Source organism: Bombus huntii, chromosome 9, assembly GCF_024542735.1.
Source record: "Bombus huntii isolate Logan2020A chromosome 9, iyBomHunt1.1, whole genome shotgun sequence".
Lineage (NCBI taxonomy): Eukaryota > Metazoa > Arthropoda > Insecta > Hymenoptera > Apidae > Bombus > Bombus huntii.
This window is the reverse complement of record NC_066246.1, coordinates 12,246,187-12,822,902: the sequence shown is the minus strand read 5'-3', so window position 1 is coordinate 12,822,902 and position 576,716 is coordinate 12,246,187. Positions and strand designations below refer to the sequence as shown.

The 576,716-nt window shown below is 35.5% G+C and overlaps 14 protein-coding genes, 7 long non-coding RNA genes and 1 other non-coding gene across 51 annotated transcripts; 11 read left to right on the top strand and 11 right to left on the bottom strand.

Annotated features, from left to right (window-relative positions):
* Positions 1–47,402: 47,402 nt before the first annotated feature.
* On the top strand, positions 47,403–60,543 carry LOC126869324 (poly(A) polymerase type 3). Of its 2 annotated transcripts, none has more exons than XR_007690892.1 (12): positions 47,403–47,886; positions 48,657–48,892; positions 48,978–49,221; positions 49,457–49,561; positions 49,647–49,797; positions 49,882–50,093; positions 50,226–50,523; positions 52,643–52,819; positions 52,899–53,020; positions 53,100–53,274; positions 53,771–53,869; positions 54,140–60,543. XR_007690892.1 is itself a non-coding variant. In XM_050625709.1 (12 exons), the coding sequence occupies exons 2-12, from the start codon at positions 48,672–48,674 to the stop codon at positions 54,191–54,193; spliced, it is 1,854 nt and encodes a 617-aa protein (XP_050481666.1). In that variant the 5' UTR covers positions 47,404–47,886; positions 48,657–48,671; the 3' UTR covers positions 54,194–60,543. The 2 variants fall into 2 exon arrangements, 1 of the variants encoding a protein (XP_050481666.1); XM_050625709.1 differs by having other exon boundaries at positions 47,404–47,886; positions 53,100–53,270.
* Positions 59,044–64,936, bottom strand: LOC126869331 (odorant receptor 2a-like). Its single transcript, XM_050625730.1, has 5 exons — positions 63,513–64,936; positions 62,045–62,330; positions 61,862–61,961; positions 61,585–61,695; positions 59,044–61,394 (listed from the first exon to the last, which is right to left on the bottom strand). The coding sequence occupies exons 1-5, from the start codon at positions 64,078–64,080 to the stop codon at positions 61,185–61,187; spliced, it is 1,275 nt and encodes a 424-aa protein (XP_050481687.1). The 5' UTR covers positions 64,081–64,936; the 3' UTR covers positions 59,044–61,184.
* Positions 64,937–65,479: 543 nt separating this feature from the next.
* LOC126869321 (relaxin receptor 1) lies at positions 65,480–78,212 on the top strand. The gene is made up of 21 exons (XM_050625703.1): positions 65,480–65,680; positions 66,368–66,481; positions 66,749–66,820; positions 66,956–67,058; positions 67,166–67,237; positions 67,328–67,399; positions 67,498–67,641; positions 67,723–67,791; positions 67,861–67,932; positions 68,284–68,355; positions 68,467–68,538; positions 68,853–68,924; positions 69,049–69,120; positions 69,270–69,340; positions 69,786–69,947; positions 70,307–70,452; positions 70,810–70,960; positions 71,697–71,826; positions 71,947–72,137; positions 72,595–72,750; positions 72,930–78,212. Exons 1-21 carry the CDS (start codon positions 65,593–65,595, stop codon positions 73,049–73,051), a joined length of 2,223 nt encoding a protein of 740 aa, XP_050481660.1. The 5' UTR covers positions 65,480–65,592; the 3' UTR covers positions 73,052–78,212.
* Positions 78,213–163,464: 85,252 nt separating this feature from the next.
* On the bottom strand, positions 163,465–163,536 carry Trnam-cau (transfer RNA methionine (anticodon CAU)). Its single transcript has one exon. It is a non-coding gene; the product is annotated as a tRNA-Met (tRNA).
* A 2,330-nt stretch (positions 163,537–165,866) lies between these two features.
* On the bottom strand, positions 165,867–167,101 carry LOC126869120 (uncharacterized). The gene is made up of 3 exons (XR_007690827.1): positions 166,481–167,101; positions 166,309–166,370; positions 165,867–166,171 (listed from the first exon to the last, which is right to left on the bottom strand). It is a non-coding gene; the product is annotated as an uncharacterized LOC126869120 (long non-coding RNA).
* Positions 167,102–175,056: 7,955 nt separating this feature from the next.
* LOC126869706 (LIM domain only protein 7) lies at positions 175,057–331,503 on the top strand. 6 transcript variants are annotated; one of them, XM_050626581.1, is made up of 18 exons: positions 175,057–175,462; positions 301,219–301,324; positions 310,445–310,591; positions 312,183–312,371; positions 312,489–312,776; positions 313,050–314,453; positions 315,064–316,077; positions 321,857–322,180; positions 322,916–323,143; positions 324,328–324,689; positions 325,858–326,233; positions 326,910–326,966; positions 327,203–327,525; positions 328,227–328,467; positions 329,302–329,504; positions 329,589–329,761; positions 329,948–330,112; positions 330,439–331,503. In XM_050626581.1, the coding sequence occupies exons 3-18, from the start codon at positions 310,544–310,546 to the stop codon at positions 330,459–330,461; spliced, it is 5,418 nt and encodes a 1,805-aa protein (XP_050482538.1). In that variant the 5' UTR covers positions 175,057–175,462; positions 301,219–301,324; positions 310,445–310,543; the 3' UTR covers positions 330,462–331,503. The 6 variants fall into 6 exon arrangements, with proteins under 6 accessions (XP_050482538.1, XP_050482536.1, XP_050482535.1 ...); XM_050626579.1 differs by lacking the exon at positions 301,219–301,324 and adding an exon at positions 258,223–258,327; XM_050626580.1 differs by lacking the exons at positions 175,057–175,462; positions 301,219–301,324 and adding exons at positions 258,001–258,102; positions 258,223–258,327.
* Positions 331,504–336,242: 4,739 nt separating this feature from the next.
* LOC126869781 (fibroblast growth factor 1-like) lies at positions 336,243–343,162 on the top strand. Its single transcript, XM_050626728.1, has 5 exons — positions 336,243–336,562; positions 338,567–338,815; positions 342,065–342,249; positions 342,390–342,493; positions 342,730–343,162. The coding sequence occupies exons 2-5, from the start codon at positions 338,598–338,600 to the stop codon at positions 342,916–342,918; spliced, it is 696 nt and encodes a 231-aa protein (XP_050482685.1). The 5' UTR covers positions 336,243–336,562; positions 338,567–338,597; the 3' UTR covers positions 342,919–343,162.
* Positions 343,147–345,786, bottom strand: LOC126869782 (short coiled-coil protein B). 2 transcript variants are annotated; one of them, XM_050626730.1, is made up of 4 exons: positions 345,434–345,773; positions 344,858–344,977; positions 344,699–344,785; positions 343,147–344,609 (listed from the first exon to the last, which is right to left on the bottom strand). In XM_050626730.1, exons 1-4 carry the CDS (start codon positions 345,504–345,506, stop codon positions 344,467–344,469), a joined length of 423 nt encoding a protein of 140 aa, XP_050482687.1. In that variant the 5' UTR covers positions 345,507–345,773; the 3' UTR covers positions 343,147–344,466. The 2 variants fall into 2 exon arrangements, with proteins under 2 accessions (XP_050482687.1, XP_050482686.1); XM_050626729.1 differs by having other exon boundaries at positions 344,699–344,977; positions 345,434–345,786.
* A 7,964-nt stretch (positions 345,787–353,750) lies between these two features.
* LOC126869845 (photoreceptor-specific nuclear receptor-like) lies at positions 353,751–382,869 on the bottom strand. 3 transcript variants are annotated; one of them, XM_050626907.1, is made up of 10 exons: positions 382,653–382,869; positions 382,059–382,221; positions 374,430–374,856; positions 369,797–369,900; positions 369,294–369,326; positions 362,976–363,090; positions 356,528–356,643; positions 356,172–356,383; positions 355,519–355,807; positions 353,751–355,294 (listed from the first exon to the last, which is right to left on the bottom strand). In XM_050626907.1, exons 2-10 carry the CDS (start codon positions 382,177–382,179, stop codon positions 355,056–355,058), a joined length of 1,656 nt encoding a protein of 551 aa, XP_050482864.1. In that variant the 5' UTR covers positions 382,180–382,221; positions 382,653–382,869; the 3' UTR covers positions 353,751–355,055. The 3 variants fall into 3 exon arrangements, with proteins under 3 accessions (XP_050482864.1, XP_050482863.1, XP_050482865.1); XM_050626906.1 differs by having other exon boundaries at positions 382,469–382,865; XM_050626908.1 differs by lacking the exon at positions 369,294–369,326 and having other exon boundaries at positions 382,469–382,859.
* LOC126869844 (centrosomal protein of 78 kDa-like) lies at positions 356,652–362,424 on the top strand. The gene has a single exon (XM_050626905.1). It carries the CDS (start codon positions 357,849–357,851, stop codon positions 359,934–359,936), a length of 2,088 nt encoding a protein of 695 aa, XP_050482862.1. The 5' UTR covers positions 356,652–357,848; the 3' UTR covers positions 359,937–362,424.
* Positions 382,870–383,138: 269 nt separating the features above from the next.
* On the bottom strand, positions 383,139–387,557 carry LOC126869538 (adenylate kinase isoenzyme 1-like). The gene is given in 3 exon segments (XM_050626189.1): positions 383,139–386,704; positions 387,225–387,450; positions 387,537–387,557. Coding segments are annotated over 3 exon segments (837 nt in total). The 3' UTR covers positions 383,139–386,114.
* A 1,579-nt stretch (positions 387,558–389,136) lies between these two features.
* On the top strand, positions 389,137–395,545 carry LOC126869847 (uncharacterized). The gene is made up of 2 exons (XR_007691030.1): positions 389,137–392,912; positions 393,391–395,545. It is a non-coding gene; the product is annotated as an uncharacterized LOC126869847 (long non-coding RNA).
* A 9,408-nt stretch (positions 395,546–404,953) lies between these two features.
* Positions 404,954–434,902, top strand: LOC126869634 (thrombospondin type-1 domain-containing protein 4-like). Of its 4 annotated transcripts, none has more exons than XM_050626457.1 (14): positions 404,954–405,302; positions 412,727–413,079; positions 427,811–427,958; positions 430,908–431,074; positions 431,186–431,279; positions 431,372–431,420; positions 431,501–431,619; positions 431,819–431,948; positions 432,030–432,273; positions 432,438–432,638; positions 433,030–433,191; positions 433,417–433,593; positions 433,822–434,038; positions 434,137–434,902. In XM_050626457.1, the coding sequence occupies exons 2-14, from the start codon at positions 413,038–413,040 to the stop codon at positions 434,268–434,270; spliced, it is 1,884 nt and encodes a 627-aa protein (XP_050482414.1). In that variant the 5' UTR covers positions 404,954–405,302; positions 412,727–413,037; the 3' UTR covers positions 434,271–434,902. The 4 variants fall into 4 exon arrangements, with proteins under 4 accessions (XP_050482414.1, XP_050482415.1, XP_050482417.1 ...); XM_050626458.1 differs by having other exon boundaries at positions 412,664–413,079; XM_050626459.1 differs by lacking the exon at positions 404,954–405,302 and adding an exon at positions 405,342–405,624.
* LOC126869635 (transcription factor SPT20 homolog) lies at positions 434,501–450,742 on the bottom strand. The gene is made up of 8 exons (XM_050626461.1): positions 448,466–450,742; positions 441,087–441,221; positions 438,831–438,943; positions 437,119–437,562; positions 436,712–436,957; positions 436,211–436,518; positions 435,856–436,036; positions 434,501–435,772 (listed from the first exon to the last, which is right to left on the bottom strand). The coding sequence occupies exons 1-8, from the start codon at positions 448,503–448,505 to the stop codon at positions 435,509–435,511; spliced, it is 1,731 nt and encodes a 576-aa protein (XP_050482418.1). The 5' UTR covers positions 448,506–450,742; the 3' UTR covers positions 434,501–435,508.
* Positions 450,743–450,950: 208 nt separating this feature from the next.
* Positions 450,951–452,424, bottom strand: LOC126869639 (uncharacterized). 3 transcript variants are annotated; one of them, XR_007690960.1, is made up of 4 exons: positions 452,028–452,424; positions 451,807–451,960; positions 451,438–451,615; positions 450,951–451,317 (listed from the first exon to the last, which is right to left on the bottom strand). It is a non-coding gene; the product is annotated as an uncharacterized LOC126869639 (long non-coding RNA). The 3 variants fall into 3 exon arrangements; XR_007690958.1 differs by lacking the exon at positions 452,028–452,424 and having other exon boundaries at positions 451,807–452,021; XR_007690959.1 differs by lacking the exon at positions 452,028–452,424 and having other exon boundaries at positions 451,816–452,021.
* A 30-nt stretch (positions 452,425–452,454) lies between these two features.
* LOC126869643 (uncharacterized) lies at positions 452,455–461,690 on the bottom strand. The gene is made up of 3 exons (XR_007690965.1): positions 461,457–461,690; positions 454,071–454,827; positions 452,455–453,929 (listed from the first exon to the last, which is right to left on the bottom strand). It is a non-coding gene; the product is annotated as an uncharacterized LOC126869643 (long non-coding RNA).
* LOC126869636 (prostaglandin E2 receptor EP3 subtype) lies at positions 455,469–482,855 on the top strand. 6 transcript variants are annotated; one of them, XR_007690957.1, is made up of 7 exons: positions 455,472–457,477; positions 458,552–458,791; positions 468,058–468,235; positions 468,778–469,016; positions 471,413–471,641; positions 482,352–482,486; positions 482,720–482,855. XR_007690957.1 is itself a non-coding variant. In XM_050626462.1 (6 exons), the coding sequence occupies exons 1-6, from the start codon at positions 457,214–457,216 to the stop codon at positions 473,930–473,932; spliced, it is 1,278 nt and encodes a 425-aa protein (XP_050482419.1). In that variant the 5' UTR covers positions 455,469–457,213; the 3' UTR covers positions 473,933–478,220. The 6 variants fall into 6 exon arrangements, 4 of the variants coding, with proteins under 4 accessions (XP_050482419.1, XP_050482421.1, XP_050482422.1 ...); XR_007690956.1 differs by having other exon boundaries at positions 455,473–457,477; positions 482,632–482,855; XM_050626462.1 differs by lacking the exons at positions 482,352–482,486; positions 482,720–482,855 and adding an exon at positions 473,805–478,220 and having other exon boundaries at positions 455,469–457,477.
* LOC126869633 (rho guanine nucleotide exchange factor 17) lies at positions 476,041–545,393 on the bottom strand. 9 transcript variants are annotated; one of them, XM_050626448.1, is made up of 25 exons: positions 545,247–545,393; positions 532,430–532,610; positions 527,636–528,283; positions 526,136–526,372; positions 524,937–525,435; positions 516,237–516,653; positions 513,852–514,155; positions 512,642–512,942; positions 498,622–498,699; positions 492,504–492,581; positions 491,418–491,522; positions 490,949–491,065; positions 490,027–490,313; positions 488,740–488,877; positions 488,178–488,272; positions 487,851–488,073; positions 486,772–486,863; positions 485,747–486,014; positions 484,728–484,835; positions 483,690–483,929; positions 483,426–483,493; positions 482,862–483,188; positions 481,587–481,757; positions 480,395–480,678; positions 476,041–479,935 (listed from the first exon to the last, which is right to left on the bottom strand). In XM_050626448.1, the coding sequence occupies exons 2-24, from the start codon at positions 532,589–532,591 to the stop codon at positions 480,416–480,418; spliced, it is 5,226 nt and encodes a 1,741-aa protein (XP_050482405.1). In that variant the 5' UTR covers positions 532,592–532,610; positions 545,247–545,393; the 3' UTR covers positions 476,041–479,935; positions 480,395–480,415. The 9 variants fall into 9 exon arrangements, 8 of the variants coding, with proteins under 8 accessions (XP_050482405.1, XP_050482407.1, XP_050482408.1 ...); XM_050626450.1 differs by having other exon boundaries at positions 483,690–483,926; XM_050626451.1 differs by having other exon boundaries at positions 484,728–484,793.
* LOC126869642 (uncharacterized) lies at positions 528,282–534,389 on the top strand. The gene is made up of 3 exons (XR_007690964.1): positions 528,282–530,505; positions 530,875–531,589; positions 533,848–534,389. It is a non-coding gene; the product is annotated as an uncharacterized LOC126869642 (long non-coding RNA).
* Positions 545,394–551,884: 6,491 nt separating the features above from the next.
* Positions 551,885–553,963, top strand: LOC126869638 (uncharacterized). 2 transcript variants are annotated; one of them, XM_050626467.1, is made up of 6 exons: positions 551,885–552,049; positions 552,596–552,686; positions 552,766–552,865; positions 552,949–553,136; positions 553,209–553,259; positions 553,357–553,963. In XM_050626467.1, the coding sequence occupies exons 2-6, from the start codon at positions 552,600–552,602 to the stop codon at positions 553,438–553,440; spliced, it is 510 nt and encodes a 169-aa protein (XP_050482424.1). In that variant the 5' UTR covers positions 551,885–552,049; positions 552,596–552,599; the 3' UTR covers positions 553,441–553,963. The 2 variants fall into 2 exon arrangements, with proteins under 2 accessions (XP_050482424.1, XP_050482423.1); XM_050626466.1 differs by lacking the exon at positions 551,885–552,049 and adding an exon at positions 552,076–552,507.
* A 1,550-nt stretch (positions 553,964–555,513) lies between these two features.
* On the top strand, positions 555,514–558,296 carry LOC126869640 (uncharacterized). Its single transcript, XR_007690961.1, has 3 exons — positions 555,514–555,699; positions 555,823–556,947; positions 557,105–558,296. It is a non-coding gene; the product is annotated as an uncharacterized LOC126869640 (long non-coding RNA).
* LOC126869641 (uncharacterized) lies at positions 556,108–558,892 on the bottom strand. Of its 2 annotated transcripts, none has more exons than XR_007690963.1 (2): positions 558,317–558,892; positions 556,108–557,969 (listed from the first exon to the last, which is right to left on the bottom strand). It is a non-coding gene; the product is annotated as an uncharacterized LOC126869641 (long non-coding RNA). The 2 variants fall into 2 exon arrangements; XR_007690962.1 differs by having other exon boundaries at positions 556,108–556,896.
* Between the last annotated feature and the right edge of the window lie 17,824 nt (positions 558,893–576,716).

Here is a 576,716-nt window from a genome sequence, read left to right as displayed (position 1 = left end):
TCCACTTGGAAAATGTATTATCTCCTTAATTTCATTAAAAGAAGTTTCAAAGACCATAATATTATTTATATATAATCAAACAGATGATGTAGGCTAAAATAAACCTTCACGGATGTTTGGAATGCATAATAAAAAAAATTATCGTATAAGTATCGTAAGAGTACAATATTTCTTAATTAGTATTTAACGTTTAATGGTCTTCAAAAAGATGAAAAAGTTTATCGAAATTGACAAAGTGGAAGTAACTAGGCGAAAAAATAGCAGCCATGGTTCTGAAATCTATTCTATAATTTTCAAATTCAATAAATTTTATAAACAACAAATGGAACAACAGTAGCAACTGAGAATTAACTAAATTCGATTTGTCCATAACTTGTAAATGTAAAAACATCAAAAATAGCTATCAGAATCCGAGAAAGGTAGATTTTATTAAAAAATCTTGAGCACAAAGTTTTCGTCAAATTTTAAATCACATAAATTTTAAGATCTAATAAAGTAAAAATTCCATAGTAACGAATTTCCTCTCGATAGGTATCGATCGAGTGGGAAAAATCGAACGTTGAATATAGATGAAATAAAGTGACATGTTGGAAATTCAATTCACGGAGAAGTTGGCGCGAGTTTTAATAATTCCGCCGGCGAACTCGCTGATTTATCGGCGAAATTCGCGGATTTTTTATTTAAGCACGCTGAAGTTTCCTATCGAGATACATACTCATGAACAATTTATGTAGCCGGAATTCGGTAAAGTTTCCAGGTGAGAGTCCTGCTCGAGGAAGACCGCATGCTATTCGCGAGAACGGAACTACCAAACCGATACATACATATGTATATCGATGATTTACGAGATCGTGTCAACATGAATATCGATTCTCTATCGCAATACCGAAAGAAACGGCTGAAATTAATCTAATAAACAATTTCGTCCGAAGTATGCTACGAGAAATTAATATCGCTTCGTACAAGCAGATTTCCTCGAGAGAATTATTTAATTGATGTCACGAATTATATTTAATCTTATAAAAATCTTGCATAACCTACGATGATTAATACATAGCATTACTATTAAATATTCTTAATTAAAACAATTATAAAAGTCTACGTTCGTTCGTTTAAAATTACAGCAATTCTATTCATTTATTTAATTTTCTTGTTCTCTCGTTACGTGTATTTTCTCATTAATCTAATTTTCTCTTAATCTTAATCTTAATTAAGATTAATATTCTTATTTTCATTAAGAATTTCATTTTCATCGTATTTATTGATAGATATTCAGATAGATTTAAGGATAAAGATGAATTTATTAATTTAAAAGTATGAAAAAGTAACAATTTTCCAACTTTCTGAGAAAGTTAATTTACATATATTTATGTTACTATCCGTGAAAAATTTTACATTTATGTCATATCTTTTACAATCACCTTGAATTAAAAGGAAACTACGCGCATGTACGTGCTATTATTTCTCGATAGATTAAAAAGGAAGAAGGAAGTATCCCACATTGTTTCTTCGATATGCTTTCACGAAACTTTCTAAAAAAGAAAGACTACGACAATTACGTCAATAACAAAATTATTGAAATCGGTGACAGACATGTTTCCACCCGTAGAAAAGACTTCCGACAGGAATGCAAGGGTAACACTAGTTTTCAATTTGCTGCAGTGAATCGCTTTGAAGCCAGCGTTGGCAACGTGTGAACATCCTGGGGGATGTGTGGTCCACCAGAATCCTCGGCCTCGTGCGACGTGAAAGGACCTGTCAACCGCATACCGGCAGTCTCCAAGGCAAATAGATTATACACATTGCAACCCTGTGTACTTTTCGGTTTCCCCTGGCTGTGTATCGTTGTTCCACCCGTCGAAAGTTACAATCGAGTTAATCCCGCACCAGTTGAGTGGGAAATTCCGTAATAGTTCACCATAGATGAACAAGTCTCCTGGCGTTTTTGAAGATAATAAACTACCAATTGCAGTCTACACGCAGTACGAATTTTAAATGTGACGAAGACACGAGAAGGTCTTACATTGTGAGATAAAACAGCGTATGCTAGTATCTACCATAACACTATAAACAGTATGCATAGATCATAGTATAAAATTGTTGATTTTCAAAGAGACTAATATTATAAAACATCGCAAAGAATTTTTCACTTTGTATAATTTTTTTTCTTTCATAAAAATTTTATATACGTGAATACACAAAGAAATACGATTTCTGTAGAAAATTCGAAAATCGGGATAGAATTGTTTCAAAAAATTCATAACAGGAATAGAATTTCTTTGAAAATTTAAAAAATAGAGATGGAATTCACTCGAAAAATTTGGAAAATCTGTAAAACCCGCTTAAAATTACGAACAAAGTGTGAGACATGTCAAGAAAGGCGTGAAGAGTTTATCGAACAGTATTCAATTTTATTCTAATGGTCTATTACTCTAAAGTTGTTGCGCATGTTCATCAATCGTTGGCAAGCAAAGCTGTGCTATGGAACGGAAAGAGTAACAACATGAAAACAATTATCTATGCACTTAAAGAAAACCATTTATCACATGGGCACTTCGTAGACCCTCGTCTACGATAATCAATCAATATTCCATTTAATAGAAAATTTCGATGCTTGACACACAAACTTCCCCTACCGATATTGAAACGCCGAAGAATTTAAAACAATCGATGAGTTGCTTAGAAAATAGATTGATTAACAACAAATCCGTCTTTTAACAAGAACTCGAAAATTATTGAAGTATCGGTCAAGTATTCTATCATGCTTAATTTAATAATTTAGCCACGAGAATAAATTAGTATTTCATCAAATTTACTTAAAATCACTTACATTACGCAGTCCTTGGAAATTGTCAATTAAAAATTATTGAGTGAAAGTTGCAAACTTCTTCAAAGTTGATAAAAATAGCTACCTAGAATTTCAAGCAACGTATAAAAATACGTATTATTTCGTTTCAGTTTTGTGCCAACTTTTACAACTTTTCGCCTGCTTCCCTCAAACCTTTCTCCATCCTCTTTACGTGTTCCTTTTTCAAATACGGTCGCGTTTTGGTTTCGCGGTATTTTCGAGGTTTACGAGCTTCTGCAGCGTGCTGATCGGTGCCAGCGACCTTTTAACTAGCGAAGCTGCAGATGTTTGTCGTGTTTGTAATCGTAAGAATCTGGTACCATATTTTATGTGAATTCCTTTTTCTTCTTATATTTATCTACTTTTATCGTTAGATCAAACTTATCTTAAACCGTGTTATTTAAGATCGTTCGGGAAATTTGTCATATTTCTGGCAATCAAGACTTTTGTCTTGAATATTAGTTGGGACATTCAATCTAATTCAATACCACTCACTAAATTTAACTAGAAAAGGAATTAGTGGAAAAGCTTGCTTGCCGAGTCAACGAAAATAATGGTAGGAAATTGAGTAGATGATAAGAACTAATCAAGAGTGACCATTGTTTCAATATCGGAGTTTCGTTTCGGTCGGTAGGGCGTGCACTTTGTCGAATCGAAAAAAATGTCCAAAGCGATCAAAGCGGATGCGTTGTTTGGCCTGGCAAAAATGTTTGTGAGGATGTTTCCCTCATGCTCGGGCCGAAACGATATCGATTGCCGTGCGATTTTACAGAACGAACATTTATGTTATTCGGTCGAAACCGAGAGGCGAGTGTTCCATGCCGCTTGCAAATACCATTGCGCCATTATGCAGAAATCCAGTGGAATCCCGTGTCGTTTCGTTTTATCCGTGACACGCTACGGACATCGTTACGTTCGATTTGCTTGCTCAAGTATGGCAGATACCCTCCATGGGAAAGTGGAATGTGTGTCAGCATGTCCTTGATTTCTCAGGTAATGATACCCACAACGAACGTTTCCGGTACCATCAACATTCTGACCGAATTCTCTCTCTGAGCACTGGACTATCTGGCTTTGGATCTGTGATAATCCGACTAGCTTTGACGCGTCCATTTCAGAAACTTTCAGAATTTTTTATGACAGAACTTGGGGCTAAAATATATTACAAGCTCTTAAGTAATTCCGGATGGTATTGTTACTTTGGAGAAACCATCAGTTTATTAAAATACTTATATGACTCGTTGAACATGTTAGGGCTATTGGCACATTGTTGTATTTATCGTACATAATTGATTATTAAGTTGAATAATTACATGGATACGTTTATATACGTAAACTCATCATCTTCATGAGAACTAATCAAAAATTCATGTTAATTTCAAAATTAAACGACTTATTCGTGTATCTTGGTATTGAAATTAAACAATTTTAAGGAAACTATCTAAGTATAATATTAATACTACGCGCATAGTAGATACATTCTCCCTTGCAGGTAATAATTGGTGTTTTATAAACTGCGATAGAATTAAGAAAGATGTTCCAATGAAATAAATGATAATCAAAAAATGTTTCAATGGAATTCACATTTTATTACCTACTCGATTCCCATGAAATACGACGCAACGAAAGCCACGTTCGAGGGAAAGAAAAAGAGTGGGTGAAAGAAGAGAAAAAAGTAACTACGGGGATGAGGATTTTCATAAGAAGAACGAAACGCATATTCGAGAGCAATAATGTCCCGTTTTTATGAAATTCGGTGATCTCTCGGTTGTGAGCGCACTCTGTGCCGTACACATCTGAAGAATTCATCTCGGTGATATATTGCAGACCACCGACTGATTATCAAGCAGATCGCGACATCAAAGAGCGGCCTGATAAAACTGGATTTAATCTCTGATCTCTCTCCGCGATGGCTTCTTTTGCCGGTTTTCCTTTACGTCTATTTTCCATGTCAAAGAATCGACTGGCGATCATCGAGACAGTATTAAGCGGAGATGACGGTCACCTACGTAATCACTATCGGAGATCAATGAAAATTTCCTTTCACGTTGCTATTCTTGGGCCATGGGATTAATCATGGATAGTAGCTACTTTGGTCGCTCGGGATTTTGACGAAGACGATGCATAATATGTTCTTTATTATTACTTATTTGTGAATAATTCGAATAATATAAGAAGATTTGAGGTCTACTTTAAAATATCAAATGGTAAAAAGATTTTCCGATATAATATTTTATATTAATACATATCTAAATTGAGAGAAAGAGAGAATAGAGAATTAAGAATTAAGAATTTACCTGATAGATATTTCAGTATCACAAGGAAATTATATTAATCATAACTGCATTTAACCATCATGAAACCAAAGAGTATGCTTATACTTTAATTGAATCTTTACTCTCTTTTCTATTAGATTTGTATTCAAATTATTTAATTCAATTAGAATTAACTTACATTAGTAGTAGATTAAGTAAGTAAGCCACCCATTTGGTTCCTGATAGAGACAGAACTGAAGTATAAGAGGAAAGAGAATGAATAACCGCATGTAATTAAGCGTTGCGCAATTAAACTTAGACATTCTTAAGAATTTATAATATTATTCTCGTTTTAAAAATTAATTCAAATGCCCAAAAATGTACTATTTTCAAGGTATAAAAATTCTATGAAAAATTACTCTGGTAGTGTTATTACTGTTGAAGACACGCATCATTAAGAACCACTCTAAAACAAACAAAGGGCTATCAATCTTCGAAATTAAAACTTGTTGGAGCTCAAGGAAACTATTATAAGCCACTGTGTGTCGTCTCTATTTAATTCGAGATCGTCTCGTCCAGTTAATTTCACGAAGACGTTCTCAGCTATCCGACTAGATATATCCTCTAAATATTTATGAAAGTCCCGTAACAATTTTTAATCCACTTGGCCGACGGTAGCATCGTTCCACCGGAAAACTTCTCCCACCGGACAGGAAACGGAAAGCGAAGGAGAAACGCGGAGGAAATGCGGAGCCGAAGGAAGACGGAGAAAGAGCGGCTAGGCTGATGCATAATTTATTACGGCCGGAACACGAAGAAGGTGTTTCGCAGCTCGGACTGGCCGGCCCGGAGATGGAAATCGCAAGGCGGAATTTCATTCGTCGCCTACATTTTCACGCACGAATAGAAACTTGCGTTGTCATTTCGTGTTCCACGCAACGTTCGTTACGAAATAACTCTACGATTCTTTTTGCATTTTTCTGTAAATTCGATATTTCCATCTTTGACGGTGAATGAGTTTAGAAGTTAGTTTCAAGGTTTGTTCTTGGATATGCGTGAAATATGAACTACACAGAAAACGAAGCAATCAAATCTTTGACATCTGAAAAATCAAACTAAAATCAATTCTGGAATCTGTTGTACGATATATTGCTAGCTAATAATGCTAATAGTAGTGAATTAATAAGAGGGTTTATATGTTCTACAGTTCCGTCTTACAGTATTATATCCTTATGAGAAATAGAATAATTAAATGACTTGTAATTTGCAAAAATTAATGTAATTTATGAGAAAACATTGGAGAATTGAAAATTTATGAAGATTGTAAATTACATTATTTTTCTCCTTTTAGTTAAATTCTTGCAAGGTAAAAATATAGTGTCTGAAATGTGAATTCACAAATTTGAAGATTAGTTGAAAGAAGATTCGTTTCTGAATTTATGTGAACCATGAAAATTAATTTGGGAGTTTCCGTTGCGAAGAACTGCTAGCATATTTAGCGAAACTAATTATAATTTAAAACATCGTGGAGCTGAAAATTCCTCAAGATTGTGAATCTGATCTATTTTCTTCTTTCAACCAAGATTTTCTACAATAAAAATGAGATGTACGTTTTTTTAGAATATACGAAGTGCGAGCTCCCGAAACTTCTACAGAGTTACGAAACTTTTTAGTTGTTCGGAAGTTTATTGCTTCTGAAGTAGTGGGATGCTCTAAAAGGGATCAAAAATACTGTCAGTAAAGACCATGTCTGTCGTTCTAGATTTACGATACATCACAGATACTAAAATTTGGACGCTTCAACAATGTTTGGACTTGTGTGTCATGAAAACTTTTGGCAGAATTCGCGACTTGCGCTATAAATCTGGTCGCTTCCTTGTTGTCTTCATGACTTGATGCCACAAACCCTTACTCGAATGATTACCAAACTTCCAATTGAATCTCAATAATGTTACCCAATAAAATGATTGAAATTTTGTATTATTAAAAAATTCTAGAATTACCAAAATTACCAAATACAGAGAACCTTAACAATTGGCTGCTTTACTTAAAATATAAAAATATACATTTATAATTGTATAATTATCTAATTGAAAAATCAGTTAATTCGACATAGAGAGTGCGACATGATTGTGATGTGGAGGGATGAGTAATTTTAGAGAATTTTGTAAACCAAGTCCATTCTATGCTCTCTTGAGGACTGGGATTATAATAAATGCTATTATTACTATTATTAATTAAAAAATCATATCACTTTTATATTTTATTCAAACTAGTATTTCTTCAAACATCTCAAAATTCCCCCAAATGGTTTTGAAACTTCGTTTCTAACGTTCAACGCCTGCTCAGCGATAAAAGCTTATTGTTGCAAGATTTAATTAAAGTAAAAGCATTTCACAAAGCGTGTGCGAAAGATCGCTTTCATTGTATTTTACCAACAGCAGTTGCCATTGAGCAGCTGTGTTTCAAAACTGCTTGTTCGATTAAGAATATGCGATGTATTTGGAAAGCAATGGATGAAAGTGGGGAAATCACTAATTTTAATCAGCTTCAACGTGCACTTAGTATTCGTCATCGCGTTCGTGAACCACCCATGTGCGAAACTTTCAGCATAAATGTTGCAGGGCTTTTCGTGATCGCCATTCGCAAAGGGTAACTACGAAGGGCACGTCGCATTGCATTTTCCCGCGTGCAACGAAGTTTCCAAGCAAAAACAACGCTCCGGCCAAAAGCTGGCGTTTGCATTCGAGCGCGTAAAGAACAAATGAAAAAGCACTGGAGATACTCTGTTAAAAGTCGCGAGATAAAAGTTCCTTAATTGAATTCTTTAATCGCTGTCCAACTTCAGCCATCTGAACAACTTCATCCGAATGTCGTTATGATAAAACTTCGGGAAAATCTTATACGTCATTCCCCTTTTTTAATAAATTGCGTTTAATTGGCGGAAATTTTAGAGTTTGTCTTCCAATGAATATTAGAATTTTTACTTTTTGTCTGAGGATCTTCTAATTACTTAAATGAAATAATATATTTATTTTATTTCATTTAGTATAGTATTATTTGTAGTAATAATGCCCATGAAATACATAACTCTAGTTCTTAATTTTTACTAACAAATCCACTTATAATTGTCGTCGAGTTAATTTAAGAGTTGGATCCCTGTAATTCATATTTTACTTCTGTTTCATTTCTGAATCAATCTTAACAACCATAAATCAAAATCTATGTATATGTATTGTATCATCATCTTGTGAAACGTTCTTTCCATCTTAAATTTTATATTTCCATTTATAAATTTCAAATTTCATTTGAAATTCCAAATTTTAATTTTCAATTTCCTAACCTTAAACTCATGCTTAAATTATTAAATAATGCAATCAGAATACAAAGAATTTTTCTACAAAACACATACAATGTATCCCAACAAATCAGTCAATCTAAGAAGCTAACGAAAAAGCGTCCAATCCTTGCACAACATCAATATGCATAAACCTTTCGCGCATCATCAGATAAAGTTTTGAATCTGTAAAATGGTTTTAGCGACGTCGTTTCTCATCGGAAATAGCACGTTCATCGGTGTGATTTATATTTATTAATGTAAGTCTGGTTACCGATGCGTCTCGTTAATCTGCAATTCGAGAGCTAGCGTGATGTTCAATACAAAAGCCGGAGTAAACGCACCGTTTATGCGTCACTCCAGTTAGAGTTATTGGCTGAATAATGCATATTAACCGATTCGCCAACGAGCGAGACCCGATTTCCCTTGGGAACAGAGCTGCATCGTGGATGCTTCTTTTCCGTTGAATCGACGACGATTTTCCGGCAACGGACGCAGGATTTCCGCGAAAGCGATTGAACGGAAGCTCGACCGAGACAATGCAGCCAGCTATTTTTGGGGTCCTGTGCAAACGCGATCGTTAAATTGCTTCTTGGATCCGTCGACATAGAATCGATTCGAAATGCTGCAGCCATTTTCCCGTATCTTTCTGAAACGATGCGCACAGTGCGAAAAACGATGAATTTTATCGCGATGCAAGAGCCAATCTCGATTATTAACGGCCCTCGTCTTTCCAATAAATGATTGACGAGGTATCTAAGGTGTTTGAAAAAGTGCAATGAGTTCTTGTGGTATGGTGAAATTATTTTATATCGATGTTTAACATGACAAAATGAAAATTATGGTCAAATATGATATTTTAATTCAAGAGTAGAAAGGAAATATTTGAAGACGTTTTGATGCGACAAGAGTCGTTGCAAGTTACATGCTTCTTTTCCTGTATACAAAATTTTAACAATTGGTAATGATGAACGAGTAATGAATGAATTGTATCTGTTTACAATTTACTTTATATTATCTATAAGTATACGTATTATGTGTAGTAATACGTAAGTATTATGTGTAGGAAAGGATTCTGTACTTTTAGTTTTGTATATTTGATTCCCTGTCTTTATATTCAGGTAGTTCCTGAGATAATTTATTTCAAATTCGGCAATATTGTTATATATGTATATCATATGTGAAATCATCATAAATGTAAAAAGTAACGCACATTTTTCAAAGAGATTTCGAATCTTTGAAAAAGGAAATTTTTGTTAAATTAAACCAGCTGAAGAGGATGTCAATGACACTAGCACAGTATGATATTATTAGTTGCATCGTCAGAATCTTTTAATAAAGAAGTAACGTAAGCGAATAATGAAATTCTCTTTCCGACTCGGAAACGAAGGTTTCGCAAGCGAAGGTTTCGCATGCGAAGGTTTCCCTCTCCTCAAATGTTTCTCGAAATTCACTTTACCCATCGTAACATGACAAGGAAGACGAAACCGTGTCATAGGAAGCTTTATACAGGGAAGACTAGAATCTCTTCGCTGGAACTCGAGGAAACATCGTTCCTTTTTGGAGGAAACCTTTTAATTCCGAAACTTTCACGAAGTTCGTTTAATCCCCCGAATATCCTTTCTCACAATCGCAAACTTTCGAAACATGCCGTGACTTTTGACGTTGCGTTGTTTCGACGATCAACGCGGTTACTCGAAGCTGTTTCTTGAACTCCGATAATAAGATAAGCATCTCGTAGTTTGGCATGGTTTCCCTTCTAATGGAGCCGAGCTTCAGCGACCGTTCGAAAGTTCATACAGAATTGAGTTCGCGTACCTCGCGACCAGAAATGTAATTTGTGCGGGATACGTCATCAGAATAATAATCAACGACGCGGATTTTGCTAATTCTATGATCTTTTATATCTGTATGCGAAGAAAACTGTCGTCTAAGTTTCTTAGTTCCAATCGAAAACGATATAAAAAAGCTGTTTTATATAAAAGTTATAATAATTGGTAGTAAATAAATGGATTGCTTTTAGTATGCAAAATGTTGTGTAGTTCTTATTATAGATCTTAAATTTCATCTGGTCCTATTTTCTTTTTAATTTATTTAATTTAATTTTTTAATTTATTTTAATTTAATAATTTTTTATTTTTTTTTTATGATTCAAAAATCATCCTCGACTTAAATATTCAAGACCAATAGTACGTTGTACGCTAATATTTGCACCAGCAAAATGTGACATGAAATCTATTTGGAAAATAATGTAATACAAGAATAACATAATAAAAAAAGAAACTTATGAAAGCTAAAATGAAACACCAACAGCCCGCAACAAAATCATCGATATTAAAAAATTGACAATATCATTTCTAATTAAATAAAAATATTATCTATAGAAATTGTATTATCTAAAAAATTATCTTGTAGTTTCTAATACTCAATATACAATATACACTCACAATAAAATACGTAATCTATAGCAAGCAAGGGTAAAATTACGGATGTACATACTCGCATTTTGTTTCTGAAATTACCAATTAGGCGCTAGAATATTATCTAACTAGCGCATACGATTTCTCTAAAGTACCCTCGGCGAAAATTTAATAGGCGCGAAGGGAGGGAAGAAAACGCAAATGACGACCAGTGTCCCGGTTAAGGCAAACTAAACATTAGACGAGCTTTTCATACGGAAAATAATAACTGGACTAGAAAATGGGCGGAGGTTTGGGAGTGCAGACGGAGAATAAAAGATACATGAATTTCTTGGTGCGCTGCACGAAGCCGGCAACGAAAAGCCAGATGAGTATAGAACGCAGCTTAAAAGTCCTAGATAAAGAAGGGACCTGCATAATGGATCCTCTGAACAAAGAGCAACGGATGAAGACCTCTGTGAACGTTTATGAGTCCGCGGCCATACCGAGCTCCCTTGGCTGAAACGCGTTGCTTACCAATTCGAATAGAAACAGTTTTTTAATTAACAGACTAAGCTCTTTTAAAGTTCGCGCCGGAACAGCGTCGCTTAGCGAAAGGATTTTCCTTCCTCCTTCGCATTAGGCACGCCTCGACGAACGAATGTTACTGCTGATTAGATGCAGTTACAGCTAATTGCTTGTTCTTCTTTCTTCCAATTTTCAGGAACTTTATGTATGGAGCGAGTAATGCTGAAATGTCGTGAATTAAAGGGAATATACGAATTACTAGGATGACCTCCCAGAACAAATTTCAAATTATGAGAATGTATGTTTATTATCTTCGTGTTAAAGTAACTATGATCGTAAAAGCGTAGGTAGTTTCCTTTTAAGAATTTATTTTCTTAGATTGTTTCGATCTTTTACTTTTGGGTGATAAGATATTTCGAGTCATGTTTGAACGTACGTTTATTACCTTCGTGTTGATGCAGTTATGATTATGATTATAAAAGAATAGTTATATCATTCGTCTTTCATTTTTAGATGACGAAAAATTTTAAGTTATATTTAAAAGTACGTTTATTATTTTGTGCGAAATAATTGATAACCCCTCCAAAATAAGATTAATGACTAACAAAATATTTTGAAAGATTGCCCAAGAAATAACTTCCATTGCCATGAAAACTTCTTGCTACTTTCTCGTATTCAATAAACTTTTATCAAACAAATTTAACTCAATTTTCGCAAAAATATTTAGATGAGAAGATTTCGCTGATTTATCAGGTCAAGTTAGTCTCCAGAGAAATGTTCGTCGTGCAAAGTTTTCCCAAAATGCAGAGATCTTGTAGCTCGTTGTTGTTAATTTGTAAAAGGAGACCAAAAGGGCCGGTTGAACTCAGCGAATCAACGGGGGAGTCTTTTGAACCAAAGCTTTTGAACAAAAGTTGCAACTTTTTTGATATAGGAAACTTTTTGAAAGGGATCTTATTTGCTCCGTGGCACCTCTGGTTCACGTCAAAATTCGCCAAATTTCCGGCGACCGCGATTTTCATCGCGCAAACTTCTTGCGATCTTCGCGAATATCTGTGTTCTTCGATCGACAGCCAAGGTCTTTAACTTCGGAGCTCGATTTTTACGAAATTTTTTGCAACTTTCCAGATTTCCCCGACAACGTTTCTTTCCGTGGATAATGTAGGTTGATGACGTGTAGAGAATTTAGGAAGAAGGTTGCAAGAAAGAAAAGTTGAGAAGGAAAGTTTGATAAAATTACCGAGAAAATATTAGTCTTACGTGGTTTATCTCGGTTGAGAGATGAACGGAAAAACGGTTTGATTAACGACAATGGCGAGATATTTGCAGTTTTATGATAGTGATCGAGCATTTGAAATTTTCAAACATTGGAGATGAAGTAATTATGGAGAATATACGGAAAAAAGTTTGGTATCTTCAGGATATAAACTTCAATTGAATTTTTGTATCGTAATTAGTATATACTATATATAGAGTATACATTAATATTATATATAATATATATATATATATATATATATATATATATATATATATATATATATATATATATAGAGAGAGAGAGAGAGAGAGAGAGAGAGAGAGTATACATTATACAGCATCATACTTTTTCCAACAAGTAATAAATTACTAGATCTTATGAAAATTAATACGAAATACTATAGATCAATTAATATCACGAAGAACTTATTTACCAAATTTTATAAACACACAATTTTTATTATCCAAGGATTTCAAACATACATAAGTTATATCTACAAGGAACTACACATGAGTTTCTCAGAAATCAAATTGATTAATTTCAATTCAATTGATCAATTCTACGTTATGACATTCAATATTAACTTTGTCAATTGTATTTTTAAAGAACGGAATATAAAGGATTTCTCCCTTTTCTTTTGCTTCAAAATTTCTGTAACAGTAAGACAAGAGGAAAACGAAAAAGCTATCTTATTCTGTAGAAATAACGTGAACACGTTATCGTGTTTCAAAAATTCCGTGAAAAAGAAAGCTAAGAATTGAAGGGCCTCGTTACTTTGTTTACAGAACGATGAAAGTCGCGATTCACAGTACAAACGAACTGGACAAATCTCGTTACAGTTGCCAGGTTAGAGCGAGACCGTGAATTCCTCGAAAGTATGTTTTACTCGTTAAGATTTCCCGTCTCTTTGGAAAACCTCCTCTTTTCTATCCGCAATCTTGTGTCTCAGAAAACAATACGATACAACAAGCAAAGGATTACGCTTGAAACCACGAAAGGAGAAAAAAAGAAAAGAAAAGAAACATTTCGAAACAACGAGCAAGATCTGGTTTGCCAGAACCTATAAAAAGATTCGAACATCGAACAAGAAAAATTTCATTGGTCAAGGACTAGGATGGTCTCGTTTGCAACGCCCCAGAAACTTTAATCTACAAATAGAGAAGCAAACATGATAGGGAAATGTATAGTAATTTGCGAAAGAACAACTTCGAATGGCAACTTTCGGAATATGGAACGAGTACTTTTCCTATTTGAACATTACAAGTGAAAAATGTGATACGTTTCTTTTTTTTTACAGAAAAGCAGTTTTAAAATTCACCAATTTATTAAAGTTATATTTCCTTTTGATTTTAGGAATAATTTTCGGCTGGGATTAAATTATTAAGTGTAAATTGTATATATATATATATATATATATATATATATATATATATATATATATATATATATTAATTATTAATATATAATAATTTATAGTAATATATAATGTAATATATAATATATATATATATATATATATATATATTAATTATTAATATATAATAATTTAATATATATATATACATAGAATAATAATATAAATAATAATAAGAACACTAATTTAATAATAAACTAAATATATAGAAAAACATTATAGAACCATAGAATATATATGTATAGATATGTTTCAAATGCTACCAATGAAATTTTGAAATGTCTTATAAAACATATACTGTATATGCATAAAAGCTTTTTATGGTATAATATTTTCGTGAATTACAGTATGTGTTTTTGTCATTTTCTTGAATACGCAAAAAATATTAATGACGTTAGTTATGCAGACAAATAGTAGTGACATAAGCCAGAAAATTAACAAAAATGAATTGATCATATTTTTCTCCTGTGAATTTTATAAATGAATGCAAATAAATACTTGAACAATAAACCAATTAAATTGGTTGCAATAGCAGACAGTCGATGAAACATTACGGTTTCCTAGTCAAATTTTGCCAGTTCTGTTCGAACATATGGAAATGATATGAAAAGACGACGAAAAAATTGAACGAACACCTGGGGATATCGACGTCCTCGCCCTGAGGAGACTGTCGATAAACAAATTTGTTTCGCTTATAGGAGTTTAAAAATGATAATGGTACGCCAAACGAACTATTATATTCGCCGGCAAATGAATACGAATGCGTGCACCTCATTATTATTCTATCAATTGTAGCCATCATGTTTGACCGAAACAACGACTGTAATGCGAATTCTTTCACAACCGAGGTCTCTCTTTCTATTTTCACTTTTATTTCGCTTCTTCGATCGTTCGAAGCCATTGTTTCATGATCGTGGACAAGTGCGTGAATTTCAGTATCGAAACAAACAACAAGCTCAATTGAGGATATATTATTTAATATTTACTTTTCGTTACGCTATTGCCGTTTCATTGTACATTAACGATAATGCTCAGTGATATTTCGGCTAGTTTATTTATACATGCGCGTTATAAGAGAACACCAACACTGGATTTAGCTTTAAACGATAGTGGTAATTTTTAATTCTGTTTAATTTATTTATTTATTTTCTCTTTCGGCTGGTGATTGCATGTACACGGAATATTTTTAATATATTTTACGTTTTATCATGGCAAGCTACGCGGAAATGATCTGCGCGTATTCATGAATTTAAATTGCGATACAGATTGAATACAGCCGTTGTAACTTAATAATGTAACAATCGCCAGTGTATCGGTAATGCTCGTGCTTGTTTAAAGTTTAATGAAAAATGGGGAATAGGACGCTGTAAATATAATGGAGTTTCTGACTTACAATTGTGCTATTTTACATTTATAATAGTTGTATATTGTATACCTGTCATACCTTATGATGAAAAGTGAATATTTATCGGAAAACTGTTAGTCGGTTTATCAACAGATCCTACAAAATGTTAAATTAGTATTTTATATTATTCCACGAATATAGTCACAATGTTTGCTTCAAAATAAATAATAAATGCGATAGTTGTGCTTCTTTCCTATGTTAGATTTTTTTAGAGCATTCTTCTAATCCTTTTCTTTTCAGATTTAAAATAAATGTTAATAATAACATTACGCCACGTTAATAATAACGCTAATAAAAACGGAAGACAATAACATTTGAAGAATTGAAATATTTCCGAAACCCATCTGTTAAACAGAAAGTCCACTTTTCCAATGACAATCTGTAATCTCTAGCTATGTAATGTTGGAAGATTGTGAATAATAGGCTCGCAATTTTTTAACACATCTGGTGCATAGCCTGTTCGCTTCATCAATACCATAGCTTTATATCGTAGATTTTTCTTTCGGAATGAACTCTCCATTACTACATTGCCATATTATAGACATTTTGAAACAAGAGGCTAGAACAATTTTGGAAGAACAGAATCATTCCGACAGTCTAAGAGAAGTTTTCAAATAACTGAAAATATTCAGTAGAGCGTTACTTGGGTGTATTGCGTGTGCACTGCGTGCAGTACGTAGTATTGTGCGCGTAGTGATTGTTGTATGCAGTGTAGCAGTATTTATATTGTACATTTTTATATTTATATTACATATTTATTACAATATATATATATATATATATATATATATATATATATATATATATATATATATATATATATATTTGGAGAAATTTCGGATATGCACTTTTGCTACGGTGTGGCGGACGGCAATAGCATAAAAGAGCGAAGTTTGTACGCCGAAAAATTCCAATAGGACTATACCCAGCGCAAAAATATTTTGCAAAATAGACCAATGATAGCGGAATGTCGCTACGTTAAACCCTGCGAAACGTATTTAAGAAAATTCAAGAGGTAAAACTCTTTGCAAATGAATGAGTCGGAAAATCCAATGCAATTCCAATTTCCTCGTGAGGTTATTATTTACCGATGAGACAATATTTAATAAATGTGGAATAACAAATATACGTAACGAAAATTTCTCAGCACGTGAAAATCTATACGCATTAAAGGATTGTTCATGCAGGAAGGTGCAATACCACATTCTATTGTACCAACACGTACACACATTCTACCAAGTGCAAAAGCTGTTGATCAACTGTTTTGGAAACAGGTGGATCGGTCGAAGAGGACCTGCGCTTCGGTTTGCTAGGTCCCCAGATTTAAATCCTCTCGACTTTCACTACTGGGGACACATGAAGACACAATACGGCAAAATTTTAAGAGGAAAGTCAGACTCTGTTTACAAGAAAATGGAGAACATATCAAACATCTATTGTAATTTGTTGTATTTTTTGTGGACACTCGCGGCTGGGAAAATCGCGGTGCGTGTGTGATTTTACTGTAGACATTCGCGGAGACAAAGGATTAGAGGAAACATTAATCCTCTCTACTCGGAAATTTCATTTTTCGATATGCTGTTATGGATTTCCATGAGTTCAATCTACCATTTACTTTTGCAAAACGTCGCTCGTGATTGTTTACGTCTCTGAATACCATGGTCTTCTTTTGTATGACTTGTACGAGGTAAACTACCGCTCATGTATCGTTCGGATTGAGGATCACTGTGCGCCCCGCTGCTTAGGCTAACCTTCCTTTCGTTCGTGCAAGGAAGTTTGCTCGCGTGCAAGGATATTTTGGCCGATTTTATCAATAACTAAAAAACAAAGCTGAAAACGCAATTCTTTTAATCTTGATTTTTGTCTTATTTCGGCGTCAAAAATCACCCCTTAAATTATGTTGAAGCAGTAGCCGAACAGCCTTATAATTTAAGGAATCTTTCTACCTGATCGTAAGCAAACTTTGTTGAGAAATCAAAATCAATCAAACATCTTGCATTACGTACTAATCTTACTAAAAGAATTAGAAAATGAAAATTTGGAGAGATTTGAATTCATTGATCGAAAATTATAATAGTTTACCATACAAATTAGTAATTATTTAAAGTAATTGTAATTTTATATCGAATTTTTTGAAAAAATTATGTCTCCTAAAATAGGATCTACTTTCCTTTATACTGTATGTAATATTATAATATGTTCGCTTTTTCTTTTTTGGGTTCCCCAATTTGTCTCACGACACTAACGATAAATCAGAGTATCGAGCAGCCACGAAAATAGTTTTACCCACCAAAATTCAGTACTGTATCGCAAAGGAAATCAAGGGGCGTTCGATCGTTCCCTCATCGCGCTATCAGGCTGACCATTTTGCAAGAAACGACTGAAAAGATTGGACGAATCGTCGATACAGAAGCGGGACCCTTATCTCCATTCTTCGCGTGATTTATCAGCGAAAGATGGCTCCTTTCTCTGAGTTCTTGCCGTTTAAAGGGCCGGTGCTGTAATGAGGGAACCCGACAAAGAGTCAGTCGATCGTAAACTTTGAAGACCGCGTATCGACTGCGAAAACGAGGCGACGAAATACCCTGACACAAGTACTTACTTTAGACTGGTAATCCTGGTCAATGGGGTGGTTCCACCGGGAGCAAAAAAGAAAACAGGTCTGACAGAGGTGAATGGATCGAACGATGCTTTCGTGGTCGAGAACGAGAGAGGGAATGAGCAAGATACCGAGAGAATTACGGCTTGACGACTCTAACAATGAAACTACGAATCGGTAGTGATCTCCGGCTACGAATACATACTACAGATGTGTAAATAATCGTGGAAAGTCAAAGTTGTTTCTTAGAACAAGGATATTCTCGTGATTAAAAAATAGTTACGTTTCCCGTATCTGAATACTTGATTTTTTGATATGTAAGAAATGATTAAAACAATAGGGTGTATATATAAATAAAAAAAGTATGTTGTTAAACGTGTTAAAAGTGTTTTCCTTTTGTAGTGACGTTCCTTATACCTACGCAGTGCATTTTCTATTCAGTTGGAAATAATTAAATATCAGAGATTAGGGAAATAGAAGTCTATTAGAATTTGAAGTAAAGAAATCTACTTATGAACTCTAATTAATGATATTGTCTGACACTTGCTAGCTGAATCCTGAGTGAAACTCATAGGTAATGGGAAGAATCAGTGAACTTCTCTCGTATACGATGTCAAGTTACATGTCCTATTCATTTTCTGATGGATTCAGATAAATGGAGTTCAGTGTTCTAGTGAATTTCTACTTTATTCTACTGAACAGCAAAACTCCATTTATCTGAATGTATCAGAAAACAAATAAAACTTGTACAATGATGAAACAAATGTATTATTGCATGTCGTTTTTAAATTTTATATTATTTTCTTTGCCAGATATAGTGATTTTTAAGATATAGTACATTTTCAAGAAAAATACATAATTGATTGGATATTAAAAATTCTAGAATTTAGCGATCGTGACAAGAAATATTATACATACATGAAAAATGTTCATTTCATATTATTAGAGAGAAATGTAAAACCCCAAAGAATAAGCCACAAGGCAATTCAATTCTTTTATTCATCATGCAGTCCGCGTACTAGCGTTCAGATTAACAGTTCTATGGAGGCGAAGGAGCTTTTCTTTAGAACTGATAAAGAAATCGACGGCTCTCAGCAAGTGCTGATCGGATTTTCTTTCATCCCAGAAACTCATGATTTATTTATTCGTTTTCTAGGAAGTTCGTGAACTATTTCTGTATTATCGATCATCGTAGCACTTAAGGAAAAATTCGTATTCCTACGATAAACTCAAATCCACACCTTTCACGACCCGTTTAGATGAAAGTATCATGAATATAATATAAATATGATAAATGTTTTACTTTCATCGATTTTTCTTCTGATTTATTACAGGCCAATTAAATTCCTGTTTAATGCGAAAAGAACAATTTCTATCAAATTACTGGCACTGAAATGAAATATCGCATAATTTTTAAATCGAATGAAAAAATTTTTAAAGTCAATTTACACTCACAACTTTACATTACTTCTCTTCAAAAGTAATCCAGAATAATCATTCGAATTATTATCCTCCATGGTGCATCATAATACTTATGATATAACTGATAACGGACGAATTGCGCTTTGTAGATTCACGTTAAAAGTGAGTCGCCTCACTTTCATGCCTGCTGGGCGTTCATAAAATGCCAATTATATTCCTTGGCGCCATTATACGTAGCATCGCTAAAGAAATGCATAATATTTCTTTCTGTTCTTAGCAATTAGCTATAATTGTAAAGTAACAGCCAGAATTGGAACACTGACCCAACTCTTTCGCGGAGGAATATTTTTAAAGTTAATTAACGAAACAACGATTTTGCGTATTCCATTCCAAATTTCCAATACGGAAATTGCATATTCGTAAATTTCTAGTACAAACTATGCTCTACTGTAGTATCGGAAGCTGTCGATAAAATATTTCAGTTTGCTCTGAAATTCGAAATTTAAGAAAATATACGAAAGAATGTTACACATGAAAAAATTCTAATATTTATGGAATATTTATAAAAAGTTAAAAATATATCGCCGATATGTATTATCTTTCTTACAAATTATTTTTTGTACTTTTCTAAATCTTCGAAGCTGTATCGAAATTAATTTTGCTTTTAAACTCATCTACGAGAACGGGTTGAAAGAGTTTCCGATTTCGAAACTATCGAACAACCATGGATGATATCCTGCAAAAACTCTCTTACTTCAGTGACATTTTCCCTATAAAACTACCGACTAATTACATAGTCATTAAAAGCTAACTGCTCGTTATACGAACAGCGATAAGTGATTACGCGTTAAAGACAATTCGAAGTAATTAAATAGGATCCGCTGATCTCCGCTGAAAATAAATTCATTAGGGGACTGGTTACGATGACGGGCAATTACGTGGATGTAGGGAAACAAATTTTGAACCACTCCTCTGGGTAAATCATACATAATATGTAGAACAAGGTCATAGTCCTTAATTTCATTTTATAATTTAGACAAGAATAGCTACATTAAACTTATGAATTATATTGAACTACGTACTTCGATTATTTTGCTAAATCACATTTAAGAAAGTATACGGTCAAGGAGGAGATTAGCAGATGCGTAAGAAGGTACAGAAAAAGAATAGCAACGCACCCGAACCAGCTGGCAGCGGAAACGATCAACACATCAAGCATAGAAAGAAGACTAAAAAGGAAACATCCAGCAGATCTCATAAAGGATATAACCTAACAAACACGAAGATGGTACCCCACTGGGGGTAGCCACCCACATGATAATCTAACAGCTAAAAAATTCTACCAAATGTCCAAATTGGACAAATCGTGAATGTGAAATATTAAATAAAAAAAAAAAAGAAAGTATAACAGATTCCGACGATAATAACTTTGACAGCAAAAAATATTTAATCATTTATCGATCTCTTATCATTTATTTTATCTTTACTCTTATTGTACAATAAGAAAATTTTTCATAAAAATGTTCTAATAGCGATAGTAATGGTTAAGATCATTAACTGCTTCTCTTCAATTCCCTCTTTAAATTCAATTGTTTATCACTTATCTTACCTTTGTCCTCGTTAAATAATTATAAATGTAATGATTATGTAAATAATTAAATAGCTTAAAAACTGTAAAATCATTTATTTTAAATTTAATAATCACTTTACATACGTTGTCGATATATTTTGTGAAATACTATGTACTGTGAATCATTACTTTTTAAAAATACGATGTCATATTGAATATATATACAAATATACTTTACAAAATGGAATTATACTTTATTACACAGTATTATATGAATATATAATGAATATATATTTTACTCATATGGCTATTATATATATATGTCGGAGAAGAGTCAGGAACAGGGTTGTGGGCGTTTGATAGACCTCCCTTGGAGTTGGCCATCGTTGTGTAATAACGAAGACGCGGCCTGATGCTACGAGTAGGGACACTACTGATTCGACAATCAACAGCGGTGATTGGGCACTTGCGATGTTAGCGACGTTGGTCTTAGGTCCGGTAACGAATCCGCGGTCAACGGGAGGGGAGATAGACTGACACTGACTCGAACGTGTACTACTCGCGAATCAAGCGGTGTTGGTCCCTTCGTCGATGAGATCTCCCGAAGGAATGAATGTTCGTCCCGACGTCACCACCGAGACAACCTCTGGTAGTGTGTCTAGGTACGCCAACTCCTCCGATCGGCGTCGCTGTCGATTGGTCGATTTGGGACAAAAGCTGCCTGTCCGTTTGCAAAAATCTTAATTACCGAAAAAACCCAGGTTTTATAGCGGGTCTCCGGGCTGGCTGGGCTTGTGCTGTGTACGTGCCTCCACATCTGGTATTCATTGTCCGAAGGGACCGTTGGAATGTTTTACTGTCAAGTACCTCTATGGGTGTTTCTTTTAATGAGGGTCATACTGTAACTCCGCGCCTTTGTTGGACGAAACGCCCGTCCCGTTGACCGCGGCTACGTTCGGCGACTGGTGGTCGCCTTAATCCCAAGTTTATTATCACAAATCGGAAACAAGTACAATTGGGCAGGATGACGGCAAATTGTTTAATTACGACTGTAAACTTTAATTGCAATTTTACGGATTTTCCCGAAATTCCAGAGGGACGGCTCCGGCGTCCTTTCGTCTCCGACATATACATAATTAAATATATACATAATTGTGCCAATTAAAAGAAAAATCGGTTTCATACTCAAAGATTTTAAAAAAATCTGGTGGAAATAAAATGGACTGGGAAGAAAACAGTTCTGTTCGTTTTTGCATGAAAACAAGGAGAGCTGAGAAGAGAAAGGGTGTATCTCTTTTTACTCTGTCGTAGTCCTCGTTGAAAGGAGCTGAGGCGAGTGAAAAAACGACAGAAATAGAACTAAGTGTTTCCATTAACCAGACTCCTTGTCCTCCTCTTTTTTGCTATTTTCAGCCTTTTAAAAAAATGAAACAGCACGTGTTTTTCCATATAGCTGCATACTCGGAATCGACTCGTCTTAAGAGGGTTAGTAAAGCGGAAAGTGGAACGACAAGTCGCAGATTTTCATTCAAATGTTTGGCTACTTTTCACACACACAACTATTATCAGTCACTCTCACGACTACACTTTTGTCAATAATACAAATACTTGTGAATATTTTAATAACTTAAAATATTATAATTTTGGTCCAAAAGATAGTCGAATTCTTAAGCTGTCATGCAATTCCACATTTAATATTCGAAAGTTAATATACAAAGACCAAATATGTCCTATTGCTTGTCTTCCTCCCTAATTATAATATTACACGATGATTTTTAAAAATAAAATTTTGCGGAATTAAAAAGAAATTTTTATCGACTATCAAGACTGTTCAATTCAAATTAAAGATAAACAAACTTTATATCGTTGTACAAAATGTAATTTCTTAATTATTTTGATGCTTCTTACGTAAAAAGAAACAGCTAATTGCGGTGCTTCTTTCTTATCACGTATCAGATGTAATTTATGTCAATACAATAGCAATTTGGAAACATTGATTCCCCTAAAAAGTATATGATAAATGATTCAGAAAGTCTCGCAAGTAATAAACCGATTCGGTTTCAGTCGGACTGGTTTTTTATTCGTGGGTCATCACTTTGCAATTATCGTGACGTCGAGAGTAAATGTCGTACACGGTAAGCGTTAATTTATCAAGAGAGAGAAGCGTGGTCGTGCGTTTTAAACAACATTGGTAACAATTGTTTCACCGCAGGGACCTGTTACATGCGCGATTAAATCGTAAAAATTGAATACACTCTGTAATATAACGTTTATCAATGGCACACGCATCGGAACTGAACATGCTGTATCGGTATCAATAATTAACAAAAAATTGCTTTTTATCGACTTTGCTTTTTATATTTTATGAATAAAAAGTTTTTAATTTAAAGAATGATATTTCTTATTAAATTAAATATGTAGAAACTTGTATCCCTCCTTACTGACAAGGAAATTTTTTTGTGACGATAGGAAATGTACGCGCGTATTCTTTCTGATTGAAATGATGTTGAACAATTTTTAAACTTGGGAATATTGTTACGCTATAATAGCGAAGACGTTTTATCTTCTACCTTAATATCAGACACAAAACTAAAATCGAAGAAAATTGTGCCTTTCGCCTAAATTGAAAAGCACTTAACGCACATACGACGCCAGCTTGCTGCTGTCACGTGAAATTTCGAGAAAGCTTTAACTTGAAAGCTTTCGTCCTGGAGCATGCAACAAGTATGCAATCCCACTCAAAATACAGTAAGTCCGTGCAACTATACGGAGACAAATTGAATCATGTTGCACGAGAAGACTTTTTCAAAAATGATGAAACAGAGAATGCTGCGTTGTAATAAAATTCTGTTAATCGTAATAAATTTCCCTATAAATTTTCATCAATCCATCGAAGTATCGTACAAATATAATTTTTAATTTCGATTTTTCCTTACAATTATTCGAAGTCACTTCGTTTTTTTTACATTAAGATATTTTACAATAAAATTCAGTTGCCTTTATTTTGTGACTGTCATGATTATTGTGCAATCGCTTATTTACAGTATGTATAGAAAAATATCTGACGATATCTTTAGCTCGATTAGAAATATTGAGATAAGGACAACTTCTAAAAAACCAACTTTTGATAATCGAGCTATTTGCAGAATGCGAGTCCCGATCGATTATATTATCAGTATCCATACAGAACATAGACCTAATTGAGATAGGGAACCTCACTCATTTTTCTCAATAAGATGTTTGAAATATTTTAAAAGAAAATTTTCGTAGAATCCATTTCTATATATTCTATATTAGGATATTCGGCTACTGTTCCAACATAATTTAAGGGATGATTCTTGACGCCGAAATAAGACGAAAATGAAGAATAAAAAAGTTGCGTTTTTGGCTTTGTTTTTTAGTTATTGATAAAATCGGCCAAAATATCCCTGCACGCGAGCAAACCTCCTTGCACGAACGAAAGGGAGGTTAGCCTAAGCAGCGGGGCGCATAGTGATCCTCAATCCGAACGATACATGAGCGGTAGTTTACCTCGTACAAGTCATAGAAAAGAAGACCATGGTATTCAGAGACGTAAACAAGCCCGTGCGACTTTTCGCAAAAGAAATGGTAGATTGAACATTAAACCTGCTTACTCGTGAAAATCCATAAGAGCATATCGAAAACCTTATGAAATTTCCGAGTAAAGAGGATTAATGTTTCCTCTAATCCTTTGCCTCCGCAAGTTTCTGTAACAAAATTACACGTGTATGTATATATACGCTACACCGAACGAACAATAAAGAAAGTTTAAAGATTTTTAAATTTAACATCTGAATATTTGAAAATGTGAAACTTTGAAACTTTAGCATCTGAAGGAAAATCTACACGACTGAAAATTTGGCATCAGTACAAATGAATTATAGGGGAACATAAATAAGTTTCCTAATTGTTTTTGCAAAATAAATTTCAAGTAAAAAAAGAAGTAACGAAGAAAATATCAAACAAGTTCCTAAAATTCATTTTTCATAACCATAACATTACAAAATAAAATTCAATAATGTAAATTACCTAAAAAATAATTGAGAATATTTTAATTAATACAAAGTCTACTCACTAATAGTTTAATATGTAGTATAATGAATTGTAACAAACATAAGGTAATATAACTAACATAATGAATTAATTACAGTTTGATTAAAGTGCACTATGATAAAATAAATGAAGCGTAAATATATATAATAACATACACATGCATATAATTGACAAGAGAGCTATAATATCAAATACTGTAATCATGAAACATTTATACTAATAGGTAATTGACGTTCTAATAGATATCAATTAACACGTTTCTCTATCATTACGTCCTATTTCTACTAAATCAAAAAAATTTTTAGAGACGTTGTTTTACCAACTCGTTTTTGAATATCAAACAACAAAAATCAATGTTTCTGACAGATGACGATATATGGCGCCCATTCTAATAAAGGATAAAAGATAAAAAAGACGGAATTCTACAGGGTTCCTATTCTTCTTTGACGATGTAAAGCGAGAGTGATTGAAGTTAACGAACATCGACGCACACGTGTATTTACCAGTTTGGAAACTAAAACAATGACCACCGTAGGATAATGGATTTCACATTCAAATTTTTCACGTGCCAGTTTTTAATCAGTCACTGCTAGACCATGTGCAGCAATATCACTGGGAAAAAGAGGCAAGTACTGCTTTTACAGGAAACGACGATGTATTTTACAAATGGGTAGTTGTAGAATGTTTTTCAAAAAGCGTTAATATACATCACTGAATCCAATGCAAATTGTACCAGCACATGTTCGTGCAGAAATTTTTATTTGTACGTGCTATAAAATTCATAGCCTGCAAATTCATCAGAGTGAATGTTTTTATTCCTAAAAATGTGCAAACCTTTTAAAACGACGTAACGCAATGTACCACAACAAGGAATCGATAGCTATTACATATGATTACATTAACTCACATTCGTGGAATCTGATTCAAATAATATATTTTATACGCAAATTAATCAGATACATGTATGTACAATGTATACATTTTATACATGTAGAATTCTGAATTTAAAGACTTTAGATAATATATAAGATTTATCTTCAACACGAAACATCGATAATTAATCCAACTTGATCAATTGGCTCGAGAGTCAGATTGATCAATTCTACATTCAAAGGCATTCCTAATTTTATCATAGCGTAGCACCATAATGTAGGGTTAGTGCTGGGATGTTCAGAAACCAAATAATTACGCCTGATAAAGTCGATCAATTTGACTTCCGTGTAGTTAAATTCACCGTAACTATCCAATGCATTTATTACCAAACACCCATACATACTATCCTCCACCTAATCAACCAATTCCTAACAACGTACACAACCGCTCGTCAAAGCAAAACGACAAACATAAGCACACAGACATGTTCAGCCACGCGAAGCAGTCTATCCTGTGAAACCGCCCCGTCAATCAGGTAACCAGGCTCGTTTTACCCCGCGGAACGAGGGTTAAAACTCCGCCCATCCTGGTTCCGGAGCAGAAATTCATCCGGTCAAATGATTTTACGCGCGTGCACATCGATCAGCCTCGGCGAGAGAGTCTCTCGTGTGCCTTCTCTTAACAGAAACGAAACGAGCGTGGCCAAAGTTAACGAGCATCGACGGTGCCGCGTATTTATCAGCTGGAAGGTACGAAACGACGGCTGACCGTCGGCGAAATGATGGATTTCCTAAATAGAGGAAGCCCGAAGCGTGGCCCTTTCACGTTCTGGCCACTCGCCAGAAACCACTCGCTGCCTGACATTTATGCGTTATTAATGCATCGGAAACATTTCGCCCCGATTGCCGTGACAATGGATTTAATCGTATACCGACGAATTAACCTGCAGACGACGCGATTCTAGCTGGCTAGCAGCACGCCATCGAACCACTCTGTTGCCTCTTTCACTCGATGCAACGATGGGACCGGAGTCTGCCTGGTTGTGTCAGCAACTTTTTCATGCACTTTCAACCCCGACCGAGTCTTTCCCTCTTCCGACCGTTTTCCTCCACGTAATCGTCGTTCTCTGTCTTCTCTGAAACTGGGACTGGCCGTCAGCCAGAATGTTTTTATTAACTGTTCTGTATAATTAGAGCGGAGCGGATATTTCGTCGGGTCGACGAGCAACGATGGAATAGCTGTCGCGGATGCGCCCGTTGGATCGTTCTGCAATTTATTATAATTGGAGAAGTTTCATAGCCGATCCCTTTGAGCAATTCGTTTGATCCTTCCGGGTTTTTGTTTCGGTAGGACCGAGGGATGAGGTCAGCTTGACAGAGTATCGATGGAGATTGGATATGAGTTCAATTCGCTAAACCCGTTTAATAATATGTTTACGCAGTGACAAGGATTAGTAGGAACTGGCTAGATTTCAGTTGTATTTCAGTTCAATGCAATTTATCTGATAAAATTGTTCTTAAGGATATGTTAAGAAATGATGTCTGTAATTTCGATGTATCGCTAAAAAATTGATAATGGTTGTAATTTAATGAAAGTAGAAGTTAAACTTGTTTGAATATTGGAAAGATGTCTACAAACGAACGATTTTAACGACGTAAATTTCTCTTGAAACCAGTTTTGGGTAGTTAAGTAATTAAAATTACGAGACAAGAAGATAATATGAATAACCGCGAATTCCAAGATACATTAAAAAAAAAATGTATTATATCGTCATTTTCCTTTTCATTTCAATTTATGGAGTTGATCAGCATAGCTTCTGAATTATTTAATTAAAAACAGATACCCATTCTTATAATATAATTTTCTATGAGAATCACTTCATCGTCGTGTAAAGTATCGGCATTGTATTCAGCGTTACCGCACTCTTATCTCCGCCGTAATTTGCCACGTCACAAGGCCCGCGAAATCCCGTTCGTCTGTCAGAGCCCATTTAAATAAGCCCTGATAAATCGGTTTCGCGTCTAATTAAGGGCAGTCGCGCGATGCATTTCATATCGAATTTCTCCCGTGGCTCTCTCTTCGGATATTACAATGAAATCTTTGAGAAAAGAGTATCTTCGTTCAAAGGATATTATCGTGAGGAGAGCTGCTCGCGACCGGTTTAAGAGGTGAAAAGAGCATAGAAGTGGATAGAAGCCAGAAAACGGGCTTCCATCCGCAAAAATTGAATATCGTTCACCGCCATAACTTACGAAATGACAAGTAAGAAGAGATCTCTCCAGGGGGAGGGAGCGAGAGATAGGAAAGGTAGCGAAGCCTAGTTGCAGGGGAAGGATTTAAAAGTAAAATGCAATCTCAGTTATGCAAATGCCGCATAAAGAATATGTAGGTAACGGTGACCAATTGTGTGCGTTGAATCGAGGGCGTTCGCCATTCGCCACATGCCTTCCAATCACCGATTACCGCCTGTTAAAGCACATCTTTTTCTCTTTTCAATTCCTCTTGTATCTGATAACATAGATCTTGTATGAACATGTGCTTGTCTCTCTAAGGTCGTAGTTTCGTTGCTCTTTCACTATCGATTATTAGTGAGATATCGTCCCCTACCAGTCAGAAACACACTGTCGTCTGTAAATTTTAAGAAGATTGAAAATGATTGAAGCATGGTATTTGAAAAAGTTTACTGAAGAACATTATGAATTTTGTAAAGGTAAAGAAGAGTTTGGTTTATCCTTCCTGAAAGGACATTCAAAAGAAAATAACAGTAACACATAAAACTCTATTATAGAGAAGTGTTCACTACCTCTTTTGCTTTAAAACAGACGCAAAAAATCACATGTATATTTAACAATCAAGATTAAACGTTTAACAAAAAACAAAAGCTAACAAGTCTGGAAGTCTACATAGAGATTTTAGCGGTTAGACATTGTCAGTATATTCTACAGGTCTAAATAAGTAAAAAATGTTGTATAAACATAAGCGATTTATAGCTTTATTAAAGAATTAATGCAAAAATATGAAATACAAAGAGAATAATAGCAGACTCACGATTACTATGATGCGATGGAGGAATACATCAGCAATATTTAGGTCCATTTTGTTGATACAAAGGTAATTAATAATCCATCTCAAAATGTCTACCATTCTGAGAATACAAGATTACAAGATTAACTTATTACCCAGTGAATTTCATTCCTATTTTTTTTTTTTTTTTTTTTTATTTCATTGAGATGAAGAATAAGTTACCTTTGTATAAACAAAGTGAACGTCAATATTGCTGATCTTTTCTTTCATTATATCGCAGTAACCGTGAGTTTGCTATTATTCCCTTTGTATTTCACATTTTTCTCATAACTTTCTAATAAAGATTTAAACGACGTACATCTATATAACATCCTTTTTTTTTATTTAGACCCATAGAATATATTGACAACGTTTGGCCGTTAAAACTTGGACAGCCTGTATATTACCAAATTATTACTAGCGAAATAATAACTTAAATGAACCCTATTTTTACATAACAATTGCAACTTCAACATACGTGCTTCGGTTTAACAACGTTCTAAGGAAAGAATTTTCATAATAATAGTAACTGACTTGATTGCTAATATGATCGACAATCACCTTCTTTGAAATGCATTTTTCAAGGAGCCGCAATTTGGAAAACGGTCGATGATAAGAAACGTCTCAACGTTACTCTTCGTTCCCTTTCGTCTCACTAGATATCGAAAGAATCCTTTTGCGATCGACGAGAAGACAGGATTTTGTGCGGATTGAAAGGTACGGGCAGAAGGGATGAACATTCTTCCGGAAGAATCTTGCGTTACTTTGAGAAATTCGATGGTTTGCTCGACATCAAAGAGCCGAAAGATTAATAGTTTGGCACAGTCGTTCTCAAATGCCATTCTCAGTATTCCGATTCTGGTTTTATACAGACAACAAATAGGGAGAGAAGGATCTTCGATACAATCTATGTATATTACGATGATATTCTAAACTGAGTCTAACGAAGAGAATCACAAATTCGATTGAAATTTCCTAATCTACTGGTGATCTACTAATCATGTATAAGATCTAGCACGTTAAAAAGTATATGACTATAAATAACTATTTGTGAAAAATAAATATAGATTTCAAAACAACATACAATTGTGGTATTTTACATTTATAAAAATTATTATACATATTATTGGTATATTTGTATCTTTTTTATTGAATTCCAACGCGTGTGATTTGGGTGTGTGGTGCGTGTAGTGCGTACAGTGCATGTTGTATGTTTCGTACTCGTACGCATTAAACATTTACTATAATATAAAACGATTGTCATTGTCGTCACAATCTTTCTATGGACAGTCTGGACACTCCTGATACGTGTGTAAACTTTATTTAAACATTGTGTATATGTGTTTTTATTTATTAATTATTTATGGAGGCAAAGAATTTTTATAGAGGAAACATTAATCCTCTCTACTCAAAAATTTCATAAAGCTGCTTTTGATATGTTGCTATGGAATGCAAGTTTAATTTTTATGTTCTACAAGTTTCCTGACAAAACATGCAAGGTGGTTTATATCTCCGAATCTTCTTCTCTACGACTTGTACAGGGTTACCAACGTAACTCAAAAGCCAGACAAGCTTGGAAAATGGCAACCTGATCAAATGTACGCTTACTACTACATTCAAAATGTTACATCCGCCATCTATGAGTTGCCGCTAGAACTAGAGAGTTGTAGGTGAGAACACTGAGAGGGAGTTAGGTGCTTTTAAGACGCGTGGCGTTTACAAACTTGAAAACTAATCATGTATATACATTGTCATTATTCGCATTTTTATAAGCATCATGACCCTTCTTCTATTTCATTCAATATCTTTTATCCTTAACGACTTGAACAGTTTCTTCTATCCTGTAATTTAAGATTTGTTAACGATCACTTTCTGCAAATTGATCGCTACTACATATGTTACGCACAGATATCCTTCGCATTTCTTTATATGCAAAGCTTCATATATCAAATCAGAATTTCTTCTTACGCTTATCTTATATTCTGAATTTGTATTTTTATATCTTTATACATTTATACTTTTAAATTCATATTTTTGTCTTTATACGTTTATGTTTGTCAATTCAAGAAATTCTGAGTTTCCTAGTAACACTAATAACCTTATGAAGACAATGAACGTTTATTCTGTTGTTATTTGCTGGCAGTTACTTGTGACGGTCAGGGGCACTGACTGAATTCCTATTGGTCTCTGCGTAAGAGCGGTTGAAGCACCGTACCCTCGTTATGGTACATAACGTGATTCATTTCCAGAGAAAATATTATAAATTATGCTAAATCGAACACGACCCTTGCAAAGTCGAAAATGCGTACACAACCAAATCCATGTGCAATGAATGTGCAAAGTCATTTACAATTCAGATATTTCATATTATAACCCACGATATGGCTTGGGCCTTCGTACTTTGATCAGAGACGAGGTTGTGCCAAAGCACGGTCAGAAATATGTTCGATCGCGACGTATCAGTTAAATAAGCAAAAAGAACAATAACACGTTTCTTTTCACGGTACCTATCGTTACTTGATCAGAACTATTTTCCGAAAACACTATAAAGGAACCTCAGAATTGTACTATCAATCCATTAACCTAATTCTGTCCAATTTATCTAAAACTACTCACAAAGTTAATTATCCAACATACCGCCAACCGCTTGTTCAATGACAAACAGATCACGGTACGCAACAAACTTAGAAAATGAAAATTAATTTAATTATAGTGATGATCAGTATCATTTCGTTTGTAAGAATTTCAACAATCCAATTGGAACTATTTTATAACTATGAAATAAAAGATATCAAATAAAGTAAAAAGAAAAAAAAATAAAAACTATGTTTTTCTGGTTTCGGCAATTTATTAATAATTGTGCCACCGTCGGTATGAAGCATTATATTGAAGTATAATATATATGTCGGAGATGCAAGGACATCGGGGCCTCCCTTTTGGAATGTTGGGGAAAACCCCAATACTCTAATTCAGACTTTTACTATAGCTACACTTAAGTAATAAAACTAAGAAATAGTTGCAATGCTCTAATCCGATTAGGGGTGCTCAAGGTTTGGGTAGAAATGGCATAACAGGGCACTGAACGTAGCCACGGTCACGGGAAGGACGTGTATCTAACAGAGGTGTGGAATAATTATATAGCTCTCCTTAAAAGCAAAGATTGACCCGAGGGGTACAGAGAGGAATGTATAAGGGCAATCGACGAACATACATGAAATCGGTGCAAAATTATTAGTTAAAAAAAATAGGTTATGATGATCACGATGAAAAATTTGTTAACGGAATCAACCGCAGATCATATCGTACAACGTTACATATATGAATATTGCAATATGCAGTGATTAGTAATTTGTGTGGAAAATGTGGGTGATTCATGCAAGACAGCATTCGATCACATTTAGTAGCAGACGGGCATGAGTAGGCAGGTATAATTTTTAATCTACGGTGTTTCTTACAAAGTATCAGGCAGGCCATTTTTTAAGTAATGCAATTTCTCTGACAGCTGCGGTTAAAACAAAGAAGCACATCATGATGAATCTTTTGTAAAGAAAAAGAATAGGGAACTTAATATAAAATTCAGAAAGGGAAAAGATTATGCGGGAAAAACTGCATTTTACTTGTAAGATGACCTAGTAATTAAGTTTATTTGAAAATTCTTATCCCGTTGACCGCGGATTCGTTATTGAACCTAGGATCATTGTCATTAGCTTCCCGAGTATTTAAGTACCGCGGTTACTTGTCAAGTTCCACTTAGATACACGAGTCACATGGAAACAGCATATTAAAGCAATAATAGACAAAATACAGATGGCAACGAGACAAATGTACTGGCTAACAAGTCGAAAATCCAAACTAAGCATAGAAAACAGACTAAAAATATATAAAATGGTCATAAAACCAATTTGGACATACGGAATAGCACTATGGGGAACAGCAGCAATGAGCCATATAACCAAAATAGAGGCAATGCAATCTAAAATACTCAGAACAATAGCAAACGCGCCATGGCACGTTAGAAACGAGGACATTCGGAAAGATCTGGGAAAACCAACGGTCAAGGAGGAGATTAACAGATGTGCAAGAAGATACAGAGAAAGAATAGCAACGCACCCGAACCGACTGGCAGCGCAAACGGTCGGCGCATCAAAGATAAAAAGAAGATTAAAAAGGAAACCAACAGATCTCACAAAGGACATAATATAACAAACAAACACTCACCACACTAAAGAAATAAAACAATCAAATTCGAAGATGGTATCCCACTGGGGGTAGCCATCCACATGTTATATTATTATACCACTAAGCTATAATATTTTACCAAATGTCCTACTGGTCAAATTGTAAAATGTAAATAAATAAATAAAAAAAAAAACTTGTCAAGTCCTGTAATAATTGTATTTACACCAGTCAATGTCTTCTCCATTGCATAACCACAATGTGTAATCCAAATGAAGATTAGTTTTACGCCCCTAACCCTAATTCTAATGTAAACACGACAGGTATAACTTCGCTTGTTTTATTTTGTTCAAGAAGAAGAATGAAAAAGAAAAGCAACACTTTCGCAATTTAGAATATGCTATTTTCTCAACATAATCTTTAAAAAATCGTAATAATATGAATAATGTAAAAAAATTATGCAATTTAAATTTAAAAAATTCCAAGTTAGTGAAGGGGGGGGGTAAGGTTAATTCGTACAAAAAAAGGCATGTTTTTGTGAATTTTTTCTGACGATACAGTTAAAATTTCGTTTTTAAAACCAATAGTACATTAAAGTATGACATTCGAAGAATATTGTATAAAATTTTCACGGAGAAATATTAAAAAATACGGCAATGGCAGCAATTATTCGGACGTGTCTCGGAAAAAAATATAATTGCGAGGCCCCTCAAAACTTGGTGCTGGATCATCAGAAATCAAAAAGTTAAAATTCATTCGTTAGGTGATACTTTTCTCTAGGTAACGCTGCGAAGATTTTTTCAAACTTTCAATTTTTCACTTTTTTGGAGCACTTTGAAGGGAAAAACGCGATTTTGTGCGAAAATTCTCGGCTAATTTGTTATTTTAAAATAAAAATAATTAACAAATTTGAAAAATCTCTACAGCGTTACCTCGCAAATTATGTACAGAAGTAGTTTTCAAAATTTCAAAAGGATCGGTGTAGTAGTTTTGAAGTAATTGGGGGCACCGACTTTGAAAACGTGAGTTGCGGGGAAAACGCTTTAAAGTTTTGAACACTAAAAAATCTGGTATAAAACGTTCATAAGCGAATTTTATCGGCTTACCTCACACTGAATCATCAATGCCAGGTCCATAAAGGATGTTGCTATCATCCATGATAGTTCTTCGGCTGTTGCTGCTCTTTCTTCTTTTATAGCAGATTAAAAAAATCGATTCGCTACTTCTCTTACAGTCGAGCACATTTCTTTCACGTAATCATTGTACGTCGGTTTTGATAAAAACCTACTAGACAAATCTTTTCACAGCCAACTAATCCAAGGCCTAATATCCTCATCACGAAAACAAACCGATAATTAACATCGAAAGTACCAGAGTTTGTTCTTGCACTAGACGGAACATTTGTAATCTGTTTACAGCATTGGCACGACACTTTGATGTTAAATCCAAGGCCTTCTTTCTTAGTCGAATGAAAATTTACTTTTCCATCACATTTCACATACTTCACTAGCGTAGCAATTGTTGAAAAGACTAATAAAAAATCAATTATCCTATAATATTTTTCACGATCCTTCGTAACTTAATCTTCAACGGTCACTTTTATTTTTTTAGCTGACGCGCTGCTTGTTGAAGTGCCTTCGTATTTACGTTTATGCGGAGGTACAATTTTTCTAGGTCGATATAATCTCGAACCAGTTGATTGTCTATCGGATCTTGTAACTTTTTTAGGCATTTTAGTAATAATTTAACACAAAACTTAATGAAAATGGAGCCAAAATGATGCGAAAATAGGAACACACGTGTACGTCTGCTCGATAGAATATTTACTCCTATACTACATTTTCTACTCTACACTGACAAAATATACAGTACAGGTATAAGGAGGTTTGTACTTAAGTCGTTAAGTACTATAAATAGATCTGAGGGGTAAGATTAGGTATTATATAGAGAAAAATACGTCTGCCAGGTAACAATAGCACGCTCGGGTCGGGTAGGTAATAAAATCCGACATGTATAAAAATACTCGTAACTTCGTCAATTTTGCTCCAATCGACTTGAAATTTTGACACAATATTCGTAAGATGTTATGCATTCAATTAAAAAAAATAAAAAAAATGCAAAAGAAAATTTAAAACCTTACCCCCCCCCCCCCCCCCCTTAAGTAGCGTCCAATCAAGTATCAAATTCCAATCCGAAATAAATCAATCAAATTCGAAGATGGTATCCCACTGGGGGTAGCCATTCACATGCTATATTGCTATATCACTAAGCTATAATATTTTACTAAATGTCCTACTGGACAAATTGTAAAATGTAAATAAATAAATAATAATAAAAAAAAAATTCCAATCTACGATAAATAATCTCACGACACACCTAAAAGCCAAAAGAATAATCTTGCAAAAATAATTCTTAATGTTGCAAAAATATCGAAGCAATCAATTTCGACCAACTTTCACTAAGGATCGGGCCATTATGCGTAAACTAGAGCGTCGTCCTTCGTTCATTGAGTTCTTGTTATTTGTTAAAATGGGTAAAGGACTCAGACAAAAGCGATTTAGCTTGTAAAAAGCATGACGGGAAAGATGCAAATGAAGGCAATTTATCGACGGATGCGAGATGTTCGCTGCATCGAACTTCGCTTCGCTTCGAATATACTTATTCATAAACAGCAAGAATTCGACCGGGTACCAGGCTCGTATTTCACGTTGGCCGATGCGGAGTTTACAGAAAGACGCACTTACGTACATCCCTCGTACAGAATTACGGCGGGGATATTTGCAAGAACGATATTTCTCCATGGGAAAATCTGAGTTAATATCGAGCCGTGCAGATGTCCTTGCGTTATTGCGCAATATCTGCAAGATGTTAATCACGACTGGGTTTTGGATACCGGGAGTTTGTAATGAATGGCCTGGCCTCTTACTTTGTTACTTTGAATGGTTTATAATTCATCGAGAACAAAATCGTCGACAAGTGATATCTCTTCGGGATAGATTAAATTGGATTTTATAAACTTTGCCCTGAGACTTTTTGCCGAGGTGAATTGAAATATTTGAGGTGGTAGGATGTGTAGGGTGCCAAAGAAATACTCGGCGTTTTATTTAATAGTGTGTTTATTAATTCGACTAACGGCTTCTTTACAAGTCTCGACTCGCGACTCGTGCGGACGACAATTTATTCACGACTCTTCACGTAAAACTTTCGCTTCCGACTCCTCAATCACGATTGATCTTTTAATCCCTTTCTTTTCTTTTTGTCGTCTTTCGATATCAGCATTATGCACGCGTTCGTTAGGCATGCACGATCGTGGTCACTGTACGCCTTAGGGGTATTTGGCGGAAGGACCGTAAGGATATCGATGACTCATTAGGCCTGTCGGCACTTACGCTTCGTCACAGCTTTGCTTATGATTCGTCGGTTTCTCGTAAATAACCTGTTAACGGTGATATACTATGTACCGACGAAACCGTTAGAAAGAGAGTTATTCTCTGCTGTCTAGTACCGCTACATATTGCATACTTAAACTTTAAAGTACAATTTTATTTTATAAATTAAATTAAACAGATTAATTTATTTCACAACTCAAATGTCTCATATCATGTATAAGTCAAATATCGTTTGATTATAAATTAGGAAAGATAACTTTGGAAAATTGTTTTTTAAAGATTACAGAGGTTGACATTTGAAAAATTATAAGTTGTGATGTATCTGGAAGATGTAATAACTTTAATTTGAGCTGCAATGATTCCCAAAGAATATTTCTACCAAATTGCAATTTTTATTAGAGCAATACAATACAGTTAGTAATATTCTAACATCGATTATTTCAAAAATTTGTTTGTCATCTTTTTATCTATAACAAAGATAGAAACTAATGTATGTTATATAAAAGTTTGTATCTGTGTAACCTACCCGATCCAAGTCTTCTAACAATAATAAACTTAATTCTAAAATTTTGTACATATGCGTAAATATAATAATATCTATAAATATATTTCAATGCTATACTGTCATAACAGTGATGTTGTTTGATATAAGAAAGTACAAATACTGTGTTTGAGAGATAATGCATAAAATGGAAGTTGAGTCAGCCTGTCTCTCAGAAACAGGATTTCTATCAGTTCTCGCACTTTATTCGTCTGTTTTGGTGTTTCCTGTATTTTCCTTCCTTCGTACGTTAATACAGTGCGATACTTCTAAATCCATCTTCCCACAAACATAGCTCAAACGACGTATACACCACGAAGACCAAACTGTGTTTCTACCAACAAAAGCGTGGAAACTTTTTGAGATAACACGAGCTTCCGGATTTAACCTGTTAAGCCCGGTCATTCACCCTTGAATAAAATAGCTCGTGCTTGACAAGTAAAAGATGGGCAATTAAGCTTATTTAAAGTTCCATATAATTAGACTACGAATGTTTGTCCAACTTCATATTTCTATGAAAGTAATTAGAGAAACCCAATCGAAACTTGTTTTGTTCACCAAATATCATAACAAATATTTGGATACATTCTGTACATTTTTGCGTTTTAAAATTTTCCATAAATGCATATTTTGATTTTTCTGAATTATGAAATTAAGAATCAAAGTACACAATACCCTTAAAAATTTAGGATCAAAGTGCAATGATTCTTATTAATATTCGAACCTATATATTTGACCATAATTAAATTAACGTATTTTTTGTATCCGAATATTAATAGGAGTCATTGCAGATACACAAGTATCTCCAAAAGTTAATAAGAACTACAAATCATTGACGGGCAATCCACGACCAACATCTACGAGAAAAATGCGATGACATCTAAATTACGTTTCAATTTTTGCGCAACACATTTTTTTCACCGCGATACGTTCGTATATCGTAGTGGGCGATAAACTGTCGACGATGCAGAAAAAATAACGCAAAAATAAATAGAATTTTTTAAACGCTGTTGCGTTTATTGGATATCTTGTAAATAGTACATCGGCTCACACGTTTTTCCGATACTTTCGATTAGTTTTAATCGCAGTTTCCCTTTCCATCGGCGGTTTTCTGTCGGTGCAGACATAAAGAAACGAACTAATGTTCGTAAATTAATGTGGAGTGTAGTCACGAAACTATCCGCCGTTCGTGTCGACGTTGTCCATCGAAAAAGTTCGTCGAAGTCGATTTTCTCGAAGGCGATAAAATTTTTTCCCTGGTTCGATCGACAAACGTATTTCGAAAATGTTGGATGGAGTAATACGATCGTAATCCTGAACGATTGAATTAATATGAAAAGAGTCGGATAACTTTGCGATCATGGGGTAATATTGGTTTAATGACGGCATTATATCTGTCACTTTCAGCAAAAAGGAATCGCCAGTAAAATTGAATTTCCGATTGAAAGGAGGTTTCCTTTCGCACTGCGTTAATTAATTCGGAATAAAATTTTGTTCTTTTTCTTCGTTTGAGTTTCGCAGTTGTAATAAGATGAATTCTTTAGAACTTTTAAAGAAGTTAATAAGGTTTTTCTTAGATCGGTTGATTATAAGATTAATGAAGAAACGAGGAACAAATTTTTACTTGGAATCGAGCAATTCACGAAAATTAACCCTGCTGCGCCATTCAGATTGTTTTCAATTTACCCATATTTTTCTAGTGTTAAAAAATTTGTAACTACGATACGAACTTGATAGAAAAATGATTTCTTATTTTAACTTTATACTGAAATTCCTGTTAAAACATTAAGTATCTTTGTTCGTTAAAATAAAGGATCGGGAGATAAAAATTGAGAATCATATTAGATTTAAAGGGGGTAAATGTTTAGGGGGTAATGTCGTTTACAATAAGGAATCTTACGGAATACGGAATACTTACGGAATCCAACTATGGGGAACAGCAAGTAATTCCAACATTGAAATACTTCAACGCTTCCAATCGAAAACGTTAAGATTCCTTATAAATGCACCCTGGTATGTCACCAACGAACTAATACATCGCGACCTCAAGATACCCACAGTTAAAAAGGAAATAGCAAAATATAGCGACAGATATAGCAAAAGAGTCAAGAAACATCGAATCCCCCTAATTACTGGATTACTTGATACATCGGACCAGATCCGCAGGCTGAGGAGACACTACCTGTTAGACATAAACACTAGATTTAATTAGATATTTATATTAAATAATAATTACTTATTTATAACACTTACTTATAAATTATACTTATCTATAATAAGTATTAACTTATTATAAATAATTAGCCATGTTATTGCGCCACGCCAGAAAAATTACTGAAAATTCTCAACAAGTGAATTGATTGTAAATTTTAATAAACATACAAAAAAACTCACTAATTTAATCACTTGAACCAACTTACAGAACCATTAACCACGCTCTGTTACCATTTTAAGGTATGGAAAGAATTTGGAGAGAATAAAAAGTTAAACTTTATTTACATATTAACTAAGTTTATCTCTATGTGGGTTACTCTCTGAAGGGCTAGAAGACATTCACTCGCTTGTTTTTTTTCTTCTAGTCGCCCTTTTGTCTCAACAGAGATCTGGGCCGATTTGCGACGCTCACATACATTCTACGATGGGGATGCACATATGTGTCTGTTCGCTGTTCGCTTCCTTTTACTTCCTCATCTCATCTGATGTCCGATCAGCGAGTGTTCCCTTCTCACTTTGCAGAAGCGCATAAATGAAGACAGACAGTATTGACGCCGAAAGAACGTCGGGAATGGTAAACTTATCGAAGAAAACGACGGGAAGCCGTATTCACTGCTGACAAAATGGCTACAGGGACGCAGAAAAACTCTCGTTTTGCGAAATACGCGCTTGAAGTATAAACGTAATCGTGTGATGATACACAAATGATTTAGGGAAATACGATTCATTTTCACGCAATTAAAATGTGAAACTTTCACCTGAATTTATTTTGCGATAGCATCGTGAGTGCAAATTTTGTTGAAATTCTGTAATATTTTCTGTTGTACACAATCACGAGATAACATTGTTTAGACATATGTAAGTTGGATCGAGATATTGCTAATTTCTACGTATATGTAATGCTATAATCGTGACTTAAATTAATGTTAATTAATGTTGCATATTGATGAGATATTAAAAAATAGAAAAATGTTGGAATGGGATGGAGATCATAAGGATTAATAAGAATAATACTATAGCACGTGTTAGTTGAACAATAGACTGTTTTATTCAGTGTTGCATGGTTAAAATGCTAAATTATTCTTATAAAAGTTGGGCTACAGGGATTTCGGTTCTCCTGTCAAATATGGGAAAGTTAGATACAGGAAGTTTCTACGTTCGTGTGTCATACTTGGTGAGGAACTGTAATTTTGAATATGTGTGGCTGTCGCGACAAGGAGCAAGAGAGCTATGATAGTAGAATTCACACTCCATATATCAGCCGCAAGTAGTAAGAATAAGCATTGTCGAGGAGTCGCTTCATGTGCTAGTATCTCATAGACTTTTCCTTGTAATTTAACTACTATACTGACTTTACTTAAAATATTTTTAATTGAGCGTATTTTTGTCGAAATTTTATTTTAGTCAATTGTTTTTATACCGACTTGGGAAAAGAAGGAAGATATCTATGTTTGGCATGTATATCTTTTTATGTATGTTCGCCGATTGTTCCAAACGGGTTGATCAATCGGGATGATTGATGTTGCATGTTGTACGATATGTTCTCCGGTCGGTCTCCTTAACAAATTTTTCAACTTGGAAATCATAACCTATTCCTTTTTAACGAATATTTTTATAGCGATTTCGTGTACGTTCGCCGATTTCTTCAACATGACTTGACCAATTAAGATGATTCCTTCTGCATTCTGTAGGGCATGTCTTCTCGCTAGTCTAGTAATAAAACCTTTTGGTATTTATTTCTTGTAAACTATTTTTTTTTTTTTCATGAAAATCCAATTTTAATGTATGCCCTTCGATTATTCGGGATTGGATTAAGCTGTCGGAATGAAACCTTTTGCATCTTCTAGGGGTAAGCCACCGAACGGTTTCATTTGCAAAATTTGTTCAATTTGCTCATTGTTAACTATCGTTATTACAAAGAATTCGTTGTTCGTCAGTTCCATTTAGATGAGTTCAGTGATTACTCTCCAATTGTTGCATTGATATCAACACGATCCCAAAGCAACACTTTGGGCGAGCGTTTTGAAATTGCGTTTCTCAGTATAGACTTCAACTCGTGTTTGTTTCGCAGAAAGCATTATTCTGCGAATTGTTTTTTGGGCATAAGTCTACTTTCATCGCTAATATTCAGTGTGTTCGCTACAGGTGTAAAAAAATATAAGGGGTGGTTCTTGAAGCAAAAATAAGATGAAAATTATAAATAAAAAAATTGCGTCTTCGGCTTTGTTTTTTAGTTATTGACAATTAAAAATTAACTGAAATATGCCTGTGCACGAGCACACCTCGTTATACGAACGAATATAACTTACCTCGAACGAATATAAATAAGAGGATTATGGTATTTGAAGATGTGAACCGAGCGCAATTTGTATTTAAAATTTTGTGGTATGGCTCAAGTATCGCCATATCGCAAGCAATTTACGGTATTTTGCGTCACCTCCGAGAAGGTTGCAATATATTTAATATATTTTTTAGTTAGTAAATGTGTCTAAATAAGATACAAATAAGATAGAAATCATTTTATTTTTTTTAACCCTTTTCGATGTCGATAATATTTTTTTGACAAAATATCTTTTATTGTATAACAATAAGATATATCCAAAATAAAAAAAGTGATACTGTTTTAAATTTCTTGTATAACTTTAACGTTTGTAACGACCCTTGTGCATTAATACAAATAAAAGAAACTATGGACAGATTCATGTGTTATGATATTTTACAAACTCATATGCTGCAATTTACGAATTAAAAAATGACAGAATGGACATTTTAACACGATAATGACCCGAAACATCCGTCTAAATAAATTAAGACTTCTTTTCTGGGACAAAATGTTAATATAATTAAGTAGTCAAGTCAATCTGCTGATTTGATCCAATTGAACGTTTACACGGTTACGTTATACGTCAATTGGGAAATCAATCTTCTACGAATAAAAGAGAGATATAGTGAAATATCGATTACGTTTCGTGTTCGATTAAGGGAGGGGGGTAAGGTTTTAAAATTTCTTTTGCATTTTTTTTATTTTTTTTAATTGAATGCATAACATCTTACGAATATTGTGTCAAAATTTCAAGTCGATTGGAGCAAAAATGACGAAGTTACGAGTATTTTCATACATGTCGGATTTTATTACCTACCCGACCCAAGCGTGCTATTGTTACCTGGCAGACGTATTTTTCTCTATATAATACCTAATCTTACCCCTCAGATCTATTTATAGTACTTAACGACTTAAGTACAAACCTCCTTATACCTGTACTGTATATTTTGTCAGTGTAGAGTAGAAAATGTAGTATAGGAGTAAATATTCTATCGAGCAGACGTACGCGTGTGTTCCTATTTTCGCATCATTTTGGCTCCATTTTCATTAAGTTTTGTGTTAAATTATTACTAAAATGCCTAAAAAAGTTACAAGATCCGATAGACAATCAACTGGTTCGAGATTATATCGACCTAGAAAAATTGTACCTCCGCATAAACGTAAATACGAAGGCACTTCAACAAGCAGCGCGTCAGCTAAAAAAATAAAAGTGACCGTTGAAGATTAAGTTACGAAGGATCGTGAAAAATATTATAGGATAATTGATTTTTTATTAGTCTTTTCAACAATTGCTACGCTAGTGAAGTATGTGAAATGTGATGGAAAAGTAAATTTTCATTCGACTAAGAAAGAAGGCCTTGGATTTAACATCAAAGTGTCGTGCCAATGCTGTAAACAGATTACAAATGTTCCGTCTAGTGCAAGAACAAACTCTGGTACTTTCGATGTTAATTATCGGTTTGTTTTCGTGATGAGGATATTAGGCCTTGGATTAGTTGGCTGTGAAAAGATTTGTCTAGTAGGTTTTTATCAAAACCGACGTACAATGATTACGTGAAAGAAATGTGCTCGACTGTAAGAGAAGTAGCGAATCGATTTTTTTAATCTGCTATAAAAGAAGAAAGAGCAGCAACAGCCGAAGAACTATCATGGATGATAGCAACATCCTTTATGGACCTGGCATTGATGATTCAGTGTGAGGTAAGCCGATAAAATTCGCTTATGAACGTTTTATACCAGATTTTTTAGTGTTCAAAACTTTAAAGCGTTTTCCCCGCAACTCACGTTTTCAAAGTCGGTGCCCCCAATTACTTCAAAACTACTACACCGATCCTTTTGAAATTTTGAAAACTACTTCTGTACATAATTTGCGAGGTAACGCTGTAGAGATTTTTCAAATTTGTTAATTATTTTTATTTTAAAATAACAAATTAGCCGAGAATTTTCGCACAAAATCGCGTTTTTCCCTTCAAAGTGCTCCAAAAAAGTGAAAAATTAAAAGTTTGAAAAAATCTTCGCAGCGTTACCTAGAGAAAAGTATCACCTAACGAATGAATTTTAACTTTTTGATTTCTGATGATCCAGCACCAAGTTTTGAGGGGCCTCGCAATTATATTTTTTTCCGAGACACGTCCGAATAATTGCTGCCATTGCCGTATTTTTTAATATTTCTCCGTGAAAATTTTATACAATATTCTTCGAATGTCATACTTTAATGTACTATTGGTTTTAAAAACGAAATTTTAACTGTATCGTCAGAAAAAATTCACAAAAACATGCCTTTTTTTGTACGAATTAACCTTACCCCCCCCCCCCTTAATTGAATCAACATCACGCAGATGCCATGCAGTTCTCAAACCTAAGGATTATAAGACTTACTCAATATCCTATTAAATTATTTTTTATTTAGTTTTTATTAAAAATAGTTAATATTTCAAACAGGAAACTTATTAATTTTCTTCTTAACTTTCTTATTCTTATTAACTTTCGTCAAATAGTTTTATTTTGTTCACCTGATTCAATATCGATTATAGAACAAGTATAATGAAGAAAAAATATATTATAATTTCATGTATAGGCTATTATCACCTTGTATTATTTTTTACATATAAATATACAATAATTTCTAAGCGATCACAATGTTTCTTAATTTTAGTCAGTAAGTATATGTTTTCATGCTTGAGTTTCTCCAAAAGTGCTCGTAAATGCTAGGCAGATACAGAATATTTAAAAATTCTGTTAATTATCAAAACTTAAAGAGTTAAAAATTATCAAAACCTCATATTATGAATATTTATACAAAACATAACGAAACATCATTCGTTTCATTAGTTATGTTATCTACTCCCCAAGATCTAATTTTATGTATAAAGAAACGTAATTTCTAACATCAAATCAACTTTTAGATTATGAAATTCTAATTAATTATAAGAGACCATCGTAACCTATTTTTAGCAAAATTTATAGTTTTATTAAAGAGTTTCTTTGCATTATTAATAATCTGATTAATTTCCATTTTTTTAATGGAAGAGCTACGCGTTGAAATTTTCAAATCTTGTAGTAAATTATACCTTTACTAATCTCTCCGGTATCATAAAGGCTACTATTGTGCGAGCAACGTGACCTATTAATTTAGATTTAGATTACACACTCGATTCTGCCGGTTTCAATTATTCACGCCTCTGGAGTGACTAAACATTGGAAAGGGAATCAAAATTCGTTGCTATCATGTATTGTAATTATTGATTACGTAGCATATGTGGTCGAACTGAGTTATGCGCGCCAGCAGTATTACCTGATTATTTACAGCTGTTTCAAATCGGTGCGCTAATGAGCTAGAGAATTAATTCCTACGAAATTGAAGACATCACTGAATCTATCACGGAAACCGTTTTTGTATTAATCTTGGAAGAACTTACGCCAAAACTTTGAATTTTTAAAAAATGGAATAGTACATCAATAGTATATCATCACAGAGTTAATAAAATATGATCAAAAACATTAATAATTGCCATCCACATTTTTTGGATTAAATATCGTATTGATGTGTCATATAAATATACCATTTGAATTTTTATTTTTTTATTATATAACTAGAATCCTAAACTTAAGGCTACTCACAAATTGTAGATTAAATTTTCACTTTTATTTGCTGGGTTTTCTGTTAACTTTACACTTCTTCTTAAATATTCTTTTCGCCATAAACATGGTGTAAGCTATTGACAATAAGAATAGTGCTCATACTAAGCTTCTCTACGACAGAATACAAAGTACAGTACGGTACAGGTCTACCTACTGTAATTATAACTAAATTCTGTTACTCTCTCTCTCTTTTTCTTCTTTAATTTTCTACAAAATTCTATCAAATGTCCAAATCGGACAAATTGTGAATGTAAACAACTAAATTAAAAAAAAAATTTCTACAAAAGAATATTGAATCTATATAAAAAATACAAATTTTAAATCAGAAAATATAGTATTGCAGTAAACATTAGCATCGATATTATAATAACTAGGCGACACTAATTTATGATAAATTATTATATTTTGAATGAATTTATATGAATGTAATAATGTCTACATTATACGATTCAAAAAGTAGATTTGAAATGTAAACCGTAAATAGGTAGCGAAGGTAAATGGGTTTACGATTTTAATTAAAGAGATACGCGAGGCAACTCGTCTTAATTAAATGACGCGCGACCGACCGGACAGGCGTCTTATTCTTAATTGCACAAATTTCAGAAAAATTGTTTCAAAAGTTCATTTGAGTGCAGAACGCTCTCACAGCACAGCTGTATCGTTCAATATCAAAGTACAATAAATAACCGTAAAATTTCGAGATCAGTTCCGATTCCTGAACCAGAAGAAAGGGTGAAAGTTCAAATTACTGTATTCGCTGAGATGCTCAGGCGGTCAGGAAGAGGCCACGTAAGATTGGATAGAATGAGAGTGGATAAAGATTAATTCCGCCGCTAATTTAGCGGCAGCTAGTAAGTATTCTGGCTGAAGCATCCCCGTGGGTATCATGCAGCTTAACTCTCGGCCGCAAATAAAACTCGAGCAATGAAAAGAGTCATTTTCATTCGGCTTTTATTTCCGGCGTTTTTTGCTACGTTACTGTTAGTTACTGGAAGAAAAGAAAAATAAAAGAAAAAACGATCCGGCGCGTGAATAACAAAATTGTTGCTTTGGTGTGATATCGCCACCGTTCGGTGAAGACCGGGACTAAAAAACTATCTCGCGTCGTTACGCGGTTTGTGCTTCAATATGAAATAGCCATGATTTTTGGAGAAAATAAAACTGAAATTATATATGATACAATATAATACATTTTATTCGAAATAGTGTATTAAATATCGATTACTTTAATGCATTAATAACTGAGGCATACTCGAAAATTCTCTGATTTAAATGCACTTCCTTCTCTTTCCCTGTAGATCCCTCTTTTAACTTTGATAACATTTATGATGTGGAATTATTATTTTGTAATGGAATTATTATATTATTCTTTTTCATATATTAAATATAAGGACGTGACTAGTATAAAATATAAATTGCTAAAAAATGAAAAGTTTAGTTTTTGTATGTACTGTTATCGGTACATCAATGATAATTTGTGAATAATGTATTATTTTAGTATTTGCAATGAATAAGTTGCATAATCTTTCAAGGTGATAAAAATAACGGGGATGTTATTTCCCTGTTTTGGCATAATAGTTTATTTAGGATAAGAGTATTTATTTAGGATAAGACATTTTAAGTATTACTTCAAGCAAAATTAGTCGAAGCTATAACAATTTCACGTTCGATGAAATCATACGGCACTGTTGCTTCGGGTACATAACAGTAATATTACAATAAAAGCACATTCGACATGGGAGCCATAAGTTATACGTTTTAAAGAAGCGCACTGCGCTTCTACAGTGCACTTGCTCCACTTGCAACAATGCGTGGGCCAGCAGCTATAATTTTTTTAAATATCTATGATTTAATTAATATATCCTTTGAAAAAATATTATACAATATCAAAAAATATAATATATGACAGTAAACAATTAAAATAAACAATAAATCTGCTTATAAATAACCGAGATGTAAAATACAATGTTAGTTTCCCATTCCATGTAAGATGGCAGTTAAATCGAACACGGTGCTAGAAACCAGTCGATTGCAGTTCTATCTATATAGTTTCTGACTGGTATATAAGGCCGTGTTAGGGACGCCATGTCCAGATTGTAGCTGGCTTTCTGCGATTGCATATATGTGTGTCTATTATTTTCAAGTACTAACGTTTAATTATTTATTTACAAGATACATCGCAACACGAAGTGTCCTGTGCGTGAAATGTGTTACAATTGATGTTGTGGCTGATTAATTTCTACTAGTGGTGTATGGAATAATTTGATCGACGCGAACAATTTTGTGACTTATGGACCTTCGTTTCTCTGGATTCTTTTGCTACCTCATAAATTGTTTACAAGTTGTTCGCGCTGTTTTGCGACTAAGCAGAGCTTGAAAAACGTGCTATTCGCGCTAGGAATACAATTTCCTTTTCAGGAGTCGTCCACAAGCATCGGATGGACGTGATGCATCTTTACTAGAGGCATTTGCACGTTTTATAACCTGACAGACAACACATCCGAAGTTTCTTTATCCTTATCATGTCATCGCATCTTTGACAAAGTATTATCGGTAAGAATCCAAGCAATATACAATATTCACACTCTCATGTGTTTCCGATCATGTGTAGAATGAAGAAAAAGTGTTCGCTCGTTCAAATCAATCACTAAAAATGTTTGCATATTTTGTAAAATATTATATATTCTTGTAGACATAGAAGTTTTATTTCAGATCTATGTTTCTGCCCTATCTTTTTCAAGATTTCATAATATCATCACTTTATCACATTCCTGGACAAATTTACGCGCACTTTTATATTAACTTCTTTATTGATATGTAGCATTTCAAAAATGTAGTATTAATATAGATATCGAAAATACTTTAGGTACAATGATTATTGTCCTGTGATATGATACATGAGAATGATGAAAGGTTGATTAGTACTCTTTATGTCGATGTTATTCTATCAAATATGTTGTGTTTATCCGTATTTATTTTATTTGTTGTGTTAAAAAACTATATATAAATAAGATTTAACTAGTAAAGAGAACGTACTTGGGTAAATTTGTGTCTAATGCTATATTTTATACGAACTACTTATTAAAATGATTTATTTATTAAACTCTAGTTTGATCATTTGCTATTATTTTATGAAGATGTGCAATTATTAATTTATAATTAACTGTTTTAATGATAGAAAGTCATATATATTGAAATACAGTTCATTGTTTATATAATCAAGTGTTAATATCCATGTCAGTTTTTGTAAATGTACAAACTTTTATGTTTAATTCATTGTTTTAAAACCAATGCAATTAAATATCATTGTCTCCTTGTTTCAGGTCTAGAACAAATAAATGCGTGTCAAGATGTGGTCATCACAAGGTAATAACTCAAACTCAAATGCATCATCCAAAGAAGAAAAGAACCTACGTACATTGGGTATGACATCTGCTATTAGTGTAGCAGAACCAAAGCCCAGTGATTTTACTAGGACCAATGAATTAAAGGAGGCATTAAAGCCATATAATGTATTTGAGTCTGAGGCAGAGTTAAATCACAGAATGGAAATTTTAAGGTATTGCATTTACACTTACATTGTATAATATTGATATTTTGAACACTACTAACTATGTATTATGTTAATTGTTATGTTTGATTAGTAAATTAAACACACTGGTGAAACAATGGATACGGGACACAAGTATTGCCAGAAATATGCCATCCAGCGTAGCTGACCAAGTTGGTGGTAAAATATATACTTTCGGTTCATATAGGTTAGGAGTACATCACAAAGGTGCTGATATAGATGCTCTATGTGTTGTACCACGGCACATCTATAGGTCGGATTATTTTGCATCATTTTTTGAATTACTGAAAATGCAAGAAGAAGTTACAGATTTAAGGGTACGTACTTTACACAATATCAAGTAATCATAACAATTATTTGTCCATTTAATCTGCATTTTCTTTGCATAACATTTACACAGTGAGTAATGCAATTAATATTTAGAGTTATCATTAGTTGATTAGAAATAAAAATCTCTAATTAAATATATCAGAGACATATCATACATAAAATGTTTATTTGTTCAAATGTAAATTTTATAGTTATTTAATTGTGTTATTTAACATATTTTAGGCAGTAGAAGAAGCATTTGTACCAGTAATAAAAATGAATTTTGATGGTATTGAAATTGATATGCTGTTTGCTAAACTGTCACTTAAAGAAATACCTGATTCAATGGTTAGTAACTTACTAATTAATGTATATAATGTTTCTCCACCTTTTTGTAAATTGCATATCAAATAAATTTTCCCCATATTTGTAGGACCTTAAAGATGACATGCTTCTAAAAAATCTGGATCAAAAATGTGTAAGAAGCCTTAACGGTTGTAGAGTAACAGATGAAATACTACGTTTAGTACCCAATATAGAAAATTTTAGGCTGGCACTTAGAGCCATTAAGTTATGGGCAAAACGTAAGATAATCTGCTTTTTAATTTTCGTATGTTTTGAGATGAGACAAGTGTTTTTTATACATTGTTTTATTTTCTCATTTTTAGGACATGGGATATATAGTAATGTATTGGGCTATCTAGGTGGTGTGTCTTGGGCAATGTTGGTTGCAAGAACATGCCAACTTTATCCTAATGCTGTTGCAGCAACATTAATAGAGAAATTTTTCCTTGTATTTTCACAATGGAAGTGGCCACAACCAGTTCTTTTAAAGCAACCTGACAATGTTAATTTAGGCTATCCAGTTTGGGATCCCAGAGTAAGAATCATTCTTAAAGAATAAATATAGATTCTTATAGAATCATTATTAAGAATTATTCTTAATATTGCTTTTGATTAAAACATATTTTATACTAATAAGTTTCTTAATTTAACAAACTTCTTTCCCAAGGTGAATATATCAGATAGATATCACTTAATGCCAATAATCACACCGGCATATCCTCAACAAAATTCAACTTTCAACGTATCAGTATCAACAAGAACAATTATGCAAGAGGCATTCGAAAATGGACTTTCGATAACAGAAGAAATTATCATGGGGAAAGCAACGTGGGACAAATTATTTGAACCTCCAAATTTCTTTGGAAAATATAAACATTATATTGTACTATTGGCGAGAAGTTTGACTGCCGAAGATCAGCTTGAATGGTGTGGACTTGTCGAGTCTAAAATACGACATTTGATAGGTAAAATATTAAACACATATTAAATATATTCAATTATATACAGTGGCTCACGAAAGTATTCGAACGCTTACATATACAAACTTAAATGGCCAAAATAATGTACATTAAAGTAATTTGCTTAGACAAGCAGATATCAATAGGATACAATGTAGGTAGGAGTTATGATACATTTATTAGAAACACACATTGTAAGTGACTCACAAAAAAAGTATTTGAACGCTACATATATTATTAAATTATTTAATATTAATATTTTGTTGGACCATCTTTAGCAGCAATAGTGTGTCTCAATCAATCCATACTGTAAACCTATGATTTTATAAAACTACACTCAACGGAGTTCCATATTTCTATAATTTCATCTTTCAATACTTGCTTTGAGATTATCTGAAATTTATTTCATCTTTCTCCGATTTCAACCCATAAATTTTCAATCGGATTTATGCTTGGACTTTGCGGTGGGGTAATTAACATGTGTGGTGTGTTATATATGATCCATTCTTTCACAATTTTAGCAGTATGCTTAGGATCATTATCTTGTTGGAAGTGGAAACCTTCCAACAATCCTAATTTACGGGCACTTTCTTTACGGTTATTTTTTAAAATATTTAAATACTTATATTTACCAAGTATTCCATCAGTAAATATCAAATTTCCAGTACCACTGGCAGCCATGCACCCCCACGCCATAACCGATTCACCTTCGTGTTTCACTGTTTGATGTAAATGTCGAATTTCCAATACCGTATTTGGTTTTCCTTACACATAATTTTGACCAGCTGATCCAAAAATGTTAAACTTTGGCTTGTCCGAAAAGATGAGTTTATTCCAAAAAGAATTCTTTATTAATATAGGTTTTTGCAAAAGTCAGTCTTTTTTTTATGATTTATCGCATTAATATATGGCTTCTTTCACGGTACTCTATCATGAAAATCATTGTTTCGTAAGATTTGTCGACATAATTCCGGGTGAACTTCTTTATGAAACATATCAGCTACCATACTTGTGAGTTGAGGAGCGAATGTAGTAGGATTTTTTTTTAATTCGCGAATGATAACTTTCTCCTCTCTTCCAATTTCTTTGGTCTACCTGATCGAGCTTTGTTTGCAAGTGTTCCCTCATTCTTTGACTTTTTTATGATATAATGTATTGTGGACTTACTTCTGTTCACAATTCCGGCAATCTTGCTATATGATTTTATTATTATATATTATTTCTCTTTCATACTTTTTTGTTTCAAACTTTTTGGTATTCATTTTAAATACTATTGTGCACACTTTTATGTTACTGTTACTGAAACGATATCCTAATATCAAGTGAACGTACCAATATTTTCATTTAGCAATGATGTTTACATTCAGTGCAAAGGAAGATGAAAAACTATCAACAGTGTTACAGCGTTTGAATACTTTTGTGAGACACTTATCATGAATGTTTCTAATAAATGTATCATAATTCCTGTCTATATTATTGAATTGTTTTAACAAATTAGTTTAGTACACCTCATTTTATTAATTGAAATTTGTAAATGTAAGCGTTCGAATACTTTCGTGAGCCACTGTATGTAGATATGATAAAATTCGTCGATAAACGTGCATTAATCATTATTATAACAAACGAGGTGTTGTACAGAAAAATTAATCGAACGATCCAATAAGTTAAATTATTTGTAATCGAATAAATAATGCGTTAATTTTTGTTATTTTTTGTTTTTATCAATTCGTATAAAAAGTTTTAAACACGATCTGACTATTATATCTTTTATTACTTACGGTTTGCGCAATATCTCGTGAATTTATCGATAACTTCAATGACGATGCATTGGCTGCTTTGTTATTAGTTTACCATATCATGTGTTTGTTCCAGTTAAATGACGTAGATTAAAACAGGTTACTTTTATTGCTGTTATTACAAGTTCCGTATAGGTTTTCATATTACAAGATTATGCATCCTACGCAGAAGTAAATGGACTCTAGATCAATGAATTGTATAAGCTTCTGTCTTAATCTGTGTCTATTGTAATCATAAAAACTTTGACTTTGAATATTTATTTTGTCGATACTGCAATGCTAATAATCCGCGGGTGCCAAAATGGCAAAACCCTAACTCTTAAAAACAGGTACTCTGGAAAGAAATCCACACATTACATTGGCACATGTGAATCCGGAGGCATTTCCACCGCTAAAACCAGAGCCGGAGGGACACTGCTCCATGTGGTTTATCGGCTTGTTATTTGCTAAAAGCGAAAATTTAAACATTGATCTAACGTATGATATAAAATCGTTCGTGGACTCAAGTAAGTATATTATGACATGTGTAATTAAATAATTTAATTTTTAATTTTCATACATACTCATAAACCAATAAAATTATAGTTCTGAGGCAAGCGGAACAGTTGAACTTGTTAAAAGATGGTATGTGGATTGAAGCAAAACACGTGAAGAGAAAGGATCTTCATACTTATGTATCTCCTAGTTTGCTCAAACGAGAAAGAAAAGTAATTCATTTTTCTTTTAATCTCATTTCCCTTGTTTATTTACTTGTGCATTTGTTTATTGATGATTTCTTTCTTACAGATTTCTGGCAATGTACATAAAAACGGAAATATTGCTGGGAATGGTAACACTGGTAGCGTTTCTCCACGAAACCAAGGGGATTTGACGAACAGGAAGAGACTATCCGACCAAAGCACAGACACATACGGAAAAAGGCGAAGGGCCACCGATAATGAGCAAGCAGTAGCCCATGTAGGTACTGAAAATAAAATATTAATCGTTATTAATTAATTATCTTTGTTTTGATATGTAATGTAGGATTATTTATTTAGAGTTGATTAAACAGGAAACGGTGGTTATTTAACGTGAACTAAATACAATAATGTGCTATAACTAAGACAATTAAATAATTAATTTACAACTCTCGTCACCACGGTTCCAACGCTCTCTTTCACGCGGACCACATTCTCTGACTTCTCAACTCACGACTGACTATTAATTCGTCTTTCTCCCTTAAGCATCCCTTTATCTTTTCTTATAGCCTCACCACGTACGTGTTTCGCAACTGCTTGTGACCATAGTCGTCACGTAGGCCTTTTTTCCGCGTAACTATTCGACTGAAAGACCGACGACACATTGATGAGCTTGTCAGCACTTAGGCTTTTTCACGACATTGTTTATGGTTCATCCGAAATTTCTTAGGCCATTTATCCACGATACTACAGTAATATTTAATAAAATTTTATTTATAGGGAGAAGACGGGTCGCTAGTCGTTCAGTCTTGTGGGGAAGACAGTAATTCCGGATTTAGCTTGGATGAATACAAACAAACGTTGACAGCTACTAAGGATGTAAGTTATTATACATATAATGAACAATAATTGTCATATAACAGATTAGTTAACTACATATAAAAATAGAGCAGCAATAGTAAGATAAGTTTGGATTTGTTGTAGAAGACATTAATTTTAATGTAAATCGGAATCTTGCGGAGGTAAGGAGCGGAGAATATAGCAGTATCGATACATTCAATTTATTTGCAACGTCCCGCTTCTTTCTCTTACTTTAGTTTTCCCAACAATCTTAGTACTTTAACTGTTTCGTTATTTGAAATATTTTAGGAAGGGCCTACTGGTGCATCTACAGTAGCACAGGAAGGATACGTTTGCACTTGACCACTGCAGGATTACTACCTCACGTCGATCCACAGATGCTCCTCTGGGCCATCTAGACTGTAATCGCTTCTCATGCAACCATCCACTGCCCACTGTAAGTCCCCTGTTTCGTAAAAACAAAGCAACGTCATGCGTTGGAGAAAACTACCCGTTGGAGTCAATCGATGCACGATTATGTGACAGACGCTCTAATTTTAATATTTATGAACAACATCAACAGTCAATGGAAACAATTGGACAACAATGAAAAAAAGGCCACTAACAAATGATTGTGCCAGTGTCTGTGATGTTACTTTTTTATCATAAAAATCGCGTTAGTCATTTTGGAAAGTCGTGACCGAAGAGTTAGTAATAACCAAATGGAGCATTGCTATGTCTCTAAGGTTCATAATTTTTTTATATTTCATTTTGTACATATCGCTTATAATAATTTTTATCCATAAAATTATTAAAAAAAGAAAGAAAAAAATTAAAATAAAAGGAAAAGGAAAAAAGATAAAAGAGACACGGTGTCAGGTTTAGGAAAATAATTCGTGTCATTGCGCTGAAGTGTGAATAGGTAATGATATTTTGATTAAATGCTTCTATTAGGATTTTCAGCTAAATGAAAAGGAAAAGGAAGAAAGAAAAGATTCGATGTTGCGAGGAAGAAACGTATTCTTGTATAAAAAGCATTTCTTTAATGCATAAGTAGATAAAAGATAAAAAAAAGGATGTACGTTTCAGTTGTAAATAATTCATGCAACAAATCGTTACTCTCGCGTCGGTGTAAATTATATGAAACAAACAGTGTCTCTTTAAGTTTGTAACAGTATAATCGTAGTATGATAGTAGATCTTAGTTTCTTTAATTATTTTATAATATTTTTCAACTATTTATATTATCTATACTAAACGATTATCTCTCTTGAATATTAGTTGCTGTACGAGCTTAATTCTAATATATACGGCATTCTCTATATTTTTCACATAAGATGCCTGAAAAAATTATTTTTTTCTTTATCGTAACCTATCGAGTAACAGAAGGAAAATCACCGGCACTGGCATAAGAAATTGAATGTTTCATTTACAGAAGAATCATCGATTATAGCATTAATTAGATTCAAATATATGGTTACTCATAGTTAATATTCTGTAAATGAAACACCTGTAATTAAGCCATTGACTATCTTTGTTAACGATCGTGTTACGTAGAAGATATGTTTCGTATGAAGAGTCGCTTTTTAGTTTTTATTCACAGAAAACGAAGTTATAGCTTTAACAATGCAACATGGGACTGGCATCTGGATTATTCAAATCATCTATATCACCTATTGGTGAGTTTTTCAGGTGTTCGACTGCCTTCAGTTTCCTTTCAGTTTAGAATTATATCCTGTAATGACCCCGATTCTATCTTTTTTATCGTTTCATTGCTTTTCTTTACGAATTACCAACTGTGTTAAAGGCATGTCGGTTATTAACACACGTTTCGAGGTGTTTGATGTTCACTCTTTAATAATAATAATATATGTATAAGTATCGATACAAACGATACATTGAAATGTATAGGTTAATCTCAGAAACTAAGTATTTGCAGGGTAATCTTCGTGATATATATTTACATACAAATTATGATTTTTGTATCGACTCGTGTATTAATATCGCGACACAAATTAAGTAGTTGTTTCTACATTCATACAATTATTATCATTTATTTTCATACCACATTCTATATTTTTGTTTCATAAGTCTTTTTCGAAAATATGTGATTCGATTAAGACTTATTTCGATACTCTGCGAATACTATAGTTACTTCTATTGAGATTAGGGACCATTTCGTTATTTGTACATATTCGTCGTAATCTTGAGATCATTTCATTTCCTTATACGGCTTCTTTCCTCGTGTATGGTTTACGTTGCGCCAATTGAAGTGTAAATGTATAGTCGAAAAATTATGCTGTATTAGAAAATGGCTTTCCTTCTTTCTTTCCGTTATAGCTTCAGTTATGGTATAGTTAGAATAGTGTATAATAGATAAGCAATATGTTATATTATTTATAGCGTACTCTATCAGTTTGTTATGTTATCCACTCTGTTCGATTAATACGAGCATTCGAGAGTTTTACAGACCTAGGCAAATGTACATAAAAATTCCGATTTATATGTAAACTAAGATTTTTTAATCCAGAATAAAAATTTTTCTTACAAAAAAAAAATATGGACAATCTATTATGTTTTCCGCTACGAAGAATATTATTTATTCTGCTGTTTATATGAATTGCTTGCTTTATATGTAAATATTTCATTCCGATATGAGAATGGATCTCGATTCGATGTTACACATTTTAATATTTAAAAAAAAGAAAAAAAAAGAAAAAAGATATTTATATCGTTAGTGATTAATCATTTCTATTCTGTATTAATTTTACATTTCTTAGATGTAACAAAGATCATAGAAACAAAGAGTTATATTTGCAATATTATTTCGGACTCGTTTTACGAAAAGGTATTTTCTTCTTTTGCTTTCATAGTTGAACACATTAAACTCTATTCATTAATCTCAGCTTAGTGTTACATTAGTGAACTACATTTATTTTTATCAGATTTAACACTTGCGATTTTGTTTTATTTGGATAACTTCCCATGAATTTTTGTCGTACATCGATTATAAAATCATGTTTTCTCGATATAATTTCAATTAAAATTTGACAGCTATTATATTTCTCGATTTCACAATAAAATACTATTACAAATCTAGTGGTAATGATCTTGGGTGGCAACTATTTCAATGTTGTATCTAAAAAAATACTTTCTTGTGATGATTGAATTACGAAGTATTCTCGTATTCTCGTTTAGCTTGATATTGCTAGTAGTTATTGATATTGCTGATAGTTATTTTCAAAAACTGACCCCAAAGCAGCGATAAAGTCATAAAAAGCTCACATAATATGCAGAGAAGTGCCTCACAACATACTTACATTTCGTAATTAATCGATAGTTTAAGGAGACCCTCTATAACGTATATCTGCTTTGAAAGTTACATTTGTTTTATTTGCTGTTTACTACACGAATTTATGTTACCACTGTATTCTTACGACTCTACAATCCACTTATAACAATGGTCAGTTCCTATTTCTTGAATAAGAACGAAGGGTATAATCAATTACAACCTTTATCCTTATAGACGAATTAAAATCCGGTTATAGAGGGTTAGTAGTTACACATTAAATTTGTGTAAAAATCTATGTCTTTTAATTTTTTTAATAGATGCTAGATGTTTCTCGGTTGCTCGTTTGTGTCTTTTAATAAATAAAATTTTTTAATTGTCGTAATACTACTTCCATAGATCGAAAATATAAAATACGTTATTTATATTTGACGTAGGTTCCTCTTCTTTAAATTCAGTTTCTTCCATTTTTCGCCATTTCATAAAATGGACTCGAAAACGACTAGTTATCGTGCAATACATAAATTTCTAAGAATTTTCGACTGATTCTTTGGTTAAACGTAGCGATAATCGATTAGAAACTTTAAACGTATACTTGATCGGGAAAGGGAAAGTTACGATTATAGAGAAACATTTTCTTTGAAAAAATACACGTTTCGTGAAGCCAAGTGTGCGCTCGTATAAATTAGCGTTTCAAAGAGTTAGAGATCGGCATACCAAGCTTTGCGCGTATTTTTTCTAACAAAATCATGTCTTTAATCGAGACTTTTCCATTGCTTATTGATAATTCTATTACTAAATTAATTTTCCAAGTTTGGACGCGACAGCAAAGATTTTTCGAGTATCTGTTATGATACGATTAGATTAAGTATGGCAGCTTATAATGCTCAATGAAAATGCTCAGGAAACAATTTTCTATGATTAAATCGTATTACAATATCAACGAATTTCATAGAATAATTAAAAGTTTCATGCTGCTTATACTCAATGAATATTTTTTAAATAGTCCAAACTTTTCTCATTGAATATTTTTGTTCAGCATTCAGTTTTTGAAATCTCACACGACTTCTGGAATTCTCATTATCTCTTTATTACTAATATAGTTCTCAATAATATTTACTAATATAATTACAAAGAGAAAACGCTGTACTTTCGTGTAGTCAATTTACTTATTGTTATTATAGTTATAATGATAACAGTTGCTATTTTCGTTAATTATCACTAATATTATTATTTAATTTTTTGCTATCGAAATAGGACATATAACGAAGAACAAATGTACATCATAATAGTTCAACGTTATCTAACGGAGAAAACACGCGATTGAAATGACGTGAATAGTATCGTGAGATTTTACACAATACTATCAGGCAGATTAATATAAGCAGTGAACATCAATATTATCCTCGCACGTAGTAACAATAAGTGGAAGAAGAAATTCTTTCGTTTCTTAGAAAAAGGAAGAAAAGAAAACAAATGAGATCGTGTACTCGAACTCCATTCACGTATTTTTTCGTTTCGAAACGTCAGACATGTCTATAACACATTCGTATATTCTCGATCAATTCTCGAGAACGTCAAGTCGTTCTCTCTGTGTGTCGATGTGACGTTCTCGAGTCGATAAACGAATAAAAAGCCCCCCAAAAAGCAAACAAAACGAGTAGATAAAGATAAAAAACGAAACGGTGAACACACCATCCGTAGCACACTTCTCTCTTATACAATATAAACGAATAAACAAGAAAGAAACGAGTAAAAAGGTAAAAACGAAAAATTCGAAAAAAATTTCTGAGGGCAAGACTAAGTCTATCGTTTAGAAACGAGTGTTTTTGAGAGTGCGCGAAATAGTAAAAAATTTCAAAAGTTTCTTGACCGATCTAGAATTCTTCTCGAGCGTTGTCCTGTATTATAACTCTCTTTTTCTCTCTCTCTCTCTCTTTCTCTCTTTGTCCCTGTCTGTCTTTCTCTTTCTCCCGCTATTTTTCTCTGTTTCTTGAACACAACGTGAAAAGAACTCAGAACGAAAGACATTTAGTGAACTCTCGCTTCCATTAACCGCAAACACACAGAGAACAGTACGCACGAACACATACATATAATTCGAAATACACAGAGAACAGACAGAATATTGTACATGAAGTATCGTGTGTACACTTAACGTGCATATTCGTACACACAAACACATACACCAGAGGACCTCGTGCACAGGCAGACGCACGATTTTATACGGAACATAATTGTGGGAGGTAACCGCGAATGCATCTGCGAGGCGTATTAACATGTGAACGTGTGAGTCAATTTTGTCTGAATGAAGAAAAAAAAGGAAAGAAAGAAATAAATAGCATCGAATACATTACCATGTGTTTATGTGCTTGTATAGCATACACAGGCTGTTACGATATACCGACCGACACGGTCCCGTTCCTAAAAATCTCCATGCACGCCCGTGCGAATTGGTATGGATTTGATTTTTAGTTATCAAGAATCGTACATCACGGCCACAGGATACGCATGTGAACGAATCGTTCTAATCGTGGCGAAATTCTTTTACGTTCTCCGTACCGACGAAGAAGCCGTTTTGTGCCGATGATCAACTTTGAGAAATGAAAAATGACAACCGCGAAGGAGGAAAGGGTGAAAAAGCGATTCTCGATATACACTAACTTGCTCCGCTGGGAATGAACACGAGCTATTAATAGTCGCTACCGCAGAGTATCGTTCGAACGGTTTATTATTTACCTGTATTATCGGTTCATACTTATCCTTTAACTTTTCTTTCCTTCTCTTTTTTCTTTTTTTTATTTTATAATCATCATGTATTCGATTAAAACAAATTTATCAGTATAATATACCTTTGTTTACGAACGTCTGGACGATTCGGCCATGAGTACTAAGAATTCGCTCCATACCATCGTACACCGAGTAAGCAACCAACCATCGTCTGGTTCGTTGTCCCGCGATCGTATAAGTCGCGGCCGTGTATCTCTGCTCTGAAACGAAACGCGTGCAAAGCCTTTGCCGTCTGTTTCTTTTCCATGTCTGAATACCTCGTGGAGGATCAGCCGTGTCTCTCCGGATTGGCGTTAAAGGTACATGACGATGCACACTGTTACTTAAGTTCCTGCCACTGAAAGTGTACACACGTGCTGTAAACGTGCATGGATCGCAGCGGACCGTGTGGCGAGAGATCGGTGTATCGTGAAGGCCGTATGCACGTTAGCTGTTACTCCATTCGTAGGATCGAGGTCGTTGTAAAGAGATAACACACGACGTCAGGGTCCACGTGCTTCGACCTGGCAATAGGGACGATTATTTACCGTGAAGCACGAGTTATATGCATAATTTGTATCCCCCTCGGCAGTTGTACACTCTGTATCTTTCTTGAATAAACCGAAATAAATTTTTCTTTTAATTCCTTCAGCCAACACGTATTTGTGTTCGACGACGATTAGATAGAATGATACATTCCGAGAGCTTGATATACGTATATCGCTGGTACGTTGTAAACCACGTACAAGTGGCTTCCAATAGAGAAAAATTGATTAGACAGATTCGATCTCTGTAGTCATTCTATCTGGGCGACGTTGACGTTTATTCTTTTTAGACCTGACACTTAATTCTAGTTCGGTTAATAATCGTCGATCGTACACCGTTTACCGTATCATAAGAAGATTGATAGTGAAAGTAATGTTTTAGGGATATGAAGGAAATATATAATTGCATTGATTAAAGTAATTATTACTAAGGGAAATTAAAGAAGTTGAAAGGTTACGAAAGATGAGTCTTTTATCACAGTAGAAAATTATAGTGCGCGTTTAACAGCTTTACGTTTAATATTTAAGAATTGAATCTATCGTTTCACTGTTCGATTATAAGATCAAGTCGTATATCCGTAATTAATGGTTCGAATAATTTGTTTCTTTTATATGTTCAACAAATTCAACAAGTTGAGTTGATCCTTGTAATCATTCAAATAATACTTTTCAAAACGGAGAGATATGCCATCGATGCTTTTACTATCTACAAATAAGTTGAAACGTGTAAATTATGTATGTACTAAACAAATTTAGTGCAAGAATTTAATAATATTCAGTGATGTTATATTTGGAAAATAACTCACAACGCCAAACGTTTCTAAGGAAAACACATAGAACTTGCCAGCGGTAAGGTATGATGGTTTCTGCGATCGAGCGATACAAAATATTAAAGATCGCGTGTATTGTTCCGGTAATTCATACCAGTTTATGAAATAGCAAGCCACTTGCATTTCACTACTCTGGAAGCGATACAGTTAGTACTTTTGTTGAAATTATGAAGTCATAAAAATTTTAGTTACTTGTGTGCTTTTCGATTTACGGTGATCATTTTTGAATTATTGAATTATTATATTTTAATGGTTGTAACATGAGGAATATTGAAATAAATAATAAAAACTACTTTCTCTATGTATTATTTTTGATAATTACCTCGTTAATTAGACACTCCCCCAAGAAACAGTAGGAGAATGCTAATAGTACAACAGCGCATGAGTAAATTATAAAATGTATGGTATTTATGTCTTCTCCAGAGTCGGTCGTCTATAAAATTTTACTTATTTATTTTAAAATAATAATAAATTGAGAGTGCAGAATAAGCAAGACTTCCTTAAACCATTAAAAAACCAAGAAAAGATTGCAAAGTAAATTAAATTACAAATAAATTAAATACAGGAATACTACAAAATGTAAACAATTATATCATTACCATGAGTAATTGGTAGACCACGATGCATAAAGAGAATATTAATCCTAATGTTTGTATAAACATCAGAGAACTAAATGCCTTTGCTAAAATACTTGCCAATCTGCAATTAAATTAACAATAACATTTTCAATCAGATCGTACCAGGTCAACGAAGGAATTTTATTTTTATGTTCGTCGACTTACTGGAGAAGCTCGATGTGTCGCTCAACGAGCGCTCTCATTTCTGGAGAATATATTTGCGGTTCAATACTGATATTTCTGGCACGACGTGCCAGAATTGAAAGTTGACTACAAAGGTGAAACGTTAACGTCACCAAAAGACTGTCCGCGCCGGTTGCACCGATTGTTAACAACATACTTGCTGGTATTAAATAAACGCACAATAAAGCGTATGATTGTACTCCTGTCACTTCATAAATGTTATTCACTTTCATCGGTAACTCGTAAGGAAGCGTACAATTATTGAATTCTGCGAATTAATGTGATATGTTAACGAAACGTAAATATATACTCAAAATATAACGAATAGGGTCAGTTCACGATTTTATAGACAATATTAGAAAAGTCGTCTGTAGTTGAAGAGTTAATAATATTTAGTTAATAACTTTATATATATTATTAATAATATATTAATACTAAAAGCTTTGATTTTACAAAAGTACAAAAATACAAAAAAATACATTTTTCCATCAAACTCACATTCTACTACTTATACCACTTATCGAAAATGAAGAGAAGGAAGACCGAAGAAGAGCATCGAGTACATAAATTCGCGTTTGCTTGGCCGTCGAACGAAACTGTGCTGGAAACGACCGCGAAAAAGAGAATCGCACAGTCGGTGGTCGTGCAAAATCTTCGACAAACTGTGACAGGCTCGTAAAACGTAACCGTTTTGTGTATCGTGAAGGAAGTAACTGTCGCCTTGGAACACCATAAAGCTGCATACGCGAGGTAACTGTACGCGTGATCGTATGGATACGGATATCGAATGCGTTTCCTGGATCTGGGCGATAAAGTTCGCATTAAAGTCTTGATTTATCCTGCATGAGTATTCGCGACGCGTTGATAATACCTGCCGGCTTAATAAAATCGCCACTTTTACTACTTTTTCCATCCCACAATCTACGTTGTTTTACATTTTAAGTTTGAAACATCAAGTACCGATTTCCGAATTTAAAATTAAGTTCTTGTTGATGGGAATTGAAATGCTCGACATCACACAAATATATATTTTGCTTGACTTAAAGTACGGAAAATAAACCAAAAAGCAATTAAAAATAAACTCTACTTATTCACGCATCACATTTACTTGTTAAATTATCTTCATTCATTTTACCCTTAGATTTAAAAATTTTGCACAATGGACGATATAGAGCATTTAAGGAATAGAGAAATGTTTCGAAGCAAAAATATGCACAAAATTCATATTAATATATTCTCTAGTTATTTGGTGACACTAAATCAAAAAGTAATCAAGAGTAGCATCTATCCATATATCGCATTGACTCCTACTTATTATCAATAGATTATTCTTACTAATATCATTCCTCTTTGAATAAGAATATCAATAGCCTGAACTTCGTCGATCGACAGAATCAATCTATTCTCTCGAATTATAGATACAAACCACCGAACTACAGATTGAACTTACTGGATAAAAGACAGCCGACGATTGGTTTGGCATAAAACAAGGTGGGCACGAAGAATAAAGACAAGACCGACGAGGTGGAAAATAACGTGGCGGCCACGTTATACCAAACGACCGTTCGCCTTTCCTCTTCTGATTTATACAATCCAAGCTTCACGTCCCTTTTCACGACCGTTAGCAATGGTAGCACGAGATGCATATTCAACCGAAACATCATGGCCTTCAGTACTATCAAGATGGTCGGGAACGATAACGTGATATTCTTCAGTGTCTTCTCAAGGTCGTGTATATTCTGCAGCAGAGTCACAATCTCCAACCAGGTGAAGATCACGACGTACGTAATGTAGAAGAAAAATCGAACATCGTTACGATTATGCGGCCATAGCCCGGATAAGTTCAAGAGTCGTTTGCTCCACGAGATCACGTTCTCGTCGTAGAACAGTTCTACATACGACGATATCGGCTTCTTCATTCTTAAAGACGTGACAACTTGACTCAAGACTTTTAGCTTGAGGACTGCTACAGTATCGAATTGCAATTGTCGAGATATTACTCTTTTTTCAAGTGTCATGTATATTGTAATTTATGGAGATTAAGATCCTTTTCGTGTCAACTGTAATCCGATGTACATATTGAAGGATGGTAGAATAACACATGGCAAAAGGAACTAGTGTTATAGCTTTTGATACGATTCGTAAGGATTCAGTTGCTCTTTAAGTATGTATATTTGATATATTTGATCAATAGTGGAAAAAAAAGTTCCTGAATTTGTGATACTTCTCTTATAGCCGGTAATTAGACTTTTCATAAAGATAGTAGAGAAGAGACAGTTTGTATCGGAAAATTAGAGATTCTCGTGAGTCTTTTCGATCGATATTAATTGTCTATTAATGAGTGATTACATATTCTCTGATCGCTGTCGTCTCGAGGCGCGACACGCCATTGATGCGAATTGTTCGAATCGCTGTCGCAATTTTGTCACCGACGTATCTGCATACGTTAGGAAGTTTGAAGCGACAATCGTAAGTGAACTTCGAAAGTAAACTTTGATAGCGAACACGTAATAGACCAATTACTATCTCCTCCGCCATTTGCAATTAGTAACTTTTTTCTTGCGCTCGCGGTGAAGGCGCTATTATTTTCTTACACTTGCGTTTCTTTCGTTCGAAAAGTTCGAGTTTAAGATAAAATACGTAACATTTCATTTGTAACGTTGGTCTGAGGTGCAACATTGTATCGACTAGAATAAATTTCTATAATATTATGTAACAGTTAATATAACAGTGATAATCTATAAAAACGCATAGCGCGGCGTTAAAGTGGTATTAATGTAAGTGGTAATATTCTGTACACTCGAAAAGAAATAAATTCATTTTGTCAAAAAGCAAGTTTATTTAGTATGTTATTTAATATGTTACAAAGAAAATAGGATTATATTTTTCCTAGAATGCCAAAAGCACAGAGCTTCTCTGTATATTTATGTAGACTTGTACATACAAATCCATACGAGAAACGAATGCCAAAATTTACTTAAAAGAAAGAACAGGAGAAGTAACAAATTTTCAAAAGAATTTGCGAATTACCCTGTAAATAATCCAATAAAACCTACACCTGCGAATTCTGCCTAATTCTGTTACATGTTTTCAATTCACATACTGTCCAATAATTTTATCAACATTTCTTCTACCGCTACTAACCAACTATTAATTCAGTCAAAAATTATATCTTTACAAGAAACAAGTCCATCAATATTCACCATACTACTTTTGTTTCTTATTGCAAGGAACTTCTCCGACCAAATCGTTCGTTCGCCTATGATATAACAATCGTGAAGACAATCGATCGATGTAATTTGAAGTGAAATGCCTAGCAGCAAACGGCAAGAAATCCTCATTCGCGGACGATGAAGAGCGCGTGTGCATGACGCCGGAGCTTGCGACGGAGTTAGTGAATGCAACCAGTGTCATGCAGTCGTTGTACCGAGTGCACGTGGAAAACGTTGTTCATGCAAGGGAAAACACGGAAGTTCGTGGAACACAGAGGCGCTAGATCGTTTTAAAGATCGAAACGTTCGTGTTCCGAAATGAGGTACAAACGCATCGGTGCTATCGGCGCATTTTTAATCGCGACCTTGTGCCTGTTATCAGGGCTGATGTATTATTTTAATCAAGGTATGTGATTTTATTCATTATGATATAATATCGTTAAAAGTTGATTCGTTATGATATAGCATCGTTAAAAATTCATTTATTGTCAGAAATTCTTTTAATTTGTTAGTCTTGTAGTTTGATATTACATTTCTTCGAAGTAGATAATTTAGTTATTGGATAATAAAATATTTGTTTTATTAAGTTATATTATTGCTAATTGAAAGACTTAAGCTTCATAAAGGTACGTACAATGTACGTTTTATACCTTTATTTGTACCCTGAATAAAACGTATTATTAAAGAGATAAATATTCAAAATATCATAAATATCTTCTAAGTGTTATACGAAATAGTAAGATTTTTTTAAAACGATTCGGTAATATTTTATAATGTCACACTTCTGATAATTAATAAGAAGTTTCATTAATAAATCTTAAGCTTCATATTTGATAACTCTTACAAACGACAACAATCCAATAAATTGTTCCCTAACAATTACATATTACTTCACATTTATAATTATATATTTGCATTTATAAAAAATAGAGAACTTAAACGATTGAACAATTACCTAGAAGCAGTAATATACCGTCTTACATTTGGAAACGGGTAATCGATCTAAATTATCCTTCATTCGTGACATTTACATTGTGTTGTACGAACTCATATCGTTCGATAATTGCTGATAATTTGATTTTCCTAATTCCAGATACTTGCCCAGTAGGAACGTTCCTTTGTTACAATACCACAATTTGTCTACCACAGAGAAATTGGTGCGACTCACAAAGCCAATGTCCTCACGGGGATGACGAACAAAATTGCTGTTAGTTCATTAATTACTACATCCATTTTAATTTTCACGACAAAGAGGTCCATTACAAAAAGATCTTTGAATAATTTATAGTTCGAATATGATACTTCCGTGTTGCACGATCGTATTGAACATATCGAGATACTCCTTTTTCGGGCAAGAACGAATTAAATTTAAAATTTAGTTACGATGTTTGACATTTTTATATACGTGTCCCTTTTATACAGTATAAATGCAATACCGAACGGGGCAATATAAAAAGTGTTACTTTGTATGCAGATGATTATCACGGTGTATTGGACTGGTTTGGCAGTGACAGAGATTCCGAACCTGTAAGCGAGTTCGTTTGTGGTAATGCAATATCCATAATTTATCGAACAACGGAACACAATATCGAATAACAGAAATAAAAATGCGACGATAAACCGCAAAACGCAATGGACGAGATAAGAATTGGTAATTTACGTGTTTTCCTCTTCTTCGTAGATGCCACCGACATTCCTGTCGGTTGTAAGTACGTGAAGTGTCGCGCCACTTGTCACGACTACTCGGAAATTCCGAGAAACCTATCTTCTCAAACTACTTCCATGTACGGTTTTTAAGTATTAAAAAACTGGAATCTTTCGTAAAGTATACACTTTTTTTATTTTTATCGCGCTAGTGAATTGTTCTTAATTATTGTGATTAATTTTTTAGAACTCTGTATGATAGCTCGATTAAACGCGTGCCAATGGGCGCCTTTGCGCAATACTCAGAAATCCGTATACTGTGAGTTTCTAAGATTCTTATTTACTTTGTGCATTTTTTTTTACAAGTATCGCATAAATATATTTTTGATAAGAAAACATAATTTTTCAGATATCTTGATGGTAGTAATATACACGAGCTAGAAAAAGGAGCTTTTCTTAATTTGACTAAGTTGTTTTGGCTGTGAGTATAAATACTTTTAATTAAATCTTCAATGCTATTAGAAAATTAGTAATTACACAATTTTAATGTAATATACATAATGTGTATTTTATGAACAGAGCTTTGGATAACAATCAAATTAGCGAATTTCTGCCTGGACATTTTGCTGGTTTAACCAACTTGGAATCTTTGAGGGCCAATAAGAACAGAATCACTGTCGCAGATTTTTCAGACTTAGAAGGGAGCATTGCTTTAAACTTCATGTGTGTCATTTAACATAAATTATAATTTTGTAGAAATTTTGTACGATTTTAATCTTATGTTAATTTGTTACATTATTATAGAAATTTGAATGAAAATCAATTAACTTCGAAAGGACTGAAGTTGCCAGAATTGCCGGTATTAAGCGAGATGTAAGTTAACGCTTCATCGTTTCGTTGAAATTGAAATATCGAAACTGATTTCGTTCTATACAATTTCAGATTGTTAGATGAAAATAATTTTGAATCAATACCCGATACTTTGTTCGCTGGATGTCCATCATTAAAATTACTGTACGTACGTAAGTAAATAACAAATATAGAAAATTAATTCTTTAACTCCTATACACGTTTTATATTTACAACTGTTATTAGTAATTTATTTATTCTAATCGCAGTCGCAAATACACTAATGACGTAATTCTTGTTATTCGTTTTATTTCAATTGTTTCGTTAATATTAATAATTAATCTTAATATTTCTTTTTTAATTAAAAATTAAAGTAATGGTGTCTACCGTAGCAAAATATTTCCTATTAAACTTTATAATTTTGCATAAAAAAGTGTTACTAATAAATTATATTAAGGAATTAAGTAATACTTTTTACTGACTTTAAACTAACAAACAACATCAACCATTGGCCAGGAGTATGCAAAAGAACAAAATAAAGACAATCGAAGAGGACACGTTCCGAAATTTGGAGCAGCTAGTCGAACTGTAAGTTCCTCGCGTTACCTCAATTTGCGAATACTCGTTATGGCAATGTAACGAAGTTATGTCCCTCGTACATCACTGTGCATCGTGCAAAACGGATCTTTTCCCTTTCAGTAATTTGGCGTTCAACGAAATAACGACCGTCCCGCTGAATGTATTCCAACCGTTAAAAAATCTGACGAGGTTGTAAGTATACGAGGCACCGGTATCCACATAAATTGTAACGCTACACGTCTTAAGCTACGCGCGTGCTTGCAACATATTTACCTGATATTTACCGTCGAACGCACGGTGTTAGAAAAGCAAACGAGAGGAACGTCACGTATGCTGATGTTAAAACTTTTATTTATTATGCCGACACGTACGAAAATAAGGCTGATACGAATAGCTAATGTGATTATCGTGGTTTTGTGGTAGAATTAAAGCACGCGTAAAGACAGAATTATCAAGCAATGAAATGGAATAATTTTCGAAAATTATTGGATTAATATTTATTGCAGACAATTAGGTTACAATCGCTTTTATAATTTACCGATGGCCGTGTTGAGTCCATTGACAAGACTGGACTCTCTGTAAGTTTTAGCATTAAGATTCTTTTAATAAGTTTAGAACATATTATTTCTATAATTTATTGTATTAATTTTTATATTGTAAAATTTCTATCAAAATAAATAACTAATTTCATGAAAATTTTAGAGATCTGGAAGGTATAAATTTGGATGCATTACCAAAAAACGCGTTCACACTGTTCAAGCAATTGGACTTCGTGTAAGTAGATTTATCCGTATTGTGTCAGACAAACTACTTTCCTCTGTAAGTGAAACTCCTGTCAATATATTTGTCATCGGACATTGTTATTTTGTGAATGCAATGAACTACATCGTTGATTTCTTATGATGATTCATATTACTTTTTAGCTACTTCAAGAAATTTCATTATTGTGCGACTTACGCGCCGAAAGCAAAACGATGTCGACCCGCTAGTGACGGTAAGAATTTGAAAAACATAAAAAATGATAGATTGTTTTTAAATAATTTTTATATATTCAGTTATGATATTCAGCTACAATTACTTTATATGTTATGTTGGGGAATGTTGTTTGGTTCGTCATTAAATAATTATAGTTTACCATGATCATTAATTTAAATGGTTTTGATACCGTTCAATTCCCATAAAATACCTAAACGGTCGTCAATGAATTATGGGTCTGTTATTAGTTCATTAAATGGCTTAAAAGGTTATAGCTATTATAATATCACTGATGATTTTAATAACACTTATAAAATATGTAGTAATACATATTTACACAATGCTAGCGAACATTCTCATATATTTATGAACATTATTACTTCCTTAAAAATTTGCAATATTAGTAAAAGAAATATCAATATAATCGGACGATTAATTCGAGATTGATTGAATCTTCTATGCAGGAGTATCGTCGTTATCCCATTTGCTCGATAAAACTTTATTACGAGCAGCAGTATGGGTAATTTCGTGTGTAACTTGTACGAGTAACGTGCTTGTTCTTTGGGGGAGATTCACAGCCAAGGATGAGAATCGCGTATTAACCATTATTATCCGAAATCTAGCAGGTACGTTATATCTTAAAAATTATTTAATATAGGTATTAAATCCATATGTATATACTTACACGTTATTTAATTTTAAGAATACTAAATATTATCAATATCAAATAAAAAAATGTTCAATATTTAAAAAATTTTTTTATGCGCGTTCGAGAAAAATTAGACAAGATTCCTATTATTTGATGTATGGACAGGTATATAAAATACATCAAATATTTATTTAAAGGGATATAAAATGCCGGTCTCGTTTATCGAATATGCTATAAAAATGACACATCAATGTCATTTAGTTTCAATATTGTCCATCATAAATCACTGAATCATACAAGCGTGATAGTTATAGAAATTTTATAATCTTTTTACAGTTTCCGACATGTTGATGGGGCTATATCTATTCATAATCGCTATAGCAGACATAACATTCCGCGATAATTACAATCAAGTCGCCAGTTCATGGATGTCTTCGTGGTATTGTACCTTTGTAGGACTATTGGCAATGACATCTTTGGAGGTATACTTATCAATTATATTTTATTTCAAATCTTTAAATAAAATTTTTACCATAAATGTATCTATTTTTGAAATCTAAGTACTCAATGGTATCTACTTTTAAATGTTACGAAATTTCTCATATAAAATTTAATTAATATTCAGTTTAATATTTATAACAGTACCTTTTGTATTAAAGTGTTTTTCGCTTTCCTAATATTTTAAAAGCCTCATGTACATTATTTAACTTTTATACCGGATTATATGGATTTTTATTCCTTATAATATCCATGAAACTTTTGTGCGAGTCAGACGAAACGTATTTGAAGAAAACGAATGGCTGGTCGTTAATATATTGAAATAAAAATGATCCGTCAAGGTTTCAGTATTGATCCTGTCGTTCATGTCTCTGGAACGATATATGCTAATAGCAGCTCCACTGAAAGGTCACCGTACCATGACACCGCATACGGCAACTGCATCGATGATCATCATTTGGATCACAGGAATTACCCTTGCTCTCGTGCCAGGTTCGTCTCCATGTTTCTTATTTGTCCATGGACCTCGGCATCATTGGTAATAATATCTAATAACCTGTCAAGATGTCCGATTGCTTGTTAACCCATCGGTTATGATACGAACCAGACAGCATGCTCTTATTTCGTCAATTTGTGAATCAATTAAACGTTGCGTTGCGTCGATTGTTCTGATTATTCAAAAGCTAGTAACGTATAATAGATTTGAAAGTGCATATGTAATTGTTAATTATTAGATGTTTTATTAGACTCTTTTGGGAAATTTATTAAACTATTTCTATTTTGCATTAAACGTGAAAGGGACAGTAGTAGAAGTTTCTGAATAATTGTATTTCTTGTAACAAGTACACATATACTGAGACTTTCTTAAATTTTTACGCGATGAAAAAACTTTACTTTATTATAATTACAGAAATTTCCAAGTCGTAAGTTTTAATTCTTATATAGGTTAGGATATTTATAAGCACATAATTAATTTATACTCACGTTATGTTAGGTTACCAAAGTAAAGAAGCGAATATCACACGGTCAAAGTGGATTCCTCAAATTTTTGTCTGTCCTGGAATTAAAAAAAAAATTCTTTTTAACATACCATGTGCACCAAGTATAATCAAATGTTTATTCTGTTGCAAACAATTATTGCATGTATAAAGTTCCCCGCTGTAGCTACTACGCAGAGATAACCGAAGAAAGGACAGCATTCTGAAACTAATTGTAACTCATTCGAAAGTGATTCTGTGGCGAAGCAGCACGAGATTTTACGGCGTAAATGGAATGTGTTTCCCCTTGCACATTGACGATCCGTACTTAATTGGATGGGAATATTCGGCCTTCGTCTTCTTGGGATTAAACCTTATGGGGTAAGCAGACACGATCAACATTAAAGAAACAACGATCTTAAAAGTAGTTCACCAGTACAATAAATTTTTTTTCTTATGTATAACAAGAAGCAATTGTAAAGATTACTGTTCGCATTACAGGCTGCTTACGATTGGTTACGCTTACACGGGTATGTTTCTGAGCATTTGGAAAACGAGACACGCCTGTTCTTTGTCTGTTGGCGATTCCGAATTCGCCTTACGATTTTTTCTTATCGTTCTAACGGATGCAGCCTGCTGGGCACCAATTATCGTTTTGAAGATTAGAGCTATGATGAAGTATCCTATTTCAGGTAAATTATCTGCATTAGTATTACTAATTCCTTCCTGTTGTCTGCTGTTTTAATACTTATGACAGTTCTAATTGTGGTTCTAATTAACGAATTGTTGTCTAGTCCGTAAAACAAATGTGAAATTTTCTGATGCAAATTAGCCCATAAATTCTTAGGCTTAATTGACTATACACCTCTAGTAATACGTAATAATTTATTAACGATAATTTGATTCATAATCAGCAGTAACAAATGCATTTTTCCTATGTTGCATATTAAAAATAGACATTTAAGGTAAATTGAAGTTTTAAATATAAGAATGTGTAAGAAATTATCGGCCTGTTTAATATTTAAATATTGTAAAATTGCGTAGTTATATATAATTTATATACATATATATGATGTAAATATTTTTCATATTTTTCCGCATATAAAGGTTAGATTTACTTCATCCCTCTAATTGAATATTTTGTTGTAGCTGATTTTCACGCATGGGTAGTAGTCTTTGTATTACCCGTGAACAGTGCAGTCAATCCGTTATTATATACATTTACCACTCCTAAATATCGAGAAAGACTAAATGATGGATGGTTTGGAAAAGTGCGTAACTATATGACACGAAAATCTTCCGAAGGTATATAATTTTGTCATTTTAATTAAACTCTAAATACTTTAATAAACCAAACTAAAGTAATTAAATTCTCAGTAGTTTGTATTCGAAAGCGTGTTATAATGAATTATGTAATAATGGTAATTATTGCTTATTTGCTGAGTTATCTAATGCAATTGATATCGGAAGTGAATATATTGCAGATACGTCTACAGCAATGAGCAACAAAGATAAAATGTTGTCTTTATCAGATGGGAAAGAGTATGACAAAATTCGATTTAATAAGAAGAAAATGCAGCCTGTTAAACGCAATCGTATGATATGATTTTTGTTATATTATATGTTTAATTTGTTGTTACTCAGAAGCTCACAGCAAAGACGAGTAATATACTTTCTCGCGTACTAAAAATTAGTTGAAGGTTTTAAGTTATGGATCAATAGGTTGAATGCAATATTTGAATGTTATTTGCTGTAGCAGATAATTTCTACAAACAAATAAGTACTCTGTTGTTAAAGATTTAACATAAGTAAACAATTTTATGTATAGCTGTTGTATATTTATACAACAAACTGTTACGTATAAAATAAAACATGATTTTCTGTAAATTGTTCGGATGATGGAATATGCATGAAAATGTTATATCGTTAAAATATTAGAATACAAAAACAAATTTCGGAAAAAAGACTAAATGAGAGAAAGACAGATCACTGTTAGATCTAATGCGGCAAAATCTATTCTAATGATGTAACGTATATGAGCATTCCGTTGAGCAGTTGATGCAAATCAAGAGAAGAATACGTAATTCAGTCGATAGCTGACCAATCTGAGCTCTAATCTAAACTGTTAATCTGTAAACTGATTCAAGCCACTAAATTTCCAATCAAAAATCCCCAAATCACATAATTTCCAACCGATAACTTTCAAATCTTTAAATTTTTAGTAAAAAAATTTGCAAATTACTAAATATTAGATCAATAATTTTAAAATTGCTAAATTTCTAAAACTCAAGAATTCAAACAACCAATTGAAAATTCAGGCAGCTGACATCAGAACTATCGGGGAGATAATTCACGGTGACGGATTTTTACGATTGGTTCGCGACGGCACGGCGCGGGCAGTACGTTGATTCGCACGCGATTTCACGCTATCGCCGTTTGGCCAGAATTCGCCTGGTGAATTTACGACGCGAAAAGCTTTGTTCATGCAACTCACTTCGACTGCACTCCTTTCTACGTAGAAACCGCGATTCGTTCTCTAAATCGTACATAAATTACTCGTAACGAAGAGCATGGGACGCGTTCCGAAAAATGTATTGCATCCATTCTGATCTATCGGCAAATCGTGTATTACGATGATACACCGTTATCGAGGAACCCGTCGAGGGGTCAAGTCGAAGCCATCGTATCGATTTTCTTATTGTGCAACCGAGAGAACAGAATAACCGACACGCTTTTTGTCAAGTCGCGGCTGGACATCGTGTGCCGCTTATTTCGGCGCTCAATGAACGTAAATAACCACCGTCGTATTTTACCGGCGGCACTGGATTGCCTAATTAAGTCAGCGGACAGCGCGTTAAGAGAGTCGACTGAGAGAATCCAGCGGTATGATGGCGTAAACGTTTCTTCGTATAAAATATATCGAATTTTCAAACACTTTGTAGTATGTTCATGGACAATGCTAGTAGTCGGGAGTTGGAAAATTATCTCTTCGAAAGATAAAAGTTATAATACGAATTAGAGTTTCTTGCTTCCTTTTTTGTGAGAGAAAAATAAAAGACACTTTACTTATATACTCTTTATCTTTCTTTATCTTTTAATATAATTCAGAGACGCAATCCATTATCTCGATGATATGTACGTGGAAGACAAATTTAATGTTATATATTGTTCAACAGCTTGCAACGATCATGCTTGCATATTTACCATACAAATTGAAGATCATCAATCAACGAAGCGTCAACGAAGTAAACATATATACATATACATACTTACATAAGCACTTCATTCTATCGTCTCGTAATTATCCTCGTAAACATTAACCACAACTTTTTTGAAGTGCAAGGAAGTTAATTTCACGGTGTCATAAAATGGCACCGACTATCGGTTTTACTGGACGTCTTTCGTTACTTTGTAATTAGTTACAGTCGTCTTCTATTACTCTTCCAATTCGACATGCCCACGCTTTTCCTTGTCGTACAGGATTAGTTTCTATAGAAACATGTTGGTACCCCTTATTAATTCACTCAAGAATTAAATAGCGTAGTCTCAATAGGTAATTTAATCAATTAACTGCTGTCACCCACCATAAAATGCAGTCGATTAGTTTTGTGGAAGTTTGTAGCTCGTCCTTGGTATCCTTGAAATATAATTTGATAATTAAACTTCATTTTGATCGCAAAAATTCCTTCAAAATTCATGAACTGTGTATTAAAGTCACGAGAGATATATCGCGCGGACAATTAAAAATTGACAACTTCGAAGACTTTATAACGTAGTAAAACAAATTGGCATGTCTCTCGAAAATTGCTACCTTGACGATATACATAATTGAGTTTTCACGATTAATAAGCGGATGCGACGTCAGATACACACGAAACCAGATGGAGACGTGTGTAAACAGAAAAATCACTGAAATATCACGGCGCAAATTAAAACGGCAATTCCATATTATAATTAAATGTTTTTATGCGAGCGGGAATCGATATTCAACTGCGTTACAGCGGAACATAAATTATTATACAGGCCAAAAAAAGACGCATCGTTGCACTCTACGATTCGCCGCCACGTGGGCCGCCTCTTACACGATATAATGTATAATTTATGATAGATGGCCAATGGGAGGATCCCGTTAAGGGGCCTCGATACTTCCTGCAAGACAGTTCGCCTTTTCGGACTGATTTTTCTTCCGTCTTGCGACAACAACGCGTTTTTTTAGAGAAGTTCCATTGACCATTTGTAATTCTATTACCTATTTGTCTCTAATTCTACATTCAATTCCTTAAAGGAATTCAAAGAATTGAATCAAACTTTAATGTTGATATGAATTTATTTAATTGATATTTCTTTAACTAAAAAAATTGTTAAAATCTATAGTTACCTCTAAGACTTTTTAAATATCTTAAATAAATTTTAGATTAAAAAAGATCATTTGTACGTTCGTGCAATCATATAATATTCATATGAAATTGTTTATATTACGAGTATAAAAATTTTCAAAACTTTATGTATTTAGAAAACTACAAATTGAGAAAATGATATTAGAAAAAAATACTGCTTCCACGCTTTATTCAATAAGTTGTGATAAGTAGGAAATAAAAATAGTCAAATCGTACATTTATAAAATCAAAAAGAATAGAGTTACGGAATATAACTGCGTACTCACTTCTTTCATCAAACATTGAAGCACGTCTTTCATTTGAAGTTGAAAAGAAACTTCTGGCAAGGAAGATGTTGTGTTGCATCACGCGAGAAGTTTCAGGCTGTCGATTAATCAATATAAGTTCGTTACACTGCGTGCAAAATCTTCGTTGCATTTTAAAATCACGTATAAGCATGCAGGTGAGCGTGCAATGCGTCGTCCTTGATCCACAGTAGGTGGGTATGTCGGTGGGCATGTAGCTGGGAAAATAAAGGAATCATGTGCATGGATCGCGTTGAGAAATAGCAACGAAGTGTACAGTATATCCGAGTCTGTGAGATGATTCAATGATTCCATTTGGAACATCGAGAGAAATCGTTAACCCGCGAAAAAAGTAAGTTACGCGACTAGATCTCTCTAGTGCCTCTCGTTCTGTTCTCCTATTTCGTATCGTTTAAATCGCATAGAAAATGGGGTAAATCTTTTGGCTATGAATTATTTTTAAACTGTAATCATTTTAATTCGACAAGTCTATACAATTTATCTCGGAAAGATTTTTGCATTATCCAGAGAACTTGGAGAGTTTAGTTTAAAAATAATTTCTATAAGTAATTTTTAACGATATAATTTTTAGAGATAAAATACTTCTGAAGCTTAAAAGTTATAAAAGAGGCGTTTGTAGATTTTCATGACATTTAGATATTAATCTTCTTACTTCTTCGACAATTTGAAATTACTACGAAAATGCAACATATAATAAACATAGTAAACATTGTCTTTTTACTATATCTTATAATTTTCTCTGATAGAAAGATCTAAATATTATATCAAGCACTATCAACAAGATATTCTTTCCGTGATACTATATCTACAAGACATAGTATCATAAAAAGAGCATAGAATCAGTCATAAACATTATATGCATGTCGATAATTAACAGAAAGTAAGTCGCTCCTTCAACATGTATTTATATCTCATATCCTTCATAATTACTAGTAATTATACCTTTAAAATCGTTTACGTTTTAGTCTTCATTACATTGATCCTGCCGTACAGCTTTCAATCAATACGTTTAATTAATTAATCTATAAAGCCACTGTCCCAAAAAAAGGAACAGATTGATCTTTGACGATCATCTCGCCCTCTCTTTCCTTCCTTATGCCAGTCTACGAGCCAACTCATCGTTTAACGGTGACGCTAATCATTCATGCAAGATTCTTGAGAGATAAAAGACGAAGGAAGGAGAAAAAGAAAATATGGTAAGCAACTGGCACGAATCCAAGAATGGCGTACACGCTTGAAACAACAACCACGCGGAGAGTAACCCAGGCAGGTTCGATCGAATCGTGATTAATCTGTGATCGTTGGTTCGCGAACGATTCGTACATTCGTAGGTGGCTTCCTCAGGGTCGAATCGCAAAACTGTGGTCGTTGAATACGGATGAGATGATTCATAGAAACGCGTTTTCGTGCGTGCTGTTTGCTTTTCGAATCGATAATGCCTAGTTGGTGTACACGGAACGCGTGCTAGCTACATCGGCACGCTCATTATCTTGCAAATTAATTCCTTTCTAACGCGCATGGAAAAATGTCTGTTACTTCTGCGCGGCTTCTCGCGCGAAACCACGAGGATCGTAATTGTAAGAGGGACCGTTTTTCCACGGTATTTTTCGGCCTGCCAAGTGCTAAGCTACACGGCTGGCATCTGCATGCAACAACGTTTCCCCGTGGGGTTAAGAAACGTGCCCACGAACTTAGCAAAATTCAAATGTAGATTCGAGTGAAGGTGTACGCGTTAATAATTTCACTAGGACTCAGTAGCGCAATATGAGATAGAAGTTGTACGATGTAAAGGGGAAAAGAAATTACGAATTAAATTTTGTGAATAATACTTGGAACGAATATACGTTCTCGCTTTTCGGGCGAATTAAAAAAGTGTGATTTGTTCTTTGAAATATTTTGTTTTTTCTTTTTTCTCTCTAATACTAGATGAGTATATTAATGATATGAATTGAAATTAAAAAATTCGTTTCTTTTTTTCTTATATCGAATTGAAAGCGTTGGATTTATTTTATTTCTTTAGGACTCCCTTTTCTTTTGATCGTAAGGACATATATATATATCCCAAAATTTCAAAGGAAATGCTCCGGTTTCCTTTCATCTCCGACATATATATATATATATATATATATATATATATATATATATATGTCGGAGATGAAAGGAAACCGGAGCATTTCCTTTGAAATTTTGGGAAGATCCTCTAATACTTTAGCCTAGATTGTATCATAGTTGTAATTAAACAATTGTTGTCATTCAATCTGATTGTAATTGTTCGAGATTTATGATAGTGAGATTGGGCTCGAGGCGGCACAACTGGTCGCCGAACGTAGCCACGGTCATGGGGCCACGGAATGAACGTTTTGCATGACGGAGGTGTGGAGTGGTTGTGTGGTTCTCCCTAGAAATGTGGTTGTGGCGGCATACGGCCTCAAGAACGGGCCTAGCCACGTGTGATTTTACCTCGGAGGTGCCAATATAATGGGACACACGTTGTATTAATAATAAAACTCCAGGCAGAAACTGTCTAGCAACGGCGATTGGAACTTTCTCGATGCTTCTAACGAGTATTTAACAAACGAATGCAATTGTAAGGAGAGGAAAATTTTCATCAGTCTGTTATTCGTGCGATCGCTTTGGAAAGTTGCACATCGAACAGTTTATACCGAGCGTCCCAGCAATTTTATTTTGTGCTTAAAAGTATTTTACGCTTAGTAAAGAGTTATCCCGTCGACCGTGGATTCGTTATCGAACCCAAGAACATTGTCAATTGCATCTTGCGTGTTCAAACACCACGGTTGTTCGTTAAACTTTGTAAAAGTCATTTTTGTACCTATAAATATAATCTCTGTTGTACAAAACGATGGCTAATTCAAATGAAGAATTGTTACGCGCCCTAAATTCTAACGAAAACCCGACATATATATGTACGTTCATTTGAACTTAGCGCAAAAGGTTCTTCTGTCTTCTCTTACAAAATGTGTAAGAACGCGAGTTACTATTTTTAAAGAAAATATATGTATACAATAATTTTAACTTAATTTCATTTTTATTATCATCGTCACATTCCTTTTTCTCAAAATTCATTTCGTTTTAACGACGGATTCAATAACTTTAAAATACTTTAACGTACCTGGTTTCAGAAAAGTTCTGAAGTAGTATAAAGTGGATTTGAATAGTTCAGGTTTCTCACTAGCGAAAGGAGCTACGAGTTTAATATTTATATAACAGCTATGCGATAAAAGTTTTAGGGTGTTGAAACACCTTTCATGTTGCAGATATTCAAAGACGACTGCGTGGTAGCGAGTTAATTAGCTATTAAAGTAAGGTAAATGAAATGTCGCAATTTTTTGCCTTTCCTATGTTCTGTGATACGTGCGCCTCTTTCACTAAAAATAGGTGTACATGAATATAATTGTTACTGTAAATCATACAGCAAAAGTAGTAGATTTCTGTTCGTCTATCTCCATATTCAGAAATAAAAATCTTACTGCACAATACGAATACCTTCATTATAATTGTTTGTACCAAGTACTGATAATAATTTTTTAACAGATTCAATAATTATACAAATTTAATACAGTAGTAGTACCTATGTTGAACAAATCAATCATCTGAAGCCATGAACAATATGAAGAAAAAAACGAGTCAGGAAAATCTAAACAAAACTAGAAAACAAACTTTCACTATATGTCTGAATTACTTATTATTCGAATATACCAAAGATCTTTCTGAATATATCAGACAGAGAATTCCTGAATCGTTCAAAAACTGGTATCAAAAGAATAGTCGGTTTTCTTTTCTTCATTTTTTACAGAGAACGCAAAAAACACGGGCAATTAAGTGATCGGGCACGAATGTCGGACATAGGATTTTTATCGAAATTTAGCGGTACGCCGGCGGGACCGTTGTCGCGGTTAACACGCGGTGACTTCCGCATTGTAGGCAGTTTTTCGAAACGCCTGGGAATCCTTAAAGCACCTTAACGAGATGATGACTCCTCGAATCGTACGGTTACGATCTCGAATAAATCTGCGCGACCGTACGAGCTGGACACGTTAATTAAGTACGCGCCTTTCCTAGTTCACCGTGGAAGCTTATGCAAATTGATCTCGAGCGGTACTGGATATCGTATAGCTAACACAAAGATAAAATCGCCGCGCCTTTCTCCCGCGTGCGCTAGCGTAAAAGAAAAATCTTTTCTCCTCTTGTCCCACCCTAAAAAATTAGTTCGATAGGTAATTAAACGTGTTGCACTGATTTGCTACGTTAGGTGCATGGACGAAAATCGCTGAGTCACTGTGATACACGCAGAACCGAAAAAATTCCTGACGATCTTGAACATCAACTTTTCTTTATTTTTATTCTCCGTCGATGAGCGATTGGTATTATGAATTAGTTTATGCTTTGATGTTTCTTGCGAGAATACGTGTTACACACGAGACGAAGATCGAAGATCTCTAAGAAAGTGAAGGTAACCTGAATGTTTGAACAAGCTTAACATTTTTTTCTCGTAGGTATGCTAGTTTTTTGTTTAAAAAAAATACCTTTAATTTTAATCATTATTTTAATCATAATCTCTATTTCGAACATTCTTTGTAAAAATCTTGACTGAAATAATAATAAATGGCAGCTTATAATTACCTAATTGGATATTCCAACCATTTAAACATAATTGATCAATAGAAACGAGAAACTTTTATTAAATACTCATTAATCAATTTTATCATGTTACGAAAGTATCTGCCAAGGGTATATCAAAAATACCGGAACATTTCCTAAGGGAACAACGAGAAAATCGTATATTTTTTCTTGTAAATAACCATAAATTTCTCTAAGAAGTATCTACATATTCGTTTCGACATTAGAGAAAGCTTTAAAAAATATTATAGCGATTTCTAATGCGAAAATTGAAATAAATGAATCTGTTCAAAAGTATCTATAAATCATCGTATATTCTTTGTGGAAATCATTTTTCGTTCAACGTTTGTAACCTTAATTGCCTTTAAAAAGATCTACTTAGTTTTGCACGCGTGTGAAAGACAAGTGAAAGCTTGCCCTTGCGGAAAAGTTGATTGACTGTGCGCATAGAATTTGTGAAAACTGTTCGAGGTGCAAGTATTGCTATCGGTAAAAAGAACGACTTTGAGTAATGTTCCGCGATTGTTCTTACATTGTTTCTCTGCCGTTGATTCGTCAGAGAATGTACGTTCACTGGCACACTTAAGCTGTCTCATTGCATTTCGCACAACTTGTTAGAAAAATTAAAAAATTTCGAATGATAGATAAAAATTAAAAATGCTCGATAAACGTCGATTCAATGCCATCTTCATTAAATTAAATTAATATCAATTTTCATTAACGTATTTATCGAGTAGCTTTGCTGCTACTTTCTACTCACAGAAATCATCTTGTTATAATACAACGAAAAATAAATTCGAAGGTCTGTAAATTATCTCATTCCTGAGGGACGACGTTCCTGAGAAGACGTCAAGAAAATACAAGATTTCACTTGCAGTTTTTCTTATAAATTAATTTATGTGATTGAATATTGTTTTTTGATATCGTAATTATGAAAGGAAATTGGAAAGATTTTTTCGATATTTTTTTTCATAGCTCTCCTTTCTCTATTTAGATTCTATAATTTTACGCGTAAAAAAGAAAGATGTATATTTTATACTATGATTATGATGAATTATTTTTCTTATATGAAAATCATTTTTATTATAAAAACTCTGTTTTATCATAATATTATGGAAGATTATCTAATTATCTAATTATCTGATACAATAAGCTTTTGTAAAATGTACAAAATAATATTTATCACCCAGAACCTTAATTTCTTATTTACTTGAAGTATGACGTATTCATGTAGCTAGTCGCAGTGAAACAATTGGAAACGTAATCAAGTCTAGAGCAAAATACTAGGAAAACAACGGAGCAACGCTGTTGAGCCGATCGTTTACCGTGACTGTCCGCGAGGGCATCGAGCAACGGGAAATTTATCATCGCGGTCCAGAACGAGAAATTTGTCTTGCTCCATGGATATCGGAAAAATGAAGGGGCGGTTTACTGTTAGCCGACGCGGAACGGTATTCGAATGCATTTGGATAATTTATCCGCGGAGAAGGGGACCCCGGTAACAATAGGTTTTCAGGCCTGGCTTATCGCGTCAGATCGGACAAGCCTCGCCACGGCTTTGCTTTATAAAACCTTACTAAACACGGTCCGGAGAAAGTCGCCGATTATATCGACTTAGAATCAACTATGACCTCAAACGGCAGCCTCCTGCGCACCGGAACGAAAATTGTTCCTATACGTATGTACATACGTATGTACCTATGTATTCGATATTATCTAGGGAACCTTCTTGCCTGGTGAATTAGCGCGTTTGTGGAGATACACGGAAATATTGGGAAAGAGTAGATAAATAGAATAGAAATTGTACACGTTGCAGGGCGTGTATCGAGTTACGTTACTGTATTACACGTATATGTTATTGTAGAAGTTTTTTGAATGTAAATTGACTGTTTTCTAGGATTACGCGAAATAGAGTTTTTGAAATGAATGGCATTGTTAACATTGTTGGAGAAATTTTTGCGGAGATTGGTAACGAAACTCGATATTGATACGATGATCGGTAGAAATTGTTTTCTTTATGGGAAAAACATGAAGGATTAAGTATATCCTTACATCGATGTTGAATTTTGAAAATAATGTTACTCGTTTGATTATTCTCAGAATATTAAATTTTTCGATTTGTCGAATATCGAATTCATTTATTCACGAAATAGTTACAAACAGTTTTCATACCATCCTATCGTGTGGTTGTATCGAAAATTTCTAATTCAATCTTCCACAAACATACATAAGAAACTACATTAGAGTTAGAAAACAAACAATGACTCATTGTGAATAAAACAAAGATTTGCATCGACTTCTTTCTACCACCCTCGTACTTAAATTCTAATCCAGCTTCCGTATCTTTCACGATATACAAGCAACTCTATTCATCACTATCAAAACCGCAGCGTTCCGCGAGTATTTACGTCAGAGCAAATCGTGTTCATTAACGAATATACAATATAAACAGTAGCTGTGGCGCCAGGTATTACACAATATCTAGTCGAAACGCGTGGTTTGAGTACGAGAAATGGAGAGTTTCAGAAGCACGTAAATCTTGGAGGAAATCACCGGCGCGGCGGCCAGACTTTGAAACAAAGGACAAGTCATATAAATTGCTGGCAAACCAGCGCGATACCGTGTATGACAAAGAGTTGCCGGTTTAGATACCGGATACAACGACTTCTAGTTCTGTCGTCATAGCGGCGGCCTTTTACCTCGTTGCTCTTGCTCACGATCGGGCCAGCGATCTTGCGATCGATCCTCCAGCGAAGTCGTGTCTTCGTGATTGTTCATCGACGCCCTGGAATGTCGAGAGCGTGCTTTTACGTAATTAGGAATCACTTAACCCGCGATACCTACCGGTTCCTCGGGACCAAGTTGATCAAGCCGTTGAGAAAATTGATTGGGATAAAAGCATCGTTTTATTCAATTCGATCGTTTGAGGGTAATTAGGATTGCTTGTCCTATATTGGCGAATAGTGGTGCAAGTTTCGAAGGGTTTGTGCAACGTTAAGAAGAATGGAGTGCAGGAAAACTGTAAAATTTCTAGGTTTTTAATTTATGACGAACTAATTCTAAGTTTCAAATGGTTTTCCGAGATGATTTACGGTGTAATAATGATGTAACGAACGGACATTAAATATTGCTTCTTGCTGGATACGCTGCGGAGTGGTTGGAATTTAAGACTCGTTCAGATCAGTTGAGTTGTCTGGATTCAGCAGTCTACCAGTGTGAACCTATTACTTATAGTTGACTTGAAATTTCCTAACAGGTTTCCACCCTTGTACTCATTAGCCAAGTTCCATGAAGTTAAGTAATCTGAAATAATTTTAGGTATCTATTCTCTATTAAGTGACCGTTTAAATACAAGATTCTTGAACTCAAGCAACGGTTAAGGCGGTTTCACACGGAAACACGCGTATCGTAATACAGGCATCGCAAGCCACGTACCGTGTGAGTGTCACTGTTTGTTTAATGTTTCGTTTGTCACTTTCATATGTAAGTATCGTTGCCAAGGCACGAAATTGCAATGAAACGAGTATCGAGGTACTGCGTCTCACGAGAATCGTCATGTGAATACCATTTAATTGGCGTACTGTACTGTATGTATGTATCTATCAGACGCATATTACGATAAGTGTATCTCCGTGTGAAACCGGTCTTAATTTGTACGAACACAAACTCAAAAAGGAACCATTTAAATTCAATTACTTTATTTTGATCTGAATGATTGTCGTAATTCTAATTGCCATAATCCGAATGGGGTTATAGAAATTGCTCAACAGAATACTTCCGAAAGAAATATGCGCCTGTTAGTTAAAAAGGGAATTTCTAGCAACAGCTGATATCAAAGTTTGAATTACGCTGGAGTCATTGAAAGTTTAGTTAATAAAATACAAAAATTACTGCCAATCACATCGACACGATACAGGTACGCGATTGCAGAAACAGTAGAAAGTTAGAGTACCGTAGCGAGTGAACGCGGCAAAGAATTATGGCAAATCTATCGGCACAGCGTTCACGATTATTTAAGATTTACCGTCTCTTTTATCCGTTTACCTCCTCAGGGTACGTAACCCGATGCTAGCCCGTAATAATCGATTTCAGAATAAAATTCGTGTCGTCATGATCGATCGATAGCCCAGTTCTTCACAGTTCTACCTTCGAAATAAAAACACAGTTTTCTCAAACGAAAAATTTGTGAGCTTCCCGAAATAGATCCTTAGTACGACTAATTATTGTCAATTCGTCGTGCCTTAACATCTTCGAAACGCAATTAACATGCAATTTCACGATTTTCCGTCGTCTAAATAGGGTTTCCAATTTCTTAACACGTCCTGCAATTAAAATACGATTTTTCTGCATTCCAGACAATACAAGTTTTCATGTTTCGCATCGTAAATGTGATCACAGTGTTAATAAAATGTTCAGCGTGTTGAATCACGTTAAATATAATGCAGACGTATCTTATACTTTTTTTAAATCGTTTGTGAAACATACATGAAATTGTGTTTCGAGCAGATTTATTGTAATTGCAATTGGTGGGAATGATTTTATTCTATTTGATACCTTTTAAATTGTAATTGACGTAGAGCAGAAAATACATATTTATCAAATGGTTCAAATTAATTTAAAAGATCAATAACTAAACTCTACATTCGAGCCAGATGTTAATGAAGTAAGATCTATATTCCTTCCAAATCATAAACCTCATTTCCGCATCCTGCACAGAAATCTTATTTATAGGTACTTTATTTATCAACGCTAAACTGCCTCACCTACAAAATAACGTTACTATCGTCGTAATAATTTAGTGACCAATCGAATTCATAGAAGTTATCCATTTCCTTGTTCAATAACAATATTCAGCAAGTCGATTGATAGTCACGTACGCTATTCGCCTCGAAAATGCAACGACTGCGTTCAGCATTCATTTTCGTCGGGGCAATCATCATTTGAAATATGTAAATCGTCGATATCTAGTGATCTCGGCACATAAATCAAAGGTTCCCGCGGAATGAAGTTAATCTCGTGGTCCAACACTCGGAGCGGCCGATCAATTTTCTAGTTATCCATCGGTTTTCGCCTGACACGAGTTACGATAACTGTATTTAACATACCATCGCGGTCGCGTATCGAGTACGTAGCATTGTTTAATTTGCATCGTCCATTGCTAAACGGATGCTATAAATTTAGGTATTTCAGAAAAAAAGGAAAGAAAGAGAAAAGATGTAAAAATCATGACTGTCGCGAATCTGATTTACAGGCGGGATATTATGCTAGGGAACGATCGTTGCTTGGTCGAGACACGTATATGGAAAATGGATACCGTAAATTATGGTTACTGAAGGTTATGTATCAGTTTGGAAAGCTTGAAGGGTGAACGTCATATTTTTCTAGGTTATCAGATTACCATCAGAATTGTTAGTAATTACTTTAATTGTGTGTAGGTGGTTCGTGTGCGATGTTTAGGAAAAAATTCAGTAATAGGAACACAACTTCTTACATTGCCTAGGGGTTCCATTATATGCAGTTTTGAATGTGTAGATATCATATATATGAATTTAGTATTTAAATGCATGAAACTGTCAGTAGGAGATTTCTGAGTTAAATATAATGTTATATTTTATATTTAAAACGTTTTTAAAATAATCAATGTATAAACGTTCCTAATATGTTATAAATATACTGTTCAAAAAAATCGTGTAATTATAAAATAACATTATTTTTTCTACAAGAAAACGCTCATTATCATTCTCTTTACTTAAAGCTCAATTAAGCAGAATAATTTTTATATCTACCAGATTTTTCTATATCAGTTTCACGATAAAGTTTTCGTGAAAGAGTCAATCGGAAGAGCGACCGTGGGTCTGACAACGAGACTGACAACCAACTACAGACGCGAATCAGACGTCTGACTCGAAATCGATGCGAAACAGGCGCCACGAATCTTCCTTCCCACAATTACGAGGGATAAAAATTCTTTTGCTTTTCAGTCACGCGAACTCGCATTCGGACCACGAGAGAAGAATTCACGTATAAGCCACTACAGGTTTCCTTTGCATTCCATTATATTATACTATTATCTTCAGTCAATTTTACAGATTTAAACAGAAAAAATCAAACATATCCATCTAATTCTTATCTGAAATAAAATAAAATCCTTTGAAATTAAATTTCATATTTAATAAAGACTATATGTTCTTAAATTGATGTTATTTATTTAACAAACGTAAACTTCTCTCAAATGGCTCAAAAATTGCCGAATACGACGTTATTAGAACTTATCACTGAATTATTATTTCCATTAAAATAAAATTCCTCTAACTACTAATTATTCTATTCGACAAAATCGAAGTTTCTTATACTGAAATTACTCCTCTACAATTAAAGTTTCTCACAGAGTTATAAAAATGATAGTAAAATTACGAAATTATTAGATTATATTGTTCCTGTTCTCATTTTGCTCTCAGATTATTCACACTCAATAAAACCTATGATTCTAATAAATCATCAGTGATTCATGCCGTTCGAAACCCGTTGAACGGTGCAATAATTCATTCATTAATACGATACCGGGTGTGAATGATTGAACTCACGGTGAAAAGAAATTAGAGAAAACGTTCGTCTCTGAAATGCACGTGAATGAAAGGAAAGAAACGGATCTACATAACGCCTTGCACGGCCGAGATTAGAAACGGACAACACACCGTTAGATCGACATTAGGTCGCTCGGACATCAGTCGGAAAATTATTATAATCGCATGTTCGCTATGTCCGTGTCTTTAATAACAGTCAGGACATGGTCGTCAGGTTTTTGGGGTGGATACGACTCTAATTACATCTCTTCCTGGATGAATGCCGTATGCTATGGACGTGTAATCTGCCGTGTTATCTGTATCGTGAGAAGGCAGTCTTTTATTCGCTTCGAAACCAAGAACTATCCAAGCTCCACCGAGTATTTTTGTGGACAGACGCGACGCGGAACACACGCAAATGCCAATTAAACGTAAATGTGGATAATAGTTTAGGATCTTCGGAGTTTTTCGAGCTCATCAAATTGCAATGGATTCGAGAAATAAATCTAAACAACGTGATTTAAGAAGCGGCAGAAAAAATTAGATACAATTGTAGCAGTAGAAGCAAAGTTTCTCTTATGGCTCATTTAATATTTTCTGAGTAATTTTATTGTAGTATTGAGAGACGATGCACGGCGAAAGACCAAAATATTCTTACAAATGATTAATTGCAGAAATAGAAGGAGAAAAGTTTTCTATTACGTATACATTATAGTGTTGAGATGATGTATCCGACGTAGTCGGTTGATAAATAAGAAATTTTTCTTCCTTAAAGATCAAATTCTATGTTGCATTAGAACTACTTGATTATCTAATATATTAAACTGTAATAGATAAAATTCAATCAAAAACTAATATACCTCATTAAACAGTGTTCATATACAAAGAACGATATGATATGTGTACATATCGCCTTGATAGCACAGATGGAAAGGTAAGAAGTCAGGTAGTGTTTAGATGATATATCTGACACGGTTGGTTGGGAAATGAGAAATTTCGCTTTTTCGAGGATCGAATTCTACGTAGCAATAGAAACTATTGCATTTATTTATCGGATATATCGACTTATAATTGGCGAAGATCAACTAGAAGTTAATATTTCACTAAGAATAGGTGCCAGAAAATGGTGAGCTCGAAATACCAGCGATATACGTATGTACATATATTTAAATACATCTTTCTCATAATATATATTAAACTTCTATATTTTATCAACCTTTACACACATATCGCCGTGATCGTATTCATATCAGAACGTTCATCCGGTGCCTGAGGCGATCATCGAGCGTTTACCAACGATCAACGTTAAGCTTACTTCGGCAAATGCGTAACGCGATTGTAATTTATTCGAATAGTACCGATACGAGATTCGCTAAAATGATACATCGTGAGCGTAATTTATTAGAACGATTTCCGGCCGAAGATCTCTTACTTTGCTCCCCTTCCACAACTCTTTTGTAATAACGGTCTGCAACTGAAAGATCAGAATTATAGATCGTCGGTTGCGCCCAGTAACTAATAGATAAATTAATTATAACTTCCTCAACAGTATCGAATCTCTCCGTGTGCGTGCTCCGTCGCGTGCTTTATTCGTCTTCTTTGCTTAATAACAGGAATCAACAACGATAAGTGATAACTGTCACGATGAGTCATTCGATTATATTGCCTCTGGAAATATAAATTTCGCGTTATACAAACAGCACGATTTTTCATTTTCGACTGCGAAGCAACTGTAACTGGTATTATTGATTCCGTTAATGTTATCGCTCATCTCTTTTGTTATCGAGACCAAGTATCGCTTCTAAAATCTTTCTGAAACGCTCGCTGCTCGAGAGTGTACGGTAACTTCTTGGAAAACGACGCTAAATCGATAAAACGTCCCTCCTGTATCGGCGATCGACGTGCTTTTCTCGGTCAGCTGTATGCGCGAGAGGCTGTATACGCGACTCTAGTCTCAAGATCAAGGCAAGAGTTATAGACCAGGTGTATATCCACTCATTACGTTCTATTACGTTCCATTACGTTTCATTACGCTCGGCAGGTAGGCGAACGGAATAAGGTCGGAGAGATCGACAGGAAATAGGTAATAAGAGGATCACCGGCATCCTGTTGTGTAATAATTATTTCTCTCCTGGACGTATTGACGTAAGTATTCGACAAACTGCTAATTGCACTGCGAACGATTAACGGGGCAATTAAACATGGCTCACGTTTACATGGCATGTTGCATAGATCCTCCAGTTCGATATTTCTTTCAACAAATGATATCTTTCAAAGATTTACAAATTTATTTTTTTTTCTTTTCTTTAATTACAATTAGTGTAGCAGAGTAAAAGGAATATACGTTTTAAAATTTCATTTTGTAAACAAAATGGGTACCACGACCAGGTAGGAAGATCGTTAGATTTTACAAGATAAAATGGTAAAGTCATGTATGTAGTAGATTTATGGTACATGTAGTTTGTATAATTGACTGAAACATTTGATGAATAGGCATTTAACGATCGTATAATTATTTATTAGAATTTTATACGACACAGTGGCGATGGAAACGAGAAATGTCAAGCGGTAACGTATGAATATATATGTCTATGTAAATATATGCATGAAGTTCAATGACATATTGTTTATTAGGATTTAAAAATGACCATTGTCACGATCAGCCTGAAAGAACAATGACACGAGCCGATTTGCGATGTGCCGTACCAAAATTAGCATTTTCGTCAAGGAGATTAAGCATCGAGGGAAGGATTCGAGCACCATTTGAAAAAACAATTCTATGGTCTTCGAGAGTTCTATGGAAATCGTGACTGATATTATGTTGATGCATCATCAAAAGATTCTAAAATTTCAAATTATTGTTTGTTTCAGACATTCAGAAAGAAAAATACAATTACCAAATTTCTATTATCAACTCGTTAGTCAAAACTTGAATGTATACTGGCAACTAAAGTTACAGAATAAGAAATATATTCAACGTCAAATATATACTATATACAATTTAACTTTTATCATCGAACATATAATTTTATTTCATAAATTATTTACAGGCGATATTACGTACTAGATTAATCGATATATAAATTTCTTTAGATCGATTAAAAATCATTTCACACAAAGATATCTAAAAAAATAAATCTATGTATTACTTCGAATTACACGTTTGGTGGTTCTTAGCCATCGCTGCACTCCACCCACGCGTCGTGATTTTGCATCACAGGTAAATCATAACGCTGCGCAGATATTGGAAGATCTCGGTTGCTTTGATCGACCGGTAACATGTTCGTGCGACGCACACACGGCCAAGACAACGGCACACATTAGTGGGCCTAAGTGAGACAATACAAGGCGTGGTTGGGTAGACAAGTCGAAGGGACCGCTTCGATCTGGCCCCTCTGAAATCGCAGGATGAGTCAGAAATCGGGGTCAACGACGCGTACCAAACATTCGATCGAACGTTGCCCCGCGTTCCAACATGACTCTCGTATACCTGGACTAATTTTATTCAATTTTCGGATGAAGCAAGAGGTAACAAAGACCTTCATTCAAATACGTAGTTTTATCTAAATCGGGATTATAAATTACAGGCACGTTTGATTGTTTGATTCTCTACAACGAGAATTTTATACTTTTTACGAACAGAGGAAAATTATAAATGATTTAACCTGGCACCGTAAAACTAATAGGTAATCGTTATAGTGAGATCATTTACTTACAGCGGCAATACAATATCGATATAATGAAATACAGTAAGTTAATACAGTTAATACAGTAAGTACAGTTAAGTAAATACGTAATTGAGTAAATAAAATAAAGTTTGAAAAATGTAAGATATATAAATACGTAACTTGAAAGGAAAGCATTTATATACGTCATATATTTAAGGAAGGAATATTTCTTTTATATCGTTTTTCATGTAAATTTTTTGCTTCTTTTAATACCTTCCTATTTCAATTTTTGGTGTCTTCGCATATTTAGTTATTGCATAACCTGTTCTGTGGTGAATGAAGTTACATCCTGCAGTCATGAATGTTTTTATGAAAGGTCTATAAAAAATATAATCTGCAAAATAATGGTGCACAAAAGCTGGCGCGAAAAAGAAACAAACAACGCTGTAAATAATAGTCTCATTTAAGCAGCAACTACCATGACAAATTTCAAACACGAAGCTTTAATGACATTTAGAGAAATTACTCTTTAAACTGCGAAAGATCGGGACAATTATTTTTCGAAAATTATTAGATGATAAGAAATTAATTATCTCATCCTTGCAACATTTTATTAACGATGAAATTACATTTAATTTTACCTACGAAATAGAAATTAGACAAGCTATCATACAACGTCTATGACGGCAAATAAATTCTAACTGATTCCTGTTTTAATGATGTTTTGCAAGAAACGGTGAAAGAAAATTTTTCGGTGGCTCATAAAAGCAACATATCATGGAAGAAAATAACAGGTAGTTCAAAATAATGGGTCTTAAGTAGTCACGTAAACCGTGGAATTATCTTAAACGATATTGTCAATAAATTTGATTGACGATGCCATAAAATTTTATACATCGAGGACTGCTTTCTCTTTCGTTTCCCTAAACGATAATTTGTTTCCCTTTTAACAATAAATGTGCCTGACTACAATAGTCTTTCCCTAATCGTGCAACGTGAATCTGATGCCGCGTAATGTTCTAATTATATTGCACGCCGCGTAGAATATGTATGTATATCAGATGTGTTCATCAAACGATTTCGTTTCTCTTTCAAACTAATTTGCGGCCATTTCCGGTGAGCTGGAAGTTTCCTTCAACGTTTCCTCATATACTCAGCCTGGTGGAAACTGAAAATAAGAAAAAAAATAAAAAGAAAAGGAAATAGGGAATGAGCTATAATGAGGAAGTAGGAAGTGTAGAACTCCAATATTCTTCAGATGCTGCGAACAATTCTCTTCCACACAAAAAAGCTATGTCATAAAATTCTATTATACAACATATTATATATCTGTATAGAAGATATCCCGTTACGTATTCAATTATTCTATTACATACAATATATTAGCTTCTTGATAATTAATTATGGCTGAATTGTAAGTTGTTGTCCAGAGGTAAGATTGCGAGTATCTACATTGGTTTTCTCATTTGCCTGAATTTTACACAAAAAGATTTTAAGTCGTGGTGTATATAATGTAGAAAAATGAAAAATTGAAATATATGAAACAAGTTTAAGTTATTAGATTGATGATTATTTTATTGATTTTTAGAATTACCTATTAAAGGGACTGACTAGAGATCGCAAGTGTTTAGAGATTATAATTGATATTGTAAAAGATACTTTTGGAACTCGTGAAAGCGTCAACAGAATAGTAATATACAACGGTGTAGAGGATTGCTACTTTCTTTAGTAAGAGTATAGAATATCACCAAATTGTTCTCATACAATATTATGCGGAAGTAGGACAACAATGGGACAAAAGCACCTTTCAGCAGCAGTATTCAGTACAAACTATTTCGATTTTAAATAATTTAACACTTCGTCAGGATAAGGAACCAACATACAAACAGTTACTTGTCTACTTTCCAGGTAGCTTAGTAATCCCCAACGAATAATACCTCATAATCCTCTCCATTCGTAAGGAGTAAAAAGGTGATTACCCAACTTCCTCAGCTTTTAATACACACCTTTTGATGCATACCAGCGAAAATCAATATAGCTCGATATTATCAACCAAGTTGAAGTATTATAAATATCATAATACAGTGTTCATTGTTTGCTTTTTCGAAACTCCTTGTGACACCGGGAAGTAGATAAATAAATGAGATACCGGAAATTACTACAGTTTACGAATCAATGGCTTTTAGAAAATTAATATCCTTAAGTTGTTTGGCATGAATGCCATTTATTCGTAAATAAATTTCAGAATTAGAGAACAGCACGATATCGTGAAGACAGAGCGATGGAAATCAATTTCCAGCGATTCTATTTTATTCATCATCGATTAGCATGATGTAATTAACGCCGAATCTTTAATATTATGATAAAAATAATACAAAATATATTGAATTCTGTTCAAAATGTTCTCTTAATTATACGCAGTTACTTCTTTTGTTTTTCTTTTTCATAATAGACTTAATGTAACATGAGATGCAGTATATTTTCGAGAAAGCTTTACTAAACCGAAAGCCAGTAGTCAGCTACTATTTTCTCTAATACAAGCCCTCGTTAAATCGCTATAAACCGATTTATGTGTATACATTGGTCATACCTCGTAAAATGAGAATCGGTAAGAAACCGCGCATTACTCGCATCGTATAAATCTTTATATATAAGCTATTCGTCAAAAACATGAAAATGGCGATCAGAAACCAACGAGGTACCTACTTAAACGATACTTCAAGATCACTTATTACCATAAATATAGGAAACTACTTTCGAAAAAGATTCAAAATGCAAATTATATTTATGCCAAACTAAATTCTGTACACTTCTTACAATTTCTCGACCAATCAACTGGATCTCTCTTCTCTCAATTATTATGAGACTTTTGCCACTTATACTACCATCCATAGGTGTTTGAATACTTGATGCAACTCGATCGAAAGATGAATATTTTTGTTACATTTTTAAAGTTGTAATTGATGAACGTGTTTCTACTGTTAATTCCTTACTTCTTGTCATAACTTTCCTAAAAACTTGAAACAAGAATATATTTCTCACCACTGGATATAATCAACATAATGACATCGGATCGATTTTCATCAATTTCCAATTATTTATCTTTTATTTATTACCTCCTCTTTTATTTACTTACTGTCCAAACAGTAATATATGTGCGTTTTTCATTCATTCGAATTCCTCCTTCTAAACACTTTTTCGTGATGAAGCCAAAGATAAAATCAGCTCACAATTAAAAAACGCGTTAATTACGTCGTGGAAAGAAGCGACAACCGGAAATCCTGGCGATACACTCAATAAACCGCTCCACGAATGTGTTTTAGCAACGTAAGCTCGATAATGGTGGCGCGACAACGTACGCGCCGCGTACTTGAAGCAGAAAAGTACGTCTCAGCAGGATGCGCCATATACCGCATCATATAACACGCAGAAAGGAACAGGCTGTCACTAGGCGGTATCCTATTATCGTTGCCACGGTGTAAAGCCGAGAGAATACGGTATTTATGCCGATGCACAAACAATGGCCGCTCGATCCTCGAAGGCAAGGCCACGCGACAAGAAGTTCAGCCGCAAGCCGCTTTACACGATGGGAATGTTAATTATCGGGTTCCCGCGGGATATATTAAGTGTACTGTTCCACAGCCCCCTCTGTTCCCCTCTATCTTTTCAATCCACTACAGATTTACTCTTTTCTTTCACCCTCTGTGAGCTAGTATAGTAGGTGAAAAGGATATAGAGAGCTGAGAATTACAGTGATGTATATTAATTCACTGCTAGTTTCCATAAAATAGAGAGTAATTACTCAGTTTAGCAATTTTCTTCAATTTTGATCGTTTGACAATTTTAACATTATATTTCATTAAGTCGCAGAGACGTATCACGAGCAGATACAGATAAAATTACATATAACTTAAATTATGAAATTAAAGAGAGCGTACTTTTAAAATTTGAAATTCTCAAAACCTTTGTTTACAACACTATGATTTTCAGTTCGCCATATAATGGCCGGTTAGTTATAATTTACGATTTTCGATAACCGCAATAAATAATTAGAAATGTACCAGAGGTCGTAAAACCAGCAAGGACGAGCTTCTTACGTTTTCTTCGTATACTTTTTAATTGGCGACCCAACTTAGCATTTTATTTTACCTCACTATATCTCTTCCACCAAGTATACACTTACAGACAAGTGTTATCGTTACAGCAGTTCCTTAATTAGTCAAGCAGTCGTGCTACAGCGTGTCGACGTGCCACCAGTTTTCTAACACCGTACAAACACGTGCTCCGAAAACGAGAAATAACGATCAGTGATTGGAAGGCAAAGAACTCGCGATGACGATGAAAATCATTGCGGGTTTCGTATCAGACTGCCATTTAGGTATCTTGAGGCATCTACAGGTTTTAAGCTGTTGCATTGTTGCGAGCTGGAGGAGTCATGCCCATTTAATAATGGGCTTATGTAACACAAGAGGGAAATTTACGGTTGCACGCAGTTATCGCGGATAATTGATTGTCCGTTATGTTGATATAACTGTTGCAGTAAGGTAACCGGAGGTATTAGGGGTTCTGAGTGTAAACCGACAGTGTTCGTAATGCCTTTAGCGAGGTGATAACAAGTATCTTGTTAGATCGAGGATTGCATGGATCAAGATTTAGATAAGACCGATGAATTATGGTCATTCATTTTGCAACAGTCTTGGGGAATATATAGCGTTTATGCATTATTTATATTAAAATAATTGGGAATATGTAGCAATACTAAAGATGGTAAATTAATTATTTTGAAATAAATGGTTATATTCCTCTGATTTTCCATTCAATCGAATTAGAAATTCATAACTTTTCAAAAGATAAATTAATGAAAATTTCATAGCAGCTTTCCTGGGATCAAGCTATGAATTAAAAAGGCGTTACGGAAATGAAAAAGAAGCACTTTATTATAAACTGTGTTGTCATGATGAGGTGGAATTTTGCTTGAAAACATCTCATGAATTTATTCAATCGTGTAATTAAAACCGCTTATGAAATGATATGTTGGTAAAATTATAGTATCGTTAGTTACAAAATATTCTTTCTTTATCATTTTTTCATATCAAAACATGGGCGTTTAAAATCAAATATTACTTTAGTAATTAATCACAACGCTCACGCGGTCGTACATGTTTCAATAGTCACTGAAACATCATTGGCAGCCGTACGATTATTTTGTTGCTGCTGTCATTAAACACGACACGGTGACTGGTGCTAACTAGGTACACGCAATAATTAGCAAAACATCGATAGAAAATAAAAGATGAAACAGGGATACGAGAGCACGTCGCGCCAGAGAAGTGCACTTCCCAGCTGTCGTGTCATTTTATACACTCTACCATCCGCCAAACAGGATTCTCTCTTATTCTCTCCACCTCGTCTTTCTTCTTGCTCCTCATTTTCTCTCTTTTACTCTCAATATAATAGATTTTTATGTCTTCGTTCCACTTGAAGTGATTAATCAATTACTAAGAGATTTGATTTTTAACTTTAGTTGGAATCTCTCTCATTCATTTTCTCCAGATTATTATAAGCTTGCTCTATTTTATTATTTTAATTTTATTTCAGTTCTACCGTCAATTTAACTGTTTTAAGTATTCAATCTATTTTAAATGGAATGTTTTTTCTGCTCCGTGATAGTCTAGGTTTCGTTTTCTCTGAGTTTTTTCATACGGGGACGCACGTGTGCAAAGTTTTATATACCAAGATTTGTACACACGAGTACCTCGAATGAGGTGGATAATATTTCGTAAACAGTGTCGGGTGTCTCGATCGATTTTATTCTTTCGCCGTGTGAATCTTTTAAGTTCAAAACGATGGATCGATCGATCGTCGATTTGAGCTACTCAAGGAAGATGGATAGATGAACTCGATAGCTACGAAAATATGACACTACGCTTTAACTTTATCAAATATCGACCAAACATCCAAAAGATGTAGTGAACTTTATTGGGAATATGGCTACATTATTGTATTGAATATGTATACATTATTTTTTCAGGAAAATAAGAAAGAATTTTCTTTCTCTATTCTTAACAAATCAATAAACCATATATAACCACATTTCACTCTTTATTTCTTTATGTGAAAATAGAACGAAGGTTACTTCAAAATAATATAAAACACATATCGAAACAAAACAACCAAAATGAAAATAATTGCCTATATACTACCGCTATCTACAAATGAAAAAATTAATTTTAAAGGATCCTACTACAGCGAATTACTTGCAATTAATCATTCCCGAAGACAACAATATCCAACTGCAGAAAGCTCAACAGACTATCGAGTTACGGCTTCGGTACTCGTCCAGGACTCTCCAAATTGAATTCCCTTGAATAAACGGAGAAGGAAGTTTGGTGCGAGCTGGAGGTGTTTGTGAACCCAGGAAGAGAATAAAAGAATGTTGGTCGAGCAAGCGAGTGGACAGACAGGCAAACGAACCGTTATGGGCGATCGCGCACAAACATTAATTACGCAAGATCAAATTCCAAGTTAGGATCCGGCTAGGTGGAGCGACGCGACAGGATATAACCGCATACCTTCGACGAACAAGGATACACGTATCTTGGAAGGTCCTGGCCGAGTATGTGCCACGTACTCGCGTAATCCTGCACAACAGCTGGGCCAACCAGTGTACCCAGATGCCTATCGACATTCCATCCACCCACAATCATCGTACTAGAGGAGATGGAAGCGAAGCTCTCGAGGCAAGCAGAGCAGAGCAAAGGCCGTGGAGTTGCTCTCGGTGATTCAGGATTCAGACTACTTAGCATAATGATCGCTGCGACTATCGTGGGCCATCGTGATGATCAGACAACCGGTGTCTCGATTAAAGGAGATTATATGTTAATAAATTCTTTCCTCGCCCGCGTTCGATGTTCATCCCCGTTGCTCGAGCCTCGATTTCTGCCGCCATTAAGTCAGCTGGTTAGGTACGAGCCGTCGCGTCATCCCGTTCGCTTTCCGATCGACTGGCCGAACGCGCTGCTCTCGTAATTGCTTAATCACCAATTACAACGAACAATGCCTCGAAACCTCGCCAATTCACTCCTTTGTTTTTAATCGATTAGTTTTCTCGTGCAAACGCACATCAAGTACATCGAAACGATCTGGGAACTTAATTTCTCTGTGATTCGAGTGATTCTCTTTTATTTCAATGGACGACGTGATCCTTCTCCTGAACACATCCGATTACGTCATGCGCCGGAGGTCATTGGTGAACTCTGGTGCATGAGAAGTAACGGTGTCACAGTCGAATTCCTGGGAATACGTTTTAGTGTACGACGAAAAGGAGAGTTTCAGTCGAATCAACCTTTATGCTGATTAACATAGGAAAAGATACTCTTACAAGCTTCTCGAAGATCGCTTATCCTTATACGATCTCTACAAATAACAAAACGTAAACTGAATAGCTTCCTGGACTCTGAGATAATGGTTGAAATTTTAGAAGCAAAGAAACAACACGGCTGCCGATGTAAACTAACAATCCAAAACGGCAGAATTTACGTGTTTTTCAATTAGCATATCGCCGGATGTGGCGCGGTCCACGTGTACTGTTATGTTTTCCTGCGATCCGAGTCCTTGTTACGATAAGTCAGAGAGACTCTGGTCGCACGCATGTCGCGACACAAAGAGCGATAATCGAAGGCAGGAGGAAGCTGGTCTGGCGGACGCGCATCGAGGGCGAAAGAGGCGAACAGGAAAGCTCGGCGGCAGCAGTGGCCATATCGAAGTCGCTCTAAAAATCCGAAATGACCGGCGTGTGCAGCTGTGCCCGGCGCAGCGTAGCTACTTTCTCGAATGGTGACGCGAGCCGGTTGGGCCCAAGTGCACCCTACTGTATAAGGAGCAAATATGATATCAGTAAAACATCTGTATATGGCCAGTGGTATACGTCCAGCGTAAGTGGTCGTCTTTCGTCCTTCTCGTGGGTCTGGACTCGATGCGCCTCTATATCTGGAGCAGCGCAAACTCAAGTCCGTACCGAGAAGCCGGTAATAGCGGTTGGTTACCTCTTTGACAGACTTATTAGCAAATATAAATCGTGGTCTTTGCCGTTACAACAGCTCCCATACTTCTTTGAGCCGCTACCGCGAGAGAAGCGCGTGCGTTCCTTGAGATATGTATAAGGAGCCGAGATATATAGGATGCGCGACTTCGAGTCTCCATTGGAAAAAACAGCACCAGTTCGAAGGATGAAAAAGAGATCAGATCTTAATTAACGCGCGGAACGGGAACGCAGGATAGTCGGTGGTAGCGTAACGACCGCGTTAAATTTGATTTACAGCGCCCTTTTCGACGGTCGCGGCTCGTTCGTTAACCGCGATCCCGGCTCTCTGTGTGTCACTCAGATATACGATTCCTCGATTTCCGCGGCTGATTCATTTCCAGGGTTATTTACAGATTTCGTAGGAACACGCTGCACCGGATATCTGTAACGCGCAAAGAATACGATGTTCCCAATGGTAACACGGAAACGAGTAAGTTTGATGTCAACAAATACGGTTTTAACTGGTCTACTTGAGATGAATTGAAAGCGTCCAGAATACGGAAATGCTACTGTGAACGTATGTTCTCGATCGATTTCTGGATCACTGAATGAATGTCTGCACGATAGTTGTAAATTCATATTTAGAATTCAATATTATATACCAAATTTATGTACTAGCTATTTAAACTCCATTATATTTCACCTATAATAAGAAAACACCGCAGAAATATAAATTTGTATCGTGTAATTCAAATTCAAATTCGCAAATTGTTAAAAATTGTTCGAACGAATTATTTCAAATCTACGAATCATGTTGAATTTCTTTCTCTCGTACCACAAATCTTTCAAAATACAATATAGTCGTAGAAAATTGCTAAAAAAAGATGAAACCAATGGAATTAATGATATAAAACGCGTTGATAGCGACAGGGAACAAGGTAGATGAACTCGCGTTTTTCACTCATCGGCGAAACGAAGGCCACCAAATATAAAGTTTCATGCGGAACGCAGTCTGCAGGCTGCACGCCGTGACGAGATGCAAAGTGATACTCGTCTTTGGGCTGGACGATGGGAAGAGATTCGAGGAGACGCGCTTCTTTCGAGAAGGTTGAAGGGCAGTGGTGTGGGTGAACCTTCTAGGGATCGCGTCGAAACAAACGAGAAGGAGGGATGTGACAGAATGCAGTGTACTGGTATCGTGTTGCCGTACCTGCCAATTACGAAGCCGCTCTTGCGGTAGGTTCCTCGTCGATGAACGGAACGGACACTTTGGACATGCCGTGACACGGTCATCGACTACGTGGATTTCATAGTCAACCCCGAGAATGTGTGCTGAATCGCGGACAAGCAAGTACGGTTCCGACCTTCAGATTCATTTTATTCTACGCAGAAGTTGATTCTGTTGCGACTGTGGTTTTGAATCGATTTATAAATCAAAACTCGAGTTAACTCGAGTTGATTAGTAAAAAGACAAGTTAGATTTGGCATATATATTTTTTTTCAATGATAATAAAGAGTAATTAAGGAGTCGTAAGCAGAATTATGAGCTTCTAGTGTATTCGAATATAGGTTAATTATTGCACTTGATTGTAGTTGTTTTACGTACAATACGTACAATAGTGGATCGTTTCATAAACGAGAACTCAAAGTTAGTGTTTAATGCGATTGTAAAGGATCAATTTGAGAGGTGTAAATAAAAATCGAAATTTGGAAATAGCTTGGAAAAATTTTCCAGTTAAGAAATTTTAATGTTTGATATAAACAAACTAAAGAATTTGAACATATGAAATTTAATACCTGGAAATTGCAAGATCAATTTCGGTAATATGAGATTTCAATTTTTACAAATAAAGATGCGTAAGTAGCATTGCATGTAGAGAAATGATTGTGCAAAATAGAATTACTAAACTTGGAAATGGAGATTGCGGTTTAATTTTGCTAACTGCGGTTTCCGACAACTATGGATAATCCGTTCATACAGACGCGCTTGGAAAGATTTTCTTTACTCCTCGAAGAAACTGTTGCTGTATACAACACGCACAGCGTTTTCCTAGTACGTTAATCACATGTAATTCCCCCGACAGACTGATACGTACAAGAGAAAGCGTATCCCTATTGTTCATGGCGTACAAGAAAACTCCTGTATTTATTCACTCGTGTCTCCATAGATTTTCTTACGAATAGAAAGAGAAAGATCTCCTTTTGTAGCAAAGAAACAAAAACCCTGGTTATCGAATATACAAATTATCAGAATCGTCTATACTGTTTTCGTATTGAACTTTCCTTGATACAATTTATTTAATACTTACAAGCATGTGATAAGCAAACGGTCTTTATCTTGAATTATAAATTAGTTAAACTTCTTTTTAGAATTCTCGTTGCAATTCGTTGCGATTACAAATTCTACAGACAATAAAAATAGACTGAAGAGATTTAAATTTCGATATACATTATTGAATTATATCGGTTGTGTTCCACAACTTCTCTTCATCTTTCACGCAACTTGAATATTCCATCCTTCCAAAATCCTTCCTCTCAGGTTCCTCGGCGAAAAACTATTCAATATGATTTTTTATATCGACCAAAGAGTTGAAGCGCATTGTCCTAATAAAACACGACGGCCTTCCGACGTTTCAGACGTTTTTTCCTTAACAACTATCTTCAATTCGTCTAATTGCGAGCAATACTTTTACGAATTTATCGTCTGGTTGTTTGGTAGAAGCTTATAATACAAGATTCCTTTTCAGTCCCAGCAGACACAGAGCATGACTTTCTTTGGACGAAGACCGGCTTTTGGAGTGGCTAAAGGTGATTTATTCTGCTTTTCCCAAAATCTTTACCTCTCAACATTATTATAAATAATCCATTTTTCATCCCCCGCCACTACTTGCTTCAAAAATGATGTCTCCTCGTTGCGTTTATAGAGCGAGTCACAAATGGAAATGCGATCCACCAGTTTCCTTTCCGTTAAATCGCGAGGAACCTATAATATATCAAAGCGGATTATATAGCCAGGCTTCACAAAATGTTCGTGGATAGTGGATTTTAATATTTTTGATATTTCTGCTAGCTCACATGTCATATAGCGTCGGTTATTCTCGAGCAGTGTTTCGATCTGATCTTTATCAATGACGGAGGGCCTACCCAGACGTTCTTGATCTTCAAGGTTGAAGTCACCAGCTTTAAACCTAGGAAACCACTTTCGCACAGTTCTTTCAGCTATAGCACCGTCACCATAAACAGCTCATATCTTGTTTGTTGCTTGTGTGGCATTTTTGCCTTTTCGGTAAAAGAAAAGCATCGAATGCCTATAATGCACTTTGTTTCCTTCCATATTTAAGAGCGTATAAAATTAACAAACATTAATGTATCCTAATCAAACTTTTTCTAAAGATGCCTGAAATATCACCTTTTAGAATATGTACACATGTCATTTGTTTTCAATTATTCGGATATATTCAGGCCTGTCCTAATGCCACCTATCGAAAATCGACACGAACTTTCCGAAAAACCCGATATAATATATTTTTCAATTAATCGATTTCTCAATTTTCTAGATATTCTTGGGAATAAAGTCAATTCTCTTGACTCTTTAGTTATACTACCGATACAATAACTCTTCTTGATCGAATCTTTATAAATTATAAAATCTCAGCAAACCGTACTTCCGCAACGGAAAGATCGTATGCTCGATTCATTAGACTGATAATTATCTACAGCATAGGAGATGTCTTTCACGTTCTCGCTTGATTTCGCGGCGTTTAATCAGAAACGAAGAGCAGCAATGAATTCTAAGTCTAATCGTATTTATGCCGTTTGACTTTTAACCCAGACAAGCGTAATCGAATTGCAACATGCTCCGTGGCGTGCATCGAATCGTATTAATCTTGTGCACGGCGTCTGCATCACCCTCTTCCTACTTTACAGTCATTCTAGTAACCGTGTTATCGACTGTCGTTCAGATTCATTGTTGTTACTTTATCAGCATACGCGGCATACTTTGCAGAACTGATCTTGTGCTTTTGTTTGCGGAAGAACGTTACAGCTGACTGAATCGAGAAGTAAATTACGTATATTACAAAAATTAATACGATTCAAATCTTTACGAAGAATCATTATTTTAAATCATTGCGTTAAGTTATTTTCACGTTATGAAAATTTTACGAACAGGGGCGTTAATAATGAACTCATTAAGAAATTTAAGTTTCGAAGAGAAAATGAATTGTTTTATTCCATTTAGGAATTTGAATTTCATAGTAGCCAGGTACTAGCCAGACTATGAATAAATCTTTCCTAGGACTCATGCTTGATATTATTATTATTAAGTGTTTATCCAGTTTGACAAATGTTGGTGTTCTAGGCTACGTGCCAAACCCAACATTAAACATAAATAAAATACAAAGACGCGCAAGTGAATTAACTTATGGAATGTAGGAGATAACCAACTTTATGAGAGATTGTATTAACTAATATTTAGTCAAACTACCGATAAAACATTCTTGACCCTAAACTCGGTTCTAAATAAATTCTGCATAATTTCAAGAAGCAACTACTATGCTTATCATTGTAATTCCAAGCTTTTTTGACAAGTGCTTTTATAATTCATAGCATAACGCCTGTCAGCCTACTACTTCACTAGACGCTTGACAAGCAATAAAATGGGGTGAAACTACGCTAAGCTGCATTTTTATGCATTTTATTTCCTGTCTACTACAGTGCACTCTGTACAGAATGATGAAGTGCCTCCTGTAATTAAAAAATATGTTCCATTATCTCCTAACTTAATTCCTTTTTAATAATTCCCAATCAAATAAAAGAATAATATTTGATTCATGAAATAATAAAAAATATAATCGAAAATCGTTATTTTTTCGCGTCAATAAAGACACCTTTGACATATCAATATATGGAGTATATAAAAATAAATTTATCTAATTAAATCCATGTTCAAAAGTGTTACAATTAGTATAGTTATATTTACTGAGAAAGTAAAGAAAATTAAATAATCACTAAAATATGCCAGTACGATTCAGCTCAATATTTTATACCTTAAAAGCAGCAGATAATACGATATCTTAATAATTTTGTTTAGAAACGTACAGTATTTTTAATTCACGTTATATTGATGCTTCGGTAATAGGAGATATTTTAAGATTTTTGAGAGCAATATGAAAGAGAAACCGAATAAAAACACGAGGTAAGGAACTCAGCGAAACATGGAAGAATGCAGTCGAAAGTATCATAACGATATATACGGCAATATGTACAGTTTCGTTTTCTTATCATCAATTATCATCAACATCTTCTATATGAACGTTAGGTATTACTGAATCTTCGATTTCATCGAAAGTATTCCACCGCGGATGCTTTCATCAACGGTGGAATTAAAGGGCCAAAGTGATAATCGAGAGCTAATATTCAGGCGATTCGACGAATTTAAATACGAAATTTAACAGACTGGGCAAAGAACGTAACTGTCGATGGATACAAGGCGTGCCGTCTTCCCTTTTACCTTTTCTTATCAACGGTTATCGCCGTGGCATCTTCGGTATTAACGTTTAATCGAGCAGAAAGAGGATGACTCGGCTTCGTTGTCGGCCGTTCAGTCCGGTGACCGACCGGGCAGGCAGAAGGCGGAGATCCGCATAAACGAGCGCGGACGGAAATTAATGCGCGGCGAGCCGGCGCGAAATGCGGCGAAACTATCTACCATTGCGGATAATTAGTCGGGCGCCAAAGCAAGAACTCGAGTATAACCGTGGCTGAGGGAACGATGCTTGCCAACGAACGAAATACACAAGGGATATGAGAACCTCTCGCCGAGATACGAGATCGCGGTTACACGCAGTCTGCGTTTGACGCTATGCCATTCGCAAATGGCATCGTGACAGCCAACGCGGCATGCTGTTTAAACAGTGCCCTCCATCAAGCTTCCCATCTGATAAAGAGATTCTCTCCGCCATCTCTATGAACCTGACGAAGGTTTCCTTGTTTTCGTTTGTTTTATTCGGCCGCATTTTGTTAGAGAGAAATGGTATTCGTAAAAACAGTCAAATATTTTTAACTGTAAGTTTATGATACTTTTTTAATCGGGTTCAACGAACTGAAAATGAGACGGGAAGATCGAGTAAAATCGTTAGTTTGGAAATGCAACAACTCGGTTATATCGTAAATACTTGTAATAAACTGGCTTTTAAATCAATATTTATCATTCTTTACTATGGGGAATTTTATGGTTTGATTTAATAGAATTTGTTGTTCGTACAAGTATATTAGCATTTGAGGACGCAGAATTGGGGTTAATATTTTGAAATATACAATTATTTGAATAGGAATTTAATTTGTAATGAGATTAATTTGAGCAAACTAGTTAATCGAATGTTTTTCATTTCAGGTTGCTTAGAAACCTCACATTAGATTACTGCAATATGTTCCAGATCATTTATTGTAATAGGATGTAACATGACGAAACTATGCGGGTACTTGAAAATCCTATAAGCATCCTATTTGCATTTTGTTTAAAAGCAGCGTACAATAACTAATATAAATACGATCTCAGTGAGTAGTCGTAATATCCCTGCCGTGTTAAGCTTCGAATACCAACCATTTCTGCATGTTAAGAGAATTTGGAAATTTAGAATTAAGCTGAGGTTTAACATACTTGAAACAAATTCAGTGTTCATTAATTACATATACAATTAAAAATGCTTCCTTTATCTTTTGGTAACATGATAATTTAAGTAACATGATAGGTAACACGATAATGTGATAATTATGAAACACTTATATTCTCTTCCACAAAATTTTATAGGCTGTAAAACTGTATCAAGAAAAGAATATTAAATGTGTGCCTCGTTAAATCCTAATAAACGCGCGTTACAATCCAACTACTTAACATATCACGATAGAATTACTTTTAGAACGATCAGTCGATCGATATTCAATATCACTTCCACATCCATAAAGATAACGCTCCTACTGATCCTCCTTAATGATCTCAAAAGAGCTAGATGGATGTTACGTAGCCCTCGTAAAATAACAGGCTCTCGATACGAAATGATCCATCTTTGATATTGCTGCGATTCGTGTCCTTGAGTGGCGCGTGATTCAAATAGTTGGATCATCGTATGTCTGTTCGACATCTCAAGGACCGAAAATACGCGCACTAAGTAAGTGGGTAAGTGAGATCGGAGAGAGCATCGCGGCTGGGGATGATTAGGGCGGGCGCCGCAAAGTATGCACTTGCGCCGCGCCGGCTGCATTCTGCAACGGCCACGGTGAGGCTACGAATTCCGTCGGGACTTACGTCGGATGCAAATAGTATGTAAGAGTGCGGTGGGAGCAGAGATATGGCCGAGCTAATGACCGAAAGAGTATGAGGCCGCGGCCTCGGCTTTCCGAGACGCGAGAAAGGAGATCGTAAGTGAACAGGAAAGAATTATTTTGGAGGGAGAATTGTTTCGTTTGCGTACGGTATACGTGAGAGGCGGCGTGATTACGGAAAAGCCTGCTGTTTTCAAGGCGTCATTACCACTGTTATGAGACTCGAAATCATGACTATATTTACAACGTCTGAAACATTTGAACAGTTAATTATCAGTTACAGCAGTTAATTAACTTGAATATTCAATGGAACCATATCTAAGGCTTACTGTATACTTAAGACGAGTATTTCTACCGTATACCAATTTTTTACTAAAATTTCTAGGAAGTTTATAGAGTTAATAACTCCAGATTTTCTATACAGAATCATTTAAGGCAAGAAAAATAAGCGGGAAATGACTAAGAAATAATCTCAAAAGTACGACTGCGATAAAATAAAAGAATAATGAAGCAGCGTGCACAGCTCTCAATTTCATTTTTCGAACCTCTGGTCGTCTGCCAAAGCAGGCATCGACCTCGTAATTCAGTGGGCGCGCCCAGTTCGATATACGTAAGAACGATTCGAGGATTCACCTGACGTATAGGTATATCTTCGATTCTTGATAGAGCTCTGAATTGAACCTAACCTAACCAGCATGACAAAAAATAAGTTAGAAACAAGTTAACACATTCTTATGTCTTATGCATATAGTACTGACTTGAATATAAGAAACAATATTTTATAATAATCCAGGTCGTACATACTAAGTTTCACGAAACAGAGGCAGATAAAAATTTATTCGATGACATGTCCGTAAAATATCTGAAAATAAATATTTTTAATGGCACAATATTTTGATAAATTGTTCTCAAATACTGAATTCAAAATAGAATCCGCAGCGAACGCGTTAATTATGGTCTTTTGATCCTTACGAAACCTAAAAAGAATGCTCAACCGCATGAATACAAAAATCATCATTCTGCGAACGATTTGAATAAAAATGCGTTGGTACAGAACCGAGATTCGCGAGATCATCGAATTTCTCGGGACACATTTAAAGTTTCGAGATCTGAATATTACATGAAAGTTGCGAAGTTTCGTGGCGACGACCCCTATCGGAAACTCGCGAGTGCGGATATTTGAATGGCCATCTCGCTACTCGTGACGTTCCATCGTTGCGTTGATATTACGGGAGCGCAATAAGCACCTACGCGAGAGCGTGGGTGAGATGTTGAAGTTTTTCCCGAATATAACAACCGAGGATATTTCTCTATGCCGTATGAAGTGCTCTCGTCGTGGAACAGTGCGTAGGGAGAGTAGGCTGTGTGCGTTTCAGGAAGAAATTGAAACGTCATCTTAGCCACGTGTTGCAATGTAAGATGTTATTTTTAATTCGCGCCGCGTACGAACTCAATGTTGAATTAATTGTTGGTCTCTCACCGCTATGAAATTGACTATAATCGCCTACAAATTGGCTAATGAGCGTAATATTATACTTGAGCTGTATTAATAAGCAGGAAATATAAAGACGAAATGGCGAGAAGGAGAAAGATAAAATTATATAATAGAATTGTTGAGAGATATAGTGTTTTTTAGGCGCAGATGTAATTACAGGGCGATGTTACTTTAATAATTGTGATCTTTTATGTTTCAATCTCACTCTTAATTTTAACAAATAAACAAGCTTGCAATAATTTGGCAAGAAAATTTAGTATAAAATTGAACCGAAGAATTATATTAACTATGTTGCATCTCTTGCATACGTTGTATCTCTTCAATCATCTAACTGTAAATAACGTAAAAAGGAGATAAAAAGAATACAACGGACAGTACGTTGAAACATTATTTAGAACAAAGACGCTTCTATGTAATTTCTTAAATGGAGTAGCCATGCTTTTTAAGAAAATGTGTTAAATCGAAAATGATTTAAATAATGCAACAAGATTATTGCATCATTCTCTAATTGCAGCATAGTGAAAGATAATACTTATACTATTAGCAAAATTACTTGGAGAATACCTATGTATGATCGGAGAAATGAATTTAAAAGTATAATCTCTCACGTAGCAAAAAGCGAAAATAATTATTCAATAAAAAGCAATAACGTGAATATGTGGTACGATGCACTAGAACGTAATGAATTATTAACAACTTGGTAAAATTCGAAATAAAAAGACTACCTTAATGAACATAAGCGAATACCACGGCAGAAAGGTAATCGTTACGATGAAAGTTAATGGGAATCAAGCGGTATAAGAAAAATGAATATCGAGCGCATTCGATATTCTGATAATAAATAAAATTTCAGGATAGGCGCGTGTAGATGAGTTTATCTTAAGCACGTGCACGGAAGTCATAATCTACGGGTACGAGAAACATACTGACGCATAATATCTTGGAATTATACGTGCCTGGAGGGCTAGGTCAGTGAGTTGAGACTGATCCGCGGTACTTAGGGCCGGATGTGGAAGTAGGTGGAGCCCGCGAGTATACATACCTCCGAGGGAAGAAATAGGGGCAGTGGAATTTACCTGCACTATCTCCGTCAAGTTCTGCAATTACGTTATTTATAACTGGTGGCCGCATTGCGGACGTCTAGCCGGGTGACGTTCGAATAAAAAGTATACCGAAACGTTTCCGCTGACGACATAAACTATACACGTTAGAATTTCACTCGTGTGAACTTATTAATGAAATTTCAGTTAGTGCCCGGTTAAGTAATAAATTAAAAGATACTTAAATGTATGCTTTTGGAAAAATTATAGTTAAATTTTACGATATTACCGTAAAACCATCCAAAGAGTATTTCTATTACTTTTCTTACAGGCTAAAAAAATACGGCTTCGAAATTCTTACTGATTGTAAATCCAATTATCTAACCGTTTATGACGTATACGAAAAATAATAGGTAGCACGGAAAATCAAAGGACTACGTATTCACTGAATTCCATAAAATCCTAAACCGTAACTGAAATTTCACCATATCTGAAGGTAACGAAGGGATCCTCGTTTCCTGTGTTCTAAATATTTAATAAAATAACTGTAAATCGATATCTGATAGTATAATTATTAACTAACTTCGACTGCGACTATCTTCAAATACTCGATTCAAGAAAGTACAATTCCCTTTCTCTCTACAAGGAAATTTTCTATACAGTTGCGTGTAAATGTGAGTTGTTACGTTGAGCATTGAACTCGAATCTTTCACTTAGCGGGTAACCACTCTAATCGCCTCAGTTATTTCCTAAGTCAAATATTAGAAATTATTACTGCCTGTACGGAACTCGAGAAATGAAAAGTCAGAGATTGACCATACAGTCCTAGAACATCACAGAATTTATTCTATTCTTAATGTAACATCGATTCGAGCGTAAAGCTGAGATTTACTCTGACAATATGGAGACCGATTCAATATTCGTAAGATGGTCAAATACGATAAGTAATTATATAGGTAGATTTCAAAGTAAACGCGTGTACCGTAAGTTCGTTTACAAACGTACGGGCGCGCTCGATGCAATTTAACTCGCCAATCTCGGTCGTTGGTAGGTTAGAATTAGCGGATCCATCGAGCATGCCTGGCAAAATCATCAACCTGTAGCTAATTGGATGGCAGCCTACACCTGCGGGCGACCGTGTAACAGTGCAACACGTAAAAGATATGTTCTTCGTGGGCTTAACTGTTCGTACATCGAACGATCTTTCAAGAAAACCATTAGAATACGAAACCGCAAAGTACATCGTTTGCCTTTGACCGTCGAACGCGAGAATTGACAATTGACGCGGAGAAATAAAGAATTACAGTCGCTCAGCATATTATCTGAACACTTATCGGAAGCTGTCGTGTATACATTCTATAAAAAAAGATTTCTATAAAAAAAGATAAAAAAAGATCTTATATAAAAGATTTTGACATTTCCATTGAATATTGAGACTGGATCGCGAATTTGTCTGACCTTTATTGTATTTAAGTAAAATAATTTAAAATTTGTTTGAGAGAGACGAGAAATGTTTTGCAATTTCGCGATTACAACAAAACCGACATAGAAAAAAGAACGACAGGTCAACGTTCTGCCGCGGCAAAAGGTTGTGATTCCGCTTTCACCATTTCGCGCTTAGATCCGTTCAGAAAATTACTGTCATTTGCCACGTAATTTCTCCAAACCTTATTTGCTTCCGTTGTAATCATATTCGAAACTAGTATATTTGACTTTCACTTAAAAAATTAATTTCGTAATAAACTTCTAAATCTAAAAAATCAGCACATGCTTCTTTTGGGTTAAGAATGTCGTTATAAAATAGGTGTAAAATTATAATGAAATCGTGAAACGAATAATGCATTTTACAGTTATTAGAAACGAGTACGTAAATGCAAGATATTGCCGTTGTTTGTCCCAAGAAAATGAAGCAGCTGTCAGAGTTTCCGCCGTGCCAAAATTATTAGTTCAACAATAATTCTCCGCTAATCCTCAAGGCGGATTAGCTAGAGACTATCTGTCAGTTATACGTAACAAGTAGGAATATTAGTCAAGCGGTGACACGAATCCGTATTTCGAGTTATACCCATGCTATTCCGTAGATACGTAAATATAACTTCAAATTAAATATTGATACGGTTTTATAGTAAACGAATTGAGAAATGTCAGAGCTGTCGATCCGTTTGCTATGTACAACGTAACTTACCGCTTTTACCACCTTTGCATTTTCAAGCTATAGTTAAAAAATTTTTAACCTAATGCATTTAGTGTGCGTTTCATATACCAGGTTAACGACAAACATGGAAACTCTGCCGAGTCTCGATTTTTAAGAGTGTTTTTAACTGTAAACCGTATGTAAATTATAACTCTCACGAATTATAGTACCTACGTAGACGTAAACTTTACAGAGTATACGCTCAATTAAACAGCACGCCAATACTAACTGTACTTCTGACGGGTATATGTATATATACACGCAGATGTAATTTGTTATTTATTTATGAAACAACTACTACGCGAGATAAACGTTAGAGTGATATCACACGAGTTCTGCAAACATCAAAAGGCTCACGACCAATTGCAAACTTCTCGAGTAACCGACTAAATGGCTAATAAACCACACCTGTCGGGTTTCACGGGACAACCGAATTATTTGATAATAGCCCTCTACTAATCCTTTAGCACTAGATTATTCGTGGAGTTATTCGTCACTCCCATAAAGGATACTATTCCCGTGTACAATGTTCAAAAGTGAGTAGTAGAATAAATTAACTCGCATTGAGAGAGCAAGATACCAAAGATATCCTAAATCTATTGTCCTGCTCGACTCCATTATTTCCATTAACTCTGGCATTGAGTACATCAAGGATCAGCAATGATTTAATTAGAAATAGTCATTCGTTGGATGTAGAATCTAAATCTATAAAACAGATTAATAGTATATAAAGAGGGAATTCAGATTGGTATTAAGGCAGTGACATAGCATTAAAATAAATACACGTACCACTATCTAAAGGAAAAATAAGTATAAAAATCGTTCCAAAAGAAATCATGAAAAATCGTCTAATAAAGCGCGTGTTTCAATGATGGAAAAATGATCGTAAAGCAACACCTGTCGACATTCCAGCGATACCTAAATTAGTTGATAATAGCACCGCGCTAATCCCCCCGCAGCAGATTAGTCGTGGCCATCCGTCAGTCGTGTGCGTTGGATAGGAATATTAGTCCCTGTCACCAGATCGCGACAGTACAGCGTGTGTAACGAACGAAGCTCTTCCCCTGGTTCTCTCTTTCTCTCGTGGGCGATATTTGCGGCCGAGCATTTCGCGAGAACGACTCCGAGGCAGCCAGTATTACGTAATATCGAAGCGACTCGATGCGTAGCATCCAATCAATTTTTAGGCTGTGGATAACCGATTTTACCGGTTAAAACGTCGACTGCTACGCGAATTTTATATATTTTGCCCTGGCGACCGCAATCAATTGAAATATACTACATCATAGTAGTAGTATCTCCATGTGACCACAAAAGTTTGATGCTATGAAAATGAAATGTAGAATCTGATAAAACAATGCTTTATTAGAAAACACGTATCTCTAAATATTTCTTGTATCAATATATGCTCCAATTTTGTTGTTCTTACGATACAAAAAATCATTTTATACCCATAAATGCACAATTATTATTTGAAGAAAATGTCAACAACTATAATGACGAACCACGATGAAAACGTTAAAATTCTCATTTCTTCATCACCGAACTGATCAACATCAACCCAAAACACATGCCAGAGTAACCTGAAACTATCAGTAAAAGCATTCGTTTTAGCATATGCAGTGAGCGTCTGGATTGACAATTGGATTGTAATTTTAACTAGGCAAAAATTGATCTCGTATCGGGCGAGTCGCAACGCGGCTAACAGCGCGGCGCCGTGTGTCTCCATAAAGTCGCGTGCCACGCACGAGTGAGAAACGGACGCATTCGTCGTTTTCACAACGTACGGGCCGATGAGAGGAGCTAGGAGGCGAGAAAATCGTGTAGACTTCTTCATGGTGCGAAGGGTGACAAAGCAGACTCTCTACTTTTCTCGCGGAATCCGTAAATTGGCCTCGAAATAGTACCGCACAGCACACGCGCGCACCACCTTGCGTAAATCTCGAGTGCGGGTCAGGGACCAAGATTTCGCGGAAAGATGCAAGATAACAGTTGTTCATCCCTTGTTTGCCACTTTTTCTCCCTTCGTTATTCCCTCTGCCCGCGTTGCACAAATTGCTCACCGCGCACTCGTAGAGAAATTAGAGGATCTTAAATATATTTATGCGTTTATGCATCTTTTACGTCGTTCTCGAATTCTTTCATGGGACCAGTTTTGTTACTTTCTCTGAAAGATATCGAAGAGGGAACAAGCGATGTTACGTATATCAGAAAATTAAAAAGAGACGGAAGAATATGAATCTTCGTTGACACGAAATGATTGAACGATTGAATCGGTATTTTAAAATTGAAGCTTATTTAAAAAGATAAGACGCAAGAATACGGATTAAGAAAGATTCTGATCCTGTGTCGCTAATTTATTTTGCAACACGAAGAACGCGAGGGGAGACAGTTATGGATAGAATCAGTTGGATTCTTACATTTCCTCGTATTAGTAATGCTGTTGGCGCATGATTATCTCTCACAGCTGTTTAGTCGACGCGCATTTCGTCCCTCCCGTAGTAGCACGAGCCGAGCAGAAAACATGAGAATCTCGCTAACGGCCCGGACACGACAGATTTAACGCATCCACCGAACTAATTGGCCAGTGTTGCCGATGAAGTGGCTATTTCCCTCTTCTCACTTTTCCAATCTTTCTTCCGTGGCTATTTCGCACGAATATACGACTATTCTCATGATTTTTCGCTCAACGACTCGAGTATATGCTCGCAAATCTCTCTCCTTTGATTATTGCGTGATGCAAATTGACGTCCGCGTAGGCACCGCCCAATTCTTACGCAACGTAACCACTTGAACGAAAACATCTTTCGCTTGTTTCAAACAAAATGTCGATCTCTTTAACGATGATCTGATCTATTTCGACGAGCCAAATTGTTGATACAATTGTTGTAGAGTGGCTATGAAAAATAATCTTTAGATCTTTCGAAACGTCGGGTTACTTTCATACGAAATTATGATTTATCGGTAGGTAAAGTACATCGAAACTAGAGTAACTCACAAAAGTACTATACTCGACACTTGCTATAGAATTAGATTCTGACACTCTGAAATTTCATTAATGATTCAACTATTGTAATTATACCGGTAAAATTTGATATTAATTTAAAAATGTGGGACGAAAATATAAATTATCTTTAGAACAAAATTTTTCTATTTGATACGATAAACGCGCAAGAAATTTTTTACTCATCTGTCTCTTGGCTATAGCTCGGGAATTTTAGCAGCTCTCTCGAGACTCGAGGCCTCTAACTGTACTTCCATTTCGACGTTTATATTCGAAGGATCGATAAATCATTCGACAATCATGAAACCCACGTTCCACCCTATATTGCGTTCTCTTCTGTTTCTGTGAACACGTTAACGGAGATCTTTGGCCCTTGATCATGAAATGCGGCGATCTATCTGTCTGCCTCCCTCTCTTCCTGTATCTCGTATGAATACATAACAGATCCATAGGAAGGTTGAATGTTGTGCACCGGTGGCGGAAAGGAGAGAAAGACGAGAAAACAAGGATGATAGAATTCGACGCGGATTCCAGTGCCGGACGGAAATAGAGGGGCCGCGCATCGAGAATACCGTCGGTTCGCATGCCTTGTTATGATCCACCGGCACATTTATGTATTTGTCTGTGCACGCATAAAACCCAGTTATATCAAAAGATCCAACAACAGTTCGCTGAAAGTTTTTGTTAACGATCTTCCCTTCTTTTTATTATTCTTCGTTACATCGAAGGAAACAACTCGTGTACGCTTCAAATATCGTTTCACGACTGCGTATCGTTTTGTTCGAATTGAACAAATATTTATTCAATGTACTTTAAAGGCAGAATTTCATAATACGCGAAGTAAATTAACAAGCTCTTGTTGAAAAGAACAAAAAGTAAGTAATAATAAGAAAAAATGGACATAGTTGAGGAAATAGTGGAGGGAAAGTTGAATTTATAATCGGGCATTGTTAGTTGCATTTATAAATTTATGTACTCGCTGTAACAATGATCGCTTCTGTTACGTTTACCATTCCCCGGAAGAGCGTTCTTAAACAGCGAGTAACTGCAATTACCTAGACTCTGCTGCTATTTTATGCAAATTACTGCAAAATACGAACCTCAAATATTTCTTCTGGCGCAAGAACAGCAGTGAAAGAAATTTATACACGTGATTTAAATTTATCAAACACTTGAAAATGCAAGGTTGGTAGCCAAGGAACATAATCTATCGAGGTTTACACTAACATTCACAGGAGGGTGATACAAGAACCGTGTAAATATCACTACCTGTCTTTGAGGTGACTAATTTTCGTGCAGGTATGTGGAGGGGAAATCCTACGGCGGGATATAACAAACCTCAAATAACCGAGCGTTGAGGTCCACGAGAGAGACGTAGAGACCAGACCAATTTGCATAGTTGCCTTCGACCTCTTGGTGGTTCTGTGTGTACGAAACGACCCTGATGATTATCCCGCGGGCCGAAGGCTGAATCCATCGTAAACGTCGACGTCACGAAACAGACGCCACCCACTGACTACGATTCCCTCGAGTTCTTTGTTCGGTTCGTCGAAAAGGAAAGAAATGTGAGGGGGGCTGCATAAGCAGAACAATCATACGCGTATAATTTGCCGTAATTGGAGGTGAAAAATCACTGTTATTCGTAACCATGGTCGTCAAGCTTCGGATCTTCTATTCATATTTATTAATGTTGGATTAGAGGGTTGGGGCAAACAGAGTCTTAGATCAGATAGAATAAGATCAGATAGATCTTAGATAAAAATCAAACGAGACATATTTGATAACTCTTTACAATTGTAAGTTCAGAGTATTAACTTTATAACAGCTCTAATAATTCTACGATACTTCTTGATTACTTTAATACGACGCTGGATCAAACCCGCACACATTCTTACACAACATTGATAATAATTTTATTTCGATTTCTGAGCGATTTTTCTTGAAAAACTCTATTTTAGAGATGCAAAAGTATTAATGTAATATATTGATTGTGATATATTGAACTTATTTGTAAGTTTCGATAATTTTTATTCCATGATCATGGACATATTTTGATATAAAATGCAAATATTGATATGTGACGTGACGAATTTCAAAACACAATGTCGCCACTTAGCTATTCTATCGTTGAATAATAATATTTGTGAAATTTATGCTATAGATATACATGTATATAAGAATCTATCGGTAATTGGCAAGCAATCTTTCTGCGTGATCTCATAAATCCCAATCCTTACGTGTATTATAGAAATCCCCTTCCATTTGCAATCGATCCAGTTTAAACATCCGATCTCTTCTTCTGAATTTTTAAAAGCTCATCATGTACTCTACGTTTATATACTTATCATGTGCTCTACATTAATAAACCAGCTAACGGCTTGAAATAAAAAAAAAGGTTTGCCTATAATTACATTCAACCAGCAATCAAGATAATATTGCATTCCATCGAACATCGGTTTATCGAGTGACAGCTCACGTTCGAAATCGGATTAGAACGAATGGTCGATCCGTCGATCGACATAATTAAAAAGTACCGTTAACCACTGACACTGTGCTACGAATTATCAGTAGTCTGACCTAGACAAATCAGTATACGGAGGACATTGGTGCTAATAAATCTTGGAGAAGAAATGACGGCACTAACGACTGTCATTGATACAAACTATCGAGGCATAGCAGTCCGGTCGGACGTGACTATACGCGAGTGAGGGTTTACGAGAGGCAGCGAGATGTGAAAGAATCAAAAGCGACACGACAAACATCGGGAAGGACAAGAGCAAAACAAAGAGGCTGGGGCAGCTTGCTGAAATAACGATCACGCCCCGCAGGATTTATACGTCGACATAGAGAAGCGGCCAGGCAAAAAGTGTCCGCTGTCAGTGACATTGCTTAGAGTCGTGTTATCGTGGCTGTGTAGACGCTGGTGAGTATCGCGAAACGAATCTCGACTCAGCTCGATGTGCAACGATCGAGCTCCGAGAACCGATGGATCATCACCGAGACAACAAATTCTAGGCGTAAATAGGACAAAAACTCAAGGTTAGATGGTACGAGTTTTTATCGTTAGGCTTTATGGGATTCTCCATCTTTTAATGTCGTGTGATCGTATCATGGATATTATCATTAGAATTGTACAAGTGAATTCTACTTTCTCATTTAAAGGAAGCTTCAGAAAACTTCTTTTTGAAATTCAAACTACTCTTTCGGGAGACAACCCACTTGTTTATTGGTATGTCGTAGAGGATAGTAAAAATTACGGCAATTTATATGGCAGATGAAAAGAGTTTATACATAGACACACATAAACCCATTAAACTTTCAACGTGGAAACATTCTTTCACGGCAACTATGCTTCCACAGGGTGATAACAAAAGAAACAATTAATAAATTACTGTCATACTTTTTCTGAGGTTTTTAACAGTTCGACATTGAAATGACACAGCGTGAACGATCGTATTATTCCGCACATAATCGGGGCCCGCTTATGTCGGCGTTGCACGTCGGTTGCATCGATTTATCCTAATTGCAGCGCACGGCGCAACCCCAGCTATGAACCTCGCACCAGGAGTTCTCGATCGCGATCTATGACAGCTACATACCTAGTGGACGCGTAGATCGTTTCGCCGATAAACGCGTAACGCGCGCGTTAAATCACAAAGCGACAATTTATAGTTCCACGCCGTCACGACGATTCTATTTATAATTGCACGGAACCGAAGGAATAGAATATACAGATAGCCCTTCTGAATTCCATGGAACCGGCTAGCCAACCTTTCGGGATCGTCGTTTTCAATTTTCGAGATGCTTGGATCGATCACTTTCCGTGGCAGATTCTTATCAGGTTTTGCCCCTCATCGGCGAGAAATGACCCGGAAAGTTAACCGATAAAGAATTTTTGAACGGTACCGGGACAAATTAAACGGTAATCGATCTAACTGGTTATACAGATTGACGATATAATTTAGATAGCCTTATAAGGGTGATCTAAGTTAGGTGTAGAGTATGTTCGCGTACTACAATTTGAGTGGGAGTTGAGAGAACAGTGGAAATGTAAATTCAATGTGGGTGGTGCTGGAGTGTAGATTGGAAAAAAAGTCTCTTTGTAGTTGCATTGATGTATAAGTAGCGTACGGTAGTGTTACTTGCGTTGCAAATATCGGTTTGTTTGATGATTAATCTGTTGTCAAACGAATTACTGGCCATTTTTAACGTTCGTTAATTTGTAATTTTAAGTATGTCAGACATAAAATGTCAGGCATAATTGTAAACAAAATTGAATTTGTTCGTGTTTTGCGTCCATAAATGAATTTCCATAAACGTCTACAGTCCATTTATAAAATAAAAACCAACAAAAAAGATTGCTCATCGCAGATCGTATTATTATACCTTATTATCGTATGAGATATATTATATATATTAGCCTATCTTTTATCGTATTAAAATTTTGAACGAGTTTCGAATAACGATCCTGAAAAACTTTCAGAAATTTTTCAGAAAACTGAGAAATATACATCTCGGACGATTCCCATTAGATACATGCATTTGAAGCAGAACGGTATTCTCTGCTAATTAGAAAGTCCCATAGTCCTTTCCCTGTATTCAAGTAAGGCTCATGATTTCTCATGATTTCCAAATATGGTTTACACAATGGATTGTGTATAAAATAGAGGACAATAAGCGATAAAATATCTGGCTGCACGCTCGTGTAACTTCAAGTAGAGAGGTCTACATTCCACGAATCTTCGTGAGCGCGAACCTAACTCGCGTCTACATAGTTTCGTGCATCGGCTTAATTTACATAGCATGCGTGTTTCGTGCAACACCATCGGAAATACTTTCGTTGTCTTTCATAAGGTTTTAGCATGGCTATTTTATCGAGGAAGTTCCGCGGAAGTGAAGGGAACAGGTAATTTTGTATCGAATCTAAGGAAATTCGTGATCAGTTCAAAGAAAATTTTGCTGTAGATCTTTCTGCTTTAATACTTTCTCAACTTAATAATGTTTCCAGTAACGAAATTAAATTTCTTAGTTTAAAAAGTTTCATATCATCAATTTATAAGCGTCTATAAACGTATATAAGTATAATAATGCCACAACAAAAAAAAGTAAATTTTTTTAGAAAATTGTTAGTTACTCAACCATTTAGCAATAAAGTTCTTTCCTCTTACGATTCAACTAACAGTTTTCGTAATTTGTAGAATCTTAATGATATGTTAGCGCGCACATTCTAACTTCTTACTTTCTTGAGTTCCATACGAAAATTGTATTTTCTCTGATATTTTTTCTTCCACCTAAGAATACTAGGCTCAATGAGATAAGATTTAGTATCAAAAACGAAAACATGTTATCTGTAATTATAGAAGTTTCATAATAAAATAGCAATACTTAATTCAATAAATATCAGATCCGCTGATCAATTTTTATTCTTTAATTTTTTTGAGTCTCGAATAAATTCGCAAAAATTGTTATTCTTTATCTCGATGATCATAACGTCGATTGCGCGATTCTGACGACTTAAAATTCACGGTTCTAGTTCAGTAATCCGTGACTCGTGAAGCAAGTCGAAACGAATGGCTGGACTTGTCATAATACGGTCGTAACGGAATGAAAGTGAAGCTGGTGTTGTCGGTGTTATATCGACCGAATAGTAGATTAACTTTCTTAACTTTCCTCTAATTTGATAATCATCACGCGGCTGCACCTCATCTCACGAATTCGTAATGTCACGTGCTGTCTAGACAGAAAAAAAGTGAAACAATTCACTACTGTTTCGGTATAGTGATTTAACTTTCTAACCTGGAATCGTTATTAATCCAGACCCTGCAGGCTCGAATCGCACAAAACTAACGCGTCAACTTTTTACAACGACACTTCACTCATTAAGAATGATTCTTTTGCTATAAAAGGAATTTAATTATAACTAAATTGTACTATCTTTTGATAATATCGATTATTATCAGTTTGTTACAAGTTTTAACGTTTTATCGTACAAGAAAAAAAATATTTGGGCTTATATCTAAAAGATTATTTCTTAAAGTTTCACCGATCCACAAAGACATTAGTTTAATTACGGCAAAATACTAAAAATACAGAAGGCTTGTTCAAGGTGTGCTCAAATAACTCAGTCCCAAGATGATGAGAAAATATAGGAGCAAGACGAAAAGTCTAAGCGCATGCTTTAAAGTCATTAGCAGCTGAGTACCATACGAGTACCATATCGCTGTCATCTTGTCACCAACTCTAGCCTGTGATCTGTTGCCTCAATCAACATTCACCTTCTTTTTTAGATTTCTTTTGCAAAGCTAACGATGTTTGACGCGCCTTTCACCTTAACACTTTAATGATCAAATGTTTTTCGAACACAGCTACGATACATACTTTTATTTTTAATTCCTTACTTAGTAAAAGAGCGATACCGATACTATGAAATATGACGTGAAAGTAAAGTTTGTTGTAAACGTAACTGCAATATAATATTAAACTAAAGTTCTAAATAAGGATTCTTTGTTTCTTGTTAGTACTTTTAATAATTTTATATAGTAATAATAGTATAATTTTACAATAGTAACAACTCCTTGTATAAAATCTAGGGATTTCAATAGATGGAAAGAAGGACACGTCATCAGGAAGCCTCGAGGATTTCTCGCATTGATAAACTTTCGCGGTAATTACAGTTTGATGTCCGTAACGAAGTAATGGAAATCATGGAATAGCGTTAGCACCGTTATAGTCGTCGATTAACGATACAGATGCATTTTCCGTTTTTCTGACTCCTGTGAATCATGCGATACAACGAACGATCGTTGACCCCGTCAACGTTCGCAATGAAGAGTGACGGGTAAGCTTAATTGCTTTCGAATATTCCCTGAGCTATACTTTTACTCGGTCACGGAAACCCAGTCCTCTTGAACATATCGATTTTACTGAGCCATAAAGAAGCAAGTCTAGCAGAATAATCAATGTTGTTCGAAATTTATTGCAAAATAAAATATGATTTATAATTAACTCACTAAATGACCAAACAGTGAACGCAGCATTATGGAAAATCACTAGTAAAGTAACTTGCATATTGTTTTACCAACAATAATAGATATTTCACGGAATCCTACTATTCGTCACATGTCATTATTACTATACGCATATACGTATTATAATCACGTATTGAAAACAGAATTCAATAACATAAATTGACCGAAAAGATCGTAAATAAAATGTCACGAACTCAATGTTAATCCTTAATGAATTAACAATATTTCTTTTCACCTTCTTCGATTGATAAGCGTTTAAAAAAAGTAATATTCCGTTTATAGGATACTTAACTACTCGTAAGAGATTCTACAACAACGGTGCATGCAATTTCCTGCAAGCAGATTTACGATTCGCCCGTGCGATTTCTCGACTCTCGAACGTATAACCGGGTCACAATCATGTCGACACTTCCTGCGGAACGTGTACCCGAAGCAACGGAATACCTTCGAACAATCTTGATGTAAATATCGCGTGCATATTCGTCAACGAATCACGGTAACTTCTGCAAACAATGCAACTCAGTTTCCAATGTAATTCTTTTCTTTCGAGTAATTAAGAACACGCCAAGCCCTGATCCTCTGTTATCAACAACACCTTATTTTCAAGTATGATTCCGGATTTGCCTATTTAAAATGTTAGTTTTTGTGGAGAAAAGGCGACATTTATTGTCATTCCTAATTTTTAACTAGTGTAAATAAATACGTATAATTTGTTCGGTGTTTGTCTGGTGAGCATTGTACGATACACAATAACGCCAAGAAAGTAATGTGAATCAGATCGTATCTAACATCTAGGCTTTAACATCTAGGTTTCAAGCGACGACGATCAACACTCGCACAATACTAGGTTTTCTCAATTAAGATTAATTGTAACACTTTTACGACTCTCACAACAGGTCACGATAATTCTTTTAACCGCATCTGTCATGTATATTATTTTTCCTTTTTGTTTTTATTACGCGTGATTATTACTAATTATTTTTTAAATCACCTTTTGGGGTCAACTTCATTTTACATTATTTCCATCGTATTTTCTCATTTATTAAGTTTGTCGCCTACTTTGTAGTAACTAAAGAAAACTTCCCGACACTTGCACTCTCCAGTTACAATACCTACAGAAGTATGCGCAATGTCCTTGCGAAAAAATTGTGAAATTCCATGGTAATTGGTGCGACCAAGTAGATGAAAAGGGAATTGTCTTCATTCAAATACCGCGGAATGGGAACGAGTCTCCCAAAGCATTTTTCTGCGACCCATTAACGTCTTACATTTAGCAGAATTCTCTGAACGTACGAGGAAATACAAATTCCTTCGTAACCGACCGAGAAAAAATTCTCATTACGTATGAATTATTTTTTAAGAGTCTCTTCCTCATACCAGTTTGAATTAAAATTTTCAATAAAAATATTTTCTATGTCGTCATCGTGTTATCTAATATGTGAAAAGAATTTTCTCACGTCGTTTAACAGTTAAGGATATAAAGCAAGGCTTTTAATTGGTTTGTTAATATACTCGGTAGCGAGTCTTACACGTTCTTTCTGCAAAATATACATACGAACATAGGGAAGCTATTTCTTGCGACAAGAGAAACTCCAAGACATCTCGGCCGTGGGTTATCTCGAAGAAATACGTAGAATACCAAAGGCCTAGAACCGGAAACTAGCATAGTACGGTTATTCCGTTGAAGCCCAACTTCTCGTGATTCCATCACTCGCACCCGCCCAACTTTCTCCATTGTCGACTCGATCGATTATTGTTGCTGCGATCCGACTCCAGATAAAACTTGTGCAACATGCCGCCCGTTTCTAGCTTGTCGCGAACCAGGGCCTCTTATGTCGTTTACATTTTTGTCGAAACCTCGAAAATAACAGTCTCCTGTTTCCAGAGATTATACATGCCAAACGTCCTGCCATAGCGCAAAAAAACTTGCAAGAATTACATAATCTGAAACAATAGATCGCGATAAGAGCGCAAGAAATTATACGTATAATGTCACGTTCGACTTACGCTAAATAAATAAATAAATAAATACGCTAAATGATAGCGAGGAATGTTACAGATATTGATCTAAGTTAATTTTTGTGAAGACATTCTTTAATCCCTCCATGTAGTCGTGTAATCACATTTCCAAGAAATGTAAAAAAGATGAAGATTTTAGTAACTGAATTGCAAAACCAATCTTGCTCGACCGCATCAGATTTTATCGAATTTGTCTCGATGCACCGATACTGAAACGTATAGGCCAACCGTTCTTATACAGACGTTTTATTGTAGCGACAAACATTCTGGAGCAACAGTGTACAACTCGAGCGTGACACTGGCTTCGTTTTTAAGGTAGACACGATACATCGAGTAACAAGCACGTGCCCTTTTCACGTGCTTTCAAATCCGTAGAAGCCTGATTTCTTCGTTAAGTGGTAAACCACAGAAAGTGGTCGATAGAGAAACCGGTAATTAATACTTGATTAATGCTTGAAACGAGGTATTTGAAACAATTCTAAAAGGCTGTTGTTGTAACGCTATTATCTTATAATTACACAAGCCGACAGTAAATCAAAGTTTGAAATGAAGAAATAGTTAGCTAAAATTGAGTAATAGCTGGGTAGAAGTACAACTTATGTGTAAAATAATTGATCAACGTCGTAAAGCTTTTTTCAACTCTCCTATTCTCATCATATATCGCATTGAATTATATTTATTTCGTATGGGAATAATTCACTAGATAATTAGAAAGTTACGATGTTGTGAAATATATAAAACAGTTAAAAATTTATATTTACTATCTCTCAGAATATAACGCTTCGATTTCGAAGAGAGATTAGAAATTTGTTTAACAGGAATATAATTTTACACGGCGTTATCCATCTTTTACAACTATTCGAGTAATAACAAGCCTGTTCGTACACGGCAGAAATTATTATTATTACCCTATTACAATCATCAAAGTAATTTTAAGCAAACAAGCTTTCCATTTACGGTAACCCAGCTTCTTTCAAAGCGCAAAAAATCTTGCATAGATATCACAGGTAGGTATAACCACTTACGTAAGACGAACATTCTCACTCCTCTTAATACGATTGTATCTTAATTATCCTAATATTTTAATTGGCTATGAAAGCAATAATGTAAATTTAATTAACTAGATGTACACTGAAACGCCATTATCTGCGTTAATTACGTACCGTATTTAAACACCGAGGAAAGTAAGCAAAGTAATCATCTATTTTATAAATCGTTCATCTTACATCTTCAGGAAGCTCACGATGCACCAGTATCCGGAAAACATACGTACTATCGTGTATAAATATTTGGACGTCTGGTACAACCTGATTAAGAGGCTGATATTTTTATTATATTTTCAACATTATGATAGACAGCACTCCCATAGTCTTTTCATCCGAGTCTCATTGACAAAATTTGAAGTGAATTCAAAAAATGGAAGTCCGCTAAATGCGAATCTCTTGCTGAAATTATTTATACAATGCATGGAATCAAAGAATAAAAAATACAATGGAAAAATCTAATAATGCAAATATCAAAATTACTTACAGCGCTAATTGCTATATTTATGAGATTCTTATTATAACATAGAATATATGAATTCTTTATAGAGCATGGTTCAAACAAAATAATAATCACTAAAGATTTTAATAAATACTTATTAATGACTTTATACATGTATCTCATTTTCCTGTAAGTGTCCTAATACTTACAGACAGAGACGTACGTCTGAAATCAGAGCGAAGAAAAATGAATTCATAATGACCGACGACGTGACGGCAACCTTGTTCGGGCAATCAGCAATCACGAACACGGCATACTTGTGGTGGCAGGGCCGGCGTTCGGTCGCTATTACACACGAACAAATCTGAATAGTAATCCGGACTGCATTCTTGTTATTACGATCTACTGCACTTCTCCGTGCACAGTTCCTCAAGTGTGAAGTGCATACAAGGCAAGTGGCATAAGAAGCAGATATAGGCGTATTGCAATCGGCTGGGCTCACGGTGTTGTACCGCGATAATTCCGCGATTTTATCGTGAAACGGCATTAGGTATAACGGAGTGTCGGGAGCAACGCGATATAATTATATTTATCACGGGATACGCTTTTTGCAATGCTCGGCCTTACGTAAAAGCGTCCGCTTCGAAATAATATAACGCAACAAAACCTACGTACATTCTGACTTTTATCGACAGGCAATGATGAATCGTTCACGAGTACAAGATCGGGAGATCCACGTGGTTATCGTTCGATCGCATTATCGATACCTGGGACCACAGCTAAACTCGGCAGCGCGCCATCGAATGAGAAATTTCCGGGTCGGCGCTTCCTATTATACCAGTCGAGTTACAGTGATTTCTTGCTGACAAATAATATTTAATCGTTTGTTCGAACTCGTTCGACAAGACGAGGAAACTTTATACGACTGATCTAGCCTTGGGCAAATTTTATTTAAGATAAAAGATACCGATTTGAAGTAATGAATCGTTTCGTCATTTTTATTTTAGAAATGGTATAACTCCGAGGAAGTAACTTTATTTTGTATGAAGCATAAATCATGTTCAAACGATCAGTTTTATTTTTAGCAAAGTTAAGTATGTGGATAATTGGATAGAAATATCTTCTTAATGAATTAACGAGTATACTGTCTGAATCAATTAAATTACGAATGTTTAAATATATACCTTCAAATTGTTGAATTTTTTTAATTTCTCAAGAATGCATATTAAGGATTGTCAATAATGTATCAGGAAATGGCTATCTAACTGCAAACAAAGATTTCCTTTTACTCTTAACACACTATTTGAGCACAAGAAACGAGAGTTTCTGTCATAGAAAAGGAATTTGTTCGTCAGAATGTCTTCGCCATGTATAGTCACTGAATTTACAATTACTCAACATTGTTCTTTTCTTTTCATTCTTTTATAAACAACCTCGAAATCATTTCGAATTTCACTAGAAGAAGAGCATGATAAATGACCTTTTAGCATTACCAAGACATTACAAAATCAAGAATAGGGCACCTCTTAGAACATTGACAAATCGAATTTAACAAAACCGTTGCAAAAATGTTCGCTAACGACTTCGTTTAGCCATCCGAAAAAAAGAGGCAACCTCAAACAACCTGTACCAACAAGTACCGATCTAGTCAAAGAAACCAAGGTCCGAACACAAATATAACTTCCTCCCTTTCACACAGATTAACTTCCATCGAGAACCAGGGGTACTATATTTATCCTCTGCTTTCTCGAAAAACGAAAAATATTAGAATCCATTATAGACCACTGCAATTGAAGCAATCTTACAGTTTTGTTAGCTGGAGAGCGTAGAGCAGCGAAGTTGGTAGTTTTCCAATTTTTCCGAGAATATTGGTTCTAGTGGAGAGAGGTTAAAATCGCTGACGTGGAAGAGAGATGAAGGCGTTGGGCGGGGCACGTCTTTCTTGCGTTTCAAGAAGACCATCGGTAACTGAAAGAGGAATTCCCCTTGCGATGTTTCAGAGCGAGCATAATGCATCGTCGGAGAGTACCGGTAACGTACTCCGGTCCGTATCGCGTAGCAAAACGTGAGAAAAACTTTCCGCTTCGCACACGCGCGAGGCTCGTAATGTAACTCGCAAGAAATACCAAGGGGGATTGCATAAACCAGCGCCTAGATTATGCGATGCAATAATTCCGAACGTTTCGATTGTTATGTCATCGAACGATTGCGGCGGAACACCTTGCACGTGTTAATTGCCCACTGAAACGCCTTGAAGCACAGCTAAAACACGGCTCGGGATGTTTATTGCTGGCGTTTGCCAGCGACGCGTTACAAATTAGATTTTCCGTGGCAATATTACACGTCATTAGACTGTTAATTCGCGGGCCGAGGTCGCGCGAGTGAACGAGGCAAGTACGGAGATTTCTCTGACGGTATGTCGGACACGGAATCACTGTTACAATAGGAGAAACTCAGAAGCGTCGATAATGCTTCTGTAATTCCGTAGAAAATGCGAATCCAATGATATAATTGGCATAATTACCGTTCAAGCTACTTGGTATTCCGTTGGTCGCGGCCTGATGTGCCATTCGCACTCGGAAAAATTCTTCTCTCGCGCTGAGCGAAAGACCGATGACCGGGGAGAAAACGCGCTACGTATAATAGATACTTACTTTGTAACAGAAGGTAAGCTTATAGAGACAGTTCGAGCGGAGCGTGGATCGCTGCGCGGACCATATAAGAGTCAGCAGGGAAGAGTGAAAGGCGGCGCAATCTTTATTTTCTGGATCGACGTAATAGAGCCTCCTCCCGTTATACGAATATACGGTATTCTACTGTCAGGAAAAAAAAATCGCTCAAGTAAACACAATAAACGTTTCCGCAATTTAAAACCATTCCTAATTTGACGAAAAACAAAGGAGTAATTTTTGTCTCTTAATTATCCTTTTCTGAAAGAGTTAAACGATCTTATTCCACTAGATAAACGCGTTATCGTAACTGTTTCTTGTTTCTTAATACGTCCTATTGGCCAATAACGCAAACTTGATTTGTAAGTCAAACGCGAATGATTCATTTGCACAGTCGCTTAGCGTTACACAGATTCGGTCTGCAACCTGTTCCTTTGCGAGTCGAATCGTTGGTGTGGAAACAGGCGAGGCGGAAACAGGGAAGTGTTGGCAATTTCTTCGCATGGCGGCGAATCTCGCAAACACTAAGTAGAAACCGAAATGGAGTATACGGAAAACTGCGTGAGCCCGTGGCCGCGGAGGCGAGACGAGAGTTTTCGAAGCACGAAAAGAAAGCAAACTCGCGAAGAGAGACAGGGACACGCGACTCGTTAAAACGTCGTGAGAAAAAAAAGATGGTTGACTAGCATTGCGTGCGAGGGCGTGACGTCGATAAAACGTTATTTACAGCGCCTATGCTGGGCCTAGATACTCTCCTCGAAGGGACACCAGTGTCGGAGTCGAAGCGCGCGTTATTCCCGCGGTTACTGGCGTAAATTATCCTGCAACTTACCGGGAATATTTCACGGCGTTGACGGTAAACCTTGCGTTAACGTCCGACTTGCTTGTCCGCGTGAATTTACGAGCAATGTCCGTTCGTGCACGATGCGCGCCGCTTTTTCGCGGCCCGCCTTTTAGATCTACTGGTACCTAAATAGGTACGTGCCATGAGAGCGCTTGTAATAGATTTTTGCCAGTTTTTTAGCCGGGTACACTAGCACGTGTCGCGAGACTGAGAAGTGGCCGCAGATAGACCCGCGCGTCCGTGAGTCTCGCGATATTTAACGACCCACTCGAATTCACGAGCGTACGGACAATTTGGATGAAGTCGTTGAAAGCAAAAGCTAATGGCCGCCTATCCCCGTGGCCTAAGTGGATCTGAAATAACACGAACTCCGGAAGATGGAACAGCATGTTTTCAAATACCTAGGCTTTGCTTATAATAGTAAGCAATCTAACGAATGCGAAAAAGGCAAGCAAGACCGTTTGCGGCTATATTTGCAGAGAAACTTTCGAAAGAGAGATACATATTCTTGGAAAGGAGACACACGCACGAAATTCTCTGACTGAGAGGAAGAAATATACGACGACGTGCGTATCTTTCGCAAAGAAATCGATAACGGAACACCTCGTTGTCCTACGACTACTAAGCCGCGAAACAAATGTCCATTGCGGTTACGAAGCTTGCAAATAAATAGACATTAAAGTACCTTCACCGAATGACAGAGGACATTATTGACTCGATACGAATGATAGACTTTCATTAAAGATATGTCTGTTACAATGGAATTAGTAACGTAATTAAGGTTTCACAGCACATGGTATATAATAAATCGTTTCAATAAATCCACCAAAATTGCTTAATCGTTTGCTGCATAACTACTCGAAATACCAGCTACTCGAAATTCCTATTAGGATGAGAAAAAGAATGCACGATAGCGTTTTTAGCATAGAAATGACACGAAGCCCATGTGTTCGTAATTAAAACATTAATTAAGGCCACGGGAACATTATTAGAATATCCGAATGCCGCGAATAGTTGGAAGAGTAAGAGCTCTTTATCATCCTCTCTATTTTATCATCTGTTCTCACTGTTCCTCCATTCTATAATCTCCTTTCTTTCCTCCTTTACGGCCTCATTTACTCTTCATACTACCATCCCTCTGTCTTCTTTTATTTCATTACCCTCTGGTTCTATCTTTCTTCTTTATCATCCCCTTTCCTTTGCCTCTTCATTATCATTCTCCTTCTCGTATTTTTATCATCTCTTGCTTTTTCTCTTCTTTATCATCACCCTCTTTCTCCCTGACCGTGATGACGATAGCTTAACGAGCGCCTTGTTAGCGCGAGCACGGTCGAACAAGCAGCGAAATGAATATTTCATCGCAATGCACGGACGCCACGTGGGCGCCACGTTTGCGGAACGTCGATTCATAATACCTGGAGCGGTGCCGATGATTCGCAAAACAAAGCATTCGATATTACAAATCACGATGAAAACGTAGCTTTCTGCCCCTTCTAATATATCGATAAATTACGATAATACGCTTAATTATAATAATCGCACCGTTTGTAGTTTTACTTTTACTATAACAAGGAATTAGAATTAGTGTTGTATTACACCATTTGATCGACAATTTATTACAACAATATCGTATCAGACCAATATATTACTCACATTTTCTTACTAATTTCTTTTCTATTTTAAATTATGTCCATATTGTCATTTGTGGGAAATTGTAATTATACGCAACATGCCAAAATATATGAAATATCTGAAGTATAATACTCGTTATAATTCAACGAGCAAGATGCATCTTAGTTTTTCATTTTTTTTTTTTTTTTTAGTAATTTTCACAAAAATACACAAACATCCCCAGTTTGATCGTCATTAAAAATGCAGATTCTTAAAAAATCTAATAAAAACTTGAAACTCCGAATAATCTGAAAATTGTTACTGAACAGAGCATACGAAAATGTGAACTTCGGAATATTCACGTAATCCGAAACTTTGTCTGCTACATACTTCGCATTTTAATTGCCATTCATTGGCAAAGTGGAGATATTGTCTGTATATTATAACAATGGAACGAGTCTTAGACGAAAAGTACGATGATCCGTACTACGCTAAACAGAACAGAAGGTAGGGGATAGCCATCACTTTATCCTAATCTACCGGAAGATAAGCGCCTTGAGTGTTCGAGCATTCTTAACCTGCTGCCATAAGCCAGCAGTATCCTGTATATGACAGGAGCGGGCGTGTACGTTATAATAATTGATAAACAATGCGGAATGGAGCATGGAGCTGAACGAACGATCATTTCCTGGTCGTGTGGGCAGCATGTAGCGTACATTTACGTGCCAATAATGCGGATGCTACAATAACGCAAGAGTTCGCGATGCTTGTAGGCCCGCGGAAGCAGGCTGAAGCCTAACCGCAATAATAAACTGGGGAACCGTGGACGATAGCGTACTACGTACACGTAATGCAATCTTCGGGATTGTCGATAGCTTCTCTTTGTTTGAGCGCGATTTACAGTTTGCAGTTAGGCCAGAAATTCGATATTGGAATCTCGATTGTGTAACGATACTCGAAAAAGCTAGGAATATTGAAAATGTAATATATTGAATGTAGACAAGGATTCTCTAGGCTGCACATTCAGTTTCACACAATTATTTTTCACTGAAATATCTTAACTAGAATCCTAACGTATTCATAGTGAAAATTTATATTTTTTTAAATATCGTGTTTACTATTTTTGTTTATGATTTAATTCAAAAAAGAAATTTAAATGCAGTGGCAGCTGATATAATGCACATATCTTATAGTGTAGTATATTTGATTATGTATATTGAACTTAATGTGGTTGAAGTGATATGTAGACGATGCAAATTTAAAAGTAAAATCTCGATGATCATATCTGAATGATTCTTTAAATCAGAATGATCAGCACGAACAGTAATTAATTGATTTCATAGAGATTTAAAAGTTTATTTTGATACTAAGTACATTTACTTGATACGGACTGGCAGGTTTATATACGGTCGCGTATGAGTCAGCCTGAAATCCGGAAGCAATGTGTGAACAGGTCACGTTACGTCATCGTTAATTAATGATGCTTTAAACCAGATTCAGACATGGAGTAAGCGAAAAATAAATGTAACTGACACTTCTATCGTGTTTCGAAGCAACCATTTTTTTCCAGCAGATCCAGCTTCCTGTCATTAACGAAGATAGGTAGAATTAATAGCCCGCCTTTTCGTTCATTTAGCATGATAAATCAATACACTTACAATTAGACGAGCTCCTTTTAGACTGTTCGCAATGGGACGTAATTCATACCAATGGAATTTATTTGTGTCACTCCGGTTGAATCATCTTTATCAAGACTGATACTAAATTTATTGCCGTCTGTCGAGACCGTGTAAACTACATAATTACAAAAATCAAGAAATAAATCAAAAAGCTATAATCCATGTGTATTTCTACTAATCTAGCACTGGTAGCTTAGATACCGTTAATAGAAACGTTTCCTGTTAATTTCGATATAACTGATTTGAAGAATTATAAAATATTTGTATTATCAATCATATGAATTTTACCGATGATAGACACTTAAATGTCAAACTGTTATAGTGTAATTCATAATGTTAGAAGAATTTATTGTAATTTCGAGATACGCACACGCGTACAACGAGCTATTCCGGTATGTATCCATCCTTAAATCCTTCTTAGATGCTTGAAAAGGTCTCCGTCGTTAATCTTGCCTCAGTCACAGAGTAATCACTGTCCAACGATAAGACGATATCGGAATGCCGAGGCAGCCCCACCCGATCGTGTAGCGATCTTAAAATACCGGCACGAGACGCATGGAGATACACGATACATCCTGCATCGAGTTCCTATTATCGAGACGCTTCGCGTTTCGCTTGAACACGACCAGCAACTGTGATTCTACTTACGTACAACCAGACTTTGGATGACTTTGATCGGCTACCGAACGTATATTCCAATTTTTCACGTACACGTTAATAGAAATAATGAACAACGACATACGCGGAAATCCTAGTATCTTAATCTGTTCTACCTACGCTTTACCTTCGTTTCATTCGCATAATAATCGCGGTATTTCAATTTATATCATTTCTATCGGTAGAACTATAAGCTCAATTACTTTGTAAAAATGTATAGATAAAAGGTTGTTTTCCTCCTTGCATTACATATTTTTTTGTGCGCCTTCCATTTTAATTCCTCTATTGCAAGCTTTATACTTCAATCAATAATTGAGTAGTAGTCAAAGTGACCAATTTTTAAAGATATTTTGTTTACTTTAAAATATAAGTAGAGATACAGGTTTTTTCCTCCTTGTATCGCGCGTTAATTAAATTTGTTAAATTTCAATTTAATTTTTTTGGTACGACTTTTATACTTTAATCAGCAATAGGTGTTCAAATCTGTGTCTCTGACGATTTCAAACTAAAGAAACTTCAAACGATATACAGATCTAATTAAATCTACTGCTAGGACTCGCGAAGACCTATGGCGCAATCTAGATTCGCGATCTTCAGCTTACAGATGCCGTTGCATCGTAAAACGTTATCGTTGACCTGTTTATTTCATCTGGAATAATAACCTTGCCACTTGGTCTCTGTACGAGGAAGTATCAGTCCTCACAATAAGATTACAGATCACCGACATTAAAACACTTGCCATGAATTGTTAGGTAACTGATTGGGCAAATTAAACTCACGTACACACTCCCGGAAGATCAGAGTCGAGCTGGCCGTCTAGTCTGGTGGTATCGAATCGGCAAGCCGGCTCACGCCTACATCCGTGAGAATTAAAGTGTGTACGGACGTCATAACTCGGGTTAAGTCTCGCACGAAAATACATGCGGTTTCAATGTTGCGGTCACATGTTGCAATGTACATACACACTTCGACTCGACGTTTAAAGGAGAACGAATTTTAGAAATCGTTATATAGTCAGACAAGATCATCAAGCGACGAGTATATCGTCGATCGATTCTTTTTCCTTTCTTTGCGAGACCGCTTCGAAATGTTCTGTTTGAAACTTTATTGCACGTATACGCGCTATTTAAAACACGTGTTTTATTACTACGAGCGCAATAAAGAGAATTTACTATTACATCAGATATTTACGTCGATGCGAATGAAGTAAAAGCTATATTATTCATACGATATTTATGGTAACAGGCGATATAACTATTATTCGATAAATATAGCACAGAGTCAATTAGGCAGATTAGGCAAAAGAGGTTGAAATAAAATAGAAATAACATTATACATGCAAATACAGAGGCATTTTGCCAAGTTATGTATATGAAATACTTCTTTCTCAAAAAAAGAAAGCAACGCAGCAAAAGCGAAAGTACTCTCCATATAAAATACTTAAGTACTTATTGTCATAAAATGGGAAAGCATAAGTAATGAAGTAAGTAACACGTAAGAGTTTGTTCCATAAGAAAGTTGCACGAACATCTGTACGTTTTCTATTCTACATCTATGAAGCTATGTATATAGCATACATGCAACGAATCTAGTAACAAAACGAAGGCACGATAATTAAAAAAGGAAGTATATATGTACATATTACTTATTTTGTAAGTCTTTCGAGGTGCCCGTCTAATGTAACAGTTTGATTATCGCAAACACAGTACCATTATTATCATTCGCTATTAAAGAGGTTAACGATGATATACTCGATATGTGCAACGTAATTTCAAGTCCCGTTTTATTCGGAGAAATTTTATTACGCGCTCGTTTTAGAATAGAAGTATGCGGCAATTGACATTAATTGCACAGTGAGTAATTTTTGAATAAAGAGACTAAGATAGAGAAACATCGATACAGTTCTATCTTACTGAGTAGTTATGGTCGAATAGCACACGGAATAATTTCGATTTTTACGACGACATTATCTGTATCCCGGATATTTGCAGCTCGATTCCATCATCTCGTTAACGGTCTCTCAAACGATCGTGTATAGGGTCGATGTGTACGTCGAAACTGGTTGCAAGACTCGGTTCTGTTCATCATAAGGTGCCTAGCAATGATCGTTACTTTACGGAAGTATACTGGTGATGTCTGAGTACATTTATCCCTTTGTGGATTTTAAATGTACCTAACAAGACATTATTGGTAACGAACAAGGAAAAGGCGTATTTTATGATACATATTTTATGATTGCTAATAAAGAAAGTTAGAGACTAACTAGAGCTAGAGACTTAGAAAAATTATGTTTTGTTGTCGGTTCTCTTTGTTACTAATAGCTAATTGAAGATAAAGTAAGCAATGTGATAATTTGTAAAACATTTTTTTATATCATCGTAAAACTATCATTTTATTAATATTGTGTTAAATTAAGATAAGAGGACGGAGCAATAAAGAATGAAAAATGCGATCTGTGCAACCCGTCAAGCAATCAATAAAGAAATACCTATCTATTTTCCACTTTCCTCAAATTTTCTACAGTGTGCTTATCTTCGTATCCGTCATTTCATTGTCCCTTGTCGAGCGAAAAGTTAGATCGAATACGATAATCTCTAATTTGATTTCCAACCGTTTTATACCAACCTATTACCATACAATGGCTGGCGCGCTTCTCATTGATTCTTACGCTGGAGTAAATTTATGGCAGACCATCGTCTGTCAACAAAACAAGGAATTAAACGGATGACATTTATGATGCCTGTTTCCAATAAGCGTTATCGTAAATTCGAATGAATTACGCGATATCAAGATCACGTAGTAAATTGATATTTGATTGCGATAGATCATATGAACATTTCGATCGAAGAAAAATTGTTCGCGCGTGGTTGAGCTAATCGGTACCGTGTCGTAGAACGAGAGATATCGAAAGTAGGTGAACCAGCCATAGCGACTGATATTCTCGATAGTGTTTGATATGCGGATGATCCAGTGCCGTTAGATCGCTAGACGTAGGTGTACCTTTATCGACGGCCTTTCGTCTCATGTTCGAGTTAACCGCGGATTTTTTGCACACAAAGCATCAATGTCGATCGGTATGTTTGATGTAGTGAAACTTTTATCGTTACTTGCTCCCTTAGTCTCTTCTGGGCACCGTAATATCTTGTTTCTCCTTTTTCTCTATTTATTGGAATTTGTGGTCTATGAATTGAACTTTTTTGTTGTAAGAATTATTTATCAGTATTCTATATTACAAGTTTCGAGTTAGGAGAAAATTTATATAAACTGTGTGCTGTTTATTTCGTTAATTTTATTATTTTGATAGATATTCTTTTTCTTATTGAAAGATTTTGGGGAATGATACATTATTGGAATAAGTCATCTCGAAATTTTATATCTATAAGTAATACACCTCAATAATTCTCTGCCATTCCAATCTCGATTTTATTTACAATTGGTTCTTCGAAATAACCGTACACTATGTTCTTCAGTAGTATACATCAATCAATAGTCAGGCGCTAAGCTCAATTTTTCTTTTATCACCTATATCATTTTTTAACTAATCTACATTTATGCATATACTGATAATTAACTTTCTATATTTATTTGAATATCTACAACGTATTTTCTTATTTAAGTACTGTATTTAAAGACGAGTGAAAATTATATTCATTATAACTTCGTTTCTATTAACACAAAACTCCGTTCCCTTGAAATTACATCATTTCTAAAGTTGTGAAAACCAGCTTAGCAACGGTGTCTCTTCTCCAAATTACCATTACAGAGAGAAAATTGACCTATAATTTATATTATAAGATATTTCCTCTCAGTTATCATAATCAAGCGAAGAATACATACCTATTATAAAGATTTTCTGTTCTATTTTTAAACGCAAAATTATCATAAAATACTATCATTTACATTAAATAAAAAAACGTTATGCTTCAAAATTTTACTAACGATAAACATTTCCCGGCAGTAGTACTGGTATAATCAGACAATCAATCGCATTTCATTAATGCAACCCAGCATAGTAAAGTAGACCGTTTATAAATGAGGAAAAATCAAGTCCGGGTACTCATCGATCGGAAATCTGATTCACACTAAAATTGACTTGCCCTTCATTCGATCGTTGCCAATGCATTGGGATAGACGCGACAGATAGATCTATCGCAAAAATGTTTAAATATATCCAACGAGTAAAGGATGATTGGAAAAAGAAACGATAAAACAAGGGAGATGTAAGAAACGAAGATAAATAAAACACTTGTCGATCTATAAATATTCTCAACACGTACTATATCTCTTCGGGATAATTTTATTAAATTACGCTTAGACGACGTTTTCTGAGTCTTACGTTTCGGAATATGCACCTCCAAATACGTGCTTCGTCCCATCAATCCTGCATCTATTATTTACTCATTTTCCCGACTTCTCATCGTTTCTACACCATATATCTGTACGAAACCTACTTTCGTCTATTTGAAACGACACTACCTTTCTACTCTACAATTTATATCGTCTATAAATGTCACCCTACTCAAGCGTCACTTATGCAGAAATTATAAAACCCAGGGATTTCAATGTTCTTATACTCTGGGATTTCAGTACACACGTACAGTCGCTCACAAAATTCTACCCTTAAATGTAAAATATTTTAGTAAAAACGTCAGTCTACGAATTCGTTTGTTCTACGAATTCTTATAACGCATTAGGAGGCACATTGATGAGATGTAACACGATTTATTCACTTTCATCACGAACAAATATTTTAATTTTTTTAATTCCTTTCAGAAACGGATTAATGATAATTGTATTGATATGTCGATATAAATAATTGCGTGATAAAGTGGGTTTCTAGTTTCTCTGTCAATCAATATGTAGATTTTCGTGACTGACTGTATACGTACTCATAAAAGTTTTCTATGGTAAGTGTTAAAGTACTTTCGTAAGCTACTGCGTTCTATACTATACCCGCATCCTATTTACAGAAATTGATCTTTGGAATGATAAAAAAATGTCGGTGCTTCTTATCTGGTACAACTACGAACACCCTTTTTGCCATTTGGTTTCACGGACTGGATACAGACAAGCATGTGTTAAGAATCACCCTGGCATCGACCGCAATGATCTAGGCCTTGGCCGGTCCGTAGAACTAGTTTCTGTATCCGTACCGAGGATCTCTCGGAGAATAGCACGTAGGACGGCGATTATTTAGTGGCACTTCGGTCTCGAATGCAGACGACATTGTAACGGTTATAATAGGCGCGTATCAGTAATATATGTAGTATTATGTATAAACACACGTGTACATGCAACTATTGCCACGTGTGGAATGTATTCGGTGGTTGTGTTTGGTCGAGCTTTTTTTACTTGTGACGAAGCATCATACTTTTACGACCCCATACTACACATAGTTTGTTTAATGTCGGTCATCGTGCAAGGGTTCATTGGACTTAAAGGATGATTTAAAATCAAATTGTGCTAAGAATTGTATGAATTGAACGGATTCGTTTGTTCATGACACATGATGTTTCTCAGTTTGTTTAAAGTATCTGATATATGTGTAATCTGAATGTCTCGTTTTAAATATCTGTTATATTGCTTATAAATAAGTCTGTTTTGCCATGAAAATATTATTCGATATTATATAAATATTATATAAATTGAATAAATTCAGAGATGTATGAGAATAAAAAATAATGTGGATTCGGTGTGCAAATATCATTATTAAATATTTTATTTAGGAGCATAATATGTAGGGGCCATTGAGGAGCCTTAGAAGCCTTATCGCTGAAGCAGACGCGCAAGTAGGTAATCCTTGAATTACTTTGAAAGTCGTCTTGAACAAATTATAAAATTTTTACATAGCTACTTTTGCAGGTTGAGCATATAATAGAATATATGGGATTGAAAGCAATTAAAAGAAATAAATTTCTTGCAGTTATCTAATTGTAATATAAATGAAAATAAAATCGTACTTTTATATGTTTATATATTTGAATTGTATGTACCTATGATGTGAAAATGACTTAGAAAATTAAAAAAAGACGACATTTGGATTAAGAGCATGTTATACATATATCAGATGCAAAATGCAAAGATTTGTTAGCAAATGTATTAAAAATCATGTTTAGATACTGTGTGTACTTAACGAGGTACATGTTTCTGTCCTCTATGCAAACAAATGTTCCAGGCACAGATAATGGTACTTAAAATTACACTTAGATATGGTGCATACCTAACGAGGCGCTTGTACCTACATATCTTCCACAGAAATTAATGTACTTCGGTACAGGTGCTGGTGCTCAAAATTCTAATGAATATATTGTACACGTCAATACCTACTATTCTTTCACTATTCAAACTAGAAAAGACAATTATTGACTTTAAAATTATAAATTGCAAAAATATTAAACCTAAATATTGATCGAAATTAATCGAGTTTCTCAAGAAACTAATATTCATCAACTATTTCAATTTTATTTTTATCTCATTTATTATTAAAATACATCATGCAGTATTCTTGAAAAAAAATCCTCGACAAAATAAATTCGATAATTATTACGTTTAAATATTCCAGTTATTTGTCGTGTATGTTCAAATAATTATACAATTGATCGCTACTCTGCGTTGACACATCAGGTTATTGGCGTCAACGAGAACGATATGTTCTAAAATTGATTTTAAATCAGGCACGCCCAAACTATTGACCGCAATATTCCCGCGTAGGAGTGCCGTGACTTCTTGCCAGACCATTGAACGTCTTACCTAAAGACCGTATCTACTTAGAATATGACGCAACAAGAGAATTTACATCTTTAGTCTTCCTATTACGATAAATCCTCCAAATGATTTCTACTCGCTGCTTTCAGTTTCAGTTTCGATGCATTTCACACTGTTTTACGGCAATAAACACTCGCACATTTGAATAAACAGTATTCTCAGATTACACTAATTCTTACTCCCATATGATAATCTTTCGTAAACATATATTCCATTTCTACCAATAATAACATACAATCACCTCGAAGAATTTAATTCGTTTATTATCGTATGTTACCGAGGAACTACTTTCTTATTTGAAATTTTACGTAAACAATTTTCACGTGAGAACTGTTATGTGCGAATTTTCCACTAATCACGAAACGCCCGACGAATACTGAATTATACGAGATTAATAAATCATGAATGACACGAAGCCGAATAGTTATATCGATGGGGTCTGGAATTAGTCGGACGTTACGTGAGTCACGCTACAAATTTCAAGCATGTATTCTTACGTGCCGGAGGAAATGACACGGTACGATCTTAAGCAGAAATTAGTGGCCGTGCAAACGGGTAACAAAACTTGAGTGAAGGTGTGTGTCATATTAACTTGCCTCCGTGGAAACGCACGATATATCACCGTGTTCTTTGATAGTTCCCTTACGTAAAAGAGAGAGAACGTATCTTAAAGTGCATGTGCCTCGAAATCGAACATAAATGCTCGTACGCAATGCGAAAAGCCTCGTTATAGCCGCGAGAAACCGAGTTATTAACGCGATTTATCTTTGTATTATTCCGTATGCCACGCTATAAAATTAAAAAAATGCCACGTATACGGATTTACTTGTACAAGTGCTATTATTTCTACTTGATGGCTCGACACGACGGCTCAACAAGAATATGTGACATAACGGACGAAAGACGATAATTAATGTATCCGTGTGAATGACCATTTTGAAGTAACACGCATTTCACGCAACTGCATTCCAGATAATTATCTACTGTTCAAATTATGTTTCCGAGATACTTCCGGTTGGTTATGGCCATTCGAATATTAATTTCAAAGCGATTCGAAGTCTGTGAAAATTAGTTAAAACTCTAGAACATCATTATAAGCCTTGGGTCTTGGTAGGACTAGAGATTTTAAAATAGCTTTAAAATCTTTAAATCTCGATGTGTCTAAAAAGTTTCAGAAATCCTGAAAATCTTGATGAATTTCAAGGTCTTGAGATATTGGAGATATAAAATATCTTTGACACTAACCTTGCCATTTTTACTAACTTAACATTCTTATTTCTTTTGTTCATCTAACTTTGCGTAAATTCTTATATTCTTTGATTAATCAATTTCTCAATTTTTATAAGAATTCACACAAAGTTAAACGAAGAAAAGAAATAACAATGAATGTACAATTTGAAATTAAATTTTCAAATTGGCCATTTGACCGAGCCTGGTAAGGTTAGTCTTAATATTCAGCTAACTTTGATTATTACCACCGAAATTCAATCCTATTTGAGAAAAAAATACACCAGACTTTTCTAGAAATTCCATTTGTATTTCTTTCTACCATCGATACCGGTATTACATTTCTCAAGTAACAAGGTAACGAATATCTCAAGTATCGAAACAATTTCTTTTCTCTCGAGGCAATCTGGTTCTGCTCGTGTCAAACGAACCGCCTCCACGTGGTGCGACCGTTACGGCGAAATTTATCGAGCGACATGATTTTGCGAGGGTTCGCAAGCCGGTGCGTGAATCGAAAGAAGGAGGCGGAAGCGTGGTTTCTTGGGAGGCAATCAAAGAGAGCATCTTTTGAGAAAGCACGAGGTCACAGTCGTCGGCCATACGTCGCAATCACGCGTGAAAAAAGGTATGCACACGTGAGTGGCGATATACGCGGAATGAAGGAAGAGGAGAAGGCGAAGTCGAAGAGGAACGGGAAGAGGCCTGGAATAAGAAGAAATTAAACGAAGAACTGGCCGGAGAAATGCTGGCGCGAATTCGTGAATATTCATGAACGTCCAATATATAGGTACGTTCACGAACAGTGACAGAAAGTGAAAAATGTTATCGTGAATGGGAATCGAGCGTGAGCCACGTATTGCTTTTAAAACCGAGTATATTAATCTTCTGCTACCGTTGTACGCATATTAAGAGAGGGGCCCCGTGAAAGGGGTCCCGTTTGACGTCTTCAATTATCGATAGAGTTGAAAAGGGGAGTAATTGAAAGTGAAATCTCTTTGTTACACGACGAACTGAAAATGGGAACGATCATGAAACGGTGTTGATATACGACAGTCATTTAGGCATCAAATCGCGAAAACGAGCCAGACTACCAGAATTACTTAATATTCTATCCAATCAATTTCACCGTGCAACCGTGCCGCAGTTCGAAATAATTCGATCAGCTCCGGACAGCAAAAACCTTGGCGAGCTGATGTAATTCGGCGCTGGCTGAGAGTTTTTCAATCAAGCTCTCCAGACGGCGCACACAAGGAATCCGGAGTACCGTTGTCCGCGTGTATTTGCACACGCACGAGGCGCGCAAGAAGCTTGCTAATGTTAACAATCAACCTTAAATTAGTACAAATGTCCCACAAATAAAAGCGGGCGGCCGTGAGAGACAGAGAGAGCGAGAGAGAAACGAATGAAAGAATGAAGCAAATGAAGGAGCATAAGAAGAAAAGAAGGCCGTGAAACGGCGAACGGGCAAGAAGAGGAAACCTATAAAGTTATGTCTTCGAGAATGACGAAAACGTAATGAAACCATGGGAAAAAAGCGATCAAGTAAAAACTGTTCCAAAGTCTGTTCCAGACGAAGAAAGAGGGAAAAAGATGAGGATAAAGAGGAACGTTTAAGATCGTACAGAAGGAGAAACGAGACGAAACGACCGTAAAAGCAAAGATAAGAATGAATATAGGAAAGAAAGGGGTAGAAAAGTCGGCGTGGACAAGAAAAGGAAGATTAAACAAGATGGGAAACGAAGCCGCGAGATGGAACGAAGAACGCAAAGAAAGGCGGAGCTGGCATTCTGTACCAGCGAGAAGAGGTCGTATTTCGAGATACCGTAAAACAGCCTCGAACCAAGATTTACTCTACGCACCAGAGTTTCGTCTCTAGAGTGGTTGCTCCAACCCGTGGAAGAGGAACGGCTGGAGAATGATGTCGCTGGGCGAGCACAGTGATGTAGCGATTATATCTGCTCACGGCGGCTGGAATAAACGATTACACGCGGCGCTGGTGAATATTTATCTCGGACGATATCTACCATCTCGCGTCTGATCGTCGTCGGCCCTCTCTTGTCGTCACATGTATACTGGGTGATCCTTGCAAGAGGATCGAACGTTTTTCACCGTGCATCGTACCGTGCTTGAAATAATGACTCGTGATGTAGTAACGCTACTCGAAGGAAACGTCTAAACCACGTGGAAGCTTCAAAGTTCGTCCCTGTGATTAATACGTATTTGAGATGAGATTGATGATGAAATAATAATCAAGGATACGTTTCTGTAATTTAAAGGCAAAAATTTTGCGATGATAAGGAAATCTGTGATTATTATATAATATCATGTTTAATAAACCTGATTTGATAATCAACACGTACTTATTAAATATGATAAACCAAGCACAAAGATATTAAGAGTTATTTCAATAAGAAGAAGAGAAACTCACTCGTTGCCATCATTTGTCGTACATATGATTCAGACCGAAACAGTTGCCGTTTAATTATGACAAATAGAATCCTGTCGCAACAAATTCAATGTATTCCGTCGAGACTGTAATAATCAATAAATGTAATGATGTGAACTATTTATATAAACAGAACGCGGAAGTTCCACTTTGCTTCACGAACTAATATTAATGACAGGCCAGGCTAATGATTGCTCTGCCCCTAGCAGGAATTCTCATTACAAGTAATTTGCGTTTCCATTTTATTACGTAGCCCGAAAAAAAGGAAAACAATGTGTCGTTGCCCTTGCATAAAAATCATTTCGATCTATCCGCAATGACAGTTCATATCCGATTTTATGCAAAGACGTCTAATAAGAGTATGTTGAAACAATGATGTACATATATCAGTCGGAAACTCGACTACTGGATAACTCGACGAGCTGGTTATACAAATTGACAAGCACGCGATCTTACGTATGGCATTTATGTATGGAATTATAGAAGTGAATGGTATGACAGGAATATTTTCCAATAATTACACGGTTGTTGAACAAACAGCCTCTCACAATGTTCATTCGTAACCACTTCGTACACTTACATCACGAAAAGAATCAATCTATAAAGAAATAATTGCACAAAGATAACTGTCCTTGATATTAACAGTTCTAATCTATTAATATCGCAATTAGTGTCTTTCGATTCCTACAAGTCGATACAAGAAGTATGACCGATAAAAAAAAGAAAAAGAACGGTATCCTTATACGGATAGCGATCTCTGCGAATTGCAGTAAATTTATATCGTAAAGAACGGCAACGAGTAGTACGTTCTTCGAAAGCGTTATTGCGCTGATGCGCAATACTAATTAGTCAACATCAAAATATTGGCCAATCTACGTTTTCCTTTTATAGTTCTCCATGTGTCGTGCGATGCCGGGCACGATAAGAAAATAATAACTAGAATTTTAATGAGCGATATTTATTGTCGGGATTACAATTGCGATAAAAATAATAAAATATCTTCTTGACTGGACTTTAATTGATCTTCGATTTGCTGAAACTCTACTGGCTAATTATAACAGAAAAGTGTACGAGATTCTAAAGAATAACTAGTATCGAGGTCAAGAACTTTACTGTATATGTAGTTTAATAGCACGTCACAAGAGCTTTATAGTTTACGATTGTACGTTATGAAGCTACAAGGTTTCGAGCGCAATCCTCGACCAGGTTGCAAAATAAGTTGTAGGATAAGTAGCAACAAGTACTCCGTTCCGCGACTGCAGTCAAGCAAGAATATCTACTACCGAAGAATAAATACGTCTTCCACGATGTTCGATTATTCGCCGACTATTTTTACAATAGGCACGACTTTACGATCAACAAGAACTTGTTGGATATACCGATACTACACGCGAGGGTATTATCAAATATTTATAATATGAATTACACCACCTCGTGATTTATCGTTTCTTTATCTCGCTCGAACTATTCATATTTATGCAAACTTTATCTGTATAATTTCTCCTTTACCACCAGATACTTCCACGGATATTTCAATTATTATACGTCTCAAATAGAAACAAATACTGGAGGATAAAATACAAAGCTGCTACAGGCAGCCATACGTAGAATCATAAAATCCACAAATTCGATGCGAAACTCGTAAATTCATCGATGTTGTTTAAATTTGTAACAAGGCATTTCGTTGGCGAAACGCCGATAAAAGGAAATAAACGTGACGTTAGACGACAGTCACGAACAACGTGAAAATCTGGAATGCATTCGGTATCGTGACACAATACGCGCCATCGATTTGTACGTGAAATATCGTAAAACCGTTACGTACGGTATCGGTGATGGCCACTTAAAGACCGGCTACAAATCATCACGCCTACGCCTCCCACGAAATGCATTAACTTACTCAATCATGGAAACGTTTTGACACTAAATCACATCGAGGGGACCTGAGCTTGTTACGTGGGTGTAATACTTTCACTCCGAAAATTCAAATGTCAAGAAATCTTCATAAAACCCGCTGCTAACTACCATAATTCCCCCATTGACACTTCACTATCGATTTCGATCGATCGAGCGAAACATCAAATTTTGAAGACAATGTGTTCGATGGATCTTGTCCTTTTGTTGTTCGACAAACGTACGATGCGTATGTATGTACATTGGTATTATACTCGTAGAACGGAAAACATACTTAACGCTGATCATTCCCACTGATTTTCTTGCACTTTCACATGCAGCTGCTCTTTTTATCTTCTCAACCTGTGCGGTATACCTAAGTACGTTGCACGTCTGGTTACACAACAAATCAGGAGTTGTACTTCCCACACGACGAATTCGAACCGAGAGGATGGGAAATCCAACGATTTTGATCTAACTGTGGAAACTCGAGCCACTTCAATTAGAGTAAAGTCGCGTTCGAGTCGAACAATCATGAGATAATTCGAGCATCTATCGAAATGGCTACAATTTTTTTCAATTCGATCGACTGATTCTTGTGAGAAGTAGAAAGTATCGTTCTTAACAATGACACTAGTACACGAATCGCGATTTCACGGTATTTATTATCATCGTTATCGAATAACACAGCTGTCCACGCTTTCACTTTTTAACCTATCGTTAACGTGTACCATAATGCATTTAGAAAAATCATAGAATCGAAGACGCTATTTGAAAAATTTCTGCGTATTATATTTTCTATTTGGACATTTTCTCTTCCTGTGGGGGACTTTGATATTCAAATGTCCATAGTCAAAACTAACTGGACATTTAAAAAGCGAAGGAAGGAAGGTAATATAATTGAGCATAGTCCCGACTTTCCTTTTTTATTCTCCTTGCAATGGGCATTTTGTGTTCGCCAGGATACGGAACAGTAAAGACGGTAACAGTCGAATGAATAAAACAATATGATAAACATCGAGAGTTCGATCGTTCGTCACATTCGAACGAATTCGTTCCAGATTCCATCGGTAAACCTTTCCTACGTAAATACTTATTCTAGGAGAACCGAACTCGTTCCACTAAAACGCACTACGGGAAAAAAGCTTATGGTCTTTTCTTCCGATTGGAATTACAATTTCCACGCGAAACGACATCATAGATCTGCTAGCCGGATATTATTACACCGGTAATAAAATTAGTTTCACAACCGAACAAACGTCCGAGTATTTTTCACGGTATCCCAAATACGAGGCGCGTTTCTGTTTCACCTTCTATCCATTTTTTCCTTTTTTCTTTTCTCTCTCTCTCTCTCTCTCTCTCTCTCTCTCTCCACGATGGAACGTTCGACATTGAGGAATAAAGCGGCCCGCTAATAGAGACGACTGAAAGAAGTATAAGTCTGGCTCACAGACCGTAATCGCGGTAACCGTTTCTAATTACTAGTGAAAGAAACGCTGTGTAGATTCGTGGCGTTAGAGCCTGAACTGGTGTACAATAAGAGTAGGTTTCGAACAATCGTGTTCCTCGTGTTCCATTTTCCCGCGTTTAGACACGGTAACAGTAAAAAACCATCTACCTGCTTGTTAGAAATTAATTTGAAACATCTTTCAGAAAACGACTCGCTATTAGAAAAAAATTATTTTATCATGATAATTCCAGTTCTCGATAGAATACTCGAACGAATATTGGTTCGTACATTAACACGATGAATGCAAATGCCAATGGATAATAGAATGCACACAGGGCTACAATTAAGATCAATCATGTTGTTTGCTTGACAAACACCGTGCTATTACATGCAAATTCATGATGGAAATCTGTAATTTTCTGATTCTGGAATGTCGAATATGTATATATTGAGCTTTCATTGAATTTCGTAATATCATACCTAAATATGAAAAAATTTCGTTCGTAGAAGGAATCGTTATAATTAAAAGATTATTTGTGTTGAAATGTTTTTCAATTCGATTCTTAAATATTTGAATTCATTATTTTTTATTGTCATAAATCTTTGAATGGAATTAAGGTTCGAGGTGTGGCTCAAACTGTCTGAGATCAAACGTGTGATAAACCAGGACCTTTAATATGAAAATGCATGCTGTCACGTAATTATTTTACCTGAACAAAAATCTTTAATTATCGGTTCATTGCTAAATACCAAGTGAAACGTGAAGTATTGGATTACTTAATAACAGTAGCAATGATTGCACGTTTAAATGGTATTCGCCTACAAATCGTATCACTTTGTGCCCGGTTATTTTCACGTGTGTTTGCGAAATAAATATTACAAAATCAATTCTTATCACGTATACACCGTACAAATTGATTTTAACCCTATTCTGAATTTCTATAACCAGATATAACTGAAGTAAAAATTGGACAATGTAAAATCTTAATTTCACACAAATTTAGTTTTGCTTCTAATTTCTCATTTTCTAACTCTGTGCCAATTATCTTTCGCTTTGAGACACGCCACTGAGACCCGTTCAAATAATTTCCTGGAATCTCAAAGGTTGCGCATAGTCCGGCACGTTGGACACACACGACAAACGCAAAATACTTTAATTACCGCGGAAAGTGTGCATTGTATCTAGTTAGGCCGTTGGCGCCAAGCGAGAATTTAGCTACGGTAACCCCATAGCCTTTGAACGTGTAAGTTAACGACACGTTGCTGAGCAATCTGTCTGGCTGGTCGTCTACGGCGAATTGAGTCCCCCCGGACAGTTCGAGATAAGTGCTGGACGTGAGTCGTCCGTGAGTACTACTGTAAGTAAGTAGGTACGTGCCTCTGCCGATACAGGCCGATGCATCGTCTTTTGATTTATTAGACCGCATTCTACCTCTCGGGCTTCTTCTGCCCCTATTTATATTCTCTTTACGATGAGCATTCATCTCCACTCGACCGTCTATTGGTCTGTCTATTAATCTTCTATATGATATCGGAACTCGACACGGCCATGTGAAAAGAAACAAGCGACGCATCCGTAAGTCGAAAACGAGTGGGAGATCGGTAAACAGAAACTTAATTTAATGCTTTCCAGATTTCACGCAATTACCACAAGTTTTTCACAGAGCTGAATGTCCACAGTAGATTGATCAAACGCCGAAGATACATCAAATTGATGCATATGAAATGTAGCTTTTTCAAATAAATTAACAGCATGTCATATCAAAGTTTGCAAGCGATTCAGTATGATTTTCTCGTATAGTTCTTTTTAAATACATACAACTTATGTTCCAAAAAAATTGTCTAGATGATAGTGGATTGTATATTTCCATATCGAATAATTTTCACGATATTTTTTTTAATTTCAATTCATATAAAAACACACATAAGAAATTTACACACATATTCCAATTATTCATGATATATGATCTGAAGTGACAATATTTTTATTATAAATCTTCTTCACATTTAATAGACGTATGATTTATAGCAAATTTCTTCATCTTCGATGTGGTCGATAAGAAAAGATTTGATAAGTGATATTGACCCGTCATGTTTAAATCACGGAGGAACATTTTATACGCATCAACCTAATAAAATACTTTTATAATATTGAGAAAAAAGGAGTACAGCTTCCGTGATTACTCGTGTGTTGATTTTAACATGATTTACGTTTCGTAAGACGCTAATGACTAGTGTTTAACAGGAAATTGAAGCAGTTAACTATACGATGTAATATGAATTTATTAACTGCTTCGCTTGTACGTTAGATTTTATGAAGTAAAATAGGGAAAGTATCATCCAGAGAAGCGCAATTAGAGATGGTACTCAATAGAAATCAAAGCTAAATTAACGATATACTTCTTTATAATCATTAAATAAAATTGTATATAACATAGCTTATTAAATCCTTAATTCGAAGTATAACATTAATAAAAAGGAACAAATTTGCACCGAGGGACTTTGTGCGAATTTAGAGAGTATTTTCTTCGCTTCCTTGAAAGGGTCTCGAGAACAATTACCTCGTGAGTCGAATGCTACGCCAAAGTAATTATTGTTAAACGATTCGACCTCCTGCTCCGGGACTTGGAAAAATCTCGTGACCTTCTCACAGAACAGGTCCAGCGATCTTTTACGAATTTTTAAGAATGTTGCAACTATTGCAAGAAAGTTTGCAATATCAAATCTTTTCACGAAACACGAAATAAAAGTTACCTAATTTTATTAACACAATAATTAACTAGTAAAAAGATGTTACAAACGAGAAAAACATTTAACAAACATAGACTTCTGCATAATTTTTAATTAAAATTTTGAAACATATATATTCAGTTCTGTACATACTTATTCATAATTACGTATTTATATCACGCGTTAGATCAATCTCCTTTCCATGCGTCTTTCCATGTAATTACGATTTCATTAATTATCACCAGAAAATACAAAAGGTTGACGATTAACCACCTTTTACAAAGTCTCGATAAGTGTAATTACCGGCAATAAACGTCGAGCTGTTTTCTCACGTAAACTAGAGATATTCGGAGCGAACGTAATCGCAGACGCGGAGCTCCGGATAGAGAGGAATCGCTCGAACTAAAAGGAAAAGCAACGGTATACAAACAGCCCTAATTATGTAAATTGGATTCTTAAGCCAGATTTACAAGGAGATATCGTTGCCCTGAGGCCAACTTCGCGTGGCTCGGTCGCGGTGGGGCACGTTTTGAACCCGTGGCCTGATAAAACACGACACCGACGCTGTTCGATTAAGTTGCGGGTTTCGATGCACGAGCACGACGAATACACATTGAAACTTCCTCTCGTACGGTGCTCGTTAAGAACTGATAATTTTATTGAAAATAATCTTTGTGATAGAAAAGTATTTTCGTAAGAGTGAAAATTTATATTTCCAGTATATGAATTTATATCTTACATGTATGTAGTATACGTTCTGGTATCTACGGGATGTTCGTTAAACGAATGAATCTAATTAACAGGCTACGAACTTTTGTGCAAATTCATAGTTTTATGAAAATAATTAAAAGAATTATGTAGGATCTAGGCAAAGATTTATTTCATCCATTAAATATTATAACGGATACTATATCGCGAATACTTTATACATTTTCGTGTATTGTGTACATTGTATGCATCTTTACACCTTTGAATTTTCCACAAATGCGTTAAAGTACGCAGTCTACTAATTAATCACCCTGCTTAAACAAAAAAAAAAGTCATCGGCCATTAAAGCAATTCGCGTAACGCCGACTACTCGGAAGAAATTTATATCGGCCATTCGTAGCTATCTTCGCTGTAATCCATTACGTTAACCAGCAGCTACGAAATAAATCGAACAGAATAGATCAAAGACAAGGTAGTTCCATGGTAGCTGCCTGCCTTTAATCGGTCCAAGAATCGCAGTAGGTACAATATCCAGTGGCATCGATTCATCAGAGGTGTTCACGGAAATAACCGGTGTGTAGGTACCATTAAGCGATACGAATTACGACAAATTCGAATATCACGTTGATGCATAACGCTATTTCATCACTGCCTTCTGGTATGAAGACGTCGCTTGTTGGCTTGCTCGTTTTCGTTGTTGTCGCGGCCCTACGTGTTCGTCGACGTTTCTCTGCCTCTTGTTATTCGCCGTCAAGCCTATGAGGAAGAGAAGATCGCGTCCCGTATTACCTACGTGCCTCAGTAATCTATCGTTACACGTTTTCTGTCCATCCAAATCTACCAAATTTTCAACGCTCCGAGTCAACGAGAAGAGAAAAGCGTCCGTGAAGCGTTGATATCCCAGGTCAAGATAGAAGCCACTGAAACGTGAGAAAAATACGAGAATACGAAGAAAGAAGTGTGACGAAACGCGAAGGTAAAAGTGACGGTTCAACATTTGTCCGATGAATTATTCAATCGCGCAATGGAGAAAGGATAAGAATATTTCATATTCTGACTGTAGAGGAACCACGATTTAGACAAGTGGAAAAAGAAAATGGAGAAATATGATTCTATTCATTTGTCGAACAAACAGATCGAAGAAGCTAGAATCAGAATGTAATTCAGTTCACGAACTACGCTGACAGTGCACCATGATCGTATATCTGTATCAATGGAAATCAAAAGAGTATTGATTTAATGAAGAGCAAAACTAGATAAGAAACATGGAAGTATAGAAAAACGGGATAAAGAAGAAACAGCGTATAGGGATACGTTGCTTTGGCACAAGCAAGGCGGATGCTGCAGGGATGTGAGATTCTTGGCAACGACACGTTGTGTCGCCTGCTAACTCTGTGCCACCATAAGGATCGCGGTCGTCGGATGTTTATATTCGTGATAGGCCTCTCTCTGTCCCCAAATAACCAGCCCGATGTCAACCGATTCCTGTGCCGGTACAACATATTGGACGCCTCCAAATAGCGGCCGCCTTGGTCGTTGAGAGAAAGAAATATCGTTGCATGTTCACCGTGTTTTGTACCTTCGCGGACACGTAATCATGGTCATCGGCCAAGTTAATATTACTCCCTTTAGTGCGGGACAAATTGGCTTTGTGTACAGCGATAGCAGGCCCATGTAGACTGTAATCAAGAGACTGTGAAAATTTTACAGCACCTCCTCTATCGCGCCAACGAGAAAACGAGTGGCGCGGTCCGTCTTACCGAGCAATCGTAAATGTAGACGTAGATATGAATTTGGAATGACTTTTACGAGCGATTCGAGCGTATTCTCGTTTCGATTGCTAGTTCGCCGTGTCGGTGTTATTGCTGTACAGTGAGAAACGATCGAAAGGTATATAGATGTCTGAATACGCGGTCGATGTTAGCGAGGCTAAGCCAGTTTCTCTCCTTCTCTAAGAATCTATTTCCGTTATAAAACTGCTGGAGAACAACGAGCCTGTTTATCTCGGGGAAATGCTTCACGCGGCTTTCGGCAACACGATAAATCCTTTGGTCGTGGTCGGATACGCGTCACATACTATAAATAGTTAAAGGTACACGGGGACGATCGGTTAAAGCGTTCAAGACATCTTTGTATGGAATCGTCGCGGTAGCGAGTAATAATTTCATTACTCGCCAACTGGCTCGCCAAGGTGGCGAAGGCATTAACGACGAGTGGTGCATTCTAGATACTTTTGCGAAACTTCATTAAGCGAAATGCTGTTGGCTAATTTTGCACCGGGAATATTTGGATATGAATAACTTATCAAGCGAGAATTTAAAAAAAAAATGTAACGAAATGGGAACGAGAATTCGTTTAATCTGTAAATAATTATTTACAATTGATAGGATTAAAACTCTAGAATGTAGAGGAGAAAGAGGACAGTATATAACTATTTTGATGCGAAAATTATAATATTATCGCCATGGACAATTTCTTTTTGACAATCACGTTTATTAAAGAGATATTAAGGAGATCTCCGTGGTAATTCGGAATTATTGGAAGTGGCAGTCTAATTTCTCTTTTGGCACGGTGATACGTAATTAGGCTTGGCGCCGTAATTGGCGTAAATAATATCCATCGTCGAGTTCGCCAAGTGGATGCAACTCACGTTGCAAGCTATAAACATATTGTGTCTTAGTGACGACGCGTTTAGAACCCGTGTAAACTGGACATATCGCCTACGAAACAGGATTACTGAGATCTTCTTATCTTCCATCTCTTTATAGTTCCTCTCTCGTTCCGTAAGATTTATCAATGGAATACGCAATTAGAGTAAAAGCACCAGGTCCATTTCTGTATTGGATAGTAAAAGATTACGACATCGATTTCCTTTACGAAGTCGAAAGCTTTTTAAATTTCTACCTCTCCACGGTTTTGCCTTCACTTCTGAAGGGCAAAACTAGACGAGAAACACGATGTGATTGTACTCTAAGAATTCGAGGAATTTTCCAAATACGATGCTTTCCAGTCACTGCCTAACACGGGGAACTTGAGCATTAACAATAACAGGGGAATCTTGGCACCGTTAAAAGAATCTCCCATTGCTCCTTTCAGGAAATTCTCGTTAAATGTATACGTCTTACTACACAGATTGATGCTGTAAGAAGAAGCGAAGCGTTATTTTAAAAAATATGCAATAGCTCATGAAAGTATTATGTGTGTTATACGAAATATTTTAAAATTACACAAGCATTGTACCAGATTCGACTATCTTGGTTATATTGAAGTTTGAAAAAAATCTGCAAATGTACATAGAATATTGCAGGGTACTTAAACAGTCAATTATTCCTTATATTAATAAGTCCTAATATTAATACTTATTTAATATTAATTTTTAATTATTTATCTAAATAATTTTTCCTAATGTTAATATTTAAGACAACCGTACATAAGCAGTAAATATCTTGTAAACGCTATATACATTTTCAGAGTGATTTCAAACTTGACCAATTCACTCATGACAGTTGTGTTTCATCATAGTGCTAATGAAATTCCAATACGTTTTATACATACAACTTACGTAATATAATTATGTATCGAGGATACAAAAACAATTATTTCCGCTGTTCCATTTATATGTATTAATGAGGTGTGATTAAGAAATCTCTGTGAAGCGGATATTTCTTACGATTATACGTATATCTATTTCCGTCAACAAGAGCACGTAACGAATGCTGTAACAGTAAATGACAAGAAACATCAAAGTTCAACGGAACTGTAACTTAATGTGAAAGGGAATAATAAATTGCCTCACTCCTGCCAAAGCTTTTGAGTACGAAACCTGACAAGGGTAGTTAGGTAGTTACGGAAAAAGAGAAGCGTGCAGCGGTAAAGGCCACCTAGGAATCTTGGCGCCGGTAATACGACTTACATTGCTTCATTTTTCCAACACTCGAGTCACACATTATGCAATGTCGCTATGAACTATGATTGTTATTTCGGGATGTGTTTTTATCGCGAAACACGATTTAAATGTTCAGTTACTTATAGGACATTGAACTTCTGTATTCGGCGTTCCACGCCTATGATTTGTATACCATTCCTGAATTCTACCAAACTGGCAATCTTTACTTAGTGTACAATGTAGAAATACAAATTTAAACTGCTTGATAAATTCAATATCTTGCATACGTATCGTAAGTGTATCGCGTTAAAGTAAGCTTAGTTGTTAAGTTTTAAAAGTCGGTTAAAGCATATAAGCGTATAGAAGCGTATAGAAAGGTTTCTAAATGTTTATTATATACATCGATAACCTAACGATAAGTAATCAGCCAAGTAATTACAAATAAAAGCAAAGAATATATAACTTCATCGATAGCAATCTCTGCAATTTATTGCTTTGACACAAAAAGTCACGTAGACACGGTAGGACGACTGTATCTCGAAGAAATAAAAAATAAAACTTGTCTTCAGTTTCATTAAATTGCAATTGGAGCATGTAAGTACTACGCAGAATGCAATATTCTTCATAATTTGTGTTCTAATTAGGACATGAAGTATCGCAATTTTTCTCCACATGTTTTGAATTTGCTCCGAGTAAGTATAATATGACTGCATAACTAACAAGTAGAAGAGACATTTTCGCAATAAATCACTGATGTTCAAGACTAATAGCATAGATTAGATGGATGACATTTATTCTTATAAATCTAATTTCCTGTAGCAATTCTGTCCTTGTTAAATACCACCCTATCTCTTAAAGCTTCACGATATTAATGTGACTAACTAAGTTTGCCAGATACAGTCATGACAGAGTACTTTCTTGCATAGTGATACACGTGTTTACAACTCGACATTATACACGGTTATCTGTTTCAAAGTAACACGCGTGCTTGCTCCTGGCGTGCCTATCTAATATCGTTGTCCATAACGTCGACAGTGCAATTATGGTACAATTGTAGGTACTGTGTAATACGCGCATTTCGATACCAGCCATACTCCTATTAACTCTTCGCGATTCATTTTAACTCTTCTCCGCTAAATGCGTTACGAGTTAATCGAAGCGGATACTCCAATGAATCTAACTTTAAATTTAGGATAAGCGTTAAACATTGAATGGTTTCACGTCTAATGTAATTTGTTAAGATGTGGAACATTTGTTCAAAAGCAGAAGAAAATGAAATAATATCACTTGCAGTATACTGAAATTCATTTATACTCCAAAGAACAAATACGAAACTAGATATACGCATTACGTTCAAGAAAATCATGGCAGTATATTCAGTTACATTTCTAATAAAATAAGTTAAAAGGAATAACGAACGCGTAAAATTTTAAATTCGACAACTTACTAGCAAACACTCTTTCCGTAAATTCCCAAACATATCACTAGATGACTTAGCAAGCGAACGAATGTAACAGGGCCAAAACGCCTGGAACGTTCGCTGCGCCCACCACGATACAATAAATCACTCTGGAAAGAAATCTCTGTTTGGCGAAATTCGGGTTCGCCGAGACAGCGGAAATAATGAATATGGCTATTGGTCAAAGAGATATCGAGCGAACGAAACTTTTGTTCGATGCCAACCGCGGTATTTCGATCTCACCAGAAGAGTAACATTTTAGAGTAAATTACACTCCAAAAATGGAATATTAGTTTTCTATTTATCAAATTGTTGATTTTCTTAAGAGAATACAATTACAATATTTACAGCATCCAACGCATTTAATGTACTTTAATCTCTCTATGTTTTATGATAATTTATTGTCATTATGCTAAATGAAATGTCATACAACACTTGAAAAAAAATGACAGAAATTCTTAGATATAATCTTGTGCAGAATAAATTCCCATGCGTAAAAGTAAGTGTTTTTTAACTTCAGTGGTCCTTCGTTTACTCGACCGAATTTGTCTCCCAATATTAAATTGTTAAGTCAATATAATGAGAAAATATATTTATATTTGAGAGATCTTTTGTCGAAAGTAAAAGAAAGTACAGATATAAGGTTCCTTGTGTTACTCATAAATAATAAAGTGACCAGCAAACTTTCTTATAGGTATTGCAACGTATACATCGTTGTACATCTATCACAACATATCAAATTGATGCAATGAACAAATAACAATTAATTCATTCTCAAAAAAAAAAAAGAAAATTTTTTTACCCTGTTTCTATATATTTTCTTCTATGTTTCCACATAACGATATTTACAAATTTAATATGCAGGAAGAAGCGAGGCCCGAGGTCGAAGCAAGACCCGCGTAATAGACTCATTTACGCGTTTGCTATGAAAATAATCGATACGACAGAGAGTTGAAGAAACGTCAGCAGGTGCACGTGGGTGCATATGTCAAATGTCGAAACGTGTTAGAACGTTTCGTCGCTAGGTTCGGCGGTGCATATCGCGACGTGGCTGAACCGGACCGAATAGAGCCGAGCGCACGTGGACCCGTTCCAAAGTAAAGCCGGTTGGCATTCATCACGTTTGGATTATTCGCCTGGGATTTTCGTCTTTCGCCTCGTCTCCTCGCTAAATTTATGTGCCGGCGATCATTACGTACTCGTGCCCGTTTTATCGGCTAATTCTCCCGTCTCGCTTTCTACGCTCTATACCTATATTCGTGTTTGTCGTTATCCCCCGCAAGATCGTCGTCGTCGGCCTGTCGTAGGCGCCCGAGAGACCAGCTGCCACCAAAGTTCCGCAACTCTCTGCTTTGCTCTCGCAATTACGTGAACCGGCGCTAAAGCGTGCCAGTCTTACTGGCTCATTAAATAATACCACTGATTACACGGCAGCCTCTAACGATACGTTCGTGATTTATACCAATCTCGCGTACGCGTCTATAAATGATACCATAATTGGGTAGAAGTAAATATCGGATTGTTTAGAAAGCTCTAAAAAAAATGTTTTTTTAATTTGATAGTAATGCATTTTAATACAGGATAAATATATACTTCGCATCTTTGACTTTTTTTACCTATTGGATAACTTCACAAATTTTTCTCTGAAAAACTATTGAGATTTTCTAACGATAAATTCTTTTATAAAATTTCTTATTATAAAATAAATTTTGTAGAAACTAAACTAAATGATGGTGGAATTATATTATATATTGAACAGATGAGATTGCACGTTCTGTTCATCAATATGTCAAGTCTAGAACCGTTGGAAAGTGACGCAACTTTTATTTGTCGATACCATATTGGTTTTTTTAATCGAGGCATCTGTCTTCCAATTAGAGTACTTATTACAACAGGTATCTGTACAAGATCTAAAGAAATTCGTAATAAATATTCGTTTTCTACTGACCGAATAATCTATTACACAGTGCGATAAAACTTCATAGTATAACTTGTATAGAGTGACTCAAATTATTTTTTATTTTCCTACAAGCAACGAAGATATTTTGAATTCTAATCTTACATTTTTCTTTTCATGCTCTTTTATTTCGAATAAAATACGAAATAAGACGAAATATACGAGAGAAAAGTTAATTTTAATGACCATTTTTGTAGACGCGACAATAGTTATACTACGACAGGTTCTATTTTCTAATATCGCGAAAACACTCGTTCAGACCGTATAAAATACGAGGTAGATTTGCGCTTTGATTTGTGTGTCTTCTGCTTTCTCTGTTTTGCATCCAACCACAAGGCATGCAATAACTTCTCGATCGTAATGCATTTTATAGTGGAAACCGCAAATACACAGTGTGATCTGTACAAATAAAAATCAGAATATTTGCTTCATCTACTTTTTGTCGATTCACCTTGCACACTGATTGCATTTTGTTAGTGGTACAATTCATTCATTTGTTTAATCATAATACAAATTTTACAAAATACGTATTATAAATTTCACGAACACGAGTATCATACTAGAATATTAAATTACAAAATCAACCCTGAAATGAATCGCGTTTCTGGTCGATATATGGGTTAACAACGAAGAGACGAATAGGTAGACATTAGTGAGTGCAAAGAATTCGGAATTTTAGTGAAAACTATATCTACAGAAAAACATGAATAAATCACGCGATCTATAACGGTTGCTCCGTTGACGAGGATCGTTCTTCCGCGTATGAAATAGATTCCGATCCATAGACGTCGAAAAATAGATCATTACGAACAATATCGGGTGATTGGCGAGCAACCTTGGAACAGGAAGCCAGGGGCTGTGGTGTCATAAAACGTCTTCGGTTACCATCGACCACAGAGCTCTGTTTATTCGTCTGATATCTGGTATCTGATATTAGTTAACCCGGCATCACTCGGCCAGATAAGTAAATGTTAACGTCATGCAACCGTGGCACAGGTAACACGATCGTACGGGAGTACGGGAGCAAAAGGAACAATGTCTTTCACGGAAACGTCGGATACCTATGTCTGCATTGCAAAGTATCACAATTCTTTCCACTTTCCCTTCTAATTTATATAAAATAGCATCTAAATGCTCAAAAGAGAGCAAAAAATGATTGTGATTGGATTTTGGGAAATGTACAATGATTCGTAGGCAATTGAGTTTTTAGATGCCTGATGGTATTTAATTAACGTTACCTAAATTTTATTTAATGAAACGTCCTGTTGTAGACCTCTGAAAAAAGTTTGTGTTGATATTTACTGATTATATTCATTACATAATTAATTATCTAAAATTTCTTTAAAGTAATCTATACATATATGTATAAAACAGCGAGTACTAGGATGCAGTTCTGTCTAAAACAAAATGCTTCACTCAAAAACAAAAGATGTAAATTTTCAGTCTATTCTGTATATGAAAATCTAGCGAGAAACAAAGGTTATTTTAACATTATCAATGTTAAAATCTTTGTGGAAACATGGCTGTAGGATTAATATCGATTTACGACCGTTATATAATGGAAATTTAATATTTGATGTGTGCATTTTCATTATTTCAGGTACATTATGGTGTGTGGTGCTTGCCAAAGAACATAAAATATCAATCACAACTTTTAAATTGCAAGAACAGCTTTCAAGAAATGTGTAGAATAAGTAAATTTAAGCATGAATCCACAACACCAGCTACAGATCCAATTCCTCGTGAAAAATCGGCTACAGAAGCAACGAAACAAACTCAAAAACAGGTAATCTAAAACTTGAATGTACTAATCTTATTATTTTGAGTAAATACTCTAGTTCTGTAAAAAATCATGTTTACAATATTGAATTTCTATCCACAAGACAATGTATAATTTGTAACTTCTTTTTTTAACTAAATTTCATATTTTTTTTTTTTTTTTAAGGAAAGTTACAAATTAAATGACAATGCTTTGGTTCATAAAATTCATCCAAATGATCGCCCACTACGTAACAATGTACCAGAACGGGAGAAGTGTGCTGAACTGGATGATATATTGGCAAAATGGAATGTTTATAAACCAAAGAAATGATATTGTATGAGACACCTTATATGAATAATCGTCAATCGCTACAATCGAGTTAAATTTTATATCGACATAATTTCTTAATTCAAAATTTGTACGAATGTAAAACACATAAATAACATAAATTATGTAAATTGTAACAATTATAAGTATCAGATATTACAATTTGTGCAGATCTCATAATTAGAAAAATATTTAAAAATTCCCAGCAAGTACGTCAAGCTATGAGATCTATAGTAAAATATATATTTAATTATAAAAATAAGATTAGTTTATATATTGTAAATAATATAAATGTTATCTACTTAAATAATCTGGCGTATACGCTTCATTAGCTACATACGTAAGTGTGAAATGAACGTCTATCCAATCTACCCCGACACAAACTTTTGATGAACCGCAAACGGCTCTCGTCGCGGTGCTTTGCAAGTTGGCAAACATTACAGAAGATTCAACCTCAAACATTGTCAAAGCAAACATCGTCACGTAGTGATACCTAAACTTTATATTCATTAATCAAACTGAGAACTTGCACAGTTTATTCGACTATTTAAAAAATCAAAATAATCGAAAATATATATAAACAGAGAATTTGAATTCATATATATGTGTATATATATACACACACACATATATTATATTTTTATATTTATTAAGTATATTATTTTGATACTTAAAAATGCCTTCTTTTCCTCTTTAATTTTTAAGATATTCATTCTAAATGTACTTTTCTAATTTTGTGAATTCAATTTTGTTTAAGTAAGTGTCTAAAATCGAATTTCTTATAACTACTATTATGTTGGCCGTCTAATAATAATATTAATATAATAATAATAATAATAATATTTAAATTTCAGAGAAAAGAGAAGAAAGTTTTATGAATATTAATCAAAGTAAAAATTAGCAAGCTAATCGTATTCCCACGCGAAGGTGACAGAATTTGGTGAGAAGGGAAGATAGAGGATTACGTATATAAATAAACGTATAACTGCCAGAGATGAGAAGCCGTCGTCAGCCCAAAACAAAACATGACAAGTAAAATACACGGAGCCTTCTAGACAGCATCCATGACTCTTGTAGGAAGGCTAGATCGCATGGTAGGATTTACTATATCTGTATCTGGGTCAAATATAGCGCCTTCGTAAAATACCTGAATTAATTGTTTGTCCGAATACCAGACAAAAGGGATCCTTCATTCTCAGAAACAGTTTGGTCAATGAACCCTTCACGAAAGCCGAACTTAACCTCAATTTGATTTTATTTCACTTTGTATTCACGATTACCTGAATATATTAGTGAAAAATATTTATGGAACTCAATAAATTTTACTGATAATCGATGTCACTAGAGATTGCTAATTACATAGCTTAAAAAATTTGTTAATTTAAAACTTGACATCTGATTCTAACAATTATTTCAAAATAGGATTATTATAACTTTAATTTAAGTTGATTTCCTTCAAAAATCAATTTGTCTCACATATAAATGTCACATGCAAGATTATAAGCATGCAATGAAATCAGTTTTTGGTATCACTCACCAATACCGTTGCATCGAAGAAACTGCCAAGCTTTCTTTATCCTGGTACGAAAGTAACTTCAAAGTCATAGAGGTGATAATGTAGCAGTCCTTGTCACCCATAATACGAGACTGAATTTAACTTTAGAGGCGCAGATATAACTCACTTTGAGTCATTAGTAAGTTTGCACGAATCTAGACAAAATACAAAAATTTGTAATTTATTATGATGCCTGATTTTGGAAAAATAGCAACTTTAATTATTCCCACCATTTGTTTTTTATAATAATCACGACATATTCTATAGCGAATATAAATGTGATGTTAGCATTTTCAAATCAAATTACCATATCAAACGTTACTTCAGAAGAATTACACAGATCTTAGTGATATGAAATACGACACATAATTTACAGATATGGTATGGTACTACAAATATGGCGTATTAAAACCGTTAACAAATTGAACAAATTCTAATATCGGTATCTTGAATCATAAAATACATACATGCATATCAGAAATGACTTTGATCACCTAAATAGATTTTGTTAGAACAATTTTTTGTGTTGTGTGTTTATAAGCTCACAAGTTTAATCATCTTTATATACTAAATAAAAACACTTACTAAAAATCTGACGTTACGCAATTCGAATCACGAATGACGCTTTGAAATATGGCCACTTGCCAAACTTCTATATTACGACAACGATATAGATCGAATTGCGTTCTGAATAGGTTGTCCATCTATTGTTGATTACTAAACGACAGGTGCATTTCATAAAACAGAAATGACAAATATTTATACATATTACAAGTTGGATAGCTTAATGACTATGTTATTCTTATCACTTTAGATATTCCTTTGATGAAAAAATCCGGTTAACATTGCTTTTATCTTTCTTAATAGGTTAACTTAGAATTTAGCTGATACAATAAATACATATTCGAATTTATTCATACTCACTTAGAATCTATTATAACATAATCATAACTTCAAATACTATATTGTTAGAATAAAGAAATTCAATTACTTTTATGTCTAATTCGGATATTGTACAAGCTACTTCTTGAATTCAGCCGAACTACAGATCTACATCACTTGTAGCTCTAGCAGTAACAAATCATCTGTCGCAACGATGATTGGCAGATTGTACAGAAAAATGCACAATAAACTTTACACTCTATGTTATGTAACTAGATCTACATAAGCATAAAATATTGAATTATTATTTTAATTTTTTTATAAGTTATTATGAATTCTACACTTATACAACTAACGAAATGTTGAATATTCATTTATTTGAGAAAACAAAAATAAAGTATATTTCTAATACGGAAAGTATAATACATTATACCATACATATTGCATCGATATATCGATTGCGAGATCTACCATTAATTGCAGTAGGAAAAAAGTGCGTAATCCGGAAAATTTAAATCCTTAACCTAACCAAAATTATTATGCTTATAAAAGGAAATTTTAATAGTTTTATCATTGTTATATAGTGTTTATATGAAATAGAAATATGAATATTGAGAAGTCAAAGTAAAATAATGTAAAATTTTGCAATCTATTAAATAATAAATATTCTAATAGTTGTAATCAGAAATTCTTTCTGTTATTAATTTGTCACATTTTATTATTATTCATTCTATACAAAGGACAATAAAAAGAATATAAATGATGTGTTAGCAAATAATAAAACTAATTGCTCGTATTATTCCCTCAAATCTTATTTTTCTCCTTTCATTTAAGTAATATGTTTCGTGTTACTTCGAACTGCACAAAGTTTTAATAGACAATCGTATAATCGCAAATTCCGCAAAATAGAACTACCATCTAAAGTATAATCAAATAATCGAGGTTCTACCAAATTACAAAGCCCTTAATGCTCCGCCCGTGATTTATGATGAACGTGGGTGCGTATAAAGGAACGAGCACGTGCAAATTCGATGCTTGTGCTTAACGGTAACGACGCGCCACGCGACGCGACCCGTACTGATCCGGTCTTTTGGAGCCATGAAAGCTCATGTTTGTGCCTGTTTGACAAGCGGTCAAGCCACTTTGTCACGTGTACGACGTGTTCACGTTAAATAATGCCGACCCAGGGTTACGCGCCCGATCTCATTGATATTCCATTTATAAGAAGCGCGAGTAAATACCATCAATACTTGCGAGTAGGCGCCGTGCATTGGTCACTATCTACTTTCTATTCCTTTATAAATTCAGTCCATTACTTTGTTATAACCTATTTTTATACTTTGATAGTGGCGTGGAATCAATTATTCCTATTGCGGACGTTGATAATACCTTCAGTGTATGTATTTTCTGTCCAAACATATCATAACAATTATGGAAAGACGGTTTAGTCTATAAAGTATCAAAAAATTTTAATTTCGAACAAGGATATTACCCGATATAATAACACGTCGTAAACTAACAAACTAAAATAATTATTGCAGGAATCCTTTTCTTCAGTTATGCTTTTAGAAGAACTAGTTATTTTAAGTGACAACCGATGCTTTCTATATAGATAAGTTATCTGTGTTTTTATATGCAATTTCGTAAAATCATAAAATATGAATTTCCATTCTTACAATTTTTCTAAACCAACCGTATATAACTATATTATTTTATAATAATATTCTATGTTAAAATATATTTTATTATAAGAAAGAAACATATACTAAATCAGTTGATGTGTAACGGTGAAAATTACGATCGATGAATATTTTTTTACGGTCTAAAGGTAATATCCTGAATGCCACTCGATAGTACCAGTGTTTTTCTTTCTGGAGATATTTCGGTCAAAGGCAGTTCCTTTTTAAACTCTGAAGAGATACTCCACGAAGCGAATATGACACCCACCAAATTTACGTCCGTGAACTCTCGTGAACTTCTGAACTCGTTGTCTTATCTTTTCTTTGCGGACAATGACGAAGGAATGGCATCCATCGTTGTGCATGTCATTGCTCACCGGTTGTGTCTTGAGTTTACGGGACTTTAGGACACACTCTTGTTTCTTTTTGCATTGCAAATTACTCAAACTGAAATTTAAACGCCCTCGCAATTGAATTAAAATCCAGGCACAGAATGGTGAGGTGCTTTTTCCTGTATGGGTTGAATTTCGCTTATTTTCTGATATAAACGATTGTCATTAATGTTATTATTCTATCATTTTACATATTTACTTTAGTTTTGTCAAAGAATCTCATAAATTTGAAACAAGAAAAAAAAATATACAACCATTATAGCAGAGCGTGGTTTCGATCCACGGACCTCTGGGTTATGGGCCCAGCACGCTTCCACTGCGCCACTCTGCTGTTGGACAGACACTTTTATAAATATATATAACTCGTTATAAAAATATAGGAATACAAAAAATGTAAGTAAATTTAAAAAATAAATACCATAATGTAAAATATATAAATTTATTCATATATAATATGCACAATTTATTTGAAAATATAAGTTTTATGTAAGTTTGAATTATACAGAATACTATTTTACATAATTACTAATACACAAACATTTTTTCAACGAAGATAGGCAACGCGTCATCGTTATAAAAGTTATAATTGCAAATGTCGTTTCAGATCTTTCATTTGTAGCTTTTGCCCTTTCGCGTTACTATATCACGAAGTTTAGACTAGTTTAAATTTAGTTACTTTGTTCGTATTATATAAAATTAAGATAAATTTAGGGAAGAATGTTTACGTGATTGGAAACAACTTTGTTAAGATGCTACCTGTATATACCCTGAGGCAAGTAATCTAAGCGGTGCAACATAGATTAACCACCTGGGCTGAAGTATGGAGATGCAACGGATGCAAATAAGTATCTTAGTTGATCCAGGTGTGCTCCCCTTTTAAGATCAGCAATCTTAAACTAGCCTCCACCTATATATGTAGTATCAACCGAGCCACGTGCTTCAACTGAAGCTTACCTTGTTGCTAGTCCACACTAATACTCCGGTTCTTTCGAACATGCAATTAATTCTATATTGACGTTGTGCATTCAGTTTTTTGTAATTACAGACAACAGGTTTGAAGAAGCTATAGATTAGTTATTGTAATTATTGTTAATTTAAAATATTTATTTAAATTAACATGTCACGTGATTACAAACTTTAATTATGCGAATTAATCATGATACACGCTGCAAATATACAATTGATTTTTTCAAATAATCGAATAATGTTGTTTTCTTACGAAAAGTCATTTATTTTGTACTATTTGACGAATTAAACGAGAACAACAATTTTTTAATGAAAATGTAAGAACTGCTTTTAGTTTGCAATCCATTGAGCAAAATTAATATTCCGATAATCCATTGTCCTGTCAATAAGTGTTCCGATAATACTACTGATAATTTTACAAAAATATACTCAAAATATACTTCGAAAACAATTTATACTGTATAGAATACAACAAAATTTAATGAATAACTAAATTATCACCGAGTCCTTCATAAATTCTAAACTAACAAACACCTATCCGCAGCATATTATCACCTTTGAATATTCCATTTTTTTCAGAACTGCAAACGATAGTGTTCTCAATATCCTCGCATATAACTAGCGAGAAAGAAAACACTATCCAATTTCTCTGGCTTTGCATGAGTCTGAAGCTTACACGTTGAGATAACTGTTGGTTCTGGCGAGCAGTAGCAGGCTTTCTATCGGTCGCGATAGGATCACGTTTTAATTTAATGTAACCCTGTCCAACCATAGCCTGTTATAATCGCGTTCCCAGTACACGGCTGCATCTCGCATAGACATGGACACGTTTCGATGCCGCGATCTTTTAAGCCTCCATAGAGCGTTGGACAAGTACATAAAGCGTAACAAAGTAAGACGCGCGTGCGTGGCGACTCGGTGACTCCCCCAATGCAGTTCCTGGTGACATCTGACTAAGCGTTCTATTTCGACGCACCCTCGGAGGCCGTGTGAGTAATCCCCGGACCGCATATATCCGCGCAGGTGGAACTCGTTCGAGGATTCTACGAGTTTTGGATAGATGGCCGAAAAGTCATGTTCATGCGTGGCACACCCTATAATTATCGTCCCGATATTATTAACCACCTTCTGCCGTTCCCATTTTGGCGTTACCGTGCTACTAACTGGTACACGAAGCGATCAGGAATTGGGCAAAATATTCATGTCAGCAATTGTGACTTAATTCAGGTGAGCATATTAATTGATAATAAAGTCTATAGGGATGTACGATATTATTTATAATGTTTGATTACTTGGGGTGGTTGCAATCGATATTAATTTACTGTTAAGTTCGTCGTTTGATATTGTGCACGGGAGGTGCGAACAGTGAACATTATAGCAATTGCGCTGGGAATTTAAATGACACTCTCAAAGTTTGATTGTTCCACTGGTCTCTTGGGATTTTCTCAGTCTGTCAAACATTTTGGATACAAACTCGGTAACACCGAATAATTTATCAGTACTTAATTGATAGTATCCATTAAGTGGATTTTTGATAATCTTGTAGGCTTATCAACATGTCGACAAGTATAGAAATAATGAAATTGAATTAGAAGAATTTAATAAGTTAAATAGAAACATGTTTTAACAATTTTCGAGAAAAAATATATATCTTTGTCAATTTATTGAAAAATAGATGAGCTAAGAATTATACAAAAAAAGCTGATCTGTTACAAATTTGTTTCGATAATTTTTGCAATTATACAACAATTATTCACCAAGGTTTTGAATTGTTTTCCTGATTGAGAGTTGCATGCATTAATCATCAATCATTCTATAGAACACCGATTTGTACAAGGTCTAACCGGATCCACGAGTAGCTTCATATTTTGTGCAATTAATTTATCATTTCGTAAATCATGTAGGCGGTGATTTTTCGTGGTACGTCGTTAATATTATTCGTAAAGTATTACGACCGGAGACGCCAGGTGTCTGCGCCGGAATTGAAATCTAGTTTCCAACTGGAACAAAGGAAAACGTTAACAACATTATTTTCCCTCCCACAGAATCCCAGAATAAATGACAACATATTAATGTTCATAACTCATTCTATGTTAGATCTTATGCATTTGGTTACAACATAATTTCTTTACCGTACCCTTAAATTGTTCTACGAGAAATCTTCAAGTTGCTCCCCTTTCATTTTTTCGTTTCGTTTTTCTGTAACAAACATGAACTATATAGAGATATAAATCGTTTACATACTTCGATGACAACTTTTTATAAACGTGTTAATTACAGTAATATCATTTTTGGTAAAAGGTGAATACCTATTATACTTCATTTCTTTCTGCTTACATCACGTACGTTATTCAACTATTAATATTTAATTTCGTAACGACACTCTGCCAATGTTTAATAAACATCTCTTAATAACGATATCCGTGATCTGACGGTGGAGAGCGTTTAATCAAGATCGCGGCGTTATCCAAACAAGCATATCTGTACCCATTCCATTCCAGTCCATCTTCGTAATGCAAGCACAATGCTCGATTACTCAAATGCACACTCTGCGCGACCTTGCTCGCCATTATGCGCGCGTACGAACATTTGTATTATCCCGAAAAAAATCGGACCCTTGACTGGTCGGGTGTTATCTCGCTCCGTGGAGCATTAAATCAAAGTGCATACTCTTGTATGGGTGCAACGCAGAATACGAAGCTGCAGCTTGGGTGTGATTCGACGGTGCACTTAACAAGTCGCCCACGTGGCTCGCATCGATCCTGGCCACTCTTTGCATTCGTGTGCTCGGATGCTCTTCTCGTACGTCCGCCTGTATGTGTTTGCGTTTGTGTGAGTGCGCGGGCACGCGAAATGGAGTGCATTTAGAAGAGCGGTACACTGCGTCACGTCACTCCTTTAATGCAAATTCGAGCCGTGACTGTAACAGAAAAAGGAATCCACGCGTGATACCAAACGCGGACAAACGTCGATGCACGTAAATGGTCACCGCGGAAAATTCTGAAACGCACTCTACTATTCGCTGCACATTGAAGGATGTGGTAGCAACCTCGCAAAAGGGATTCCCCTTTACGCGCACGCAGACCTTGCACGACGAAGAAAGTTCCTTGAAACAAATTAACATTCCGTTTCCACCAGTTTTTGCTGAATGCTTGATCATACTTTTAGGTGGAGGGAAAATGGTTCTCAGGTTCGATTGTTTCTCTGATGGAAAATACCGTTCTGAGAAGATTCGTTGATTTAGACGAGTGGAATACCATTGCATACGTAAGATGCAATTACGATACCATTTCCAATCAGCCGCTTATTAATCGTCGTGGGTAAGATCGTACAATTTTGTACGTGTGCAATTTAGGTAATCGTAGGCATTACGGCATGGTAATGCATGCGGTTACATAATGTAGTACGATATTATTTCTTACATTTTGGTGTTACGCGTGTGCACACCGTCACGTGTGCGAAACTTATTTGCAATTGGAGCATTTACATATACGAGAATACAGATTAAATCGATTTCATTTAAGTTCCTGTAAAGGTTATTACAGTGTAACACATTACTTTTCGTTAGCCTACTTTATCGTGCTTTAGTTTGGTAAAAAAGAAAATGTACGGAAGTAATGCGCAAAGCCACTTTTCAATTTTTTCGCACACCATGCTGGTACTCATCGTTAATTTCTCAAATATGCGCGAGTATTAACGATTCAAGCAGGTTACGCAGTGCACTTGGTTTTTTGGATCGCGTTACTCTGAAAGGGCGTAAAAAGTAGCGGCTCGATTAAAACGGTAGGTGGAACGGTCAACCTGTCAAGCGTGTATGTTTTTCCTTGCTTTTCGTGGAAAATACTTGGCGTAAGGCGTAAGAACTGTTTGCATGGCAAGAATTCGCTCTATAGTATCAATTAGCAAAACTAAAGTGTTGAGGGCTTCGAATAGTTAAAACAGTAAAAATATTATATGTATATCGAAAACGTAATTCTATGTATTGTAACATCTTTCCTTCCATCTGCTACAGTAACAGAATATGAAATAATTACTAAAAATATAATTACTCATTTAATTTTATAACCTTCACCTGAAACGTTCATTGAACCAAAAAATGCCACACGTACTGTAACGATAATGACATCATAAGTTTTCCAACGAAAGTGTTTGTTAACGACTTAATAACACAATGCTGATAGGAATTCGAGTATAAAATATTGCATCGCAGAAATTAGAACAGACGATCGGCACGGACGTTCACGCACTGTTATTCAACGTCGATTCTTGGAAGCGTGACGAATTGTTACATCACAAGATTCTCACCGAAAGGGAGTAACTGTCGGAGGGGGCCGGTAAGAAACTGCGAATATGCAAATTTCGTGACACTTAACGAGATGCAGGAATGTGTTCGCCGGATCGCTTTCATCGACAATGCGACGGGAATCGAGAATAAGCGAAGCTCGTCGTGTTATGAGATCACTTTCGTTGGACTTTCTTCACGGTCGAGACAATTTTTTGCTGTTTATCCGCAAGGCGTACGTTTGTACGAGGCACGTATTCGAATCGGTCGGGTCTAAACGTGAGACGATATTCTTTTCTCGATAGAAAGTCTGAATCCAAAATCACGGCAGGATGAATTACGATGCCACGTGCGTAAACCTTGTCGACCGAGCGACGAGAATCGAGGGGACGATTGCCATTTATCGAACTGCCGGTTCGTTAGTCCCTTTTCTGAGATCAGAATGCACGAGAGAAAACGCGTGATTCGTTTAGAATGACAAATGAATTCGGTATCGAACGATGCGCAAATGCGTAGCACGGCTTTCAGCGTGCGACGTGATTTTCAACGCGCCGCCGTTTTCTTGCTTCCGTTAACACTAGCCAGATTGGGAAACGGGAAATTAATTCGCGCCTTCGGCAATTATAAAGGACCGTTCGATTACTGTCCTCGCCGCTGTCATGCCGGTTTTTTTACAACGATTGCAAAATTACACCTTTCTTTCAAGATAACGGTTTCATGACCGGGCCTGCGTGTGCGTTGCTTCTATTAAACTTAATGAGTATCTAGCCATAAATAGTGACTTAACGCTAACGTGATTACGCTTGTGTTCTTAATAACAGGAATTCTATTGACGAAGAAGGTGAGTACGATGGAAACGGTCTCTTTGCGATTCCTGTCTTGCAGGATAATTAAGCCGTGCGTGTATACGTGTTGAAATAATACAGATGTTGAATCAGAACGGTGAATGTGATGAAATTGTAGGACGTGGATAAAGATCGAGAAAGTGAACAAATTTAGCCGGGAGACCGCAAAGTTCGTTCAAAAATTTCTCCTCGTGGAATCCAGCAGGGAAAGTATAAAATATAGTTATAAGCATAACAGAATATAACGAAGAAAAGAAACGAGCAGATTCGTGTTCTGGTTCTTTTATTTTTTCACAAAAAAAGGTTTAAGAATACCTTGCATCGATCTTGTATCGTTAATAATTATATTCCCTGCGGCAAGTCATAAAAATCGCTAGACACTTGGAACAGGATCGTGTTTAAATTCGCGAAAGTCGTACTGCGACGAACCTTATTCCTTCGCGCAGTGATTCTTGGAAGTTCGTTCTTGAGAGGCGGGTGATTGTTTCTCGTGACATCGTAGGCGAGGAAAATATAAAATATTATACCTTACTTATCCGTGATTTTCTTCGAAATCGATTTATAAAACAAGTGTTTTTCATTTTTTCCTTAATACGAGTTGTATGTTTCAAATATATAAATTAATAATTAAAACAATGACAATAATTCATATCTTACAGTTTCTCCGCAGAATAACTAAACACAACTACTACAACTATTTTCAATTTCATCTGCTCGCCATAGGGGATGCTGGAATAAGGAAGCAATTCCAAATCAACAAAAATCAACTAAAAATCGATCAAAATCAAATCACATTTTCGAACGTGTTGTAGATTATTATAACTTACGATTCTAAACCTTTGTATATGAAACCTGCGCCTTTCTTTTCTTTGATAAATATAATTTAAAAAGCTGCCTCCTTATTCCCGTAAATCCTTCAATTTTCGGAAATCCAAGATACATAGCCCCTCGACAACGATTCAAAGTCCATGCAAGATGGCCACGATCTTTTTGTCAGGTCAGAACGTTAAGGCCCTATTTTACGTGGAGTGGTTACATTCCCCTTGCAATTAAAGCAATTAGTGTGGTCGTGCGCAAGAAAGGATTGAAAAATCCTAGTAGGTACACGACGCTCAACATTCTCGTTTCTTCCTGTCGTTCCAGGGCCGCTATATGCTCCAAGAAGCTTCTCCCCCGTGATGCTCGGTCAAAGTAAAGAGAGAAGGAAAGGACGTCCGTGTCCTTTATTTTCAGTTGCCAAGGAGAAGATTCTGAGGCGTACGTATCGCGTGCCTTGGGGAAGGACGAGCTTCGAGTGAAACAAAGGGTCCAGATGGTCGGAGGCCCACCATCTTCCTGGTTGTAATTTAAAGCGAGAGCCCACAGGCACCGACTTAGCCTTTCCTCCGGGATAATTTCGACCCTTCTTGACTATGCGCGCATATATACATCTGGCTCGCCTTTCACCCTGGTCTTCCTTTCTCGAAACATCTCTCTGCATTCTACATACGCGCATGTGTAACGCATACACGTGACTTTTGATATTTTCGACGTTCCTGATTGTTTGCAGAGACACACGAGCACCCGACCATACACCGGATAAAACATAGCTGGTATATTTTCATTTACATCCTATAACACGAAAGAAGTTACGAGCATTTCTCCTTTAACGGATATTCCTGGAAACGGGATGCTTGTATTTCAATGACAGCTTGGAAAATGAAGGTGAAGAAACTCTTTGATGTGTCGTTTTTACTTTTTCTAACGTTTCGATTTGATGTAAACGTTACATCTTTCGTGTCGAGGCTATTTCATTTTTAGAATACAAATCAGGCGGTTTCCTTTACACGAACGAAGTATATGAAACGAAACGAGATATATTATAACATGAAAATACGATGAAAGTACCCGTCGTAAATCCCGTTGATGAGAGCTTGCTTTGTAAATTGGTACGATAAAACTTTTCATCGACTCTTTGCCAGACATCGATAGCGGTATGGTTATGTTTCCTTTGAATGAGTAACTTTGCGATGTAAATTCATGCAGAACGAAACTGTAATCTTTGGAAATGGCGTTAAATCCTTTATGACCGACGGTATACTGAAAATTTTACACGAATACGAATAACGGCGAAATTTGATGATGCCCGATAGTATCGATTTCGTGACTTGCGAAACGTTCGAATATAAAGTAGCGTCGAATGATCGTGGCCAACAAAGCCTCGAAAGAACCGCGCGAAGGTGGATTATCCGTCCTCTCTTGCCGGGATAATGATCTGTAGCGGCGTGGTAGTATGTGCTGAATATATATTAATGCTCGTTCTTTTTTCGCTCGTGTAGATAATAGTGGGTTTCGCCGACCTGTGTTGGGAGGGCGAGAAACACAAGCAGAGGGGAAGAAGAACGAGGCGGAAAAAAGCGGAAAAGAAAAACAAAAGTTACATCGTTCGGAACACGGGAGCTCTATGTCGACCTAAACGATGGTGCTCCGACCACGGAAAAATTTTTAATTGCTTCGTGGCAAGAGAAATTATAGGCGGTAAGCCGACGGGTGCAACAACGATCCCCTTTCGGCTGTTATCTGGAATATGTCTAGGAGGACTACCTTTATCGGGTCGCGTGTTTACCAGGCCACAAAATATCCACCTGTTAGACAAACACAACCAGATAACCTGATTCCATGCATTCCTGGTGCGGTCTTTTCGTCTGGTTTACATTGGCGTGTAGATCCGTCACGATATCGAGATACAGAGTACACTGGAGGCGCATTAAAATATCTTTTCGTAATTTTACTTGAAACCTTGGGCATTCGCGCACTAGCCAAGTAATTGCAACATCGTATCCTTCCACTTCTTCGGTTTTGATTTGATGAGAGACTGAGTTAAGTAGCGATGGGTGAACAATCAGATAGTTAACGATCATATAATCTTTTACATGAAAAGGCATCGGTGAAAATACAAGCGTTGCGTTATCAACGGCGTATCGTGGTACGACAATCTGACGAGGTGGAATCTTGTTTACGTTATCAAAGAGCAGCGATCAATAAACACATACTAATGTTAAGAGATTAACTCCGCACGTCGTCTTTTCAATGGCTTTTTCCCTCACGTTTAAATGATTGTCATAAACAGATCGCGCTTCCGTTCCACGACAAATAAGAGACATTGCGGCTTCTAATAGGGTAATAACGCGACTCGACAAAGATATAGAGACGTTGCCACGATGATTACGATACGTTGGAATGAGTTTTCCAGGAGTCTTTTAATCGTCATGTTCGTCGTAATGGACTAATAGAACGTCAGATTTCTGAGACCGAGACGCACCACTGTCTTCGAACCATCTGTTACCGGTTCTTGCGTGTAACACGTTGTAAAAGATACTAGTTAATTATACGGGCATGCACCATGGTTATCGACCATTTCGTTTGCATACACCGTGCGTCCTTTTGATATTGCGTTAAATTTTCTGTAGTCACGTATAAGATTGTAGATGACTGGAATCGCCAGGAATGTTATTGACCGGGATATCGTGTTTGATGCGAATTCACCCTTATTGGAATCAGATTTTAATAGAATCATACTGAATGCCGTCTATGTAGTAGTCACTAATTATACTCAATTTAGTCTTGACATTTAAAAAGAATGTTATTTAGTAAGTAATGTTCGTCGAGGGATATATTAAACTACAATCAGCAAAATGAAGGCAAAAGAAGACATTAATGTAATTGCAGTCATTGAGATATACAGTTTCTGTTGTTGGTAATTACGGATTACTAGGGACTTTTGTTGTTATACTTGTCTTTTCAATCAGATAAATCAGAGGAATAATAAGGATATGATTGAGAAAACGTGATAATGAACTTCCAAGGTAGTTCATAAAAAGGTATTATTAACTTTCGTGGTTTGGTAGTTACTGGTTTACGCTTTCCTGTCTAAATGTAGCACTGACCAAACGCGAAGTCATTAAAGACAACGATGATACAAGACAGCCAGAGTTTCACGGTAGTAAAAATATTTAGGTTTTATTTCGTTCGCATCCCTCTGTTCGCTTGATTTATCCAGATGTTTTAAACAGCATCTTTTTTTACTTCGTAGAACCCTCTTTCACGCCTTTCAATCAATAATCTCGAATTTGTACTTATATCCTAATTAAGATATAATCGTAAGATAAATAAATAATAATAAATCAATAAGATATAATATCTTAATTAAGAGAAAAGAATAAGTATATCTTAATTAAAAAAAATTAGAAAATAAACGATCTTGCTTTACAATTGCTTTCTAATTATCAGTTTTAAATATTGCATAATCGATTGGTAAATGTTGCTACAAAACAGATTCACACAGGTCTTAGTAACATTGGCACTACAAATTAAAGACGCATCAATCATATTCAAGTCCATGTTGAACGTAACGATACACAATTTCAACATTTTCGCCGAGACCTTTGCGATTCATGGTTCGAATGCACGTGCGATGCCTCGTGTCTTCGACGTTTCACCGACGAACCTGGAGGACAACGATGACATTACGTACTTTCTATTTCCCATCGACTTTCGATGGGCAAGTTGTCTACCAACACGAGCATGTATAACGTGTCAGGATGTTTCGCGGCTGAGCTCGTTCCTCATTTCCTTTTCCCGTAAAAGGCACGCCCTAAATCGGTGCATGGAATTGGTAATAAATCCAACGTTGATCGTTCAATCTCGGGAACGTCTTGACCTTGGCTGTTTCTCAGGTCCTAGACGGCATTTAATCTAGAAGCAACACGCCGCTCTTCTACTCTATTATTAGAGAAACAGAGAAGTATCGCTTTATTTTGCTACCGGTTTCTTCCGACGTAATTTCGCAGCCTTCGAACTAACACAAGTTCGTGAGCAGAATACAAACGAGGTATACACATATTATCAATGGGATTTACATCGTTTCTGAATCCTTTTGAGGAAACGTTAACTTTATTTTCTTTCTTTTTTGTTTTTGTTCGTGCCTATGATTTTCATCTAGACACGAATTTTAAACATCTGACACAAATCAAATGAAATTATTTTATTTCTTCAGAAATTAATAATAGCCACTTTTCACGATTGAATTGTTAGAAATATCTACAATTTCTATATCCAATTGCGGATGACAACCGTCGCACATCTCTATTGCAGATAATGCATTCACACGAATTAATAAAGACGCAATAGACGTTTGACATCAAACTTACATCAGTTTCAACTAATAAGTAAAATAAAAGAGAGTGCATAAAAAACCTGCAACAAACACAGTCGCATCTGCCAATCAAATCGGAATAATGAGTCGAAGAATAAAGTTCTAGGCCGATGAGATAGGCAATATTAATCGCATAGCAATTATTTTCTATCCGACGTATGTGCCAGCTATTATCCTTATTTCAATATTAAACTCTTATTTTGCAGAAAAATATTTACACTCGCCTTTACCTTTCATGGTTTCTTCGAGGTCGCGAGTTTTCAGAGAATTCGATCGCTTGCGTAACAAGAGGAACGTGCCGATACATTCGGCGTTATCATCGGCCCGATCCCGAGGGAGGCTCTTTAATTCCAGCACGAAAACAGAAACGTTCGTACGGCCTCGACCTGAGCAAAAGTTCGTCGAGGTTGCCAAGCCTGAGGCCGGCCTCCTATCACTATTTCGTTCTCCCTTGCTTCCTGCCTTCCCCTTCTCTTTCTAATGTGTAAGTTCGACTCAGGACTCGAGAAAGGTCGAAGCTAGCCGGAGGTAGTCGACTGGCGTCGAACACTCGCGTCGAGAGCCGAGCGCAGAGGCTGCGAAACGAGTAACGAGCAATCGAAGAGCATCGTCAGTCCCTCACGGTGAGCCGGTTCAGTCGGTCTTCTTCGATCGTCTCTGTTGTTTGCAACACTCGTCCTCGTAGGTGGCTGCATATTGAAACTCCTCTCTTTCTCTCTCTTTGTTGTTTCTTTCGTTTGTTCTCATCGTGTCGAACAAAAAGCCTACGGCAGTGCTGTAAAATTTAAACTAAACATAACCTAACCCGGTCGTGCATAACTCCACGCGTATTCACTGACGAACAATTAGTGCGTACAATTTATTGGTGGACAAGCTTTTCCGCGAGCACGGGGCTGTTCTGTTTGTGGATTTCTACCCTCTGTCTCCTTGTGGATTACTCGACGTCCCGTAACGGGAACTTCTCTCAAAGGTAGGACGACTTTGATATACTTCATTCGCGAGATGTGTCGTATCGAGAATCGTTCGAATTCTGCACATTGTCTCGTTACAAGAGACATTTGTCTTTTTCCTCTTTTCATCGCTATTGAAATTGTAAGTGTCGCAAATAAAATAGTTACGGGAGATTGATCAACCAGTGTTGATGAAACGTCGCCACCGAGAAAGAGACACGGCGAGGCCGGTGAAGACCTTGAATAAAACGTGTTTCGAGCGCTTCTTACCTGGCCGTCGGTTCGAAACGTGCGCACGTAATCGAGGTTACTAAGATCGTTCTAAAACGGCGTAATTACCACGCGAACTATCTTCGAGTCGGCGGACCGAGTCAGACCTTGGCGAACCGTAAGCACGGTGTTTCTCGATGTGGCTGTCTAATTGATCGTAGATTACGATTGAATTGCATTCGGTTTGCATTGAAATTACGTACCACTTTGCCTGGTGTGCCAGGCATAATTCGACATGCATCTAAAAATCGAACGTTCTACATCCATAGAACACTGGTAACTACTTTAAGCTTGGCCGATTTCAAGTTCGATCGATCCCGTGAATGTTATTCCGAAGTATTTCGTGACGTTTAAAGCATCGACGTTGAAACAGAATCGAGCTCAATTTTCTTGGCGTAAAATAGACCGACTCGGACCATCGCTAATGGATTAGTGATTTAGAGAGGCTTAGAGAAGGTTAAAGCTTTTGTATGATGCCGGAAATAGAAGTTATATTTATCGATCAGTCGGTACGTACCAAGTATTCGTACGAAGTGGCCACGTACTGACGTCTGATTACAGCCTGTGATCTATAATTGATGACCGTTTAAATCGCAATCCAAGACGTCCCCCGAGTCCAGCAAACTGCGTAAATAATCGACTTGACTAAGCCCACCGCCCTTTGTGAGGCCGGCCTGTATCATACGAAATTTTCTGCTGCAGTACGTGTTGACATTTATACGACGAGTTCCTTCAGGTTTGAAATTACGCGAAACGTTAGACCCGGCTGGTCAACCAGCCAAATCACGATTACCGTCTACACGTTACATTTAGTTCTTGGACACTTTTCAACGGAGTATTGTTTATATTTTCCTACGGTTATCCGTGTAATTTAAACGGACAGATATGCATTCTGTTTGCTCTTCGGCGGTTCACAGAATTTATTTCGTTATTTTGAGGAAGAAAATTAGGAAGATGTTTTCGCTGACCAGACAGTAGTTTATTGGCGTCGCTTGCATCCATTTTCCATCCGTGTCACCTTGTATTTCACCATTTCAGTCCGCAATAAATTCTACATACCACCGATTATTTTTCACCCCAATCCCTGCAGCTGTTTGAGTTGGCGCACGGAAGGGATTCATATCAACATTGTCACGATGTTTACTCCGATTGTCTACATTTGTCGACATCCGGACAGGTTCACGTTGAAGATCGTTGTTTACGATTCACATTGACCCATCGTGGCAACGTGACAACAAAAAATTTTCGGAGTTCGAAATAACGTCCGTAATTTCTGGATGTGAGTCATTTATGAGCGACTATGAATTGTCGTGTTTATAGAGATAGTTGTGTTCTAATTTTGTACAAGCTGGTGTAAAATTATTTCCCTTAATGCGATAAAAAAGTAGGAGAATTTAAATTTAGTCATCTATGATAAATAAATTCAATTATTTAGATATTTAAGGGCATGGTACTCTGGTAATATCTAATCTCATTCGGCGTACTATTGTTTTATATCATCAAAATATTTATCAAAGAAATTTTCTGTATTGAAAATAACTTGCTGTTTTTCTTAGTATGATATAGGTATATTTCTGTGAAATTTGAATGTTGCTAGTATTTGCCAATTTAATACACATTTGGACAATTGTGATTCACCAAATATCAAATTTTCCTACAAATCATAAACATGATCGAAGTAAAAGAACGGATTGGATTATTGATTCAGAGCTTGTCATATGTCTAAACGTAAATTCCTCACGACCCTTTTTATCATATATAAATTGATACAGTAGCAGACACACATTGATAAATTGATAAGTTATCGAGATTCGCTCTGGAATCACGGCTCAATGCCCTCTCTGGCATTTAAATTCATCTGTTTGTCGGCCAGGGTAAACCAAAGCGGACAACAGTTACTTATTTGACCGAGTCTTGCGTATCCACTTGTTCGGCATGAGCGTCGCGTGGTAAACACCATTTGAATTGTCGGGCAAATGTGAACGTCCCGCGAGACAAGCGTCTAAAACTAGTAACAGTTGAAACTTTCTGATTCTCTGCGAATGATTCAGAAGATGTTTCGTAGGGCACCCCATGTAGTCACCATCTGACTAATCTACAAATAAAACGCGAGAAACATCCCTAGCAGCTACTGCCAATTAAGACTCCCAGTTTGTCAGGTCATTCGTAAATCATACATACATTTGACGATGCTTATCAACTAGGTTGATGCACATTTTTATGTTTCTTCGAAATGTTCCGAATTTCACAGTGTACATACATTTATGCATCCACTTACAGTTACAGGAATATTTTATAAATATATTGTGCTTGTGTGTGTGTGCGTATTATATGAAACACGTTGAAATTTTATTAGTATTGTTATGAGTAGACTGTGGATTTGTATGCGTTTATAGACAATTTAAAAGTGCAAAATTACATAGAATACACATAATATGAAAAAATGTATAAAATAGCGAAAGTGTAGGGCTTTCTATAATATTTTCTAGGTAAAACCATTTTCTACCGAGATTGTGTTTTTTTAATTATATCCTTAAAAAATATGAATCTATATAAGAATCCGTAGTCTAGTTATAGGATTTTACCACCATGTTTATATTCTTAAAGTCTGAAAGAAATCTGAACTGTTGTACAAAAGAATGTTGCTGTATGTTTACTTGCAGACAATATTTTGTAATTTACACATACCTTTTTAGATTACTTCTAAATTTTGTTCATGCTATGACGACAAACGTGTCTTAATACAGCGACAATGAAATTTCAAAATGGTTCCTATAAAAAGTTTTTTGTGATAAATGTTTAAATACTCTCGCGAGCCACTACACAAGATGTTCCTGTATGTATTAACGTAGATGTCGGTGGAATAATGTTCATGCGAATATCTTCAACGGACGTTGCCCCACCGGTTTGAAATTGTCTAGTTTAAAAATGGATCGTGACTAGCCTGTGGAAACAATTATTTAACCGAGCGACTCGGTCGAGGTACCGTTCAGAACGACTAATTTTAAACGCAGCTCCGGCATTTTTTAATCGTCATTCCGTACAATTCATTGGCAATCTTGCAACCAGATTGCGGTTTGGGTTAGATTCGGGTTAGTTTTACAGAGGAAACGTTGTCTCTCATTAAACTTTAATTCAACGAAACGCTTCTGTAATTTCCTAGCCTACGTCGCGTTGGAGTCGTGAATATTCTTCGATCAAATATACCGTTTGTTACTCGCTGTAGGTTTGAGCAAGTGTTATGCTGCAACTTCGTAGACGCATCTCTGTTTTTTTGTACGGTTTTTCTTCTACGTACTCTCCACGGTACAAAGATGTAGATATTTCATTGATCCATATAAGTAAATATTCCGTTCTGTCACAGTTAATTTACGTTCGACTAATTAGTATTGTATCTCTCGTTTCTTATCTTCCACACGTTTCTCCATGTGCCAAACAAGTACTTGAAAACAGCCTTACTTAGCATCTTACTACTTAACAAGAAGACTAATCAGTGATATACGGTTATCAATAACCGTTCGAGCGTTTGCAAAACAGGAATACGTGCGAGAATGTTGCAGAGCATCTTCCTCGATTAACTCCTCTTGTATCATAGAATTTCACCACACGCAACTGGTCGAGAAAAATCTCAAGCACGAATTTCTTCTTTCTAAAAAGAATCATCATTCTTCCACTTAACAAACTACCGGTGCCCGATGCACTCGGTGCGGAACGATAAAGAACGTCGCCCATTGCACTCGGTTGGCTGAACACGGACAGCGGCTTCCCCCGAATTTCACCGACTTTCGAATAATTTAAAAATTCCACTCTCCGTCGCTCGAAAAGTGTTGAAATGGAACCGAAAGGGGCGAGCTAAAACACAGATGTGCGGGGGTTCACGAAACGCAATGAAGATCGGTTTACCGTTGTCGTCGGTCAACGCGTGTTTGTTTGGAGTCCAATGGAAACCGGTTGCCGGCGTGGCGCGTTCACCAGTGTGTATGTGAGAGATGCGTGAGCTGTACACTCGTATATGAGTGTAAGTGCGTGCATGCGTAGGAGCAGAAGAGGTAGAGGAGGCGAAGAGCCTTGCCGGAGGAGATGAAACGAGGGAGACGCGCATAAGCGACGTTTCGAGTGCCGTTACAACGTCCGAAAGAACTCTCGATAAACCTGAACCGCCACGCCGCATCTCCATTGCGCGGCATTAGGGTGAAGCCCCATGGATGGATGGAAAACAGGATTCTTCATGACGCGGGAGAGTATCGTCTGGAGTCGCGACGAGAGCACTGGCCTCCTCTGTCTCTTCTACGCGATGCACGTACTCGCGTTAAGCATCGCGAGATCAGTCGTTGAACCCCCAGCTTTACGTGATTAATTGCCGTTGTTCGGGGTTTCCATGCTTCTCTCTGACCATGGAACGTATTCGGAAGGGATTTCGGGATGTTTGGGGACGTTCTCAAGTGGTTGGAATGCGCCTGGTGCAAGCACTTCGGATGGACTCGTGAGAGGACTCTAATATGGCTTGATTAGCGAGTGTGTACGGTATTGTGAAAGCTGCAGGGTAAACATAGTTATGTTTCCTGGTAGAGTGTCGAGTGGAATTTTCTGTGAACGTGCATACAGGGTTTTCAAGGATTCTTGGAGATCTTCTGAGTCGCATCGTTGAGATTATCGGTCTAATGTTACGTAAAGGATTGCTTTAATCTTAATTTAAATTTAATGTAATACATTTTTAATCGGAGGGGATGTGTATGGAACTATGAGAAGTTATGGCTGAGTGAAATGTTTATTCTTTAGGTCACGAACGATTAAATATTGTTAGTTTATGAGACGTGACTTTACAAAGAAAGCATAGCTGTTTATAATTTTATTGAAAATGTTTGGGATTATAAGAATAAATTGATTTGAATAATTACATTATTTTAATTATTTTTTAAATTTTTACAAGAACGAAAATTGTTGCGTAATAACTATTTTTCGATGGTTGCATATAAATACGAATCACCGTAATGCCGATTTTTATAGACTTATTTCGAGCTTCATAAAAAAAAGACAAGTAGATTTTATAGTTACCAACAATTCTTATCTCGATTTTACCTGATTTAAAATTTATGTTATTACAAAACGTTTCAATGTAGAGATCGGCAGTTTTCCTTGGAAATGATTTCAAAACTCAAGTTAACAATCTTGATGCAAAAATGCAACATAATAGAAAGAATAAACGTATATTTCAACATTAGAAATTATAATCCTTATACGTATAAAGTATTTATAAAATATTGCTTCTATTCCTACATGATTAAAGGCCTACAATAATTCATACAAGTCGAATCAGATTTTTCCACGAATTTCGACGATACTTCTGCATTCGTATCATCAACTTCGATCCATACCTTTTAATGTTTCTTAGTCAACGTTACTATATCACTCTCTGCATATTACCGTGTAGATTATCTTATACTTCTGCAATCGAAATTGTATAACGTAGAACATAGAGCTATCTCGCTATTATATATTATTGCATAGTAAGTCTGGATTATGAAACACATTGATATCAGAACCCGGAATGGCTTAGCTTTCAATCTTTATAAGGGAACTCGACACAAGCCGTGGTCGTGAATCCTTCCGAGTGTGATAGATCAGTGGATCAAACCATTTTATTCTGGAACTTATCGATCCATGTAAGCGACTTCGAGGACTGAGGGTGATTGCGAAAAATTGTTTGTTCATGCTATGTTTTCTCTCACGGGTACCAATGGGTTGCATCTCGCGATTTATCGATCACGTGGTGAAAGTGACGCCGTTTGATACAAATTTAGAAAGCCGATTGTACCGTCCTACGGTTTGCTCTAGTTCCAACGTATATGTTTTCCGTTATGTGTGAATTTACAGATCGGTTGCGTGAAAAATACACGGCGCCGGCTAATTAAATCGAATTGAATCCTTATCGAACGTATCTTCTGACTGCCTCGTGCCACTTTCTAATTGGACGATTTGAATCGAGTGTTCTATCTCAAAATTAGGACCATGTCGAGTTTACCGCGACGGTACGCTACTAAATTACAAGACTCAAAAGCAGCGTTTCATTAACCATTCTAATCTCGGTTGAACGTCGTTTCGTGTTTTCGTCGAAGTCCGATCCCCATACTTGCGGTCGATAATGCACTTTTAAATCCTCTTCCTCGGCGAAAACATTAATTTTATAACAATGGACACCGTGGAGAGTACTCCAGTTTCTCGAGGTGAACAAACCAACAGAGAAATCGATTGCCTTTTGCAACTAGTCATTACGAGCGAGCAGGAGGTCAACGGTTCCACCGCTTTTATGGCTATTACACTTTCTTCGGCGCGAGCCCTATCGGCTTAATAAATTTACTTAGCCTCTTCTAAGTAGACCAGAAGAGGTCGACGCACGACGATGACCGTACACCGCAACACTAGGAGAACGCACGATGCTTTGCGCGTCGAGAGATGCGCTTCGCGAATGCCGTAAAAAGCTTGCCAAGAGTGGTAACAAATTAGTCGGAGACAACACTGGGGGAAGTCGCTTTTGGTGTATGGTAGTTGCCTACTGCCTTAGAATGACTGCGAATCCACGAGCAAGATGTCCCCGTGATTCATCCAGCATCTGCGCGTGGATCTTCTTTTTCTTTCTCTCTGCTCTTTATTAATCGGATTTGTAGGAGATTCATCACGGTAAATCGACACGCAAGGCGATTTTGCCTTGAGATAATCCTCGCACAGGAGGAGGAGCGTTTCGTTAGATTGATGCAACGATGCAATAATGAGAAAGGTATTTATTGCGAGAGTCGAAGATACAGTTGCTAAATGGTAGCTAGGAAATGGAAGGAAGTCAATCAATTATTAGCTTTCCAAGGGCGATTTGTTTCCCCTTTAAAGCAAATATTTCACTCCATAGTAATTCTTACTCAATTACGTATGAGGAGAAATTTCCGTAATTTGTTTCCTAACTATCGACATATTTAATACGACGCATTTATCCATAAGTTAACACACTGACGAGAGTAAAATGTGACGAGTACAGTCAATTTTGAAGTAATCTTAGTAGTGACAGCAATAAAACAAATTCACATATATCATTATTAGTTGCAGATAGAAAATCCCATTTTCCTATGATATTTTATCAAACATTCTATTATTTAGTATCATGTATGTAGTTTATTTCTTTTCTCTTTCTTTGTTATAGCAATTTGAAATGTCCATGAAAAGATCATTTTAGATGCAAGACAGCTATGAGTTATAGATATTTTATTTTCTGAATCCAGATGAGTTACTAGTACCCTTTTAAATAAATTTACTATGTACTGACTGTGAAATGAAGCAAAATACGATTTCGACTTCAACTTGTGTACAATCACAAATTACTAGAATTCATTCATTCTTATGGCAGTTCAGCCTGCTAAGCTGGTTACTATTTTATTCTATCGAGTTGACAAAGACTTAGAGTTTCGTGTCGCTGTACAAGGAGGTCCAGAACGTGTATACGAGGCAGATTTGTCACGTAGACTATAGATTGATGTGACAGAAAGTTGTCTATTGTTTTCGCCGTAGGCGCCACCGTAGATTTACACTGAAGTCGCGAGCCTGTTTATATGGGAGTCGATTTGCAAGCCTACGCGCGAGACGGAAAGCTTGTCTGGAACATCTATTACGAGTCCAATATTCGCGAGTCGGTGTACCGCGTGTCTTTTTGTCTCGGTGTACAAATTGAACGGTAATGAAATCGTAGAACGTGGAACGTGAAAGTCCCTTACTAACTTGCCGGATGATGTAACTGGTAAACGCGCTGTATCCGTTTCGCGATTTATTATCTCTAACAATAATGCTACGTTTTCCTTTATAATATTCGAATCGATAATGCTGCATAATGAATTAGCAAGAAACAGCGAATTGATTCCTTATTTGGTGTTGAAGAAAAGTAATGGTACAGATAGATCAACTTTCCTCGTAAAATCCTGTATAAATTTGTAGATTCTTTATTTAACATTTTGTAAAGTTTGAATAAGTATGTCATAAGTAGATTTCAGATGTTTACGGATTTATGAAGAATTGCAATGAGCAGAAATGTAGAGAATACGTATAATGTACAAGATTATATGAAATATCGTAAAATGTGCTACAGATAGAGGACGAAAAGAACGTTTATTTAGATTCTATTACTTTAATGATGTATACGTAAATTTAAATTTGCACGAACATTCGCTGTCTAATCATAAAAGTCAAAATTACTTTCTTTTTTTCGCTTGAAATTGTTCTAAAATCGACTTTTATATTAACTTTATTATAATTCAATTTCTATGCTTCGCTACAAACAGTTAATTTTGCATTTTTTAACGATTCATTTTTATTGCAGAATTGTTCAAATGTGCTGAATTATGATGCATTTAAATTTGGAATTTTTTATTTGCAAAAAAATTAAATAAAGGAACTTATGTTTTACAGATATACATATGTACATATCATTATTTGACTTTATCGTTTATCTTTAATCGTTTTCTGAATCATAAGATAAAAGAAGCAAAACATTCAAATGATATTTTTTAAAAAGAGGTGTTTTAATTAAGCTTATTAATATCGTGAAAGCTATCTCGTTCATCTGGAGAAACTGGGCCACTCTTAATTGCGGGACGCAAAGTACATACGTATCCCCTATCATCCAGTTTTGGTCGATTTGAGCGATCTCGATGACAGTCGTTAGAGAAACGAAATTAAAGAGACAATGAAAATGTAGCATGATTTGAGGCATTGATGGTAAAGAGGCCGGAGTATCCTTTGTGCTCACGGAAACGTTGACTTTCGAACGGCCTATTAAGTTGCACAGTAGTCGTTGCTGTTGCTCGATCTACCGTGACTTTCTCTGAAACATTTCAAACGAACGGAATCGCGAGATCCTTTGAATGCACCTCGCTGCATCTGTAACTTCGGGAAGTGGGAAATCAATGGAAACTTCATCGATCATAGTTCTGCCCATTTATTAATGTTCCCAACTTTCTAAATCCAATGTTTTCCTTTTGTTATATAAAAATGATCGTCGCGATTTCTGCTTTAGCAGTTGCACAATTTCAGCATTATCGTGAAATTTCGAATTATTGTAAAATTCAATTTAAAAGATTCAACGTAATAGTAATTTTTGTTTAACATTTTGTATGATGCAAGTTTACTTCAAAATGATAGAGAGACGTACATATGTAAATTTAAATACTTCCAATGTCAAATGTTATGACGTTTCTCAGTCTATTCTCGATCACCTGCAATTTTACAATGACGCCACTTGGAATGTTTACGTAACACGTACATTGGATTATACATATATATTTAGAGTACATCTGTTATTCGTCTCTTTAATCGTTTCTCTTTAAATCTAGTATTTTATCAGTATATGTTTAATCCAGCTCAATTCTAAAATGACGCGAAGCGAATGAAATTGCTTTTACCGGATAAAATTGCGTAAAATTCCACGAAACGCTGCAAATAAGAAATAAATGTATTTTTAATTGCATTTTTCAGGTTCAATTAATTTTTATATAAAGATACAATCGTCGTTTTATTACAGTTTACATAGCTTTCGTTTCGGGCGAACCGTTGTGATAATTAAAACGTACACGTATCATTGGTAAAGATGGAAATTTCCGTGGGCGTGACATGAAGCAGCGACGGATACAAGTGTCGTTACACGCTGCAAATTAACAAGATATAGATGAGAAAAATCTTCGTCAAGAAGGCGTCGCGTACGACGTCCTCGTTGTCATTTTATTACAATACAAATTTTTCTTCTCTCTGGCGTTTCTCGCGCGAATACAGCGCAGTCTACTCCGACATTTCTTTTGCATCGAGGTCTCTTATTACATTATCTCAGCTGTATCTTCCGGAACGAATGGCATCGAGACGGTATTTCGATTACGATCCTATCGAATGGTTTCTGGTAATGAACGAAGAGAGTGATTCGTGCTAATTGCGATAACAGTTGCGCTGCAAATTCGTATATTCTGTTAAACACAAAAATAAGGTTGATATAAGATATTCTATAATACAATATTAATAAACCGAAATTTATATCGAATTATTTTGTAAATTGTATGTATTTCGTTTAATTTCGTTCATAGTTTCAGCGTAATAGCTACATACTTTAACGTCGGTTTTTTTTACAACTTTAATTAACCTAATTTTTACGAATTTTACTAGCAATTTTATAGAAGCGCGTAATTAATTCGTTGGTATTATGGAGAAAAGGTTGAGCAACATGAAAGAGTTGAACGAGAATTTTTGTTGCGAGTTCGATCATTTAACCATGACCTGAATATTTATAACATTAATTTTACTTCGGAATATGGTAGATACTTTTGTGTTTCGAATGAGTCACGAATATGAAGAAAATTATTACGACACTTGGAAGAATATTTGTAGAAACGGCGTGGTATGTTGCTCCCTCTTTGCAACGTTATCGCAGCTCGAGTCTTTTTTCTCGTCTCGTATAAACAGTCTTCTCTCATCTTGTTTCACACCTACTAGCAGCCACTTTTCCTTTGCATTTCCTTTCATTCATCCTGTTTTCAAAGGCTTCATTTAAAGGTTGCTTCTTTTGAAAGCGACTAAGGTGTTAAATTAAGCACTTGAAGTTTTTAAAAACTTACTTCATTACAAAATTTTACACTTCCGTAGTAGCGTAGAATGACATCATAAAATCAAATTTTAAAAAGAATTCTAAAAAATGTTCAATCATAACAATTTTTAAGCTTTTTAGCCATTTATAAACATATTGTAAACGCTTGAGAAATTTACTTAAGATTGTAAAATTGTCTAGTAAACTTAAATATTTGTATTGTCACGAAAATGTTCTCCTCTTCCTGGCCGAACATATTTACTTATATCAGAGAAATTATTCAGGTACTATCGAAGATTTTTCAGGGAGTACATTACTTAAGACGTTAATTTTTAAATTCTTCTCGTAGAAATTTTTCGTGCAATTTTACGGAGACATGTTTCACACCGACACCCGTTCACCTTATTTTTTATGCAGTGGAAACTCGGTATGACGTAAAAAAAAGAACTTCTCACGCCTTGCGTGTGCCGCTCTCGAAGAATTTCCTTTTCGTAAGTGCTCGAGCGTGCAGCGTGAGAAGTAAGGCTCGAATATAATAAAGAGCTGACAAAATCTTAGATCTCCTTGCACCGTGGAAAAAATGGTGATGAGAGAAATTGTGAGGTCGTCGCAACCTTTAGAAAATACTGCAAAGGTTTTTCGCAGACATAGTTTCAGTTTATATTCAACAACGGTGAAAAATATCGATATGGTTAATTTAATGAAAGTTAAAAGATGTTCGCAACAAATAACATAATGTGGAGTATATAAATAGAATTCTGTAGAATAACAGAATTCTTACATTTTGTAACATTTTACGAAATACCGATGCACTTTTACGATTAAGGATATTATGTAGAAGGGGTAGAGAATGTGTATGTTTATAAACAGTGTGGGATATTACTTTCTCATTATATAATGCACATCACCCTCGTCGACTTTGTATATGGCACTTAGGTTGGCAAAAGTGAAGGGCGAATTCCCCTCACTGATGTCAAATGTGAAGCAGCATTGCGATCAATACGAGGACTACTTCCAAAATACATATTACATCAGAGCCATATTTTCCTCGTAATTTCCATGAGTAAGTTATATATCAAATTTTATTATTACTATTTTTTATGCGATATACGAACAAACAGAAATTTTGTTATTTTAATTCTGAAATTTCACTTTTTTTATATATCACAGAATGAATATGAGAAAAATTGTCTCTAAATTATATATTCAAAAGACCAGAACTATATTTCTACTTTTATTTACCAATCCTTTGTTTTAAAATATTCAATATTTGTAGATAATTTATACCGTATATTATTATCAACAATTAACAACGAATAGATTCGATATTAAATTCTCTAATTACCAAAGGAAAAATAAAAAATATGGAAAAGATTAAAAACACAAAATACACATAATATATGTATGGAGAAAGTAATTTGGAATGTTCTGAATATAATTTGTATAGTATTGTACGGAAGTTACTGTCGCGTAGGGTGAATCTCTCCCCAACACGAGCGTTGAACTAGAGGGGGTAGTATTTCAATCAATAGCAGAGAGACGTTCGTTAGGGTGCTTCTCGACGCATTCTTTGAGTCTGAAAATTCCGTTACACATAATCTACTGCAGCAAACTGTCGAACTGATAGTTGGAATAATTTATCAGAGTAACAGGTGCTCGCCTTGATTTTATCACTATACGTGACATGATTGCGAACACGTATAACATGAGCTCCGGTAAATTGGTGCAACTAGCATGTTCCCTATGCGTCCGTTGATGCAAATTTAGTTTAATATCGATAGTTAAGCGACTGTTGCACCCGTCTAAAATGCATATTAACGATAATGGATTCGACTACGTAATGAACGTGAACGGTGCACTGGTTCAATCAAGGAAATCGTGATATAAGAAAATGTCACTTGCGTATTTATAAATTGGTCTCGAGGTCATTAGATACGGTACATGGGTATTTTGCGTCATATACGATCCATCAAAATTACGTTGACAGCATAGGTACGATATTTATTTCGTAGACTTTTGAGGGAGGAAATATAAAGAGAAATTAGAGTTGGTTTTACTATTGAATTTCAGCCGCCTGACATATACTACATCAGGCTTTTCAACCTTTATAAAATAGTAGGACAACGAATTGCATGGGTTCTGCAGGAAACGTCGGATATCCGGTAACAATAGATGACAATAGGCTGCCCTGTCACGTAATACAGCTAGAATGAATTGGATTTCAACAAGTTGCTACTAATTCCTCGTTTGCATTTCGAAACGCGTTTAATTCGAACTTCGAACGTGAAAAGAACTTTGTCATCTAATCAACTAAACAAGTTTAACGTTGTATAAATTGTTGGTGATTGAAGTAATTGAAAAAAGATATTAAGCCAGGATATTTTGCGTAATTTTCTAAAGTACCAGATCTTCAGAAAAAACATCTAATTTGTTGATTCACTAAAGGGAAGGTGCACGATTAATCGTGAAATTCCAATTTAATCCGTAATTTCAATTTGTTGGAAGACTCGCCAGACAGTCGGACAAACGATTGAGTATAATTGCCAGCAGTGCGATTTAAACGTACAACACCAGTGTTCAACTTCCTCACGGCATTCCGACATTTAGAAAGGCAGCACGGTATACGGTTCCGATATACTAAATGTTTACTAGGATTCCAGGATGCTGGAACGGGTGATTTCTCGCTATTCGATATTTCCTTGTCGACACTAATTAAAAATCATATACGTGGAAAAGTCTGTACCGATTTATGGAACGTGCGAACGGTTGCATAGAAATTTATAAATTACAGTGGAAACAAGCGATATATATCATCAATGGTATTCATAGAACAAGCTAATTTTCATCTTTCCTAAGTGGAATGTTTTACTTCCATTCATCAGCCTGTGGCATAGATCTGCGTATATTAATTTTAAGCATAAATATATCGGTATTATGGAACGTATGAAATATTCTAATTAGCGTTTCTTCAATAACCATGTATTATAATTATACAATTATATGATAATTAGATAAATTTCTAAATAAACATTCAGTTATATTTTTGAATAATCTTATTTCTATATTAAACTTATCTTTCTTACAATCTACGTATTAAAAGCTAATTTTATCATATTGCTATATCAATTTATTATCCCACTAGATATTTCACCTACTCTTTGAAATCTGTTATAACTGTTTAACATTGCAACACAAGTGATCTACTTTCACTACAGGTATTTTTCTTAGGTTTCTACTTAAAAACATCAGATAACACACATTCTAATATTTTAACCACTAATCCGTTAAACTGCAAGGATCTCGAAATATTTTGTGAAACTGCAACAATACAATCTAGGGCTTATTTCCAACTGACCTGCTTAGTTGTTCGAGCACGTACCTGGCTGGCTCCCGTAGCTTCTTGAATCCTGTTTTCACCCATTTCAGCTGGCAAGCTTTTCACCTATCTTCGTCTTCCTGCTCATTCAAAATACTTCCTGTCGTTGCCACGGCACGTTCTGCATTTTTATTGATTCATCTGTGTAGTCATGCACGAGAAGCGTACAAAATAATCCTCGATGTAATGCTTTGCCAAGCTTGTGCTCATAAATCAGAAAATTTATCGCTTCGGTGAACGTCTTAAAATTAACCAGATAGAAAAGCTTCGACGTGCAAGGATATTTAGAAGTTTTCAACTTGATTTGACAAAGCTGTGGTAATAAATACAAATTCAATTCGCTGAAAGGACAAGACGTTGATGAATTGTTTTGGGTCTTGTTGCTATATCTGAGATATAAATGAGACGGTAAATAGAATTGCCAATGCGTACAGACTGTCAGAGTGACGTGTGGACTTAATTAAATTTTCAAATAATATATTCGCGTATCACTGGAATGTTGGAGTGCTTTGTTGGCAATGATGATCCCGCGCGAAATTGAAAAGAACTATGTGGGAGTAAGTGACGTGGGACACGTTGACTATTCATCGTTCAGTGTCGGGTGATTTGACAAAAACGTAACAACGTTCGCAATTAATACCGTTCGTGGGCCAATAAATTCTCTCGATGGGTGCTCTCGGAAGTGCATGGAAAACGTTGAAAATGAGCCAGTGGTAAACGAGGACAGGTGGAATAACCGATGTGGAACATGATGCACTCACCTCGTAAATGCGTTCTTTGCGTGCAACAATTATCATCGACACTTATTCTCAAACGCGACCGATGAATCATCGCTGATGAAATACATATACGAGGTGTATCGGTCTATATTTTTTAACGACCGATATCTTGCGTGTTCGTTTATCAAAATCAAGAGCAACATTATGTATTGCTTTAGTTGATATATATAGCCCCGGGAAGTACGTCAGTGATCTCTTTGTATCTTACAGCCGGTTAGAAGAGAAATCGTAAATTTATATTGTGAAATTAAAAGTATCAAATACAATCAATATCTATATTTTTTCTCAACGAATTCCACTTACGTCAAGATTGTTCTTGTTTTATAGAAGAATTAAGAGAAATTACAGCCGGCTGAAAGATTAATCTTACGTAGACAATCTGGGTCATTGACAACTGCAGAGAAATTTCACCTTTAAACTTTTTAAACAGAATCGCACAAAGAGCAACAGCTGTTAGTTGTTTATGCTATCATTTTTGCTTCTCTAATGGAAGGAAAGCTCCAAATGTCACAAACATATCTTATTTTCTTATCACACATCTTTTTTGTTACAAATGTACCACAAAATTAGTACAAACCAATTTATTTGTGAACTTGAAGCAGCTTAATTTATTCTTAAAAAGACCTTATAGTACCGCATGATAAGCACCAAATAAGTGTTTGATCCTACATAAATCCTACATAAAACTCTAGGACACGAAAAATCTACTTTTATAGCAACGGAAAAACGACGAAGAATCATAAAAGTATACTTCCCGGTAGGGAAAAAGATTAACGTCGATCGTAAACAGGATACATCGGAGCCATGGAACAGTGGCCCAGAATACGAAAGCCGAGAGGGGTCCGATCAGATGGAATAATCGGTTCAGCTGTCGATACGTGTCATCATCCGCAATATAGAAGAGTCGTTGACCTGATCCTTGAGGTCCTTAAGGTGCAAAAACACACACGCGATACCGTTGGCACGAGACCACGACGCGGAGAGATGCACCTGCTTGCCGGGGCTCATGCAGTCACGGCACATGCACCTGACGATGTGGCCCGTGAGCTCGCGCGCGCGTTTCTTCGCCTCGTCGTCGTTCCGCGTCGAGGAATCCGCGGAGGTCGCGGCGGTATGCGCCAGGAATCCTCCTCTTTTGTCCTCGACGTAAATTACGCGGCGGGCAACCGAGAAAAATGACAATGCCAGGGAACAGTTGATTTCGACGTAAGTACGAGGCACAGTTAGAGTAACTGCTACGCCGACGGTTAACGCTTTTCAACGTCGCGTCGCGTCGTACTGCTTTTCACGTGTCAACCCACCAGGTTTCTTTCAGTCGGTACTAGGGATCCGGCATAGAACTCTGAAACGACAGACACACGTTCGATGACACACGAACGTTTTAATGACGAATGTGGGACGCAGAATCGCGGCGATGTTTGATTCGAAAAGGAGTGGAATTTGAAAGCACGGTTGCACGATTCGTTCTTTTGCTTCTAGTTATAGACAACACTCGTGAAATTTGTATAAATTAAAGATCACAGGGGGGGGGGGGAGGAACATGGTCAGTAGACTGAAAATATCTGCGCATTTATGGAAAAATGAAATTTTTCAAAATGAGTGAATCCATATGTAATATAGAAAAATACACAAAATATTCAAAGCATGATGCTAATTATAATATTTTATAAATGAAACAAATTTTTATAAGCGAAGAAATATCTTATAAGTATTTGCGTAAATATTTACAATGTAATGATAATTGCATTCTTATTTATGAAAATAATTTTTTGCGTCTTTCTGAAATATAAATTCAAGGAATTTCCTAAAAGTGATTGGAAGGTTCGAATGACTTCTGTAAGGAGAGAATGTTTGCAGAGCGACACAAATAAGGAATTCGTAGTAGTAGTAGGAAACTATTGCGTAGTTTTATGTAACAGCTCGATGGAATTCCAATCGATCGAGATCGTCCTTGAAGATTTGCATCTTTGTAAGAGCGAATAAAACGCAATTTAGTTTACGTAAATGATCGTAGAATATAAAATGCACCATAAACTCTAATCCTCGAATTTGAAATACTTAAAAATATTCTAACATTCCTTTCATTTCAATCATTCGCATTCCAAAGTAATATATTTCCAGCAATTTCTAGCCAATTAAAAATTTTCATGGTTACTTTGGTACTTTGTAACAACCTGAAATCGTTGACGAATCGTCGACGATCATAACGGTATCGCGAAGGTTTAACATATACATATCGAAGAACGTATACAACGAACCATACGATCTCTGCGTATTTTAAAGAACACGCCTAAATACAGTAACGTCTTTACAATAAGTGCTCGTCAACTCGACCGTGTAAAATAAAGCTTGCGGTGCCCGTGCTTGTACGTGACTAGTCGCGATGACAAATCGTGTCTAATTTTCTTCGTTTTAGGCGACCATTCAGGTACACCGTGGATCGTAGCGTTTACTATTACTTTTGAAGGATAGTTAAGTCATTACATGCCGGATGGGTAGCTCTTTTCTCGCCGGTGTACCGCTATGCGCCGATGATTATGCAACTTCGCACTATTCCACTGCTGTGAAACGACCGCGAACAAGCGGCTTCCTATCCATGGCTTTAAATAAACGTAACGATCCCACTTCGATAAATTGCGAGATAAAATCATCTCTAGTCGACAGATCATGCTTTAATAAAACATGGTGTCAGAATTGGATTCGCATAAATTGATAGTATTCAGTTTTATTGATATTTTGTTAACTAAAAATTAACTAGTACTGTAATGATAAAAATGGACGAAGGAAAGAGAAGGAAAAGACGAGGATAGATTTTGTCCGAGGTCTGCTAATGGAATTCAATCGTAAGGATATTCTCAGAGATTTTTGACGATGATAATGGGGATCAGGTTAGGGATTTGTACGAGGGAAGCATTCGAGGAATTGTGCCTTGACATAAAGCATAATTTGTTAGAAATTTATACGAACTAATGGCGTGTATTTGGTTGAAGAGACATATGTATAAAAGTGAAATTGTTTAAACAGGGTGTAGAACGATGCTTCTTTCTACCAATCTCAAAAACATTCTGTCTACTTAATATGAAATGACTAATGAGAAATATGCTACTTACTTTACGACGCCGTTATGTCTTTTACAGCTACATCTTGCTAAGCTAGAATTTCAAGAAAGAACAAAAGTCATGAAAATTGACACTTCTCCACTGAAATTAATAAAAAATTTGCTTTCACTCAGTTTTTCAATAACTGCGTCGTTCTCAATAAGATTGTTTAAATATATTAACCGACGCTTTCCATTGCTAAATCCATCGCGATAACCAGCCGCTATGAGATGAAATTATCAGAATTCAGCTTGCTCGGAGAACCGTATCCAGAAGGTTGGACAGGACGATTAAGCCTGTAGCCAACGAGATCAGCTTTTTCCCCCGAGCTACTTAGGAGAAAGCGAAAGAAAGGGAGGCGTTAAGACGTGGCAGATGCTCGCGATAAAGCGGTAAACCGAACGAGAGGATGTCGGTTACGTAATACAAGGAATGCCTGACCTCGTGACTGGGCGCTAGCCTGTTACCTGAACATTCTTGCAGCACGCGTGTCCGGCATAATACGTTCGTCCGTACGAAAAAGTCTTATTTCTATCATGGTGATTGCGCAATCGGAGGACCAACAACGGTGACGATGCACGCCGCTGAAACGATAGCTGTTCAACCGTGATGAAACGATTCTTGTAAGAAACTAGGATTTGTTAAATGATGTCCTCTCAACTTCATTAATTCTCAAATCTTCAAACTGTTAATCTGCATTTTAGTAAGACCATTAGATATAGTAAGATTTGGATTACGCATCCGTCAATTGATCGTCTAACCAACTAAAATATAAACTAATTGCAAAAATGCAGATTTTCTTTACTGATCACGGTTATATACCAATTATTTCCATCTGGAATCTGCGATCTCTGGAGTTGCAGACTTGTTCATCCTTTTTAAGATCTTCAGTGATGTTACCCATTGTTCGCAACTTCTCGAGTCGCTAAATTTCTATGTCTCCGCCACAAGGACTTTTCTACCACATCGCAATAAATCGTTACTGGTCAGTTTGTATTCACTAAATCATATATGCGACATTGCGAACTGTTATTGTACCGACTTAGGCTCTTTTTGGCGCTGATATTTGTATTTTTTTGTAAAAATGTAATTCGCTTGAAAATATTTTATAACGTCTGCGACTCGTCCGTTATTTATATGTTTATATTTATATTATCACTTAATTATGTATTTACTATTCTGTATACTAATCGGCAGTTATCCCTTTTATTGTCATCTGAATAAAAATGAATATATATATATATATATATATATATATATATATATATATATATATATATATTGCATATGTATGTAGATACTCATTTTCGTTCATTATTTATTACTTTATACATCCATTATATATATATATCATTAATATAAATATCACATTACATATGTGTATATATGTGTGTGTGTATATATAAGGTGTCATTCATTGTACTTGTAAAGTATTTGATTTTCATAAGCAGCTTTCGAACCTAAATGGGTTGCAAGTTTCGAGAATCTACGTACAAATAGGTAATACTTTGATATAAAAATGAATCAATACTCTTGTAAGTATTGACCGTGTCATGAAAACACTGTACATCCTATAAATTTTATCTTGTCAGTAGTTACAATTATTTCAAAATAATACTTGATTTATAATATTTTACACAAAATTGCAGTATTGGATTTCAATGATAACTAAGAAGAGTGATTTAGGAGTATAGAAACTAGTGTTTGATTCTACTCGATAGTTCATCTTTTCCGAAATATTCGAATCCAATCAGCTAACGTATGAATCTACTTGCGACGTACCTTAGATCATCGCTAGTCATTAGTTTCCACTGACGTAAGGATATTTTCAACCGAGACGGGGCTGACTGAATCGATGTGCGCCACTCGCAATCTTTAAACATAGTGTGCTCTTCCTTCGTTGTTTCTAGTAAGGGAAAGAAAATAGCCTGGCTCGAGCTAGTAAATCGTTATGACTGCTTCGTACAAAGATTGATGACGGTGGAAATAGAATCTTTCGTTGATTCGATGCGAGTTGATCGATCAATTACAGCAAGCGTGAATATTTACAATTCAGGACAGGAAGAACGAAGGCGAAAGATCTTCTATCGGTAGAGTTCGTCGTTAACTCGACTTGAGTTAATATTCTATTCAACATGGCTCCGTTCGTTCTTGGTGCGCGGCAACAAGTGCATTCTTATGCAACGTTGGAACAAACACGCGGAGCGAGAAGCCACCGGGTCTGACTGTACCGCACGAGACTATGCGTGCTGTTTGCGTGCGCGTTCCATGCGTGTGCGTGACCGTTATGCAATTGCGCGAGAGCGCCGACCGAAAGCATGAAAATAAAACCTGACTGACCGTCCGTGTCGAGGGCTTACTCCCCTCTATCTCGAGGTGAAGGACGCGCGAGAATGCCGCGACATTTCTTGCAAGTCCGCTCATACTGTTAGAGACCCCCTGGAAAGAATCTGGAACGTACTTGCGGAACATTCGGCGCTGACGTTTTCTACTTTCTGCGTGTAGCATTACATCTAGTACAGTGGTTTACGGTAGTATTTGAACACTTATATTATAGGAAACTTTCATGTACGTTATATTATATAAAACAGTCGAAGATCACGCAAGAAAATATGACAAATTTATTTTTGTTAATTTTCTGAGTTTTATGTCATTTGGTCACCAACGAGAAGCATTCTAGCGTGTCTTTTAAGTCAAAGAATTGTGGAATTGATGGAATTGTTCATTGTCGTCTTTGTTTCAATTCTGTGGTTGGAGGGAATCACGTACGTAATACAGAATTAAGGGCATGAGATCACATGTGCACAAATGATCACGATTCGTCGTTACAAAGAAAATGTTGAAATAAAATTCTGTGAAATATCATCGTGTTGCACGGTTTCATAGATACGGTGAAACGGAGTTGTATAAAACACTCGTCGGTTCTGTTAATCACGGAAACGTCGTCGAATTAACGCAAATATCATCGCGATAAATGCCAGACAGAACAAAGCGCGAACTTGGAGGAAGTATTTTCTGATATTAATGGTCGTAGTATGACTTCGAACTCTTCTAAGTTCTCCGCGGAATCGATAGTACATAAAGGTCGTCTCGTGTAAATCAGGTTCTTATACAAGGTAGTGCATGTTACCTGATGTAATAAAGAAACACACGCACAGTGAACGCACACACCATCTCCACTGCGTAATCGTTAGACTGGTTCCACGCCTCTAATTGTAAATGTCATTTATGCAGGTTACACTGTGTTGCATAATTTTTTCCTCGTACTCGAACGCACTAAACTTCCAGATGAACGATTTTGCTTTCGCTGTTCGTATATTTACTAGTCCCATCGATGCATCCGCGTTTAATATCAAAGTTACCATTGACAGTTATGATGTCGATAAAATCTTGTTTACGCCATTTTATTAATATGAACATATCATTTGGTTGACTTGAAATATAATTACCTACGCTCATCCTCATGATTATATTGAGTAAAATGATTTAACTTTAAGAAAATAGAATTCAGAAGTAATTTGCAATACTTCACCAACGTAAACCTGTTATTTTACTTGACTTGAAAAATTATTTCAGGTTCTGCTGAAATTAAGATTCCTTTAACTACCTTTTAGCTCAAAAGAATCACGGTCGCCGGGTAATATCATTTATAATTTCATGTTGGCTCATATTGGTCTCTTAAACCAAGTCAAGTTTCTCTCAATTTTTCAAGCGAACCTTTCTGCAAATACATATTTAGAAGTCAAATAACGTAAGATATTTTCAAAAAGGGGAAAATCCTCTCGGTTATGTACATGTTTTCCATTATGGATGCTTACGATTTAAATGTTCCGCCAGAACGTCAACGCGCAAACGTGTCGAGACTGACATTTATCGCCGAAACATGCGGTTACGATACAATTACGGTCATTGCGTTCCCTGTGTGACACGGATGAAATACTTGCCAATAAACACGTGGCATAAACGCTTGACCGTGTAGCTATCACGCGGAAATCATCATCGTTAACATTATTTCATCATAGTCACATAATTGATGGAAGTTTCCTCTCTTTCGTTGCATGCCAGTTTCCTTTACCGAGGCTGAGAATAACGAGCTACGGGTTAATTCGTACGCCCGTTTTACGGCCGTGCATAAAAGCTAGAACAGAAAACTATCGGCTTGAAAATAGTATTTCTAGGAGGGAACGGAGGCACCTGCCTTTTATTGTGAATCGACACTGGAGTATTCCATTCTCTCGTTTTACCCACACGACCCACCTTGTTCCAGATATTCGATACTCTTCCTTTCTCCTCCTGCGAACCGTTCCAGACACCGTGACGAAACACACTGTGCCTTATAATAGTGCACGCCTTCATAACGCTCTGCCTTACGGTATTGTGTCGCGGACGTGGTCGCGATGCTGCATGAAAGGTAGCCACAATCCTTCAAGGACGTTAGGGATCTTCGATTCGTATCTCTAGAAGATCGTACAGATATGGACATCCTTGACAAAGAGATGCTGCATATGTCATCTTTGCTGGTTCTTTAGTAGGGTTTAAGTATATTCTTTAGGCAGCTTTGTATTATGAAATGAGGAACGCAATAGGAATTGCAATGCTTTTAAAGAAAATTTAGTGTTTTCATGGAGGTGTTAGAAAATACTACGAGTTTCGAAACTCTGGTTCACTGAAACGAACGAATGAATGGATAATATCGTCGTAGCCTGCGTGAAAAATTCTGGAATATATTAGGTTGTCCCAAAAGTTTCTTTCGTTTTATGAGGAAATAATAGATGCACGACATTTTTTGTTTTATATTATTTTGTTGAATTATGTATGACCCATCTTGTTCTATTGGAATGTTAATTAATAATTAATGATAATAATTAATAATTGAATACCTTTTAGTGTTTTTGTGCCCCAGCTATTTTATTACAAATCTCTTATTTCAATCGTGTCATATGTGAGATATTAAATACAGTAGAGTTTCTTAGAGTTTTGCGATAAATATAACTAGTAAATGAAACAAATTTTCCTCTAAAATATAAAATAATTTTCTCTCCGTAGTAGCGGAAAATAAGCAACGTAATATAGCCATGCCTTGGCAATTTAACATTTCATCTTGCCTGCAATATCAGGTGATAAAATTTGCGGTAAAGATGAAAAGCGGCGAGCAGAAAATACGTTTCTGTCAAAATCAGAAAGAATTCTTATCTCGTACATTCTTTGAACTTTATATTTGTAAATTTCTAACGCTAACGAACGAAGTGTACCTAAGGAAAAACTTGCCTGTGAGCCCACTTCCCACGACTCACGCTTATTTCAGACCACGTATTCACTTCGTACGCGCTTCCTGCGTACAATGCACCGTTCGAATAGTAGAGATATAACTTTCGTGAAAGGACGAGCGCTGTAAACCCAATAACGATCGAAAAAAAATTTTTACGTTGTCAAATGTAACAAAGAATGATGCGTGTCTTATATAATTAGATGTTTTAATGCTTCATCGATGAAACGTCTTTACCGAGAACGATAATTTTGTCTAAAATTTATCATAATCTCATTGTGAAATCTTGCTTCCTGAAATTATTTAACAGATACAAACATTTATTCGCAATTTTTCTAAAAAAATTATGTCGTTTCAACGAAATCTATTTTATATACCCCCATTTTCATCTTTCAATTTTATTAAGCTTCGTCGAGTCATCCAAATAGTTCCCTTGATGCTTAACAATTATTTGTTGTAAAATAGTTTAAGTTAACATAGCCGTGGTGAATATCTTAGTATAGTAAAGCGTGCGTCGATCATTGCGAGAAGTAGCATGATTTTTTGCATCGATTAGAGATTCCCATGGTAGAGGAACAGCATCCTCCTCGCTGTGTTTAGTATCTTTATGGTTCGCCTCGTAAATGTTTCTAATGACTTATAAGTACAGGCCAAGTTGTCGGTATAAGTAAACAGAGCTGTCTCGCTTGAGAGATTCTTCTAGTTCTTAGTAACGAAACGGTAATTTCGTTGGCTGCCCTCTCCGGACGATAAATCCCCGAAGAGTTAATGCAGCCATTTTTCTCCTTCCACGGTAGCATTTGCCACTGGTGGAAAAGAGCGCACCGTGGCGCCAGTTTACGTTGAATTTGCATAACGCATCTGTGCAATACGTGCTTTCACGGATGCATTCTTGACTCGCTCGATCTCGGCCGCGAGTTTTTAGAAGACGGCGCGGCGTGTCCATTTTTTCGCCTTTCTTCTCGTGCGTTTCGGTTAGCCTTCTATGGAAGAATAGGCATGTGAAACTCGTGACTTTTAAAAACCGATTGTTTCGAACATTAATATATTACTCACGAGAATTTTTCTGTAGTTTTTGCTCTTTGGGAGAGAAAAAATCAATGGTTTTTACTGAAATTTCTATTTATTAATCTTCGATACAATATTCTTTTCTATTTGTGATTATCTTCTATTCGTTTGATAATTTATTTATTTAGTTAGTATTTAATCTTCCATTCCAGAAGGTTTTATAAAGATTCGAAAAGCTACCAATTTATGGAAACACCAGTTTTGTGAGACATTTCGTCTGCAGATGCTAAAAGATTAATGATGTTAAATATAGGATAGAATGTCACATTCTTTACTTATGTTGATCATTCAGTTGTACTCATTAAAAATCAAACGTAAAAGATATCTCGCTCAAAACATTATCATGGATGACATCACTATATCTCGTTAACGGATGTAAGAGGGTTAAAAAGATTTATCTGATCTTAATGTTTACCGTCGTATGACTAGTTTCCTGTTAACGGTAAGTTGGTAAATGTCCAAGCTGATAACTTCATTTCAGCAATTATTATCATTTACGGTATTTACTTCTTGGTTCAATATCGAAAACTGAAGATAAACGTCATCTGTATCCTATTGAGTCCTCTAATATTAGTTTTAAATTCACTTATCTTCACTTTACCTATATATATATCTATAATCCGTGTATCTGACTGTTTCATGCAAATGGTATTTAGTTTAGGATACAAAATTACGCAATACGAAAGTCCGAGTGATATCTTCGTAGAATTTTGCTTCGTAAACTGGGTTATTAAATATCTTTCGGTTTCTCCTTTGACGTAATCTTGCAACGACTTCTCAGATATTTATCTGTGAAAGTTGATTTTTTGAAGAAGAAACTTGAAGGATTCACAGAATCGTGGCGAACGAATCGTCTAATAAATTTATTACGCAAGGAGTTGTAACGAAATCGTTGCTTCGAGGATATGACTAATAAGCGTTTAGGATACCAAATGAAGTAACGAACGGTGCAACGTTCTACTTAACGAATTGGAACCTCTTCAAAATTTCTAGCTGGTACTACACTCTGGCGCCGTGTCTCCTTAAAGATAACAAAGTACTCGCCTGATTCACGATTATTTCCGTATTACTCAAGTTGGAAAATAACGTGGCACGGTAATACGTTCCCGAATAATTAAGGAGACATTGCTACAGGAGGAAGCCTTATCGAGACTAATTTCCTACAAGGTGGTACTCTCGTAACTTTAAAAGCGAATTCAGCGTTCTAGTAAAAAGAACCAGAAGTGTTTGTTCAAGCTTTTTGGACGAATTTTATACTATATCAAATACTAGCTTCCGTTCGTGGGAAGTAATCATTAAAAATTTATAATGCTCATTTTGTTCCCGCTAAAAGAAATTTGCGGGCTGTTACGAAAGAATTTATATATGGTAAGAATGAATTAGAAACTAGTGTGGATCTAATTATGTTACTTAGGTTCGTAATCGGAGTTACTGAAACGAACGACTGCTTGTAATTTGAAATTTTCTATACACAAAACGCGGCATCATTTTGCAATGGCATAGAATTTGCAATAAAATTTATGACACAGTGGATGAGCATATAACGTTTCAGCTTTTGAATGAAGTTAAATTAAAATTACCAAGAAAGGAGGTAAGAGAGAAGACAGCTTTTCCGTGTACGGCGAGGTTCGTAGCTGAGGTTAAAAGAGTCTTCGGTTTCACAAGAGTTCGACTTCCCGAAATGAAGCACAATATAATTATCTTCTCCGAGGCTCTGAATCGTAAAGGTCGTCGTCACGATGAGCACGAACGTATGGAGTATCGCCAAAGAGAGGCCTCTGACGCGATGTACCTGGCATCCCTGATCTATATTTATAGGGAGAACGACCGATAGAATATGCGATCGATTGTGTTCGCTGCCAAATACCTTTTGCTCCCTCTTAACATCGCCTTAATGTAACCCAACAAAAATTGCCAGCCCGGTGCTAACTACAGGTGCCGAATAGACGTCGTCTCATGGATCTTCTATTCTCTCTTTCCCTCTCGTGATTCATTCTCATCACGGGTCATCGTCTATTCCTCTATTTTATATCGGATGATCTAGAAATTAAGAAATTTCTCACAATTACTCCACTACTCCTTAATCAGCTTTTTCGCACAAAGCATTACAATTACGTCATCATGAACGCTAGAAAAAAATTGGACCATTTCTAATACGCGAAAAGGAAAATCAAATTGAAACGTGATTGGACTACGTTTGATTGGACATCAGGCTATCGACCCTCAGACAGAAACGACTGTTGACACAGTTCGATTGAAACGGCGTAACACGTTCGTAGAAACCTTTAAAATAGCCCGAGTGAGGTGCCAATTCCTCGGTAATTGCCGTTCGACAGACGCGCTTTGTCAGCGTGTCGTGTTCCGCTCTATTCGTGCCAGTAACTCCTTCGCCCGAGTTTCTCTGTTAAAAAACGAATTTAATCTCTTTCTCTCTCTGTCTCTTCGGTAAATTAGTATTTACGTGCATATGAATCAAAGGAAGGAAGGAAGGGAGGAAGGATACACAGGCAGATGGTACGTTAACAATAAAACGGTTCGCATAGTTCATGAATATTCCAAGCGTTTCAGCGGTTAATAAATGTTCGTCGTTGAATTAGCACGCGATTTTTGATGAAAAACCGCGTTTTTGAGCTTGGAAACGAAATGGTAACGGATTAAAAACGACGGCGTTCCTTTCGACTTGCTCGATCATTCAGAAAAGGCGTTGCAGTTTGCACCGCCCACCTGTTCTACAGAACTCGTGTTTTTCTCCTTGGTCAACAACCGTTTCAAGAAATTATTCTAATTGACAGTACTATTATCCGATCGCATAAGCGTCGCTGCCGTAGACCTCGACTCTATTTTTCCAGAAAACAACCACCGATCAAGGGAACCAGGTACGACGAACTTCCCTTTCCCTCGCCAAGGACAAACCACGGCAGCAGTATGCAAGCCTCGCTTTTCATTCCGTGGCACCAGGCATTATTTATCATAAAAGTGCGCCATACAGGTGCGTGGCACGGTCACCACGCCGGCGTATAAATCAGTTGGCGACTTAATGTAGCCGCGTAACGAGTTCTCACCTCCGTACCACTCGCAAGAGCCGTCTTCTCGTTGGTCCCCTTCGTGGTCGTCGTCGTTGTCGTCTAGCGATAACGATAAAAAGAAACGGATTCCTTTCTCTCCTTTTTCAGAACACGAAGGAATCGGAAGGGAAATAAAAAGGCGGTGCGTTGTAAGGGGGGTTAATCGAGGTTCGTAATCTCGCACGGTGGGCGTAAATATACGAGAAGATAATAGAACGTGTTGCGGCATTTCCTAGTGTTTCTGTTTGCCACGCATCGGCTTCGTATACAAAGATCAGGCGTTGCACGGCCTTGACGCTCTTTAGCTATGCGTACGTGGCATCGATTGTTGCGAAAGCTGATTTTAATCCGGTCGTGTAATCCGAGCTCGCGGTTTATGAAGAGAGTATCGCGTTGAAATTAGTATTCATATATAACAGAAAGCTCTTTATAAAAATGTATTATTAGAAATACTGTGGTTAGAAGTATTTGCGCATATCCTTATTCTTTAACTAAACGCTTTTTATTGACTCAATGAAACTTCGTACCGTTTCTCTCGCATCTTCTATATCGATCGAACGAAAACAACATTATGAAGTATTTCGATGACAGATAGTTGCTATACACCTGATAATACTACCGCCTAAAAACGTACCCAAAATACAATTCCGAAGTAGTCCCATAAACACCAAAGTACTCCAACGTACACCATCTTCTCTTTGCTTTATCGCTGAAAATTTGCCACGCTATTTCAACACCGTACTTATTCGCCTTTCAACGTCAGCATCTATTAGATAGTCGTAAAATGACTTTGGCCAACGGAGATTGAGTCGTTCGGGCACGAACGAATCCATAATCAGTTCATTTCCTTGGAATTATCAACGTATAAAAGCCGGAGAGCAATTACTTGTTCAACTGCATCCCTTCGCGACTGGAATGCGACGACTATAGTATGACCGGCAGTCATCCTATCCGTATAAGATGTATAAATGTATGTACACGATCCGGAATGCACCACCGACGTGCACATTACAGTTTCATTGCGTGGGGTGTAGGCAAGGACGCCTTGCACGGCACTTGCCGTACTCGTTGGAATTTGCTCGAGTCGAAGCCTCCAGACGCCGCGCAACAAATAACGACGTTATGCAAATTCTTGCATTTTTATTTTCGATCGTGCTGATTCATACCGAGCACAGTTCCAAGATCTATCTAGGGCCAATGGTAAGAAAAAACGAGACACGTCATGGGACTTTTTTCGACCGGGACACGGACTGGTTCCAAATATGGCTGGTTTTTTGGAAGACCGGACGCGAAATTGGTACGTGTTTTTATGTGGAAATTACGATGACTTCTGTTTTAACACAGATATCTCTGAATATTTTTCACGACGTTTTTCAAAATAACAATAGTTTTCTTTCGTTTACAGTTTAGATTGAATTTATTGATTACATGTTCGGTAACTATCAGATGATTTTAAAAAAAATAATATGGCTATCTTTCCAGGAAAATATTGGTCAATCTGAGTAGTAGATATATGTGTAGTAAAATAGTAGATACTGATGAGTCAAGTAGTAAAATGAAATTAGATACCTTACCATCATTATTATCATAATAAACGGCATACGAAAATTCTCTTCCCGGCTTAACATTTGCTGTCTGCACTTCCTGGAACATAACATAAATGTGTGATTTTCTCCGAGTAAGTTCTGTCTAATTCTTCACTACCTTATCTTCAAATAGCGACAACTATTTTAAATTCTTACGTGAGGTGTATAACGCTCCAATCTCCATTTGTATCGATAAATAATTTATACACGCCTGTCGATCATATTCACTTTTCGATCTCTCTCTTGTTACAAGAAACGTACTCGGTTCGCATTAGCAAAGCTGTTGGACGGTAGCAGCGTGCACCAAGTATTGTTCATGCGTCATTTAACACGCGACGGGACAGTTCTCGGACAGAGAACTTATCTCCGTGCATCACCTTCTACAATGGAACAGCGCTAGGGCTATTGCACGATCATCTCACATTGTCCTATCCGAAATCCATCATCCGGAGTCTCGTGAAATTTCTACGATAGATTATCGACGACGTGACAATAAACTCGTATGGAGGCGCGTTTAGGCTTGGACCAAACGAGCAAGAAGTTACATTTACACCAAAGAAGCATTTAGAACGCTCGATATTATAATTATTTCCAATTCAATTTCCGCTCCGGACAGCGATAACCGATGAAAAAATAATAATCATTGCAGATTTTTATGCATTTATATAAAATTTAAAGATACAAAAATGCACAGCATGCATGTATAAAAACATACATATAACTAATTCCGATCTGACGAGCGATCGTCAAACGCCATACGGATGCTCGTCTATATTTTCATTTTACTAAATTTGATCAAAGTGGGAGAAGAACGAGCATTCATTAGCTTGATCTAAGCGTACTTTAATAAATAATAGATCGGGTCTCGTTGAACTGTCGATCATTAGAAGGGATATTATAAAACACGATCGTTGATGGCGACGTTAAAGGCGAATAAGCACGGCAGGTTATGCGACTCGCTAATGAAACTAGGCGAAATTTTCGCAATCAACACCTGTAAAAGTCGATCGTTATCGCATTGAGAGGTACGCAAATGCAATGTGGCGAAGAATAGGACTGGCGCAACGCGGATTCCAGTTGTATAACGCTCGATCGGCCCGTGTGTGCCTGAGTTCGTTCGTTGCCAAAGTGGTTACGTTATTGCCATTCAGACCACGCCACGCCTCGAACGCGTGTTTTCCTCGTTCCACGGAAGACATTATGTACACCACGAACTGCTCCCACCTGTAAAGAGTATCGAGAGTGATCTCGGACATGAATCCTCGAGTCTCTAACGATCGTTACGGCATTCTCGCGACTTCGATCGCGTTCCCCGAGAGATCGGGCTGGCAGATTAACTCTCTGCTTTTCTTTCACGAGCCACGCGGGCAAAAGATATCACGAACGTATCGATCGGCAGATTAGAAAATTTACGTGACTCCGTTCACCGGTTCATTAAGCTTCGATTATTCCGATACTGTGATTGCTTTATTCTTGGAGCTGGTTTATCGTTACGGTAGAGTATCCTTGAGAAACGTGGTGCCACTAATTGTAAGGATAACGATTCTGAATGAAGGAAGAAATTCATTTATATGTCGAAATGTAATAGTATTTTAAATATCTTTTATTATATTGCTTCAACAAACTATCACTAAAGTTTCTTTGCTTTTATTACCAAAAATTATCGAATCCATTTCAACGCTTTATTAAACTTCCTTTATATGCGCGTAAATGCGTCATTATATCGCGTAACTATACTGCGTAATTAAACTGAATTCTAAAGACTCATTTTACGATTCCAATTAAATTACATGTTTACTCACTCGTCATACTCTAAATAGCTACATTTCAAATATTAGTATCTAATCTAAAGCTTTCTACGTTTCTAAAGTACAGTCAAGTTTACCTTGTAAACTTTGCCCAGTTCCGTAACGACATAATGATTCACGTTAAGAAAGATCGCAAGGAAAATGTGTAAATTTCCGTGATATTTATTTCATGGAATTCGTCGAAAGACGTTCGCGTATGAAGATGCGTACTCGTTACGCTGTACTTCGCGATGAGAAAAAGAAATTTTTACTAACCACTTGGCTTATCTTTACGTTTCAGGTAAGCGTCCAAGCAACAACCATATAAATCGGACGTAACTAGCGCAGCGAGGGGATGTCAGGGACTTGGTGGATCGCGCACTATAAAACTTGGAGTTTAAACTCCACTAAGTTTCCACATCCGTGTGAGTAACGTTTAACGTCAGATCATTCGACCGATAGAGTGGCCGGTTTAATTACTCTTCGGCAAGTTGGATGAGTAATAGCTTTAGATACGGTTGATCAGCGCGGATCTAGCATTCCATGGCGTATCAGACAAACTCCGCGTCGTTTGTAACTCGAATATCTGCGTTGATAATATGCAAAATCACAATTGAATTTCAGTTAGATCTATTTTTTTTCATAAAGTAATTAAAAAATTGTTAAACATCTATTTACAGTTCGCATCGAAGCTTTAAATTAACTTTTTATATGGATTATTTTAATTACGTATCGTTTTAAACTTTGCGCTCGAAATATGATCAGTAGGAATAATAACAAAGAAATTATAGATTATTTTCATTTTTATCATCTGCAACATAAAGAGAAAGCAATTTTGTTGAGAATTTTATTGCAATTAATGTATATTTTATTTTATTTTTCTTCGTTCGCTAAGGAAGGGAATCATTTGCATTTCAAGGTCATTTGATTCCCACGAGAGGATCATCGTCGTGTTCCGCGTAACTAGGAAGAAAATAAATTTCTTCGATCGAATCTAGCTTTCGCTCGTTTTAATGTCAGCTCGTGTCCTTCGAACGAACTAGACGACCACAGCTACCATTCACCCTCGGCTGATTAACCTATTTAACTCTTGGAGAGATTTGCAAATGTCAGCCGTCCGGAAATCGATCATTTAAATATGCCGTTGAAGGATGTATGGAGTAACACGTAGTTTGTTGTATATATTTTGTATGTTAGAATGAAAATGTTACTTTTGCATTCTACTTATATTCTGATGATATTGTTATTGATAACATTTTGAATCTTTATGCAGTAATTTTTATTTCATGAGGAGACATCTGAATTTTCACGATATACATGTACGATCACAGATATAAATTTCTTGTTAAAATATAATGCAGTTGATAAAGGTATTGATAAACGTTACATGATTGAACGAGAAATGATACAATATCACGATATATTAGAATTATTGCGAAAAAAAATAGGTTTGACTTTTTTGAATCAAAAAATAATAAGTACTACACTGTCATGATAAATTTCAATATCTACATATATAAAAAGAGCAGAAATCATACATATATTTTATTTTCATTCATTACATTCTCATTCAAGTCGTTCCTCCGTAATCAAGAATTTGAATAGTTGTTTCGAATTGATTAACCTAATTAACCCTCGTCATATACGAAGACGTTAGAATTTATCTGTGCCTGTGAACCTGTATCGAGAGAACTCCGTTACTCTGTCAGAAGTACAGCTAGTTAGGATTGTTTATGTCGTGATAATCACAAGCAATTCATTAAATCGAGCGAAACGTTCAATTAAGTGGCAACATAGTAGAAGAGCATACACGAAGAAGATTCCACGAGTTTCCTTCGCTTAAATGGGTAATTTAATCCAAATGGAAAGTTTATTTATATTTTAGGGGATATTAAAATATCATATTAGTTCTGAACTACTTACAGCGTCAGTAAGTTATTAGTAGCTTTAATATATGTAAGTATTTACCTATATGATTCTAATCTGGACAGGATTTTCCGTATATTTTTAGATACAAATTTCTTTTTAAATGCAGTGCTATAAAAATGCTTTCAAAAAATACTGGAAATTATTAGAGTTTACGAATATCAGTTTGTCTTATGTTAACAGTTTGAGGACCGTATGCTCTGACAAGCATATGGCCTGATAAGTGATTGAAAAAATTCAAGCGGTCGCTCGGAAATTTCGTTCCGATTTACATTTTAATTCGATGTACTTTTATTGAATTATATAAGTGCCATTTTGTTCTTGAATTCGCGAAACTTCCATCCTTCCAGAATCTCTCAGGTTTTACGGCGAAAAACTATTCGGTATGATATTTTATGTCGATATAAAAATCGGAACGAACTTTCCGAACAGCATTTAACAAGTGTAATATTTGATTAAAAATCAATGAGCGTATTTGAAGATACTGCTATTAACGTTTTTTAGTCTGATATACTTGAAAAAAATTCCCCCAATGGAGAGGTACTGAGCAAAATTTATTATTTTATTAAATTCCTTAAAAATCGGAACGAACTTTTCAAGCGATCAACATTATGTCTAATATATTGATGACGGTTTCGTATTATTCAAGCATTTAATGTAAGAACACATCCGTAACATTTTGTTTTGTTGCATCCATTGCTTCTTTTTACTGTTTTAATTAACAATAGTTAACATTTTTAATGAAAAGATATGAATAAAATTGAAAATTTAAGATCTTATCGAGCTCGTTATAAAAGATATTTTACCAATTTTATTTTCGATTAGCTCGTTAATTTCCAATTCGACTAAAGGATAATCTTATTGAATGACTTATTTCACCAAAGATACGTTGCTCTTTGTGTTATGCTTTTCGTCGAAACTGTATTTCTCGATTAATAGTAAAATCATAAAACTTAGTCGATGATTTGCACCTGTAGTCGCTAGATAGCAATTGTTAGAAAGCAAGTAGCCTGATCTTAATTGTGCACGAAGGAGACAATAAAAGAGTGTAAAAGGTGAGCGAACATGGCATAGACGTTTCACCGTGCTCCCAGCTAATTATCCTAACGAATGGAAATCGGAGTGAACTGCAGGTTAGCACGTGTTAGCTCGTATATCCTCATTAATTAAGTCGAGTCCTCGTTCACGCGAAAATTAGGTCGAGCACTATGCGCGTATTCGCACACACGCAATTTACGTTGGTAACACTACTCTTTGGTGAACACGACTGGTCTGTGTAGTGGCAGCGGTGACTAATTACTTTCATATTTCTCCGCGGACTAAATTAATTTTCAAACGAAAACAGCGGTGCATCAAACTGTGTGTTTTGGTACGTCAGTCGATGCTCACAGTAATTTATGAATATTCTTCAATGCTGTTCATTGTTTTAGAATAGAATCCTAGGTCTGTTGATAAATGTTTATAATTAGTTTTTGAACCGTTCCGCGGGTTAATTATAGATATTCAGTCGTTAAAATGTTTGTGAGCGCTACATACAATTTCTTGTAAACGTGAAATCACACAAGCTGAATTTTGGCCATATATTCGTCACAGAAAAATGATAGAAAATGATAAACTTGACTTTAGGTTACAATTAATTTGTACTGTACGTATTTTATCTATTTCTTGAAATAGTTGTTGAAATTTGAACGAAGAATCGTTGTAGTTAATTCTTGATATTTCACATAAAATTTTAGAAATATTTTTAGGAATATAAGAATTGTTGAAGTTTAAATATCGAAGAAAGTGGAAATTCTATTCCTTTTTATTTTTGTGTTCTATTCACTTTTTATTGTATTCTACGATTTACATCTATCTTTGAAGATCAAAGTATTTCCACTTTAAATATTATAAAGGATTAGAACATTAAAAACATTATCGATCAACCGATATATATCGTGTTACGGAATACGAATCTAGGAATCCACGAATCTGTTGAATCGTTCCATATACCGCAAATTCCTACTGCATCCCTTGTAACTGTAGCATTAAGCTTTAAGGCATATCCTCCTTCCCACGTCGACTTCGAGATAACAACTTTGCCGGAAACCTTACGATTCCGCAAAGCACCGAAATTATCCAATTACCTAGAATGTTTTTCCTTCCGGTATTGCCAGTGGGGAAGAGAGCACAGTCTGCATTTGAAACTATGAGTATATAAATAATTTATGATTCTTATTTGTTTGAAACCTCCGTGAAGTAATTTTTACTATTTTTATAAACTGCTATGCTTAGATAATAAATTAAATCATGGTGATAAGCTGACGAGAAATTGAAAGAATTACTTGAAAGCGAAACACATCGAAATGCTTCATGTTAAAAAAGAGCATTTACATTTTCTTTTACGATTATCATTTATCAATTCGAACGCCTCAATCGGTTTCTTTGATCTCACAAAAATAGCATCGAGTATATTTAGTAGTTGATATCTACTAATACTAGAACTATTGATCGTAAAAGTATAAAACTTGTATCAAAGTAATAAAAAATAAAGGAAAAATACAACGCAAGAAATATAATACGGAGGAAAGTAAGCTTTTTATCCTTGTCTTCTTAATTTATTAAAATTCAATTTCATTAAAATCCTCAAAAATGTATTGTAAATCTACAAAATTTTTCACCCTTGTAGCAAGTCTAATACAGAGAGAAATACGTTTTCTTTTCAACATCGCGCCATAATAAATCCGACTCCAAACAGATACGGTTCCGTTTCCTTTGTACGAACTAGTTCCGTGTCGATGAGCTTTCACAAGAAACGGTAAACCCTAAGTCCTGCGACGTTTGTTTCTCTGTGAACGCGCGCGCGCAAGATCTATACAGGTGCACAGTGTGCAAATTCGACCTCGAGTGTAGTGTTTCCGCTCATGGATATCTCAAGGTGCGTATGATGTTACCTGCAGGTTCTCTGTTTTCTTGACTTGCTCGAAACTCGGCTCGCTCTGTTCGAGGACCGTGAAACGGAACCCCTTCAGGTTTACTCTTCTCTACGTTGGACTTCCGTCTGCCTCCTCGATGTTTTACGGTGACTCGCGGTCTATCGTAGCCGTGGAAACGGTTACGGGGAAACGGTGGCTTTGAAATTTGACGGATGAAGTACTGCAATTCTCACGGTGACCATAGTTTCGTTCATTCTTCGATGGTGCATTAGGATCTGGTTATCGAAGTGTAGTTCACGATGATTAGACAGCGGATGTTTCTACAAATTCATATGTTTATGAACACAACTAAAATAGCTTTTGTATATATAGTACGTGTATTTTTGTGCATATGTTTTCGGCTTTTATTCAGAAATTATCATTGTGTTTTTGTAAATTAATTCTTTCTAACAATTTTAAGAGATGTCATAACAAAACGAATATTTTTCTATGAGAAATCTGTAAAATTTGTGTAAACGGTTTTAAGCGAGAGTGGGATGATTAATGGAGTCGGAAGAATTATAAATGATGCAGCCTTATTAGTACAGGCACGCATTATGACGTTTCAGCTATGCGCTATGCGTTTTCTTCTTGCATTTAAAAATAGTTTAGGACCGAGCACATGCTCCCCCAAAATAATCGTCATTTTCACGACCGTCCTCGCGTCGTATCGTTAAATTTGACCCAGTTTAATAGTAGAACAAAATATTCCTCGTTATTTTAAACAATTAACAAATTTTTTTTCATATGAACATTTTTAATTCTATCAATTAATGTGTTCACTGTATCTGCTTGGTTATTTTACGTTAATCACTAAATAACACGAATTACATAATAAATTAATTATTAAATATAATGAATTATTAAACAGAATATCATCATGTTGTGGATAGATATGGATACGGATGACATACTTATAATTAACTCATACGATGTGATCACGTGTACATGTGTCACTCTTCTAATGATCGTGGAATGATCTGCATAATCATCCGTTACTTTGATTTCATGAATATGCAGAAATCTGTGTCCTCGTAACACGAGGAATGTGTAGAACGACGTTTCCTTCATGATTTGCAGATTGTTCTATAATAATGCGATAATATAACGTAGTAGATAATATAATGATACAGGAAATCAGATGTTTAATATTTTGTTTAATAATATTAATTCGTTATTTTAATCTATCTTGTACTTACTATACGTATAAACCTGATGTTTGTATCAATGTAATTAATCTTCAAATTCTTTTAACTTAATATTTTTGTGCATAGTTTGTTGGTTGCCTCATAAAATATAGGCCACGTTTCTAACAACGACGAGAATAAAACTAATTCAATTTTCCCTATTTCCAAGTAGTCACGTTCATAATCTTTAACCGATTCAATAGTCTTAAAATTCACTCAAAGGAAACAATAGCCGGTAAACGACGCTCTCGTTCGATCACAGAGTCAGCACAACCGGCATGTAATTAAGCCGAAGATAATTCTTTTCGTACGAAAGGAAAGACCCGTTCACCGTTATTGTCTCTGGGCTCTTCAATTTCCGTTCTTCCTGCTTCAGCCTCGCCTTTGTCGCCGACGTCTCTTGTGAGAAGTCAGCAACCGTGAGACGTCGACGACAGAAAGAAAGGAGCACTTTGTTACGAGGAAACGCCTCGTGGAACGCACTCGAGACATTCTTGTTCCGTTGAAATGCGATCCACTTCCTCTGAACCCAAATCTAAAATACGACGCGAAATACTTGACGCGCTTGCTGAACGTTAAATTTAATACCAGACCCTAAAACCATTACAAACCACTCGAATCGATTCATACAGGAGGCGATCATGAATAAATCATGATTTTTGTATAACCTAATTATCTTTGTACGAATATTTGTCTTTAGAAGAATTGAAAATATATTTAGTAGAACGTGTTACACGTACTGTTACTGATAATATTATTGAGTTTTATTAATCTTGGCGTATACTTATGGGATTAATGGAATAATATATTTCTGAATTATTAATCTTTACTTTGCATAAGAATTATTACTCGATATTCATTTACACCTGTGTCATGAATGTCATAAGTTGTTCCAATAATTTCATTCAAATTTCAAATATTATTTTTCAAGAATGATAGTTTACACGGCGAAACGGCCTTCACGCAAAAATTCGTGGTCTAATTAAACCGAATTACGCGATTATCCTCAAAAATAATCAGAGCAGTACAGTTAATTGCCACCGCGTCATTTCCTCCCAGTCAGAGAACAAAATGTTCATTCATGAGACTTTGTTGAAAGGAGTGCGTGATGTCTTCTGATCGACCGCTTGACTTTTCCAAACCTCATCCCAAAGAAGAAGAAGGCGGAGAGAATAAAGACTATGAAGACTACGTAGAGGAAAGAAGACGTTAGAATGGGGCATTTGTTAGATACGGAGGATTTCTCGTTCAGGCGGGTATAAAGCTCACCAGGAGGCGGCATTCCGCCGATCGTGGCTGTGTGCCTACAATTATCGCGGTTTTCTATTATGGTACCCGGGCCAGCGGTTCAGACCAGGCTAACGCACGGCTGTGTGTTCTCTTTGCATTGCTACGTTCCCACGTGCCTCCGCGAATACCTCCACATGCTATACACGACTAATGCCCGGCCTTTCTGGCCTCCGGCTGACTTTTCCTCGGACTAATGGTCGTCTACCTTGGCTCCTCTGAACGATATTTCGGTGGTACGAAACTAATAAGTGGCCGAGCGAAATTAGATGCGGTGTGTAGGATCCTAGAAATCCCGAGAAAGAGGGAAAGGGAAAGGAGAGCGAGTTTTCTGGCAACGAAAAGTCGAATATTAAACCCTTCGGAGTTGAACCACGCCTCTGACGTGGTTACAATTAGTAGTGGTCCACTTGAACGGTGCATTTGTTGTGCCAAACACGCCCGCTGTTTTGATCCCAGTCATTGGAGAACGGGACCTCGATACCGGCCCTAGAAATACATATTGTTCTTTGGGGCCGTTTGATGAGAAACGTGACTCATGAAAGTACTCGAACATTTGTGAAAACTTTTCATGATAAATATCGAATAACATCTTTTTATACGCCACGTTTTTAAATTTTACAATCATATCATAAGTTATCATAGTCTTATTGAAAAAATTTGGAACCGATCTGAAAATATATATAGAAATTGTACATTATTTACTGCAAACACAGTGAAAAGTTGATACATAGCATGAATAATGATCTTGAATATAGAATTAATGATAAAGATGGTCTCGTTAAACGTTACTCATCATCAACATGATGAATAATTGACTATGTTCAAATACTGTGAACATACTGAAATTTTAATGTTTTATATAACATATACGATATATACATGAACGATCCTTTTCTTCCGGAATTTTGAAGTAGAAGAGTTTGTCGAGTTTGAGTCGTTTTAGAAGATTGCGTGCGAATGTTGCAACAAACTGAACCTGAAAGCTGAAATTCGACGTTAGCTTGGAATAATTCCTCCCGAGATGTTCTGGTTTCCTTGAAACGTGTAGTGTGCTAATAGACGAAAGAGCTACAAACTATAACCTTCTGAACGATGAGTGACAGCTAGCGAACAGTATTATTGTACACCACTTTGTAGTCACTTCGAGTTACAAGACAGCAGCTACTAAAGCAATCCGACTTTCGTGCATTCTCGTTACAAAGTCAGAGAATATCTTTGATTCTAGATATTCTCTTCTGTGCTCTCCGAGGCAAGTAACGTTTCATCTTTTGTGGAATATTAAACATCCGAAGAATTCTAATTGATAATTCACCCAAAAATTCACTCCACTTGCGTCTCTTTTCTTTGTACGAAAGTTTGATTTCGTTGAGCGATTGATGATTTCGATTAACCCTACTGTTTGCAATCGAGTACCTAGGTAGATACCAATTTATTATCAATAATTTAATATACAATAAATTTTTGCTTTTCGATGGAAATATCACACATAAGTGTTTCGAATCTCCATTCGTTGCATATATCTACGTTAAAATGAAGAATTTCCAAAAGTAAAATTTCGAAATATCTTTGCAGCTTCGAATTTGAAACTTCAATTACACCAAATTTTCCAATGTTAAGTATTTAATTTTGTTTGCCTACATGGAATTCCTCAGTTAGAAGAAGTCCAAACCGAGAGTATTTCGGAGGAGACGAGTCACGCTGAATATCATTACTCTATGTCGTAGCGCGCGTTTCGTCAACGAAACGAGGCTGTCGTTTCTTGATGAGACGTGGCACGAAATCCAGTAGCCAGGCGTGCTCGTTCACTCGAGGTGCTCGCAAAAGCAAACAATAGTCTTCCGTGAGTGGTCGCATCTGATTATACAGCACGAGTCGGTGGCATCTCGAAGCTTGGTATTTTCGGAGGAAGAACAAAAACGGATCTTGCGAAAGTGGTATTCGTGGAGGTGGAAACGGCAGAGAGAATGAAAGAGGAAGAGAGGGGAGGAAAAGGGAGGAGCAGCAGAAGATATTTGACCAGGCAGAAGCAGGTAGGGGTAGGACAATGACCAAAGAATATATTCGGGAAGCGAAGCCGGTGATCCCGCTCGATTGAAACGCAAGCCGAATAAATTGGTCGGACAACGACGCGGACTTGACCATCGCAAAAATTGCTTCCTGTTAGAGGCTCTTTTATTCTCGGTGAATTGAATGATTTATAAGGAGATCTCTCAATATCCATTGGACCGTAGAATAATACGTCTAACGAAACGTTGTTTGTTGAATTATAAATCGACTCAGCAGTAGAATTTTTAGACTGGTCAGAATAACCAATCCGTTTTGCCCCTTACATTATATATTTTTTCATATACCTATTATTTTGACTTGCTTGATACAACTTTTATGCTATTGTTACTTCTACTTTTCCACCTTCCGTGGATCTACAATTTGACGGGCAATCTGCTTTCCACTCCGGTTCAAGGACGTATTTTCACAAGCATCGATTCGTAAAACGATATGTTTTCGGGGCAGCCTTAAATCTCTTTTAAGCGAACACGATACCTGTTTCGTGTCAGAACTTAATATTTAATAAACCTCTCGGATGTTGCTAAGACGTGGACTAACGTTTCGCGTGATCGATATCGGGGCGGTTGTACCGTCGGTATCGATGGCTCGCGGAGAAATACAATCTAAGAAACTAAGATCAACGCATAGTGAAATCGGCTGGAATGGTCCGTATCGCGTGTTCCAGCATTATTCATAACGATCATGACGATCGATCGAGAAAGTTTCCCCGCGAAATGCGTACACTTGGATACAACGCCTCTTTCACTGTAACCATTTCGGCTGGAAAGCGTTAATCACCTGCGAGAGAACGAGCATTTTTAATTAGCGCTCTATTATATAATTCGCTACAAGTTATTATAAGGATAATGAGTTTTACTCTGGTACACGCGCGAATACACTTTCGTTACGAAAGTACCCGCGTTGATTCAATGAAAAATATTGCACTGTTTTTATGGCCATTTCGAAATTCACTACTTATGCAATTTTCAACGATTATAAAGAAAGATCTTTATTCTTGTAATCTCAAAACTTTTACCAGTCACAAATATTCTTCTACTTTTTCTTCAATTCAATTGCTTCTTCTTACATTTTTTTACGTAGGCAATCGAAGTTTTGCGATTATGCAACGTATGCACTATACAAGTAAATCTTAATATTTAAAATTCTTTCTATTACATATAGTAGAGCAGTTTTATGATATTTTCACTAGAAAAGAAAATATTTGCTAAAAGGACAATAAATGGATTGCCACATGCCTACACTAAGAGTGAATTGCCAGTCGATAAAGTAATCGTATTGAATAGCCTTCGAGGAACATTTATTTTTACTCCAGGCAGACCACAACTAATAAGACCCATTTATCACTTGCAATGTCTCTAAGAATCCGTACTCGAAATTCCACTTGAAGCATCGTAAACTGCAAAGAGCCTCTGAGAATTTAGCTCTAAAGATGAAAAGGGATTTTCAAGCGAAACTAGCAGTAAAAGTTCGCTCATTCGTGGAGCGATGAGCCACGACAAACTCGTCTCTTTTCCCATCCATCTCTGGATGACATCGGTCGGCGGCCGTATTATCGTAACGGTTTTCTGGTAGATTTTCTGAGAAGCATGCTTTAAGGAAAGGCCAGTTGATCCACAAGGAAGAACTGGACCTTGGATAGTGGACGCGTCGGGCAGGGTGACATTCCAGAATAGGCCGACGACGTTCGCGTCGCAAAATGCAGGTTATACACACTTCTATGCAACTACTCGCCTCTAAGACGAGTTCTCGACGATTTCCTCGAAAAGCGTGCGACCGGACCGGAGGCCAGAAATTCTCGTGCGATCGTATAGTCAATAAAAATCCCCCTGATGCTCGCGGATAATTGATCGTGGCGTTTCAACGCCGTGAGAAAGACGAGCCACGCTACTCGATCCTAGACCCGTACTTGCTCGGATGAGATAACGGTGGCCGAGCGATTGTTCCATGGTTTTATCGATATTCGACTATAGTGCCCTATAATTCTATGTGCGAAATTGCTGTTTGCGAATGTTACACGTGGTTTCGTTTTTTTAAAGTAAAATTTTGTCAATGCTTGAATTGTATTTTGAGTACAATATTGTTATAGATATTTGGTGACTGTCATTTTATTTTTGCAGTATTTTTGCAGTATTTTTGCAGAAATTTTATTTAGCAATAGCTGATGATTCTTTTTAGAGGTATTAACTCTTTCACAGCCGTAATAGTGCCATATTGATTAGACCATGAATGTGTATATCGATGAATTGGATTTCCGAGTAGCCGATTAATGGAGGCATTCCGAGTTCATTGCAGTATCACCAATAAGAATCCACCGTTTCACATCGCTTATTACTTTTACGCTACATCTCGGTGGGTTGTTCCTCGGAAGCAATTATTCCTGTGAAAAAATTAGAAAGACACCAATATTACCAATTTTATTGCGATTCTCTGAGAAACAACCGCTAAGCCAAATGTTTAAGTAGAAAGCAGACCCACGTTATTTCAGAAGAGACATTCTCAATTTTCAATCTTCTTCTTTTATTATCATTTATTCTTTGCATATTATTCTAATAATCTAGGATAAAAGCACTTTATCGTAAAGATTTCAGTTTCTCAGTCCTAATAGCTTAAACATCCAGTAAATTAAATTTACTTGTTACTCATCGGGACTAGATCACCCATTATTATGGGGTCTTTCTTAATTTAAGATGGCATTAACCGTTTGAGTCTCAAGGAACGCGATCACGCTATTTAGATTTTGTGTTGTAAAGTCCCAGTACATTTGAACGCTACGGACGACTCACGGTATTTTATATTTCATTGTTATCTTCTCAATAATTTTTATTGAACAAAACTTGAAATCTTTATAAACCAATAGTATGCATATATAATAATATAGATGTATTTCATAAAATAACAAATATGACAAAATATAAACTTCAATTAAAATATGTACAAAATAGAAGCAAATTAAAACTTCGCTAAAAATAACAAAGTCATAAAATTGTGTCTCAAACCATAAAATAAATGGTTTTGATAAGAAGATCATTTAAATTACCTCGCAGCAAAACTAAAAAGATAAAATTTATAATTACTTCAATTACAAAAACATGTAACTTGCATCAAGCTATACCGTGCCTGCGGTCTCTTCATCATCCACTAAACTTCCTTACCATCCATCGCACCGTTGGGAAATCCTTGTCGAGTTCGTTTCCCAGCGCAGAAGGGAAAGGCTGTTGAATTTGATCGCGAATCTCATTGTGTCCCGCCGTTCTGTTTTGTCGTAAAAGGCTCGGGATATCCGTAGACACGGCGACGCAACGTCTAATCGATTCCGTTGCGAAACCCTCACGTTGACGACTAATTATTTTTCCTGGCAATTACTCGTTATACTCGCGTGTGTGCAACCTTGTGGCGCACAATGCCGCAACGGAGCCGGCATCGAACAATTGAATTTAATTAACGTAATGGACAGCGATCGGAATGCTAATTACTCGGCTGGAACGTGGACTTTGAGTTATTAGCGCGCATTCCGCGGTACCTTTTACGATAATCGCCTGGAAACGATCCGCATGCGGCGTCCTCGAATTTCGGTGCCAGCTGAATTTATTCCTGCGCATACCTGCTCTCTGGAGAACTACGCGATAAGTTAACCTTCTTGGGAACAAATAGTTTATGGGTCCCGATGCCCTGTCGGGGCGGGTTAACGAGGGAGCCAGGAATTCTTTTTCGCAGCTATTTTTGGATCAGACAGCCTTTTTCTTCTATCCTTTCTTTATTCTACTCCCTGCAGGTTATTTGATGCTTCGGTGTTTAATTCTTTATCTTTCTTCTTGGAGATTAATATAACATTGATGGTTAGAGGTTCCTTGAAAATAACAATCTTTTTTGGTAATATATCAAATACATAGTAGCTTTTAACGCGAGATTTTCTTTCATGTGTGGTATCTTTATCCAGTAATTCGACCGCTTTTTAGATTTAGTGGGATCAATACCGAACGACTGAATAATTTAGATGGGTAGATCCATTAACCTTTGGAGTATCCTCTAAGTAGCCCTGGGATGGAGTTAATATTATCTACGTCGCTGTTCGCTTGGTACAATTTATCCTTTTATATTTTAGATATTTTAAAGCGTTTTCATTGAAATGTTGCTGTGAAGTAAATATATTTAGAACCTTTATATAATCCCTGTAAAGTTCTATACATAAATTTGTGCTCCAATAATCGTATAATATTTATACATAGCAGATGTATTATTAGAATAGTCTGGAAATATCTAAAATCAATATAACAATGAAGGATGAAAATAGAAATTCAAAATATAGTACTGTTACTATTTTCAATCGACATTTTACTTTCGCAATGGCTTGCAAATAAAAAATTAAAACAATTGCTTATACAAAACACGTCTTTAAAAAGACGTCGTTATTAACGACCAAACTTCAGATCGTTATTGGGAAAAATTCGCAAATAATCGATTTCTTGAAAAACAGAAAAAAGGGGAAAAACATTCGCCTTTCGGTTTCGTTAGAGACATGAATTATTCTTCTATCGCGTACGGAATTGCGTAATATCGTTGTTTACAACGACAAGGGTTACCAATGCAAGTGCTCGTTCCTGGAGCTACGTGATTGCCCCCAGGCTGCTTCTCGTGTCACGTGTACTTACACAACCTTTTGTACCTGTCTATATCCATGCCTGCGCGTACACGTTGACAGAATTATGCACGTGCGCATACTTGTACGTTTAGGCTTCCGTTAATAACTAGCTACGTAGAAAAACAATACGCGTCTTTTTAGGTATCGTAGTACTAAGTGTTGCCAAGGAACGCAAACTTTGATAGATCATTCACGTTTTATTTCTTATACTTTAGTCGTGTGGTTATCATCTAGATGTTGAGTTTCTAAGTGCGTAATTCTAGCAACGAAAGTTAAGCTGAAAGTCTTAAAATATCATTTATAAGAATAGGGTAAAAAAAATTACTGACCTGAGAATATATTAAACCTGAAAAAATTTAACTAAAAAAATATTGAATTTTCCGGACGAGTGACACGTTCTAGCATATTAATTCTTTTATCGAAACTAATTAACTAATTAATTAACTAAAGAAACAACCATGTAACTCCTCTTCGTCATTATTTTTGTATTTACCCCGTTTCAATGATTAAATCATCTAAATTATTAATCTTTCATTGCATAATAAATTGGGATCATTTAAAATTTCTCTCGTGAAATTTTATTTCCAAATGTTTTTCGAATATCTTCTCTTTCTAGCTTTTTCATGTTCCAAGATCTACAAAATCACTACATACATGCAAATAGATAGTTAGATAACTTGTTAGATTCAGCTTAGAAAGCTTATTTACGAATTAAAAAGAATCCCCACATTATGCATCTATCATAAAAATGTACTAAAAAGATTCTAATATCGATAGTGTCTAAACTAAACTGTTTAGATTTACGTACGACAAATCACTGATTTCCATTTCGAAAAATCCGACATATTCTCCAGTACAACCCACTGCGATCAATTCCAAGATCTAAGCCTTCTATAATTTATACTACCTATCGCAAAGTCATCTTACCCACATCACTAGCCAGCCCACAACACGCTATACAATCTCAGAAACCTTCGATTTCTCAATTCGCATTTACTTGTACTTGTACCTGTAACGTTCAATTTCTCTAGACCGAGCCTCACTGTCCTCGGTTACGATACCGGCGTACGTATTCAGGAATCTACATAATCCTAAAGGTACACGACAGATTTACCTTCTGCGTAAGGTACGCGGTCTCTACCGATCGTCGATAGCGATTGTTACGAGTTCATCGAATAGGGATGCAGCAATCTTCGTGGTTTGATTATCGTAGTCGTACGGGCGAGTGCTGCTAGTTTCCCACGGGCTGCTGGTGTGGAAATGCGTGCGCATTGGTGACAAGCCTTTCGTAAGGACGCACTTCTTACGAAGGTAGCCCCGTTCGAGCGATAACTCCGGTAGTGCTCTCGATGCATGCTTGTTCCTTGTAGACAGCTTAAGCTGTGTACATACTATGCAAACTCAGACATTTTTTTATTCAAGGACTGTGGGGATGGATGTTTCGAGATTCAAGTTCAAGATGTATTATGAGTAGACGGGATGCATTTATGGAAAACTTGAAAGTGCAAAGATGTATAAAATGCACAATGCGATACATAGTATGTAAGAAATATATAAAATGTTTAAATTACAATACTCGCTATAATATTTAGCGAATAAGACTACTCTTTAGCCTTGTAATTTTACTCACAGAAATATGAATTTACGTAAATACTCACCGTAATCTTTCCTGACCCAATGATAATTCCTCCTCATCTTCATCTCTATAGTTGACAGTACAGTAACAACCTATAATTTCAAGTTAGCTTTTAACACTTTCTATATCCTGTTTCCGCCGAACATCTGCGATATAATCTTCCAATCGAAGCCTGAAGACCTAATTCTGTGAAAGGTGGTTTAGCCGCGTGAAATCGAAAATTGCAACCCCTTTTCCACGAATATCCTTGGGACACCTGTCAGTCCTTGGACAACGAGTACTCTCACCAACGATACGATCGATTCGTTAGATCCACGTCCTAGATTTTTTGTTCCAATATGCACACAGCTTTAAATGCGTGGTCGTTGCACGTGCACGTCCTTCGAGCGCCGCTTGGCGCCGGCCTGGACTCGCGTAATTGCTGTATTATGCGAATTCTGCGGGAACGTTCCTGCGACGTGTCGACGTTTTCCGATTTTTCGAATTCTTTTCTACCACTCGTCGAATGTCGTCATTCCCCGCCGAGAAACGCCGCTTTTAATGTAAATCCCGATCGCATTTTTACGATAGCCTTGGATCGAACGTTTCCCCTGTTCTCTATGATTTAACGGCGAATGGTTCCAGTTTTATTGTTGCTTGAAATGGTGTAGGCAATGATTTCAGATTTAATAGAAAAGTGAGTGTTGGTAGAAAGGTTCGATAGTTTGATAATATTAAATATCTTTCCCATTAAATTTAAATATCTTTTATTACATATATTTAAATACCTTTTAACATTATTTTCTACAACTTGAATTTTCATTTAAAAAATGTTATTTCTTTACACCAAATTGGAACACCATGTGTGTATTCCAAATTAAATATTGCATTGCTTTGATAAAATGATACTGAATTATTTTGGTATGTCATACTTATAAAGTATTCCATGTCGATTGGTGAGGAAACCAGTAGCTTAACGCTCTGTCAGGTTTAACCAGGCGCACGAATACCGTGGCGAATTTGAAGTACACCTACGAAATGTCAACTAGTTTTCAAGCAACTCGCTCCAGAGTTTAATTACCATGTGGAAAGTTGCTCGACTCGATCGAGTCGTTAGGCGTATAAAAATAAGCTTTATCATTTATTTTTGCCAAGCTCGATGTGCGATATAGTTAGTCGAGATCAGTGTTACGAAGTGTTGCTATCGCAACGGAACTACTTGTCACAAACTGTTCAAAGTTTCATTCGAATGATACTCCGATTTGAGTGATATCGTTTCCTACACGATACTCGCAACTTTGACAAAAACTGTTTACATCTATGTAAAAGTGCATCGATATTACCATCGTCATTAAACTGTTAATCTCAAATGTCAGATTTAATAATCAATCACGTAGCATGAATCATTACCATACATGAATTTTATGTTCTTCCATATATTTGAAAATTCAAATCCAAGATTCTGCTTACTACGTGTATGTACGTTCTTTTACCTTTATGAAAAAGGTAATTGTGAAGAAGTTCTTGTTCAAACTGCCACCAGTTCTCTTACAAAAGTCTTTAGAGGTTTCTTACACTTGTTCTCGTACTGCCGCCAATGTGTTGACACCGGAAACATACCTGCAAGTTTATGCATATGTATGGAACGGTACGATGTCGCGTCCTTGCGTTTCCTCTCGAACGCCACTCCTCTTTCGTTCACTCGTTGATTACATTCACTCTCTTCTCTCGCTGCATACCCTGAAGATCACTGACTCGAGCATTTTATTACGCGTCCTTGCTTCGTACTTTTTCTATTATATGATTTACATTGGTCATCTTTAGTTAAATTAAATCCTTAGATTGTATTTATTATTGGATTGATTGCCGTACAAATGACATATGTAAGTATGTGATTGGGAATTTTAGAAATATTGAACGATTATTATAGAGTTAATGTTAATTAATATCGATTTCATAAAAGTCACAATCTTTTCTATAGCTTCAGTAAAATAGTAAAATCTTCTCAACACCTCTTCTATAGCTTCTCTATTTTCGAATCCTTAGTTGCCGGTACTTAAACAGATTGCGTACATGGTGGACTATAGTTGGAATTATTCATTATTGCGGATGTCTTCTGTTCTCAATTATAACGGGTTCACGAAGCACTTATGAGAAAACAGTTAACATTAGCGAACCCCAAAGGCATTCTATATACATAGCAACACTCGTTATATATTTTATCATAGCGCATCCAAACCATCACTTCGTCATTCTTCCCATGTTCTATTCATTAAGAAACTATCAGTGCACTACGGGACCGAATTAATCATCTTCAACCCACAATCAACCGCGCTTACATGTCACATCGCATCACGTTTACTCCCATCCTCTCTACACTCATCAACGGAAGAATAATCTCCACTGTTGGCAGAGCAGCGCAAGCTAAAAGTTTCGAATTACTACCTGTTCCATGTGCAAGAATTTAATCCAAAAATTGTATCTAACTAAGAAACGACTCAACGTTTTGACCACTAGCGTATCTAGGATACGACGATTGGATGAATACTGGAAAATATATCGGTGCGAATCGGACGACCCTGGTGCGATCCAGGTGTTCGAGGAACGCAACGGCAGAAATATCGACGGTAAATCGGCGAGAAAGTGCCGCGCGCGATCCTCGAGATCCTCCATGTGGATAAGATCGTAACGCGAAACGCAATCGAGCTTCCAGAATAGCGAAATTCCCAGCACGGATCGCGTCCCAAGGCTTAATGGTTTTCGCGCGATTTATAAAGCATCTTTCGCCGCTCTCTTTACGAGACAACCGTATAAGGACGTGGCGAAGAGAATCTCTCGCGTAACAGACGTGCAGAAAATTTACGACAGGGCAAAAGATCGGAGACGACGAGCTCGAATGGTAATTCGATCATGGAAAAGCGGAGTCGAAGTCGAACCGATAATCGCGTGTATCGGCGCCATCGCGATGCACAACTCGTCACGGTATGTAAATCGATAATATAAATTGCACGAAAGCGAGCCCGTTTTCCATGCACACCGAGAATATCGATGTTCTTCTTCGTAGAATTCGCTTTCCATCCTCGCCATAGGTACGAAGGAATATGGAAATGTAGCGTCGTTTTATAGATCTGGAATATTTACTTGTAACTGGTAGATTGGCGATTGAAGGATTATACGCAAGAAATTGACGGATAATTGAAATTGGTAATTTCATTACCATTGAAACCTTATAAAACTTCTCGCGATTAAAGAACTCTTTGTTGGATCAAAAGTAGCTAATGTCGTGTATCAATGAAAGACATTGCATTGATTCTGCCAGTACTTTTGTTAAAATTGACATAATGAAATTACAAAATAAATATGAAATAAGAAGAAAAGGACGGAATCATATTCCAGCATTATAACTTCTGGATGATTTTAAGATGGATTGAATTATATTTTTCATAGTAAATATTCTCCCAGTTCTTATCAAATATCTTATTTCAAAGACACGTCTTTTCAGAACGTTTCATCAACAATTTTATGGTACTTAGAATTCTTAGAGAATCGTACGACCTTTTAACCGGAATACATCTTTCGACAATATACAAAAAGAAAGAGTAATTAAAATGTCATCATTGATCATTTCGAGCTCGTACACGAAGATACGAATCTAAATTCATTCTCCAAATGAGCATGATTTGCGGGGACGATGAAATTCGTGTTGCAACCTCGGCAATGTATCGATGTCAAGGCCTCTTGTTTTCACTGTAATCCGCGGAGTGTTAGTTGTGTGTTTACGCGTTAACCAGCCGGTATTTGCAAGCGAATTCGCGATCGTCGCGAGCGAAACACGTAATTTTCGTGCTCGTTTGCGGGAGAGAATCGATCGTGCACGCCTTCGTGCACAATCTCGAATACGGACAGCTCTCACACGTACACTGTCGGTGTACGGTCATCATAGCTCGTGATTGTTCGGCGATTGTCGTCGGCGTCGTTTTCACCGGCCAAATTGGCCATTCTCGAAACAATCGGCTCTCGATCGTGCCGGAATTTATCGCGTTCACGTGGCTCGACACTCGTCGCGATTTCGTCGAACAATGCGACGGATTGTCCAATCGAAAGAACGAAATCCCACTCGTTAATTCGGTATTTCCGCGGCCGTGTCTTGCGCTCTCCTCGTAATTGGATTCTACAGACCTTTTTGGGATAAAGGGGGATCTGTTCGACGTTTTTGGCAAGGTAAACCGCAGACCGATTTTAATTATATCATGATGAATTGTGGTCTGAGAAATTTGGTGAACTGAAAATCAGGGAAGTGTAGGTTAAAATTCGAAGAATTGGAATTTAATTCTGTGTTTTAATTTCCGAAAGTATGTATTACGTATTTGTTTAGTTAAATCGCAGAAAAGTCGTATAAACAGCGGCTACAAAATGTATCTGCACACCATTGTATTTATTATAGACATTTACAAACTAATTAACTAGGTTCAATTTTATATTAAATTTCATTTGGTATCATTTGGTAGTATTTTGACTATAAAAATTTGATTCCATGAAAATGATATGAAAATGATATGAAAACACTTCAAATGCTTTCTGTAGCCACTACACGCACATGATCAATTCCATAAATTGAGATACAAAGAAAAATGACAATTCAAATAAAACTTTCATAATTTAATGAACCTTGAGACAATGTGATAAATTGTGCTTATGTTTCTCATTTGTGTAGTTTACGAATATATAATTTATGCGATATTATATGTTATTAACGATAACTTATGGTAGTGTATATTGCAGTGCAAGACAATTTTGAAAATCGCAAGACAGTGTGAAAAAGCTGAATATTGTTGCAATAATTGTTCGCAAGGTTGCATATAAGAATCTTCAGATGTATAATTGAGACTGATGAGAGGAAATTAACCTTTTTCGAACACATCTATCAATATTCATCCCATTTCTAATATTACGCAATTTTGAAATCAATCATTTGAACCTTTTAAATACAAAACGTATAATTTAAAAGAAATGTCTAAACGTCCATAATTATCATCTACTCTTCTAACTATTGGAATTTAAAAAAAATTCATCTCCACAAAAAACGAACATTGTATTAATACTATTTTATTTTCTGTTACAGGTAAGTAACAGGATGTTCATTTACGATTAACGTAGGAAAAGAACCCAATCACGAGGATAATACAGTAAGCAATGAAACAATCGTGCCATATATTATCCGGGAACGTTTATACGATATGCCAAGAAAATTATCGTTTCGCCGATAACTATTCATTCGTACTCTTCAACTGTATTTTGCAACGGACTGCGCTTGAAAATCCTTCGGTGGAATCCGCGAAAAACATTCCTCCTTTCAACGTATTATTTCGCAAAAGGGAAAGACATCGGCTTAGGCCAGTCGCGTTGAACTTTTGAAGTAGACGAAAGAAAAAATTGCACGGGCGAAAGGTCGCGGCGAATAAGATAGAAGGACGGGGAAGTGAACGTCTCTGGACGTTTCTACGCGTTCTAAGAGAGACAGAGACAGAGACAGAGAGAGAGAGAGAGAGAGAGAGAGAGAGAGAGAGAAACGAAGGATTGGGTGTGATCGAGAAAAGTATCCCCCTCGGAGCAGAAATTCCTTCTTCGATCGTGTACTTTTGTGTCCATAGAGGGGGCAACACAATCGATGATTACGATCAGAAATGATGGTTCGAATGTCGTCGATCGATAATTTCGTTGCGGTACGCCGGAAGACAATTGTGCAAAACGTGAGCCGCAGGCCCGATTCGTCCGTAGAGAATTATTAATGACATTTCGTTCTGCTGGATTGATTCGAGATTGCGATGCGCCGCGGTTAATTGATGTTACGATGCGGGATAGACGTAGAGAAGGAAGAGGGCTTTCATTGTGTTCGTTTTGTTTTGTGATTGATTGTTTGACGACAATAGACGCGTATGTCTACGGTGGCGCTTTAATTAAAACATAAAACAACGAGAGATGCACGTTGAATTTAAGCGAGGCTCGAGAGTGTTTTCGTTTATTCCGTTTTTATTAGCTATTAATACATCGACGATAGTTACGGTGCAACCTAATTATATTAACGAATAGCCAATCTAATACTTCTGTGGCTATAAATGATTAATTTATAGACTGTGATTTTTTAAAAGCGGAGAATATAACTTTTATTATTTATTATAACATTTATACATATATAATCCTTTTATATTATATTATTGAAGTATTAAAAATGCTAAATGGAATATATTATATATACAATAAACTATATAATGTATAGCCAATGTGTATATAACGATGTTAGTAAAACAGACGTATTTCTATTAAAAATGATCATGAAGTTACCTACATGATATAATATAAAACTTGTTGGAAGCCTAAATTCGATGAATAGTGGAGGAGTCTTTATCGTTGCGTTAAAAAGTAATGAAACTCAAAAGCCGTCCTCGAGCAAGATCAAGTTTTATTCGGGTAACGAGACCTACATGAGCGGACGTAAGAATTACAGATGTTATCTATCGGAAGACACGTGTATGCACTTTTGTACGTTCCAGATGCATGCTCATTGCAAGTTATGCCATATGGTGGACGAGTTTATCGGTATATCGTGATCTCGACGATTCCTCTGGATCCATAACAAGAGAATCCACACTCGATGACCAGTATACTCCGTTTGTCCTTGAACTCGGCCTCAACAAGGTCCAAACCTGCTTTCCTTTCTTGTCCTCGTATTCTGTACTCGCGCCTCTTGTTCTTCCTCGCCTCCCTCGAATCTTATCTGTACGTTCATTTGCATTCGAATAAGCACGCCCCTCGCGTCTAACAGCAGGTAGCGAATAATTGCTCGTTTCGCAACGGCGAGTCACTTTTTCAAGAAACGATGTAGCTACTCTCTAAGCATTTTTCAAAGAGTTGTCCTTTCAAGAAAATCTCTTTTCTTCCTCTTGTCACTTTTTAGTGAACGTAACGATCGTAGGAGAATGATTTTCTTTATGCTATAATACGTATACAATACAAAATGTGCATTGGCTATGAAAAGTATTAGCACACACCCTTATTTTCTAATGACAGGTTCTTTTCAAGTTCTACGTTTCGTAAATGACGCCAAGTATCGTTATAAACAAAAGAAAAAAATTTATTAAATGCGCAATTGAAGAGACTGGAGGGGGGGGGGGACAATGCGTTATTGCAACCCTCCGAGACGTTTAATCGAGTTGCAGCTGCGTTAAATCGCAGACCTACCGGAATAAGCCAATTATTACTATACACGGGAAAATTTAACTTATTATCCGAGTTAAACACTTTACGAGAGTCGCGCCCGTAGTAATGAAACCGGCCAAAAGCTTTCATAAAAACGAGGGTACAGATAGATTCCGCAATTAATCAACGGTTAAAAATTTTTATGCTCATTATATGTAACGACAGCGTGTCATTAAAGGAACTACAAGTAATTACAACAAATTGGGTAAAAGAATTCTTTACCAATTCAAGAAGCCAATCAACCTAAACGTGTCAGCAAGTTTCTAATTCTGTGAGAATCTCTGGAAAACTGTGCTTCCTACACTATTTCATTTACATAGATTTCCCCAGAAACGATCACCTAATGCAAATAGTCCTACCCAATCGATCACCATCTTACCGATCGATCTCAGAATCCGTAATGAATTAGCAATCCGTTTGCGAAACGAACGAATTATTACACCTTGAGTCCCGCCCAAGTCCACATCACCCTTCCCCACAATCAAATGCCGACACGTGCACTTTTATCCGTGACTGAATCACTCAAAGGTTACGTAGAATAGTATCCGCGTGGAAGTGGAATTTCGAATGTTCAGTCAGTATCCATTAATAATCTCGCACCAAGAGTGAAATCGTGGACGAAAAGAAGGAGGGGGAGGAGGACGCGTAGAAAGGGAAAGAAAGGAACACGCGTCGTGATGGAAATCCGCACGGGCTGAAATTACGCTTTGGCGATCGAGCGTTCGCGCGAACCAGCTGATCCGGTCGCGCACATGCGTTCCCTCGAACGCGCAAGTCGTCTGCGCGCGCGCGCGCTTTGAAAAAATCGTTCGTGGAATTTCTACACCGGCAAGGACGACGATAAATCATAAAATATCTGTAAACGGTGCCCGTCCGATGCTAGTGAAGCCGCGCCTCTCTCTTTGCTCTTTTATATAATACCGGCGGGGCAGACCAAGAGCAGTTGTATATGTCGATCCTAACCATGTATTACGTGAAACACATGTACAACAAGGAACGAGCAAGAAGCGGAGAGAGGTCGTAAGGCGCTACCGGATGTGCAGCATGGCCGTGCGATCCACAGGCTGGACGATCGACGATGCAACTGATGAATAATACGTGTATTGATGGGAATCAAATTGTTCTTCGAAGGGGATGAAAACGAGATTGTATTTACATTATGCGAGGAAAGGATTTGGGCTTGGTCGTCGACAAAACATTTCTTTACAGGGTATGCTCCTGCAAATTTGAAGAAGATTGAGATGTATGATTATCAGAAAAGTAATGAAAAATTTATGAGAAGTACGCGTAAACTATGAAATGTTAAATGATGATTGATAGAATCCACCATATGAATAGCTGGTTACTTTACAGCTTTATCTCTTTTGTATGGTGATTGCTGTAATAACGAAAAAAAAGATGGCTTTATACGTGTAACAGAGATTTTTTTGCGTTGTAGATTTTGTGGCAGTTATAGGGTTTCTCAGAAACCTTTGATGTAAAGATTGTTATGGAAATACACGATAAATGGAAGAGTATCCGCTATCAACTAATAGCATTGGCTACTCAAAACAACTAAAAAATATATAGCAAACCGACCTGATCATTGAAAATAACGTTAAGTACCTGAAGCAGTTGTAACTGCAATAAAATTTAACTACTAAGAGAGGAGAAGAGAAAGAGAAAGAGCAGATGTGTATTCCTTTAGTTAAAAACAATAAAACTTTAACCGTGTTTATAGGAAGAAAATAATTCCGATGAAATTCTCGTTTAATTTGTAATCACGGATTATTTTATGCTGCTTCCTTTCTTATCCGGTTCAAGATCGAAAGAAGGAACTAAGGAAGTTTCGACATACTGATCGACAGGTAGAAACTGCAAGCCGAGCAGGTAAATGTGGCTGAGGCAGGTTCAGAAGCTGGCAACTGATCATTAACAGGTTTTACGAGCGAAGATGTTGCTAGACAAGGCACAGTTTTTCTCGTATCAATCATTTTCTTTTTTAATTTAAATCAAGAAAAAAATGAACTTGTTTCCTCGTAGCGATCGTATCTGCCATTTGCTTTCGACATTGCAAATGAAAATTTCATTTGACGGGTAATCGGGTTGCATTACGGAGACCGGCAGAGAAACGAAAATTGCCGTGAAACCTAAATGCGCGGATACCTACTCTCGAAGCATCTTAAAGGTAACCGGTATGCATATCGATTTATGTAAAATTCTCTAAAGTAACTACAACCATCAAGTATCTCATACGCTTTAACATAAACCCTAACATAAAGCTTCTACCTACGTATCCCTCGTACCGAGAAGTTGTACGAACAACATTCGCGTAACTAATATCTATCGTGTAAAAATCGAACCTACCAGAACGTAATTATACGAAATATTTTATAGGCGATATATTTCATCATGCGAGCAAAATTCAATTTATAAACGATTTCACAATTACACGGTTTTCTTCGAGCACACGAAAACTTGCTCTGGATATACCAAACGTAATAACAAATTGAGAGATATGTATATAGAATATGCAAAATTCATGCAAATATCAATTGTACCAGAATTTAATTATACAAAACATTTTATCGAGGATATTATGAGGTCAAGATTCAATTTATTGACGATATGGAACGAATATACGGTTTTCTCTTCTCCAAGTGCATCTTCAGAACTAAAATATTCGATGTGCAAAATTCATGCAAAATCCTACCGTAACGCAATTATACAAAGTATTTCATCCACGATGTAGATATGTCATCATTCGAGCAAAATTCAATTTATCGACGATAGCCAGCGATTACACGGTTTTCTCAGATCGTACGAACCCTTAGTATGTCCACGCTAATTGTAAGTGTAATTCCAGCATCGCTATCGATATATTCGTAGGTTTAACATTCTACTGGCGTTACGTGCTCGCTAAATCATCGGTGGTGATATATTTTATCATATCCAACTCGTTAGACCGCGACGAAGAAACGGTGGACGTGTCCCGAACTGGTTCAGCAACAAGCTCGATCGACACTCAGCCGACACAGTTCGCAAGAAAATCGTGTCTGGGTCCAGCGTCCTGTGGCGCGCGTCGAAACGAGTTTAATGCGGGGACGCTGGGAAAGATGCACCCCATCCTTCGGGTTTCCACAGCCATGCTCTCCACCTCTAGGACCTCACAGACGCGCGGCGTGCTTGGAATCTCGTGGCGAGAATCGACACGGCACTGGTCAGTGGAAAACGTGAGCGGAAAGTTGTCGACCAAGTTGCATCGGGTCTCTGAATCGAAAGAAGGGAGAACGCAATGAAACAGCTAATGGTTACACCGTGAGAAGCGGTCCGCTCGAGATTGAGGCAAGAAATGATTTATAAGTTGCTGTTCCACAGCGGTTAGCGTGTAAACGACGCTCTTCGAGTGGACGCGTTCGCTGCAGGGCGCAGCAAGAGCCACACGAGATAATTACCACGCTGTTTGACCAATGCATTAGCCACGTTACTTAATCGACGTTACGCGACTTTTTTGTCTGTGTTTTTTGCCTGTGTCGTCGATTACCAGTTCCTGTCAATGCGGTGATGTCTCGCGTCAATAGACACACGCGAAGAGTGCAAGGAAAGTCGACGAACAACGGAAATCGTAGACCAAATCGCGATGTTCGACGACGTGAAAAAATCAGCTGATGTCAAGGAGGTCTCGTACGACGAGCATTAGTGGAAATACGCATCGGAAAATTAGCTGAGAATTAGCAGCGATGATTGATCAGCGGCGCTCGCGAAAGTGTACCGTTTGGGTACGAAGAATTGATGATGCGTTGAATTGGATTGAATCGAATTAAGCGCTTTCGAGTCCTGCGATCTTTATGTATTGAGTTGAAGATAAAAATTCAAATGTTAAAAAATTTGAACATCAAAGAATCTGAAAATTTAAAGGTTGCAATATTTGGAAATTTAAATATCGATAAATCTGAAAATTTGAATATTGGAAAATTCGAAAATAAAAACTTAAAAAATTACCTTTATTTCCTTATCTACTATCTGTCATTTAACGTTTCATTTCCAATGTATTTGTACGTTAATCAAGCATCTACGTATTTCATATAGCTTATTCAATCGAATATCCTAATTAAAATGTACAAATGCTCGTTCGTCAAAATTTTACCCTGATCGGTATAAAAAGAGCAATGTCATATTTCCTAACAATGGACTGAGCCGAAGTGCAAGCGTGTCCGATGGAGGGTTCTCATAACGGAACGAGGGACCCGTTTTCTCCCTCGTTGTTAATCCTTTTTTTCATCGCCTGTTGGTCAATTTATCGGACGCTCTTGTAAACGACCTTGCCGGAGTGGAAGGACGATCGAAACGACTCCCGGAATGTATCCGCTCGTGACCTTCTTCTCGGATGCACCGGTACCGAGGCGCTGATGCATACATGCACCTGCAACGGGTTTCGGCGTAACCGGTCGTAGACTTTAGGACTTTCACCTGGTATCGACGTACAACGATCCCAGCAAAAGCAAACTGACGCCGTCTTAACGGGACGATAATGTTGGATTATTGTGAGCTATTCGATCCACCGACGCAGCGGCTTACGGAAGTATTTAACTTGCTATAGAAACTTTTATGTGTATATTGTTTGTGTTATATGTTAGCATTTTGAAGTTCTATAATACTATAAAGTACTAGAATGAAACATGACTACCGTGATTAAAATTTGAAGTGAATCTGAAAATGCATGAAGAAGTTATACGACATTTACTGCAAATATACATTCGGTAAAAAAGTAATATACAGAATTGTACTTAGCAGAAGTTGGTTTTAGCCTTTATTTTAAGGAAATGTTTCTTTATAATAGAAAAAAAGTTTTGAAATTTTGCAGGTAAAGTTAATTGAAGAAGTTAAATACACTTCATGTTTCTTGTCAAATTATTCCCATGTAATGGGATAATTAAGATAATTAAAATAAATATAGATGAAAGATATAGAAGAAAGAAGTTGGGAGTAAGATTTTGACGTTGCTTCTAGCAGACAGAAGCGAACCAATCTTAACTCAACCGGCTATGAATCGATACCTTATACGTGCAGCTGACGCGATTACTGGATTTTCTCCTAATACGGATTTCTGCGCTTTGTATCGTCTCGTAAACTCCCACTGCTGTTGTGGCTACTGTTCCAGCTGGTATATCGAGAGAAACAAGGGAAAGATCTGGTTTCTCCGCGGTTGAGAAAACGAAAAACTTTCAGGAAGGAAAGGAACTGTTTTTCAACGGGACGTTGCGTACTGACGCAATGTTTTCAGCAAACTCTAATAAGGCAAACTCGATAAACATTTTTATCTCTTTATTACACCAAACATTATTAAACAGAAATTATTTTTGGCTTCTTTTTCTCCAAATCGACGCAATAAATGAACGTTAAGTTTTTTGTTTCGTAAAATATTCCTTCATAAAGTAATATTTTGTAAAACATTCGTGCAAAATTGTATTCATAAAATATTCAAAGCATTTTTAAATCAATCACAAGTGTTAACAACGTAATTTAACAATTATTTCCATGAAATCATTTTGCATACAATGCATTTTCTGGTTATGATACATAATTTATCAACGATCGTGTTGCGCGTTTAAAATGCTTAACCAAGGACTCTGGTGTCAATACACATTAAAGCATATTTAAATAAACATACATATGTGTAGCGTACTCTTACAACTCACACTGAGCCTTGAAACAGCACATTCCAAAAGCGTCAAACATTAATCTTTTTTCGTTTGATTCATTGCACGAATGATTATTTTTCTGCCAAATATAACGATTGGATACGGTTCTTCGAATTCCTGAGGGCTGCCACGATTGAATTGCTGCAGAAATATTCCGCTAGGCTTATTTTGAAAGCACTCACCGATGGCAGTAACCGTCCATGGTGACTGTTTTGGTAAAGCGGCGGTGTTATTTCCAGGAATTCCAAAACTTTGGAATTCGTGCGTGTCTAGATTCGGAGGGAATGGATTCACAGCTGTCATGGTCAACGCTGTAGATATGCGGTAGGTCAGCACAAAGATCTTATAACTTGTTGAAATACAGTTAAATAACTTTGTTTAAGATAATTCGTCGATATAGAAATTAAAATATCAGAATTATAAATCATAATAATAGAATATATTATATTATTTTACATCGGTGATAGAGAAACTCTGCTTAATAGAGGTAGTATTTAATCATTCAGGTGTAGAGGCTGTTATAAATTTGTAAATTCTATTTAAATCAATTCAGTTTTTTGAACTATTGAACTATGAACAACTTTGAACTATGATCGTTTCCTATCCTTTATCCAAACACTGATTTTCTTCATTAAGTAATCTACATCGACAGATTAAATAAATTAAATGAAATTTGATGATACATCGTTAATTTCTAGAAATGCTGAGAAAGGTTACATTCCACTTTTGCTATAGAACTCATCGTGTGACGCAAACTTATTAACAATGATGCGCTAATAAGTTAAAAAAAAGTAGAAAGGTCAATTCCTTGCATGTGAAATTAAGTAATCCTTTTTCTCAAAAGTATCTCCTATTTCCTAGAATAAACAGTGTTTGACACTAATCGTGAAAATAAGGCGAATTAACTATTCTTTGACACTTATAAAATAAATTTATCATACAAATTATCCTTTGATATTTTATTTTTCTATTTCCTATTCCTCGCCCCCCCTCCCACTTTTTTTACGAAGATATAATCGTTTTTAAGCATTTGTCAAATGAGTTAAAAATCTCAAGAAAATCGGGTTTACGCTGTTAGGATCTGTTTCGAATCGATGATTATCAGTCTCAAACGGAAATCGAAAAGGATCGATCATCGCGGTGAAACAATTCGTACATTGTCTCGTCATGAAACGTTTAATTTCGGCCCGGAAATCCCGCATGGCTGGTCTCGACCATATTCGAAAGGCCCAACAACTTGAGCAGCTGATGGGTCACGGTACGAAAATAGGCGGACGATAGTTATTTCGAGTCCCTTTATTCCACCGTGGTGCTCGTACGGCGAGATCGTTACCGAGCTTCGGTTAGACGAAGATTTGTTGTTTCTCGCCCACACGCAAGTTTTCACGGAACGACGCGCTTTGAGAGGCTTCGATCGCCGTATAAAACTCTACCGGTGCCGCCTCTTCAAAGCTCGACCCATTTTCCATGGAATGGAAATCCGGTAGGAAACTTAACTCCTTCGCCGCGAAACGTATCTGTTTATCCGATTAATTGAAACCCGCCACGGATCGCATGCACCTGTACATCCGTGTTTACCCGTTATTAGAACCTTGATACGCCGATATTATTGCAGTTGTCTGTTTGTTTATGAACACGATAGTCCTTCTTTCAATGATATCTGTGTTGATGTTTGAAGAAAGCAATGATATAAAAGTATTATAAAGGTCTAAAAGATTGTATTCGACAGTTACGCTGTCAAGTTAAAGTAATGTGTTTCGGCATATTTTTGATTTTCGAATTACCAAAAGTATGCAAGTTCCACAATTGAAATAAATATTTGAAAGTTTTCAAATCCACGAATCGCAAGATAAGAGCCACAGAATAATTCTCCTGCTTCTTTTCTCCAAGTAAGCTCCCAGTATTCTCTATTACCTGTAGAAGATCCACTCGAATAATAATTCAATTCTTATGTCACGGATTATCTAACCCTTCCGTATGTTCTTCTCAAACTCGAGCCGCTTTTTCTCAATCTAACAGGCGTTCACTAACGAATAATGAGTACTTTCGAATCTATGTATGTCATCTTGTCGAGGTTTGCTCTCGAGTCCATAGGATCCGCTTGCTTTTCAAAAGCGACAATGAATGAAAGGAGGAGCGCGCCCTCTGTATTCCCATACAAAAGGCATACGAATCTTTTCAGGATTCTTTGTGGCATAGACTCGAACGTTCTAGCGGGATCATCCTTCAGCGCGTTATTTTCTATTCGCGGACTCTTTGTGCGTCGCTCCTTGTGGCCCACGCGAGCATGTAAATATTCCACGAGCTGTAACCACTGACCAATGTTCGCAACCGTACAGGGAAGTTGTTTAAGATGATTCTCATGCGTGAAATACGAGCGTTTTCGAGATTTTTCTCTTGCAACCATCTCTGCTCGGAGTTGTTTTTGTGTTATAAGTGATTTCTTTGTTAAATACTGTAGGGAAATGGATTGGATAGGAAGTTGTAGAGAAGATCGATGTGGATAGCATCAAACTTCTGTAATTGATGTTAGGAATTTTTTCTTTTGAGATTGATTTCTAGGAGGCTAGTTCGCTTTTTGTAGTCACGCACTTTTTTTACGTTCCCTAAGAATTCCATTCAATTATTTTTACTATTTCAAACTTTCGAAAAATCCAAATTTCAGTTTCTTTAAAATTAATTAGTTTATTATAAAAGACTAATTTATTCATTGAATACCACATTACACAGAAAGTTATATTATTTTTTCTTGCTATGCAATCACCCAGTTAAAAAATTCAAACTAACGTTAAAAATTTTTTCTGTCCTACCTATAGTTACCAACTAAATCAAGCAATCCATCAACTAAACGCTTAAGACTAACCGCTGACCAATACCCAATTATCCCTGTATATTAAGACTACGAGGATGCGGCCGTTCATCAAATAGCACGTGGGTGTGTTCGAGAAATCGGCACCAAAGGCGTAAACCGATTACTTGTTACACCGATCCATCGTGACCCATGGACTGTGCGGTCCATTGTGCTCTTCTTGAAAGTCATTAGAAAGTCGTCGGCTTGTTGCCGTTAATGAAATAATTGATAAATCGTGGCCGTTTTATCTAGAGCGCTGATAAATCCGGATCGGAGTACACGAGAACTTTATTGTCGACGACGAACATTTCCGTTTGCGAAAATTAACATACACGTAGAACCGAAAGGCGGATTACTTAACGCGATTTATGCTCATGTTCAGCTGAAAATTAACGCCCAAGGAACGTGGTCTCTCGTGTTCGGCTAGTTCCTACCACTTTGTCTGTTGCTCGAAATTAATATGTAGAAATTGCTGTCCGCGTAGATTTAGATGCACGCTCCGAGGCGATTAACGCACGCATGAAAGATGTTGAATTGCTTGGATGCTTTAAGAGTTGTTGCCGGTTCAGAGAAGTACAAATAGAACAACACAAATAGAAGAGGACAGCGTAAGCAGTGACCAATACCGATGAGGATATAAATAAATGTATTAAAAGAATAATAGTATTATTATTATATCTGATACGAAACTATAATTCAACGATAAGAAACAACTACCAAACCCCTATTCTGAGCTCTATACATTCAGTACTTAAAAATTTTTATCGACTCATCTGACTGCCGATTCAAGCGATCACGAGCAAAGTCTGTTGCAGCGATCCGACACGAAATCGATTTCAATTTCTATAAAGGCCTGTGTTCGACGTCTCGTGGCCATTGCACGGAGATCCGGCAATGTTTCTCATCGGTCGCAGCTCGGTGATCGCACCACGACGACGATGCAACAAAATCGCAACATCTGATGGCGGCTAAACTGCAATTTCGTGATCGTTACAATAATTCACGACGTGTACATGGCGCAGCCACTGGGAAAGGGAGGATACCTTGTTGCACATCCTCGGTACACATTACGTATATCGAACATGTATAATAGACGCGTGTTGTGCGCTCACGTGTTCCGAGGCTTCCGTGGATCGACACGACTTAAAGCTACGATTCGATGGTTCGTGTCGATCGACGATCGCAGAATCTATGAATCCAACATGAAGGTTGATCTTGGATAATCTGGCCGATTTACGGCCAATCGTCCAGAGAATATTGCATAGGAGATTATTTGAAATAGATGATTGTGTGTGACTTGTATTTCCTTCGTGTTTTTTGGATGATTGAGTGGATAAAATTCCATGAGGACATACATGAAGAATTATTTTTATATATGAAAGCGCGGTTCTAAGGAACAATAAAGTCATTATGAGCGTGGGATATAGTGCGTGACAGGTGCAACATTGCGGGGCGTGTGTACGCCGGAATATTTTCACGCGAAAATACGGTTTAATAGGGTGGCGGAGTTAGCACTTGGATAATTACATCGTACGAATATATGGTAGCTAATTATACTATTTTAACTGCGAGCCTAACTTTTATCTATGTATATCTACATCTATACATCTAACTATGTATTTTGTCCGGAAGATCTAAAATTACGTAAGGGAAGTATATCCTAATTGCTTCTCAACACAATGTGTAGATCAGTAAAATCATGAACCAAACTTGTAAATGAAAATGTAAATTATGTCATAACTATCTGAACATCTTTACAAAATGAACATATTAACAATTAAGAACAACTCTTGTTAGTTTTTTGTAAAATTAGCAGAATATAAACTACATATCTACTAAGAAGAGCAAAAATAGTAGTATGTACATCATAATTAACTTACTGTAGACAAACATTTGTTTTCATACTCCGCAGACAAATTAGATTGTGTATGTCCAGTCTTAAATTTTTTAATGTTCTGGACCTCCAGAAAATCTGAAAAAATTGATCAACTTCAGAATTAGAAATATTGTTCTTTCGGACGTTCGCGGGGAGACGCGATCTCGAAGAAGCGCGCCAACAGGAGTCGTAAATTCCCGTTACGATTTGACTAATCGACGCCACGAATCGTTCGATCCCTTATTTCTTGTGGGATAATAAGGGTGGTTGATTGAATATAACGCTGCTATTAACAGGTTATTATATATTTGAATGATCCAACAACTTCAATGTGATACAAGATTGCTTATTTGAAATGACAACTCCGAATGAGTACGATCTGAGACTCCTTTCATGTTGGCGACTATGATGATATATCTTCTGTCGATTGACTGTCTTCGACTTGTAGATTCTGCTTGACTTCTGACTCCTGCTGTTCCTTGCACTGTCCTTTGACTCGAGTTGATGTAGACTGACTGATGAGCTTTAACTGTTACTTGAATGTTACTGTGGAACAAGTCTAAAGCGCAAGTAGAGGAAGTTGAGTTGACCCTCCTGACATCGTAGAAGTGAAGTTCGTACTTATGTGATTACGGAGGAAAGCTCGGTAAGGTTGTGTCCTTTGAACGAAGAACAACGTTAGGAATGAAGATAGGGGGAAGAAGCCTCCTACCAACGTGGCTCATGGGCGACATTGATTATGGGAAACACCAGCTTTTCCGTTAGACAACTATTCGTTTTTCCCATTAGGTAACTACCTGCTTTTTCCGTAATTTGTAAGAACGTGCAATAGATCTAAGGACTGTTTTAAGTACCAGCTATAAATCAATAATACTTGCAGAATTAAAGGTTCTTGCAAGCTAATAAGATTCGGTTTATGGTGGGGCCTTAGGTTTATTGAGGGTCTGTCTAATGTTGCTTGGGCCTTGACGGTCAGACAATGAAGGACGTCGCACGGACCATTTCACGCGACGTAACAAATATTATACAATCTTTTACCGAATAAAATGAAGTTGAAATTCTGAAGATAAAGATTGCTCTCTCAAAAAACAAAATGATTTTACAAAGTTTGACAATTACCAAACAACATAAATCTTAGCCTTTCAAATTAAATTTTATCACGTTATATACCTAATATTCTACTACTGCATATGATTATAATAACCATAAGGATTAAAATCATTACAGATCCACTGATAATAGTTTTATAATTAAATTAAATCCTATGTAAAATAAGAGAATGATCAGATAGTTTTTGAGCAATAGCGTAATTATGTAGGTTTCGTAGACTTTTAAAGCCCGTACCATTTTCCATTTGAACGCGCAGGTTGCAGAAAATGTTGCGAAATGAATCGTATTAATTAACAAGAACTGTAGATAAGTTCCCTTGAACGTAAATGCACACGTCATCGAGTTTTAATACAAACGAATCGACGAACTTGGTCTTTCGTGGACGTGGAGAGAAATCGCTACACATCGGCGAACAACGGTGAAAGCGCTTAATTAGCGGCATAGGTCGCTAGCGCAAAACAAAATTTGCCTAGCAGTCCTTGAAAGCGAAAGATAATATATTTTATTTTCATAGAACGCTAGACTAAAATTTCCTTCCGGCGGCGATTGTTTTGCATAAGTCATGAATATTATTTTCGAACGAGTCTAGTTTCCCTTGTTTTACTAGATACTTTCTAACATTGCAGAATTCTTAATTCTTTTTGTTGGTGCTCTTGAACTGAAAATTGTATAGAATGGCCATCATAAATAAAGACTACTGGAAGAAAATATGAAATGTTACACCTGTCTTGCTTTACATAGGAATGCTTCCACGCTACATATTATACTAAAACTCTCTCTTTATTTTTGAACATTTAAAGAATATTGATATCTATGATATCGGTTACAACATATTTTTGGAAAGTTTATATATTTAGAACTAACAGATTAGTCTCCTTTTCAACTTTTAGACGAGTTGTAGTAATAAAAGAATTGTCATTTCATCCTTTTACGATTTCTACTGATTATTTTATTTAATATTTAATTTCCGTATAGTTTGATCAATTAACGTTTTATCGTAATTATATTAAAATAATTTCGTTATTGTGCTGAGCCAAATACTCGATACATGTATCAGAATTTCGTTCAAATCGAACGTGTATATCTTGGTCAGATCAAGTTAATGATATATATTAGATTTATCTTTCTAGAACCGAGAAATATTTAAAACCACCAGAAAACAGATCAAAATATAAATCACGATAATTAAAGAGTCCCCTTTTCCAGAGACCTGTCGAAGTTACTTTCTCTGATAAAAGTGTTGATTATACTCGTTCACTATGGCCACTAACTTGCTAGTTATCTATCTTACAAACAAATTACATTACATATATAAAAATGCACTGCCAATTCTATTGATTTAAATTGTCGTGTTAGCGACAAGATTTTATTCTCTTGGTAATTTCAATTTTAACTGCCACGCCAGAGCAATTTGTTTGTAGCCACCCCGCTATTCATTAATATTCGCGCGCAATTAAAGAAATGTTTGTATGGTAATCAAAAGGAAGTATGTTTTCGTTGAACTTTCAACGCGGCCGTATAATACTTTCGAAGCATTGACACGGTGATATGTTTTCCCGTACGCGAACGCTGTCGAGCTAATGACTATTGCTTACATTTATGTGCAATTATCCGCACTCACTTAACGATTGCACAACACGATTTCGCGGTTAAACCCGCAGGACGCGAAACATTTTACGCGTATTCAGTGGAATTCTCGTTTGATCGTTCCAATTGTTTCCTGTAAATTACAGTGCACGTAGTTTTTCACCTTTCCTTACTTATTTATAGAAACAATTTAGTTTCATATTCTGATACAACTTTATCCTTTTTAATAAAATTATACTTAGAATTCAAATATAACATAAAATAAGAACAGGGTTCATTATTAAATTAATTTTGTTATGAATCAGGTTAAATCAAGTTCGAATTATTTATTAAAAAGCTTCATTTGGATCGAATCGATATTAATTTGGATCAAACCGAGTTAAACTATAGCTTCAAACTCTCAAGAATCCCCTTCCCATCCCCTTAAAAGACTTCTACTACGAATCACTTCGAAAATCGCATACAATAAGCAACACTAATATAATTAACAACTCTTTGACGTCTATCTTAACCCCTTAACCTACAACTACGGGCATAGCCCGTAGTACGATGATCAGGCCAAACGTAAATATTTCGGACATAGCCCGTAGTAGATGATTGGACCAAACGTAAGTATTACGGGCATAGCCCATAATACGATGATCAGGCCAAACGTAAATATTACGGGCATAGCCCGTAGTAGATAATTGGACCAAACGTAAATTCTCGAACGTAAATCGTAGGTTAAGGGGTTAATCAAGTGGGAACATCTTATCAAATTCTGTACGCGGGCAAACATCTGCCTCCTAGTTGCAAATGATACTCGCCAGCACGAGCGTTCGATGTCTTGTTTACTCTTTCTCGGGAGGTTGGCCACTAGAAGAACGGAATAAAAAAGCGAGTCAACGACATCGGGGAACGGAGTTTGCTTGGCAGCCGGTCCGATCGTAAAAGGATTTAGTGCCGGTTGTGGGACGAGGTCGTTCCCGGAGATGACGTAGTAAAATTTACAGCGGGCGTACGGCCGTGAAGGCCTTCTTCCGATCGCTTACCCGGAGTCTGGGCACTTACTCTACGCCGGTCACTCGCACCTTTCTGCTCCAGAACGTGCGCGGCCTTTGGTAGGGAGGGAACGCGCTCTGAAAAATGACCTCCGACAGCTGCTAGCACGGGTTTCAACGTGCTCGAGAGCGTGACATTCGTTGCGTTTTCTCCAATGATCGTGTATGTTCGGCTCGCTAGCGTGAAGTGGTAAGCCTTGTGTGGTCGGTTCGTGTAAGGTTTAATTGGAGTTTGATTTATCGCTTTCGTGTGTTTTGAAGTCGAAATAGAAGGCTTTTGGAGGATTAGTGAATGAAATAGTTTGGGTGGCTCATGATGTGATTGTATTGGGTTGAATCGTAATGTTCTATGGAATACACTCGATAGTCTTAAGCATATGTAAGCTAGATATGTTCGGGTAGAATCTTACGTTAGTTGTAATTAATCAATGAAATTGAAGAGATGTATGGATATTTCATTTAACAATGGTGGATGAACAATATTCGTACATCCACTAGGATGCCTGTATCAAAATTGTCAACTCGCGTAATTTTGACCTAGGGAACTGTCGAGGGTTGAGAAATTTACATACTAAAAATCCAGAGAGTCTACAAAAACGCTACGAATTCTCATCGACTACCGTCCATTATAATATTTGTTTTTAAAAAGATGAATCAAATCAAGATAGGGGACTAGAAGATCAACACACACAAAAATATCACGAAAAATCATAGATCTATCAGCAATTCCTATAAAATTTCAATTTCAACAAGTACGGAAATAATGAAATGAAAATGAGGGCAAGCTTAGAGAAGAAGTTGACTAGCAAGGGAAATAAATCGGATGCCGATGCTAGTAGCTTGCCCTCGGAGGAGTCCGGCCTGCCCTCGGCCTGTCGGTGCAAACTGCAACTGTAACCGCGGCAGCCGACGCGGTCGTTACGGCATTAACGCGTAAGTGCATAAGTGTGGACCGTGGTCGAGATAGAGCTGCTCTCCGGCGAGGAGTCTAGAAAAGCCAGAGAGACGGTTGCAGCAGCTGTAAACGATGCAAACGGTCGGGGTGAATGCACTTCTTCTCTCACGTTGGATGCACCGCAACTCGAAGCGGGGACGGGCGTCGTCGGTGTCGAAGCGTCGATGGATACCCAGAGGCTCTTAGGAACCTCCTTTGACACTCGTTTCGCCGTGATCTTTCTCTTTGTAATCGAAGCCCGTTGCTTTCTTTCAAGTATACTGACTGTTGTTGCTGATTGTTCACGTGGCAATTGTTGTCATGATTGGGATGATCGCGTTGATCGTGGATGGGTATCTCTTTGAGAAGTTACAAGACGCTTACGAAGGTTATGAGTGGTATCTGAGAAGCTGCAATTTGGTGAACGATATGAAGTTGGTGCCATTGTCTCTTATTGTTTTCTTTTGTGAATTTCATGAAATTCGACCTTAGATGTTTGTGCCGTTTTTCATTAAGCATGGTTAGACGCGGTAGAAGTTAACCAAATTGCAATTCGGTGAATGACATAAAGTTAATGTCGTTACGTTATACTTTTGAGACTTCTTTTTGAAGTTAGATACTTTTATAATTTTTTTTTTTTTTTTTTTTTTTGGCCTCGGTTAGGTATGATAGAGGTGGACATGATTTCGTTTCTCTCAATTATGTTGAGAATCGTGTTCTTGATTATGGATTGATATAGGTTAATAGGTATGTAGATACAGGAATAACACATAATATAGAATTTTTGAAAGGCAAGAAATGGAAACAAACTCGAGAAATGAAGGGATTACGTTCTCAACGTGGAATGAATTTGTCGGTTTCAGTCGACTTATGCTAGAAGATTTGTACCATAACCCGTCAATAATAGTATGCTTATAGCCTGAATGATAGAATGTATTTCACATACAAGAAATTGACCATTTAATATCATGGGTGTATTTAAGGCAAATACAATTTGTACGTATTTTTGTACCGTGATTTTGCGGTTTACAGTTTAATAACAGGATAAGCCAGCATTAACGAACCATAGTGACGTATTTGGTCAGATAAAGTACAGATTACGCGTATTTTCTCAATCAAAGACAGATAGATTTCACCTTAGTTAATTATGTAACAGTTACTTTATGCTGGTAATTTAGCCATAATGAGTAGTCGAAATTTATAAAATTAAATTCACGATTCTATTTCATTTAACTATCATTTAAAACGACTACAATTTACTCCCAAATTCTTCTCTAAATTTATAATATTATGCACCATATACCCTTTTTCATTAAAAGTCTCAATTATATAGACAATAAAGAAGTCGTCAGATCGAGAGAACAGAAATTAGCGATTCAAAGCATTGAAGGGGATTTGCATTTCGGCAACGACCGGCAGCCTGGAAATAATTAAGCTTCCAGTGACGTTGTTAATTTTCGACGAACAGACGCTTTCGTTCGGTAATGCAAATTTCGGAAAGCCGAGATTCTTCTGGTCGGAGCCGTCGCGTTCCATGGATATACGAACATTGTACTTTACGAGAGTCTTTCTATTCGCGCGCGTCTTCTCACGAGTTTCGCCGCATATCTTATCCGCGCAAGGTGAACGAGGTAAATTTACGATCTTCTAGCCAGGTTTCTATTGAAAGAACACAGGCTACACACGCACGAGACCAAATGCACTCAAGAACCTTGTGTTTTCTGATTTCAGGTGAGTACAGCTGATCCACGAGCAGGCGACCTCTCGCTGCGTCCTCGAGTTACGATCTACAAGAGTGCTGAGTGCTCGACTAGATACTCGAGATAGGTGAAAAATTTTAATGGAAGGGAATTTGGTTATTTTTCACGGCGTTATGAGAACATTTAGAAAGTTCTCGATTGATGGGAACTTGGGAGCTGAGTGTAATTGTAGTAATAAACTTAACGCCGCGATGAATGACTAGTTTCAAACGTTACTTTCACGCCAGGAACTAACGAATTATGGTTTTTGTTGTTTTTGTAGGAAAATCTTATCAGTTTGAGTGCTTGAATAGTGAAAGTGAATAAAGAAATGCAGATATAGATAAATAAGTATGAGTGGTTGAATTGCATCAACCAAGTGAAGACAAACGAGAATACCTTATGGATTTATTTATTATTTGTATGATACTGTGATAAAAATTGCCTAAGATATTCACTAAATTACATCAAAACACAAAAACGACTCTCCAATTTTTTTATGCGGATACAAATATAGTTAGACGACAGAATTTTTTAAATATTGAAGATGGATATAAATATATACATAAAATTTTTTCCATTGACCTAAAGTAAATATATGTATATATTTTTATAATATGTAATAACATATATAACATATATATATATATTTATTTATTTATTTACTTTAGGTCTTTAGAAAGAGCTTTCTTACAGTAACAAATTCTTACAGGATTGCATATAATATATCGTGATATTTCAAGAATTCGGAACTATTAGAAAGAAATCAGTGGATTTGGAACGATTGTATCTTCTTTCAAATTAGTTTCATTTATCTGAAAATTCACGCGAAATAGTCATGATATCGTCTAAATACTTATCGCGTGCGTAAAGATGGAAAGAATTACGTTTTATATCACTTAAAGCTAATATATTTCAACAGCGATTACATAACATTCGCTATTATTAACTAACTTCCAAACAACATATACATAATTCCTTTTAGTCACCCATAAAAATACTAATCTTTTACGATAACCGGAAGACAAAATTCACAAACGGATAATAATTCACAACGGATAATAATTCCATAATAAAAGCATTATGTTGCAATAGAATGCAATAATTCTGCAAAACATTGCGAAGATACAGATTACGACACAGTTCGACACCACGATTCCGTGAAATTCCTGAGCGTATAGATGAAACAGAAACAAGATAACAAGTCACACAGTGGAGCGACTGCCACTTCGGCAAATTTCAGACGTTGACAGAAAAATTTACTGGCAGATTCGTATGCAGAGCTTGTCTGACGGCCACGTAATCTTCCAGTTGGAGTTCTTTTGCGATTGCCTGTCACACGTTCGAACAATACGTAATACAGACTCACAGTTTGAAAAAGCGCGTGCCAGTCGATTTTCGGCACCGAAAGGATGGAACAATGGCCGCATTGTCGAGGCTAGCGGTCGAGTGTTTCGCGCACGAACGACATGGAACGCGGCCGAGAAGTTTTGAAACGTGTAAAAAATTCTTGTCACCGTCTGGGATGTATATGCAAGGTGTTTCGAAGAGAGCTGTGAAGGTTAACAATGGGTACAGACGTGTTGTGCAATGCAAAGCAGAAAAAGAGTTATTTGGTAGCATTCCTCTAAAATTTTGTTGGTAGAAGTTGATCAAAAAGGAAGAGAAATTTATTATTGATATCCGTATCATTTATTTTATACAAATAAGTTTATACAGATAGTTTGTGCATCGGAAGTTCATACTCTTCCTACTGCCTAGTATTTTTCGTATGCATAATAATAGTTCAGGAATTCATGTAGTCAGACACGAACCAAAATTAATTTAAAAACACTTAAATAAATTCTACTGGAATTTTACTCTAATACCAAAATTAGCACACGATTTAATACACGTAGTGTTGTGAAAGTCATCCCAAATGTGCTATCACAGTATACACCGTAGCACAATTGAAGTTAGAGAGAGCCGATATAAAGTAGGACTCGAGCAAATTTGAAAATTTATCAAATACGCACGCAACAAGGTAATGTTTGACTTAATATGTTCTAACGTTATTTTCTTCAGTACGAGGCCTTATACGAAAAATCTTTATTCTATGTTTCCTATTTATTCCTGCATATTATAAAGTGATCTTCTATTGATTATTTACTCAACACGGGCGAGGCATCCTGAAACGCGTGAAAAATTCTTGTCATCATCTGGAACTTACATGTAAGGTGTTTTGAAAAGAGCCGAAGAAGTGAATAATACTGTATTGCGCAACGCGAGACAGAAAACGGATTATTTCGTGGCATTCCTCGCGGTTTCGCGACAATAGCGCGTTACGTCGGCACCGGGTCACAGACGACGTCCTGTCTCATGAACGTGCAATGACGAACCAACGAAGAATTCCACGACGAGCAAATAGGCTCCCTGGCGGATCTCCCACGAGAGAGGCTTTCGGTTAACGAGCGGCCCGCCCCGCTCGTCGAATATCGTTGCAACCAGATGACAAAAGCATCTGGAATCCCGGTTTCATAACGTTCCTTGAAGCCCGTTCTTTACTACTGTCGTTTTATATTATTGTCAACTGGAAATCGTAGTCAAGAATTTTCGTAATTGGATTTAGTAAGTGTTGGGGAATGGGGGGGGGGGGGGTCGGAGAGATGAATTGTTTAGGGTGGAATGTGTGAGATGGAAGCAAAATGTGGTAGAATTATGCAAAGTGACAGGATAGAGGATTAGTATAAGCATTTTATTGGATTGATTGTAGCGATGAGTATTTTGTTAGATGAACAAATTTTTCCATCAGAAATAAGTAAAAAATTTTGTTGCTATCTGTATATGAATATCTATAAAGCAAAAATACTAAAATACTCCAAACGGTGAATACAACTTAGTTTGTGAGTAGCATTCTCTTCGAAAACTTATCTCTCGTTTTGCTGAAATTTCGTACGTATTCATTCTACTGTCAAAGAGAATTCTAAAGAACTTTCGACATACCAAACAAAAGAGCACGTTTCGGCGTTCAATTTCGTGTAAAGTATACTGCAAGAAAACGAAATTCTTCTCGATATAACTTAAGAATAGGTAAATAATTGAAATCGTTTAAATAGATATTTCATATGTTATAAGCCCTATCCAAGATATGATATATATTATCGCGCGTATCGTGATTGGTATCGATCAATACCAGTTCTTTATCTTCCTCAAAGTCTCATAAATCACGAAATTTCCGTTCGACTCATTTTGCGATTTTTCTATATCGCGCCCTGCTATATCTATCAGATCTATCAGAATTAAAACAATCGACCATAAAGAAACTGTCATCCCACACGTAGCATACAAAACCACATAAATATAAGTAAACACGTGCATTGAAACATGATTCATATTCAGTCATCATACTCGTTGAAACCTATGAAACATGTAACGAAAGTGGCTGCAGCCCTTGTAAAAAAATGACAATACGATCGCTACAAAAATAAACTTTACCGCTTTGCTTAGAGTATATCCAAAGAAGTTAACAGTCGAAACGAGTCACTAAGTAATAGACAATCAGGCACCATCCATAGCTCGCTCCATTCACTGGTCGCAATTGCACAATTAACCTCTGCGTCCTACGCGAGCTCGTAGCTGGAAAAAAGTCGTTTCCACGGAGAAAGGGGATTCAATCGGACTCTGAACCGTTGATCAGCCGTAATTGAGTAATCATCGTGACGCCGTGCGTCTCCTACACAGTACACGTCTCAACACCCACACTGTTGGAACGACAGGGGCAAAGGGAGCAGTTTCGAAAGCCTCGGGGACATAATTGCGAGCAGCGTGTTAATTGTACGCGAGGCCGTGATTGCACCTGGTCATTGGTGCGCTTTGTCGGCGCGACACGACCGTGTAATAATGTATCGTAATGCTTACAACTCGTGCAGATGTCAGATAGGGGTGTACAATCAAGGTTTTCGCTATTCTGTGCAAGCAGAGCGAAACAGAGCGTGGCCCGTCGAGATTTACTATACTGTGTGTGTACCTCATGTTTCTCTTCTGATTGTGAGATTATACGTTGGATGGTATGAGGAAAATTGTTAGTCTTCTAGGATTCTCGATCTAGTTTCCATGTAATGGAATTTGTTTCCTTTGTCGATGTACTCTTTTTTTTGAAGAAAAATACATACTATGGTGAATATAATTTTTCCGATTCCGCTAAGAATGCTAGTAATAATAAGGAATATAATAACTAGATTGTGAATTTTTATGCATGATAAATTTGAAGGTACAAAACCAAATTCATGTCTAGGTTCTATTTTGTAAGCTATATTCGCAAAAATATGAATTTCGAGGAAGGGTCTATTTACTAGGAAATCCTCAAGGATCTCTTTTCGCTGTTGCTGTAAACTGTAATTAAAAGAATCTTAGGAATGTTTATTTGATTAAACAATCCTGATTGGATTGAATAGCTTCAATCAAATACAGCTATTTTTATAGAAATATCTAATATAGAATCTAATAGAAATATAGTCTATCTTTGTAGTGATATCACGAGGGTGATAGAGTTTGCAAATGTTTAGGCTAGAGTATTGATTGCGATTGAGGAGCTGTTCTTAGAATACACGAAGGATGGTTGTTTGGTGCCTAATGGAAATTTGGCTGCACGTGGCAAGAATGTGTGTTGTGCGTGTGAAATCTTTAAGAGCGCAATGTAATCGGGAGTCGAGACAGTCGTGGTAGATAGTTGTTCGTGATTGTTCTAACTACGAGAGTGTAAGTCAAGCGCAAGAGTGACGAAACTTTTGAGAAAATCGAAATCATTTTAGGTATTATTTTATCATTAAATAATTATTGTACTCTCATCGTCTTATTATTATATGTAGATCATATTATTTTATTTTAATAAAATAATGGAGGATTTATTAGACGTAGGAAAGGACACTTCTTTTTTTTTCAAACAAATCGTATCTTCAATTTTAAACGTTCGAATATTTCCAATCATTAATCTTATCAGTGATTTAGTGATTTTCTTTCTATTTTCTGACTAAATAAAGTGGACTCTAAATCTAAAAATACAGAATTTGTATCTACATCTAATACAAACATTTACTATATGGTATGTACTCAAACTATCAAGTACCTATTTCATCTCGATACTATTTCTCCTATAAACCTCGAACAGTAAACTACATATCATACCTACTCTTCTCTTTTCAATGAACATTCATTTCACTCGTAATACTAGTTAACATCGTAATTGCGAATTTCCGTTACAGCAGAGAAATTAGAGTCCAAGACATAACGGGCAATGTATCGCGAGCTGGGGGACGTTAATTTCCCAAATATTTTGGCATGTGTGCCAGGTGATAGAGCGTCGTTTCGTTGGAATTTCACGGGACCGCGACAATTTCCTGGTTCAAGTGCAACTGTCGAATACGCACGGCGAGCATTCCACGAGTCGCGGCAAGAATTTAGACGACATGAAAACGAGCCGGACCGACGCATCGTAGCAGCGTATTTATGCTCAGGGCATTTATTACGACACGACGTTCTGCATCTAATAACCTCTGTTCCACGGCACGGAGTCGCGAACAGACCGCGATACTTGTTCCCGTCGCACGCCCATGGCCCGTTACTCTTCTTCCTTCTCGCTATATTTTCACGTTCATGTCCCCGTCACGTGTTTCTCATTTTCAATTGTGCTTTCCACCTCGTTTCACCCCGCACTACCCACGCACACGCCACACAGTTTCTTCCCTTTCGAACGTTCGAGGCATGCACGCCGTGTAATTAATGTCACGGATGACTGTCACGCGCGGGGAAATTAAACTTGCGAAAGATTGGCCGGCAGCGCGATCATTTGTCTGTTCCGCGGGTACCTCATGTAACTTGACTGAACACTGAGAGGGATATTAATGCGGTTCGTATTTTATTTGCATAATGCGGCATGTTGGTATTGTAGATTTTTGTTAACAATGGAAATCTCGAGAAGAATAAGTTAGAAAAGTACAGTCTTCGGGAAGAACAGAAATCTTAAGTATCATCTCCACTGAAGCAACATCGAGTAACAACTTTTTGTTGCTGCTCCATGTTTATTAAAATCATCGTTGTATGTTGCCTCGTTGTGAACAAAATATTTTTGTAAATTGCTATTTATTGGATATGTTTCGAAACACGCAGCAGTAAGCGGCAAGAAAATGTCGCTCGTTGTTGATTCAGTAGAAACGAAGACTTAGAACTACGGAGATCTTATCTCATCGAGTTTTTGAAGTAAGGATTTGAAGAGGCTTTGTACGTGGATTAGTATTCTTTGAAGTGTAGCGGATCAAAGAAAGACAAATTCAATTTTGACAGATTAATTTATCATTGTACTTATTATTTATTAATTGTTATTTATTATATCATATACGTATTAGTTTATGTACGAAGGGCATGTAAATGGTCTGAAAGTCAGGAACATAGTAGTTGTAGATTAAGATACGATCTTTCATTTAAGATTCGAATTTATTTTGACAATTTATTAAAGGGAACCTAAAGAACCAAATATTTCACACATCGTAAATACTATCATCATTTGTTTCAACGAAGAACATGTTCAGAGCTGTTGACTTATTCACTGGTTATCACAAGCCTAACAAGTACGCGTAACTAATTTACCAGTCATAAATCATCGAGCATTACCGCGCGAACCTTACACATTTTACCGTCAAGACTAATCTACTTTACAGAAATCCATCTCCAAAATATCTATTCGTACAATCAATATCTATTAAACATTTTAGGATAAAAAAACGCACTAAAGGATTATATTAAAATCTAAAAGGTTTACCGCTCAGTCTCACGTAATTATTTATCCGACTGTAGAGTTCCATTTAACGTCATCAATTTACTTCGTGTTTATAACTCATATTATGACTAATTTCTTCCAGTGAAACTGGAAGATGCTTTAAATTGCTAAACGGAGTGGTTTAAAATCGAACGGTATTCTTGAAGCACGAATATTCATTAAGTGCACAATGGTCGTATAGAAGTGCACAATGATTTCACGTCAGGTAACGTTTTCACGTCATTTCTCTCGTTGCTCCTCTATTTTCCTCTCGTCCATCCGGTCCTGTTTCTCGCTCATGTAGCGCAGCTTGTTTCTCATCGTTAATTGTTGTCCGAACGTCGGGTTGAACACGAATTTCGCATAACGAGCGTCGCATGTTGCGAATGAATAACCACAACTACATACCGATTCACCACCGTCGATCATTATAACAATGAAAATACAATCAGTCGCAAAATTTTCCACAAAAATAACAATTTCCATATCTTTCTTAATCTAATATTTTACGAAATGAATTTATCGCATAGTTAGCGTATTCTAGGGCTATTCGTATGGAAATACCTACTTTCAAAACAATGCAAGATCTGCACAAAATATTAACATAATCCTATAGCTCGATAGAAAATAGATTTTTTTTAATTATATTTCCACAATTCTACGACACATAAACTCATAAAACATAAATATTATTTTTTAGTATTAAGAGAACTTCATAGTTTATCATTAGACTGCTAATTCTAATGCATTTGTGGGGAACTTCAAGATACAAAAATATATAAAATATTCAGAGTATAGTGGTACTTGTAATAACATTTAAAGGATAAAGTATATTTCTACTCAAGTTTTATTTTCTCACTTATATCGGCAAAAATATAAATTTGCATAAATACAGGATGGTTGGTAACTGGTGGTACAAGCGGAAAGGGGGTGATTCTACGCGAAAAAAGAAGTCGAAAATATAGAATAAAAATTTTTCGTTTGAGGCTTTGTTTTCGAGAAAATCGACTTTGAATTTTCGCTCGGTACGCGTGCACTTTATCATGTCTCGTTATAACGGATCTCACTGTAGATTTTTAAAAAATTAAAAAAAAAGAATTAAAAAAATGTTTATTCTATATTTTCGACTTCTTTTTTCGCGTAGAATCACCCCCTTTCCGCCTGTACCACCAGTTACCAATCACCCTGTATATTCAGTTTTAAAAATCGCCTTTCTTTAAGTTAGTAAAATATACAATATACTTGATTGTAGCTCGTAAACCAAACCTTGAAACAAGGTCTGTGAGACATTACACCAATGTTCATTGGGACTAATTATTATCAGAATTTAATATTGGGATTATTAAATCAGGTTAATGTATAATCAGACGGAACGTGAAACCGTTTCTGACACCAACACGACTAACGGCACTTGTTTCACTACATATTGTACGCAATTTCTCTTCTACACCGTCTCTTTTCCGTTCGCGTCATGTCACGCGTTTCTCACTCTCGATCATGGTCGCGAGAGGAACGCATCTTTCGCTTCCTCCAAAGCTTGTCGTGTCTAATTATTACAAAGGAAATATTGTTCTATGCTCGCCATTCTGCCGCGGAATTTGCTGTTCCACGAATTCGCGCGTACATGAAGCTTTGTGCACCGTGGGTCACGCGTGAACTTTTAATTAAAGCAGGAAGCGCTTTTAGTTAGGCTAACTATTTCTTCTTTCTCGATTTATGTCTACATTTTATTATTTGAATAGGATTATTGATCACTGTGTTTCATTAATTTTATTTGGCTAAAATTAATGGACTTTTCATGTTTAATAATTCGAAATGAAAATGTTGTATCTTTTTTACATAGCAATGAAATTAGAGACAGGACTGGGCTATCACGATCAATTACGATATCTTGTAAGATTATCACTAACAAATAACAATATCTTTAAAGAACAATCCATTTTCATATATCTCGTTTTTTTTTTTTTTTTTGCAACACGAAGGAAGCTTTACGAATTATGATACCAAGAAACTCTTCTTTTAAGTTTTCTTAAGATCGTATAAAATATTTAATATCTCGAGGAATATAATATACGATGCAGCTAGGAAGCGTTCCGGATGATACAGGTTTAATTTCGCAATGAGATAGCGGTCAATTTTCGACTAATTTAATATTCCAGTATCGTTCGGTCGTTTTGGTTTCCGGTCCCACTGACTTAAAAGTAAAGTCGACAATACACTTCATGCATAATTGCGTTTATATGCGTGCACGTGGCAGATCATAGCGCGTGTATGCACGTTTATCCATAAAAAGAATTTCGATGACCCAGATTTACGGTTAAATAGCTCGTATCGCTGCCTTCATCCCATAATTAACTCACGGTCTTTAATTGTGATTTATCAGAATTTACAAAATTCCCGTTCTACTTGATCGATCGTGTATGAGATTTGATTGGTTTTAGCGATTACGATTAACCATATTAACTCTCAGAATTTCCTGCTGTCGAAACTGAACGTTGAAACGCTTCGGTTACGCTAGTTTGCCCGCCGGTTTCGTGCATAATAATGAAGCTACAAGTATTAGGTAACGGTGTAATCCAAAGAAAATTGTACGAGAACTGGCCTGAAGTTGCAATCTGTTAAATAAGGTTTCATGCGGATGTACAGGGTTATTTCGCAAACTGTTGATAATATAGAATGTTGTTTAAGTAAAAGTTGTCTGGTTAGCAAGAGAAATGTGATGTTGGAGAAATCTAATCATCGGGTTCCAATTTTTTGATAATTGCACGTGCACGTAATTACCATAGTACAAATTCTGACATGCGTTTAGTAACCTGAATAAAGTCATGCTTCTTTTTTCAGGCCAAGTAATCGTTTCTGTATGTGAAATAATTTAGAATGTCTTGTTTTATTTCTAAATTAATTTCTTTTAGGCAATAGGCAAGTAGCTTGTGAAGTTTATTACATTGCTTTTCATATAAATACTTCTACGTAAACAATTTATTATTCCAATCAAAACTGCGATTACATATTCCTAAATTTAAATTGGTGACTTTATATATCGTATATTTTTTCCCACATTCATTACTTTTAGAAGTATTCTATATCACTGGACAAATTATTCTGAATTATACCTGTTACATCATTTGAAGCATCTAATTTCTTAAATTGCAGAAAGCGCACGAAGAAATCGTTGATTTTCTTGGTAATTTTTCCTTTCAACGTTATACCAAAGTATTTTTTAAACATGAAGTATCTTTTCGTTCGTTGAAATGAGATCGAAGTTATAGCGTAAAAAATCAAAAACCATAACAGGATTAAATAAAGCAGCAAACTTAATACTTTCAACTGTGAAACTACCAACCAAACCGACAGCAGATCGATAAATTAAACCGGTGAACCCGATTCCTTTTACTTTTACGACAAAATCGGCGCGGCGCAGTTACATAAACGCCAACTCGCAATTTACTCGTAATTAATTCATTCCACGGGGGCCATGGATCGATCTGCAAACTTTAATTACGAGTTATCTGGTTTATCGTCTCGATTACATTGTCCCGTGGCCGATCATGCGGCCACGATCTTGCTCGCACGCTCTATCGCCGTTTACACGATCTTTCCTAACCACTGTCTCTCTTTCTCACCGTGTCTGGTTACTGTAATATGTGCATCGCGTTGGAGGCGCATGCACGAAACACACGCCAAACTTTTCATCCGCGCCTCGAACGTCGCGTCGTGTGCACTGTTTGTTTTACCACGAACGCGCCAAAACGACGCCTTCGTCGTTTATTCTCTCCGCTCTTGCTTCCGGTTCTTTCCAACTATACCAATTTGTTCGCACGTTATATCTATTGCCAGCACGATTCACGATTTACAGGAGATTTATTGGGTGTTGTGTCTACGGTTGGATTGTCCGAAGTTTAATTTTGAGATAGTTTCGGTGAAAGTATCGCATATTGTACTATTCGTTGAGTGGAAAATTGATTAGCGAAATATGATACGTGCCACAAAATGTTTAACTTTTCTAAGATTCGTAGACGCGCGTCACTGATCTTTAAACGTAATTATTTTGGCGACGAAATGAAAATACGTGTGCTCTATGTTTGAGCTTGTGTGACGAAAAGTGACCTAATTACGCTATTAACGAACGAGAATTGAAATACTTTCGCTATCAAACTTTTCAAAATTGGAACTCTAGAATCTTGGAAACCGAAACTTAGATTCTTGGAATTGGAATCTTAAATTCTTTTCACTAATTTCATTCGAATATTTATTTCCTTTGTAATTTCCATCAATTATCACGATATATACGAGACTAGCACGTGTCCCAATAAATATGAACGGAGGTGTACGTCAATGAATGTTATGGTCTCCGAGATTTACACTACATTGACTTAGAGGAAGCGCACAGCTACTGCATGCGTATTTATCTCGAAGGTGGTATGGTTGGTTTCATTGAATTGTAAGGTTTTTGATGTTTTGACATTGGTTTCGTGGGCCGTAGAATTTTTATGTTAATGACTTTTGTATGTTTAAGCGATATGGCCGAAGGCGACATGTTACATAAAGTTGTTTCATTGAATTTGTAAATGCAAACTATATTATTAACAAATTTGTTCTTCCCTTAAATAAGCATGTGAAGTTTTTAGCAAAAAGTTATTGTATCGCAGGATTTTTTGAAAATTTGAAATCAAATCGCGCGCTGTAAGTTACAAAATTTATGTTGCAAGTTACAATTGCGTAATAGATCTAACAGTAGAAGCAGATATGCTATATTCCTATCAAACTAAAGATAGCAAAGTGGCTAACGTAAAAACGTACAAGTTACAATTTTAAGAGAATTCATGATGCGAATTACAAAGTATCTAGTTTCTCACAAGATTACATTGAAAAAGATCCACAAAATTTCAGATAATCCTTTTTTTAAAGTAGCTTCGGGAAAATCGGCATAAATAAAATTATTAGATACAGATATTGATTAATATGAAGGATCACCGCGTGGTAGTAACACGTTGCGTAGAGCCGAAGAAATTGTTAAGTGAATGCATGAAGCTCGTAGTCACCACGAGAATCGCCACTGCGCAGCCGTGAGCATAGAAGTGGGAGATACCTGAAATATGAAATAATTAAATCCTCCTCAGTCATCCTCCGACCTTTGCCGGTGATGTAGTGTTGTGGCGTTCGTCTTCTGTTCAATTACCTTCGCGTGACATTGACGATTGCATCATACGATCGAAGAAGTATCTATCAGCGTTGTCTTATCGTTGACTCGATTTCGTATCAGAAGTTTTCGTTTGACGAGTTTGATAAGTCTTTCATAAAAGCAGAAACGCGTATAAATTTTTAATTCGTTTTCACAGGAACGCAATAAAAAATTTTGGGGACTTTTGTTTTGGTGGAAGTGTGGTTTATTTTGGAGTGCATTATGACGGCGTATCCCATTGAATTTGGCTGTCTTTAAAAACGTGAGTGCTTCATTATGATTATTTGGTTTATGATTTATGATCATTTTAATTTCAATGTATCTGTGTTTTGATATCTCAATTATTTTGAAATCTATTTTCATTTTGAAACAAAGAAATATAAATGAAGAAACAGTAAGCAAGTACGCCGTATTGCTTATCTCTGGGGTACGATATGGAATTAATATAATTAAGACTACCATTGCCTGGCATGTTTTTAAAAACAAACGAAGCATAGTTGCGTACAAAGTACAGAGTAACAGTATTGCTCGATTTACCTTCGTTTCTAAAGATGTCAACACACTATTTTTAGTTTCGTAACAAGAATTTCCGTACAATAAAATATACATTGTTACTTTGTTTTGATTGTGGCACAACTCAATAAATTTCAAATTTACTTTTATTGTATACAAAGTTTACATTACGCTTCTACTTTTATCGTGCAAAACATATTTATAATTCCATTAGCTTTGCGTCAGAGAGAACGATTATTACTTATGCTGCTATCAATCTGGTCTTAATATTACAACAACACTCATCTTCGGTTGTTTTGTAACGCAACAAGCGGAAGGTAGTACTGTCTTCCCGAATAGTGGCATATCTTGTGTCATGCGACCCTTATAATGTCGTTGGGATGGCTCGCGAATATTTTCTTCGTAAATTTTAAAACGCCTCTCCTCTTACATTTCTTGAATCGTGTCACTATCAAAGCAGGGCAGCGGTACGTTCTCAAATTTAGCTTATCATTAGCGAAATCAACGTTGCCATTCGAACATCTTTAATAATTTCTCATTAGCACAGAATTTCTTGTAATTGTTTTATAAATTTTTTACGATTATATATGAACTCAACTTCACCGAAACTACTTTAATTCAAATTTCTTCTCTGTCGTATATCATTACACCACTGCTTATCTAATCTTTCCTCTTGCACAAATATATACTCGCAGATAAATGAATCGAAAGGTGAGATTACCGTGTGGGGCAACCAGCTGGGGAATTTGAAATCGGTTCGATTCAGTCTCTCCAATCGCCATTAATCGTTCTCAAGCAGGTATTCGTATAAAATTAACGCCTGTTGCCCGAGTAACGTTCTCGTGGGGCGAAAATCGTGGTCGAGCGTTTGCCTCTTTTTCTTTTTTTTCTGTTCGACTGGAAAGGAGCTACGAATGCCACGATTCGACGTTTATTTGCACGCAACGCGAGATACTGGATGATTTTAACCGGCGGTTCTTGCAACTTTGTCAGGCCTTCTCTCCTCGTTTCAGCGCATTATGTTAGAATCGAACTTCCAAGAGGCCGCGAATCACTGGGCGGTCTTTCCACCCACGATTAACCGCGATCCACACTCCTTTTCGTCGCACGCGCCGCGTGTGGTACGCTCGTGACCGGCTATTTCGTAAATTGGATTAACGGTCGTGCAGGCCGGATAATTGACCCGGCACGTAATTCGTACGTTCGTTCCTCTTGGCCCTTTGTTGCGCGTACCCTCCATTATTCTCCGTCTCAGATGCTTGGATATACAATGTATTCGCTCGTTTCTCGTTTACATTTTTACATTTTGTTACTTACCTTCCTTTCCTTTCGAGGGCAAAACTTCGAATTAATACAATAACGAACACAATTTTTATAATGCAATTCCATAATTACAATTTCATAGCAGATCTAGATAATCATGATACATCCATATGTGTATTTTAGTTTCAAGTTGCACCTTAGTTATTCCAACAAAGATCCGAAATGGTTTTGAAAGTGTAACATTACTTTCCAACAAATTATTTCTCACATAAGAAAACATTGAATCCTAATTATTGCCACGAAAAGGTATAATGAAACTTGGAATGCAATAAAGTTTGAGAAGATTGCTTGCGAGAGTAAAGTGCTTTAGAGTACTCGGACTCGATAAAACACAAAGTCAATTAAAAGCAGAAAATCTGAAATTCCCCTTCAATTTCATCGGAGATAATATGCGACCTAGAAACACTTGGATAAATGAGCAAAACGAGCAAAATCAAATTACGTGCTCGCGAAATCTCGATTTCCTCTTCTTCCTTGCGATTCGCTAGTAGTCGTGATTCCTCGCAGCTGTTATCCTTGACGAGTTTCTTGTACACGTGCGCGGAAACGTGCCGTAGTCGCGATTTCAACGTAACAAAAGGAGAACAAAAGTTGCACGCGAAAAGCTTCATAGAAATCTTCGGCGTGTGATTGATACGCGATTGTTTAAAATTCTCCTGGTCAGCACTTTTGCCTTTCAAATCTTATTTGGCCTGCGAACCATGGCGTTAGTGGCCTCGGTGACGCAGCTAACCGTACAATTTCGAAAGATTGATCTGAAATTTAGCGTGTTCTCGCCGATTGCTTGAAACAAGATCTAACTTTTTCGTTGAAACCCATAGTTTACACGGTTCACGTGATTTTGTAATTTGCTTGAAAATTGGCTCCAATTCGGTAATCTTTGATTCATAAACGAAATTTCAACATAGTAGAGTTTTCACAGATAGCTAATTTTTGTTACAGAGCATTCCACTATATCTATATTAGTCAATATTGCTATAATTATTAAAGCGACTATTGATTACTAAAGTGTAATACTTGTACTCCCTAAGGAAATCAAAATGAGAAACATATGAAAATATATGTAATATCTTACACAAAATTCCTTGTGTATAAAATTTCTATGAAAAATTAAGTAGTCATTTTTATCTTTCTGATAATTTTAGTGCTAATTTTTGCTATGAGACTGTTTCGTCTTCGTCATAATCTTATTAAAAAGCTTCCTTATGCTGTGCTCTAATAAAGCTGCTTCCATGACAGCTTTACAGTTTCTCAAATAGTTGTAACATCAACACGTTGATACTTCGTATGAGGTGTCAATGTGTAAATTTTCTCATTAATAAATTAACTAAGTAAAACTTAAAGTTGCCAGAAGAAGAAGAAAAGCAAAGAGCTAACCGCCTTTGTCTACTTGAAATTCCGCCAATAGGGTAGGAAACATAATTTTTCCGCGTGGCACCTGTACAAACGGCGAGCGCGCAATATATCAAAGTCGTTAGAAATTTTCGATGCAAGTTACGAGAGGCGGCCGCTGTCCACGCGGGTCATTAATCGGGACTCTGCGAAGTAATTAAAGTCGCCGTCACTCGTCCGTGCGGTATATTTAATCGCAGAACGCGCGTTCGTGTCGAGTTGTACGGTCGCGGGGCTCCGTGTGTCGAAATGCATCGTGCAAACACGAATGAAAAATCTTTGCCCTGGCCGCTCACCGCCACCTGTGCAAAACTTGGATATCGTACTTATGCTACTGTTTATCAGAATCCAAAGCCTTAGTCAATATGTAGTAACAGTATGTAAATGTTACCAAAATGTAAAAATTAATAATGAATTAGTAATCAAAAATAATAATTACTATACTTTCATAGAATCGTCAAGGTATAAATCTAAACTACCTATCAAACAGCTGGCAATAATCTATATTTTACTATTGATTATACAACGATATGTACAAAAGTAGAGTCCCCGCAATTTTTCAGACACAAATTGCAAACTTCAAGTGCACTTGCAAATTTCAACACAAATTGCAATATTAAGGTTTTCAAAAAAAGTTTTACTTAGATAAAAAAGTCAAGGTGATCTCTATATTTCTAAATGGAACAATATATTTTTGTATACATCATTCGATACGTATTTTAATTCCTTACAAAAAAGTATTAAGGTACTTGGTCGGGAAATGATTAGTTTAAAATATATTTTAACTTTAATATTGTGAAATTTATTGTGTGAAAGATAAGAAAAGATAGCAAGCATATCTTAATTTTTGTTTTCGTTGTTTTTCGTAGGATAAGTTCTATAACATTGAAGTTAAAATATTATTTAAGCTTTAAATAAAATTTAATCATTTTTCGGAACAAGTACTTTAATACTTTTTTGTGGAGGATTAAAAAGCCCTTTGAATGGTATATATAAAAATTATTGTCTCATTTTTAAAAAATAGAGGTAACCTTAATTTTTCATAGAAGTAAAACTTTCTTAAGTTCTTAGTATTATGATTTGTAGAAAGATCGTGAGACTGATTTTTAGACCACCTTATATATATATATACACTACCAGTGGCTACAGAGAAAAATGACAAAATAAATATTATTTTACAAAATTTATTTTAAAATTCGCAATCGTTTATATACTATTTATCTATAACAAATATTTATACTTAAGAAAATAAGATCTTCTTTTTTCAGATATTAAAAACTCTGTGCCTGACTAATGAAATTGAGAATTTTGTACAAAATGGTAGTGATAATTGGTCAATTTGACTGATCAGAAAGAAGAAAATAAATGCAGTTTGATTTATCCGTAATTGTATAATTGAAATACATCTCATCAAAGAATAAGCAGGTATCCAAATATCTTTGAGCGGTAGTACATGTTGAACATACGTATACACGAAATCCAGCTACCGGTCGCGCAGAGCTTTCGTTTCTAGCCGCGCTGGTTTTCGTTGCGAATTGCGCAAGCGATATTTTCCTTTCCTGGTGTATCGCCAGAATAAAAATTCCCTCGTTTCGAGTTACAACACGTCGAATGGGAAAACGGTGTTAATATTGACAGCGAGTTTCGCACGAAATACGAGTTCAACGTCGCATTGCGACGTTACGTGACTCTAATAAAGGGATTCTATCACGTATCCATCCTCGTTTCACTTCCGCTTCGACACGTCGCGAGGATTAGACGTTAGTGAATTCTTTCACTTTGAACAAACTGTAATTTCTCTCTGTTAATTTTTTATCCGGCTTCTGTGTTATTAAAAACATGAAACAAGGTGGCAATAATAACATAGATTATGTAAAATTATTATGATTTACTTTAACCTTTTCATAATGCAACACGAGAGAGGTTCGGGAAAGCCATCGCGTATAGTATTATAAATTTCACTCCTTAAGTTCCATCTTTATTTTTAATGCCTCGTGTATTTTCTACAAAACCGTTGGAATATCTATTTTTTACATCCGACAACGGAAATATTAGAAATTTTGGCAAAGAAAAAATTATTCTGAAAATCTTCGTTATTTTATTATATTCTCACAGGATTAACGCACGTATATTTACATCAGTGGTGTTGCATAGATAAAGTGAATGTCTTTCTGAAACCAGTTTAGGAGGAAGCGGTTCGGGGAAGAGTAGAGAGCTCATAACTGGATTTTAAAATTGTAGCATGCAGACAGTAAAATTAGGGAATCATTACTATTGTAGATAAAATACGCGAACATTCTACCAGTTCTATGGTAACGTGTCTTTTCGTCTAGTCAATCGTGCAGTTTACGTAACAACCGGTTACGATTTCTTTTCCGGGTAGCCAGCTGACCGAATCGTAGACGTCACTAATCCCAGGGAAATGTTGTAACGGTAGCTTTGTCAGCGCTCTAATATTATAATTCGAAGGAATAAACGTAGAAACATTGGAAAAAACTAATACTGTTAAGGTAGCTTTGAGCAGCTTAACGCTTTCACTGGTATCAGGACGTAACTAGCCCATCTTTAAAATTGTATATCTTGTTAGATGCCAGATCAAACTATAAAATACCAGAACATAAAGTATTTCAAAAGCGCCTTTATTTTAAATAATAACGATTCTGACATACTATTCACTAGATACTCTTTTAACTTTCCAATCATTTTAACGAATCATGTGAAAGACAAAGATGCAGCAATTATGTCAGTAGTATTTAACTGATTAATGCATTAACGCAGTATATATGTCAATATTAATGAATGTGTTCAAATATAAAAGAACACCAAATATATAATATAAAATTATAAAATATTATATATAAAATATTACATTATTAAATATTAATTTTTCTCTGTAACGTCTGTCTACTGTATCTTTGTATAAAAGTGAAATGCTGGAAATGCTCGTATTTATAAAAGTATGAGATTTCATCTTTAAAAATACCAGTCGACGTTCCTATTTTTTATGTGTAGATATAAATTAAGAAGCCTATTGCATCATGTCTTTTCGACACTGCAGTGATACAAATTTTTCAGGAAATACAGTAAATCAATATCACGATTCACACGTCGTGCGCCAGTAATGTGAGGCCATCAAGTTAGATGACTCACTCGATATTCTCGTGTAATGTAAGAAACAGTAGCGGAATAAAAGCTTTTTATTTGAAACACGATTCTAAGCCATATTGTTGCATAATCTTGTTTGTTGTTTTTAGCCTGTACAAATTAAATAACAGTATAGATGCACACATAACTATACGAAACTACGGATCATTGGTTATGTAAATTCGTGACATTGGCTATCACAACTTGTCGTTGCTTTTTTCTTCCACCAAAAAAGACCGGAACAGTAAAAAAAAAAATTACAATTTTGACATTGTGTTTCAATTTGTCATTTTTTTTATCTTTATAAAAGCATATACGGACAATAAAAACAAAATTATAATTTTGAGAATGCCTTTCAAACTTGAAATTATTTATTCAGTTTCTTTTGATGTTGAATCGATAAATCATGATTAATGTCCATTTAATCCGCGACAAGTTGAAACTTCGAAGAAAAGAATCGGAGGTTAAGATCGGCATAGCAGAATCTCAGGTCGGTTCTTCGTAGCCGGTCGTCCTTGCATCGTAATGAAAGATGCAAGAGCTCCACCTACATCTGTTTTGTTGCCTCTGAAATGTCACGGAGAAAGGCCGCATTACTCGCCAAGAACGTGCTGAATATGTCGACCCGCACCTGTGCGATTCAACGTGTTCTTCCCCTCCTTCGTGTCGTCTTCTCGCCTTTAAACGCTCCTACCATGTTCGAACCTTTGCAATTAACTCGGACGAAGGGCAATTTGCTAATGGGCCTGCGAAGCTGCTACACGTAAATTGTACGGGAGCACTGATTATAATAAATTGTATCGTTATTACGTTACACGAGTATCACGAGCATCGGAAGGTTTACGATATGTAAATGAAAAACGAACAGCATATTTCTGTAATGGTGCGAGTAAGAGGATAATTTTAGAAGGAGAATTTTATTATTTGGAAAATATATTATGGATATCAGAATTTTATTATGTAGAGAATTTAATACCGGAATCTTATTACGTAGGAAATTTACAAAAACTTTATTACATAGAGAATTTACCATAGTTTTACCAAAATATTACTGAAAATTCTGCGACAAATAAAAATTGCATTCCTTAGATAGAAATTCCAGAAATATTATAATTAATTCGTACACGTCGAAAATTAATAACGTGTTTGCAGCATAATAAGGGTTGAAATGTTCTCATTACCATATAGCATTATACGAAACTGATCTCTGAACCGATTGAAAATTTACGTTTCTCGAGCGACTTCTATTTATTCTCGCTGTCAAAGTAGTTCGGTACGTCTCGATCTTTCCTTTCATGTAGCGCTCCCCACCATGTGTTACCTTCGAATACCTGCCACACGTGGTGAATGCGAAATTATCCACACTCCTATGATGGCAGGCGTTCGAATATCCTTTCGAATCTCGCCAATATAGCTGTCAATGTCGCGTTTATGTTTCAGACGTAATGACCTCATACGTTTCTTTTGCTGCTGACTTTTTGTTCGGATGATATCAGCCATCGTACGATCTTGCATATGACTTTTATTTTTCATCCTTTTGACTCTGTGAATAATATAAAATTTGAATGTTAAGGAATAAGTAACTCAGAGTAACTCTGATAGTTCGACATTACTTAAACTCACGACACATGTTTTATTCGAATAATAGAATTTTTCGAATAATCAAATAATTTTGTTCTCTATAAGACAAGATTATTTCTAGACTGCGGATATTTATGCGAATTCATATTTTTGTAAATGCAGTTAAATACGTTTTTGTATCTTCAACCTTTTTATAACTACATCGTTGGCAGTTTAATAATTTTATTTTTTTTATATATTTACGTTCACTTCATAAATGGAAAAAAAATTTTCGAATAAAATATAACAATTCATTCTTAAATTTTATATTATTCGATCGTTTCATAAATCGGTTATGACACTATTTGACAAATTGTATGTTGTGCGAAAGAAAGATTATATTACTTGTTCGATTATATGGCTAATAAAGCAATCGAACCTAATTATGACAGGGTAGAAGGATCATTTCTGATTAGGTGAGCTTTATAACTGGTCGGTTTATTTTTATCTTTACCAACGGCAGCAACAGGAATATGAATGAAAGGAAGCGATAGGCAAATTGCCAAAGTGCTGGCTAATTATAGTTTTCGGGGGCGGAGAAGCTGGAAGGGTTCGATCGTAGAACATTGCCGTCCAGGAACGTCGTTCCACCGTTCCACTCGATTAATCGAAATTTATCACAAACGTCTTAATTTGCCTCATATTTTCGTGTAATTATCGGTCACGTGTGAAGCGTGCAACATTTTCGTCGCTCAAATATAAATTTTGCAAACTGTCAGCCTTAAATCTCACAGAGATGCTGCGACGGGATTGGATTTCGGAAAGCACTAACATTTAATATACCGTATAACAGGCTATATATTTGTTTTAATTGAGAGTTAATAAGGAAATATTCCATTGCTCCCTTTCTAATGGCCTTTTTAATCAAAAGTGTGATGAAGCTTTAGATGTACCTATTGTGATACATACTTCGAAATCTCCATTTCATTTATGTGTATGTTATAATCAGAATAATTGTAGGATTATTTAAACCATTCCATTAATTCATAAAATATACATTATTTTGATAGCTTTTTAATATTCTCCTTTAATTACTTGCAACATTATATTCATAATATATATCAATTATTAAATTGACTCTTTAAGTTATCTGTTATGTCCCGTAACCTTGCAATATACCAAAATCCATTCCTCGGTCAAGACGGCCACCAGTTGTACAAATACAATTAATCGGACCGCAATATGCCTAAGGAACTGTCATAAAATTAAACATTTTTACTTTATCGTCAAGGCCCTTAATTGCTACAAAACATCTTTCAAGTCGGAGAAGTTCCTTAGGATTTTTGTTCAAACATAACTTACTTGCTATCATCGCTTCGAGCAGAATACATCTCAATTTGTCACTCTTCACATTATATTCTTCGAGAAAAAGTTGTTGGAATAAAGAGTATATTTAATTTGTTAAATCAGTGTTATAATTATGCAACCACCCCTACTGTCTTAAACGAAATAGGGGATCGGCTGATTCGTGGCGTCGATTATCGTATCGTAACGAGAATTTACGACTCTCGTTGGTGCGCTCTACCGCGATCGCGTCTCTCCGCGAACGGTCGAACGTTATCATTTAGCAGGAATTCATAACAAATAATTCTCTTATAATAAATAATCATCAAACCCAGGACAGCATATTCGAGCCGACAAAAGCATTACAAACTTGCCAAACAACTTAATATGTACTTCTCTTATAATATAGCATAAAAGTCCAACAAAGACTAATTGTCAGTCGTCCCAAATAAATACACGCATTCGTTTCATCATAAAAACCCGCGTGCATTAGTACTATCTGTCAGAAATGATTTCGTACAAAGATGCCTTTTACAAACTTACAGTATTATTCCAATCCTCAGACGGAATATAAAATGAATTTTGATCGATGTATTCCCAATTCAATGTGGCGACGCGCGATCTCCGGGATCTGTGACGCGTTTTCAAGGTCCGGGTCACGTGAAAAAATCACGACGAACACACTGTTCGCCATATGGCGAACATGTGTTTACGCGCGTCGCGTTTCCGTGCATTACCCTAGACCGAAATACAAGTATAAGAGAGGATGAAGCGTTCTACATGGCCTCGATGTATTTCTGGCGTTAGCACGCGTGTTCTACCCTGAATCCTTCGTTGGTTTGGTGGCAACGGGGGTCGTAAAGATCGCTGATATTTCTCTTGGAATATACGTCGGCCACCGGCGCGTTTGAGGGGTCCGGATTCCGCGTGATCGCCACTCCGGATAAATGGATCTCTATCTTCTATAATTATCATTGGCTTTTCGGGAGATTCGTTAGATATTTCGGGGAATTTCGACACGCTAAGTAATTCGAGAAGGTACTACGAAGATTATTTTGTCACTTCCCTAATTTTAGATTCGTCTCGTTGATCAATGAAGATTTTTATCTAATATATAATTAGTATAGAAAAATAGATAAAATTAAATAGTTTATTAATGAATTAAATTTAAATATCGATGATACCCTTACCGTAGGATTTGAAGATTAGGGCAGACGTTTTATGCAGTAGCGTGAATTAGAAACGATTAAGTGAAGTGTTTAGAAAGTTATGCGTATTATGTATATTGAGTGGTTGTAGAAGTTTAAATGGTGATTTTATCAGTCAATTAACAAGCAATATTCTGAATGACTCGCGGATTTACTTGCAATGAATTGCATGATAGGATGTTGCAACAGACTCTGGCATATTCAACGAGTTTCAATTTTGCAAGCTATCGCTTCGTAGCAATTCCTGCTGTGGGATACTCCCAGCATACTTTCTGGATATCTCAATGTACAAACTTTTGCAAATATATCTTATACAATATTTGTAAATTATAAATAAACAAGTTTACAACCGGTCTTTTCTTAGAAATGCATCGATTAAAACTTCAGGATGACTGGTTACTTTTGTTTTAATAGAACAATATGATATAATTCCTATTTGATAGACAAGCATGATAAAAGTAGTATCATCTGTAAATGGAAGCGTATCAGACTATTTTGACAGTTCAATACAATTTGAAGACGTATAGTCCTGTCTTTCAGAGAAGACCAGTGAACCTGACGTAGAGATTTCGCCAACAATTTACTGCATTACAAACTGTCAATCAACGAATCAACGAACATCAATTGTATCATTGTATCAAGAGACAGATAAATCCTGAAAAGAGGAAAGTCCCAAATTTCGATGTCACTTTTGAAAGTCGGTCAATCGCGCAATAATATGCTTCAACGAATCAAATAACGATTGTGTTTAGACGTATAACGAAACAAGAGCACGATTTTTCCTTAAATTACGATTGCACAAAATAAAGTCTTACAATAGAAGGCAAAAATTCATAAATGTCGCGTTATGCTGTCGGGACAACTGAGCAATTACAAGAACAATGTGGTGGTGCGTTTAATTGATAGTAATTTCACTCGTCGCGAAATGATGAAACCGGGAGGAACTCGCGATCCTTCGAATCGTAGTGAATATCTTGTCAAGCGTGGAAGGAAAATACATTTTCTAGACAATTCGAAAGTTCGTTGTCGTAGAGTTTCTCCTAAGTGGGACGTTCGGTTTAAAAAGCGAACACGCTACAACAATCGGTATCCGTTTCTCATGAAAAGCGATCGAATTGGGCGAAAGTGTTCGGCTTTTCACTTCTGACAGAGTAAGTATATCTCCATCATTGTGCAGGAAATTGTAACTTTTGAATTGGATAAGTTTGAAACACGATTGTTGATGGGGAAATCGTAAATAATTTTTATCTGATTAATGTTGGATATTATGTACAAATGGTAAAAAATTGAATACAATTTGATTGTTGATGGTAGAAAATTAACGAGTTTTCTAAATTCCTGTCAGTTTAAGTGAAATAGCGTTTCTCGTGAAGTATTTGTTATGAAGCATCATTTACAGCGTCGACTCTCTTCTCTTTATGATTATTGTTGATTGGATGGAATTTATTGAATACACGATTGTCTCGAGACTCCTCGTGGAAAATTCATTAAATTGCAGTTTCAAGGTTCAGATCACGTTAACCCGATATATAACTGATTATATATCAAAACTATAATGCAAAAACAAAAAACCAAAAGTAATAAAAATCTTCTTATCCCATTAGATAAACTTCTGTTATATTGATGAAAAATTATAGGTAATTGAGAGAATCTACTAACTTATCCCATTTATTCGAACGAAATTTTAATTAATGCCCGCTTAACTGACCTTTCGCCAATTGAACTCACTTATCTAAACACGACCTATTGGCGAACAATAATAAATAGCAAAGAAAATCAAATTTGAATCACATAAATTGCGTTTACCCAAATAAATTCAGATTGAGAAATTCTACTATACTATTCCATATATGCATGAAGTACTATTAACTACCAACCATCAGGCCTATTCGTTTTATTCCATTTTCATGAAAACTATTCGTGTCGTCACGAAAACTCCCAAAGAAAACGTTACTGGCTATGCGATAATTGTGATAATAATCGTAAAAATATCCGGAGAAAACAGGGACGGATAGAGATCCGGAGTGCGCTGCGTCTCTTGACACCGATACAGACGACTCGATGAAAATTTCTACCTCGATCGCAGTCGGTTGTCGTCGTTTCGTTTGCGTGGATTCGCACGCATCGCCGCTATTTCTTCTCGACCTACTTCTACGGCGACGATCGGCGTCGGTGGTGTGTGCAGGTTTTCTCTCTTCTCCGTGGACCGCGCGGCAAGTGCAAGTGACACACTTTGATCGCCGTCACTGGCTCGTGCGTGTCGCTTTCGAAGACTTCCGAAAAGAACTACGACGAAAGAATTTGATTAATGGCCTTCCTTCTCGCGAGGGTTGATCATTATCTAAAGTAAAGTTATCGATTGCTGGATCATTGCATTCAAGATTCTTTAAATCGAGCGACTGGATGATATAAGATTTGAGATTTTCAAGTTGCGTGCTTGGATACGAAGGAATGTTGGAATGAAGGAATTAAGGAGGAAAAATTTATAGGGGATGTAGAAAAGTGTCGCTTTGTAGTTCTTAATAAATTATTCGGCATTTTGTCCGAAGATTAAGTTTGTATGCAGATTAATTTATAGAAAAAGGACGTAGAGTTTTGTAATATGTAATTTCTGATTATAGATATAATCAGATATGCCTACAATACGATATAAAAAAGATTGTATACATGATGAATTTAAATATATAATATAAATAAATTCATTCAAATAACAGGATAGAATGTGATACAATTATAGTGGTTGAATCGTAAACACAAAATTGCTAGTATAAGTTGGATTCGAACATACTAGATTTGCTGATAAATTACTGTGATTCAGGCCACTGAAACTAAGTTTTAAGAATCGAAGACAGCGTCCGAATAAAATATGCCATGTTCCACAAAGAAAGATTCTAGTTTTTCCAGTTGATCGATCAAAGATCCGACCATTCCCAATGAATTCCTGCCTTTTACCCGTTCCCCTTGCACTTTCTTCGGTACCTGATTATCGTGGGAAGATGAGAAGGTTCTCACCGTGGCGTGGACTGTCCGTAACGGGGAAAGCAGCCAGTGTTTTCGATGATTTCTCGTTACCACCGGTGGCATTGATCTGACACGTCCCCTGAGACGCTCGCGAAATACACGAGCTGGCACGCAAAACACGCGGAAACGCGCGCGCTCACGGCATTACATAAGATTTATCTGGCGTTGGTTCAACGAGTCGTGGGCAGACTCTTTTTTTTGGAGAACGTTTAGAGACGCCACTCCATTCGTCGGCTAATTAATATCCGCGAATTAATCGCGATTTAATCCCCATGGACAGACGGTATTTCGATCCGTCGACGATTCTAGGACGTTTAGGACGTTGTTTTTACTAACTAAGATAATGCGATTTCCACGGTATTTAGGATGATATAGTGTCCTCTCCCAGACACAAAATAAAGAGTTTAAGTTGCTTGGATGGAAATTATCAAATTTTCCTTCCATGGAAAACTTATTTGAACGTTAGAGTCTTGGAAATCTCGTATCTAGGTTGTTGGTCTATCTGTTGAATTACAATGTAATTGAAATTTAATTGTAATTTCATTGTGATTGGCGGTCTTCTAGTTGGTAATTATATGGTTGATTAATTGGTGTATGTTGCAAAAGAACACTTAGGAATCCACGGATTGCACTTTCTTCGATAGTTAACCAAGGAAAGACACAGGTAGACTTTTGCTTGATGATATATCGAGTGGAAAAGTACGAAGAAAGTTAAGGATCTCGGTAATTTCAGACGATTGCCGTCGTTGATTAACTGAGAGATGAATAATGGTGTCACCGATGACAGGGGAAATGAATAATATGCGACATGTAGAATTTACTTGAACTCGTAATACTTTGTGAAACCAGAAACATTTGTATTTGTTTGTCATACATTATACTTTCATTCGAAGAACAATTAACTACTACTAATTGTAATACAATCAGGCAGAGGGTAAATTTTACGTGGAAAAATGAGTCAAGAATATACGGTACAATTTTTTTATTTGACGCTTCATTTTTAGAAAATCGAATTTAGAAATTTGTCGAGTATACTTTAACTTGGCCAGGTACTGGCTAGATATAAATAAACGATCAACAGGAGGTTATTATACACGTGGAAATAAATAAAAAATGTACAATAAAAATTTTCCAAGTAAGACCTTATTTCCAAGAAAATATAGTTTAAACACATTTAATTACGAAGTTATCTGGTACATAACATACTGTAATATCGTGGACAAATTATCTAAGAAAGCCTAAGTGCCTACAGGCCAAAAGAGCCTGGAAACTTCAATGGACCGAGCGACCCGTCAATGCGTCGGTCCTTCGGTCGAATAGTTACGCGGAGAAAAGGCCTAACCATGGCCGCGGACAGTTGCGGAACACGTATGTGATGGGGCTATGAGAAAAGACAAAGGGATGCTTAAGGGAGAAAGACGAATTAACAGTCAGTAGTTAGTTGAGAAGTCAGAGTGTTGTCAACGTTGTCGAGGGCGTGAGAGAGCGTTGGAACCGCGGTGACGAGAGTTGTAAATTAACTATTTAGTTGTCTTAGTTATAGAACATTACTATATTTAGTTCACTTTAAATAACCATCGTTTCCTGTTTAATCCATTCTAAATAAATAAAAAAATCCTACAATACGCACTATACATATTCAACTTTATTTTCCTCGAAAATTTAATATCTTATGAAAACTTTGTATTCTACATTTTTGATTTATTTTTAAGTGTAGTTTAAACCCTTGTCAATTATATACTTTTGTTCACTCCGGAGTTAGCCAAATTAAAAATATTTAAGTATACTTATTAAATACTCAAAGTCGATTTTCTCGAAAACGGAGCCTTGGATAAAAAAAATGTTGTACCACATCTTTTTCTTATTTTTTTTTTTTTTTTTTACGTAGAATCGTCCTTTACCCATTTGTACTACAATGACCGGCCCAGTTTGCATAATGGTAAAAATTCGATATTCATCATTTCTTATCTTTATATTATAATTCAATGTGCTGAAATTAATAATCTATTAACAATAGATTTCCTTTATCAACAAAGACCTCTCTTGTTCTCTTGTTCCTATAAATTCAAGAAACAACTTCAATTAAAAAAAATTTCATCTTTTTTTATGTTTAACCCGAAAAAGAGGAATTACGAAAAACTAAGCAGAGTATCCACTGTTTTGTAGGATAGTCAAGTTGATTGTTTGACTGGAAGAAACGGTTACGACTACCAGTGCAATGAAAAAGACGCGCAAGGCAGTCTTCTGACACTATCGCGAACAGTAAATCACTTAGTAACCAGAAACCCTTTAAACACGTGCGTCACGTACACGCATAGCGACAATGTCAAGCAATTAGTTGCTGTTTTCCGTCGTGATAGAACCGAACGATCCACGCTTTACACCTTCTTGTGTTCTTGCTCTCCTTTATCTGTCAACGTCCTTATTAATTTTCCAATATTTTCTAGCAACTGCATATCGTTAAGATCTCGATTGATCGTTTTTTGCCCTTACTAACCAGCAATCAGCGACTTCCACCTCGTTTTCCAGTGTAAAAATTGCAATTGTGTGTTTCTAATTAGATGTACAATGCAGTGTTTCCTCGAAGCAGGATAACATACGGTCGTTGGAAATAATTAGACGAGAATGATACGTAACGATTTTCGTTGTGGTTTGTTCTCTTACGTGGAAAATGACACGTGAAAAAAGGCGAGACGTGTTCTTCTCGCGTGCAAACGATGCACTAGTGCTCTAGAGTAGTTAGTAGATAATGAGAAAAATCGTTAATGTCGAGGAACTCAAAATCGAGATCTCGTGTTCTTGGATTGTTCGCGAACGCTTCGATTGGTATGTACTGCCGACTTCCGTTTTCTTTGAACGATAGAGAAATGAGAAAATTACGGTGTGTATAAAAAGATTCTGTTTTTATCCAAGGGGATTACAATTCTGATTATTAACCTGTACATACGCGGTATGTTGCAATATAGTAGCATACTCAATATGTAGTTGGTGCGAGTATGTAACAAATTTTTTAATTTCAACATCAAAATAAAGAATATTAATAGAACGAATCCACAAAATATTTAAATTTTGAAATAAGAGATTTTTCCCCATTTTTCAATCTCTTTTATACGGGATTATTACCAATTTCTGCATTAATCGATAACCGAGATTCTATTTGAATTCTATTATATTATTTCGTAATTAATTTCTCAAACTAACAACGTAATTAATGTAAAATGTACATAAGACGTACGAGAGAAACAAAATGGAAATGGAATTTCTTTTCGATCTTGTCTTATATTGGCTCCAACTTTATTACCACTTGATTTATAGAAGTATCCTTATGAGGCTGCGACGCGTGCATATTGAAATAAACGAGTGACATATGTGACAATAAATGCCGGATACTGTATATCATGTTGAATAACAGACACTCTGTATTAGTAGGGTAACGAGAAGTGCATACGATTACATGGAAGCTTTGGTGGTAAATCCCTCAGACGGTCACCCGAATAGGAGCAATTTAGCCTGGAATGTTCTTGCATTTGTCACGTATTCATAGAATTTTAAATTTTAATTACTGAAACCGCGATTTCCTCGTTGTGATAGTTTGAAAGTAAACCTTGCAATTTTAAACTTTGTATGATGTTACGTCAGGTGACCCTCTACCTAGACCAGGCCATACACCGCGGGCCAGACGGAAACCAGATGTCCGCTCATCCTTACTGCGTACCCTCAATAGTCTTAAGGGCCCATTATAAATCCCAGTAATTTGCTAGCTAAGGTCCTTCAGACAGAACAAATATCTTTTTTCTAAATCACTTTCTAGAGAGTATTGTCTACTACGGCTTGACACGGGAAAGTTAGTTTTTCTCACGTACGATGCTTCCCACTAGTAACTTTCTATCGAGGGCGGCTAAGACCCTTCCTAGTCCACCAACCTACGTTTATCCAATCAGAAGCAATGAATCTTTCCTGACCAAAAATGTCATGAACAAATCCGATGGTCTCGTGCGCTAGACACACCCATCGCTAGCTTTCCTCCGACATAGCATCGTCACTGTAACTTCTTCTTCTACAACGCTAGAAAAGTCAACATGTCAGTAACGGGTTAGTCAACTATAACCAAACTCTAAGAGCTTTGCTCGACCATCAACGAATATTGTGCCAGTGTATCGCATCTCCATACGCTAACTCAGTGTCGACGATATATATTATAAGCAACGGTGTAACTTAAGTGTTAAGAATATAAATTTTATAACCCTGTTAATCACAGTGTTATACCCTCTCAAACACCCCTATTATCTCAACGGAAATCAGGGGATCGATCAACTCGTGGTGTCGATTATTATAATCGTAACGGGAATTTACGACTCCCGTTGACGTCTCTCTTCGCGATTGCAAAATACATATGATGTTTTGTACATTGAAATGTCAATCGCACTATTTTAAAAATAAAAAAGAAGTTTACGTGTAATATAATTAACAATAATAAATGTTTTACATGATTTAATGTTTAATGCAAATATATTTCAAGAATGTTTATAACGTATGTCGACGAGTTAACGTCCGAGCATTAAATGTCACTGGCTAGAAATTTCACTTTAATTTACACTTGATTACAGATCATGACATTAGTGACAATTATAGCAAAGTGACCATAAATATAATATCGTAAAAGCTTATCAATATCTTTTAACGTTATCTCTACCGGCTTTTATCAATAAAGCAACGTAACCAATTATTAATACTGGATGATTAATTTTCTATTAGATTTTCGATATTTATACGATAAATTTTATTTGATATTTGGTTTCTAAATATCCTAGTCATCATTTAAGGCTTTAAGCTCCTACACACTGTCATAATATTATCTTTATCGGATAAAAAGAAACATTTAAAAATATAGAAGAGCCATTTAACACTCTACTTACAGTTCTTTTAAACATTAACTGCAGTATTCTATATCTTCAAGACACCAGTACGATATTAAATCGAGAGATATGAAGAAGATTACCGTTATCAATAATGATCTATAATTTCGTCTCAAGATTATTACGAATCTAAAAATAATTCAATACAGCGAACGACTAAAAAAGTCATTCTCTATTGATATTTAGATATAAACGTTTCTATGACAATGTGTATTTCAAATTACTTTTAATAGGTCAAATCCAAAAAATTCGATGGAGATGTATACACTTTTGTAGTTGATTGTAAATATTCTAATCATAATCTCTGGATCTGAAAAGCTTAGCAGCGGTCACTCGTTTAACTATCATAGTTAGAAACTTATTGCATATTATAAACACACAAAAAATAAACATGTATTTTGTGATGGAAATGTAATAACCAACGAACAAACACAACGACCCTGATATTCTTGTCATGATTCCGCTACCTATCTATTGTCGCAATTTTGCTTCCTGTCTGTTCCTTCATTTTAAACTGGTCTATTTGCACGATGGAATCCACGCTCTCCTCCGCATTTCTACACGCGTTTCAACGTGATTTACTCATGTCGCTGTATCGGTCGCCGATACACGTGCGCTTGCAAATGAGGTGAACGATGGCGCCCCGTCGAGCGAGAAAGTCCGATCGAGAACGGCCGCTGACGAAATGGCAAAAAAGTTGGAAGATTTTAACGATCGCACGTGCACCTCAAACACAACGCGATGCAACGAGTTTAACGATCCTCGATGTTCCGTTAATCCATTTCTTTCGACCATGGTGCCACGCATAGTTGTGTCGAGTCGTTTCCGTCGCGCCTTTTTCACGCCACAGAAGTGACGAGATGTAACATCGCTTTCTTACTGACATCGTGTAGATTGGAAGTTTTTGAAAAGTATGAATTAATCTCTTCCGAGGAAGAGGAAGTAATTCATAAAAGATTTACTACAATCGTGCTAAGGTGGTTATACGATTGGTAGTTTATTCCATATGACAGCAAGAAGGATTTATATCTGCTACATATATTTTACACTATATTTCAATCTCAATCAAATTGTCTAATCTGAATTCGGTCAATTCAATCTTGTAAATTTGAATTTGAAAAATTACGCTTTTTAAAACAAGCTTAGGTCATGAAGCGCATAAATACTAATTTTTATATAGAAACATATGATTATATATTCGATAAGAAATATTTACTTACTTTGAGGATAAGGTACACGTTCGGATGTTTTTATTCGAGTTTTATCAGCGTTACAATTTTTTCTTAGTTATATCACATTAGCAACACCGGGTGTGGTTTTGGAAAGACATACTTATGTTTGCAGAACCTTGACGAGAAATTATGGATGCGTTCGTGTAGTCTTCTAGACTTTATCAACATAACTTGGTGATGTTTTGTTCCAGAAATCAAGTTTAATCATGTGGTTACCTGACTTCGTGACTTGATTGAATAAAATCCTTGAGCTATATAGTTACAGATAACGTCTATAATATTGTGAAGAAATTAAACGTGTTCAGTTTTTATAACTATGCAGATATATGATCTTATTTGAAACAGTCATTCTAAATCTTAATTATTTTCATAAAGTTCCCAGCCGATGACGAGATAAAATTGTTCGACGGATTGTTAGATCGGAAGAGTAATCTGGCGACGCCAGTTTTATGCGAAAATGATATTATAATTCGAGACTGCTCGCCGGAAAAGATCACCTTTGTTACCCTTGCGTCCAATTTTACGACGTCCGCCCACGGGATACATTAACATTCGCATTACATTGTCATTATCTCTGTCATTCCACAGTGCCATTACCATTATTACTTGGATCCTTGTCGGATCATTATCAAGTATTATAAGGCGCGCGCGTTCTTCGTGGGAAGAATAGATTGTAAAGTTGTATTCCTTCGTTCCTCGATCTCGTGTCCACGCTGATTTACTTCATGTCTGTACCTTTCACTGTCGCCGCTACGAAATTCCCCGTCAAATTAGCGGGACACCAGCTTCAGGCTGTCTTTGTAGATACTATAAGATAAATTTTTTCCTCGAACAAACAGAATTATTGTATCAGACTTTCCGAATGAGAAAGTTGCGAACGTCAGTTCATAGGTTGATCAATGATATAAAGAATTTGAGAAAAATATTGTAATTCTAGATATCCAACATTATGATGTTTTTATGTTCTTTATCATTTTCGCTCTATTTACTGAACATCTATTAGATTGTCCGAAAAGTTTCTTTCGTTTCATAAGGTGATAATAGATGAACAACAATTTCGTTTTATAACTATTATTATGTTCGTGCATAATTCAATAAACTAATATAAAACAAAAAACATTGTGCGTCTATTATTTCCTTATAAAACGGAAGAAACTTTCCGGACAACCTAATATTTCTCGAACATTATCGTTTCTATTTTCAGAACATTTTATTTCAAAACATGTATTAAATGCTATAAAATCTTTATCCTGAAAAAGCATAGAATATTTCATTTCTACGACAGATATATCAGAAAATATGCAGTACATCTAATTTCTAAAATCTGCCTTAAAATTCTCCGATTTCTAGAACATCCAATTTCCAGATCCATAATTCAGTTAAATTCTAGAACATACATGAATAATCAAGCGCAATGCAGCAAACTTACAAGACGTGATCGATGAAGCACTTAACCAATAAAACACCCGGCAGATCGCGAAAAGCTGCATTCAAGATGAGAAAGGAAAAAATCGCGGCGATATTGAGTTGCAACCTCCTACTGGCACTAACATTTGACCTTGTTCGATGAATTCAAGGCCAGCAGGAGCGTCTGGAATCTTCAGAAGGCCGCGTTGCTTCGTGAGAGAGATCATATTCGTGTCGGATAGGTAGATTCACCTAGATGAACTTAAACCTCGACACCAAAGACCCTCTGTATCGTCGGGCCACGAAGGCGCAATACCTTCCAGTCACGTAGAACTTATGTAACGTTGACGCTTATGCGCATATCGGCTCTCTAGCAGCTACTCGGATAATTAATAATTCGAATGCTCTCTTTCTCTCTCTCTCTCTCTCTCTCTCTCTCTCTCTCGACCTTTTCTTTTTCTCTATTCGTGCTTCCTTTCATGTTATTCCTTTCTTCTACTTCTCTCTCCCTCTCTCCCTCTCTCCTTTTCTCGATTTCATTTTATCATTCCTTCATTTTATCCCTACTTCATTTGTTTTCGATTCTTCTTATTCCCATGTTCTTTAGCAACGCTTCGTACACTGTTGCTTTTTGCTACTCTCGTTTCTTGCTCGTGTTAGTTTCATTGAGTGTAACCGCGAGATAGTTCAATTGCAAATTCATTTCATAATTTAATCGAGGACATCCGCACGGCCCTTAATTTACGAGTTGTAAATAGATCGTGATCTTAGACAGGGAGCGAACATGAGGATTACCCAGTGGAATGTCCTTGTACGGCTCTAGATCATCGAGTCGTGGCTTCTTCGTCGACTTTACTAAGGCTAACGCCGTGGTTTTTCGTTGTTTTCTTGTGTATCCCATCGAGTTTTTAGCGTACGTGGCTATTTGCAATATATAATGGAAATTGCAGGTGTAGGTTTCGCGATCATTATTAGTGATTTCTGCAATTGATTTTAATTGGAGGGTATGAATATTTCAAAGCTTTAATAGCCACGGTTTAATTATGGAATAAATCAGGTGTTCTTTGAAAAAAATTTTACTCAATTTGATTTCTTGTCGGGTAATAAATATTCAACAAAATGAATCTGGGAAATATTGTAAATATAAAGATTATAATGAAACATAACTTAAATTATAAAAGAATGTTTAAGGTCTCGTTCTCAGATCTACTCGGGAGAATTAAATAAGAAAATACGCGTAAGTGTAACCTGTAAAAACCTGTCGATTCTCCGGCCTTGCAATCACGTAATAATCCGTGGAACGCTGAAGTTTATTATGCTGATCGATTTCTACTTCTAGTACGTATTACCTTTGCGGTATTTATGTTTGACATTCAGCTGACGTTCAAGGTTTCCGTTAAATTCCTGCGCAAAAACGTCAGTTTTTATTGCTGCCTTTTTAGAATCGATTGGTCGAACTTGGCCTTCTTCTTATAGATAAAAAACTGAATAACTTTTATAATCTTTTCATTCGAATAATTCATTTCCTTTCTACATTTCTTCTATCACACTTGCCGGTGGGAATCAATCTTACATTTGAAAGTTTATATCCACTTCCAGTTTGAATTAAATTAAACCTTTTCATCGTGCAATGTACAATTAACGATTGGGATATATGAAAGAATAAGTTTTTAATAAAAATTTTTTAGAGTATAATTATAGTATTATGATAAGTCAAGAAACCTGACCTAATCATTTTAAGGCACTTACAACATTTTTTCAAACTACTCAATCTTCGAATTACATCGACCTATGTTTTTACCACTCATGTCTATCAATTACTGAGTGTGTATCAATTGGTATGATTAAAATTCTTACTGTTATACAACATTTTAATAGTTACCATACATATACAACCAGATAATAGTCACTACAATCTAACTATTATATAGTACAGTAAAAATAAAAATATAGTATAATAATATAGTACAATAAAAATATTTAAATTATACGCAGAAAAATTCATACGCTGTTACTAGACATTTTCTATTTCTGAAAAATGTGCACGCCTCGTGTATCAGCGAAATTTACCACAGCTTTTGCTGATTCTGCACCATCGAATTAATGCAACAGATTTTTGTTTATAATCCGTTTGAGAAATACGCCATGTAATGTTACTCCTAGCACAAAAGAAGCTAGTCTTTAACAGGAGCGTGTCGACGTCCATCGCTATGTGTAACGTAACACGACGATCACTATATACGAGTATGCTACATGCACGATCTGCAAAACACGTTAGTACGTTCGTTATAGCGTATATATGCAAAAAAAATGAAGGAACATCGATATCGCGAATTGATTGACGTCCAGTTCGATTACGTCCTTGCAAAGAAGCGCGTTTTGTCCGCTCGAGGCTACTTTATCGTCCTTTTTTCCGACAGCCGGTTTCTTTCTCGACGTAGCTGTTAAGCCGATTAACCCAGATTTGTACCAGCGCGAGTAGGATTATCACGTTACGTTCAATACCGCTAATGCACATGGACAGCTTTTTAATTAACATCAGGAAATCACCTTAACGAGTTGCTACTTCTTGCCTTTTGTTATTTCATCCATCGATGCTGTGAAAATATTTGTTCAAGCATGAGTAGGAACAATGTTAGTTTATCAGTACAGAATGTATGAAGATTTTGTAACTATAGGATTCTAAGAAAAGGAGAGATTAGGGGAATAATTCTAATACGATATTACCCTCGTTTCTTACCTTAAGTCTTCTTAACTGGCGTGGTACAAGTCAAATTACTAACAGGTACGATATATTCCTCTTTCATACGTTTTTCATTTTTCTTATATTAAATATGTATTAGATATTAGATATATTTTCTTAGTGTTGCACTTTTCAATAACTGCCTTTTGATATCCTTACAAAGCAAGGCTGGTTGATAATCCAGATTTTCGTTGATTAATGGTTTTTTGCTTTTTTATCAATGAGCTGACCTGTACAATACTATACAGATATACTTGACGATTTAACCTTCTCCTATATTCCAATTTAAATTGAACGAGGAACCTCGATGTTAAATTGGCAAAATGATAAAAAGTCTATATACTAAGAGGAATAAATATGATAGTTACATACTTGTAAATTCTTTTATTGGAACTAAAAGAACAATATTTTTGTACAAATAAGACTATTTGCAGAATACATATATTGCTTTTTTACGTTTATCGCGTGTCAATTTGTTCAAACCACACGTCAAGGCGAAGGCTGTTTTACTTGCGAAGAAAGCTTGGTCAGCGCTGATCTAGACTTTATTCATCTGACACAGCATTTAATTCGTTGGGTCTCTCCACTTCTTAAATACTTTATCTAGCAAATGAAAAAATTATTAATTCAATCTCAATCGCTACTACTACAATTCTGCACTTTACTCACATCTCTCCCTCTCTGATTAATTTGAATATTGAAATTTGATGCTTTTAACAGCTAACTTGTAACTTATTTGATAGGCAATAAAATTAGCGTGTTCAGCACGTCGTTTTACGATTTTCATAAATTTTCAACTATCTCCTCTAGTCACGTAAGTTTTCGAGATTACGTTACATTGTCTTCTAATGAATACTATCTAGTTATCCTCACATTGTTGTTGGATGATGAGTTCGAAGGAAAGGCAAGGTAGGATCAACTCCATCTCGAGGATTCTTTAACGGGGCGTTTAGTTCTCTAACGAGCAGTTACGCAACAATGTCCACGCCATTGCAGCTGGTTTGCTACCGTATGCAGCGATTGTCGCGCATAAAGCTGTCCTTTGCCAACGAATTGCGAGAATACCAGTGCCTCGAATCGCTATCAGATCGTCACGCTGTTATTCCGTTCGAAGATTTCGCAGCGAATACCAAAGCCGCGCCTCCGCCTCCATAAACCTTCTTCTTGTAGAGATAATTCCCTGAACGCGCTCTTCTCTGCTCATGCTGACGAACACGAGTTCGCTATTGATGGGAGAACTTGTTCGTGTTACATGGAATCTAGATATTCGCTGGATTGTGGGATTAGCTTAGTTTAGATGTCTTTCAGTTGGTACACGTTACTTTCCTTGAATCGTGTAGATGTTCGTTTCTGTGAATTGCGTAAGATATGAATATTTTTAGGAAGATGTAATTAAATGTAACTATCAAATTGCATTTAACACTAAGGATTATCAGAGTTATTAAAACTACAAATTCGTAATTTATACGAACCAATATATCCCACAGTAAAATAATCCTACAAGCGTAGTATCGTTGCACCGCGTTTTTAAAAGATTTGTGTAGTAAATTTGAAAGTAAAGAATCTGATTCGTTGATAGTTTTTGTAGAATATCCTCATCGCAAGTGGTTACTTCATTTGCTTAAAACTGGCTTACAACAGAATATATTACTTACGACTCATCTCATTTCATTTCATTCATCTCATAATCGTCAATATCTATACGAAGCTCTTCTTGTATATTTATTTAATAAGGAGTTAATGAGATGAATTAATTAATTCGAAAATTATGCACTATATTAAAGATTCAACTAAACGTCATTTAAAACTTTCGCCTAGCTACCGAAAATTTGCTTTCTACTTATATGAAGAATTCTATCCCAGAGTCGAAATAAATACAAATTCAGCGCAAACCAGCAAAATCCAAATACCACTGGTTCACGGGTGTGTATCAGTTCGTTATATGCAAAAAACGTTCTGGGGAAATTTATCGCGGAGAATATATCAAAGCTGGGATCGAGGCTGTTTTACGAAAGCTCTGGTATTCTTGCCCCGGCATATATCGTAATCTCAACAAACGTTTTCCATCTGATTAACAGGTTCGGTTTCGCGGCTCGCGACTTATTAATGTGCAACGTAACCACTGTAACATTCTATTAAAGTCGTGGGAATAAATATCGCGCTGGTAGTCGTATCGCCATTAATTCATCAGATTTTTTACCGATGTACTAAAATACGAGTTTGCAAGCGTCTCAGTGATTAGTTTGTGATTAGTTTGATCGGTACACTTAACCAAAAGGTAGATACGCACACCGTTGGAGACCAATTAACGCGTTGCCGTTAATCATACCGTCTATTTACGTCTATCCTTGACATTTTAAACATCTGATTCGTTAATACGCGAGGCTTCTTCCTTTTTTATTCTTTTATGGTCGCGTCAACTGTTTCATTGCGTACACCAACACGATTTATGGTTTCGTTCCAGGAAATAAACGGAAAGGAAAGACAAATATTTATTTATGCGTAGTCGTGTCTCTGTGTTAACAGCGTTGACTGGTCCGATTAAAAGCATCGTTCTTTTTCGTTCTAATCGAAATAGAGTGGAAAATTCTTTTCGGATTATATATGATTTACATGGTAGATGATGTACATGTATGGAATTTATTGATAATAAGTCAATCGAGGATGGTCTTACTTTTTTGAAAAACACAAATAGATGTATGAAACATGCAAAGTATAACATACAAGTGCTTGTATAATGCACATAGTATGCAAAAATGCATGAAATATTCAAAGCATAATATTTGTTATGATACTTGATAGATGAAATAAATCTTTGCTTAGGTTCTACATTTATCGCCGTGATCATTAAAATATAAATTTGCATAACAAGATTGGCAAAAATATTGCATAAAGAATTTCAATTTTGCAACAAAAAATTTAAATATATGAAACAGTACCTAAATGACCATATATTTTCATTTAATGTTGAAATTCGAATGGTGGAAATCAGTATGAAGAACAAGTTTGTGCATAAAATTGCGTTATATCATTCCAAACCATAACAGTTAACGCTCATAAAAACGTAAATGAACAACTGAATATAGCTATCATAAAACAAATATTAAGTCATCACTTTCAGCCAAGACGTAAACTAATCATCGTAGCCTTAATCTCGTCATCCTTGCCATAAAGACTACCACTAAATCAATTTATGTTACATGTCTATTCAACGACGTGTTCACTCATTAGCTTACATAAAACGGTCATTGGAAACTTCTCGGAATTATATGAAAATACATAGCAGTCTTTTCTCGTTTTCTTTTTTTAGAAAAAAACGGTGTAGTCCGTTTCAAATCGAAATAGAAATTTGCAGTAAAGAAAAACGAGCACGATCCAGAAAAAATAAAAATGAAAAAGAAGCGAGACAGAAGAGAAGAGAAAAAAGAATCCTAGATTCAGATCAAAGTCTAAACTATTGGGTTGGCAACTAAGTGATTGCGGATTTTGTCCTACTTAATGGTATTTAGGTGTTAATGATAAAACACCTCGTTAGCCTCATTAGGTCATTAACACCTAAATACCATTAGGTAGGACAAAATCCGCATTCACTTAGTTGCCAACCCAATATAAAAACAGATTTTACTTTCATAAAATCTACATGCAGACTTTCTAAGAACATATTGAATGCTGAATAAAAAGACTTGTAATGTTACAAAAATACTAAATCTTGGTTTACGTATAAAGGAAAAGGTTCGAAAGTTTCTTTCTCAAATATAGAAAATTTTACTATTTTAGAATTACGATCATTTTACTCCGGAATTTTCGTTTATGTATACTCTTTCCCCGTCACGTTAAAGGAAGAGGCGACAGATTGCCATAAATCGTTTAGGATCGTCTTCAGATACGATGTTCAATGTGAAAGATATGGAGCTGCCGTTGGTTGCTTAGCGTATATTATAAATCACCGTTATAAACATATTATTGTCGGTTTAAGTGGATCATTAATATTCTCGACATCCGTGAGAACGAACCATTAAAGGTGGATCAACAACACCCCTTGCACCGATCATGTGAAACAACGAGATCCTATCTGTTCATAGATATTCTTCCTGGTGATTTATTTCGTCGCGTATTGCGTAGTTCGCGAAGGAAAGAACGTCTTTCGTTCACTCTTTCAAATAAAAAGGAACAAGACACAGTTGTACATCGTCTACGACCGTCGCTCATATTTATCGCTTATTTATCTGGAAGAATTTTACTCCATTCGCGCGATTTATTTTCTTCCTTTCGCCGGAGTCTTTAATGACAAGATCGTGCGAATCTAAAGATCTCCCCTTAGCCTCTCAAATAAAACGTAAAACAAGGAACAAACACCTGTCGCGATAACTGGTACGATGATCTTTCCGTCGCGAAATTTTAATCGAAACCTTTGATGCATCGTTTCAGACGGATCTCAATTCATTGTACCGAGGATAATGGAATTATTAAGCTCAATAGGATTCCCATTATATGGTACGGTAAAATGAAGAATTAAGGTTTTCTCTTTAATTAACGGTCTCGGAATCATCTTTCTATGGTGCAGTCGACTTTTCCTTCCATGTTCGGTAGACTCTGTTGTACGTTATTTTTAATTGTTTCAATACGGTCATGTTTATGGTACGAATTTTCTTCGTTACCGTAATACTTACGAATTAACTTAACGAATTAGAAGTTGTAGGTTATAGACTTCTTTGAAACTCTACAATTTTATATTACATCGAGTAATTAAATGAGTGATAATTTCTAAAATTTAGTTTTTCTTGTTACCGCAATAGAAAAGATTTGCGTAATACAAGAGACGTCATTAGTATTAGCAAAGATAAACTTGTGCAAACAGGGTTTTGGTTACTACATTTTACAAATTTTAATTCTATTACACATGAAGTGGCGTCTTCAATTTGGTGACATGTCAAATATTTACTACTAATTTTTCAAACTCCTTAACAAAGAATTTTTCGATATATCTGTACTTGTAACTGCATCAAATATACACTCTCGTGCTTATCGATCGCATAAGAAGTCCATGACACTCGAGATATCGCGAAAGCAGTGCCGCAAACCGAAATAACTCGAAGGAACAGTCACGGACAATAATCCTGAAGAATCATCGTAACACGAGGTGAATTACGATCGTAAATCTAACTAGCTTTACGAGGTCTGCATTTTTACGATTATAGCTCGTCGTAAAGCTGCGAACCGCCGCGTGTCGATGCGCCACCAACTATTTAAGTATCCTAGATACACGTCGAACGTACGAATTCGTTGGTGGACATGTTCTCTAGACGCTCTAGGACGTCGTAAAACAGAAACTGAGTGCTTCTGTAACACGTTTCTACTAAGAAACGTAGGACAGGATAATGAAGAATGATCTATTAACCAGGGAAATGAATTTGAAAACCGCAACGATGTGGTATATCGCGCTCATGTTATATGTATGTAGCCTGTTTCGTACTTATCCTGCACGTAGATCTAGTTTACAAGGCAAAACTGTTTTCGCAAAAGTTGTTCTCGTCTTCGTTGGAATTCCTTGAGCGTCTTATTTCGTCACACTAATTGGTTACGTGTGATATAAACATCCCGAGATTTTTGGAAGGGTACTTTACAATTTTTCAGAATTATTTGTTACCTTATTAAAATGATTATGAAAAATAATATGGTTGTATTCAAAAATTTGGTAGAATATATATTTAATACAGTATCAGTTTATATATATATATCCTGGATCTATACACATAAGATGGGAAAAATTAATAGGGTTTGAAACATAAGTGTGTAAGTTTCTAATAGTTTATAAAAATTAAAATCAATTTTGTTGAAGTAAAATTACTTACTTTTCTATGTGTTAGTAGCATGACAACGTGTATAAGTTTAAATTTTATTTTCGTGGACAAAGACGTTTGATATACATAACTTGATGAACGAAGTAAGAATACTTAGAATTAAGTGTTTAATAAACAAAAAATGATCGATGGAAAGAGATTTGTTTCAACTATACAGTCATTTAATTAATAGGACAAATTTCACGATGGTAGAACTCGTTTATACCGCGTTGCAACATTCAGAGAGTACGATATCTTGTAAGACTCGGGTAGCTAGCAGCAACCTTTAACCTTAACCTTCTTATTTAGAGGAGCAAGGCAACGGAGGAAGTTTTAGCATTTCTCCGAAGCGGCGTCGAAATCAGCTTTCTAAACAATCTTGACCGCGTTCAGAATCTCCTGTAGTAATGTAAAATTCATTTTTTTCCTTCGACTTCAATGTTCGTCGACCCGATTTCGTAATTCGCCCGTTGTCCTTATGTCGGTGTTTTCGTTCGCCTCTGTCCGCGATTTCACGCGGATTTTAATCATTTCCGATAGCACACTATAACGTGAAACGAAACACGAACACGCGTTCATATAAGGAATCCGAATTACGTCGAGGAGAAAGTGGCTCGAATCACGAAATCGTTTCTGCAAAGTTCCCGATGCACACGCCGATTCTCTGCAGGAACGTGCAGAATTATCGTTTTGTTGTCTTCGTGAAAGAGGAAATCCAACTGTAACAGTAAAATGTATTAAAATCCAAGCAAGCTACTTTCCGGTAATCGTTTAGCAAGATGTTTATGTAATGTGGTAATGAATAATCAGCGTTAAAGTAGACACAATCGATTACGTTTGGTTGGCCGCGAACGCTCGTTCCATTCTGACAAATGGATTTCGATTTGCAACCAAAGAGAAAGTGGCTCGAATCACGAAATCATCTTTACGAATTCTAGTCGCGAGATGATGTATTTCTCACGGATGCAGGAAGACTGAATTTGTACGGCTAGATGACGATGCGTTTGTACGTCTTGGAACAGTAGTTAACCACTACTTCCTAGTGATTAACTACTGTTACATCGTATTAAAGATTGAGCAGCGTATAAGGAAGTTCAATGATTGGGCAATGTCAATATTAGTGGTATTTATGAACATTCTGATATAGTATTTCATTTGATTAAGATAAAAACTCTATCAAAGATTATGTTAGTATTAGATTATTATTATAAGTATCAGAAAGTGACTTCAAACATAAAATTAAATTATGATTTATATTTGAGTTAAATGTTCCAATTAGATACGAATATAACTATTCTTCTATGAAAAGAAATTTCCAAATATTCTTCAATGACAAAATTAGCAGGTGTCTTGTAACTTGTGTACGAGAATGTAGGTGCGATAGGTACGAACTAAAATAAATATTATATTACGATAAATGTTATGAAAATATAGGTAGCTTTTTATAAATGAAATATTTCAAAAAGATGAAAATAGTGAACGGAATAGCAGAGTTACAAAATCAATGTAAATCGTGAGTAATACATATATAACTGAGGAAATCTTACTGAGCCCGTACTGAAACGCGAACACATTCATCAACCGTTAAAACTTCCAATTTGAAAAGCTCTCCCGAGTCTAATCGAAGGAACGGTGTGTTCGCCTGGCCTGTTGGTTTCGCTGGAAACGTAGGAGAATTTCGTCACGCGGCGAAAATAAACGGGCTCGAGCGAAACGGCGACGCTCGTATGCCTACGAAGAATTTGAGTTACGTCGCGGAGAAAGTGACTCGCGTCGCGTCGCGGGACGATAATCGAGCCGATGCATGGAACGATTCTCACGGCTGTGACGGGAATAAATCGTCGAGATGGCGGAGGATATATTTATATAAGCATATATATTTCACACACACGTGTATTTGCATCTGCATGCCTTTTCACATATCCTAAGAGAGGGCGTAGGGCGTTTAGATATATGCGCGTAATAGAAGGGTATTCGGAGTCCCCTTGCCTCCGTAACAGAGAGAGGACAGGAAGAGATCGCTGATTCGAGATGCCCCACTTTCTCGCGATGCAATTAACGTGGCCAGCCGCGGCGATAACTGCATTATACGGGAGAGTGCAGCTATAGGGCTTCCCCCGTCTGGTTTCGCGATTGCATACGCTGATAGGTCGACGTCTCACGAACGATCGTCGATACCAGTGAATAAGAGCAACCGCGCACGATGTTCTCTAGATAGACCCTTGGAGTATCGTGCAATTGCGAATATTGAACTACGTACTAGTAATAGTCATAGGAATTAGAGAAGTATTGGTAGAGTGGTGGATTTAATAAGATTAAAATTGAACTCGTTGTTAAGTTAGAGAAATGAGTATTATTTCTGTTAAGAACGTGAAAGACACGATATACAGAATCCGACCGAATAATATGCTCTAACGGGCACAACGTGATTCCTTGTGTAAAAATAAGAAACTTTTATTCTACATTTTCGACTTATTTTCACATATAAAACAACCTCTGTCGGTTATTTAGTCCGGTCCGGAATTAGTCATATTCAATTATAACTTCATAAATTTTCAAATTCGATTTTCTCGAAAACTAAATTGAGAATGGACAAATTTTATTCTATATGTCTTTCTTATTTTTCCACAAGGAATCACGTCGTGCTCGCTTGTACATGTTATTCAGCCGGCTCTTGTAGTAAGATATGAAGCGGTAAGTAGAAATGGCGTGTCTGTCATCAAACGCGCGTCCAGCTTTTCTGTCGTATGCAAACGTATCTGTATTTTTTTACTGTATTGATCAGCCTCAGTTTATTATATCTCTAATCTATCTCTTCTATTAAATTTAAAATTGAAATAATAAAAGTCTACATTAATTATTATTTTTCAAACACATAATATAAACATGTATTGAAAAGATATGTCAATATAAATGGCATATAAGAATTAATTTATTTAATAAGTAATCCACTCTGTCAACAGATACGTTTAAAAAAATTATTAATAGCATAAATCGGACATTAATCGTGTATCTAAATAATAAAATGGAGGAATTTACAAAAAGTGGAATTGATTAATTTGGCTTCTCAGGAGCTCATTTAACAGACAAACCTCGTATTTTTACACTCAAAAACAAATAGGGTGACGGTAAAACGACCGATGCATATCCTCCATTCCATCGACATTCCTTTCTTTCCTAAGCAAATCATCGCACGTACCAAACAGAATATTCAATTGGTCGAAACTTACAACCTTCGCATACGGTATGCTTGATCACGAGTGGGTTTGATTCGATGAAACGAACCCTTGATGCGATGGAACCGCTTAGAAAGCATAGCTGTGCGGCGTGGCTCGCTGGGTGGTTAATAGTCGGCGTTCCGTGGCGTGCATGATTAGCGAGAAATTATATTTACGAGTGCACGTGGGCGGCTTGGAATAAAGTCGATCACTCGGCCCGCGAGGACTTCCGCGATGATCTTTCCGCGAGGGTGTGACAGGCTTAGTCGAGCTCTCATATCGATGATTTCCATCGTAGCTCTCGACAGGGATCGCGTAGAAACCCGAGCGGACCAAGCCAGACGATAAATTATAACGGCGGGACATGGCGCGTGGACGAACCCGCCGCGCGTAATGCAATAGTTCAGGGCGAGAATTGATGGACGAACGAATTTATCGTGCTCGCCTGAAGCGTTCCGCAAACTATTATTTAGACTCTGTTTCATTTGTTTATGAGCTCATACGTTAAATATTTAGAGATATTGGAAGTGAACTGCGGATATTTATGCAGTTTCACGTTTTTAAAGACATGAATTGCAGCAACAGTATCTAAATAGAGATTTGTTTCGGGTATTAAATGTTATAATCTGTATTTTGTCCTTGATGTTTTATATGTCTTCAAACATTATGTGCATACTATATATTTTATTGCAATTTTAAATTTTGCATTAATGTGCAAATATATGCAGTATGGTTATATATATTATCAGAGTAATATTTACTTTTAGTAGCTCCAATGAATAGCACCTCCGGCTTTTTTGTGCATAAACGCGTGATTGTTTATGGCGAGTTTTTAGTGGCTGTTAAGGTTGAGTTGAACTCAACGAGATAAAAATTTTTTTAAAAATGACGAATATCATATTAGAGATAGAAACAGAGAAACGCATGTGTATGTATATTATATGTTTGAATTAAATGTAAATACATGCATATTGTATAAATGTATATTGTATATATTTATTTCATTATATTTATTGTATTATATGTATTTCATTATATTTTAAAAGCGCTTCACTCAATGTAATCGATTAAAACTTCCGCACTAATATCCTCATATTATTTTATGTTTCAGGTGAGTTTTAAATATACAAAATCTATCTACTTAAAAAAGAAACATCTCAGTAAGTAATGCTTTCTTTCATTATATGTAAAAGAAGTACTCTCTTCAATTCTCCAAAGCATCATACATAGCCTTAAAAAAAAAAAACACTTTTTCCAATGAAATAGAAATATATCCAACATTAAAGTCAATGTATAACTACTAACTCACGCTATTAAATCAAACGACCCTTCGGAAGAAGGTCGAATCCTGAAAACGGTTCCCCTCGTTGTACCAAGTCAAAAATCGATTTTCAGCGATAGATAAATTCGCCACGAGAGATAAATACACGTAGTGGTTGTCACGTAAATAGCACGATCGTGTACGCAAAGCGTACACCACGCGTCGGTCGTGCAACGCGTCTAAAAACGGCGCTCGATTCACAAAAAGGGCCGACCTAACCGAAGTGGATAGCCCGCGCGGCAAAAGATACGCTCGAACGGATGCGTGGATCATCCAAGAGGAGACTTTCAGCATGATCCAACAAGGCAAAGAAGAAGAAGAAGAAGCGGAGGAGAGCCGACGCAAAGTCTTTCCTCTCTTCCGAAGGAAGAGGGCATCGCCCTGACCGTGACCTAGCCACCGCTCCTCAGGCGAACGCACACACGCACATGTTTCTACACACATGCGAGCGGCTACGTAGTCAACCTAGGATACCGAACAACGCGCTTTCCTTCGGATCACCGAATGGGTGTCGTGAAATCTCATTCGGTATTAAATCGAATCGTCATCCCATCGTGTGTCCTAACATATCGTTGACCGGCTATTTTATGCAAAAACTAACACGTAGCGGCGCTCGGTAACAACACTCGAATGTGAAAACACGAATTTACTGGTGACCGATCAACAATTTGTTAACATCAGAGTATTCGACGGAATTTTCATACATTTATTTAATTACGTAATTGAAAAGGAAAAAGTATGAAGGTCATAGGAGAAAACCATCTAATTTTGGTACAATAGAATTTTTCCCAAGTTTCGAACTTTCTGTCAGAATATACGCGCTAAGCAGAATTTTTTTCCAACAGGCAGAGAATTCTGATAGTTCGAAGCGTTTTATCCCCATCAGTGCATTCGCAGAGGCACGAAGATACTGTACACACATGATCACGCGAATCGTGACGAGGAGCGTGTCTATCGTTGCGTCTCGGCCTCCCCAGGACACGTTATTCGCGTGTATTGCCCATCAGCGTGATTCCGCCGGCAGCGAAATCAAGCCCCGATACCTTTGTCATTTTCCTTTCGAAGGTAGAGAATAATCTCTGATTCGTGATGGACGTTCACGTTCAATGTACTACGTTGTAGTTTCTTCTAAACGATAGTCGATGATAATCTCAGAAAATGTTCGTACATTGTGAATGTTCTTAAAAAGAATAGGAATTCCTCGACTAGTAGAATGTGTCTCTATATAGGCAGACTCGTGTTAGAAACTTATTGTTGGCAAGTGAATAAAAGAAATAGTTTATGTTCGAATGATTCGAAAAATTTCGAAGTAGAACGAAGTAGAACGTATTCGAAGTAGAATACGTTCGTATCTGGCCAGACAACGCATAACTCTTATGTGTGCTTTGTTACTGTGCCTACCGTTATGGCTGCATTGTGACAAATTTATACGTATTATCGCGTTGTAGTAATAACAAACATTATTTCTATTATTAATAGATTTTTATTAAAGTGAAAAATTAACAGAAGAATATTCCTTTCTTCGTCCTAGTCCAACATTCCTTTTTTATTCGACAGAAATTTAAAAAATTAGAAACTAGATAATTAAGAATAATAAACTACAAATTCGTCAAAGCACGACAGAATCATATAGTGCCATGATCTAGCATATCGAAATTCTCTGCATTCAATAACGCAACTGAAATTTTCTAATACACTGTCTCGACAATGTAATCAACATAAATTCGCCGGTCCAATTAAATTCATTCGATACATCTTCCTGATTGACTGTCCTGACTGCATTCGTTCCTGGCATACGCCGACCATTTCTGCGATCATTTCGCGAGGATGGAATTCCGGATAGATCGTTTCATTAATTTCGAAAATCATTGGTTTCCTACCGCTTGCACACGCGACTAGCCACCAGCGTGAATTCGAATTTTCTCCGTCGGGTAGATTCGAACATATCTTACAAGAACGCGTATGCTTGCATGCAGGACTCTCTGCAACGCTAGAATCAACTGTGCCTGCTGCATGATTTCGTTGCTTTTCCCCGCTCGCGTGCAACGCTTAAATTGTAACGAACGAAATAGCGCGGTGCATAAAGAAAGGGAATTGAAACGTATCGGGTACGCATGCAAGAATTTATGGTACATATATCTTTTCATTAAGGCGGTATTCGATGAACCCAAGCACGAGGGCGTAACACTAAGACAACGATAACTCGCATGAGATATACTTCGTTGCGAACATAGTCACGGTATCGCAAAGATTTTATGGTAACGCTATATTTATGATTCTTCAGTCTTATTGCAGTAACTCTTTGAAAACATTGAAAATTCGTCATATATGAACATGATGAATAATTTTAAAGTAACTCTTTTTTTATTTGATATTTATTTATGTAGTCACAGCAGTATGAAATTAATAGACCTACGAATGACCTAATAGTGCTACAAATTTATTGCCACTGTAGCTTTCATATGTTCGCAATCAATAATTTATTGGATGTGACATTTATTCCTTTCTCAAGAACTTTTTATTTAATTACTATTCGCTTTTTAAAAATACATATCGGTATTAACATGGAGATATAAATTTACCAATTAAAAAATTTAATTAAAAATAAAAGTAAGTACTTTGCAATTATCCTTTTCACGAAACATAAATCATGATAGTCATAAATAAAATTCAGCTTCGTGAATATTACTCAGGTGGATCTTAAGAGGTTAAACATCCCCAACATTTCGCAATAGCCAAGACAGATAAGAGAATATTTTCTCAATTTCTTATCACACAATTCACAGAGAGCTTCTCTATCCTTTATCCAATACGAAAGCAGACTTTCATGGCCGATACAGCCATGATAAAGAAAACGTATCTCGCGATTCGACTCAACAGTTAATAATTTCCAAAGATTCTACCTCCAATAAATTTCATAGTAAAGAGAAAAACAGGCAGGGATGCGAATTGCATCGCTCGGCACTAGCACACGCAATCGATGTAATTCACACTCGATGTAAGTGTACGCGTATGGAACGCGCTATGCGGTAGAAAAGTATCTAGCAATGAACACCGGGTACAAATGGACGTCATAACTATTATACGCGCACGATATACCGGGTCTCGAGGCCATATTGAGAGTAACTATCCACTTTCGCCTCGTGCAATCTAGAACGTTGGATTCCATCGTTTTACTGATTGAACGTAGATACATCTATTCGTCGATTGAATCTCCGGAAAGTTTTTAGAGATAAATAGTTTCTTTTTGATACGTACATAAGTGACCTCATACTTATAGATGAGAGTGTATTAGGTATGTATATTGGTTTGATTATTCGATTCATTAAGCTGCTTAGTTTGAAAATGAAGATGGGTACGATGGCAGACGCATTATGGATAGGGTAAATGGTGGATTTATTGTTCCATAAATGTGGCATACTTATTGCGATATAAAACTAATAGAAAAGGTAAATGTCACAATGACATTCTAGTTATAGCATCGGTTTTTATTAAGTTTATTTTCGTTTAATATGGAACTTTCGCTTCAGGAAAGCTATATTATTCTACAAAAAATAGGAAAAATGAAAACTTTAAAACAATTATCTTATTTAGCAATATTGAAAATACAGGATGATTGATCAGCTAGTTAACTCAAAGAAAACGCCGTTGCAGCAATAACGCTGTGTCAGTACATACAAAATCTATTATCAGAAGTGTATACGAAAGAAAAAACGAGCGTGTGTGGTCCGCGCTTGGTGGCACTGTTTTTCAGTTAATTAGCAGGAGAATCACTCTATTAATTCTCGGAAGGCGATGGCTGGATTGTCTTTAATCTAAACGCTTTTTGGACTATGTTTGTATGAGTATTTTCTGAACTAATATCGCTATTACATTTAAAAAATTTCGTTCTACTTCCAAAAGTTTCCAAGTGACATAATTCGATAGAAATTTAAATAGCACATAAACGGAAGCTGAGGCGGCGATGAAAGGAATAATAAAGTTAAGAGCCACGATAAAATGGGGCAATACAACGGTCAAGAGAAATGTATTACGAAATGAAAATTAATTTTTGTAATGTTGCGAACGATTTAACGAGTTCCAAAGCTCTACTTAAATTCGACGACGTGCACGAATTGCATGGCCGTGTCATGGCCGTAAAATGCTATGACGTAGATTAATAAAAGACACAGTTGAGCCCGTGAATTGTGCTAACATAAAGTCACCGTTTTATGTACCATAAAATGTTACGGCACTTCTTCCAGGGGCGCGTTTGCACGCCTGCCTGGCAAAAAAAAGAAAAAAGAAAGGAGAACGAAAATGAAAAGGGGAGCAACGCATAAAGACACGCTTGTAGCTTGCTTGTAACATTGGTCAAATTACGCGGTGGTTTCTAAATTATGAAAAGTTGTCTTGAAATTGGATAAAATATCTAGCTGATAAAAAATTACTGTGCACTTATTAGTTTTACAGATAAGTTCTGCTATTGTAGATAATTCTTTGTTATTGACTATTGAATAACTTTATATACTTTTTGGTATTCATCGAATAATATTTTGTTCCCGCATGAAACACCTTCGTTATATAATAGTACTTACAATTTTATGCGTATAATTAAACAATTTTCTTAGAATTGATAGAGAAATTCTCTTGCATTAAAATAAAAAATAATTTATCCTAATAGTTGTGGAAAATCATTCAAAGCATAAAGTTTTTTCCATAAAGTAGAAAAAGAGAAAAAAAGTAAACTTTGTCAAATTAAATCACTCTACAATACGTCAAACAAACACTTAATTTCTTTCATAAAAAAAATCAAACAACCCGTCCAATTTATAAGCAAATAATAATAGGTCACTGTACAAGATACTTCGCATTGCGGAATACAAGTTAAATTGATATTTTCAGAGGATATGGTTGTAAAACAGAACGCGTGAGTCTTTCGTCGAGACATAAAAAGGTCTCATTTCAACATTAGAGAAACTGGAATAGGGTGAGATAAAGTAAAAACATGGCAGATGGTTTCAGGGGAAAAAGATTAAATTCATTTAGTGTCAACTTTGACTTGGGAACTCGTAAGATCTCGGAAATACGAGGTTATTTTGGCGAATTAGAGAATTTATCGTGCGTTCGTCCAATTTTTCACGCCATTGGAACCACAGCTGCGATCATCTCAATATATTTTCAGATCTAACACGTCTGCGACCTCGTGTTCATTTTACACACTCACCCTTTTTCGGTCTTTATAGAACTTTGTCTCTCGCAGTGAGGATGCGAGACATCATGACGTTTCGACGTCGTCGTTATAACGTACGATTTTCGAAATTATATCTCCAGTCTATTGTAGAGCTAATTCGAGCAGACATGTGTAAATATTCTCATTAGAGGGGGCGCACAAGCTTGGACGTTCCTCGGAGCGTAACGAGTTCAAACAGAAAGCGAGAGAGAGAGAGAGAGAGAGAGAGAGAGAGAGAGAGAGAGATTTTCCAGATCGGCGACGTTCATTATTTTGATTTCTTGTTATTTCTTGACTTCGCTCATGGCTATGGCCTACATCGTTCAGTGTTTTATTACACTATTTAAAGATGGTTACGCGGCGAAGTCTATATCACAGTTTCGTGAATATCTAACCAGCATTGTATTATGTTCGTTAACTTCAAGTACTTCGCAAAGATAAAATTTTTAATTTGTCCACAATTGTCTGTTTTATGACAACCGTAATAAAAGATCACATTCATCTCATTGTTTTTTTATTATAAAATAATTCGATCGTTCTACTGGCAGATGAAGCAAAAATTACACGTGAAGTGGTTAAAAGCAATTTTTCAGCTCCGTGTCGTCAAAAGATCAAGCGTCTAAAGTGCTACATAAATCGACATGAAGTGCATTTTACGATGGTAGAGTACCTCGACAAAAAAGTAGAGAAAAATCAAATGGAAGCTCGTTGCTCGTTTTTCTTGTCTCTTTGCGTCGTCTACGAATCGCCCTAAACCCCATAGATTTCTTTCTCTCTTTCTCTCTCTTTCTTCTTCTTGCTCTTCGTTTCTCCTTGGATTCGTGGCGTATCTTAATGCACAGTACGTGTGCAATATGGCAATGTCGGCCCGTATATCGAGGGTTCATCGTGGGGCCGAAGGGGTCACGACCCAATCGCCAGAAATTCCTTTATCTTCATTCCTGCGTTTTTATTACACCCTTGCCGCCATCTCGGTACGTCGTCCGTTCGATGAACCTTAATTGCGACCTGCGATCGTCTTTGTTGCGTCGGGATCCTCTTTGGAAACGATCACGAACCACTTTCAGGCGTGAACGATCGTGTCATGAACGGAACACCGTAGTGAAAAATTTGAATTTCCAAAAAGAATTCAACGCGACTAGGTTGCGCATCGCTAAATTTAAAAAATATTTATTGACGGTTTTGGTTATCCTAAAAAATATCCAAATATGTTTTTATCGTTGTTTTATTCGTATTGAGCGATAAATATATTTTTGTACTTCGCTGGCTTGAACTTTTTTGGGAAAAGTATCTCTGTAGATTTATATAGGCGATAGTTTTTATAGCATTTTGTGGTTTTCTTTAATATGTTTTTATATTTAGAATATCATTATATATTGCAATTGAGAGATTGTTTTTTTTATCGTTATTCTATGCTGTTATTGGAATTTTGTAACCATATTTTATGACTCTATTAATTTTATGAATGACTTTATTTTCTTCGCTGATATTTCTACATTAAGTTATTTCCGTTATTAATTACCATCTTTTGAATAACGCACCGCATCACCTTAATTTGGATGTAGACTTTCGCATTCACTTTTTGTAATCATTCTTTCCAAGTATGACACTTTAATAACAGGATACGTGTATATATATACATATATAATATGAATTGAAAAATGTTTCTTTCAAAAAAAAAATTTCATAATCTACTATTAACTGACGTTTAATAAAACATTTGAAGACATATATCAATTTTTACATCGAAGTAAAGTGTAATCTCCATTTACAGTTTAACTTTTTCTCCTATTGCTATTTGCGTACCTTTTTGTACTTGAAGTTTCCTCAATTTTCAATTTCCTGCCAGAGAAACGTAATGACGTTTCAATCTTGCCCTTCCAATCTTGCCCGATTGAATTCCACGAATTCGAAATGGATTTCCTTGCCACGAGGCTTCATAATCGCCTATCGGGCCATTTAATCTACTTGGGACGCGGTGATGAATTCGTAATGCAAAAAGGTTCCCACAGGAATTAAATGGACGAAGCCAGAGCGGAGTATCGAGATTCTTGCGATTAGGAACGCGGAACGATACTGAGATTGAAAGACAGCGGAACGATAACTCGACTACCGTTAAAACAACGCGTGGTTTATGTTACCCTCATCAAACGGAAGGAATACTGTTACTTTGCTGCAATGGGATGAATTAAAATACACTCGGAGCGCGAAGGTGTTACTCATTAAAATATACTAGATTTTATTCCTTTTTTATTGATAATTATTAAAATTTACGATTGACTTTTATTAGGTTGTTTATTACACGAATGCTACACGGGAAAAATATTACATAACATGTCTATTTTTTGTTAATTTAACGTCACTTGGTAATAAAAAAAAAAAGGAATTTTAATACGAAATAGTTGAAGATTTTCTATTGGAGAAATTAAGTGGATAGGATATACGAATTTACTTTTTCCTAGATACAAGATAGAAGATAAGTACAGAAAATAATAGATAAGATGTACATTATTTGTATTATTTTGCCATTCATACCACTTTTCTTCTGACAATGAGCCTTTCAAATATAACAGATGAGTAAATTATTAAAGAAATTACATAAAATTAATCACAAATAAAGGCTGCTAAAATACTATAAATTGACTCACGTATTACTCGCAAGAAGAAGTAATGATACTCTTAAATTTTTATAAGTTTCAGTAATTTTTCATCTAATAAGAATGATAGAAAGGATGAACGATCACCCGTCAAGCGAAACGCAAACACAAAACATTTAATTATTTGTCTCGTATATAAAATTATATAAACTGTTTCAAATCTAATTTCGTATAACGTGTGACGTAAAAGAGATAGAAAAACGAGTAATCATTAAAATTCGATACGTAACATCCTCCCAAGTCGGTTTTTATATCTCTTTCATTTATTGCGTTCAGCGACTGTGACTGGACACGCACGCCTCGTTATCTCAATGGAAATTACATTTATTCCTCAACAGGCGTGAAACGCTGCTTTCCGTGGATTTACAGTTAGATGGTTGGTCATTAGATTGTAGGAATTCTCGGTGGTCGCCGATGTTTGTTGAAATTGACGACTACACAACTCCTAGAAGGGAACTAAAAGCATCGAAAGTGATCGAACGATCGAACAATGTGTTCTTGCGTTTCAACGATTTATCACTCGTTTGCTTTTGCTTGTAAAGCGATTTGTTACTTGTAAACGTACACAGTCAATACAACACTTTAGATATTTTATCATTACAACATAGAAGAATTGTGATGCGTGTTAAATTAATATTAGATTGTTGCTTTGTCCGTTGCGTGTAAAATTTAAATTTTAAGACACGTATTTGTACACAAGAAAATTAATGATGAGAACAGATCTCTTGAAGTACCAATTATATAAATTCGATGAATTTTAAGACAACGACTCGATTTTCAAGTAAACGATAGTCTCTTAAGGAGGATCTATCGATCGCGAGTCCTACGTGATTGTATCGCGTACAACTAACGACGAGTTTGCACTGGTACAAATAACGGTGGTACGATTAGATAGATGATCGTAGGTGTAATTAAGGTTAGCTACGTGGCAATTAGAGAAGATCGCGATTGTGCTCGTACCGGTGCTGCATTGCTCGCCTCAAAACGATCGTTTATTCGTGTCCTGTGACAGTTCGTGAAATTAATAACGCTCTTTAATGATTGTACAAGATATATAAAAATGATAGACAGCTAGAGATATCGTTTGTTTTCCTTTCTCCAGCGATCTTAACTCGTGAGTCTTCCTGAAGGGGATGATAAATCGGCGAAGAGGTGGAATGCAGGAAGGGAAAACCTTATGGTTATATAATTGTTTACGTAACGAGGGCGTAAGTAATATATTATCTATTGGATACCATGTTTCATGAATGTCTATTTTCACATTACCAAAACACATACATTTCTGTATTTCACATTATTTAAATGCCTTGACATCTTGTAAAAATTCCACAAATTCATTTGACAACTAGAAATGCGAACAATGTAAATTGATATTTAAATCTAAAATTAGCTGATATTCGATTCTCTCTATAGATGTCTAGAAAAATGGCAATTTTTCCCAGGCAGCGTTACCAGAATAGATCGTGGCACAACGTGGGTTCGCGTGCATTGAACTGCAATTTAAAGCGGCCCGGTGCAAAGTACGCGCGAAACGGTATAAATCGCCACGGTAGCTTTCATGTTTAGGCATGAGTTAAGATTCTTGTCCCCTTCCCTTTCATCTTCTTAACGCCACACTTCTTCTATCCTCCCTTGTGATATCGCCCGTGCACCGCCATTAATATCGAAACGCTAAACGCAAATCTGCGTAATCTTCTTAGTTGCTATTCGCCACCATGACATTAACACCTCGTCGAGCTCTAACGAATATTCGCCAAGTCGTATTCACGACCTCGAACCCCTTAATTCCATATTTTCGCCATATTTCTCTATCATCTTCGTCGTTTTAAAATCACGTGGGGTTCGATATGGCGCCAAGGAATCCCTTGTGAGATTACCAGAAATGATAACAACGAGAAATGTGCAAAGTCGCCGATCGATAAATTCCACAAAATTAGAATAGTGGCGATAAAATAACGTTCTAAAATGTTATTATTTGTAACTCTAAATATTAGATTTGTTTACAAAAAAGAAAATGTTGATAATAGGTAATTGGTTGGATGTAGCGCATTACGTTCTTTCCTTGCGGTCTTGTTTAATAATTACAATATTATATAACATAAAATAATTACACGATGTATTTTATTATGGCAAATTTTGACAATAATATCTGCATTTCTCGGAAGAATCATATTTATTATGGACACCAGAAGCAAATTAGTTACGCTCACAACTATATTTCGACAATTTATAACTATACTTTATTAAAAATATGCAAATATTTATAACTAATAAATTTTCAAAATACTCGCCGATTTGTAATTGCACTGCTTTCTTATACCACAGGATAGTTTTTAGTTATGTTTTATCTCGGAAGTATAATTGAACTAAAACTTTGAATTTGATTTATCGATCTAAAGATCTAAATAGTTTGTTACGAGGCAATATCCAAGACAATGGTGATACTTTGAAAATAATCTTATCACAACACAATCTTTGAGAATAATAATCTTGTTAGTATAATATTACATTGTCGAACGGTTGAGGCGCCGGTCAGTCGGTAGGATAATAGAAATTACCATGTATTTGTGTTGTCATGTATTGTCTATGTTGGTCTACTTAAAATATCGAGGTTGCTTTCTGCCACGGAGAAAGATTAATGATTATTTGGACGATTTGTTTTATGGCAGTCGAGTGAGAATTTTCGTACGATTGCGCGTTTTCACGTAGAATGAAACGCTCCATCTGATAACCGCGATTTCGTTTGCTCGCTGGCGCGTGGAGAACATTTTTCAAGAGAAGTGGTAGGTAATGTCAGGCGACGGGAAGGTAATCAGGTTAGGAAATTTCTAGTATATGCTTGTTATTAAAGAATATGGTTTCTCCGCGGCTATCGGGATCAAGGTAATTCTGGACTTTGCTGACTCTAACGAATTTAGCAGCTACTTAAGCGTGGGCGTTCTTGCGTTAATTTTATTTTTATTTTTTTGAATTTTCGTTGTATTCTCTGCCCCAAGACCTGCAGTGACTTCGTCATTTCTCTATGGTTAACAATAAAAAAAATAATGGGAGTATATATTTCAAAATTATTTTAGGAGATTCTACTAAAATATTCACTGCCACGATAAACATAAATGACCGGTACAGAACTATGTAAGAATGTGTAATAATAAAAAACTATAGAATATAACGTATTTACATATTTCATATAATTCGATACTATAAATTTGTATGTTTCATTGTTCATATTTTATAATGTAAAATCCTCTTAAAACGAATGAAAAACCCCAAATATGCTATCGATATACGTATCTAGTACTTGAATTTTAAGCTAAACTGAAATATCCAACAGAATAAACAAAAATATATAATTAAAGATTAAAAACTGCTCAACTTATATACAATCAATGCTTTCACAAAATGTTATGAAATAGAGAAATATTTCATAAATGTGATTTTAAAATCGCAAAACAGTATCTAAAGGAACCGATTGTATTATCGATATGTATTATTGTATATGTATATTGTATATGTATGGCCATGTCACATTTGCAGTCCGTAGGTAGATATACAGTTGCATTGACCCGATGTCAGGCTCCGTACGATCGGCGCGAAAACGTCGCAAGAACGGTCACAGTTATACGAGTGGACGCGGAACGCTTTTCCGTGACTCGTTTACGAGCACGTTGTACCTGACATTCCGACCGTACGCTCGCGGAAGAACGTGTTCTCGGACGAGTCACTCCTCAGGAATCCCTTGGAGGCAAGTAAAACCGGCCTTGGACCTCCTTGAGGTCTCTTGTGTCAATATGCTGCGCCTATCAGCCCTCCCCTCTTTGACATGCAGATCAGCCCTGCCACAAGAAACAAACGTGCTTGGCTTTCACAAAGCGAGAACACGACACTGATGTTGTAGGGTGTCTTACCGCTTACTACTTAACTATTCCACTGTTTCAATCCAAGTACACGAATAATCTCAAAATTTATCATTTTTTTATCTTCCTCCTTGTAATCTCTATATTGCTGATACTGTTTGGTAAAATTAATCTTTTGTGGTCGACATATTCTTCTGGCTGTACTACTAACCTACGTCAATAAATATTTACAGCTTAAAGACAAATTTCGAATGCCGCCACTGTGGTAATATCCGATTGAGGGATGAAAGGATCACTAATTTTCTAATTTCGATTTTCTAATTTCTGTAACTTTGTGGAAAAAATCACAAACATATATATAACATTTATTATCATTAAACCTTCCATGAATGTATCAGGTACAGAAGTTCGAAAGTTGTGTTGAATTATTCGATTATGGAAAAACTGTATTTCTAACGTAATTTTTATCTTCTTTTGTATTTGTCGTTGAAGAATATATTTTTCGCTATTTGTATTAAACGCTTTGTATTAAATTTATATAATATTTATAATTAAATTAATATTTGTATAATATTTTTAATATAAATTGTAAAAAATTTGTATTAAAAGTTGATTAAGCGATCGAAGATTTTAAAACTGCGTGACAATACTTGAATAATGCTCGATTGATCGTGTGAATCATGTGACTAATAATATCGAGTAATTGGAATCGTGATTTACTAAATTACACGGTTAATTGAGAAACTTCCTCGTAAATTTATAGGGAGTCTGAAATTTCTAACAGACTTTCTTTTCCTAAGGAATATGGAGGATGTTATGGCTTAATCGATAAATTTGTCTTAATCGGTATATCTTGGATAGTTCATTGAGCTGAAAGAATACAATGATTGTCTGGTTGCTGAAGGAGGCCAAGGAGATTCTTGGAATTAATTTTTAAGGACACTGTAATAGGGTAAAAGTTGCTTCTAAGGTATTTGACATATCTAGACGTTAATTACTTGCAATTATAAGTAAATGTGAATTGGCAAATTAGTGCCAGTATCACGATTGTTTAATTTTTTCTTTCAAGTATCCATGACACATCTGCCTATAGAGTGAAATACGAATCATCTGTAAGCAATTTTAATGTGTTGTAATTGTTGAAAAAACCTAATAACGATTATTTTACACATTTGACACGGTTAAATTTTATGTTTTAATAATATTGTGTGTATTCATGTTTATATACATTCGGTACATTTTACATATTTATATTTGCCATAAATATAATCATTCACAGTCTAACAATTATAAAATTTAAAAAATCGGAGTGCGTAATTTTGACAGACTTGATAATTCCAGTGATAAAACATGTGTCGTTAAATAAACCATGCTTCTTATCTTCGGCTACAAAAATTCTACGTCTACCAGATAAGACGTTTAACCATAACCGTAAAACGCAAACCGTAAACTCGTCACAAATTCAGGATATACGATCTATTTTATTCTACTCCTTCCTTCGCGGTAATTGTTAAACAATTTCTACAAAATCTTATCAGTGAGAACATCATTGACGGAAATCGACTCTGAGACAGCAGCACACACAGGAAATATAAATTTCGGAAAGCGTTGCGTGGAACACAAGCGCATCCAATTAACACCATGGAACTGGCGCGAAGATAAACTCTACTGATCACACGAAGATGTTCGGTGTCGATAATATCTTTGCACGCAGCTGAGATTTACGATGATATCAAGTTATACATGTTCTCATTCCTTGGCGAAATGCACCCGGCTATATCGATACATCCTGATTTCCGACAACGTTCCTAACGCCTTTGATCGTTCTCCTCGATTTTGTCAGCGGATACAGAGCGTGTCATCATCATCATCGTGGTTAGAATTGTCGCCAATTTTTAAACTTTCTTCGACAGTTACGAATATTATTATTTGGTACTGGAAGATCTTTGACTGAACGGTACAGGACAAAAGTACGATAAGTGTGAATATTTGCAATTTTCAAATTTTCAAATCAATGAATTTCGTAAAAAAAGATAATTGAATAATCAGTATTTTGGATATAAATATTATTCAAGAGGGACCCCATGATCAAAATTAATAAAAATGACTTGTATTATTGAAATCTTATAATGTACATTTTATAGTAATATATATTTATATAATAAATTTAGAAAGAAGTTATTGCGTACTCTTAAGTGAAAAAGAAATAATATTCTGGAAAAGCCTCACGAGAGTAAACATCCATAAACTTGGTGCACTGCTTCGTTTAAAAATACATGGATTACAAAGTCTATTAACGATCTGTGAGAAGATAAATCGATTTTTCATAGTGATTTCGCATTTTTAATGCTTTCTTTTTGTTCGTAAATTTCCTCAGCCTGAAACCAAAAGTAATTAGACCGACGTTTCCACTTCCGGATGTTTATCGTTTGAACCTTGTGATACTCTGTCTCGTTTTCGTCGTGGAACACAAAAGGATTTATTCTCTGTTAACATTGAATTTTATGGTACAGTTGCTACGCTATACCGAGAAACTTTTACGGGCACCGGAATCATCCATGCATTCAACGAATTGGATCCATTGGATCGTGAAGAACAAAACGTCGAACGATGGAATTTACCTCTCCGACCAGCTACCGTGGTTACACAATTTTCAGTGGGAAATGAAAATTCTTTGGAATGGACCAAATGAAGAAAAACAATAGTAAACCAACTTATACATCAAATGAAAAAGCTAGACTTTCCAGTTTCATCGTTTTCTTCAATTTCATATTTTACAATAGAAAACAATATTATAATGTAATTAATGATATATTAATTTATTATGAAGATATAATATTGTACTACATGTATTTAATATTATAGAATAATTAATTAATTATGAGAAAGTAAAAGGTAAGCTAAAACCAATTACAATATTAAATTGAATAGAAAGATAAATTATCGAATATTAGTTCGTATTTCCGTAGAGCTTAAGACTGGAATGTGACGCAAAGTACGGATGGGAAAATTATAATGAAAAAGTGAGAGATTTATGGTGGAAACGTCGATATCATTCCCGAACAAATGAAACAATTAGGGGTGTGGCCACATTTTTCCATTCCCACAACACACGCTTCTCGTAATGACCACTCCTCTACATGAATAAATAAACTCGCATACGATTACACATGATTTTGCATATTCTGGTTCTCAACGATTAGCGAACCGCTGCTTGAAGCCTATTACCGATTATTCATGGTATGCCTCCTGAGTTTTCTTAATTTCCTGGTTATTACATATTGATCAAGCGTTTTTGCAATTTTCCACCGGACATAATTTGTCATATCAGTAGATTGAAAGACATTTTCTTTTAATAAATAACTAAGCTTAATACATACAGGTAAAAAGGTATTTCCTTGCGTTGTATATCATCAGTATTGCGTAGATACCTTGTTTCGATTGTGCGTCCGAGTACTATTACGTAAACGTAGTATGAACTGTATTAACTTTATGGAACTCCTTTTGTAATGACTTGCGGAGTATAATTTCATTACTACTTAGTTTTCTTATTGTAACAATTTTCGTTATTGTTTTACAACAATGCTTTGATATCCTGTCTTATACTTGTGATTCATTATACTTTTTAGAAAATGTAAAATATTACAAGCTAAAATTTTGCTTCGTTTCAACATTTTCCCTTTATGAAATATGTTACAATTTTTATTTTCATTGGCTGATGGGATCACAGTACGTAACAACAAATATAGTAAGAAATTTTTCTTCTCGTATCGTTTTATTTTCACCTGATTTTCTTTATTTCTGATCTTTTTACTGATGGTCAGAGAACGAAGTAGACTCGATTCCTTTTTTCGCGAGACGAAAAATCAACAGCCTTGAAATGCTTTCAGCTGATCGAGAAAGCTGAGGTTGCGTCGGAAATAGAACGTTCGCAACGGATGCGTCGTGCAAACATAGCTGCCCTGCAATAATATTTGCTCGTCGAACGATATGTCTAGTGAAATAAGAGCCGGAAGAAATATATTGGCGTACAAAATGATGCTTCTTTATAGAAACTTCATTGCTCTTATCGTAAAAATTTTTGTTTCGACGATTTAAGAAAATAGAAATTAATAGAGCATATATATTGTATATAATAGAGCATTGATTATTCAAAACTACTCATGTAAAATAATTCAATTTTCTGGAATAATTAAATAGCTTTGTTTTTATATAAAAGAGTATCCTTTATTTTTACATAAAAATGTAACAATTTCTTACCGTTTCTATTCTTGTATCTATCAATCTTTTTCAGGATCATCGTCAATTTTTACATTAATCGGTATTTCAATATTCCATCATTGCTTTGGTCAATGGAGTGTTGTAATAATCAAGGAGTGTTATAATAATGCATTCATGTTGCAAATGAATAATGAGAATAAGATTAAATAAATTTTGATCTCGTTTCATTTCTCTTGCTTGTTATCAATATCGACCGGCTGCTATAAAATCGATGTAGCAAAGGAATCGTTGAAGTCGCTCCTGTTAATTATAGTTTCGATGTTGTCTTGCGTAAATACATGCTAAATTAATCAGTTCATTAGTGGAGCAGGCAAAAGCGACTTTCTGCTCTCTTCTGATAAAATAATCTTTCCTATTGCTTGATTTTCCCGGATCGAACGAATCTTTAATATCGTCCTACGCTGGATCTGAACCAGTTTAACATGATCTCTCCTGTTTTTCTCTTTACTCTCGGTTTATTTTCCCTTCCAAGGGAATCCTGCAACAAGGATTATTTCCCTAGTTTGATCTTCGTCCAGTTTCACGGTGTCCGAATAAAAACTTCAAACATTTCTTTACAGGGTTGCTTAAGGTTCAGAATTTAAATCTCTTCGAGTTTCTACCTCTTTCCCCTTTCTCTGATGATTCTCTTTTTCATATTAGATAATTAAGCAAATCATCATTATTTTATTGAATACTGTTGATGATCTTAGAGCTCGATACAAGCCCTAAAGCCTGAAGCATTTGGATACTTATTGAAACTTTTTATAAATATATTATACAAAATATTTTGAAATACATCACGAAACAAATCAGGAAATAAATCACGCATTTCGGATTTGCTTCTTTTACCAATTTAATTACGATACACATATTTCATTACAGACATAATGACATTTCAAAAAGTTTCTTATAGCACACATAATGTTGTACTCTTAAAAATCTTCGAATAGTGATAAATGCTCGAATATTATCTGAAATCACTATATCAGTTTTTATATCGATTTATAACACACAACAAGATATTATCATCTTTCTATGAAGACTTTCTTCTTTCGTTCTTCTTCATTATCTGGTTTCATGCGCTCGTCCATTGTACCCGGTTGTTTTCATCCCAAGCCTTTCATCTATTGTAAAGGAGCTCCTTTCAATTTCCATTGTCCACCATCTCGATACTTTGTCCCTTCTGAGTTTTGTCTCCAACCTACAATTGCTCGGGTTTTCTTCGAGACTAATTGCTCTCTTTGTCGCGTACCTTTTTGAGAAATTTATTCCCTTGGTTTCACTCAGCTTTTTTCAATTTCAGTTGAAGAGTCTAAAGAGGTAGTTGGAAAAATATTTCAGTTCAGTATTGTAGTACGTCCCGAATATTTTTCAACAAAATAATCTACACAAGAATTAAAACCAGCAACTTATATTTGGGATAATTCAAAATCAATAAGCTAATTTTCTATAAAAAAGGAAACCAAAATAATCGAAAAATTTACGATTTATACATTATGAATGTATTATTCTTACGCTATATCTATTCATGTTATAAAAATATTTGCAACACAAAAGAGAATTGTTTTGTCATTAATTACGAGACATGACACAAGTATAGTCACTGTTCATGCCTTGTAATAATTATTTATACATTCTTTAATCTTCATTTCGTCGTAACAAGCTTCTTCCATTTCTACTCAGAAAAAATTCTGCTACAATAAAATAATAATCGAACATGCAACACAAGTGTAACATAACTCCACCATAAATACAAAGTAATTTAGAATTCATTGAAATATATATAAAAAATGTATAATCTAAGACTAAGTTACAAATAAATAGTATTAAGAAATAGTTCAAAGGTTTGTTCTTATATAACGCTGTGTGAAAATACTTTCTAAAAATATGATTTAGATGTCATGACAATATAGATAGCTCAAGACTTTTGCAGAACGCTATACATATCTGCAAATCCTGGCTCAATAAATAACTGCAACCACGTTATTCATCTCCAGCCGTGTTCATTCTCACTACCATATCGATTTTACCCTTCGACAATGTCTACGTTCGCCTACCGAACAGCTCCATTCGCCAGCCGCGAAATCAGATAGCATTCAAGAACGTCGCGCCGCGTCGCCGTTTCTCGGATTGAACGGCGTTCTGCCACCGCGAGACGTCCGTTTCCCGTTAGTTCGTCAGTTAATAAGATTTCCTGTTGATCGGTTCCAGGGACGAGGCGTAGGATGGGCCCGACCGCGCGAGCAGTCGTCCTACACTGAAGAGGAGGAGCTCCCCTAAAGAAGAGAGAGAAGGAGGAAGGAACGAAGGATGCCTGCCTCGCAGACCGCCGCCACAGAGCGGCGAAACGAGAGGATGGTAAGTATATATCCTTTCTACGGTTGTCGTTTCCGCAGGAAGCGACCGACAAAAAAACGTTAGGGGGTGGCGAGATGAATGCTTTAGGAAATAGCGTTCCATTTTCTCTCGATGAAGGCACAAATGGAAGTGTCGAGATTTTTGTTTCCTACTTGGTTTCGAATAAAGTAGAAAATTGTAAACTTAGTGGAGGATTGGACGTGTTCACGTGTTCGAATTGAAAGGCTTTCCTAACTTTCTTAATTATTTAAATTATAATCCGTCTAACAAGACAAATTAATAAAGGTAGTCAAGACATGATTGCTATGACTGTAGCTATTGGCTGTCGATTAGTGATACTAGTGATATACTGAAGATATTCGATTGTTACTAGTTGGCAGCCAATAGCTGCAGTCGTAACAATCACGGTTTGTTTATCTTTACTAACTCGTCTCGTTCAACAAAATATAAAAATATTCCTGTTTTGTATTTTTATAAATACAATTCGAGAAATTATAATTAGAGATTTGTTATGGGATTATTTCGTGTCACATTTTTATCTAAAAGAATATAGAATAAATGTTAAAAAACGAAATATGGTATTATAAATTGTATACTTTCAAAAATGAGAGAAATTATTATAAACATTATTTTTTATTAACGTTATTTGATGATTTCAAAAAATATAAGTTTCATTAACTATAGTATTATTAAGTATGGTATTAAAAAAGTGATAATTTAGAAAGGAAGATATTTTAACGCGTCTCGCTCAAATACGAAAAAAGCTGTACACGAGTTAAAAACCATTAATTGTAACGTCACTTCTAACGTTCACATCGGATTCATAGCATATGAAAGAGTTAAACAGACAAAGGAACACAATTTTCCGAGAGTCCGCTCGACAATCGCCAACTGTCGCACAGCGGATCGCAACGATGTTCGCTTCTGAAAAGCCTTCGTACCATAGGAGCGTGATTCCGCTTCCGGTTAGTCAACGACGCCATAACAAGCGTTTTTGCTTGGCTATCGACTTTAAACTAGAAACTGATTACTTTTCCCCTTCTATCCTACGTATTTTTATTTTTATTCTTATTATACACTTCCGCTCTCCTTTCATCTCTTTTATCTTCTACTTAATATCCTTCCCCATCTTTTCTTAAGAGTTTAGATCATTTCTCGAAAACTTTGCAGTTAATTCAAATTAATTAATGTGCAATAAAGATTTGCGTTAATTTTGAAAATTATTTCATTATTATAGTAATACTTATTAATTTTAAGTGTCACTTAATTATTATTTTATTCCATAAAATTGATTACATCCATATATCTATATAAGTATTTCTGTCTTCGTCTCGTCACCATATGCTTTCCCTCACTCATCGATCAATGACCCGATTTGATTCACTCTTTCTGAAGTGATCCTTGAAACGATGATCGGTCGTTGCACTTTATAAGGACTACACCCCCTTGTTCAAGAAACTTCTATGGTTAAGCAAGTTTCAAGCGTGTTCGTCACCTGAAAACAGAACGTTTTTCTCGTTAAATTTGGATTTTTCTTAGAAATCTTTATAAAATTCGAAAACAAATATATTTAGTATATTTATTATTTCAGATCACACATGAGCCGCCAAAATTAAAAACGACCCTGAAAACGCCTCCTAAGCAAGCGACCAACCCTCTTCAGTTTGTTAAAGTTGGACCATGCTCTTTATATCGTACAGCTCAAGAACAATTGCAAAAAGTCCAAGAAGTGAAGAAAATAAAACAAGAAGTTCGCGATGATCCCGAGGATTGGCAATCGGTAAGATCATTTCATAATAAAAACAAAGAATGAAAATGCCTACACTAAGAATGAAGATTTATTGGATATTTTCAAATATCTTTAAGTATTAAATCATTACTTCTATGGTGTGTTCAGAATCTGGACAATTGGAAGAGTAGTCGAAGGAAGCGTCAGGAACACATCATTGAGCGTGTGGTCGAGGTTAAGAAACTCGAACTAGAGGAACACGATCGACAGCGTCGTCGGAGCAAGACTTTCTCAGAAATGATGGAAGAGAGAGGCAGTAGGGGTCGAAAACTGAGCATCAGCTTGGCCATGTACCACGAGGAAGACGCCAATGATCTGAGTGACCTTGGTATAGGAACCAGCAGCGGAAAGAGCTCGGTTAGCGGCGATACGCATGATGACACGCACAGTGTCTTGGTAAAAATCATATATTTATCAATATTATATAAAATACAATTCAACTTCGTATATCTCTTATTTAAAAAAAATGTATAAAAAATGCTTCTAATCAATACTTATCTAGCTGCATCTCGTTCGTAAGTGTTAGGATATTTATAAAAACTTCAGTGAAGAAAGAATTTAGCCTGACTAAAAAGCAATTTTCCTCAACGCGAAAATTCTCGCAGCCTACTCTTTACAATAATTACTCTTATTTCCACATAAAACCAAAAACTTGACAAACATTTCCAGAGCGACAGAGATAGCGAAATAGAGAAGAATCACTCGGACGTGGACAACGTGGCAAGTGAGAGCGTGATCCACAATGACATCACATCATCAGCGACAACGACGTCAGCGACAACGACGACGACGACGACGAAGAAACCATTCGGGAACGGGTTTCACAGCAGCAACCATAGTCACAACAATCAGGAGTACGATTCAGCGACAACAGCGACGATCAGCTCCCCAGAACCAGAGGAATATACGTACGAGGGTGCGATTCGCGGTTACGTGTCTCGAGTGTCTCAAAATATACCAAGGCGATCATTGGTCAACCTGGACTCAAAACTCGACAGCACCAAGACATCAACGAATGGTTCAAAGACGAGTTTAAACGACGAAGGTAAATCCACCATACCGGTGGTGAAGGTCGATATCCTGAAGAGGCGAGAGATCTTCGAGAAAGCCTCGCAGAAAAACAACGAGAACAAAACGAACAATAGGCTCTCCGGAGATTTTACGGGCACGAAATCTATCAAGGAACGACTATCGAACCTAGAAAAACAGAAACACGAGTCGGAGCATATCGACAAAATCGCGAATAAAGCGTTAAACAGACTGTCCGGTGACATGAGCTCGATCCGTGAAAGATTATCTCATCTGGAGAAGCAGACGTCGGAAAGAGAGAACAAAAGTTCTGCGTATCGTAAGCTGAGCACCGAAGAATTGGAGACAGTCAGACCGCTACGGGATAGATTGTCCACTTTGGAAAAATACAGCAGCAGCGACGAGTCATCGGCACCTGGCAGTACCGCTCACGAGTTACGACACAATGGCGAGCTGTCCGCCAGATCGATAAAGGATCGTTTGAGCGCCTTGGACGCGACCAGGAGCAAAGAATCAGCCGATAAGAGATCATCCTCCGTTGGAAAGCACTCGTTGTGCTTCCGGGATCAAGAGAACAGAATCGATACCTCGACTCCTAGTGAGAGAAGCTCGTCGCCTGACTCAGAGTATCGCGTGCCAAGAGCCGCCTTCCATAGAAGCCTGGATTCTCTGGACGCGGACGCTTCCAGCGGTCCCGACACGTTCGAAAGAGTGCAAAGCTTGGAGGAACTCGATTACGGCAGACGTTATCCGGCGTCGTCGTCATCCGCCGAATTGTTGAACGATACCGATCGCGAAGATTCAGGGATCCACACGGCTGACGTCAGCTGCTCCGTGAGTCAAGCGGACGAACCAGTCGATGAAGACATCGTGCACGCCAACACGATTATCGAGCGACAGGAGGTGATCGAGGAGAAACCGGAGGAACCTCGCGACGTCGAGACAACGCACGTAACTGTCGTTGAACAACAAAGCGCCGCTGTATCTGTGAACGAAATCTCGACGACTTCTGCCAGCCAACCTGACGCAGTAGTAACAAAGAAGGTAAGGCGTAACTACGGTGTTGCATGGCGGTTTCTCTACTGGGTAAATCTACTTTTAGTTGTCGTTATATCTACTTGGCTGACGTATGTAAAAGTGAGAGTCTATTGAGTGGGGTACAAGTTGAGTTTGCTTGCCGTTCGCGAAATTTATTTTCTATGTTACCGAGTATCGAGTAATCGCGTAGATGTTAAGATTAAGTATTCGGGTCGGTTTAGGTCGTAAAGGACGGGCGTCAAGTAACATCTCAGTTTAGATTAGAAATTATATCTACCACTATGTTTCACACGTAAATTCGAAAATGAAACGTATACTCTTGTTGAGAAGAATTGCTGCAAAGTAAAGATCATGAATTTTAAATTCCATCCATATTTTAATAAAATCGATTATATATTAGTAGCGTATAATTTCTTCGTCATATGAATATCATGATTTATATTTTATCATTATATTCCGTCATAATTTCAAATGACTTCAAACAAGCTATTACTTGACGACCGCACCTAAAACATTTTTTAACAATCGTGACTTTGAGTGATAATCTACTATTCTTGTTGTTTGGTAACGGGATGGCAGGTAGTACGATCTATCCAATAACTCTTTGGTTCTCTAGGGTACTGCTGACACTTCTGGGGAACTGTCGACTAACAAATCACAATCGCAGGCACACATAGAAGTTACTAACTCTAGTACACTTCGTTCCTATCCTGCTACGAGTCGCCCGATCGTGTATCAAAGTCCCAAAGTACCTCCGCGACGATCACCTCCTGATATGCTTCCCAAACCAAAGTTGCCTGGCCCCAAAGAACATTTAGAAACTAAAACAGATTCTCTGCCCGCTAAAGAATCGAACTCTGTCGCGTGCAGCAGCAAACTTTGCGCGGACGAGCAGGATCCGAAATTCGGTGTCGACGAAAAGGTTCAGGGTGCCTCAAAAGAGGATTCAACCAAAGTTACGGCTTCGTCTCCAGTATCATTAGACTCTACCGTTATAGACACTTGTTCATTGTCACCTGTTAGAGTGGCAGCCGTTCCAACGAACCTTCAATTAGAATCTAACGCTACCTCAGCTTCGAACTGTATCGCGAAAGAAGTTCCAAAAACTATAACGACACCAGTCACGTCTCCACGGGCAGCATCAAAGATTCCCACTCCGCTTCCTCGAAAAACGATAGGCACTAAATCATCCCCCACCAGTTCTACCTCCTCTCTGAGTCCGCCCATTTCACCATCCTCCTCTAAAACACCATCATTAAAAGCTAGAACGTCAAACGTTAAGAGTCCAACCAATCAGTTGTCTTGTCCACAATTTCCAAAAGCATCAGAGATACCAATCCCTGTTGGTTCTAATGTATCGTGTAACTCGAATATCCCCCTGTCACCATCCTCGAATCTCGAACAAACACCATTGACATCCTTCAGCACGAAACATATTTCGTCCCCAACGTTCAGCACGAAACACCAGGTGACGGTGGGTGAAGAGACACTGCCTGCAGAAAAACGCCGAACGGTGATGGAAATTTGCGAAAAGGTGGTGGTACCTCAGGGCAAGACACCTACGACATCTCCAGTGACGCCATTCATCACCGTGGATCGCGTCAATGAGAAGCCGAGCTCAGCGACTGAGGTTAGGATCGATCAGCAATCTAGCAGCCCCTCGAGAAAGTCTTAAAAGAGGAAACGAGAAAATTCGTTCGTCTTTATGACTATCCTCGCGTAGCACTATTGTCTCTATCTCGCCCTTATCGTTAGACCTAGCTTCGTCTAACTTCCATTTAGATCTTGTACATAAGAATGGGCTTTAGAATCGGGCGTTCAAGTGGCGGGAATCGCTACACGACCGCTTATCGATAATTAAAGAGAAAAGCGAAAGGATTCAGAGATTATTCAGAGTTTGAAACTACGAAATAGTAAAAAAGAGTTTCTAACGAATGTTACTCTCATGAGCTTATATGGTATCTAGCTGAACAATTCCATTATCGTGCCTCGATCGTTTCTATGGTAACTACTCATATACATATGATATACACTATATGAGATAATCGTTTAAAACGGAACGCGTTTTGATTCGATGAAATACTGGGAAGCCGTATTCGCGTCTGGGATTTATCAAGATCAGGAAACTGAATCCTGCCACTTAGAACTCCCGGATAATATTAACCCGTCTTCGCCTATCGCTTCCACACGTATTTATTATCCGCCATTACGCACAAATCTCGCTGGAAACGAAGGCGTGAGACCATAGTTAACGATGTAAATAGACGACGCAGGAGCAAAACGTATATAATAACCCCCCAGTATCGAGTAGAATTAGAACAGGTAACCAGAAACACGTACTAGCCGGAGGTAAACGTTGTACTAATTCGTACAAACGTCGATAATCGCGGAAAACGTAGTGGCTTAATCAAACAGGGAATACATTTTGGACCTAAATACCGATGCCTAAATGCGATCGATCGCTGTCGTAACAAAAATCGTAAAATATTCTAAGCGATAAAAAAATTTTGGTGTGACTCTAAACAGTATTGATAATATTCTTAACATTATTAAACTATTTAATATTATCCATAAAATAAAGAACCAATGAATGAAAACGAATCCTAGATAGGTACTATTTCAAAATATTCTAACACGATAAGAATAAGACTTCGTTTTAGATTAACTTGTAATCGATCTTAAAATACGACTTGTCGACATTCGGCGCGCACTATATAGTGGATAACGATCGATTGTAACGCTTGGGGGAGGCGTATGCGGTTAATGAAATATAAAATTCAGTGGGCAGAGAAATTTGTCGTGTCGTGTTTTCATCGTAACCAAGGATATACAAATTTCCTTGATAAAGGATTTTGAAGCACGAATGAGTCAAAGCTGCCAAGATTTAAATATCTATCTCTTGACAATATATCAGCCATGAAACATGTGATATTTAATCCATGAAATCTTTCGTAGAAATAAAGAAAATTGACGTATCCATTTTTGCTTCAAACTATCTTGATTTCGCTTCGACGAATACGCGATAATCGTTATCGAATGCCTTTCGAGAGAAACGGTAAACTGCCGAAAAATCAATATTGAATTTAAAGATGTGTAACAGACCGATCAATTTTACCATTGTCTTCGTCACCCTGATTGTTCGAAATAAAACTTGGAAATTCTGCTAAGTATATTCGAAACGTAAATAAAGGGGAAACAGTATAAATTTTCAAACTGTCTGTTCCACTGATTTGTTCACGAAATAACCCAATCGTCGTGCATTTCGAGACTGGGCTTCGATTCATTCGACAATGAAGGATGAACGTGTGTAAGCCTCGTATAGAGCAAGCGTCGGACGAACCTCGTCAATCAAGAATCGTCTTATCGTCTCCGCGATATACGTGCCATCGGTAAACAACGACGTCGAGCTTTAACGTGCAGTCGCAATCAAGTGACGAACGCGTTCAATGTGTTGTTCTCGTGAACCATGGGTCGAAGATCGGTCAGAGTGACATTTAATTATTACGAAAGGCGTTCATTACTGACCCACGTCACGATAAAAGTGTCCTGAATTGTTACGATTATTCGTTCTACTATATCTTGAGTCATCGCGTACTTCGTTTTTTATGACGTTAATCGATGCATTAAACGAGGTAAGAATTCGTGTGGCATTTCATCTGGTGAAATTTTTTGATCGCTGAGAAAGTTTTTTTGTTGACCATCTGATTTACCCTTTATCCATGCATTATTTTGACAGTTATTAATACATTTGCACATTTTTTCGTTAGAAATGTCTTTATTCCAAGTAACATTTGTTCCATCACAATGTTCATTATGTTTCTTTATTTTTTTAAATTGTTTTTCTTCGAAAGATACGTAAATAAAACGCAATAATTGCGTGAACGTCGATATTTATTTAGCAACACCACTAATTAGTAATATTATTAATATCCAAACACCATTGACCTGTAGTATAAAACCAATCAAAAAAAACCTTTTCCTGTGTGTCACAAAATTACTTTTTCCCCACATATGTATCACCTATTTTTCTTAATTTCGATTTTCCTCTTCGTAAAAGTTTATTGACTGCTTGAATTTTGACTTGTGATAAACTTAATGGAAATCGTTTCCATACCCATCCATCTATGGTCGAGAAGAGTAATTATACCAAATGCTAGAAGTTCGTTCCATTTTTTACTAGCTTTGTCTGCCATCATCGTCAACGATCATCGTGTAATTTCAAGCCAGTGTTGTAAATCTAAGATCCGCTACTGTAAAGAGGTAAGACGGTATTTTCGATTGTTCAAGCTAGCGATAAACCCTATACGACCATGTGTTTTTCTACCTTCTACGACCGGATATTCAGTTCTATCCCGCTTATCGCTAGTTCTCATATTTGCTATCGATCCGAGATTATGCATGGCTGCAGCTTAATTGATTTTATCAGTTTCCTAGTTTCGTGCCGATCTTCGTTTTCGTATCAACGCACAAACCTCGTTTCTCCACTTCTTAACGTGATGTAAAAAGTTTTCCTCAAATATTAAATAGAAATTCTATCGACTAGAGATTCACATTTGACACTTTTGTGCGCGTTACGTAGAATTTATGCACTTGATCACATTGCGGTTTTTTCATTTATTGTACGATAGTTATTAAAGCGGAAATTATTAACAGATAAATTTTATAATTAAATTGTGTAACTGGCATAAAGTTTCTTTATTTTAACAACACGATAAAGTATCAGGTCATCCTGAAATACATCCAGAAAGCAACAAAATATGTTAGTAATCAGTTTGCAATTACCAAAGATGTTCTTCTTCGATGACGTAAGCGTGTTAGAGTCTTCCATGTACTGTAAACTCGCCGATCTTTGCACTTTGAAGTAATTATCTCTGTGACACCGTTCCAAATAGTCGTAAATCGGTATTTTTTCGTGATAAAATCTTTATCGCAGCATTCATTTCGTCGCAAACCAGATGACTTTTTAAACCTCTTGCATTATTTTCAACTATTTATTGATTAGAAAAATCAATTATCAAAATCCTGGATATATTTACATTCAGAAGTTCACATTTTTATTTGTTTCATTTACGGTTCTTTCGCAAGAGAAAACAACTGGGATTAATGTGATTGATTGTTGGCTTTCAAACAGCTCTAAACCGTTTCCTGTTGTACGTTATCTTGACAGGATCGGGATTAAACAAAGCATTTGCTATCAAGATCTCCTATTTTTATCTAATTTCAAAATCTTCAATGAAAATTCCACGTTAGACATTTCAATACGATATATTTCATCTCGAGTTTACTGGAAATTGTATTCGAAGAACCACGCTTACTTTTAAACGTTTGCACGCTTACTTTCATTTTTTACTTTCAATTTCTCTTAAGCTATTTATCTCGAGTCGGATCATTTCCTAAATGATTATACAAAGTTATTAGGGCAATTAAAACGAGTGGTTCTTTTATTCTTTTTCGCGGGATTTCTCTTTTTGGAAGTCATGATTAGTACTTCTCAAATATATTCCTGAGTATAATGTTACATTAGCTTCGTATTATTTTATTGTTAAAGCTTCTTTCCAGATGATCTTCGTCGATAAACAATGCCGTATTCTTTATTAGGTATAACTGATGGAATTGATATTTCAGTTAAATATTTCGCATTGTACTTTAGAAGCCAGTTGAGAACTGAGAATCGAAATAACGAACTTAGTTACGTTTCTACCTGTGCGGCTAGATTTAGATAAACGTTATCATTATTGCCGAAACGTCTTATCTTTGTTTGTTCGCACTTTCTTAGACGATGGCAATAACGCGTGACATCATATTTGCACGAAAACTTACAAAATAATAAACTGCGTACATTTACCGCTTCTCGTCACTGATGCATGCACTATATTTTTATATAACTACAGTAAAACTCGATTTACGATGACAGAGTCGGGGGACAAAACGGTCTGATAGTTGGGTCAATCGGATAATAAAAGTCTACCAGTACTCCTTTCCTTCGCTACTTATCATTCGTATAATCAAGATTCGTTTTTTTAATATATTAATGTTATATATATTAATATTAATAAAGTAATTACAATTTTTTTAATATAACTGGATTTTTCTAAACTGAAATATGTAAATATTAAGACACAAGCTTTTACTCCTATAAACGATGCGTCACATGGCCTGAAATCAGAATCAGATTGGGCATTATGATGACATTAGTTCAGATAAATGGAGTTTTACTATAAATATGTTTTTAATTCATTATAAAATTTTGCATTAGTAGTGACTATTAGAGTTTTTAATAACATAATATGAAATTTCTTGTTCTCTATTTCTTTTCTTATATTTCTTTTAACCATATATGCACCGATAGTTATATATATGTGTTATGTTTTGAAAATGAATGTTTAAAAGACCTTTACATCTGTTTTAAATTAATATCTTTTTAATTTGTATACATTTAGTTACGAATTTGTTTGTCTGTCATAATTGTTAGTTCTAACAGAATAACTCATCGTTCTATGTGTTCGCCATTGCACGGATTTCACAAGAAAAAAAATTTACGATAGTCATGCATGAACGCTGGTGCATCGGTGTCTATGGAACACGAGAAGAAAAAATAAAGAAGCGAAAAGATACTCTTAGAATGCAAAATAATCTTCCATCCGAAACTGCAGTTGCCTCCGAAGCTGTTGCTCGAAATCCAGTGTTTCTCAAGCTATGTTTTACGCTTGTTTCTCTTAATATCCTCACGACACCAATAAAGAGTAATATCTATTCATATTAGAAGCAACTAAACATTAACATAGACAATATTAATAACAATCTGTATAGAACATCATTTAAAACGAATCAGTTGATAAGATTCAGTTCACGCCTCAAAAAGTTAACAGTGTAAATATAACAGTTTATCTTACTCGGTTAAAAGTTTCACGGGCACAAGTTCATAACATGTGGGCAAAAACGGTTATCAAATATAGATAAAACTTTATCAGATCACTCGACTATTTTGCCACAAAAAAAATTGTAAAAAAATTTCAGTAAAATTGATGCCATCGCGCATTTCAAACACTATTCTTTCTATCAATTGAGAACGAATCAATATGGCATAAAGTAGGGTTATTTGGATCAGAATCATTTTCTCGTTTTTTATATCTTCTTCCTGCAACTAAAATACCAATCATGTCAAGAATTAATGACATCCCATATAACAATCTTCTGATTATCTTGTGCAAACTTCAACATTGGATTTGAAGGCGTTTGAGACATAACTGTCTCAAATAACCCTATACCTTGCTATATCGACAAAAGAGCCGTGAAAGTTTGAGAAACCCTGGTCGGCGGGTGTAGCACGCCGGTGTTGATTTGCATAGAATGTAGCGTTGCGAAATACGCGTACGGCAGAAGCAATAACGCAGAGATCGTCTCTTCAGGAACCGATCGTTATCGAGAAAGCGGACGACGAGGAGGCAGCGGCGATTTGCCAGCCAAGCCCGCCAGTCGAACACGAAGAGCACGAGGAAAAGGAAGTGACGATGAACGGGAAGATCGAGCAGTACGAGCTACCGGCACGAAACTCGATCAAAGAGTCGATCGACGTGCACGATGTACCTGAAAGCGAGCCGTCCGCGAACGTCCCTGTGCCTGTGCCTGTGCCTGAAAGACCGACGACCTTGACCCTCGGCAAACCGGAAATCACCAAGATGGATATGATGAGCCTTCTTAGCCCCGATATTGTATCGCCTATGTCTAAACAGGTAAAGAGATACGATGCTCCTTAACAATCCTCGCTTCGCTGATTCGAATCGATTGGATTGGAGATTGGTAGATGGATCAAGTTAAAAATTTGCATAGAATTGTTCTTTATTCTTGAATCGCGTGGTGTGCTAGCTTTCTTTTCTCTTCTTAAAAGTCCGTAGTATTGCTAATGCTAGAACTACCTGTTTGATAGTACGTGAATATTATATGTGAAGATAACGGAAGGGGGCGAGGGGGCACGATAAGTCGCTTTTCTTATTTCTTATAGCAGAATAATTCCAAAATTCAGTGCCGTATCAATTTACTACACGTTACTAAAATTCTCTTTTTATTTGGTTTCGAAGCTAAATTAAATTTACAAAAACTGTAGTTGTAATTTATTTAATTTTGTTAAGAGCTCTGCATATTTTTAATAGTTGTAAAAAAAAAAGGAATTTTGAAATCTGTAACGACAGATTTAGTTGTTCTAATGTTAATGAAACAGTGATTATGATTTGCGAGTTTGTAGTGATAATAGTCAACATTTCTGAAATCTATATCTTTGATGTAAATATTGTTCTCTAGAAGAATCTCGTAACCAAATTTTATGAAAACAGTTTTCGTAATATATGATTCATGTGATTGTATTATGATTTTAAAGTCGTTCTTATATGGAAAATGAAAAATGTTATATATCGTGTGTCTTCTTCATGGCATTTTTCTTGTGTTTTTCATTTTAAGTTTTCCTTCTACAGATTTTGCCACTAAATTTATCAAGCGACGAGGAAATAGTCGCCGGTTTGGCGTTTCCTCTGGGGCCACCAACCAGCGTGGAGCCTCCGAAAGAGAAACCACCACCACCACCAGTGGACATCAGCGACGAAGAAAATCTTCCAGTGGAACCTCTAAAAAGATTGAATTCTACTCGCAGAATAAAGAAGGAACTACGCACGAGGCGCTCTGATTTTCTTGGAATCGAAGGGGTATGCGACAGTTGTGTCTAATACGTGGAATGAAATCGCTCCCGATTTTCTCCGTTCGACGTATATTGAAATATTCAGCATGGAAAAGCGTGTACGAGACTCGAAATTTTTTTTCACGACAGAACGTCGTCACTCTATCGTAACTTTCGTTTCTTCTCACGGCTTTTCACCTCCTTCCAGTGGCTTTCACTTGTTTCCGGAAGCTGATGTGTTCCACGGCCGTTAGCGCACCCGTGTTTAACGTTGCGAGAGATCATATCGCAGGCGTAACATCGTTTAATGATATTAATTGGAGCACGTGAATGGATTTACGTAACTCACATTCGCAATTATGCTGTGCGTTAACCTACCCTGATGAGACTCGCGTGTTCGTTCGTTGACCGCGATACTACTACGCGTTTATTTCTTGCGAATGAGTCTCCTTAATAATTTCAGTACTTTTTTGTTCGATGAAAAATTGTCTTTATTTTATTTGCTTGATTTTATAAACTAGTCGAAGAATTTTTGATATCGCTATCTAATCGATACCATTAATATTGTAGGTGTTGTGATTAAACACTACAAAAACTAATACACGTAATGTTTCACATAAGGTAAAATATAAAAGAGGAATTACGTAAATGAAGAAACTATGTTGTTCTATCAAAATGATTTAATGCTTATAGCTCGTTATATCATTATCATTTAGAGGAAACGTACAATTGACGATTGATCCAACAGATTAAAACATACAATTAAGACAAACATATTTATTATAATGAAAATATTCTTAGTATGTAACATTGACCAAAAATTTCGAACAATACACGTTATCTTGGCAGTTCGAAAAACTATATTACTTCAAACAAATAACAATTTATCTCCTAACTCTCAGATCTCAAATAATTTAATTCTCTGAAGTAGTTGTTATGAATCGTTAGATTATTATCTTACCTAAGTAGAAAATTTTGGTCGATTAATCGTTTCCTAAGTAACTCAAACTAATTATCACGTCTTATATTAAATAAAGATATGGCCTATTACTTATGGATGACCGTGTATACATTCAAAGCTATCTTAACTCCCCTTCGTTGTTGTTTCAGGGCCCAAGCTTCGAGAGTTAAAAACCACTTCACATTCCATCAAACTAAAAAAAATTCCTATCCCACCACACAAACGATACTGAGCCATGCTTCAATTTCCAGGTAAACGATGACGAACTGGAACGCGAGTTGACTCTAACAAAGCCACCAGACATGGCTGCGATTCTGGCGGAGGAAAGACGCATCGAACAGCTTCATCGTCGCTCGTACGACACAGACAGCAACTACGAGCAGGATTCCAGCCACGAAAGAGATTCAGGGGTCGAACTGGGCCACGTCGAAGACTGGACGAAGCAACCGGTCAGCCCCGATATGTCTCAACATAGTCGCCAAAGCAGTGAGCCATTCGGCGCCAGCGTCACCTCTTCCGAAGAAGACGAGATCACAAAAAAAGAAAGGGAGATCATCGAGGTCCTTGAAAAAGAGGAACAGTGGCGGTACGGCAACAATCGTGAGCTGAACAGGTAGGAATTATCCAGGGAAAAATTGTATCGTGTGGGGGTATTGCAGTCAAGAAGGGTGTTAGAGTAAAATCGACTAGGCTCGATATCGCTTATCTCTACATAAATTTGTAAATTTTCCGCTTCTTCTTCGTACACTCTTCAGGATTAAGTGTAATGTAATACACACTCGTTTCTGAACTTTATCGGTTTTCTATACATGTACAGTTCCAGATAGTTAAAGGATTCTTACTTTCTCGGTTCTTTTGAGTTTCATGGAAGTGCTTTGAGGTTCTCTTTAATGTCTCTCTTGTATATTTGCACGAAGATTCTTGTAATTTTTCTTGCCGTCGGAAGCATGCCAGTGAAACCGAAGACGTCAATATCGCTTAATAAAGTACTATTATCATTTATTTTTTTATTAATTATAAGGGAAACTACAAGAAATTTAGATAATTTTTAAAAATTCTAATGTTCTATGTCTGTCAGGATTTTCATGAACTGGCGTCTTCAGTGATCACTACGACACATGATAATCCATAAACAGAATTCAGTAGCTCAATGGTTTAGAAAACAGAATCAAAAATTTAAATAGACAAAGGTTCATTATATCATAGATTCCTTAAAATTATTTTCTAAGAAATTTCGAACATGACTTAAGAATATAATTTCAAAATTAGTCATTTCAAAGTTAAATCATTTTTTCATTATTTCGGAGATTCAATATTCCTAATTTTGTTTGTTTTAATGTTTTCTATTATTAAAACATAGATATTTCAATAAATCTGAACCATGAGAATTAATTTTCTATTCTTCTAGTTACTTTTAACATGTTCAAATCCATGAATAGAAAACTGAATTATTTCTTTCACTGAAAGTTTTTTGAGCTACTAAATTCATATCTTGGTCTATTGTGCGACGTACCAATATTTCTAAGCATATCTTGTATATGTACATAATGGAACTACAACAAACTTGTATCCCGGGATCAATGTACAATGTACAAACGGTGATGAAATGAAATAAAACACTTTTACCTTGAACACACTGATGGTCTTTTCCTGCCGCTTGACTGTCGCTATCGCTATGCCTTCTCTCGAATCCTGTAAGCCTTTTTACAAGTAGAACAAAATCACAAATAAAGTCGACTTAAGCTTGAAGTCGAATAACCGAGAAATTCATGACAACACAGTGACTTGGGCGAGAAATTGGCGCACAAATTGCGCGAGCTCGAAGAAGAGAAGATGCAGCTAGAACGGGAACGCGCCCAGGAAGCGGCCTTACGTCGACAGGAAGAGACACTGAGGAAGAACGAGGACAACATACGCAAGCAGGAGGAGACGTTGCGGAAACAACAGCAGGAGGAGACCGCGAGGCAACAGGAAGCGGCGAGGGCTGAAGCAGAGGCGAAGCGTGCCGAAGAGAAAAGACAAGAAGAGGAATTGAGGGCGCAGGCGGAACAGCTCAGGATTCAAAATGAGATCCAGGAGGAGAGAAGAGTAGCTGATGCTCGTCGCATAGAAGAGAAACGTATCAGGGCCATGGAGAGCCAAATTCGTGAACAAGAGGTATGGGTCTTTACTTTCGTATTCTTTATTTATTTATATATATATGTCTTTTTTGTTGGTGTTTTTATTATGTGGGTGCGGATGCTTTGGAACACTCGAGTTGGAATTAAGTTTGTGGTACAAGGTAGTTACATTTCCAGTTTCAAAAAGAAAATTTGTAGTTTTGTATCTTGCAATAATTTTTAAGTGTTTAGTATACATATACATACAGAGAGTCCCGTTTGGCTGAATGAATTGAATAGGAGAAGAAAGTTTGATAGAGCAAAATATGTATTTGTCCAGAAGAAGTGAAACATTGTGATAAATAACAAACTTGCGAAATCATTTTCTTCCAGAGATCTTCGATATGCTTTTCTTAAATTGGGCTACATATTATTTATATTATTTTTTAATGCTCATGAGCTAATGGCAATAGTTCCATGGTTGAAATTAAAGAATTACGATTTAATAATTTCAAAACATATTTCCGCTCTCAATAGTAGAATTTGTTAGTTCTTTTTACAGGAAACGATATTTTTTATCAAACGATGAAACCATATTTTATATTGAGAAAGGATATTTTTCATTGCGAAGAAACGCTAAATATTCTCACAAAGTCACTAAATAGCTGCATGCTGTAAATTAAGTATATCGCACTGTAAACGTTAACGGGACTATCGTTGATAATGATTCGCAGAACACGTCATTGGTTGGTGCTGGTTTGAACGACGAAGAAGACGAATTTGCTTCCGGGGTAAGGGAAACAGTATCTTTTGTAACTCTTGCCGTTTTTTCTCGATGCTTGCTTCTAACAAGAACAAGGCAATTTAGCAGAATTACAATTTTTATTTTCTAAGCTTCACGAAGTAAAAGTAAAAAGATGATTCGAAAGCGTACACATTTTGTAAAGGAGAATTCACGTTAATAACAAAATAATAATAAAACTAGAGTAATAATAAATCATAATGAATTAATTAATTCTCTGAGTAGGAAGTCCTCAGAGTGGAAAGGGAGTTGCTGCAGTTAGAACAAGAAGAATTAAAGCGCCAACGAAACAACTTGGCGTATCGCGAACAAAAGCAGCTTAAATTGGCAGAACAATTGCAAGAACAATGGAAATCCTTGCAAGATGTCGCGCATACATCTGCGAACAATATCCAACAGTTCAAGAATCAACCATCGGTGAATTATAGATCGTCGATGCCAAATCTTCAACTTCAAGACGTGCAAAGAAGAAGACCTCCACCTCCTCCTATACCACCAGCCAAACCGCTGCGTTTAATAGAACAGAGGCAAAGGGACGTTACCATCAGGTAAATATCATCTAAAATTTAATTGTAATGTATATCATTAAGAAAAGAATTATTTTATCTACTTATGCTGGTTCTATAGAAAAGTTTTTATGTAAAACATTTTAAAAGTTGATTAACAATATGATTTGTAACCAATCTCAAAATGTATGTAAAAATTACAAAATAATAATATTTCCAAAATGGTATTTTTAAAGATATATAATTGCATTCTGTTAGAGGGACAGGAACTTTACATCGAACAGGCTCAATTCTAGATAGTTCGCCAAATTGCAACAGTACATTGTTACGTCGGTGTTTGGAACAGATCGTAACTAACAGGAAATGCAAATTAGAGATAAAATATAGCACTACAAATCGTGTCACTTAATTTCCTGCAGAAACTTTACGCTTTGTTGCGTCTGATGTAACATTCGTCTGTCTGAACGATACATCGTTACAATCCCTGCTTGCAGAGCAGTCATTCATAATCTTTGATCAGTTGATATCGCCTGTGCTTAACATAATATTACAATAGAAGTTAAAGATCAAATGTAATAAAATTCAAAGTTAAAGTAATACCTTAACGACGTGCGATTAAATGTCGTACAAAGTTTCGGCACTTGAACAGATTCTATAAATTTGAAAGAAAGAAAAGCAACGATAAAAACGAAGATCGAATGAAATAGTAATAGTTTGTGTGGATAACATTGTAAAATGAACAGAAGCAGCAGAATTCCGTCAGCAGATTCGATCCCTCAGCAAGTAGACGCTCCTTTGCGACACAGTGCATCGGTTACGACGCTCGCGAGCCATGGTGGTCAACAGATGAGCAGGCAAACGTTGCAAGCTCTCAGTGCAGTTCCTCGACCACGAATCGTTCAAGGCGATCAATGGGTTCAACGAAGGAAAAGCGACGTGCCACGAGGCGCTCACGATTTGAATTACCAGCACTGGCTTATTCAGGTAAATATTTTATGATATCTCGCAAGAGACAATTAGGGGGGGGGGGGTAAGGTTAATTCGTACAAAAATAAGGCATGTTTTTGTGAATTATTTGTGACGACACAGTTAAAATTTCATTATTAAAACCAATAGTACATTAAAGTATGACATTCGAAGAATATTGTATAAAATTTTCACGGAGAAATATTAAAAAATACGGCAATGGCACTAATTATTCGGACGTGTCTCGGAAAATTGCGATGCCCTTGATAACTTGGTGCTGGATCATCTGAAATCAAAAAATCAAAATTCATTCGTTAGGTAACAGTTTTCTACAGGTAACGCTGGGAGGGTTTTTCGAAATTTCAATTTTTCACTTTTTTGCAGCACTTTGAAGGGAAAATTAGCCGCAAATTTTCGCAAAGTCGGCTAATTTATCCCTTACCTTAAGATATAACACGAATAATTTTCACAATTTTATCAAGTCATATATCAAATCGTTTATTATATCAAATTTAAAAAAAACATTTACACCTGATGATATTAATAATGTGAAATACGAGAAACGCGAAAGTATAATGCAAAATTACACATATTTACACACGGAACTAATATGAAAAGTTTATGTTTGTCGATTTTCTGATTTTTATGTCTCCTGGTGATTAGATAGAAGTATTTTAATATAAAGTATTTAAGTAAGGAAATATTCTAATAGATTTAAAGATATAAGCTTTTGAAAATAGATGATAAATCCATCATGTTTTGTAGGAAACAAATAATGTCAATTTAACTTAATTGATATTAACCTGCATAATAAATGTTATTAATCTCAAATATAAATGGTATGATGCATAGGAAGCAGAACAAAGAAGGATTAGTGAAAAGAATCAACGATCGCCACCGCGGAAACCTCAAATGCACGTAACAGGGACGTCGGTTCCTTATGCTATGGCTCCTACCAGGTCAGACAGTAAACCATTGCCTGACTCTATCATACAAACTCTTACGCAAAGAGTACAGAACAGAGCGCAAGAGAAACCTCTTCCGCCAAGAAGAAGGTTAATATTGAAACAAAGAAATTTCTTATAAATTTGTCATAACTTTTAGGAATTATTTATTCAATTCGCTTTGAATTTTTATAGATTAGAACATAGTACCAGCCAGGAACATCTCTCTGCGTTGCAACATCAACCGCAGCAACATGTTATGCAGCCTCAAAAACCTCAACAACCACCTGCGATAAATAACGAGAATCAGGAGAAAATGTTAAGCGTCAGTGGGAAAAAAAAATGCTCGCATTGTGGAGATGAATTAGGTGCGTAAAAAAGAATGCGTTATAGAATATAATATTTGATAGAAAAATGAAAAGATTGTGAAGCGTTTGCCTAAAAATCTGTCAATCTTCTCTCCACATTCTTGACTCAGTTTAAAGTCATTGTTATATTATACTAATTTAAATCGTTTGGAAAATGAAATGAGATGACTAATTTTGAATCACCAGGTCGTGGCGCTGCTATGATTATCGAAAGCTTGCGGCTGTTCTATCACATGGAATGTTTCAAATGCTGCGTGTGTCATGTTCGGCTCGGTGACGGATTAATGGGAACAGACGTGCGCGTTAGGAATCAAAAGCTTCACTGCCATAACTGCTACTCCAGTGACGACGGTATCCACATTTAGCTTACCCTATTTATACCTATGATTAAAATTAGGTAAACGTCAATGATCCCCAGCCAACGATTTTTTTTTTATTAGTGAACGGATAAACGTAAAAGCTATTTTTCAAAACAATCTTGGTAAAAATATTATAGATTATAAAGTATGTATTTTAGTAAAGAATTTTTATATAACAAATCTATATTCTATTAGCTTGTAATATTTTGTTCTTTCTTTCGTTTTCAATCTTACTATCTTATAATAAAAGCTATGTTATATTTGTTATTATATTTATCATAAAAATTATCTTCTATATATTATTATAAAATGTTTCAGGTGTCAAGTTCAGTTGCGTGTGAAACCAAAACCAAACAGTAGTTAATGGGACCACATTGACTAACTTGAATATAGCATCGTTCAGCTATATTTTATAAGTTATAGTTGATCATTTAGCTACCGGTGATACGCGACCGCGGCACCAACTCTTTTCTGTACATAAAAGTCTGACAAACGGTACGAGCGAGAAGCAAAATGGACGTGCAGTCCTCGTCTTACGTAAGGTATTCCTACGTGCGCTTTAATTAAAAAAAAAAAAAATGGAATCAAGATTCTTTTCACGTAACACGCCGATTTCTTTTCAATCGACTAACCATTAGGACGTACAGACAGCAACATGTAAATAAACGTGTATTTATGTAATTAGCATAATAATAGGGAAATAAAATTCAGTGAATTGAGAAATCGCAAAAATGGCAGCTGTCGACACACTGAAAAAAAAATGTGTCGATTTTGTGTGGATTTAGCGAAATATCGGCGAACGATTCATATGTATATTTTTGTAATATAGTTACTCCGTGTGGTATTTATGAGAGAAAATCCCTTTGATGTGTGACGGCTATAATACGAAACTCACCCACTCCCCTCCTTTTTCTAATCCTTTGAGATACTTGTCTCTTATTTTGTTCATTGTTTTTTTCTCTCTCTAATTTTTCTTCTAAATGCTTACAAATCAGTAGATGATTTCAATCAAATGGAATAACACAAGCCTCTGTATTTCACAAGCGATCATTTAGATTCTAGTTGATTATTATGGTAGTACAGCGCCATTAACTGTAAAGCTGTATAACGAGATGCAATTAGGCTCGAGTTTTGTGTTCTTTCTTTCCCTTCACTGTGACGAAATAACAAAGAAAAAATATGAAAGATGCTCGATGCGTCGCGCAATTCGACGACGATTACTTTTTGTTACCCCTTTGATCGATAATAGTCGTCGTGTGCAACCGTCATATCGCATCGCATACGCATACTTGCTGTTGTGAAATATTGTATGATATGTGTCTCGTGTTATTGCGAACATGTAATTTTATATTATTGAGAATAAATGTTTATTATAGCGATAAAGTTGGTTATCTTACCTCGATTTCCTGTCGCTTCAATACATCCTGCATAAAATTCACTGAATTAATTATACGGTAGTTTAACCGTTTGATTGTAGCGAATAAAAAGGTACGCAAACATGGTGGATCTTTTCCTGTGATGTAAATTTTCGATGATCCATCATCAGTCTATATTTAGAGCCTTTGATGCTCGTAAAAGAACTAGCAGAGACTATAGCTAGTCAGATAAAAAGAGAGTCTGCTGACGTCGAAAAATAAGAGGCTAAGGGTCGTCGAACGTTTTAAACTTCTGAAAGATACATTCCTGATGAACTCTTTAGTTCCTCGTGCGAACTTTATTAAAAACTTTCATAACTGGTTTTATCGCAGTAATTACTATAGTAAAGTTAATAAATGTCAAAGAATTTGTTTATTCAACGTTAATAAATTCCTATCATCTAAAATAAAGTTCTCGGTAAAAACATTAGTTAAAATACTTACATAAAGAAAAAGTTAATCATGTATGAATCATAAGTTTCCTAAACTATTTATAATTAAAGAGATGAAGTAAAAATAGAAGTTTGAAAACAGTAATGTTCTTTTATCTACTGGCCTATTCCTTGAATTACTTGAACTTAGCAGTTTCGACTGTAATAAAAACTGGGATATATTTTATAGATAATCTATGAATTTACTTTCCATCTTTTTCATCTTCATTTTTTTAAATCCAGGAGAAAGACGCGAAGAGCAAATTTATTATAATAAGTAGATTTCGACACTGGTCTCGTCTACTTACAATGTACATATCAAGCTCTGAGATTTCGAAAATGTATTTATTGATAGAAATTAACTTCTGAAATTTTAACAAATTCCTCTGTCTAAGACACAATTTAGCAAAACAAGGATATTCTCGACCTTGAATTATATCTAACATTATATGCATGTTTTTACAGGAAAAGTTTCAAGAATTCGCACAACACTTTCCATTCGACAAACTTTCACTCAACTCTCTCACACGTGTTGAAACACAGAAGAAACTTCAACATCACGACTATGAGAATTAGAGGCATAGATTGACGAGTACCGTCTCACAAACAGAATAGAGTATAATGCACGTGCACACGGTAGCTGGATATCCATTTCGCCGCATCCTGCTTCCTTGGAAAAGATTAATTCTAGGTTGAATTGCGTAACAGCGTGAAAAGCCGGCATCGAAGAGAGACGAATCGGTGGCTGGAACTGCGTTGCAGCTCGTCACGGGGAATTGAATTACTCAGCCACCTCTCGACATGCTTGATCAGTTTCAGTAACTCGAGTAACATCCCTCAATAGTCGAACGTGTGCACGTTCATCACACGGGGATAAATCGCGATGACACGAGTCTCACGTTTCAGCAATTTTGATAAATCGAACGTCCTGTTCCCAGTCATGTTATAGAATTATAGAAGACAGACAATTGAGCGCACCGATTTGATGGTCTGCAGTTTTGATAATTGCTTTTGCCGATAGGTTGGATCAAAGAAAGAAATTTGGGGTGGAAAACGAATTTAAGCCATTACAGACCGAGCAATATATGTATATAGCTTACCATAATGTTATAAACACTTCAAATTCATTACATTTCATAAAGTCGTAAAATATAGGTGGAGAGATAGATAGAGATGAAAAAAATACTAAGCGAGTGCTTGGAATTCCTTTTCGTAGCTACAATGTTAGGAAACAGAAATCGATAATGTAAATTGATTAAAAATAAAATTGCAAATGGAGTATGCTAAAATTATTTTAATTGAAGTTTTGCATAACATTCTTATTTTTATTCATTTTATGTTGGCTCGGTTTTAAGACACAAGATTCATATTTTAAAATGATCTAGAAATTCTGTTTCACGTCATCCCATTGAAACAGATTCAACGTGATCTCGAGATTTAAAAAAATGTTCTGCAAGGATATATAAGAAGATTAATGTAGAAAATTATTAGAAAACTGTTAGAAGAATCTATTAATAAAAATTAAAATACAAGTTAATTTCGAAATTCTGATAGTCTTTTGATACCGTTACAAGATATTCAGATGTGAGACACGTTTTTATCCTCAGTTCGTTAAACACATACAATAGATATTCCGAACTGGAGCGTAACACTTCTAACTGCTTAGATCTTTGTCGACCATAAAATTTACCCGTTGAATAGATAATCAATTCGATACAATACTTGCACGCAACCGTAAATCATTCAAGCTCTTTCCGGTAACTTACAAAACCTTAGGATCGTACACGATATAAGGATTGTCCTTAATTTTCTCAAAACTATGATTTCTATCGTTTCTTCCTTACCATAGACGAACAGCACGCGAAGTCTAGATTAAGGAATAAGAATTCTCCGCTCTAGAAACACCGAGCAATTTCATAGTAATTTTCGATTTTGTCAATGCTAGAAAAATATCAAACGACCATCACTCGTCGAAAAACAGACTGCTTTTAGTAGTCTGATTTCCTACAAAGCTATCTAACTTGACGAATCACCTTTTCAATGTAGTTAATTTGAATATTTTCTATTAACAGACGCACATCTATTTCGGTATGCTACACATTAGATAGCGATCGGGAACAAAATTACTTTTTCGATAGAATTGGTGGAATAGTTCAACCTTCAGGCAACAAATATTTCGCGAGCTAGTTTGAATTATAGGTGGTAGATCCATTAAATGTCAAAGTGTGTGCTGTCCATCATCACGAGAAACATAACTGTGTCAACTTAAGCGACGTACTTCCTCTATTTCTGTTTTATTTTTCGTTATTCGTCACTCCACGAATGCAATATGAACGAACAAATATTTATGTTAAAAGAGCAATTATATTTTGATGAAGAGTATAATATGATTGTAAAAAACCAGAGTTACTAGATTATCGTGTCTTCCACCTGTGATCTTCATACAAATAATATTAGGACTAGTATTACAAAATTCTTAGAATTCCTAGAAAGATTTTCAGAAAACGCGTTTAAGAAGAACAGAAAAAGATTGTGAATGCACTTAGTAGAAAATCCTTTAAACAATATAGTGTGAATTCTTAGAAAAAGGAACATTACTTCTTGAACTGGTTTTCAATCATTAGCAGCTAATATACACCGCTCTAATTGAATCGCGTTTTCACAAGAAAAAGCGTGGAGGGTGATGCGAAATTGGTAAATCAGAATCCGCCAGGAGAGAACAACGCAAAAGTATCGAGTGAATAAAATAACGATACCTTCATCCCAGACAGGCCCTATGTAACTATGTAGCTTTGAACTTTGGTCATCGATAATCTAGTTGAAACTTTTACAGGAAAAGTAGCGGTCGTTCGCCGTGTTACATGCATATATGTTTCACTCCAACCACAACCATTGTTACATGTCAGGAAACTACGGCATGTCCCACAGCGGTTGACGAGGCTCCAGAGACCAGACTTGGTTGCATTTTAAAGGTAACGTTATCTAGTTATGACTCATAATGCGCACATTATACAACAATCATTAATTTTATATTCCACATATTCATTGACATATATTCAGCAAACTATTTCTCCCTTTCTATTTATTTTCCATTATTTTCTAGGAATATAGAATGTACGTTTACATGTGCAGGTTAGATATAAAAAATCGTTATATTATTATCATGGTAACGTGGGAGTTGATAGATATTATGTAATGATAATATAAATTTGTACTTACGTATCAGTCGTAGATTGTGATTCATAAAAGCATAGAAATAATTTATATCATTTTATTTTAACTTCAAGTTTGAAAGATTCTCCAAAAAGACTGTGAAATTTAAATAATTTGATTGAAACCCGAAGAGTCATAAATATGTCAGTTTGATTGGTTTTTCCTATGATAACAGCGAAAATCCTAGATATTTTATTTCATGGTTTCGACAGCACGATATGGAGCGAGGCATACGATATTCATTCGGAAATTCTTTTTAAGCGAAGATTGCAATTCGAATCCTGAACGCTCAGCTAAACTCCATTGCACAAAAAATTCCATCAAATTCTTGATCATTACATTCTAGTAGATTTTGTGACACAAAATTGTGTTCATACTTTTACATAGAAAATGAGAAAGTGCATTCATGAATTATATAAGAAAATATAGGGTTCCATTCTAAAAAATATCGATGACTTTGAAACTTCGTAAAAAAGCGATTTGAAGAAAAATTTGTCCCATTGTTATATGCGCTCCTTGAAATAGTGTAACCTCGTCTTGAGAAATTTTTTCATGTGCAAATAAAGCATGATATCCTGTTTCTCATCATGAAGAGTTTGATGATAATACAAGTAAAATGTTACAAGTAAATCATAAGTTATTTGGTTATTCTATATGTCGTAAAATTCTCACTTGTCAATTCATTGATATTATTAGTCAGCAAATTATTGCGCAAGAATAATTTTAATAATACATATAATTTTCTTTCTTTTTCCTAATCAAGATATCAAAACAAATTGCTTAAACGAAATGTCTCGCGTGACATGAAACGTATTAGTAGATAAAATGAAACGAAAGTAAACGGATACGAAAATGTGGACATTCAATGAGACATTGTTATCTAGACGAGTGGCGTCGTCGGTGATGTCTCGTTTACAGAATTTCGCGAGGTGCTGACAAAAGATCTTTCGTTTCGTTGAGCTCGCATTTTGACCGCGTGTCCCGTTTTTAATTTAGTCTAGTTCGAATTGCTGACCACCGCTGACTACACCGTCTACCAATAGGCCGGCGTCATATCCAGTATTATCCGACGTAGGTTCGCGGAGCAGAGACGGCTCAGTCGTATGATAAACGCGGAGGCACCTGGGTAGGAGGCGAGCTCTGGTGCGTCTGCACATCCATCGACGCCGGTGAATCGTGCACTACGCGAACAATGTGCCCGTGGACCTCGTGAAACGGAATCGCGACCACAGTTGTTCAATTGACGCTCTACTGTTGCGAAACCCGTAGGTCTGTGTCGATCGGCTACTACCGCGTTTTTGTTTCGAATCTCAATCACCGTGAGATCCACCGGGTGAAACTTGCTTCCGAGATCCGCTATTTGTTATCCGGACGTTCAGACAGGTGAGACGTTTGTATTGTGCGTGGGATTTCGTTATATGTAATTGTTTTATCAAATCATTGGTTTATCACCTGCACGATAATTTCGATCGTTGAGAAGCTACATTAATCAACTTTATAGACTAGAAAGCAAAAGAAGGTGATGACGTTACAAATGTAACTACTTTGAAAATTTACTTTCGAATGTGTTATTGTGTGTGTATGTGCCATTTTCTTCTAATAAATGAACTCATGGAAGTAAGTAATTTGTTTCTCGAGAATTGAACACTGATCATATAAGTATATGTACATATAATGAAATTGAGAAATTGATATTGACAATATGACAGAAGAGTTGTTTGAATTTCTTTCTGCTTTTGTGTAACTCGTGACTCTGCACTTCATGTCAAGAAATAGAATTTGCTTCGTATTATCGTGAGATTAGTCATTCTTGTCAAGAATTCAGAATTGTTTAAACCTTTGACTCTTTTTAAGCTTTGAAATATAATTCCTTTGAAATGTTCTTGTAAATTCTCTGAATTATCATATACAGGGTCGAGTGTTTCGAACGATCATCGCGTGCGTAGCTCCTTGTACCAAGATTATCTAAGTATAATATAACTCATAACTGTTTGTCTTGGATGTTATGAATATCAGTCGTCAATGTATTATAGTATCTATCTTCTACCAAGAAACGTAGAATTGAGATCTAACATTTTCGAATTGCTTGAATTGTAACAAAAGATTTGCGTAAAAAATTTGTTCATCAGATTCAGGTTCACCTCGAGGAAAAGTGAGTGTTGCAAAACTGGAAAGTGAATTTTTTATGTAGAAAAACGCGTACAATTTCGAGATCGAATGTAACGAGTGAAACGTTCCCAGCATTTTGTAATCGTTAGTTTCGTAAATTCAGTAAATTACTTAATTAAATTTTATTTTCCAAGAATACCAAGTAAAGAAATGTTGGCATTAACCAACATTTTTAATTTATTTTTATACTATGACTAATTTATGTTACATTAGTGATAGCATATCGAATGGTACACAATCCGTACTATTATTTCTTTATCCTCGTAATTGGACATTACCAGACCGGAAACACCGTTAGTTTTCTATTCATTAAACTACAAACAGAAATGCTTTTCACGATACTCCCGCAAAGATAAAAAATTCAATAAACTATAATCAATTTCGACGATTTTCCTACTTATATTTTCCATCAATCGATGGTTTGTTTCGCCTATTCAACGAAGCATAAAATGAATTGGGAACCATATTTATACCTTTATATTTGTCGAACACTAACAGCACGTTTATAACCATCTGGAATCACGTAAGGTCTCAATGGCTTTTTGTGGGTGTAAATTTCTCCGTATTATTCACGCTTGTTTTTCATTCGACCTGTTGTTTTAACTTTTAACAGACCGAGACTACCGCTAATTCTGAACCGTACTATTCTCCGTTATATTTTACGTTTAATCTCATACTCATCTTTATTTTATCCTCTCTCAATCTTTATATTGTTTAAACGTAACACAAAATTTATCTAGAAATTACAAAACTTATATTAAATTAAGATAAATTAAATACTTCAAATCTTTAATGATCTACACTTTACTTTTTTCTCCTACGTTCCAAATCAAACTAACAATTTTCACAAACCCATTTTTCACATCCTATATCCTGTAACATCATAAATTCCAAATAAACTAAAGAAACATAGTTTTGAACGAAAAAATGCAGCCCTCGAATTGTCCACAAAAAGGTCGTTACTATCCACAAATAAAGTTTGTTTTCCTATCATGTCAGTCGTAAATTACAATACAGAGGTGACAGAATTACCATAGGATCAATCATTGTTAGATTCTCAAATGTTTACAGGGTGAAATTCCATTGTTCTTTAATATCATTCTACGTAAACGTATCGTGTATTACGGTGTAAATATTTTAATTGTTTTCCTCATTCGAGAAAAAATAATCGATCTTGTCTACTTACACCAATAAAATTTGTTTTCTTAAATTATCAAGGCAATCAAGGGAATAGAATTACTACAAGAGGATGAGTCTTCGTTGGATTCACGAAAACTTAGAAGCACCAACATGCGATGAGGAATGCAGCGACATCGATGACAGTTGCAGCGACGACAGCTACGATTCCGATCTATCAATCTGCGAGGAGAAAGGGCTGGGAAACGAAAAGGAGATTAATGGGGATCGCAGGAGGAAAAGGGAGACCAGGAGACATCCGACCACTACAGTGAAGTTCGACGAGAACGGGTATTTGCCGATAATTACGAGCTGTCGATAGCCGAGAATAAGATCGAATCTTCGTTACGTTGTACAGACATTAATCGAGTTACAATTCGATGGTAAACTTTAATTATTAGCTGACTTTGTTCAATGAAAATTCCTAATTAAAATATCGTCTACTATTAAAGCTAATCTCCTATAAATTATTACGTTTTGTATAAACATGGAAATTAGAAATTCTCTGCAAGTACATAATTTGATAATTGATCACAAATTACAATGATCTTATTCATGAAACAAAATTAGAATAAGAACAAGATTTAAAAAGAAATTGGTGTTTGTAATTGTTGCACTATATTGTTTTTCTATATTAAATTTTATTTCTATTTTATGAACAAAATTTTAAAATATTATTACTTGTAGTTGCTACATTGTATTACGCAATTTTCTAAAATTCTTTAATATCGCTATTCTAAATTTTCTCTTCTTCGCGATTTAATGAACCTGATCGACCAGAATCGTACATTTCTGCTCGATTATCCGCATTAACGTAACAATTTGTGCAGCGATGCATGAATTTTTGACATTGATGAAAGGGTTGATGTATATTTTATAGCAGATTCTTCTATGAGCGGGTTGCAAACTAGCAACAATAAGTCTACAGACGTAATTTCCTTTTAACGTCCACCTACAATAAACGTTCATTAATCACTTGAATCGATTAATTCTCCACCTAGCGTACTGCGAAGTTAACAGTTTAAAATTTCCTATTATTCATATTATGGCTTTCCCCTTCGATCGTTTTGGAACGTTTTCGGATCTCGAAGGTGAAATTAATCAGTTTATTGCGTGGAGAAGAGGGTCAGTGAACATTGTCACAAAGCTGTCTAGTTCTTGTACCAAATGGAAGGATGATTATTACGGTAAACAAAAGTCAAGGGGACGTTGTTGCACAAGGAACCGTAATGAGTTCATCGATCACCTAACGAGATTTATTTTCCGCTCCGTACCGTCGTAAAGTCGCTTTAAATTTATCAATCTTTCTGACGCTCTACTTTATAGATCCTTAAGCGGGGATTAATTCAATAGTTAATTAAACGACGAGGTATTTTTATTAGAAACAGTCTGTTATTTACAATACTATTAAACGTGTTAGAATGTACGTATATGATAAGGATATTCTTCTCATTGAACGAATGACGCGAAATTCAACCATATAGCGCATATTATGATTTTCATTTGATAAAGATAGGTTTGTATTTAGGTTTGTGTTTATAAAGAAATTTAAGTTGAATTCTAACTTTAGTTTTAAATCTTCAAGTTCAACATTTTCGTGACACCATGTCAGTGTCACACGCTGGGTGACCCTTTACGTAAAGTTTATGAACTTGAAACTTTCTACCAAAAATCACCGGCTACAGGTTGAAGTTACTAGTAAATTTATATGGACTGCAAAATGTTAAGATTAATGAATGCAAATTATATGTATAGTAATACATTATTTTGTATCTGTTGAATTTAATGAGGTTTTACGAAAAAAATTGGAACGCAGGGGATCAATCGAGATCTTTATATGCGGTGATCTTAAATTGAATGATTCGGTAAAAATATTCGGTACCTAAAATAACATTCAATAACAAAATAATTGCGTAATAATCGCGTAAAATGATACGCGAAATCACTGTTTGAAGATGAGAACATGGTAGACCTTGAAATTAGAATATGGATGAAGAACTGTAGCAGACACCGTACAACATGATACGCGATATGTATTCATTGATCACTTGATTCGATTTACTTTCTGCTCTATATTGTTGCAGGGTCACTAGGTACAGGGAGTAGGTACGGTTCACGTTATATTATTACCGGTATTCGAGCACCGTGGCAACCGACGAACCGACGAGCCTGCAATTCCGCGTGAATTGCATTAAAGCACACGCACGACGTGAAACGCAAAATTAGGATCGACGTTTATGACCGTGTGCGCTCGAGTTTCAACAAATAGATCATAGTACACATTCTACGTGTAATTAACGGGGGCGTGTTCGCGCAATGTCAAGACGTAATAATTTTTAAATTGATGAATTTTAAACGAAGAAAATATTTCATTTCATCGTGGGAGCAGTACGCTTAGAATTGTTGACCTATATTTCATTATTAGACAGTATTTTACATCTTTTTTTTATTTCGCTGAATTTTATATTTTGCAATAAACATATTGTAACTTTTGTATACACACACATTTTGAAATTCGTTTTACAGTTTCCTAATGCACTCATGATAATCGTGTTTCACCACTAATGAAATTTCAAAATTTTTTTTGTAACACATATAATATATTCGTAAAATGTTTCTTCAAATATTCGAATACTTTTGTTAGCCACTACATGTATAATCTACCCTAATTGCGTGACCCACATTGTATTTTTCACGTTTCATTATTGGTACCATTAGCTTGATTATCATCGGTTGATGCACTGCTTGTCGAATAAAGTCTATTGGTATTGCGTTCCTTCCCCTCGAGCATCTGTTTAAAATTAACGGGGTTGGAAAACGTCTACGGTGTAACGAAGCACGCTTCATTCACGAAGCTTACTGACCTGAAAAGTCGATCGGCCCATTTTTCCAAACGTAGTGATATGTTATAAATATAGCGCGTTCCGAGGTGTTATTTTGCATTAAATCTGTTTCGTATGACAGCTTATCCTACTCTCGTCGTTATTGTTTCAATAGTCAAGAAGTATCATCTTTTTCTCTTCGATATTATTTTCACTAGGAAAATAAGAAATGGATTTATATATCGAAACTTATTCATAATAAAGATATTAATAAATATTAACCGGGTTAATGAAATAACACGTGAAAGTTGTGTAAACGTAACATTATTGTAAAATATAAATAAATTAATTTACGTATCGTTTTGTCAAAATACAAACATTAAAATACGTATTAGAATAATAGATTTTACAGCAACTATAAAAGTTAAAGATCCGAATAAAGCTCCATGTCATAATAAAAAAAGCTTATAGTACCTACTATGAATATGTTAATTTCTGGAAACTTCGCAAGAGAGTGCATCTAGATAGAAGGAGGGACAATGGTTAAAAAATATTACGGTGACTAAAAACTTCAAAGAAATTTCTATCTAGTGTCTCGAGGATCTTTTTGTCTAAGATTGACATTTAAAATTAAGAGTATATTTGTAGACTTGGTATTTACGTTTATAGACGGCCGGCGTGTGTTTGGAGATTCTAAATATTGTATTCTCCTTTACAGAACTCCGCATTACATCACGGAATCGGTTAAACGACCGCCTTACGTAATATGGGATCCCAGGAAACCGGCACAAAATCCTGTGTACAATTGTTTGGTAATCAAATTGTTTTGTCGAACCGGATACCATCTTGCTGTTTCGAACTCTGGTCGAGTTCGAGGTTTGAGTGCCACGAACGAACCACATGGTAACTACAACGAAAAATAAAAATAAGAATTCTGTACTATAAAAACCTCATTGATTCACTTTATTGTTATAATCATTAAAAACTGCAGTGTGGATGAAGAAAGCAGTTCTTTTAAATTTTTTCTTTCTACTAATTTCTAGCTTTGCTTCACATTATACCGGTATCATTTGGAGTGATTCGAATACAAAGTCTTGAAACTAGTCTGTATTTGGCTTTCAATAAGAAGGGACGTTTATATGGTGAGGTAAGGTCGCGGATTTTTATTACTAGGTGTAGTGAGTAAAATAATTAAATCTCTAGAAATTGGTTGCAAAGTTATTATGTTTCATTATTTTTATGTATCTTATGGTGTAGAATTTGTATTTTTGAAATTAATGTAAATTTGTTTTGATTATATTAAGTGATAAATATAATTTGAAATCTATGTGAATAATGATGGGGGGCTAGTCGTTTCAAATAATTGCTATTAATTTATTTCAGCTAAGCGCAAACAAAGATAACACAGAATGGGAGCAATGGAACGTCGGTTCCTACGATGCTTTTCGATCACGAAAATACGCGAATCAGGGATGGTGGATAGGAATAAAGAAAAACGGACGAGCAAAGCCAGGACCAAAAACAAGTTGGGGCCAAAAATCGATACAATTCCTAGCAATACGACAAGATTAATTTCTACGAATATTTTATATTTCTGTACTAAATTAATTCGTAACAATTATGTGAATCCTAAACAAAGAAAGACACTAAATGTTAAATTAAATCAATCATGATGCATCACGGCGAACTTTAAAAAATCTTTTTAACGAATTTATGTAATTTTTTACTAACAACGAAAATCATACATTCGATAAGAAATCAATTACACACTTTTTATGGGAAATAAATAATCTCGTTGCCTTCCAATAGAATATAATGTTTATTATAACACTATGTTACTCAACAATGAAATAATTTGAGATTGTGCATTCTGCTTGTGCCCTCCAACTGAAACTTCATCTTAAGTTGCAGTTTTAAATTGCAGTACATTTTTTTTTCTTTATTATTCTTTCCTTATCTTTTTTCTTTCTCAGTTGCAGTAATAATCGTTGATCAAACATGCTACAGGCAAAGTGTCGATCGTTTTCAATCAGTTAGTTAAATTAATGATTAAAATGTACACTGTGCTCGCAGCATTTACACGAACGTTAATTTATATTAATATATTATATAATCATATGTAATATATATATATATATATATATATATATATATATATATATATATACTATTATACTATACATGAGTATATATTATATATAATCATGGTATATAATATATACTATATATATGTATACATAATATGTATATATATATTTATTTATATCTATATGTAATTGTATATATATAATTATTTTTTATCTCTTTTGTACATCTACATACATTGCATACACGTATGTCGAAACCCTTAAGCGAAAGCTCGAATTAAAAAATGTTGGTGTTTGATTAAATACGGTAACTACAAACATTTATAACCCTTGCATTCTTATTTATAAGTATCAAATACGCGAAAAAGCGATAACTAACTTTAACGATTGCGATTTAATACTGAAAACGAATCTTACACCAGAAAACATCAAGAAACTGATACTTAATTGTAAGTCTAGAATATTGTTTGATTTCGATCATTTAAATTGCACATTTCAATCTTTCATATAAACTTTCATACTTACAATAAGATATTAGGTCATGACAACTGAGATTCTTCAAATACACACGACATTGCACGAAATACAAAATGGAATTCTTTGGTAGTAAGTAACAAATGCGTAAGCGTTTTTTAAGCAAAAAGCGTATGCGGTGATTAAAAAAAGAAAAAATTGAACAATGAATTCCTCGACCTACAGATTTGGATCGTGAATTCGGAATTCAAATTCGATTCAAATATGCGCTTCAAGAAAAAACGGGCGAATTTTTGCTCGCAAATGAGTTTCTCTATAAACAGTATGTACACAAATTAATGAAATGTGTAAATATGAAATAAGCAGAACATACTAAACAGACTATAAATAAACACTGTTTCGAGAATTCTTATATCTACAATAATTGTATCTTCTTCTCGTGAAATAAGGCAGTTATAAGTGTAAACGCGTGTACATACTCTTCATGGAGGATTAAAGATCACATTATTTTAAGATCCCTGTTTCTTCGATATTTGTTATCTAAGGTGACAACGTGAATTCACTTCTTTTTGGTGTTGGGGCTCGTAGATTGAAAAACACTCGACGCTGACATTAAATTCTCAATATACTGGCTCAGCACTTGATTTTCACTTCTCAACTTCAGGTTTTCCTCCTTTACACTATCTACTCTCTGGGATAAATCTGAGCAGTAAAAAAATATTTTAGAAAATCGTGTTAAGTAAATTAAACGTATATGTAAGAATTAGAGACCACATTCGAAATTTATTTACCATCTAACGTGTTCTGAAGTTCAAGCACTTGGGCAATCAATCTTGCCTTTTCTTCTTGCTCATCTGGGCTTATATCAGGATCTAAACCTACAGTCACATAATCTTGAGTGCTTGATGATATTTTGTGAAATAGTAGAGTGTAAACGATTTGAGACTTACTGTTAGGACTACAACTTCCATTTGTAAATGTAGATGGTATAGAATCCATGCTGTGTCCACTGCCAAGTGCATCAGATATGTGGCAGCTATTATCCAAAATTTCTTCTTCAGGAATTATCACTGTATATAGAAACAATAATTGTAACTGTTATCTTGTATAATGCATATTTAACAGAAATTAAATTTCCTTAATCGCTTGGATGATAACAATTTCACAATTTTTATATATATATAATAAATAATGGAATTTTTCATATATGAACAGTACACGGATTGTGTGCCCTAAAAATTCCAGAAATACCTCGCGTTTTATCACGAATCAACACGTATGTAAATACTCGAAAATCAATTAGTTGCATTAGCCAATAAACTATACATTTAACAATTTACCACGATTTTATAAATTTTCTTGTCATTAGAACGTCGATTTAAAAGCTGAAGTAACGAGATTCCGTCTAAGGTGAGTATTTAAATATTTCATGGAACGGTAAGAAAAACCTAAGAACAGGTTATGACGAAGATGCGATGGTTGGAATTAAGAGAATTGGGTCAGAAACATGAGCACGAGTTCCCTACCTTGTGGATCATCGTCTGCCAGCGGTATGCTGTTCATGTCATCCAGAAGCTTGTCTGTCATCGACGTGGACATCTTGACGCGTAGGATGCTCTACGAGAGAAATAACACACTTCCAAGGAAACCTGCGCGCAAGTACAACGTTTGACCCTTGAAGTTTATCGATTTCCACGGGAAACCCACACGAGACCGTTGCCACGTTTGTTGAAAAAGATACAAGATATGATCGATCGTTATACCCTAAGTGATAAATCGTATGATCGAGAAGTTTACTAACTAAATTCTTGAAAATATCGATTCAATTTCTAGATGATTCAACGACTTAATGTCGTTTGACACTGCTCTTGCACGCCATTTGCTTTCTTGATGACACCTACAGGCGCCGAGCCCTACTATTCTATATAATAATACATGGATAATACCGTGGGAATTACCATCTGAATAAGGAAAATAGACTTTCATGTGATTTCATTATTTTAGAAGGTATTATATGAATATTTGCTTGGAAGAAATATTTTAAATGTTATTTTTTGATTATATATTGTGATATCATTGAGTTATTGATTATAAATGAAGTTTTATTGTAGAATGATTGTAAATGTTTAAGGGTTCGATGTAAAATAGGAATCTATAAAGATTTTAGTGAGAGGATTTTATTAATATGATATTTTTATATTTAGAGCCTAGGTATATGTGGAAAAGATTGACTGAGAAAAGTAGAGTAATAATGTAGCGCCCCTATAGTTCTATGCAAACAACAAATGGACGAGAATACTACACTCCGGACTTTTCGACGGTAGATATGCTGATTAATTGAGACAGAGGAACATAGATTACAAATATGCATGAATAGACAGATAAATTAAAAATTAAAAATGCAGTTTGAAAATTTGACAAAAACGATCTGACTTCTAATTTTAAGATCGAATGATTACAGCAAGAGAAGTGTAAGCTCAAATTTCGAGGCTCAGCAATTGTGGCATCTTAGATTTCCTAATTGCATAATTATGAAACATAAACACATATTTTAAGCTTGATCTACGATAATATGAGGCAGTGAAAATGTAGTAGAATGTTCAGGTTTCAAGATTATTCTGTTATTACAGTTGACATTATTAATATACACTGAGGTAATACGAGTTCCTTGAGAGTTTATAACAATCCTCCATTTTATAGATTTCAACTGTTCTATTCCAAAATTGCAATTGTACTTTTTAAAATATCAAGACTACTTGTTTTAATGAAATATGATCACCATATTTTAAGAGATATAAGGAACAGATACAGGTAATGGTTCTCACTGCATACGATTCGATTTTTCTTTAAATCAGTTATCCTCTATACATTATACATTCTTTATTGCATAAATTTCATATTAAATAAAATATCACAATATTTACACGAACAATTATCACTTTAATATTGTATATATGTAGTTTTATTTTCAAAAGAACTGTAAATTTTCTTTTTATAAAGAATCGAATGAGAATCACTTAAAGTCGGTAATAACAAGAAGCTGATCCAGTATCTCGTTTCCAAGAATTTTTGTGGGTCAACCGAAGCATTCATTTTCGCGTATATGATGCGAATTTTTTATAGTAGTCTAGTATTACGTGTAGTGTGTATCTTCAAAAAATTTAAAGCCGAAGAATTCGGAGCTATTTTCGAAATGCAAAATGAACTACAAATGTCCTCGAATATATTGAGAATATTACAGTTACTTAATATATTACATAAAAATTGTATTTATATGTTTGAGAACTATTAAATTCTTAAAAAACTCGAAATATTAGATTATTTTTTTATTGCTTTATATAGTTATTATTGTTTTTTAATTTTAGAATGTTTGTTTTAGAACATGCTGAATTTGTGACTATTTTAAATAATTTTTTATAATTATACGATAGTTTTTAACGAATAATATCCGAAAATATTAGTTTTCAAGTATCGATTAACAATTAATAACTATATGTATTTTCTTTGTCCGTGATAAAATAGCAACCTTTTTAATCCAATGATGGTACAAGCCTACAGAATCTACTGTCGGTATAGGAGTTTCTCAGAATGCCTAAATTATTAAGAGTTGTTAACCTAAGAATAATTTATGGAATTTATAAATTTTATATAAATGTAAAAATACATCTTTATTCAACTGAATGAAAATAATTAACTCAGTAAACATCTTAACATGAAACTTTTACCAAAGCATAATGAAACACGCGACAGTTTTTATTGCGAGCAGAGTTATTTAATATGTACTATTATTAATATTAATAATAATAAACTATTAACTATTATTAATAATAAGGCGCAGCACTCAGTCCTGAAAGATTGTTTTAAACTTTTTATTACATCTCTATCGTGCTTCAAATACAAATTAAATATCGAATCATATAAAATTATTTTTATTATAGTAAAATGTGTCTCTTAATAACATACGCATGTTGTATTTTAGTGCTATTAATAGACATTTACATTCAATATAGTTTATTTCGTTAGCACTTCGCGATCATTTTCAAACTTACACACGACAGATGCAAATAACAATCATAAACCATAAATTCTGATTAAAAAACAAATTCATAAAATTAAAAAATTATTCGTATCTGCGTTGAAAGTATCTTTTCTAATATAACCGGGAAGCTTTCGCATTCTTTCCTTCAATCCGGAACGTCTTTGAAGTTCACCGTCTAAATCCTACGAGGTCGAGCTGCCTTAAAAAGAGAAGTTTCCTCCCTTTGACGTTGGATTTCACGCAAGGCTAAGTTATGCGAAGATGCTCCTTGTTTAAGCGCAAATTGGGTTTGCTCGACGCGAAGTAAGAACCCTCGCGGAGCACACAGGTCCTCGTCCTTGAAATTAATTCGCAAAAGAGACAAAGGACTGTTCGGTGGTCGTAGAGCGCCGTTCAAGCTTCACGGTTGACGAACTGTCGACACGCGCCAGGCAAATATTAGTCGACTGGAAGTGGCAGTAATTGGATAAATAGTTGTCAGACCGTGTCTTCCTCCCCTTAAAATAAATTTCTTGCAAAAGACGTCTAAATGAAGTCATGATTCATTCGAAACTTTGCCTTCCTGTGCACCTCAATCTTCTACAAATAATAATACAGAACATATATTTACACCTTGAATGTATTGAATAATGAATTGAATATTGAAACATGAATGAATCCTTTGCTGTGAAAGTACAAAGACAATTAAATGGAAATATTGATATTTCAGAAATTGCAAAAAACTTTCATTAAATATAAGAATATACTATGTCATTAATTAATTTTATTTGAAAATCGGGATAATATTCATAAAACAATATTAAATGGCATCTTGTCATTCCACCGTATACAATTTAAAGGAACTTACTGGACTTTGTTAAAGTATAATAAGTTGTAATATGTTTCGAGTTGTATCATTTTTGCAGCAAGCGGGTGTGTTATATTCTTTTATTAAATCACCATATCGTATCGAAACATTGAAGTTAATTTCCAACTTTAAAATCGTGGGTTGAAAAAATAGTTTACATTAAAAGTAATTTGAATAAAACTGTAGGCTCGGGTTTATAAATCTGGTCAGAGATCATCATTTCTTCTGATTCAACAGAATTGTGCAATTTATTTCATTATATTCGACATGCGTCGCGTTTGATCGATTTTAGTTAATCGCTCGGGGTTATATAGCAGAATTCCCAGCGTGCTGGACGCCGACGCACCTATTGATTTTACGGGAGAGGGAGGATGAGGGAGTGGAATAAGAGAGGACAAGGGGGTAAAGGTGGTCCGACAGTCTCTTCTGACCGATGCAGCTTCATTTCCCAGGAGCATTCACTTAGAAACATCTTTCCTACATTTTACCTCGATCAATCGTCGAATAAATAACACGTTGCTTCGTAACTAATTATTCGAACATTGTGCAACTTCAACGATTAAAAAATTATTTCTTGTTTTCATATACACTTACCACATCCACATATTTTACTATAAATGATATAAATAAAAAAACGAAGTATAGTATTGCATCTTATCATGATTTTCGAATTTTTGTGATTGAATCGAAGCTTTGTTTCAGTAAGAAAAATAACCTTTTATATTTGAAAAAATTGTATCGTTAAATTGAAACGATAAATAACGCATATTAATAACGATTGATTGCAAATGCCTAAAAAGTCTAACAAAATTAAGTAATAATTTTGTGATAATTGTTAGCACTGTTTGCAATAAGATCTTATTATTTCAATACAATTAATCTTATTACTTCGGTATAAAAAGAAAATCAATGTAAATAACTTTAGAGTATATTTGAAAATTAGAAAAAATTTATCTAAAGAATTGAATATGTATTACGAAATGATGTCAAGTACCTGGAAAAGTTTTACGTAAATTCTATAAATGATATGACATTTAACCTTGGTATTTTTTAAACCTTCAAATGATTCGATCGAGATCTTTTTTTAACGATATTGTAAAAAGGGAAGAAGCAACTCCATATTCTGTGGTGAGTTTGAGCGAAGCTGAAAAAGGCGAGATTAAAGAAGGGAAAAACAAGGAGATCGAAGGGATGAATCGTCTGTTATTTGTGGATATCTCGAATGAACCGTACCGGTCGAAGGCGAATACTTGGGTAATCCTCTGATGTACGTGAGAAGAAAGTCAAATTTCTTAAACGTCAGCCAGCCTAGCAAATTCTAGAGTTCAAGTTGGACCGGGTAAAAAAATTCGCGGGGATTTTTCCACGTTCCTCTGGAAATCGTAATAGACTGTCCTTATCGTGGAACATGAACTGAGCGAATGGGATATTACTTTCTACATTTTTAAAATTTCAACATTTTTATATCACTCATATATATACTTACTAATTGTAAACTCAACTATCAACTCTAAATGAAATTTTAAATATAATATATAATATATAATACACAATTTAACTTATTTTTAGTACAAATCGCACGCCTAGAGAAACACATTCAATAGCATTGATTATAATAAAATATTTCAGCTAAACATCTACATTTAAATCTAAAAACTTATTTCTACAACATACCTTATCAATGTTAAAAAATTCTAGAAATATTTGCATCCAAATTATGGGATGAAGTTGCCAATTAAAGAAAATTTTACCAAAACGTACGAATGAATTATAATTAGGACTCTCGAATATATTTGGCACTATACAATGAATTATAATTATTTGTTTGGCGTTTGTCAAACAAAAGAGATGGTGGAAAATAATCGCTGGTCGAATGCTTGTTTTCAATTAAATCGTTCGCGTGTTCACAGCGGGCAACGAATCCGACAAATGCTACGGCGTAATTATGCGCGTGCTTCGTTTAAATTCGCGACGATAATCGATGGTCATTAAATGACAACGGGCCAAAGAGAAACAGGTACGTCGCTGACTTTGCTTTTAATCCAACTTAACGGCTGAACAATTCGTTCTGATTTGTTCGTCAGACGCGTTCGAGTTGAACGCGCCAGCGTGAAGCAAATACGTCGAATCCTTTTTTCCTAGCAATCGAAGCGAATGCATCCTTCGAATTTCGTAAAAATCAAATGTATTTGTTGTCTCCACTACCTATCTTTACTATGGCTCGATTTTGTTAAGATTTAGTAGAAACATTTAACTTTTACGATTCGAAATGTATCCATATTTACGTAGATATTAATATGTATGATATTAAATACGATTAAGATATAGATAATTTAATATGTAATTTATATGTGTCTTGGTAAGAGAAATCATATTGTAATATGAAACGAAAAATTATGAAATTTCAATTCAATTTTAATCTATCAGTCTATGTGTCTTGATAAGAGAAGTCTTATTTTAATATAAAAGAAAAAATTGTGAAATTTCGATCTATTCCAAATCTTATTTAACCCTAATAATCTTATGAAACATCTATTACCACGGATTTACTTATCCCAAAGTAGCAAGGGAATTCCGAATGAATTCCTCACCAGAAAATACACTCAAATGTTTAAACTCATTGATTAATTTTTCTTAACATTCATTAACTTTCGCTGCAGCCTTTTTTGCAGCGACGCGACGAGGAGCGAAGATTGACTTACGAGGTCGCTTTTCGCGACGAAGTTCACGGTGTAAAAGTTCCATGCGAAACGATTTGAGAACCATCGCTTTAAAGCCCCACTTATCGAGCGCCTAGTTGGTATGATAATGTAATAAAATAAATGGAGGTTGCTGTTTCCGAGCGATATAGAGTCTCGTTTCCTCTCTGTTCCGCCGCTGTTCGATCTTCCTCGTTTCCAGCCACCCTCCTCGGTCTCTCCTCGTCGCACATCGCTACTTTCGACTCCTCCGTCTCGCTTCGTTCGAGAGCGTTCGAGTCTCGGCGCTGGTTCCTCACTCCGACCCACTCAGTTTCATTTTAGCGGAGCGCCCTCCCAGCCTGGCCGGCTACGGAGGGGTTGCCACGGGGATCGAGAAGGTAGGGAATGGAGCTCACCTCGAAAGCGAAATACAACAAGTCCCGCCGCCATTGCTGGGTCACCCTTCAACGGGAGTTTTGTCGTTGCGTGGGTGGGGGTTTGACAGCCCTGTGCGACGAGTCATCCCCTTTCGACCCCGACCGCCTGCGTTCACGTGGGGTGGGGGTGAAAAAGAGAGTGACAGAAACGGGGGAATCCTCTGTTTCGTGCCATTACAAGGGGAACTGAGAAAGAGATGGATATGCTAAAGGGTAAGAGAGAGAGAAAGAGAGAGAGAGAGAGAGAAAGAGAGAGGGAAGGAGACAAGTGAGATCGAGAAAGAGAGAAGATAGGAGTTTGTGAGATGGAAAGAAAAGAATAAAAAAGCGGAAACATGGTTTGTTATGTGGTAAAGAAGGATGGAGATAGAAAGAGGATATTGTCGAATGACGGAGAGAAAAGATCGAGGGGATGAGGCGGAGTATATTTATAGGGAGGAAAGTGAATCGAAGAAGGAAAAAGAATGCAGGATGAAGAGTGATACACATAGAGAGAGGGATCCGGAAGGTGGAAGAAGGGAGAGAGGTCGAAAACTCCGCCCCTGCATCCGCAAAAGCGAGTCAATACTATGACCGTCCATCCTTTCTCCTCCGAATGCCCTCTCGGTAACCCGCGCGCCGCCTTTCCAACCCCTTTCTCTCTTTGTGCTGAAGCCATCGGGATATCGAAATTCGTTACGTGCCGTAGCGCGAGGACGCTCGACTTGAAAGTTCCCGGCATCACGAAGCAAACGTGTGTTTTAGGAATTGATTCGGATATGGAGCGGGCGGAATTCAATTCTAAAACGGTTTCAGATACCTGTGAGTACCACTCTGCACATTTCCATGTAATACGTGCGTTTTCTATTGCTCTTACAGTTTCGTTTCAATTTATTTGTTGTCTTTAATCGAATGCGTTGTCCTCGAAATTTTCTTTTCTATTTACTTATATGATAAAGAAAAACTGAGATAAATACATTAAGAAAAAAAAATGTAGTAATAGAAAATAAAATTTTTGTTTTTTACAGTTACTCTAACCTGTGGACCATTTAAGTAGAGATCAAACTTATTCGACGTAAATTGTAATGCAGAAAGTGATTTATCATTTTGTCAGATTAAGCTTACTCTGTTTAATATAATATACAAGCGATTAATATAACGATTTTACGCCTTTTTTTTTTTTAAATAGAAAACTTTCTTATAAATACCACGAATATATCGCCTTATTCAATTAAGAAAAATGGACTTGTTATGATCTCCTCGTGTGCTCTTCAAATTATAAACCAAATTTTCCATAACTTAAAAAGATTCCTGAAAGGATTAAGAATTTAATTACTCGATTAATCCTCTTATCAATAATTCCAATGCACCCTGTATAATTCCAAAAACACGTTCACGCACGGTGGAAACGTACAAAAGACGCGTATAACCGAATAAATATCGAGCAGTGATTTTCAGATGAGGGCCGATTCGAGAAAGCGGGTTCCGATCGAAAAAGTATTAAGGGGTAAGTCTCTCGCCCCCGTGCCGGGGCGTTTAACTCTCCGATTGCTTTGACAACTTAAGCAGGCCCTTAAACCTTGCTCGAGCCTCGATGTAATTTATAAGCGGCCGAGGGGGTAATTCCGTTGGGGACCGTCAAACTGCCATGTGGCAAAACCCCAGAGGGAAAGTCAGGGATTATACGGTGATAAATAAATATGTACGTTTATGCAACAACCACCGTGACTCGGGGTTAGCGTCAAATTTCGATTCGCCGGGATTCACTAGTGTTACCCTCCGTTAAATAAACAGAAATTAAAGTAGTACGGGTGCTCGGATCTTTGACTTCTGTCCCGGAGCAAATCACAGTTCTATTGATATTGTTGTAAATAGATTGTATATATATGTAACATATTATATATAGTATATGTATAATATATTAATGTAAATAATATAAATAGAGTAAATATAAATAAAAGTATAAATTTTTATTTATAGCGACCAAACGAAAATTGAAATTGTAAATTTTAACATGATGATAAATAAATCGCAATGGAGGGGGTTGATGGGAGGGCGTCTTGACGATTCTTACGCATGTGTACTTTTATTACAAGTGGTTAGGTAATCATTACAATATATGTCATGTGACTCAGTATCTAGACTTTTACAGCAAATAGTATCACAACACGAAATATACAAGAAAAGCACAGACGTGTATCTTTTTACAGCTGTCCGAAAGTTTGTATCAGTTATTCAAGTATATTCAAAACCTTATCTTACATATTTCAGTGAGCATAAATAATACCTTAAAAAAACTCACGAATAAATTAAATAAAAATTCTTTACTCCAGTGAAAATTTTTGTCATTAGTGTGATTCGTATAAAATTGACTACTTAAAACTGAAAGATAAAACGACTTGGTCAACACGTCGAACCTAATGTTCGATAAACATTTTTATAATAAATAAATATGTGTATATATCTGTATCTTTATGTCAGAACTGAGTATCCCTCGTTTCACTTAGATACCGTTGAACCATTAAACTAAATACTGTACTTATCGATTCGTTACTTTTCTCGAAGGATCCATCGTTACTCGGTCCCGATCTAGTAGAAAGAAATCACTAGACGAGGCGAAGAATTTATTAAAGGGTCATACTTGGGGCTTCGTCCTTAGGCCAAAGCTTTCACACATCGTTCTCGATTATTTAGTCGGCTCAATTGTTTATTCATACCTGTTAGTCTTTTTTTTCAAATCTGTTGTTGAATGAGTACTTTCAACGTCTACGCTGCACTTCAGTTCGCATACTTATATATTCTCGCAAAGAAAAGTCCTTCGTGTTCTTTTATATACTGTATCCGAAGGTACAGGTACTACAAAGGAATCTCGATCAAATCAGCGATACGTTTACTTTGGTGACGATTCGATTACGATGTCGAATACTTCGCGTATTTTTATATTTTTTGACGTTCGAGGTTTTATTTTAATGGAAAAATGTGAACTATGTCACAGAATGGAACGAACACCTTACAGAAATAAAATTATTCTCAATACTATGAAGTCGGTAAAATTTCACTTATCCTGACTTTAACGTGGCACTGTACAAGAATCGATTATTCGAAAATTCTCGTGAAATGTTTCTTTTTTATTGTTCCGGGTGAAATATCGCTGAAGAATGATCTTTAATTTTTATACATGTCGCACAAGACTTTCTCCATTGGAGTGTTGCCGATTGTTCTGTGAAAGTATATCAGTTCCACCCTCGATGCTGGCACTGTCCTCAGCAACGGCAGTAACAGTAATAATCTGCCGAATCTTGCTGGACTTCCTGGTTGCTGCGCCCTAGCGTGTTGGCCTAACATCACTTGCGCTTGATCCTGCAAGTTTTCTATCTGACTGGAATCCTTTAAGCCACGGGTTTCTGCAAAAAAATGAAAATTCCGTTTTGGATTTTGTGTTCTATTATTTTATAATACAATATAAATCTTCGATAAAAAAGTAGGAGGATAAACATGTCATTCAGTAATTATTCAATGATAGTACAGATAAATTAATTGACGAAGAATAATTGAATAATTAGAACTTGATATTTCATTGTCTGGTACGCGACTACAATTTTCCACGACGATTAATTTTACCACGAACCTGGTCGAAATAGTACTATAGCCTTCATACAGGCAAATTCGGCAGGATCAACCATGACAGCCTTATATCTCTGCAAGGTATCGTGCAAATGCCTCACATCTGCTGCAACTTGACTCGGTTTGCCCGTGGTAGTTTGCATATGGATTCCGGAATGAGGGTGCGGATGCGGCGACAGAGTCAAGGCAGTCAGTTCCGCGGAATTGAAGAGAGGCGACGATTCGAGTGGAAGGCACCACTGTACTGCGTTCAGAAGGAAAAGCTCTGACCAGGCCTCTTCTAAAAGTATCACCTATCACGAGTAGCGTGATTTCAATTATCAAATTTTATAGAATAAAATGGAATTATTTGTATTACCTAAGTTTCAAACTTTTAAAATTCAATCTTAAACTCTGCACATAATCGTCACAAATAAAAATAAAGAAAAACACGGAAAATATAGAAAAGGAAAAGATGACTTTGGTAACTTTCTGGCAATATTTCTTCATAAATTAAGAAATTGAGAAAAATTGAAGTTGATTAATTTGGCTTTTAAGAGGCTCACGTATCGATAAAATGAATAATCAATAATTATTAGAATGGAAAAAATGTTATTTTCTGTGTTCGATTGGGTTTAAGATGAAAAGTAAGGAAAGAAGTTGAATGTTTCAAGGTACCTGATCTCTGAAAGGCAAACTCGCGAAAGACGGAAGATTCTTGGCCCACTTTACAGCCATGAAAAGCAATCTAGCACTGGTTTCGTAGACCGTTTCAGCACTAGCAGGCGAATACAACGAGGGAATCACAGGCGGAATTTGCGTGCAACCGCTTCTTTGGGGTGTCAATGGTTCCTCATTTGTTACGTCTATACTATCTTCAGATGCATTTCCTGTTGCAGAATATTATGACCCATTGTTAAAGCAAGCATGCATTACTTTCATCAAAATAAAAGGAAAAGAATAAAAAAGTATTTATTGGAAAATCTTTTTCTTATTTATTTAATTAATGAAAAAAAGATAAAATGGACGAATACCATCTTCATTATCCTGCCGCGGTGGTGTTGGAGGATTCGTCGAATTTGTTGTCGGTGCAACGGTGGGTAAAGGCAATGGTGTCGTGTATCTCGCCATAGCTAAAGACACAGGTGGTCTGAAAAATCACATTTTACAGAATCCTATTTAGAATCTTGATCAAATCATTTCTAAAAAGTAATAAATTGATATATATTTAAATTTTATAGTTTTTTCCTACAATTATTTTACCATTCTTCTTTTCCTTTATTTATAATATAAATTATATTTAAAAATTATTTTTTCTCAAATTTCCAATAACGCAAATCTAAATCTACAAAATTTCTATGGAAAACTATTAATTAGTTATTTCACCTATTTCGTATAAAATGAAAATTAATCTAGAATCTCGAATTCGATTGATGCGCTATTAAAGTAACAAGGTTCGACAAATAGCATCGATTGTGTGCACGATCCGCAGCAACTTTAATTTGTTCACTCGCGAGTTTTGTTTGCATACTTTTAGCGTATGCCGCGTAGAAATTTCGTTTCGTCGAATTCGGGTAGGTAGGTGGGTGAATATAGGTCGTCCTGTACCAGAAACACGTGATTTGTATCTTCTGCGAACGGATTCGTTGTTAAAAGTTTCGAGACTAATTTTGAGTCGTAATTGTCGGAAAGGCTGACACATTGCAGATGACGGTGTGTGATAAAATTGCGGTTAATGTACCAACAAGGCAGCAAGAGCGAAAGTGAGTACATTTATATAAAATTTGGGAAATTTATTATATATATGCTTTCAAATATTCTCAATATCGTGAATGTTATTTCAAATTAATTTCATTATTTTTGTAATATCATTATTAATGCTTTCTTCAGTTGTTGACAACAAAAGAATTTTATTTTTTGTATAAAGATATTCTAACTATTAGTTAACAATAGCTTGAGTAATAATTATACAGCCTATTTTATTTTATTAATTTCAATGTCAACGGAATACAGAATTTACTGCCCATCCCTCAATTTTGTCCCTTTGGTGCAATAAACCAAATCAAATAAAAAGAAAGAATTCTGTATTTTAAATATTCTGCATTTTGTTCACAAAATGTTTCATATTTGATAAATGAAATGCTAAAGTTAGAAATGCTAAAGTGCGCATGAACGACAGAACACAATATGTCGCGCAATATGTACAAAAATATTCAAAGCAGATTCTAGATCGTTTCTTTAAACCAGGAACTAGCATCTTTGAACGAAGCGATCACCGCCACCCTGTCACCTACCACGAAGCCCGCAGTTGACCAAGGCAAGGTCAATGCACCGTTTTCCGTGTCATCATCCAAGATGGCGATTCCGAACAGCCGAAACTTCGCCAACTGCTACATGGAACTGTGCAAACAACAACGTCTTCGTCCCTTGCCAGTTATCTGCGTGACACTGCCCCATAGTTTAGATTTCACCACCGATCGCGTCAAAATGGACGACTGGGGCCCCATTTTAAATTCTCTGTCGCTTGATCGTAGCCTACGATCAATTAGTGTTCGCAGCAGGTATCAGTGTCGGAAACCATTGGAAGAAATTAACTCGGAAGACAAGGCTAGAACGATGGGCAAGGCACCTGTCGTATTGTCTCGATATCTCTTAGAATGGTTGTCGCATAGCGTGGCTCAGTGCGTTAGAAACTCGCCGGTTCTAACTAATCTGGAGCTGGAAGGAATCCCTTTTCCGCCAGACTGCTTGGCGGTGCTTTGCGTGGGTCTGTCACACACGCACACGCTCCATTATCTCTCTCTTCAGCGTTGTTACATCGGTGACAGCTCTTGCGAAGTTTTATGTCGCACGGTGGCCGACGTCCCAAGCGTCAGGTCACTGAATCTCAGCTACTGTGACTTAACGTGCAAATGTGGGCCAGCCCTGGCAGCAGCGTTGTGTAGACAAAAGTTGTTGCTCTATCACGATACTTGGAAGCAATCACTCAGGTACCAAGAGCCGAATCTCGAGGCAATGTCTGGGTTACGTCGTTTGACCCTGAACGATAATCCTCAATTGGGTGACGCGGCGGTGATCGAACTGATCGAAGCAGTGAGAGACAGTCTTTGGCTGAAGGCGTTGGACCTGCAGCGCTGTGGATTGACCGATAAGATCGGTAAAGATCTTCTGGAACTACTGGATCATAATAACACTCTGAGTATTCTGGACGTTAGACAAAATGCGAACTTGAACGAGGCACTGATAAAGGAGGTGGTCAAGAGGCTGGAGGAGAATAACGTTGATACGAAGTCTGAATACCGATGGCTGGGTTTACCACAACACGATCGAAGAGTGGTATCAGCAGGTACTGGAAAGAGGAACGAGAATGTGAATCACGGAAAACCTCCGATCAGACCACGTAGCGCTATAACAGAGTATAAGAGGACTTATCAGTCTGCACGGAGAAAGACAGTTAATCTGGTGAATGACGCGAAGAAAACGAAAATGAGACCTCACGTTCCACCGTATAAGAACAGACAGCCACACCATCAAGAGCAACAGCAGATCGTTCAAAATGGTCAGACCAAGTCGAAGATATCTCTCCATTTGGATCTCCAGTCTCACATACAACCTGTGATGGGCGATGCTTGTCAAAACAATGTTCAATCGTACACGGATAGTGTTCAGGCTGATACCGACAGATCCTCTTCGAAGAATTTAGAACTAATAAAGGTCGATGTTGCGACGCAGATGACGGATGATCTAGAGACGGAGGATTCCGTTAGAATTCAGAAGATCCAGATTCAATTAGCTGAAGCAAAGGCTGAACACGATCGTCTTCTCGAAGATACGAGACGAAGCGGGTTATTGCTGGCTGAAGAACGAGGGCGACGCGAGGCTGCCGAGGAGCAGTTGAACGAGATGAAGAACAATCTGGCTGAGCTGGAGAACGCTTTGAAAGAGAAGGAACAGGAAACGAGCGGATTTCTGTTGCTTAGCCAGCAGTCTTTTGATGAGATTTGCAGCTCCTTCGATAGATTGCTGAACATGCTGGACAGCGTGACGAAAACTCCGAGCGCTAATAGGAGGGACACGACGGAAGCCGCCATTGTCAAGGCAGATATAAAGAGACGGGTCGCTTCTGTCATCAGGGAAACGAAATCGGAGAATCTGAGGCGAGGATTCATCGTGGACATCGACGAGGACGACTCGGTCAGGTACACGGAGCCGATCAAGAAATTTGCCAAGTCGGAAAGTGACATGAGATCTGCGTTACCACCGATATCGACGTATCATTTGGAAAGAAATATAGGAGATAGTCCAGATATAGGTTCACCAACCTTACAAAGGGTTCCACGTAACGAAAAGCATGTGATGTCTCCCAGAGCGAGGGCTAGGGCGTTATTCGCCCAAATTATTCAAGGGGACACTGTGCTTGATTTTTACAATCATATGGATTAGCATTTATATAGATTCGAAAATTGGGAGTAAGATTTAAAAACGAGATTGTGTACAGTGTATAGGCGCATAGCTTTTATAGAAATAATATAGGTAGATATACACGTAATGAAGAAAACGCACAAGTACACACGCGTCGAACATCGATTCATAATCTGAATTTGCATAATTAACTATCGGTCTAGTAACTACCGTGGAAAAATGGAACTAAGAAACGAAAGAAGATACAAGAAAAGAAAGATGAAATATTTTATAAATTGATTTTAGCAGAAAATTTGCAGGAAATATATATATATATATATTTGTATCGAAGTGTCAAGCTTCGCTTTTCGAGGCGGATTAACAATCGCACCGAATTAAAACAATTCCGATGACAGAGCTTCTATGAGCTCTGGAACGTATCGCGAATCGATAACTAACGAGAAGCCGCGTTGGTACCGATTTGTACAGCTACGTATTTTTTCTTAACTTATTATAAATGGAATAAACAGCATTTATTCCTTTCAACGAGTATCATATCGTTCACGCGAAACATGCGTATTATAATTAGCTCACGCAAAAATTTAATTCTTCCGTTCGGCCATAATATCGATATCGTTTCTCTTGTTCTCATTGTGCTACACCTTCCGTGAAATTTCCCCCGAAATGTGGGTCAGCAATGCCTCCAACACTATCATCGAAGGTTAACGTGCAAATAAAGCTCGATCGAGCTTACACAATTTCAATATTCGATCTATATCCGGATATAGCCGCGAATGGATAAGAAAGGGCCGAAAGGATAAAACGTCTTGTTAAACTACACGAGACATCTTATTAGCGACTATCCTACGATGTCACCCAAGACTGATATTTACGTAAATACGAAACTAAAATAAATTTATTATTCATCTGGATTTCAGTACGCGTTCGGTTTTAACAAAAGACAATTATCCGTAATCGATTGTTTCGACGATCATACTGACATTATCAAATCGTAGTGTTGTTTCAAAGCGTTTATTTATAGAGAAATTACAGGATCACGAATCGTCTCAATCTTTCTATGATTCCAGAATATAAGAAATGTAATGCTCTGTGTATAAATCGTTGCAAAATTAGTCAGTACAGCTGACTTCGTTTAACCGTCTATAAATTAAGCTTGTTACCTCATGTACAATGCTGCCTCAGATTACCACCTCTGTAACTCAGCTTTTCTAAAAATATTCGAACATTTTATGCAGAAAATTCTTCTTTTATTTCATGTTCGTACATATCATAAAGAGTAATTATACCATCGTGCATAATTGCGTAGGAATGAACGGAATTCTTTAACCTGTTAATGGGAAAAGATGAGTTAACTCGTCGCTTTTCAATCTCTTGGACACAATATTTATGGATTTCCTGTTTTTATATTATATCGTGCTAAAAATGAATTATGTCCTATTTATATTTAACACAATTAAAATCGATTAGTCTGAAGTTGACCTTCCGTCATTAATTTTTAATTAAAGGATGACTTGCTTAATAGGTTAATCCTATCCATTCAGAAATATTACTGCAGAATTTTATTACAAAGAATTTGATGTGATGTCGAATAATTTAATATCTTTTATCTTGAGATATATATATCTAACTTTTTCCCTCGTTTTCTAAGATCTAAGGAACAATAGATATCTCCGAGTTATCTCTTTTCAATGATTTTCAAATATCCTATTCTTGAGAGGAATAATCGTATGTATAACCACGAGATATAGTATATATTTAAGTAATAACTACACCTGCAATAAGTATTTACACGTATTCACATCTTTCAATAAATTTTCCGTCTTTCTTATCAGTTTCTACATTTCACTTTCACAGTATCAAATTCTTGTAGTCATGTGAAGGCAGTACTAAATGATACGAAATTTATTATGCCAATATACTAATATACTGGATCTAATTAAATGCTATAGCAAATACAGTAAATGTGCAAACGCTTATAGCCAGGAGGCAAAAAGGAAACAATTCAAGTTACAATTTGTTACAGTTAATAGTTGAACATTAATGATAGAAGAATAAACTGGAGCAATCATATCAAAAGATACACGGTGAGAAAAGAAGGCGATAATTTCGAGAAAGCTGCGGCTATCGACGCCGAGCATCGTCGGCACGCTCGCTGTCGCTTTTAACGTTCACCCCTTGGCGCTCTATGGATTTTCCATTAGTTCCAACCTGAGTACTCGGTTACCTGAAAAACGGTCAGCCACGGGCTACTAGTCAAAGGTAATTTTTCATGATAGATCACGCTCGGCGTGGCGTGTCGCGAGCGCGCTTGCTCACGACGGCGAAAAGTATGCTGCTGTGCAGCAGAAGATCAAACGTGCCAACAACGTCGTCGCCTCTCTTGCTCTTATCGTTGTTGCTCCCGATGAATCGCCGATTATCGATCGTTAAGCCCTCGCTGTTACCTTTAATCCCCCTCCATGACTGACCACATGGATCCATTCGACGATTCATCGTGCCTTTGCGTCACCTAAATACACGTAACGCGAGATCCAATATGTGAAAATATATATCTTGGTGTTCGAAGAAGTGGAACGAGGATCTTGGATAATTATAGAGATAATTCTTGGTTTGTGTAAGTTTTGATTGTAGCTTTTATAATAGAATTCCATTTGTCTGAACTACATTTAGTAGAACGAAATTTTAGTTAGTGCTTGATTGTCCATTTATTCAAACACAGAACTCTATTATCAGATTGCTAATATCTATACTAATTTATATTTTTATGAACTAGGAAGCTCAGATATAGGCAAAGATTTATTTCATCTACTAAGTATTATAACAAGTACTGTAGTTTCAAAATTCTATATATTTTTGCATATGTGAATTTTATGGAATAATGTTCCTTTAAATTTTCTACAGATTCACAAAAATTCGCTCTCTACCTACCGTATGAACTCGAATTATATTTTTGAGATATAATTTTAGCCATTCAGTGTTCTATTGAGAACCACGTGAAGCTGCACATATCAGCAAATATTTGCAAATTAAAAGGGCGAAGGATAAAATATAATGGCTTACCCAAAAACACCGACGGCTACTGCTGCCTCTCGAAGCGCGCGTTCCTGGTCCATCTCGACGAGAGCCTCTGGTCTAATGGTGGCAGTGTTTCTGGGTTGCCGTTCATTCTGTACAGCTGAAACAGAAGCGTACACCTTCGATGTAACGTCGATAACAGGCGTTAATTGCAGCCACGAATTAATTACACGCCTCCGTGTACTGCCTCGCGCGCGCTTCAGTCAGCGCCATCGAACGTAATGTCTTTCGGAATTTGCGCACAATTTGCGAAATTGTACACATCGTGATTAATTGCTTGTCAATCCTCAAGAAAACGAACAATCTTGTTCGAGGTTTTTAACCTTACAAATTGATAACAGATCAAGATTATTGTTTTCCTTCGACGTATCGAACGTGAAGATAAAAATAGTGGCGTGTATTTTTATCAGAGAAGGGGTGAGGAAGCCATTATATATTTTACGTTGAAAAACGTTCTATATTTGGGAAACAATATAATAATAATAATTATAGAAATATCTGAAACCTATTAAAAAAAATTAATAAATCATCTAAACGATCTTTATTTATTAAATCCATAAATAAACTTCAACTTCAAATATTTTTTTATTCTTTATACGCTTCGAAACATATATCTAAATTTTTAGATAGATGAAGTTTTTAATATAGTAATTGACCTATAAGAAACATGGTACTAAATTTTAGATAATTCTAGTTCTTAACATAATAATTCCTTTATAAGTATTATCAGTATAATCGTCGATGCATGTTTTCCAGTTGAGCTAAAATTAAGTAATGTTCGTGTATAATATTATGCAATAGCGCAATTCCAAGAACAAGGTTTCCGTTCTGAGAGAACAAAACGATCAACTAAACCAGACAATCGAGCGTCGTTCATGGTATGTCTCTCGATAATGTCTCTCCACTGTGTTCGTTACATGGAATATCCTCTCCCCTGTAGAGTTTCTTGGTTATTGAAATATCAGTGGAGTTCGCTGGTTCGACGAGTCTTGCCAGATTAATCGGGGAACAAACGATTGGCCACCACCCTCTCGTCAAACTCACGTAACGCAGCGTTATATCACGCCAGTGGCCTGCGACTGACAAGCGTGAATTTAACAGACGTGTAGGAATCAGCCGCGTTTATTGTTTGTATATATTGCCGTTCGATAATTCCCATTCGGCTGCCAGCTAACGGAAGACGAGGTTCCACCTCTGGAAACCGTATGCACCGTAGACTACCAGAAAATGGAGTAATATTCCCTTCTCGTATTTTCAGCGACGTGTATTTTCATCAGGATTGAATTAATACGCGAAATCGAAATGGGAAGTAGAAGGGCTTTGCTTTGTTTGCTTAATGCTTAACTTGGCGTTCTGACCTTCGAAAATGATTATATTAGGGGCACAATAAGGATAATAAGGATACATTAAGGGGTGAAATAAAGACAAAGTATTATTCTTTTGATGTTTGGCGTGTTTCATTACAAAAGTGAATTTTAGGATAAGCAGGAAAATGAAAAATGGTGTGTTAAATATCAAAATTTAAATTTTGATTATATTGGCATATCAAATGTAGACAAAATATTGGGGTGTTCTGGTATAAAACTGAATCGTAAGATAAATAGAAAGAAGGAATGGAGTGGCAAAATGAGAATTGGAATTTTGGAGTGTTCTATTTTAACATAAGTAGAAAAGCGAAAGATTGTATATTAGTGACTTCAATTTAAATTTTGATGTAGAAGGTGTGGCGATTTATGTTTAAGTTCCTTTCTTCGTATTGTCACACAGTGTGGTCTGATAAGAGCATCATAAAATATTTACACAACTGCGAAAGAAACAATATTGTTTTTGGTATTCTATAGAGGGCAAATCAACAAAAGGTTATTCATAATAAGTTATAACACGAATATTTATATTTTAATAACATTGAATGAAGAACATATTGCACCTATTTTCTCCTTTTATTAGTTTATCTTTGTTATGTTCAGAAATGCCTTCGAATAATGTGGGGAACCAAATTACTCAAAACATAAAATGGACATTTACCAGTGCACCATGTTCGATGATGTAATAATGATAATTGAAAAATTAGCAATCGTTGTTAATCCTAAAAAATCAGCAAAGCTTCGCAAAAACTACATATTTGCAAAAATTAAAGGGAAATGGTAAATTAAATCTGATCAAAGAAATTTGAAACGAATTAGATAGAAAATATAAAGAAGTTTAACCAGTATCATTTACCACATGCACAAATTTCTTCCAAACTCTACTAATATAATCATGATATGTACATAGTCCAGCCTCGTACAGTACTAATGAAGTTTCGAAATGTTCGTATAAAACACGTAATATATTCATTAAAAGTACCTAAAAATGTCCAAATACTTTCGCGAGCCACTGTATAAGTGTTCCAACGCTTATAAATGTTAGCGTACATTTCCCCTATCGCTAAAAAACACCTGAAAATTTCCATCTTCATTCGAAAAGCGCGTCTCAAAGCAGGAAATACTGATGGTCAACATCTTCGACTTTCCGCAAAGGCTGTACCACAAAGACGCGACAATTCCATCCATTTCTATTCCCAAGAGAGAAGACTCGTGACGTCGGGCACATGCTAATGGCGTTGCGATTAGGGCACTCAGTGGTGTGTAATGGCCAGCAGAATTTTTTTTTCCAGCTTCCCCCTTTTTAGCGTGGCACGGGTGCACAGTAATTTCGTAATAATAAAAAGCGTGCCGCGGCTCACTTTACCTACGCGTCGTGCTGCCTGCTGAGCGGCTTAATAGGATCCTCCTACTTCGTCAAGCCTTTTGCATCCGGCTCTCTGTCTCTCTCGTTTTTTTCTGTTCCCGGAGCTTTCTTCCCTTGCTTCGCCCTCGCTCTCTCACTTTTTCTCTCGTTTACCCTGCCGGTGGAAAAGATAAACGCTCTTCCGCCGGTCGCGTCCCCGGGAAATTTTTCTTGTCCGCGTGTGTAACGCGTCGTGCTTTCCCTTTTGTCTTTTTAACTCTTCAGTCCGCTTATTTTCACACACCCCCCTTCCTTTTCCTTTTTTCCTCTGTCTTCTTCTCTTTTCTTCTTTTTCCACGTGCCTTTGATTTTCTTTTTTTAATGCATCAACCCGCGATTCGAGGTGTTGTGGATACTTAAGGACACTAGGGGGAGACTTCACTCGAGAACTTCTAACTTGGAAATAGATTTCGGATATCGCTGTGACATTATGTTGTTGATAAGTTTTATAAAATGTTAATACAGGGTGGTTTTATAATTAATGTATACGCATATGAACACCGTAGGTGAAAGATAGACCACTTCTACACACGTTTCTGTTTTTCCTGTCTTTTTATAGAAGAGCTGTTTCACTTAAAATTTTATATTGAAATTATCTTTTCATCTATCTTCAAACGAAGGGATATCAATTATCATTGCTCGATTTACCACACACAAATCAACCGTTAGAATGATCGCTACCGCGTGTTGCGGTTAGTCTCCGATGAAAATCGCGTATGCAGAGCGGCAAAACATGAAACACGCGGCGAAGACATGCCGCATGCAGAGAATAGTGCGGTTGGCCGCGACGGGCGAAAACGATGTCGGGCGTCGTAAACACCGCGGTCGTTAGCGACGGTCGCGTGGCCGTCGCCGATCCCCGAAGGGTTAATTGGGGGAAATAAACGTATGCAACGTGCGACCGATCCTTGTACGCAAAAATCCTCGCGCTCCTCGTTGTCTGGCGCGCGCCCTTTCCTCGCGTCTGCTCAAGGGACGCGCGTGTATCGCACGATGACAAGGAATCCGTTAGCGGAGGCGTACAGAGAAAGAGAGCACAGCAAATTGTGTCATAACGGTGGGCGAGAAAGGAAGGGACAGAAAATGCGGAAGAAGCAAAGTGAAAAAGGGAGGCAGACCTCCCACGGTGAGCTTCACGCAAATGAGAGTGAAACGATCTGTAAAAGGGCGTTTATCTCCCTGGTGTGAAACTACATGTCGTAGACGCCGGCACCATGGGAAGGGTTCACACCGGATAGAGAAGTTTCTCTGCTTATCGAACGAGAAGAATTAACGATTGTAATTACTAGGAATTACGCCTGGAGAAACGACGTGCCATCGATAAATGGACGGGATGGTAGATCGGTTACCTGGACTTTTGATTATTCCGCCTGATGGAAATGGAAAATGTGTTTAAAGCGTGATATTTTTATTGAATGATTATATCAATACAGATAACGATTTTAGATATATTGGTTGAATATATTGAGTGATTCGATGTATTTAGTTGATTGAATAATTTTTGGTATTTTTATATTAATATTATGATATTATAAAATATAACATCATCAAGAGAAGCTTTGCGAACGTTATTAGCTTTTTCTCCAAGAAAGATATAAATCCATTTTTGTTGATTTTCCGACGTTTATGTCATTCGGTGACTAAAAAAACAAATTTTAATAACATATCGTTGAAAGTAAAATTTGCCAGAAGTATTGAAATACGTGGTTTTATTTATCTGTGGAATAAAAACGATAAAAAATGAAACCATTTAAAGTCACATGAAATTAGGGAAAATACTGAAATTTTTGTCTCTAACTCTTAAAGATCAGTTAGAAAATTGTTGTGCCTCTAAAAACGTAATTATCAACAAAATTAGTATCAAAACCATGAAAACAACCCCCTTCCCGCATTTCAACAATTTCTATCACTTACTGATTAGTTCTCTAGTATTTCTAGCATCATTCTCTAGTTCTGGACGAAACACTCTTCGCCTTCCTTTCTGCACATCGTTCTGTCTCGTTCCTACTTCACCCCCGCCCAATCCCACGTTGATAACCATCAACAAAATTAATACCAAAAGTGTGAAAATAATCTCCTTCCTGTATACCAATTTATAATAGAATAGCAACATCATGGCAAACAATTATTCACGATGCAAGCAGAGGCACCTACAAAACGATATTAATCAAACAATGATCTATGTACATCAATTGCTTGCAGAAAAATAGCAACACACAAACTGATATATCGGAAGATGAAATCGCGAAAGTTTACGAAATATCTTGGTCTTCATCGCGAAGCGTAACTCCCGACGCTGGGCAATCTAATTTCCCGGGGAAACGACCGACGTTCCATAGAAACGTCATCGTACCGGTCGCCAAGGGAACCAGAATCCAATTGGAAGTATTTCTTCTTACGACGTCAAGTTCGGCAATAAGAAAGTTGGCGCGCGCCGCGGGACGAGTTTCCGCGGGGACGACGCGACGGAAGAAAAAAGAAAAGGAAGACGATGGAACAACGTTGGAAAAAGGGGGAAATGCTCTTTTGCCGTGGCAGGTGCGCCTGTTCGCTGGCTGAGAAGGCATTAAGAGTTGAATCGAACGGTGCCGCCAAAGCGGACCAAACCACCTCGTGCCAATCGCTCCGCCTTTATCCAGTTATTTATGTCGCGAACATAAAGGACCCTCGCTCGAATTCCGCTCTTCAACGAAGAGAAAAGAGAAAACGTGCCGTTGATTGATTCCCACAATACGGGTTTACCTGCGGAAATAGATAATCTAATATATCGATAGCCGGTGAGATGCATTGGTAACCCTCTAAAAGGAGAGAGAGATATTTTTCTTTTGCTCCGAAAATCGCGATTTGTGTCGACAAAGTTGATGTGAAGTGTCTTTTGGTAAAACGTCTTTTGCTAAACGTTAGAGTTGAGTTTTGGATGTTGAAAGATATGAAGACCACAGAAGAAAGATATGCTGGGTACATGTTTGTTGATTTTAAAAATTAAATCATTTGCGTGGAATTTTCTTAACAATTCAAGAAAACTCTTTTGGAATTTTTCTCATTAGCTTAGATACATATATTTCTTTATTTAATTATACAAACGAGTTAGCGGATATTAAATGTAAGTGTGTATGTATATGAAATATACATACTTTTGCAGACATTACTTATTATAAAAGGAGTTTCGGTGGAATAATGGTGTCTTGGATGTTATAAATGTTTGAGCAAAATAAATGTAAATGATTCGTAGAATCTTTCTTTTGGCTTGAATTTTGGTAGGATTTTTTATGTTTGTTGATGTTTTATAGGGATTACATATTTTGGGGAGTTTTATTGACGATCTAAATAAATTATGATATGAAATTTGAGATTTTAAACTCAGTCGGTTTTAGATATTTGATTTGTAATTTACACATGGATGCTTTTATCCCAAAGAAAATTGATTTTTCATTTTTTCGAAGTTTCCTTAAAAAGACACCGACACTTTTTTTCAATTCACTTTAATTAACTCGCATAAGTCGATTAAGAGGAAAGTAATTGTTTTATGCTCACCATACAGCATCCATGAAGTGGAAGAGACATGTTCTTTAAAACGTAACAAAAAAAAAATGAGTTTCTATTTAGAACGAGTTAAGTTCAAGCGCTGTTTAAAGAAGAAAACTTATTCGTTGTTCACAGAATTGTTTTTTGTTTTATCTAAAAATCAATTCTGAAGGTTTACTGTTTACACTTTCCATCATATTTGAACATTTTGAACAACTTCATTGGTTCGACGAAGAAAATGGAAGTTTATTGCTCAGGAAGCGAATTATTCCTCGCACGAAGTTATCCCAAATGTGTCAACTTTTACAATATTCTTTTAAATTTTACATCATTTCATTAATGTGTAAAATATAGATTATTCGTTTAATTCGCCGAATATTGTTTCTTATACTAATCTATAATGAGGAATAAGGACTAAAATGAAGTACATAAAAGATATGAGGTAATTTTCACGATAAAATGAATCGCGTGCTTATCGAATATCTCCCCTAATATTTAATTCAGTTACTCACCGTCTTTATTCATTCCCATCTGCATACATTTCTTCAAACGGCACGCCTGACACTGATTTCGGTGAGCTTTGTCCACAACACATCTTCCGGTACCGGCTTGACATCTGAACATAAAATTTTGCGATACATTTAAGAAGGTTCTAAAAACAAAGAACCTCCATAAATTTTGTGTACTCCCGAATACTTCTCCAACAATTAACTTCTCAATTTTATTAATATTATAATCATTAAACGAAATTCGAAGATAGCTTAAATGAAAATCTTGTTTTAAAATTTTCATTCTTATTCTTAATTTGTTTTTTTCTTAATTTCTTATCGGAAGGATTTCTCTCTAAAAAAAAAATTTTCATTTTACGTATACCTCCAATTTCCATTATTACACTCATCTATATAGCAATTTAATTATGTACGATTTATTTTCATATCGAGTATCAGTAGATTGAAAATGAAGAAGAATTATGACGTGAAAACATCGTTTGCCATTATTGGTGGAAAAGCTCTCTTGGTTGTCGAAATCGATCGATCCTTGACGACGACGTTTCATCGACGACTATCGTAACTTGATGGCTGTTGTCCCTTTCGAAAAGACGACAAATTTCGAGCGCACTTGCCGGAAATCCTGGCTGTGTACTCAGGAGATGGCGTTAAATTCGATTACTTTCATTGTTCAGCTAACCCGGTTATCCTGTTGAGCTGACTAACGTAAAGAGGCTACCGCTCGGGGTCACGTACTTTCTTCTTATCCCTCTTAATTTCATCAAATCCAGCGGTAGCCTCGTGGTGCTTCGTTTCTTAGGGGTTACAATCACTTCTACTTTTCTTTTTCTTCTGCATAACGCGAATCGTTCGACGTAGAAATTAATGTGATTCGTTGCAGTTTTTGTGGATGGTTACCGTGTACAGAGACATATTTCGTATTTTCACTCTTTCTTATATGTATTGAGAATCATTTAATAGATTTTCAAATTTAACGTTTTAATAGATACCTACTCATTGTCAGTGTTCTAAAGATTCAGTAACTTTAGCAACTTCCTAAAGTAAAGTATCGAAGTAGATATTAAAACATCAAACTTCTTTCAAGAAATAATGTTCACTATTTAATTGGAGCGCTACAGAGGTAAAAGAACATTAATATTTAATAATTCAAATTTTAACTTAGATATTCAAGTGATATACACCTACTTAATATCGTTCCTTTTTCCATCCAATCATAATTCCACCGCAATTCATCGAAATATTATACGATTTAGTCAAACGAACAATATTTTTGATCTAAAATGTTATACCTATGAAAGAATAGTATTTTGAGAAAGTATCTGAGACTATCAAAAAGTAATCGTGTAAACAAAGGATGCATAGTCATCTAACGTTTTTGATAGACTTGTCCAAATCTTAGGAATAGTTGTATCAAGGGAAAGATATAGAATACTAGCGATAAATGTGTAGAATGTGCATGTGCAAAGATAATCGGTTGTTAGATAACAACTGAGAGAGTTGATTTTTTCGTTATTTCCTTGTATTAAAGGACAACTTCTTTATCAATCATAACCATTTTTACCAACCACAACTGTTCAAACGAAAGGCATGCCTTCCTGTAAACAATTCCCAGTTCCCATGGACAGACGAATCAGAAAAAAGATGTCCACGGTAGTAATTCGATGGTAGTCGCCCGGGGCTCGATCAGGGCGGTCGATCGATTCCCGGGGCTCTGTTAGCGCGATTTTAACTAACGTCACTCACAAGGAGGCGGCTTGATCCAGCGGCGCGACGAAAGGACGCAACCGTCCTGGAACTATCTTGTCCCGAGGCGGTGGAACACGAAGGGCACCGAAGGGTGGCTGCGTGTTGCCGTGCCAGCGGGGTTCCTCTCGCAAATTGATTTGCGTTCACACCCCAGCGAGCCTTCGCTGTGCCGCCTCTGGCCCGTGCAACAACGGGGGATACATCACCCTCGGCCCTCCTCGGCATTCATGCTTCAGAACCACATCATACATTTATTTACGCATCTTTCTATTCTTTTCTTGACCGGCATTGTTTGGCTCATCGAGTTACCGGAAACATGTGCTGCCTGTTATCACGCCCGGAGATCGCGACTACGGATCGTTCAATGACTTGCCCTTCCCCCCTAACATTTAGAAATCCGATGAAGAATGCTTTCACTGATGATCATCGCTATACAATAGTGGAAGCAAGAAATGTGGGCAATATGGTTGAGTTGTCATTTTTGAGAATGAAGGAAATTTGGAGCTTTGATATTATGTTAGAAATTGATGTACGTTTCGGCTCATAAATATTAACTACCGAAAGAGATTAAATTAAAGACGAAGAACGTAATATACAATAAATACAATATTAGCACATACCCTTATTTTCTAATGATTTATCAGGTTCTATGTACTTCATTTTCATAATATGTAATTTTTGTAGCGATATGCAAATACTAGTAAATGATACAAAATTTAATACGTTTGGTTCAAATTAATATTTTAATACTATAGTAAATACAATGGTGTGCCAATTCCTTTCATAGCCATTGTATGAAGGACTGATACATATATTTTAATATCCATATCAATAGAAATCTGCCAGTAATGTCGTCGACAAGAAAAACACTCGTTTATCGGTCACAGCATGGAACATCTATTGCTCGCAAAATTCAAGTGTATCCCGATGGGAGTTGGTGCGAACTTTCCACGCAATCTGCATCATGCACGATCTATTTAATTGTATCTAACCGATCCGTGAAGTTGGACTTTAATCTGACGATTATGGTTGGTACGCCGCCGCGCTACGGTGCATCGCATCGACACGCATCTGTCGTGGTTCTGTTCCCCTCTACTAGTAATTGGTTATCTGTGCGGAGGCTCTTCAATCTTTACCGCGTTACGACCATTCGACAGGAATTGATAATGAAGAATAAAAAGTTGGTGCAATGGGATACGCTCTCGAATAGAAAAGACACGTGGCGAAAATAGTCGATTTTCGATCCGACTTTACATTGTGACAAAACTATACATTAAGTTGATTCATAAGTTTGCGTAGTTTCCATTTCATTTCAGTTGCATATTAAATGCAATTCATAATTGATATTTATGCAAATTCATATTTTTCTGAATGCAATAAAAAATATACTCTAAATAGAGATTTCTTTCACCTTTTAAATACTATGGTGATGGAGGATATGTAGTTGACTGACAATAAAAATGTTCCAACTAGGTATCAGGAATAATTGGAAGATTAAAAAGATTAAGACGTAATCAAGAGTAAATATAACTGAAGTAGCTGCAATCCTTTTATTTAATAAATTAATTATTAGTTCCATAAATAAAATTATCGTGAAATTATTTCTAAAATCGTGCAAAACTTCCCTTCAAACCTCTCAATCTCTCTGAGTTTTTCACAAATCCCCCATCTCTCTGAAATTATGAATAAACATTGAAACATCTAGTATCTCCCACAAAATGATCACATTACATCCTCAAACCATATGAAACCTTCCTTCAAATTTTCAAACATCTGCCTATCAAGAAAGAAAAGACTCAAAAATCTCGGGATATACCCAAGAATACTCCGTAGTCATTGTTGAAGATTATTCGCAGTCTGGTCACGTGCTCAAAGCGACGTAGCTGTAACATTTATTTTCCGAGCATCGACGGGGTTAATAGTTTGTATATCGAGCATCCTTGCGTCGTGTATCTCTTCGACAGGCTTAACGCGCACACCTATGGACGCCTGTTATCGATAGTCACGTATACGTAGTCAAAGGGATGCACGCACACACGAACCGACATTCCGTGGGCTCGTACGTGGCCCCGTGTAAAACGGATCGAGCGTATCAGACAGCGATTCCGAGCTGAGAGGGATCCGATGGAGATGGATGGCCGTTCCCAGGGGATGGTAATAGTACGTCGTATACACAGGGCGGCGGGTTAGGTGGATAGGTCCTCCAGGGTTCAACATTATGCCGTTCCGCATTGTTGCCCGGTATTACGATGAGCCCACTCGACTCGGACCACATGGCGCCACGGGCTGAACAGTTTGACATTAAACGCCGTAAGAGGATCCGCTGACTAATTTCTATCTGATAGAAGACCAGAGATTTTGCAATCTTATAGGGAGCTTCTCGGAAAAAGTTTCGAGTTGGTTGCATCGATGATTTTCGGAATTAGTATTATATAGTAGGTGTTATGTGAGATGAAAAGATTTTTTTGCTGGTTTTGTTTCCTAATATTTGAATGTTACTTGAAGCAATTCATATAGTCATTAAAATTTCCAACTTAATATTGGAGTGTTCAGTTTCATCTGTTGATTCGGTAGAATTCAGTAATTTATAGTATAAAAATATTGGTTTCACATTGAATGGGGAATATTATAAATGTAGGAAAGCTGTCCGCTTGAAAGGGTAACTTATTGTTGAACACAACACTTTTTTTTAACTGTAATACATAAGCAGCATATATTTCTAGTAAATACGAATGAGATTATGAAGGAAAGGAATTTATTCTTGTCTATTGAAGCTCCAGTGATGAAATCTCCGATGATATAATTCCGTAATTATATAATGATCTCATTCATGCTTACTCGAAAAACACAAAATCAAATATACATTTCCAAAGTTCTTCATTGAACTCACCTATATATCAGCTTCCGCCTCACGCTTCTTTTGAAGAAACCACTGCATCCGTTGCAAGCGAGAATTCCGTAATGTTTCCCAGAGCTAGTATCTCCGCAGACCACGCATATCAAGCCAAGGCTGCGTGGTGGTTTGCTGCCATGTTGCGGTTGCAGTTGTTGTTGTTGCTGCTGCTGCTGCTGTTGCTGTTGTTGTTGCTGCTGCTGCTGAACTTGTCCCAACAAATGAGGATGTCCGTTTCCCAAAGCAGTTAAGTATGGCGATCTCGCAAGAGGGAAATCCGTGGGTATTCCTCTGCAAAGGGGGACCGGACATTCTTGAACAGACCTCGAGGCGTAAGGATCGTGACTCGAGGTCGATCCTGTCGCCCCCAAAGGACTGTAACGCTCTGGTAATCCTGGAGAGATTACGCTGCTCTCGCCAGAGTCTGGAAACAAATGGTTTTTCAGTTAAGTTTTTCTGTCGTCCGAGCACAGTTGTTCGAAGGAATATTTAATTTTTGATATAATAATACAGTAAGTCACGACGATGTTTGAACACTTGTTAGAAAATTCTTTTGAAAATTTCATTAACGCTGTAACGAAACTCGACTATCATGAGCATTGGTAAAATTTGAATAGAAATTACAAGATATTTACAAATATATTTACAAATATATTTACAAATATATATTACAAATGTATTTTTAGTAAAAAAATTAGTATACAGCGTGACTAGCCAACTTAAGTTAAATTAGTGCTGAACTCGATACTTATAATATTTGTCTTAATATTTGACAGGCAATTGTTGCTTTCAAAGTCAATATTCACAATCAGATTTCTTTTGCCAGGTGACCAGACTTTACACAATTGTTGAAACTTTATTAAACAGATGCATCGACGTAGCCTTCAATCCTTAAAATAATAATGTTCAAAATTTTTTATTTGTTTATTAAGCTACTAATAAAAACAATAGTAAAAGAACGAAATGAGAGCTCTGAGTTGTAGGATTTTAGTGGAGCAACTTTAGATTTACGGTCTGGGCTTATGATCCACGATCGATTTTGATTCATCCTATTCGATCAGATGGCAGTTACGTTCGTCTAATCCCGGAAATCTCCTTCGTGTGCTTATATCACCGGTTGCATCCTTGATTGATTCTCACGAGGAGGGGATCAGGAATGTACATAAAATAATTGTATGCCCACGACTCCTGCGCAGGTCTTATGGTTCGCCAGGAACGATTTACGGGACAGTTTGTGGGTATTCTGAAGATTTGTAGCTGATTAAATGGCCGAAGATAAAGCGATTATCAATACTTTCCACGATTATCGAATCTGTAGTCTAGTAATATTAATAAGAAAAAGAATATAACATTATAATATTACTAGTAATGTTAATAAGAAGGAGAATATAAGAAATAATTGAAATTTTCGAAATATTTTTATTTGATATATTAGGTTCCTTTAAAAAGAAATTATGATAATTTATCGCTAGAAAAATAGTAATGTGCAATTTGCTATTATTTAATATTATTTGCCAATCTTTCTGGTAGAATCTTCACACGATTGAGGCTGTGGTTTCTGTTCCCATGAGACTCGTGGTTTCTTTTTTCTATCCCTTAAGGCTTACCGACTGGATCGCGAGGCAAACAGTATTTACATCGAGAAATGAGTTCTTAAAAACCACGGCATAAATATTTAGAAGAAGGTAGACGAAAGCGGAAGGCGAGATGATTTTGTCATGGGGAGAATACAAAGTGCTACTTTGCTTAATGTATCCTTTAACTACTCTCTCCTTTCTGTTTATTTTTGTCTTAAATACTGAATCAATTTTGGTCGTGAAACCGTACCAAGTGCCATAGAATAAAAGATAAAAAATGTGTTACCAAAAATCCTACAATTAGTTATCATTTATATTAGAAATATTATGTTGATATGTTTTTAATTATAACATTTTATAACATTTTATCTTCGAATGAATCAAACGCTTTATTAAACTGAAAATGTCCCTAGAATCCAAATTCTATAAAGATTATGAGGTAACAATTACTTTCGTATCTTTTATCTACTTGAAGTTTAAACTTAATAAACAGTTCATTAGACAAGAATTTCCATTAAAATAAAATTTTGTACAATATTTCTCAATAACAATTGCTTAACAATTTCCTATTACTCGTATTCTTTCACCTGTTCCGTGATAAATGTAAACGTAATGGATAAATACATTCATAATTTCAACAAAACGGAGTTTATTTTAATAACATTCACCTGTTACGACTATAAAATTAGGTTGTACTACGAACATCCAAATTGATTGCGAAGAAGGAACATCTAAACGTGCTTCCGGTTCGAAGGAAACTAAATTCTACTGTCACCGCGTGACACGTTAACGATATTAATTGAAAGATGGAAATACAAAGAGATCGGAGGCCGGCGAACATCTGCGTGATCAACGAAATGTGATTTCGCCTCTCCACTCGAGTTTATTAGTCACGCTGGCAGCCCCGACGAGGCGCGAGATCTCCCCGGAATCGTATTTGTCGGCTGTATCGTACCCGATCGAAAACTCGTTCCGGTCTCGTTAATGCCGCGGGGTCAGATAGGATCCGTTTGAATTACCATGCGAATCGACAACAGGTCGATATCAGGTTAGGGTCCCGTTCCTAATACAGTACAAAATAATTTAACCGTACTCTAGTCCGCATAGTTATTTAAAATCGTTTTCAGGTCGAGCTCATTCAACGACAGATTGCGCTTGGTGCTTGCACTTATTCTTTAAAAGAAAAGAAAATTAAATCGGTCGAATGGTTTTTGTATAAGGAGGAAGAATTGTTCGAATTAGAGATCGATTTTTGGGAATATTCTTTGAATGATTAATTCGATTATTTAAGCGGATTCCTTTCATCTCGATCATTGTATTCTATTTGGGCATTAACTTGTTATCTTTTTAATTTCTTTACTTGATTAACTCACTATTTGTTTCAAAATTCGTAATATATTCGAAATATATTTTCAATTTTAAAAGAACAAATTAGGTCTAATTAGAGTTAATAATAAAGTGTTTGGAATTAGAAAGTGAAGGGAACTATAGTATAGGTTTGAAGAAGGTTGAAAGGTATGTACAGACTAGTCTGTAGGTTGGGAAGTTCATGTCTGTAATAGTTGAGGTCCCTAATTTAGGATTAAGTTGTTAAAATTAGTTTCTAAGGTGTCATTTTTATAATATAATAAAAATTTATTTAAAATACATGTTGGTTTCATATATGCTATATTACGTAAAGATTATCGTAAGAAGGAAATCACTATTTACTGCACACGTGACAAGAAATGTAAGGATGAATTTAAAGTGCGAATTGACTGTACCATGATTGACCTCTTATAGTATCAAATTAAACAAATATATATCTGTAATCGTAATCAATGATCAAAGCCATGGAGCACGTCTGAATCGTTCGTTGACACGCGTGATCCGGCTACATCAGGAAGAATTCAATCGTATCGTTTCGTCGTTACGGTTACGAGGGATGAACTCGAGACGATCTTATTAATGCGACTCACGTAACATCCTAAGCGTGTCGGCTTTTCGATCTCGTTAACACCCTAATCCCGGCGTACGCGTACAGAGAGACACGAATTACGATATGTGAATCAATGGGAATTCTATTTTATTTATCGATTCACTTTTAATCCCTCTACAATGCCACGCGACTTAGAAGATACATATCTATATTTGTATATTTCCTATTTTATTTTATCTGTTTATCATTGTGTTATTTTATTTTATTTTGAATATGATAATAAGAAGCCTGAAAGTAGGCTACTTTTTTATTTATTAATGTGAGAATTTTTGTAATCAATATAATTTCATTACGAAATTTGTTAATTTACTACTCTCCGGTAGTTCACACCATACTTTCATTTTTGAGATTTTATTTTAAACAGACATCAAAAGGATTGATTAAAGCTGGCTAAACCTTTTTATCCTAAACCCTCCGCCAAGAATAATCAGACCCAAGACTCTCCCACTTTATCAATCTAATTTTCTCCAATAAATCCTCCGTCACAATACCATCCACCCCTGGAACACAGATTTCACTCTTCCCCAAACGACTTCTAAGGCTCACCATAATCCTCCGCAGTCGACACAACTAACGTCGATTGTACTATTCATCCAACTTTGTTGATCAGGAATTTGCACAAATTCTCGTAGTAGTTGCGATCCACATACTATGCACAACTGAAAACGAAACTAGCAGGATGACGTAAAGATAGGAGGTCCCACTTATCTGTACCCTTTTGTACACTGTATTTGAGCTAATGCTATTAGCCAAATTTTATAAGTTACTATTGTATTGAGTCAGACAATGATAAGGTTTATAATTCACAAAATTGATGTACTTTACTTGTTGAGAACTTTACTTGTTTTATTACTAAACTTGTTAGTATTACTTACCATAGAAATAAAATAAATAGCATAATTAGCATAAAATAAATAAAAAAATTATAAAATAAATAAAAAATAATTCAATGACACTATTATAAACAAATATATAAAGCAATATCTCTCGAATACTATAGTTGTCGTATAGATATGTAGCGGCACATGAGTTAGAGAACAATTCGAATTATGTTGTTTTGCCTCGGAGTATCAATATCGTTAGGATGCACATAATGTAATAATAAACTCTGGAAAAAACAATGTCGTCGCTACGTGCAACCGTCAAACAGAGACGAATTTAAATTATTCGGTACTTCCCCGACCAGTATAAATAAACGAACGCGATCGCTAGGCGACTAGTTTTTGATCAGTCAGTCTTGAGCGATCTTATTAGCGATTTGTATACTGTCTTTAGCGAATCCGTTAGCACGAGCGTCTTAGCGAATATAATTTCTTTTTATTTATTATTTTAAAATATAATTGACGGTTTCAACATCGAGTTATCTCGTCATTTAAATAACAACTCAACCAACCATCATCTAAAAATATATATACTCTATACCCAAAAATACATGTGTGATTAAGATGAACCTATCAATCGAATTCACATTTCTTTCGCTTGCCTTCTTTCTAGCTCTGTTCAGTACGCGACAGCACACACCATCAAGATAATCGAATCTCGATGGTAGCTCGCGAAATGCCATCGCAACTGCCAGGGGTTAAAAGAGAAGAGAAAAATTATTATGCGGCCGTATGGTGACCAGCGCGCGATACGCGAGCCTCGCGATGAATACGTGTGTGTATAACGCGGGACGAAAGCAGGGGCGTCAAATTTCATTAGCATATCAATGCTGGCGGATGGCAAGGCGCCACCTGCGCCCCCGTATTATGGGATCATCGAGAAATGGGAGTGGGGTGGCGCGCGAAATGACGACCAGCAAAGGGGACGTTGGCCGAGAAGCTTGGGGGAAAAAAGGGGTGTCGTAACTACCGGCGCGGTCGCGACCACTTCGATCACCTTCCACCCTCGCACCCTTCAATCTCGACTAATTGTTACCGCATTAGGGAGACACCGACCACGTCTGCGATGGTGTCTCGCACGGAAGCGAATCGCGATTTCAAACGTCTGCTCAAATTCATCTCGGTGTGTTTGGTGAGCAGAATTTTTAGTATTGGTAGGTTTTATTTTAAGGAGTTTGTTAAAAGTGGTATTAGGGTTGTTTCATTTTTTGATGAAGTAGTTTAAGATATATTGTTGTGTTGATTACGGTAGTCGAAAGTGGGGATTTTGAAGATATTTGTTGAAAGTACTTAATTAAATAATGATGAAGTTGTGTAATCTTATTTCTTAAACTTCAAATATAGCATATGTATATTAAAACAGAATTCGAATGTAGAAGTATTTTTGAAGAAATTTTGTAATTTTTAGATTAAACGTATGAAATTTTAATTTTCAAATCAACTTTTAATATTATTTGAATCTTTTATATAAAAAATACAGATTATATTGAATGTTTTTTTAGAATTATGTCAATGTTAAAAGTTATTAAATGTAAGGAATTTTCACACTTCAGGTTGGGGTTAGATCATATAAAATTACGTTTTTTATGATAGGTATCCCTTAGCTATCACGTGAAAGTACTTACATCTTTTTTATACATATATTAAATGTTGTTATAACCTTTTCGCGAATATTTCTAGTTCCTAGCTGGTAGCAGAAACGTCAATACCGAATATAATTTTACTCGTTATTATACTCGTATATTATACGTTATTTTACTCGTATTATATAATTGTTCTATAGGTGTGAATTGTTTAATATACATAGTAAAGTATTTGAAGAGCTTGTAAAAGGTTTGGACCTTTAAAGGCTTGGGCCCGACATGATTACATTTAAAATTAAATCAAAGTTTACTGACACGTTATAAATTAAAATTTTAGATCAAGCTATCACTTTTTTCAGGTACAGGGATATTTTCAAAGCATAATTTTAAATTAAAATACAGAAATTTTTTGCTTACGGTTAAAACTAGTATTGCAAATGACAGATGCGACGCAAAACATATTAATTAAAAAAGATAATTTACTATCATAGTTTCACTACCTTGAAAATAAAACTTTGTCAATATATTGGAAGTGATAACTTATTTATTCAGTAATCTTCCGTCTTTAATGTGCAAAAATATTATTGTATTAAACATACAAACTGGCCTAGTCGAAACTGATTCATGCTTTTAATTCCATATCATTAAAATTAATTTTAAATTCCGTAAGTAAAAGAATTCTTGTGCAAAAAATAAACAGGTTAAAAGAATATTTAATAGTAAAATTTAATAGTAATATTTAATAAAAATATTGATCATTGGATTAATAAAAATATGTTTGTGTCTTTGCTATCTGATTCGAATGCATAAAGAAACTATGATTTTTCTTTTTTCGTTTAACACGTAGAAAAATCATGTAGTACTAAATTCTTCGGGTCACTAGAAATCTGATTACTCTAATGGCATAATTTCGTTGGCCACGCTGCACCCTCTTTTTCCACTTGCCACCCTAGAACTACGATTCGCATAAAACTACGTCGGGCGTTGATTTATATACGTAGCCTGTCTCTTGCATATGCATTAATGTAGTCGTTCATTTATAAACGTACGAGGGATCTAGTATTCGTTAAACGATGATTTAGAAGCGACAAACATAGATAATTATTAGTATCGAATAATTTTGAGAAGCAATATTTGCTATCCCTGAAACAAATGTTACAATGTTTTCTTTCGTTCGCGGAAGCGAATTTGTGTTCGACATTTTCACATCTGAAATAACAGTTACGAATTTTGTTGTTACTTTAGTTTAAGAAATTAGAAAATATGATTTCTTTCGTGGGCCGATTGCAATAATGATGTTTGATTAAATTGAAGAAAGTTAGTATAATCTTTCATTGTAAGAATTAAAGAAAAGATTAAAGAATATATTTAAAAATAAAAAGATATATATGAATTTTGTTTTTACACCGATATCACCAATAGAATGAAGAATGTTTGTGCAGTTATGTTTTTCTTGTATGCATGCTGAGCTTTCTTTATTCGCGTCTGTCTCGCGATTTGTCTTTCAATTATATGTAATCATTTTGTAACGAACTATCATCGAAAATAGCACGATTTTAACATTTATTGTGCATTTCTTTCAAAATAATTAATTGATATCAACTCACCATGTCGAATGCTCAAAGGGCTGGTAGGGCTCCTCGGATGCTCCGGTGGTGGTTCATTCTGCGGTTGCTGATGTTGATGCTGATGTTCTTCAGAAGTAGTAACCGACGTTGCTCCGTTCATGGTGTATCAACGAACATTCCTCGTTATATAAAAGGCAATATACTGCAACATATTACAGTACCTACCGTTATTATATTTCATTAAATATCAAGCTGAATCGTTGTTATTAATCGTTATTATCCAACGATTATTACTAAATAGTTACTAATCGTTATTATCCAACGATATCCAACACAAAACAACTTAACATCCGAAACTAGCAATGAAAACAACTTATTCCACATATTCCATATTTAACTTCAACGATCAGAACTCCATCAACCATAAAACATCATGAAATCTTCCTCACCTAGTTACAAGACTATATAATCAAGTTCACTCTTCAACACTCGCGCACGTCAACAGTTCAACTGTCCAAATTCGTATCATACTCAAAATATTACAAACTTTGACAAACAAAGCACCCATCGAAACTTAGTCTCATGGAACTTCTGACGAAACACTGATTCACCCCGACGGTCCACGAAAACTACCTCGAAACTAAAACCTCCGTGTCTCGGAGATCCAGGTCGGCTCGTCAGTTGACAGAATCTTAGAAATCGATGGAACCGCGTCAGCTCGAGCAACGACGACGTATGACGTCTCGAAGTCGGTGTCTCTCGGCGAGAGATCGACGTTAGCTAGGTTCGATCGTCCCGTATCACCGGAGGTCGACGTCGTTGGTGGCTTGCAGAGGTGTCTCGACATCGGGCGTCCCGCGAGCACGGGCCACCGATTGGTCCGTTGGCACTTTTGAAGGCGGGATCAGGAGGCAACGCCGGAAAAACAACAAAAACGAGGAGCGGGAGGATTTAACCTATAGCCGGCACGTTTGACGCGGCGCTTCGCCGACGACGCTCGTCGCGGCGCCTGCGCGCACCCCTTCGCATCGGTTGACGCCTGGCCAAAGCTCTAAAACCCCCACCCTCCCTTCCACCGTCACGAGACGACGCCTACCTTCGCCCACTGAACGTCGTGCAATTGTTGATCGTTGGCTACGTGGTAGTGAAACCTCGTTCTCCATCTCTTTCTACCCTCTGTTCGCTTTCTTTCTTGTAGCTTCAACCTGTGCTTCTCCTTTATCGGGCTGGATAGAACGATACCTAGCGTCGCGGTGTTTCTCGCTGAAATCAGATCCATCCACTGCTGCGACGCTGCTCGTTAAAAAACTGCTCTCTGAACGGTTTGGTTTCGGCTAGTGGAAACAAGGATAGAAGAGGCTTCTTATAAGGAAGGATTGCTTGATGAAATAAAGGTGGACGACAGTTTGAATTTTCCGTAATTATGAATAACGATGATTATTGCACCAGCAATGACACGTTCCGTTAAGAGCACATCGTAAATTATTAATAAAAATGTTACAGTAGTGTCAGATTATAATTTTGTATTATTTTCAGAGTATATTTGGAAGTGTCAAAAACAGATCGATTGTAGAGTTATTTAGTTAATACAACTGTCTACTACTCTTTCATCGAAGCTACATTTATTTCACGCTATCTATATACGCAGTAGAGCAACAATTACAAATACGATAAGAGACGAAGAAATTTCAGTAATCAGTAGGAAACGCTAAATTTCCCGTGCCAATGTAATACTCGAAATCGCGGGACGACGTCTTGTATTCCCGCGACGTCGTCAAAGAGTCGTGGTCTGAAAAGACTAGTTAACGGAGCAATTAATCGTCCGATCGAACTTCCGATTCCTGAAGTGTTCCCCCGGACAAATCGAGCGAAATCCACTACCCGGCCGGTTTAGTGGTGAACAGTCGCAGTGGCCTCGATAATAGCAACGAAGTCACCTACCTGGTAGTGGTTGTGTTGATGGTGGTACTGGTGGTAGTGGTGGTGAATTCAGCCGGAGGGGTTGCTAGGTCCGCCATGCTGGATTCCTACCGCTGAACGACCCTGTGGTTTTCCGGTAATCGTTGCCAGGGATGCAGCCAGGCATTTCTCACCCCTCCACGTGAACCCTCGAGGAACTCGAGACCACGCCCCATAGCTCGAAGGCGGACCAATGACGCCTGGACGTCGCGACGCGGCCGTCCACCAATAGGATTACCCTCTGATACGGTCTTTCGCTTGTCAATGACTGCTGCACGACCACCCTCACCTACCTCTCGCTGGGGTGCTTTTCAATTTCGGGCCCGCACCCTCATAAACGCAGCCAACCACCCGGCCACCCACTCTAACACATTCGAGCGCTTCGATAGCCGGTCATATACACGACGGTACGCGAGCGGATGTGTGAACGTACGCTTTACCAAGCTTTCAGGGACGGATACAAAGCGGGTGATTAAAAAAGACGCGTCGTGTGACGATTCGCGGTAAGGAGTATCGTGAATCGAAGGTGAGAATCATTAGAAGAAATTGTATCTACCAGGGTAAGGGGCTGATATTTTTGATAATTGGAATGGATGGAAGGATTTTAAAAAATTGAAATAGAAAGATTGGTGGCTGGTTTATATTGTTTTGAAATATATGTGCATTTCAATTCTTTATTTTTTCTAGAAGTCTTAATTTCTACAATAATTAAATACACAACTAAATAATTCAGGGATAATGTATGGTTGTAGTTAGTAGGCAAACTGAGGATGAATTTTTTTTAAAAATTTCTTAAGATACTTACTTAATGTTTCTATTACATTGTATAGTCATTCATTAAATAAAATGCTTGAAATTTTTGTCAATACAAATGAACATTTCTTTCAATTCATGAGGTAGTTCCGCATGTAATTTAACTACAAATGGTTAAATATACTTGCGCTACAATTATTAATAAAAAATAGGGTCCGTGCTTGTTTATTTATATCTGATAATATTTAATAACAATTCGTTTCAAATAAATTCTATATTTAAAGTATTTAATATAAGTATTTAAAGAAACTGTAGCAAACAATTATTGTTGCAAACTTAATTGCATTTATCTTTTTCTATTCCCTTTGCCACATAAAAATTTAATTTGCTGGACTTCGAAAAGTGTCTGTCCAATCATGACATGAGCACGCAGAAACTCGTTTTACCAGTCATCTGCCGAGATACGAAGGAGAATTTACGTGCAGATAGAGCAACGTAAAGTGCATACATGTTTATGAATATGCGCGACAAGCGAATCATGTGCACGCACACAGTAACAATTGATACGAGAGTGAGTTGGGTCTTCGAACAGAAAGACGTTTCACGTGTGCATGTAGGCTCATAAATAGAGGCAACCATCCATCTACTGATTAAAATGAGTGGAATCACATACAGGGGATAAATAAATACAAACGCGCATGGCGAGTGAGAGTGTATGCCCATCACGAACATTTTTCGTGTGTACACTGGGGAAATATTCAGCCGACGGTTAGTTTGCCAATTATTATTTCAAATAGTTAGTTATTTTGCCAATCATACCCATTTATCTGTGGAATAGAAGTTAAAACTGTGTGAAATACATTTAGCAATTTGAAATAAAAAATGTTCCAACCTACAGAGAAATGAATTTTAATAATACTTCTCGTTATAATTCTCGAATGAAAGAGTAAAATACAGAAACATTTAATTCGTAATCATTATTTTACCAGACGATATATCGTTCGAAGGATTCTGTTATATTACTTATCGTCTATTTAAGCAGAAAGCCTATTCTTATATAATGTAGCCTATTTCACCGTAGGCTACATTAGTTATAGCGTTATTTATGCAATAACGTTGAAGTATACGCAGAGATGAATGTTCACGATGTACAAAAGGAATCACGTTTCTTGTCTAAATATTCTGCTCGCTAAACTGATAAAAGGATCTTCTAATTATAGCACGTCCACTACTAGCACTTAACACCTATATTACATCTGACCAAATTAAAAATATTCGGTCTAATATTGTTCCATAAAAGTTTCTCTTAAATGGCATATTAGTCTCATTTTCTGTATAATATAAATTTTATGTATGATATAAATAGTTATAATACGAACTTTATTATTTCGAGGTTGCTCTACTTCTAGCAGCATTCGACGTGGCTGGACGATTCGCTTCAAAGCCTGGAAATTCCACTAAAATGTTATCTATAGATTCGGATGCTTTCTCAAACACGGTCATCGTGTCAGGTTCAGCGTCGATCACCACCACCAAATTTCTATAGTATTTCACTATCAATTTGTTTCGTTTATGAAAGTCCTCGATTTGCTTTTTAATATACTCGAAATTAATGGACAATCTCTCGGTGGCTTTCACGCTTTTCGCCATTAACCGATCGCTCATCACGGAATTTCGAACGTTCAGCATTAGAACGAGATTGGGGTGACGCACTTCTTTGTCGAATAATTTTGCCTGACATTTCTCCCGGGGAAATCCGCTCACAATGAACCCTTTCTTGTCTTGCACGTGTTGGAGCATCTTAGCAGCGATCAATTCCACTAATATAGCCGATGGCACCAATTGACCTTCCGACAATAAACGCGCCAGCGCGAACGCCTTTCCCGTTCGCTTCGACACTTCAGTTCGAATCACATCTGAGGATATTATGTCATCGAAACCGTACTTCTCTGCCACTTTCATGCATAGGGTTCCTGGAATGATCAATCACGAATTATCGAGAGTTGATTATAATTTCTATCACGCTTGCAATATTTTTAAAAGAAAATTTTCATGGCAAGATTGTTCATAACGAGGTATAGGAATTTCTACGAGAGGATATTTTAGAACGAAAAAAGTAGTAAAAGAATGAAAATCGTAGTAAATAAGTTTTCAGTTTTATAGGAATAATAATAAAATTGTTATTAAGCGTTCCTCTAGACATTTAAATTAATATTTTTGACAGATATATAATATTAAAATAATGCTTTTATTACTCTCGTTATCAATCCTTTAAGTTCAGCGAATTCTTCTATCTTTTATTAAAAAAATTTCTTAATATCTCAATGCTTTAAATGTCTTCAATTTTTAAGTTTTTTCAGTTTCGAACATTTTAATTTCTGCCTTCGAAAAATTGATCCCGTAAGACAAAATGTAGAGGTAAAAGTTAAAGTCAATGGCGTTATTAGGTTATACGATAATTGCACGACACTAAGTATAAATAAATTCTGTAACTTTTCCCAGACCCCGGTCCTCCAATTACGAAGATAATCGGCACTCCTGATTCTTTAATCGCTGTGGTGTCGATACTGATACTTTTCGGAAGAGAAGCAGTCAAAGGATCAGTAGATTTCATACAATTGCCCATGGAAATGATCGTTCAGAATTTTCTTATAAGTTTAGTGCCACAATTTTCATTTATAACGACAAACGAAATACATCTAACTATACTATCTATTCGCTAATGTAGAAATATTTGATCGTATATCCGTTTCTTTGGAATCACGTTTTCTTCATTATGAAGTTTGTCTTGAACTACTAACGTACACAAGACGTGAAGTCTTCCATGCTATTATACGATTAGTCCGTTTTCTTATAACACACAATATCTTCTTTGCAATAAAATTAGTTACTTTTTATATTAAAGAAAGCTTCGAATAAAATATGCAGTATAATATAAATAGTGTATGGCTACTAATATTAATCCAACTTTTTAAACTGAAAGAAAGGTGTCTCCTAAAGTCTAATTTAATCTATCGTGTCTGTAGCAGGATTCCTTCTTCACCGATTTTCGGTATTTCCTTTCGACCGAGATAAGTGTGCTGTGCTTTCGACAGACATTGACTGTTCCGATCGATTATACTAAGATTCCTACATTTCTGATGGTAGATAAAATTGATCATCAGTGTGATACTTTATCGATAAAATAGTCATAACAAGAATAATAAGCCAAAATCAATATACACTATTACATATTAAAAGAATATTATTTGTTGCACATACATAATCAATAGTTTTATGAATTTGTCGCTACTTTGTACACATATACTTCGATTCGCTATTATGTTAATCGACTTATGGTTAATCAGCTTATAAACATTTGAATCTATAAATTTCTCACAAGTTCTTCAATATTAATAATCAAAAATATTCCCAGTGGAAAAGAACATGGTTCGAAAAATTCTTTGACACGCGTTAATTCAAACAAATATCAAAATACCAACGTCGCTGTCTAAATTCAGATTTCAGTGAGAATCCGTGTTATCGTCGCGGGTGGTCATTCGAAAAATGTTATTGTACTTTTATCTCCAAAATTTTCCTCTAAGCGTGGAGAATAAATTATATAAATGAAAGTCTATTTCGGACGAAACATATTTTTTCCAACATTATCTACTTACTTCCCTTCGACACGAAAGAGTCGTAGGAAATAAATTTTGGGTCCATAATTGATAATAATAGAATTCTGGGATTTGGATTTATGTATTTTGATAACTAAAAGTTTCTGTTATTCTGTATATTTTTACGAGACGTGTCTGGTGTATCATGAATTTTCAGAATCAATGGTCTCTTACCTTACATAATCGCGTTCACTTTATAAAAGGACTAGGCAGATTAGAAACAATTCTTATCCGATTTGATATGTAGGGCAGCGTAAACGATATCGTTCTCGATACTCGATATATTAGACAAGTGTGAACTCTAAAAGGATTAGAGATCAAGTTTCGACATTGTACCACGATGATGAATGTTCGAGTTTCATCAACTAATTTACGATTAATGTCAACTTAATATTAACTTACATTAGTATATATAATATATATAATATACAGGATGGTTGGTAACTGGTGGTACAAGCGGAAAGGGGGTGATTCTACGCGAAAAAAGAAATCGAAAATATAGAATAAAAATTTTCTTTTTAATTTTTTTTTCTTAAATTTTTCTATCGAGACAACGATCTACAGTGAGATCCGTTATAACGAGACGTGATAAAGTGCACGCTTACCGAGCGAAAATTCAAAATCGATTTTCTCGAAAACAAAGCCTCAAACGAAAAATTTTTATTCTATATTTTCGACTTCCTTTTTCGCGTAGAATCACCCACTTTCCGCTTGTACCACCAGTTACCAACCTCCCTGTATATAATTACTTATATATCTAATAATTATAAATTAATATATAAATATAATTAATATATAAATATATATAAGTATGTTAATATATTATTATTAATATACATACATTTACGGAATGAAAATAAAAGTTTTTACGAATTTCAAAGTGCAGAAACGAGTAATTGATATTCTTTTATATCATTAATTATATTATCAGTGATTCATTGCACAGATAAAAATTACTAAATAAAATTATTAAAAAATATGCCTTTATTCTATATTAAATAAATCTCCATTATTTTTCTACTATTTTTCCCTCTAATCTTCAATTGTCATTACAAACTTTCCCAAACAATCCAATATTTCACACTGATCGGAGGAAAACAAACATATCATAGAGGAAATGATAAAAATTCGGGTTGTCCCAGTTTTGAGATGATAGAACATTTTAAGCTAAGGAGGGCAATGCAAAGAGGTGCATAAACACGCGGTTTTTTCAGAGTAAAATGATCGAACGCCCGAGGCTGTGTTCAAGGTGTTACTGCTCATGTACCGCAAAGTTACATAAAAGTTACATACTTGGACGATCACGTTGGCATACGATAACGTGTGCATACATACCTGATTTATCCTCGCACTTAGTTCTTCGCGGTTTGCCGAAATTAGCACCGCGCAATCAACCACCGTCCTGTCCATAAAACGAAGTTACGAAGTTCCAGTTCGCATATGACTTTTGCGGTATCGTTGATGATTAATCACGTGGCCATACGGTTGCCGTATTCACGGGATCACGATGTTCTTAGCAAAGTACGCGTACCTGCGTACTTTATGAATATTTTCGTAACAAAAATTTCACATGTACGATTAGTTGAATGACGTTATTGAAAAATGAAACGCTTCGGTAAAAGTAAATTAATGTAAAATTGCGGGCTGATGAAAGATCAAATAAATGTTGAGTTTATAAAATATTCTAATATCGCGAGGTATCTTTAAATTAAAGAACTTTCTTTTTATATTTTTAATTGATATTAGCTCGATTGTTACAGTATGAGTCAGATCGCTGATAAATAACTAATCAATGAAAAATTAATTAGTAAAGAAATAAACAATCATATTTTCCACTATTTTAGCAATTTTATTGGCCGTGCAAAGGTCAGGGTTGAAGTATGTTCCGCCTTTCTATCTGTGGACAGATAAATACTCCTATTTAATACGCAAACATATATCATCCACAGTAAGAAGATGTATCTACTACCTTCTCCAAGCCAACATAGCAAAGAAACTACACCCTGCTCGTACATGTATGTACTATACGTACATGCGTAACAGATATCCATAAACTATTGATAACATTAATCTTCGCAGAGCACAATACGATTTTGAATACAATCAGACCACGGCGTATCTCCTCGCCGTGCTTTATTGCCCTTTATAATTTGCAAATTCGCGACGTCCGGGAGAGAGGCCAAGATATCCGTACTCTCATCTGTTACCAGCGCAATAAACTGCCAACTATATATATATACATATGGCTGTATCGCTTTTCGAGATACAATGTACGGGCGAGATTGCGGATTCTCGCAAAACTCGATGACCACGGAGACATAGAACGCTACTGATAAAGTGATACAAACGTATCTACACACACCATGGTCTATAAGTATTTGAAAGTTTCCTGCAATTCGATCAAAAGATAAATACTTTCGTTATATTTTCAAAGTTATGATCGGAGAATGTTTCTTCACTGTTACAATTGGGATCAAATAAAACGACAAGAAATATAATAGAAATAAAGTTATAATAAGATAGTTGATACTTCATAAAAATATAAACTTTTAGAATGTGGCTAGAAACATGATTCAATCATTTTAAGACTTCGACGTTAAACAGTCTTGTAACTTTTATATAAATTCTCAAATTAGATGTAAGTTAACGTAATCACGATAATCGTGACTCATTAAAGTGCTAATGAAATTTTAAAATGTTTTACATAACTCGTACAAAAGTTCCCTACGATAAATATCCAAATACTTTCGTAAGTCACTGTGCTTATGGGCGGTAGCGTAAATACGTAGAGACGGAGTTCACAATGAGGAAATCGTATATTAGATTGACTAGAAAACGGATTAACGGAATACGATCGAGCATAGTTGAATTGAATTGATTTTCTTTCGTATGCGACGGGTTAAGTCTATTAACGTCATGCTGGTTACCGTGACTTGTTTCATAAGTCATAAGCCATAAGCCACGCTCCGATAACATCAAATCCAGCAATAAATTAGGACAATCATAAAAAATGGACACCATCGTTTGATGATGTTTATACAAAGAAAAAATCTTGTTTGTCATTAGAATGTGAGTTCACGATGCTTGTAGCAGCGGAACCAGATATGTAGACAAGAATGGGTTACGATTAGAGATTAGAAAACTCGAATGCCACAGATTAATATGGAAATAGGTTGCAATTAGAGATACAGAATTTAAAATCCTCTTCTGGATGTTGTGGTAAAACTGTTTGAATGTATCCAAAGGGGAAATTGATAAGTAGATGGAGTAGAAAATTGATCGTTACTGAGATAATAATTTTCTAGGAGACAAGGAATGATTATTTTTATTGATTGCTGGAAAACCTAACTCTAGATAGAAAAATGGTATTATACAGAATGAGTAGAATATATGTAGACATTTAATTTCATAACCCCTTGTAACCCTTGTCAGCGTTGATGAGATTAATAACGCGCAAATTGTCATTTGGTTTTCTTTTTATCGATAAAAATAGAAGAGGGAAAAAGGATGCTATATATGTAGATCCGTAGATATATATAATCTTCCTCTTTTGTTTAAAAAATCTTCACTGTCAGAAAGTGCTGAAATCGTTGGTTAATATTTAGTGTCAGAAACAAGATTCAAATAGAAATAATTAGTCAGAATTTTTGCAAACTACAGCGAATTATTAAATAAATGTTTATCCAGATTTCAAGCAAATATTAGTCTCTATTAATATTTAAAAAAATCTTTAATCACATTAATTTCTTGTTTTATTATTTTTGTTTGTTTTATTTTTGTTATTAAATAATTTTAGAATATTTCTACGAAACAATCAATTCTATTTTTAAAATTCTGTTTCAAGTTGGAAAATACCAAGGCCGAAGGAGAGTCTGATTTTATTCAGAACCAAAACAATGATATACTACTATATAATTTACTGTAACGAAAGAAAGAAAAACATAAAATGGTAATGAGTCGTTTATTAATCTCGATGAACTTTTTATTTAGATTATTTACGAAAGAACAGACATTCTATGAATTATTGACATAGAAAACCATTTCGCTGTAATTGATTCTGCGTTATAATTATCGAATATCGGGGAATGCGTTGAATGTGAAACTATGGTAGGTAGAATGTGCTTAAGTTTCTATCGGGAATCGATATCTTCCGTTTCCATGCTGGGATCGTGGTGTGTCCAGATTGAATCTAATGATTCCAGAACAGGTTACGCAGCCGCATTCAAAGGATCGAAGCGAGGAAGACACGGCGTTGCATTAACTTTTATCGGTTATTCCTCTAAAATTATCGCGGCCTGTAATTTCTCAAAACGAGCTTCAACGATTCTCCAGTCGTTTCATTGTGATAGAAATACTTTGGTTAACCGTACAACCGTTGATGATGAAGAAATCACGGTCTCCGGTGTGTAAATTAAATCGAAGAATGTTCAGGTTGATGCAGGAAACGAAGATTATTATAATCATCTTGTGCTTCACCGTATTTTTACGTATGTTATTTAATTTCGAGTTACCATCAAAATTTATAGTAAGTGAAGCACGCGTTAATTTTATCTAGATTTTATCGTGAAATTTGTTGAAATCTTCGAATTGCGAAATAGGAGGATGTTGAGCTCGGTATAAGGAGTTGAGATTATTGTAATTATCTAATATTTTATCATATCTTTACATATGAGTCATTCAAAAACCGTATTGACCAATTCTATAAATTAAAAAATAAAAAGAATGATGGTGTTACAAATGTTATCTTTCTAAATTTAGCATGAAATTTACGATTATTTATATACCATCTTTTCGTGATAAATAAGTTTGTGGAAATAAGTAAATTATTTTTTGTCAAGTTGAATAATTGGATACTAATTGAATATCTGGATAATAAAATTAAGGAAATCCATTAAGTTTATCTAGATTTTATGACAAATTTTTTAAAATCTTTGTATTGCAAAAGGTAATACCGCACGTAAAATAAATTTGTCACTTTTCCCTTTCTCTTTGTGTTTTCACAGAGGTTTTCCTAGATCTACAATACCTAATGGTATTAATCAATGTTCCATTTAGAGCGCCTATTGTACCATCGAGTTGGTGGAATTTATACTAAGGAGACCTTATTCTGCCACGATCAATAAGCAACATAGCATAAATGAAGACAAATAGTTGTCACGACCGGAGGTTGAAAGTAGAAAACGTAATACAGAAGCTGGCGCTGCTGATCGAAATTCAAGGATCGATTCTTTAACGGTCATGTATCTAGATTTTAATGTTCGGAATGAATAGTGGAGAGATACAAATATTTGACATTCGCATCGATCAATAAGAAAAGCAACAAGTCCGCGGTATAACTTTATACTAAGTTTCTCAATTTTAAAACGAAATTACGTTTGATATTATCTTTGATATCAATCTTACTAAACTACATGCACTTAATACATTCACTAACCTAAAATTTAATATCTTTCTAATTTACAAATATTTCTTCTTAACTCTCTTCTTTTTCAAACATTCTGATTAATACTATTTTTTGTTGATATTAATTTTCATTGGATTAATATAAAATTTATGATTTTAATATAATATAAAATTTAATATTTCTTCGATTTACGACTATTTTTCTTATTTTTTCTTTCTTCCTTAAATAGTTATACAAGATTTTAATTAATATTTTTCCTAGTATAATACCATACTTGTGATCCATTGAAAATCCTTCACTAAAAAAAAAAAAAAAAAAAAATTCTCACGGTGCTCCCCAACAATTATCACATTCTTTCTCTTCTAAATTTTCTTAATTTTCTTATTTTCCATTTTCACCGACAATATCAACCACTAATCACACATTCCATTAGCAGCAGCTACCTAACAAACATGGTACATCAGTGATGCAGTCACCTACTGGGATGAAGAAACAATCGTCTCATTTTCTTTTAAGTGCAGCCATGAAACGTATTATTACACTAATACAGTGAAACATGAATACAAGTTGTTAATAAACAAACAATCGTGACCTGCTGGTGTAGGCTGAATTACTCAAGAAAATTACTCGGCACGTACGCACGACTTCTGTTTTGATCTCGCTCCATTCGGCACGATATCTAATGTTTCCTATTAACGTTTTACAACTCAACGCTGTAATTATTATCAGTCGTGTATTTTACATGGTCCTACGAGTTTGCTTTCACTGCGTGCTTTCGTTTTTACTTAATGTCCCGTTCCTTTCCCCGCTCCCCCTGTTACCAGCCGTCTCGGTAACGATTTATGTATATGTCGATCGATCCCCGATTTTCTGACTCTGCCGCTTTCCTTCCGCGATGTATCGAACAAATTTATTCCTGTAGCAATTGGTTAACGATTGAGAAATAATTTTTACGTGATACGATTCCTGAAATGATTCGATCGAAGCTTCCTAAATGTCAGAAAATGATAAGCAAATTTAAATTTCAGGCGATATTGAAGAGGATTGATTTGGTAGATATCAGGATATTTTTGGTAATTCATTTCAATAAAAATTATTAAAAGGTTAGATTTAACGTTATGTCATAAAATAGTCAATTTTTTAATATCGTTTGAAGCAAATTTTTCGAGATAAGAAGAAACGTTTTGCAGTACCTAATTATGGGGGAATATTATACTTTATTTTAATAAAAATTTTTACGGCGTCAAACTTGACGTGATGTTACGAAACCAGCTATTTTAGTATTCAAGATTGGCGAAAAAATCCATATATTTATTTTAAGATTCTTGGAACTTGGAAACTGGAATAAAGTGGCGTGCCGATCAATTTAGAAATTGCAAAAAATTTGAATTAATACTCTAATTGATTCAGAGTTCTTGAAAGAGAAAGAGCTTCGATGTAGAGGCGTTTTAAAAGCATTTGATCCTACTTTGATTTATTTGAAATTCTTGGAGCATGGGCAACGATATAATTTGTCAAGCGTATAATTTATGTACAATTTAAAGAGCAATATATATTATATTTTTTCATAGTCCATTGGACATAATGGTTCGACTTGCGAAATTTGATTCGTAATAAGCATATGACAAATTTCGCTATAAAAGTCTGCGTGTTAGAAACGTATGGATAACAACTGTCGATTAATAAGTTACAACCGTGAAACGACACTATATCACAAATGCTACAGACAAGAATAAAGGATAAAGTCTACTGTACTCATATCTATTTATAAACAAAGTCCCTGATATTTTTAAAGAATACATCTTACACTGTCTTGTAATGAAAAATTGACCATCTAAGACAATTATACATTATTTTATCCTTCAGTCTCTAAATATTTTTTCAACAAATATTCTTGTGAGTCACTATTATAATACATAGTGTTGCAGATATTCGTTTAAAAATTATCACATTGCAATTGCTGGTAAAAATTATGAAAAATCATAACAAATAATCATTAATATTTATAATTCCCTACGCTTCAACTGTACCTTCAAAAATTCTTTACTTATACCGTTATAATACAATATAAGAAATAGAAAACATTCGCATGGATCACCCTGTAGGCAGAGCACGATTGTGCAGAAACGTCGAAGCTTAGATGGGTGTGTTCCTTTCTCTCTCCCTTGCGTACGTATATATCTTCAGCCCCGATCTATTTGCCGAACCACTCCTATCGATGTATCACCGTGCACTCGACGCTGATGCAACTCTATTAATGACGCTAAATGGCGCTCTCGGCATCGACGTCACAAAAGTAGCACACGCCCGACGTGATGTTCAACCAGGGTAATCGTATATTCGTTAAAATGCGGTTTCGACGTGAAAGCGCCTCCAGGAATTTTCATGCGATCGATCGAGCCACCGTTTCTGCAAAGATCGACGACGTGACGCAACTCTATAGGCACAGGTTACGGGTCAATTCTTTTCATTTTGACGAGAAGCCAACAACGTGTCCTGATTTTCCGGTTGAACGCTGCTTTTATAAAAATCGAATCACGACAGATATTTCTAAAGAAATGTTTGATTTGAAATGATTGAAAAATAAGCGATAAGAAAACTTTTGGAAAGTGACTTGAGAAATCGTCGTGGGATCTTTGAAGTCGCTGATCTTTAATGTTGATCCGCTATTTTCTTGAGGAATTAACAAGAAATATGTCTTTTCCGTATTTGTAAAACATCTAATAACTTCGAATATCTTATTTCCAAATTTTAGGTTGCAAAATATTAAATGTTAAGAGGATTAGAAGATTTAGTGCACAAAATTTACACTGTGAAATTAAGAAATAATTTATTTCGTGATTCGTTTACTCGTTGAAAGCATACGGAGTTGAATTTTGATGGCTTTTGATTATTGTAATTCGTGAGTGGAGAATATTTCTGAGGCACAATGATTTAGAAAACCCTTCCAAATGATGCCTTGTGTTATAAGAGTTTATTTCCAAAAGTATCTTTCAAAGTAAAGATTGTAGATTTAAGATTGTGAAATAATAAGGGATTCAATTAATGGCAGGGCGCAAACGTTTTGCTTAAACACTCAAACTGTTCTCACATTATTAATAAACCACTGAAATGTTTAGATTGAGCTCCCTATTTCCTACAGTTAGGCTAGAGAACTATGAAGGTTCGCTACTCTAAAGCAGTATTAATACTTTCAGAACAATCTAAATTATAGTCACCTATTAAAATTTGACGAGATAGTGAAGTGGTTTAGATGTTTAAAGTAGATTTTATTTTATTCTGAGTAACAACACTGCAAGTGAAACACGAAGGATGACTTAATAATAGTATTTACCTGAATCTATAACGTTGTCGGTATCAACACTTACCACGATACTCTAAAACAACATTCACGTATTTTTCAAACTCTAGTGAACATGATTATCGTTTCACTTATTATTTTATATCTCAAATAAGGTATTTTTTAACTGTTTCCACATTTGATTATAATGTTTATTTAGTATAGTGACATTCAAGCACGGAAATTTTCTTGCACGAAGATGATTGACGTTGTTCCACGTAGCTTGGTCGTGTCGCATTGAAAATACCTTAGATGTTTAGGTCATCGCCTAATATTAAACCGCCGTAGCACCGATTGAGCCGTTGGTAGAGCGGATTTTAGCGATGAATTATGCCTGGGATGTTATTAACGCGTATGAATTGCCCGTTTATTTCCACGCGTTAATAAATAACAGTCAGCGAATCTTAGAAAAATTGGAGCAACCACGGATGCTGCATCGCGTCAAGATATTTCTAAGCGCGTTACGCTGATAAAAGTTGTACGGCTCGCCGGCACAAAGAAACTATTTATGCGATTTGCAAGGTAAATTGCGAGCAATTACTGCAATCTGGGCTTCTGAATGATACGTACGCGGTTGCAGTTTATGTCGATCTACCGGATTCATCGTAGAAATTGAAGCTGCTAATCTCGATGTCCAAAAAAATTGCCTGATTTCGAGATAGCTATCTCGCGAACGGTAGTTACGATTAAAACGAATTGAGTGTCCCTCAAGGTATATGATGCTGGGTGATGATGCACGTGTTACTTCTTTGACGGACGAGTAAATTTATACAAAGTGACACTACTGTCCGAAAGTAGCCGAACATTACATTTCAACATTTGCTTTCGATAAGATGTATTTTAATCAAACAATTATGGATAAATCCAATCGCAATAATTTTTTTCTTTATAAACATTGGATTGCAAATTTTATGCAGTCATGAGAAACTTAAATGTGCAACGATGTGCAGAGTATAAAGAATACATTCCGACACCGTATTTTGCTCTTTCTAATGAGGAAAAGAGGTCGTACAAGCATGGATCCCAAAGAATGTTTTTCTTTTTAAATATACCAGTCGGTATAGTCATTACAGTGCGGTGGATTATAGAAAAGAGCAAGGAGCAAACATGAATTGCATAATGAAAGCTTCTGCGAGAATCGTCAAATCGTCTTGTTTAAAAAATGGCGCCTAGCTTATTCTATTAATGGAACCTCCGTCATTACACTAATTTACAACATAATAAATTACACGCGTTATCACTGCTGATCGGTAAACAGTCACCGGCGCGCAATCTTGAAGAATTTCTGGAAGAAACGAAGACGATGGATATAAAATGTTAATTATTAGCATTCAACTTGACTACAAAATATCGGATAGTTAATAGCGGTTGAGACAATTTAGTGTCAAAATGGAAAGTTAATTTATTAACTAAAAGTTTGTTAGCGAAAGGAAGATTGTCTGCTAATATTTTGCACGTTCAACGTCGTGTTCAGGATAATTTAAAATATTTATCTTACGAGACATGACTTCGTTATCAGGGATCTCTCGAGTCTTGGTTAATGCAATATTGACGTATTTAAATTATTACGAATGTTTTGAATGACGATTCGACATTTAGATACGGTAGGATGGAAGCAATATTTCATGATCGACGTGGAGCACAGCTCGCTCCTATTTCGTTCGTTATTCAACGTGTAAATCAATCGGTCGTTCTCGCTTCAGTGGAACAATTGTGACGTAACATTAATGATCCAAATGGATCGTGTCATCGAGTCAACGACACTGCCCCTGTCGAGATGATAAAAAAGCAGGTAGCTACTAGGTTTACTATGCTATAATTATATCCAACTGTTTTAATGCGATTTAGCAATTATTTTCGAGCAGGAAGAAGTTTGCTCGGTTAAAAATATCGTGACACAAATATCGTGATTAATGGAGCAATAAAATAATTAATAAAATAATAGAGTGACTAGCAGAATAAGAGGATATTAATGATTAATCATTATAATTTATGATTGAGATTAATAATTAATGGATAAATGAAACTTGAGTTTAATGAGAAAACAACTATTAAATATTGTAGATTATTTTTTATTTTATTCACAGATTTTCTCTTATGACAACTTATGTCTAATACAATGTGCTATACTTTCTCTAAACACATCAACTTCTTCCGGATTCAATTTTTTCCAAACTTTTCACGTAGTACCTTACAATTATCGAATAAGTATGTTACCATTAGACTATTACTAGAATCATTAAGTGTTAAAGGACAAGTTGAACACATGTTCGCAACCATAAGTACATATTTCGATTCCCATAAAGTTGTATTGCTTGTATCCAACTTGTAGGTATCCAGCAGCTTCTTTTAACACAGTCATTAAGCCGCCCCAATAAACAAACTAGAATTAAAAACTAGTTAAGTAAGGCGCGTATTAATATTCCGAGAGAGAGAGAGGGGTGGGGAGGGAGAGAGAGAGAGAGAGAGGGAGAGGGAGAGAAAGAAGAAAATAAATGAGCGGTTTGCTATTTTTGACCAACATATGTGATATAAAATCTGCAAAACATAAATATGTCGAAAATACGATTTCCTAAGTGCAATCAATTCGGATAGAGTATGATATAGAAAATATTGGATGCGTAAAACACATAACGTATAGATACTGCCCGTAATAGCATATCTCGTTCCATCGTCGAGAGACATGGAATAAATCTAAAGAAAATGTGTGCGATTTTCATAAATAGTATCTATGTTTTGTTTCACTTATCTTTTCCAAGAGTCGTTATTACCTTATGCACTTAATACTGTAAATCCTTTTATCGATAAAAAAACGGACAAATATTTCATTTATGTCGTTCGATGTTTGAAATGCTTTCTATAGAAACGCCATTCCGTTCACGTTATTTGCTACAAGAACCGCGTTAATCGCGAATGTCATCAAGGCGAATCTGATTTTGATCTCATCTGATTTTCTTATTGCATCAAGTCCTACTTTAATTTTCTTCTACCTAAGATTCATTTTTTGCTGGCCTTCCATCTCGTTGAGTTTCAGGCAGCTAAATTTGTATCTGATCATCATTCATAGCACCTATACGTCGTTTTGCTTCATTATCTTGGTACGAGTATTATTGCTGTCTTTTCAGTTTTATCACTTTTTATGCTTTTTCCATTGCCCACTATACTTTCTACATCTTTATATTCTTTTTTATACTCTTTAATGGATGAAGAAAGATCTTGATGCATGTTGCACCTCGGTCTATAGAATTCTGAAACTTACAGTGTACTAAACGATATAACGGAAATACATCTAAGATTAGATTATGATCTACAAAATATCGTTTTCATCTATTGCTAGATTAAAATAAATTAAAATAAATTGAATTAGTGATTTCTTTATGTATATTTTCAAAACTATGTAGGAGAATGCTAATAGGATTACACGATTAAAAATTAAGATAACACTTTTAAAACTAATCGATAAGTTGACGAAGTTTTATGGAAGTTAAAGATATAATAGTTTTTAAATATTGTAGGGGATAAAAAGCATGTTTGTCTGTAAAATGAAGTACAAAGATAATTTTAGTAATATAACATTAATTGACAACGTAGCGACTTTTAAAACAGGCTTCCTGTAAGAAGCCACATTGAATTTATACAGGTACATGACAACTCCTTGGGATCTCTACCAGAAGATCCTAATATTTCGTCACTTTTACTTACGCGCCAGATAATTTTACGAAATAAATCTTCGAAAGGTATTACCATATAGGTTAACCAAAATTTGTTCCGAAATGCGTCTTAACCCTGCGTCTAGCGATCAAGAGGATGATCCAAATGCGATATATATATTTATACATATACGGCGCGCCGCGTAGACCAGAGGCTGATGAACGATGATGATATAACGAGGGAGATGCACTCCGGACGTCTCGTAGGAATGCAGCAATTTAGCGATATCAACCAGACCGACGCGGCTAATTCTATCTACGCGCCACTCGATAATTTGTTCGCTGGAAAATTAGATCGGCACCACTGAGAAATCGCTAATTACCGATCCTTCAGCTCGGATCCGACGACGCGTAGACTAATCCATCGAGCAGAAACAGGACGAGGTCTGGTTGCGTTGATTTTACGATTTGAATTTTGTCGAATTAAAGCGAGTTAGATCGACAGCTACCTGATTATCAGCTATCCAGCCGAGAACTGGAACAGATACGTAATAAGCAGACCCATTGATCCATGTATCATAATTTCGTAGCGAATTAGAGAGTAATTGATCCAACGTCAATAATATCGACCGTTTCATGTTGGACATGGATAAAACGTGACGTGATGGTTTTTAGCGAATTCGAATTGGTTTGATTAATTTGAAGACTACAGAAGGAAAACAGGATAAGTTTCCGGTGTATTCTTTATGACAGAGCTATTTTATAATGTAATATGTATTTTAAACCGTAACTTCATAATTTGATATGTATAATTGTTAATAAATCTGATATTAACAGAATTGTCTTATTGGAGCTTGCAATTAAAAATGTATGCTCTTTAAAAAATGGTTCTAAAAATGGTTCATAATCTTTATAGTTTTAAATATATTGCCTATCTTAATAGTTCTTATATCTTTGGCCTTTTACAAAACATTAACTTATGAACTATTTTTAGAAGACATAGTTACACTGCGGATTTTTATGAATTTACAATAGAACGTACAGAATGTATAGAATATATATAGTAGAGTATTCGTTACAACTTTTAATAAGTAAACTAAATCTCTACTTGAAATATAAATTTCCATAAAGATCGGCTACCTACTTCTAGCTTTAGAGCACAAATTGTTTTCATTTTCAACTACATCATAATAAAATACTACTTTTCTACTCATACCATTACTCATGACACTGCAATAAAAAATCAATAAAAAAGTATTTATTATGTTTTTCTTCTATGATCACCATATTCTTTTGTTTATAAATCTCCTTCATTCATGTGCCAATCCTACTATTTGTTGCTTGAGATCATGATTAGCGGTAGGAGTTGTTTATGGATTTTATGGGGATATTCGATTTTATTAGTGGCTTCTTTATGGCCTATTTTGGCTGTGGTCAATCGAAATGGCACATCTTGGGAACGCTGACATAAAACGCTCAACGGAAACATTGTGAAGGATGATACATCGATATCAGCCACTCGAAATACGGTACAAACACTCGTGATGATATATTTCAGTATAGTAGGCTCGATTAGGTAATAAATTATTCAAGAGAAACAGAACACTGGAGGTCTGGACATTTCGCGACGGCCAAACAGTGTTGCATTAGTCTGCAAAGTATACACTCGTGGCATACTGCAACCCGTAAATTTCGTGAAGGTTAGGTAATAGAGGACCCGACATATAAAAGCCATTGTGATGCTATTATTATTACATGTATATTGCACTATAGGTGGAAGTGTCACAATACAAGGAGGCGCAATTCCGATGTGCGTATGTGAGTTTGAGTAGTGTGAAATATTAGCGTCATATTTCATATTAGTATCGTGTTACGATGTGTGACGCTGTGCACATGAAATGTGTCATTCGCGTGGCAAATATTGTTTTCGATGTAGATATTCATTAGCGTAATAAAAATCACGAGACGAGCGCGCGCTCGTTAGGATTTAATAACTGTTCTTTTAATTTTATCGTTAACGTTTATTCTTATCTCATCTTCCAAATTAATTTTAATATCTTATTATACTAAAAATTCCACGAGCTTGACACAGTTTTTATGCAATTCAATTTTAAAAAAGGATGATAGTTTGCAGAAATTATATGAAATTAAAACGGACTGAACAGTAAAATTTATGTAAACATTGTACCGTTAAAAATAATACCTCTTATGTGAAAATAATCTAAAGCCATTATTCAAATAAGAAACTAGACTTCTGCTTAACGCGTAATTCTAACCAAATATTGTAACATTCTATCACAATATAAAAACAAAGTAGAAACGAATTTAACCAAGAAAGTGGGGCACTGCCTATTTTTCGATGGAAGAACAAACTATCGAATCGGTCGATTCGCCACAGGCGAGATCACAAAGCACCGGTTCGAGGGATGATACCGATACAATCGATAATATACTTAAATATTTAACGTTATTCACGAACTGGTCTATAACTACGATTACGCGTTATATCCATGTTTTGTATCAACGTGATCTTTTCTTACGACCGGTTGCTCGGTATGCTCCCTTTTTCCTTTAGAGAGTGAGGGAACTAACCACGTTGCATCGAATCGTCGTTTCTCCGTTTCGCGCGATGCATTAGAACCCGGCATTAGAATTACTAGACGCGGTGACATCGGTTTTCGATATTATTGAACGATATTTGTAGAGCCGATTTTCAATGTCACTGAAATGAACGACGTCGATGTAAAAACGAACGTAATAGGCGTGTATTAAACTCAAGACGATATTTATCGTTCATATTAAGAATTCTCTTATAATTGATAGATATTATAAAAATAAAATTGTTGGTGAACAGTAAGATTACTATAAAAACTGTTGAAAGAATATTTACCATGGAAGTGATCTATAATATCTGCTCGTATTAATTAATGGATATTTGAATAAAATAAAAATGTAATTAGATTAAAATGAAGTTCGAGATATGCAATCGATATTATCCAAACAATCAATGAACTTGTTTACTTATTCAACGAGAAGTCTAAAGTTATTTTACGACTTTGCAAAATTAAATTACTTTCATTTTAAATATTCCCAGAAGTCTTAATTTAAACTTTAAACAAAATCTCCTTAGAAGCAACACATCTTAATTGATTAATATACAGGTAACTAATTTTTTAAACGTATGTTGCATAGTACGCGGATAAATTGACAAAGCGAAATTCGAGGTCCGATAATTGACTAAGATGTGGCAGGATCTTTCGGTATTTGGTTTCAGCGATGCACGCGTTTTAGTGGGTCGTGGATTATGGAACTAAAATTAGTTAACCCTCCGGTTACCACCTAGTCAGAAGAGTTTACAAAAAAGTCATCGCGACACAACAAACAAGCCGGTTAAACCGACTATATCTTCGTGTAAGCTTCTTTCGCGATAAACAACCATTATAAGGACCACCTAATTCTCTGCTACTTTTACTCCCGATGAGCTGCATCCACTCGCTCCCCAGCGTTAAAAATCCATTATCGAGAAAAGGTACATGCGAAAGAGGACAACGCTGTTTTCTTTCTGTTCTCGTTTGCATCTTGTCACTATAGGATAAAGCTAATCTGTCAGTTCTGCATTTAAGCTGTTTGTTTTTAATTTATTATCTTCAATTTTGGTGTGTAGGTCGTCAATCTTTAGTACATAGGTCGTTAAACTATTGGAAACTAACACGCCAGTTACGTTATAACCAAGCTTTGCTAAATCTAAAAAAGAGGATCTAAAAAAAGAGAATAAAAATACATAGTAAACCCGTGATTCAAATAAAAAACAGTAGAAAATCGTTCGGGTTAAAAGGCTTCGTTCTCAACTGCTATTATACGCTTTTAAAAAACTCCATGAGTCAAGCTCTCAAAATTCCATTCCGCTTAATAATTCGCCGATTTCCTCTACCGTTTCGATCCGTGTTACATAGCCCTTAATTGAATTCCGATAAAGCATAGTGATTCAGAAACGTAAGAGGAAGAAAAAGGGCAAAAAAAGAAGAAAAAGGCGCGAAAGAAGAGGCAAACGGAAGGATCGAAAAGAGATGCGATCGGAAGCGTGGTGTGGTCAGGTGACAGACAAAGGTGGAGGCCCCCTAAAGCTGCGTTCATAGAGCAGCGCGAGACACACCGCTGTATAAAGTCGATCCTCCACCGACGGGAGCCGTCAGTTCGGCACGACACCTCTGTAAAGCACGACAGAGAAACTCGTCTCTCGGTATTCTGTAACATGCAGCACGCTACCGTGGCTGCAACTTCTCATTTTCTCAAAGATCGAGCAACCGATCAGTGCGCATCGTGAACTCTGTACATCGTACTGCACGTCGTTAAATTTTTCGTGAACTTTTCGGCGGGAATAATTTGAAAGAGTGTCGTATGAAAATAAAGAACACGAGTATGAAATAATTAAGTGGTTAAAATTGGTTTAAATCCTGGACGAAATTTTTATTCTTCATCTGTTTGTATAAATTCGCTCGACTGAGAAACAATTCGATGCAGGTGATACTTTGTGTTTTGTGTTGATAACGATCTCTTTTTATAGTTGTTTTATAAAGAATATAATATCATATCTTGTTCTATGAGGAATTTGATGTAACTGAGGCTTAGTGTTTTCCTGACTATTTCATTCATGCTAGACGTTCCATAGGAATTTTAAGATCGACATAACAGATTGATCTCTTGTATTCGATCTTTTTTTACATTGGGGTTGTGGGGTTGTACCAGATTCTATGTTAGTACATGCTCGACACGATTTTTTTCGTATCGGCTAGCCAACTTGTCACCCGAATCGAATTCTACGGGTACCGTTTAAAGTTCAAAGGTAATCGGATTCCTGTAACAAGTTGGTTTTTATATTTCTGATCGCTAAGAATTATATTTTATTGTCGAGGAACATCGTTGACAAATTGAACGAACAAGATTAAGATATGTAAAGGATGTGTCAACGAACGTGAGCCATTAAAGAGTCAAATATGTTCCTGAAAAGCGTGCCAGGCCGAAAGAAACGTGACAGAGAATTCCGCGTCCGCTAAACTATGACGTGAACCTCCTTGCTTCTGCCAGACAGCTATAATCTTTTTTCCTCCGCGCCGTCACGGCACCACGAGATTCTTTTTCTATCACAACATACACGGTACAGCTTAAAGCACTTTGTGCCACACAAATCTAAATTTACGGTCCCTTTGACGGCTTCCACAGCTATTTTCGTGGACGAATGCAAGCGGCCTTGACTTTGTGCCCCTCTTCGCACGTGAATTTCGTTCTCACGTCCCGGAAGGCATTACGTTATCACGGTAAAATGTAATTACTAACATTCTCCAACCCACTATAACCCAACTCTCACTTACTTACGTATGGAAAGATTATAATTAATTATCATTCCTCACTAATCACTGAAGGAGTAATAATTATCATAAATTGACTGCTTGTTAATAGAAAGATTAGACCACGGATGTTTATGCATTAATATAAATAAGTTAAAATATGCAAGAATACACAAGAAGTAAGAGTAAGTAATAATTTAGAGAGTAAAATGAATCTGCATTTTTATTCACATTCATGAAAATATGAATTTGCATAAATATCCATTGTCTAGTAAGATTTGGGTAAATATCTAAGTAACTTTTAATACAGAGTTACATTTTTCAAGTTTAAATAATCTTAAGTATTTTCAATAAAACTTCTGTATTATGCATGTATTTGTTGAAAAATCAATTTCTTTGCTTACTTTTCATTCGATCTCATTGCGATGGAACTTGCATAAATATTAGATGATGCCTTCAAGTATGGTATTTAGTACAGTAACAACGTTTGGATATACAATGACGGAGATGATCGCCTCCCATACACAATGTGTTAAATTACATCACGTTATAGCGGGTTAACTACTTTGAGCATACTTATTAATAACGTAATTACATAACTATCTTCCCCCTACTCTAGTTTAATTTAACGATCCTACCTTTCTAATGTCTAAATAATTACACTCTTTACAAATATACCATGTAGTTTTATCCGTAATTCAGAACAAAAAAAGAAGAAGAATTTAAGATTGATAGAAACTACCCTATTTTGACAACTCTTTCTAATCACGATAAGTTTAAAAGAAAATTAAAAGAAAAATATTTAAGTATGCTCTTAAATTGAATCTGCAGCTAAAGTCTGTTATAAAATCCATAATTTATCCACCATCTCGAAAACGCAAGCAAGTAGCTATCAAATATCACGAAGAAGACCCAGTATCTGTTACATGAGTATTTTGCTCTCTAGAAAATCGGTTTACCCCCGATCTGTCTTTTCACAAACGTGTATTAATAGTTCACGATCCCAGTGGGTCGATAATCGTAAAAATAAACGGTGCTTCGCGTTATACCGACACTTGCGTAAGTACTTACTTACTTAGATCCATTGGAATGGTGCTATTCTTTCTGGTGTGTTTTCGCTGTAATAAAGTAACGCGGTCTCATAAACATCGGTCATGAAAAAATAGACAGCGTAATGAAGAGTAGAAGCTGTTTGACGAGGCTCTACACCACTTTGTAATGTAATTAACACGTAGATTCTAGTTTAATGATGATTATATGAATTAATCTTGTTATTCATCAAAATATATTACACGATATAATAACATAATTATAAGACAAACTAATGGAATAATTTATTTGAAAATTATAAATTATTTTAATAATTTGAAGAAGTATCGTTGAAGAATCATTATTATTAGATTAAATGGAAAGCTTTTGCATTTTCATCGCGTTAAATACTGTTATATTATATTTACAAGATTGATATGTTACAATCAGGTTTCACAGGAACTTCGTATTTGGACGTGAAACAATTTTAGAGACGCTGAGTTCTACATAAGTTTTGAATTCTTTATTCTTTCAGTCATGACTTTGTAACAATCTAAATACATAGCAATCGAATGTGAGTATTCTTAAACGTAATTATTTAATTTTTGTTGTTTTAATCATAAAATTTTTGCATTATTAAAGAAATATTTTCAAATTGCTTATGAAATCTTTTAAACTACATGTTGCCAAGATGAATAGAAAAATCTGCTATTAAATTAACGAAAATACATAATTACTTTTGAATTGCTAATCAACAGTAGCACGTTATAACCATCGAACATCTCATCGAAAATGCGGAAACTTTCCGTTTAATTAAATATTTTGTCTTCGTATTACGACATCGTTTGATCGATACTCGACTCGTTTTCTGAAATATTGCGCCATTAACGTATTCTGTGGCGCCATTTCATTCGAACGACATATAGATACAGCTACCGAATACATGCATAACCCATAATTCATATTCATCCGCAACGCGGCTACTTATCGTGTACTTACAGCGCACTTAACGTACGATATTTAGCTGGTAATAGTCCGTAATTAATGCACGCATACATCGCCACTTAGATAATCAGCTAATAGTTTAATTACACCAAGATCACTGAATGACTAGTTGCAAAATCAACAAAGCGTGTTTTCCGACTCGTTAAACATTCCGTATGAATATTACAAACACAGTGTAACACTTCACAAGTGTTAACCAATATTGTACATAAACGTATAATAATATACATATAAGTAAATATTAAACAATGTTGGATGTAAACAAAGTACCACGCGAGTATTCATTTAAACTGTTCTCACTTACAAATTTGTTTAACAACTTTCCGGTCGACATTTCTTATTTTTTATTATACCACGGCAATTTATATTTCCTAGCGTCAATATGATCTACACGGTGAATGAATGATTTCAAAACAGATATGCAACCATGAATTAATTTCATCAATGGATAAGATACAGCAACACGAAAACGAACAAGTATAAAATACATAAAATAATCTTTCACGAGAAAAGAATCTTACATTTATGGATCGAGCTCATAACTTTTCTATCTTTACTAACCGATTAAACTCGTGTTTACGATATAAATGGCTGAAATTATAACCCACGTAATCTGCTACTCGATCAATTCAATTTTTTCGTGGTCGCCGCGAAAAAAAAGAAAAACGTAAGCGTATCTACCGATTGTACATAATTACACCTGCAGTAATTCCGTCTCCCTATTTTCCTCTTGCTTCATAAATTCCACGTGTTGCGTACCCATTGGCCCCACATTCCACGCCATTTCAATTCCGCAAAATAAACATAAACTAATCCCTTTTGCTCTCGACTGGACCCATAAATTTCACGCTTGATCCCGTGGCAGCGACACGGCAGCGTGGCGGGAAACGTGCCGGATAAACAATAGATTAAAACAGAGATAATGTAAACCAGGTGTAATTGAGATCGATCTACTGGAACCATCGATGTATGGCGCCAGCCGGGAAAAATCTCGTGCTGCCACGTTGTTGCAGCGGCGTTTAACTTTTCAGCGTGCGATATACACGATCACTCGAAAGTATCCAGACTCTTGTTTATTTTCGACAAGATGTAGTTTAGTTATGAGATTTTATGGATAAATTAAGATGCAATGATTTTGTTCTGTATAATCGTCATACGATGACAATGAAAGTATTCGAACACTTATCACTGAAAATTTTTGTGAACATAGTAAGTGCGTCATATGACACATTTTTCGGATTGCATCAGCACTGTAATAAGAAGACTATCGTGATTATGTTGGTAAAATTTTGAACTATATAGAGTATAACTAACTATACAGAGGTAACAATATATTTATTAGAAGCTCGCAGTTCGTGCAAAATTAGTATACAGATATAATATAATTAAGGATGAAATTAAATTGACTGTTCAAAAACTTTGACGATTTTTGCGAAGTGTATGCTTGCAATAGATCTATTGTAACCTATGATACATTTTTGAATTAGTTTTAAATTTTACCAATATAATCGCGATACTTGTGCCTCGATACAGTGTTAATGGAATTTCAAAATCATTAATATAACATGCATAATATATTCATAAAAGCTTTGTATGGTAAGTGTTCGAATACTTTCATGAATCACTGTGTGCAATAATATATAACTGGTAAAATATATTATAGCTATGTTTTTTAATAATCAATTTAGATTTACAGTCTGGCGAGTCCATAAAAAGACAGTAAGTGTTGTTTCTAATGATTAATTGACCATTAATTTGCACACTTTAATACAATTTGCATATTTTTACTATATATTCGTTATTAATATGTAGACTTCGATAAAATGGGTGCTGTTACTATCATGACCAAATTGTCCGGATACTTATGAGCAGTGGTGTATGTAATTCAAAACGAAAGAGACCGATGGAATGTTTGAACCGGTAGAAAAATTATTTTCCACGCGCGGCACGCTTTCAGCGGATAATTCTATGTAGGAGAACGATTACGTTCGACAGGTCGACGCACGACTAATATCGATTCCCGTCTAACGCTCACTAACAACTGGAGCATGAAGGCATTATGTGCGTGCGTATACGTACACGGACTCGAAGGCTTCTTTAATATCCAATTTCCTTCGTGTCGCATCATAACTCGTTTCTCACGATGCAAAATATGTATCTTGATCGTGCGTCGAATCGGAGCTCTTTGGCCATCGGTGAAGTGTTATTTGTGTGTCGTACGTGTGTGCGTCAGGAGTACTCGCGAGTTGGTTTCAATAAAATTTTTATTAGGCGGAATCGAGTTTTCGAGTTGTGGATGGTGTACTTGAGATATAAAGATATTGATGTAAATGGGACTTTTTATCTTAGGATTTTTTTATTGGAGATCGTTTTAATCGACTTTTTTTTCTAATATTTGTAGTTTTATGGTCTAGTTTTCTTGTGAGTTAAATTATGTACATATATTGTTGATTTTGCTGTTTTAATCAGTTTCTTCTGATAAAAATATTATAGCAGTTTGTTTAAGAATATTTAAATTACAATAATATTACTTATATGATACTATAATTTTTCAGATCAATCTAATTATCTTCAGAAAAGAATCAGAAATGGCTAAAGTTTAACGAATTCAATATTGTAGAACAAGTGAAGTAGAAAATTACTCGAGTTAAAACAGACGTATAATTTTAAGTGATGCAAGTATTGCAAAATTAATGAATTTCTTCTTCTTTCGTTATTTTAGAGTATTTTGTACTTCGTTGCTTGCAAATTCCTCGTACACCCTCGTACAAATTTTACAACTTAAAATTTCTGAAAAATTTATGATAATTTATTCCTCATTTTTCTTGGACATAAAAGTTTTGGAAAGAAAAAGTCTCGATCGTCTTGAAATGGGAAACGGCAATTCGCTGATAGTGCAGGCTGCATCATCGTCCGGAAATCGAGGACACGACTTAAAAATAGTAGGCGATCCTCCACCCACCTTCGGTGCCATTAAAATATTGTTCAAACGCCGAATATATTTTTTCGGTTGAAATGCGTTCATTCTACAAACGACAGAAACGGCGCCTTTCTTAAAACAATCCTAAAAATAGTCCAGCGATTTCCAACGGAATACTTTATCGTTCCGCTTTCTCGATGAACGGTTCCAAACTTTTTGCCGTTCGTGTTACACGCATTCGACATTAGCATGCGTCAACCTGAATCATCATCAAACCATGCACGTTCACGTTACACATCTAATTATTCTCATTAATGTAATATGTAATACGTAACGAGCTCTGTAACAATCATGTCATTTTTTCCTCTATTTAATCCAATAAAATGGTTCTAATTCTCCTACGAAATAGAGAAATCATTAATAGAATCAAATAATTATTTTTCAAATTTTTCATTTAAAAAATATCTGGCTGAAACGAGCAGGTCACGTATGTACCCTGAGCGTTGAAAGTGGCTTGCAATTTTGCGTCGAACGTATTGATCAATCTTGTCAACACGCAGTTTAATTAAACAATTACAAGAGGAACAAAACCTGTCTTGTTCGTTCATGGAGGAAAGTGTAGCGAGAAAACCGGAACGACGAAAAATCGAAAAAGTTCACCGATTTATTGGTTTGACCGATGTAATTACGAGCAAACTATAGATCAAGTGTATCATGCCTCTTTCTATCTGGCCGCGCCACAACCGTTCCCGTGTAAATAATTTCCTTATCCCTGCTATCCTTCTATCCGTGACTCGCGCGGTCGCGTTGATCACAATTTAGATATCAGCGGGGAAATTCCTGCGTGCCTCTCGGATACATGGTAACGCAAGAAACAATAAATAATATCCGCGTACCATAAATCGGTGGAAAAGTTGCATGGAAAATTGCTGACGCCAGAGGTACCCAATAGGCGTAAGAAAGAGCACAGAAACGTAATATAGAGGGAAAAGTAGAAATATTGAGATTCTTGATTAAGGATGAATTATGATGCTGGCGGTTATAATTCTTTATAATGCCAAAACTAACACATTATTTTGATATAGGATAGAAGATACATAATTCTATTTCTCTAGATATAATTTGCCATTTGTTTTATAAAATACAATTGATGATAAAAATATGTATGTGTCCCGATTCTTTTAATACGTATTTATTGCTGTACTCCAGAGAACGATACGAAAGTGATATTTTTATATTGACTTTATTATTGTTCTACAAATTTCTGTACTTAGTTTTGCAATATAGCTCTTGTTTCTTCTTTTGATTTCGGTTTATTCGACTTTTGTTTGAAATAAGATATTACCATATTAGTTTGCTATCCAGATGCATTCCTAAGTATTTTATAACGTTCCTTTGCAGTATAGTTTTACCATTTAGGAATACAGCTGGGACTGTTTGTTCTTTCAACGCGCAAGTAACGTGTTTGAATTTCAATGAGATAATTTGAATTCTATTTTTGCGAAACAAAGATCAGGTATCGACAATTTTTGTATTATCCCTAATTACACGTAATGATCTTGATTTTTTTCTGTACAATGTAGCAAAATAGCATAAAGGTAGCAAAAAATTAGTAATAACCATTCATTATCTAATTTTGTTCAAAGATATGAAAACAGAACGAAAGAAAATCTTGTAAATTATCGTAATAAACGGTTGGATGGTGCAAACGAACAAAAGCGTGTACGAGTGAAACGTAATTACTGTGATTACTGTGATTTCGATGACATTCGAAGAAACAAAAACTGAATCGAAATATCGTGGTGTGGTGCAAAACTATTGGTGTACTCGAAAAATGACAAAGAATTGTTCGCGAAATCATTTCGAAATTTGTTACGAAGAAAATTAACGAAAAGAAGGTTACGTGGAAAAGAAGATGATACGTGGAGCGTGAACCGCAAGAAAAATATTGTCCAAGATGGATAAAGCTTTCCTGTTCTCTCTATTGATATCTCTGACGGTAAGATCCGAATAATATAATCAAGGAAACATTTACAATGATTTAACGCATGTTAGAATGATTTCTGAGCCAGTTCCAATTTGACTTGAACTTCAATGCCAAACTCGTAGATTAAATTAGTGTGCGGCTATTTGAACTGTCTGTGCGTATATGGAAAGAAAAAAAGGGTGTAAGTGCGGAGGCGGTGTCTTTGAAACCGATTCAAAAGACTCGCTTCTTTGAGCGACGCGTCATCAATTTTTATGGTACTTTTGTAAGCTTGTTTGGTTTTGAAATTAAGGAATAAATTAGTCAGTCAGATGTCTTAATTTCGACGAATATGGACTGGGTTGACAGTAAAAGTTATACTCTTACTCAAATACTTCTTTTTGACATTTAGTTCTTATCTAGAAAAATGGTGAAGGTTAAACTAAAATATTTTACTATTAGAAAGATATTTTAGTTTAACCTTGATTTCTCCAAGAAAATATGCAAAATTAGGACACTATAAAGTGAAGAATCTTTTTTTATCGAGGAATATATTAAAACTGGAATATTGTAAAATAAAAGCTAGATCTTTTTTATGGAATATTTGAACATTCAAGTCTTGTTCATTACTTGTCTATATTATATATTCACAAATCAATATTTTACACTTTTAATCGATATTATTCATAACTAATTTAATTCCTGAACGAATCACGTAGGAGACCGCGAACGACAGTGGCTAATCTCCAGATTGCACGTGAATATAATAATTTATACGCTGCACAAAAATCGTCGTGCCGGTCGGTCGTCGAAAGTGATTCGTTGAAAGACAAATTACAGGATATCTGGCGCCTCGTGGTTCCAGCTCGTCCACGTTCTCAGCACATGCTGAAAAGCACAACTGCGTAGGGCCCACTTTTTTTTCTTGCCCTTTCTCTTTCTCTTCGATCTTTCCTCCATCTCCGCCTTCTTTTCTTTTTCTTTCTTTATTTTCGTTTCTCTTTTTGGTTCGCTCGAGCCGCACGAGAAGACCGAAAGAGGCGTCTTTCGTTCTTGTGTCTCGGGGGCTTACCACCACGGGCCAATAAAAAGTATCACACGGCCGTGTCTCGTTCGTGTCACGATGATAAGAGTGACTCTTTTTAGGAAGCATCTCTTTATTCGTGCGTGTCACCAAAATTCGTTGAAAGCGTGTCGGTGTATTTCTTCCTGACACTGTCGAGAGGCAGCCTCGAAAGAGTAGGAGTTTCTCTCCCGGCTTTCTTCCGAGCTTCCTCATCTCTATGTTTAAAACGGATCCGCTGAGACGCTCGTAAATTCATTTCTCGAGGAAAACGATTTTGTTCCCACCGCTCCCTTTTTTCGATCCATTTTTGTTTGGTCAAGAGTTAGTGAGCACCATAGAAAAATACAGAAATGAAATGATACGCGTTTAAAGTCTCTCTTCTTAGTCACATAGAGTGTTAAAAAAAGATAATCCGAAGATTTATATACAGGCTTGTAAAAATAGACGATGCTACGTTATTACGAATGTTCTAAATGGGTTAAATGTTTCATTATTTTTATTAAATGTGAAACGAGATTTACGCGAACTCGAGTAACTTAAAGTAACTTAAAGTGTCGTAAAACGCAGCGACTCGGCAATTCCTTTCTCCTAGTGTGTAGTTTATAATAGCAGGTAATTTGGAATACGAAACAAATTTCATGCATTTTCAAGCGGTCGTAGGCGACACGGGACGCGTCCAGCAAATCGGCCAGGCGTGTTTCGTAAATTCAGTAATGTTTTTCGCATCGAGTAGCTAATGAATCGTTGCTGGCGTTAGTCGTTAGTTTAATCATCGTTATTATTATCATTTACACGGTCTAACGAGACCTCGTTGTCGCCGAAAAGATAAATAGTCGTCGCGTACGCCTTTAATGAACGGTTGTATTTCAAAATTACAAAGAATATATCGTTGCTTCGCCAGGGACCCGTTCAAACCGGTTTTTTCGTCTCCATTAGGAACTATGACGAATAAAGTGACGATCGTGGAACATATATTGGCGGGACGAGCCTCGGTTTTACGTAAAACACAGATAAATCCTAAATAACAAAGTAGTATGAGTCAGAAATGGTCCGGCATCGCGTTCATCGCACGTAAAAGGAGTTGTTGAGTTCGAATAAAACTAAGAGAATATTTATATGGTATGAATATCCTCATGGAGATAAAAGAGGTAGGGCGTCAGCTTTATGAGAATAAAGGCGCCATGTCGTGAAGGAAAAATGAGAACCGATTAACGAAGTTATTTATTGCTTTACAATTTTACCACTCTCTCGTTGATTATCATAAAAGATGCATAAATCTTGCGCTATGTCAATCAAACTTAAAGCTACTGCCTTAACATAGTTTTTAATAAATATGGAAACAGGTTAGAAATCAATGGTATAAAGAAGTATATCCTTTCTCACTTTCAACATCGTTCTACTGTCTTATCATATCTTATTAAAATGTTACCAATCATCAAGATAATCGTTCTAATTTAACGCATGACTACTTTGATACTGTATCGTTCATTTATTATCTATTTGAAAGCAGTTCTCGGCTGTTCAAAGCTTCTGAGAAACTATGTCAGACCAAACGTCATCTTCATCAACATGTATAATAAATCCATCGCAAATCTGGTATTTTTGTACTTACGATTAATCAACGTTTCTTGAGAAATATTGTTATATGATGCGAATCACGTTGATTACTGAGTCGAAATAGGACTGATCTAGGATAAAGACACCGGCGATGTTTGCCTAACGATTGATCATAAAGAGAATGATGACAAGCTACCCTCCGTTGAGAAAACAAGATGTTCTTTTATTTATTGGCGCCCGTGTGTCGTAAATTACGCTGCTTAATTGTGACGGGCGTCGATTTTTCTCCTTCCTTTGATGAGCCAAAACCCGTCTGTATTGCCCAAGGTCTGTCTAAGAAGTACCACGTTGTGTGAAACGCATTCCATCCGTTAAATCTTCAGCGTAACACATATTCCTAGACCGACCCAATAACACATTATAACAGATTCGAACTGCTCTTACCAGAAAACAATATTATCCTTGATCCAAATTTATCGGTTAAATCTCGTTCGTGTGACATTCCTGAGGTTAAAGATCATTCATCAATCATGAGAATCGGAATCCATCACGTTGCGCCCACGTTGCTGCTGAAGGTGGTCTGTGGTATTCAAGAGACGCGTCTTCTTCAGGGTGTTTTAGAGTTATTGTAAAGTGTCTTTTCGTAGAATGCGTTGGAGTTGACCTTTTAGGTGTTGGAGGATGTTACGTTTGATTTTTCTTTGTACAGGAACCCCTTTATGGATAGCTGAAAGTAGCCTTTTCAAAAAGTGGTCTATTGATATTGGAGGATTAATTTGCATGGAATTTTTTTGACAATTTAAGCGGAAAAAGGATTTGGAAATCTTATTTATTTCTTTGTAGATAGGTAGGTTTTTTCATTTAATCCAAATTTGTCAATTCTGGAATTAAAATCTTCTTAGAATGAAACTGTCATAATTTCTTTATTTATTGCTTTTTTTTCTTAATAATTTATGCATTGAAAAATTGTTTAGGTGAAAGGCAGAATATATTTAACCTTCTTCGAATGCTAAATTTATGTTTGAAGCAACTTTCCAAATTCATATAAGGATAATTAGATTCGTATAATATTAGATTATAAATTAAGCAAATATCTTGATTATTTAGGATCACAAGAGATTCTGATATCCTTATTGCGATATAAACCGTCTTATAGCCAATTTCTTTCTTTTTAATATGGTTGAGAATCGACAATAAAACTTCAAACTCAGAAGAAACGACATTTTATATGGACAAACTTAATAATAGTAATATAACGTATAAGGAAACTTCATGATCATTGTAACTATATTTAACGTTGATGAGTTGAAAGACTTCACCTAATCAATATATCTAAGATAAATAAATTGCACACGAAGTGATAGTTTAATTGAACGAATTAAAAACATAAAATATCATCTGTCATGGATGAGTTGCATATGATACATTCAGGAAATTTGTTGTCTCTGAATATTTCCCCGTTTTCGTGACAGAGGACAGGCAGAAGACGCACTCTGAGGCCAAGGTTTTGTAATAAATTACAAATATACCATAGCTTTCCGCAAACATTTTACTTGCAAAACTATCTTTTCCTTCCTTGTCGTCAGATGTAAAACGATTGCGATATATACAAGAAATTTTTTTATAGCATTTTTATAATCAACGTGAACGTTGTGAATTCTAATCCTTTAGATATATTTCAGGATAATTAATTTACGTAAACATTGCTACACGATCATAAAACTCTTTTAAACTGGGAAGAGGTTTAATAACTCTATAATCTTATGATAATTTGCGTCATTATTGCATTGTATAATTTCATGATAATTTCTTGTATTATGAATAAATTTATACTTTTATATTTAGTAATAAGTAAATAATTAGCTTCAGTCTTGATGTACCTAATTTCTAAATTAAATTTTCCTCCATTCGACACACGATGATCATTTTGCTCTTACGCGCACGTTTTCTCGACTGACAGTAAGAAGATATTTATTCATGGGCTATCACTTTCCTGTCTCGTCTCTGTCCCAACGTTATGACACGCGCTTAGTGCAGGGTCACGATCGCGCAGGTTACAATCATTGGACTTCTATTGCTCGTCGACCACGTGCCATAAGCTACTCGAGTCTCCATTGACTGTTTTCATATAATTCTTCATATTCTTCGTGAGAATTTTTCAATATTCCGTCTTTCTATATAGATTTATTAATTACATCTTGATAATTTTTAATAATACAATTCTTACAATTTTCATTTTTCTTGAAGCAGTACCGTCCTATTTAATTAAATTACTAATTAATAAATAAAATATACGCAAAATATTAAATCGAAAAGGGTTTAAAAATTTGAGAAACAACAACATGCAAGCTGTCAAACGTTAATTCATTAGGAGCCTCTAGACTACTATTGCTATTACTGTAACCATCAGAGTATTACATTGAATATCTAAAATATTACACGTTCAAGTCCAATATCTAGATTTAATTAATACCAGAGATACATACTAATTTCTGCAGATTATGCTCATAGCTAGAAACAGTTCAATAATATTTTAGTATCCGATTACCTATACAAGACCTTCCTCGATTATGCAGCCATGTCTTTTCACTCGTTAAGTATGCAACTCAAGCTTGCACAAGAGATTATGATTAAATAAAAAATCGACTCGTTATTTCAGGAATCCGATACACACATCGCGCGAATAAATTCAACTAAATACATTCTAACACTAGAATTTACAAAGGCAGGTATCAAAGATAATTACTTTAAATATTTTGTGTTTAATAATAATTGTGTTTAGTATAACTAGCCAGCAAATATAAGCAATAGCCTTTCCCAAAAAAACATTTTTATTTAAAAATATATATGCTATTCTACATAACTTGAGAGCAGTTCTAATATCTTAAATAAATAAAATATTTATGCATCATGATACGTATTATTTTATGGACAAACACTTAAGGGCTTAGTGTATTTCATTTGTAGTTTCCAGTAACAATTTCTATCGTCGAGGGAATGGTTTCTACGACGATGTCCGACTTCGCGATGACGATGCACGTGACCGCGCTTATTCGCCGGCTATCGGTTCTGCTTTCGCGTCTCATCCCTTTCTCATCTGGCGCATTACGAAGCGTGCACGCGTAACCGGCGCCAGCAAGCAGGTTGCAAACGCCTCGAGTTTCATTGCTCGCGCCAAGTGGAAGGATCGACGAGCGGGCGAGAAGAGCGAGACGTTTAGACGCACCTCTCGGCGCGCTTCGCCTTGTCGGACCACCGTGAAAAAGCATTTCGAATTCGCCGCGGAATCCGGTCTTATCGAGAAAAGTCAATTATATCCGGCGCGAGGAACTGGTTGAGAGGCGCGAAAAGAAGGATGGAATTCCTCAAATGATGAAATGTTTCTACAAATGTTCGATGTAACGTTATGTCAATTCAAAGATTTAAGAGAATAACGACATTTCAAAATACTTTGCTTCATTTTCTTGATTATTTTATAAATAGATTAATTTTATTCATCTCATCAATTGCACTACAATTTCACTTTTTAGAGTAATTTATTTGAGATAAAAGTAATACAGAAAATTAAAAATAAAACATTAAGTATGCATTGTTTTCGTAATCGGTGATGTATGTGGCGTAGTATTGATTACTTAATTTGTTTTCGATAAACGTAGGTATGATAGGAAAATTGGAAACAAAGGAGTTGTAGATTAGTACAATCTATTGGATATAAAATGAGCACGAAACGAGTATGGTTGCGTAATTGGTATGTTATTCCTTACCTAATTTATTTAAGATAAACGTAGATATATAATAAAAAAATTTGAAATAACAAATTTAATATGCAGATATTTGCGTTATTAGTACCAGGAAATAATTGAACGTCAGCACGTTTATGTCAATCTTATCAGTATAAAATACGTGTGTATTGGTTAAATAAGGAAACAGCTTTCTGAACTGCATTACTGGACCACTTTAGTAACCGGTTTGTCTTGAAAACTTCTTATATTAAAATTGCGCCTACTACAATGAAGTTGTAGGATGTAGTCAAAAATTACTTATGAGATATTGTTGAGAATATAATGGGATAATTTATTACGAAATGAACTAGAAATGTTTGTTGCTATAATAATTATATATAATAAATGTTGTGTAATATGTTACATGATAACAAGGTCTTCATTACGATAATGTGTTACTAGTACCAGTCTCTATTCTCAGGAGAAATTCTTCCTTCAACCTGTTGCTAAACTAAGGATCTACATAATATAATTATATATTCTCATATTATTTATTCAATGATATATGGTATATAATAAAACTCTTCCTTCGCTGTTATACTATTTTACCTATCTATTACATAAAATTAGATATATACATATATTAAATTATTAGGTATCATATTACATTATAAAATAATACTTCCTACACTTCAAAACTGAATTTTATATTTAGAATTGATCATTTAATTTCTCGGCTCCTTTAATTAACTACATTCACCATCCACGACATAACACTACTAAAATTTCATAGGTTATCATTTTCCCAATTTTTTACCATTATTCAAGAATTCGTTATTAATTATGGTAAGTTGCACAAAGATTCATACATTCAAATATTTAAGAAACTTTTAGTTAACTGTAACATTTTATCTTGATAAACGTTCTTAAATCGATCCTTATTGAAAAACCAGGGAGAGATAAACGATGCAAATTTATCTATCGGAAGTAGACAGGTGACACTAAGTGTGAGCGAGTCAGACTTTCGTATTTCACTGTGGACACGATAAATGGCGTCACGATGATCGGCACCGATAACGCATAGCATGAGAATCGAGTTCGACGTTTATTCTTGTTGCGTTATTTTGGTAGACACTAGAACGGTTTAATCCTCATCGTCGTGGATCCGAAGCATAATACCGAACCTGCAGGGTTCCTCGTAGAACCACGATGATTCATCAGGCCCTTTTGAAACCGATTATTAATTAGCTGCTTATCTTAATGACCGCACAACTTTCGACCCTCTTTTTTGTATTTATAATATCCATTACGATGTATGACACATCATGACACTTTATATGAAATATTTGCAAGAAGTAGAAAGTATGATTTCTCTACAATCTTCCTTGGAAAATAATCCTATATTAAACCAATATTCAAATGAAGCAAAATCTCAAGTTCATATCACCTTCATAAGCAATATTCGAATTGCGAATCTACAATCTTAAAACAGGTCAAATTTTAGCAACGAAGTCAAGGCGTTGGAACAGTGCTCGAACCAAGAAATCCATAAATTTAATTTTTTATTCGAACGTATCTTCTTCAAATGTGTTTCTTAGAAATACACTACGTAGCGAAAAAGATTTAAGAAATAGACAGACATATCTCATCATAGAATGATGCTCTATTTTTACGTGACCAGTCTACTAATACGAGTAACCTACTAAATCTAACGATTTTAACGTGGTTAGCATAGCTTGCGTTTAATTAACTCGTAATTGAAAGATGCGTCTCACCACCGTGTATAGAACGATGATAAAAATACTCGTAGCATTGTGAACCATACAGAAGCCTTGATTTTCACGTGAATAAAATCTGCACACGTGGTTCCTGAAACGAACGGGTACAAGGTACACGTGAACGCAACTGCTTTATCGTAGTGTAAACACCTGGTGTGGCCTCGTATGAGCCGCTTGTAAATGTTGCTCGAGAGAATTACGGCTCGCTTATTACAAGTTAACGGGCACGACGTAATTTAATGTGCTTTAACACCTCCACGGATTTATGCTACCCGCTGCATGTGACTGTACAAATGCATATGCGTGTATTTTTCTAAAAGTATCGCGAAACCTTGTGACACGTGTGCGTTACGTATGTACACGCATATAGAACTATGTGGCGTATTGTGGCTTCGTCGTTTATTTCAAGTCACTACCGCTACGCCATAAATCTTGATGTAACATTTTTGGTCGTGTAACGAATGGTTGATCCGTAAAGTTTGGAAATTAACGAATAGTATGGATGTGCGATTCTCTAGCGATGGAGTATCGTGGAAAGGAAGTTTAATTCTGTGCACTGTGATTTGAAGTTTCTTATTTTTATATGCAAATTAATGCTTTCTGTGAATGATAAGAAAAATTCAGCTGTGTGTATCACGACTTTTTTAAATTTTAGTCGCCATTGTATTCTTCTAAAACTTTTTTCGTGGTTTTTCTAATCTTCCTCAATCTGAATGATAAGGGTGTTGTCTTCTTTCCTACTGCGATTTAGTGTAAAAGGTATAGTGATAAGAAAAAAAGAAGAATGAAGATGGAAATTCAATTCCATATGTTACTTTTAGAAACTTTTATAAATCAAAAAATGTGAAATAAAAGGAGTCACTTTACAAAAAGTTTAAAGAGCAGTCTCTTCGAAAGAAAGTATCTGAACACGATACTGTACCGATCGAGTCTTTCGAATGAATTATTGCGTTTTCTAGTCTAGCGCGTAGTTCGTTACGTAATTAAGGGATTCCATAAATTTCTTCATAACCATAATCCCACGGAGATGTTTGTAAATCAAGGCCGTTGTCATAAATACAAATCCGAGATAACGATCGACCAGAGATAACATTAAGATCCGGTGTTCGTGCGCATTACGCCTGACCCTTGTTGTTAATATCGAGGTAATCGAGGGACCTGTTTCACGTGGTTTGACATTATCGAACGGTAATCGAGAAAGGTCCGCGCCACTCGCATTGTTCCCTTCTACACCCTGGCCGATGCATAAATTCGCTCATGCGATATTCATACAATTAACATTAAGCAGTGGACAAGGTGTAGCATATAAGCGGCGAAGTAACTTGACATTCATCCTGGGTTAATCCAATCAAAGAGTCGAGGAGTGTCAGTTAGGGCGCGGCTTTATATGCACGTTACTGATTAGCTTTTACTGAAAAAAATAAGTGTCGCGCTACAACGGAATAGCGTCGCGTTCAGCTCTAGCGGATATCAAGGACGTAGACATTAGACGTCGCTAGAAAACGAACTGACAGTCAGAAGAGCTTTTTCAATCGTTTAATTTTATAGGCAGTTATTTCACGTGAAGTTTGATATTTGTTTGATGTGCGACCCTCTCAGAAGCAAAACCTATCAATTTCAATTTTTATTAATTTCTCAATTTCATTGCATAAGTACAAAGATTCATGTCAGCTTCGATCCTATAAATTGAGTATTGTTAAATGTAAATCATGTACAGTATTTTGATAATATGATATATTATATCCGTCATATGATACAGTATTACAGTAATGAAATTTTTAGTTTGATTTATAAATTACTTTCTTAAGATCGATATCAGAGTATTAGTGAATTTTCCAATTTCATTATCCAGTTATCGAATGACTTGACTTTAAAACCGAATCACAAATGACTTGCTACTTGTAAGTTTATTTGTTATAAGAAGATATTATAAACAGATAATCACAAATTCCTTGATAAATTTAAACAGAGGTAGTTCTAATGTACATATAATCAATTTACTCTATTCTTCAATTGATAAAATAGATCAGTATGATATCTACACTGCTTAAATTTCAATTTACAAGAAATGGCTCATAAAAGCCACCGATATAAAGTTACAGTAATATGATTAAATTCGGCAGAAAAATAAATAATCAACAACAAATTAAACTCATAACTAGATCTCATAAACTAGATATATCTATCCCTTCATAAAATTCCATTAAGGCATCGATAAACGTCCAATATCATTCCTAGCCTGCCGGCGAGATCGACGCATTCCCAAATTGCGAAACTGCGTACCGAAATAGAACCAAATTTTCAAGAAAGCCATCAGAGCACTATTAATCGTCCAATCAAATAGTGGTAATAGATACGGAGTTCCAGATCCGACCTGAATCACCATCGAAGCACTTGCTCATACGTGGCCATGTGGTCTTCGCTGTAATTTATACTCGTCTTTCGCGTCCCATATACCGATTCTACGCCCATGCAACATTAATCCCACGTACGGAGACTAAAAGCAATTTAACATACAATCCCTTATCATCTTAATCTTCTGTAACTTCATCAACCACGAGATAGAAAACATTCGTGCGTATACAATCACAAATATGTGCAGTCACAATATCCTTCGAATTTCCTTTCGCAACGTTATTTTCAACTTATTGATACCCCACCTACTGACAAACAGAAATTACGTCCTTACTGTAGTATACAACGTGCACAGGAATAGAGAGACTCCTTCTAAGAAATCATTGCAATTTTTCTTTCTACGCTTGATCAAAGTCGCAAATAACAGAGACGTTTACGAGACACGAATATTAATCGTATCCGCCACGGTGCAACCCGAGAGTTATAAATCTACGCACAATCCTTTTACTTACTAAGGCTTTTTAGTTTTTCTGTGTGGTTATTGTTAGAAATATTAATTTTGATTTATGCGTTTTACATTACCAGTTATGACAAATGATAAAGTTCTAACAAATTTTTTAAGATCAAAGAAAAGATTAATCGTAAGAAATTATAGATTAATCAAATGAATATGATACTTACGAAAAGATATTAATCATTAGCAAAATCAATGTGAAAGGATCTCTGTCTTGATCCTGTTTGGCATTAATCGTGTAGAGTAGCAAAATATTTTATTGAAGATCTAAACTTTACTTAAGACTCCAATCCTGCAAATCTTTTTTAATACAGAATCAAATATATTTTATACAGTATATTGAAATAAGAATTTATGTCTATGTTACAATCCCTCTTCTCGATTTTTCACGTTTATCGAAATAAGAATTAATATTGGATCGCCGAAATACATTTCGATTCGATATACATCCGTAACCTTTCTCTATCTTTCATACTTTCCATTTTCGATAATTCATCCTTCCAGAACCTCTCAGGTTTTTCGGCGAAAAACTTTTCAGTACGATCTTTCATGTCGACCAAATTTCTTAAAAATCGGAATGAACTTTCCGGGCAACTCAATATATTTGCCCGTACTCAACATATAAATAAAATATCGCTGATATTGCTTTTATTGTACAAAACTTTAAATCAGAATGAAATCTATAAATAATTTAGTTATAAGTATAATCAAAGCGGTTAGCAGTCCTAAGATAGCAATCGGTGTAGTTATTCGATACTTTAATTTATGACCCGCTGTGCTTATTCTACATGCTAACTTTGTTGGATCTCTATACGCATGCTACAGAATACATTTTTACATTGTAAATTTACACGAGTATCTACTTTAAATGTATTATTGTGAAACTGTTTTGTTAAAATTCCATAACCTTTAATTTGCGTCTCGCATTCCAGCCAACATCGCATGTATATAGTAAACGAACGAGGTGACACATCCAAGTATGCACAATTGTTAAACACATCAAAATACAATAATTGCTATAGGTCGCTATATGATCTTATATCGCAACTTGAGACCTCTGATAATGAGTCACATACCGTTAAACAATTAACATTATACGTCAGCTGACGTGAAGCAACCTCCACAACCAACATAATATATGAAACAAGATTTTCTTAGCCAAGTACGTAATAATATTCAATTACCATTCCCTTCAAGTACATATTGTCAGTTTTCTAGAAAAATTATATATATCAATAATCACCAGTCTTGTAATATCTGTAGAAATTCATAACAGAAATGAGCTACTTAATAAAATAGAGGTGTTATATGTGTAATTATCTAATAAAACATCTTTAAAAAAAAGAATTGTGTTATATGTGTAATTATCTAATAAAACATCTTTAAAAAAAAGAATTCTACAATCCAAAATAGGGTTGTTTCAGCTCTTCTATGCATAGTGAGTTATAATCCATAAACAATATTTTTTTTAAACTTTCAAAATTTAAATATTATTAATACTAAGGCTATCAGAGTTGAGAAAATGATAAATTGCAATGTTTCATAAAAATTCACAAGTTTACGATCATGCATCCTCGGTGGTGTAAATGATCTTTAAAATATATCGATAAAAGTTCTTTTCCTTCTATTATACATTTTTCTCACTCATCATTTTGATTTCCAGGTAAAAAATAAAAAATGGATAAAAAATTCCTTTATTACTGAATCATTGAGTAATTAATAATTTCTTGCATTAATTTGAGTTCCTTGAGAAATTTATTTTTCTCATTCACGTCTTCCACTAAACCTATATGAACAAGACGCAGTCAGTCGTTTCTTTAATAAAAGCATTATACATTCGAAACACCATAACTCAAAGGAGCTTCGAATAACCACTTTTGCCTTTTCGATCGTTACGTTCGGATCGCCCACGAAGCGATCCACGATTTCCGGTGCACTCGACACGTCGCGATTCAGAGGCCAAACGACAAAGTGCAGCTGGCTTTCGGACACACGCGGAGGAACGCGACGTAGCTAAATTTATGCCGTGACAGCCATAATTTCACGACGGTTTTACACGTCCAAACACGTGTCCTGGCACGCGTGTTGTGACTTACTAATTCGCGTCGCGGACTCATATTTGAAATCTTCGATTCGATCACGAAACTCTTGTTTGTACAGACGACACGCTAAGTACTCACGTGTGCAAACACTGTTTCTGTTTCTACTAATTGTTCCCTAAGAATAGTTCGTTGAGTGACCAGCAGCGACTGGCAATCAAACAAATTCGTGATATAGAGACATCTCCGATTGCATGGGCGGACAAATGGTTATCCATAGCAGCAGAACGAATTTCGTTTAACTAATGGGGCTCTACTGAATACTCTGTGTTTAATGATATTAATGATTTCCTTAACTTTCACTGGCATTTTTAGTTTTCATTTTCAACTGATATTCTTAGATCTAAATGATCCATAAGAGCTTAAGGTTAATTATATCAATTAATACTTTTATGTATTTGATTTTAACTCTTTTAGGGTCGGATTTCTTTTAGACTGTGGAAAAATTTCATTTTATCCATTATTAATAATAGAAGCACATCTTTCCTGATATTTTCGTAAAGAAGTCATAACACACTTCAAATCGATTTAGTTTTACCGAAAGGAAATATATTTATCATTTAGTTAATTAAGAACTTGTCAAAGTAGAATAATTAAACATTTTATATTCTTCGCTAAAAATTTCTATGTTATCCAACCCGTATATAAAATTTAAATCGAAATTAAGTAATCGGAAATACAACCATCTATGACTCAACGATATTACCTAAAAGGACTAACGAGATCTTATTAGAATTAATTTAATTGTTCTCCTTAATGAAGTTTTCAAGATTGTCGTTATCTTGTGTACATTCTATTTTAGAAAGCAAGAACAAAGAACGCAGCAAGTAGCTTTTACAGACCTGCTCTTTTTAGAAAATATATATATAGTCGTTGAATAAGGGAGGCTTAATGTATTTGTCTGGCAAATCGTATTTATTCTCTGACTCACAGAAAGAGTTAAAGAAAACTTCTTATAAAATGTTCTTTATTATCTCCTAACCGTTGTCTTTTTATTGGATCTTTATCGTTGCTTCTGAAAAGTCTGTTAAATATTTTGCGCTGAATACGAAAAGAGTCGAGCTCGTAGTATTTATAGACAATGAACCTGCATGTTGCTTCGTGAAAAAAAAACCAAAAAAATATCGAGTTCAGAGTCATGGTACGAGCCCAGCCCGACAATAAAAGCCAAAAGATATTTATCACGAGTACCAATGTATTGCAATGCAAGCAATGTGCCTGACAAAACGAGCGTAACGTTTTCCATTATTTTTGTTAGCACAATCTGATTGCTTCCTCGTCGAGAGCGTACAAACGTATTATTACTTCCGTGTCATTCCTGCTTCCCTCCGACAATGTTGTGCTTTGTCGCTTTCTGATCAATTTTGTTACAAGGTGCTGTACTCGAAAGCTAATGAAAGTAAAACAAAATAACATTACGTTGTTTATATCACTATATAACTAGACTGTGACGCTTCCCATTCATCGCTTTAACGTATTCAAATACTATTATTCCAATTCCAAAGAGTTATTCAAATGCGCTCCAAGATTTATTATATACATGTATTATGTAATAAATATTCAGAATATAAAATATAATAACTAAAGATTTAGTCGTGTTACAATTGATTTACTAAAAATATTTCAAAGAATTGCAATATGCGATACTGATTAATCTGCATCTGTATTTGTAGTGTTTCTGGAGTTTCTGCGGCGGACACTTAATCGACGGGATTTTCACGGAGCCGACCTTGGAACGGGGTTACAACTTGGTGGCCACGGTTCCCCGAGGTGCTGTAGTTCTGAACGTGACACAGTTACGTCATACGGAGAATTATTTGGGTAAGACATCATATATTTACCGTGCGGCGCATCATGTTACAAAAATACTCGGATGTCTCCGTAACAAGAGAAAATCTTCATTTATCACAATTTTAACAAGAAGATAAATCGTAATTTATAAAACGTACGGAAGTTCGACAACAATGGCGTGAAAGTGCCACACGGTGTAATATAACGAGGTTATAAAGGACAATAAAGTGGAGCAAAGACGAAAGCATATAACAAGAAGAAATAATAAAAGAGGAGAGAACACGAACGATAGTTACACGGAATATTGGATCAGTCTGATAGCGTGGAATCTCGTTCGTGTACAACAAAATGATTCTAATGAAGTGTGCCAGTAAGCAAATAGTCGTGGCGATTGTTCGCGATTGCGAGCAATCAGCTGCGCCTGTCCGCGATCTCTCTTTATTGTCAATACGAGATCTTCTATCACGAAGAATTCATCCTATTCCAGAGGCGTTGTCGTGCTCTTGGCATCAACCCTTGTATAATCTAATCTCTGGACATGCGCGTTAAGTGGAACGTAAATGAAACGCAGTAGCCATTCACGTGACACACAATACGTGCTCGTAGCTTTGTCCCTTGATTCGTTCTGACACATGGTATTGAATAATCGCATGAACTGTCGGGTTTCTTGCACCGGTGTAACCTGTTCGATGCTATTGTATTGGAATTCTTTTTATAAATTTTTTCTGTAATATGTTTTATTCGCTCTGATCCTTATCTGTGATTATACTATCGTGGCTTATAAAGGCTTGAATACAATAGATTTGAATATCGTTGAATTTTTGTCATTTTCTATTTATTGAATTATTTGGAAAATTTGTCGTGAAATTTAAAATTAACATATCATTAAAATATGCGTTGTAGCTTTTGCTATTTGCCAGGTAGGTTTATAATTCATAACTGCTTTTCCGAGAAATTTTTCTCTCCTTGATTGAATTCCTTGAAGTAGTTACTGCAGGCTTATGGAGTATCCAGTTTCATGTTATGAAAAATATGTTTTGTAAAGATTAGAATGTGAATAGGATGGAGTAAATCCTTGAAAATGGATAAATTCTCATAAATGAATAAATTCTCTATATGAATATTAATGACTTTTTAGATGTTTTACTTGTTCAGATGTATAGGAAGTTTTTCTTTCTTGTTGTAAAATGATACTCTTTCTATTAACAAGTACTAGAACTTCTTCTTAAAAAACGTTATGAATTTTTCGAACAACACAGTACTTATTTATTTGCCATTAAATAAATTCTTTAGTATATATGATTAGTTAATTGTGAATGAGTATTGACTGTAACAGAAACGTGAAAGTAGTTTGGGGGCTAAATATCCAATCACTCAAAAATTATACCATAGATCGTACGGTTTAGTTTCTGGACGGGAAAGTGTTATGTCTTAAAGGTGACATACATACGTTTAATATAAAAGCTTCACAGAATTTTAATACAATTGGCAATATCATTAAGCACCTTATGCAAACAGTAGATCCAACATAAGCCTTCATCGCTCAAGAGATGTGAAATTCAAACGAATCAACATAGAAAAGCAGTCGTGGTCAAGAACAATCCTTTATGGGAATGTTGTAAGAATTTAAGCGAACCCAAGTTAAATAACCTAAGTTAAATAGTATTCCATAAGAAAAAACAAATGGCGATCTTACGCAAAGTTTGTAAGACGGTTAAAAAATCTTCTAAAAAGGACTTCTTCTTCTGTATTTAACTGTATTTAGTACAAACTATATTTTTGTTCTTTTTTTATAATCCTATCCATAAATTATTTGAACATTTTTGTTTTTGAAAATCAACGTTGTTTGTTTCTAGTTTCCACGTAGTTAGCCCCTTGAACTACATTCAACGTGAATTATATAAGTTGATTTGGTCGTAAAGTCGATCATGAACATTTACAAGCTATAATTCTTACCTAAACGATGCTAGTCAAGACTTCCACAATAGATCTAATCGGTCGATGTGTCATAGATTTTTAAAAAAGATTACACAGGTTATATTATTTCTATTCAAGCAGTTGCTCTTTCGATCTCAAAGAAACAGCTATGTAGGTGTGAAATAACGGGAAATGAATGGGACGTATAATAATGTGAATAATTACGTATTTATTACGAATCCTCAACGTTGCGAATGCAACTCGAAACAGGTTCGAACGTTTTATTGGTGATAAAAGCTGCAAGTGTGGACATTTCATGGCAAATATCTAATTACGGATACATATCATGAACTAGGCTTCAAAATAATGGAAAAGGAAATCTAGGTTGATAGAACGAGATGTGGTTATTGAGTAACAAAAATTTGTAAAAATTATCGATTAAATGATTTCGATATTATTCCAATAAATTTACATTTACAATATAAAACAATGACTTAAACGAAGTTTTTATTACAGTTTTTGTAAAGTAAAATATGTCACTAATTCAGATTATGTATCTCTTGTATTTGAAATGAAAGTGAAGTAATTTGCATTCACTGTTATTATCACGTTAATGTTTCGTTCAATCAAATCTGAAGAGAGTTGAAAGAGATGCAGTGGATAACTAACGTATACGTCATGTAGTAAATGATTCGTTTATATTTCTAATGTCTCGTATCGCATACACTGCGTCCAGCATTTCTCACATGCAAACGCCGTGAATGACTCTCCGTTTCCGTTTCATTACCCGAGTGACCACACAATTTAATTTCGAACGTGACAATTCCACGAAGTAATTATTAACGGGACCAACTGAATGCTAATGCCTTTCAACGCTTCATCGCACTGGACGTGCCATCCCGATTTTTGCGAAAACAAGTTCAATTTGTTTAGGAACTACAAATGTGGTAAATGTAATTGGAAAATTAATTATATCATTTCCTAGAATTACTAACTTCATTAATGTATTATCATTAATTTTTAATGTATAAATTCGTCACGCATCGTTATTTCTGTTTTTAGCGGTCAAGTTGCAGGATGGTAGCTATTTGTTCAATGGAAATTACAGCATCAGTTTGTCTGGTAAATATCAGGCAGCTGGAACTACTTTCGTTTATTTTCGTCAAGGTTCTCAGAATTTGGAAAGTTTCTCTGCCATTGGACCATTAGAAGAACCTATTGATGTTATGGTAAATAAATTGTTGTAATAGAAATAAGCAGAATAATAAAATATTATACTTGAAAGCGAGAAGTGCGTTATATAGAATGAAAAAATAAATTCATTAATATTTTCAAATTAGGTTTTGTACCAAGAACCGAATCCTGGGATTGTATATCGATACATTATCCCCGGAAGTGCACCATCTCCAAACATTCATCTTGGACACAAACCAGGTATAACATTTGCTTGAAAATATATAAAAATTGATTGACGATACATTGTCGCCCTCTGTAATGATTATAATATAGAATAATTCTATTTTCAGTTTCTAACAAAGCTGGTGAACCCATTTTATCGGCGATACCTCATAGGAAGTAAGGATTCTTACACAATTAACATTTCAATACCATTTTTCAACTTCATTAATTATTAAAGAGTATTTATTATTCTTTAGAATAGATGTTGGTTCTACTAATGATGGAACGCAAGCATATCTTCCAAGACGATACAAAAAAAGGAAATTCTTTTGGAAAGCAAGCGGTTATACCGAGTGTAGTAGAACTTGTGGTGGAGGTAGGAATATTATATAATTAAACTTAGCTTAGATATATTATAGAGATATTATATACCTTATAAAATAATAACAATTTATATATATATATATATATATATATATATATACACACTATAAATATAAATTGTATAAAGCATATATATACATAACTTGTAAATTAATAACAAATATCTTTTTTTATCCTGTTTGTAAAAAAAGGTATCCAAATGCTGAGGTATGTATGTACAAGGGAACACACGCAGGCTCCAGTGCCTGACAAGAGATGTCATACGTTGGAAAAGCCACGAGAAACTCAAGTAAAATGCAATACTATACCTTGTCCTCCCAAGTGAGTACAATTCCTATTTCCTTACCTTTAGTTTTAATTGCTACATATTGCCATAAATTACGTTTTACATTTGTTATTAAGATGGAGAGCCGGTCCGTGGGGTGTTTGTTCGGTTACGTGCGGTAACGGTAATCGTCTGAGAGACGTAGAATGCGTGCAAGAAATAACGCCATCACTAGTAATGAGAATAGCTGATGGCGCCTGCACGGAGCCGAATATTCTTCCTACTACCGAGATTTGCGAAATGCCACAGTGTGAATTCGACACGAAAGCAGCGACGACAACTTTACCGCCACCACAATGGAGCGTGGGCACATGGTCATCAGTAAGTTTCTACTTTATAAAATCTTTTGAGAAATTGCCTGATTAAAAACCAAATCAGTTTTAAAGGCAATCAAGCGAAGAAAGTACATGTATGGCATTATAAAAATAAAATAGTAGACGTTTAGATGATTTGAAATACGAATTTAATTTCTTCTTCTTTGAAAGTGCTCCACAACTTGTGGTCCAGGTAAAAGAACAAGAACTGCGACCTGCGTCACTCACGGACCTTCATGTGATCTCGAAGTGAAGCCTATTACTCAAGATGCTTGTGATTTGGGACCTTGTTCCATTAAATCACCGCAAACAAACGCCATTTCAACTAGACTTCAAAGTCCACAATGGCTGTACAGTGAATGGTCTGATGGGGTAGGAACTATTCTACTTTCGTGTTGTTCATAGAAGATAGAAAAGGCGATTAAGATTTCAGAAACTTATGATTTTCTGTAATAGAATTCTAATATATTATAATGTAATATGATACTATATATAATAATAAAATATACATAATTAGAATTCTGTTATAATCAATCCTTCTGGTATAAAATCCTTTTATACCTATTAGAATTCGATATAATATAAGAAAGTGTCTTCACAACAAAGTGGATAGAAATAAGGGAATCAATTGGAATTTCTTTTTATATGGTTGCTCTTGTTTAGTCATTAAAGATTCCAAAGTTTTATTATCTTTTATCCTTCTACTCTGTATGAATGCTACATATTTTGAGAAAAGTATAGTATTTTTTACTGATCTATACAGTGCTCAGCCGAATGTGGAGTCGGCTTGCAGACGAGGAAGATCTTCTGCGAAAAAAGTCCAGGGGAAGGATTTTGCGACCAATCGACAAGACCAGAATCGTCAAGAACCTGTTCCAGCAACAGAACCTGTAGTGGACAATGGTTTACGGGACCCTGGACCGCGGTAGGTTCAAATAACATAGATAAAGAGAATAATACATTAACATTAAGTTAAGTAGGTTACTCCAATTTTGTTACAAAAGCTTCAACTATATACAATTTTTATTTTTTGGAGAATAGAATTTATTTGAATCTCTCTATTACAAATATCAAATTGTAAATACTAATTCTGAATTCAAATCCAAGAATGGAAATTTTGTAGACTGTATAAATATTCTTCTTCCAATAGTGTTCTACAGAATGTGATTCAGGCGAACAAGTTAGAGAAGTGGTGTGCATAACGATACTTCGTGGGTCGCTCCGCATTGTTCTGGACATGAACTGTCCCGCAAACAAACCGGAAACGAGAAGATCCTGCAGCGGTCCACCTTGTACATCCTCGTGGTTTATATCAGATTGGACAGAAGTAATTTAAAATCACTTATGTATAACTAAAAAAAATTCTTTAACCTAACATCAAATTCAAATATGAAACCTTCTAAAATTGTCACTCAGTTTTCAACCATGTATTTATATTCCAATCAAATTTTCTTCCTCATGGTTTTAAGAAAATATACGTATACAAAACATATTCTGAGTTATAAAATTCACAGTCTGGTAATTGCTATGTAAATTTATTTTCCACTCATTTTAGTGTTCTCGATCGTGCGGAAAAGGCATTCAAAAGAGAGAAGTAAGGTGTTTGAACAGAGAAGGTCAACCACCTGAGCATCACGAGCTTCATTGTAAAGAAAAGGATCGTCCTATATCTCGACGAACCTGCAACGATTATCCTTGTAAGGACGACGTTCACAGATCTGAAAATCAACATACAGTCCTGCAAGTTCAAAACGATCCAGAAATCTCAAATGGTATTTTATATCTTATTACAATTGTCAAACATATGATTATTACGCTTCAAGTATGATAAGTTGTATTAGAAATTTTTTATTATTTTACGTACTTTTAGTTCTCGAGGAAAACCCACTTTGCAAGGACAGTACAACAAATTGCAACTTAGTGGCGCAAGCACGACTCTGCACTTACCAGTTTTATCACCAATTGTGCTGTCAATCGTGTTCCAAGAAGCAAGAATTCGAATGAGATTTTTTCACCACTAACCAAATGTATTTTTAATGCAAATTTAACACTTCGATGAATGATTACGCTCAGAAATCGAATCATCGAAGGTAGCCTTATGATATTATATGTGTTGCTATAGATTTACTGATCCTTGCACTGCCTGATGGAATTTTTAATGTCAATTTTTAGATATAGAAATAATAGGTATTCGTCCCTCTAAAGAAAACATACAAAAATTGTTCCTTTAGAGAATTTATAATGTTCATAAACATATTGACGTATTAAGCTTTTGTAACGAATAATAAATTATAACATTTTCACTAACGTTTTATAATGTTAAAAAGTGAATTATTTATCGAATCACATAGCTTTAATTTTTATTTTATAGAGACGATGGTATTAATGAATATATATTATTATTTATAATTATTCTATCTCTGTGAAAATCGTCTGATAGTATAGAGATTATTCGAGGTTTCTATTTAATATTTTGAAAATTTAATCGAATTTTGAACGGCGATGAAAATTAAAATCGTCAACGAGAAATTATAGACTGACCGTGTAAATTGCAATAACTTAATATTGGCATTTAATTTGTATTATTTTTCATAATTCTCATTTGCCACAATAAAGTTTATGCTTTCTACGTTTTCTTTATGTCTGTTTTATTTCAACCGATCTTTTAATATTTCTTATATTTTTTGATTACATATTTTTGACAAGAATTTCATGATATAGAATGGGGACAGCCACGTCAACAAGAATAGAATTATTATTAAACAAACCACATCAACGAAAATACCAACGTAGAACTATTTACAACATTACGATTAAAACAAATTATTTACTATGCCTATTACATTCCACTAATATAATAAATTATATATACACACACTTATCGTTTGGGATTGTGACGGCAGTGATTAACGAGAAAAATAGTTATACCGTGACACAAAAATATCCATTGTCTTATAAAATTCATCTTTCCACAAAAAAGTTCAGTTTAATCCATTAAGATCACACCTCAACAAAGAATCTAAATATTATACACTAATTTAAAATACTTAACATACCACAAACTAATTAAGAAAGTAGCTCGATATTAAAATGTATAAAGAAGCTAACTTTCATTATCCAAAGCTTAATGGATTAAAGGAACATAAATTGGCAATCGTGGAACGAATTAAACTCACAGGGGATGCCTAACTAGTAAACTAACTAAAAATAAAGATTCAGTTCCTTTGTAACAAGATTTAGAGTTATTCTGAGCTTTCTGAGTTTTCTTGAGCAGATGTTGTACTATTGTCATGGTTTTTGTACGCTGAGAAAAACGCTAGTGCTTTCATTAACTGATAACTCTTGCTAATTGGAATGTTGCTGTCATATAAACTTTTCGAAGTTTTGCAATCCACGTAGAACCACCAATTGCATTTGAGAATAGATTGATCGAATAAAGTTGATTCGGGACAGAGGAAACTCTTCATAATCAAGCCATCATCCGTTAATGCACAAACGTGAAATACCTAGAGTTATTCATAGAATATTAATATTTTAAATCGTAATATAGCATAAATTATTTTGAATATATGAGGAAGAAATATTTTACCATGCACCCAAGATCTTCGTCAGCATAAAGTCCTGGAAAATGTTTTTGGTCACCACAATAAAAGCTTGTGTCCGGAAGATCTACACGACTGGCAAAATTGTCATCGAAGTTCTTGTCATAACCCATTGGATAATATTCACGAGGAGCGTTCATTACTTTGGTGACACCAGGATTATATTTACTAAAAAGATTGATAATTGAAAAATAATTTAAAGAAGACTACGAACTTTTTTAATTCGTGATATTTAAAAACTACAAGATTCAAGATTTTGCAAGATGTTAAGATATTCGAATAGATAATAAAAATGTATAAACTGAAATATATAATAGAAAATAACGACAGCTTTAATCGTACTTTTTATGCGGAGACATAGTTGTAGTCGTCGTCGTGCTTGTACTGGTTGGCCCTTGCTGTTTTTGTAGAAGTTGCTGTTGCCTGAGAAGAATAGCAGCTTCTAGAGCTTCTAAAGTAATATTGCTAGCTTCTGCCAGAGCTTTCAACGACGTTTCCATTCCTTGAATAGGCGCTAAAGATGGCAATGACGATGGCAACGATTGTCGTTTCTCGTTTTGTTGTTGTGACTGACTGGATTCAGCTGCTTGAAGGGAAAGTAAAGTCATCTCGTTGACTGAAGACGCAGCCTCATCTCCAGGTAGAGGAAGCTAAAAATTGAATTTAATATTTTTTATCACATCAGTCTTTCAAAACGAAATTACTTTATAACATTATTTAGGAGCTAGTAAGTATTATTAAATCTATACAAAGAGCGAAGCGTAAATTTCGTTTTAAAATAAATAATTTTTATCTAAGATTAAATGATTCTAATTTGTTATCACTAAAAATCAAAGTAATTACCTGATTGAAATCATCTTTCGACACCTCGTTATCAGAATCGTGCAAAATAGTAGGACTATTGCTAATTCGATCGGTCAACTGTGAAGATGACTGTGGCATCGAAATAAAAGGTGGTAACCCGTCACTCGAAGACGCTGATTTTAACGAAAGTCCTGGTTCCACGATGCTATCAGCTGGTGGAATTGCAGCTACAATGTTAGGTAATTTTCCTGGCATTGCAGCTGCAACTGCGAGCATCTGTGGTGTCTGCAGAATAAATGTTACAACGTTATTAAATTCCGAATTCATTGGAAAAAAGACAGATATACTCTTATTTATGATAAAATATTCAGACCCGTTACCTCCTCTGGGTTAAAGGATAAAAATTGTTAAATGTAAAAAGAAAGAAAGGAATTAGTTAATATTACCTGATCTCTTTTTACTTGTATCGGTACCATTTGTTGGTGCCTTTTATGTTGCTGTGTCAGCATTTGTTGTTGCGCAGCAATTTGTTGCTGTTTCTGCTGCTGTTGAAGCTTCTGCAATTGTTGCTGTCTCATAGCTTCCTGTTGTTGTAACCTTTGTTGCTTTAGTACTTGCAATGCGAAAGCTTCTTGCTGCAATTTCAATTGTTGCTTCTGTTTTACTTCTTGTTGCATTAGTTGCTGCTGCCTCAATAAGTCCTGCTGTGTTGTTGATAAGGAAGGAGCTGGCACGGTTCGAAGGACTGTAGAATTCTGTTGTACGACCAATTTTTGACGTTCTGGTTGCTGAGCTATCGGCCGCGTTGCTCCAGCTGGTAATGGTTTGAAGGGAGGCACCACTTGTCGAGTGTTCTGAGTGTGTTGTCTAGTTTCATCTCGATTGGTAGCCTTCAATGAATTATTATCCATTAGCATTTAAGATGTTTAATGTTTAATCGTTTAATGTATTTAAAAAATGTGTGTATACAGATACTTGTATTAAAGAATTAAAAATTCAAAATTTAGTAACTCAAAATTACACGAGTTAATTTGTAAATATGTGATACGTCTCTACTTAAATACATATATGTAAGATAGAGATCCCTGTGATTAATATTTTAGAAAATCCTATCTAATTTTATGAAATGAAAAATGAATATGTCATTTTACACAATTTATGTAATTTACAAAATGAAACTTTTTTATATTTGAACCATCTTTTTCAGGATTCTGAATAGAAGAAATATACATTTGTCAAAGAAAAATAAGTCCGTGTAAAAAGTCACTGATTTCACAATTTAAGTGGAATCATTAAGAGTCAGACGAATATTAAGTTACACTTGCACTCCGATTAACCTCTCCTTTCATTAACTTTAACATACGTATAAAAGGAATTCTTCAACCTTGTTCTACTTCATTTATCTTTTTCTTTCAGATTTTATAGGGGATTCAATGTACGCTCCATGTGTACTTCTATGAGAATGGAAACCTTGCACTACGTCGTGTGAAGAATTTTATACTCGTTCATGCACTAATTATGACAAGGTCAATCGCGTATGCTTGGGTTCGATCGAGATTTCGCTGGAATAATAAGAAATACACCCATTTGGCGTCTCAGAATGCGATAAATATAGATAAAGGAGAGCACAAAACAGAAGTTTTCATAACAATTATAATGAAACTAAAAATGCAAAAACAACTTAAAACATTTAATTTAAAGAGTGCCTTTAAGAAAGGAAAAAAAATCTTCAGAATTCCTTTCTCACAAAGATTCAGAAACCTTTAATCCTCTTTAAATATTCAGACAAAAAAGTTATTTACTCCCACGTATAAATCAGATGAAAAATCTACAGTTAGATGTAGTTCACGATTACGCAACAGAAACACTATAAGGCATCCTATTATATAAATTCAACCGAAATGCATGCAACTAGCACTATCATAAATATCATAGCACTGCAGGAATCACGATGGAATGTATCCAGTTTTTATACTTGTCCCGATTCATCTTAAACTTTCCTTGGACTAGTTTAAACGAAGAATCGTGTCTGTACATCTATAATGTAATAGAAATCAATTCATTACAGAATCTTCAAAGTAATTACGATAACAATCTACATGAATACGTGTAGAAAAATAAATCTACATCTTATTTCTAATGTTTCTGAAATTCTTACCAAATTAGTATGGGACGATGAACCAACTCTACTAGTCTGCACGCTTCTTCTTTTGGCAGCCTCCACATTGGACAAGGACTGACTAAATCCTAGCTCGTCACCCACAGAAAATCCTGAAGTTAACAATAATATTAATTGTAATTAAACCAATTATTAGGTACAAAAATCACTTGTGTAAAGAAATAAACCATTATCTGAATTAAAAAATTATTGATATTATTCCAACTAATCGATTGACTTCATCGTTACATGAAATGTAAGAGGTCCCGCCACTGAAAGAATCCACATTTGTCGATAATTAAGTCCTATATTGTCATGTTAGCCTAAAAAATGCATTTAATTTTTACTCCTGATGTATTTAGTAAGCCCAAACTATTCAATTCCGAAAATTTTTTGCTCGATTTTCACGAATTCTAATACATATTTACCTAATTAATACTTGGGAAACAATTTCTTATCAAACAAATTTTTGTTATTAAATTACTACTAAAGAAAAATTGTTATTCCTAATTGTAGAAGTGATAAGAACCGCCATTCTGAATGGATGAAAAATTAGATAATATCCAGAAAAGACAAGCTATAGAAAGTTAAGCAACCACATGTTGCGCAAGATCCAACGTGGTTTTTTGCTTTGTTCTATAAATGTGCAAACAACCGTGCGCTCTTACGACGATTTCTTTGATCCCTTGGTCCGGTCGGTTCAAATGCAAATTACGTTTTCATTGCAGGTGTCATCCTTTACGAGATATTGCTGACATCTGGGCCGAGTCAAGGCGATGAATAATGTAATATGTATTATAACTTTTTTCTCCAAGCAACTACTATGTACTCATATATACCAAAGCATTAGAGAAGTAGGTTATGAGGAGACATTCTTCTTGTTCTGAAAGTCACTGGTCATTTCACGCACGTTCTGCTCGATTAACTATAATCTTGTGGTAATTCACTTTCTGCATCGTTTCGTGGCGAACGAAATAGACTTTTTTCGATGGGACAATGCGAATAAGAATTATTTGATTGCACTGCACTTTTCGACATTTTTTAACATTTTTCTAAAATTTTAGTCAATTTATTTATATTTTAATTCATAAGATTAATTTATTTTATTCATAAGATTAAGTTAGAGATTACAAAAGAATGCTGAGATTAGTCTTTATAAGAGTTAGTGTTTATAAAACTAAATTCTCAAAGTTCAATGGGGATCCTTTACTGCGCTTAAATTGAGATTTACAGTTATGGATACAATGACACAAAACTGAGGATGCCATAAACTCTACAAAACCACTTACACTTATCCTCACAGAAAATGGGTCGCATGATGTAAGTATTATTACTTGCATAATGAATACAACACAGAATATCACATAAATCGTTCAATTTTTTTCCAATGGCCTGTTATTTCTATATATATTTCATAGAATCGGGCCTCCGAATAGACAGTAATAGAAAGTATGTTATTAACAAATCATTTAAGAAAGTATAATAACATATTACACTGATCGATCACAGTAAAAAAAAATTAAACAATGAACATAAATGAAAGTGAAATAGTGAAATAGTCGTTGAAGTATGTTATTCACTGAAAAAAAATCATTAAACTATACTTTACACTATTTCAAGCATTCGTCCTATGGTGAAAAAAGCAATGAAAAGCAAGAAAATGAAGCGACAAAATAGTAACACTTTCTCTTTTATACACGCTATTCCAACGATATAATAATATACAAGGGAGCATGTTAAATACAGGGTGTTTCTAATTTTTCCGGACAAACTGCAGAGAAAAGAGGCTATGAGGTAATATAAGAAACAAATGTTATATAATGCTTTACTAAGCACTTTATTAAAGTCCTAAAAAATATCGCAAATATTGAACTCAGAATAAAATGTTTATTAAAATAGTTATAAAATAGTTTATTGTGAGAGTTATTATAATATGATAATATTATTAGTGATTACTAAATATTATCAAACTCTCATTTTAAGATGTATGTAAAATTCATTACTAGATTCATGTTTCAGTCCGCATCCAATATTTGCTTAGATTTGCACTCATAGATTATCCTCCTCCATCAATCCGGAAAAATTGTAATCGTCATGTGATATATTACGTATTATTGTAGTTATCGCATTGAAATTGTAACTAGTAATATACAAGGTATTTACAGTATATTTATAATTGATTAAGGAAGAGATCGCGCATGAGGATTCTTGGAAATTCTTTTATGAAAATTGTTTCGACCGCTTATTACGACTCACCCAGGCCGACGTAACCTTTGACACCTCCAAGATTTCGTACCCGAAAAATTCCGGACTTCCGAAAGGCACAGTTAAGCACGAAACCAAAGTCCGACTGAAACACGCACGTCCCTAGAGTCTCCCGCCACGTGCATCCTGCAACCAAACCGGAAGAAAAGAACACTATGGATCCCCGTTTCGACCCAACTGATCAGCTTCTGATTCCATCGTAATTAATATCAATTAACTTATTTATTTTTATCATAATGTATACCTTAAACTGAGTTGCTTCTAGAAATGATAATAGCTGTATTATGCTACTTTGTCCTTTTTACGCTTTTTCATATTTTCTATTTTTGTTAAAACTTCAAACGATCTATATTTGTATAATATATCTTTCTCATTTATATCTACAGATCGAAGAAATCTGGAACATCTCGTATACAACGCAAACATTTTAATAGAAAGAGCCGTAAATTAAATTCTAAAAAGAAATTTAAGTTGTGACTCATTTGGTTTTAGAAACGATAAGGGAGTTCTCAGAGAAAGTTTACCCTTTTAAACCGGATTTGCAAAATAGATGTCTTTTCCTTCTTGAAATTTATACTTTTCTTCTTAGTCAGAGCTGCATCAGTTAACAGGGATATAATCCAGAACGATTTCGACTGACTAATCGCCAACGAGAAGATCGAAGCAGGATTTTCATAAATGTCGATACGGGGGCCGTTGATTCATAATTCCTAATCTGTGCTATTGATTCTCGTCCGTGAATGTTCAAGCATCATAAATGACCATGTAATCGAGTGTAATGAAAGTTCAACCGATCTTAGTCGTATTTCGAAGCGAATGAAATTGACACGATCATTTCTGTTCAGTCTCGGTTTTTGTGATGTCAGTGCTCTGTCATAGATGATTTTCATCAAACAATATGTTAGTAGAGTTTTATAGTTTTGTAAAACGAAAAAAATCCAAAATGAGATTAAAATATTGTTATCAGAAGAATTAAGATAAAATAAGTTGCATTCGGTGTAAACTTTGTAGTTACTATACTATTATAATGTATAGATAAATAATTATAATTTTCTTTTATAGTTTCGTGAATGCAATTTCAGTAGAATCAGTAACTAAATGTTACAAATTCTATCTACCGGACGTTACGTCTACACTACTTTGTAATCAAATCTGTAATTTTCTCCACCAAGATGATACAATCGCTGAGACTGATGACATTCCCTTAGAAAAGAAAGGAGATCTTCCTATATTTGCGGTTTTCTAGAGTTTTCTAAAAAAACGCATACAGACGTCTAAGAAAGTTCAAACACGGATCGTGTACATTTCGGAACATGCAAATTGTGGCCCTGTGTAACCATTTAAAAATTCATAACATCTCTTTACTTTCTACAAATATTTCTATAAATATTATATTTCTTCCTTTATATTTAAAGAAAATCCTAGTTGAACTAATTTAAAATTATATTTAGGTAAAATAAAGGAAAATTAATTACAGCTTTTGGAATTTCTGTAAATTATAGTATAACTTTCCAAGGAATGTCCCGAAGTTTGTGAAAGGTACTTCCGGAACTTGTGTTCGAAGATTTGCCGGATCTTAGGCGTGCCATTGGGCCGTAGCCTACTGACCCACTTAATAAGTCGAGTCAACCTTTCGACCACGTCGGCTGACCAGGTCGGTTCCTCATACTTCAAAATTAGTTTCGCATCTAAAGAGCCCGAATATTGTCGCTCTTTTAAAACAAAACGGAAAAAGTTGAGACACTGTGTAATAGTTTCATGAAGCAATTTTACGATCCGTGTGATCACCATTTAATAACCGAGTTCCTCGTTTATTATATTTATACAATTGTTTCATTGGAGTAATTGTAGAGATTAAATGATAAAGAATGTAAGTACCAAAAAAATTAAAAAGTATTTTTGTAGCAAGAAGGTAATTATTGCAAATAATAATTCATAAAATAATTTGTTTGAATTAATTGTAATTTGTAAATATAAAAATTGACAGATATTTTTATATAGATCTTTAGGATTTATATCCTTTATTATTTCAATACTTTAATTATAAAATTGTAACTTTCAGCTAATACAAATTCAGCTTCTCAATATTTGTGATTTTCATGAGCACATTATTTATTATCTTATGCCCTTCACCTATATCTTCCATACTCTAATGTCTTTATTTGATATTCCACTAATGCAGAAACAACGTTGTCGTATTTATATTCTACTTTCATACAATGTTTCACAATAACCGAAAAGATTGGCCATAAGAAAATTTGACATGGTCTGATGGAATGATGAAATTTGACGAATATATTTAATGTTATGTAAAAATGCAAATGACGACTCATAACAGTCTACATATTAGAAAAGGTTAGCGAAGAATATTCATATAGTCAGATTGTGTGGCGAAATAAGCACTTTATAGAAATTATACTACGTGTATATAGTGAAATTTTGAAGAAGGAACAACAGTTCAAATCTGATCATCGATCGAATTATCTCATTAAAAAGACACAGATTCCCTTTAGAAACAATACTGTTATATTTTTATTATGCTATATTCGTTTACCTTTCTCGATTTCTTTAAAATATTTAGTACTACGATAAAATCATATAGTATATTATAGAAAAATTTCTGTGTAGCATCTAAATTGATACAATATTCAAATAACATCAATTATTTAAAGTCAACATCATTAATTATACGAAAAGCGTTTAAATCTCATTAAGAACGTCTCGCAAAACCTACAAAATTAAGATAATCGTGCAGTAGAAACTTTGTTACCATGCCACTCGTGTCTTGTTTCTGTTTACTGAATTGGACGTATCCTGATTTCTTCAAAATCTTATCTGCAATAATGAATTGCGTGCACGTCGATCAATTTGTCAAAACGCCAAGTGCGAAATAAACGAGAAGATTACTAATATAGAAGTAACTTTCTTTAGTCGATAAATAAATAATTTTACCTACGTCAATCAAAATATCTAACATAAACCCTGCCATTATAAAAATATAGTACAACTAGTGAAATAATTTACGGTTATAAATTTTACATGATCACGACACTCATTTCGAATTGCGCAACTTCTTCAAACCTATGTATGTTTCCATAACTAATTTTGTAATAAGTTTCACGTTAAAATTTCATTCCTGTTCATTTGAAAACAATTTTCATTTTGTTCTAAAAAAAAAAAAAAAACGAATATTATTCGAAAACCTAGGTCAATCCCACATTCTAATTGCTATTAAGAACGAGAGCAATGACTTTGAAAGGTAACAATTTCAAGGATACTTTCACTGTTCATTTCAAGATCGACCCTAGTCGTGTACCGATATAATTGTACAAAAGTGTTTTGTTATGAGTGTTGGTAAAATTCACTTTTCTTTGTCTAGCAGTATTCCTTAATTAACCTAAGAGGAAATAACGACACCCGTCGATGAACAAACCCGCGCAACATTTTCCCACGAACGCAGCCTTTACCTTTACCTTGAGAGCGGTAGTCATCTAAAGTTGTCTTTCGCTTTATAGTTCACCAATTTGTAAATCAATTTTCTTTTGTTATAAAATCTTAATAATATTCGCGTTCCGGCATAAAATGAAATTGTGAAATTTTAGAATTGAAAGTTACACAGAATTCAATTTTTCTTATTTCTACACAAAACTAGTATCTTTTTGCAATCACACACAGCATCCGAATGATTATTAACGAATGAGTAGATTAAGTGCGAATGTTGAAACTGTAAAACGTGCTATTTCTTCATTTTTGGACAGACATTTATACTTGTTGAAATCAGTTTCGTTTCTTTTGCTGACGATGTTAAAGTTTCTTAGGTGATAACAGGAATATGAAAATACATAAAGATAGGAAGATCGTCTCAGTTGAGATGTTATGACGATACCATATGCAGTCATAGCTATGTAGAAAGTGACCACCGAAAAATAAAACATTCACATAGACCCGTTGCTGACCCGATTCCCCAAATAATACAGACCTATTGAAAATTTAGTGAGAATATTATTGAAGTCAGATGACTATGGACCCACAGAATCCGTGTTTGAATCTGTTTTGAAAGTTGTGTCACCGTTAAATGGTTTCGAGTGGTCAATGATATGGTAAACGATACAAGTTTCAAAAGAAACGAGAAACGATTCTTTTAATTAGATATTGCGAAATAAAATGGGAAATTATTAATACTGAAATAATTTATCATAACTTTAGGCCATCGCAAGATAAAGATATCGTCAGTATCAACTAGATTGTGGTTGAGAAAGATGAAAGTATAGTCACAACTACAGTTACAATAGAATGAATGTAATAAGTATTGAAATAGTAATAAGTATTTTTAATAAGTAGTAATAAGTTTTAATAAGTAATAGTAATAAGTATGTATTGAAATAGTAATAAGTATTTTTAGAGTTATCGTAAATATTCTTCTTCTTACCATTTATTTTTCTTTTAAATCTGTAAAAGTGGCAAACGTTGAAAGCCCATAACCTTCAAATGATAACTAATTTAAATGTCAAATTAACAGAAACTAATTTTTTATTTCTATTATAAACTTTCACTTTTTGCATGCCTATCGTTTATCATTTTAAATCCTAAATTATACACGGATCACTATGGAATCTTTATTACGAATATTTTTTCTCTACGAAAAATCTAACAATTTCGAGATGCAAATTTCTCATTTCTATTGTCCACACGTGTATAGTGATATGTACATAACCCACTATATTTTTATCATTCAACTAATTATCACTCTATCGTAATGTGAAAGTTATTTCGATAAATACACAGAGAAAGTTCCCTCGAGATCACCGCGATATGTTACGCACTACGTTCGAATTGACATGATAATGACGAATACATTACACGCTGCCATAGAAAAACGTATCGTAACAGGAGTAAGAGTTTCCACGACCTATATGTCTCTATTATATCTTTGCGTATTACACCGAGGATTGTCCGACTGGACGAAAATATGTGATTAACGTGCACGATGGTTCGATTTCAGTCCCCTTTCACGATCGTGTCTATAATTGTCGTGTTGCAATTGCTTACTTTCGTCGCAAGTTCGTTCTATTTCTCCTCCGTATCAATGTTTTCAGCAATAGAAACCAATGCTTATGCACTTTCTAGTTCGCGCCGATGCGTACGATCGCTTTACTGTTACTTTTTCTGTTCAATGATTCCGTTCTCGTCAAGACGCGGCTATTCGATGCGCTGTTACACGTCATTTAATGTACCATTCCCTGGAACAGCCGACGTTTTACGAGAAACACTCGGTAATTTAGCAATACAAACACGGTGGATAAGCAAATTAGAGCAACGAATATCCATGTTCAGCGAATGTAACGCTCTATGAGAACATAAATCGACATAGAAAAAATATTGCTGATTAGATTGAATTTTTATGCAGATAAATCTTTTTATGAACATGATTAAAGAAATGAAATCTAAACAGAGATTTATTTTATTCATTATAAGTATATTTTATATGTTCTATATAATTTTATATATTACATATGCATTCTAAAGAATATATTCTACAGTCTATTGATAATTACAAAGAAATTAATTTGGTTACGATAAAGAATGATTGATTTTGATCCTCTCATTTACGTAATTTTGCTTGCTGTCATTTACAAACAGGATCATTTTTTATCCGATGAACATATGTCATTTCGTAACGTATTTACATAATTATGTACAACTTAGAAATGTATAATTTTGATACCTTATATAATTAACTTTTATTTCGTTGTTGCATAAAATGTGAAATGTAACGAGAGAAGGAATTCTCTGATATTCAAAAAATTTTCACTTCTCAATATTTTAATTTCAAAAGAGACGGATAAAATGGTATATTATATGTTGCGAAAATAAAATTCGATTCTTTTATAATGAATCTTATCCGTAATACTGTAACATTGTGGTGTAACGCAAAACACGCATTGGTCACGCTTAAGTTATCGCGAAGAAAACCGTAAAATTAATGAAAATTGCTTCTCCTGGCCCACGGGGAATCATGATAGAGAGATAGTGCGGTTAAGAACGCAACGCTTCCCACACTTTTTGATAGCCAGAATCGTATTTACAGAGATCTCTGCGCTATATTTTATAAATGAGAAGAATACAGCGTTCACCCTGGAGAACGTTACTAGGTCGATTAGTAATTTGCGATGAAAGATGATTATTTAAAGATCAAGTAAGGTAGTCCGGTAATAGTAAGATCGAGTGATAGAGAAACTTAAGTAGTAGAATCGAATAAACAGTGCAGTCAGTCAAGATAGGTCGAGGCTCGATAGCACAGAATAAAAATGCTTTGATACAAAGCGTAAATAATGGAAAAAGGCCCAAAAACCTGCGAGTTACCCAGGAAGAATATTATTAGATACCTTGAAAACCAGTTTCCAATCATTACATTCTATCTTCCTGTAAAATAGTCTAAAAAATAATATGTGATAAAATTAAATTAATTTTTCCATTATCAAATACCTTCGTATTGGAAACTGGTTGTTAAATATTTCGATATAATCTTTGTGTAAGCCTCATATCACAAAGCATATTCGATTTGTAAGTCGGAATAAGATTCTGTTTGTGATAAGAAATTGTACAAGATATAATACATCTTATTAGACAGGAACTTTTAGATCGAGGCTTAAGGCTAACTCTTAGGTATTCGTGTGTCACAACGAGAACATAATTTTATAAATTTAAGAATACATGTATAATATTTACACATGAATACGTAAGTATGTTAGCTGTATTCTCAAAAACGCAGTCTCTAGTTTAAATATGTATGTTTAAACGCGACCCTTTACTTTTATTCAATCCGTAAAAAAAAAAAAATGTTACGTCCACACTTTCACCCTCCTTTTAAGTATTACATTTTGTGCTTCACTTTAAATGTTACGAAACATTGTACTAAATCATAAGTATTATCGAGAAAAAACATCATTCTCATTGAATGACATTAAAGATTCTAAAAGAATCTACTAAATTCTAATACCTATTCTAATACGGTCCAATGTATTTTATCTATAGTTATACTCTACTTTTATGACTTAATTGTAGATGTTTCATATGCAATATTTTATATATTTATAATCATAGCTAAAGAAATAAAATCTATACATTATAGCAAATATTCCAGATATAATATATTATAGTCATATTTTATCACGAATAGAAATATTCTAATAAACGCTTTTGGAAATTTTACTTTTGTATATTATGTGTACACTATATATTATTGCACTTTTAAATTTTCCGGAAATGTCTAAGCATCCGCTGTTTATTAATGAAACACAATCAAAAAAGAAAATATACATATAAATCCTAGAAGCTGCGTTTGGCGATAAAAGACAAATTGTACGTACCGACGACTACAAAGAAGAACAAGGTCGTGGCGATTTTCATAGTTGTCGATCCAGTTTAATTATCGCGCAGAAATTGGCAAAGTCGACAACGATCGTCTGTAATAGTTTCCTGGAGATGTTCCCTTTTCCTCGAAGATTTATTCACGAATGAGACGTTTCGAAAATTACTGCCGTTCGCGATGGTCGAAGTAGACAACGTCCGCGAAAACGACCTTAGGATCCGCTGGTAAACGTGATACTTCTCAATAGAGATAAAAAGGTACGACAAGTTACTCGTTCACGCGAACACTAATACTGCATGGATATGTTCTTCGAAGGCGAGCACGCGGGGCACTTTCAGACCCCATCTGGTTTCCAGGGACGGCTGAATCTTGGCTCCACTTTCAAGATCCCCTCTTTTCCTCCTCGAGTGTAAAAAACATTTTAATGGATCATGTTATATATGCAGTTAAGATATATAGATATAATAATACTAATCTGATACTAAACATGTTTGAAGTAGTGAGCTCAATGAATATTTTATAAATCACTTGATCTGTGGGATTTTCTATGTTCATTAAAATACTTGTGATTAAAACTGACCAAAGATCGATCGATCTTTGATGAATAAATCGATCGAAATTGATCGAATGATTGAATTTAGAAAAAAAAATATTTTGCTGCTGAATTTCTATGCATCGTAATTTCAAAAATTAGTATAACCTTTTTCTAAGAGAAACGATACAGTGCTATTACATTTTAATTTTAATTTTAAACTTGGAACTGAAATTTAGGATATCTAAATACACGATCAAATTATTGTTTTTTCTATATAGAATTTTTTGAAAAAGACTAAGATCATAGAGGTGCTTCAAACTGTTTTCCAAGAAAGTGAGACGGTCCTGTTGAACCCCACCAAGTATCAATGAGAACGGTCTGTTCACGGCACAGGTTCGGTACGTGCACCTCGAAGCACGAGTAAAATCCTGTCGAAGTGTCGGTGACCCACTCGGACGAAACGATAACGGGATCGTCATGCGTTCATTCAGAGCTGAGTAAATTGATCGACCGGTAAGGAGGATCGACTGGCTTTTTTCAAGTAGGTCTTCGAAAGACTCGACAAACGACACTATCTACATGACTGAGATCAGAAACTGGTTGAGATCCTTCTTTTTTCTCTTATTTCTTCGAAAGTGATTGTATCATCCCATGGAACAATAACATTAACGTAATATTGTAACATAATTACAATTTTACAAACATTTTTTATAAGGATTTTAATATATAGCAAAAAAGTAATTGTAGCTAGACGGTCCTTAATTTATATTATTTTACATAGTTTTAAAATTTTTATGAATGTATTTGACATATTTTTTTATTATACAAATAATACAATATGATAAAGTAGGATTTCATAAAACAAATTAAATATTTGAAAAATTCTCTACAAAGATTTCTTCTATTCTTTTATAATAACTGTGTAATTGATTAATTGTTTACAGGTATCTACGATTGATGTCTACAAATCGAGTGTTCTGAGTGCGAATCAAGTGACGTAACAGTGCATTCCGTTGCACTGATTTTATAGTGAAATCGTGCCTTTTACTTCGCAGACGCACGTTAGGAAACTTAGACGTGCTGTTCTTGACTTTCTTAAATTGCAGATGTTGTTTCAACGTTGATATCTCAAGTTAATAGAAATATGACAATACTGTAGAAAAACATGTAGTTAAATTTAGGCACGTTCATTTAAACGGATGGTTACAGTTTAATGCAAGAATGTTTATTATACACTTGACCATGCGAATGTCAAGTGCAGATTATAGATCAAGGTTTAGCGACTGTATATATTGCTACTTTTTTATTCTCTATTCTTTGTCTTTTCACACACTTCAAATTCTAATATAATTTTGCTAATAGTAATTTATTAATCTAAATAATTAAATGTACAATATACACTTTTGTTAATAAATAGTAGTTCAATTTTTCTGCGTTTATCAGTTCAAATTCAAATATTGCGCGCGGTACTGATTCGATATATCGACTCTTGAGAATCGCTTCCCGCCTCATCGTTTCAGTGTAGTTCTAGTTGCATGCGTGTGTGATAGAAACTTTTGTATGAATATTACTGTTACTATTATCTACGTAGATTGTCATTTTTGTTAGTTATTTAAAAAAAATTAAATGGTGTAATATAAACTAAAATCACAAAAAGTTTAATTAAAAGAAATCTTTCAGTTTTTTTCATAAATGTAGTGTTTTCTAAAATTCTACAATGGAGGCCTTAGTTCATTTGTAGTATGTAAAAAAATATTAAGAAAAATACTTCTACTGAACAATTATGAAGACAAACTACATATTTCTTATTGTATTGAATAATTATAAATGAAGTTAATTTAACACAACTTAATTCATTTTTAAATATTCATATTCATATGAGAGAGTGTATATACTTGGCATATCTTATATTTAATATCTTGAAGAAGATAAAAACTTTTAACTTAAAAGCTTTTAGTGAGTTATTATTCTAACATAGTCTTCGTTATTCTTACAATCAATGTATACAAATATTATTTTATTATAATTATTAGATACACTCAAATTTTGTTACATAAATCTAAACTGTAAAAAATGTTTTGATGTATCTGTTGGTATAAATTCTTACTACATATTATTTCTTGTTCTTTTATACCAAGTTTATTACTTTGTGCTAATATGTTTACCACAAGTATTGAAATAGTCATCTTTAAATATCATATCGTATGTTGATTTTCTTCCTAACTTTAAATCTGGCTTCTTTTGAGCTATATAATCATCTTTATATATTTATTTCTATATTCTTCTTATATGTATATTAATGTTTCTGTTAATATCTGAAAAGTGATAAAAATGTATGCTTATTTTCCATTTTTTACTACAGTTTTTTTATATATGTGTATATACATATAGATTCTTTAATTTCTTTGCAGTAAGCATAAGCTTTTTAACTTTACCTTTGTTGTTTTCTTAGCTATTATAAAATATGTTTTTCCTTCCATTCTATTGCTACAAATGATTACATTAAATCACTTGTATCTTCATATATGTATAACTTCCAAATCTTGTATCACATCATAATTGATATTTAAATTTTTTTTGTTTATTTTGTATGTTATCATAAACTGCTTCTGCCTTAAACATAAAAATATATATGATTAATATTTGAAAACCAATGTGTATAGAATAAATATAAATTTCAAAACATCAAAGGAAAATTTGGCACTTCATTAAAAAAGAAGTTAGACTTTTAATATAAATTATACAGAATTTGACTGTCAGATGAAGCTCAAGAATCTTACAGAGGTTAGGTATATTTGTCTAACCTTACTTACCTTGTTCTTTATTCTTGGTTAAGTCATTATTATCATTTGTTCTTTTTTAAGTTATCAATAACTTAATAACCTATTAGTAGTAACATTTTGTAAACTTATAAACTCATAAAAATTTGCTTTTTGTCATGAATGTCATTAAACACCACTGTAAAAAGAAACATGTATCATTACTAAGAAAAGACTCTGAAGGTTTCAAGTCTAGCAACCCTTACAGAAATATAAAAATAAACGTACACACACACACACGCACACACGCACACACACACGCACGCACACACACACACCACAGTGCTTAAGAGTAATGTTGAATAATTTAAAATACGAATTTAGTTATAAAAGTAATTCTTTTAAAATTGCTCAAAATAAAAATTTATTTTATGCAATTGTCATTTTTTTTTTAAACAGGAGGAAAAAAATGATATGAAAGATATTAATAGGAACTCGTTTCATAGAATCTAATTAAGATTTCACTGTTTATCAGAAGGATGATCAATTCATGATCTAATTATATTCTTGTTGGCCCTTTTCCAATGTGATGAAGTTTCAATATTTCGTCGCTGATTCTAATCAGATTTAGGAAAAGCTCATGAGTTTCCGATATGAATACTTCTCCGAAAAAAGGTAGGAAATATATATTCTAGTTAAATATTGATAATTCGAATAGATTACATCAGAAAACTAACCAAGTACTTTATAATATAACTAAAGAAATATTTAAAACATAGTATTTATATTTGAATTATATATACAATAACATACGTACGGAAGAAATTAACATTTTATTGTACTGATTCTTATCTTTCCTCCGATAATTTAAATTTAAAAGATTTAAAAGATACTATCATGTATTTAATATCTTTTATTTCCAGTGGTTAATTTGGAAAAATTTAATTTATAGTAATTGTGAATTGTTCTAAATTATTTACAACTTCTGTATTACTCAAATAAATAGGTGAAACTAAATTATTAATTGATTATTTTGTCCTCAGTGAATCTAACTATTACATATCTATATTTATCACAAAGCGAAATCGTAACTTTTGGCCCCTACTTGTCACGCTGTAGCTAAAACTTTACTCTGAATTTAGGGAGGTATAGTAATCTTCCATCTATATCCAAAAGCTCAAAGGTCATTGTCGTCATTTCCATATTAATAACTCTAAAAAACCCTTTTTCTTTGACGTCAAAATTGTAGATACAAATATCTACTACTGAGCACTAAATTCTTGTAAGTTTAGACCTTAACTAATTTCAACATTGATAAAGATCCCTGTATATATAATAAATATCCTCCCAATTTTCACAAATTTTATCTCATTGTGCATTGAAAGCTTCAGTACAATAATATCAATATTTTGATTACAAACTTGTAATTTTGACGAAATTGCGCTACAGCTATCACATTTCGACTATTTTAAATTTGGGCATACCTCGGAGAAGAATTTCAGAAGTATATACAGCATTCGTGGCACGTATCGGAAAAGCAGCATCAATCGTTATGCAAGAATGGCGCCGATTGGGCCTCTCTTTATTTAAATTAATTTCCTCATTAGTTTCGGTATTGCCCATTGTATGTTTATGCCGCTCCATCTAAAGATAAACCTTCGTTATAAGCGTCGCATTCTCTTATCATACGAATGCAGATGATGTACGCTTTGCATTCGCAAAGATGATCTCTCTCGTGATCAATAGATTTTAAAAATAGCCACTGGCTGATTCCAACGTTTTGTTTCGACTTTTTATCGATATCATTGTCCACAGAAACTACGGGAAATGACCATCATGTCTCAGCGGGAATCCATACGAGCGCAATTACTCCAATTGATTTTATGAGTTCCGGTAATCCGGTTGTGGAAAGAAAGAAAAAAAGACAGGAGTTTGTCTCGGTTACCATAAATTATAATTGTTCAAATTATCCCCTGTTCTCTTTCTTGTCTCTCTTGATGTACACCGATATATAATAATGTTTAACTCATACAGTCTTGATTTAACACATAGAAGGTTCGTTTTCAATACCTTCTCGCCTTTCATAAACATCTGGTTTTCTGAGCAGTTATTTACATCTGCTGCCAACTTATGTCCCGAAGAGTAACGAAACTGCATTTCATGTGAGTCTACAACATAATTCATGTTATATGAATGATATGTATAAAGTCCTGTTGAAATTAATATTATGTTTGAACACAGCAAAAGGTCGCGTTGAATGAAATTGTTATAATAAATAACTGGAGCAATTGTTGCTAAGTTAGATTTACATAATTTTTAATCGAAGTGGAAATCAATCGGTTCATCGCTCCCTCGGTAGAGTCTGCTTAATGATCCTCGCATGGACAATTAAGTCGGTGTAATTGCTTTGCATAACATTCCAGCTACTTTCCGAGGGTACACTCGATTCGTGATTCGTTGAGGGTCTCCATCGACAGTGCGAGAAAGAAGTTTCTCGTTAATGATCATAACACTACCTCCTCTGTCCGACATTAATTAATTCCGTTTTGCTATACTGAGAAACGAAACTGTAGTTCGTCTATGTTACATCGGGAGCTAAAAAATTCTTTAAAAAATGCTTTTCTCAGAAATATACGAAACCTCGTATGAAGTTTAATAAAATAAATAGGCAAAGTCATATTAGTTGTTACTTAATTAAAAATTTACTTATCTTTTCTCGAACAATCAAAGAATGTGCAATGTTATAAAATAAGTTTGTAAAATGTTGTGAAATATTAGTAAGAGTTAAAAAATTGATGTTGTATACATACCGTAATACTTAATTTAGCTTAAGTTTTATGTCTAGCAGTCGGCAGTAAATTGGATAAAAAAGACATCAATTATTGGTTGTCTCGCGAGCACACAATAGTTCATTCACCTCAAGATAATTCGATGAACTTGTGGTGACCTCTATGCAACGACACAAATGCATACGACCTGCTTTCTTTCGGCATTTTTCTGTTTCTCTGCGGCATTTTCCTACAGTTGAAGGTAACAATGATATCCATAATAAATGCATCATGTGAACTGCAAGAAAAAAAAATCGTTTTTATACAACTTAATATATAAATCACAATGTATTAAGAAAATCATTGTTAATTAACAAAAAAGAATATTTATACAATGGGAGAACAATACCATGAGTCAGTAAATTTAACAAAATTAAAGTAAACATGTCAAAAAATAATTTGCTTATAGTGTCAACAAGTCGCCACTTTCCTTCTATTCAATCCAAATCTTGACTAATCCGTGCAAAGTTCATCGTCATTCTCCTATAGGATCCATGTCCACTCTGTTTTGCATCCTTGAGAGGAATGTGTAAGTACTTAGCACACGCACCGAGCCTTTATCGTTGTCGTGCTTGAAATTATTTATCGAAGCGAATGGCCAATGTGCCGCGTTGTATACGAAAAATATATGTACGATGCATTATTTATTAACTACCTGCATACCGACGGAATTCTGTTGCGTCTAATGCGTTAAGTGTCCATATTTATGCATTTGAGAATTATTTTCGATTTTGTAAAAAGTATATAGCAAAATGTATTAATCACAGTATTTATTGTGTATGAAGAGTTTAAATTGTAAAACGGTATAACGAATAATATCAATATTGAAAGTCCTTATACTAATAATGTTGAAATGAATACTTTCTTTTATGGGATTTTTCATTATATGTTGGGCAAAGTTGAGACATACACCTATTTTTTTCTTTTTTCATTATGTACACCATACCTGTCTCTATATGGAGTAATTTTCTTATTATATGGCGTGTAAGTATTATTGAACTGTCTTGAACATATACTTTTACATTAGTTTTATTGAAGCTGTTCCATAGCGTAGGCAGTGTAATTTGTGCTCATTTGGTATGTGGTGTTTATTTTCCATGCATATCTGATTTTACTTACAGCTTAGATTAGTGTAGTAGCATATTTTCGTCATGGACACAATTATTTGATACTATTATGTGTATTTGGTATTGTTATAATATTTTATATATAACAACACAGTAAAGATTACAATCTAAAGCATACTATTCTGCAATATTCTCATTTATATACATATCATTTCTACAAAAATGTTGCGTTTCCTTATCTCAAATTAAAGTTTGTACGAATCCACTTCAAACTCATCCAAATCGAAATTTTCAACGATAAAGAAGAAGTCGTTAAATTCCTAAGCAAGAGCATCCCTAAGTTATGGCGCCAAACAGACGCCGACTTTAAAATGCGGCGCAGGCGCACTAGCAGAACGCCTATCGATTGTAAACAAAACTCGAGGCGACCGCGTGGTTTGGATCAGTGTGGCGACGACTCTCGCGATTGAAGGAGGTATTGGAAGTGTGTTTTTCCTCTTCCACATCTTTAAGTTCGATTAGAGGAATCGCAGGTTCGCATCGTTAATTCTTTACTAATATCTTCTAAAGAAGAAACAGAGAAGAACGTATCGAGCTATCGACAGAGTCGGCGATTTCACTTAGCAATTCGGTGATCGAGGTTTAAAAGAAATTGAAAAGAAATTCCATCGACAGTCTATCGAATTGGCCTACTTCAGATATGCAGTTAGTAAGATACAAGTTAAATATGTATAGATTCGTGTAATTGTCTTCTTACCACTCAACGAATGACGAAGAATACTCTAACAAGCGAGTTTAAGAGGCGTCTTTGAAGTTCCACTTTGCTCTTTAATTTTCCTCACTGGTAAACTTTGATGTTACTTTCGATCCAAAAAGCGCACAAGAGGATAACTGGCCTACACGCAGCAACAGGTTTCACAGAGATTTATTTCTGTTTTGAGCTGTTCGATCGATGAATCCGAGCAGTTGGACCGTTGCACTGGCTGTTGCTCGCAGCATATGTAGCCTGACTTGAATAAGGGCCCCTGGTAGGACTGCAGGTAGTCTTACAAAAGGGTCCAAATACAACGTTGTCACATTTCATAAGAAACTCAAGGCGGTGGCCTGCGTAACAGCAACAGCGCCCGTCGAAGAGTAAGATACGATAATACAGTACCAAAGGTACATGATAACTGCAGCGATACAAATAATGAAGATCAACAAGCCGATTTAAGAAATTGTCGTCATGAAATAATGCTTTAGCGGGAAAAATTTCAACCGTTTTTTTCTTCGGCATAGTTCCCATTTACATAGAGGAAAGAAAAAGATAGGCACGAGCCGAGAAAATAGACGATTAGTCGAGATCAACGATTGTGGAACAGAGTGAACGATCCATATAAACAATGAGGTCTCTGAATCGTTCCATCATCGATCATATTGTCGAGACTTCCGCTTGAAGTTACCCGCCAAGCGATTCAGATACGGACATTGCCTGGTTGCGATTTTGATACTATATATTACGTGGAATATCGATTGACGCTACTTACGAACCGTAAAAAAGAAAGAGAGTCGTAAAAAATGTCGCTCACCTCGACAGAGGTTTGGAACGAAACCTTGTCAATAATGAATTCGACACTGAACTCGACGCTGAACTCGACGCTGAATTCGACGCTGAATTCGACGCTGAATTCGACGCTGAATTCGACCCTAATATCCAACGTTGTTCTGAATCCATCAAAAAGACACGTGACTTTCGCCTCTCAGGTGGTACTCACCCTTGTATATATTACCGGCGTAATTGGCAATGTGTCTGCTCTAGTCATACTTTTTCATCGAGATAAGGTAATAACACTTCCATTGCGTATTCTACGACTAATCGATAACTTCTATCTCTAATTTGTTTAATAATATTGACATTCTATTATACATGTATCTATCGATATATATTATAACTTCTGTTAATAGAATAATTATTAAAGATAATTAATATTATAAGACTTTAATATTAGTAACGTTGGAATGATATTATATTTGTATTTATTGGTAATATTTTATATTGAATGCTAACAACAGAGAAAGAAACTAATTGTGTCTTGTAAATTACTGTCACAAAGTATCTATTTAAATGCTTCTAAGAAATGTGATTGATAGTAATCCCCAGAGATACTGTTATTTGTGAAGCAATAGTTATTCACAAATAACAGTATCTCTATTAACAGTGGGTGTATCCCTAAACAAATATTTCGATGCGGGTTTAAATGCTAATGAGTAATAGATATCGCGCCCTTGATTCGAAAATACGTAGCTCAGAAACATTGGTTCTCTGGATGTCTAAAAAAACTGTCTTTAAACACATAGTAATATATCATCTTATTCATCAAAATTATCAGTGCGAAAAAAATATTCATAAAATAGGATCATATAATATTTTTGTCGTTTCTAGTTTATAATCCTAAAGAACTTTTTTATAGTGATATCTCGAGAACATATTTTACGAGTTATTCAGTGGAAGATTACTTTTGTAGCAAGGGTGTGATATATCTCATTGAGCATAGAGAAAGTTGATGTATGTATGCTGAATATATGAGAGAGAAATTCTTTGTATAATACACTTTATCTCATTCAATACTACCGACCAACATAAGCAGTGACAAAATATGTTTACTTTTTAATAATAAAGTGAATAGTATATAGGCTACTTGTACATAGAGTTACAATATAAAAAGGATATATTAATAATAAAATAAAATTAAAATTCAATAATAAAATTAATAATGTACAGATTGTAATTCAAAAAGAAGAGTCATATATCAAAGAGTACAAACAGTAAGATAAATTACAGAAATTCTCAAAATAATCCAAATATATTCAGTAATTTGAGCTAATTGGTATATAAATTGAAATAAATTGTTTCAGAGGAGAAACCGAAAACATTTGGTGATGCTGCGTTGTTTGGCCATCAACGACCTGGTCGCATTGTTAGGGATGATGGTGCAAATGTACATCACGATCTATGTAGGCAGTGTGATGTCTACCAGGGGGTTTTGTTCCCTTCGGGTGGTATGGAGGCTCTTCGGTTTATTCAGTGGTTGCGTAGCCATCGTAATGGCAGCTGAGAGGTGGCTAGCCTTGACCAGACCCTTCGTTTATCAGAGGGTAAGTCAAGATCCTTGATAAACCTTTTCAAACGACCAACTAGTATTGACTTTGGTATTGGCAGGAGCTTATCGTTGGATTTTCCCTTCATCTTACATTTACTTTCACATCGTTAGATCCTATCTAACACTTGCAGGCTACTTGAAGCTGTATATCTCCAGTTACATAACTTAAATCGAGTATTCAAAACATTATTGAAAAATAATATACACATATATCATAAAAAGTTGAATAAATTTTTGGACCGAAAATGTTTCTCTTTTTCTCAATTAGTCATTCATATTCACGATAGCTTGTTCTCGCATCGAACATGATCGGGAAAGTGGCGCCAAGATTTTCTCGCAAGGATATCCTGACGATGAAAGACAGATACGAAAATCTTGAAATTCAAATTAAAACTTTGGAAAAAACGCAGCGTTTCCCTAATTGGTTAATTATTTTTAAAAATCGTTATTGCGTTCTACTATTCTTGCAATTAATTCGATAATTAGAGATTGAAGAACACACTGATATGGTCGAGAAAAAAATTAATTTTTGAATTAACTTTTAAATGAATTAATTCGTTTTTATTAAATAAATATATTGATATTTAATCCAAATTTCCGCGAAATTTTTTCGATATTTCTTCATGAGGTATTTTCAAGGTTTGTGAAGTATTTTAACAGTAAATAATAGTAATAAGGAGGTTCGGATCAATCTTCTGGATATTAATTGAAAATTATGCAAGATACGGATGAAATCGATCGAAAATAAAAGCAAGAGTCTAATACCAGAAACACTAGATATTATTCTATTAGGACTAGTTTGAAACTATATACGTTACAGAGATAAAAGGAGAGTGAAAACACCATAGTAACATAGTCGAAGCAGCTTCATAGGTTTTATCTGTACGTGATAAAAGTTACGTTAAGAGTGTAGGTAGATGTACCATATGGACCTGACCCATTTTTTCAATAGACAACATTGACAGGAATTGATGTGAATATTTACTGAAAATGACAATGCTGTTTAATATTTCATTGATAATATTTGTACTCTGTAAGACATTGTAGGAAAATGTTTGCGCATACTTGTTATTAGGGATTATACAATGCCGAACTTTTTACACCTATCGCTATTAACTAAGATAGTTTACTTAAATTAGATATTTATTAGACTTGCAATAAGTTAGAAGCAACTGGAAATTGATATTTATTTAACTACAATTACTTCTTTATATCACTTTATTCGCTATACTCTATTTTAAAAACTAACTATATGACCGGAGCGTTAAAACCGGAAGATCATTCATTGGAAATGTTGAATCAGAGAACTTGACACACTGCAGTTCTTTCATCAAAAGTAAGCAAGAATTAATATTATCATAAAAAAATATTTGAAAAATGGTATAAAATATCTTTTTACTTGAAGGCGATGATATCATTGGTTTTTTTGTTAGATATCAATCATTAAAATACATGCTTAAGGAAAATATTCGCAATGAAATTCTTCAGAATCTGAAGATGTACGTACGGTATCAGGGTTGACAGTACGCAAATATTAACTCCATCACTTGGATGTAGCCAACGATTCGGTCGAATCAATCTACGGCCATTTAAAACGCAGCGGAAACAATTATTTAAACTGGCTGAGGAACAAGTGTTTCTCTGATGCAGTTGGACTATCAAAATGTATATCCTGTTTCCCTTTAACATTATGTTGTGTAATTCGACAAGTGACCAAAGAAGAAGGATTATTTTCGTAAAACAGTTTTGTCAAATATAATAGAGAGACATAAATTACTTTCAGATATGAATCAGATATAAATTATTTTTTCTGGCTACAGTTTAAGCGGAATCGTAATATCATTTACGTAGAAAAATTATAAGAAATTTGTTGATAATACGTTTGGCCCATTCTACTTTATTTGAAATTATTTCTCGAATGATTTTATCAAATTTTGCAATTCTTTGATATATATTTTTTGGTCAAATTAAAGAAATGTGATTAAAGGGGATCATGGTTCACAGCAGGCGGTCACATTTCCCATGATAATGATAACAAGTGATAGCTTTGGAAAGTCCTTAAGTTGTTTCTGAGAAAAAGAAAGACGTACGTGATCACCAGCAGCTAATTATTTCATGTCCCGATTAAAAAAATTTATTTTCATGTTAATACCATGGCTACATTTGGTTTGGGAATGAAACATGTGTGCTTTATCGTCGCTGAATACAATTGAACTTGTTGCGTCGCGTGTCGCGGTGAAAAATTCGTGACCCATATTGTAGCCCAAATATGTCAACGCATAACGCCTATACTGTTTTCAATCATTGCGTTGTTCATTCGATATTTAATTTCATTAGATTATTTAAATATATTCAATGTCTTCATACACTGTTCGATTTGTGATGTTACTCTTGGATCATTATTGTTAAATTTTATCGTCCTCGATTTAATTAGTGTATTAAGAAATTTCCTTGACACATTCCATATTTTTTAAACAATAGTTTTCATCTAAAATTTATTATCGAAGAAAATACTTTTACAAGTTTCGATATTTTATATTGAATTCTTAGTTACTGTAAGATTTTTAAAATAATACAATATAATTTCTATTTATGTTACGCTATATACTACAGATTAAGTAATGAAAAAAAAGAATTACGAATTCATTCGAATTTCGTACCTCTTGAATTATTTAGCACGTATCTCGACTTTTAGTAGGCAGAGATTCAGGGTCAGTGAAATTAATGTAAACCACACTTCTGCACTGAATGGTCAGTCACTGGTATTTAAACTTTTTCTTAGGATACGTGTATCCACGCACGTACAGTGACCGTAAACTTGAAACCATATGATACAGTATCATTTACTAAAGTTATAGTTGTAAAATTAATGCTAGGATTATTTCCATAAATTATACATCTTTATCTTTTACCTACCTTATCTCTATTATAGTGTGTATTTTTCTGTGTATGTACTTATTGGAACATTTATATATTTGCACCATAATTGGAAAAAATTATGATTCAATTATCTTGTAACAATTCATTTAACTCGATACTTGATACGATAAAGGAATTATACGCTACTACATAACATATTCATAGTTTACACCAAATATCACATTTTATTAAATACGAGATATCCCACAATTTTTGAGCCAGAGTTTATTTATCTACATATGTGTTCAATATTTTCATCAAGCTGACACCAAAAACCACATCCCAATATAGTTACGTTATAGCTGTCAGACTACAATTGAAATAATCTTTATAAATTACAATCGTTTATCGACAATCATTAATACGTTCATCAATATGACCGTTTCTCGGCAGTCATCAATATGTTCCACATTTACGAGCCATAATTAATTTTCATATTGCATCTTGTTTGTTAAGCTGGAACTTTGTATTTTTCTATCAATAACGCTGCACTATAATTTTTCTCTAAAATACCAAAGACTGAAATCAATCGTCTGTATAAAAAAACGTCGTCCACTTTATCATCCATACGCATCATACTTCCGCTTTAATGGAGTAACTTCAAAAATAGGCCACAATCAACTGGTCGATTCAAAGCAGATTAGAAGGAAAACTAGAAAATCCAGTCCTCTTGTTAGCAGTCACTCCAGAGAACTCGTTGAACACGCTATAAATTTAGAACATGATAGATCTCACCTTTGATTGCGGCGGGTAGGTAACTTCAAGGATATAAGAGCAGAAGACGAAAAGATGATTATAATGTCGACGAACTGCGGATTGATATCCTCTGAACGCGTGTGGATTGTTATTATCTGTAACAGATTCCTCTCTATCGGTCCAAACATAGTGTCGCAATCTCAACAACACTTTGATGATGGTTTAACGCCAAATTTGATAAAAAATTAGAATTATAAAATGAAAAATGAAAAAGGAAGAATTGTGACTCTAAGCCGAAATGAATTGGATCAATGATTGGACACTACGTAAAATTATCTTTCGATTTTATGCGAAGACTATCTTCGCGATATTAGCTCGTAAACGTCGTGTTCGCGACGAATATATGAAAAGAGGATATATGAATTGGCAACGAGTGATTCACGATGTGAGAACGCACTTTCGCGAGGAACCCCGGACCAATGTTTCGTTTTTCGCTTCTAATAACCAACGAAAATCACGAGCTAACGATTGAGAAATAGTCTCCACTCTATCGCGTTTCCACGAAATATTTTGGTTACATAAGAGGGAATTCGGAGCTGCTTAAGTGCTTTATGGAACGAATTTTTGAGCCAAGCGTGGCTTGCAACGAAAAAATGAAGATCGCTAGGAGAATCGTGTTTTAGGTCGGTGGAAGTTATGACGCAGTAACTTCTTGTTGGAACGTTTTTTTAGAGATATATTGGGGACCAATTAATGAAGATAGAGGATAAAAATACTGCTAGCTTCTTGATATTTTAAACTCGTGAAAAAGAGATTGATCTAACCTTGTAGGATGTAGAATTTTATAATTAGACACTCTTTGGATAATAATTTAAAATATTATTTCATTATATACAGGGTCATTGGTAACTGGTGGTACAAGCGGAAAGGAGGTGATTCTACACGAAAAAAGAAGTCGAAAATATAGAATAAAAATTTTTCGTTTGAGGCTTTCTTTTCGAGAAAATCGACTTTGAATGTTCGCTCCGTACGCGTGCACTTTATCACGTCTCGTTATAACGGATCACACTGTAGATTTTGAAAAAATTAAAAAGAGAACAATTTTTTTATTCTATATTTTCGACTTCTTTTTTCGCGTAGAATCACCCCCTTTCCGCTTGTACCACCAGTTACCAATGACCCTGTATATATGTATTTTTCTTTTTTTTGATTGGAGGTTTAGAGTCGCGTGAAAAATTGATTTTTTTATATTCTCCAGGCTAACATTAAAGCAATTAAAAATTATTGATACTGTTAAGCTCATTTTGTTGTTCAATTATATGTATGTAGGTATGTAGAATGCATTAGCATTATCGTCATAACCTCATACTCGTATCGTGTTCGATAACCGTAAATGATCGCATGTACAATAGCATATTATTTCACACTAAGTGACTATGTTTTAAAAGATGTGGTACATTTAATGTTTCCTAATTCGGCCCACCCCGCCCAAAGGAAATCAATGTAACTAACGGAATGAAAATAATGCTTTTATCTATAGTTTTTGCCAACTAGAAGAAAACAGATTCAGCTAAAATTGATTAATGTCGTGATAGAATATTATTTTCGTAATTTGTCGAGAAACAAAATATTACATATCAAGCTTTTTATTTATCGTTGAACATGTGGATAACTTTATCCGTGTAATATCGCTTCTTTACTCGTGGATATTTACAGTTATGGTGTGAGAAATTTTCACTTTTGCCGAAATGAAGTGGTCAATTGTAGACATATTGTAAGGATGTGCGGTACACGATTGTGAAAATTAGTTTCCTGTTGTAAAATATATATATAGAGAATACTTTAACTTATCTTTTTTCTGTTGGCGATATTAAGAAACGAAATATTATCTTACATTCTTTGATTTTATCCGGGAACGATATATCAAGGTAACTAAGTCTGAAAACTCATTAGTTCATTAATGCTTGTAAATTACTATGTTTTGGCTTCTTAACTCCATCGTTTATTTTTAGCTGTTTATCATCTTTTTTTAACTGTATGTTTCAAATGTTGTACTTTAATAGAATTGTGCTTTAATAAGCATTATTTTAATACGGGAGAACAAAATTTCATAAATACATAGTTATAATCATAAATATTCACACTTTAGATCTTTCTAGTTGATCAGATTATAGTCTGAACCTGAACTCTCCAAGTATTTTGTACTGTTATTTATTTTATTATTTGGCTATTAATATTTGTGAATGTTACATCAAACAGAGAAGAAATTATTCAATCTTCATCGTCATCCATTTCTCAGACTTAACACTCGTAATACCTCGTAATACCTACCAACCTCCTGATTTTAGTCGCCGTGAAACAATGTTTTCTTTGATATAAAGAGCAGTTATGCGAACTATGTATCGACTACAGTAACTTTCTGTCCATCGAATTTAAGATTTCTAGATTTTTTTCAAAATGTACGTGTCAAAATTAAAAATGATCTGGTATTTAAAAGGGAAAAGGAAGAAGGGAACATATGAATAATTAAATAACGTAAAAAAAAGAACTAATATTTTACAAGCAACAAAAAATTCTGTAAAAAGCATCATATAGTCAGTGCAAAAAGTATTCGTAGAATAATTAATTTTATTAAAAATATTGTAGAATATCGTTCATTAACAAAATTTTGACAAAAAAAAAACGCGCGTATTCTTACAAGTCTGTAAAATAATTTTCATTAAAAAAGCATGGATTATCTATATTCTTCGTGAAAATATTAACAAGTGTCTAAAAAATGGCAAAAATATATGCGTAATAAGTATTTGTACAGTTACAGTTTAATGGGAAAAACTAATAAGACTTACCTGATACATATCCAGGAGAGGAAATTGCCAAGTTTAATTATTTTAATGCTTAGTGGGGTTTCCTTCTAATTTTATTATGGCTTGAAGCCGTTGTTGAAACGACAAAACATTGAAACATTGAATTTATCAAATTGATGAGTAATTTACTTGAAGTATTTTTCTATTCTTCTGAAAGAGTCCTTTTTCAATCATTCTTTGATGAAATATGGTGACTCCGTATTTTTCGTTTCAGCTGGTCATATATATTTTCGATAATATTTATATCTGTGGATTGTGGAGGTGTTTTTAGGCGTTCCGAAATACAAGATTCAGGCTCGCGTATTACTAACATTATATTTTGGGTCGCTTTTTTGTATCGCGATGAAACTGTCTTTTCAACCCACTTTTTTAAGAGATTATTTTCTAAATATCTATGTACATTGTATCCTGTGAAGCAATAACGACGTATATGTTTTTTACGCATATGTTTTTGCTATTTTCTAGATATTTATTAATATTTTTAAAACAGGAATAGGTATCGCATTCCGTTCTTTTTTTTCGAAAATTATATGAAAACTATATTGAATATGAAAATTATATTTTTTATTTGTTAATAAACAATGTGCTATAATAATTTTGTTAAACTTAAGTACTCTATGAATATTTTTTACAGTGATCATATAAAAAGAAGTTAAGAGTTGGTCATTTTAAACATTCTGGTAATTTTGATATTGTAATAACACGTTGCGTTGTAAAACAGCGAATATTTCTCGAAAGGCAATAGCAGAAGCAGGAGGTACAATAAAAACGACACGATGTCTCAGCAATTATTACAGTTTCCCTTAACCCCTTTATTTTCTCTACGTACTGAACGCCTCTTGTGAATGGGCTTCCGCTTTTTCCTCTGGGAAGCACTTAGCCACCTCCGCAGAAGTACGACAAAAAGTTGTCGGTGAAGGTTTCATTTCTTCTCCCATTTCTCAAAGAACACGTTTGCCACGACGTTTGAGAGATGATATTCGTATATTTGTTTTAGACGTACATATAAAAGAATATGATAAGAAGAATATTTTATTCATTATCTCGTTTTTGTGTTGAAAAAAGATGTTTTAATTAAATAATATGATCAAGTACTGTCTAGAGCGATTTATTACATACGGCAACGTGTTTTATGGACTACATTAATTTTTAATAAAAGTTTTTTACGAGCTGAAGATAAATTCAATGAGAGCTAGAAAAATGTCAGATTACTAACCATTAATTCTTATGACATTCGTAATATCATTGTTCACAAAATTTTGTATTGTATGATCTAATTTATGTATGAAATAGACTGTAAATTATTTAAATCCATAATAATAAGTAATCTTTACGTTTCTCATCTTTTATTTCCACCTTTGCGAATAAGATAGTGTAGAAATTGGACAACCCGTTCAAGCAGACAAAATTGAACGCTAAGGTAAACTTACGCAATGAAAAAAGCAACCCTCGAGACCCCAACCTAATTTCAATAAAAATATAATACCCTATATAAAATTTTAAGCAAACGATACCTCATGCTATCTCACCGATGTACTGTTCTAAATGTTCCACAATTGTATTAGTGATTCTTGTATATTCTGTATATTCAGAATATTACATTTTTTGTGCCAGGTAAAATATTATTTGTGTACTATTTCAAGATTTACAGTCTGCTTTTTTATTTTTATGATGCAAACATCTATATTATCATGTCAAAACAATTCTATTCCCTTACAGTAATTCAAAAACTTTTGGGAACATACGTCTCCAAAACATAACCTTCCGCAAATAACAAATAGCACGATAAGTTGCTTCAATCCTTAAGCGCAATATCTGGAAAATACAGAATTTCATTTTGGAAATAGTGAGCTTTACTTTCTTTAAATTCCAAGAGTCCATCTTCGAGAATTGTCTACTTGATGACGAAGAAACTTTCCACCCCATGTAAACAATGATATCATAATGATTCCCTTTTCGCATTTTTCCTGTGCCCAAGACATCTAAAATAAGATCTAAGATCGTCAGCAACCCTAGTGGTATAGTGACGCAGATCAAGAGTTCACCTATTTTAAGCCGAATGTTGTCTAAAAGAAAAACACCATCTACATTATATCTGGTTCCCGTTCATAAGATTCCTCGTGTTGTCTGGAAACGTTGAAACTCATTTACAAAATAGCGATGACTCTTTTCCTTTCGACGCCATTCTATTTACCAATTGCTCGTTGTTACAATCGGTCCATTAGAATCGAATCGATATTCTTCGTTTGCTTTCTGCCACGCGTCATTCATCGAAGTTCATTGACTTTGCCTCATTGAGCAATGATCGATGCGATCATACGTGTCGAAGAAGGACATGTGGTTGTGAATGTAAGCAAAAAGAAACTGATACTAAACTCTGTTTTCACATTGTGCACTTGTTTCTTTATGGAAAAGTTGGTATAGCATATGCTGATAAGGGATGGAAATACTATTTTTTACTCAGAACTCTGAAGTCAGTCAACAGTGCTTTGAATATAGCGAATTCATAATATAACATAGGATAAATTACTGCTAGAATTAATTTTGAAAAATTCAATTTTTTGGGATTGTAAAATTCTTGTACGAATAATTATATATAATAATGAATAATACATAATCGATAATAAATAATAAAATAATCATCATAATATTTAATTATAACATGTAGGTAGTAATTATTTCTTAATTTTTTTCCTTTCTTCGATTACCACACTATCGACGGAACATATACCATTTCCTGCTTCTTGTACTACTAAATCTGTGACACGTATGTGTTTCCTAGCAGGTGACATACCCAGCAATTGTACGTTGCATGCTAGTGCTCTGGTTAATCGCCCTGGCGTTGACAAGCATGCCAGTTATGGGTTTTGGCGTGTATTACAAAGGCGAACGATGTATTCGATACAGAGAAGCCACCGATCCAACTGATATCGCCTACGCGTATGTTTGGTTCGTTTTCGGTAAGTACGAGGTATCGCTGAAATTAATAAATCCTTAAATATGTTTCAGTTACTATATAATAATTTGATGTGGTGAAATCTTGATAATCCGAATCGTTTTTTATTGGACCCTTTATCCATTTAATGAAAGGAAAATAAAATGGAACGATTGACGTGTGTCTAAAGCGACTCGTGTATTTGTTTATTCCTTTTTTTTTATTTTGTATGAATTAGTACACAGTAACAGTGTTGCCATAACTCTAAACAACAAAACGATACATTTTGATAATTCCTATTTTAAATTCGATCAATATCGTTAGGCGATCACTGCAGTTTGTGATCTTTGTCACAATGATTCAGCCTTGATTGAAAATTGAATAAAATGTGCTGTAATGCTAATATGATTAACAAAAATGATTTTACAAAAATTGTCATTCACAATTTCTTGAAATTTTTGCACGGTTGATTGTTCTATAATTGTATTATGTGAAAAAGAAATAATTTCCATATCAAATGTATATTTGCATATTGTGAAGATCTTAATTGCTCTTTTTAAACGGCAGGTACGGGTCTCTGCCTATCGATAGTTTGGTGCAATTTGGCGGTTTCTAGAGCGCTTAGTAGGCTAAATCACAAAACTGGGCTGCTCCGACGAGTGACGAGATCTTCTTCAAGAGCGAAACCACTTTTGTCAACGTCAGGACCAACACCAGAAATCGTCACTACCGCGGAGGAAAGGGCATTCGCAAGATTAATGGCCGTACTATCAATATCGTTTGTTGTCTGTTGGATGCCACAAATGGTAAGCGATCGATCGTGGAAGTAATTGATTAAATTAATTCGTTCACGCCGGAACACCCTCGACAATTAAATGACTCTTGCGATTGTTTTTGGCAAGCTAATTAAAATTCGGAGAAGTCGTAACTTCCAGTCCTTCCGCTTTCGAACATCTTTGGATAAAGACGTGTCTTTAGATACTTAATTACACTAGGTAGCATCTAGAATTGTCTATCAAGAAAATATCTTTAATTACATTCTTTGTCTTGTCTTGCTACAATTTATTTCCTAACAAAGGATTTAAATTGTTGGATAAATTGTAACTGATTGCAAGGGAGATTAAAAGAATAGTGTTTTATCATTGTATATTTTGCATCGCTAATCTTTTCATTGATTTTAAAGTTTGTTAAATTGCACAATTTTCTTGTAAATTGTAAATTTTCGTGTAATATTAAAAAATGTAGTAATATCAAGGAACCAGCAAGTGACAATATCGATTCACCTGTGTTATCATGGATTATAATTTTATGTTCCCTCTAATACAACGCTGACAATTAAATCGTAATTAATTCATATCTATTTGTATTGTATTTGCTCATCTCGTTGTCATCTTAATTCGCCATAATGATACCTTTTGTCAACGGATTGCGAGAAGGAAGTCTCTATGATAAAAGAGCTTCCGGTTACTCTCTTTTATGGAGGCAATGGTGTTTACGTGACGCGGTTTTCGAAGATCCTTTCGACAATAGTATTTGCTCCAACACCGACAAAACATCGATAAAATTTGCCGTCGTATCTGCCGTGACGAGACTTTCAAAGTGAAACAACATTTTTCATTCTATACCATGTACCTTTCGTAAAGTATCCATCTAACAATTGATAATAATGTACTAGATGATATTTGATTCAATTCCGATATTGATGTAGTTGATATAACATTAATCGATGTTTAATTATGTTGACGTGTAGTTGAATAAACTGGAAAAGGCTAGTTCAATCAAAAAGTATGTACTAAACATATTTTTCATTGTCTTCTTTTTACAACGAAAATATTCCTTTAACTGCCAATAACAATGGCTTGTAGTAAACGGTAAAGTAAACTCAGTTGAATGCTCATCGCTCATAGCATCAGTAGCAGTTAAAGAGTTAGAATATTTATGTAATTATATATTTTGTCTTATCTTTGATCTTGAAATAATGAATGAAACCTGTCAGATCCAGTACATCAAAGGAGGCATTGGACAGTGAAGTTACGGATTTTTATTCAAAGATCCACAATATTTCAATATATACGTATTATGGCGTCGAAAAGCGGACATAGATAAGCATAGGTTCATTGATTCATAAATCCGGATAGGAAATTTCGTGTTATTCCAGAGGAATCATTGCCATTGCCCGAAGCTTTCGCATTCCTGAATTTTTAATTCAATGTAATCAGAATGTATCCTGCCGGCAAGAATACAATCGCCTCGAACAATGCACTCACTGTAGTACGGTGATTGCATACTCACGAGCATTCCGCATTTCCATCTCCTTATCCGCTCAGCATCTTATTCAACGAACGTTGTTTTCCTCACAAAACGTGTAACGTTCCCTGAAGTCCAGTCAACCACTCGAATCTCACGTTTAAAGCTTGCACTTGAACTTCTCACAAAATTATTCATTTTCTCGTTTTTGAAGCTGTTTCCAAGGATGATGGAAATAATGTAACGATTTGCTCGAGCAAAATTGCAAACGTGACGCATTTCCGCTGCCTGCGATGAAGGTTAAACACGAGGATTTAGTTTGGAATATCGTCACGTACGATCGATCGCGACGCTCGCAAACGATCGATCTTTGTAACACGTTAATGTTCGCTTTGTAAACGAAACCGGATGTTGGAGAGATTTTTGACGAGGAAAATTTTCCACAACGTCTGTCGTCGATAACCATGTATTTCTGTCATTGACCCTAGAGGCGTGCGTTCATACTGATCTATGGTGACCGTGATACTTTTCATTCTACGTCGTTTTCAGCCAACGTACCTCAAATTATAATTATACTTTCCTAATAGTGGTCATTGTGTTTCATAATTTTGAAACTTTGTGAAGTCGTCGTTCTGAGTTAGAGTTGATTTGAGCTGAATTAAAAATCGTAGAGTTTCTGTAAACCACATATCTCGATCTTTCTGCGCAGTTGAACTACTGTTAGTAATTGTATGAAATAAAAGTTAATATAAGTATTAATAAATTGTCTTGTATTAAAACAAGTGACTCTTACAAATTGTAAATTAATTGTCATACTTGATATTTTCAGGTTGTACGCAACAATATTTATACACGCTTATTAAAATTAATTACTTTTTCTTTTATATTAATCTCAATTATTAAGTTTCATAGGTTGTTTTTACTTTACTATGACATTACTGTTTTGTTTCGATAGATTTCCATCCCATTGGCACAGTTCGCAATGCAATTACCTCAGAAGGCGCTATTCGCGCGAAAACTGATTCGTATGTTTCACCTGGCGGCCGATGTTCTTCTTTGTATTCATTTCACCCTGGATCCGTACATCTACGTACTATTGAGAATGCCACGGCCACGATTCCGCCTTCTGAAACCCCTTTGCAAGATCTGTTGGCCAGTAAGAAGCCGGTCGAGTTCGTTCAATGGTGAGTCTCATCAATTCGAAACGGAAATTACGTGTGTAGAGGAGGTGGGAACAATTAGTCACGCAAGTGGGACCCGATAGTATAGAAATTTGATATATATTGCGGAATATCTACTTCGAATATTTGATATGAAGGCCACAGGTGAAAAACATGATAAGTCATATTTTCCATCTTCTTTAAAAAACGAAAAACGAACAATTTTTCTAAAATTCAATACGTCCACGTCAAAACTATTTCTCCATTTCAGTTTGGGATTAAATATATGTTTATGTCACCTTCTTGAACTCGTAACAAATATTAATACCATTAATTATACAGTTTATTATTAATTAAGTCAAATTAACATAACAACTAAACTTATATTACTCATTTCTTTTATCAGATTATTCTCTTCTTTAACTATGTTATATATTGTATACAACTTTTCAGTCACCAACTGACATAGAATTTAGAACGTTAACAAAGATTGACTTGTCATGTTTTTCTTGTGTGGATTTCAATATTCAATATTGTACATTAACATTTAGTAATAATATAATATTTAATAACATTAATAATATTATCTTAAAAATAATATTTAATAATATTCTGTTAATAAGAAGTACTATCTTAAGACATTTTTTATGATTAAATAAACGTAAGATATCTCTCGTCGCAATTGCGTGACTTATTTTACATTGTATAATTGAACCTTTCCAATTAACCACTGTTTTACTTGGAATCGTTTGAACGACTAAAGAACAAAGGGTAATTGGTCTATGTACTTTTGGTTTTCAACGTGTCATTTAACATGAATATCGTGAGTTTGTCTATCGGAAAATGGTTTGCCTAAAGGTCTACCTAACCATTATACGGTTTCTTCATGGTACGCATAACGAGAAGTTAGAAGGCCGATAAAGAAGGCCCTCAGGGGACGATGATCTTTTGGTTGCCTCGCAACAAATAGGGGACTTTCACACGAGCTGCAAATTGATATTGAATCGATTCTTAGTGACGATTTGGATAAGCAAATTAGTACTTACCGAAACATGTTTGAGTCTCCACTTAACACGTCCTTATCATTTCCTAATCAATGTACTTTGTTATAACTTATACTATAATCTCCTGATCAATATAATTGGTTGATCTTCTAATCAATGTACTCTATTATAATAATATATTCTATCGTTTCCTCGTTTAATCTGGCCTAGCGTTCATAGTTCACTGTAATTATTGCACGCCGCTTGTGAAAAGAAATTTTCAATCAAACACAGTAGCTATTTTATTTTGGAGGTACAAAATATAAACCTAATGAAAATATGTTAAAATCGTTAAACCACGTGAGATAGGGGGATTTTTGTTTTTACGTTTTTGAAATATGCATTATCGTTTAAAATTTACAAGTTTGGGATCACTCCATAGTTCACACACAAAAAAAAGAATAAAAAATTTAAAAAAACTAATTCACTATTTATTATTCTTGGTAGGTTTAGGGGAAATACCTTCCATTATCTCTTATCTCTGTAGTGTATTTTTGTGACATCTCATTGCATTTTTATTTAATTCATACACATGACATGACTCGTCGAAACATTTGAAAAATAGATACAACCTAATAATCATAGCCTTCTTCTTCATAATCTTTCCACTGTAGTTCTATATATACAGGATGGTTGGTAACTGGTGGTACAAGCGGAAAGGGGGTGATTCTACGCGAAAAAAGAAGTCGAAAATATAAAATAAAAATTTTTCGTTTGTGGGTTTGTTTTCGAGATAATCGACTTTGAATTTTCGCTCGGTACGCGTGTACTTTATCACGTCTCGTTATAACGGATCTCACTGTAGATCGTTGTCTCGATGGAAAAATTAAAAAAAAAAATTTTTTTTATTCTATATTTTCGACTTCTTTTTCGAGTAGAATCACCTCCTTTCCGCTTGTACCACCAGTTACCAACCACCCTGTATATATATTTCTTTTTTAAATATACAGGAGGCCCCGTAACTAGTAGTACAACCAGAAAGTATATGGTTTTACGCAAAAAAATAAACAAACATAAAACAATAAAATTTGATAAAAAACATAGGAGCCCAAATATTTCTTCATATCGAATAAGTGATCCCAACCTTTTCAGCGATAGCATAATTATCTGCATAGTTTAACAATCAGTTTTCTCATTAACATAGCTGATGAAGAACTTTTGGCAGAAGTAGTATTCTCCTATCAGCTTAGGCTGATGTTGATGATCCGTACGATTGAAATGGAATCTCTAACACCTGACAGGTACCACAGACCACCAGAGCAGCAGTGGTGATCCGTCGAACCCGATCACCGAGGCACCCTCCATGCCCGTCAGCGAGGAACACGATCCTCATTTAGTGGCGGTGCCGATCTGAGATAGGCTTCGGCGAATGATCTTCCTGAAACGGCTCAATAGTCACGATGTTAGGCAGGCTTGAGCTGCACGCTCTTCGAGAACGTTGGAAGATCTTCGCTTGGTATATACACGAGTAACCGCGCTACGAACTTTCATCGAATAACTGGCGAATCCATTGCTTTGAACTGGAATCGATATCGAGCAAAATTATGAAAAAAATTCGATGTTACGAAATTACGATCATTGTGTTGGCAATTAGGAGAATATTTAAAATAATTTCGATTATTAACTAAAATATTTTAACCAATAATATCTCATCAAACGCCTGGCAAACCTATTACCTTCAGTTGGCATCGATATCGATCGAAATATCGAAATTACGAAGAAATTGTACGATTTTTATTTTGCTTAACGATAGAAGGATATTTAAAACAAAGGAAAGTTTGAGTATGAAACTATTTTCGTTTTAGATATCTTCAATATCATGAGAGTGAGTAACTGAGGAATAAATCTGATTAATTGAGATTGATACCTCGCTCATTTTTCGTGTACAATTTGCACATTTTCAATGTTCATACATTTCCTGTACAGTTTTCGTGTTATTGTACATGGTACATTTTACGGAAAATTTTAATCGTTGTAATTTTGGATATTTTAATATTCTGATTACCTAATTAATTTTTTAACTGTTTTGTAAAAAAGGTATCGCGCTTTATATATCAAGGGAATTTAATGGGACTACATGAAAATATGACAGATGTTGATATTCTTATTTTCTGTTTTATTTTTTTTTCTTATATATATTGTTGAATTTTATTAGAGAAGTGAGTAAACAGCATTCCAAAAAATTATTATGGCACATGGTGCGTGTATCGTATTAATGGATGTACATTATATGTATATTAAAATAAAGCTTCAAAATGTTATAGAATACCCGGCAAAATATGTAAGACTCTACTCGTTTGCAGTCTGCAAGTGAGAGTGAGTGTTGTTTGTTCGGTGTACTTTTTTAACCCGGGTATTTTGCGAGAAATGTAAAAATTCGCTTCAAATTGTCTATAAAAAGAAAAATATACACATAAGATAATATATAATAACAAGAAGAGTAGTTAAGTGTATCAAGAACTATATTCTAAGTAAGTATAATAAAGTAAGTAAACAAGAAATGATCGCAATGAAAATTTCGACATATGCTTCTGGTATAGTTGCGTAAATATATGTCTAGTCAATAAATTAATGCAAGTGTGCAGTAGTTACAAAATGAATGCAATGAACCGACAATTTACCAAAGCATTAAATACAAAGCGTATTTTCATCATACAATGTACTTCCTTATAAAATTTAAATAGAACTTGAGAGAGAAATATATATATATATATCTTTCTTTTCTTCAAGATATGACACTGATGGAAATACTTATCGCATATAAATAGATTAATCAGTAGTCTCGTGCTTTATACTTAACAAACAATAAGTTGGTACTTCATTAGAGGAAGCCGATGTAACCTATAGCGATAAATACTTTATCACCTTCTATTGTATCAATATAATTATATTAATACATTTTAATTACTTCTTTTTTGTAATAAATTTGTTTAACAAATTTGTTTTTTTGTGAACTTTGTATCACTATAAATACTCAGTATTAATTCTTAGAGATCACTTTAGAGATTTAGAAACGGTTTTCTGTGTTTCTGATATCCGATAGAAAAAATACATATTTTCAATTCTCATAGGAAATAAATGTTAATAATTACATGTGATGACATTTAAAATGTAAAATTGATGGCTTGTCTGAATCTGTCTGGTGCTACGATATGTGAGGATTAATATTTGAATATAAAAATTCAAGTAACTGAATAAATTAATATTCGTGAGTTACTAAGTGCCAGTTTTATCGATTTTACATCTTAGATTTCGAATAAGATCTTACTTAACTTCGCTATTATTAATAATAAATAAAAAAGTATAATTTCAAACAAGTGATAATCAGCAATGTGCGTGTAGGAGACAACGAAATAACGAAACGAGTGGAAAGGAAGGAATACATATAATACAAATATATTTTATACGCAATTACGTATCTCTTGCTTCTAGACACTTAACAACATTAATCAATAACTTACGGGACGCGATCGTTGCTGAATACATGACATCTTTCTTCCTTTTTTTTATTGCACACTAGAAATATACCACAGTTGCATTCGTACACAGTATCAATCGCGATACGTCTGGCGTACTTTCACGTACCTTAAGTAGCTACAATAAATAATAACTTGACTTTTTAATTCCACGCTCGTCTCCCACGTTTTACGCGTCGATCAAAGATCTATCTACGTTCGTTCGATCGCTACGTTCATGTTCGCTACGAGATAAACAAAAATACACAGAGACGATCGTAACGAAATTTCATAGAATTTGTAAATATTCCTTGTTGACTAACAACACGTTGACTAACAAAAGATCGTCTACGCTTCCAGTACACGCAGTTGCATCTCTGACCATCGCACCCCATACGATTCTAGTTCACCATCCATCACAGGCACACGCGTCAACGACAGTTAGAACGATATGATTGCACGCGTTGTCTCGCGAAAAGATCGATACTTTTCAATTCGCGAAAGGGCGCAAAGTCCAAGGCAAATATTCACGATTCTCTCGTCTTTCTTTTTCACTTCTTTTGTTCTAGCCTTCTCACACAATCGAGCTCAATCGCATGCAAACATGTATATACGTTTCGGCTACGATAATAGAAATCACACCGATAAACAAAATATAAGCCCGTACGCGGTCAACAATTTTTATTAGCAACAGATTGCATAGTTGGTGGAAGAGATATAATAAGGTCATAAAATTGGACAGCTATTGATATGTACGTTCTGAGAACTAAAAGAAATGAAATTTAAGGAACATAAGAAAGAACAAGGCGTTCGATAGCTGGTTCAAGACCATCGGATTAGAATTTCTTCATTTTTTCTAATATGATAGAAAAAGTTTTAGGAGATTTTGAGAATTTCAAGAATTCGGCTTTTATGGCTTCAATTCTATGTTACCGGGATTATTTCGAGTTTATCTAGAAGGAATTATGTTTCGACGTTTCACCAGCATTATAATTATGCTATGCAGAGGTTCAAGTGACGCATGAGACTGTCGTGTGTCTTGTAGTACAAAGAGTATATATAATATATAATATAATGACCATGTTACCGTTGATCACCAATCAAGTTTCATATAATTGATCAGCTAAACAATTAAAAAAATTTTGTACAGAATACAATCTAGAAAACAGGTTGTAAAAATATATAATTTGCTGTTTTGCATATAGTGCACACATTTCATATAAATATTTTAGATATCAATATAAAAGTAACTTTTATAGTCTGAGATTCAGGACATTTTTATAAGATGCATACCGCTATATGTTTGATTAATATTTTAATTTACGACCTCGTTATATCAATTCTAACATCTATGCCTTGCTTTCGAGCGATAGGCTTGCGAACAACAATTTATCACACATACAGGTATGTCGATAATTATATACACATCAAAAAGATGTCTCTATTTCTATGATAGTAGAGCGAATCTTGTAATTGTTTTTCGGTTCGAGCCGGTTGTGGGAGATCGAAAATCAAGGCTCTAATGCTTCCTGCGAAATGTCGTATCAATATCATTGATTGAATATAATGGTTATGTGTAGGGCTAACATGATTCATTATATTGTGTTCTTTAAAATTATGCGACTCAGTCTTGAAGCATTTTGAAGCATCGCCGGCTCTTCCATCAAAATGATACAGCCCTCAGAAACATTCACTCCAATAATCTTTTACTTTTTTTAAATATAATTTTTGTCTCTTTTTTGCATATGTTATAGATATAATTAGACAACGCATTCATACAATTTCTTTCAATTTTCATAATCGAAGGATAACAATTTTTATTTTTTTTTTTTTAATTTTCTGCTATGACCAAACGCCGTCATAAAAGTATAATAATACTCTGAATATCTCACCTTGGCTCCGCGAGAAATCTAAAATTCGTAAAATGAATTCAAGGAAGATTAGATAACATACAATCGAGTATTTTGAAAGAGACATCCGAAGCTGTAAAATGTCCTCGGTCCTGATTAAAAACGAATCATTGCGATAAAGGCGAGGATTTTATAGTTACGACTTCGGTATCTATGAAACTAATCAACGTGCGAACATTCGCGCAAAAATAAAATTGTTAATTCCTAAAATCAGAAGGGCAAAGTGCGCGAAAATTGATCGTACAATTGAAGACCAAAAAATGATTTGCATCGTGATCTTGAGTAAGACTATCTGAAGGATTGATATCAATTAATTATTGTCAAATACGCTGTATGTTAATTATGTACGGTCGATATATACGCGAAGTTGTAAAAAAGTCAGACGAGTCGCTCAAAGTTGAAGCGAATAAAACGCGCGGGAGATGTATAAAGAGCTTAAGGTCTATCCAGAAGTACCCTGAACAGGGGAAACTATACGAATTGGCCACTCGAATTTTTGTACCATTAACACGGACATAACAACAACAGAATAATTTTACGCCAATATATAATAATTATCGCGACGAAGCTTTGAGGAACCTTCTTTATTCCAATATACATTTCTTTATGAATCCCATAATTTTTCTTACATTTCCAACAAAATGATTTTTTCCACCTACAATAACACTTTTATTTTCTTCCAAATAAAGAAAATATTAGGAAGACGAAAAGTCAGAATCTAATGTCAAAAGTTCAACGATTGAGATTTTATTTATTTTCCATTTCTCTTTACTAGAGATCAACTAAAGTATAATTCTCTCGATTTGCACTTACAATGACATTGCTATTCGCAAGAATTTCAAATCCGAAAGAAATTTATTTGCGCCCGAGTTCTTCATTATTTATCCAGTCTCAGAATTCGCTAGAATCCCATTAGCGATTAAACGCGAACACATTCTGCTGCGATCAGTTGAATTATTAATAAAACGAACAACGATGTTATACGTCAGTTCTCGAGCGCGCGGCGTCGATCGATGGACAATGATAAATTCGTTTTGGCACTCTAACTCGATTAGTTCCCTTTTAACGTTTTAAAGGTATTTTTAGGCCAGTGTCACGGTGTTGTGTTAAGCTCGATTCAACGCTCTTCCAGGTATCGTAATCCATTGCGTTCTAGTGTTAAATTCAACGTGTATATATTATATTTAACACAATGAGCATAGTACACGCGTAATTACATCGATTTGCTTAAAGCTCGCGTGTACGATCGTTTACCTATACCCTTCTTTACCGAATATCGAAGTACAACGACATTTAAATTGCGATCACACGAAGAATTAATGCCGCGAGATCGAACATCGAGAAACCAACGTTTCATTCAGATCCAGTGCAAAAGTACAAACTTTCATGGAATCGATTTACTGAAATCAAATAATATTCAAAACAGCCAGATCAGAATGATATATATTTTAATAATTATTTATAGGTTCAATCGAACGTGATTGTTTTTTTATAGTGTCTCAAACACGTGTGAACATGTCTCTGTCGTTTTGAATCTGATTTCAGTGAACCTTTTCAGTAGTTCTATTTCGAAACGAGCCAGCAAGGTTCGAATATATTACTGTAACGATCTGACTCTCTCGATCGGTATTAACAAAAGATTTAGAGAAAGCTCTCTAGTCCGGTTCCATAGCAGTTTGGAACGCGTGCTTCTTGGCACCTTGAAAATAACGGACCTCCCTTATCCTGCTTTTGATCCATTCGGCCAAAACGAGCCAGAGAACTCTTCCGCGTTCTCTGAAAAATCGTCGGGCGAACAAGTCCTGAACAGTCACGATCGGACAATGACGGACCCGACCGCGTGTGGATTGCACACGCAACAATAATTCCCACGGCATGTCATGCCGACGTGAGTGAATTGTGGCCCTTACCTGCAAAATTTACGCATTTTTCAAATTTAAATGTGTACGAGTTTTAATGCGATTTTTTGGAATTGAGTTCAAGGTGATTGGAACACGATTAAGAACTCTTCTTTAACATTCTTATTTGATTGTAACATACTTTTTGTATCTATCTTCTAAATAATTTTATCTTTGCAGATGTACCATCACACATCCTTTTAAAATTTTTTCTTTATATGATTTTAATTTCTTGATATTTACATGCAAAAATGCATAAATTGTAGAATTTAGTGAAATATGAGTCTTCAAAAATTGTACATTTCATATGTTACAACCTAAAAATAACTTGTGAATTCAGTAGATTTTACTTCAAATGAAAAGTCAAGAAATGTCCAAAGATAGAGCCGATCAATTTGAATTGTTAATAGTTCATATGTATTATCAAATATAATAACAAATTTTAATTCAAGTGCTTTGAATCGAACTCACCGAGGGCCGTGCCAGATCAGATCACACCTTCCAAAGCAGCAGATGGTTGGTCGAATCTTCGCGACCAGCCTGCAGCTCGGCGGATGCCTGTGCACCTCTGAAATTCTCGTAACCATCTCCGCCTGATATCACCAAGAGTTTCCCGCGATTGATGTTGTTCTGTTGAGTTTTGCTAGATTTCAGAGAGTATCTGTTCACTTTTGGACGCGGATCCGGCTTCGACAATGTAGTCGTTTCGACGCATGTGAGGAAACGCACGTGTCCGGTATGTCCATGAGGAACACCTGAAAAACATAATAAAACAGTTTTATTTTCTAAATATTTTTCGACGCGAAGCTCGACGATATTATTTACAACAATGTTATTCACTAAAAATGTAATCTACTGCTAGCTCCAAGCTTTAATTTCGAAACATTATAGCGGGTTACCACATTTCTTACTTATTTTTGTCTTATTATATATATATATACTGCAATTCTATTTCTAAGAGATGACAACTTTTTGTTATTCATACTTTCTGGGCCCTTGTGCACAATTAAGCTAATATCATTAATGAAATTTTACAAGTCATAAGACGAAATTTGCAAAGTAATACATGTTCTGGTGCAATGATTCCAAGTACGTTCAGATTACTTCACATGCAACGACCTAGTAATTAATGTAGCGAAGTGGAATATAAATATTTCATCGTGTTAATCTAATTAAGGCGCTGATTCTAAATAATTCTACGAAATTGAAATATTAATGACCAGTACAAGGGCGATAGAAGAACGATACAATCGTCATATTTAAATCAGATTCAGAAAACGTTAAATAAAACATTTTATTCATCAACATACATATTAACAAAATTTTGCAACATTCAAAGACCAAAATACCTTTTCTTTGATGTATTAGATACACCAGTTTTCCTACGACTGAATATTGCGTATATCCATTAAATTGTAGCAGAGATTGAAAGCTTGTAGCGTCACGTGAAAGGCTCCGTTTCCCAAGATTTATTAGTAGACAGTTTACTTAGATACACAGGGAAATCCAAAAATTCCTAAATGATTGATCGAGCCTGTATCTGGCCGGTGTCGAAGCAAACACTTCGTTGAAAAGTCACGAGTAAACTCGGTGGCCAGCTTCTAATTATATCGAAAGCAATAAGCTACGATTATAAACGATCGAACGTGACGTCAATACGTACCAATCACGATCGGTGGTTGGGACATCCTCTGCGTGGATGGCTTTATATGGGGAATTGGCACGGTCAATAGTACACCGGCACTCGTACCGATCCAAAGCAACTCGTTGCAAGCCAAAAGTGCGGTAACCCTGAGACAGGCGGCCTTGTGCTGTCGTATTATGTCATCGCAACCTGCAGCAAGTTTAAAGCTTCCGTTAAAATAAATACCATATAATAAAATCGAGAAAATATATCTGGTTATGTAAGGTTTACTTGAATTAAAGTTTTTGATATGAAATTTATTTGGAAAACTTCCAATGTATAAGACTGAAGAAAGATTTATTAATGAAAATTGCAAAATTTGGTGTTAATAGGTTTGGTGTTAATAATAATTGCAAAATATGGCTAGAATGACCAATTAATAACTTCATAGAAATTTAATAGATTTAACTCATTATACGTTTAGGGGTATTCTATGATTTTTGGCAAAGTAGACTATCGACCAAAAATTTGATGCCATTGCGTGCTTCATAGGTTTCAAAAAGTAAAAGTAAGTTAAAAATTAAATTAAAAAAGTAAATTCACAAGAAATTGAATACAGTATTTAGTACTTATTACTTCTAATTTTGTACAGATATGTAATTGTTGTTCTTGTCTTTAATTTTTTCGTATAAGTATTGTATTTTATATGTATTATCGTCGGTGGCATTAGTGTTAATAATGCATGTTCAATATTGTTTGTTTTACGTTTTATTTTGATTATGTATTTTGTCTAAACACAAACAGAGTCACAAATACGCGGCCAAGACGAGAACTTCTCGGTCCAATTCGTGAAGAACAACCGTTAATCTACTTGTGAAACGACTTTGAAATGCTGAAAGGAATCTGGTGTTCCTACGTTTAACGACTTCTCTCATCCAGGTAAGATTTTCTATTTTATCTTCGGTTACAGACTCTCAGGTGTAGGTCTTTTTACGATCCTCGCGTAAATTCAACGTAAATTTCAATTAATTGAAATTTAATAAGTTACTTTCGAAGATAGTTCATAATTTGGATATATTTTCAGATTTTCGTAATCAATATTGCATCTATGTCGATAAAAATATTTTGATTGAACGACATTTCAATGAAAAAGACTATGTTTTCTATCTTAGAGATGAAAGAAATGAAACGAAACATATGCCGCGTACGGATCATCGTAAAATTACGAAGGACTAAAAATATGTCTAACATAAGGATAATAAGCTATCACAGGTATCTTGTTCATCTAAAAGATTAAGATACGTAGAAACTTACTAGTAAGCATTTTGGTGACGGCTGGTGCTATATTGATGTCCGTCAAGCATTCATAGCTACCAGAGTGGAACAATCGCAGCACGGCGCTATTGTGCAAAGAAATCCAGACTCCTAGCCCACCGGAACTTGCCATGCACGAAACCGACAGGGATGTGTCGTTGCTAACGGCGAAAGTGTGTTCTATATCTAGCGAGTGGGTGTTGAGGATTTTTACGGAATTGTGGCACCCGCACCAAAGTTTCCCGGATACCGGAAGCATTTTCGTAACTGGAGAAGCCACTGTGCCTACCGATACTGTCGTTGGGTCGGGTGTATTCCAACCACCCACTATAATTAAACGATATTTATATTGAGAATGTTTAACTTACAAGGGTGTTATAAACGCTAAAGATTTTTTTACAGAACGTTTAAAAATTTGAAGAAATCGCATAATTTATTTTAAATCGTTGTTTGTTATGTAATTTAATGTTTTATTGAGTTTATTGTTCAATTAGTACAAAGTTTATATTTTTTTATGAATTTAATTTAGAAAAATATATATTATAATAGAGATATAGAACTTACTGTGATCTCGAGAATAGACAGTGATGTCTCCATTAGCAAGTGACACGAACACTTTATTATCCAAATATCTGAAATATTAAATATTATTAAGATTGTAGAAGAAAAGGAAACAAATACATCTAGACTAAAGAAAATAATAATAATCTAAACATTTTTGTAATTTTTCTAAAAAATTTGTAAATTTTTGTAAAAAAAGTAATTATTAGAAATTGATTGTTTGATAAATATAATTAGGATCAATAAAGGAAACTTAAAAAATCTTACATGATGCAATGCACACTGCTATTGTGCTGTATTTTCACTTTGTTCTTTTTTATCCTGATGTTGTCGTTACAATTGTATACATGTATGCATCCATCTTCGGTTCCCAGCCACATCGTTGGTTGGTTAACGTCTTCTTCCGTTGTAACATTATCAATACTCGGAACGTCGCTGCTCAAAGCCAGGCTACCCGTATCTGCACATGGAATGTCGTCCGAGTCCGAGTCGTCGGAGCTCGAGCTACTGCAAAACAGCTTTCTTAGATTAATGACGAAGCATACTACTAATGATATAGAATAATGTACTAAAAGTTTCTCTAAAAATAAGCTCCTGTCGTATGTTGTTAAATCGATGCAGGAAAAAAATATTAATTTTACAGAAATGGTTTTAAAAAAGATATGTACCTATGGCGAGAAATTGCATAATATACATATATTATAAAGGAAACTTTCTATTGTAACGTAAAATAATATGAAATTTTATTATAATAACATTTATTATATTAAAATTATAATACTTAAAGTATATTTTTTAATTATATCTAATATTATAAATAACTGATTTTATATATTAATAATTAATTAAGAATATTTTATTACAATGCGGAATAATTATCTAACAAATTTTCGAAGTGTGGATAATGTATGTGAAAATTGCTTATTCTTTTATCAATATATTTTTAATAGCATGAAAAGGAGCCTACTTTTAGTACTATTTTAAAATAGATATATGATCATATCATAATGAATGTTTAACATATGTAAAATGATATAAAAGATTTCATAATATATCGTAAAATATTCTATAACAAGAAATCAACCGATAATTAATATCACTTTCAAAATCATGATGGAAATGTAAGAAGTGACGGAATTCCTGGTTAGAATTTTTATTCTTGACATACATATAGATGATTTTCATAATATAATCTCGATTGTATGTAATTTTAGTAAATTGTAGTTATTATTCGCTTTTACGAGTTGACTCCTCGTTATACAACACTACTTCGTTCCGATTCAAATTTTCAGTCAAGAGTATTACCTATCTAACTGTATGTTCCCGCCACTGGCATCGACATCCTGGACCGAGATGCTTATGCCGCTCTTACTGTTCGCGAATGAAATGTTGTTAGTCACGCACGAATTCGATCTAAAATATAATACAAATAAAATAAGGTCCCTTTCTACTAGCCTACAAAGTATTACAAAAAAAATTATTCCTTAAAAATTCCTTATCATTTTAACCGTTTTCTTTTTCTTTTTTCAAGGACCTCTCTGAATTAAATATGTACTTTCCATGTTGCTTGAAACTTTCAGACATCATCACATTTCGTTGGATAGATATATTAAGCTGATGATAAGATATTAATAATATTTGACAAACATTGACACCACTTTTGGTATGAGAATATTAGGTCATTTCATAGCTTTTGTCGTTTTTTAGCAAATTTTGATATGGAATTATAGAGAAGAATTATGAATTCAATCATTAGTATATTTTTCTTTGTTTCTTATCAACCGTTCCCATTTAGAAATGAACTTTCCTATTCCTAAATTATAAAATACCTGCGATTTAGAATTTTGTCAAGATCTCCTTTTCAGCACTACGAAAATCAACTTTGAAGCGAACTTTTCAACTCTTAACTTGGCCTTTCGTTTGCCATCCTTTCACCGCCCCGTCAATCTTCTTGAAATTTGCAGATAGAAATAGTATGCGACACATACATCTTTCTATTCATAATAGAAAATAAACATTAAAAGTTAAATGCTAATTTAAAAAGTAGACATTTAAAACCAATAATAAGAAGACAACAGAATTTATGAAACAACCTAACACCATATAATAAATTCACTCCACAAATGCAATCCTGGAGTTGGAATACAATATTCCATCGATTAATTGGATTTAAACACAATATACAGACAAAACATGTTCCCAGAAGTCCCACAACCAGCTCACACCCAGAAGCTTCGAGCAACAGAAACCGCAAGAATCCAAATAGTGAAAGCCCCAACTCACACCCCCAGCCTTCGCGAACAAAGAATCTCAGAGAATCTCACCTTTGAGTGCACGCTGGAATTCCCGCGACACATAGGATTCTTGCGTTGCAGACTCCGTTACAAGATGTCACTTGTGGTGGTTCCGGGGTGAGACTCAACACGCAGACTTGACCCACGTAACCATCGCTGTTGCACACCCAAACGTCCCTGGAACCCTGTCCATTGGCCAATGTAGGCGCAGCACAGGTGAACTGCAACCCAGCCCGAGTCTTTCGAATTGGCAGAGGTCCCACAAATTCTGGGCAGGGCCTCCTATCAGCGGACAATGCTGTAAGTCGAGACACATCGACACTGATCAGAAATGTATGTGTTCTGGAATGGACTATGGTGGGTTTCACGAAATATTTATTTATTTTTGTGTTATTATTCTAAATTTACTACCTATTTACCTACTTATCTACTTAAATACAATGTCATTTCTTTGCAATACACTTATGAACGTAATTCATCTATTTTTCAAATGTTCAATATTAATCTAAGAAGAAAAGTAAAAAGAAGTGGAAATTGAATAGAATAGAAAGTGGAATATGAGTGGTTCTAATTCGATGTCCGCAGTTTGTAAACATCGAGAAGAAAAAGACTGAGACGTGATATATTAAAACTAAAGTGACCGAGACCAAATACGTATCACTCACACGTCAATCCTAGCTGTCTGAACTATGAGAAAAGAAAATCCTACAATAGATTATCCTCAATTGGTGTGATGCGGGTCACATTGCTGGGAGATATGATACACTTTCTTTCACACGTCTTACAGTTATTTAATGGAGGCTTTACTGCGTCTTCAACTTCTTTTAATCTCCCCCTCCCCCTTATTTTCTTCTTAATGTTTTTGAAGTCCTTACAACTCAAGACCAGCTGTCAACCAAGTTCTTTACTAATTAATTCTTTATTTATTACTTATACAATAGCGACCTGGTCCTTATGACACTAATTGAGAGTTAACTAGCGTAGCAAGTGTTGTCTTTCAATGTCTCTAACTAAGTAAACCTCGTGAATTCCACTATAGTCGCGGGACAACTCACCTAACTTCTGTTTAGCCTCGTTGAAGCTCTCTTCCCAGCTGGCCCTTTTGTCCGGCTTTGTGAACATTACGGAAATGTTCTCGATTCCAGCCCTGCAAATATAATACTTGAGACTAGTGTCATACGAGCCACTTGATGTCACGTTGTTTATTGGGCATGATTCGATGCACGTGGATTAGAAACGTGAGGCGAATAAGGCGCAAAAATACTCTTATTGTGAGGCTATACCGCTTTGTGAATCGCTAATGGATGGAATGTCGTCATTCGATAAACTGTCACCATGTAGCTTCGAATGAAACATTCCTTCGTTGTCCTTTCATTCGCGACGTTGTTTGTTAGAAATCTTAGGTAAATGACATTTGCAAGCGAAGATACGAGCTCGAACTTCGCGAGGAAAATGACGCAGTGAAATGGGAAAACGGGACTCGTTCAATAGGAACTATCGTAAATTAGGAAGAATTCATGGATTATGAAAAATCTTTTCGTATTGTGGGTTACAGTCAAGTCGGAGATGATCAGACTGAAGAAACTTTAATACAATGATTTACGTATTAATAGTAAAATATAATTATTGAATTTTTATCGAATATTTCGGTAGTCTTCCTTCGCTTGCATTACGTGCTTTTTCATATACCTTTTATTTGAATTTGTTTGGAGCAAATTTTAAACTTTAGTCGTCCGTAGTTCTAGTGTTCATAATATACAGTGAAGAACATAGCTAAATCAACAATCAAAAGTTTCGTATAAATCATTTTTCTCTACCACTAACATTAATGTATACAAAAAAATATAAATGATACAAAATAAAAAGGTTCCAAAAGATTGTGTATGTTTAATTGTACAAGATCTAACTATCGTAAATTATGGGATTGGTTCAATGAAGGAGCTTTTTATATGTGATAGAGTAGAATAAATTTTGTGGTGATCAAAGTGAAGTAACATCTAATAAAAGCGATTCAAACGTCAATGATAAAATGTGAATGTGTTTATTAAATTTTTCTTGACATTTTAATACTAGGTATTCTAAAACGCTTAACGTAGGATGTAATGATATGACATGTGAAAGACGTGTTACTTACTGAGTGTTAAGCGTTAATTCCAGACAAGCCAACTGCGAATGCGCTGCATTCCTTTCAGCTAATTGACGTTGTGCCTGACCCAACATATCCTTGATAAGATCCTCTAATTGTTGCTTCGCACCATGCAATGTAGCTGCGAGTTCCTGAAGCTGAGTCAACGTTGCACAGTCTTCTCGAAGATGGTCTACCTCACGAGCCATTCGCCTCAGGTTTTCATCTTTGGCTAATGGAAATAAAATGTAATTTCTAACCATGGAATTATTTTATTTTTTGTAGCATTTTTTAATATTATAGTATTAAAGAATTCAGCAGTTTCTTCTTGCTTACCTTTCATAACTTCTAGGTCGTCCAGCGGTATTCTCATTAACATTTTGTACTTATTTGCTTCCAATAGGCCAACCAGACTATTTGGACAGGAACTTCTGACAGAAAACGAATGCATATGTAGAAAATGATAAAATATTAGAAAAAATTTAATTTATATAAGAAACAACCGTGTACATTGTATATTTATAATAAAAGATATCTGACAACTAACATGAAAATAGAAAACACAACAAAAATGTACAGAATATATAAAAAAATATATAAAATGTCTAACATAAAATAATCATAATATTTAGTAGATGGAAAAATCTTCTGTTTCAGTTCTGTTCATAAAAATATAAATGTACATAACGTTCACAATATACATATTATGTAAAGGAAACATGTGACACTTCTCTACTATTTTTGCTATAATATTATCAATTATAATATTAATAAGTATATCATACATTATGAATTAACAGAGTGATACAGAATAAACATAGAATTTAAACATAGTAATCGAAACAATATAAGCATTAGATTTTTCTAAACAATTTGAACAAATCAATTACACACTCACGTCGATGGTTTTCTGATTGTCCCGCTTCTCCTCTTGATACTGGTGATAACAAGCAAATCGGAAAACAAAAATAGGGCACGTTCCTTTCTGGTTCCTTGGTTCGAGGCTATGGTGACAAGATCGTGGCGTACGAAAGCTCTACGACAAAAATAGACGCATCAATTCAGATGAATTTTTTTGTTTTCATAGCAATTTCTATCGCAACACGCATCGCTATTGGTAATCGATACGGTGTACGCGTTTAAAGCTTGAATAGTTCATGAAATGCTGAAGCGAGTGCAACGTTTTACGCGCAGCTATTCGATGAAAGCTCTATTGTGCGTTAAACTTCTTTCAATCTTTTTCCCCCTTATTTTCTCACGGATCATGTAAAAATACGAGTTCATAAATGATATCTAAATTAAGTATAAAAACGTTTTGAAAACGTTTTTAAAACATTCAACCGTTTTTCAACCGTTGCTTTGACTATTATGATATTAAACGTAAAAATATGTTTCATATTTTATTTAGAAACGATTCGAATATTTTTAGATAATTTTTAAAAGGTCATAATACTCAATTGTGATATTTTAAATTGAAATCGTATGCATATTCTACAAATTGTAGAAAATTAATTTTCGTAGAGAAAAATCCATGAAAATAAAGCAACATTTCTAACATTATTAATAAGGCGTAATATTTAATTGATTTCCTATTTTTCATATTTTCTTTTTTATATTTCTGAAGCTTTCTTGCCCTCGGAATATTGACTATTATCTCTTGTATAAAATATGTTCCTTTTAATTGCGTGGTTGATCTGGCACGTACAAAATCATTTTATAAATATTTCTACATATAAAACTTGTCGACAAAGAGTAGCTGTTATATAATAACAGTATATATCTGCCTCTATTGTATCTGCATATGCTCATTATATTTTACATTTCTATGAAAAATTTCTATATTTCAAATACATATATATGCTAACATAAAAAAATGATACAGTTATTTTATTAATTCATTTAATTGTTCATATTTGACATTCTTCTTACTATCAATCAATATCTCAGTCTGTGTTACAAGGAATTATCTATACTTCGTTTAGTAATTATAAGTCGTATTTGTTAAAGAACCAAACATCATGCAGAAGTTGGTACTACAGCACAGATTAAACCCTCTGAAAGAAAATTTTAGGATGGCAGCCTCCTCAATATTAACAAATTTATCAAACAATTTGGTTCACTCAATTTTCCCCCAAAACGTGTCTGATCATAAATAAACGTAGATCATAAAAGAAAGTAAGTTCACCTGTCGTTTGTCACGATACCAGCGAGTCCTTCGACGAGCGCCTGAACCTCCCTCAATGTACTTTGCTGTTGCTCCCACTCGAGAGACTCCCTTTCCGTGCAATTGATCTTTACGACCAATTCGTGCACTTCCTTCTGAGCAGCTTGGAGCAACTCGAAATCCGGATGCGTGGTATCGGTGTGCTTCAACAACCTCTGAATCAGTAACTCGTAACGTGGTATCTTTTGCACCGGTTTGATCAATAACTGATCTAGCCCAAGTTTTCCTTTGTGCTCCCGTTCCATTGCCTATCGTGTAGAAAAATGGGTAATTGACCAATTACCAAATTTTATCAGATTAGTATAAACGAAATAGAGAAATATAGTGTATGGAAAAATATTGAAAATATAAAGGATATTGAAGAATTTCATGGTTGAATATTTCTTGTCAAACTGTCTAAGTTAGTTTTATTGAGTACATAAAGGTTTACAATTTTGGGAAAAAGAAGGAAGTGTGTAAAGCTGGCAACTTGAAATGTGTGAGAATAGGAAAATATTATAATTAGACCGTGAATATTTGCGCAAATTCAAACTTTTATGAACACAGTTAAAACGATAGAATATAAGCAAAAATTTGTTTTATCCACAAAATATTATAACGATTCAATACTATATGGTATCTCTTGGATATTTTACGTACTTTTGCATACTATGTGCATTTTGTGCAGTTTGCACAAATACATAAAAAAGAAGAACGTGGAAGAATTTTATGGTTAAATATTCGGACGCAAACTTGCATGACTGTAATTCGTTTCGTTGAATTTAAGGAATTTATGCGGGGAAGGAGAAGGAAAATATAATGAAGGTAAAGCTACTGTATTAACAATGCAGAAAATAAAAATGTTAATAGGAACAGAGAAAATGAAAAAGGATAGTTGGTATACCTCGAGGAATCGCGCGAATGCCGGTTTCGCTTGGCAAGTCGTTTTTATCGCCTTCCTCGCGGACTTCCAATTATCAAGGAAAAGCGTGTACGTTTCCAGGACGACTGCCTTGGTGAACTACAGAAAAGACAGCGAATAATGAATAACAAGTGGGAAGATAATCTTTGATATACAACGCGCGTTATCGAATTAGAATGGTCATTGCATTCGGTTCTTCGAAACGTGTCCATTGTAAACAACTTGAATGTAACTTTATGGAATGGAATAGATTAAAATTTCGTTTCTTTTTTCAGGAACTTCCCTGACAATTTTTTTTCAGAAACATTGTTTTTCAGGAACATTCCAAGAAACTCAATACAATATATACTTTTTAAGAAGGTAGGTAAAATAATATGAATCAGAAGAAGCATAACAACGAATTAAAATTTTAGTTGAACAAAATGGTGATGTGTTTAATAAGAAAACATACCACATCGAGGAAAACATCGCCAATGGTCTGCTTAAGCTCCCAAGTATCCAGTCTTTTACGTAACTCCTCCAGGAACACTTCATGATGGTTGAGAATAGAAGGAATCTGAAACACGAACGTACAAACTTTCTTTTCCCAACTTACCCTAACATTTCCGACACAAGATATTAAAAACGGGAAGTTGCGTGAAATATTAAACTTTAAAGATAGTAATGTAGGGGTTCTATCGAACTCTTGATATTCAGCTATAACGAAGTTTCAGTCCGCTGCTTCATGCTGTAAAACGTGACTGTCGTTTGAACATACCACACCACGCGTAATTTCATTCCTCTTGATAAAGCTATAATAAACGTTTATTATCTCGTAATTTGGAATACAACGTTGTATTTGACAAGGCTAGTAGTTGTACGATTCACGTTGTTAGCGTTTAATAGCAAGGTATCCTATTTGTTTTGTTACACCGTAGCATCGTATTATCCTTTCACGTTCATGTTCTATCGATTAAGAAATAATTAACAATTGTTCTTTCCGTCACGGAGATTGTAAGTCAAAGGTTGAAAAGTGCACGCTTGTCCAACGGTTTAACAAGTTAATTGGAAAGTCGTGGTGGCCACACATCGATCGGGTAAACCGTGTTAAAGGAATTTACGCGTACAGATTTCAATTTCGTATAGTTTCTTTTATCACCTTTTTCTATTCGTGCGAATTCTATAGCCTTTGAGTTTCACGGAATTTATTGTAAGTAGAATGACACGGATGATCGGATATGATCGAATATGGTCGGACGTGCGAATACTGCGTTACCAATTTTTATCATAATATTTTCGCACAGGATTACTGTTCTATAAACATCTTCAAATATTCAAATTCTGGTGCGTTATATAATTAGCTCAACATCTATTTATTATGATATTATATTTAAATAATTATGAAATCTATGAATAAATTTCTCGATTTGATATTCAGCATGGGATTCCAAAATTTATCTTTGTGAATTAAATCCAAATGATTTGCTTTAATTATGACTTTAGAAAACATCGTATTTATTCTTTAGTATAAACTTTAAACTGTAAATTAGTAATTTACCTGATAGAAGATTTCGTCCACCGTCGCTGCGTCCACCAAACCTGCATTTTCGGGGCTCTTTAATGGTTGTAGATATTTCTAAAACAAAATCAAATTTTAATTAATTTTATGTACAATATAATAATTATCTGTTTCTTGACTAAAAATTCTGAAACATATTTATTCGATAAAATATTTAAGCACGCAGTTTTATATTGATTTCGATTGAAGTTCCAGTCTCCTTTTCTTTCTCTTTTTGGCCAATATTCATTAACATAGCAGAATTGCAATTCCAATAATGAGGTGACAGACGTAAGTCAATCGAATCAAACATAACCCATAATGTGACATTTCAGCAATCAAGTGGGACAAAGTAATTATATCAAAGAAATACCATATTGTAATATTAAGGGACTATTATAAAAAAATATTATATGATCTTTTTTATTTCATACGAGACAATTAACTATATAATAATAACAGTTCCATCCGTTTGCATCCAAAAATCGATTTCTATTCAATAGATCGAAACGAACTTTCATAGACTTACGCAACGTGTGGCAGTAAAATGGAAACTTTTATTTTGAACGTGAATAAATAACGGGCACCGTTTGTTGGGTTACATCAAGACGCATCGAATCATGGAACAGCCTGGACCCAGAACAAAAAGAAGCAGAAGAATCGATCGGGAAGCTCGAACGATGTGATGAATTGGATCTAAGGTGCTCCGCGGATGTTTAACTTTCGGAGAGTGGATAGCTGTGTTGAGGATATTTTTAGCGACTCGTATGCTAATGGCTCTCGGGATTAGGCTGGATGAAAAGGTTTAATGGATTTTAATGTAATATACGACGTGTTGGGAAAGTGTCGAGTATGCTCCTTCGATAGATCTTCGGTGGAAAAGTTTTAATTTCGAGGTTTAAGTGCGTATAAGTAACGAAATGTCTGTAATATGCTATGAATCATAAAGTTAAATAAATCTGTGCTCCTGTTTTGAAAAGATCGTTCGTTTCAATGTTAATATATTGGTTTATCGCACAAAAAATATTAAGAAAAAACTAAGTAAAAAAAAGAAATTATTACACATCTATAATTATATGTTTGATCACAAAATTCTATATTACTTAAAGCAGTTACAGGCAATTTTCGTAATAAAGAGAGTAGACTTTTAATAAAAAATTAATTGCCAATGAGATTTGGTGCGGCTTTATACAGAATTTATCGAGGATATTATATTGAAAAGTTATGTATTAATTCCATTATATTAAAAGTAATGGAATTTATTAAAATGTCACAAGTTGAAGTTCCCAAATAACGGATTTAATTACGATGAAAATTATGCTGATTATTGTTAGTGTTGAGCACTGATATTATACGTTGTACTGTTCTTAATTACCATGTTGATATGTAGCACCGGAACTTCCAGACCGAAAAGAGGATTGTGGAACAGGGATATCAACGAACGGCGACGCGAGGTGACGGTGACGTCGTGGTTAACTTAGCCAGCTACAAACTAGGAGACCCGGGATTTCCAAGTTCTCGTACCGTAGTCTCTATTTTTCACTATTCATACAGATATTATACATGCAAAAGGCGAATATCACGTGATTTCGGCTATTCTTGCGCGTTCATTGTGGCATCATCTGTTGCGCGTCTTAAAGATCGTTGTGTTAAACAGTTTAATGCTTTTATTGCATTTTTCGTTTCATTGTCTAGGAGCCCGGAAGTCTTAATGTTTTTACTGTCATTTCTAATATCAACAATATACTGATTTCGCTGTTCATCAGTTAACAAATCGTACAGATGTTCTTGATAAAGTACTATGCGGAAAACTGTAAGTAAGTAACACGTTACTCTGGTGTTCAGTTGATCTTTCTTAGTGAAACCAATGCAGAAGATTCTAAGGAGATAGCCATCAGTGGTTTTCACATCGACGTTAGCTTCGATCAAGGTTTGCCATTTTTTAACCATGAACCTCAATTTATCTGTGATAGCTATCTGTGGTTAGATCCATGCCATGGAAGTTGGTCAACAGTTGTAATAGTATGGCCATCGTTTTTAACGCGAGAATCCTAGATAGGCATATCTAGGTTGAAATAAGAAATTTCTATACAAAAGGAGGAAACATGATACGAGAAAAGATGTGATCTTGAAAAGAATCTCAAAGACGTAGAGAAATATAAATTAAAATTTCTCTAACTCATCGAGTAAATCTCATATTGATAATAGGACATTTTCATCGTAAGCTTGACGCAGGGGGATGAATTAGCATTAATTCTCATCACGATGGAAACACACTTACAATGTAAGCCCGGTTTATTTGTGCTTTCCTGATGGATACCTTTCTATTATTTTTCTAAGACGAAGCGCAACATGAAAAATCGTTGGTAGCCAGCCCCAAGGCCATTGCTAAATAATCGTTCAGCTCGAACAACAATCATCGTGGACCGTACTGTTTATAAAATATGACAATCAAACGTTTCATGATATACGCGGACGGGTGTTGCGGAATTCGAATTCTTCTGGTAAATTTGTCGAAAAAATCTTGCGATGGAAATCGTCTTCTATGCGTTACGTGGGTGTTTTCATTTTTAATCAAAAAATTAATTGTTAGTGAAATACCCAAAATTATATGTGACGAGTCTTCCGAGAAGAATCTCTTTTCGAAAAAACGTAAAAAAAGATTCGAAAATGTTTGCTAAACAGCATTGTTATTGACATCGATTAGATGGTTCGTAACAATCGTGTGTTTTTATTCGGAAAAGAAAAAGAAAAGAACAAAACAGTGAGATTTAGCGTTGATGATGAATTATTTGCTTTTGAAAAAAGACACATGTATCTTTTAACTTTGATCATGTTTAAGTAGAGTTTAGGTCATGTCTAAAGAAAACATAGTTTTGTAGTCGTTATTTAATAAATAAAAAATTCAAAACTATAGCATTGAAACGAAAGCTTTCATTTATTTTTCATTTATCGAACTAACGAAAGTGCACATGAGTGTACAGTGTACAACCCCGCACACGTTCCATCGTCAATTTCATTTTGTAACACGTGGATGATCGGTTATTACAATTTTCTGGTTACGATTGACCGCTTGTGTATGAAAAGGTAGAATTTAATAATCCTAGTGAAGGTAAATTTCATCCCCTCGCGATAAACTGGATCGCGAAATATAAATAAACTGTTAGAAACCAAACGTTGTTTCAATTATTCGTCGCGATATTAACATTCGAATCGATGGCCACGTTCGATAGAACGAAATCGTATTTTTATCGTTTCTATGTTCGATAATGATATTCGACAGCGTTGATCCATCGAATTCTTTACGAGCAACTATCTGGATCCGTAAATGTCTAGACACAGTAACGTTTGCAGATTTGCGTATGCGATTCGAAAATAGGCGCACATTAAGACAGGCTGAGCGACTAACACGATTCATCGATATGCAAATTGAATTAATATATTGGTTCGGTATGAGTCATTGATTATTTGTACTTCTAACAATGGATATTGAGTATAAATCTGCAGGCGATAATATTAAAACCAATATTTTTGTCATGTTCTTAAACGTAATTATTAAAAAGATAGTATATATATAACAATAAAAAGGACATTTAATGAACGATAAGCTTTTAAGATTCTTTAATATCTAAAAATTATTAATTTAAAATTAAACCGCACCATCGCTTCTTTAAAACATTCCAAAAAATATTTTCAAAGAATAAGAGCAAAACAAGATATGAAAAAAAAAAGAAATAAGGAAGAAATATTATCAAGACTGTGTAACCAATATTTGCGCAATATTTTACGTTTCAAAAATAAACTGATATAATATCATGAAATACGGAACAACACACATCTGTCGACAACTACGATCCTTCGCATCGCTTCGATCCATCCCTTATTTATTCAATCAACGTAGAACTGGCAGCGTAGAACCAATACAGGAGAACAGATTGAATATTCCCGCAATTCTCCATTTTCCATCACTATATTCGTCTAAAATATGCGGAGCTTCTGAGAAGCGTTCTGGTTGCATGGGTATAGCGATCGTAAAAGAGTTGCCGCAACTGACATATCGATACGCGCAAATAAATCTAGAAATCACGTTTGCCACCATCGAGGATCGGTTATTAAATACAGAACACGCGCTACGACGCAGGGCCGCGAAGGTTACGGACCATTTACGCCTAGCGTTGTTTATGAGAAATGCTCGTCCTTCTGTGATCCTATCGTGTCACAAATAGACTGCGCTGTAATTACGAATGACTAATTGCAAGCATTATTTATCGATTCGGCAGCCTTTGAATTCGAATACTAGAACGAAACTCGAAACACTCGCAGCTTCTTTAAATGTCAAGCGACGAGGAAACGATGGACGATCTTCTCCCGCACTCGAGTTTCCTGAAATGGCGCGAAGTTTCCTTTGCTCGGAGCAATGAAACGGAAAAATTTGGATCCTCGGCTGTGCAGAGAGAAAAGAATTATGAAATTGTAACGAGAATTGTTTCTTTTTGTGTAAATATGGGGTAACGAGAGGAAATATCGTTTTCGTGGAAATTTAATAAAACGAAACGTTGTTCGCAATCTCTTTTTTCCTTCCAACTTTTACCTTTAACCTTTCCGACGAAACTGATGCCATTTTCGATAAAATGCAAGTAAAGAATTGCTGCGTTAGGGGAACTAATTAGTCTTTTGTTAGCACAGGTAAAGCTCTTGGTAATTTTCTATCTATCATACTTACGTATCAATGTTACTTGATATTTACTTTTACATTATTTATCTGTAAACTGCGATTATTTATAAGTTCACGGAAAATTTTAAAACGTAACGATGCACAGTGTACAAATAATATACAAAGATACAGAAAAGTGCTTATTTAGTAAGCAAAAGAAATTTCTACTTAAATTTTATTCCTTCAGTTATATTTGTGGGGATATGAGTTTACATATATGCTTTTAACTTTTTAAAAGTAAAAAAACGAAAAGCGTTGCAATGTAGGAACTTGGTGAGTTTGTCATTTTGAGAATTTGTCAGGAAGCGCTATTAATTCGGATGGCACATTTAATGGAAACAACAAGCCGGAGATGCGAGGCTGCATAACTTAACGAGAAGCTTTTCACGAAGTAGATCAGTCGAGTGGAATCCTTGCTCGAATGAAGCAAATAAACGGGCAACGAGTTTGTTTACGAGAAACAAGGTCGCGGATCCGATGTTCGAAGAACTTTCGGAAAGCACATCTCCCAGTCGACGTGCATACCGATGTTCCTTGCCGGAAGAGAAAACAAGACGGAAATCGAGACAAGGGTGATCTATGATTGTTTCGACATGCTGTTTTACATCCTTTGGTTGCGATATATAATGACCACTTTACGAGAAAAAAATTTCAAGAAACTATGTTGGATTAACACAGAAAATACGAGAAATTACATTTTTGGTCTTTCCCAGGAAAAAATTTTAATATTTATGATACTGACAATCAATTTTATTTTAACAAAATTCTCCTTGTTATTATATTATTTTATTGTATTTAAGGTCGCGTCAACCATTCTTTATGGTCACAAAATTCTCTTTCTATTTAGTCTTGGTATTAAACATAAATAAATATCATAAATATTTGAGAAATATTGTCTTCACAAATTATCACTGAATAAATAAGTTGCTATCAAAATCGAAATATAAACAAATCATAATTTATCATGCAGTTCCCACGTAGGTGATCTTCATTTTGAGCACTAGCCCTAATAATTTTAGTAACTGCATAAAAGTTAACATTTTCGTCATTTTCCCATGTGCTTTCATTTTTTATATTTCCTCACTATTCGAATATTTTGGCATAATGGCATATTGTCATTATGCTAGTAAATTGATATTTATTGGAAAAACATGATTTTGCACGTTATTATTAAATTCAAGTATTAAATATTTCCTTAAATAATGATTATGGTTTCCATCGCATTCACACGTAAATATTCCCACTATTGCATTTAGTGACAGAACGTAGGGGAAGATACATATGGAGTGGATAGAACTTCAACGAAAGCATAAATTCGAATGAAATTTCAAGAACATGCAGCGTTATATTACACAGTGAAATTGCATTGATTTGTAGGCTTTATTAAAATATTGATCTACTCACATTGACTAGTATCTGCAGTGCTTCCACGTACGATCGCTCCGTATCGTACAATTCCACGACTACGTGAGTTCTCGTATCCTGAAAAACAAAATTAATAACTACAATGTAATGAAATAACATTTTGTAAATATCAAGCTCATTAACGATTAAAAAGAATGACTAAGCAATTCTATGTACAAAAATATTAAAAGAATGATTATATATAGCCTAATAATATCTTTGTAAAGAAAGACAAAGGGAAACGTGTAAACATGCAAAGATTCGTACTCTATAAATCACCAGAATAATACAACAGTCATTTGGAATATAAATGTCTGATAAATCAATCAGGTCCGGGGAAACCTATTTAAAATTAAAATAAAAAGTAATGTTTCCAATAATGTTACAGATATTTTTATTTTCATGTTGGTTGGAATTCATTGGAATATCGGTTTTCTTAACTCGTAATCTTGTCAGAGAAATAATAACTGACGCAGTATCGATAACATTTACATTCGATTTAATCTAACAACAGATGTAGTTATAATTGTGTAAAGAATGTCTTGTTTATTCAGTAAACATTCGATAGTGGCAAGATCAAAGCAAATTAATAAGCGAACTTCGAACATAATTGTAACGATTATGTGACCACATCGTTAAAAACCATCTAGTCGTATATCAAGTATTACAATTATAATGTAGCTAAGAATAAAAGAACTAGACGTTAAATAAGCTTTAAAAGAAACACTTCCTTTCAAATAGTTAAAGAGAATCCTTTATATAGCTGACCTGAGTTTACATACTTATTACAATTTGTGGTATTTAGGTGTAAGCTGTATTCAATAGGAAATACATATATCGCGACGTTTCACCAGCATTGCATTTAGCTTCTTCAGAGGTCAATATCAGCGTGTCACTTGACCCCTGAAGAGGCTAACTGCATTGCTAGCGAAATGTCAGAATGTAATTCTCATTCGACACGACCTACATTCGAAAGATTCCAATGGTAACAAAAATCTAACGTGCCAGAAGGTATTCTCATTCATCACCGATTTTTGAATCTGATTTATTATTGTTGCAAACATTTGTGTAAAATTATAATGATACTTAAATAACGAATCTTAAACGGAATTTATAATAGATAAAATTATTGATGTAAGAATTCATGTAGATATTTTAAAAATCAAATTAAGAACCTTGACGATGACCAGTCTCCGATTAAATATTTATGAAACTGAAGTAATAACATTACTAGTCGAGCTTAGGCATTATTTAAATAAAATATTTGGAAAATAATTATTTTAATAATATATCATCTTATTTGATCAGACATTACTGTAAAATAATACTAAATAAATGATTACTTTGGAGGTAGAAAAGACAAGATAGGCTTAATATATGAAAAAAAACGCGTATTTTAACATTATTAATTATAAAATGATATAATAAATGATTTAAACATTCGAAAAGTACTCAGATTTAAGAAGAGATATTTTAAAAATTCTCCTAATTATTTTGATATTAATACAAATCAAATTCTTTCCGATTGTTCCATTGTTCTAGGATATCCTGAACAATCAACTGTTTCGAGAACAACAAATCCCGTTGTTTCGTGATAAAGATCGCACGTGCCCACGTATTGTACGAGCACGCGCGGACGCTCACGTGTTTACTGACATCGGCATGACACTGATTACGAGAAAAACTATTCTTGGTTGCATAACGCATAAGACGCAACAGATAATCTTATGGCTTGGGCTTAGACAATCGTGATCGACCATTATGACATAATCATGGTTCAAGTCTCGCCCAGGTGTTCGATCTTTTCCATCTTCGCAGTCGTTTTTAAATTAACATAGGAAGTTTTCAGGTATCCTTTTTAAGTATATTCTTATTATACCTCTATTATTTTACCTGCTATTATTTTAAATAACTATAAAAACTATAATAACTACAATAACTAGAAAAGAATAGCTCTTCATATTGAGGGCAAATAATTACACGTGAATTAAAGTGAAATCCCACAATGAATGAATATTTGATAACGTTCAACTACAATCGAATATCACAGCATGGTAGTTGTAATCTTAGTCCAATATTTGTAAGAAAAAATTTATTGAGAAACAATACAAACAAATTCTATTCTAAAATCTACAAAAAAGAAGTCATTTCTGTATGCTTAATATATTAAAACCGTATCATACAAAACTATGATCCTCATTAAACCCCAAATATATGATGAAAACGTCTCCATTCATAAGCTAATTACTTAATCTATTACTACATTCACTTAAGTTATTCTCTTAAATGCTTCTTTAAGAATTCCTCTGAAAACGAACTTCTATTCAGACAGATTACTCCTCACATCGTTCGATTTATATCTGGATGAAATAAAAAAAAAAATTCTTTTTCTTTTGCCTGCTGCGTTACAGATTATACAACTTCCTACGCATTTTCCACGAAACAATGGAGCGCAATTTCACGGACACAGGAAACGAGGCAGATGGAACGGAAAATACGCCGGTTTTTCGAGCCGTGCATTAATTAGTTTGCCTAGCAAAATTTCGTATTCGCGCGCTATAATCGATGCCAAATGGGCGGGAAAAAATATTGGTATCGGTCGAAACAACGCAATGAGCACGATGGTTACAATGCGTGTGCAATATGATCGGTTGTGTGTGCACATATAGGTGATTGGATTCATGTAAGCATGAAAAGGAAAGCTACCCACGCGGTCTGTGCTGACACGTTCGTTACTTTCGCTGTCCACCGACGGCTGGCTGATGAGTTTGCGATCAGCATTCATCGTCATCCTCTTCTACCGCCTTTGCTAGTCCCTTGATACGTTTTAAACTCCCTAATCGCGTATCAATCCGGCTCCCCACATTCGAGTCCCATGTCGATTGTTTACCAATCGTCTATCACACTTCGCAATCGTGAGTTTGTCTAATTCGCGAGATTTTCTCCGTCGATAGGTCTAATGATCTGGAGAGTCGATCAAAGACATGATCTATATATATATATATTATTCACTGGTTTTAGAAAATGTCCATTTGATATCGTTGACGTCTTTGATTAAGTTTCAGATAGATTGTTCGTTATCTAGAAAGCTAAAAGAAGGGATTTATTTTGAAATGTTCAGTAGAAGATAGTATGTAGATGGTAGAAGAAAAACATGAAAACTATATTTTTGTTGATTTTTTGATTGTAGTATCAGTTTATGATTAAATAGGAGAATTTTAAGATGACATAATTGAGTATGAAAGTAACTTGTCGATTATTAAACATAGCGGATAAGTTGACAGAGTTTTATGAAAACTAAAAGTACAATCAATAAGACTAACGAGTTTTATTTAAAAATTTTAAAAATATTTTAAAAATATTCAGAGGATCATTTTCAAAATTCAAAAAAGTTTAAAGTATTTAATCGTTGTTTTTTCATCCTGTACAATACAACTTTATTCTACATTAATACAACATTTTTCAATATAACTGAAAAAATGGAAGGATGCTAGATAAGACATTTCAGCAGTATATATCTCGTGATCTTGTTTGCCTACTGCACCCGTGTCCCACTAAAAATACCGCAAATCGTGTAAAAGTTATATCCAGTTACAGACACGAAAGAGTTATAATATAGGAAAAGATGACGACGGGAGAAAAGGAGGTTTTCTTCGATCAGAAGTTCCCCCTTATCAGCTACAAGCGTCGTTCGTTTTATGCTAACGCAGTTTTTATCTGAATAACATTTTCTTTACAACGTAACACCAGGAAATATTAATAGAAAGGATTAATCATTGGAAAGTTATAATAACTGTTGGAAGTGAGAATCGGCAACCGAATTTTAAGCGAAGAAAAATCGCAAAAAAATTGTATCAAAATAAAACGAAACAATTCCAATATCATGTTATGAAATTTAAAAAAGTAATATCTGTAAATAATAGTGTTCCAATATGGATATTTTATGATATTCGTATGATACGAAAATGATTAAATCTCGTGAACAAAAGTTTATTTCACGTCTGTTCGAGCATTTCGCTTATAAAGTGATTCAGCAGTGCCACTTTAAAAGCTCGGACCGTACGTCCGGCAAGTTTTGGCGTTTCCACGTAGAGCTTTCACACTTCGAGCAGGGATGATCATATGTCGAACACGTCGTGCATGCACCACCGTTCTTCCACGCCGCGTTATATTTAGCTAGCTGACTCAGGGCCCCCCTCGTGAGCTTGCAAGCTCCCCTTTCTGTCTTATTCGCTCTTTCACGCTTGTCCTTCTTTCCACCGAGAAACACGCCATTCCGTACGATTACCGAACCGATTACATTCGAGATTCGAGCGGTCCCTAAAATCTGATTTTCGTATCTTTGTTAATCGACAGGGCGAAGTTACAATTTTCGAGTTTGTTTTAAAAATTGTAGTTTATTCTTTTGTGGTACGATAAATATCAAAGATGAATGAATATCATAAATATCATATAAAACTTGTAATCAAAGTTACAAATTTAACTGTAACTAATTTTAAAACACTCGAGTAAAATAATTAATTAAGATAAAAATTGTATTTGAAGTGATTTTATGTGAACATATTGAAGGGTAAAGCTCTGTGAATATGACATTTTTATAATGCTAAATTATTACGATACTTCCAGCTATTATTTGATTTCACAATATTTTTAATTTACGTGTAATCAAAATTTCATGTTTATGTATGAATGTAAATAGAAAATTATAATTAGAATTAAGATTAAAACGAAAATGTAAACAATTTTCAATTGATTAAAATTATTCTCAGATTTTCTGATGACCATTGATTCCTCGACTGATCGTTAATTTTAATCACTTTTTAAACCACTCTGAAACCACTGCAAACTTCGTTATCGTTCCGTGTGACGAGTGAAAAGTGGAATTCTACCGGTATCCCTGATCAATAATTCAATAATATTTCCACGAACAGAAGCAAGACGGACGAATGGTTGGGAAAGTAGAACACTGATATTAGTTTAATGATAAGGGGTCCTTGGAAATCCTAGAACTGGAATGCGTTTTCACGTGAAATTAGATCCTAATAGAGAAACGTGACGTTGCGAGAACAGATTGACAAATGTCGATGCAAGGCTACGTCTATGGCCCTCGTATTCAGTACAACGCGCGTTTCTTCCTCGATGGAATTCGAGAATTCCAATACGGTATGTTTCTGTCGATACGTCTTATGATTCCCGTTATTATCGCAGCGGCAGAAGTCAATCTACGATCTACTATATCGATTAGATTAATGAGAACCCTAATATCTAATGCATTTCCTATTCTACATGTAAAAGATAGAAAGAGACAGTATTCGAAGGAATGAAATTTACTAAAATTTGATACTATTAATAGTGAATAAAAAAGAAAATAACAAAAGGCAAATTAATTGATTTAGAAAACTGCTATATATTTTTTTTACTGTATATTTGCTTTGTTCGTTGCATATTTTTCGAAGTCAGAATTTATATTATACATATAATTTTAATTTTAATTCAGAAGAACGGATGAAATTGTATAATATCAGAGACACAATTTTTATTTATTGCATACATCTCCTTCTACTCGTGTGACATTAAACGACAGCTCCACGGGAGAGCAGCTTAGAACTAAGGAGCTTTTCTAAGAGACAGGGAAGCTGAAGCGCACTCTTTGACCTTTTTATTGCCTTGCATGTCATCATTTGCGTTATCGTTCCGCTGTTTGTTCAACATCGCAGAATCTACCACAGCACGCATTTTTACAGTGACCGTAAAAGAATAAGAAATAATATATCATATAAAGTACGGAAAAATTAAAAAATATTTATATAATTCAAGAAATGAAAAGAATTTAAGATAGACAAAGATAAGCATTTTATATAATAAAGCAACACGATCGTCATTATATTGATCCATTAATTTTATTATACTTTCTAAACAACTTCGTGTACTGTACTCGCTAGTTAATATTATCAATTCCAGGAATTGTTCAGTGAAATCAGACGATAATACGAATTTTAGTATTCTGAAGGATCTACGCGTTAATCCTGTCTAGAAGCAGGAACAGCAACACGAAGCTAAAGATTGACCCTTGACCTTTGTCAACAATCAGGATCACCGGTCTAGTACAAGTTATATTATTTCTGCTGACTGCCATATTAAATATGATTTCCTGCTTCTGTTGTGATTTTCGCGTGATAATTTTCAAACGCATAATACGTGGATAACGAACTTTATTTATCAAATAACGTCAGGTTTCACGAGTTCGATTAACACCGTGACTAACTGTGATTACATTATTGCATGATTAATTCGAGACAATTAAGATCGACGGTTAGACGTTTCACTTTATACCCAATTAAATGGTACAATCATATCGAACAATTTAACTCTAGACTGCTAGAACCCGCGAACGTCAAGATCGATATGATTATTTTCCTCGTTCCTTAGATTATGAGATGTAAGTGGTACACGACGTTGCGAATAGAATCGAGAATAAATAGAAGGTAGCCGAGCTTACGTGATGTACTAGCAAATATGCAGTTATACCGCTCGCGTAATATTAGTTCTAGCTGTAACCGGCAACGTTTTATCAAGCTCATAAAATTCTCCCGTTATCAAAGATTACCTATTAATGATCCAACTTTCATCTCTAAGTAATCTCCATAGAAATTCAAACGTTCTGTTCTACATGCTATTACTCTTCTCGCTAACCATACACCATCTATTGTGTATCATCAACTACATCATACCAAACGAAGCAAAAAAACCTCTCTATAAATCAAACCAAACCAACGTCATCAACCAGGGGCTCAATCAATCGTCAATCCTAACTCTGATCATCGAACACGGCCACACTAGTTCTCTACCAAACAGCTCTCTTCGATTACCATTCTCAACGACACGATTCTCAAAAGACTCACACGTGACACGGGACGATTTAACGAAGGCTGGATTCAGCCTGGCCACCGAAAAAACCTCAGCAAACGGTCACGTCACGTCAAAGTACTCTCGTGTATCACGCCTGTACTCCTCTATTTCAAGATTGTACTCTTGAATCGCGATCCACGACGCTTGTTCGCACTGCGAGCCGCATTCTACTGGCCGATCTCGATCGAAGATTCGCACGTGACACGGGCGACGAGCCGGACGAACCGAGTGCAAAGCTCTTCTCTCGCTCAGTGTCGGAGCTTTCTCGCGATGCGGCAGCGAGACACGGCGTTACGCCTGAAACTGGCGACCCGCCGCACAACCACGACCAGGCTGATCGATGCCCAACAGAATAGCGACCGCTATGCGGAGCAAGAGAGGCAGATGTTTCGCTTCCAGAACGCCGGCGCACTCTCTCACGTGGATTACACGCGCGCACCCATGTATCCTGTTCATCCTGTTCGAAGAGCTTTTGCTGCGCCGCGACCTTGTTCCGGGAAGGCAAGCTCTAGACGACCTTGTACCGTCGCCACAGTTAAACAGCTAACCGATCGCCATAACAATCGCGTTTCCGCGAAACCACCAAAGCTCCCGGTTCATGATTTCCCGACCTCGCCGATACGCTCCTCTATATGACTTTCGATTGAACGTTAGCGAAACGCACGTTCCTGTTTTGTTTTGTCAGACGGAGGACGATTATCAATATATTTTCATGACGTAGGAAGAAAGTCATGGTCATGATTTGGTTATATTGATTTTTGTGATGGTATTTTATGGTGCGTATATCATACTTATGTTTGATATTTGATTTTGATGATATTTGTTGATTCGTGTCTGTCTAGTCGGGAATTGTTATGGTTGTTACAATCTGGCAATGTGGAATTCGTTACTCGAAGTTTCGAGAAAGGAAAAGATTGCATGGAGAAATGTTAGGGAGAAATATAGTATTCTTTGTATCCAATAATACATTGTCATTGCTAATTAATTACTCCATATAATGGAATAAATTTATGTTATTAACTGAAAGTTGTTGAAGATCATTTTTATAGTATGACACATGAATTTATATTATATTACGTAAATTCCTTTGCTAATTGAATAAACATTTTGTAAAAATATACCAAATATAAAGGAATTGTTTCTTCAAATTTTATTGTACCAAAGAAATTTTAATCATTATTAACATATATATTAAATTATTAACAAAGAATATAACATATACTTTCATATTAATTTAAGAAAACAACCTTAAAGAATAAATAAGTGTTTATCACTTTAAAATGTTTAATTCTATACTATTTTATAAGAGAGAGCAATTTAGCATTGCTATAGGCGAAATTCTATTTGCACGTGTCCGCAACAAGTTCATTTGATGACACCGGAAGTATGCACCTGCACCAAACTCAATTAACACACGGTTGTCTATCTCCATAGGACGTCTACCAAGAGCAACTCATTTCTCTCTATAAGAATCGTTTTGTCTACTGTTAATAGATTCCTTTGATATCAAGATATTTTTGAAGCATGATTTAAAGCAGAACAACAGAATATAGTTTACCATGAATAAGTAACGGTAAACCATCGATGAGAGCTATTACTCGTTCATTCATTGCGAAATGTGATACGGAACCGTGAATTATTTTATACTCTTTAATGTCTCATGCCCTATATTTATTTCGAGGATGGTTGTTTAGTCTGGGCAGCGTCTCAGTCACGAAATTTTCCACCATTTTATTCGAGTTTGTCGAACGCCCTCGCTGCAGTCTGCTTTTCATTCGCCTCGTTCTCATACGGATTGCAGGTTGCTCATTCAATAGCCTCGATATATGAACTTTTGCACATTCAAACTTCCTCCATGAAAGTCATTATGTGTCGCGTGTTCGTGTCTAAATTACACATGCTGCAAGCACTCGTTTAGAAATCGTTATATAACGATTATTTGCGGTTGAACTTTATAGGAAAGAGATTGATATCAAATCCATATATTGTTCGGGTCTTTTGCGATTAATTTATTAATTTATGCGTTGATGTTTACAGATTTCATCAATAAATATGATTTCCAATGCTAATATTATTGATAAAACTTTCTGCAGATCATAAGTTACGAAATACTAACAATGATAAATTTTGTTACCTAACGGTAACAAATTTCATGAAAAACAAATAATAAATTACATAAAATAAACTTTATGACATTCGTAAATTATAATGTATTTCTGATAACAGTAAATCTTATTACAAATCGAGATAGTATCAATCCGCTATGTTATACTTAAAGCGATAAAAAATATTTGATCACGCTACTCTGAGACATTCTACCTATAACTATAACTAATTTTATTGCTTCGACACATGTTAAACATATCTCAAACCGGGATGCCAATATAAAATACCAAACGCGCGAGATTAAGTGTCGAAAACGAAAAGAAAAATAGATTTTCAGCGGCTGCGTGAAGTGATAAAGAGGGAGGATCGCCATAAATTATTCAAGAATCTACGTGGGCACCGACGTCACCGCGGACGTCATGATGCTCTGGCATTGTAAGTTTCGCGATTCATTCATAAAATCCTGGGAATCTACGTAATACATACCGACCGAAAATCGATGACATCAGAAAATAGATAAAGAACCGATCTGAAAATATCCTTATTTATCTCGAGCTCTGCTATTTTCAACCGGGTTTTAGTTTATATGTTTTCTTAGCGATCTTTCCACTAGAAATTCTATGCGTTCGCACATAATAACGCTGCCATATTTCATGTACCTCCGAACAAGCGTTATTTTCACGAAGCGTCAACTATACGTCTTCTCTCTTTTTCACTTTGATACCTAAAAATTTCCATTCGCCTCGTGTATTAAAATATCTCACCCTCGTAAACGTTTCGATACGTTTGACGTACAGGATATCGTAATAATAAATGGAAATTATACTTTCGAACGTGATCCAACTTAACTCAAAATACTATCAAAGAATCTCTTTGAGTTTCTTGTTACGACTACTCGGGTTTCCTGAAAGTTTTCGTGGGAAAATCTTGACAAACGTTACCTGTTTCATGTCACACATGATTCTGTTTTCTTTCAGAGTCTGGCTAAACGTATTTCCTTCGTTCATGACTAATTTCCGCTCACGTGCGAATCATTCGTTTATCTGTATCGTTAATACTGGTCATGTTAAAAAATAAGAAATGCTTGTTTCGAGAAGACAGCAATTTATTTTTGTCTGTTTTCAAACGCGTTATTATTAAATTCTCTCATAAGATGTACTCTTTTTTATCAAAAATTTTAAATGAAATTGCAAAGGATTGACGTTACATTACATTATACTGATCGAATTATCAAACTCACTCCAATGACTCATCTATCGAGCTGACACATTGAATTTATTAGCGACATTACGTCTCTTTAGCGATACACAGTGCACATCTGTCCTAAAAACTTGCCTTCCAAAAATTATTCAAAGGGAAATGCTGCTGGTCATGAAGCGAATTTTAATTAACGAAAGAGCATCGACCGAACATCTCTTTGCTTGTTAAGACCATAAAAGCGACGTTTCACCACAAAAGCAGGGACGAACTTGCCCGCTTACACAGCACGCACATGCTAAACGTGTCAATGTGTATCCGAGCAAGGTCGGGTTGCGTAAAAATGCCCGCGTGCTAGCCGGCAGATTCCATCGGCACAGTGTGTGCTGGTAGAGGCCGATCAGTCCCCAGGTACACCTAAGGCCAGGAATATCCACTCGTGCACGCCCCCGCCGTGCCAGAATCAAGGGGACACTACGCTAACCTCGAGTGCACTGGCCAAACCACTAACAACTCATCCCAGAAATATGACCGAACATTATTATTAGATTACGTTTCAGCGACTAACCTGGAGTCGTCTGTCTCGAATCATTCTATGTATACTGTTCACACTGTTACACTTAGCAGTGGTACATTTAATAATGCTTCGACTAGTACTGTTCGAGTATTTCGGGAAAGAGCCGTTTCAGAAGGAAAAGGATTCCGACATTGTATCATTTCTTCAATTTTAGAGAAGTTTTTCTTTAATGTAATACTTCATATCTCCTTTTTCCTATCACACAATATCAAAAGATTATAGGTTTCAATTTCGTCGATAAATAAATAATTATTGTACTACATAAAACAATTTATATGATATACAAATCTTTAAATATTTGAATATGGCAAGAAAGGATTCACATCGATAAATAAAATTTATTCCAAAAATTGCTTATCGCTGAACGGACTAAAGAAAAATATCTCTGTCCGTAAGTAAGTGAAAAAATAAAGAAAGTAAATATTTTCATTCAAATTATGTCTAGCAAACATAAAAATTATTGATGTTTATAAATTTTAAATAAGGATACATGCAAGAATGTATGAAAGTAATCATAATAATTGAAGTTGTTGCATGTTAAGTAAATTACGATAGAATTTGCATATCGATGATGAATGTATGTCCATTTTGCATATTTTATGTGTAATTCGACAGGTTTATAGGTGTTCTACTTGCTAATAAATACTCATCTAATCACGGTTTTAATCACCGATAATTACAGTTCACAAGTAATTCGCTATAATTATACAAGTTTTTAGATACTTTTATATTATGCAATGATACCAATATGTATCAAGAAACAATATGAACATGGCTTTTTCTGAATATTTTCATTAACATACTTCCTTCCTATTTTCGTTTTCGATCTATTATTCAAACTCTATAAATAGTAATTTCTAGAACGTACAACTTCCGAACTAGTAAAAAATAATATCACCTCCAAAAATTAAAAAGTAAAGAAAATGTGATATGACGTTACAAACATTTTTACAAATTTCCTTGGAATTTCTGATTATTTATATCATCTTCTTGCGATATACATATAAACTTATGGAAGCAAGTCACCTGTTTTCCAAGAAGATGAACACAAATCATGTATACATACAGGTAATAAAATTTAAAAATGAAGTTTGAAAGAAATTTAAAAATGCGGTATTGATCCATTTAGAGTCTGAGAGACTCGTTTCTCATCCAAAGCTTCTAACTTTCTTACTATTTTCCTTTAGCTATTTTCTTTATCTGATAAGAAGAGAACAAGATGTTCGAATAATCAATTTGAGTCTAAAAATCAATATTTCTTTGTGAAAATTATTCCTAATACATATTCGTGTATTTCACTGCTGAGAATTATTGAGATGATAGAGTTATTGACTTAACGCATTGAATGAACACTATTTGTATCTTGTAATAGTGAGGCATAAATACCCCATTATAAATTCAATTCAATGTTGTTTCACTGCATTATAGAACTATGAGTAAATTGAAGGATTAAACATATCTCACGTGTGTTTTAACGCAATAAATCACTAATATCTCAAGAAGTATATAATATTTAAAAGCAAGATGAGCAATTTGAATATTTAAAATACCCAATCACCATAATCTCACATAAAAATTAAAAGTCACACTATTTACTCTTCATTTCTTGCAATTCAACTCTTTCAAACACTTTTCAAATGAACTTCAGCGCTAACACCTACCACTTCTCGATGTTTCACGTTTCAAAGATCAAAAGCGAAGTCGGACGAACGATCGATATACGATTCGTCGCGCGAACCAACTCGAAGCGGGACAAGCGACGTACTTCATTGCTTCGTTTGAAAATTCGTCGCCAGATGTTACAAGCGACGAGGAAGATCGTTGAAGAGACCGTCAGAGATACGACGCCGCGATAACATCAATCGCAGTGTTCTTAACTCGCTCAATAACATTAGCTTCTAATCCTTTTGCTTTTAGTGTTTCGTTCGTTAATTGATCTACCGATTAGTCTTTCATTACATCGTTGTCTCATTCATGAGTAAGTTTTACATGAAATGGAATTATTATTCGCGTAATAGTGTTATTTTCGAAATCGAACAGGAGGAAATCCAATTTAACGAATATTTCTTTTCAGACTTGTTAAATGATATACTTGTTGAAGATGAATTTCAATTAACTCCCGGAGTATATACACATACATATGCGTGCAATGTATCTGGGCTGTTCAGGATAAGTAATTCCTAACGTTTCAGTCATGATGAATTTGAGTTGTAGTAAATTTACGAGGTAAATAAGAGAAATAATGTTTTGCTACTTTTTATACGCAATAAATATCTTTTTAATATAATGCCTATCATTTTTGTTATATTACGTGTAAACTCATGCGAATTCATGTGCTACTTAAGACAATTAAAGGATCGTTTCTCGTATTATTTTAACTTTTATGTCTACTTCTTTTATCTGTACGCTTTTTCAATTACTGCTTTTTTAAATGACGCCTTTATTACAGTAGCGTACAAATAACATATGAATCTTGTGAGACTCTTTCACCTAATTGATGTGGTTGAATCATTCACAATAGAAATCTTCTAACTATTTTGATTATCATATTTTTATGAAGATGAGTGAAGTAAAATTTAAATAGAAATTTGTTTCGCCCCCTAAGTATTACAATTTCACTTTGCATATTTTGTATACTTTTACATATTATGTAGATTATGTATATTTTCCCACATTTGAATTTCCCATATGTGCACAAACATCCGTAGTCTAATTATATGAAAGCGGTTCTTCAGACGAGTTCAAGAACCTACCACACAACAGACATGAAGTATCATGAATTGTTCATTAAACAAATTTTATTTTTCTCAGCAATTACTATAAATCTTGAAACTCTTTATATATTTTATTCACTAATTTAACACTTATTACATTTATTCACTAAAATCGTCCATTCTCGATCTCTCATAGTTAAGTCGAATTTCAACATAGAACAGAATTTCCAAGAAAAACCATTTGAACAGTAGAACCGTTCAAACAGACTCGAATAATGTTCAAATAACGAAGCTTCGGATAATAAAGGTTGCACAGCTACTCGGTTGTACGATCCACGGGATATGCTTATTTATCTTCATTCAACTAATGGTTCAGAATTTGACTTGCCTTGCATTAAATTATCCTCGACTTCATTCACCTATCTATCTTTGTTCTCTTATTCAGTTTCTCCGATTTCTCCCTCATTCAAGCATGCCGTGCGTTCAAGTAACGCATATTAAATTTAATAGTACTCACGTTTCGATGCGCCGGTGCACGTGCCACCCTTTCTGAAGATCCTCGAAGTAGTTCCGCGAGGAGTTCGGGACTTGGTCCCGGAAGGCCTTCAAGTTTGCTCGGGCTGGAAGTGGTTCTATGATGGCAGGGCGTGGGTGGCTCTGAACCGCTGTTATTCGAACTTGCGTTGTACGAGAGATTCTCGGAAACTTTTCTACGTGGACGTAGACCTTCCTCGAGAGAGATATCAGCAGTTCGCGGTTTCGCCATCTCTGCCTCCAGCATTTGGCCGTAAGGACCACGGAGAGGTCTTTTACTATATCTGGACAGATGAGAACGAAATTAAAATTAAAATTAAAATTAGAAAATGGGTTGCATTTCGATAAATAATACGTTTAATAATACGTTTCAACGTAAGTTTTATAAAGGCTATTAGGTTGCTATAATTTCTTTTGTCGGCATATTATTATAAAGGATTAATAGGACATTATTGGCTTGTTCGAAGAGTTCATAGCGAAATTTAAGGAAAAATTTAATTGAAAGACATCTCTATGATATCCACATTTCTTTAATGTATGCACCGTTTCTTTCAATAACTCTTTACAACTTATTGCATAACTTCATAATCGTTGTGAAAAAGCTCGTCCTTCACAACAACGAATTTTGTACCTATTTTAAAAATGAAACGCTTTCTATTGATCATTACAAAATTTGTTTAACGAATACGTTTGTCACAAGCAGTACTTTGCACGGGAAATAATTCTCCTCAAGTCTCATTAAATGTAAAATATTTTCAAAATGCATAGAATTAAAAGAGAAATTGATTCTAATTAGGCCGATTAAAAGAAAATATTCATAAATAATTATATCTAGTAAATTAGAAATTTCAGTAACGAGTTAACATTTCTTTCTCTAATTTTCCTAATTTTATGATTATAGAAAATTTACTCCTATGCAATCTATATAAGATCTAATTTAATATTTAGCTAATGTGTCACGTGAAATTGGCAACACTTCTGTTTGTTCTCCAAAACTCATCTCCTATTCTCATTCATTCAATTCTAATCTGGAATGCGATAACGATACTCGAACAAGTGTTAGACAAAGAGGGTGCTTTTAAGCAAACATTCGAACCTCTGGTAATTTTCTGCTCTTAAATCGTATCCGTAAGCAGGCGCTTCGGCTCTATTTGCATTCTATTCCGATATATCAGCGGTCGTTCTCATGTTACCTTCTAGGCGTGTGGCCCTCGCAGTCGGAGAGGTCGCTAGGCGTCGCAGGTGGCTCGTCTCTTTCCTCGCTGCTCTGAGCTGACAGCTTGTTCCTGTCGGTGTCCAAGGACTCTGGCCATTGGGTTATGTACACGCCCTTTCTCCTTTTACTGGTATCCCCTCGGTACCTTCTAGTTTTGCCCGATGGCGATGACGCTTCAGAGGGTGCCTCGCTTGCCGCCTCGCTACCTTCGCTAGCTTGACTTAGCCGTGGCTCCTCAGGTGGGGGTGTTATTATCACTTCGTGCGGTTCCAGTCTATTTTCTGTAGGAAATGATTAACTTTGTTTCAATCATTAATTCGATGGGGCAATAGCATTAATGAAAGCGTTAAATGAATTGGTTTCTTTCAATATTTTTGGTAAATTGACATTAGGCGATTAAATTATTGTATCTGGATTTTTGGTTATTTCCTTGCTTATGAACGAAACATTTCTTGGACTAGGTACGCAATGAATGCGTGGATAATATTTGTTTATGCTAATTTTATGTTGAAAACCATTTTATAGCCAACGGTTGCTACAGAAATTTGCGACTGTATTTAAAAACACGAAACAAAATTCGATTTACGTTAATCAGACATTGATACATTCCTAGCAAAAAATATCAAATATCTAGAAAAAGATTAATTAGAATATATATAGTGGATTTATAATTTGGCTAGAAATCACAGAATTTTATAATGATATTTTTTCGATAACTTTCGATAAATTAGTACTCTGTGTGTCTCTCAAACTTCTGTTTTGCATTATCTTTTACAAGAGATTACATTTGAAAAATTTAACAGTATCCGAGACTTCTGAAAAAAGTTTCATTTCATGTTCGGATCATTTGAAGGACTACAGACAAAATCATCCAACGTAGAGAAAATATTTCTAATCTGCGATCATAAGCCGAAAATGCGAACAAGTTTTACTCGAATTTAACCTTCAATACAGAAAGTGAACACAATGATAAATAACGTAGTTGGAAAACAACGGTCATATAGAGGTTAGAAAATAATCACTAGTCAGTTGGTTTAATGACTCAGAACTAACGGAAGTCTATTTATTCAATAAACAGAAAGAACAATATTCCGAAAGATTGCGCTAGAAACAAACGTACATCCCGTAACTTCTTCTAACTTCTCTCAACCTTCTTCTTCCTCGTACAAAAAAGAAAATATAAAATCAAGTCGAGTTAACCATTGTCGTGATAGGTCAACGTATGAGCGTGATATTTACTTGGATTGGCGAACTCCAGGCCAGAGTGAACGGGCGTGAAGTCATCAATGAAGATGGGTAGAACTCGATGACGTTGAAATTTCTATTTCGACCCTGGCACCCACCGTTCCGAAAATAGAGCCACGCGAAATAAAGTGGAAACTTGGGTGCACCTTTGTACCCATACTCCTGTCGATGCAAAAATAGTCCTTCTTTCCCTTACCCCTGTTCACCACACTGGGACAGGCGAAAATATTTGGCCGGCTCATCCGCTTCGATTCGATGCTCTAATCTAATACATCAACGACACCGGCGGACTTTCAACGGCCGATTCCTAATTCTTGCCAGTCGATGCTTCGATAAACGTGTCAACGAATATCCGATAATTAAGAGCGGACCCGTGGGTCGTTGAATCCTCCGCGAGCATACGGTGAAACGTTTCTCTATTAAGATGCGCGAGGGTGATAAGCCACGTGAAACGAATGTTGAAATGAGTATTGAAGATGAGAAGAGGGTGAACCGCGGCGAAGGTGCGATTCTGGCACGGATAAAGTCATTAAATTAAAATTACAAGCTGCGAGGATGTCGGATTTAGTAATATTATGTTGCCAATTTCCACTGACGAAATCAGCCAAATAACAAACTGTTGCTACATGGAAGGGAGTTCCGCGGATTCAGCTGTTTCCCGCGTTTACGATGATCGTTCTTATTCGAGATACTCGTGGATTTCTAGGTTTTGCGCTTGTATACATTGTTCAAGAAAAGTCCGATGAAGTTTGTTGAATGAGTCGATTCGAGGAAGTTATATTTTGGAGAAGAATAAGAAGTTATACTTTAGACGATAATTTCGATACGACAGATCAGGGGAAATAGATCACTCTAACAACCTTGGTTCCTTAGTAGTAACGAACATTATAAACTTTAAACATTACAAAATTTTAAAAATTCAGGTAACTTGGCTGATCTGAACAAAGTTCAGTTTAAAGTCTAAAGTTTTACAAACTCAGGAAAAGAAATGTTGCATGACAAACCTCCAGATCGACCAACTAATTGTTTCTTCGCAAATAGCCAAACCCATACAAAACCTTCTTTTTTCGATAAAAAAAACACTCTACCGTTTGTATAATACTCGACGATAACCTACCTTTCTGCACAGTTTCTTCGATGGGCGCACTTTCAATGAGCGGAAAAACGGGTTCAGATGTGACGATCTCGATAGGAGGCTCAGTTTGCACCAGATCGACTCTTGGCTCGTTGATTTCTGGCACCGGCGGTTCTGGGCTGGTAAGTGCACTGGAAGTTGCCAGACTGTCGGAACCATCGCTCCTCGGTCGAATCTCCTCAACGTTTCCGGTTTGAGGTACACCCAGACCTTCCGCGGAACCAACGGCGCTGTCGACGCTAGGCGTCGATGTTCTCGGACTCTGACGATTGGGGCTGTTCTGTGGCGTGGAAACCACTGGACTGACGTCCCCTCGTCTTCGTGGTAACGTGCTTGCACGAACATCCTTGTTCTCTGTGCGATTCGACGTGGCTATTGGCTGAGCCTTCTGTCGACTAACTGGAACACAATATTCGATGAAATATAAAGGTTTTTATATTTTATATCGAACATTATAGAACAAGTAGGAAGTTATTCAACATGGACGAATGTTGGGTCTGTTCAAGATGTTCGTAGCATTTTTGATTGTGGATATATTCTATTTTATTCTGTATATTTTATTTTCAATGAGATTTCAAGACTATTATTTACTATATATCTTTATAAGATTCTGCTTGAAAAATACGATTTTTAGTTTGCACTAGACAAACTCCTCGATAGATTAAATAAAAGTGATACTGAGGAGATAAAGGATACAGTAAAGTTAAGTTACAGTCGGAAGTGTAGGATAGGGCTTTCTTGTTTGAGACCTCGTTTTTAAGAAAATTGAGTTTGAAATAGCAACGAGTGCATATGTACTCGATGAATTTCAAACTTAATTTTCTCGAAACCGGGACACCAAATAAAAAGATCTTATTCTTTCCTCTCAATGTAACAGAATTATCAACTGTATTATCTCTTCTGATATATGCTATATATTTATCACAGATAGATGTTATGAAATTAATAACGCAATTAATTAAACCTTTCTAAACTAATTCGCTAAGTCTTGTGCAGCGATCATTATCTGTAAAATTACTAGTTGCCGTATTAAAATCAACAGCTGAGGAAACTTGGTGAAAAGAAACAGATGAGTACTCATCTATCACACGACAGAGTATATGGTATATACCTAAGTCGATTCATATTGACAAGTAAAAATAACTACTAATAATTTGTTTAAAAAACTATAGTAAACTCTATTCTGTCTATACAATATTTGTATAATAGACTTTGCTTACCTTCTAAAATTCTATGTAGCACACGTTCACTGTTTTAAAATAAAACTTTCCAAATTTACGTATAAAACAACCAATCTTAATATTTCACTTCAAATTGATTTTCAAATATTATCTCAACTCTATACAAGAAAACGCTGTTCTTTGGTTCAATATTTATTGCTCAATTTCTCCAGCTTATCAATTATCCAGAACGGAACGAAACGGTAGCGTGTTTCTCGAGTAAAAAAAGCAAAGAGAGCAGCAGTAAAAATCAAAAGTAAACTTCCGCCGGATCAATCGTTTCCGAACACCTTTCCTGACTATGAATCACTGGTTTTTAATCGAACTGTCTATCAAGAGATACCTGGAAACGGAGAAAGAAAATACACATTGGTAGATCGCGTGTTAACCGAGTAGAAAACGGACGAAAGTAGATTTTTAATAGGATCGTGAGCGGATTTTCGCATACCAGTGGCTGTTGCGAGGTCATCACGGTGAGCAAGACCCCGAGAGAAAGAGAGAGCAAGTTCTAATTACTTCCTCGAGTGTCAGGTAAGTTTGGCAGCCCTCTCAACACGAGGAGGTGGATCATTCCAATAATAATAAACAGAGTGTACGAGTGGGAACGGGCACGAAGATCTCGGTGACGTTCCAAACCGACAGCACGTCGTCTTGGCCGAATTCCCGCAAATATAGCGACCGATTAAGAGACGAACTCTGTCGTTTTCGAAGCTTCTGTTATTCCGTTCTATCAATTATATGGTATAGAATATCACTGACAAGATTCTAAAATTTAACTATCCAATTTAACCATGGATATTTGATTGACATAATTTGAATTAAGGAACATCCGTGCTTTGAAATAATTGTCTTTTAAGGACGTATTATAATAAAGTCAATATTATGATCATTCGAGTGATAAAGATGTTTTTATGCCATATAATTTCTTTGTATATGTACTGTAAATTGTTGGTTTAGGATTATAAATACTATGATTTTTATCCGAAGTTATTGTGTCATAATTTTTTCGTATTGCAAAATTTTGTTCCAGGATTATAAATACTATAATTATTATTTCTGGAGTTCTTGTATTATAATCTTCTCGTACTGCGCAAGTTCTTATTATAAATTGCAATATAGAGTGATATATGTAAATATATTACATGTATATAATGAACGTAATATAACACATGTATATATAGTACATATATGTATATAATTTGAAGTTCATAAAACAGCTGATAAAAAGAATTAGATATTTTTTGGTACTTTCTGTCAAATAGACAAGTTAGATTCATATAAAATTTCAACAAACAGTAGTAAATTTTATTTAGAAATTATATATCCTAAACTATAGTGGATTACTAGCGATAATTTAGCTTTTGAGTATATATATTGTGCGCTAATAAACACGCTCCAAGTGCATGCAGCAAATTTATTCGCTGTCTAAGGAAACGCAGCACGTTCGTGTTACTAATTTGGCACAAATTCTGTACATAGCGTAATCTGTATCTAATAGCATAATGAATATACAGTACAGACTAGTAAAGATCTTCTGGACGATCGCGACTTTTGTTATATTTACTATGACTTGATATTAAAATTTCCTTTAATAGGAAACTATTATTCTATGCAAATTTTAATAGCATTTCGACAAGGAAGTTTCGCATTCTACATATCTGAAAATACGATCTTACGTTGTGAAAATTGAAAGTAATAAGGAACATGTTGATTGTACAGCGAACCTACCGATAATTACAACAGATGTTGTAAATCATCGAGAACGATCATAATGAATTCCGTGTTACCCCGGCCTTCCCGTAATTATCGTCACAGTAATTAAACGTCAAATTGACCGCTATGTAAATCTTTTCATTGCGGTAAAACACACATCCGTTAATTTAGTTCACAGTTTTCTGTATGAGAAAACTTCTCCTGAGCATAAATATCGGGATAGGAAAAATAGTGGAACTTGAGAATGCATGCACACGATAAGAATATACGCTCCAGAATATCATCTATTCATACGCTTTTCGCTTTAATTAATATCATCTAAAAAGAAGAACATAGTGCGATTTAACTATTCGTTTTCCGAATGTAGCATTCACACTATTGTTCAGCAGATTCCAATACGAAAACCATAAACGGGAGACATGCTAAGATTGCTCTCAAAGAAGAAATATTTTAATTATTTTAGTATTTTAGTTCAAAAGAGAAACATATCTAATCTAATATTTATTATCAATTTATTTATTCATCCATTTCTCACAACAAATCTTCTATTCGTTGCGAAAATCATTTTACATCATAAAACCCGTTTCCATTTCATAAGAAACATTTTCACCGTACAACAAAGAGTTCCTTTCTCCGCAATTCATTCTTTTTTCGGTTATTTTCCACCTAAGATCATAATCAGTTTCCGTGTGTCGTTTTCATTAGAACAATCTTCGCCGGAGGCAACGTGATCGTCAACTTCATGATCGTAATCACTATCATCGCGAACGATTTTTTTCGTTTGTCGGACGATGATAGCGGGATAAGAGGAAATCTATTATCTACCGCTGCTTTCTCTCGATCTCTTTTTCCCCCATTCTGAATGCTCAACGTTCTCCCGCTGTTAATGGCCGAGAGGATCCGTGGACCGTAGCTGTATTTCAGAAGATACCTAGTTACACGTCCTCGTAAACCGTCTTCCGAACGTAAAAGGTGTCCCGCAAGAGATTTGTTGGCGCGTTAGCTCGAAGCGTTTCCGGCTTGCGCCACGCACGCGAATCGCCGCGTTTCACGCCTTCGGCCTTGTTACACATTGAGAAGTCGGCGTCCTTTTTTTCAAATTTTCTTTCGTATAAAAAAGAATCAAAATCTTTCAGTAAATCGATGTGAAATAAAAAGATTTATACTTTGAAACGAAAAGGGTCTAAAATAGAAAACTGCTAATTACTCCAATATCTAATAATGAAACTACGGTTTTCCTTTTACTACATAGCTAATAGTTTTTGGATTTTAAGCAGCTCTAAAAAAATTTGCTTATTTCGAATTGCTTGTATCAAAATGCGTGTAGAAACAATTCTACTTTGAATTGTAATATTGTACTTGGTAAATAAAGATCTTAAATAAAGAGAGTCCAGTTTTATGATTTTTCATAGTGGAGTGACACATCCCAAAGATATGTGCAGTTTAGCGGTCTAGCAGTCTAACAATCTAACAATATCTTTCTTTACCTCTCATAAATGTGATTTTGGACTCCAAACTATACGGACAAAAGGTAAAAGAAATATGTAGCGTAAAAATTACTAGTGATATTCCTGTTATATTTTTTCAACAAAAAGGGAAGAACTACAGATTGTTTGAATGGTATTCTCTTTAATCAGAAGCTTGTTGTAATATCATCCGTGAATTACATAATCCGTCCATTTTGTGAGTATACCCGCGATTATTTTTTAAACTTCAGAAAAGAAGATTTACACTGACTGCTTTCTGCAATGCGTCAATCGCTCTTTGGTAAATATTTTTCTTAAAACAAAGATTTTCTCTTTCAAAATATCTGGTTCATGCACAGTAGCGTTTTTTCTTTTAAATATTCTGAATTTGTCATTGTGCTAGATATTTAATAAAAAAAAAATAACCTTGAAAAAAGGTTTTACAAGAGAAGCGATATTTATATTACTTATATATATAAGTGATAACTATATTACATGAAAGCTACATTTTAATTTCTACAAATAAGTCTTCCAGAATCAGGAATTTCGAACAAATCACGTATACAGTAATACAAAATATAACAATAATAGCAGTATTTGCATGAACATAATAGGAGAAATATACAAATCGTATTTTTCTTTTGCCAGTGCCATCGATTACCTTTTGGCCAACTATGTACCACACAATGCGACAGGATTTGTTCAAATAATTACCTGAGCAAACAATACTCTTATTCAGGCTATGGACACAAAATGCATTATCTTTAAGGCCGTTTGCGATACAAATGCAACGGAAACCGATTCTCTCTAATATCTCTTTTATTTCTATTTCTTTATTATGAAACCGAAGCTGCCTTCGTTCGGTATGTAGTTCAGGGTTGTAACTGTAAATCTAGACGAAAGTCAATGTTACGCGACTACCGATGTCGGAACGAAAAATCCAGATCTTTAGAAAAGCGTTTACTATTTTCGGCACTGAGTGTAAACTGTGTATAGACGTTCTTCACTTCTCTTCTTTTTTTCTTCCTTCCTCTCTGGAAGAGGAGATGAAACCAGTATCTCGCTGCAAGCTACTGCGCGTATAAAGGCTTCATGTTTCGCAAGAAGACAAGAAACCGTTTATGATAAATGAAACGCAACAATGAGATTATTGATAATAATGTGTAGACTGTGGATTTTTGTACAAATTCATATACGAAAGTATTTGAACACTTGTAGACATCTTTTATAAATATATTATGCATGTTATACGAAAGTTCTATTATTCAACTTATTACTATTCAACCTATTACTATTCAACACGAATATCCAATATTTAGTGATGTACTGCGAAATACAGTACAACTCCCTTTATTGAAACCAAATATCACATGTCTGAATGTTGCCGGCTGAATCCACTTATCTAAATGCGAAGTACTGTGGGAAGAATCAATTAACTCGTATTATATAAATTGTTTATTCCTCGATAGATTCAAGTCTTGAATTCGAATGCAATTGGATTATTTTTGAAAATCTCGAGTTCTTAATACTCCGATCAGTCGTGAAAATCTTGATTGGAAATCTTGATCGGTCTCAGAGCCTTTAAAACCTAATGAGTATTCAGTATCTTATATCTTCAACTATATCTACGATTATTTATCAGTACAATCATTCTACAATACCTTCTATTATATTTTATCTTCATTATTCTACGTGAAATATTGATTACCTATTCATCAAGTTTTCAAAACATTGCACTCTATAAAGATTTTCAAGACTTCTACAATTCTCAAAACTTATCGAAACATTAAAATCCAAAACTGATCGGAACTTTCAACAGTTTTTGGCATCGAATCGTACTCCTACTGATTCAAATTGCGACAGTATTGTAAAGCATCGAATTGGTTTGAATTGCATCGAAATTGAGATTCAACTGTTTATCGTTAAACATCGATCGATGCCAGACGGTGAGAAGTTTCGCACAGGAAAAGCATTTGGAATTCTCGAAAATTATTGGACTGGAATTCACGAATAAAATATGGCCACACGGTGTATCGAGTGAATTTAGGACGTAGGCTTCTTTAACACGCGTGAAATTTAGAAAGCAGACTCGTATTCGCAAGAAGAAGAAAAAGAAAGATGCCAGGGTAGAAGACTAAATGTTTAAGAGAAAAAGTAAAAAAATAAACTTTTCCTATACTAAAAATGTTTTTCGATAATGAAGAAGCATTTTGTGAGATATTTTAACGAATTTAGATTGTTCCTATCTTTAATCATACAAACCGTCATCTAAAGTGATTCATGAAAGTATTTTAGCATTTAGTATAGACAATTTTCATGAGTATATCGCGTGTATTATACGAAATTTTTTGAAACTGCACTGGCATTGTAACGATATGTGTTCCTTACGATTACAATAAAAGAATTTAAAACTAAATGTGACGAAAAAAAAATAGTGAGCACAGTCCCGCTCATGGTCAGAATGTTTGAAAACAGAGTCCATTAAGATAAATTGACTGAAGAAGATTGCAAATGAAATGTGTTAACGCAACGTTGGCCTTAATGGTTAATAAAAAAAAAACACAATGAAGAACATTTTCCACACGAAAGATGTTTTCCAGTAACAAACGAACATTTTGCGAGATATTCGCTGCTTTTTACGGATTTAGATTGTCCCTATCCTCAGTTATACAAACCGACACCTACATGAATATAATAATAGACATAATGGGTAGTGTTTATTTGGCTAACCGCCATGCCGCCCGAGTCTGCATTCTCGCGCGCAGCTCCCGGACTTGCTGGCCAATATTTACAAGTACACAATCGGCCGTATACAAATCATATAATTAATTGACAATGTTTTTCCTTCCAAATTTCCGCGTTCGCCACAGGGGCGATTACTTATCGTGCTTCGGAATGAAAACGAAACGATATTGGCCGTAACATTATCGCGTCCCGTTATGTAACTCGTAACTTCTAGCTCGCGTTTTATCTCCGCATTTTATCTCTGCGCTTTATCTTCACGTTTCTTAACTTCATTCTTTCCCTTTTTTGTTTCCGACTTCGCGCTCATGGCGTTATTAAATGAACTTCGAAGATCATGATACGTGGAACGTTTAATGTTTTGGCTGGCCTTGGAGAAAATACTTGCATGGGAAGTAGAGATGAACGATAAGGATGGAGTTGAAGATCTCATTTTTATTCGTTTTTCTTGTTGTAAGCTACACTGGTTCGTTCGCCAAGCTTGGGAAAAATACCAAGATTTTAATTAGCTTGTAGCTTTAATATTATGTTAAAATCTTTTGTATTTGAATCTTTTAGTTGTTAACGTTCTAACAACTAAAAAGACTTATGATGTTTTAGGAAAAGCGTTAAGAAAATTGAAACAAGAAATAATGCATATCAATAACGATCTTCTCATACTAAGATACAATTTAACAAACAGAAGAAATTAAAGTTCATAAAGAAACTTAATTTCTTATAATACACGGAATTATCATGAAATATATTGTTCCATAATTCTAGTGGTTTTATTAACATTTTTATACGCCATTATTACATATGCCACTATTGATCCGTCCTCTCTTTAGAAGTATTTCAACTAAAAACGTAATTTCTCATAAAAATGGATATTATTCACTAACTCCTTTCAATCGGAAAAACATTTGTCGACAAATTCCCATATTGTTTCATCGGACAGACGGAAACAAAATGTTTTTCTTTGAACCTACTAGAGTAATAACGCTCGAGTAAAGAAGTAAAGCAGAACCTTTTATGGAGAGTGACTAGTAGAACCAGTTCCGAGCAGGTGAAGACCCGAAAAGATAAACACGGAAACAAAGTACAATGAATGCTTTGGAGTAACTGTTCTTACGGTTGCTTCTACTCCCACTGCTACGCCCATTCAAATGCTTCTACCGCTTAGTGTATGATCATTTATACCTATGGATATGATACCTGTGAACAAAATCTACAAACCTATCGCGATTATAAGCTAATGATCGCTTCGACTTGAGCTTCCTCATTGTAGTTTCTTTAGTAGAATTAAAAATGACTAATACGAAGATAAATTAGTGTCAGCATTTAAGAGTATAATGGCTCATTCAAGTAATTTTTACGAATATATTATTTGCTTTGTACTTTTAAAAATTTCATTTCCACTGTAATAAGACACGAAGTTCGTTATTATATTGGTAAAATTTGAAACGTATCTGAAATTTATGTTCAGGCAATATCGAGAGGTTCATATATTAGATACAACCTAACAGTGTCCAATTAAAACAGGATTATTATGAATCAATTACCTTGATTGAAATCCACCTGGCCGAAGGAAGCGCTCCTAAATGGCGCACCAGCTCTGTGAAACGTAAGAAAAGGCCCTCTGGGCTCCAATCTTGTGATTGCATCCCTGGCTTCGCCTTCGTTGCCTGCCCCGGATGAGGCGTTCAGATCGTCGCACAAATCGTCCACACATGTACCACTATCCACCACCGAATCACTGTACTGTCTCAGGTGTTTCGCGCCGTCCGCACTAGCATTCAGCTCGTTTTTGATGTCACTTACGTCACCACTGTTCCTATCATGTTGCCTGACCGACCGCGAGGTTCTCCTCGAGTCGCTACATAGCTTCCTGCACGCGTCATTACTCGACTCACTGAAACACTCGTCACCGACACTGTCACTCCGGTTGATCGTTTTTAGCTGGTGTTGCTGATTTCCCGACCCATGACTCGTACCCTCACTGTACGTGTAGCTTCGACAAGAAGGTCGACCATCGCAGCGACCACATCCTTGATTTATTGTCTGGAGGAAAAAATTGGTTGTTCGTTGAAATGATAGAATTTTTATTCATGAAGTTATATATTGCATCTACTGAGTATTTTCAAATATATTGTTAGTCGCATCGTCGTGGTGAATGAGACTTGGATATTGTGAACTTCTTAGGTTGAGTATTTTCTAAACAGTACTTTTATAACAATGATTACTATTATAGTATGATAAACAGTAATATTATATAATATGAGAATCTGAAAATCTGGTAATTCAAGAATTGTCTTACATTGTAGATCTTGTAGTAATGTAAGACTACTCATTTTTATGAAGCTAGTGGCACGGAAATTAGTATAATATTTTAATCGCGTGATTAACAAGAATCTTTTAATCCTTTTGGATATGAAATTCCATTACAATATTTCTAACTAAATCTCTGAACTGATAGCTTATAATACTTCATCGTTATATCTTAAATATTGAACGGAAAAAGAAATGCTGAAAAAGATCTAAAAACTCAAAGGAAAACATTTATCATCAAATACCATATTTGTTTTATAAATTTCGGCGAACTCATTTCATATACGAGTGAATTAATTAATTATTATTTAAAAAACAGGAAACAGAAACAGATTTTCAGTCTCTTTCCTGCGGAAAGATAAAAAGTGGAAAAAGTAAGAAGTTGCTAGAAGTGACAAAAAGATTTATTAATTAGAAAGCGAATTCTACTTACCTGAGGATAGTTCTGCGAGGGTGGTTGATACCCACTGGGGGGTGGAGAGGATGCTTGAGCCCGCGAAGGTCTCCTAGGTGGTGGTACCGGGGCTGGTCCCTTGAGTTTCTCGGTGAGCTCTCGAAGGCGCTCGGCCTTTTCGCTCCGGGGGCCGGAAGAGGACTTCTTGCTACTTCCTCCTCCGCCCCCGCTCCACCGGAACCTATGCAATCGGTCCACCGCTATCACTGCTGGTTCCTGAATACAACAGATTACGTTTTTATCACCACAATATTACCAAACCAAACTTTCATCCTATAAATTGTAAAAAAATTCAGAGTTACTTAATATCTTTACTTCATTTTTTACCTAATAAGTTTTTAAACTAGTGCTCAAAAGTGTTTTTAAATAGTAATCAAAGTTTAAGTGCCCAGTTGCATTCAAGAAAACTGCGGAATGTTTGTCTGTGAAATTAAAATTTTAGCTTTGACTATAAGGTTTTCTTAGGTTTTTCGATTCTGTTCTTTCTTATAAGTTTTTTAAGATCGTGCACTCGCGACCAAACCAATTTTTGGATCGACCGTGCTGCGCAGCGTGCGCTGCCTCGTGCTTGCCGCGAGGGAAAAGACAGATGACGACCAAAATAGAATATCGTTCTTCGACTAGACACCTACGTATCGTACACATACGACTTTTCGATTCTCTAGGCTTGTCACTTGCCCGGCGATCAATTCTTATTCTCTCTGTTTTATCATCTCTCATTGGAATTCGACCAAGCCAAATTAACAGGTTGAATCAAGTTAACAGGTGAACTAAAATTCAACAAAGGCAAACTCGTTCCTTGTCAGTTGAAAATTAATCTGGCTTAGCCAAGAATTGCAAAATCCACGAATTGTCAAATACATTATACTCGATCCGTTACTGTTTTCCTTTCTTGACAGTTACAGAAAGAAGAGCAAAAGAAATTCTGGTGTTCAACGAGACGGATATAGATAAAAGAGAAATGGAAAAAAATAAATAATAATCAATCCTCGCGAGACCTTCCACGCCGACCCCCATCTCCAGCCATTAAAAATACTACACCTCTACCACTTGTAAGCCACCTCTCGAGCTTTGACACAAAGCGTTCTCTCAGGTCGAAGACACGTCGTCCCAAATTCCTACGAACCAGCTCACTCTTACGAAATCACAACAGTTTTTCTACAGCCTCTGAAGCGTTCCTCTGATCAACGTATTCCCAAAAATATCCTCCAGAACGCGACTGAAAACTCTCATCACAAAACTCCAATCTACTCAAACTATATAAACCTATTGTATGTTCATACATCCTATCGATAATTCATAATCCACGATCCACTTCGCATTTACACACGATCAAATCAACGTATAAAGGACCAAATAAAATCGAATCAGACCAAAGCCAACCAGAAAGATAACCCAAATTGAACCGAAAGGAATAGAAGTAACGTTAATCATCGCAAGCAAATCTTCCTCGAATGTCTTGAACGTTCGAAGAAATACCTGCAGCTTCAGCGTCTGATGCTTGGTCCACTGTGCTAGCTGGCGCGGTACCGAGACGGACTGCAACGTCGGAACGGCGGTGGATGTGTTGAACGATGTCGAAGTGGATGGCGACGAAGACGACGGTACCGCCGCTGTTAGAGCCGCGGACGATTGTGCTTGATGGTGCTGGCCAGTGCTGTTCCCCACCGACGTTTGCAGCATCCCTCGGTTATTATTAGAGTTCACCAACGGTTGCGCCGACGTCGTTGGCGTCGTCAGCGTCGCCGGCTGTTCCACGCCGGCAACACGGCTGTTCGAAAACGTGGGAGGCCCAGGAAAAGGAGCCTGTCCACTACCAATTCCTCCACCACCACCTCCAGCTCCACCTACAACGCTTCCACCGCTTGTTCCGCACGTCGACGTCGACGACGACAACGGGTATGTCGACGACGTAGCGACGTTCGTTGCCGACGGCGGGATCCTTGGCAACGGCAAACGAGAACGTGGACCGATGCAACAGCAGTCGGCGAGGCTCGTGCTCAGATCGAGCGCCGCGTTTTCCGGACTCTTCTCCGTCAGTCTTTCGCGAGAATCGCTCTCCCGAGAACTCCTCTTTCGACGTCTTTCCTGCGATTCTTCCCGCGAGTTCGATGGCGGCAAGCTTTCCTGAAAAAAAAAATTTTTTATTTATTTTTTATTTGTTTGTTTGTTTGTTGATTTATTTCTTTACTTAAGTGATTTATTTGAATTGCTTTGAACGTTTAAGTCGAGAGGAAAATTGTGCTGAGAGAATTGTGGTTTTTATTATATTTAGTATTTGGTATTTTTTGAATATCAATTGTCTTGAAATTAATTTATGTGAAATGATATTAGTTGAGAGCTTATGATCTGTACATATTTTGTAAAATTCTTTTTGTTGCGTTATTCTTTCGAAATACATTGGAGTGCATAATTTTTAATCTTATGCTGGAAATTAATTTATAAAATACATTAGCAAGTTACAGTTTGGAATTTTTTACATATTTCTCGAGAATTCGAAAGAAACATTTAATTATACTTATGTAATAAAGCAGAAGGTCAATAAAAAGTTGAATTGATCGGTTTTTGTCTTCTAAGAGGCTCAAAATGTCAAGAGAATCATTGAAAATCTAATCTTTTATTCTTGGTTACTTCATATCAAGGAAACTTATTGAAACAATGGCACTTACAGAAACTACGTTTCGCATTTGATTAATTGAAATCTTAAAGGGCACTAAATTGTACACTTGACAACTCCAAGTTAACACGACTACTAGTAGGCTAGTTTGATCAAGAACATATGTAAACTCCGAAAATAAACTCCAGAAAACTGCTGAATCTTTACATTGTCATGTTACATGTTCTACGATCAGCAAGAAACCAACTACGTACAGTTGCATTATCACGGCGTATAAAATTTCGTTTACAATTGAATACTTGACATTTTTCTTCCGCATCTCCCGCGATATTAAAACTCATTATAACACTTATAATTATTTGAACCGTTCCTTATATATTTTTTAAATAAATCATATTTCGACATAGAAGTAAAAGGAATTAGCCTTTAGGTATGAAGGTATTCAAACAAAGACCTCACGAATATTTTATTCCTAATTTGTAGCCCGCTATGAAAAAAGGCGGCCTCTCATGCATGTAGATCAGACCACGTACTTATAGTCCTTTGTGTAATATAGCACGAAAGCAGCGGAACAAATGGGACCGTTAAAGCCTATGAAGTGGCTTCGTACATAAAGAGACTCAAAGACTGCTTCTTGTGATACCGTGTAAAACGAAACATAGGAAGTAGAACCTGCTTGTACAAGGTAATTTCACCTTGTCCTTGCCTACGAGGGAACACCTAATTTAAATATTTTTTCTATTGATCATTCATTTTCACCTACGTATTTGCAATTGTACATTGTGACTAAAACTAGAAGAAAAAGATTAAAAAGATCTAACGTATAAATTCATATTTAATTTTAATTATAACTATTCTATAATATTATATAATATATATTATAACTATTCGAAATTAATTTCTTAGAAGTTAAGAATTAAGTAAATTATTTCATTTTTCTCTGTCCTTGACTGCAAAGAATGAAAATCTTCTTTCATTGAAATATTTTAGCATCTTGAGATGTTACTGAGAATCTGTAATGATTATTCGCGTCGTTTTATGATTATCTATGGGTTCGATTGATACGTGTATAAGGACGATTATGGTAAAGAGGATAACAGAGGAGACAATGGCATCGAGGCAAGGTGACGTTGTTTCTTCCCACGAACGAGCCGGAGATAAACTCCTCTGAAATAGATCTCTGACTCTTGTATGCAACACGGTGTACGGGGGATATGGTGGAAAGTAGAACCATCTAATCTCCTTTCTGGAAATCCTCCTGAGATAGTGAGATACGTTTCGAAATGTCTGCTTCGATCTTTATTCTGACGTTTTACGTTGCGCGGCTGAGAACGAGATACCACGAGGAAATGCTAAAAAGAAAAAGATAAAGAAATACCTATGCTTCGTGTTGCAATAACACTATAAGAGACCTATATTTACACAGTAATCATGTATTCGAATAGAGAAGATTATTTGAATATATCGAGTAGTTTAAAGAAATCTTTTCTACTTGAATAAGCTGATCTTTCGGAGATTCGATATATTTATTTAGGTTAAGTACGAATTTAAATTCAAGTGTTTCAGATACTTGGAGAATTTAATTTTGCTTAAGTTACCTGAGACGTCTAATGAAACGAGTTTATCTCGAGTTCCTGGTATTTAAAATTCGTTGAATGATGATATAATGTTACTAAAGTTTACGATTTACTATGCGATTCAAAGGATTATATTCTGGTACTAATAGGGATATGTAGGTATTTATTGTGTAATATTGTAGTATATCTATTTTAAAATGTATATATGTACTTATTGTAGTCAGTAGAAATATAAGTGTTATTTATTTAATACACGTAGTTTTTGGAATAAACTAAACGAATAAACGAAATAATTTTGAAATTTGAAATTACAAAAATAAATATACTATGATTAAATATTATATCATTTACAGATTGTAAATATATACATAACATATACATGTTTCTTTATATAAAATTACTGTAACTTGTTGCATCAACAATTAATTCAATAACACTATCATAAATATATATATAGAATAATAATCTTTCGAACACCATGGTGTCCAAATATTAATGTATGAAAAATCTTTATAAAAATTCAGACTAAGGAAAAAAACAAATCTTGAAAGGCCACCATGTGGAAAGACTAAAAAGGGTTGAGATTGAGAAAAGCGTTCACGAGGCGTCTAAAATCGGAACATGAGAGTCAGATCATCGGCTCCCGATCGGCCGACGCGACGTATTCACGGTGATTTGTTGGTGAAGATTCACGATTGAAGGACTTGGCAAAGTGTTCGCGGGCTCGGCCGCGGTACGTTTCGCACGAGATTTTCACGTCGCCGCTACGTGTGCGTATGATGTCAACGTGGATATTATTCCGACCGGACGAGGACGGGCATCGGTGAAAAATAGGAAGAGGAAGAAAGAAGGAATAAAAAGGGAGATGGCTCGAAATCGGTACGAGTCACTGACTGGCGGCATTCTATTTACGCGATCGACTCTATATTTAGAATTTCCGACATCTTCATTTTGCTCACCGCGAAAACGTCTCCTCTCTGTCGCGAATCCGTCGAAGGTCGTCACGACAGTCAACGGAGTTTGGATTCTTATTTGGCTGGACGCTGCGTCGGTCTCGCGGCTCTTCATTCCGCTTAACCAATAAAATTTCGCTGGCAACACCACCGTGAAATTTCAAAAACTTCATATCCCCTCTTCCCCATTCCGAACTCTCGTTGACGCACTTTGAACAACAGTACAGTCTTTTTGAACCGTATTTGGATACGAGGAATGCGACTCGTAATAAAGGAACTGTTGTACGTAAGTACTCTTATAATATAATATGCTCTTTTTAAACGTTGCCAGTGGTAATAGACTTCGCGTCATACATTGTGTGAGAATGCATTTAGTTGCTTTGATAGAGATACAAAAACTTGTTGCGTAACTCTTTCTGTAATTATAATAGCACAAGGTTTGTCGTTGACGTGATTCTTTTTGTGTATACATTCTGTAGCTTGCTCTGTTGGTAAAGAGAATAGTGTAAAATTGAAGAGTATAATAATAAGCAAGCGAATTATTACGGATTGAAACGAAAGATATCATTTAACCAATATTTATATTTTCTGAATTGCTACCGACTTTTTTTTTTGTGCCTATCTAACAAAGAATGGCTTTCACGCGTTTAGATAAATAGAATTTTAAAAGAATTCTCAATGACGAAAGAGTGTACAATAAAGAACATAAAAATTGCTACAATACAAAAACATAAAGAAACCTATATATAAATGTACAGAAATTTTGAAAAAGTTCCTTTCGACGAACCAGGAACATTTCAAACACACCAAATTTTACTAGAACAGAACTATTTCATCATACAGGACAATTCACTCTCGTCCATAAGTATGAGGACACTTATGAATACTTATTGGGAAGTTCATTAAAAACTTCATTAAAAAAAAAGAATTGTTATTTCATTTGAAACTAAATTATAAAAAATCCACGCATTCGATATTACAAGAATAATCTCATCAATTTTATATAACAAAATTAATTCCATTCTTGTTTACGTGCCACTGTCGTATTTTTTGATCATTTTGTTCAATACTAACGTTTATATTATCGATGTATTTCTTGTTATCTGGTTCTATCCAAGTCTCTTACCTGAGAAAGTCTGAGACCGTATCTGGTACCACCTAAAACCACGTAACCACCGCCGACACTTCCCCCTGTCATGGCTCTTGCAGCACCCCCAAGCCATCCTCCGAAACCACTTCCTCCTGCCTTCTCCGGCCCGCCACCGCCGTCTCCACCGACGCGGGGCATTCTTCATCCTCCCTTCACCCTGCACAGAATACAAGGCAAATTACGTTACACTCTTCGGCAAAAATCCATTAAACGTATTATGTATTTAATAGTCCCTTCTTCGTCTCTTCCGTTAATAACCAAGGTCTCCGTTATTTTAATAGTGAGTTTGTACTGGCAATGATCTTATTATGGTGCTTTTCCATCGTGGTTTATGAACTCACCGGCCGCGTTATGACGTAAAGTAAACTTAAATTGTGTTTTGAGTAAATACGCCATCACGGTTTTACCGTCTGATTCGACAGGAAGCGAGCATAAATTTCGTGGCAACGCTTGACGTGCGATGTGTATTTTTCTTTCTCCTTTCCATTTTTATTCTTTTCTTTTTTTAACATTAGAATTATCTGGATGGTCCAATTTGTAATTTTCCTGAAAATGTTATAGTTTTAAAACGACGAGTTTTTGAAATTTGAATAATTTATCGTACAATATGCGAATAAAAAATTTCATTACATATTTTTTCATATACCATTCACTTTGGTTCCCTTGTTATAAATATTGTACTTTAGTCATCAGTATGTCATTAATTTATTTTTTAATATCTCTTCTGCGAATAATTAGTTTGCAAAAAAGGTTATAATAAAATAGGTAGTAAAATGTTATAAAAGCTTGATGTTCCTTTAACGTAGAAAATTAAGTAAAGACAAGAATAATTTTCTTAGAAGCTTGATGTTCCTTTAAAAGTTTGATGTTTCCTTAATATAGAAAATGAACTAAAGGCACAAATAATTCTTTTAAAAGCTCCTTACAAAACATATCCTTATCGTTATTATACCAAAAAGATTTATTGTGAGTTCTTTGACGGATTGAAATGTTTAATCAATTCAATTTAATAGAAAAAATGAACTATGCACTGATGATAAAGGTACCTAAATACTTACTCTCCTATATTTTACATCACATGACACAATTTTTCAACATTTTCAAGAAATTATATATGTCAATGTCAAGATAACGTCAGGATCTGTTCACTATAATTATCAATTTCACGAACCACTCTTCATCTTTAACCTTTTCAATGTACAGTACATAGACTATAGTTTGGTTAATATATGAAGTACTTCGGCAACTTATACTCTTCAGGCTCCACTATCATAAATTAACCATGATAGAACAGAACACGAGCAATGTCGATAATATCGCGACTTAACGTTCACTTTGTTCACAAATCAAACCTCGTAAACGTTTCTTTTCTCACAGATTACGTTGATTTACAGAACTATTCCGAAGCTTTCACGGCGCGCGTACGCAATACGTCTTCGAGTAACTTTAATGAAACTTTCTCGGGAATCGACGAGAATTTCATTCAGTAACGGCAACGCGTCGTAAATAAATAAAATCGTTCTCCACAGCTATCGGGGAATGCGCAAACGTTCGCAAGAATTCAAGAAGCGATTGTGGTGCGTGAGTGCGTGCGTGCGTGCGTGCGTAACATGGACGCGTGAGTTCGCATAATCATGGTAGTTCAATTAGATTTGTTTCTGTTATGAAAAATTTATAGAAACTGTCCAGACTGATGAAATAGCAGTTTTTAGATATACATTTTCTTCTAATTTATTTCGCATCAATTGTTTAAAACGCAAAGGCTTAATTTGATAATACACATACAATTTCTGATTCTTTAAGCAAAAATAAAATTTAGTGGCAGTACATATTATATTAAACTAAGTGATGTACATATGTAATATTTCATATACTCGTGGATGATTAAATGTAGATTATTTATTTGTGATGTAATAAATGTACCGCATCAATTGTACCAATTTTCTTCATGATATTGATCGTACCATTCATGTAAGTAAAATTTTACAAGAATGCATTGGTTATCTCTGAGTAGAAAATACAATTTTAGAAATATATGCCTTCTACGTTTATACTCATATGTCACGTATAATAATAATTTGCATAGTAAAGGTTATGTGTTGAATTAGGGATGTAATTGCCCATTCATAAGAGAAGAATTTGTCGCATAAGGCCAAGAATTATAAAGTTTATCTACGTTTCGCCATATTGTATATGATTAATGTCAATCGGAAATTGACGTCATCACACCGTTACATCCGATTTAGGTGCCACAGACGATTTCTGAACAGAAAAGGAAAGCATTTAAACTTTGCTAAATATGGAAGCGACATTTAACTGTAAAAAGTCCAACAAAGAAATATATCTGTATTCTTCATTCTTCGTTTAACACTTTGTGATAGAAAACAAACCTTACAGATTTGTAGTATGATAGAAATTTGGCACAAATTCGCGCATCTATAACTACAAATATGTGATCTCGCGTAAACTATCCACCATGAATTCATCGTTTTATTCGGTGAAGCAACCACTGTGATTTGAACGAATAAATCTGGAGACCGGAAATTGCTGTTGATAATCGCAGTGCGCTCGTCGATGAACGAGCAATCAACGAATAAATTGAAAATCCCAGATGCCTACTATTTCAAACGATTCGAGTGTTGCATTATTTACTTTAATGTCATTTAGATTCAAATTTATTCATGGAATTCGTGAACAATCGTGTACGAGAATCACGAACGAAAATAATAGTGCAAAAATTTCGTTTATCTCTATTACTAGAATTTTTGATGTGGAAAACACAATAATTAAGTTCAATTAACAGAACAATTAAAGTAATATTATTCGATTCTTACAATCATCATGGATTTATTTTTACAATTATTTATTTCTAAAATGCTTACATCTTTGAATTTATGAAGTTATATCTATCCTTCTTTAAGTATTCTATATTAAAATACTTCTTCTTAGTCATGAAGTTATATAAAAGTCAAGAAACTAATAAAAATGGACTATCATATCTTTCTTTTGTAATCTTCGAATTATACCATATATATTAACGACTACACTATCTTTGCAAAGCTGGCTTTCATCTAAACAGTATCGCGATGGAGACTTTATGATTGCAAATATTGAGCGTTTATAAATACCCGTGTATGTCTTTTCTATTTCCGAATGCTGAAGGCTAACTATATCAGAAATTGAAGTGGTTCGTACGTCTTCTCAGGTCTAAAGAAACATTAAGAGTCCATCATCCATCTCCAAATAATAATAATAGCGATTATATAAATCATATACTGCTGAGTAAATCCTATACTGTTAAGAAGATCAAGTTTATTTACGTACAATGTTTTATGAAAGTATTCGAACACGTAGAAAAGTTTTATGAATATATTATATGAATTGTATAAAATATATAAAACATTTTTGCATATTTCATTAACACTTTAATGACATTTGACTCGTGATTATATTGGTCTTGGAACCATTCCGAAAATGTATATAGAAGTCATATACATTTTCAGATTCATCTCTAATTTTATCAGTACGCATAATAATGACAGTTGTGCCTCTTTACAATTCTAATGAAATTTCGAAAAGTTTCGTATAACACACATAATATATTCATAAAAAAATGTCTATATAAGCATTCGTATATCTACTTTTGTAAGCTATTGTATAAAGCAACGAGAGACATTGTTTCTCAAAAGTTGAATTACGAGCTTTTATTATCGCGAAAGGCAACGGTGATCGCGTCGTTCCGCTGGCTTTATTCTATCACGCAGATCGCGTGTTTCGTTGAACGCGGCTGGTTAGATTTATGAGACGATAAAAATCATTTTCTCTTGCATTATTTGTACTACAAAAATGGCCATTCTTTTTCGCGTATGCAAATTACCATCGAGGTTGGACGCGGCATTGCAGAATTTATGAACGGCCGTGGAACAGGTTGGGATTAACGAGAAATATTATTTCGATGCACCGTAAATCCTAGCCAGCCTATTCGATTTTCATCTAATGTGTTTTCTGTCAGATAGCAGTGATCGAGTGACATTCAATTCCCGGAGTGAGTTATTTCGCCGAACCACGAGCCACCACTGTTCCCGATAACGGATGTTGAACTCGATTCGACCGAATCCCGATAAAGTTCATGATCAATGATATGCATTATTGTTGGGCGAAAGTCGATTCACCAGATCGAAAGAGTCAATTTTCGCCCAAAATGAGTCAATTTTCTAGCGAATGGTGCCAGGAATATTCCAATCACCCAATGTTTCGATTACTAACATTGTTCAAATCATTTTGTATAGAAAGAATATTTCAATTGGATTCTTATTCAATTATGTTTGTATATTTACTAAAAGATGTGTCTTTTTTCGAAGCATTTCTTTGAAAATATACTCTTATTTGAGCCCCTTAGAAGCCAAACTAATCAACTCCACTTTTTGTACGTTTCTCAACTTCATTATATGGATACGTAATTAATATTGAACTTGTTGAATAAACAAATTGTTCATTTCCAAAAGTTCATTTATTATAAAAAAGTAACATAAATAAAGGTGATCTCTCCAAGGAAATTCTCTAAAAATTGTAATATTCCACAATTTTCTTTACTTTTCAATTTATGAAGTTAACCAATATAACTTCTGAATTAGTTCAAATCTATTTAAATATATTGTTTCTTTTCGGCGAACTTATGAGGCGATAAATATTAGTCTTTGCAATTAGGTTCGAACCAACTTACAGTATACTTGATCCCATCACTAACGGCATCACTCGACAACAACGATCTAAATTAATCTCCACTAATAAACCAAGTTGACAAGATACAAAAAAAAAAAGAAAACAAAAAGGAAGAGACGAATGATAATCACCCGACTGGAAGCTTTCGCAAAAATCCTAACGTAGAAAATGCAAATTTCATTACGAAGCCGCGTCTGATTACGAAGCCGCGAAGGAACCGATGCATTCCTCTCGAGAAAATGGTCGATTGGTCCACGGAAAGCGGCTCTTTTACACAGTCCCGAGTCCAATTGGCCGGAACGAATTGAACTTGTGCCAGGGTCGCGTTGAGGTGAATAAAAAGAAGACGAAGAAACCAAAGACGCCTGGTGCGCGGCAGGATACCCGAGGGCGTTTTCTTTCACTTTCTTTTCGTTCCTCGAACCCACAGCACCCGCGATATTCTCGAATTCCGCGACGCTCACGCGCTCCCACCTTATTCCAAGTTTTCATCTTGGTTTATGTCGGCACGTGGCATTGGTATCGCGGCAGCCGCGTATTAATTAAATTCGGAACGCGACATCGCGGCGTAGTATTTCGAATACCTTGTACACCAGTGTCTTGAGCCGGGAAGTCGTGGCTTTCCTTCTAATTCACAAATCCGTTCCACCTACGCACCTCACTTCACTGTCGTAATACAATAAAGTTTCCCGTATCGGAACTACATAACAGGGAGACGAAAATGTTCAAATAATAGAACACCCACCGTCTTGATATTACATTTCATTTATTCATGTAAAGAACAAGAAACTTGCCAGTTTTTTTTATTATCTAGGGATATCATATTTTTTGGCCATTGAACTACATAAATTTTCGTGATGAGAAGACACATTCTCATTATTTTCACTAGGGTGTCGTGCAGAGACGTGCTTTTTGACGCTGCGTTCACGCTGCGTCATATGTCTGTCATTGTTGGTTCTAACTGGAAAACAAAGAAAGACATATGACACAGGGAGAACGCAAAGTAAAAAACTGGCTCGTTTACACCAGCCCTTAATGTTTATGTTCTAATACACGTAGTAACACGTACAATAATACTATTTGTAACAGAAAAAAGCACTTGTTTCTTCAATACAGTGTTCACACATTAGGGTATTCGACAATGGAGGATAATAGAAGTAAAGAGCTAAAATTAAGCCCTTAATATTATACTTTACTTTAATATCTACTTAAATTGTATAGCATATAAATTAAATTATAAATTACCGATAAGACGACATTGCTCTTTTTCCTATCTGACATCCTGTCAATAAAATACATTAATAAACCCTAATAGACCTGTTTTCCGGAAGCATAATTCTATAAAAATACTATAAAGCGATATTATAGGATTATACATTAGGGTTATATATTAACGTCCCCATAAAATAAATATCGTAAAACTGTTCAACTAATGCTTGAAAGATACGTGAAATAGATTCGATATCGAGTAAAGCATCTCGCACGCAGGTGGCACTCTTAGTACAGTCATTTATTGGCACCTTGCCCGCCATGATTTTCGTCCGGAATCCAAACGCCGGATTTGGATGATTCAACCGATCGAAGGAAGAGAGTGGTTTCACGTACAGCAAAGTGCCATGGCACGCGGAAAATATACGAAGAATTCGAAATACAACGAACGTGACGTAAATATTGACGAGGGTGCAAACTCGTATTTTGTCGCGTTGCTCACAAAGAACATTCACTGCGAAAAAAGAAATGCACCGCAATGCGGCGTCAGAATTCCGAGTATAATAAGCAAAAATCCGTACAGGGTCAAACACACGGGAGAAAGAACACTGTCGACGGCCAGCTTTTCTACGAACACTATCGTTAATCGAGCTCTTCTCGACGAAGACGAAGCTTCTATTTTCATTCGTCAGATTTCATAAGAAAAAAAAAAAAGGGGGAATCGCCACGTCGTCTTCGTCGAAGCGGAGACACTTTCGTGGCTAATTTTAATCCACGATCTTTTGGAGAAGACCAAAAGTCTTTCTTGGCACATGAAGCTACGATACGAATAAGGAAAGCGTTGAAGAAAAAGAGGCAACCGCATTCCGTTCCGGCGATGTTATTTGCACGAGAGACGCAACGCGTCTTGGTGCAAACAACCGATAAACATGCACGTTGCTTTGTCATCGCAATGTGGCAGAAAGCGTCGTTGGGTTTATTTGCGAAACGATAAGCTGCTGCAACTCGCTGAGATGCACCCGCCGCTTTATCACGATATTTTTTTTATTTTTGTTCTTTACTTAAAATCGCACAAAAGAACATAAATCCCAAACCTTCTTACATGAAAGAAACCAAAATTAATTCATCGAATATAATAAACAATAAGAAGATGTGTACGTGACCCATTGCAGGAATGTATACGTTCGATTAAATGAATATTATATTATAATAATTGTCTGTTACTGTTTCCCAGATGGGACTTTTCAGAGAAACGATCAAATGATTTTGTATTGCTCTATCGAAGAACGCAAACCCTTTTGTACTCTCTTTCTCCTTCTGTTGAGACTCTCTTTTCGGGGAAATGTTGCTAAAGATAGAATGCACGTTTGAACCTCTTAACACGAGAACACGTTCATCGTTCGCCCCTACGCTCAGTCTCTATACGGCCCTAATTTGTCGCGACGATTCGAGAATCGGGCAGAGTCGCGTCAATCACTTTTAATTGTCTTGAACATCTGCGCGATCGCACGGCTGCACACGTAGCCAGGCAATTGTACTCAATGATAAACAATGAATACACGCGAGATAAAGCATCTCGCGTGCCTTTACCTCATTCGATCGATCGTTATCGCCAGTTTCTCTCAGAAACTCGTTCAATGCCGTTTATCACTAATAAATTAAAAGCCCCCTAAGAAAATTCTTCCTCATGCCGCCTTTTTGTTCGTAACTTACTAACGTCAATGATGTTATCGTTTCCTTGATTATTTGAATAAGGAAGCATAACGCTTTTTTTCTGTAGATAATAGAATCCTGTGTATATTTTAATTATGAGAGAAAAATATATAATGTGACTAATGCGATTTCATTTATTACTAATTGTAAATAAATACAGATAAACAGAGATGTAATAAGATATTTATAGTACAAAGAAGAAATCTTAAGAAAAGCCAGATATTATTTTACAATAATAAATCTTCAACTTTTTCCCCAAAAATTACTTAGATAATCACGAGAAAACATAAGAGTAATCACGGTAAAGTAAAAATCATACAGCCTTCATTGACACAAGAAAGCATTCCAACAAAGCCAGAAGACCCTTTTAAAACAATGAACCTGCACACGCATCATTAAAAATACCAAACTGCTTCGAGAACCGCGTATAACACGCTTCGCACGAGTCTAACTCCCGTTCAACAAACATCCTACATTTTAAGAATACACAGGCGGGCCTATATCTACATAATCATCTGCCAGATGCGCTAGACAGTTAAAGGGTTAAAGGCGCGCGCCGCAAATAGCAAGACCCACCTACATTCTCTTCGAACGAGAACAAAAACCTCTATACAATGCAAACAAAGAATCTGATCGAGAGATCACGGGGTCTATCATTAAAGCGCCATCGGGGCGATCACCCACGCATCGACGAGGCCACGAATCGTCGAAAGCGGACTGGTTCGCTTACCGATTAATCAAGACAGCCGCATGTCGTGGCGACGAGACGAAATAGGATGGAAGGAATGTCCCGCGACCAGTCAACAGAGGATCCCTGGTCTTGACGTAGATCTTGATATCGTACCGGTGACCTGGCGAAGTCCTCGAGATCTGTGGAGCTCAAGGTCACGTCGTCGAAGGCGTTTACGAATCACAGAGGCACAACGAGTAGGGTTCTTTGGACACGGGCGTGGCGTTCGTCAAAAACCTCTATCGAACACTGGCCACCGAGACAACAGAAACGACGAAGAGAGACGAGAGCAATGTAGACGAGTGGAGAGGATCGAAGAAACGCGGCCGGTTCGCGGATCAGGAATATGATGCCACCTTGGTGAAAGCCTCCGCGAAGAAGAGGCTCCCTTACCGCACCGAGTGCCGCTCCCGCTAAGCGGAAGATTATCTAAATAGACTCCGTGCTACCAGGCAGAAGAGAGAGGGAGAACGGGACTGTGAGGAGAGAGGAAACCGAAACGAGGTGGTATTTATACGTCGTGTCTTTTGGAGAGCCAGTGAATCCGCGACCAGGAACATCCCTCCGCATACCTTCGTGGAGGGAACGCCGGATATTGCGGATCTTTCGTGTTTACTGGCCCTCCAAGAGCTTCGATCTTTTCGTCTACTAGTCTGCTTGAAAGAGTGACTGAAGAAGAAAGGATTTAGTGAATGGTATTTGATTTTGCTCGATTCACGTCACTTTTAATCCAACTGTGAGTTTCTATTGATAAAGAATTTCTTAGTTTTCGAGCACGTATGAAAGAATCGTTATTTACATATACTGTATATGATGCGTTTCAATTTTATACTGAAATTCTTTTTAAAATATTAAAAAATCGTTTTGTTTGTTGAAACAAAAGCAAGATTGAAACTTAAAGATTCGGAGACCGTAGCAATATTAAAGATATACTATGTACTATGCTAAAGATATACTGCGCGGTCAAAGATATACTATCACTATTTTCTGAGAATGTTGGGATGTTGTCAGAATATTATACATCTTGTTTTGTAAAAACGTAGAAATTTCAAGTTTATTAAGTGGTTGTTGTTGAATAATTGTTGAAGTTCTGTGAATGTTTCATCTTCTTTTACAGTAATTGCCACAGGTTTCTTGCAAAGCTATTTATAACATTGCTCTTTATAAGCTACACTACATGCTCTACTTGTGGAACATGATTTTATTCTCAGAAACTCTTTGTCTCAATGATATAATAAAACACAAACACTTCTAGAAAATAATTGTAAGAAGCATTTTTGCGAAGAACTCAATACAAAAATTTCATAAAAATGTAAGAATTAAATCTTTTCGTGAAGATGTACGAAATATTCCGCTTTAAGTATTTCTACGTAACCAAAAGCTAATTAATACATAATCGTACCAAAGAACCTCATAGAATTATGTTATCTTATTTCGACATGCAACTATATTCCCGCATCCTCCTAATAATTATCGTACCTTACGGAAACTTAAAATCCTAATATATGTATATAGTTCGTTCAAGATATAACGAAGCTGAACGAGTAATTAAAGGAAATTAGAATTATCGTCGGGTAAATAAATTTGATACCGCGTAACTGGTTAAGTATTCGTAATTAGTGGATTATCAAAGGTTATGTTTTTGAAAAAAATAGAAGAGACAAAACTGATCACACAAGCTGGACTTGGTAAATTGATTCTTCACGCACGGTTAAGCAGGATACCGTGATAATGATCAACGCATTAATTTTATATAATAGCGGATTATTATTATTATTTTCACTACCATAATAAAATTATCAATTATCTACGAATATCGAAATTCGTAGAGGATACACTCCTCCTTCCTTATCTTTCCAACATTTTGCATATGTTAAATTGTAGAGAATATAAAATTGTAATAATTGATAATTATGAAACATAGTGCCCATGCTAATATGAAAAATCTTGTACGAATATTTTCGCACCTGTCTTAATACAGCTGCCAAAATCGATTGCTTGGTCTGCCATACGGAATTCCTCGCTCGATGACGCAACAGTGAACGCAATCATCGAAAAATACGACTTGTGGCATTCGTTAAGCCAACAGCGAAAAATAATGTACATATAAGAGCAAAGGAATTTGATCTTATTTACGCTTATACTGCACGGAAGTTGAAGCAAGTGCTACATGTGAGTTTCGACGAATTAAATCGTACAAGTCGAAAAATAAGACAATTTTAGCATCAAGTAATACTTCGAAGAACTCCTATCGTATTATTAAAAGTCAATGCGAATACACTCTCCCCTCCTTAACGTTAAATATCATTTATGAGAAGATAAATTTAAAAAAAATTTGTTAACTCTTACAGAATAATGAATTTGTATAACATATACATTTCACTTCCTCTACATTGTCCAAACATTGCAACCAGTACATATTGCACCATAACTTTTACCTTGCCTTTTGACATCACTGTGCAAACATTAAGCTCAGATCAATTTGTCACTCTTTATTACATCCAAGTCAAATATTCATTTCACTTCATAATCAGTAACCTCAGCTCTATATACCAACACATGTGGAGGATAATCATTACATCGCGTGCCGCGATGCTTCTCTTTAATTACCATTGAAATTAAAATAATAGTAGGTGAAAAAGACGAACATCAGAAACGATTCCCGTTCAACTCTCTCGTCCCCTCCGGTTTCGTACGCGCGTTCTTTTATCGTTACGGGGATCAAGATTCGTCCTCGACTTTCGCGCGATTTATCGTCCCCAAGATGATCCTCTATGAAATGAGGAGAAAAAACGTAGCTGTTACGGTTGGTCGTCTTGGTGCAACGTAATGGGCCACGACGTTAGAGAGACACGAGAAACGAAGACTGCACACAGTACACACGCATCCTCTGTGCACAATGCCTTCCGACTTCTTTCCTCGCCCATCGAGAAACGACCGCGACGAGGAGTAAACTTAGGGCTTCCGGCATTGTCGAGATTACCAGCAAACTTCAACTTTCACCGATCGAGCAAAAATCGCGATTTTTCCCCGCTTGAACAACGGTTCGCAGAGCCGCGCAGGGCGATCGAACATTATATTCATAAATAGCGGCCCAACGTGCTCCATTGTAATACTTTCTCATGTGGTTATCGTAGCTGAGCTCCGTTCTACGGAAGGATACGCTCCGTGATCCCGCTACACACCAGCAGGGGAGATTTTAACAGGTGGATATATTTTGCTTAGATGTTTCGATAGGTACGAAGAGATTGGAAAATACACATTTTATTTCGTGTAGCTGAATTATCCGAAATACACAGTATGCTGTAACTACAGAAAGCTGATGGTCGAATGGACGTTCGATCAACTCCTGTTGAGAATCCATCGAGAAACGATCAAGCTCTTGATTAACGTTTGGCTTCGGGGGAAGATGTATCGCGATCGGATTGCACTTTACGGGAGTAACTCTAGCAGGTGATTTGTTTTAATTGAGACGTTTCTAAGAATAGAAAAGTAAACGTAGTTTTAACCGTGTCATGTGGCCGATATTAAATTGCCATTTTTATGTGTCATTTGTTAGGAAGTCCTTACTGATCGTTAAATATAAGTTACTTGGAAGATCTTGTACGCTTAAAGTAATATCATTGGCAAAGTTTTACAAATCACAAATTGCAAGTTGTCAATGCTGAGGTAGGAAGTTTGACAATAACATAAGCGAAATTCTATAAGCGGATTTTGAATGGTTCGAACTAATTATTTATTGTCTTCGATGTATAATTTAAAAAATTGCAGCTATAAGGAGATTTCATTTCCTGACAATTTCAGTAAATAAAAAGTGCCATTTAAAAATTAATTTCCTTTTGGAACATATTAATTTACAATCAAGTAATGTTGCTACTAATTTCAATTTTTAACTTCTCCATGAAATATTAAACTCACAGATACTTCTTTTTCATTTGCAATAAATGATTATTGATTTTTTAACCTTATAAAAAGAACAAAGTTCTTCAACAATCTAAAGAATTGAGATAATAAAGAGATAAGTTTAGGTAAAAACAACTAGAATGAGATTCTACACGCAATTAAAAATACGTATAAGAAAAGCTGTTTCCTTGCTTCAATATTTACTTACAATCCTTCAATATTTTCTTTTAATATTCCAATTGTAGAGACTTTGTACAATAGAAATCTACAAAATGGTAACATTTATCATATCGGTTAATAAATTATCGTGAAAGATGATATTCAGTGCAAGAAGATTTTCCTGTTTAATCTGCCTTGACTTTGTTCTGAAATACTTTTCACGATATAAAAATACCAGCGAGTCTGACAAGTTATTAATACCAGTAATGTACACAAAAGTTCAAGATACCAGATAGAAATATTTGTCTTTAATCATTCTCAATAAGGAATTTTGCGTGAAACAACATATATACTCACTCCTGCAAGGGTTCGAAAACGCTTCCTTGGATGCCATCCACGTAATTCTGCTCGAGAAAGTATTCCCGTTTGATCGCCACGCAGATATCCATAACAAGCACTTCCTCAAACCAGGTGATGTTTCGTGCACGAGGAATTATCATCGACGGCTTTCCACCAAACACAATTTCGTTACATTACACTTCAGGATGAAAATTTTCTTCGCTGTTAAACTCGTTGTTTCCAAACAATCGTTAAATCGACGTTGTTCGATCCCGTACATTACTCGAGAGTAACGTAGCATAATAAATGTTCCACAAATCTCGATGTTCTACTTCTGTTTGGGCGTTCGTTTCTGAGTTCGATCGAACCGGCTGTTTCTAAACCGATTTCAGCCTCGAATCGAACCGATCGAGAAGACCCAACTGGATCATGCACAACTACGGTTGAAAAACATTTATTGAAAATCTTTTACACGGTCAAATTGGCCAAGACAGATTCGAGTATTCGCTTACGTTCGTGGGAGCCTTATCGTTGCGAGATAATATTATCATAATATTGTGTTTACGAGTTTGTTCGTTCCGCAGATTGCGAACGATATACAGATCTTCATATCGGCAAATGAAATGTCTCTGTCCTCGTTTCGGACCACTAGTTTCAGAGAGATAATCTTAAAGTCAATGTGACTAGATTAGCAGATCACGAATCGGTTTTTTGCATAGAAATCGACATACACACACGCGCGCGCACGCACGCACACGCACGCACGCACACTTGTATAGGTGTAAGTATCATACGTATAAATATCAACCTGAAGGCATTCTTCACGATTCTTTGAGCGCGCGAGATCGCTTTCCTCCGTTCTTAATTAATCACGAGTGCACTTGGAATTAAACGCACGGAATGCAACGACACACGGCTACTATCCGAGAGCACTTTCACTCAGCCATTTTTTTTCTTTCTTGTTTTATAGTAAGAACCAATTTTTGACTGCTCTGTTAATCGATCATACCGAATCGAGATTCGAAAACATCGACAACCGTGAGACGATCAACAAGCGACGACGCTCACCAAAGTATGAATATCTTTTCTTTCTACTGTCTTCGTACTTCGTACTTTTATCTTATTCGGTCGTAAGTGCACACGTATCGCTTTTATCAGTTCATAAGAAAGGACACCGTGAACGCTTTGATTCGCTCGACGAACAGCTCGGCACCAATGGAAACATTAATCTCGTCCACTTACTCGACGCGGAATTGTATTCCGTAACAGTAGCATATTAAAGATGCTAATGCGAACCACTTAAACCAGTTTCGTCAAGAAAACCGACTATCTCTTTCGTACCAAGAGGACGATTAATCGATTAATTGCTCGCACACGAAAGCGCCGGACGGAATCTCGCGCCGATCGCCGAGAACGAAATGTCTGTTTTCCCCGTCACAAACGTCCAAGCTTTTCTTCTCCGAGAAGCTTTCAATTTCTAACGACCGTTGTTTGATCTTCATCCTCTGAACCACTTAACCTCTCTCAGTTCTACCTTCCACGTTAACCAGCCTTAAACTCGGCTCGTGCACACATACGAGCCTCGAATACTGTGCGCTCAGCATCGGAGGATCACGAATCTTGTTCACGAAAAACAAGCACGACACCAGCGAACCACAAAATACACCGTGACTTCTATCTAAAATCCACTAAACCACCCAGAAGATCTCTTAAATCCTGCTTCAATTAGAAGATCATCGATGGTCTTGTGTAGATATTATATTTCTCGTCCGAGTGGACGAATCCAGGTCCAATAAACAGGATAATTCCACGCACCAAGGATTGTGATCGAGAAACTCTCGATCGTCGATCGTTCCACCGCGAACGAATCAAGTCGATCGCAACGGTGTCCAGTGAGCTCACCAGGTTTAATTAGCAGCGCGATCGGCAGAGGAATTGGCGCGTAAGAGAACACTGCCGGAGCATCGAAGACGACGAGGACGACGACGAGCAAGTGCGCTTCACGGATCCAGACGTTGGGTCCGCTCGGCGACGCTCAACCGTTCTGGTGTAATCGAGGCGATATACACACGGCCGATGCGGTTTCACGGCAGGGAAAGAGAAGGAGTGACTACGCGAGAGTGAGAGCCTGAGTAAGGAAGAAAGAAAAAGAGAGGGAGATAGCTAGAAAGAAAGAGAAGGGTTACATCAGATCACCGAGACACGCTGCACGTTTCACAGCCGAGACGACAGAGCGATCGAGAACGGATCTCCGGTGGGTACGAATGGGCCGCGGCGAACGTCGACGACGACGACGAGTTGGAGGCCGACAAATGGGTGTACAGATCCAGCTGGGCAACACGAAGCTGGCCCGATTCGATACGAGAGACCATGGCGTATGTGCACGAGCCGAGCCGGACCGCCACGGCACGAACCGGTGCGAAGGAAACCTTCGACGTCGCGAGAGAGTGTGTGAGAGAGACCAGAACGGGGCCCAATCTCACTAGAGGGGACCTCTATAGCGCCTTTCCCCTAACTCCAACGCCACCGTGCTCCGCTCGCGCGTGCAATTGTGCACACAATCTTCGTTGCGTTTTCTCAAATACGTTACATGTTCATTTTCCTATGTTATGTGTATTTGAGATTGTTTTCTTCGAAATATCCTTTTGATATATTATATTTATTATTTGTGTTAATTTGTTTAAGAGGCAATCCCTTTTGAGAGGTGAATCAAGTGTCATCGAGAGTTTTGGAATAAAAGTTGGTTGAATGGTAAATTTTGATGGATTTAGGAAGAATTATGTGAATGGAGTTTACAATACAAGGCCATTTAATGTATCCATGTGGATTTTATTCATGGTGAAATTTTTGGCGGGAACGTAATTAGATTCAAGCATAAATTATCGCTGTAATACGTGGATTAATGTTAAGATGTTTTTACGTGTTTATTTTAATTTCGTTGTAATAGCGTTACCTGATCGATGATGGTAGAATGAGTTTGCATGGTGTCCAGAATAACAGAGGATGAAATAGGAGTGCGAAGTAACGCGAAATCATCGACACAAAAGGAGTTGACTATATCGCGTTTCCGATAACTGTGATAGCTTCGTACACGAATAAGTTCGCTGAACAGTATAAACATTCTTCCGTTTCAAAAACAGTGTCCATAGCAAGTATCTCCATTTGCATTACAAAACGAGGATCAATTTAGGATAACTTTATTAGTTATTTTTTTTTTTTAATAAAAATTTATTTTGAAATAAGCTCGATTCCCCAAATTAATGCAAGAATATGCGTTTAATTTTAAATCCACTGTATGGCATTACAGTTTTTCTCGAAGAGTATTCAACGCGAAACGCAAAGTTGTTCCAACAACTTTTTGTTGATCCGATTCCTTTCCTGCAACGCGCACCGCGTTAACCCGCTTGAAAAGCGAAATACCAATGCACAAATTTAATTACGGTTCGGTGATTTATTTGGAGCGCCTTAACAGGACGTAAGTAACATTTTCCTGTGGAAACTTTGACTCTTTCGACTAAGGTTTGTACTAAACACTTCGTGCTACCAATTTGTAGACTTACTCATCTTTTTATATTCTTCTTTCATCAGTATCTTTTCACGCAAATTGTGTTTTAATTCTGCACGTAAGTAATATCTTGTTATCAATCATACGTGCGAAATCTTTAGCTTTAAAGTACAGATAAATCACGACTGAATAATTAAAAATAATGGTAAAATTTGTTTTTCCTTCTTGTATCTTTTACTATAAATATTTTTTTAAACAGCGAGCCCACTCTTCTTTTTGCTTAGAATTAATTTCTTCTTTTTCAAATAAAATTTTTCCAATGCAAAAATTACATTGGAAACATTAAGCGTTATTGCAAGATAGCGATTACCACTAGTTAGGTATTCAAATTGCAGACCCTCGGGCTCCTTTTTGCTTCTGTATTTCTACCAATTACAATGGAGTGATGCATTGACTTATTATGTCTTGATTCGCCCATTTTCCGTAAGCATAAGCAGTCACGTGCAGGTTGTTCATTGAAAATCTATTGGTGTTGCCTTTACTAGCTACGAGACTTACCATTCACGAGGTCGAGATATGCCTTCAAGAATGGATACGGCGACAACGTTGTACGAGCTCCTTTTGACTGACACCTAAATTGAGAGCCATTTTAAAGCTAATTCACAGTTACGCGACGCTAAAATGAACTGTCACATTATAATTTCCGAGACAAACATTAATCTTCTTTTTGGCTTCTCGCTAGCATCGAAAGAACCAACCGAGTACTGGATCTGCAGATGTCTTCAAGGTCTCCCTCTCATGCCTTTATATCATCAAATGTTCATACTAAATTATGTAATGTGCGAAGGAATCTATTAGGTTGTCCGAAAAGTTTCTTTCGTTTCATAAGGTGATAATAGATGTACAACAATTTCTGTTTTATATTATTTTATTGAATTAAGTATGCTCCATTTCATTATATCTCTATTATTATGTTCGTGCATAATTCAATAAACTAATATGAAACAAAAAACATTGTGCGTCTATTATTTCCTTATAAAACGAAAGAAACTTTTCGGACAACCTAATAAAATCGAAAGATTTATGATATTCATACACACAAGTTCTTTCATCAGTTTTTTTTTTTTTTTTTTTGTAACATATGATTAAATATACATTAAAGAAGGAATTACTTATGTGTGGACATTGCTTTATAATAACTCGCTGGAATTGTCAAGGAACCAATAAGATGGCGAACTATCCTAGAAAATGATTGAGACAAATAGCCTAAGTGAGCAGGACAGAGAATTTTGATTGTTCAAGGGACTGAGAAGAGTTCCAGGCATTCATACTTACATATTTATAGCTTTTGGACTAGCCGGCTTCGCGAGTCTATGAAACGCATCTGTCGCTCTACGTTTACGTTGTTAAAACGGATAATACACGTATATTTTTTCCATAAACTGTATGGCAACCTAACGATCTTCTTCCCTCGAGAGTAGCAATGAATGCAATATCCACGATCCCCTTAATACTAGATATGCCTACAATAAAGGACCGTTCTACGTAAGTACTTGCAGATCGAATGCCAACTATGAGATAAATTCTTCTCGCAGCAGTAGCTCTGATCAAATATGCCATTACTCCATATTATCCTGCAAACCAATTTTCTCCTTCCTTGAAGCAATCCCTTTACGATTTTTTCATTTTTAGTCGATGGTTGCTGTCGCTTTATTCTTTTTCTTTTCTATTTCTAATAATAGTTGAATTCAATCAAAAAGTACAATGTAAATAAAATTCAATAAAACGAAGGTAATAACTTTTATCGAAATTATTGAATTATATTGATACAATTGAATTACGATGTTTTATTACGCAATCAAAATACGAAGACTACGATCATCTCGTTGTCCCGAGGAGAATACCTCATTCGTTACGCAATGTGCTATCGTGTTCGATGACTATAGGAATTTAAGAGGCTCGCGTGAATTCTACAACGTTCTATTCAATTGTGAGTCTCCTGACATTCCGTATTAGCGTCTGATGGAAGGATCCATCAAACACGTATCATTTAAAATAACAAACGTTCTATTGTTTACAATTGCGCCATTTAAATAGAATGAATTACGTATTTTGATAAGCATTTGTACTGTTGTTTTAACTGTCAGAAATTAGTTTACGAAACAGATCTCGCAATCCATGTCCTTTGAACATTGTTATTGCATCTACAACTCCATTGTTTCATGCGTTTCGTTACTAATAGTATCAGCATGTAACAGATCAGGTGAAAGCTTCCTGTCGTTAGACAACTTTATTTAGACAACTTTATAGGACTTAACATTTAGCTTAGTCAAAGGCTATCGGTTTTGTTTTGTGACTGCATTATCAGATCTTATCTGGTTTCAGTCAGCTTATTTGCATTTGCGGTACCAAAATGGCTGCTTCCCGCGGAAACCGCAAGCAAGTAATTCGAAACCATTGAACTACATTTTCCACGGGTTAATCACCGACAACGTTCGATAGTTGATAATATGCATACATTAATTACGATATTTTTATCCTTGCGTCGCCAAGGTACGCTTTACTAAACGAATGTGTTCTTCCGTCATTGCTTACTATCAACAGTTGTAAAACACGTAATTCTATTTATTCTTTGATGTAAAAAAACTTCGCGTAATTCATGAGAAACACATTATCAAATTTTCCAAACTACAATCTCTATCATATTATTTTATCTGTTTTATTAAAATATATTTGTAATGTTGAAACTGTATTGTAATAAATGTCTTATTTAAAGTTTGCAAATATAATTATTGCGTATTTTAGTAAATAAATTAGTTTTTTAAAATGTGCAATGTTGTGATAAAATTCTATTTTATATTATATATAATAAATTAAAGCAATTCAAACTCTCCAATTGTAAAAGTTATTACTGAGGAAAACTGTCAGTTCATTATAGATACATTAAAATAAAAAAAAATTTTTTTCGACCTTTGATAAATAAACCTTTGATAAATAAATAAATAATAGTCATACTTTAATTGTATATATCCGATACTTTTGTACTGAAATTTGAACATTACTTACAAAAGCTGAGACAATACATTTTATCAGGTTACGTTCGAATATTGAGGGAACCGCCATAGCAATCCTGCAGCAAAGTGGAGGGGAAGTAAACGCTGACACGACGCCATTAACAGTACACTTACTGATGCGTGCGTGGCATTGTTTGTTAGCAGTGAAACATTCCAAATGGTTAAAATATTTGAAATCTGGTAACCGGTGACTACCTATTATAATAAGGATTTAATTTAATAAAGTTATTTTATTTATAAACGTAAGTAAACTTGAAAATGACGTACCTTCGAAGGTGTATCTGATAACCAATCACGTGGAGTAGGAGATAAAGTAAATGATTCATAAAACATTGCATCAAAATATCAAAATACGAACTCCAGTTTCACATTTGTATGATTATAAAACTAGCAGTTTTTTCTTAATTATATTCTCGTTCAAGATTTGGATGTTATACTTTCGTATGTATAGATAAAATTTTCATTCGTAACAATGGTGTTCAGCATTAATGATTTTGATACCTTTTTCTTACACGCTTCAAAATATATTAATATGTTACTTAAGTTGGAAGTTTAAATTTCAAAATGGCATTCAGAAATGGATAAAAAGTAACATTTTCATTGAATTCGTTCGCTAGTATTTTCTAGTTTATGGAATTTGTATGTTGGTAGACCTTTTACGTGTTGACGCCCAAACCTTGAATCTTGAATACACTAACAAGTGGGTGGTGTTTATTAATCGAATCATCCGCGTTCTCTAGTTAATGGATGCTATTATAATTATTACACGTAAATTTTTATTTTGACAGAATCATGACCATATTGGAATCTTGCTGGTCACCATTTATTTGGACCAATAATATCAAGACAGGATGCAAAGCCATTGCTTTTTATACAATTGTATGTATTTTGAATTTAATATAACTGTTTCACTATATTTAGTTTTATATAATTTCAAACTGCTTATCTCTTGTTGTAGGCAATTAGTATAATATGCATTACATTGATATGTTATCAATTAAATGGAGGCGATTCATCTCAATTGTATAATCCTCTGTTTGAGGCTGATATTAGAGGATGTAAGTAATGTAATTGGTAATATATATCAGTTACTCCATTATATTTACGCATTATATATATATATATACACATGACTTTTTAGCAATGCAAATTGGTGGAGGATTTATGATCTTTTATTTTGTTCTCTTGATAATATCAAGCGGTTTGATGATGCATGGATTAAAAGAAGGAATAAGAGGATGGTTACTTCCCTGGCTTATATTATGGTTCATTGTATGTTTATTCCAATTAGTTTTTGGACTTTGGCTTGTAGGAGGTTATTACATCTATGTAAGTTTTATATATTCCATTAATGCATTTTTTACAGGTTTGTAAATTGATATTTTAATGTTATGATTATAGCTTGATGCAACATTTGCAGCGATGTGTATTTGGTTCTGGATGTCCTATAATGTAAGCATAAAACAATTTATTTGTTGATATATTCTTTTATTATATGATACAACGTATATTTAAATTGTATTTATTATATAATTGATTGTCTTTTCAGATATATTGTTGGTTTGTTGTGTTGTCAATGTACAAAGTATTTGAAGAATTACAATCTCCGAATATAGAGCTTTTGTGGCCTTAAGTAGGTACATAATACTAACTATAAGATATCAAGTACATTGATTGGCACCAAAGTAATATACAGTGTCTTGAGAGATACAGATATAATCTTCTACTTTTGTACATCTTCTTCAAACAAAATGTTTATTTAGAGAAATAATATTATTTAAAAGATAATTTAGATCGAACAAAAACTTGTGTTCAACTTGGTTATGATTATTTATTTTGATAATTATAAATATTATAAACACATAATTAACATACTCACGTGTCAGTAATGTACGATTAGTTTGAAGCTTAGAACTTTTTACATTTTAACGAAAAGACTGATAATGGTCTAAGAAAATATCCGTCCAAATTTCAGAGTAGTATTTTGAAATTTGTTAACAACTGTAAACAAGACAATTTTATAGGAGATTGTTCTACATGATCAAAAATATTTAAAACAAATAGACAAATTTATTATGAATTTTTATATAAGATATTCTATGACATTTGTAAGAATTTTGTATGTTTGATATAAATAAAAAAAGTACGTTAATAAACCTCTTAAAGCATTATAATGAGATACACAGTAATACAATATGTAAAATAAAGATTTGAGGTTATTTGTCTGTATACTTAGAAATAATGAGTTCGATTGATATTAAAATGAGCTAAATTATAAAAGAATTTGACTTATGACTGAAAAGTATACAATACAACAATTAGCTATGAAATAATTAAATAATTATTTAACTTTTTTTAACATTACCTCTCGTCGTTAAACAAGTATCTCGTTAAAGGTACGCGAGCGTCATCTAGCGGAATATTTAGACATGAGAAAAGCATATGCAGATAAACGCGCGTAAAATATATTTTCAAATATTAAACATTCTATTCTATCAAAAATTACGATAAATGTTTATTTTAGAGAGAAAAACAGAGAATCATGTTTATTAATTTGCAAATACTCACTTATGTTAGATATACGGTAATACATACTTGATGATCTTAAATAAACTATAATTTGAAATACGTTCATGATAGATGGCGTAAAGATGTACTTATTAGTAATATCTTAAAATCGTTACGAAGCATTAAAAAGATGTATATTATTAAACACTTAAAATAATTACGACTATTTCACAATTGTAATTATTTAGGTAATAATTTTAAAAAATTTGATGTATTTTGGTAAAACATATCCCTGTTTTAAATCAATCATTTGATTGTACTATCTTCTATGATGTAGTAAAATTTCAAAAGATGTAATTAATGTATGTGATTAATATAATCGAAAAAGTTTTACATTAGATTTCCGTAACAATCTCCAAACTGAAGAATAAATGTATATATGTATATGTATATGTATATGTATATGTATATATATATTCATTAGAATAACTGTCTGTCATAACAATGACCTCTTTAATTTAGTAGTAACATATTTCGTACTTGATTCGAGGATGTAGGCTTTGCTTTTAATAGAAATACGTAAAAACGAAATAAATTATATATACATTGACCTATCCTTAAAGTTACGATCATAGTCAGATCAAGTATGTAAATATAAACTTGGTGGTATTGCAATTCAGTGATCACATGGTAGCGGAATTATTGGAGGAAACCAGACGCTTTCTAAGTCTCTCTTAAGTTGTCCTGTTCTTGATACGGTGATTAATGACAACTTCGAGAAATCCTCCCTCAGCGGACCACCGTGTTCGTGGTCTGTCGAAGTTGATATTAATGGGCTGGCGCTAGTGAAATGTTTCGTATCTTACATGTAATTAGTGATTCCGGCGAAGGAGAGAGCGCGTGTCTGACAAATTTTCACGAAGTAACTGTTCGCCGACCATAGAAATTAAGATAACGATCGTTGACGATGATGTAAAACATTTTGCGAAAGTTTTATTTATTATAGTAATTAATAACGACACCAAACCGAATAATCCCGATGAAATTAAATTAAAGTGGTTACTTATTTTATCATCCTTAATTCGAACGTTTCGTAAGTTTAAAAAATACGGAGAATTCAATTGTACCTAAGATTCGTATTACATTCGACAAAACGAAAGTTAACTGTCGCGTTTCATAAATTCGTCAATAATATTATTGCCTGAACTTTATTTTACAGATTCCATTAGTTTCAAGCATCGAATGATTAACAGATCATAAATATCTCCATTTGGCACCACGGAATGGCGAACTCCAGCAAAGTATCGGACGATCGAAATTTACAGCAATGGATATTTTTTTTCGGTGGGACTTTCGACTGTCGACAATGGTTTCACGAAAGATGGTAGGCATAATAATGTAGAATCTTTATTGTCACGACGGTACTTTCACTTCTGGACCGACCACACCCGAGGTAATCGATCGCGATGATCATAAGCACCTATAAGCATTCGAATAAATTTTGTAGGGATACAGGTCTGTATGAGTAACGAAATTAAATGCGAGGCAGAACTGATTCTTGCGCAATACCTTAACTTTATTGATTATTGGAAAGGAAAGTATTCTGCACTAACATGCAAATATACAAGTACATGTAAGTTCGACTTCGTTAATATTGAGTTACAATGAAGGTTTCTCAGCTAATTTGCATTATTGAATTCTAATTCTTAACATTGCGGTTATATTTCTTTTTCCGCTATTTTTTCTTCCATTTGAATCCTATAATCTTACGAAGTGTAAAGAAACCGAAGTATTTAGAGTAGTATGATAAAATATTTGTTAAATTATGGACATTTTTTTGGAACTAGTATTTTCTTTTTTAAATAATATTGCATTTACACAATTTCTATGCATTTCTTTGCTACTCGATCCATAGGTTGATATCTCAATCTTAATCTGATTTCCAACTTGTCTTAATAAATATGTATTCGTAAATATTAAAAATGATAAATACTATTTTATAAAAATAGCAAATATTACAAACAGAAGTTCTTAGAAATTATTTTCATAGAAAAACATTTCGCTAATAAAATTTCTATCTGTTTCTTGTAATAGGTGAATATAATACTCGACTGTTTTACATTGTCGTCATAAATATCGAAGCTGTCGTGTAGTAAAGGACAAAGAATTAGAACGATATTTGAATCCCTGGGATTGGCATTGAATACTCGTCGACAAGGAGTTCTACGATTGTTTGCTGCGCAGGTAGCATTTCTTGCAACGCCGTCTTTCCTTTTCCGATAGCTCTACATGCGCATACAGCCGCATTAAATTGTAGGCGGCGTAGAAGTGCTGATAAGGCTGATATCGCACACATAAGGCGTCCATAAATGGTGTGTAAAAGTATGAATGGAACATTCTTCTTCACCCGATAAAGCGACGAGAAAATAACCCTATGCTTTTTTATGGCTTCCTCCGAACTGCGTATTCCTATATTTCAGAGTTCTATAAGCACAAAATACGGAATGATGAATTAAACGTTTCGTAGAATGTCCCATTCAAGGAATAAGTAGATCTTCATCAATAACTCCATCTGAAATACCTAGATAACATAATAAAAGGTATTTTATTGCAAAATGATAATGATAGTGAGGTATGTTTTACTATTTTTTATCTCAGAAACCTCAAGAATTTTTTGCATTTATTTGAATTATAATAAACGACAAAAAGTGACATAAAATATGATATTTAAAAGACAACTCTTCAAATTCCTATCTTTGCTTTAATCACAATGTACTTTTCTATTTTAGGATTTCTATAAAATCACCAGCAACGACCGTGTTAAGATTTTACTTAAGAATCGAAGAACAACTTTATTAATTACATTTAATATAAATCCAGTAGGAATACGAAAGTGAAACATTTTCTCGTATTGCTAATCCGTTATCGGCATGAAATAAAGAATCGTTATAGGTACTCGCGGATCGTTGTAAAAGTGGTTACAAAATTATTCGAGCATGGAACTTCGAATCAGTCCTTCAGGCTGTGTAGAGGAAACGACACGAATTCTAATGATGGCACTCGCTTGTTTCGTAGGTCTACTGTTCACTGATTCAGAGTGTCAGATAAGCTTTCGAGGCTTGAAAGTTTCGCTGCCCGCTCGTTGCGTCGCACATAACGAAACGCGACAGAGTTAATTATTGTTTCAGTTACTGCGAGGACGCTTGACACTCGAGATTGTCCGATCGTACTTCTAAAAATGCAGGACGCGCTTATGGTTAATGCATGTTAACGTGTGCCGTTCAGTTGAATAGATACAACGAAGCAAATGTAACGAGAGCGTGTTGTAATCGACTTGTTAAGATCTCGGAAAAATAGGAAAACTTTGAACGAATGTGCTCTGTTGAATAAAACAAACGCAGTTCTAGAAACATGTCTGTCGCAACGATTTGCATAACGTAGCAATTGCTATTTCATGACAAACGTATTTTCATTTTACAGTTAACTGTATTAATTTCTTGCCGATGTAAATCAGCGATATCGATGTGATACAAGTTATATTAAAATCCAATACTTATCGTATTTGTGATGAAACTGCACTTCGATTATGCATGTTTTAGTTTACATTTTATGGAATGTATAGTATTTCTCTCTGACTTTTCTCTGTCATTGTCTCTGCCATATAACAAATTACAAATAAAATAAATAATAAATCTGAATAGATAAGTAAAATCATTTTTTACAAGAAGATCTTTAGGAATACATTTCATAAATATGAGATTGTTTAATTAGTTTAGTTGAAACAAAGCACAAAGTTATATTTACACATTGTACAACGTTAGAAATCCTTTAAATATCAGGCTATGTTTCATTAAAATTCTATGATATTAAATCTGTATAACTTTTTGTTTAATAACGGCTGTGTTAGAAAAAATTAATTTATACTTGTAAAAATTAATTTACACATTTTTTAGAGATAGTTTCTAGTTAACATCGCATGATTGTGAATGAGGATTTAATACCTTATGTTCTCCAAAGTATTTTAAGTTACTTGACAAATTTCACTACGTCATCACATCTCCTGCAGCAACTATGCTACCATGATCGAGACAGCCGACGTCGACCTTGATCAACGTTATTTTTCCGCGACAAGGTTGAATACCGTGCGTTAACGCGACGCTGATTGCGCGACGCGGGTCACACGCAACGCGTGTCTCACACTTTATGTACGCGCGATGTAAAGGAAGCATGATCATCGTCGACTTCCATTCGTGGCGCGACTGACCGTGATATTTTACGAAAGCATAATGCTCGGCCGCGGATCGACCTCGCAGGGATGCTTCACAGTCATTACAGGCGATTCCGCTCCTTGTGCCATGCGCTACATGCCCCGCCGCGCGAAATCTTTCCTCTCTGCCTCTTTTTCTCTTGATTATTCGCGCGTATTTCGCACGGTAAAATCGTAAATCCCGAGACTAGCCTAACGAGCGGTGGACAACGAATCGTGAAACGGTCGGCAAAGGGAGTCACGTGCCACGACGAAACGTGCCGATCATCGATCGGCTGTGGTGATTATAATCGCCTGAGACGAGGGTGAAATCCACTTACGCTCCGCCAAGAAGAGATGCTTTTACTATGTCTACTAGTCGAGCCTGATTTGTGCTCCTCGTTTTGGGTTGCTTTGATGAAGCAACAAGGGTAGATCGTGAACGGACTGGTTTCGATTTAAATGAAGCTCTGTAAATTCGAAGAACAATTCTTCAATGAAATAAAAGTTTCGAATACAAATTGTGAAGATCTCCAAGCACAAAATAGTCATACAACACTTCAGTCAACTAAAAGTTGCTGCCAAAAACTTCTTTTCATTATTTTCAATAATAACTACAATAATAAAATTTTACTATATCGTATTTTAAGAGATTAGAAATACGAATTGCAAGTTGCATTACAAGCACAGATCATCTACACAATTCTTCAGTGAAATAAGTATTAACAAAACCTTAAATATAATTCACCAAAATACAAATTATTCGCACAGCAATTCAATGAAATCAAAATTGCAATTAAGAATCGTTCTCCCTAATTTTCAATAAATTTCAACGATTTTCAGTAACAGATCAACCAAACTTTATCAACAATCTCGTTGAAATCCCGACGTCTGTCACCATGTTTCAACCCGAAACGTTCAACTACACGTAAGTACTTACGTGACTCCTCGCCAACGAAAGAAACGTATTTTCGAGGTACGTATTTTCATGCGTGCTATTGTCATCGATGACCGTTTAGGAACGTCGCCTCGTGAGAAATCGTAAAAATTCGTCCGCGGCTCGCACGCAGGGAAAGGTTTCTGCTATTCTCTACTTTCTAGCTTGGCACGGGTTCGCGGGAACAAATGCACGGCTTGCACAGCGTCTCCTTCGACGCGGCTATGATTTACGACGTGCCACAGCAGAGGTCGTCAGTCAAATTGTTTCACATTGATTTTGAGGTCAAGAGGCTCGTACCGTAGCGCGTCTCTGCCCACACGCGACGTCCCCGCAAAAGCATTGTGGTTTCCAGCCGCTTATTTATGCGCGACTCGGCCGTTTCCGCCCCTTCCGCTTCTCGCGGGCCGTTGACTCGGTTCACTTGGTCGCACGACAGTTTTGTTGTCGCGCTGTAACATTTTAACAATCTGGCACGACGTTTTCGAGGGAATTATGCAGTTTAGCGACCAATCTTCGCTATTTAATTCCAGTCTTCTTCAAAAGCTTTATTTCATTATTAAAACAACGAATCAATCGCGGCAACCGAGAAAACAAATGTGCTTTAAAATTCTTCCTTATTTCATAGAAATGAATAGAAATATAAAACTTTTTCAGTTTGATTGACATACTGTACAAAAAGTAAAAAGGCTAGATTAAAATAAGTTAGATTTGAATTAGATTCGAATAAATTTATTTAGATGTGCTTGTTAAATTTGTACAAATCTTAGAACTCTGTGTCAAAATTAAATTTCGTCTCGCTAAATCACTGAAATGTCACACTGTCGGCTGGATCTCCTGTTTCCTACCGTGCTCATTGTCAGCCCTCCTTCGTCTCTTCCCCTTTTTGGGGCGAGGTCGTCGTCGGTACACGCGTTTCGTGCGATTCTCTATTTTTAGGTGGTGTTCTTTCCACGTTCAGCGTAACCCACTGGATTTTCCTCTTTGATGCTCGTCAACCTGCACAAGACAGGGTTAAATATGCCCTTCAACGCGCAACTCTCGCTGCTTCTTTTTGTGTCCTCGACCGGAGAGAGACTATCGTGGACAATGATATTTCTGTTGATTCGCGGACTACGAGCTCTGAGAAGAGTTTTCAAAGAAGAGTCGCGTCGAATAAAAAGGTGCAGGTCGGCGCTGGTGAACTCACTTTGATGTGCGAGTTCCGGGGACATAATGCACCGTTCTGCGGCTGTTCCTTCACGCGAATTAGAGAAAAGTGGGACGACTTGGCTTTTTGTCGCGCTGTAATCTGGACCCTCCAGACGATGTCTACTTGATATGTGGATTTTAAGAAAGTGTGCATATTACGGTACCTGACAGAATGACAGACGTATGATAAATGAGACGACATAGATATGCTTTTCAGTGTTTAAGATGTTTCTTAAAATAATATCATTTTCTCTCCACTTAGGATATAAATTAAATATATTAATTTTTCCTATCACTATTCGAGTAAAAGAATAATGTAAAACGTGAGCAATGCTGTTAAAAATTGCAGAATAGATACAACCTACAGATATGCTGCGATTGCTTTGCTGAAAAAATAAAATACAAAGGCATATTTGAGTTTATCAGGCTTCGTATGACTTTCATATTCCTATTTTAATGGCAGTATATATTGACTACTGTTGTCCATAGAGAAGCTCAGTCATCATAAATGATTCTTGGACTATATAAAGTATATATTTCATTGATTATGTTTCAATGAATCCTATGATGGATGTTTGAATAATGAGGGTCATATGAGAGAGAGAGAGACGATTTTATGATTTAAGATGACATGTAGAAAATTTACGAAAATAAAAGTGTGTATTGATTACAAAAAAGAAGTTTAAAAAATTCATACTACGCACGTATAATATTTTATGTGCTGCGATTTAATAGATTGAATCTGTTCTTTGTAGACCTTAGCAGCTTTAGAATTTACTTAACTTTTTTTAGACCGTTTTAATATGCCTCAAACTAACGGAAACTCGAACAATAAAAGCTATCGCCACTCACTTGATCTCACAAATGTTCACAGCGATCTTGCTGGGTTTCAGATATTTTTTGTAGATTGAATTTTAAATCGTGACTCGCCGACCCGAGGTCCACGCTTGAAGTTCAATATTTATCGTTCGATCTCCTTCGGAAAAAATAACACTTCACGAAATGTCGGCCCGATTTCATCTTTACAACGAGCATAGCTTCGGGAAAAGGTCAGTTACTTTTTAAGAAAGCACTCGAGCTATAATCCAGCATGCATTCATTTTTCTATCCTATCTTTCTATCGGCAATGACCGCTCGAAAGGGTAACGTTAACCAAACACGTCTTGAACACGTCTTTTGACATCGAAAATTACGTGGCTTACGAATTTCTCGTTGAGCTAAAATCCGTATTATCGACGCAATATAAATCTAAATATCGTATTATTATACGAGATGATTTTTTGTTTTATATTTTTATTTTCTCAAACCCTCAAGAACGCCTCAAAATAAACTTCAATTAATAATTCAATTTCGCCCGATGTACTGGCGGAAGGATAGTTAGCTTAAAAGTTAGTTGCACATGAAAATAAATGTATTTGAAATTGGAGAATGGCACAAAATGGATTAAAGATGTAATATATTAGGTCTCATTTGCGAAAGATGATTTTATAAGTTCTAAAGACATAGCTACGGTACGTTATGACGGATGTTTCGCTATAATAATACAATATTACGCAGAAACGTTCCAATTAATAAGTAGACGCGGACACGACGCAAAGGCTAATATGGAACCGGACTGCAGGCGGTCGCTGCAGTTTGCGCAACACAGGATGCACTAATATGGTTCCAGGGGCTCCGATAGAAAGCGAGATACATACGTTATGAGGCCGTCTCGGCCTCTCTTTGCATACGCGCCTCGTGTGCGGCACGACCAAGCAAAAATCTCCGCCGATTCTCCCGAGAAACCTCTTTTCCGTGGAAGTTTCATCTCCACGTTGTACGCCTTGTACTTGGCGGTAGGCCTCGTTTCTTGTTCTTCTTTCGGTCAATTTTACCGTAACTTTCTCGCGAAGCGTGCGCCAAATAAAAATTTGCATAATCGACAGTCGATTAATCGACCGCGTTGCCGAGAACATTAATCACCCTCCTCGAAAATTCATTTGGCGCCTCGATGAAAGAGTACCTGTTTTCGATGAAACGAAATTGTTTTACCTTTTACCTGATCATTTTGCTTTATTTTTCGAGTCTCAACGGGTTTGGCCATGCGCGAATTATAAATGATACCTGATAAAATTTGGAGAAGAAGAGAGGAGGAGATGCTTGTGTTGAACGTGTGTTAACATCGGAACTATCGACGATGAATGTATTAAACTTGTAGCAAAGAAATCAAAATGAAAGGTATATGGAAGATATATGTACTTATAAGTAAGATGAGAAACAAAGTTTTATTCAGATATGAATATGTTAAAAAATATTCAAATCCAACGAATACGTATAATGCTAGAAGGGAACATAGTTCAACATAATATTTGATATAAAAAGAGTATCTGATATATCGTATAAAGCGCTAATTAAATATTAAATACAGAAAGATACAGAAGCTTTATTAAAAACAAAATGTTCTAAGACTTTACTGCAGGAATGTATGAGTATCCGTAATAAAAATTATTAAAAACTACAGGAATTAAGCTACAAATAGCACATGTGTAAAAACGATTAGGAAGACTAAATAAATGTATGTTATAAATGACTCAAGTGGAACTACGGAAGACCATTAAAAACAACGAGCAGTAATAACTTTAATATAATGTACCTACTGTTATTACTGACCCCAGTTGAATCGTTGTTATACAATGTGCATGTGTACAATATGACCGTGAAATGCAGTTACGCTATTTAATTTTTTTCCTCGAAAATAATTACGTCGTGATGACCGGATGTTTGTAAAATTGAATTGATCGCTCGAAATTGGAGAACTTCGTAGTTTTTGCTCTATTACAGACGAAATATAGGAAAAAACAAGTGGTGCTAATGTCAAGTATAAACTTCGTTGCGTTTGTGCAAATATAAAGTTACAAAGTAACCTTGGTATTCCGAACACATTTGCTCATGAAAAAGTTACGTACTCATACGTGTTGCGAATTATTCGCCAACCAAAGAAAATTACATACAGACAGTTCCGAATTAAAAGTACCGTATATCTCCAATGGCGCGGAACAAAGTCACGAATTGATTCTCATTGACCTGATATCAAAATATACCATTACTCTTATGATAAATTAATATTGAAATGACTAATTGTTGGTAATTTGTACTCGCAATTTGTAATAACAATAGATCTATTGGTACCGCGTTGAAAAAACTAAGATTATTCCTAACAGTGAGAGAAATTTTAAACGATATACGCGCGTCCTTAGTGTGTGTTTTACGTTATTTGCGGGGAAAATTTCTCTTTCAAATTTCACCAACACAATCAGAATAGCCGGGTCTCGTTACAATGCTAATGAAATTCCAAAATGTTACTTCTAACGTTATTAATCCTAAACATCAAATGTAAATTCCAAACACGTAATATATTCATAAAAAATTTCCATAAGTGTTCGAATACTTTTGTGAGTCACAGGAAATCAGAAAAAAAATGTCCCGTGTTTTTATACTTGCAGTGAAAACAAAGACATATATAATAGCATAATAAGATGCGTATGAAGGACAAATATAAACATTTTAATTTTCGTGTCATATAACGAAATGTTCCTCCAGTTCAAGATCTGGCAAAGAAAGAGGAGAGTGGAGCACAAAGGTGACGGGAAAATAGCGAACGGTGGGAAACGCGGAGGGACAGTGAGAAAACAATTGGTGGCAATTGAAGCGACGAGTTGAACGCAATTATCGTGGACGGTGCGCGACTCCCTCGCGTTACTTGATAGTGTAATTAGTGTCGTCTAGCCGGGCAGCGTGTGAAACACGCGCCGGTAAACGCGGGCGATCGTATTAATCGTTAACTATCTTGTACCGTGAGAGGAGCGCGGGCCGCGTCGCCTTCGAGTTCGCCGTAAAGGCCGTATAATAGTGACAGTCGTAAAGTTAAAGCCGCGTCCAATTAATTGCCGCGCCGACTCGTCGGAGGAACGATCGCGTTCGCCTGCTTCGCTCTGGTATTGCCTCGCGCACATGGAAATCCATGGAAATTAATTTGAGAGTGTGTCTGTCGCCATGACTTTCCGTCGGAAGGTTTCATGCATAACGTAAAATGGACGATAGCCTGAAGGGGATAGAACAGAGAAAAAATCATTTAATCACGGATTATAATCACGTGGATTTTCACGCTCATTTGATAATTTACGAGATAAAGCTCGTGACGAATAGATTTTATTCTGTATAATTTGTATTAATCCGACTGGAGAAGGAATGTAGACTGGTGTGTATAGTATTGATTTTGTTTAAATGATTTGGAACGAACCTTTTGAACGATACGACTTCTTATTCTGTTTGGTGTGATTTAAGCTTGATAAAATACACATATTTCGAAATTGAAGGCCCCAATAAGAAAACATTATAAAGAATTCTCCCATCCTTTCAAAGAATCTCTTTTCACAATGGAAATGAAAAACTGCCTGTAACTCAGCATGAAAAAGAACGATAAATAAATCGAAGGATTCTTTTCGTGTTCCTATGAATGAACCAGAGTGCGTCGAAAGGTCTGGAATGTTTGAAGAGTCAAAAGACACGGGGAAAGACTGAACCGGTCGTGGTTTGCTATTAATCTCCGTGGGCCAAAATCCCTATTATTATTAAAATTATAGCGCGCCGGAGGTTGTCACGCTGCATTAGTGCTACTATGTTCGCGGATACCGTGTCATTACACGGAGGGTGCACGCGCGTCAGGGATTGTTTCGCTGATACGTGTGTGGTCCGTGCATCACGTGGTCATTAATACCAGCTGTCTGAACGTGTGTTTCCTTGAAATCATTTCACTCGTTTCAGGTACATGCCCCTTTCGTTTACCGTATTGCATCCCTTTTATTTCGCACACATCGTATCCGATGTAAAGGATCATATTTAAATATTCGTGTGAACAGAGGACGACTCCTATTGAAAATTTTTATTGAAACAAAAATCCACGTTCGGTGTACTTTCTCTTAAAAATCCTTCGTCTTCGTATACTTATAAATTCAAATATAAAACGCACAGGAATCGTGAACAAATTCAATTCTCCTTCGAAGTTCGAAGTAATTTCATATCTCAGGACGAAACGACTCCAGTTTGTTCGAATATTTCCTCCGGGGCTATTACACTCGGTCAAACTATTCAATTCGAACATCTCGAGTATCAAGTGCAGGGCATCAACGATCTCGTAAAACTCCTGGATCCCTGACACAGTTAGATTTCTCGAAGCGAGCCGGATTGCACGTGTGCACAAGGGGATAAGACTGCATTGGTAGACCAGATTATGGAGTTCACGTGTCGTATTATCATAGACAGTGCAATGTCACGAGCTCCTCGTATCGTGTTTGCACGTTAAAGGCGGCTGTAACGGCTTGCTCTAATACGGTGATCCATATATCGCGAACATCGTGGTTGCCACATGTATTCATGCACGTCGACCGAATGAAACGCGGATGCAACAGCATGAACGTCCATAGTCGCTGCTAATCCTGTTCGTGCTCTGCTATTGATCCTTTCCTTTCCTAATAATCTGGTTTCCACCGTGACCATTAAACGTCGCTTTTTGTTATTTCTATGGAAATTTGCCCCTCGGTGGTCCTTGAATATTAAATACATTGTGATGTAATGTCAAATGATGAAAGGTAGTTGCAATTTATCATAATTTGTACGTTGGGTGTTGATATTTTAATCGATGTTGGAAGGTTAATATATTTTCTTTAATCTGATGTAATGACAGTCGTGTTTCGTTATAGCGTCTACTAATACAATTTCCTAGTTTCGTATAACGAATGGTATATTCATAAAATTTGTTTATAGCAATGTTCAAATACTTTGATAACTCGCTATATTGCGTTCACCATACAGTAAATTATTACTCGGCAAAAGAATAATCTTACTATAGCGAGCTACGTCCAATATTACTTGTGTAGAGTCGATCCATCCTGTATTATACGGACACGACCACGGCGCAATTCTTAGCACCAAAATAATTTCATGCAATTTCTACCAGTTATCGTCAGTGTCGTACACATCTCGCCGTTGTCTTTTACGCAATTCTATTCTGGACGACGTTCTACATTCATTACAATGTCGGATTTCGTGTGCCGCCAACTCGCAGCGCTCTCCATTCATTTTTCAAACGGGGCGTTCGCTGGAAACCGGTGGACTTTGACAAATGTCTGGGGCGAGTTGATCGCGACAGTTCCCTTATCCTTCGAAACGTATCGATCCCGTAAGATTTAACCCAATTCCATCTTCCCACGAGTGGCAAGCGCTGCTCGGTTCGTGTGTTACTACGTTCGAAAATGGCTCGAGGCGGTTTGCAAGTGGGATCAGAAGCAACGAGCATGTTGCACGTGATACTCGCGTTACCTCTTACCATCTTTGTTTCGTCTTTCACCGGGAATAACAATCAGCTGTGTTTCCTCTGGTGTACCAAATTCTCTGTGGCGTTCATTAGTCTTGTTTTCCCAGCAACTTATTTTAACGCAAGATTAAGCGATTTGTAAGATCATTTCTCTCAGTGCTGTTGCTCGTTCAGTTACGAAATTGTTACTTCACCTGATCTAACGATTCTCATCAGATTCTTTTTTTATTTTTGTTGCTTCACTTTGAATATCGTTTACCGTCACATCGATCATTATAATTGATAATCAGTTACATTATATTATTGATTGAAATTAGAAGTTAAACTTTGTTATTCTTGAAAGATTGATTCGTTAAAAATTAGTTGAGATTGCTTTGCTTAAGTTATCTTCGGCATTCCTGAAGCAAATAGACAGTCTTAACTAGTTTTAGAACTGTAAAATGTTTCAGTTTCAATTATGTCGTTCACGGTGAAAGCGCTCAACAAATGCCTTACGCAATGTCTTATATTCCAAGCACATTTTGTTATAATACGATGCTCTTCGCACGTTATATCCAACGTTCAGTGCATATTCAATGACTTAGGAAAGTAATCGAACACTTTTATGAATATATTATGTGCTTATACGGAAATCTCCGAAATTTCGTTAGCACTGCATTGAGAATCGACGTCCCATTACAGCGTTAATAAGATTTCAAAAAGCTGCGTATAATGCGAATAATGTAGCAGATTTATGTGCTAAAAGAGTGTGAAGGAGGATTCGCACAATTGGCCGGGCGAAAGTAAAAGTACAAATTGGAATCACGTCGGTTGCATGGAAATATAACGACACGGAGAAAGTCGTCTTCCTGTGAGAATTTAAATCCCGATGGCAGCGAGTCCGCGTGTGCCTGTATCAGTAGCGTACACCCAGCAAGTCAATGTCTTCTGGATCGAGTACATTAAGCAATTTCAATCTGTGTGTGCACCTAAACTGAAGCATTTTCTATTCCTGCGTTTCCCACGATAGTTGATAGTTGAGAGATCGGAAAGAAGTGGAAATCGAGCGACCGACCTACTTCGGTTAACGAAGGAAATCGCTGGAATAAAAATTGATAACAGTACAAAACACAGGAAATTCCTTGTGTCTATAATCTTGCGCCAATTTCTAGGAAATCCCTCGGATCGAGCAATCTTCTTGGTTAAAACGTTTTGTAAAGTGCCGGAAGTGAAATTATTCTTTTCTAAAATTCTCGAGTGAAATTTGTGTCGTGGACACGGTGTTATATCACAGTGCACTATTTGCTGGTAGAACCTGAGAATAAAGTACTCTTAGATTGAAATAAGACCTAGAGTTTCTTTTCCTTTCTGCGCAATCTTTCGTTCACGGGGACTATATGTATGAATTTATGTTAGATAGAAAAGAAGGAAAACTTCCACGATAAAGATACTTTTTTCCTACACGATTTCTGGGAACATGAACAGTAAGAGGGAAATGATACGAAATATAAAACTCGTGGATCTAATTAATTACTATGTAGATAATATAATAGATACACTGATATAATAAACTGGTATTGAAGTGGCATAATAAATACGCTGATATGACAAATTAGTATGTAAATGACACAATAAATACACTGATATAATAGATTAGTATGTATATGATATAATATATACAATAATATATCAATACTTTTTATGGCCACTGTAGGCATCAAAATTAATAAAAATACATTTTTCCTTCGTATTGGAAACCTTTACTTTCTGCGTTCACGTCGTTCATCCTTTCGACTCCTCAATTTCAAATGCATCGAATTTCAAATTCTCATGCGAAGTGTCAACACGACGAACGGGGCAGATCGATACGTGTCGAATGAGATCGAATATGTTAACTAGGACTGATCTACATGCATGCTGAGCGGAACGTATGCGGAGCTGAACTATTGGCAAGGATCTTGATCTCGTTCATTCCTTCGACGCTTCGGTCGAGTGTGGTGTGCAACGGCCTGGCGAAACACGGCCCGGATTCATCCACGTCTTTTTCTCTTTCATCGGTTGCGACGATCCTCTCAGGTGTGGTGTACCCATGGGAATCTATTTACAAGTGAAAAGGAACAACGTGTTCACGTGAACAAAGAGCCGTCGTTACTCCATTCGACAAGTCGGACATGCAGCCAGTCCCGTAGATCGTTCCGTAGTAAATTCCTAATCTGAGCACCGGGAAATCGAGAAAGGGTCGTTCTGTTCCTGCTATTTTTTATATGTCAATGAACTTGTAATCGTGCGATGTGTGAAGTGGAACACGAGGAGAATAAGAATAGACGATTTGTGGGTTGACTTTCAAATGGTACTGTTGGTATACTATCACGCTTTGGGACAGATTTGAGACAGATTATTTGATTGTAATTTATGTTATACATGTTAATGATTTATTGTATTGTGACATGTACAGGTATTAGTCATTAATCTGAAACTCATCATTTTGATCAAGTGTGGTCGTTCTAACGTTAACAAATAGGGAATAGAAATTTTCTAGAACTTCTCTATGGTAGTACTAGTATTAACGAATAGAAATTGTAGAGTATTTTATTCTATAATCGGACGAAACATTTTAGTCGTTTTATTGGTTTTAATAAAAGAAGGAAATCATCATACGTAAATAATGGTTGTTTTGAAAGCTTCGTTTTTATTAAAAGTACATGACAACGTTATATTGCGATATTATGTATAATTATCTAATATATAAAATATAATTATTGATTTTTAAATGTGAACAAAAATTCTGCACAGAATAAAATGAGTTCACGTATTCGGATTTTTTAGCAAAAGAAAATGTAGTCGTGCAAAGCCTAACAGCACGAGATCAAAGAAGAACGTAAGAGAGAACGTAATCGATAACATGACTACTTTACGCGTGTCGTAATTATCAGCGATCGCGTCACATTTATCAATGCGTTTCGATCGGCTGTGATCACGAACAGCCGGGTAGATTCTAATTTCCAATCAGATTAATATAGCCGCGATATTTTCTTTCGCGATGAGCAACGACAGCTTTATTGACACGACGTCAGCGTTACTTAACTTGCCGTGTAACACGTTTCCGATTGGTACCGCGACTTATAATTACGAACCAGTCGAATGCTCATTTAAAAACATACTGTTTAATAATTCCGTTGGGATACAGTTTATGTTTTACGTAACGTACTGCAGCAATCGTGTAATCGTGATTAGAAATTAATTAAACACGTGTGCGTTTTAATTTCTCGAGAGCACGCACGTGTAGGCTTAGTTTTTCTTTAATTCATATACGATGAGAGTGTTTCTTAATCCGCAAGAGACAATGGAATTTAGCGTACATAAATATTTCAGAATGTATAGAATCCTTTTACAAATAGCTAACTTCAACGTTCAAATGTACATCTACTTCTGTACAATTTGTGACTTTTCAAGTCATCAGTCATTATTAATTGGTAAGCTATTGTGTAAGAGGAATTCTGGAAGTAAATTTTACGAGTTACAAGTTATGCAATCATACTATCGGACAAAAGGTTATAAAATTGTGGACAATAACCTACACCTTATGCAAATGGAATCAGAACTTCAGAAGAACGCTATAGCTCGTTCCACGGCGATCACTTGGTGGAACACGGGAGTCCAATTACGTAAGGGAGTGAACGAGAGCGAGCCGAAAAGTTGTGCTCACGAACCGCAGGGAATAATGTTCTTCCATGAACACGATATTCTCGTGGCGTTTATACGCAAAGCGGACAGTGTTCCTTTGAGGAGGATACCAGGCACCGACACAGTTTCAAGGATCACGCACACCAGAATGAAGGGGTTCGAGAGAGCAAGCTACTTCGGCGCTGACGTCTCAATGCAGCCACCGGGTGGACCACCCAGTCGCGATACTTCCTACGACCGCCCAAACCAGAATTCCCAAGAAAAAGACGACGCACGAAAGAAGGAAAGTAGACAAGAAGAAAAAGAGAGACGAAAGAGGAGCTTGGGAATCGCAGCGCAACAGAACTCGCGGTAAAGAGGAGGAAGCGAAACTAAGTGGTGGCTCGAGGGAGAGAAAGAGGAAGAAGGTGAAAGAAGCGAACGCTAAGCGGAGAATGAGATACGATCGCGGCTCGAAATTTACTCATCCGGCCGTAATTGCTTTCGGGATGCGCACGTACGACAGGTAGAGAGGTCCCAGTGGGTACCACCTGCGCTCACGCGATCCACTTTCGAAAACAGCGCCGGCATTACGCCGGCCCGATTGTCAACGAGCAGCACAAATGAAAGTCAGCTGCCGCTTAATGAGTTCGATCAGACCAGCGTTCCCTTTCGCGAAACCGGCGACGATCGTGTCATTATCGTTCGTTTCTAACAGGAAAGGACCGCCAACGGTTTCCCTCTGATTTGGATGAAACTTTATAAGTTCGAAAAATAGCCAAATATGGCTGCGATAACTCAAATTTAAAGGATGAATCAGACACCTTCGAAAGTTTGATTCCTTAAGAGCTAACTCGGAGATGGTTACAGGTAGAAAAAGGTTTCGTTAATAAAAATTGAATGCTTTTTATCGCGTTAGAAGAAAATCTAACTCAGAGTTTCTCCTGGGCGTTTGAGGTTAACGTTTAGGTGGAGACTTGGATGAAGGTGTAGGTGAAAGTTTTGATGGAAGTTCAGATAGAGGTTTGGGTGAAGCCCACGTATTATTTTCCAACGTAATATCCAATAAAGAGTTTCGAATGTAATTGTGGAAGTTTTAAAATCATTTCGAGTATTGTTCAACTTTTCGACATTTAAGGAATGTCTACACCACAAAACAGTTTACGTGTCATTAGTTGAAGATACGTATTGGGGAATCATGGATGGAATTCGAAAAATCTCGGTCGTTGAGTTTTGTCGATTACTCGGGATCGAACGCAGCCGAGCCGACAAGCGATTATCGACCTCGAGCAAAAAGTTCGCACGCGAGACCTTTAATTACAACGCTTGTAAATGTCAACGAGTTTCACGGCTCGATTTCGGGGATCTGCATTCTCCAGATACCGGCGCGCGATCGTCAGATCGTCTGACACCAGCGGATTATAAATCACTCGGCCATTTCGAGAGCCGAATTAAACACGCTGGAATGCTATAATTCGATTCTATGGATTTAAAACGTATCTTCTTGCCCGAGAGGATCCCGTATTAATCCGGTGAAATATCATGCCGGTTGCTCAAGCGTCTCGGTGATTAACATAAGCTTTCGTTCATTGACAAATTCAAGACGGCAACGAGAACTCTGCCATGAATAATCTGTCTGTATAGAAATGCGAACAAGTTGCCAGACACCGGATGAAATGTTGATAATTTCGCTGATACGCCTTTGATGTTTTTAGATCTGCTGATGAATTCGAAAGTTATTTAATTCTCTTTAATATTCTCGAATATTAAACTACAAAAATTTCATCTCTATAGAGGTAATATTATGCCAAGATATATATAATAACATCGTTGAATAATTACTGTTAGAGCATTCGAAGCTTTATCTAGACCTTCGTTCGCATTTTGAATGTAAATTTAACTAAAATGAAAGATGTTGAATATTTGAGTGGTTCTAATTGCTATATATGATGTATATGTATGTAATTATTTATATATTCAATGATAATGTGGACAGCTGAAGATAATTCGCCATTTATGTGACGTAATATGCGCATATACGATATTTGAGCTTAGTTGGAAATTCTTGTATGTGGTTATAACTTGATTAGAGTTCGTTATTCGTCGATTTCGTGATTAGTTTATTATTCGATACAGAAATGAAGGTCCACATGTTCTAATTGCAATTATTCAACGATGTTATTGTATCTTAATTATAACACAGTTTGCTCGTTAAAAACTTGACGACCAATTTTTATCGTTACCAGACGACCAATTTTTATCGTTACCAGACGACCACTAGACAACCAATTCACTTAATTACAAAGGTATGCCGTTCGCGCTTGCCATCGTTGAACTTCCACATTTGACCCAGCCACTTAAAACAGCAAACTACTTCTGCCACGCGAACTTTCGGAATATTCCAGTTGCCAATGACCAACCACTTCGATATTATAGTATTGAGTAACAGCATACATGGTATCGAAATGACATATCTAGATCGATGATAAAAATGTCAATGGAACTAAGGGGATGATACTTTTAAAAGAATGACAGACACGACTACATTCAAATTCGTAGAATCTTGACACTTACCCCGTTATGATTTTCAGTCCGTCGTATGTAACGGTATGTAGCGTATAGTAGTATACACTGTGTGCAAAAAGTATCTATCAATAAGCTCGTTTGTTTCCAGGGTGAAAGCGATGTTTTCGCATATAGAGAGGTACGAAAAGCAGTAGAGTGCCTTCGTATGTGGATATCATGAAACTAGAGGGTGCACTCACCGGATGAGGCAGCTAATGACTCAATTCCGAATACATTCGGTTTGTCGTTGTTAAACCACCGTGATTCACCGGTCGGTCACGCTCAATGACATTATTATGCGGCGTTTGTATCGGTCGAAAGAGGCCAGGCGATGGTGGGGCATGTACTTACAAAGGCACGAAAGTTGTCGAGGCCATTGTGCGTAGACGTACTCACGCAACCTAATGCATTATCTCACGCAATGGGACACTGACACCCCGTTTGTGGTCTTCTCTGCGGCGTGAAGAGCCACACAAAGCGACGGGTGGACGCGCGGCACTGCCTACGGAAAACTGATAAGCTGTTGGAGCCTCAAAAGGGAAACGAGTTTTGTTTGCTACGGAATCGAAATCGCTTGCCCTGTCTTCCCTGCTGTTAAGATTAATGGGTGAACGCGTTTCTGGAACAGTGGAATTTTAGCGGCTTTAAAACGTAGTTTGGAACGTAACAGTATAGCGTAGTTATTGAAAAGTTGGAACGTAAAACAGAAAAAGTAAAAAAAAGATTTCTTATCTTACCTTCATTTTTTTTTTTTTTTACTTATTGAAAAAGGATGTAAAAAGCGACAGATGCTAGAATAATTTAATTTGGATCCTAATTGGCGACTGTAGGTACCGTAGAGTATACGCCTTTTATCATTTAGCGAGTAAAATCTACTGAAAGTATGAATATAGCATTTGAAGAAGTTTATGTAAATGTTACGGGACTTCAACGTTGATTTATAGAATTCAAGACTGATGATCTTTCACTAGAGAATAAGCCGGGAGAAAGGCCAGGAAATGCCATTGACAATAATGTGTAAAGAGAGATCATTGAAAATAATCCACGTCAAACGACAAGGAAGATAATATTTCAAACGAAACTAAGCCACTTTACAATTATTAGTCATTCACAAGGAGGAAAAGTAAAGAAAATGGACAGATAGTTCCGCATCAGTTAAATGGCATGTGGAACCCAAGACGAATGGAGATACATGGTCACCTTATTTCAAAGAAATAAAGAGAATGCATTAAAATATAGTTTTCTCACAATCTCTCAATAGTTCCTCGATCTTACATTTATCGTATCACTTTATTAGCTCGAATTATCATTTTTTAAATAACTTAAGCAATTTTTACAGCGCTTAAATGTTTTTTTAATTTCCATACCAAATGATTATTGATTTTATTGTTTATGAATATTAATTTTAAATATTCCAAAGAGTCTATATGCATTTAAAATTGAAAATTTTATATGCATCGATCCAATAGGTGTTTAATTTAAGAGAGTATTAAATTTTCGTAATTTCATAACAGGTAAAATTCATAACAATAATACTGAACTAAAGCAGTATTTTAAGAGAGTATTAAAGGCGAGCTACCATAGATATTCGATGGGAAAAAACAAGTTGGTTAAGGGAGTGCAGATCATTCTGAAACATAACCGTTTGTAACCTCGTCTACGGACTATAGTATGTCACTGTGACGTGCTATGTTAAAAGGCATTACAATGAGGTTCGGGCTTCCTTGTCGTGTATAAGCATGACGCTCTATGGACCCGGAACGGAACAGTGTCAACTATTGGAAGGTAGCTTAAAGGTGCTTGTTGAACTCGTCTGCATCACAATGAACTGAAATTCTACGTAGACTACTGCAGCTCGTAGTAAAATATTCTCTACTCGTGTTTCGCTATACAAGATTATAATCTACTCGTGTACCAAATATTAAAGTACCGATCTTACAGCCTAAAATTATAAACATAAACAAGGTTACAACACAGAACTGTAATACAATAATGTTCGCCTCTGCTCATTAATGACTTTTCCCCTCTATTGTCTCCCTCTTTCGTTCTCCCGATCAGTCAAAGAGCTAGTATTATACAATCCGCTTGATATATAATTTCGAAACGGGAAATAGCATCCGTTTGAAATTCGATCGAAAGAAACATTTCACATTTCGTGTGCACCGCAATGCAATTCCAATGAAGTCCTAGCGATTCATTGTCATCCAGCCATCCCGATAATACATATTTCATAACGAGACGCGATCCGGAGCCTCTCTCTACCGCAGGCTGTCGTAAGGCCGCAGAAAAACGGCTGGCAACGAGCCGAATGGCAGCGTAAAACAAATAACAAATATCGCTACCTGCGTCGAGATAATCGTAACATTTATTTCTTATCATTGGTGTGGCTGAATGTATCCTAGTGTAACATCGACCGCGCTGGACCTCACTGTAATTAAATGACTCGGTATGAAGTCCCGAGAACGAGCCATGAAGAATGAGGTCTCTGGTGCGAGCGTGTTACGATCCTTTTTTCAAACGATACTGACGCGGTGCTTGCCGTTCATGGTTAAAAAGTTTCACGGTTCGTTCGTTTAAACGCTGCTCGAAAGGCTTGGCCAGCCAACATAACGCGAAGTTACATAAACTCACGAAGGGAACACACTAGCGTTACATCGAATTCCCTTCTCTCTTGGACTGTTGCTTCTGACTCACACCGTGTTACGACTAGTTAATTGTGGGTTATTCCTCGTGACAGCCGGAATTAAACGAACTGTCCAACAGCACGGTCCGTCGATTCGGCGTTATAGACCTCACCTGACGGTGAGAGATCAAAAGAGAACGAATCTCAATAGCGCAGCCTTTCTCTATAGCTTTCTCACACCTTCGATTATCGTTCAACAGGTTTTTTTATTCCATTTTGCTCGAATACTTTGGTGAAATTGCTCGTTTACCTGTTTAGGAAATCATGTTTGAAGCCACTTACGTGTTCGACATGATGTTCCGGCTTGTTCGAGTGGGAGGAATGATACGGTGAAACTGCATGCAGAGTATCTTTTTTTGTAGTTACACAATGTAGATCTTTGTTTAAGTAGAATGAAGTGACGGAGGTGTATATTTTTCACCGTAATCCTCATCTGTTTCTCGTTTTCACAACTGTTGATTGGACACAGTAGTAACAGTACAATATTAATACAACAAATGATAAATATTGAAATTTAGGAGTTCTCTGAAAATAAGGAAATGGAATTTCTGCTTTCTTACATTTATCGCGATATATCAAATTGTAATATACGCAATTAACGAGGGTTAAAAAATAGAAAATAACAAATTTATTTGATAAAAAGATAAAAATTACGAAGTTACGAAGAAATGTGTTTGAAAAATAAAAATTATCAAAAAATATTTGACCATACAACCTTTTCTAGTTGTTCGCTTTTGTAAATATATTTAGGACAGTCTGCTCTCTTCCCTGACAAGCTTCAAAAG

Excerpts from the sequence above, each read along its gene's own strand:
- LOC126869324 (XM_050625709.1), top strand. The coding sequence starts at position 48,672 with ATGCGTGTCAAGATGTGGTCATCACAAGGTAATAACTCAAACTCAAAT. Across the intron at positions 49,798-49,881 it reads CATTAAGTTATGGGCAAAAC|GACATGGGATATATAGTAAT; the intron begins GTAAGATAATCT and ends TCTCATTTTTAG. Across the intron at positions 53,021-53,099 it reads TGCTCAAACGAGAAAGAAAA|ATTTCTGGCAATGTACATAA; the intron begins GTAATTCATTTT and ends TCTTTCTTACAG.
- LOC126869331 (XM_050625730.1), bottom strand. The coding sequence starts at position 64,080 with ATGACACTTGAAAAAAGAGTAATATCTCGACAATTGCAATTCGATACT. Across the intron at positions 61,962-62,044 it reads CGACACATCGAGCTTCTCCA|ATTGGCAAGTATTTTAGCAA; the intron begins GTAAGTCGACGA and ends ATTTAATTGCAG. Across the intron at positions 61,395-61,584 it reads GGGAGTGTCTAATTAACGAG|AGTAGTGAAATGCAAGTGGC; the intron begins GTAATTATCAAA and ends TATCGCTTCCAG.
- LOC126869321 (XM_050625703.1), top strand. The coding sequence starts at position 65,593 with ATGAGGTACAAACGCATCGGTGCTATCGGCGCATTTTTAATCGCGACC. Across the intron at positions 67,059-67,165 it reads TCTTCTCAAACTACTTCCAT|AACTCTGTATGATAGCTCGA; the intron begins GTACGGTTTTTA and ends TTAATTTTTTAG. Across the intron at positions 67,238-67,327 it reads TACTCAGAAATCCGTATACT|ATATCTTGATGGTAGTAATA; the intron begins GTGAGTTTCTAA and ends ATAATTTTTCAG.
- LOC126869706 (XM_050626578.1), top strand. The coding sequence starts at position 310,544 with ATGCCTGCCTCGCAGACCGCCGCCACAGAGCGGCGAAACGAGAGGATG. Across the intron at positions 312,372-312,488 it reads ATCCCGAGGATTGGCAATCG|AATCTGGACAATTGGAAGAG; the intron begins GTAAGATCATTT and ends TGGTGTGTTCAG. Across the intron at positions 328,468-329,301 it reads ACCAGCACTGGCTTATTCAG|GAAGCAGAACAAAGAAGGAT; the intron begins GTAAATATTTTA and ends TATGATGCATAG.
- LOC126869781 (XM_050626728.1), top strand. The coding sequence starts at position 338,598 with ATGAGTCTTCGTTGGATTCACGAAAACTTAGAAGCACCAACATGCGAT. Across the intron at positions 342,250-342,389 it reads TGCCACGAACGAACCACATG|CTTTGCTTCACATTATACCG; the intron begins GTAACTACAACG and ends ACTAATTTCTAG. Across the intron at positions 342,494-342,729 it reads AGGGACGTTTATATGGTGAG|CTAAGCGCAAACAAAGATAA; the intron begins GTAAGGTCGCGG and ends AATTTATTTCAG.
- LOC126869782 (XM_050626729.1), bottom strand. The coding sequence starts at position 345,506 with ATGTCCACGTCGATGACAGACAAGCTTCTGGATGACATGAACAGCATA. Across the intron at positions 344,978-345,433 it reads GGCAGACGATGATCCACAAG|TGATAATTCCTGAAGAAGAA; the intron begins GTAGGGAACTCG and ends TTCTATATACAG. Across the intron at positions 344,610-344,698 it reads ACTTCAGAACACGTTAGATG|ATTTATCCCAGAGAGTAGAT; the intron begins GTAAATAAATTT and ends TTTACTGCTCAG.
- LOC126869844 (XM_050626905.1), top strand. The coding sequence starts at position 357,849 with ATGGCGATTCCGAACAGCCGAAACTTCGCCAACTGCTACATGGAACTG.
- LOC126869845 (XM_050626907.1), bottom strand. The coding sequence starts at position 382,179 with ATGAACGGAGCAACGTCGGTTACTACTTCTGAAGAACATCAGCATCAA. Across the intron at positions 369,327-369,796 it reads GATGGGAATGAATAAAGACG|AACATGTCTCTTCCACTTCA; the intron begins GTGAGTAACTGA and ends TACGTTTTAAAG. Across the intron at positions 363,091-369,293 it reads CACTTCATGGATGCTGTATG|CTGTACAGAATGAACGGCAA; the intron begins GTGAGCATAAAA and ends CTTCTGTTTCAG.
- LOC126869634 (XM_050626457.1), top strand. The coding sequence starts at position 413,038 with ATGGATAAAGCTTTCCTGTTCTCTCTATTGATATCTCTGACG. Across the intron at positions 427,959-430,907 it reads TCATACGGAGAATTATTTGG|CGGTCAAGTTGCAGGATGGT; the intron begins GTAAGACATCAT and ends TTCTGTTTTTAG. Across the intron at positions 432,639-433,029 it reads ACAGTGAATGGTCTGATGGG|TGCTCAGCCGAATGTGGAGT; the intron begins GTAGGAACTATT and ends TGATCTATACAG.
- LOC126869635 (XM_050626461.1), bottom strand. The coding sequence starts at position 448,505 with ATGAAAATCGCCACGACCTTGTTCTTCTTTGTAGTCGTCG. Across the intron at positions 438,944-441,086 it reads CAAAGGTTACGTCGGCCTGG|GATTTTCTGTGGGTGACGAG; the intron begins GTGAGTCGTAAT and ends TGTTAACTTCAG. Across the intron at positions 435,773-435,855 it reads ACGAAGATCTTGGGTGCATG|GTATTTCACGTTTGTGCATT; the intron begins GTAAAATATTTC and ends GAATAACTCTAG.
- LOC126869636 (XM_050626462.1), top strand. The coding sequence starts at position 457,214 with ATGTCGCTCACCTCGACAGAGGTTTGGAACGAAACCTTGTCAATAATG. Across the intron at positions 468,236-468,777 it reads GTATGTTTGGTTCGTTTTCG|GTACGGGTCTCTGCCTATCG; the intron begins GTAAGTACGAGG and ends TTTAAACGGCAG. Across the intron at positions 469,017-471,412 it reads TCTGTTGGATGCCACAAATG|ATTTCCATCCCATTGGCACA; the intron begins GTAAGCGATCGA and ends TTGTTTCGATAG.
- LOC126869633 (XM_050626448.1), bottom strand. The coding sequence starts at position 532,591 with ATGCCCCGCGTCGGTGGAGACGGCGGTGGCGGGCCGGAGAAGGCAGGA. Across the intron at positions 525,436-526,135 it reads CCTCGCAGAACTATCCTCAG|ACAATAAATCAAGGATGTGG; the intron begins GTAAGTAGAATT and ends TTTTTCCTCCAG. Across the intron at positions 481,758-482,861 it reads CGTCACCAAAATGCTTACTA|GTTGCGATGACATAATACGA; the intron begins GTAAGTTTCTAC and ends AACTTGCTGCAG.
- LOC126869638 (XM_050626466.1), top strand. The coding sequence starts at position 552,449 with ATGTTGGTAGACCTTTTACGTGTTGACGCCCAAACCTTGAATCTTGAA. Across the intron at positions 552,866-552,948 it reads TGAGGCTGATATTAGAGGAT|CAATGCAAATTGGTGGAGGA; the intron begins GTAAGTAATGTA and ends ATGACTTTTTAG. Across the intron at positions 553,260-553,356 it reads GGTTCTGGATGTCCTATAAT|ATATATTGTTGGTTTGTTGT; the intron begins GTAAGCATAAAA and ends TTGTCTTTTCAG.